The sequence below is a fragment of the Emys orbicularis genome, chromosome 17, assembly GCF_028017835.1.
Source record: "Emys orbicularis isolate rEmyOrb1 chromosome 17, rEmyOrb1.hap1, whole genome shotgun sequence".
NCBI classification, from domain to species: domain Eukaryota; kingdom Metazoa; phylum Chordata; order Testudines; family Emydidae; genus Emys; species Emys orbicularis.
This window is the reverse complement of record NC_088699.1, coordinates 18,982,056-19,558,771: the sequence shown is the minus strand read 5'-3', so window position 1 is coordinate 19,558,771 and position 576,716 is coordinate 18,982,056. Positions and strand designations below refer to the sequence as shown.

Below are 576,716 nucleotides of genomic sequence, written 5' to 3'. Positions count from 1 at the left end.
CATCTTCTTAATTGTATCCCATTGCTCCTAGTTATTACTAGCACTCCTTGTACCACTAGGTAATGCCCGTTCAAGATCACAGCTATTTTATAGCTAGGCTGGGATCTGCAACAGATTGACAGGTTTGGACTTGCTTAGGAGTATGCCGAGCTCTTTGGGGTATGTGTTGCAAACCAGGTTCATGAAAAGTGTCCTAAGTTTCAATCTGCTGGAGAAGGACCAGACCTGGGACCATTTATCAGAACCCCAATGATGACCTTTGGTTGGATAAAATGGGACCCTTGATCCAAAATCCCTCCTCCAGCTCCTGCCCCTGAATTTGGTTTGGGACACAACAGTTCTCATCCCAAGCGCCAACCCTTGCACACAGCATTTATTTTTTAGTAGTTTGATGCCACCAACTGGTGAAGCTGTGTAATGTCGCTTGATATCAGGCACCACACTTTATTGAAGGAAAAAAAAAAAAAAAAAAGCGAAGGCGACAGGAGTTGGATTCACAGTCCTGGAGACTGAAGTCCTATTTATTCAGAGAACAAGCTTCCCTACCCAATCCAACTAATAAACTTCCACCTTGCTTTGGAAGGGCTCTCTCTAGAAGACAGAGGGGAGTGTGATCTCTGTTGAGACTTCCAAGACATTTGCCAGTTACAGCCAACTGTGATGCTAGTTCAAACCAACAACCTAGTTGTGAAAGACTCCACATCACATCACAAGTCCCTGATGCAGCAATTCCATCCTCACCAGTACATTATTTTGACTAGTGTCATATTTAACTAAAATTAAGACTCTGCAATTTACGTTCCCCTTGAGATCAAGCTCCACAACAAACTAACGAACTGATAACAAGGGACCAAATCCACCTGTAGTGTCACTTCAGTGGAATTATGCCAAGGATTGACCCTCTGATTTAATAGGTCACAGGCTGGCAAACGTCAGGTTCAAATAGATGCGTGTTTTACAAGCAGAAATAGTCACACATCTAGCAAAACTGCCAGCATTGCTACAGCCCTCAAAGACTTCCTGTGGAATCATAATTCAAAGCCACAAAGTGCAGTTATTTCTAAGAAAAGTGAGTTAGAGTGCTCTCACTAGAGCAAGTGTTTGATTCTCAAATCAGTGATCTTGATTGTACTAAAATACCTGATTTTCCAGATTTAAACAGAACAGCTATAGAATTGTGGAGGTTTCTTTCTACATGTGGAACACGGATGGTACTGGAATAGATCACTCTTTTACATGCAGTACCCTAAGTCAGTTTCTGGCTGGCCACATTGTATGTAGTTTTTTCCTCAGTGTGGTTCTAATTTTTCTGCCCTGTCCTCAGTGCGCAAGACTATTTTTATGTCATCTGATTCCTTTTTTAAAAATGCCTTTTGTAAAATGCTCTAATTCTGCAAGTTCTCAGTTTGACTGAGCCAAAATATTTGCAACAGCATCACCTTAGGAAAACACCAACATTAGCTGCAGTTCAGGAGCAAACGGACCCAGTTTGTAGGTCAGCGATATTCGGAATGAAGGGTAACATTTTCAGAAGCACCTCAGGATATGTCTACATTGCAGCAGGGAGGTTGCTTCCCAGCCCGGACAGACGCGCTAATTCTGCTCAAGCTAGCACGCTAAAAACAGCAGCGTGGACACTGCAGCATGGGCAGTGGCACGGGCTAGCCACCCGAGTACACACCCGCTCAACCCTTTTGGTCCGTACTCTGGTGGTGAATCTGCGCTGCTATCTCCACACTGCTACTGTGAGTGCAGTAGCTGGAGCAGAGCCAGCGTGTCTGTCTGCCCCTGCTGCTGCAGACATACCCCACGTGATTTACCAGCCTAGCTCCCATCCTAAGTGAATTCCAATGGGGCCTTTGAAAGTTAGACTGAAATTTCAAGTTTAACAGACTGGCTTGTCCTCAATCACACAGGCACAAACTGCAGGCTCAGCAGAGAGAGAGAGAGAGAGAGAGAGAGAGTGTGTGTGTGTGGGGGGGGGGGGGGGGGGGGAAGAAGGAGGAGGAGAATCAGCTATTGCCCTTGTATTGGAAAGCAGAACTGAGCCCTGAAAAAGGGGGAAATTTTATTCCACTGACCTTCTTGCTGCTTCTTTTGCTCAAGTTTACTTTTCTTAGCCAGCAGTTTCTTCTCTTTTAACTTCTGTCTGTAAAACAAGAAAACACACTTGTAACAGTGAAAATTCCAGCATGTCAATTTTTTTGTACATTTTAATGTGTTAGACAATATGTTGCTGTCAGGTTTGAAACTTGGACCTTAAAAGCCAAGTTCAGGTCAAATCTGGCCTCACATTTCCGTTTAGTGAGAGTGAAGTTTGACAAAACAAGACCAACAGAAATGTCCCCAAGTTGTTTTTATTCCAACTGAAAACTTTCTATTTTAGCCATTTCCCTGGGGGACTTGCAACCCAAGTGCTAGTACAGGAGAACCTGAAAATGGAACAGACACGAAACAAAAATGAATGTGACTCATCTATTTTCATTATCCAAGGTAAAAAGCCCCAAAAGCAAACAGAATGGCAAAGTCAGTTTGTTAAAGCTGAACATTAAAAAAAAAAAAAAAAAAAGGAAGGCATTATCAATAACAACAATTTTTATATACAAGTTTTTAACTTGAAATCATCTCTCTAACTATACTGACCTATTACAAACATCTCCCCAGCAGCATGCTTCAGCTCTAACTTAAAGGCAGCACCTCTAGGCGTAGGAGGGAATTTCAGTCTCCACGGCTCATTCTCTCCTTGGCCCTTATGTCAAGAATGCTAACAAGGGACCAGTAACAGTCAAGGGTGACAAGGCTGTTTGTGATGTGGATATTTGTGCACAGATACATTAACTGAGACCAGCAACTAATTTCACAGACCTTTCAACAGCTGGTAGCATCTTTCAGTCACTAGAACCCTGAACACTGGCCTCCAGTGGTGGTGAATGGAAGCTGCAGGGGCTCAACACCTGAAAATTCAGTCCTCTAGGTGTTTTAAAAAGATACTGTACTAAACAAAGATTGCAGACTTTGCATGCCTCCATCATTCCGATACAATTCCTGGAGTACGCTTGTTAACAGGAATTTATCCATGTCAATCCCATATATGCTGATGGATGGCAGTCACTTATGTGGTTTTAAACATTTCACATTAATCAGTGGTTCCATATATTTGGTATATTTTCAGAGCTGAATTCATTACTGGTATCAGAGAGCACACACAGTACTGTTGACTTAAATAGTCAACTTAAGTAGTGAATCTGATCTGCAGTCTTTTTGAGCGTCCACATAAAACAATGAGCTGAATAAATCAATGTTGATTTGTACAGAACACTGATCTACAAAGTCATCAGCTTTTGTTCTGCAGGCTCATATCCCTGCAAATTCCCAAGATGCACCGTCACTTTCTGAACTTAAGTTCTTGGCTCCAAGTGCTACAGACACTCACTTAAGAAACTTTTAATGGCGACACTTTTGAAACTGATCTCTGTAGCCAGACATCTGAGCTGAAAGTTCTGGATAGTGGAAGACAGCATTTAGCCAAAGTGAGTAGCTACAGGCAGGACATAAAGCATTTAGAGTTTCTATGTTCAGTCCCCTGGGGAACAATTTGCTCTCACCGCTTCCTTCTGCGTTTCGCTGTCTGCTCCTCTGCAATTATCTTATTCTTCTCCAGTTTCTTCTGGTATTCCTCGTCCAGTTTTTGCTGTAATTGATCATATGACATTTTGGTTACAATCTAAACAAAATGTGATTATATAAATTATCTCTCGATGTTGGGAGAAGTCTCTTAGCAGACACACTGGGAATATTTGCCAGCAGGTTTGGTGTGGGTGCCTGTTTATATTAAAATGTGTGTATTGATAAGAAAAATGTTCTATGTAAAATTTAACAGCCAAATTCCAAGATCCTTAACTGAGAGGGGAGGGGGAAAGAGTGAGGTCCCAATCAACATCAATTGCAGCAAGAACCTGAGGATTTGGCCCTAGAAAATTATATAGCAAAAGAGGGAATAACATGGAAGACATCAGCAGCAACATACGAATCAAGTGACTTTGAAAGATGTGCTGAGGGACAAAGATCCATGGGAGAGCAGTGCTGATGTATCCCTGGTCCAGGACTTGAGAGCAAGTCCAGTAGAGTGCAATTTTTGATTCCTCACTTTATAGAAGTACTTGTTTTGATGCTGTCTTTGTAAGCTGAGGGCTGTTAATCAAGGAAGCATAACCAATGCTGCTCACTTTTTTGGCTGGGAAGAATCTACTCATGTTTCTATTGATTTTTAAAGCATTTTTAAGTCGTATTTGGGAATGGAGGCATAAGCACTCTGGCTTAGTCCACCTCCAGCAGGGTCACCCACTACAGAGAGGGGATGGCACGGTCTGATGCAAAGAGCCAGATGTGTTAATGCTGGTTTTCCAGGGCACATATCCCATATTAGGAAAAACCGCCAGCTTGAAGTTCGTCTGATTTCAGACACTCTTAGAAAAACAGGGCAATGAACATTGAGTAATCGGACAATTGACTGCAATAAGGGGCCCGCTTACCTTCTCAGCCATGGCATCCATGAAATCCTGCCTCTGGTACTCTCGCCGACGAAGATGTCGGTACACATGGAATTCCCCACTGCCGGCTCCAGCGCTAGAACCTGCCAATAGCACAGGGATCATGAGATAGTACTGTCTGTGACGTTTCACTCCATATTCTTTATGAAAATATGCTTGTATGAATATGACATAACTGATGTACTTTATGCAAGATGGGTCTTGTAAGAGATCATTGGAAAGGTTATAATTTACTGAATGCGATTATCCAATGTGTATGCCTGTATCATTTCTGTACCTGAAGTTAGGAATAGTGACTGTGTATTTGTATTTCAACTATGCTACTTCAGGTGACGCACACTGCTAACACTTCAGGTACAACAAATTTGAAAAGCTAGACAGGGCGGATGATCCATCAGCGAGACAATGGACTGTGAAAAGGCCTGGCCTTCCTGCGGACATACTGCCACTGACTCATGGATGCTGTGATACTACAGAGTCAGGTGGTCTTGTCACCTGATACTAAACATTACCTGGGACTTCTTGTAACTTTCCACTGGAAGGGAAGGGGGAGGGGGGGTGTCAAATTTTGGTAACAAAGGATTCGCGCCTTATGTAAATCCTATTTAAGGGTGGGGAGAAAGGCAAACATGGCTCCTCCTCTCCATGGTGTGTCTGCCCAAGAAGAAAGATTGCTAAAGCCACCTGAAGGGAAGGTGGGGGGGAGTCCAGATTGAGACAGGGGTCCAGTCTGAAAGGGAATATAACTGGAACTCTGGTATCAGAGGGGTAGCCGTGTTAGTCTGAATCTGTAAAAAGCAACAGAGGGTCCTGTGGCACCTTTAAGACTAACAGAAGTATTGGGAGCATAAGCTTTCGTGGGTAAGAACCTCACTTCTTCAGATGCAAGTTTACTTGCATCTGAAGAAGTGAGGTTCTTACCCACGAAAACTGGAACTCTGAATCACAGAAACTTTGCAACCTGCCTAAAATCACATTTAGGGTGAGAATTTACATTTTGTAACCTATTTCTTAAGTTTATTGAGCTTAGCTTGCGTACTTTGGTTTATTTGTTCAGTAATCTGCTTTGTTCGGTCTGTTATCTCTTATATTCACTTAAAATTCACCTTTTGTAGTTAATAAACTTATTTCTTGTTTATAATATAATCCAATTTATGTAATTTCTAATGGGGGGGGGGGCGGGGAGTTGTGCATATCTCCTCCACATTGAGGGAGGGGACGAATTTCATAAAACCTTTGGGTTTGTGCCCCTTAAAGGGAGTGGGCACCAGAGTGTTGGGGCGAGCCCCTAAGGCTGAATCTTTCCAGAGCAGATCTGTCTCTCAGTGCAGCTGGGTGTGTCCCTGCCTGTGCGCTTGACTGGAAGAGGCTTGTGAGCCTAGCCCAGTAAGGCCAGGTAAAGGGGACCCAGGCTGGCAGAATAGGCTGACTCAGTGGCACCCCAGCACATCAGGTGACACCCCAAAGGGCCCAAACCTGTCACACTGTATACATAGCACCTCCTAAGGGAAGGTCAGAGTAAGATTTACCTAAACTCTGCCCCTTTAAGCACTGACGTCTGCTGAGGAGATCAAAGGGAATGGCCCAGGGTGCGGAAGCAGAGTCTGGTGTGCTCTGAAAGGACTCAGCAGCCCTGGGGCGTGTGTCTGGAGACTGAGTTTAACAAAACTCCAGTTTTAAAAATGTCCCTGGTCTAAGACACTCCCAAACGGATGCCTATGGGATTAGGGTGACCAGACAGCAAGCATGAAAAATTGGGACGAGGGTGGGGGTTAATAGGCACCTATATAAGACAAAGCCCCAAATATCAGGACTGTCCCTATAAAATCGGGACATCTGGTCACCCTATATGGGATACAACTGACTGAGGGATTGTAGGAAGTAAAGACCATCACAAGTTGGTAACAGCATATTTTTATCATCGATTTTTATCCAGCCTAGGTCAACAGGGTTTGAAAGCCAGAGTGAGCTATGAGACCCCAGTGGCTCAGTCCAGCTTCTGTTGGTCAGCAGCCCACATCACAAAACCATCACCACCGTCAGTTCATTGACTAGACCTCTTGCCATCAGTCTCAGCTGAGTCTCCAGGAACTGAATGGGCCATGGAGACTCAACTCATCCCCCACCCTGGTTCAAGTAACGGTAGGTTGACTGGGCAATATGGTACATCTTGTCCTGCTATGCACACACAGACCAGTCCCTCCCACCCACCCCCCTTTCCACATGCATCACTAGGTCTTATACAAAGTCAGGAAGGGAGAGCAAATATAGTGGAAATGAAACCTTTGTAGTCTATTCACCACACATCCTTTTAAGGCAATAATGGTATTATAAATATAATTGGCTTCCCCCTGCCCTTTTGTAAAGTGATCCTTGGAGTTCCCTCTTTCTGGTGTCAACCTGCACTCGGATTCTCACTGGGGCTTTCACCTGCAGGATCTGTCCCTTCCCTTTGATAGCTAAACCACCTCTTTAAGGCCCCAATTCAGCAAAGTACTTAACAGAGACACGGTCCCAAACCAGAGGATGGTCTTTAAGGCTCAAGTCTAAGGGTCAAGAGATCCAAGTTGATCCTGGCTCAGATGTTCATTATGTGCCTCAGTTTCCCACCTTCTGAGAGATGGGGATAATACACTCACAGAAGGGGCTGTGAAGTCTGAATTAGCATCTGCAAAGCACTTTGAGATCCTAGAGGAGGACAGAGTTACTACTTACTATCAATACAGCAGCACCTTGCCTCTACCCACATAGTCAGAAGTGCAGACGACCGTTTTGGGGAGGCTTAGGTGCTGTTCACATTACACTCTGAAAATAAACAGCCACAACGTAGACTAATAAAAGGACAACTTGGAAAAATGCTACCAAAAGCCCATTCCTGGCTGCTTTTCTTAACAAAGGTGGACAGGAGAAGAGCTCTCTCCCCCGTCTTTATTGCACATTCATCTAGGATTAGGCCATTTGATCTATAGTTATCTGAAGAATAGCGAGTGCCCTTACCCATAACATCTCTCACAAATTCCGGGGGAGGGCGTGGTGCCCATTCATTTAGTTTTTCAGGAATTGGAACAGTCTTATCCTACAACAAGAAACAAGCCAACCATCAATATCTCCTCTGGGCAGAGAGTGAAGGTTTAATGCATTATCGAAAGTTGATATACGCACAATGGTGGAATCTCTCCATGTCAGCACAGATCTTAGTGGAAGTAGAACTGTGCTAGCTCCTTTCCCCCAGCAGAAAAATTGGGGATCAGTGGCCCCAGGGGACAGGAGTCAGGGTACACCCCCAGAATGGGAACTGGAGGTCAGTGCCAGCCACCCCTCCCCACACATATTGAATTTGGGATTTCCTCCTGGGATACAGAATGGAGGGTTACAGTGTCTACCCAACACAGGGGATGGGGGAAACCAATCCCCCCAAGGGGAAGGAATCAGGATGCCCCAAGCACAGAGATATGGGGGATCAGTCTGCCAGGGAGGAGGGATCAAAGTGCCCCCAGCGAAGGGGTATAGGGGAACAGTCGGGGAGGGGGCGCATGGGGGGTTGGTTCAGGCCCCCAGCATAAGGAGGGAGGTCAGTCCCGCAGGGGACCCAGTCCCAGAGGGGTCAGTTTGGGCCCCCAAAACAGGGAGCAAGTTCAGTTTGGGGAAAAGGGTTGGGGTGCCCCTGGGCAGCAAGGGGGGATCAGTTCCCAGAGGGGGGATCAGGGTGCCCCAGGACGGAGATGGTGGGGACAGTACCAAGTGGAACCAGTCCTGGGAGAGAGGGATGTGGTCCAAGCCCCCAGCAGAGGGAGGAGGATCAGAGGGAAGGGGAGTTTGGTTCAGCTGGTGGGGGTTGTGATGCCTCAGGGCAGGAAGGGGGATCAGTCCCGGGGGGGGGTTGACGTGCCCCTGGGTAGAGCTGGGGAACAGCCGGGCAGGGACCGGTCCCGGGGGCTCGGCGCGGGGGGGTCTGTCCGGGAGTCGGGGCTCGGGGAGCCGGGCGATCAGTCGGGGGCCGGGGGCTCGGCGCGGCGGGTCAGTCCCGGGGGCGGGCGGTCCCGGGGGCCGGGGGGTTTATGGGAGCCGGTCCCGGGGGCCGGCGGTCCCGGGGGTGGATCGGGAGCCGGTCCCGGAGGCTCAGCGCGGCGGGTGAGGCCGGGGGATCAATCCGGGGCCGGGGGCTCGGCGCGGCGGGTCAGTCCGGGGGTCGGGGAGGCCGGGCGATCAGTCGGGGGGCGGGGGCTCGGCGCGGCGGGTCAGTCCCGGGGGCCGGATCGGGAGCCGGCGGTCCCGGGGGCTCGGCGCGGCAGGTCAGTCCCGGGGGCCCGGCGGGTCTGTCCGGGGGGGAGCCCGGGGGATCAGTCGGGGGCTCGGGGCGGCCGGGCGATCAGTCGGGGGCCGGGGGCTCGGCGCGGCAGGTCAGTCCCGGGGGCGGGCGGTCCCGGGGGGTGGATCGGGAGCCGGTCCCGGGGGCTCGGCGCTGCTCACCGGGTTCTTCATGAGCCGCTCCAGCCGCAGCCGCTGCTCCTCGGCCGCGCTCCGGGGGATGACCAGCGGCTGCGGCTCCTTGCGGGGCCGGGGCGGCCGCGGGGCCGAGGGCGCCGCCATCTCCGGCCTCTGCCGGCAGCGCCTGGGCCCGCCCGGCCCCTGCTGATGACGTCCTGGCGGCGACGGGCCGCTGCTCATTAGCATACATGAATATTCACCAGGCCAGGCGGATTACTAATGAGTTTTATGCATATTAATGAGAACGTCAATATTCATAGCCAGGCGCTGATTAAGGGGCGTGTCTGCGCCAGACCTTGTTATTGTAGGGTCGCCTGGAAGCTCTGGCTCCTTATTCAAGCAGCATCCCTTGTTAGCACCCGGGCTGGTTTGTTATTGTAGGGCCACCTGCGCAACAACTTTGTTATTGTCAGGTTGCTGGTTAGGACTGAGCCTGACACCCTGGTTTGTTAGTGCAGGGGCTAGAGGTGCCCACGGCCCCAGAGCAGGGGGATCACAGCGGATCCAGCCCCACCCTTCCTGGCTGCTTCTCCCCCTGGGGGCAGGCTAGACATGCCCCAGTGGCCGGCCCCTGAGGTTAGTCACGCCACGGGGCCATTCCACCTCTGTGCCGTGCTCCCCTGGCACACCAGGACATGGTGAAGGTGAGCCAAGCCCCAGCTGCTGGGTGTTTCAGGGAGGCTGCAGGCCTGCTCCCAAAACGTGGGGTAGTCCTCGCACAATCCGTGTAGGGCCTGGGCTCCACCTAAACACTAGGTTGACCAAGCTAACTTTCAGTGCAGTGGGGTGGATTTACTGCAGCCACAGCAAAACCCCTTCCATGGCTGTAGTGTTTACACTACAGTGCTACAGCACTGTAGCATTGACAGTGTAGAGACAACCCCTACGCAATACCCAGGCAGGAACACACCTAATACCAGCGCTGATCCATTCTCATAGACCCCGCACCAGCCGTGTTAGAGCAGGGCATCCAGGGACATTCATGCCACTCACACACCCCTTTAAGCCATGCCTGTACCCCCAACGGTTCAGCTGGCTCAGAGCCAGTCTAGCCAAGGTGGTAACAACACCACAATTGTTTAACTGCTGGGGCCCTGTGTAGAGTATAGTTCTCACCCTTGCTATCCCTAATACAACCTCCTCTGTATTGGCAAGGGCAGAAAATGGCAGTAGACACAGCTGAAGAAAGTAAAGAAATACACACATCATGTAAAGTACATGAAGATCTACAGCTGCAAAATGCTTAGCATTATTATTAGAGCTCTAGGGTGTTTTTTCTCTTTGCAGAGGTATTACAAAGCATTGGAGTTTTAATAATGATGATCACCAGTCATACAGCACCCTTCACATCCAAAGCACCTTCCAGATATTATCTCGTTAACCCTCTACACGGTAAGTAGAATTACACCGCTCTAAAGCACAGAACGTTTACGTGACTTGCCCAACCCTACAACAGGATATGGGGCAGACCTGGGATTACAAATCAGTTGTTCCCAAGTCCCGGTCCTGTGTTCTAGCCACTAGATCGACCTTCTCCCTCTCTTGCTTTCAAAGCTGGGTTTGTTTGGTTGTTTTATTGTAGCCCAAACATAGCAACCTTCTACTCTCCTCAAGCAGCAATGCTGAGCTGAGGTTTGTCCCCAGAGCCCTGCAAGACGTGCCAGAGAGAGGTGGCCTCAGTTTGCATAGTAGGTCACATTCTGGCTATGTTTTGTGGCTGCTTGCGATTGTGCACACCCGCTTTGCAGAGGCGCCAGGCTGGAATTCAGTGCGTTTTGCACCAGCATGCCTGCCCGTGCCAAATTTCTACCTCGGTGACAATGTAAGCGAGACCGTACTTCCTAGCACCTCCCTGTGTTGCTGCTTGCACCATCTGTTCCTGTCACTTCAGTAATTAACTAGCGCTCCACGCGACACCTCACAGGCTTTTGTGCACAGACAGTGATAGATGACGGTGGCTTGAGGGGAGCTGCTTCCAACAACATAGGCAATCTATATGGGAAAGAAGGCATTGAGGTAGCTCCCAGTCCCTGCCTGTGAGCCTGCACCATGCACATCCCCTTTCACAGCCTTTGAAGGCACAAGGCTTGTACCAAGAGGGAGATTGTAAACCTGAGCGACATTTAGCCATTGCAACAGCTGGAAATCAAGAACCGGGAGTCAATGCAGAGCCCGGCTGGGACACAAGCTTCATATGCAAGCCAAATTTCTTGTCAGCCAGCTGTGTGCTACAGAAATGGCATGACATTCACTCAGGCTGTGTGCATGCCAAAATTAGCTACTAAAGGTCAGGTGCAGTGGAAGAGGGGAATATGCCTTTTTATATTTTACACCAAGATTGGCAGAAGCTGGATCCAGATCTCAGATGGCCTAAAAGTGCAAGGGATGTGCAGGGGGAGAGCTTTGGGTCAGCTCTATACATTTAAGGACCGTTTACAAAATCTGGAACCTGCCCAAAAAAGACAGAGGATGTGGAGCTGGCTTTCTGGTTCAGCCCCCCCGCTATGTTTACATAAGGCTCCGTTTTAGCTCCTCTGATTCTGATCTAGAAATCACACTGGTTTATGCATCGTGTTGGTCTTACAAAACTGATTTTAAAAAGAACGGTGTGAATTTAGTGCTGGCAGAGTTCCCAAATGGCTGACAACACCAGAGCTTGAAGTCTGGACAGCCACAGTCCAGGCAGGAGCAAGATAACTTGCCCCCAGCCGACTGCCCAGCATGCTCCTTAGGCAGTCCTGTCTCCACAGCTCGTTCAGCCCTTGGGCCTTCTGCTAAAACGGCCAGAAAACAGGCCAGTTAGGATGGTGGTTCCCGTGATGTGGACACCTGTTCAGCTTCCAGTGGACACCAACCAGCTCATTTCCCACCAGCCATGGAATAGCCCTTGGTCCATTTCCAGTCACAAGCAGCCTGGAGATGAAAAGTGCTGTATACAGTATCATTACTAATCCACTGACACCCAGCCAGTCCCTCTGCATCACTTAATACCTAGATGCTCACCGGCCCGTCCAATTGCCCTACGATGCCGTGTTTCTTCATCACTGCAGCTGCCCCCTCTACAAAGCTGTAATTCCAAGATAAACATTTCAATATTGGGAACTACTGCCTGGCTGTCAGGTCATGGTTCTGGGGGCGCTATCCCCTAATGAAGGAATGTCAACTGGGAGTGTAGAAATAGCTACAAACATAGACCTGGCTAGCTTGTTTGTGTAGATAGTCCAAACTATGGTTTCCCACCTGTAACAAGGTACGACCACATAAAATCACAGCCACTTTGCTGGTCATCTAAAGGAGCCCATACATGCAGTATGTGGAAAGAGCAGTGAGCACGGTGTGCCCTCAAACCACACGTCCCTAGGAAATTGCCCTGAGCCAACAGTGCAGTTGGTACTTGCTTGTTATTTTGAAGATACTCACTGGAGGCAAGACAATTGTGAGGGTTGTGCAAAAATAGCAACTATTCCTTGGTGAAATTTAAAAAATCCCCATATAATGACTCACAGTTTTGTGGTGGGGCCTTGATCAATTCCAAAATTGTGCTGACTGCAGCCTGGCAGGTTTTACATCAGAACAGGAAAACATTTGCATGTTTTAACAGGAAAAAAAACAACAACCCAACCCTGCTCTTGGTCTAAACAAATGTTTGCATTTCAAAATTCAGCATTTGGAGGCACTTTCTTGAAAACGGGAGCATTCTTGAAAGAAACTGAACCTGTTATCGGTCTGACATGCTCCCGCATTTGGATGGGGAGGTGAGGCAGAAATGTCCATTTTTGACATTTGAGCTTTGCAATATCTAAGTGAATGAAATGTGAAAACCTTTGATCCTGAGGGGTCTCCGGTTCATTGTAAATCAGTCTCTGCCCTAAATCACACATGCTACAGCAGTTCCGATTCCATCCAGCCGAGGGCAGCGGGCTCATACAAATAAGCCAGTACACTACACTACAGCTGGCTTGTCTCTTACATTGTTTCTACTCCCAGATCTCTCTGTTCCTTACAAATGGACAGACGTGTCCTTCTCTCAGCTTCCCAGGAATCCTGTAAGAGGAGGACAGAACATTATTTTCCAGCACAACCCACAATTCATTCGCCCCTGCTGCAGGAGGTTGCAGTTCACCAACACACCAGGGCACGAATAACTTACTAATCCACAAGAGCACACAATGTAATTGGCCCTGGTGCTTGCCTTAGGGATCAAGCAGTATGAGGGTCCTAGAGCCAAGGATTCCATCCTGCTTCTCCTGAATATGTTATTGCTTTACCAGCTGTCGGGGCCTTGACTGAGGAGTTACCCAGAACTGGCCAAGATCCTGTCCGTACGGCAACGGTGGGGTTTGTAATCAACCCAAGCACCTGACCTGGTTACAAGAAATGGAGTCCAGCAGCTTGTGCCGCTGCCCTCATCAGGCCGCCTAACTGTGCTTGTGCCAGGGCATTCTGGGAAAATCCAGACAGTGCCTCAGCAGCGGAGAGAACGTCGACTCCAGAGGACATAGGACCATGCTGAATTTACCAGTGACCCATGTGACACAGACAGCAACGGAGCAGGGGGCTGGCTGTGGTTAGCGGCTCACAAGAAACCTCCAAAAACAGGCTACAACTAGCAGGAAGCACCTCGGATCCATGGCACAGAAGCGTCACCGTTGGCACAGCACTGTGGACCACTTGGAAGTGTTTTGGTGCCCAACAGTGCTCCAGCCACCGCCGTTTGAGGCACTGTCAGTGCTGCATGTGAAAGAGGAAGAAGAGTCTTGTGGTTAAGGCCCTAGCTGGGGAGCCATAAGACCTGGGTTAAATTCCCAGTTCTGTTTACTCCCTTTGTGACCTTGGGCACGTCACGATCGCTCTGTGCATCAGCTTCCCCAGCTGTTAAACAGCCAACAGGTACTTCCTTCCCACCCTGTGTAGGCTGGAAGCTCTTTGGGACAAGGACCATCTCTTGCTCTATGTCTGTACAGCCCCTAGCATAATGCAGCCCATGTCTCAGTTGGGACTTCTTGGTGCTAGCGTTCTACAAATCATAAACAACCTATTCACACACACAGGGCGTGTGGTCCACGACTGGGCCTCCTACGCGCTCAGGGGGGCTGGAGCAATTTGTCGAGAGGGGGGGGGTGCTGAGAGCCATTGAACCAAACTAAATCGTGTATATGATGGAAACCATTTCGAGCCAGGAAGGCCGCCGCACCCCTAGTTACAGCACCTATATACGCACTCTGAAAAGCGAATATGGCAGCCGGCACTCTTCTAGCAAATCCAGGGAAGCCACTATAATCACTTTCAATGCAGTGTCTTGGTTCAAGTGGTTTTATTTCAAAACTGGAACTCAATTTTCCCATTTGTTTTACAAGTTGCTTAAATAAATTTAGTTATTCTACAGAACATTACACTTTTCCCTACTTTCCCCTATTTACAAATCAACATATTTGCTTGTAGATCATTTGCTACCCCCTTTCCCGCTTCCCCCACCCCCAAGGCGGAATGGGGAAAAGCAGCCAGCTGGCGAAGGTCTCCGAGGCAATGCTTTGCCTCTGTCCGGCCAGCTCGCTGAGTCTTTCTGGAGGAGGAGAATGGCAACTGTCCAATATCTGGACGCGCCCCGTCAGTTCCTTGGGGGCGCAAACACAGCAGGTCTATTTCAAACTCGCTACCTGCCTTTCTCTGCAGCACAGGATGCCACCTGTTTGCATATCGCACGGGCTCCTCTGTATGTGACCCCCCTAGGCTGGGCTGCTGTAGCATGCAAATAAAAACCCCAAACTAAATCAAACCCCTCCCGCTGTCCCTTCCAGAGCCTTTGAAAGCAGAAGTGGCTGTAAGCAGAGGGGGATGGGCAGCCGAAGGCTCCACTCCCCCATCCTGCTTCAGGGGCACAAAACTTAAGCAGGTGGTGCAGGCTGGCCCAGAAGACCCATTCTTTGCCTTTGCAAGTGGGGGGCAGGGGAGGGGAAGAGCTGGGAGAGGTGGACACAGGAAAGGGGGGGGGAAAGAGATGAGGACACATTTTGCTGGCTCAGGAAAGAAGGCACCAAAAAAATGCCAAAGGAACCCTTGAGTGGGACTCAAGGGCTAGTCTACACACACAAGTTGTGCTGCTTTAACAACACCTGCAGCGCAAACCCTCCCTAGTGTGGACTCTGTTAGACTGGTAGATAAGTTCTTACACCATATAACTTGTTCCCATATGGAATAATATATAGTGTTAAAAGGCAGCTTTCATAATACCTAGCTCTTATATGGGGCTTTTCATCAGTAGATCTCAAAGCACTTTACAAAGGAGAGGTCAGTCTCATTATGCCAATTTGACAGATGGGGAAACTGAGGCACAGAGACAGGAAGTGACTTGCCCAAGGTCACCCAGCAGGCTAATAGTAGAACTAGGAACAGAACCCAGGTCTGCTAAGTCCCAGTCCAGTGCTCAATCCATTTTGCCATACATGTACACTAGAGGTGTACTGGTGTAACAATTTCAGTTTAAATAAAAATAAGCACACCAGGCCCCAGCCCACCAACTGACATAATTATATCAGCATTAAAATGGTGTGTAGACCTGGCTTTAAGTGCTGGCTCTCTGCCCAGGGGGAGTTTCATCCAGCCATGACTACACATTTTTTGTTTTAAATTAAAACCAAAAGCATACCAACCGAACACTTCAATTATTTTATCTATGAACACAGCAAGAAACAGCCCTCTTTTCTCCAGCTCGCTCTTCTTAGGCAGTTAAGTTTAATGGGCAATAGTTTCAAAAGTAGCCCCTGATTTTCAGTGCCTTAATTTTGGGGAGCCCAAACAAATTTTCACTGACTTCTAAGAGAGTAGAGGGGGCCTGGCCCTCCTGAAAATGAGGTTCCCTGGGCATCTCCAGCTGGGGACCCAAACACTGGAGCACCCCCGCCCAAAATGTGTGACCACTTGAAAATCTGGGCCAATGTCATATTTTAAAAGCTCTGTCTCTAGGGGATGGAACTGATTGAATTTGCCATGTTAGCCAAAAGGTGCATTTGCAATTGTGTTCCTCTTAGCAATGACAATGGAACATACAGGGGTTAGCCATGATTGGGATTCAACCAGGAACTTTCACATTGGTGTATGTGTGTGTCAGAGAGAAAGAGCATGCACGTAAAAGATTGAGAGAGAGAGAGAGAGAATATGCATAAGAGACACATGTGCATATGTTACCAAGAAGCCATTGACAAACTGGGGGAAGTTCAGAGAACAAACACAAATGATCAGGGCCTGAGGAGATGGCTTTAGAAGGAAATACTAACAGAACTCCACAGATACAGGCTGGATAAGAGGTGACTGAGGCAGGGGGATTTTATTCCACCCCTCAAGCAGCTGTAGGATTTAAAAAACCAAGAAGGAAAAGGAATTATTAGGGTGGATAAAGTGAAGAAAAGGAAAATATAGGCTGGCTATCAGGAAAAACTTTCTGACAGTCAGATGCATTAGGCTGTGGAATAATCTCCCCCCGGGTTTGGAACTCAAGTGGACAAACCCCCCTACATTTCCTGCAGTGAACAATCTTGTAATAGCAATGGAGAGGGACCAGATAGTCTGATGGGTCTTTTCCATCCCTGACTGGTGTGTGTGTGGGCACGTTCTCTGTGCTAGCAACGAAACTACCTTGGCGAGATTTGTCATGTACAAGGTCACCTCAAAACGTTACTAGCCTGCAATGTCTTGTTTGCAGAACTCAAGGTAATTATCCCTGAAGAGAAGTAACCGTTTGAGGTGACCTTGACTACGTTCCAACACTGGCAACGTCTAGTCCTTTCCATCAAGGAAACGCCAGGAGATGCTTTCATTGTGCACAGCTAAGGGAAGAACGATATAAATCAAAGCCATGAATTCCTATTCCAGGAGAACCACTGCATGTTACTAGACCCAAGCGGGAAGTGGAAAGTCCCGATCTGACAGCAGACAATGGAGAGACAAGCAGGCGAGTCTTCGTAGGAGTTAAGGGAACTGACCACAAGCTGACAAGGGCAGAGAGCGGGCACTGCTGACCCTAGAACAGGTCCCTTAATGGCACTGGTGTCTTTGGCCTTCTGAGCTCAGAGCACGAGCCAGATCTAGGGAGCTGTGAATGTGTTTGGTTGGGACATCCCCAACGCGGTTGCCAGGCTGGCAAGTCGCTCATCGTTCAAACCATTCTCTGAGCTGCCAGGGGGAGACAGGACAGCCCAGGTCCATTGCTGGTGATGGATGGAGTTGGCACCAGTGAATCGGACACAGAGGTGAGGGGCACGCCAGAGAGTTGACAAGAGAGTGGGGACAGCCCAAAGCTTTGGGCCATGGCGATATGTAAACATCCACTGGGGGAGGGGTGGTCGGAGATCGGAGCCAGGCTCATCGGCAATCCTCATGAACCACAGCTGCATCGGTAGGCAAGGACACCCCACACAGAGGGCTGGCCTCCACTCTGTGACCCCTCAGTAGAAAGAATACTGGTTCTCAACCGCCCTGGTCCTGTTGCGCGAGCCGTCACTCTCGTGGTAGTCGTCCGCGCTAACGCTGGGCGACTCCAGCAGGCGCTCGGTGCTGTTGCTGCGGCTCCGGGCGCTGAGGGTCCCCTCCATTCGGTGGTACAGAGGGTGGCCGGTGGAGGAGGAAGAGGCGACAGCCCCCTCCACGGGCGACGCGGGCTGGAAAGGGCCTGGCACAAAGCTGGAGAAGTAGTGTTGGGACGGGAGGTCGCTCCTGCAGCTGGGCTGTTGGGAGGCAACAGCTGGAGCAAGGCTGGCATCTGCAAGGTGAAACACAGAAGAGTCACGTGCACGGCGAATGCCCGAGGGCGAATGTTTTACAAGCCGTTCAGTGCTGGACTGACAGCTGTGGAGAGAGGAGTTCTCCATCCCCAGGGCACATACCACACAGGGACGCTTGCCCCGCACAACCCTGCCAATATGCTTTGCACTCACACAGCACCTGTCATCAGAGGGTCTCGTGTGCTTTACACAGGTGAGTGTCATTAGCCCCAAGTTACAGGTGGGGAAACTGAGGCACCCATGGGGTAGGTGGAGGGGGTCTTGCCCAAGGCCACCCAGTAAGTCAGTGACCGTCAGGACTTCAGATCTGCTGCAGATCTTCCAACTCCTAGACACTAGGTGGTGTGGTCTCCCATGCCCTCAACCAGTTGAAATATGGAGCCAGGTCCTGGGAGTGGGAGGAAGGGCAGCGTGGTACTGGCATGGGCTGCTCTATCCACGAAGGAGCTAGCTCATCGTCCTTGCCCATCTCGCAGCGCTTTGCAGACTCTGGCTCGGCCAGGCGAGGAAGCAGGCAGGATCACCTGCAACACGGCAGGCAAGTCACCACATAAAGTCAGCGGGAGAGCTGAGAAAGACGTTAGGTCTCCCGAATCCCACTCCAGCTCCTCGCTGCAGATCCCCCAGTGGTTCCGACTCCAGTGCTCGGATGCCAGGAGCTACATCCTGTCCCTCCCAGCCTCTCACACTGACCCACGGCAGGACACCGAACGAATCTGCTCTCAGTTCATCTGGGTCTTGGCCAATCTGGGGCCAGCCGCCCTCTGAGTCTGCTGCGTGAAGCCACGCAACCCTCATTGCCTGCAGCGGGTGAGCGCAGCTATGGGCCCTTCCTTGCAGGCCTCCGAGGGCAAAGGGGTGGCTCCTACCCAGCCAGGGGTGGCTCCTTCTCCTCCGCTCTCGTGGCAATGCTCTGGCCTGCACCATACCCAGCTGGGACAGCACTGGGCTGTGTAGGCCTCACCTCTGAAGCCCTGTGTGTCGCTAACAGAGCAGGGGATTGAGAAGCTGGTGCAGCTAAAATGCCTCCAAGGGGAGCACAAAAATCTACGGGGCCACGAGGCGAGGGCAGAAAGTGCCAGCGCTGTAACTTTGCCCCTTCTACCTCCAACTGCACAAGCGCTCAGCGGGTCTGGATGGGACGCGCGGCCTATCGCCCCCGCTCCTCAGTCGACCCCGGATGGGGACCTGGAACAAGATCAGGCCCATCAGGTTTGCATCATCTTGAGCAGATCCCCCCTCACTGCTGTAGCAGGGTGCGGGGAGGACAGCAGCTGATGCGGGGACTCCTGGCAGCATGTCCCCCCGGAGGGATTGCGGGGCATGAGGGGTGTGGGTGACAGCCCAGAGGCAAGGGGATTCTACACGGATCTGGTGGCGCCCCAGAAAACCAGGCAGGTCTTGGGGAAAACCAAGGTCCTTGGGGGACTGGGCCCCCTGCCACTTCCTATGCAGACGGAAGGAACTGGGAGACAACACTGAGCCCCATATGAAGGCTATGTAGGGGAGCACTGACCTCTGTGTCACATTACGGCCCCCATTGCTCTCTGGGATTGCTCATTTGAGGCGTGGGTTTTAAAGGCATCCACCCTACGCCAGTTTGGAAGGAGCGCAGCCCCAAAGGATCACATCCCCTCAGGACACAAGGTGCTAAGGGCTCTCGCCCGGTTCAGCCCTTCAAGATCTGATCAGACGCCCGACCCAGGTAATAAAATCCTTCCCACAAGGGCCCACCTAACTGCATCTCGAGTGACTTCACTCGCCCTGCCTCATCAAATATGTGCAACAGGCCATTCAGCACATCCCTTATCACCGGAGCAGAAAATACACACACCAGCCCCCAGAACGCTCTGGAGAGACACGGGGATGGATACACACACAGAGCTCTTTTAGATTTGCTACATATGGAGGCAGCACCTCTAGTGGTTAGAGCAGAACACTGGGCATCTGTAAGGCCAGGTACATGGTTGTCAGTAGGGACTGAACCTAGGACCTCTGGATGCTAAAGCCCGCACCATTACTGCCTGCGCTAAAGGAGCTGGCTCTGCTAGCCAGGACTGTAGCAGGCTCAACCTCTATATATGGCCTGGCCATCACTAGAAGGAGCACATCCATATCCAGGATGCTGGGTTTCTATTCTAATCCCTTGCTGTATGACCCTGAGCAAGTCAATCTCACTGACCCTCAGTTTGTCTCTCTGTAAAATGGGATACTAGACACAGACCCACTTTCATACCGTGCTTGGAGATCCCTGGATGAGAGATACCAGAAATTCCACCCCAGCCCATATCAAAGGGTGCCAGCCTGTAAAGCCGGCTTGGTCCTTCTAGCCAGGGAATCTTGGATGCGGTTCCTTCTGGAGCCAGACACCACCATTCCTGAGCTGGCTGCTGGTCAGAAGAACTCAAGGGCTAAGTGAAGTGCTCCTGGCCCCACTCCCCAAGGGTCAGCAGAGGGGCAACACCTTAGAATAAGCAGCACAGCTTTGGGGAAATGGTATTGGAGGGGAAAACATGAGAGAGTCTTTTTCTTTTGGATGTTTGCAGGAAACTTGGTGCAAACACGTTTCTCCTGGAGACGGCCCTGACCCCAAGTCCTAGGATCGCATCCGGAGCTGAGCTCAGGCCCATCTCCAGCTCTCCTCACTCATCTCCTGTGCAGGATCACGAGGGAGGCCGTGCTCGCTGGGTGACCTACCAGAGAAGGGGCCCTGCGCCACGACGTAGCTGCGGAGAGTGATGTCAGCTGAGCCGCCGGACTCCAGGGGGATGGGGTGGGTGTGGAAGTGCCGCAACATGTCGAAGATGGTCTGGAACCAGAGGTGCTGCACGTGGCACTGGCCGTTCTCGTTTAGGGACAGCCGCAGGTGCTGCAAGAGAGGAGCGCAGTGAAGCAGATGGGCCGGCCAAAGGGCAAGTCCACGACAGCCGTGGATACTGACCCAAGTGTTATTTCTGCCACAGATCATGCACGTGGCTCGGTTCCTTCATGTGCTGGGTAGAACGTTTACAGCTCCCCCAGTCCAAAGGCGACTGGTTATCTACAAACAAAATTGTTTTTTCCGCTTCGCTAGCGATTTGGCTCAAAACAGGAAGATCTCACGTTTCAGAGCATGTCGCATGAAACTGATTGGCTGCCAAGCAACAGTTGCTATGACCCATTCAGAAAGCGTCTGGTCAGGGAAGCCGGCCTGTCGGGTTACCAGCAGCATGAAACAGAAGTGTTCTTTGAGCAGAGTGGGAAATAAAAAGCAAAGCACCTTTACAAAAAAAATAATAATAAAAATTTGGAATAGAGGCTGCACAAAGAGAACATACAGCAGAGAGCTTCTGCTCTGTGACCTTTCATTGACACTAGCACGGCTGCAAGCAAGTTAAAGGGCAACTGAATTGTAATTGCAGTGCAAGACATTTGCTGGGAAATCAAGGGCCATTTGCCTTAGTTACCACTTTCTGCAGTGGAGTGGCCTGTTAAAATGTTATCACTTCACCCCTACAGGGCAGTATTCCTTATAAACACTGCACATTTAAATGGCCTTTCTGAGTTGCAAGTCCCTCCAGTGAAGTGTGAGGTTCCTCTGCGTAGCTCCTACCAAACTCAGGGGTGTGTGTTTATGAATAAGCCCAGGAGATTTAAAAAGGACCCTATGTAGTGTGCCCCCTGGTGGAGAGGTGACAAGGCTTGGCTGCAATAAAGAACAGGATTTTCTATTGGGGCTGCTGGATACTTCTCTCTGGCTCGCCTAGCTGCCAGACCACCTAACACAGCCTGTGCTGCCCAATGTCACCGTACAGGTCTCCCCTCAGTCCTGGCCTGGGCAGCCATGGAAGGAACTGCTGACTACCCCCCACACCTCTCCCTTCCAAGTGTCTTGGCTCTGGTGAAAGATGCCAGATTAACAATCATGCGAAACGAAGCCCAACGTTCATCCTCAGCAATAGTGATGTGAGCTTCCTGGCTGGGCTCTCTGCCGATGGGTCTCAACCCAGAGCCTGGGAGGGCAGCTCAGGGGAGACGCGGCCGTTCTGTGGTAGGCCCATTCAGTGCTCTGCGGTTGGTCCACCAGCACGAATTGCAAGGAGCGCTTTTTGTGATGCAGACGCTCGTTCACACAGAACTAGCCTGAGCCTGCAACCCTGACTTCTGAACAGGCACGGCTGCATTGGAACCAGTCACCTAGAAGCCAAGAGCTCCACAGCCTGTTGAGCCATCTCAGTCCCCCAGGCCGGCACCCTTTAGGTAGAACATAACCACACACCAGAGCACACCTTAGAAAGGGGATGTCTGGCTCTTTCTTAGCAGTCTGGAAAGCTGCCTTACATCCCCTTCTATCCGAGCTAGGAGAGAGACATGCACATCCCTGGATCTCACTGGAGCACCCATGAGCTAATGCTTCCTCTGAAGCCAATGACAAACTCTCTCTGGTGTCAGTGGGAGCAGCCTGGAAAAGTCAGACACAAGCTGCAAATCCTCAAATTATCTGGCAGACAAGGGTGCATCCTACTCCCAAAGTTATGTTCTCGGCTGCATCCTTCCTCCTCACCTTCCCAGCATAAGGAGTCCCATTAGCGACAATGGGACAGATGACCGTACTAACCACGGTAACACAAGCAGGATTTGGCACATAGACTAAAACTGTATCCAGCAGCCTCTCTGTTGTACTGTAAGTCAGGAAGCTGGTTCAGCAATCTCATATTAAAAGATCTGTTCCCCGGGCTCAGAAGTCCATTACCGTGATTGTTTATCAGGCTGGCACTGAAGGTTTGAATTTGACGGGGCTCTGGATTCTTCTCCCCTTATGGTAATATCTTTAAAACCAGGCCTGTTTTTCAAGCTTCAGAAGTTGCATCAATGTATTTTGGGAATGGAGTGGTGGGGCAGGCAGGGGATGAATTTGGAATATGCAAAGATAAACAGAGGCCCTTAATCTAGGGTGTGAGCTGAGCAGTCTTGAGGGAGGAGCCCCCAGAGGAGTCAGGCCTGGAGAGAAGGTTGGAGCTCAGCTTTGTTATGCTGCACTTGATTTCTTTGTTAATAAAGCCAAGCCACAGGAAAGGGGCTAGTTAGCAAGTCGACATGCCGGGTGACTGTTGATTTAGATCAGGTTAGGCACGGAACCTGCACCCAAATCCGAATTCAGCAACAGGACACACGGCATGTACAGATTTGGAGCAAACAATTATGTTCTAAAAATAAAACAAAAAATATGTATGCAACAAGAGCTTCCTCTCTTGGGGCCTGAGCGGTGCTGAGCCCCCACAATGTTCCCTGAAACCAGGTGGAGTAGAGAGCGCTCAGCATCACTCAGAATCAGGCCTGACATGACTTGCCAAGGCTAACACCTGCCAGGGGGACATCCCCTTCGGCCCTGCAGAGTTGAGAGCGCTCAGAGCTCCTTCAACCCTAACCCATTTCAGGAATGTCTCTCTTTCCCTGTCACCGCTTAGCAGGGTGGCTGCTGGACCAAGCACACCCTTGCCATGTCTAATAAGAGAGAGGATTTGCACTCAACTCTGCCACTGAAACCTGACAGGTTTCTACTTCACTGAACCCCCTCAGACGTCACCCACAGCACCATTCAGGCAAGGGCATTTCGCTTTCATGCATCAGGCCAGGAAACTGTGCAGCCAGCACCAAAGGACTAATAGATCTCTCCATGGGAGATTAACTAGCGGCATCACCAAGGGGAGAACTGATGCCCCTTCGCTAGAACGTGGACACTTGCAAGAGTTATTGCTACCGAGCCACTCAGGCTGTCCCAGCATTTAGGGCCATCAATACCAAGCAGAAACAGAAGAATAAAAGGGAGGCTTTTAATCCAGTGATCTCAAAGCACCTTAGAAAGGGAGCCAAGTATCAGCCCAGTTTTGCAGAGGAGCTGGGAATGGAGCTTGAGTAACCTGCCCATGGTCACTCAGTGAGTCAGTGGCAGAGTAGGGAATAGGCTGCTGATCTCCAGAGTTGTCCCCTGAGCTAAGTACTAGGTCCAAGTTGTTCTGCTGGGATCTCTTCTCCCACTGGACAATTAAGCAGTGTCAGCCTTTCACTGGCTTGCAGGCTAGCGGCATCATCTCGCTGCTGACCCACAGCTATGCTGCATGGTATCATGGAGTTAGGCCAGCCACGTTACGGAGGGACGGACTGCAATGGGTGCTGACAGAGTCACATAGTCCATGCTTAATCCAGGGCATGTGAGTCATACACCGCATAAACAAGGGTCTGCGTTAGACGCACACACAAAAACAGCCAGCAAGAACAAACGGGCTTTATATTAAAAAACAACAACAACAACAACAACAAAAAGCAGGCCTTGCTCTGATCTTCCTATTGTGCCATTCCTGGCAGGCTGGCACTGGGATAAGGCGCTGCCAGCATTGTTTCTTTTAAAGCCTTCCTGCCTTAGCAGAGCGCTGTCAAATCTGCAAGATGCATTTCAGTGGCTCAGCATTTCTACTCCCCCAGCTTCACGTTCGGAGCAGCCAGACAGAGCCCTAGATAGTGGCTGCATTTCTCTTGCGGGGGGGGGGGGGGGGGGGGTTAATGCTCACTTGGGAGCTGAGCCCGGAGACTAAACTGCAACTGCGTGGGCTATTGGCAAAGTGGGTGGTTTGGGGTCCCCTTGGGCATTTTACTCTCTATTCATTAGAGCTGGTCTGGCAGGGCCCCCTCTGGCAGCATCTTGAGCCAACAGGAAGCTTTTGCTTCCTCCTACACTCTAATCCTCCAGGGCTGCTCTCAGTCCCCTCCCCGCACCGAGCGGCTCATTCACTCTCCTCTAGCACTGCAGCCTTGCTTCCCACTGGCTCCCTGGGCTGCTCCAGGTGGCTAACATCCAGCTTCCTTTAGAGCTAGGGTTACCATACGTCCGGATTTTCCCGGACATGTCCAGCTTTTTGGGCCTCAAATCCCCGTCCGGGGGGAAATCCCAAAAAGCCGGACATGTCCGGGAAAATAGGGAGGTAGGGCCCGGCGGTGCGGGGCCGGGGGCCGGCGCGGTGCTCGGCAGGGACTGGGGCCGGGGGCGCGGGGCCGGGCCGCCCCGGGGGCCGGGGCTGGGGGCGCGGGGTCGGCGCGGTGCTGGGCCGGGGCTGGGGGCGCTCGGCCGGGACCGGGGTCAGCGCGGTGCTCGGCCGGGGCTGGGGGCGCGGGGCCGGCGCGGTGCTGGGCCTGGGGCGCGGGCACTTGGCCGGGGGCCGGGGCCGGCGTGGTGCTGGGCCGGGGGCCGGGCCGGGAGCGCGGGCACTTGGCCGGGGGCCGGCGCGGTGCTCGGCCGGGGCCCCAGCCGGGCGGGAGACGCCGGTGCCAGAGCCTCTTGGCCTGGGCCGGCCGGCCACCAAAGGGAGCCGCTCGGCCAGGGGGGCCGGACTGAGCCGCGCCGCACCCCGCCCCAGCTTACCTGCTGCCTCCCTGTTTCAGGCTTCCCGCGAACATTTGATTCGCGGGAAGCAGGGGAGGGGGTGGAGCAGGGGGCGGAGCGTTCAGGGGAGGGGGCAGAGTTGGGGCGGGGCTGGGGGCGGAGTTAGGGCAGGGAAGGGGCCCCATGGAGTGTCCTCCTTTTTAAAAATTAAAATATGGTAACCCTCTTTAGAGCCCCCGCAGGCTTCCTTTGCAAGGGGTTTGGTAGCCCCAGTGTCCTGGCTATATTCCAATTCTGGTAACCACCTGACAATCCCTTCCTCACTTTCAACTGGATCCAGGTCCCTCACATCGCTCTGGGGATGTCTTCACTGCAGCTAGAGGTAGACATATGCACACTAACTTTGATTAGGGTAGCCGGGGCAGCGCAGGCGGCAGGAGGGGCTAGCCACCCTGAGTACCCTCCCATCCGAGACCTAGGCCCGTACTCAGGCCATTAGCCTATCCTGCTACCATGCAGCTATGTTGCTATTTTTAGCGTGCTAGCTCAAACAAAGGTAGCACACGTATATCGACTCGATGTACCCTCCGTACTGACTCAGTATTTCTGTGCCCTGTTAAAAGGGGTCAGCGTTGCGCCCCAGAGATAGCTGCATTTCAGTGATGGTGAGCTAATCCCTGTTCATTACACAGGTCTCCATCTTGCCTTCACATACAAGGGTGTCACTTCCACTGAAATCAATGGGAGCTTTGCCTAGAGAATCTGGGGGCAAAACTGATCTGTAGTGTTGTAGCCCAGTAGACTGCGCACTGGACTGGACTCATGACACCTGGGTTCTATTTCTAACTCTGCCATTGGCCTGCTGGGGGACCTCAGGCAAGTCATGTCCCTCCCTGTGCCTCAGTTTCCCCATCTGTAAAAAGGGGCTAATGATACTGACGTCCTCTGTAAAGTGCTTTAAGATCTAACAATGAAGAGAGTGAGCTAGTAGTAGTTTGTGGAGCGCTTCCAGTTCTGGTAACCACCTGACCATCTGGACCTCTGGATAAAAGGCCACACATAAACTTTAGCTCTTTTCATTCACCCTTATGCAGCACAGAACTAAAGAGACAGAGAACCACTTGGAGACAGCATTTCTCTTCCCTTCCTGCCCTAATTTGTTATACAGCATGGCCGTGTGTTTAAAGCTGCTATGGTCCTCTGCAGAGGTGGCCACATTTCAGCCACAGATAGAATGGATCCTTGTGCATCATTCTGGGATGAAAGGCACTTTCAAGGGTCAGAGGATTATTCGTGTTTGGGGATCTTGGCAATCCGAAAAAAGCCCAGTCAATAACGACACTTCCGAGCATCTTTTTAGAAGTCAGCAGAGCCATCCTGCTTCCGAGCCCCACTGTAATCAGACAGGTAGGCCAGACAGGCCCCCTGTCCTGCTCCCTGCACGCTACATGTCGGAGTGACGCTGAGAGGTGGAAAGACAAGCTAGGGATAGCATCAGAGAACAGTGGGTGAGTGCGACTAGTGATGCTGATTATTTCATTGGTTTTAGAACTGCACAATGGCACTTGCCTTTGCTTTCCCCTGGAAGTTAAAAGTCAGCACGTATTCGCCTGGTCGAGTTTCACTCTGCCGAATGACAAATAGACCATGACTCCTGGTCCCACCGAAGAGCACCAGCTGGGCGGCTTTGATCCGTGACAGCGTCCCGTGGAACCAGGGGAAATCTGAGAGGTTGATCTCCGCTTCTGTCTCGCTTTCCTCCCCTGTACAGTTGGAAAGGGGTAAAAGAAAGGCCGTTTAGAGAGGGAAATGTTTGTCTTTCGAAAGGGATGGCAGCGACAGTGAATAGACTGCAGGGCTCTGGCAGAGGACGTTCTGGCTATTCCAGCAGGACCAGGACGTCATGCTGGGAAGATAACGTCTGAGTAGGCTGGCTACTGGGTGCTAGGGTGACCAGACAGCAAGTGTGAAAAATCAGGACAGGGGGTGGGGGGGTAATAGGACCCTATATAAGAAAAAGACCCAAAAATCGGGACTGTCCCTATAAGATCGGGACATCTGGTCACCCTACTGGGTGCTCCACTCAATTCCACTGAAAGAGTGGCCGGGCAGGGCAGAAAGAGGATTTCTATATTAAACTAATGGGCTCTTCTGGCTGGGAGCAGCAGGGCAAGGTTAGAACTGAGTGCACTCATCCCTCCCTGCCTGCCTGTACAACCTCCCCATCACCACCTCCCCACCAGCATTATTCCTGGGTCCACACCTTCCCTCTTTTTGCCACCAGGCACACCCACCCTATGTATGGGCACCTCATGTACACACCTGTCCCCATGAACACCCCTTTCTTTAATTCGCCACCTCCACCCTTCCCCCTCACACCCTTCGCTCTAATCAGAATGCAGCGGTTCTGCTCAGGGCTTGCTCAAGAGACCCACGTTGCATTGCAATGGGATTTTTCCCTTTTCTTCTATTAATTGTGTCACATGCAGCAAATCAGCTGGAAGGTGGCTACCTTCCCCTTACCCCCCCAGAGCCTTGCAGGTACCTGCTAAATGACTGCTGGTGGCTGGCGACTCCAGGGTCTGCAGGAAGTTTTCCAGTGGTATGTGGGCCAGATGTTCCCCCGAGGAGTCCCTGGCCCTGCCATGCGGGGCTGAGATGACGGTGGCAGCGGTTGGGGTGGTGGGGTGGGTGGCGAGCACAGAACATCTGTCTGGAGTCCTCTGCACACCTGAAAGGAACGCAGGCTTTAATGGCTTAAAGCTCAGAGTTTCTCTGCAAATCAACCCACAGGCGCCTGTCTCGGACCCACCAGATCGGTGCTACGCCCTCAACTTTGGAGCAGTTTCTTGGAGGACCCCTTCAGTGGGCCAGACCCCCAAGGGGTCTTGCTCCTCCTTCAGGGCAGGCCACGCAGCCTCCCGAGACTGAGCCTCGGGGGCGCCAACACTCCTGCTTCACACCGCGAGCTCTGCTCAGCGAGTCCAACTGAGATCGACACCTGGTAGAGACTTGTCCACCCACCAGAGATTAATGCACCTCACCACGTATTGACAGGGACACTCAGGCAGTGTTGTCAAAACAGGTGGGTTTATTAGTCACCCACAACGGAGGAAGTCCCTAGGGTAGCGTAGAGGAATGAGGATTAAAGCATAGCCTGGTCTGGCTAGCCCAGAGCCCCAGCCAAGCTGAAGTGAAACTCCATTTTCCAGCTCTGTCTCGCTCTGTCTGCCTTCCTTAGCCTGTTCCCAGGTGAGTGAGCTCCCAGCTTCCTCCAGAAGCCAACACTTTATCCCTCCACCTCACACCTTCCAGCCCTTTGTTCTCAGGCCGGGGTCTTTGTTCAGCGTCCCTCTGAGAGGTGGGGGAACTCCATCTCCCTTTGGGTCACTGCTTACTGGGGTCAAGGTCTGGTTGACTGGGTTTTCCGTTGATACAGGTTTGAATTTTCTATTGCTACAGTGTCAGCCTTGGCCAGTCCTTTTTAGAGACACATTCAGGCTCAGGCAGCTAGGCAAAACACACACACACCCCTAGGTCTTTTAGCCTGCCCCCAGAGACAACTTAGTCCTCCCTCCCCCCTCCACTGGGTAGCCATGCAAAATATAAGGGAAACTGAGGCAAACAGAGGATTCATAAAAATATTATAGAAAATCCCCATGTTGTCAGCACCACATTCAGTAATAATGGACTTGGTATATTGTCCTCTATGTGGTCTGCTCCTACTAGAGAGAGAAAGGTAGACAGTTGGCTGGTTTAGTTTTAGGGTTAGTTCGTGCCAGACTGGTCATCCTAGAGACTGCAGTCTTCCATTTACCCAGAGAATGGGTCCAGACAAGCAGAGCCACTTTAACCCTTCCCTACATCACCCTGCCAACATGCTACAACCCTGCCCCGAAAGGACAACCTCTAGAAGTCAGAGAGGGTTGTTCAGTCTCAGACAGGCCATTCACTGTGCAGCTGTGTAGACATCCGGCCTCACCCCTGCAGCGCCTCCTGCTGGTCATCCAGGGAATTAGCTCACCAGCCTCTCGAGCGCCCTCTGCAGGCCGGTGATCCGCCTTGTCCTCTACTGGCGCCCGTGTCCCTCCCAGGACCTGGTACCCCTATTACTGGGATGCTGCCCCATGGCAGTACCCCACAGATCTGGGTCTCCCCTCCCTGGGGAACCCCCACCCACTATCCCCACCTTGCCTCAGCACTAGGCCACTGCCAGTCACCATCTAGCCCCCACTCCCTGGGGCAGACTGCAGTATAGGCCACTCATCACTGGCAAGGGGGGTTTGGACCTGCTGCCTTGGCCTAGCCCTGGGCTGCCCTCTGCAACCCCCAGTACCCCTTGGCCTAATACTAGACCGCAGCCTGGGGCTTTCCAGGCTGGAGCTCCCCAGCCTTTCCCCAGCCCTACTCCTCTCAGGTACTCTTTGTCTAGCTCCCTGCAGCCAGGCCCGTCTCTCTCTGAAGACGGAGAGAGATGCTCCTGGCTCCCAGCCTCTTATATAGGGCCAGCTGAGGCCTGATTGGGGCATGGCCCCAGCTGCAGCCACTTCCCCCAATCAGCCCAGTAGCTGCTTGCTCCCTGGGCTCTCTCAGGCCCTTCCAGGCAGGAGCAGGTGTCCACCCTGCCAGGGCCGTCTTTAGGCCAATTCCACCAATTCCCCCGAATCGGGCCCCGCGCCTAAGAGGGCCCCGCGCCCAGTGGCAGGGCCGCCCAGAGTGGGGGGCAAGTGGCAGAGAATCCCTTCCCTGGCTAGAGGCGCCTTTTTAATTTTTACTCACCCGGCGGCGCTCCGGGTCTTTGGCGGCGGGTCCTTCAGTGCCGCCGAAGACCCAGAGCGAGTGAAGGACCCGCCGCCAAAGACTAGGAGCGTGGCCCGGTGAGTACAAGCCCCACGTGGTTTTTTTACATGTTTTTTTTTTAGTCATCCCTGTCGGGGCCCTGTCAAAACTGTTTGAATCGGGCCCCGCACTTCCTAAAGCCGGCCCTGCACCCTGCTACAGGCTGCTCTGCTGTGACTAGCGACAATGGTGCTATGATGTCTCAGTAGGAGCCAGACAGAGACCCCAACTCGTCTCACACTGAGTAGAGCACAGAGAGCAATGAAGTTTTGGTCGACAGAAACGGGGCAGCTTCGAAACAGAAGCCCGAGTCTCCATGTGCTGGTCTCAGTCCCCTGTGCCATCCATTTCTTTAGGGATACGTTGCTGGGGTCAGGCTAGGATCAGCTGCTGGCTACAGGGCACATGAAAGCAGGGTATTTTAATAGAGTCCGAAGGGCCAGATACTTGGCCTGCATCCCTGGCCTGTCGGATCAGGGTGGCTGCACCATGAACGAGAACAGATCCCGAAGGAGAGCGGCGTCGCTCCCACATTTTATCATCTTTTCTTTTGCTGTCAGCTGCGTTCTCGCCTTGAAACCCAACCCAACACCACAAGATGCCCAACATCTGAACCCAACATTTCTGGGGATTTTCTCCGGGTGTCCTTACCATCGGCCAGAAATTCACAGCTGCAGGAGGGTACCCTGCCTGGCAAGCAGGCTCCCTGCGCACAGGAGGAAAGTTCAATATCGTCTCCGCTGTCCCTGCGAGGAAAAAGCAGAGCAGATGGTCACATGCAGGCTGTCTCTCTCTGCAGGCAAACGCCTCACCGGGGACGGGGTGGGCGGGGAAGAATTTCCATTCTCAGGTAGGAACCATGGTTCATTTGACTGATGTTATAATTCTGGGTAAATTCTAGCTCCATGCACTCAGTTGGGTGCTCTGGATCACATTTCTAGTGTCTGTGCCATGAAACAACGGACCCCAGCTCGGCCAGACGGCTGCTGTGCCTGGCTTGCCAGTCCCTGGGATGCAGGCCAAGCTCCCATGCTGGCCAGTAATGGCGGTGACTCGGAGGCCATTTGGGTTGGAAGCGGAGTTCAAAGAGAGCATCTGGGATCGAACGGATGGGGGCAGGTAGGGAAAGCAGAGCAGGTGGGAAAGATGAAGGCAGGCCAACCCCAGAGGTGGAGGACACTCATCTGGAGATGGAGGAGCCGATGTTTAACATGGGGGGGGGTGGAGTGGGAGCAAGATAGGCCTGGTGGACCTGGAGACAAGGTCTCTTGGGGTGACGGCAACAGCCAGTCCAACAGCGGGAACGTCTGACCAAATGACCTCCTATGGGAACAATGCGTGTGCACATCCCTGACCATTGGCTGACTCCCCCTGTCAGTCACAGCTGTGCCCGCCCCTTTAGCCTGATACCATTGTCATGCAAAAAGCCACGCTCTCTTGAAATCCTATTTTTAGCCCGGACGCTCCCGATTGCCCCAATGTGGTGAGATGCGCACACCAGTCTCCGTTACTCTCAGAGCAACAGCCTCTAGCTGAACCAGGAGGACACGTGCTAGCAGGCAGCTCAGGAAGCGGTTTGTGTTAGCGGTAATTGTTTGGGAGGGAGCTGCTGAATTATTTAGTAACCAGTGAATGAATCAGCAATCGGAGTCACTCAACTGCAACCCTTAAAAAAAAAAAAAACTCTGCAGAAAATGTGTTGACAGGGCATTGACGAGGTTTCCGATTCAAACCCTTGGCAAAAGGATCAAGCACAGCACACACGATGAATGAAAATTCACTCTTGGTGCTCACCGGGCGTGCCCGTGTGTTAAACATCCCAGAGCGCTCTACAAACACGGGCCCTGATGCTGCAAATACTTATGCCCGTGCTTAGCTTCGAGCCCACGAAGGGTCCCTTGCATGGCTGCAGGGCTGCTCACGTGCTGGAAGTTAAGCACATGCATGCCCATTTGCTGGATCGGGGCCCTTACTCCTGTGAGGGAGGCAAAGTATTTGCAAATGGGGAGAGAGCTGTGCAGAGATGTCAGAGTCACAGAGCATGGCAGTGGCAGAGCCAGGAGTCCTGGCTCCCATCCACTGCCTTAGCCCCTGGATAACACTCTTTACAAGCTGCAGGGCAGTGACCAAAGTGCATTAACATGGTCCTCTAGACTCCAGAAAGCCCTGACACCTAAACCCTTGACCGTTCTGTGGGCTGGGCGCTCTCAGCTGAGGGCTCCCAGACGCTCTCGCTAGCGGAGCAGAACATGTATAATGTGCTCCCAAGACAGGGATTCAATAAAAACCAACAGACCCCCCCCCCCCTTTCCCAGTTCCTTCCTTCACATCTGAGCCACCAGGGAATTCCCCCTCCCCCGTGAACAGCTTAGTATTTCAGACATGTTTGGAATCAGGATGGAGCCTTATGCTGCAGAAAGGCAGCTAAAGCCAAAGCAAATAAGTCTATTTGCTACTGTGAGATGTTTGTTAAGCTATTTTAACCTTTTCCATGATGTCTTGAGGAGTCAAACCCCCTCCCCCCGCAAACTCTCAGTGAGACTAAGACCATCTTCAACAGCATCTTGCAACCTAACAGCTACCATACCAAGCTGGTAGTAGGCTGCACACACCGGAATCACTGCCTGTCAGTGAAACCCGCGGCAGCTGTCTAAACCGTAGCACTCCACAACAGCGTGGGAGAGGATATGAAGACAAACGCTGTATCCAATTGCAACGGCAGGCAGAACCAGACTCTAACCCACTGGTTAGTGTGTGCAAGACATCCGGGATTCCAGTCACAAATAAGCCCCCACTTATAGGATGTCCACTATATTAGCTGACAGACTGGGGATTTAAACTAGGAACTCCAGAGCTACAAACATGAGCTGGTTGAGCTAGAGAGACACGCCTCTATAGCTGCTGGCTGTAACAGGCTCAGATCCCCTGTGGCTCAGGCACAGAGCGGGACCCCAACACACACTCAGCAGTGGGTCACGCAAGCACTGGGAGCGTGAGGGGCCTTGTTTCGTCACAGAGATGACTGCTGGTTAGTAGCAGTGTTTCTCTTCCAGTCAGCTGTATCCGAAAGCTGTTCCCAGTCTGCCGGGGCAGTAGATTGGTGGGTCACTCAATGACTAAAGCTAGACAACCTTTTATGAACAAATTTTGTTGTTGAAAAAAATGGGCTTTAAAAAAAAATAAAGCATTTTGGGGTGAAAAAAAATCGTTGACTTTTTTCATTTTTCTTTCTCTCTATCTGAGCACCTCACCATTCTTTGTAATGGATTTATCCTCACAACACGCCTGTGAGGTGAAGCAGTGTTGTTATCCCCACGTTACAAATGGGGAACTGAGGTACCAAGAGACTAAAGGACTTTCCTTGGGGTCACACAGAATATTTGTGGCAGAGCAGGGACTGACTCCAGATCTCTCGGGCCCAGGCAGTGCTCTAACCACTGGATAATCCTTCCTCTTCTGAAATGGAGAGGTGCTTTTTGAAACAGGGAGGGCAGCTTCCTCAAGTGAGCCTTACCCAGGGTCTATGCAGTCCTGGATATCTGCCACCCAGGAGTGTTTCTGGAGGGAGTCAATGGTTTCCAGGATATACTCAGCGCCATTCTCCACCTAGATGGGGAGAAAAGGGTGGGGGGGAAAAAGACGCAGTCAATTTACAATTCCTTTACCTGTTTGAAATAGACTCTTCCTCACTTTGTCACCCACCCCAGAGACGTGAAAGGAGAGGAAAAATAAACTGCACAGCGCGATCAGACTGGACCGTGAAGTTAAGTAAATGCTCGTATCACGCCTTCACCCACCACTGTAATGCAGCCACCTCTCTGGCGCATGGGCAGCTGTTAAATACCTCACAGCACATCAGTTCAAAATGGGAAGTGAAGGAGCATATCCTGTCCAATAGAAATTATGATGTGGGATGGAAGGGGAAATTTTCAGGCGTTTGACTGTAACTACCTAAATTGGAATTAGACAGAACTCTGGGGCTAACATCCCTATTTCTGTGAAATGTGCCATGGGATTTCTAATGGACATGACTTCAGTGTAAAGGCGCTTCTGAAAAAGACAGCATAAGCCCAACACCACAATACCCCCTAACTCCTTGCTGGAACATTAGCTCAACACTGACTCAGAGGAAAGAGCCGACTTACTGATCAACCAGCCTCACTTCCTGTAGTACCCCAGGCTTTCTTTGAAGGTCTCCCTTCCACATACTAACCAGGCCCAACTCTGTTTGGTTCACCACATCGGATACCACAGCCAGAGGCAGTATGGCCAACCCCAAGTGTTCGAAAATCACAAGTCAGCTCTCCATCCTCCCAAGAAAAAAATGCAAGATTATCTTTAAAATAATGAGATTTTTTAAAAAATGTAATATATTTGAATGTCTTGTTATTTGCCTAGTTTTTGTCTGCAACCATGTGGGCTAAAAACATATGTGAAAAAATAGCAAGCTGACAGTCTCGTATAATCACATGACTCCAGGAGCTGGGGCTTTAAGTAAAAATACCAACAACCCAAAGATGTGACATAGCTGCAGAAGCTAGGGCTGGAAGGGGCATCATAAGTCACCAAGTAGAAACTCCTGCATCTCTGGCAGACTTTGCCCCATTCCACCCCACCAAGCGTGTTATATGATCTGCTAACTGGACGAAGGCAGGCCTGGCTCAGTCAGGGCATCGCATAGCTGGCCAGGATGACCTTCTATCAAATGAGCCTAATCACATAGAGCTGAATCATTGCACCCAAAATAAACAAGCTGTAGGAGGAGCTGCCAAAGCTCTGCTCAGGGTCCCCAGTCAGAGCCGGACAGCAGCGGGGGGCATGAATCTGTCCTCCTGCCAAGAACCAGACAAGCAAGCGCTGTGAATTAGCAATGCCACCCCCACCAGATATGCCCAGGGTGAGCAGGTGATTACTCCATTCCTGTGATTTACCTCACAGTAAGTGAAACTGACACCTACACTTTATAAGAAATGACACAAAATATGCCTGGAAGATTTGGGGATTCTTAAATAGTTTGAACAAAAGGAAAGGAAAGGAAACAAAACACAGTGTTTAGATATCTTGCAAGGCACTATTTTTCTTCACAGTGAAAGGAAATGTAAGCATACAAAAGGGAGCACTCAGTTAAAGGGTGTATAAATACATTTTGGCTGAAAGGAGAGACAAAGTGCAGGGCCAATTTACAAGGGAGGTCCTCTGAAGTAGAAAGGAAGGTTTTCCATTCACAAATATGTGCATTTCCTCTTCCCTCCATCATAAACCCACCGCTGCATACAGCTGACACAATTACTCCATACATCAAACACAGGTGGGAAGCTGAGAGCGGAAGCCTGCTGCTTTGACTCAAAAACTACAGACCTCCTCCACCTGAGGAGAGCTCCAATAGCCAGCAGAGGTAATAGGTCCCTTATCCTTGCTGGGCGTCCAGCCCCTACATCAGTCACTTCCACACTTCTTCAGGGGGGCTGGAACAATTTGTGGAGTGGGGGTGCTGAGAGCCATTGAACCAAACTGTAAACCCTGCATATAATGGAAACCCCTTCAAGCCAGGTGGTGTGGCAGCACCCCCGGCACCCATAATTCTGGCATCTATGCACCTCTTCCCAAAAGACATCTTTGCAGTGCATCATCTGGGTCCAGCTGAATTCACCACACGCTTTCCCCACACTCGCTAATTCTTTAGGCAGAAGAGGTTTGTGGGAAGATAGCAGTGTGTAAAGGGGAGAAGGTTCTGGCTCTGGGACTTTCTAGGGAGTTATGTAGTGGTCAGTGCCACACCAATTCCGGAAAAGTCAGCAGACCTTTTAAACACTTCCCTTCCCTGAGGAGACAGAGAGCAGGATCTCAACAAGCAGTTATGGGCTTTGAAACGAACAGACCAAATAAACCCCTAGGGGAAACTGGGACTGAAGCAAAGGGGAGAGCCGTTATTGTTAGGGAATTATTGGGAAAATGTAGGAGAGGAAAGAAGGCGCATTAATCCAGCTGCTATCCCAGGACACGATTCCACCTCACCCTTACCTGCCTTGCTCACTCTGGAAAGAGAAAGTGTGAGGAACACCCCCTCTCTCCTCCCGTAGCAGAACACCAAATACGAAGTTTTGTGCCTCACAAAGTCTCTTTGTCCTCATTGAAAAGGAGTGCGGGTGAAGTTTGCATAAGTTCGACTAGTCGAGGAACTGCCATCCAAGGGAAAGACCCATTTCCATGGCAACCTCTGTGTGCCATGGGGCATCTAATCAATTCAAAGCGCTTTCCTAAAGGCCTGGTAGGCAGCGGGAAGTGAAGTGCCAGGCTTTTAATTAAACTATGGTAAAGACAAAGCGAGACCCTACTACAGGCAGTTTTCCCCTTGACGTTTACGATTGTGAGAGCTTTAAACAGGCTCATCCACACAGGCAAACTGGCCTCTGAACTCTTCCTTTGAAAATATGCTTTAGGCAAACAATGCGGAAGAGGAGTGATTTAACCAGCAATGGGATGGGGACGGGGTGTTCTTGGCTTTCGTAATGGAAGTGATGAGCACATCAGGTGTCTAATAAACTCAGATGCAAGCACAAGGGCTAGTGGAAGTCAGAGGAGGCCGGCACTGGACCATAAGTGAATGTTCCTTTCTCCAGCAAGGCTGTTCAAATATCACGTTAGTCCAGTATGATTTGCTGCAAGGAAGGCAAGATCTAGAGTAAAATTCTGCATGCAAACAGTATTTTCATCAGTATTCTACATTAAGTGTATATAATGGAAATCACTTCAAGCCGGCACCCCTAGTTCGGCACCTCTGCACCTCTTCCCAAAAGACATCTTTGCACATGTGCATCATCTGGGTCCAGCTGAATTCCCCACACGCTTTCCCCACACTCGCTAAGAGGCTTGTGGGAAGACAGCAGAATGTAAAGTGGGGGAAGGTTCTGACTCTTGGACTTTCCAGGGAGTCATTTAGTGGTCAGCGTCATGCCAATATTTTCATCAGTATTCTACATTAAGTGCAAAACTCAACTCAGTCTTCAAACTATGGAGCTGCAACTGGCACTTCCCTAATAAATGAAACGCAACAGCCAAGAGGTCACCAAGCTGGTCCTGATGTCAGACAAGGAGCCAGGATTGGGGCCCGCTTTGCTCATGTGCTTGGACTCTCTCCTAATACCCCAGTTTCTCGTTTCTGTAGCTCTGATGGAAATGAATTTAAGACAGCAGCCAGGAAATACGGGTTAGGGTGGACATTGATTCAGAGATGAGCACCCCCTACTGCGTCACCCTCGGTGCTTGTTGCAGCACAGTGCCTCCTGGCATCCCACTGTGAACTTAGGTTGGGTTCTGGCTCAGTCAGTGCCAACAGTAATAAGACATTGCATTGCTCTAGCTTCTCACGCCCCTGATCCCCAATTGCTTTGCCAGGAGAGGGAGCATCAGTGTCCTCCTTTTAAACGACAAAGGCACAAGGAAAGGAAACAACTTGTCTCAGGTTATACCATACACCCAGGGCAGAGAAGGGAGCAGAACACTGTCTCCAGCCTCAACCCACGACTAGACCAAAGCTGCACCAGCTTGTGGGTTTGAACTGGGACCAAAAACAAAGGGACCAAGATATCCTGAGAGCGCCTGATCTTGTAACCGTCCTCTTCCAATTCTGGGGACATGTGTCGTTTGGAGAGTTCAGACAGGCAGCTGGATCTTTGGATGCTCACAAACACGTAGTGCTTGCCCAGCCCTGGAACGGATGCTGGTGCACTGAAAACATAAGGCGATTTTCACTCACGTCTGCATGCTAACCTCCTGGCTGTAGCCGTAAGCGTTTCTGATCAGGCTCAATGGGGAGCGATAGTCCATTAACACAAACATCCCATAGAGAGCAGCTGATGTGAAGTGGCAGCCGCATTAGTCAGAGCGAAGCACTCTCTTTTGAAAAAAAAATATGTAATTTTAACTCAGCATTCATTGCGTGCTTGCGCGCGGCAGCCCAGGACGAGCGAGTTCATGCACTGAGCCAGATTCTAGGAGCTCTGTGTTTTGGGGGCAGGAGAGGGAGGGGGGAACCTGGATGGCGGGGAATGAAACTCGCAGCAAAAAGGCAGAGCTCAGCTCCAGCTGTGGGAGCCGCCTCCCAGCTCAGCAGGCAACACAGACATTTCCACCCCTTCTGCTTAGACCCAGTGGGATGAAATCCCCATTTGTAGGGAGAGTTTGTTAGCAGCAGCTGCCACCAGCATGCTCTACAGGATAGCAAGCTAATTAATTGTATTTTATGGGAAACTCTTCTCTGGAGTCTCTAGAGCAAGCGAGCGAGCGAGCGACAGACTTTTACTATCTGCTCTCCCGTCTGCTATGTGTGATTCCTCATCCCTAGGGGCTGTACAGCTTCCAATGCCAGGGAGGCTCCCACAGATCAAACAGCATCTGCCAGCCCCTTATTGATAAAACCATCACTACACTCTAGTGGCCTAGAACAGCCGCATTTACATACCAGGGAGCAGCTCCCTAACAGAGGAAGCATGACTGTCTCTGAGTGTGGACGAATCCCCCTTTGCCAGCCAAACAGGGCTGTCTACCTAACAAATCCTTTTTTAAAAAGGGGAGAGCCTCTTCTGTAATCTCTCTATATGGAGAGGTGCCCAGAAGGCAACCAAAGACCAAATGCAGCCCCTAAGAGGGAGAGGACAAAGCAGATAGTCTTTTAGTGTTCTATTTGTCTAGAGGCCCCATTGTTCCAGGCACCATCCAAACACATGGGGAGAGACAGTTCCCCCGAAGAGATTACAGACAAGGCAGACAAAAGGTGGGACGGGAAACAAATCAGAGGAGAATTAACTTGCCCAAGGTCGCAGTGCCAGAGCCAGGAGTAAAATTCAGGGCTCCCAAGTCTCCATCTGCAGAGTTTTACTGCTGATTAAGACAGGGAGCAAGGAATTGCTGTTCGCCTATAGGAAGCTAAAAGAATGGAAAACCCTACATGATCATCCAAGTGCACCTATCAGCTAGCACGGGGAGAGAAGTATAGGAGCCGATACAAGGGGAGCACTTAGTTAATTGTTGGGGAATTGTAAGGTGTAGTCCAACACAGAAAAGTAACTGTGCAAAAATGGCACCAAGACAGATCGGTTGCATATTTAGTCTCCAATCTTCAGGCTTCACTGTAAAATATTAATTCTCTTAGCTCTGCAAAATCCTCACAGCTCAGAGTAAGCAGGATTCTATTCCGATTCATAGAATATCAGGGTTGGAAGGGACCTCAGGAGGTCATCTAGTCCAACCCCCTGCGCAAAGCAGGACCAATCCCCAGACAGATTTTTACCCCAGTTCCCAAAATGGCCCCCTCAAGGATTGAACTCACAACCCTGGGTTTAGCAGACCAATGCTCAAACCACTGAGCTATCCCTCCCCCATGCATCAGCAACAGAATTGTTACCCAGATTCCAGCCACAGAATCTTGGTTGCTAGAAACAGCTATTGTCACAGTGACTGGGAGGCTGGGAACTTTCAGATAAGGCAGAAAGAGCCCAGCTGAACTGGCAGATCCCAGGGTGAGGAGATGTGCATAGGGAAAATGCATCAGTTTCCTTGTAAACTGAGCAGATTTGCTCTAGAAGCCAGAGAGAGTATCATACATACATGCCATAGTTATAGTCATTTTAGGACAGCCCTACGGAGTCTGGCAGCGCACCAGACCTCCCCCGGCCAAACAGATGGAATTTGGCCCTGATTCGGAGCCTGGGCCCTCGGGACAGAGATTCAGCACCATCACCACCTTGTCTCTCTGGAGTACCTTCCATTGAAAAACACCCGTGAACCAAGCCTCATGACCTCACTGCACTCGCTAAGTAATGCCACCAGTTAGCTCCCACGCAGTGCTGGAGAAAGCTACCAAGCCCTGGGTTGGCACAGCGGAGGCAGGGTTTGCCTCAGGGACAGACATCACTAGTGACTACTTGGGGCCACTGTGTTTAAGGGTATGTCTACACTGCACACTAAGCCTGGATTCTGACTCAGGTGTGAGCCCAAGGCCTGCTTCTGTCTACACACAAATCAGTCTGACTCGGGTCAGCAAGCACTCAGCGCCCAGGTCCTCTGATCCTGGTAGTGGGGAGGGGAAGGGAGGGCAGGGAGGGGGTCAGAGCCTGAGTCCTGCTGTGACTCTGGTCCAAGCCCTGCCATTTTACAGTGTGGACGCAGCTCAAGCCACAGACCCAAGTCAGAAGGTCTGCACGGTGTAGCATGGAAGCGTTAGCACGGCTGGATGACCCGGGTCCAGCCAATGTAAACCCAGGTTTACAATGAAGCGTGAACACGCAGGTGTGGACCCAAGCCCCACAGGCAAGGGGTTAGTGTGCTGTGTAGACATATCTTAAGAGTCTCCATAGTCCAGCACTGTTATCAGTTCATCTGCCCCTTCCACACTCCATAAAGATGGCTGTGGAGGAGGAACGGCAAGACAAACGCAACAGGGCAGTTGCATGTTAATATTATACGTGTACGCTACGTTCAGGGGTAGATTAAAGCACCAGAGGATCTTCAGGCAAACAGCTGGCAGTGGCGTGGTGCACAGCTGATTGGTGCCAGCCTTCGGCAGGGAAGAAGATACACGCCATGGATGCCAAGTGCCCTTCCTCCCCCAGTCACCTCACCATGTGACGGGAGGGAAGGGCACAGGCAACAGATCTGTGCAGTCACTGGCTGCTGGGGAGTGGGGAAGAGAAGCCCAGAGCTTTGGTGGGTTCAGTACAGTCTCAAGGCATCCAGGGTGCCTTATTAGCCAAGCAGCCTTACCTTCAGCACAAAGGTGTTGTCTTTGTCCGGCATCTCCAAAGGCATGGTCGTCCGGACCTCAATGATGGCGGAGAGTGGGATACTGACCTTAGGTTTGGAAGCCTGGAAGAAATAAAAGGAATGAACAGGGCCTGTATAATAGAAGTTCTCCCAATGGACGATACAGCCCAGCTCACAGCAAGGCAAGCTCCCGCCCCAGTCTGTGCAGTTATTAAAAAAAAATTGATTTCCCTCATGCGCCTGATAACTCCAAGATCTTTTAATTAAGCCAAGAGACGCCCCGGTGGAAGATAGGAGAGTTAGCGTATTTCACTGCCAACCCGCTTGCTTATTTCAGCGCCTGCTGACATTCCAGTTCTGCTGACTACATTAATGTCTCTCTGGTTTTTTTAATCTCTCTCTCTCTCTTTATTAAGATGTGCTGGGAAGAAATAATGCTATCTGATCAAGGAAATATTTAGCATGCACAAAAGGCAAGGGGAGTCACAGCCAGGAAAGGGCAGCTGGACGGGGGATGTGGCAGTTAATCTAGAAGAGAGAGAGGCATTTCAATAGGTAAGTGAAGACACATCTGCTTTGTCTATTGTAGGGAATTTTGACAAAAAATTTCCCACTGGGGTTGCCACCGGCTCAGAGGCATCAGTAGGAGCTTTAGTGGGGATGCAGCTCTGGTAGCTTCCAGCTTTTCAACACCATGTGCCAGAGCCTCGTCTGCACTAGGGTTGAGATCCTCCACCGCTGTAAACTGACATAGCTCCACTGCAGTCAACTGAGTTACCATGATTCACCCCAACAAGAGGTGCCAGCCCCAGGGTACCCCCTGGAACAGCTGAACTGACAGCAGCACCAGTGGGAATCTGCTGCTAAAATTCTTTAATGTAGACACAGCCACATCTTGCCTCACACCCATCCCGGCAGCAGACTCTAGCGATGGGTTTACAAACCCCAGCAAGGCCAGTTTGTCCAAGTGGGGGAGAGAGTGATTAGCAATTGAAGCTGTACATGAGTGGATACTCCCGATGTGCTGGGTTCTATACAAACACAAAAGGTAGCACACTCCCAGCCCCAAATCTCTAATCGCTCCGTGCCTCTGTGTCCTTACCTGTAGAGTGGGGATAAAAATTTGCGCCGGCTCTACACCAGGAGTGCTTTGCGTGTAGCTGTACTGGAATACTATGCTGGCAAAGCACTCCTGCTGTGGCGGTAACTTACACGGCCAAAGCTGCACTTTTGCTGGTCTTGCTTATTCCAGCCCCCTACACTGCATTTCTCCTCTGTCTCCTGTGGTACAGTACTACGGCCCAGTGTACTGCTGGGCAGCTCATGTGTTCCACCCCAGAAGTAGCTGTGTTTCAGTGGGCAGAGAAGAGTTTCCTATGTCTGTAACGATCTCCGTGATGAAGGCTCTTTACTAAGCATTGGAAGACACTTTCAAAGTGAAACTTCTCCTCCTATCCTCACCCTCCTGTCTTGCCCAATAGGCAAGAACAAGCAATTTCAGAGACATAAATGCTGCTCTCTCTGGGCAATGGGATGGTCTCTATGCACCACTGCAGCCCTGGTAACAGACATACAACCCGATGCATGCTAAACACTTTGCACACTTAAGGGCAAGATAAATAATAAGCTGCTGTGTATCTCAGCTCCAGATTTATGGCGTCTCCTTTTTAATAGGGAGAGGGAGCATGTATAACAGTTAGGAGCAGACAATACGGTCAGGACTCCTGCGTTCTGTTCCCAGCTCTCCCAGTGATGCGCTGTCTGGCCTTGAACAAGGGACTAGACTGTGCCTCCGTTACCTCCATCTCCTAAATATTTACCTTCCCCTCACAGGTGTATAATGGTTGGTTGTTGCCCTCCACCCTAGAGGTGGCTGAATTTCTGTAGTGCTGCATGCTGAAGACAATTCAGTCCTGCTTCCATTGAAGTCGATTTCAAAGCTCCCAGTCCCCCAGTGGTACTGGAGTGGGCCTCATGTCTGACTGTGCAAACACTTGCTACTGAGTGTAGTACTTACTCCCATGAAACCAATGGATGCATGCCACTAGTAAACATTATAACTGGTAGCAAGTGTTTGCAGGATTGGGCCCTAAATGTATACAACGCTTCGGAATGAAAGGTGCTATACAAATGCAACATGATTATTAGTAAAAGCTTGTCAAGTAGCACATCTGACCAACAATCCCCAGATTTCTAGTAAACTGGCCCCCTAGAATTATCACAGTTAGGGATTTGGAAGCGAGAGTTTCTCTTAACTACACAGACAGACTGGCTAATCCTCCCTGAAGCCGTGCACTTGAATTCAAAGCAAGCATCTAGAGAAGGAATAGGAAGGCAACGTAATCATCAGCAAACCTATGAGTTATCCCACGTGCCTCCAGACCCTTCAATAATAGAAACAGGGTCATGAAGCGCATAATGCCACAGACTATTAATAAAGGGTTCCGTTCTCATTTTGTAAATCAGTGTTGCTGTGAAACAGGAACCAAGAGCTGCCTTTCCCTTCCCCTAAGATTTCATTTGCCTGGGCCTGGGAGTTTCTGACCACATTACGTTCACTGCAAGACTCAAAATGAATGAAGGACCCTGATCTTTAAAAGTGCTGAGCGCCCACAGAGCCAAGGACCACTGCAGCAGCTCAGCGGCTCCTCTAATGCTTGGTCTGAAGCAATGAATTTGCAGAAGCTGCTGGGCTGTTTTTTATTATTATTATTTATTTTTAACCAGAGGTGGATCAGAAAAGAGGAAGCAGCTGTTTAAAGGGAAGAAAATATGACACCAGCTCTGAGGGGTGGAAGGAAGACTTGCTCTGACTCTTCTCAGGGACGGCAGCCAAAAGAGCCAACAGAGGGAGTCTTCACCGAGTTCCCAGCCCTGCAAAACACTGGCACATGTGACTAGTCCCACAGAAGTCAATGGGACTCCCCAGGTAAGTAAAGTTACTCCCTGCTTAAGCGCTTGCAGGATCAGGCCCTGCACTTGGGCGGTGGTTTTAGGGCTTGCTCAGAGACTCATCACAGGAATAAATGGGGGCAGGCAAGGGAGGTTTTTGTACTTTGAATCACCATCAAAACTGCTAGTATAACACCAAAGGGTAAGATGGGCTGCAGCCAGGTACTTCAAGCACCACATTTAATTTCCCTTTATGTTTTCAATCACTGTTGCTTTGGGAAAATATATACACACCTAACTTTGTTAGAAAGTACAACATCCACTAGAGAGGGGTTTTTCTTTTTCTTTCTTTTTTAAATAAAAACCCAATTAGCCCCTATTTTTGTAGGACCCACACAAAAACAAAGTAATGTGTTCTTGTGCACGCTCAGGAGCAAAAATTTAAGTTCTCTTCCCACAAATGTACAAGAAAGCGAGGTTAATGCATCAGTGCCTCTCAAAGGGAGAGTTGTGAGTGGAAGTACAGGAACATTTGCCAAATGAAGAAGATAGATATCATTAGGGAAAGAAATTTAAGCGAAAGATTTCAGGAGGTTGTAACGATAACAATAAAAGACAAGACTGTTTTCATAAAAAGCACTTAAAAGAGGTCCTTTTAACACTGATTCTTTTAAAAGGGAGATAAAAACAAACCTGAAAAAATACCTATTACCAGCTATAATATTGCTTAACAACAGTTACTGTTCCAGCTAAACCTATGGCCGTATCAATCTGCGCATAGACTCACAAGCACTGCTCCCAGATGAGCCAGTGCCAGCTGCACATCTTTCATGCCCTAACGGCTAGTGCGGAAAGAGACTCTGGGGCAGGGAGCTGGGAAGCGGGCGGGGAGGAAGGTAATGCAGTTAAAATTAATTAAATAAATAAACAAACCAACCCTCTCACTCGGTCTCCAGTTCTCTAGGGGACATTAGAAAGGTTAGAAGTCAGTGAATGGAAACCAGATATTTCACGTGTCTGAATTCTGGGTGTCATCAAACAATATAAATGGTTTCACCCTAATGGATTTTTCATGTGTTCTGATCTGGTATGTACATGGGTGTTTTTCCTCCAGCTCAATTTCAGGTTAATACACTGTGAGGAACAGTTTATATTTGACTCAAATATCTTCCTAAAGGGTGTATATTTCTATCACACACACACAATTTTTATTGAATGCAAACATTCCTCTGCCAAGTTGTAAGCCCAAGTACAACAAGAGTAAGGACCTGATTTGAAGTCCATTTCAGATCAATGGGAGATTTCCACTGACTTTGATAGGCTTTGGATCAGGGACTTAGTGTAGGAGGCCCAAACTGTGAAATGACTAGTGAACATGATTAGTTCAGTTCCACTGTGGAAGATGAATGAAATACAAAAAACAACAACATAAATGGCACAAAAGTAAATTATCTATGTTTAATAACCTCAGATTTAATTAGTAATAACTACCTCATCTGCAAAAGGTATCTACTTGGAAGCATTAGTTAATGTTTCTACAGTGCTTTGAAGAGAAAAAGTGCAACATGCACGCCAAGTAAAATTAATGTGTCTCCACGGGTAAGAACAGTGTATGATTTTTTTTTAATCTCAGCAGGAAGGATGGTCCAGCAGCCGTGGCACTAGCCTGAGACTTGAGCAACCCAAGGTCAATTCCCTGCTCTTCCATGGTCTCCTTGTGTGACCTTGGGCAGGTCACTTAGCCTCTCCCATGCCTCAGTTTCCCATCTGTACAATGGAGGATAATTGCACTTCCCTGCCTTACAGGGGTGCTGTGAGGGTACACACATTAAAGACAGTGAGGGACCCAGCTACTGTAATGATGGGGACCATATGGGTCCATTCCATAATGGGGATCATTCAGTCTCTCCGTGTCCCCAACTCTAAAGTTGGGATAATAATTCTCTGCCACGTTTGTGAGATGCTCAGATACTTGATGGTAAAGAGGGACATGCAGGTAGGTAGATATTAAATTGCATAATGAATCTACAGCAGTTGGCTCTTGTTTCTGAAGCTTTCTTTAGGACCCTATGGAAGGAAAAGAGTGCAGGGAAGAAATAGATAAATAAATAAATGTTCAGGAAGGTAAGTAACTGAGAAGATTTGGGAAGGTGTGTTACGAAAGAGGAAACAGGAACAATATTTACTATATGGGCTAGAATGCTCCTGGCAGAGGACACTGAAGTCTTTCGTCTCTCTCATTGAAATGTTATTGGAGGAGAGAGAGAGGGTGTGTGTGTGTGTGTGTGTCAGCAAGCCTAAATGCCAGAGAGAGATTCAGGTTGAAAGATGATAATCACCTTACATTCCCACAGGATGCGACAGCACTTTACAGACTTACTCACTGCTCCACAAACTATACACAAGAACCATTTCATCCACCTCTGAATGCGGCCAGTGCTGGGATGAAACACGGCAGCTGTTTAACAGTGCACAGGAACACTTTTGGAAAAGAAGTGAATAACGCTTTTCCAGCTGAAAACTCCCCTGCAGTTTAGGTAAGCAGAATAGAAAGTTGGATTTGCCTAGGACATTGGAGGCAGCATAATTATTGCTGCAAAGTGCCCTGGGACCTTTAGTAATCAAAAGTGTTTAGAACCTTGGCTCTGCTTCTCGCCTGAAAGAGAGCGCCTCCGGCAGCAGTCTCTTAAAGCTGTACCGGGGTATTGATTCAGCACTGATTCAGGGGTGAGGGAGGAAAGAGTGCCACCTACTGACATATCACTACCTGCCTGACCTGCGGGACCCTTACAAGTCTCCAGTGGCCAAGGCAGCTACTGGCCATGTGCTGAAACGCTTTCTTTCTTCAGGATGATGTCACTGACAATTGGCCAAGGAAGCTGGGCTCAATTAGGCAAAACTAGGGAAGGTTTGGACTAGGTTCCATTCAATCTAAGCCACCACATTTCTCAGATAAAGATGTCTGAGTATACTGCAAAGGATCACAGTGGAGAAGCTACAGAAAAGGCTGAAGCAGCTACTCAATTCTACACCCCTCTTTTCACTCCCTCACAATGGTCTCAATGCTATTTCCTATGCACGAGCAGAGGTTCAATTCTGATTAAATTAAAAAAGGGTCAGGAATTGAGGTTCACAATTTAGCCCATCTCTAGGTGGAATGTACCATCCTGAGGGCAGGAAAGGGGGCATGGTTGGAGTTCTTTATCCCCTGTTACAGTTACCTAGCGGTACAGAGAAACTGAACCTGTCAAAACCATGGGTGTGGGGTTCACAAGTTGCCTTCCTATCTGGAGGTGGGCAGGGCTAGTCCCGGCTCTGTACTGCGCACGTCTGAAGCGTGAGTGACAATGCTAATGGGCCGAGAGAACTCAGGACTGGTCAGGCTCATCCCAAGCTATTTTTACATCCCTGACATCCAGTTGGTGAACGGTCGGTGCAGCACCTGACGGAGCCTCGTTAGCCTCGCAGCTAACGGGCAGGGAGATATGGAGACCCAGCCTAGGCCCCAAACGTTTCCCCGGCAGAAATGAAAGGTTAGAGGCGGTTCCTGTACGTTGCAGCTTAACAGCTACTAGAAAGAAGTTCACTGGTGTATTGGGAGAGCTCCTGGCTTCAGTCTCCTGCCAGGTAAACACCGGGATCCAAGTTCACCCAAACGCCCGGCTGACTCATCACAGACTGCCCACATGGCTGATAGAAGAGAAGAAATAGCAAGAGGATAGAAAGCTAGAGAGAGTCACCCACGCTTTGTTCCTAACTTATAAGAGTGCAAGTTACAGGGCCCTCTCGGTGCCTGATCCACAGAGGATCCGAGGCTGTTACACCCCAACTTGTAGCACTGGCTCTTTAGCTCAAGCGATAACAGCTCATGCTTTTAGCTCTGGACATCCCTGGCTCAATCGCTAGTGTCAGCCAAGATGGCAGCAATCACAACAGCACAAGATGATGTGTCCGGGCTCATCACCACCAGAAAAAAAATACTGCATTGTATTACTCGCAGGATAGCACCCTGGCCAACCAGGAATAACTCAGCTTGCTCTTCCCCGTGTAGACAGGAACCAATCCATGTTACGGAGTCATGTTACACCCCTGTAACAAGATTACCAGTTTGATCCCCGTCTACATGAGGCAAAACAAAAGCCAAGCTCTGAGCGTGTCTGATTGGGGTACAAATCGTGTGTATTACATGAATCCCAAGACAGGGTCGCTAGGCGGGTGCAGATGGATGCCTTCAGTGCTTCTTGCTATTTGAAATCAGACCTTGTCCCTAAAATCCAGACAAAGTAGCACTCAAACATGAACCATTTGAGTCCCTGAGGGACTGGATGGCTTGGGGAGGGGAACTGGTAAGGAAGCTGGTGACGGAGCAGGGAATTGGGGCCAGGTCACCCAACTCCCAGGCTAGAACCCTAACTACTAGGCCATCCTTCCTTAGTGATGGATTTGGGAAGCGTCACTATCATAAAAGGCTCGTTGACAGCCTCAGTAGCTGTGCCTGCCTCAATTGGCCCCTTTGCTTTCAGTCTTAACTGAGAGGCCAGTGACTGAATGGATTGACATTAGGAAAAACTTCCTAACTGTCAGAGTGGTGAAGCACTGGAATAAATTGCCTAGGGAGGTTGTGGAGTCTCCATCATTGGAGATTTTTAAGAGCAGGTTAGACAAACACCTGTCAGGGACAGTCTAGATAATACTTAGTCCTGCCTTGAGTGCAGGGGACTGGACTAGATGACCTCTCAAGGTCCCTTCCAGTTCTATGATTGGGGATACTAAATTCCTCTTTCACCCCTAGGAGGTGGATCTTCCAGTTCTGAGGTGAGGCACACTGGTGGTGGTAAAAAAAAAAAAAAAAAAAACCTCCAATCCCTATTCAAATCCAGCTCAAAGACCTATAAAATAGATAACGAACTAGGAGCACTGGGCATCAGGAAGTCTGAGCAGACAGTAACATTGTTTGTCAGAAACTTGGTGGAGAGCTTGGCACAGACTAATAAGCAAAAACACTGAATTATGCTTCATCCCATAGAGTGGATTAAGACCAGGAGGTGGAGGATTAAAATAGACCATCTGAAACAATAGAGGAGCAACACCCACCACCGGGCAGCAGCACACCAGCCCATCAGAGAGCTGTAAAACTGCCACGGCTGTCTGGAGCTCTGATGAAGCGCAGCTCGAAGACGTGTCAGCCGGGATCTATGGCCTCTCGGGGCGAGGAACGTCACATCTATAAACTCTGCAGCCTGCGGCCAAGCAAGTCAATATAGATAGGAAGCTCAACCATGAAGAACCTACAAGACCTACCTTTGGAGGCACATAAAACTCCAGCAGGAACCTCTCTCCCTCCATCTTCACAGCCTTCCTGAGCATCAGCCGACACTTCTGCCACTGAGAGCTACCCACGCAGTTCGTGTCGTCCGCCACCATGTAGCGGAGGGTGCCCTCCCTCTGAATATCCACCAGTTCCACCTTGGAAGACTGGACTTTTGACAGCCGTAGCTTGTGAGTCCATCTCTCCCTCGTGTCGTTGTGTTCCTTGTTTGCAGAGGGACAGTGCTCTCTCTCTGACCTCCTGCCACCCTGCGTGGCCTCCACGCCTGGCTCCGGAGAGGACTTCCTGTGCCACATCTCCTTCATGCCATCCACCACGCACAGGCTCATATTCCTCAAGGAGAAGCCTTTCTTGAATTTTGGCTTGGAAGTAGCATGGACAGAGACGTCCTCTGAACTCCGAGAGTGGCCGTAGGAAGAAACTTTATGGGCCTGAGCCTGCTGGGACTGGCTCAGATATCGGCTGGAGTTCACGGGGTTGTCCATGCTGTCCAGGGATTCTGTGGAGGTCTCCTCTTTCCTCTGGAGGATGTCTCGGCCGTAAGGCATGTGGCAGTTCTGTAGCCCCACAAAGGGCACTATGTTGTACTTGGTTGGGGAGTCGGACACAAACACCCTACTGACCTCCAAGCTGAAGATGTCCAAGAAATTGGCAGCAAAGTGATGGGAGAAGGAGGTTTCAGCCCCCGGGGTATCGTAATGGGGGTTCTCCTTCAGGAACTGGCAGAACTTCTGAGCAAAGTCCACCGCGGCAGCCTGGGCATGGAGCTCACAGAATTCCCTCCAGTCAGGAAGCTGGGAGGAAGACTCTTGGCAAAGGGCATCACCATTCATGACTGTCCCATTCCACCTACCAGCAAACTGCAAAGGCAAATCAAAGAGAAGGTTAATGACAGTTCAGATAAGGAATTCCAAATACAAACACACACACCACTGCAGAACTATCCATGGCCAAGGGAATCCACAAGAAAAACAAGGACAATTGATGGTATGTAACATTTTAAACAGCTGCTGTCACAACATTCCACCAGGTCTAGAAAGCATGCAAAACTATGGTTAGTGCAACCTTATTTCTGCCTCTATGATCACGTCACTTCAGATGCTAGCCCTAACATGTTCCATGTCTTAAGACCACTGAGTAATGGCTATGATTTCCAAGGATCCCACGGGGCTTTGCAGGGTGGTGGGGCAGTGGGAATCAGGTTCTAGAACATCGGTATCTTAGTTAGCACATCCCGTTTCACATCTGGTGCTCACATCAGCATTTTCACAGCTAAAGTACCAATATGAACACCCAAAATGAGGAACTGGATGCCTTAAATTAGAGGCCTACAATTGAAAACCAGGCCTTGTATATATCATCTGCACCACGATGACCTCACTCACTACTGAAATGCATCCACCTCTGGAGCAGAACATATCCACCATTTAACAGCAAACTACAACACTTCCCTTCAGGGCAGAAAGAGAAGAGTACCCTGTCCAATTGAAGCTACAAGAGAGACTTTTTTGGTAAGCAAAATGTAAATACCAAATACAAATTTGGCTAGGACCCAATGATCAACAGTCTAGTCTTTTAAAAGCAGAGTGCTACCATTTCACAATGACAGATGGTTCTCTCAACATCATGACTGGGACAGAGACAAGTACGGACTCAGAAGGAAGAGCATCGTCTACGGAATGACCAACACCACTTCCTGTGGTGCAAAGTTTTTCCTTAGACGTCTCTTATCAGCACACTATCCAAGTGTATCGTTCGGGAGCAGACAGCGTCCCAGACAGATGCAGCAGGGCTAGGCAGACACCACCAACCACATGGGGAGGGGGGGGGGGAAATCACAAAATTACTGCTGGGAGTTCAGAGGAATAAGTCAAAGTTAGGGCATACGTACAGAGCCAGCTATGCACAACCTGCCTCCGGAGCCACACAGTGAACGAGGAAACAGGAAATTCCATCCATTCAGAGTTCTAGTCTAGTCTAAGTTTTTATACTGTCGCACGAGTGCCTTCCAGTAGTGCTTTCAGTAACACGGCCACACACCTGTCACACGTTTGTTCTCTCATCCTCTGCCCAGAGGGAGAAGTGCCTGGAGTGGAGCACCTTGTTTTGGTCGAGTCCTCCTGCAATGCTGTTCCTTTCTTGCCCCAGGAGCAGGGATTATTTCGGGAGACGGCATCTTTTACAGATGGAGTCAGTGCACGACGACAGGAGCAGGGAGGGTCTCATCCAAGCAACAAGGGAAACCCCCCCATCGGTTAATACAGGCACAGCTGCAAAGGCATAAAAAGCCAGCCTTTGCTTTTGCTTCTGTGCTGGAATAAGTTAAAGGACTCTGCTGCCATAACCAGCCTCTGCTATTGCTGATTCTGGAGGTGGAGCGTGTGACGTTGCACTTTATATGCTTTTATGAAAATATGCTAATATAACTGGAATATGCTTCATGCAAAAGGTCTCTTTGTAAGGTATCATTACAAAGCTTATAATCTACTGAGTGTGATCATCCTATTTGTAGAAATGTACCACTCTTGTATCTGAAACTAGAAATATGAAATATAACTCTGAGGGCCTATTGTAGTTATGCAAAGTGTGGGCAATTAATAGTGGTTTGGAATCTTGATGACTCCCATTAACCAGGACAATTGACTGCAGGTGGCTCTGTTTTACCTGTGAGTCTTCCTGTATACGTGTGTGCTGGCAAGTGGGCAATGAAGTCTGATAGTGACATGTGATCATGTCCCCTGAACTGGGATCCATCTTTGACCTGGTGCTTTTCCATTGAGAAGGGGGGGCACCCAGAGGGACAAAGGATTCCCACCTTATGCAAAAAATATATAAGTGGATGGAACAGAGAAAAGGGAGAGCCATCATGAGGAATCCCCTAGCTACCACCTGAGCTGGAACAAGGGCAGTACCAGGGGAAAGGATTGTGCCCAGACTAGGAAGGCATCCAGTCTGTGAAAGACTTATTGAAACATCTTTCAGGGTGAGATTTTATCTGTACTCAGTTGTATTACTGTATTAGGCTTAGATTTGCGTGTTTTGTTTTATTTTGCTTGGTAATTCACTTTGGTCTGTCTGTTACTACTTGGAACCACTTAAATCCTACTTTCTGTATTTAATAAAATCACTTTTTACTTATTAATTAACTCACATGTGTTAATACCGGGGGAGGGGCAAACAACTGTGCATATCTCTCTATCAGTGTTATAGAGGGCGAACAATTTATGAGTTTACCCTGTATAAAGTTTATACAGGGTAAAACAGATTTATTTGGGTTTAGACCCCATTGGGAGATGGGTACCTGAGTGTTAAAGACAAGAACACTTCTGTAAGCTGCTTTCAGTTAAGTCTGCAGCTTTGGGGCAAGTAATTCAGACCCTGGGGTCTGTGTTGGAGCAAATGGGCGTGTCTCGCTCAGCAAGACAGGGTGCTGGGGTCCCGAGCTGGCAGGGAAAGCAGGGGCAGAAGTAGTCTTGGCACATCACTTGGCAGTTCCTAAGGGGGTTTCTGTGATCCAACCCATCACAGAGTGATACCAATCCACACCCATGGCCTGCCTCCTGGGGGAGTCACTCATCTTCTCAGGAGCACATCTGGACCCGATATGCCCCGCTAAGTATTAAATCCTAGCTGGAAATGACCATGCTCATCTGCTCCTGAAGTTACACAGCACACCGAGAGGGGCTGCTGTAGTGGTCTCAGCTCCCTCACACACTCACCCTCTCATCTTGGATTGGATGTCAAGGTGCCAATACCGTGACCAAGGTTAGAGCAATTAACATGAGGAATTGCTCCTGGGGCCAGCAAATTTATCAGCTAACAGGCCATCGTAACTGCCTTTTGCAGCCATCCATCATGTATCTAACTACACAGATCCCTCCTGTTGCGAGATATGACCTGACTTGCATAACCAATCAACACCGCACAAATGTACAACCCCACTGTTTTTATCTGTAGTACAGTAGATTCATAGACTTTAAGGTCAGAAGGGACTGTCGTGATCTAGTCTGATCTCCTGCCCATCGCAGGCCACAGAACTTCACCCACTCCTGAAATAGACCCCTAACCTCTGGCTGAGTTACTGCAGTCCTCAAATCATGGGTTAAAGACTAGAGGCCCTACTTGAGATCACCAGCCCCAGCGTGCTGGACGCTGTACATACCCAATCCCCAAAGAGCTCACACACTAAATAGACAAGACAGATAAATGATGGGAAGGGAAACATAAGTCACACTTCATTGCTGGGTTCATTAAGTCAGGAGCTCTCTAACTTTTGGCGGACCATACCTTAAAAGGAAGAGCGTGTGTCTCCAGATCGGCCTCCCCTCCCATTCAGGATCCTGCTGTCCCGCCTCCTCTCCCATTCACAATTCCTTACAGCTCTGATGTAGCTACTTGCAAAGGCTGCCGTTGAAGAGTAGCATCAGGAAAGGATGTGATATTTTTAGCTGCTGTTCAGTTCAATTCAACAGCTGAAGCAAGGAGGAGCCAGCCAGCCCTATGTGGTCAGCAGGTTCGATGCAAACTGCCAGCAACTGTTTTGTTGAACTCTGCTCTACAGGCCACTGCTGGTCAAGAACCTCAGGGTCAGGTCATTGTCTGTCTGCTGGTGGGACTAGAGGGGACTGGTCCTTACAGCATACGCTCCAGTGCTTGTGCAGCTCATGCAGGTTTCTAGCTCTGCCCTGGGGAAAGCATTCCCAAAGCTAATAAGCTGAATTGCCCGGTGAGGAGAAAAAACAACAACGTAAATACATCTGCTTTGTCCTCAACTCCACCCTGTTACTCACACTTTCTGTTAAGGGCACATTTATAGCATATAAAGGGTTAATAAATGATTAATAGGTGTTCTATAATGTTACGGGCATGAGTAGTTCATCCTATAGGTGGTTCTACGCACAGCAGTAGAAGGCATTATAGATGGCTGTAAGCCGTGGTTATAAGGACACTACTGGACGCTGTAACCGTTTCTTAGCCATTTATTGGAACATCTATGGATGATTCTTAACCTTTTAAACACTCTGGACACAAATCCCCAGAGTAGAAAGTGTGATCACTTTTATTTATTATTGCTTGGACCCTCCTCGGCATCTGTCCCCAGAGAGGCTGGGTGGAAAACAGTGAGCTTGAAAGTAAAACCACTTTCCCCAGGGGAAGCGCAGGGTCCTTTCGAAATCCCCCGTGGGATCAAGTTTGGAGCAGAGACAGAGGCTCACGAGCGTCAGCCCCTGAATGTGCTTCTGCTTGGCCCAGAGACAACCTTCCAAGCCGACACAGGAAGAGGCGAGGCAGAAAGCCCAGCGACATGGTCTAGATGAGGTGAGCAGAGAAAAGCAGTGGGGTTTGGGCTGGGCTTCCAGGTTTATACACTGATGAGTAGAGCTGCTAATGCCAGAGTTGGACTAGCTCTTGCAGAAGATTAACACACAGGCCCAGGAGTCTGGATTGCAGGGCTCTCTTTCCCCGCCCTGACACAGACTCATGATGCGATCTTGGGCAAGTCACTTACCCTTTCTGTGTCTTGGTTTCCTTATCTATCTAAAATGAGAGTGAAACCTCCCTACCTTACAGGCATGGTGTGGCCAGATCTAGCTCGTTAGTGCTTGCAAGGTGAAGAGATCACACCTGTTCCTATGATCATGGATAAAGGAGCCAATTCTGCGCAAGCCCTGGGTTTGACACTCCCAGGGAAGCCAGGGAGAGACCCATGCACAGCATCGAGCCTTATAATCACAGGCTTTACCAAGCTTATAAATCCGGCTTGCTCCCAGTTAGCGTCAATGGAGAGCAAGGTGCAGAGGGGAACCCAGGGATATTAATAATGCTTTGATGGGAAACCAAGCCAACAGGAGCTGAGGGGGGAGGGCAGGGGAGACTGATGCTGATCGTTATTGATGGCAGGGATGGACTGCGTCAAGGGCAGGGAATGTCACACGGATCAAATCGGGAACGCAGAGTCCACCCAGCCCCTGACAGCCAAGCAGCAGGATTAGATAGATTTTTGAGGCATATGCTGCCTGAACTCATTGGTAGGGAAGCCGAAAATAATCCGCCTCACCCCTCTGGATGCAATTTGGGGCAAGTGACTGCCCCTGCTTCCAACAGAGCAACACCTTCGGTGGAAAGAGAGCCATGCTCATTTGTTAAACCAGCCTAGCAACTAATTAATCCCACACCTGGGCTAATAATCTCTCTCCTACTGGGCAGGGGAGTCAGGGCCAGTAAGTGCTGCTCTGGAGCTGCGTGGCTGGTGTTCAAAGAATTCCTTTTCATTACGGGGAAGCCTTGCCTCTCACTCGTCTTCATCAGGGTCAGGATCTACGGCAGGGCAGCTGCAGCTCCTGGGTGAATGGAAGCGGGAGGGGGACCAGATTCTAGTGCAAACGTACATGTGCCCCGAGTAAAGCAACTGACAAGTAGCCCATTCTGCAGGTGCATTCACGGTTCTACAGCTGTGCAAATCTGTCCCGCAGCTGAGGAGGCCTTCATTTGACTGGTAGCTGTCTAAAGGCAGGTTTTGAGCATGGGGGATAAAGTGAGAGACCCCTTTTGGCATAAACCCTCCCTCCCAACAAACTGGGCACGCAATATCTCCCTACCCCTAACTAGCCATCGCCACGCATGGGTACAGGTCTGTGTGGATACATGGGTACCTTCAGCCCGAGAAAGAATGAATGGATTCTCAGCTTTACAAATCTGGAAATCACACACACACACACACACACACACACCCCTACTTTGTACTAACAGCAGGGTCTGAAAACTGTTTTACATAGATTCACAGTCTGTAATGCAACAGAGAATTCCATGATCCCCATTTTAGAGAAACGGAGGCAGAACACAGGGAAGCAGTTTGCCCACGATCGCCCAGCAAGTACGTTGCAGAGCTTGGAAACAGCTAGACCCGCCATTCTCAAAGTGCAGTCCCTCCCCAGTGGTGGGCAGAACTGGATATTCTGAGACCTAAGCAGTGTCAGAGTTTAAGGCCAGAAGGGAGCAACAGAGCATCTAGTCTGACCTCCTGGCCATGAGCCCCACCCAGCAGTTGTGCACTAACCCAACAGCCGAAATGAGACCCATGTATTACGCCCCACAGAAGACTAGATTATGGGTCACTGGCACAGAACAAGAGGAACCAAATTGCACCCAGCAATGGCAGGGAAATGATTCAGTGAGATACACTCAGATAATCCTGGCAAGCGACCCGCACACACATGCTGCAGAGGGAGGCGAAAACCTCCACTGCCAATCTGACCCCGGGGAAAAATTCTTTCCCAACCCCACGCAGCAATCAGTTAGACCCTGAGCACATGAGAGAGAACCAGCCAGCCAAGAACCAGAGAGAGAATGCTCAGTGCCACCCCAGAGCCCTGCCCTGCCTCCCCCATCCAATGTCCCTTCTCCAGCCATGGCCATCCCGAATACTCCAGAGGAAGGAGCATTTAGAAAATCCCTTTCTGACCCCTGCTGGTGTCTGGCTGAAACCGTGTGGTGGGTTTGGGGATGGGAGGTGGGTTTCTCTCTCACATGAAGAGGTCTGCAATACGAAAGGACTGGAGAACCCCTTCATGAGGCCATGTTCATTTAGAATGTAGATGAAAGGGAGACTGAAGCAGCGCTAACAGTGGATAAATATTTAACAGTGACCCCCCACCACCACCTAGCCCCCAAGAGAGGAGCAGCCACCATACAGAGAAGAGAGCAAGGGAAGGAGCCAATAGCAGCTCAGCGGTTATCCCAGGTGGATTATTAGAAATTATTCCATGTATTTAAGATTCTCTAACAAGTCTAGTGAACCAGGCGAGAAGTGAATTATTCATTGGCTTGGCCCAGTTTTCAGCGTTGTTTGGTCTTAGAGGGAGCAGACACTGGAGTAATTTTATAGGCTGAGATGCTTCAGGATGTTGCACCTGTCTAGTGGGCTGCTAGGACGCTGGTTGTCACCCTGGACTCTGCATTCACACTTTGTAGAGCTCTACAAAGGGTGCAGAGCTCACTGCTGAGCAACAGTGTGACGGGGTTCACTCACCACTGCGGTGCCTCCTGCTGGCTGTCCTGGGAATTAGCTCTGTTTGCCAGAGCGCCCTCTTCTGGTGATGTCTTGCCGCCATCACTTCTGCTCCAGGACCGACGTCACTCCAAGGACCACGGCATCCTCTTCAGGACACAGCCCTCCGGCTGCGCCACACTCCATGTTCCCCCCCCGTTCCAGGGGATTGTACCACAGTCCGACGGTCCAGCTACTTCCTCAGAGGCGAGTGGAGGTGAAAGGGGACCCGGACCCGTCCACTACTCTGGGTCTCGGCCCAGGGACCCTGTAGATGGCAGCCATGTTCTGTGTCCACTCCAACCTCACTTCTCTGGGCCCCTTCCCCGCAGCCCCAGCACCTTCTCCACCCTTATCTCAGGGCTTCAGCATGCCAGTCTTAGCAGTCAGCCAGGAACTCGCTCTCACTCCCTTGATCCAACCCAGCACTGCTCTGTCCAAGGTGCTAGCTTTCTTCCTCCTGCAAGTCCTCCCTCCTTGAGCTCCAGGGAGCAACTGGAGCTGCTCTGCCATGCAGCTCTTCTTATATGGGCCTACTGGGCCTTGATTGGCTGCTCCTCTCAGCCCTTCTATGATTGGCTGCCTCCTGCACAGTCTCCCTAGGGCTCTATTTACCCCTTAGAGCCCAGCGTAGGGCAGGCGCCCCCATCACAAACAGCAACAGGCAGAGTTGTTCATCAAGGGGTGGGGCGGGTGTTTCTGTCCCATCAGCACAGCATCCTGAGAAGAAAGACGAGCTCATGGTTAAGCACAGGGCTGGAACTGAGAAGACCTGGGCTCAGCTCCTGGCTCAACAGACTCCCTGTGTGACCTTGAACAACTCATTTCACTGGTCTCAGTATAATGGAGAGAATAATACTCCCCTTCTCAGCTATTCTCTTTGGGGCAGGGGCTGCCCTATGCAAATGGAGCCTCTGGGTGGTACCATAATAATAAAATCACACGGCTTAAGGCTAGAAGGGACCGTTGTGATCATCTAGTCTGACCTCCTGCATCACACAGGCCATAGGGGCTGATGTACCGAGACAAAAACCATTGGCAAGGGAGCTTGATGAGGTCAGATTCCTCCTAGTCGAGAGACCGTCACCTCACATGCAGACACCGACAGTCGTCCCCCTCGTTGGGCGTCTCAGCAGCTAGGTCCAGGGCCAAAGAGTCTCACTTCCAAGGAGGTGATCCCTCCAAGCCAGGGATGAGCGGCCATGGTAAGGTGGTGCTGGGGAACGTTTGCCCTGGGTGGCTCATGCTGCACCTGCAGGCAGGATGTATCTGTGGCAAAGCACAAGTCTGGGAACTTGTCCCACTGACCCAGCTCAGCCCCCAGTTTTGTACGTGTCCCGGTGGAACGAGGAGGCTCAGTTCATTAACTGCTTTGAGATCTTCCAACAGAAGGCACTATACAGGTGTGTCATATTGCTTCATAGAGAAAGGATTTTGGTCCGTAGTCACATGAGACTGGCACGTTTCCCTCGGCACTATTATTCATATGAAGCGAGTCTATCTTTTTTTATTAATCCAAGATGAATGGGAGATTTGATCCCTGCAGTATCTCAGATACGGCAGGAACCTCGCCATCCCCCGGACACACTGCCAGCCCACAGGCAGCGGGAAGAGCACTACAGCTGAGTGTAAAGGCCTGCAGCTAACGCCCCTCTGCTAACACCCCAAGAACAGCCAGTGCAGAGTGCTCCAGCAAGCATGCACATGAGGCTATTCACATTTCACCCTGGCCAGCACTACACTGGGCTCAGAGGGGAGTTTTGCCAATAGAACACAGCACACAGTGGCAGGGTGAGAACGGGGCTGGCTAGAAACTCAGCATTGATTGCAGGGAACTCTATTGACTTTTTAAGTTGCTGACAAGTTTGGAAGAAGTTCCATTCAGTAGAACAACAGCTCCCCACAGACAGTGGGTATAGGCGAAGGAGGTCAGCAGTAATACCTTCTGTTTTCAGGAAGCAATAAATACAACAGCCTTTTATCGCCTCAGTTATACACTCCCACTCTCTGCCCCAGGCAGATCCAAGTGCCAGATGGATGAATTAGAGAGAACGGGGAAAGGTATAAAGGATTCTATTTAACGTTATCTACACAGTACCAAGGAAATGCCTTGAAGGCAGACCCAGCGCCTGTTGATGGAGCCACTGAAGTGGAACTGCCGAGAAGACACCTGTCTAAACACAGACTTCCAAGAAATCCCTGGAACTGGTGCTCTGGACCCACCCACCTCAGGAGTTAGGCAAGGATTGCCAGGGTGGGAGAGATGAAATGGGTTTTGCTGAACTAGAGATGTCTCCGAACCAGAACTAGCTCAAAATCCCCCTCAACTTTGAGGAAGGCTGGGTCCAGACGTAGCAATTCAAGCCCATCTTGAAGCAATGTCCAACACAAGTGCGATTTAGATCTGGATCCCATTTTATCAGCCTCCACCCACCCTCCCTTGAGGCTTGTGGTGGACGTAAGAAAAAAAGGCTCTGGTTTAGGGTATTTTTTTCCTGGAGAACAAATTCCTCAGTTTAGCCATAAAACAGGCAGAGCCCAGGGATCGACCATGTAGGCTTCCCATGCACCACACTGCTGATGAGTCTCGGCCGCCCTGGAGGGACCCCACCTATTTCCACAGTCCTGTCAGTCCTCGCCCTCTCTGCAGCATTTGCTAACATGGCATCAGTTAGTGCAGACTATGATAACGATTTGTGCAATAGGGCCCACTGGGCACTGAGCGCCCGACTGAGACATACTACAACTACCCTCATACTGACGATTGCAGAGCCATCAAGTGGCGACAAGGTGTTGTGTAGAAAGGCCAAGACAAACCGGCCTTCCTTAGCCCTGGTCCAGTCAGGGAGGTCTTAGCTTTCTGTGCAATTACCCTGCCAGGCAACTGCTGCAGATGGAAACGAAAAAAGACCAGTGAGAGAAATCATGGGGAATGCCTCAATATACAAATGAGATGCTTTTCTGCCTGTGTCCTGGTGCCAATTCATTGGCTACTCATCTGACAATTAGCTGCACCCTTCCCCCCACCCCCCCACTTGGAAGGGGAGTGAGAGGTTGGGAAAGCAGGAGGAGAACAATAAAAACTTTCTACTAATTATTCAGAGATTAATTTCCATTAATGTGTCTGTTACCAGGTTAGTTTGTTACACCAGCTGGGAAGAAAACACACCAGGATGTGGACTAATGACAATAGAAAGGTTACTTGTTTGTATGTCAAATTACTTAGGTCATTTTGAACACCAGAAAGAGCATGGCCTTAGGCAGATTTTATTCATGATGGGACATTTAATTTTAGTAACTAAAGAAAATATTTACAGTTCTGGGGTAAGAGAGAGCTATTTGGGCATGTTGGGATCATTTATTTCCTAGTTCTGGATGTTTGGGGGGTTGCCATCATTAGCAAATGGGATAGAAAGTTGGAGGCAATGTAGTTGCTCACTCAAAAGTGACTTTAATCAGGATTCTAAATGGGAATTAGGCACCTAATTCAGAGTGACACCTAATTCCTGTAGGCACCTTTGAAAATTCCCACCCCAGACTCAAGGCCAGTGAGGCATGCAGGAGGCGGAAAAAAATAAAAAAGTGTTTCCTCCTAAGAACCTGGTTTAGTTTATTGCTTTGGGTTATTCCACCTCTGCCTTATATCCTGGGAAACATGGTCTTCTCAGAGGCCATAAATTGCATTTGTTTTAGGATTACGACCATGCAAAAGGATTATTGATTTTTCATAAAGCCACTAAGGAGCCCATCTGAAAGTTCCCACCATGATTCACCTTCAGGATTTACTGATCCTGTATCGCCTCCACAATTCCGATTTGGTAACGTGGCCGTATTCTTTATAGGGCTTATATACACTCAGACTGGAGTGTAGCTTGGTTTCCTAGGAAAAACGGACCCAAAGTAGCACTACTTTTGAAGATATTATTTATCCCCTGTTCCCAAGATGTTCTACAGGTCTTTCATACCAACGCCAGGATTTTAGTGTCAGCCTATTAATTTCTTGGGCTGGATTTCTGTCATGTCTTTTGATCCATTCTTGTATCCATGACTTTTTGAAACTACACAAAAGTTACAACAACAGAAGATGCATGACCCAACCATTTATACAGTCTGCATAAATTTTAATAGCACCAATACATTTGGTTTCACACCTTGTGTGCTATGGAATTTTAATCTGAATTCTCCAATAAACATCACATCTCCTCTCTTTATAGACAGTCCTGAACCGAGACCCTCAGACTCCCTATTTGGTACCATTACTGTGCCCCACGTTTTTATCTTTCTTCCTCCGTCACTGGTGCTGAGCAGGGCTGACAGCTGAACTATTGCTTGTCAGGTTGATTCTCCATCAGCTAGATCCAGGCTGTGGGACCCAGTCACAAATTGCAAGAGCTCTTTTCCTACCTTAACCATGGAAGGAGCTTTGTCCAATTTCTGACCCATTCCTTACTTCGCCATCCCCTGGCTGACAGCTGAAGACAGGTCTACTTGACGGATGATTGTCACTTGGTTGACTGACTCTGGATCCATGAACAGATCACTAAGCAGCCAGGATATCACAGGGGAAAACGATCCATCAATGCTTCAAGCAAGTTGAGGGACAGAGTGCTGCATTCTATCCACGGGAACCGGTACAGATCACCTGCACTCCAGAAAACCTCAAGGCCAGGGGAACAGCAGCACTGATCAGACATCCATTTTGTTGCGCCTTCTATTGACTGATCCTAAAAACTAGGCAGATGGAAGAGACCGAGTCGATTATTCAGACCACCCCTTGGATTCTTTCCTACAATGCATTTCCCAAGGCTCAGAGAGACATCAACCGCTTTCCCAGGGAAAGCCTAGCAGTGCTCAGCTCTAGGAAGTACGTTTCCTAATATTCGGTCTGTATGATTGTCTCGTTACTTCTAGATAAACCCACGTTAAAGAATTAGGTTTCTCTGCATGGTGCTTGCACAAATACTTGTAAGTGGTGTTCATAGCTAAATCCCTTTTCCTCCCCGACGGCTGCCATCTTGACCACTGCAACAAGGACTGAACCAGGCACCTCCAGCGCTAAAAGCAGGAGCTGCTACCGCTGGCGCTACCGAACCAAAGCTCCCAAGGTGCCACTGTAACGGATTCCTATCCTCGGTGGATTGGGCACGGGGGGTTTGCAATACACATTTAGCAGTGGGTTACAACACACCCACTCAGCTTTATATAGATGAAGGGGTGGAGAGCAGCCTATTGCACAGTGAAGATGGTTGGAAGAGAACCTGCTGAAAGCACTACTTAGACAGGACTCTGGTGCTAAGCAGAACTACCTGGGTCTTTATACTATCCCCATCACCACGGTACCAGGACGCCCAATGCCAATTCAGGATGAACATCCTGAATTGGAGAGCAAAGAATGAAGCCACAGCATAGAAATAATTTCAGAGAACTGAGTATCTGAACGGTGATGTGGGAAAAGGACTAGAACACTCAACACACCCTTGCATCCCCAAGGCAGGTGGTGAGAAACATCACAAGAGGACTGTGGTCAATCAAGGAACTTGACTTTGGGATAACAAATGCTGTTTGATGCGGGTAAATCCAGAATAATGAGCCCAGGCCAAGAAGTTTCTGATGTGAGCGGTTATTTAAAGAGCTCCCTTGCAGTGACTGGGAAAGCACCTGGAGCCTGACGAGCAGCTGCACTGAATAATGTAAAGCAGGGTGAGAGGCAGCACAGAGGGAGAGAAATGCAAAAAATGTGAAGGAGTAGATTGGGTCGCTCCCACAGCAAGGCAATGCTTGCAGGGCGGGAGTGCTGGGGAATGAAAAAGATAATAAGCCAGCTAATTGATGCTAACGTGGATTGTTTCAGCAGAGGACTTTCCAATGGCATTTGCAGCCAAGCCACCTCGGTCCTGTGTTCCTGACCTGATCACGCACAGACTGTTCCACTAAGGTCAGGGCTCCTCCGGGAAGGGACATAGCAGGGAATGACAGTGGGCTTCAAAAGTCATGGGTTAGCTCTCTTTGAAGGAAGATCGGTTTGTTAATTCGTTCTACAGGGGTCTCAGGGTTCCCCCTATTTTTTTACTGCCCCTTCTCCCCAAATGAGCTTCCATCCATGCCCTGCTGGGCTCCCCTGAGCCCACTAGGGAGGGGCAACTTGAAAAATGACATGCGGTGTTTCTTCCAGGGGCTAAGGGCATTACCTGTGCAGCACAACAAGCGTCAGGGCCAGCTTTGTATCCCCCATGTGGTAGACAGAGACAGCTTTGCAGGTAGCCAGGTTTGAATATTGAGGTCAGAGTGCAATAAATAACACTACACTTTGCATTTATATGATGGTCCACCACAGAAGTGCAGCCACTTCTGGGGTGGTGCGCAATAGCCATTCTGTGCCAGCAGTATCTGTAAAATTGTCAAGGCTTGCTTTATGATTGGCAGGTGTCCAAAGCTACCTAAGGTGATTTTTGTAGAGGAGGAGAGACAGAAAAGCCAGGAGACCTCCTCCTATCACCATCCCGTCCTTTTGCTGCAAGGAAAGATATGGTTCCGTTCATTAATAGCAAGTTTCCCCCAGGACTACAGAAGCGCAAGGCATCCTAGCTGCTACCTGTATTACCCTGGTAGTTGGAGTGCAGCACTTTCCCCTCCTCCTGAGCACTGCTAGGAAAAAGAAGGCAGGAACAGAAGAATCCACATAAGCTGTCATATGCTCAGTGAGCAAGAGCCAAATGGCTCCTGTTAAAAAGCAGGTTCAATACTCGGGTTCAGAATCCAGTTTCTTAAGCATTCTCAAGGCCCAATTAAATGGTTCCATTGCCCCATCTCTCTGCCAGCTTCCCTGGGCTGGGAAAGCTCTGCACGGACCACCCACCCCATGCTGGACTCCTGAGGACCAGAAGTGGTGAAACTTCTGCAGGCAACTTGGAAAATGGGCCAGTTTCATTAAATTTCACCTGCATTTCATGATATACCCCACTCAGAGAGCGTCTGTGTTTCCAGTGAAAGAAGATTATTAATAAACAGCCAGCAGATTAAGTCACCAATTATTAACTGTTGATCAAAGGAACTACACAGTGCAAGGGACAGCGGGTGAGATTCACACCAGGAGTAAGTACCACGGATTTCAGCGGCCCCTCACCCACTTACTCCAGGTCTGCAAATGGAGTGGTGTGTTTAAAAGCAGCACTATTGTCCTGGAAAACAATGAGTGTGTGCGAGACCCCACAGCACTGGCCATTGTGTACCAACACTCCCAGACCTAAACGCATGTGGCGCTAATCCTATTAACCTGAATTTCCAGCTCAAACAGAAACTGCTGGTTACCAAAAGCACAACATTGCTCAAGAGTCTCAGATGGTTGCTACTGATCCCTACATGATGGTTAAGTGGGGCTGTATTGTATATCTATCAGAGACCCTTAGGTATTCTGTTCAGACTCTTATTATTAAGCCAATGGCACTGCTCTTGCTCTCAGTAGAGGAGCTTGCATTGCACTAATTGGCTAAGGATGGCTAGACTAGACCATATCAACAGAGCCCCAGAGACCGCTGTGAGGAGTTAGGCACTTTGCCTCTGCACTTCTCCCATGCCCGAGGTCCTCCAGAAGCATAAAAGTCAGGCAGGCATTGAACTCACATCTCCGCAGCTGCCCAAGCAGAAAGCTGCAGGGAGAAACGGTCTGGTCTTAGAATCCTGATCACAAAAGAAAGCCGGGTTTCTGATTCCATCCTTCTCAGCAGGCGGTTTGCTCCGCTTGACTGGAGTCGGAACTCTTGAAACAAGTGAGGGTTTTGTGGGTAACCACTAAGTACCGAGCGCTTCAGAACAGGCAGACGAGAGGAAGGGGGCTTAGAATCTGGGTTTGCAGCACACAAACCAAAATTAAATAATTTGATTGGTGTGATACTGCAGACGCAGGAATACTTGCCAAAAAGAAAGCCAAGCCTTGTTAAGGAACTGGGGGGTTATAGCTAAATGCAGACTATTGGCTGATCCTGCTCCCCCGTTGCAGGCCATGGCAAAAGTCCCACTAACCTAGTGGGGGTTTAGCAAACACTAAACATTTGGTATCAGCCTTCCAGGAAGAGAAAAGAGGAAACTAGGCTGTTGGCCGATCCACCGTGCAGAGGAGGCTAGAAAGAGAACAGAAGTCAGAGGCCCCTTTTGCCTGTGCCATGTGGCTACTTTCCAGGTGGGAGTCCTTGAGCCCCAACACTCGCAGAAAAGGAATAATCCGAGCATTCTGGCCGTCACGCCCTTTGGCAATCGACAGGTCTCTACATCCCAGGCTAGGTGCGAACACACTTTTCTGCCTGCCTAGACAGGCACCACAATGCCAGGACCTTGCTCTCCAGGCCCGTCTATACCATAGCAACTACCATGTTGCAGAATCCAACACCGCCACAAGTGTCCCCCGGACAAGGCTCAGCCTCTCTTTATTCCATACGGTAGATAGCAGAAAGCCTAACCTCACCGGGCCTTAGGTCACAAGTGATGCAAGCCTGGTGGTTTCGAGGTGTGGCCTTAAGAGATATGCACAAGTGGCTGCTAGGAAGCGTATTTAGACACAACTCTGACCCACGCCATTTAGGAGAGACCCAGATTGGAAATGCTGGTGGGTGTTGCAATTCACGACTGCTGTGCTACAGCAGAAATAGGTCTCTCTCTTTCAAAAATCTTGGCTTCACTGAAGTTAATGGCAAAACTCCCATTGTCTTCAATGGAGCCAGGATCTCCCCAAGTGTCAGTATGAGCAGGAGGGAAGGCTGCCCAGTTATCTGAACTCCCTACCACCTTTTCTGGCCATTAACATGGCCTGGAAGCCAAATTTAGGCTGCTAGGGAAGAGACTGAAATCCAGGACCTCTATGGTGGCATTTTCAGAAATGCTCCCAGTTCCACGCGCAGGGCCAGGTAGGCAGGCAGAGCTTCAGAGTCTCAATGCGTGGATGAGACGATGGTGTAGAGAGGAGGGGTTCACGTTCATTAGGAACTGGGGAAACTTCTGGGATGGGGGGAGCCTATACAGGAGAGATGGGCTCCACCTAAACCAAAGTGGAACCAGACTGCTGGCACTAAACATTAAAAAGGTTGTAGAGCAGTTTTTAAACTAGGAGATGGGGGAAAGCCGACTGCTGCAGAGGAGCGTGTGGATCGGACACAGACTTCTCTTAGGGGAGAGTCTGATGATAGAGAATCTCCAGGTTATAGTCAGGAGCAGAGGACTGAAAAGTATAATGTAAGGGCCGGATCAGATGATAAACAGCCACATAAAAAAGAATCTGGCACATCAGAAAAAGGCAGGCTAATAAACAGGGACAAGTTTTTAAAGTGCTTGTACACAAATGCCAGAAGTCTAAATAATAAGATGGGTGAACTAGAGTGCCTTGTGATAAAGGAGGATATAGATATAATAGGCATCACAGAAACCTGGTGGACTGAGAGCAATCAATGGGACACAATCATTCCGGGGTACAAAATATATCGGAAGGACAGAACAGGCCGTGCAGGGGGAGGAGTGGCACTATATGTTAAAGAAAGTGTAGATTCAAATGAAGTAAAAATCTTAAGCGAATCCACAGGTTCCATAGAGTCTCTATGGATAGAAATTTCATGCTCTAGTAAAAATATAACATTAGGGATCTATTATCGACCACCTGACCAGGACAGTAATAGTGATGATGAAATGCTAAGGGAAATTAGAGAGGCTATCAAAATTAAGAACCCAATAATAGTGGGGGATTTCAATTATCCCCATATTGACTGGGAACATTTCACTTCAGGACGAAATGCAGAGATAAAATTTCTCGATACTTTAAATGACTGCTTCATGGAGCAGCTGGTACGGGAACCCACAAGGGGAGAGGCGACTCTAGATTTAATCCTGAGTGGAGCGCAGGAGCTGGTCCAAGAGGTAACTATAGCGGGACCGCTTGGAAATAGTGACCATAATACAATAGCATTCAACATCCCTGTGGTGGGAAGAACACCTCAACTGCCCAACACTGTGGCCTTTAATTTCAAAAGGGGGAACTATACAAAAATGAGGGGGTTAGTTAGACAAAAGTTAAAAGGTTCAGTGACTAAAGTGAAATCCCTGCAAGTTGCGTGGGCCCTTTTTAAAGACACCATAATAGAGGCTCAACTTCAATGTATACCCCAAATTAAGAAAAACAGTAAAAGAACTAAAAAAGAGCCACCGTGGCTTAACAACCATGTAAAAGAAGCAGTGAGAGATAAAAAGACTTCCTTTAAAAAGTGGAAGTCAAATCCTAGTGAGGCAAATAGAAAGGAGCACAAACACTGCCAACTTAAGTGCAAGAGTGTAATAAGAAAAGCCAAAGAGGAGTTTGAAGAACGGCTAGCCAAAAACTCCAAAGGTAATAACAAAATGTTTTTTAAGTACATCAGAAGCAGGAAGCCTGCTAAACAACCAGTGGGGCCCCTTGACGATGAAAATACAAAAGGAGCGCTTAAAGATGATAAAGTCATTGCGGAGAAACTAAATGGATTCTTTGCTTCAGTCTTCACGGCTGAGGATGTTAGGGAGATTCCCAAACCTGAGCTGGCTTTTGTAGGTGACAAATCTGAGGAACTGTCACAGATTGAAGTATCACTAGAGGAGGTTTTGGAATTAATTGATAAACTCAACATTAACAAGTCACCGGGACCAGATGGCATTCACCCAAGAGTTCTGAAAGAACTCAAATGTGAAGTTGCAGAACTATTAACTAAGGTTTGTAACCTGTCCTTTAAATCGGCTTCGGTACCCAATGACTGGAAGTTAGCTAATGTAACGCCAATATTTAAAAAGGGCTCTAGGGGTGATCCCGGCAATTACAGACCGGTAAGTCTAACGTCGGTACCGGGCAAATTAGTTGAAACAATAGTAAAGAACAAAATTGTCAGACACATAGAAAAACATAAACTCTTGAGCAATAGTCAACATGGTTTCTGTAAAGGGAAATCGTGTCTTACTAATCTATTAGAGTTCTTTGAAGGGGTCAACAAACATGTGGACAAGGGGGATCCGGTGGACATAGTGTACTTAGATTTCCAGAAAGCCTTTGACAAGGTCCCTCACCAAAGGCTCTTACGTAAATTAAGCTGTCATGGGATAAAAGGGAAGGTCCTTTCATGGATTGAGAACTGGTTAAAGGACAGGGAACAAAGGGTAGGAATTAATGGTAAATTCTCAGAATGGAGAGGGGTAACTAGTGGTGTTCCCCAAGGGTCAGTCCTAGGACCTATCCTATTCAATTTATTCATAAATGATCTGGAGAAAGGGGTAAACAGTGAGGTGGCAAAGTTTGCAGATGATACTAAACTACTCAAGATAGTTAAGACCAAAGCAGATTGTGAAGTACTTCAAAAAGATCTCACAAAACTAAGTGATTGGGCAACAAAATGGCAAATGAAATTTAATGTGGATAAATGTAAAGTAATGCACATTGGAAAAAATAACCCCAACTATACATACAACATGATGGGGGCTAATTTAGCTACAACGAGTCAGGAAAAAGATCTTGGCGTCATCGTGGATAGTTCTCTAAAGATGTCCACGCAGTGTGCAGAGGCGGTCAAAAAAGCAAACAGGATGTTAGGAATCATTAAAAAGGGGATAGAGAATAAGACTGAGAATATATTATTGCCCTTATATAAATCCATGGTTCGCCCACATCTCGAATACTGTGTACAGATGTGATCTCCTCACCTCAAAAAAGATATTCTAGCACTAGAAAAGGTTCAGAAAAGAGCAACTAAAATGATTAAGGGTTTAGAGAGGGTCCCATATGAGGAAAGATTAAAGAGGCTAGGACTCTTCAGTTTGGAAAAGAGAAGACTAAGGGGGGACATGATAGAGGTATATAAAATCATGAGTGATATTGAGAAAGTGGATAAGGAAAAGTTATTTACTTATTCCCATAATACAAGAACTAGGGGTCACCAAAAGAAATTAATAGGCAGCAGGTTTAAAACAAATAAAAGGAAGTTCTTCTTCACGCAGCGCACAGTCAACTTGTGGAACTCCTTACCTGAGGAGGTTGTGAAGGCTAGGACTATAACAATGTTTAAAAGGGGACTGGATAAATTCATGGTGGCTAAGTCCATAAATGGCTATTAGCCAGGATGGGTAAGAATGGTGTCCCTAGCCTCTGTTCGTCAGAGGATGGAGATGGATGGCAGGAGAGAGATCACTTGATCATTGCCTGTTAGGTTCACTCCCTCTGGGGCACCTGGCATTGGCCACTGTCGGTAGACAGATACTGGGCTAGATGGACCTTTGGTCTGACCCAGTACGGCCTTTCTTATGTTCTTATGTTCTTAACATCACACCCCGGTTTTGATTCGGGAGAACCACATTCACCCAAACAGGGCTCCGCTCCAGCCCAGGCAAAAACCCGCAGCTCCACTGCTCCGGGCTCCGCTCCAAAGCCCTGCACCCAAACACTGTGGTGGTGTTTTAAGAGCAGCATCTGCACATTCCCCCCAAGGGACACTGTAAAAGCAGCAGAGAGAGCAGAACTGGTGTGTTACTGGGCCAGCTAAATATTATTCCCGCTTATCCATCCATCGCTGAGTGGAGAGTTTAATGCCTTGGAGCTCAAGAGCAGCTACTTTGCCTCAGTGTTAAGATTCCCAGGAAGAATGATCATCCATTCAGAGCCACACACCGCACAAACAAGGGGGACAGGGGACAGGAGGGCCACAGGAAAGGAAGCTAGGCTTGGTGGCGGGGGGGGGGGGGGAGAAGGGACTAAACCTCACTCCTCCCTCTATCCCCCGAGCCCAGACAAACAGAGAACGTGGGCTATCGCCCCTGTCCCACGCTTTGCCACAGAGCATGCGCAGGTCCCAGAGCTGGCACTAGGGATCTACAACCAGCAGACGCCCAGAGCACGGGAGCAGCAGTGATAAACCACTCGGACAGGAAGAAGAGGGAAGGGGTGGTGGGGCAGACGAGGGAGACTGCAGATATTGGTACCCCACCGGCAATGCTTGCATTTAATTGTTCTGGCTTCTATCAGGCCAGAGTTACTAGTGCCTCACTGGAGGGAAGGAAGGGGCAAAAGGGAGGGAAGGAAGGGGGCCGAGGGAAGACCGGAAGGGAGAACCAAACTAAGAACTCAATTTGCAGAGGCACTGAGCACCCACTGCTACAGTTCAAGTCACCGGGAGCAGCAGAGGCTCCGATCTCTGAAAACAAGGTCCTCAGCATTAACAGCATCAAAAGCCTCTTCTTAACCCCCCCTCCCTCCGCCCTCTGACAGCTTCTCCTGCCAAAGGGAACCCCCTGCCCGTGCAGTAGGGTTGCCAACCCTTCAGGATTGTCCTGGAGCCTCCAGGAATTAAAGATGCATCTCTAATTAAAGATTATGTCATGTGATGACACCTCCAGGAACACATCCAACCAAAATTGGCAACCCTGCCGTGCAGAGAGCGCCGGGCCTCCAGCCACTGCACTTGCAATCGATGGACTCTGCTTTTCGCACACCCCTTTCCACCCACCAATTCATTGCCAGCTACAAAAAGATAAATCTGGGGATGGTTGGGGTTTTTGGTGCAGATCCAGAAGAATTCCTGCCTAGCACCCCAGGAGTTATGCCAATGCCTCCCGACCCGCAGTACAGCAGGGGGGTTGAAGGAGCGAGGGCAGCTCCCGAGGGAAAGGCAGGGAGCCTTTGGGAAGTAATGGAACTGGAGCAGCCCCCGAGCCCGCAGCCCTAAAAGGCAGAGGCTTAGAAGAACAGAGTAATAGGGACAGCGGGGATGTGGAGAGACAGAGACATGGGAAACCAGAACTGAGTTTGCCTGGCTGGTGCTGCCTTATTTTATTGCTCCGATCCTCATGGTATGTTTCCTCCCCAGAGGGCCAGATCCGAGCAACTTCCTTGGGGTGGGGGAAGGTGTATCTTCTCTGGGGGCAGAAGGGAGACAGGAGATTTCACCAGTTTCTACCCCTGCTTACACTCCAGTCAATGGGAAGTTGTAGACACGTTATCAGAGAACGGCCACCTATAGATTAAAAAATAGGGGACCAGGTGTATCATTAAAGTGATGCCACCTCCACTCACTGTGCTCCGCTCACAGTGCAGAAATCGGAGAGTATGTCAGTGTCTGCCCCTTTGCACAATTATTGCGTGAAAACTGGACTCTCATCAAATGCTATTGGCTCCTCAGTCCATATAGGATGTGGGGCAATAGGCAACAAATATGGGATGGCCCTTAAAGCACTGGGGAGATGAGGATCGGACCCTACATTTTTTATTATACTGCTTTACAGTAGAATAGGTCTACGTCTCCCTCAGGAGTTTTTCACGGATGGATCTGCACCAGTGTAAATGCATGGGTACGAAGCAAAGCTTGTGCCATGGTGACTTAAGGCAGGGCTCGTTTACCCTGTGTTATCGGCAAGGCAGCACTGCTTACCACTCTAAAGCAAGGCATCCAAATTGTTTGAGGTTCCAGGGCTGGCACTAACCCCTCGGATGTCACTGATAGCCAGCAGCAGGGGGGCCAGATCATCCCTGTCACCGCCCCCACCCTGAAGCTGTCCCAGCTAGCAGAGAATGGGTGGCCAGGCTGGAATGGCAGCTCCCTCCCTTGGCCTCCACTGCAACTCCCAGAGGTCTGAGAGGCCATCTTTGAGAGAGGCAGGGCAGCCTTCCCTCACACCCAGCCACACAATGACCGGTGGGGAGCGGGCAACCAGGCCAGAGCGTCGCTGGTGTGGCAACTGCTGGCAGTGCGGGGGCCCTTAGAGGGGCAGAGACCCATGAAACTATCCTGGATGGTGGAGATGGGCAACAGGAATTAGGCATCCTAGGTAGCTGGCTCTAAGGCCTACCCTGTGAGGTTCACCCACCACACACACAAGCCCCACGTCAAGGTCAAGCAGCTCGGTGACATAACTAAGGCCAACACGTGTGGAAGAAGCGAGTTCCTCTGCTTCCCCAAGCCACGGCCTTCTACAAAACCCAGCGCATTAGGCCACCGACTTTCTCCTGCTTTCGTCCTCTCACTCACCCCACAGCGACGTTTCCCCTCATCGCTCGGTCCAGGAGAGGGAGAGAGCTGAAGTGACAATTCCTAAAGGCCAAAACCTGCGCGGCACAGAGAAAGGGAAACGACGTCAAGCCAAGTTCCAACAACTCCGAGAGAAACGCCAGGCTTCAAAAACAGCCAGGATGAGAGAGATTTCAAAACTCTCCCCGAAACACAGGCCCGGCAAATTCCTTTCATCAGCCTGGGGCTGACAGGCTTGAAAAGGCCCTTTTATAAAAGTGAAGCCGCTCTGAGAGGTCTGAGGGAATGGAGGAGAGAATTATTAATAACACTTTGCACTTCCATAGTCCCCTTTCATGCAAGGAATCCCAAAGCGCTCCACAAAAACGAAAGCATCGAGGCATAGAAGGGGCCTGCGTTTTTGGAGCCGGAGCATGAGGGAGACCGTCAAGAGGTGACTTGTCCTGTCATTGGGGCTGTAGCCTAGGGGTGCCACCCGGACAGTCCGGTTTTTGGCTTCTGTGTCCGGGTGACATTTAGGGTTGTCAGGTGCCTGGCTCTCAACCAGAAAGTCCGGTCGAAAAGGTGACCTGACAACCCTAAATGGCGCCCAAACCAAAAGTCTGGTTACTACGGGGTGGGGGGTGGCGCCGGGTCATTAACCTGCACCTGCCCCTGCTCAGCCAGGGCCACCTCCTACCTGCAGGCAGGCTCCTTGGGACAATCCAGCGAGCAATGGGGGTTAGGGGGAGAAGAGCAAGCAACGAGGGCGGGACCTCGGGGGAGGAGGGGGAACAGGCAGAGAATGGGACAGGGCCTTGGAGAAGGGGTGGAGCCTCAGGGGAAGAGGCAGAGAAGGGGCGGGGCCTTGGGTGTCCAGTTACCAGCAATTAGGAAGGTCTCTAGCCTAAGACTTGGGAAACCCAGGTACAATCCCCTGCTCCACCACAGACTTCCTCTGTGACCTGGGCAAGTCACTTAACTTCTTTGTGCCCCCGTTCCCCATCCGTAAAGACAGGGATAATAGCACTGCCCTCCTCACAGGGGTGTTGTGAGATAAATACATTACTGTAGTATCTGAGCACCTCACAATCTTTAATGGGGGCCCTATAAAAACCTCATATCCTCTATAATGACATACATAGGGGAAAGATATGACAGTAGAAGGCTCCTTAATCTAGCAGACAAAGGTCTAACAAGATCCAGGGGTTGGGAGTTGAAGTCAGCACAGTTTAAAATGAAAATCAATGTAATTTTTTTGGAACACTCAGGGTGATTAACTATTGGAACAGCTTCCCAAGAGAGGTGGTAAATTCTCCATCGCTTGGCCTCTTTAAATCTAGATGGGACATCTTTATCAATGATACACTCTAGCTCAGACACAAGGGTGTTGGCTCGGCACAGGAATTGTGGGAGGAAGTTCTCTAGAGTGTTGCTATTCAGGAGGGGAAACGATCACAACACTATCTTCTGGCCTTAAAAATCTATGAATTCTGTCTGACCCTGGGATGTAGAGCAACAGCTGTGAAGTATTGGCGGCCCTGGATTTATTGCAAGTCTCTGAACCAACTGGCAGAGATGTAGCAGCAGGATGGAGTCCCCAAACACAGAACATTAGCCAAATAAAGCCATAACCTCAGAAGGGAATTCCTGTTTGAGAAGAAAAGGGATTGCTGGGAACAGGTCATGCTGAAATCCAGCTTTTGCTATTGCAAAGCCAGTGTCTGCTGCCTGTTATAAAAATCTCTCCTGATGAGCTCTGATGTGGCCCTATGTACACCAGGGATGCATGTCAGGAAAGACAAATGACAAGAACAGAAAGTCTATTTAAGCTACCGACCTCAAGAAGAAATGAAATTAATGCCGTCAGCGAAAATGCAGAGAGTGAGAGCATGCGTAACATCAGGGGTCAAGAAGGAGCAAGGAATAGTTACCAATTCAGCAAGATTCACTGAACCAGAGAACTAAATGAGGATAGAACTAAGGTGTAGCTAACATACAGTGATCCATTATTGACACAGATTCTCAGCTTGAGAGACCACAGGGTATAGTCATCATGGCACCTAGTCCACAAATTTTGTATGAAAGAAAAAATAAGAAACAGAAACAAAGCCAAACCATCCCCTAAACAATTAGCTACCAATGCGATTTAGGAAGACCCCGCTCAAAAGTGGTGAGTGACATTTATATAGTGCCTTTCCTTCAGACGGATCCTGAAATTATTTACAAACTGCTTTGTACACACTGGATTCATTTCACCCAGCACAGACATGCAGCCAGCTCTGGACTGGAACATGCAAGCTCTTTAACAGTGCATAAAATTACACAACAGTTTAGAACAGGAAGTGAAGAAGAACATTGGCTCCAAGTGAAACTACAAAGGTGAGAAAATTTACGAAACGGAATTACACAAATCAGAATTTGCCCAGGATGCTACATCTTTCACAGAAAACGCCACGGGATCTTTAATGACCACAAGTGGACAAGACTTCTGGTTCTGGAGGTACCCTTCCTTTGCATAAGGCATATAGCCACATTATTCCTTTACCACCATGCTGTGGGGTTGGTTCAGTACCAGTTCAGAGAAGAACAATCAGTATCACTTCCCACAGTAACTGTTTTCCTTGGAGGTAGTTCAGCTCCGTCTGGCACGCGAGAGCTAACAAATCACACCGGCAACAGTGTGGTGGCTGCAGCACGACGAGGGATACCCAACCATCACAGTTTGGATGCAATTGCAATGTTTTATTCAAAGAATGCAGCTCCCAACCCCCAGCTAGGGCATGGCTGACAAATAAGGATCCACACGGCTGAGAGACCTCAGCCACTGGCAAGAGAAGACTGATACAAATCAGAATTCAAGGGATCCATCCTTGAGATAACAAGTCACCCATCAGCTCCCTGAATGTTACGAGAAGAGTCCTTTGTGGGCACCAGCTAGTCAGTGCAATAGTCACAGTGCAATAGCGTAACACTGTAGAGTCCGTGTACTCTACAGACATTTCACATCTGCTCAGAGAGGAGGAAAGATCCCAGAACACTCACCACTCTGCAGCACATCTCCAGTCTGCTTGTGCCACAACCAGCAGAGATCAAGCCCCGCTTGCTACAAAGGGGACATGCCTGGTTTCTGTGGCAAGGCAAGTGCTGCCCTCTAGGATCCACCAGGTGGAGGCACTTTGCTGGCAGTTTTCGAAAGAGTCGTGTTGTAACCCTCCGTGGCTGCACACAGACAGCTGCTGAAGATGTACATGGGGTTTGGAAGAATACAATTCATTCCCAGAGACACAGTCCTGCCTGGTGAGCTGGGAGCAGTTCCATCAGCTCATGTAGCAGAGGAAACCAACACGCATTCTACCCAGCAGACGGTAAGCGTGCACACCCACCAGGGGTGTCTAACCTCTCACACCCAAGGGCCTAACATTATTTCAAAGAGGTCAAGGGGCCACAATCAATACTTTGGGGTAGGTTCTCTGGCTCACTCTGCTCCATCTCCACCCCTGAGGCCAGTGCGAAGGGTGCAGAGACCATGCACAGATCCCTACTCGGGATTCCTCCAGTGTAGTAGAGTCCCTGGTAGGAGCAGAGCCTGAGCATTTGCCCCTTTGCTTCCCTCCTTACCACCCATGGTGCAGGGGGGACGTTGGGGTGCAGAAGGTGTGTTGAGGTAGCGGCTGGTGCATGTTGTGCTCCGGCTACCCCCAGGTGGCGTTCGGTCTCTTGGGAGCCAGAACCAGCTGGCTTGAGTTACAGCAGCCCCCCGTGTGGGGTCAGAGAATCGGGGAGCCGCAACTGGCTATAGGTTCTCAGCTTCTGCTCCTTCCGTTCCCTGGGTGGCTGCGTGGGGGAGGGGAACAGTCCTTTGTTAGGGTCCCACAGCCCAGCAGGGAAGCAGGCAATGGAGCAGCCGGAGCGACCTGCCTCTATCCGCTGCAATGCAGCAGGTGGCCAGCAGGGGTGCTGTTCAGCAGCTGCAGCAGGGAAGGTGCCCTGCTCAGCATGCTCCCAGAGCTGCAGGAAGCAACGCTCCTACCTTCGCCCCATAGCAATGGGTCTCAAACAGCCCCCCCCCCAAAGCCCACAATTTAGAGCCTCAAGGGCCAAAAGTGGCCGCAGCTTGGATACCCCTGACGTACATGGTCTGCCCCCCGTCTGGCAGGGGACTCCCACAGCCAGCGCAGTCGTGAAAAGGGGCACAAAAGAAAGAGGCAGAACAAGAGGAACAGAAATGGCCCAGTCCCAAGAGCACCTCCCACCTCCGCCCCCTCACGTCTCAGCTACAGTGCAGAAGCAGCGAGGGAGAGCCAAGCTGGCAGCCGGGTCTCCATGGTTCTTAATGCTGTAGAAAGAAACTCACTGCCTTTTTATTATTAAGCAGCAATCTGGTCCCTTCGCAGCACACAGAGCAACTAGTGTTAGCAGCAGAGAGCTGTGACAGAGCCCCCTTTTGTCTCAGCGTTCTAACTAAGAACCACATTGGTCTCTCAGACCAGCCTGCTCTGCCCCTTTTGTGAGTTTTCCCATCCCTGGCGTTCTACAGGCCTGTCAGCTTCCCGACCTGAGAGACTGGCCTGGGGGATTGCCGTGCTGCTGAGGTATCCGAGCGGAACTATCAACCCTGCTCCACCAGAACATACAGCATGCAAATCTCAATGGCAAAGGAAGAGCGGTGCTCAGGTGGGAGGGATGTAATTAGATCAGTGGCACCCCTGTTCTGCAGGAGCTGGGCTGGGAGGCTGGTGGGAGGACTGGAGCACCCCAAGTTTACACGATCAGGGTGGAAGTGCCAGAAGAACAGCCTCTTCTGGTATTTCAGGACTTACTCTTTGGACTGCAGTCACACCGACAAGCCCCAGCCATGGACAGGATCCATGCTGCTAGGCGCTGTACAAACACAGACCAAAAAGAGGATTCCTGCCCCAAAGAGCTCACAATCGAAATATAACGACAAGAGACAATAGAAGGGTATGTGAAAAGGAGCACAAGGAAACAATGAGAGAATATTGGTCAGCATGACAGGCACCAATCTCAGCGCTGTCACCCTTTTTGTAGGCAGGATGGCAGAGGAGAGTTTTAAGGAGGGATTTGAAGGAGAACAGTGAGGCAGGACTTGATACTGATCCCAGACTGATGATGAATAAATGAATTCTTTGTATTGCAGTAGCACCCCGAGGGGGCCCCTACCACGTTCAGCCAATTGTGCTGGGCATTGCTACAAATACCTACTGGCTACGTCCACGCTGGAGCTGGAAGGTACAATTCCCAGCTGATGGAGACAGATTGAGCTAGCCTGCTACAAAATAGAAAGGCAGCACTGCATTGCGAGCAGTAGAAGGGGCTAGGCCCCCCCAAGTATATGCCCTGGTCTCAGATGGGATCATACGCGGGGCGGCCAGCCCCTCCTCCCACTCGTGCCACCGCATCTACACTTTTAGCCCTCTAGCTCAATCAGAGCTAGCACAGGTCTGTCTCCTCAAGTTGGAAATCACATCTCCAGCTCCATGTGCAGACTGACCCCATGAGAGGCATTCCCTACCCTCAGAGAATTCACAATCTAACGAGACTAGACAAAGGCTAAGAGAAAGAGAGGTCTCTTATCGCCACTTTAGGGAAACTGAGGCACAGAGCGACAAAGCAGATTGCTCAAGGACACGCAAGGACTCTGGCAAAGCTTGGAACTGAACCCAACTCTCTCGAGTCCCAGTACAGTCCCTTAGCCATGACTTGAGCTCCTAGGCTCCATGATAATAACCATCCAAATTTTCCTGTGACAAGTTCCACTGCCTCCATTTACCTTCTCCGCCCACTGTGGTGGGAATAGAGGAGCCTGGCCTTTTGTTTAATGAAGATCTATAGGATATAAATAGGCATAGTCAGACTGGATGTCTGTTTCCTCTCCTGTCCAAGTCAATCTTCGTGCCCCTGTTATACAGTCTGTCCCACTGAAATATTCATTGAGGAACATTTTGCCCTCCAATTTAATGGTCAAGCTACCTTCCCCGAACCAATCACCTGCTAAATGCAGGCTTTGACTCACTGCCCAGACTCACTAAAGGGCCCTCCTGTCATTTGGAGCTTAGGAAACATTTGTCCAGAGAGAAAAGGCTTCTCAGTTCTTATCCGCTGCCCTATTAGGAATTCTTCCAGCTGTAGAGTAAGCAAGTTTAGCTTTTAGAACAGATGCCCCCAAAACCACTGAACAGCCTCCCCACTCCAAGCGAGAGGAAGGAGATCAAAACCAGAGCATTCTGCTCGCCTTTTAATGAAGGTCTCCCTCCCCGCAGCCGCGTCTCCAAATGGACTTCGGCACTTGCAGAAGCGAGACTCGCTGTCTGGCCTTCAGCAAAATGCAGACCACAGAGTCAAGCGCAGCAAGGTTTCAGCTTGCTCTTCCATTAGGTGAATGGCAGCTCCATAGAGGAGGGGAGGAAAATTGCAGTCATGTGAATGAATCATTAATAAAAAATATTATAAATCCAGCTTTGGAAAGGCTTTCTTGGTAAGTTCCTTGATTCAGAACAGTGCCTGAGTGCATCCTGTTCTATCAAGGTTATGCAGCCAGAGACCTTGCAGCTAAGATCAGTGGGCCAGATCCTGCTGTCAGTTACACGAGTTTTAATCCAGAGCAACTCCAGTGAACATCTCTAAGAGCAGAACGTGGCCCCATGTGTGACTGTTTGAGATAAGGAGGCCCCCAGTGCTGCTGATTGGGTGGAAGCAGCAAAGGAAGGGGTTTAAGAGGAGGGCTATCAAAAATGCCAGGAAATTTGGGCACCAAATCTCTTATGAGTAATAAATAACAACCCTATTTCTTATCTAGCGCCCAAAGCACTACACAATCTTTAGTGTATTTTTCCTCCCAACACCCCTGTGAGATGGGGCAGCGGTATTATCCCCACGGGGATGGGCAACTAAGGCACAGAGAGACTAAGTGACTTGCTAAATGACTTATGGTGGCCTTGAAACATCTCAGGCTAAAACTTGAGATGCTCATCTGCTCAGCATCCGAAGGCAATGGGACCAAAAACTGCAGCATGGGTCTGGAAAGAGATGTGCTGGTCGAATGCCTCCCTGCTGTATAGCATCTGAGTGCCAATGAGCTGGAGAAATGAGGCCAGCAAACTTGAGCAGGAGAAAGGAAAGTGGGGATGTTGCAAAACCTCATGCTTCCTATGGGTGGTGAATATTTAAATTGCTGCTAACTCGATCTTAGGTACCTCTATGGCCCCCCATCAGGATAATATCTGAGCGCCTCACAAGCTTTAGTGTATTTATCCTCACAACACCCCTGGGAGGCAGGGCAGCGCCAGATAACTTTTCAGATGGGGAACAGAGGCACAGCGAGACTAAGTGACTTGCCCAAGATCAGCACAGGAAGCCACATTCACAACTCTGTAGAACATTTCACTACTCACCACCTCCCCCACCCCAGCACACACACCAGCCCAGCAGAAACTCCCCAGCTCTAGGCCCTGAATTGTTTGAGGCAGACAGTTAGCAATGCTGCACCCAGTGGAAAATGGCGTTCTGGCTCGATTCAAGCCTTGATATGAGAGGACTCTCCGTCTGCCGAGATCAAGGTGGAAGATGGGCAAATAAGAATTTCCATTGATATAATTCATTCCACCTATGGGTCTCAAAGCCCTTTATGAATGCAGGTCAGTGCCACTCTATGCCTTTAGAAATGGGGAAAGTGAGGCACAGAACGGTGAAGGGATTTGCACAATTAGAATCCTGGGCTCCACATTCCAGCCTTGCATAACTAGTGGCACGTGTCTTTTCTATTACAGTCTAGGTGAACGCTTTTGAATTTCACTGATTGTCCGAGATGGGTTCATAGAGCACCGAAAGAACATCTGTTAAGCTCATGATAAGAAAAGCTTTGAAGCACGGCAGAAGTCTACTGTTCCCAGAACCTCATAGAGAGGGAGGATCTTCCAATTCTAGATCATGAGAACAGCTAATCTTGCATCTGTCCCCATAAATAACAGGCGTATTGTCCATCACAACAAGCCTTGTAATCACAACTTTAAAGAGAAGTGTGTGAAGACGAGAGATCAGCCAAAAGCTGTTGGGTGAACTCCAGACACCTCTGCCTTGGTGACCTGCCACTCAACACAGACATTTTAAAATTACGCAACTCACAGAAATGCAGCTCCCTCCCTCGCGTACTAGCATTTCTGGGAGTAATGTTAATGGTGATGAACTACTCCCTTCCCTCCCCCCGCCCACACAGAGCAAAGAGCCAGCGCAAATCACATCCACGCCGTGTGGTGCTTTGTCCTCAGCCACATACAGTGGTTGATGAGCCTTGGCTAACAGAGGTAGTTCTTTTAGCTCCGGCCATAGCGGCTGATGCTTTCAGAGCCAGAGGTCCCATGTTCTATCCCCACCTACACCGTTAAGCGATGGCCAGCTGCACAGGCAGACTGGACACTCAGGTTGGCAGAGCACGTCAGTCCCCGCCTCTCTCCCTAGTGAGGGGTCATTCGAGAAGAGAAGGACAAACATCTAAGCCATCCAAACAGGCAAGCTGATGGCCTCCTACCTTTGAGTGAAGCTGCCGTGTCTGCCGCCTGACGCGACCTCCAGTGCCCAGCAGCAAGGGAGCATTAACTTGACACCTAGGGGGATATCCCACGGACAGGAGAGCTCACGAAAGGCTGCCTTAATGCAAGTCGGCTGCATGAGGAAGATGCGCTAATGTCCAGAACCAGCATGGCGTGTTCATGAAGCCTGCAGGTGTCCCATATTGGGAATCCTTTAGGTGATGTCCCCCACCTGGAACAATCACAAGCTAGCTGTGCTGGGCTGGAATTTGGAGCTTACAAAGCCCATGGTGGTTGGTCAGCACCCACTCAGGTAACGGGTCTCCACAGCATGCATTATAATATAGTGCAGCCGAAGGGCATAGACCTTGTTCTCAAGGCATTTTAAGGAGCATGCCAGAACACTTACATTGTGATGTAAAATGAATGGGCCTCATTAGGACTGGGACATAGACTGGGCATTGCATGCTGCACATATTACTGTTAAGTTGCTGCTATTCATCTTCACCACGAAAGCTTTGAACAGTTCAGCCTTCACCATCATCTCTTCCCTTCACCTGCTCTAAATCTCTTACCTGTCCCCTCTGTAACCTTCTCTCATGCCACCCTACCCTCCTGGGGGCAGCCTCTTCTCCGGCAAACCCTTCCTCCCAACACCACCTCTCCCGCCGAGGCCAAGCCCTGCAAGATTCTCACACTCCCTCCCCGATCACAGCAGCACTCACATACCCTGTGGCTGATGTGTGTTTGAGCAGGACCGTAGAGTCCTCGGGGCAGGGACCATGTAGGGTTATTTGTTTCTAAGGTTCTAATCATACTGCTGGCCCTTGGCAAATAGAGTCAAAGGACAAGCATCGCAGTATGTGATGGACAGAATTTCACTATACGAGGCAGGTGTTTCTGAATGATTAGGTTGTGAAGGAAACCCATTTCCCATTGCAGCCATCACATGCTGGATGGATCGGTGTGCATGAAAGAAGAGGTCCCACATTGCTGCTCAAGATGAAGGAACAGCAATACTGCCTATCGGTGGGATGTGGCATTCAGATCTCCAAGACATCACAGTTTCAGGTCGCCAAAGCCTCTAAAGGCCTTCAGAGACCAAACAGTCAAAGTAAAGTTTGCCTTCATATGAGAGCTTTGAAAATAAAGAGGACTGCAAGCTAGGCGGGATTTTTGGCAAAATATGATCTCATCCTTCCCCTCGCACAGAATGCTTTGCTTATGCACCTGGGTGCAGCAACAACTCTAAACAAGCAGTTATCCAACGTTTCACAATGAGGCCCAATTCGGCATCCACTGAAGTCAACTGTAAAGCACCCACTGATTTCAATGCTACAAAAGCAAGCAATCCTGCAGAAAAGCCGCACAGTTCAGTAGGTAGGAAGATCCGCGTTGTTCCAAGCTCTGCTGCTGACTTGAATTAGAGTTCTGTGTTGCTCAAAAGCGTTTCTCTTGCACCAACAGAAGTTGGCCCAATAAAAGATATTCCCTCACCCATCTTGTCTCACTAATTTGTGGCGTGTACTTGGAAAAGTCACTTCCCTTCTCTGAGCCTCCATTTCCTCTCCCACTTTTTGGCTGGCTGGTCTGTTTAGAGTGTAAGCCCTTGAGGGCCAGGAACATCTCTCACTATGTGAATGTACAGTGCCTGGCACATTGGGGCCCTGATCTCTGTTGGGGCCCCTAGGCAATATTAGAATACTAACAATAATAATAAACCCACCATGCATGAAGCTTTCATTGAATGTAGTCAATAGCACTTTGATCAATTTCCACCGTATGTGCTCTAGGCTTGCTGCCAGGACATGGGACAGTCTCTTAGCAAAACCTGATGTTTTATATGCTCTTGTCACTACTAAGATTAAGTGGAGATTTTCATCTCACAGGGCTTTTTCCTTCCAAAAGTTCATCCCAGTGACATTTCTGTTTTGTGTTTTACTCCCTGTGCTAACAGCTGTTTGAGAAGAAAACCAGTGAATACACAAGATCTGTAGACTTGTCGGATTATGGTGTAACAGATCAGGAAAAGAGAATAAAGAGCAACACATGGAATTCCTTCCGGTATGCACAGAACTGAGTCCACAGTCAGCCAATATGCAATTATCTGGACAACTATACAAGCAACCTAAAGGAGTCCAATGATTTTTAGCTTGCAGCATAGGGTGTCACGGGGTTTGAACCTAGGACCCTCAGCTTGGCACCTTCTATGTGCTTTGTAGTTTTGGATCAGAAGTGAAAACTATTTCATAGATTCAGATTACAAAGCCAGAAGGAACCACTGTGATGATCTTGTCTGACCTTCTCTATAACACAGGCCATAGGACTTCCCCGAATTAATTCTGGTTTGAACTATAGCAGATTTTTTATTGTCTACTTCATTATGGTGGGGGGGGGGAATCCAAAGTTTTTTTTTAAACCCTGCTGTTCCATTGTCACACATAATAAACATGGGATTTAGGATGTTGGGGTACAATTACATGGGTTTGTGTTAATTTTTTAAATTGCAGATGTCACTGCCACTCCCAGCTTGCATCATTAACATTATCTGCAGGCAGATCTGAGACAAACTGCCGTCTAACAACTGGGGAAATTCAATTCTAGGCAGCATGTGAGCAATAAATGTAGAAATCCCAGCTAATTACTTAAGTGGTGTATTAAGCAAAACACCTTGTAGAAATTCCGATGATCTTCAATAACCTCCCCAAATAGATCCCTTGTTAAAGTGATTTCTATAATCCCTGGTTATGGCTTTAACCTCAAATGCTCCCCTCCTACTCTGTCTCACTAGGCAGCACCACGTTATACAATACAGTCAATGTACAACAATGCAAGATATTCAGAGAGGGACTTCCAGCTAAGACAGGCTAGCCCAGCTCCTGCTGGCTCAGCTGGGACAGATTTCCATTTGGCCCACACAGTAACGTTTCTTACTTCCAACAGCAAGGACCCTAGTTAGAGTCTTGGCTGCAGGTTACGTGCAAGACAGGAGACACAGATCGTGGTGGGGTAGACTCGCTGGTCAGCACTGTTCCCAGGATTTTGAGGCAGACATAAGTGAAACGATGGAGGGGCCTCTAGCTTAATCAGGCTCCAACAATCCCCCACATGCCCCTAACCCAAGCTCTTGGGATCTTTTAGATCAAGCAGCTAGAGCAAGAAAATGCTTAGGCTTGGACTTTGCTCACACTGTGGCCTGCCTCTCCTCACTTTCATTTCAGGAGGGACTGGATGGCTGAGCAGGTTTTGTCTCCAGGTCACCAGACCAAGTGCGGCCTGATTGCTACCGTCAAGCAGACGGGACTGGCGGCTGTTCAGCGGGCTGTGTGAAGCGAGTGTACTGGATTCAGTCCAGTCGTAGGTGTCTTTGGCCCACGAGCTATGATTACATTGACACTCTCAGGACAGAGGCCACAAATTGAATGAAGCATGGCGACAGAACCTCCCCTTCATGGCACACGTGCTCTCTACAGGGGAGAGGGGACTATCCTGGAGTTTCTCAGCTGTTTGGCCTGCAGTGCAGAAGAGAAGAATGCAAGAAGGTTTGCTAGGGCCTCAGCCCAGCAGGGGAGGAAGACTCCTCCCGGCCCTAAATTCTAGACACTGGAGAGACTGGGAAACAAAGTTCAAGCCCGTGCTTGTCTATGCCCTTCCTGTGCAACCCTGTTGTCTTCCCTGAGAGCCAGTTGACTGCACAGTTGAGCACAAGTCTCTGCTTGAGTGGAGTAAGTGCAGTTCACCCTCATCATGTCTGTCAACAAATCTGCAGACAGACAATCAACATACAGGAGAGAGAGATGAGCCCAGCAAGGAGACACTGTTCCTACCTCCTCCCATAAAGGACAGAAAGCCATTCACGCGACCCTAGGAAGCATCCCTTTCACTTAGCCCTCCACGGCTGCCATTTCCTCCAGTACAGAAGGGCTGGCTGGATCGTTCCTTTGGAGCTCAAAAGTCACGCTTCTAGACTGAAGGAGTTTTACAGAGGATATTTTACAGAGTTTTACAGATCTACAGGAACAGCACTAGTGAAATGCAGCCACCTCTGGAGTGGACAGCAGCAACCTACTAGCTCACAGCTTGCTGCACAGTAGTTAGGAGGAGGAAAAAGGGGAAGCCAAGAATTCTGGGTAGACTCCTACTCTCCCCATCAGTGCCAAGGTCAAGTATAAAGCAGAGAGGTCCCTACCTATCTTGGATACTTATAATGCACCCAGAGTAATTAGAAGTCCTTGGTTTTAAGTTCTTATCTGACAGACACAAAGTAAATTTCCTGGAACACATTAAAAAAAGATGAAAGGTTTAACTGATCCCGCTGGGATTTGAACCTGTGGTTCTAGGGAGTCTAAGAATTTCATACCGGACGCAGATGCCACTAAACCTTCCCCTCTAAGCTAATCCTACTGACCTTCCACTTTTCATAATTCTGGAAGTGAGAGGCAAAACACCCAGCCAACCAGAGCTGGACCATATCACCAGAGCTATCATTCCTATCATTTCACTTCCATTCCCAGTTTTCAGGCAGACAACGTTTTATTGGAGCAACGGTATCTGAAATACAACCTGCGGCCTGACACATTAAGGAGCAGAGGGCAGCTAGAAAGCACAGCAAACAGCTAGAGATGCAGCTGGTACACCCAGGCTGCAGAGACTGCATACATCAAAGGTTGGGGTTTGAGGGTTTCCCCACCAGAGGCTTGGATCTCACTCTTCTTCAGGAACTGGTACTTGATGGACAGTTACCAGGTGGCAAGAGACAGAACGGTGGCAGCAGAGGGGTGTGTGTGTGTGTGTGTGTGTGTGTGTGTGTGTGTGTGTGTGTGTGTGTGTGCAGGCCTCTTTAAACTTAACTTCTGTCCACCTTTGGGATTCTCCAACATCCTCTTACGGGGTTTCCTCATTTTCTTCACATAAGTGAAAACAAAACTCTGACTTCAGTTTCTCTCTCAGAGCTCAACTCACACAGCTAGACCAGCAGCTAGCTCCTGATGATACAGATCAGTATTGGACCCCAACTCACTAAAGCAGAAACCAGAGCCACAATTTGGACCATCAGAGAAGAAACTATGCATCAAAAGTTTGACACCCCCCCTCCATTACACAAGAACATAGATCCTGTATTTACCCAGCATATGAATGAGGCAAAAATGGGGATATGAATAAGTAGCTCCAAGTTCTAGACATATGTATTAACCAAACAAATGGGAGAGGACTGCTGATAGAATCAGCGTGGGCACATGACCTTTGTCCATCACTACAATGGAGAAGAACCACCAGCGAAGCCAGCACAATCTCTGTGCCATTCCCCAGGCAAAAGCCAGATGGAACGGGGTCATGGAACACAGAGGACTCCAGTTGGTACTAGGGTGACCAGATGTCCTGATTTTATAGGGACAGTCCCAATTTTTTGGGTCTTTTTCTTATATAGGCTCCTATTACCCCCCACCTCCTGTCCCGATTTTTCACTCTTGCTGTCTGGTCACCCTAGTTGGTACCAACTTCCTCAATAACCTGACCCAAAAAGGAAGCATTAGACAGGATGCTATCTGGGAAGTTTGTCGGCATCAAGAAATGGTTGATAGCAACTGTTTGATACAGGAGGGACCCCAGAGAGCAAGGAATGGCAGGAAATTGGGGTGGTCTTGGCAGAGGGGAGCAGATGAGACACACACACACACACACACACACACACAAGACCCCTAGAGATGAGGTGATGAGGCCAAAAAAGGAGGGAGAGCAGAAAGAAGACAAGTTGAGGGAGCTGTAACATAAAAATCACCACAATTCCAAACCTAGAGAGAAATCTTGAACATGAGCAACTAGAGAGAGGGAGGGCAACATGTTTTAAAACAAAAGCCACGGTGTGTTATCTCAAAACACACATTCACAGCATATTCAGCAGCAAAGGGAATGAGCATCAGCTCAAAGGAAGTTATTATAGGACTGACCACACTGTCACTAAAGAAAGAAAGAAAGAAAGAAAGAAAGAAAGAAAGAAAGAAAGAAAGAAAGAAAGAAAGAAAGAAAGAAAGAAAGAAAGAAAGGAGTTAGCTTTAATTAGCTAACTGAGACAGAGAGTGAAGTAACGGGGAAAACCCGAGGAGAAAGGCAGCCCTTGAAATACAGTACAAATTAGCAGACACGCAAATGCATTGGTTTCCAATTAATAGTGAGATATGCCAGACATCCTACAGGAAAGGATTAAGTGACTTAAATAAAAGTAAGTTATTTAACTGACATATTTGGGTGCAAGGCAGTGTTATATAAAAAAACCATGAATGCTACTGAGCAAGACGCAGGAATATTCACTACATAAAGATGTGGACGGCTTTGCAAAGCTCTTAATCAAATCCAGGGGATACTGAAGCACCAGCTCAGCTTCTCTTATGATTAGTGAGAGTGCCATTTGTGCAAAGACAAGAAACTATACATCCCTGAACGTATCAAAGGAGAAGGGCTCGGATTTTCAGGAGAGTGACATAGGATCACATGACCCACTGATTTTCAATGGGACTGGTTCTCCTACGTCATTCAGATGCTTTTGAATACTCTACGTAAGGAACATAAGGAGCTGTGACATGTACTGGAACAAACATTCATTTTTTGTGGATAAGATAAATGTTGCTATATGCAAGGATTTTGAGCAGTAATGAAGAGGCTAGTTTAGAGGATCAGAGGGGTAGCCATGTTAGTCTGAATCTGTAAAAAGCAACAGAGGGTCCTGTGGCACCTTTAAGACTAACAGAAGTATTGGAGCATAATGACACAATGATGAAGTGGGCATTCACCCACGAAAGCTTATGCTCCAATACTTCTGTTAGTCTTAAAGGTGCCACAGGACCCTCTGTTGCTTCTTAGTTTAGAGGAGTTTGGAATGATCGTAATTATCAGCTCCTGAAGTTCATACATCCTACCATAACATGGTCTCAATAAGGATACATTTCAAATCTCTAAAGCATGGATCTATTGTAGTCTAGTCCAATTTTTTACAAAACAGCATCAACAGAAACTAGAGATAAACAGAGCTGTCACAAAGTCCCCATGCTGCCCAAAGACATGGGTCTGATTCTTTCACTTACACAATGCAAATCAGGAGCAATTTCCCTAAAATCAACAGTTATACCAGAGCAAAATCAGGATAAGAAAGAGGAGAATCAGGCCCATTGACTGCAAGGGGAGTTGCAAGTGCTCCATACTTCTCAGGATCAGGCCCACAGATGGGAAAACAACTCGCTAAAAGGGAAATGCAAATCTCTCCGAAGAACAGAGCTCTGTGAGCAACAGGGAAACCCATGAGGCCCTAGAAAGTCGTACTTAAAGGATAAACATGGTTTTTGTATATTAATTCACACACACACACACACACACACACACACACACACACACACACACACACACACACACACACACACACACACCTTGAACCTGCAAGATGCACAGCACCCATTCACTTCCCTGGTACATGGAGATGCCCTGCACCTTGCAAGCTCAGGCCCTAAATGAGGAAAGAGAAATACTGCCAACCTTTTTTATTTACCAATAATAAAAGTCTGCCAAGCAATCACACAAGTTACACCTCTCTCCACCTCCTACTTGCCCAAAAATTCATACCTGTTGTCTGCCGTCCCCCAGCATGGACTTTGAGACCCCAGACAGCTCTGAAGACCACTCGAAGTTCAGACCCCATGCCTTTTACGTGATCAAATATTTAAACAAAACAAATCTACTTACATACAATGCCACAGTTGCATCATTACAGACCTAGTTTAGAGCCACTCAGGGGGAGAAAAAAAAGGGGGTGGGGGGGAAGAGAGAGAGAGACAGTAGCTAGAGATGTTGAATTTCCAACAAGCAAGAAGGACAGCCGTCCATCCACAGCTTTCAAGACAGACAGCAGAATCAACCTAGAAGTCTGCTGCTGTATGGTTTATCCTTGCTCTATAACCCTTTCCTCCGCTTAAAAAAAGCCAGCTAGACACCTGAGCCTAACCTCCAGCAGGATCCGAGGAGGGGAGTCCTTGTCATTTGTCTCAGAAGGGACACGACATCAATCATCAGCTAAACTGTAACCTCGATCAATCATGCAATAGGTTAAAGGGCTGGAGGGGGAGGGAGGTCAGTGGGACACTGCTATATAGGACCAGGATTTCCCCTCCCTCCGCCCTGCTCGGTTCTCAACGCACAGACCCGAAGCAATGCAAGTGTGGCCCCCAATAGAAACCTGTCATTAAGTAACCAACAGGGATCCATGTATAGGAACAATCCTTCCCAGCTGCTTCAGCAAATGTTCACCGCCCCAGAGCCACGAGGGTCTCGGAGTAGCCCCCCCAACGCCCCCGTCCCTTTAGGTCCCTGGAATAACAAGGGCGCTCCATGACCGGGAGAAGGCGAGGTGGGCATTAATTTGCAAGGAGGTGGGGGGATCCCCGCTGCTGATTATTTGCTGGGGGAAAGGAACAACAGCACGGCAAGGGGAGGGGGGCTCCGTTCTCCCCCCTCGAAGCAGCGGATGCCCCCGCAGACTAGCCTCACCCCCCCGGGGTCCAAATCCTAGCAACGGCACCGTGCGAGCCCCATGGAGAGAGGCGGCTGCTGCTGGCGGCTCCATTGCAAGCCCCGGCCGGCGGAGCGGGAGAGGCACTTACTGGGCTCGGAGGCTCATTGCACGGGAGCGGGGCTGGTGCCTTCTCCTGGGCGCTGGCGGCTGGGGGGGACCCCACAGGCGGGCCCGGCTCCTGTCGATCCCGGCGGAGACAGATGCCAAGGAGCCCCTGCGCACCGCAACTGGAGCGCGGCGGCCAACCCAGCCCGGCCCGGCCCCCTGCTCCGCCCACTGCCCGGCAGGGTTTAAAGGGCCCCGCCGCGGAGCGCCCGGCGCTGGGGAGGCTGGGCCGGTCCCGCCCCGCAGCCAGGCGGGTCCCCCGGCGGAGGGGCCCCAGCAGGACCCCGAACAGAGAGGGAGCTGTGGGGCGGTAGCAGCGCGCGAGGCCCCCCCGGGGGGAGCTGCGGGGCGCCCGGGGCGGTAGCAGCGCGCGAGCCCCCCCCCCCCGGGGGAGCTGCGGGGCGCCAGCAGCGCGCGAGCCCCCCCCCCCTCGGGGGAGCTGCGGGGCGCCCGGGGCGGTAGCAGCGCGCGAGGCCCCTGCCCGTCCAATTGGGGCTGGACACACTTCTGAAGCGGGCAGCTAGCGAAGAAGCCCCTTCTTCCCCCTGGTCATGTAGCTGATGCAGGTGCTGTGTTCAAACCGTCTTCAAGAGGAAGCCAACCCCCCCGCCCCCTACTACTTGGCGGGATGAGACCGGGCCAGAGAAGGGAGCACTAGCCACTGGCTGCTGCCCCCTCAGAAGTCTCCGGGCTGACTGCTGGATTTTGGTTGTCACCTACAACTGGCTGCCTGCCCAACAGCCTTGGAGACCCACTACTCAGCCTGTGTACCCAGAGAACACCTCTGCCTTGACAGTATGGTCTCAACACAAAACAGCCAGTGTTTCCAGTACTTATTGACTGGTATTTATGATGATTCCATGAGGCATCAAAGAAACCAGCTCCACCTCTCCTGGTTACCAAGAGGTGGGCAAAACACTGCAGCTACATGAAGGGGGGAGTGTATTTATTTATGCAATGACCAGTGACCTCTCTAGGTCAATGTGTTTTGTGGGGCCCTTGTAATTCACATTAGCTGCTCTATCTCCATTTTTATGTGGCCCCTCTATGAGCCCCTCCCAAATACTTATCCTCACTACACTCCTGTTAGGTCCCCATTTTGCAGATGAGGAGCAGAGAGGTTAAGGCCCAGACCGTCGAATGTACTTAAGCACCTAACTCCCATTGGTAAGCTGGGTCTCAATGACCATATAGGAAGGTTGGGGGGTCAGTTCCTGGCTCTGCCAGGAGTCCCAGTTCAGTGCCCTGACCACTAGTCCATCCTTCCTCTCTGCTCAGCCAAGGAGACTAGCTGTGTAAGTAAGGCTTATTCCCAAGAATAAGAGTTTATGGGGCAAGACCTAAGATTGGTAAAGCACCTCTCAGCTGAGGATGATTGTTACATAAGAGAGACAAGGTGGATCGGGTAATAGCTTTCATTGGACCAACTTGTGTTGGTGAAAGAGATGCTTTCGAGCTACACAGGGATCTTGTTCAGGTCTGGGTTCACCCACCTTGTGTCGCTAATATCCTAGGACCAACAGGGCTACGACAACACTTTTACATAAGATAACAGGAGTACTTGTGGCACCTTAGAGACTAAGGTGCCACAAGTACTCCTGTTATTTTTGCGGATACAGACTAACACGGCTGCTACTCTGAAACCTGTCATTTTACATAAGAGGCATTCAAGGTGATATTTTATGGAGAGTGTGGTGAATAAGTGGAATGGGGCTTTCAGTTAAAGTCAAACGGTATTAAGTAAAGGTTGATGACTACAGGGAATTTAAGTTAAGTGCTTATTTGTCATTTTTGTGCTCGGGAGTAGCTAGACTCTGAAGCGAATTTTCCATTCATTGTTTCCCCACTCTTCCATCACCAACCAACACTGACTGCCACGGTGTTTTTTTGCATGGCGAGGTACTTCTCTCTCCAAAACGTTGTCATCGTTTAGGCCCAGATTCACAAGGTATTTTGGCTCCTAGCTTCCAACGAAGGCAATGGAAGTTAGGAGTCAAAATAACTTGTGTGGATCTAGGCCATAGCTCTTATGCTTTATAGCAAAGTACAAATTAAGTCACTGAGCTTCACAACACTCCTATGAGGTGAAGAAATATCCTCATTCTACAGATGGAGAAACTCAGGCACCAAGAAGCAAAGTAATTCACCCCAGGCCACGCATTCAATTACTGGAATTAGAGTTTAGGAATTCCTTTAATCTATACTTCCTCTGCAAACTACGCTGCTTGCACCAAACAATCCAAGACACAATGGGCCTATATCCTGATTCAGGTCCTACAGGACATTGTAACCCTGAGTCACCTGTAACATGTATAAACTGAAGATCTTTTTAAAATTCTGTTGCAGACTGGAGGTATGGCAGGGCGGTTATGATGTTTGAATCTTGCTATTCACCTGCCCCTATGTTCCATCATTTGTCTTCAGCCTTCATCCCTTTTGCCATAATTATTATTACAGTCATAGCCATAATTAATATATTTGAATGTGCAAATAAAGAATAATGCCCTGATCCTACAATGTGATGTGTGCACAGAGAACATTGCAGCTGCAAGAAACCCCATTGGACTCAGTGGGGTTCTGTACCTTTCATTGCAAACACTGAGGTCTATGTTCATTAATACCAAGTATTCTCACCAAAAGGCCTGTTACCAGGTCAGCGTATGATATGCCAAGCACTTCTGCATAGCAGATAAGTTAGCAGAGCATCGTTATCCCCTTAAGGGTAGCCAGCTGTGTACCCAGGTGTGCAATCAGGAGTGCTGGGAAGAGAGCAGTAGCACCTTCAGGTTTTAGCTTCTCTGAACTGACCATGGCAGAGTTGACTGTGTTTTCTTGGAAATAACAGCTTGTGTTGAGCTTGGAAAGGGATCTTCTGGGATTTGTTGTTGTTCTCTGCATCTCTAAAGTCGGAGCTGTTCCCCAGGAGAGGTTTTGGGGGAGGGCACCATGTGCCCCTTCTGCAGCTCACCACTTGTAAGGTGAAAGGGACATCTTGCCTCATGGAGTCTACTGGTGGATAATATTAATCCTTGAAGAGCCAAAGGAATTTGACTTGACATAGGCACCCTCAGGTATGTAGCATGAGCCACAAGCTGACTGGGAACTGATCTGCTGCCCCTTGTAAAGCCTTCTAGATCCTGTTTCTGGTTGGAAATTGCTTTTTAAATAAGGAGCTGAGGTTAGCACAGGGGCCGTAGAGCTAAAGTTGTCTCCTGTGCTTGCCATGTTGTAAGGCATTTGGTTTCCCTCTTATAACTCTGTATAAGCTTCTCTCTGCAGGAACTAGATAATACTTAGTCCTGCCATGAGTGCAGGGAACTGGACTAGATGACCTCTCAAGGTCCCTTCCAATCCTATGATTCTATAACTCCAAGATCAGCCCTGTGTTTTTGTTTCACAGGCTTTTAACATCTTGCTTTGGGGGGGAGATAAGAAAACTGCTTCAATTTCTGCCCTCCAGGAACTGAAATCCTCTTGGAAGATGAGGGTCAAAACTTTGAAAAGTGTCCACTGCTGCCTTTTGGATGTTCAACTTGAGCCTCCTTGGTGCTGGTTTTCAGAGGTGTGGAAGATGTATAGCTCCACCCAAAGTTAATGGGAACTGGGCATACTCCGCACCTCTGAAAAGGGGCGGGGGGCCAGAACTTCTGAAAGTTTTGGCCCAGACTTTTTATTTTCTCAGCCCCATTTAGGCATCAAAAGTGCCTGGTGGGCAAAACACACAAATGCAAGAAGTACAAACACTACAACCTGTACATGCTCCTTAATGTCTTTGCCCTGCCATTAGGGGATTATGTATTGCTATGCTGCAGTGTGAGAATTACTGGCAAGCCGCTGCCCGTGTGTGGATTGTGACTGCTATGGAGAACCCCGCACAGCTGGGGAACAGGACATAAATTAGGGACATCTAAAGGGCCAGATCTGTGTAAACCAGCTCCATTGACTTCAGTGGCATTATGCTGATCAAAACAACGGAGCTATGCTGACCGACACTGGCTGAAGGGCTGTCCCAACATGTCCTCCCCCCCGCCGCCCTCTCCATGTGACTATAATATGAAGGGAAAGCTCAGCAGTAGCATGTCTTTATTGCTCATGAATAAAGCTAAGTTTTTGTCCTGGATATTTTTAATAAAAGTCATGGACAGGTCATGGGCAATAAACAAAAATTCATGGGAGCCTGTGACCTGTCCCTGACAAAAAGGGTAGGCAGGTTCAGCAACCACTACTGCTGGGGCTCCCGGATCCCCCACCACTGCAGTGCGTGGGAGCTGTGGGGTCCCCCTGCCCATGGGTCTGGGCTGCTGCAAGGTCCCCTCGCCCCCAGGGCAGCTGGGAGCTGCAGGGGCCGCCGGCCATGGCTGGGCAGCTGCAGGGTCCCCCCCCATCAAGGTGGGAGCTGCGAGGGTGAAGCTGGCTTGGAGCTCCAGCCCCGGGGCAGAAAATGTCCCAGAGGTCAATGGAAGTCATGGATTCGCTCCACTTCAGGGCAGTAATATACTTTCCTCACAGGAGTGTTTTGATGCCTAATTAAAGTTTGTCAGGAGAATGGAGATACATGCCTGAAAGTGTTTGTTGCAAAATCAGGCTACTTTGGAGTAAGCACAATGTCTGTGGCATTTCCTTCTGGCCCCTTTGCTTGAGCCATTGACTGTCTCCCCCAAAAAAGCATCTTCTCCCATTCGTGTACATTTTAAAAGAAAATATTAGACAATCAATAGCCTCTTAGTCTGAGATTTCATTACGGGTTTCATTGCACTTGGTATTTATTGCCTTGGGAGTGCTGGGGTCTGCTACATGTGGTGGTAACCCACGGTGCTGATAGCTGTAAGGAGATAATGCTTTAGCTCCATTGTTCACACACGAGATCAACTGGCGCTAAACAAAGGTTTGACAAGTTATCACTGGTGTAGTAGCTAGCCTCATGTTCCATCCTGCAGGGGGAGATTTCAGCACCAAATTAATCCCCGTCCTGATAACCAGAGCAGTGGTATCTCTGAAAGGTCGTGCAGGGTGAACACTGCCTATCCTTCTTCGAAAATGATACACCAGGGGTTCTCAGCCTGGGGTATCACAAACCAGTGCCAAAGGGTCATGACTGTAGCAATCTGCATGGAACTTGGAGGGAAGAGTTTGGAGGAGGCACCAGGAAGCTAGTCTGTGTGCACATGGCTGGAATATTACCTGCAGTGGTAGCACTGCTTAACAAAGAGCTGGTTTAGTTTTAGAAATGTGGACTCCTCAGCCCCTGCTACATGAAACAATGACCACTCTGCTCTTCTCATATTGCTAAGTGGGATTGAGGTGGGGGAATCCCAGCTAGATGTGAAAGGGGCTTCGGGGGTGGATAGTGCAGGATTGAACCCTACCTGTTTGCACGCTGCTGTGGAAAGAATCTCTTTTCAGCTGGATGACTGCACAGAGGTCAGGGACGCGCCTTGTGTTCTAAGCCATCTGCATTTTGGGCTGTCCCAATTTTCACATGTACACTAAGCCCAAGTGTCATCTTTACAGTACCCTAGATATGTCACAATGTGGATTAATTGAAATTCTGGTCATGGTGAATATATTTATGTGCCACCCTAGGCCCACTCATTGAGGGCCTGATCCCAAATCATGGAGGTCACTGGAAGTTCGATTGACCTCAATAGTCATATGAACCCTTTACCAGAACACTCTCCATAAAGGCTTCTGTACAATGCTATTCACTTCAAATGCTGCTTTCCCCCCTCATGGGATCCTATTACCATAAGAACTTTTAAAAATCCCCAGCTTTTATTAAACATCACTCAAGAGCAAACATGGCTTTTTTTTTAAGCTTAAAGTAAATGCCCTGAATAAAGAATATGCAGTGTTATTGTAACCATTGGTAGCGGGATATTAGAGAGACAGGCTGGGTGAGGTAATAGCTTTGGTTGGACCAACTTCTGTATCTAGCTGTGACACTCTGAGTACATTTCCGAGACCTGAAGAAGAGCTCTGTGTGAGCTTGGAAGTTTCTGTCTCACCTACAGAAGTTGGTCCAATAAAAGATATTGCCTCACCCACCTTGTCTCTCTGAATAAGGAGAGCAGTTCTGATCCGGCAGATAGCTCGGTGGCTGCCGTATACTAATGAACTCTGAGCTCTCACTCCAAAGAGTTGTTAAAAGGGGCTTACTTGCTTACTAGAGGGATGGTTCTGCTGGGATAATATGCACGCTTCTCTCGTGCCCTCACTTCACAGACATCGTGACTTGTGCTCACAACATCCCAGTGAGGTCTGCAGTGAGCTGTTCTCATTTCTCAGATGGGCAAATCAAGGCACTGGAAGTTTGGACAGGAGGGAGTGGTAGGGTTGGGTAGAGAACGGTCATTCCAGTTCATGGAGATTTTTGAGATCTGGTTTTGTTTCAATTCCTAACAAAATCCCCAAATTGCAATTTTTTTCCTAAATGGAATCCCCGTTCTCTGCCCAGCCCTGTCTCCAGGGCACGGCACCCGGTGGGCTACTCTGCAGCTGGGGCTGATGAAGAACTGGGAGCCAGGGCTTCTGGGCTTTCGGCTTCCATAGCCTGGCTGCTGGAAACCAGGCAGGTTTCAAAACTTGTCTGGCAGGTAGGGTTTCATCAGACACCTGCCTGGCTTCTGGCAGAACTTTCTCAAAATGGACACAATCCTGCAGTGGGTTTTTTTATTTTGCTAAATCAACAAATTCTGATTGATTTTTTTTTTCCTGATCACAAGAGTGAGTGGTCAGCTGAGAGCCTGTGTAAGGGCTCAGAGAGAAACTGAGGACGAGGAAATTTTCCAAGCCAGTGTTTGGCTGTATCAAGGTCTCTGAGAGCCCAGTGGCTTGTGCGTGCCAAGGGAGCAGAGAAGGGAAGCCCACCCACTATCTCTTTCAGAAGGATCAGGGTTGCCCCAGGTGCTCAAATGCTAGTTGTGTCAGGGGCATGACTAAGTCAGGAGGTGCAGGTTAAAGTGTAGAAACATCAATCCCTACAATCTGTGCTCCCTGAAAACTGACCACGTGCAGGAAAGGGACTCACCTGCCCACAGGCTGAGCTGTCAGCAAGAGAGAACTGGGACATGCTGAAGACTTGCCCAACGGGTGAGGAGAGTTGTGGGGGACGAGGTAGACAGGATTTGGGCTCAGGTTTCAGGGCGGGGCTGAAATGGGTGTGACCTCCCAGGAGAGAAGTTGTCGGACAGCCCCAGTTTTGTTGGGTGCTGTACATCATAAGACAACCAGAGGAAAGCAGGTGTCCGGCTGACGCGGCGAAGACTCAAAAAGGGGCTCCCTAACCCTCTTAACAGGGTCCATGAACCTTGGGGGATGGGGTGGGATGACTCCACTGAGGTGCCAGCTCACCCCATTCCCCCAGCGATGAACTCGAGAGGCTGGTACCTAGGCGTGGAGCCTTCTCTGTGCTAGTCAGGGTCAGCATTGGGCCCTATGTGCTTTCCAAGAACCCTCAGGGACTCCTGGTGGCACCATTCTTAACCTCATGCTCGATCTTTTGTCTCTCTCCAGGATTTGTGAATTGCTTTTCGGCTCCAGAGGCTGCTCTCCGGGAAGGTGTCAGGGTGTAAGTGCGTGATCTGGTAAGTGGCTTTCGATAAGGATAGTTAAACACTACAAAACTAAGACACAGAGCCCTGTTGATAGCTGCAAGGGCCTTTCTCTTCCTGGCCATGAATACTGCTGGTTTTGGGATTAATATGGAGGAGTTTTTGAGGCCTGAGATTACTGATCATCTGGAGATGTGTCCGCTGATAACAGGTGACCATGAGGCTTTGCTGAAGGGCTGGCAGATCAAAATGGCATTGATAATGGGAGTGACATGGCTTTATGGAAGTGCGTATACCTTAAAAGTTGCTCCACTGAAACGTTTGGATTGAGAGGCAGGGTGGCCTAGTGGATAGGCCACTGGACTGGGACTCGGGAGCCCTGGATTGTACTCCTGGCTCTGCCACTGATTTGTTGTGTGATTTTGGGCAAGTCACTTCCCTTTGTTTACCCTCTGACTTTTTGTCTTTCCATTTAGACTGTAAACTCTTCAGGAGAGGGGTGCAAACTTTGTGGACACTATGGTGCCTGCCCAATTGGTGGCCCAATCTTGATTGGGGCCTTTTAAGTTCTAGGCACTACTGCAATACAAACAATAGTGAACTATTGACTCTAGGTTATACTGGCTTCGATTTGTGCACTTATTTAGGTTTCTAGATTGGAGCAGCTGTCATTCTCAGCTGTTCTGGTAAGTTTGTTTAGTTTGGTATTTAGAGGGGTTTATATACATATGTTGCTTCTCATAGTTCCACCAGCTTTCCACAGAATGACGTAGAAAGCACAGTGAAGTCTGTTAGAGAAAAGTTTATTAGGATCCAATTATATATAGTGACCATGCATCAGCTGAGCACAGTGGGCTGATCCCATGAAGCCTTTTTCACCCTCTGTAGGGGAGGTGTCCATTCACATTCTCGGGTAGGTAGGAGAAAGGGGAAATCCACAGAGGGATGCTGTATTTTGGTTTAAATGCTGCGTCTCATGCCGGTAATAATCATGTGCAACTGTAGAGAGGAAGCATGGCCTTGTGGTTAAGGCATGGGACTGGGACAGACTTCCTGCGTGACCTTGGGCATGTCCCTTCATCATTGTGTCTCCGCTCCTCCTCTGTAAAGCAAGGATCAGAATCTTTCCTTTCTCATGCCCTTTTGCTATCTTGCCTATTTCAACTGTAAGCCCTTCGGGGCAGGGACTGTCTTACTCTATGTATAGTGCCTATTGCAACCAAACTTGGTTGCAGTCTCTAGATCAGGGGTCGGCAACGTTCGGCACGCGGCTCGCCAGGGTAAGCACCCTAGCGGGCCGGGCCAGTTTATTTACCTGCTGACGCGGCAGGTTCGGCCAGTCGCGGCCCCCACTCGCCGCGGTTCGCCGTCCCGGGCCAATGGGGGCGGCGGGAAGTGGCGCGGACCAAGGGATGTGCTGGCCGCGGCTTCCTGCCGTCCCCATTGGCCCGGGACGGCGAACCGCGGCCAGTGGGGGCCACGATCGGCCGAACCTGCCGCGTCAGCAGGTAAATAAACTGGCCCGGCCCTCTAGGGTGCTTACCCTGGTGAGCCGTGTGCCGAACGTTGCCAACCCCTGCTCTAGATGCTACTGTAATATAAATGATAACCTTACTCTTTCAGATCCCTCCCTAAAGACTCCACTAGAACTAGTCAAACAATTTCCATTCAAGAGTTGTTGACAGAAAATGGTTATTTTGTTGATGTGGAAACTTCCAGGGGAAATGTCCTGTTTTTGTCAATAAATACATAAAATCAATATTTTGACAAACAATTTTTTCTTATGCTTGGAATTTGCTGTAGGGGTGGGGTCGGGGAGAACTAATTTCCTGCTCAGCTCTACTAGCTATGTTTGGCTGGCCTTCCTAGGCTCACTTCTAGTCTTGTGGTTTTGGGTGGTAGTTGGGCTTTTTTTACTCCTGCTTTCGCTTCCTCAGCTTAGAGCAAGATTTTTTTTATAAAGCAACTGACAACCTACCTCTTGACCTTCTCCCTGTGGTGTTGCTTGCTGTACTAGATCTAACTTTAATAGTAACCCCTGATAGGCAAAATGTCTTTTTTTACTATTTGGTAAAGTGCCATACATCCCTCTGGTACTATATTTAAAAACACCAAACAAACAAACAAACCTAGTAACTACTAAAGCTTACAAAAGTCCTTTCCAAGCACAGCTGTAAAATCACCGATCAGACCTTTGAAAAATCATGTTGCCGAGATCCTAAAAATGGATTTAAGGGCCTAATTTTAGGCATCTGCATTTGGCCTGAGTGTATGCAAAACAGTAATGTGGAGTGGTCAGTTTAACTTTTTCCTGTGGTTTTTTTTTTTTTTCTTCCCCCTCATAATTTCATTAGGAACTATGTTCACAGTAGAAGGATACAGTTCAAAGTCCCTCCTCTCCCAAAGTGTTTGAAAGCATTTGTTTAAAAGTAAAATGCTAAGGGCCACACTTGAATAGCAATACGCTGTTTTGGGGACCCAATCCAAAGCCCATTGGAGTCAATGAAAAGCCTCCCGTTGTCTGCAATGGGCTTTGGTTCTGGTGCTTGGTGCACATCTCTTGTACTGAAAATGTTCTGGGCCTGATCTTCCTTTTGCACTGTTTTTATAACTCCACTGATTGCAATGAGGAGTTACTCCTGATTGACATCGGTATGAGGTCAGGATCAGGCCCTCTTTCATACTTGGGTATCACGGCTCCTCCAAAACACACACCAATAGCTTGCTAAAGCACATCCCAGGGTAGCAATACATTACTATCCCGGATTTATAGCTAAACCTTTTAAAGGAATAAACTTGTAAGTAGGGCAGAGCGTAACATGTTGAAACACAGCCCTCTGTTAAATGGTTAAAATGGTTATTGAATAAATCTAATAGCTTACTTCTGCCAATTCTAATTACAGAGCTATTAGCTATCTTATTTATTTAAAAAAAACACCCCAAAACTCTACAAGGAATACACTTAGTGCAGCAAGCCTATGGAAGAAGCTGTGGCTGGACTTTCACTTTGAGCTTGGTGTGCACATGAAATCCTTTGCCTAAAAGCATCTGTGGGCCCAGACAACCCCAACATTGGCAGAATTTCCAGTGTGTGCTGCATCTTTGGTGATGCTCTGGTCGCCACAAAGTTGTGGCTTTATTTTATTCTTCCCTTCTGCGGGTTGAGATTGGGCAGGTATTTTGTCTCTCTCATTGTTTTCCCCCCTTCTCATTTAATGAAAGAGACACTGAGGCTGGGTCCGAACTCAAGAGAGAACTTCTCTCTTCCCGACTTGCATAACTCCAGAAGAGCTGTTGACTGAAGCTTCGGAAGAGAAGCTGAAGCAGAAGGAAGAATTTGTGTACTTGGGAAGTACACTTAGGGTATATTTACACTGCAATAAAACACCCATGGCTGATCCAGGTCTGAAGACTTGAGCTCGGGCTGTGGGGCTATGAAATTGCAGTATAGACATTCGAGCTTGGGCTGGAGCCCAGGTTCTGAGACCCTCCCCCTCATGGGGTCCCAGAGCCTGACCTCCAGCCTGAATGTCTACACTGCAGTTTTATAGCCCTGCAAACCCGAGTCAGTTGACATGGGCCAGAAGTGGGTGTTTAGTTGCAGAGAAGACATACCCTTAGTGCTACTGGAGAGAGATCTGGAGAATTGAAAAGAACGACCCAAGGTGCATGGGCAGGAGTGAAAAAGGTGGCAGGAGTATTGTGGGACCAACAATTAAGTAAAACTGCAAGGAAAAGTGTATGCTGCATGTGTTTGTCCCTGCCTGCTATATAGTTTGGAAATGATGGGTCTTACGGAGGTAGCAAAAAAACTAACATACTGAGAAGGATGACAGGCAAGTGGAGGGTAGACAGACAGGGCCGGTGGAAGGATGTTTCACGCCCTAGGCGAAACTTCCACCTTGCGCCCCCCCCCCCCCCCCGCGGCAGCTCCCCTCCTCCGCCCTAAGGCACCCCCCCCGGGCCTGCCTGACCGTAGAAACAATAATGCTTACATCTATACTGCTAGAGAACCTGGGGTCTTAAGAGCTTAAAACAGTTTTAAAATTTTAATTAAGCCTCAAACCCGCATGTGAGGCTGGTGAATATTATCCACACCTTACAGATGGGGGAAACTGAGTCACATGAGTGAAGCAATTTGCTCACGGTCACCCAGCATGCAAGTGGCTGAGTAACCCTGGATTCCTGGCTCCGTTATACACACTCCCTTTAAATCAAAAATCTACACTTCTCCTCCTGCTTTTTTTTTTTTTAAGCCAGTAGAAATGGGTTTAACTGTGCAACAGCGGGCTCTCATACCAATGCAATTACAAAGGAGGTTGTTTGTCAGCAAACTTAGCAGTTCAGAAATTCCAATTGTAATCTTATTTTCAGAATCATTTCATGGTTTAGACACGGTAAGATATACTGCATATGTGATCTTTCAGGATGGCAAGCCAGGCAAATAAATGCAGTTTTTCTTCTTAGAGTAATGAAAATGGTGGTTACAATAGCAAATTGTCCAGGAATAGTCCTAAGTGTTCTTTTCTCCTCTCAAAGAAACCAAGCGACTACATCTCAAACAATGTGCTGTGGAAAATTGTCATAGGTGGGTGGGGGATAATAGGAGACGGCAATTTACTCGCTGGATATAAAACTTAGTAGTAATTGACTTTTCCAGAGCATCTCAAACACATGAATCAGTGTTTTCACAGAATTAAAGAGTATAGGTACTGAATGATAGCCAAGCTCTGTCTATAAGGAACCTCCTTTCAAGTGCTGAAGGTTCTGTACATCAAAGAAATGTAAAAGACCACGGGCTAACCTCAGTTGTAAACCAGAAGGGTGGCTGTAATGATATGGAGAAAAGATCAAGCAGAAGGCCTTTTCCTCACAGGTAACCAGACTGATGTTTCTGTTACAATCAGAAAGTAACCAGAAAAAAATCTCTCCTGCATGATGGCTGAAGATCCCTGGGTGCAGAATGTGTCCCTTTCAAAAGCATCCTTCCCTTCTCCCAAGAAAACTGCAAAAAAAGTCTAGCCTAAATTGGGGAGCAAGTGGGGAAATCGGTTGGGGACCTATCATGGCACAAGAGGTGAAGGGGGAGCTGGTCTGGATCCAGCCATCAAACATGTGCACAAAGGATAATCCAGGCTCACGTCGCACACCAGTCCAATGAGATAATTGGGGTTTCCAAACAACTATGGAGAGTAAATTGAAGGCCAATGCAAAGCAGTTGGCAGACAAGCTAATGTCCCAGGACAGGGAGGATCGGGGGGCAAGAACAGAACCAACAGGATTTACAATTAATGCTGAGTGAATAAGTGGATTTTTTGGTTCAGCCACCCCATCCCCCTCAAAACATTTCAAAGCAAAATTGAAATTGTTTTTGTGGGGGTGCGGAGTTGGCAAGACAAAACACCAAAAAAAAATAAAAATCATTTGGGTCAAATGAAATGTTTTGAATGTTGAATAAAAATGGACATTTTTGAGGTTTCAGAGTTTTTTGACCAAAATTATTTGTTGAATTCACCCTGAATTTGCAGATAGTTTCGGTGCCCTGAAAGATGCATTTTTCAGAAAATTGACTATTTGCTCAATAAGCTTGGCATAGATCTAGTTAAAATCAAGCCTTGGTCAACCATGCAGGGGAATCAGAATGAGCAAGGGACTTGGGCAGGACGGAAGACTGAAAGTAAACACCCCAACCGAGAAACTGGTTGTGATGGGAATCAGTCTACTGCCAGCCAGGGCCGGCTCCAGGCACCAGCGCAGCAAGTAGGTGCTTGGGGCGGCCAACGGAAAGGGGCGGCATGTCCGGCTCTTCGGCAGCGGGTCCCTCAGTCCCTCATAATTCGGCGGCGGTAGAAGTGCCGATCGCAGCTTTTTTCCCCCCCGCCGCTTGGGGCGGCAAAAACGCTGGAGCCGGCTCTGCTGCCAGCAATGGTAACGAGAGAGGAGGCTGCTCCAGAGACTGGAATACTTACAGACTCTGTATGAGAGAGGGCTGAACGCCTGCTAGTCATCCATAGGCCTGATGGTAAAGGCCATGCAACGTTGGGCCATACAGCAAGAGCCTGATCTAACACCCACCGATGCCTTGCCATCAATCTGAACAGGTTTTGGATCAGGCCCTAAAATTGTGATTTATGGATCAATATTAGCTCCCTTAGCCTTGAGCACTTACTTCCCAATGCCTAGAGAGAAGAATGTGTAGAGAGAGGAGCCCCCTGTCCGAGGGAGAAGCATTTAAGAAACAAATATGATGAATTGAAGAGGGCAGGTCTTGAGGGCAGGGTGAGCTGGCAGCTGCTCCTGTAATCATTGTGAATAAAAAGCTGTTTAATTCTTAATCAACTCTGCAGACTTCAGTTGCAGCCTGACACAAGCTAGAGTGGTGCTATCTCCACAGTGGCGATTGCCCAAACCTCACCTGCATGTGTGAAAAAGGGCCATTGAAGCTGCGTGAGAAATTGGGTGTGTGGTGGGGTATGTAATCCCCTGATCATCTTGCAGTATAAAAAAATAATTCCACATCCTTTCCCCCCCCCCCCCCAAACGCCTGCAGTTCAGTTCCCCTGCTGTGTCCCAGATCCGCCATGTTTTAACATCTGTTAGGGATTGTATTGTGTGACCTTACGGTGTCGGCTCCAGCTGTGAAGAAAGCAGACGCTGATATTTCTGACTGACTGGGGGGGAAGAGTCTGGCCTCCCTGGCTGCACTGGTTTCGACACCGATCAGTGAGAGGATTTGCTCCCAACCCTTCTTGGCACGCTTGTTCTATATTGGGGCCCAGGTCAATTGGACGCGGGGCCGGGGGAGGGGACTCTCACTTGGGGATCAATAGAGTCTTATGATCAAACAAATGATTCAAGTTTCCCCTCTTACTTTTATTGTAATCTGGTGAGTGAACTAGGTGCTCTCAAGGGAGAATCTCTCCCCCCAACCTCTGTTAGACAAGACGTTATTGCTCTCCCGCCAAGCCCCATTGAAAATATCAGCCTGAGCGTCTTCTTACACCGGGAGCTTTGTCAGGAGAGGGAGGGGGGTGCAGCAGTTAGGGTGCTAACCGGGGACTTCAGACCTGGGTTCAATTCCTTGCTCCCCCACTTGGGGCAAGTCCCAGAGGTTATGTCTACATGGCCTGTAGCAGTGAGCCTCCTGCACTGAATAGAGCTGTGTAGATGTTGTGGACCGGCTTAAAGAAACCACTGCCTGCACAACTCTTTTTAGCATGGCAGTAGGAGTCCAAGTCTGTCGACCCAGACTTGGAGGGTCACTGCCGCTGGCTGTGTAGATGTTCTCTCTCTCTCTCTCTGTGCCTCAGTTCCCTCTCTGTGCCAGGGGATATTAGCACTGCCCTACTTCCAGGGGGTGTGGAAGGATAAACACACTAACGGCTGGTGTGAGAGAAGGGCCATAAGAACTTCACAGAAAGAAATTCTTGAGGGCAGCCAAGATCAAAAAGCACCTAGGTAAGCAAGCAAATGGGCAAAACTGGACCCCTTTGTATTTTACTGGCAAGGGCAGCTTGTTTCATAGCGTTTAAGACCAGATGGGACCAGTAGATCATCCTAGTCTGACCTCCTATATGTGGGGTCGCTAAGTGCCATCTAGGAAACACTGCTGAGACTTGCATTAGACCCAAGCATGTCCGTCCTCGGGAAACTAAACTGTTGTGTGCCACAGGGAGAGACTGAGACCACCAATGCCTGGGCCCCCTGCAATGGCAGGGAATTAATTAGACAGATGACCCCAGAAGGTGATCTGTGCCCCATGCTGCAGAAGAAAGCGAACCATCCCCCCACCCAGTCCCTGCCCATCTGACCTGGGGGGACAACTCCTTCCTGACCCCAAAATCTGGCCATCAGTTTCACCCTGAGCATGTGAGCAAGACCCACCAGCTGGGCTTCTCTGCATCACCCCAAAGCACCGGGCCACCCCATCCGCTGTCCCATCTCCAGCTGTGGCCAGTCTCTGCGGGAGATTTCCCCCAACACTCAGCTGAATGACTCAGTGGTGCAAACATCCCACTGGTGACACCTACGCTTTCTTGGAAACCGGTTCAAATCCCAGCAGGCTGAGGACAGAGCTTTGTCCTTCCGAGGTTGATAGATGGAGCGATATGTTGTCTACTGAAGAGGGGGTCCTTTTAAAAAAAACAGATCTGCGGTGTGTGAGTGAAATAGAGTATCTCTGAGAAGCTGCAGTCCTTACTGGGGACTTCGGGCCTGAGGTGCCTGTATTTCTAACATACAGTCAACACCATCTCTGCTCCCTCAGGTACTGGAGGATAAGGCTTTGCACAGGTGTTCAAAACAAAATCTCTCCCATGCACGCACACATGCTGTCAAAGAGGTTGGTCTCTGCCTTCCACTATAAAGGTGGCTGCAATTCAGGGGTGCTGCACATGCAGACTTTGGGATTCTTCAGGATGGAAGGTGTGACATGAATCTCACACATTATAAGGGATGCATATTTAAGGGTCTAATCCTGAGCTTTTCCTACCTTCTTTAGTCTCAGCAAATGAGATCCAAGGAAATAGCCCCCGGCTAAAGAATCCACTATAGAACTCCATTCTGTCAGTGTTTCCTTACTATAATAAACCTAGGCAGAGAAATTGCCCAACCTACTCCTTGGGCAGCTTCTGCCTTCAAGTGTCTCTGTACCCCAATTAGATGACACGGGGGCCAGTATGGTGTTTCAGTGGCTCTTCTGATCTACAGAAGTTAGCAGCTAGCGTTGTGCTAACCTGCAGCAAGTTCTCTCAGTAAATGATTTCCTTTTTCCTCTTAGAGAAACATTAGTGGGCTGTTAACTGTAGGGTGACCAGATAGCAAGTGTGAAAAATCAGGAGAGGGGGTAATAGGCGCCTATATAAGAAAAAGCCCCAAATATCGGGACCGTTCCTATAAAATCGGGACATCTGTTCACCTTAGTTAACTGTAATCTCGCTTGCTGTCCCAAAAAAACTCGTCTCCTTGGCACTATTCTTCACAGTTAGAGTCATACTTAAGGGAACATTGCTGAGGCTTCATCTCTCTGGACTTCCAGCAGTCAGTGATGGCCTCTTTTACATATCTCACCACAAGACAAATCCATTTAAATCTGCTTCCTGCCTCACAAAGGAAAAAAATGGTGCAAGGCTCAGCTCTGATTCTCAGATCACCTTCCCATCAGTCATCCTAGCTTACAGTAGAGGAGGCGCACTGTTCACACGGTCCTCTACAAATAATAGGTGGGGGTATGGATAGACATAGATCTGATGGATAGACACAGATATAACACACATCTTCTGTGTGGTCATCGCTCTGCCCCGACTCACTGAGTAACCTTGGGCTGGTGCCTTCATCTCTCTGTGGCTGTTTGCCGCATCTGTAAACTGGGAATGATAATTATCAACCTCCCGGGGATAAGGCGGCTCCGTTTGTTAACCCTTTAGGCGATCAGAAATGCTCAAGTGACAAAAGCGCAGAGTATTCTTTATTGAGACAAGGCCCCTGCCCCAAGTGACTGATTAAGGAACATGGACAAACAATTCATAATGATTGGACCAAACAACTAATGCAAAGGGGCGGAGATGTGAGGGGGCAGAGAACCATGTGACAAGGCTGGGTGTAGGAGATGGCTGGGTGTGGGGGAAGTGGGAGGCAGTTCCAAGCATAGAGACGGGCAGGGAAGAAGTCACACAGGTGAGAGGAGACTGAAAGAAAAGGAGCTGGGAGGAGGAGGAGGGGTAGTAAGAACGGAGGTGGAGACAGCCATGCAGTGTCCTGAAGGTTAGTAGATCTAAGCTTTGGGGTTTGAGGGCTTGGCAAGAAATAGCTGAGATGGCAGGAGAGGACTAGCATAAGCTTTCCCTCACACATCAGGTTAATGGACCATCGCTGTTCCATTCAGTTAAGTGTGTTTGCTCACTTCACTGTGGCAGATGCTAGAGAATAGAATGTGATGCCCGTACTCAGCACTTCTGCAGAGCCCTACAGCTGAGGCTGTCTGAGAGCTTGACGTAGTCTAAGCTCCACAATCACCCTGCGTGGGCTATTCTGGGATCACTTGACCCCAACCCACGTAGCACTGCAGGCATCTGTATCTTTGATCACAGCAATACTATACAACAGTTTAGGACAGGAAGTGAAGACTACCATACTCGATTGAAACTGCAAGAGGGAATTTAGGGAAGTGGAATGTGACTGCAGGAGTTGGATTATTTTATGTTCATAGTGCACTCACAAGTTAAATTAAAACATAAAATACTCTTGTTGGAAGGCTGTAATGTAAATACTATTTTATTTTTTAGAATTTAGAACCCTAACACACAAGAACCCAAAACCAGAGAGAGACAAAGCAGGCTGCTCCCTAAAAACAGAGAGGCACCACTCAACTCACTTTGCTCCAGGCTGCTCTCTGCAGACTGACTTGGGTCACACATGCTTCTCTGCAGAGCCCCACAGACTGCAAGAAGCACCAGGAAACACTTTACAAATTAAAGTGATAGCTTGTAATTTTAACACAGTTCTCCTCATACACCACTCATTGGACTTGGCAATTTTTGCAAGAGTAGGGGTGTTAAGAGTTCTCTAATGAACCCAGCTGTCAGGTCCTTGGTTGTGCAGTGCCCCTTAGTACCAGGCAGGGGCATTGGTTTGTTACTGGCACAGAGGAAAGTGCCACATTCTGCAACACCTAGATGATCTCTGGAGGTTTCTCACCCAAAGCAGTGACTCAATCTAAGGCTGTTTAGCTTGTATGATGTGACCAGGTCACAGCACAAGTGGGAAAAGGCAGATGCTGGAAACTGTGCACCCTCAGTATACAACTGGCCAATGCTCTCCCATGTGAACCCTGCTGCAGGAGGGCTTGCAGGCTTGTGCTTTTGGTATCCTGCACCAGACGGGCAGGCAGAGTTTCTGGGGAACAGCCGAATGTTTCCACGCGTGCATCTGTTAAATCCCGCTTGTCTCTCTCCTTGTTTGCCTCTGGACTCTCTGTTACCTTGCTCCAGACACAGCGACGTAAACCGTGCAAAGAAGGGCAGCCCACTCCTGAAGGCCACTTGTAATACACTGGCTTAGTGTGCTTGATTGTCTCCCTCTAGTGGCTGGGCCCAGCAACTTTAGCAGCCTGCTACTTACACACATATCAAGGAGCTCTCCTTTATTCAAGTGGTGGAAACCTCTGCTTTCTGATGCAGAAGGACCTGGGTTTGATCCCTGCTGATTACCATATACGCATCCCACGCTGTGCACACCTTAAGTGGGCCCATTGTCCTGCATGTCCAGCCAGTTACATTAGATCCTGCTCCTTCCTGATCCCCATCACACTTTTGTGGCTGACAACCTTGGCTGTGAACTAGCTGAGCGCCTGTCAGTTGAAATCCAACCAATGGCATTCCCTAGTGACAAGGCTTTATTTTTAAAAGGCTTTTTCTGTAGCATCAGGGTTTTTTTTTTTTAAATCCATTAAATATTAAACAAAACCATGTTTGCCTTGACTCGGAGCCGCTTTTAAAAACGTCGTCTGCTCCAAAAATCCCAGATCTCCCCTAGTTTTGAAAGCTTCTTCCACCTCTTCAACATCCCCAGGCTCTGGGGAGGCAGTAAAACGCAGCTAGAAGCGGAAAGGCTTGTGTGCAAAATGCCTCTAAAATGAATCTGTGCGACTCACAATAGAAACTGTGAAATTTCTGAACTCCATAAACTTCAGTGGCTTCTGAGTGTGGCGGGGAGCTCTGTAATGTCACTTCCACAGAAAGCCCGAGAGCATCTTGATTCTGGCCCAGTGCTCTGATTGTTCCGATAAGAAGCCACATCCCTGCTGCAGTCTCCACTCCAGGGAGTGGGGGCTGGAGACATCTGATCTAGGGTGACCAGACAGCAAGTGTGAAAAATCAGGATGGGGGTGGGGGGTAATAGGAGCCTATATAAGAAAAAGACCCCAAAATCGGGATTGTCCCTATAAAATCGGGACATCTGGTCACCCTACCTGATGCAGCCCCAAAAGTTGGACCTATGTGAGGGCCGTACCAGCTGAGTGTCTCCTCCCCCGTGAGCTCTGCTGTATTAGAGGGACCATGAAGCCCAGCTCTCAAAGTGCTTAATACAGAGCCAGGAGGGGCTGGGACAGCCAGGAGATGCACTCGTTCATTATTGCTTCCCAAGCAGCCTTTGCCAGCAGGGACCCAATTAAGACCTCGCGGAAACTTAAAGGTGTAATCCCTTAGCAGAGCCCCTGGGGGAAACTTGGCAGCAATAATGCCAGCTGCCCTTTCCCCACCGGTGAATTTCCGCCTCACTCCCAGCAGTGGGTAGAGTGGCTTGGGGGCGGGGAGGGGTTTGCCAGAGCTCACAGACAGAGCCAAAAAAGGAAAATTGAGCTGGATTCCTGGTGCACTGTCCTATCAAAGCTGCTGCTCCCAGATGCTGATAGGAACCCCACCCACCCACCCACTTTAAGCACTGCCTCCCCAGGCAAAGATGGTGTGCTGATGGAAGCCCTTTGCAGAACACAGCGAGTTTCAGACGTCCTGCAAAACTTAGAAACAATATTCCTGACCACCACCTCCAGCTGTTGACATGTATACAGAGAGAGCAGGTGCTAGTAACAGTGGGTATCATTTGCAACCCCTTGTGACAACAGGCGTGGATCTGGCCCACTAACACATATGCGTGTGTGTGTGTGTGTGTGTGTGTGTGTGTGTGATATGCACCTTTCTCTACCACTGATTTCTCAACTTTGTGGTGTGGGGGAGGGATCCACCCCTAGTAGGATTCTAGCATAGCTGGAACCAGAAGATGCTGTGAAAACTTCCAAGATGCCTCTTTCAAATATTATATAATTTCTAAAGGCTCCTAGCTGGAAGGAGCAACATCCCTAGGTCTGATTTTTCCTTGTGTTTGTAAAATGGCAAGACTCCTTTTCCCAGCCAGGCTGCTGCATACTGCTGCTCCCTAGAAAGGCAGCCCAAGATAAATATGCCCAACCTGTGGGCTGACACTATTAGGAAGTGGTTTCCATAGCAACAGCCACCTGAAAGGCCTCAGATCTTAGGTGATACATCTATAGCTATAATAGAATAGACATGATTGGTTGCACAAATCTCTGTGTCTAGCCGGTGCAGTTGGACAGAAGCAGAGGAACTCATTGCTTTGTTACCTGCAGCATTCTCAAGCAAGTGCCATACTCCATTGGGTCGTATCGTAGTTGGTGCAGACACGCCCTAGATGACCCTCATTAACTGTAGGGACATGAAATCCTATATACTGGCAGAGCCCAGAGCCGTATCCCTCGTGACTTGCAGAAGACTTTCGGTTCTGCAGGGGAACTCCACTGAACGGGTACCTGTGACATTCTTCTTCCAGGACAGCTGGCATTTTAAGGCTCCAGAGCTGTATGTTGGCTCTTTTCCCGCAGAGCTGCAGTTCTAAATGTTCCTTACCCACAGGGGATGACTTAAAGGCAGGACACTTGGCATCCAGGCTTCAGGGTTGCAATGTAGCAGGGGTTCTCTGAGCATCAGGTAGCATGCTGCCTGGCTGACTAGTGCTGGGCCAGCAGCAGGTGAAGGGACTTGGTAAGGTTAGGGTGGACTCAAGAGTCCCCAATTTCCTTTTACTGCATTGTGACATGAATCAAGGGCCCAGCAGTGGCAGAGATTTGTAGGGCTCAAGTTCGGTCAGCTGGCTGCCTGGAAAGGTGGGGGGAATTAGGGGAGCAATATTTTTATGGCCCTTAATCTACTCCTATAGGCGCACAAAAAAAATCAACACCAGCACACGCTCTGGTTCTTACTGACTGATTCTTGTAGGAGGCATTGTATTTGTCACCTGCACAGAGTGACTGCTTGGGCTGGGTGGTGTTCGTGGGGAGGAGGATAGTTTTGCCACTTACTGCTGCCATAATTTCTTGTGCATCCGTCTTTGCTATGCTGCAGTGGCTTCTAAGACTGGAAAAAGTAAAATAATTACAATAATTGGCCCCCAGTAAAATATTTTGTTACCTGTAATTTTTCATGAAAATGGTGCATTGTCAGCCCAGATCAAACTATTTGTGAAATAGGAAAACTAGCAATTCCGCAGCCGTTCATTTCCCATCTTCTTGATTGACACCTTCATGACACCTTGACACCTTAACAGGTGTGTTGTGAACAAGACACAAAAAGTTGTTCTTCTGCTCTACTCTGCGCTGGTTAGGCCTCAACTGGAGTATTGTGTCCAGTTCTGGGCACCGCATTTCAAGAAAGATGTGGAGAAATTGGAGAGGGTCCAGAGAAGAGCAACAAGAATGATTAAAGGTCTTGAGAACATGACCTATGAAGGAAGGCTGAAAGAATTGGATTTGTTTAGTTTGGAAAAGAGAAGACAGAGGGGACATGATAGCAGTTTCCAGGTATCTAAAAGGGTGTCATAAGGAGGAGGGAGAAAACTTGTTCACCTTAGCCTCTAAGGATAGAACAAGAAGCAATGGGCTTAAACTGCAGCAAGGGAGGTTTAGGTTGGACATTAGGAAAAAGTTCCTAACTGTCAGGATGGTTAAACACTGAAATAAATTGCCTAGGAAGGTTGTGGAATCTCCATCTCTGGAGATATTTAAGAGTAGGTTAGATAAATGTCTGTCAGGGATGGTCTAGACAATATTTGGTCCTGCCACGAGGGCAGGGGACTGGACTCGATGACCTCTCGAGGTCCCTTCCAGTCCTAGAATCTATGAATCTATGATCTCTGCACATTCCCCAGTTCAGTGTCCGCCCTTTCCCTTGCGCTCCTCTTTATCGCTAGGAAGGATCCGATTGAGAATGTGAAAGTGAAGTCTATAGCCCGGACCAAAGCACAACTTAAGTTGTCCCCGAGTGGTACCAGCAATGGCCAGGAGAGCTCGTTCATCAACAGCAGGCCCTTTGTCTGATGGTTCTTGTAACAATGGGTGGAGAGTTGCATTTTCCCCTTTTGATAAAGGCAGATTCCAAAACCTTGCCTCACTGAGCAACCCCTCAAATGGCATTAACACCTCACCCATACAGGTTAGGCTAGAGCGGGGGGCAGGGTGGGGCGAGCACTCTGATCCTTGTCCAAACTCTCACACCCGGGAGTCATTCTATTCTCAGTTGGAGGGGAGACAAAGCAAGGTCTTAGGACCCGAATCTTGAGGGCTTACTGGCCCAAGTCAAACAGATTTGTGTGCGGATGGAAGGGGGTTTGGGCTTGAAACGGAGTCTGAGCCTGGGCTTAGATTGCAATGTAGACGTACCCCCAGAGGAAAGTGCCACAACTATGGGATACAAACAGCAGGAATCAGGAATTTCTGTCAGCACCTCATTCAGGCTCCCTATAAGACATTGAAGATGGTCTAGTGGGTAGAACATTGGACTGGGACTCAGGAGACTTGGGTTCACAGATTTCTGACCTTGGAGAAGTCACTTTACCTAGCCGGTGGCTCAGTTCCCCATCTGTAAAATGGGACAGCATTTTCCTACCTCAAATACATGTTGAGGATAAAAATCCATTAATGATCATGAGATGCTATGGTAATGAGCGACATCTAAGTATGTGGACCGATGGTGTATTGACATAGACTTTATAACAGGCACCTTGTTATGTGAGGGACCTTCAGAATTTCATCCTAACAAACTGGTCAGTGTCTAGGTCAACGGTGGAAATGCTGCTAGAGGTCCCCAGGTCATGGTCATTCAGGGTCAGATCACACAGCTTTTTCCTCCCCTCCCCTTACATTTAAGCACATTTCCACCCACACTCTAGCAGGTCTCCCCAAGCCAGGGCAGACCTCCATTAAATGACTCGGCTCCCTCTCGTTCCCAAGGAAGTCCAGGACATAAGTGGACGTGCACTGGTTTTACGGTTAGGCAGAGGATTAGGAATGGGAAGACCTGAGTTCTCTTCCCCTGTGTGCCACTGACAGGCTGTGTAACTTTGGGAAAGGCCTACTAGCCTAAATAAAATGGGGGTGGGGAGAACCAGGCTCTTAACCTTTATCCCCCTGCATTTCCTCCTCTGTAAAACAGGGATAATATTTACCTCCTGGTGGCCTTGAGGCTAACTGCCATAGTGTGTGTTGGAAGGCACTGCTGACTGCCAAGGTCCCCCCTGCTCCACATAACCGTGGCTTTCAGAGCTCCTTCAGCTGCCGACAAGTTCACCAAACCAGCATGGCCTTTTAAACCAGAGCACTCTCCTCCAAATTCTGGACTCTCCAAGCGCGACAGCCCATCTCTCGGAAAGTGACGCTGCGGAGTTGTCCACTCTGGAGGCTTGGGCATGCTGGCCACTGTCAGAGGCAGGATACTGGACTGCATGGCCTCCAGACCTAATATAGTTTGGCAGTGCCTCTGCAGTGCCCAAGAGCTAATCTGAATTAGGCTTTCACTGCTGGGGGAGAAATAGTCATGAGCCCAAAACTCTAGCTGTGGCAGGCTGAGAGGATAAAGTGGCTTCCACCTCCCTGGTTATTTTTAGCCCATCGGCCAACAGCCTGTGCGTGACTCGTCCCTGTACTACGTTCAGTGACAGTTATTCTGGGTAACAGGCAATGTCAGATGAGTTCACAGTCAACGCTGCTTTATGGGGGCAGGCATGCTGGCTGGCTGTAGGTGAAGCCAGTGAAGCCTTGCGGGAAATGGGAACTCGCCTGTGAGTGGCATGCTGGCACTTCCTGACTCTGCTGCCCCTGCACAGCGAGGGAGCAGCAGTTCTGGAGGGTCTTTGGGCTTTCAATAGATGTCTGCTTCCTCCTTGAAGGAGATCTCCTCCCTGCGGCAGGTCTAGACGCTAGCTCGCTAGTCGTGGGCTAAGGTTCATTTTGATGTTACTTGGCAGCCCCCGGCTAGGGCCATGTTTTAGGATTCTCGAGCTCCAACTTCTCAACAGCCCCCCACGACGGCAACCTTCTACTTCGTTAACTGCGTGCTACCAGGAGAACTTAATGTGCAAAATCAGCCCTGTCTCTGACACTTGTATTAATTTTCAGTGCTAACAGCAATAAGTTCATAATGGCAACACTAATGTGGCGGTGACACAGTTAAATGGGTTGCTACTAAAATCAATAAAGCTCCGATTGTATTAAATCGATTTGCCCTTATAGAGGGTACACTCACCCCTGGCGTGCCCTCTTGCGGCTGTCCATGGCGTAGCAGACTCTCACCTCGCATCCTCTGCCGACAGCTGCTCCCACCCTGTTGTGGTCTGCATCTTCTTGTGACTTGGCCTCCGGTCCAGTCACACATTAGTCCCACCCCTTCCGGAGTACTAGAAAGTCCGACAGAGAGTCCAGCATCCTTACGAAAGGTCTTCAGGCCCAACTCTGGTCCCCGTGGTCCCCACCCCATCCTCTCAGGGCTTTGTCGTCTAGGGGCCTTCCCCAGTGGCTGGCAGGGGAACCCACTGCAATGGGCTCCAGTTGAGGGGCCCTATCACCAGCAGCCAAGGTCTGCTCCGTCCAATTCCCTGCTGCTGCCTCTCTGGACGACTTCCTCCCGTAGCCTGTCAGCAGGTCTCTCCTGCTGCCTAAGTTCACCCTTCTTTCTGGGCCAGGACTCAGGGATCTCCCCTGGAATCCCTCAATAAATCTTAACCCAACTTCTGCGCTCCTCAGGTTTGGCCTTTCATCCCTCTAAGATTCCTCCACTGAATGCCTCCCGTTCTTTGGAAGTCCAGATCCTGCCCTTTTATCAGGACCCCACGCGGACCAGAGCCTGCTCCATGGCTTCCCTGCCAGCCTTCTCTACTTAGGAAAGGAGCTCAGGGCCAATTCTCCCCCAGGCTTCCTCCTTGACCCATACCCGTCTCTGTAGCCCAGTGCTTAATTTGTAATGAAAGAGGTGCCTGGGCTCAAGCAATTTTTGTACATTCATAGCGGATGCAGGAAGCCCAGAGGTGCCAGGGCTCAGTCCTGGCAAAAGTTAAGCGCTGCTGTAGCCCAAGAGATGGGCTGCAGCATTTTCCCCTGTCTCATGGCAGCCTCCTTCTAATCTGCGCTTCCTCTCTTTATAGTCACCGCCCAGCTCCTTCCCCAGCTGGGCTTCATCTTTAATTAACCCTGGACCACCCTCCAGGAGCAGCCAGGGGGGCTAATTGTCAGGCCCACATTAACCCTTTCAGAGCCTGGATGGGGTATATACCATTCAAACCCCTCCCCCGGCCAAGGAAGACACAGGCACAGACAGACAAGGAAGAGACAGGAGAAGAGGTAAAAGGGAAGGAAGATGGTGGTTCTGGCCAGGTTTGGTTGTAGGGGGGTTAAGTTAGGCTGACGGTGGCAGGCGCACCCTTGTCCACGGACACTCCATCAGGGTGGAGGTTGGTTCAGTTTGACCGACAAAGTTTCCTTCTCTCTCTGGGGCAGCATGATATGAGCCGGCAGAGACCACATCTAGGAGGGTTTGTTGTGAAAGCCCAAGCGCACTAGGACCTGAGCCTTGCCTGGCTAAATGCCCGTTAGACCCACTACCTGGAGTGGGGAGATGGGACAGAAACCAACATACAGGGTTTTTCGACTCATCTCTCTCTTCTTCCCCCAGCCCCTCGGGGTTTGTAACTCTCTTTCATTCATACTCTGCCATCGGCCATCTGTGGAAGATTTCAGGAGTCCTTTGACTCAAAACTCTGTCAAAGATCAGGGCCTGGACTTGTCTGGACAATGTCTATATTATGTACAATCCAAGTACACCATACCTGTGAACCCTTTGCACCTATCAGCAGCACCCTAGTTCCCAAAACAAGTCAGTCTCAGCCAGACTGCAGTCAAGGAAATGAGGCTTTCCCATAATTCCAAGGAAATTGTCCATAGTCCTCAAGCCATCCTGGTGTCTCTGCTAAAGGCAGATGGCGCTGGCAGATTGTTGTGACAATGGAAACTGTGTTACCCTCTTTCCCCCCTTCCCTCCTCGCCTTAATTCCTAGTCCTAATGTAATTTTTCTACCCCTTAAGGCATCAGGCTCCTTAAGCAAACAGGACAGCCTTATGGGTACATCTACACTACACGCTAATCCCAGGTCCTGACTCAGGTTTGAGCCCAAGCCCTCCTTCCGTCCATACACAAATCTGCCTGGCTGGGGTCAGCAAGGACACAAGTTCTAGGACCTTACTGGGGGGTGGGTCAAAGCCTGAGTCTTGTTGTGACTTGGGTCCACGCCCTGTCATTTTGCAGTGTGGACGCAGCTCAAGCCACAGCACCGAGTCAGAAGATCTGCGCAGCGCAGTGTGGATGCATTAGCACGGCTGTGAGACTCAGTCCAGCAACTGTAAACCAAAGTTTCCAATCCAGAGTGGATGCTAAAGCATGGGCCTGGCAATGCCAAGTCCATAAGCGTCAGTCCCACAGACCTAGGTTTACAATGCAGTGTAGACGTACCGTAAATGGTCTCTCATCTCTTGGGCTTAGACAGAGTCAACGGCTAACCTGTTATACAAACGGCAGCACGTCACTGCTCAAGTTCTGAGCGGGAGGTTTAATTTAGGGAGAGCTAGCTTGCACGGTGCTTCCTATGCTTTGTCCCCAAGGGTTATTTCCCCACAGCTTGTGTACTGACCCCATCGAAAGGATTAGAATAGTTGAAAAACAGGAAAGCAATTTTTCCAAAAATGTCATCACACACAGGGTTCAAAGTAAAATTTTTTTTGCCATAACTTTTGCCAAAAAGTGGAAATCATTATTGATATTTTTGGTTTACTGGGAAATAGATGCTTTCTCATTGAAATGGTTTGTTACCAAAACCCAGTTCCTGTCATTTCAAAAACTTTCATTGAAAACATCACAGAAAATTTGGCCTAAAATGGAAAATGTTGAGACTGTAACTTTCTGGAAAATTTCATTGTTTGTATAAAGGGGAAAAAGTTCTTGTGTGAAAAAGCGTGACCAGGTTAGTATGCTAAACTAGTGTCAAGCTATCCTTTCAACAGGCCAGACGGGCCTCCTAGCTATATTTTCTGTTGGACCCCACTTACCCTGCTAGGCAAAATTGGTTTCCAAAGCCACCTCTTTTCAGTTGAGCCTCAGAAAGCCAAAATCTGAACACTATCACGTCTGAGCATGTAATGGATACTGTACTGTGGAGTGAGATGCAATATAATTACCTAGATAGGCCACAACCACTTCCAGGCGATGCTCGCTTCAGGAAGAAGCCAGTCGGTTGTGTTTATCCCAAATGGAACTGGTAGTGCTGCAGTTGTGACAAACTGTGTGGTGGTTTGTGAAGCGGAGATCTCCCCTAGCAGATGCTAAACTTAATAGATGTGTGAAACAGGCCCAGTTTGACCACAAGGGAGGTAAAAGGCTAGTTTAGTCTTGTGCGACTAAATCACATACCCTTCCTTCATAAGAACGGCCATACGGGGTCAGACCAAAGGTCCATTTAGCCCAGTATCCTGTCTACCAACAGTGGCCAATGCCAGGTGCCCCAGAGGGAGTGAACCTAACAGGTAATGATCAAGTGATCTCTCTCCTGCCATCCATCTCCACCCTCTGACAAACAGAGGCTAGGGACACCATTCCTTACCCATCCTGGCTAATAGCCATTAATGGACTTAACCTCCATGAATTTATCCAGTTCTCTTTTAAACGCTGTTCACTGAGGCTCTGATTCTGCAATGCACCAAAGTCCCGTTGACATCAACACGTGCTTGCATGCTTTGCTGAATCAGGGCCCTAGTGAATTCCTAAGATGCAGCTGAATTTCAGTTACACACGGTATTCCTTGCTTCCTGTCTTAAACGCTTGTAGAGAGTCACTGGCTCGGTAAAACAGCTGCCTCATTACTCTCCGGGGGCACCAGCATCTCAGCAGCGGAGGGAGTTGCTGTGTATGTATATCCTTCAGGCTGGAAGCTAGTGGTAGTTAATTTGATTTCTGTCAGTCTTCTTTCACGCTCCTCAGGCCGAGCACGTGCTATGCCCTGTGAGAAGCCAGCACTCCCTATTGCTCGGTAGCACTCCCCTCTGAAGGGAGCAGGAGGATGAGGCTTCAGTCTGTTAGAAGATCGGTTTGAAGCGTTGGAAATCTGTAGAGCGGACCAATGTGCTGTTGCATTCTCTGTTCCTACTGTGATTACAGCCGCTCGTTGCTGGAGCGCACCACGCCTCTACGGTGCCAGTAGCACTCTGGGTGCACCGCGATCCAGAGGCAAGTGCTGAAAATGCTTCGGTTGCTGGGCCCGATAGGTGCCAGCCCTGGCGGGTCCCAGTAACAAGTCTAAAGTGGAAGGGCGTTCCACTCGGACCGGCAGGAAATGGAATGGCTCCAAACACCCTAGGTGCAGCGGCTTAAGCTGTTACAGCTCACAGTGGGCAAGAGCAGGTCTTATCTGGGCCCTTGAGGGGGCAGTCCAAGGGTTAGGGTTCTCCAGGCCTAGGGTGTGCTCTCCCGGCCCGTCCTGTATTCAAAGCAGATAGGAACTTGTGGGTTCCAGGGCAGGATCTTTTAGTGGTGTAGCTTTCCTGGGGGCCTCCCAGCCCATTCTCTGCTGCTTCCCCACCTAGACCTGCTGCAACATCCGACACTCACACCCTGTTCCACACATACTTCCCCATCTCCTGCTGCAGCCTGCCCGGTCCCCATCTCCTGGGGCGTTCTCCCAGCATCAGGCTTCCCTGCTGCCCTGCCAAATGCCAGGTCACTTCCTGGATCAGGGTCTTCCCAGAGTTTCTGGCCCTTCAACCCCACCCAAGGAAGAAAGGGGATGAACAGCGGGGAGGGGGTTGATGGGAATAGCTGAGCAAAGCCATCACATTGGTTAAGTTTGATCACCCTCCCCAGCGTGTGCGCGTGCGCACACACACGCGCACACACACACACACACACACACACACATCACTGCCTCTGGGCAGTACCTTCCTCCTCTCCTTAGAGCCAGTGGAGATTTTGTCCTGTCTAAACTGCCAGGCACTTTGCTCCTAGAAAAGGAATTTGCAAAGCAAAATCGCTCTAGGCTGAAACGGAGGGACTATGGGGACATTCGAGCGCTATAGCACCAGGCTTCCATCTCCAATCCCCACCCACCCAGCCACCCTGCCTCTGCACGCCAGCCCTCAGAAGCTTAAGAGCCTTTTGTCTTACAGCAGAATCAACACAGAGGTTGAAGAATCCCACCGAGAGATCCTGAAAAGGGCGAGCATTGATGTTTCTCTAATTAAAAGGTCGCTCGCAAATAACGGTTGCAGCCTCTCCCAGCAGCACTAATGGATGGGGGGCGGTGGTGAGATGCACATGTAAAAAGAGAGAATTCGCAACAACCCCAACAGGGAAACATTAGCCGAGTAACTAGCTGCTGATCGATGCCTGTGTTTTCCTGAATGATTCCCCCAGCTAATTTCCCCCCCCCCCAATTGCACTCCAGCAACAGGGGAGGCTTGTAATAAACCAGGACAACTTCTCCGTTCATGGCTAATGGGGCTGCTGCTGCATGAGCAGGAGAACGGCACGAGGCCTTGGCAGTGATGGCTCCCCGAGGCACGGCTTGTCTGATTTGTTTAAAAACTGCAGGGGGAGAAAAGTCGCTCATTTCTAAGGACATTTCCAAGGGTCTGAGCTGGACTCTTGCGTCACTGCGTTAAAGCAAGAACAAGCCACCAAAAATCCATTTGAAGACTGTTTAAAGCTGAGCGGTTCTCTATTTTCTTGAGGGTTTGTGAAACACTGGTGAGGCAGGAGGCAAATCTAGTTCCGCAGCCCTGCATTGGGAGAGAAGAGAAATAGAGATTTTTTCCCCTGCGGGGTTGAGCGCCCACCACTTCTGAAAACCACAGCGTAGGTGTCTCCAGATGGTCATCCAAAATTGGTGGCTACTTGGGGGAAAGAACATGGCCATAACTTCAGAATTGTTTAACCTCAGTCTGTAAATCCACACATAGGTGGGGGGAGGGATGTTTATGTATGGGGTAGTACTTTGTAAGTCTGAGATCTGCAGATGGAGCTTGCAGTAGAAGGGCAAAGTATTGCTATATAAATTGCATTGCTAGATTTTGCCATCTCTGGGTGATTTAGGCCAGAATTTTCAGCACCCGGGAATGGGCCAGCTTTTTCAAAGAGCTCTGCACATTGGGTGCTGAGGGTCTCCTAATGAGGGTCTCCTAATGAGGGTCTCCTAATGAGGCCAAAGATTCCAGTCTCATCTTGCTAAGGGATTCGGGTCCCGCGCATGGTCCCAGTTAATGTAGCTGGCACACTCTCTCCGTTTAAAAAAAAAAAAAAAAAAAAAAAAAGTCTCTTGTTCTTTGCTGGCCAGTGAGAATTTCCCAGGACCATCTGTTCTGTTTTTTATGTTGCACTAAAACACAGCAAATCGCACACCTGTGTTTTTCCATTGGTCCAATCCCAAGCCATCACTTCACAGCCCTCTCTTTTCTTTAGATGCTTTAATGACATTGGCTCCTCTCGCAACGACGGCTGCTCCATTCACATGCGTTGCTTCAGGCTACGCTGCAGCCCTGCACTCAGCAAGAATGGCGGTTGCCATGATCTATATTTTAGGGAAGCCTTTGCTATATTGTTAATCTTTATGATCGGTTATAAAGTATTGGATTAACCAATGAAATGATGATTTTTAGCCTAACCCCTCATTAATTTTTATTCTATAAGCTCTGGCCAACATGTTTAAACCTGGCTGCCTTGGCTCTTAAATCCATGTTTACGCACTTAAAAATAAAAGCAGCCTCACTCTTTTAAAAGGTGCTGAGGAAACAAAAAATCCCCCTTACTTCAGTGGGAGTCACACATGCTCAGGGCCTTTTCATAATCAGGCCGCTTTCATTTAGGTGCCTAAATATGGATTTTGGAGCCGAGGCCGCCAGGTTTGAACACGTTGGCCAGTGCCTTTAGCTGAACCACTGAGGGCTGTGAATCCATTGGGCCTCCTACAGGAAACATGACCAGGCCTGATAGGAGACCTCAAGCAAATCTAGGGTGGTGCAGAATGTGGTATATTTCGTGTTGTAAGGGGTGTTCTTCCTTAACAATTAGTACTGGACCAATGCCACAGCACGTCTGCGAGGTGGGGAGGTTGTGCTGCTGGAGATGTTGCCAGGCATGGCAAGTTAGAACATGTGGCTTGACTTTATTGAAGGTGATTACAGCTGCCCACCTAAAATGCCCTGAGGACTGTGTTTCCCATTGGATGTGGCACCCTTCTCTCCCAGCCCTCGACTGCTGTGATGTGCAATGTCAAATAGCTGCTGCATTTCGGTGGTGGGTGAGGCGATCCCTATATATTATATTGTGCCATTGGGATGCTTTTGAGGTCAAAGGTCCTATATACCCAAATCCCTATTTAGGGTCCCCCATGTGAGGGAACTCTAGTCCCCAGCACTGTGGCATGTTTCTAGGTGTAAAATTGCACACAGTAAGATTGGGCTTGTGTGGCTGCATCCTAGAGAACAGCCGCAGAGCTCGGCACCTTTGGCAGCTGCTGAGTAAAGGAGACCTAGGAATCGATCAGCGATGGCTACGTGGTTACAGTGAAGGATTGCAGAGTTGGGTGTGGGGAGGGTGCACGGGGCTTGTATATTTTTATGCTTTGCTCTGTGTCCGTGTGGACCAGTGTTTATATAACTGAGGGTTGGCATAGCCACATCACCTCTGCGGGGGCCTTAGCACTTACCCCAGAATTTCCCTTTTCATATTTTAAGTAACTCACAAACCTACCTTTACACGTGAGCTGCTGAGGTGCTCTCTTGGGTCTGCAGCCAGCTTGATGCGATCGCTCAGAGAGTTGTGAACTGCCCCATTCATCTCGGTGTGGTTTTAACTCTGGAACTTAACCTTGTCCAATGACATGGCATCACAACCTATTACCCAGCTGTCGTTAGGAACAGAAACATCCAGCTGCTCTGGGATCCTGGGCAAAGCTGGCGTCGCATCACCTTCCCTCTCGTCCTTCCCAACCTCCTCTGTGCCCTGTTAATAGCTCCTCGCTTTTATGGGCACAGGAGTCTTTGCATCCAGACTACCACTACATCTTGTGGAGTCTTGCTTTGTAACATCTCTAAGATACGGCCTCTCTTATCCCCACTCCACCTCTCATCTCTCACTCAGTATCCATCTGTCAGTGCTTGTCTCCTATCAGTCCACAGTGCCAGCCTCCACTGCCCACTTGTTAGCATGAAGGTGTTTGCAAATTTGTCTCCCATGCTGCCCCGCACGCTTGGGAGGAGCTCCCCGTAATCATCTGCAAAGTTACCTCATCACCTGTCTTTAAATCCCTACACAAAACTTGACAATGGTCAGGCTGCTGGTGTGTAGATACCACTCCCTATCGTGCCGGCCAATATTCTCTCACGGTTTCACTTGTACACCCAGCCCCCCCACCCACCCACCCACCCACCTGTAGTCATCTCTTGTTTTGTGTTCAGACGGCAAACGCTTTGGGACATGGAATGTCTTTTTGTTCTGTGTTTGTACCGCGCCTAGGGCAGGGGGTCCCGGATTTGGGCTCCTAGGTGTTACCATAATACCAACTCATTTTAATGATAATAGGGTTAGTCTTGGAAGAGGGGGACCTGGGAGGCTGTGTAAGCAGACTGGCGGTGTTAGGTGGTATTTATCCCTACCTGTCCTTGGTGTGTGTGTGTGTGTGTGTGTGTGTGTGTGTGTGTGTGTGTGTGTGTGTGTGTGTGTGTGTGTGTGTGTGTGTGTGTGTGTGTGTGTGTGTGTGTGAGTAATGGGGCAATTGGTTGGGGGGTTGCCCAACCATTGTCTCCTAACCACCCAGGAGAATGAAACACAAAACTTAATCTTCACACGGTCTCATACAACTTTGGGAAACCATTTGTCCGCTGCACCCAGCTGTCTTCCCCACTGGGTGCTGAACCCTTTGCAGTGTCAAGTGCTGGCGAAGGTCCTTCAGCATTGAGCGAAACTGGCCCTTGCGTTCACCAGGCCGTGGCACCCTGCCACGGCTCCGGTCCCCCTCAGTGTTTTCGCCAAGCAGCAGGAGTGTGTTTACAGGAACAGAAGAGCCGGAGTTTCCACATTGTGGCTCGTTTACTTGTAACTGCCTTAATGAGAACAGATTTTGGGGGGGAGGGAGGTAAATATTTCTCCGCTTCCTCTCTGAGCTGGAAAAGCCTGTGAGGCCCATCTCCAGGGAAACACCGTAAATAACACTGTGAAAAGTTGTTCCATATGCTGCAGTAGCTTTCAGCTCCTTCTTGCCATCAAATGTCAAACACAATAGCTATTGCCAGCCAGCACCTCCCAAGAGGGCAGTGCTGGGGTCTTTATGTAGGGTTGCTTGGGGGAGATGACTGCGGGCTGTCATAGGGGGGAGTGCCAACTGATTTCCTCTCACTCCCCTCCAAATCGCTGTGTTTTGCGAATAACCTCCCAAAATGACAAATGGCCATGAATCTCTCTTAGGGTGATACCTCCCAGATGTCTAATCCTGCTGACGGGCATAGTGCAAGGCCCGCAGAAAGCATCCAAGCTGAATACAGAGCCTAAAAACTGGACAGTGATGCACACTGAGGAAGCCAAATCTAAGAGCATGCAGTGACTTCAGTCCCCGAAGTTCCCCACTGCAGCTGCCCAGAACTGGTGCTGCAGCCTCTGCTAACCTCGAAAGCTTTTGACCTGCTGCTTAGAATCAGAGCTGTATTTGCTATTGCCTACGCGGGCTGACTGAAGCCCACCTTCATGGCAGGGACTGGCGGTTGGCTAATTGGCAAGAACAGACTTTAAATCTCAGTCCTACATCTGATTTGACTTTCTTTGCTCAATTTATTAGAGACCCAGGGTGCATTCTGTACTGCCAACAGCCCAAATGGGTCTCTTTAAAAGGGGCCCCACTCTGCAAATCTGGATCCTATCATACTGGATAAGCTATGGGGGTCTTCCATGAATCAAGCAAAACAGCTTTCATGATAAGTAGTTTAGAGGTACTAGCAACCAAAACTGTCAAAGACGCTCTCATTCCCCCAGTGCATGGGGAATTCTGTGCTATCCATTAGAGCTAGTTGCATTTTTTGTTGTTGGTCAAAACAGTTTTCTGTTGGAAAATGCCATTTCGATTAAACTGTGTGTTTCCCCCCCCCTTGAAATCATATAGAACTTGCTGAAATTTGGTTTTGAAAACTATGATTATCCCATAATGGGAGGGCAGCATTCTGGATTGACTCTCTGGGGATAACTGTGGGCTGTGCCCAGGAAAGGCCATGAAAAGCCTGCAGAGCGTGGGGCCAGGGAAAGGGGGTGGAATGAATAACGCCCAGCAGCAGAATTGCTTGAAATGCTGGTGCGTGTTTGTGAGGCAACAACTAGGGAGCCAACAGAGCGCAATTCTGGTGAGGGGGCTTTAGGTGCATAGTTTGGGCAGCTGTGTGTCCCCCTGACCCCTCTGCACCTCACCACTGGTTAGCGCTTGGGTCTCTGCCCTCCCAGGGTCAGCCTTCACTCTGGAGGGGTTTATGGTACCTTCCTGCCTGCTCTAGGCTTACCTTCTTCCTGAGGGGCCTTGTGCTGCTTCCTCCAGCTACAGCTTCCGGCAGAGCCTTTTTCCAGACCCTTCACCCAGCTCATTCCAAGCTACCTTTTAACTCCCTACGGGCTCCCTCCTACCTGAGTTCTCCACTCTGTTTATGGAGTCATCTCTGATCCCCACCTGCCGCTGGGGTCAGTCGTTATCATTAAGTCTTCCTATTACGTTCAGCTGGGGGGACAGCTGCCAGATCACAGGCAAGGCTGAGCCTAGCTTGCGTTAACAGGCTGGTCAACCTGTGTCGCTCCCTTATTTCCCCTCCCCAATACTCCCTCCTAAATTGTGCTGAAAATGGTTATCCCAGGGGTGAAGGCATGGTGACCAGAATACAGCTCCCATTAGATCTAGGGGTAGTGTGTCCAGAACATAGATTTGGGGCCTTGATCCTGGTTGGTGCATTTAGATGCTACCGTAATAGAAATCCTACTCTTTCGGCAGGTGGCTGTAGCTTGACCCGTGGGACAGAGACGTACAAGTTCTTTTTCTTAGCATGTGAGCAAATTTTCTGTCTTTGTATTGTTGGTAAGTTTGTTAAGGAGTGGTCCGTTGGGAGAAGCTGTATCAGACAGCAGAGTTTAGTCTCTGCTTTATTCTCAGTAGTTGGAGGCAATTCCAATATTGTCAAACCCAAATATTAAAAAAATCATGTCACCCCCGCCCCCCCCCCCAAAAAAAACCAACCACCTGAGATTAATTTAATAATTAAGGGTGAGGTGGTTTTTTTACATGGCTTGTACATTTGTTTTCTGGTTCTTGAACCTTAAGTACATTTGAGTGACATTTTTCTCTGCAAACATGAGGGCCAGAAGCTTTTTTTAAAAAATAAATAAATAAAGAGCTGAGATTCTTATGTAATCATGCAACTCCAGGAGCTGGGACTTTATGTAAAACACGAGATGGCAACACTGCAATTCTCAGGACAGAGTAGTTTCCTGAAAACCAGGCTATAGCGTGTGGGCTGAGATTTCTGGAGGAGGGGAGTGCTTTCATGCTGTTTAACAGTAGTAGGTCTTTATCCACTGTGTGGGTCCTGCCACTAGAGGGCAACATAATTAGCTCATATGCATAAAGCTAGTACCATACAGTAGACTGCACATTGTTTGGGGGTATCCGACCATGTCTACTTCAGCAGGACTCAGTGCTGGCAGAGGCCAGGGGACAACAGTGTTTAGCACTTGATGTGAAATGCGGCTCCGTTTCCTTGTGTCCTCCTGTGGCAGCTGGGTGCATGAATCATCAACGCACAACCTGTTTCGTATTCAGTAACTAATGATCCTCTTCCTTTCCTGAAGCTTTCCATTCTAACCCTATACTCCTCCGGGTACATCAGGAGGATGCTAAAGTTCTTGTTCTCAAAATACTTAGACCCTATTACTCCTTCAGAACATGCCTGGAATCATTCAGCTTTTAAAAGGCACAGAAGCCAGCAATAAATTAAGACCAAGGCTAAGCTTTCAGGCGTGATCACGGTGTGTTATCAGATTCTGCAGGCACATGACTTCTTTGTGTAGCATCAACAGCCTGCTAGGGGCTTTATGCACAGATAAAGTGACAAGGACCATGCCCCGAGAGAGCTTAGAACGAGCAAGTTAAACACATGAATGGTTATTCCCCCCAGAATTCTTTTTTTTTTTTACTAAGACCAGGCATAAAAAACTTGAGCTCAAAAGAAGAGGGTTTATATTGTTGTTTGAAAGTTATGAGTAAACCAAGGGGTAGGTTATAAACAATCTCTCTGGCAAGTTTTACTACAGCCAGAATAATCAAAAGGGCTCAGCACTGGTCTATATACAGGTGCTGAGCTTTTTTGAGTATCTGCCCCTGATTGTGGGTGCTGGGTCTCTGAAAATCTATCCCTGAATTCTCTTGGAAATTTGTTCCTGTTATAACCATGGGCCAAATTCTGTTAACCTTGGAGTTGAGTAGGCCCATTGATGTTACATGCGATAGTATGTAATGATGTCAGTGAGACTGCTCATGGAATAAGGCATTATTGAGCATGAGTAAGGGATGGCAGGATGGTCTAGTGGTTAGGGCACTAGCCTACAACTTGAGGGGTGTGGGTTCAAGTCCCAGCTCTGCCACAGACTTCCTGTATGACCTTGGGCCAGCCATTTAGCGCCTCCCTGCCTCAATTCCCAGTCCGTACAATGGGGATAATAGACTTGCCCTACCTCACAGAGGAGTTGGGAGATCAAATTATGAGCGACTGTGAGGCACTCAAATACTATGGTGATAGGGGATGGGTATATAAGTGCCTAAGACAGGTACATAAAATATGGCCCAATATAAACAAGTGACCTAATGAAGAGAGATGCTGGGTATGGGGTTGAAGGAATTGTTCAGCTCAGGTCAGTTAGGAGTGCAATGAATATAGCACCAAATCTATTTTACAAGAACAATTCATAGATTATAAATCCAGAAGTGATCGTCTAGTCTGACCTCCTGCATAACACAGGCCAGAGAACTTCCCCAAAATAATACCTGTTTGGACTAGAACAGATCTTTGATTTTTTTTTTTTTAATGTTGATTTAAACATTGCCATTCTTACGCAATCTGCATTCATTTAACCATCTAGCAGGTCTAAAATGTTTGTGTGAAGTATTATCCAGTGCAGGCTCACTCACCCTAATGAGGAGAACAATAGAATAATTGTATAATTCAACAACAACAACAAAACGGCATTAGGACAAATAGTACTTATTTTTATTCCACTTGAATTCAGCCTGGATTAGTTACAATTTTCCCAAGATAGTTATTAAGGAAATTGCAGAGAATTTACAAAAATCTGCTAATGATTTCCCTCCCCATTCATTGCCAAAAGCTTTAATAATGAAAACTGCTGTTTGTGCCCGAAACCCCAGATAAATAATAGTAGAAAATCAGACCCCCCAGCAGCCATTATGTAATATTTTGTGTTGGATAACACCTTTTCTAAAGAGATACCCCCAGACCTGGAAAATTCTGTAACAGGCCTATCCTCTTTGTGTAGATACATAGGTTTTGAGGTCAGAAAGGACAATTGTGTACCATCCTCTAGTCTGACGACCTGCGTCACATAGGGCAGAGACTGTCACCCAGAAATCTCTTCATAATGCACAATAACTTGTGGTTGAACTTTTAAGACATATCTGTTCTTAGTAGCATAAGAATGGCCAACACTAATGTTGCAGAGCAGACACCAGTATGACCATTTAGTACAACTTGAACAAATGACACTATTGAAGAGTTTAACTCTGTTGGGTAGTCATCCACACTCGCTAAACAAGAGAGGGAACAGGATGCTGGAATACGTGTGTAATCACTACAATGTTTTCCTCCACGGGCTGTTCACGGACCTTTCAAAAGTGTTATTTACTCCTCCTCCTCGTAACACAAGAACTAGGGGTCACCAAATGAAATTAATAGGCAGCAGGTTTAAAACAAATAAAAGGAAGCATTTCTTCACATAACACACAGTCAACCTGTGGAAGTCCTTGCCAGAGGATGTTGTGAAGGCCAAGATGATAACAGGGTTCAAAAAAGAACTAGATAAGTTCATGGAGGATAGGTCCATCAATGGCTATTAGCCAGGATGGGCAGGGATGGCGGTCCCTAGTCTCTGTTTGCCAGAAGCTGGGAGTGGACCACTTGATGATTACCTGTTCTGTTCATTCCCTCTGAAGCACCTGGCATTGAGAAGATACTGGGCTAGCTGGACCTTTGGTCTGACCCAGTGTGGCTGTTCTGATGTTCTTAAGTGGATTGGAAAGTCTCAGTCTAGATCCCAGATGTCTGTCATGCACCAACCACAGCTGCAATTAGCCCTTGCTTCCCTGTGCAATCCTGTCTCTATCTGTATATACCTGCTGTCTTATATTTAGATTGCAAACTCTTTGAGCCAGGGACCATTTTATTTTCCTCTGTGTTTGTACAGCACCTAACACAGTGGGGTCCTGGTCTGCAACTGGGGCTTCTAGGTGCTATCACAGTACTTAAGAATACTAGCACTAACTGGCCCTTGTAGTCAATGGGATTACTCACCTAGGTAGAGTGACTCATCATGCGCGCTGATCGCACAGCCGCTTAACTCACATCAGCACCAGGCAACCAAAGTGAACAGCGTTAAATTTGAATATAGTCACACGCAGGGCCAGCTCTAGGCACCAGCAAAGCAAGCACGTGCTTGGGGTGGCACAATCCCAGGGGCGGCATTACAGGTTTTTTTGTTTTGCTTCGGCAGTTGCGCTCTCGGCACTTGAGGCGGAAAAAATCCTAGAGCCGGCCCTGGTCACATGTGCCATAGAACGTACACCTAGCCGTCTCACGGCTGCATGCTCTCGCTCTCTCTGTGGGCAAGTAGCTAAACAGGGAGCTGCTTTAACACCGCTGCATAGCTGACAAGCAAATAAATGAGGCTTGGGTGCAGTGAACAGCTCAGGGATAACCCAGGTACAGCAGAGCCTCAGATATGAAAAGGGACGGAGTGCCTTCATTGAATTCATTCAGAAACCATGTCCATATGTAGTGCTGTTCACACATTGATTGACTGACCCGCTCCACACTGTCTGAAATACGTAGGTAGGTACGCGTAGCCTCATTTCACTGACCTGGGGAGGTGCAGTGACTTCCCTGCATTAGAACTCAGGACTTCCTCCCTCCCAACGCTCCCCTAGGCCCGTGGTTCTCAGCCAGGGAGCTTAGCTTCATGGTGGCCCCTGTGGCATGGACCCCCAGGCAATGGCCCTGCTTGCTACCACCTAACACCGGCCCTGGCTTTTATATGCAGAAAAACAATTGTTGTGGCATTGGTGGGCCATGGAGTTTTTAATAGCATATCGGGAGGTTGGGGGGGGGGGGGCGCTCCGAAAGAAAATGATTTGAGGACCCCTGCTCTAGGCCATGCTGCTTCCTTGATAAGTGGGGAGGGGTATCCTCCCCGTGTCAGGCAGGGCACGCCAGAGGGACGGGGTTTGGATCAGAGCTTCTAGGGGAGAGAGAATTTTCTTACTCTTGTACCCAGGCTATTAAACACGATCGCTCCCGGCTGGGGCTGGGGCTGAAAGAGCCAGTTTAACGCTGCCTCATCAGGGCTTTGGTCCTACTGCCTGCCCTGCACTCCTGCGGACTTCCCCTAGGAGTGGCGGGGGGCGCTCACTCTTCTCAGGACGACGCCTCTGATGCACAAGTCAAACAAGAGTGGGCAGGTGAGGGACCCGTAAAGGAAAGGCCAGGCTAAGCAAAGTGCTTCGGGGACACCAGGAGCGTAGCTAGAGCCGACATTCAGGCCTCCTGTGGCCTAGCTTCTGGGTGTATTGTTTCCATGGTTACAGATTGGCTTGCAGCCAAATGAAGCCGAAGCGCTAGAATAGAAGTGCATCGTTCCAACAGAATACGAGTCCTGTGCTGAGGCTGTCCTCACGCTCGGTGACTGGCACAGCCTTCCTCCTCCATGTCCGGTCCCGCAACTGGACCCGCCTAGCACAGTCACATTTGTTCTCTCCTCCCGGATCGCTTGCCAAGGTTTACATGCAGGGCCTCTAAATTGCGTTTGCTCATGTCTTTGTTTGTCGCCCCCAGGTTTGTTTGGATTTTTTTTTGTCAGCAGCAGCTGTAACTACTTTACTATTGATCTCTCTGGGTAGATTCATTCATGTAGATTAGCAACGGCAAAGGTCTAAACACTGCCCCTGCAGGGCCCCACTTAATACTTCCCCTCTGCTTTGACTGAATCCACCGTGGTTTAATTTTTAATTGTCTCTTTATCTAAGCCAGTGCAGGACTCCTACGCAGTCCATGCAAGTTCTAGCAGAGGCAGCAGACTGGTTGCTCTTATCCAGCTCTAGCAAAGACTTTATGAAAACAGTAAGTTCTGCTCAATGTGCCTTCTATATTGGCAAGCAGCCTCAATGGAAGAACATAAACGTCCGCCTGATTTGTAGAGTGGCAGAGCTCAGCGGTCCCAACCGAGATCAGAGCCCCATTGTGCCAGGCACTGTATGTACGCAGTATTATTTAATATGTGCATCGTGGTAGCTCCCGGCAGCCCCCGTCGCTGAGCAGGATCCCATTGTGCTAAGTGTTATACAGACCCAGAACAAAGAGACAGTCCCTGCCCCAAGGAATTTGCAATCAAAGTATAAGACAATAGATGGCGACAGACAGACAGACAGACGGAGGAGTACAAAGAAACCACGAGACAATATCTGTCAGCAAGATCTGCAGTGGTCTGAGCATACCAGCAGGCTGACCGTTGTCAAGATTTGAGGAGGGTTTGGAAGGAGGGATAATTGGTTAGTTTTGCAGATCCCGCCAAGCGTAAGGGGCAGCGTGGGAGACCGCACGAAGGTGCTGGTTAGAAAACTGAACAAGTGTGCGATGGAGGCCGGCACCGTGGGCCGATCAGAGGCAAGAGTTGACATCTCAATAGCGAAGAAGCGAGGCTGGGTAGGGTGGGATGGACCGTGCAGGGCCTTGAAAGTGAAGACAAGCAGCTTATGCATGATGCCATAGAGAAGCGGGAGCCGGTGGAGGGATGACGTGGTCAAACCTACAGGCCAGGAGAATGATCTTTGTAGCAGCATTCTGAATGGAGCTGAGGGGGCAAGATTGGATTAGTGAAGGCCAGAGAGCAGAGAGTAGGATGTTGCGGTAATCAAGACGCAAGACAATAAGAGCTTGGATGTGGATGGATAGGAAAGGCCGTATCTTAGAGATGTTCTTCAGAAAGAATCTGCCAGATTGACACACAGCCTGGATGTGAGGATCCAGAGAGAGGTCCGAGTTGAAGATGACACCCAGGTTCCAGGCCTGAGCGACAGGCAGGATGGTGGTGGCGCTAAGTGGTTCATAAAGGAGGTAGCAGGGACTGTTTTGGAGGGGATATTAGGAGCTTTGTACATACACACACACACACTCTCTCTCTCTCTCTCTCTCTGGTGGAACCTGGAATTAAATGTAGATCTCCTGAGTCCCAGCCCAGTGCTTTAACCACAAGACCATCCTTTCTGATACAGTGCCATCTAGAAGCATACATACAGTCTATCAAGTAGTCACTAACCAGAAACCCACAGTTCCTCCAATCATTGGGAACCTCCACAGCAGTAGATTATATAAAGTTGCTCATCAGTTCTGACATCTCTCTGTAGCTTTTTTGGGGGGGAGAACCAGGGCAATCATCACTATCTCAAACCCATGAGTTTTAACTAGAAAACTCTTCTAATTCTCGAGAATTAAAGCAACCGTTTTAGAGACTATTTGTTAGAGCAGGGAGCGGCAACCTTTGGCACTCGGCCCGCCAGGGTGGGCCAGTTTGTTTACCTGCCGCGTCCGCAGGTTTGGCCGATCACGGCTCCCACTGGCTGCGGTTCGCCGTCCCAGGCCAATGGGGGCTGCAGGAAGCGGCGCGGGCCGAGGGATGTGCTGGCCGCCGCTTCCAGCAGCTCCCATTGGCCTGGAGCGGCGAACTGTGGCCAGTGGGAGCCGCGATCGGCCGAACCTGTGGACGGGGAAGGTAAACAAACCGTTCCGGCCCGCCAGGGTGCTTCCCCCGACGAGCCACGTGCCAAAGGTTGCCAATCCCTGTGTTAGAGCTTAAGGGAGTTGTGCTTAAATTGCAGCAGCATGGTGTTTGGTCTTGAGGAGGACAGAATAAGGGACGTGGATATAGGAAAGTACGGGGCTGATGACTTGGACTGGAGCAAACTTTTTGGGGGGGGAGGGAGGGGCAGGCGGGCAACTGAAAATATTGTTTGGCAATTTGTGTTCCTTGCATTCAAACTGTCCTGTCACTTTAAAATCAAACCTGCTGTAAAGTGTTGATTCCCAGAGCTAACGGCTCCCTCCATTTAAAAAGAAATGAAAAGGATGATAGTTCATAGATCTGGAGGCCATTATCTCTGACATCCTGTGCAACACAGGCCATAGAATTTCACCTCACAACTCCTGCATCAACCCCATCATTTCTGCTTGAGCTACAGTGTGTCTTTTAGAAAGACATCCAGGCTTGATTTAAAGACTCTGAGTGATGGAGAATCCATCATGGCCTTAGATAAATTGTTACAGTGATTAATTCCCTTGAACATTTAAAAAAAAAAAAGTGTGCCTTATTTTTTACTCTGAATTTGACTTGCTTCCAGCCATTGGGATCTTTTTATCTGCTCGATATGAAATCATCTTCCTGTTTAGGTTACTCCATAGACTGTGTTCAACTCCCGTCTCAATTTTCTCTTGGATAAACTAAATAAACTCGGCTTCTGTACACTCTCATTGTGTGGCAGGTTTTCCAGACATCAACACATGCCTGTCACTCTTCTCTGACCCCTTTCCACTTTAACATCCCACTTTCCAAGATGCTTGAGGAGGAAATAGCTTGCCCCCACACTGGCACTCAGATGCACTGAGATTCCATTGTGATAGTTATGTAGCATGGTAGTGCCGCAGGATGATCAAGCATCTTGCGGACACCTGTCTCCAAAAGGGTATGGTGTAAGAACCTAGGAGGTGCAAAGAATGTGGCACAGGAGCAGGTCTTAAATGTTCAAAAGCGTCTCAAAACAGCTTGAATTAATTAGCATCTCTAAATTGCTTTGAGATCCTTGGCTGGAAAGAGCTAGAGCAGTGTAAAGTGTCCTCCTGCACGCAGAGCAAGCAGGGCACCTGGATGTTCTTGAAGCAACGTTAACTTCATCACTGTGCACATCTGGGCCAAGACTGTCAAAGCGTCCGGTGACACTGGGTGCCTCTATTTCTTGGTGCTTAGCTTGGGACCCCCTTCCAGCAGGTGGTGGGGTGTTCCTTCCCCTCTGTCCCTACTTCTGGAGGTGAAGGTTGGGCCAGAGTGGGTGTTGTCCATCGGTGCTGGCCTACAGAAGATTGCTTGAGCCTATAGCTACTGCATGGTTTTTACATTATAAACATCAGAGTCTTGAAAGAGTTTGTCCATGAAAGATACAAGGGACCATCTTTTTGTTCGGTGTTTGTACAGCGCCTAGCAGAACGGGGTGCCTCGGTGCTACTGCACTACTTTATTATTTGTATCGGAGAAAAACCTAAACAGAGGACAAGGTTGGTGGACAATGTTACACCCTTTATTTCTCGGCAACTAACAGTCGGGAGGACTGCAGAACGCCCCATGGGTTCTGATTGTGGCTACTTAGCTCTTGTCCCGAGAACAGTGTTAGCTTTAAAGTTGTGCCCATTTGTAACTATGAATGAAAGGGAAAAAAAGGACGTAGGCCCTCTCCAAAATGCCAGGTGCTGTTTCCTTGGAAAAAGTCACAAATTCATCATGAATACTGACCCATCTGCTTGCCATCGCTATGAGAGTCCCACCTTTGTAAACCCCAACAAGTTCCAAAAGCATGTCTCTGGTTCCTCTGGGACTTGAGTAACTCCTATTTTCCCTGGGCAGCCGGTTTATCTGGTGTGTTTCATAGTTTACTAAACATACCCTGATCCTAGAATAAACTGGAAGGGTGAGTACATCTCTCCTGGCATTGGCTGTGCCTATATTTATGTTTCTGAAGTGCCTTTCCTGGTATGCTGTCAATACAGGAGTCACTGTGACATCCTGTATTAAATGCAGTGTGCTGGTTTCATTCAGCTGTATTTGAATCCTATTGATCTCTCTCGCCCATTTACAGTGCATGGGAAAACACTTCTATGTCTGCCTGCTAGTGGCTATGGAAACCCATTTAGATTGGGAACCAGTGAGAGGTGCCTCGTAAGTTGGCTTTTAGAGAGAGCTTGGTATTTTGTGTATTTTTTACAGCACTGCCCTCATTGTCCTAGTGTGATATGGTTTGTTTGCATCTCACAGCTACTAAGTGTGAACATTACCATATCTTTCTACACTGTTCCTCTTTGCGCTAACTCTGCAACTCCCTCCCGAGTCTGCATCCACTAGTTCCTCACTGAATCTCTCTCTGGAAAACGCCATCATCCGAGCTCTGCTCTCTGACTTCACGCTGCCATAGCCAATGCTTCATTTACAAACTCATCTCCCTCCCCACGCTGCTGTAACGACTGTGGTTCATGTAGCGCTTTGCATTGCATCTATGACAATGACCGTGGCTCTGTATTTCTTTTAATAGGGTTCTCTCTTTAGTCAGAGAGTAGAGCCAGGTTTGATTGTAAATGGGATTTTAATAATGAAACTTAGGGCTGGTGACATGCGGGCTGGACAGTCCCGGTGGTAGAAGGTCCGCTCGTCCCCAGAAAACATACAGCAAGGAGTGCTCTAATGTCTCTATCCTGCCTGGATCTGGAAGGACCACCTCTAAAGGTGAGAAGAGCACCTAGTCCTGGCCATGAACACCTGCCCATGTAGGAATTGGACTGAAAGCACTGGCTTATTTCATCCAGAGACTGGCCATCTTCTGCCTGAGGCCAAACCTAAACTAGTGACCTAGATCTGAACACCCCTTGTATCCTAGGAGCCATCCAAGCTCCCTTGGTAGAATTTTATGATCCAGAAATGAGAGACACAAATTGACTGGCCTGGATCCTTGTGACAGGAGGAAAGAGACACAGGTTAAGTGGGTATCAGAGTGTGGGTTTTCCTTTGTTTTCCTGAATGTATGGCAATACTGATTACAATTGTTTGCCATAATCAAATTTAAAAGACTGAGCGAGAGCAAATTGCTGCAGAAACTCTTTTCTTTCAAGGCACTTAATGACAAATTGCTCTTCCAAATTAAATTAGCAAAATTAACCCTCGGGACTGTGCCCACGCACACACGCTGCGTCTCAAGCAGCCATTGTTGAGCCTGTGAGCCAAAAATAACTGTTCTTAGGGATAATAGTCCGGGGGTCTGAAAAGAACATTGGGAGCTAGGAAGTTCTGAGTTCCAGTAGTTGGTAGCTTACTCTTGATGATGAGAGGAAGAAATATCACTTCTCTAGTAGGGCAAGTAACTCAAATCCTGAAGATGGGCTTAGGAGCTTCCCCAGTGTTAAAGTCATTGAATGGTCTGGTGAAGGAGTTTAAGGAGATATCTGTGGTTCTTTCAGTGGTTTCTTATTTAATATGTGAACTAAACAGTTCACTGAAAGTCAGTCAAGCTGTATCCTTTCATTTTGTCAAAATCTGCTTGGCACAAATCAGCAAAATTGTGGAGTTTGCTTTCTGGATGTAGCATAGTTGATGGATTAGTGTGCGTGATGATGACACGTGACGTTCCAGAAGATGCTGTAGAGAGCCATCCTCCATGGGAAGAGGATTAGACTAGACAAGCTGGAGAAAAAAACCTGAAACCTCATTTGTGGGTAGCATGGGATAAAAACCCGATACGATTAACCTTCAGTTCTCCACTTCACGGTAATTGGGAAATGAAGTGCTTGCCCAATCTGAAAACAAACAATGGGAAAAGCCCAATTTTTTTGTCATTTGTAGCTTACCGTTCAGTGAGCAGCTGAAATTTAAATTACTGGTTTGGTAACGGGACGTGATTTCAGAGAGAGGAAGAGAGATTGAGAGGGAAGTGGATTGTAAGGATAGGAGTGTCTGTGGCGAGAAGTGATGTAGCCCATAAAAATTACCTACCTACAATAAGAAGAGCCCCAAAGAAATATGCACATATTTTTCATGAGGGTGATTTACTACGTGACCTTGGGGTAGTCATTTATGCCTCTGTGTCTGAGTTGCCATATCTGTAAAATGGGACTAATAGTTCACAAAGGGGATTGTGAGGCTTCGCCAATTACTTGTTAAGTGCTCCAAACTCCTCTGGTAGGCGGGGCTAACAAGTGGAAAATCACAACCTGCAATTGAAGTATGATGTGCCCATATAAGTGCAACCACTTTGTGTGTGTGATTGGGGAAATGGTCTCGCACTAGTTTCTGGTGCAGGACGGACGCTGACCTTCAAGCCAGTCTGCTTCTGGCTCTGTGATTGGTTAAGGGTAATGAACCGTTGGTGGCAAAAGCTAAGCAGAGTGGATGTGAAAGCTGGAGACGCAGAGTGTTCAGTGCCCAGAGAAGTCTGATCCAGTCGCCTGTCTCCAGCAGGGAGGATGGAAAGGGGTGGGTGGGTGCGGCCTGGCAAGGTTGATTGTCCTTGAGGCTGGGAAGCGGATGAGATCGGGGCTCTGGCCACCACTTCTGTGTTATGGCTGACTGAGTTAGACTCAGCCCCGTGCTAAAAGTTCCTAAAAGTCTGTGCTGCCGAGTGATGCATATGTCGCCACGCACGTCAGTAGCGTCATTGCAGAGCCGTGCCTTTCACGTGAGAGGAGGGCACATGCCCAGGGCAATCTGAATAGCACTTGACTCACTTCAGTTTTACCGTAAGTGAGAACTGAAACTCTGGTCACTTGATTGTTCCCAGAAAATCTGACTCAGGGCAAGAACAGTGACGGCAGAGCAGTTAATGGACCGATCTGGCCGGGATAGGAAGGGTATGGAGACTCATGCATCCCACGTCCTCAGCTTGCTCACCAGCTATGCTGTACCAGGGCTAACCAGACCCACTGTGTTTTACCTGGGCAGTGTTGCCCAGTGCATAGAGCACTGAACTGGGACTCAGGAGACCTGGGTTTTATTGCTGGGAGACCTTGGCCTAGTCCCTTTGTGGCTCGGCTTCCCTGTCGGTTAAATGGGGATAATGATCCTGACCGCCTTTGGAAAATGCTTTGAGATCTATGGATGAAAGGGGCTAGGTCAGAGCTAGGGATTACTACCTGGTATCGAGTCCAAACCCTGCAATTTCACTTCCAACCCTCTCCTAGATTGCATACTTTTGTCCTGAGGGCTGGTGCGTGCAGTGTAAGAACCGGAAACAAACAATAGGTATCTTGAGCTGGGGTTTCCTTTTGGCTGTCCTTTGCTGGGGAGAGGGCAGCAGCGTCTGCAGGCAGCCTCCCTAGTCCTTCACGTCTTTACATGCCTGTGTGCAGCGTAGAGGGAAAGACTGACCTGCACCTGGGTCCAGTCTCAGCCAGCAGAACCTTGGCTGAGCTGAACTGACGTTGGGTTAGCAGCTGACAGGTTTGCTTACGAGGATTTGTCTTTGGGGGCAGGGAGTGTGTGTCTGCTCTGTTTGTGTCCTGCGCTGGCCCCATGGGGTCCTGGCCCATGTTGGAGGCTGCTAGGTGCTACAATAATACAAATAATAAATATTAATCATTTATCACAGGTCTAGTTGTTCCCTGCTATCATGGCCCTGCCACTTTGCTGATGCAGTCACAAGCTTGGAGATGCTAAAATGTACGATAGGTCCATTCAGAATTCATAGGCTGGCCGGGGGAATCATTTGAACTTTCCTGAGCCGTCTTATGGAGACCAAACTGAGGCCCAGGGGGATGATAGACACGAAGGGGGCATTTCTGGAGTCACAACCAAGCTTCCCCTGCCTGGCCGCTCTTGCCAAGTGAAATATAATTCAGTGAGACAACTATTTTTTTTGTCTCTTTGCTATTCTGCAATGGCATCTGCCTTGCTAATCAAGTAAATAAACCCTGGCCTGCCTGGTTTGAATAATTCTCTTTTCCATTGGAGTGGGCCTCAAACAGTGACAGCACGTGCAGCATAGAATTCTCTGAACATCATTGTAAGGGACACTCTCCCAACATGTCTCCACAGGGCACCGGCCGGCCATTGAGAAGCTTTAAACCCAGCGGCATCTGACACTCACCGAAATCGTGCCTGGGTCTCTGGCACATACATGCAGGCAGGACCTCAGAGTCCTCCTGAATTCAGGCTGTCCTTGCCCTTGATAATTAATGATTTTTGGCTTGCATGGTTAGAGCTTTAGGAGGCGACAGTTCTTCTCTCTCATACAGAAACAGCAAAGGGGCTGGTGCTGCTTGAAGTAACCGATTTTTTTTTTGTAAGTCAAGTCTGTTGCAAGATTCCTGTGTGGCATGCCTACTTCCAGCACCCACCCTGGAGCGCTTCCCTCCGTTCTATTGAAATGGCCCCGAGCCCTGGAGTGACGTTGTGTGTTTAAGCCACTGGAGTAAGAGTTAACAGGAAATTACCAAGTGGCTGAAGAGCGGTTTTGGTTCTTTGTAAGTCTCCATCTTAGAGCTAGCTGCTGCAATTACCACTTCCCTCCTCTATGCCTGGAATACCGTGACCAAGAGACCAGCGAGCCTGTGGATAGGGAGACTTCTGTAGAAACAGATTTCTAAAGAGGCTACAAACACGTGCCCGCTCTTCCTTCCTTCAGCCCCTGGGGCTTTGGCTTTGCACTACCACTGGAGCAGATGAAAGATGAGCAGATGGGGGAAGGGGAGGTCATTGCAACATAACAAGAAACCCTCACTGGGACATAAGTGGGCTGTTGGTGCACACTTCAGGTGTGCTTTAAGGCTGATGGCAGAGAAGTCACCGATGGCTGACAAATGGATGCCTCTCCCTGTCCCTGGCTTATTAGAATGGCGTGTTGTTTTTCTTACAGAGGGCTGGAGATTTATGTAATGTTTCCTTCAGTGAGGCAAAGTAGTTTCCAATAGAAGGCTAAGAGAAAACAGTAGGGAAAAGAGCATAAACATGTTGGGCTGGATTCTGTTCTGTTAACAACAGTGTGACTATGGAGTTACTGTGTTTACACCAGCGTAACAGAATTACTTCTGCCTGTGGAACTTCAAAAGAAAAATGACACGTCTTTCAGCAGCAACTGTGAGCTGCTGCTGCTGTCTAGAGCTGGTTTACAGCTCCTAGTTCAGTTTCTTAGCTTAAAAGGCCTGGGGGCAGGTAAATGGAGAGTTGGTACGAAGGAAGCAGACATGGGGCCTGCAGGCATTAACTTTCCTTCAAGTTTCTCTAGCCATGCATTTTCCTCCCCTTTCCTTTGAGCCCCTGTGAATGTTGGAAGAATTGTCTTGCAGTTCTGCGGTGCAGACACTAAACCAAGCGCTGAGAAGAAAACTGGGTTGAAAGCTGATGCTCACAAGTCAAACTCTTGTCTCATGAATAAGGCTAAAATTTTGTCACCTGATATTTTTAGTAAAAGTCACGGACAGGTCACGGGCAATAAAGAAAAATTCATGGAAGCCAATAACCTGTCCCTGACTTTTACTAAAAATATCCATGCTAAAAATGCCAGGTGGCTGGGAACTCCAGCCCTCCCCCACCTCCACCTGTGACTGGGGCTGCAGGATCCCCCTGCTCTCCGTGGCGTGGGGAGCTGTGGGGATCCCCCCTGCTCAGGGCCGGCTCCAGGCACCAGGCAACCAAGCTGGTGCTTGGGGCGGCACCTGGAGGGGGGCGGCGCGGCGCTCGGGCCGCCGGGGGGAGAGCCGAACCCCAGCCGGGGCTCGCCGCCCTCTCGCCGCCCTGCCCCCGGCGCTCTGGCCGCCGGGGGGAGAGCCGAACCCCCGCCGGGGCTCGCCGCCCTCCTCCCAGGGCTCCGGCCGCCCTCCCCCCCGGTGCCCTCCCCCCGGCCACCGGGGGGAGAGCGGAGCCCCCGCCGGGGCTCGCCGCCCTCGCCCCGGGGCTCCGGCCGCCCTCCCCCTGGCGGGAGAGCGGAGCCCCCGCCGGGGCTCGCCGCCTCCCCCCGGGCTCCACCCCCTCCCGCGGGGGGGCGGCCAGAGGCTTTTTTGCCTGGGGCGGCAAAAAAGCCAGAGCCGGCCCTGCCCCTGCTGCCCACAGCGGCTGGGAGTTTGGGGACACCACTGCCTTAGGCAGCAGGGGTACCTCACAGCTCTCTGCCACTGCGGGACCCTGCAGCACCCAGCCGCCAGGGCTGAAGTCACGGAGGTCTTTGGAAGTCACGGATTCCATGACTAATTCGTAGCCTTACTCATGATCATCCCATCAAACATTTCCCTTTTCAACGCTGTCTGTGACGACTCATTCAGCACGAAGAGGCCGTGGGAATGTGTTTGTATGGGGAGGTGACCAAAACAGGCTGCAAGACACAATAGGAGCAAACAATTCCATCTGAAACTGGCCATTTTATTAGTGCTTGGAATGCAACAGGTAATACTCATTTGTAAGAAGCCTGCCCACCTCTGGACCTGTGCAGAGAGCCAGTGTCTCTCCCTCCTTGTTCCCTTTTAATCCCAACCAGATAACACTGTCTGCTGCCCCACAACAAGATGTGTGTACCTGCCATCTCCAGAGAGCTGGAGGCTGCCCATGTCCATTTGATACAAATACACGAGGAGACGTGCATGTAAATGGATGAAGTGTAAAATTTGGGCTCAGTCATGGATGAAAGGAAAATTAGAAAGGGGGAAAAATCACCACCAAAATTAAGCAAAGCAAATAGAACTGGGTTGAGGGGTTTTTTAAATTAAAAAATAACCTTTGACCCCTTAAAACTGTCTGAAGATCTTGTTTTAAAATATAAATATAAAATCTTGTGAGGGGCAGAGCCTACTCATCCCTGGGCACTGAGGGGATTCAGCAATGGCCCTACCACCTCTGTAGTGGGGTATTTTCTCCCCCCTGTCTACACCTAGCAAAGAATGTTTCATCTCAACTGCAGGTGGCCCTGGTCCTCACACAGCAGCAACCAAGGCTGCCTCACAGGGCTGGGGGTGCTGCTCCTTCCGATTGCGCAAGACCTCACAGTCACTTTGGCTGTCGGACTGGATTTCTAAAACTAGCTGCAAACTTTGTCCTCCTGTAGCTGGGAATTGAACTGGGAGGCTTCTTGATCGTAAAAAACAGAACCACAAAGGCAAATCAGTCTTGATGCATGTCTAGATTTATTTGATCACGTCTTGCATAGCTCAATAATATCTATTTTAAATCCTTTATGGAAGATTACATGTGCCAATTTCTAAGCATGTTTTGCAATTCTAATACACTCAATATAGCTTCTAAATAAAGTAAGTTTGACTTTCCCTATGAAACCTAAAAGAAACTAGCCTAACATAGCAAATATCCCATTCTTATCAAGATTGCTCTTTTAGCGAGTACAGCAAAACACCTATTTATTCTGTATATAAAGATCATTATCTTTTTGGATGTGAAAAGCACCCCTAACTTGCTCTGGTCCTTGAGAGCTCACGTCTACTTTACGGTCCCAATCTTGCAAGTGCTGAGCGCCATATGCTGCCCCTGAAATCAATGAGAGTTGAAAGGTGCTCTGCACCACACACAATGAGGCCCTGAGAGAGATCGTGCATAATCTCTAGCAAGCTGGAGTCCTTTCCGATAAAGTTGCCTTCCTCTTAGAAATGCTGATAAACATTACTTTGAAGCAGCAGCACAGACCTGAGCTGGATACAAATCTATGGAAAATTGGCTGTGTTTTGATCACAATCTCTGAGAAGAAATACTTATCACCGAGTTATTCAAAGAGAGGAAACAGAGTGACAACAAACAAAATGCTACAGCTCAGATACGCTGCAGCTTCATAAGAAATAACTGCATGTTTACTGTAGAGAGTCCCGTTCATTTTAACAAACACACCAATACTTAGGCCCGGTCTATTTTGATTTTATTTTTGGGCTGCTATAGCTCTCTCGATGTAGTTGCAAAGGGTGCAAATCCCCGGTAGATTCACTGCAATGTAAGACAGGATTTACACTAGTAATTTACTAGTGCACATGCCATTTTCCACCAGAACAATGTGGCTAGATGAGGATCTGTAGCAGTGTAATCACATCCAGTGCAGATTTCTCTCTCCTAGACAAGCCCCCAGTCTTCCTGAACCTCTCTGTATAGACAGGTGCTGATTGGTCCTTGTGTATTATCTTCTTCATTGCAATTAATATTTTACTGTTTTCTACAGGCTGAGCAACTATAAATAGAACTTCATTGCTCATGGCATATGGAAAGTCTTATCACTGACTGCGTATTCTATTTATACAACCACACTTACCTACACATGCGTGTGGTTTGCTATGCAATATTAACAAGAGGCAACAACATTCTTCTGGCCTAGAATGGGGATTTTAACTGAGCAAGAATGGACCATGCTATTAACTATAGAGTAAGGGCCTGATCTGGCATGGTACTGAGTACTTTCAATGATCACTGCAGTCAACAGAAGCGGAGGGTGTTCAGCACCTTGCAGGAATGTGGAATGCTAGTAGAAATGTACAAGCTCTATATAAATCAGCTTACCAAGTATTTTCTTTTCCCCAACTAAATCAATGACTTTTATTAGCAGAGCAGTCACGTTTCCCCCCCCAAATAACCCACGGTCAACAATTAACTCATTCAAGCTGAAGAGCAACCCAGAAGGGTCAGACACTTACCGGTCAGGCGGCAATGCAAGCAAGTTTGCCGTCAGCCATCTTGCATTATGCTAACACATCCTTTACAGCAAAGCAACTAGTGCCCAGCAGAAACATTTCTATTCTCGGAGAGTGCCCACTGCACTTCCAATGAGCTCCATGCTTATTAGCAACACTTCCCTCATGCCAATTAAATCCTAAACATCGAGTCCATTTCAAGTGTGAGTCAGTCTCCAGTTCAATAACGCCAATAAAAAAGCCTGCCTGCTTTTACTCGACAGCACTCTCAAAGGCCTCAAGAAATGCACATTAGATTAAATACAGAGCTGAACAAGATCTTAATTCAATAAGAAATACAGCAGGATGGCAACACTGTTTTCCTGTCCCTGGATGACTGACCTCACAAAGGGTAAGACAGTTTATTGTAGGCTCTTGCAACAAGCCATTTCAAAGTCTAGTAAAATCTGTAATCTTTGATCACTCAAGAATTTGCTGGAGCATGAACAATTTTTTTTAATACCAGGCCGTTTAAATGAATGTAAAGCCCAGTAACTTCAAGCGGTCAGTTTTCCCTATTTCATGGGAGGTTTAGCCAGGCTAGTATGTTGGACTTTGAAGAGGTTACGAGGTGATGGTTACATCAAAGTAAGGTCCCAGCCTGTTCCCCAGCCCTCAAAAGCTACATGAAGATGTTAGCTTTCAACAGAACAGTCCCCTACCTCCTACAGGTTTGTAAAGCAAATCTAATCGAAAAGAGGATGAATTCTCCCCGCGTTGCTTTGGAGATTCCTAAACTTTCAGACACCAGCACCCAAGAGAATACACAGAATTCCTACGATTCCAGATGCAATATGCTTCCTTACACTTAGGTTTTGCAAAATGACACTCCATTATTGTTGCTTCTAACCTACGAGTGTCAGAGTGGGGAAGGGATCACCGCTTCTCCATCTTATAAAGCGCAAAGGTAATCTTAGAAGGTTCAAGTCAAGCAGCTGTCTGTGCACAATGGTCACAGCAGGGACAGGAAACAAGTGTGGCCAAATGCTACTGATGGAATTAACAGCCCCCTGGGGATGTGAAGAGCCTCGATTCCAGCCTTCACTGCCACATGTCGCCATTGTCTCCATTCTCGTGGAACTTGTGCAAGTGATCAGCATACCTGAAAAGAACAAGTTAAATAATGAATCAGCACAAAACCCATGGCAAGACCCAATACACACTGAAATCGGTATGAAGCCAGACTGCCCTTCCAACAACAGCTATCATAATCAGGAGCATAGCCTCTTTTACACCACCAGAAAATCCCTGAGAGTTACTCAGAGCAGCTGAAAACAAATCATGGGACCTGATCCTGACATCTTTACTCACATATGGGGCGATGCAAATAACGGATTTTTTTGTTTTGCTAGCCATTCCAAAACATTGGGGAAAAAATCCATGTTGGGTTGACCCAACATGAATTTTTTTTGGCAAACTGGAAAAAAGCTTATTTCAGTTCAAAATGTTTCATTCGACTCAAAACAAAATGTTTTGTTTAATTTTTATTTAAAATACTTAAAAATGGAAGTACATTTTGAAACGAAGTAGTTTAAAAATAGCACATTTTTATTTTGGGGGGATTTTTAACCAAAACCATTTGGTGAATTAGACACAATTTCTCCATGTTTCAGTTAATCTGAATCTACATTTTTCAGTGGAAAAAAAGTTGTGGCTGAAAATCTTCACCCAGCTTTATCACATCTTTACTTACGTGAGAGGATTACTCGTGCACATGCGTGTCGCAGGATTGGGCCCTCACCTACTGAAAACACTAGTCTCCAAATTAATCGATCTCTTAGATATGTGTCATTCCGCAGCTAATTTCAAAACTAACATGTTGTTCTGCTCTATAAAGCCTGTGTAAATATGGTACAGTGGGCTTCCGTGTTTATTGTCTTAAAGGTTTGCAGTTCTAATGAGTAAAACAGTCCCTCCTGCAAGCTGAGCCTCGATTGTTTTATTCTTGTGCATCTTCACCAGCAAAACGTCCTCCTCATCACATTAAGGCTTAGGTTACATCTCTAAAATCCTATTAGCGATTGCTGACAAAGGTGTCATGATTAGAACTTAATAAACAATTCTATTGATTCACAAGAAGGAACAAAATTCAGCTCGCTCTGTCTGAACTGTTTTTGCCTTTACAGGGCTATCAAGAGTCAAAAGCAGTCAGCCTTTACTTCTGGTACTAAAGACAGTAGATAAGACTCTTAAAAGTAGTCACAGGGAACTGATCTGCTGAAATAAGGTGCTGTTTTTCAGAACAGAACTGCAATTTAATGCGACCATGTGTTTAGAAAGCGACTGCAAGCTCAAATGTTCCTCTGGTTAAATCAGGGGTCGGCAACCTTTCAGAAGTGGTGTGCCGAGTCTTCATTTATTCACTCTAATGTAAGGTTTCGCGTGCCAGTCATACATTTTAACGTTTTTAGAAGGTCTCTTTCTAGAAGTCTACAATATATAACTAAACTATTGTTGTATGTAAAGTAAATAAGGTTTTTAAAATGTTTAAGAAGCTTCATTTAAAATTAAACTAAAATGCAGAGCCCCCTGGACCGGTGGCCAGGACCCGGGCAGCGTGAGTGCCACTGAAAGTCAGCTTGTGTGCCGCCTTTGGCACGCGTGCCATAGGTTGCCTACCCCTGGGTTAAATCAACATTGCTCCTCTTCCCAAGACAGTAACTGTTTTGAAATCTGGATTGTACTGAATTGTCCTGTTTTCATACATACTTCTTAGCACAGTAAGCAGCGCAGTCCCTTCCCACGCTCTCACTCCAAGCAGTTTTGTAGAGTACCTAGGAAATAAGAAATGCTGTTAACTGTTTCCCATTGCAACGGGAGGCCCCCTGTATTTACTTTCTGCTCAGTACATTAGTGCAGCTGTGACCAGCATCTCACTTCTCTCAGCATAAGCCACCAACCTGACTTTGATGACCAACCCTCTGCGATGCTATATTGCTTTACATAACCACAGGGTCTGATTCTTCCATTTCTGTTAGAGAAATGTTTGCTACAGCCTTAAAGAAATAACTGTCTTCCCCAGTCAATCAAACGCACACAGTAATAGGCTGGGTGGAATAGTAAGGGCATGCTTTGGATGCACACGTGTCTCTTGGCTTTTCATAGCCATAAACTATGTATGTTCTAGTGCAGCGGTGGCCATCCTGTGGCTCCGGAGCCGCATGTAGCTCTTCAGAGGTTAATATGCGGCTCCTTGTATAGACTGGGCTGGAGCTACGGATGCTGACTTTCCAGGGTGCCGGGGGAGTGCTCACTGCTCAACCCCCTGCTCAGTCCCAGGCCCTACCCCCACTCCACCCCTTCCCCCAAGGTCCCTGTTCCTTTTCCCGAGCCTGCCATGCCCTCGCTCCTCCCCCCTCTTCCCTCCCCCCCAGAGCCTCCTGCGTACCGCAAAACAACTGATCATGGCGGGTGGGAGGTGCGGGGAGGGAGGGGGAGGCGTTGATCGGCAGGACTGCCGGGGCTGGGGAGCTGATGGGGGGCTGCTGACGTATTAGTGTGTCTCTTTGGCAATGTACATTGATAAATTCTGGCTCCTTCTCAGGCTCAGGTTGGCCACCCCTGATCTAGTGGGTTGATTTCAACATAGTCAAGAATATGGAATTTTTCAGTACATGACTAAAGAGCACATTAAGGAAGAGCTGTGTGGTAGGAACACAGTTTTTAATTACCACTACGAAGAGATTTAAATATACTACATTATTACATATTAGTGTTGTTAATCTTTAGAAAATAGAACTGAACCAGAAGCTTCAATTTCCCCTCCCTTGAGTTTTAGGACTTTTGCCCACCAAATTTGGATTAGCTTTGCATGCTGTAATTTGCAGACGGTCTCTGTAAACAGAGCAACTTAAAGGGGAGGAAATAAGACTACAGGAACGGGAAGGCCTACAATCCATGAATGGAGATAAACTGGAGAGTTAGCAGGAGAAGAGGCTACATTGATGCAGTATGGTCCAGCTGGTGTGGTACTAGACTGGGAGTCAGGAGTCTTGGACGCTAATTCTGGCTCTGCCATGGACTTGCTTTGAGACCATGGGCTAGTAACTTATCCTCACCGAGCCTTGTTTTCCCTCATCTATAAAACCAGAATATTGTACTATATAGTACAATAGTGTGTTCTGAAATCCATGAATGAAAAGTGATTTTCACTATACCACGCACAGAGCCATAGAAGCAGATGCAGTGCCTTTCACTGAGCCAATGGGTAAGCTGCTAAAGAGCAGTTCTCATGCCAAAACAATGATGCCTTCTCATGTCAACAAGAAGGGCTCTATCCCTTTTTGCCCTTCTTTAAACTCTTCAACAGAAGAAATATGCAAAGGGCCTCTCTAGGGACCTGATTTTCAGATGCGCTGAGCACCCACAAATCCAACTGAAGTCAATAGGAGCTCTCAACTGAAGTCAAAATCAGCTCTCTCTCAGTCTAAATGCTATCTTCTGAAATGTTTAGCTTGTTGGCGTGTAGGTCTAGATACAACCTCTCTGCCATTTGCTTCCATTAATGAAGAGCAGGGCTGTAGTATGGTGGCCTCTGTTGTATGTCTCACTGGTCTGTTGACCATCTTTGATATTACACATATAATGTATTTAAATATTAAAATTCTGCAGATTGGGGGTGGAGAAATGATTTAAATAAAACTTTACAACCGACTTCATTGAAAAGCACAATGGGGCTGCAATGCAGGCAAAAGACCTCCACATCTGCTGCCGAAGCTGATGTGCTAATGCCTTTGTGACTTGTCAGAAGGTTATCCTGTCACGGGGGAAATGCTCTAATTCCACAAATACCATTCAGCAGGCCTCCAAATTAGGGTTAATTGAAATTCACAAAAGGGAGAAGAAAGAAAAGATTTGTGGAAAGGAAGCCAGATGGAGGGAGGTGAAGGCCTCTGTTTCTAGATTAAGGGGAAAGACATTTCTCAAACGGTAGAAGTGGATCAGACAGACTCATCCAGCCCACTGTTACGTGTACGCAGTTGGAGCATTGGTGTCAATGGCTTTGCAGCTCTGGCCTTGTACTGTTTAGATAGATAGAATGAGATTATTCCATCCGTGCAATTCTTATGCCTAATATTTTTTCGGTTACATTTTAAACTTTAACGATGCTTAACTTTTTATTTTCTTTGCTCTCTTCCCCACAAGATGACTGCAGGTTGGTTTTTTATTCTGACAAAATCTGGAGAGAAATATTTGTGCTATTCGTTTGTCTTTCATCTTGTCTCATTTAATTATTGATGAGTTTTTCCTGCCATGACAGATAAGCCCCCAGAAATTCTGTAAATAAAACTTCAAAACAGGATAGACAGAAAAGCACAAGGCCACTACAAATACAAGCTGGAGACCTGGGCATCTGCTGCTAATACCTCCTGTGCAACTCATAAAAGCATTATCCTGCCACTGGGGAAATACTGTAATTCCAGAAATACGATTCAGCAGGCCTCCAAATTAGGGGTAACAAATTCACAAAAGGGGAAAAAACCCAGCTGTGAACACAGCCCTGAGCACAAGGGAACTTCCAGATTAAGGCCTTCTTTATCTATCTGGTCTGAGTGGGCAGCCACCCAACTCCACTGGATCATACTGGGACTATACGTCCATATCCTGCAAACTGATCCTCACAGGAGGCTGTCTATGCCTATGCAGAGCCCCGTTAAAGTCAACAGGGCTTCCTGCTTGGATCTGATCACAGGACTGGGGCCGTATTGACTGGGAAAGGCAAATCCACAATTAGCAGCTTCCTCCCTTGGAAATGTAGATCAGCCAGAACACGTTGTGGGGGTGTTGTGGAAAAGTCACTAGGCACAGCTGCATTTAAAAAAGGCAAACAAAGTCCAAAAGACTGTAGCGAGCACATCAGCATCACTTCTTTCCAGTTATGCAGTGAGGGCTAGAATTCCAAACTGCCACATCTAAGATGCTGTGTGTTGGCTGATCACTGCTCGCGAAGCAGCCGATCATTGCCTTTGTCCAAAACACAACAGCATTCAATGATACTGTAGTGTTTGCTACTACTGGGGAATACGGTGTGGGCAGCTTTCATAGGGGCTATTGTAACACAGCTACTAGGCAGGGAATTTTATGGGATATTTCTAGAGACTGGTAACTTTTTAAACCAACCTATGGAAGTCTATAGCCAGGATATAATTCTCTATTAAACCCTATCGGATGATCTAAATTTTAAAATGTCTACAGAAAGGAGATCATTGTCTATTCACCTCTATAGGACTTTTACAATTCTACAGGATTTTAAACCCAGGTTGGTTTTAACACTATTAAGTTCCATAGGACTTTTCCCCACAGTGGAGTTGGAAATTATTCCCTCTGGAAAAGGAGACATTGCAGTGACCTAATTAAGACTTTTAACATTATGAAAGAGAGAGGGTGTGTGTGTGTGTGTGTGTATTTACACTGGGAAATGTTTAGAAACTAAAGGAACAAGAATCTAAAAATATAGAAGGAATCCCTAGCAGAACTGTAACCTGCAGCGTGTAAGGCAAAGATGGTAGTAAGTTGCCAGGAAAGGCAAAGCAGAGACTGACTGAGCTCAAGAACCATCTCCATTTGTTTCTGAAGAGTGAAGAGATGAAGGGACGTGGTGAGAAAGCAGGAAGATGGGATCACAGTGGGCTAAACGTTGACCAGCACGTTGGATCACAGGGACATTTCTTATTTTTGAAATTTCTTACACTCTGAACTTCATGTTGAATGACTAGATTAATAAAAGCCTTCAATGCCCAGTGGAAGGATTGCCCTAATGCTGGTGAGTTGTAGGAATTCCCAAGGACTCCTGCATTTAAATAGGGTGAAATCCTATGCAACTATCTGAAAGCAGAGTGGGAGGAGACGAGCATGTTAACAAAACGCCAGTTTGGAAGAACCTCAGGTTATGTTGCCTACACTGCAATAAAAACCCTGCAGCACTGAACCAATCGTTTGGGGCCTGAACATCTACAGGGCAATTTTTAGCCCGAGCCCGCTGATCCAGGCCAGCCACGGGTCTTTTACTGCAGTGTAGCCACAGACGATGCGGCCTAGCAGCTAGCTCAGGGAAAGATATCAAGAGACAGCTGGGTTCTAGTCCCAGGTCTGCCACTTACACACGGAGACTCTGGGTGAGTCACTTCCCACCTCGGTGCCTCTGTCTCCCCATCTCCATGGATGCATCGTGCTACGTGTCCCCTGGCTCACACAGGCCTTTTGGTGCACTGACGCATGGGCTATCGCACATTTACTTGGAAGAGGCAAGCGTACGTCTACTGGTTTAAAATGAAAAGCTGAGCACTGTATGGGGTATTTTCCTGCAGTTGTAAGCAGTCATTAGTTCCCCTTTTAGACCAAAACACTTACCAGGAAGACCAGGCAATGCAGCAACAGAGTGTAGAAAAATGCAATGGTGCGAGCGGTCTTGTTGGACAGGATCAGCCGCCCCTACAGTAAGATCAGAAGGAGAAACAGATTCAGTCCAGTTAAAGCAAAATTACTCTGGCCACGTTATTTTTATTATTACATGAACTACTGGCGGGGCTCCAGCTGAGCTCAGGCCCCCAGTGTGTTAAGCACAGCACACACACAGCAGGAAAAAGTCCCTGCCTTAGAGCTTCCAGCCCAAATGGACAAGACAGACAAGTGGGGGAGAAAGGAAGGATCTTGATTCCCATTTTACAGATGGGGAAGTGAGGCACCAGGCGAGAGCAAGTCACTTGCCCAGGGTCACACAGGGTCTGTGGCAGAGCTGGCACCTGAAGTAGGTCTGAGCCATCCTCCACAGGAACCCTTCCTCTCTTTCTGAGCCTCTTTAAGCTCCTACCCTGAAGAGGCTTTATCCTTCAAGGCGAGTAAACAGATCTCAGTTGAAAAAGGACACATCAAACAGAGGGTGAGAGTCTGTACTGGAGTTGTGGCACTGTTTGCTCTCAGCTGAGGTCCATAAGAACTGAGGGTACTCAGCATTTCATTAGGAGTCCCTCAGTATCATGCAGGATTGGGCCTTCAGCCGCATACGGATCTGGCTCAGTCTAACATGTGACTGTTACACCTTGGAGTGGAAAAGCTCTGCAGGTCTCCAGTCTTTCCCTGGTCACAAATGTATGTGTCCAAGATTTTTACCATTTTTTCATTCGTGCCCACACACAGACTTTAGGCCTCCATTTTGTTTGTAACGTATTGGACATCGATATGTTTGTATCCTACTATTTTTTCCCATCACTTTTAGTTTATTCTGTATTGCCAATTTATTTCATTTCCCCCTTGACCTAGACACAGGCCCTGCCTCCAATTCACCATCATTTCCGAGAGGAGTCACGTTAATAATTAAGTCTCGCACATTTACAATGTCTGAGCTTGAGGGATTTTGATTTGTGATATTCTCTCACATGCTGGATGACTAGGAACAGAGGAAAGCAGGTGAGCAACTCAGTCCTATGACATGTTGACAGACAGCCCTTGGCATTACACCATGCTCATCAATAGAGTGAGTCTCTACAGCAGTTATGGTCATATTCTCTTCCTCTACCGGCTAGTTATGGGAGTGCTGGACTGCAGACTGGCTCCTCAGTTAATCTCTTCGGGCCTTCGGGGCTGAAGTCCATGGAATAGGTACCACATGGGCAGCAGCAGTGCAAATTTCCCTGCAATGGGCCTCAATCTTAACCTGAATATGACTCTATCCAGAGTGAGGAAAGGATTCAGTTCCTGGCCCTTCTGTAGGTCCTGCCAGCTGGTTCCAATCATGGAGGTCGTTTCTGAGGTATAGATTCTTGCCCCGGGGGGACTGGAAATTCCCAGCAGACCTCCTGCCAGCTGATATATGCTGATGAGTTCCACTCCCTACCAGCCTTGGCTGGATTCCTACAGATGATTTAGATGAGGAATGCTCTGTGTTCCATTCCTGACTCCCTGGGCGAGCCAGAATACCATATATTTGTTTAAAGTTGTTTACTTTTAAAACCTTTCTTGCACGTTTCAGAGGTAACCAGTTCTTCGTACCTGGACAAGGAAGATCATTCTCCTGATTGCCTCATTCTGTTTTCCAGATCTGCGTCTCACTGGCCCACTTACATTCCTTTCTCTCTGTAAATCCAAGCAGCCTTATCAAACCTGTAAACAGTGTGTCAAACCGGTGTGCTCCAAATACAATAAACAAGATTTCATTCTGTGGCTTTATACCCCAGGCAGCATGCGCCGCACACCTGCTCAGACAGACAAAACAGAGCCCGGAAGGTATGATTAAGGGGTCGGTCCTGCAAGGTGATGAGTTCTCTGGCCCCAGCAGGCTCAGGGCTTTGGCAGCAATGGGTAGGTCTGCACATCAATAGAAGATCCACGGCAGATCTCAGAGCCCTGGTCAGCTGATTCAGGCTGCGGGGCTAAAGAGCGTAGTGTAGATATTGGGGCTCAGGCTCTGAAACCCTGCAAGAGGGAAGGGTCTCAGAGCCCTGGCTCCAGCCCAAGTCCCAACATCTACACGGCTACTTTTAGCCTCGTAAGCCCGAGTCATCTAACCTGGGCTCTGAGACTTGCTGCTGAAGGTTCTTTTATTGCTGTGTAGATGTACCCAATGAAACTACTCACAGGGTGAACGTTAAGCAGGTGCGTAAGTGTTTTGCTAGATTGAGATGAGTAGCCAGAGCCTTGCGAGTTTAAGCCCTACACACATCCTCCAGCTGCTGTATAGCTAATGGAGGTGATGATTTCAGGGGGCTTTCACACCCTGACATCTGCAATAGCAAAGCTCAGATCCAAACACTCTGGGGAAGTTTGTATCTGGATCCAGCAGCTCAGACACATCTCAAAGGAGGTTTTTATAGCTCAGCCTAGACACAGTATTTGCATTTACACAAATTTCCCAGCCCCTTTGCGCCTTCCTTCTCCTGGGTTCAGGGAGGTGAATTTATTCTATGTCGTTAATTAGCAGCAGCAATGAGAAGAAAAAAATTACAGGCAAAATAATTGTTCTTGGCTGAAATGTGCCCTTTACATAGCAAGTGCCAGACTAGATCAGACCATCTAGATCAGTGTCCTCCTGACAGATCAGGACGAAGAACTTCAACAGAAGGTGCAAAAAACTCTGCAAGGTTCTTCTGGGACAAGCTGCTTGCAGGGAAGGTTTCCTCCGAGCCCCCTTTATTCCAGCGTGATTCCCCCTGCTGCTGCTGTGGAAGTCCCTTTCTAAGAGCAGACTGAAGTACTGGCCTGGCAAGAACTTTGTACAATATGCACAGCACCGGGTACCTTCTGCAGTGCTGTCAGGCAGTGTCCGCTCGAAAATCCTACATCAAGCCGAGGCAGAGAAGAGATTTGCATCTAAAAAATTCTCTTACTATGATGCAAACCCCCCAAACATGACCTTAAAGGTCTAGCTTAAACCTACAGATGCAAAAAAGACTTCAGTTTTAGGGCCAGTAATACAGGCTGATAACACAGCATGGCCCAACCCCTGCCTTGTGCTCTGCAGGGCCTTGGCCCCAAGGGAAAGGAGAACCAGTGCAGCGGGCGTGAGGCTGTGGAAGGAGCAGACTGCAGGGAAGCGTGCTCAGTCCATGTGCAGCTGTAGCACAGCCAGGGTTTGGAAGCAAGAGCAGGGCTCTGTGAACTAGGACTACACGGATCCTCAGACGAAATACCCAGCACATCTGGAGAGGGCAGTAGGGGAAATGGGGTAGTGGGCATGGAGGCTGGTGCTTTGAAGGCCTCACAGTCCCTATGTTGACTTGGGCTGTGCCCAGTGAGGGAAGCCCTTGGCCCTCACACTGAAGAAAAAACACAAGCCATTAAGAGTTCAGGATGCCCCAAGAGGCCGCTCCTGTCTTTATCAAAGGACTGGGTGGGCTTTTCCCCAGTTAATAGTTAGTTTCCCCTGTTTTCTGGTTTCTCACGGTTAGTCCCTGAGCTGCTGACGGGTGGGCATGTGGGTAGGCATCTCTCACCTGGGGCCCTCTGCTGCCTGGGGCACCCAGAGATGTCCCTCTACTGCACACTGGTGAGCAGCATTCAAGATGCTCTACTATGGAACAGGAGGTGGCATTCTAGGATGCAGGTTTTTCCTGCGTAAGTAACACTCACCTCTTCCCATCACAGGTTGTGAAATATGGTCCTGTGCAACCCCCACCTGAGCCTTTTCAAGGTAAGCGACCGATGACATTCGTACACATTAGATTCTTTACATGAAATCTGTGCTGAGAAGCTATGCCTGGAGGTTGGAGATCTCTGTGTATCTCCAGCACGGGCATAGACACCACCCTGCTAAAATGCCTAAATTTCAACCCAGCAGGGTCACTGGTAGAGACGAGAGGGAGATTCAACCTCCATGGCCATTGAATCCCGGCCAGGATGTCATTGCGAATTGTGACGTGGACACCTGTTCTTGTAAGAACTGTGTTGCCATCAAACTGGTCCTTTTTTAGAGCACCGTCAAACAGCTGTCAGGTGTTAACGATGTTCAGTCACTACTGACCTGGGTCAAATCTAAGCTGGTGACTAATATGGGAAAATCTCCACAGCCCACTCCTTTGGGACATTCAGGATGCCAGGGAAAACCTGAAACCCCTATCATCATCCAGGATGGAATTGTTTTACATACACGGGGCCGGAATTTATCCCCGCTTTAATGGCAGAGACAAATACTGGACAAAAGTAAATTCTCATTTAAGCCCCCAAAATTCTACCAGGGGATTTCACAGGATGGAATTAAAGAAACAAAACCCACAACCAAACCAATCCTTTGCTGATGTCCTTTCAGCTACTCAGGGCAATGGAGATCACTACTGTAACAAACAAGATTCGATTCTTAAATAGCCAGAGGAATAACTCCCTTAAGTCAGTTTTTTGCAAATGAGTGGCATCAATTCACTGGGACGCTAGCATTCCACTTTATCCATATTCATGTTGGCATTTGCTTGGATTCTATGCCAATGGTGCAAAGACGATTTTGCTTTTAATACAGTATATTTTTGTACTGTAGCCAACAATCACAGATGCTTAACCCCTTTTATGCTGGACTATCAACGCATTACAGCACTCAATCCAGAGCCTGAGGCTGCTAACATCACAAACTCAAATTTAAGTCAAATCATGGGAAAAGCAAGATTTAAATGTGAACTTGGACAACACATTTGTTCAGGAAGGGCAGTGGGAGTTTTGCTATTGATTTCTAAAGTAGCAGGATCTGGCTCAGAGTAAGGTTGATAGCGACGGCAAGAGATGTCACCCACGGGCCAGTCACACGGCACTGGGGCACCAGTTCTCTGCCCTCCTTTTCCCCCAAGGAGGCTCTGCCTCGGACCCCTTTGATTTGGAACAGCTCTATGTTCTTCTCGCTAACTCCAGCTGATGTTAAAAAGAGCTACATGCACATACCCATTGAATGCGAGCCCATTCCCTCTCCACGCTCTATGTCCTACAAGCCAAATGAAATAGATCTGCTCTGATTGACATAACTGCCCAGCTTGCAAAATATCCAGGTGCTCAAAGCGTTGATTGCTGAAACCAAATAAATGCAGGCTGTGCTGTCAGGTGTTTCAACCACTAACGTGGAAATATACACCTTACATTTAGTTGTGAAGCACCTTCCAACCCACTCTGCCATCTCCACACCTCCTCCCACTGCATCACAGACGCATTCATTCTGTGGCCTTTGCTCGATACCCAGAGAGGGTTTTTATAGCGCCTCTTTGAGGGAAGAATCAGGATGAGGAGAGAGGATTATCTGCCAGCGGATTTAGTTTTGCAAGGCAGCTTGAATAATGAGCAGGCCACCAGATGGCTAGTGTTACCAGATGAAAAGTCAGTTGGCAACCGTATCGAATCCATCTCTGTGCAAATCAACAACATGCTGTGTGGTGTAAGAATGCAGAGTTAGGGCAGCAAATTGGCAATTTCTGGGCAAAATGCTAAGGATCCCAGGGGCCTGGGCTACTAACATTGGAAATACAAAATAATCATAATCTGTCTGATGTTTCTCAAAGTTCACTCCAGCCACCTAGACATTATCCTCTGGATCCCAACAGCAATCAGTTCCTGTACCCTATCGTACTGTGCCCAGTTACCTCTGCAGCTCTCCTGCGGCGGGCTTTAGCTTAGAGCCTAGCTTCATTAGTATAATCCCAAATCCAGTCGCAGGTGCTTGTCTACACTCGTGCTCCCTAACCAGTGAAAATTCTGTTGTCAAGTTCCCAGTTTAGACAAGGTTTATCCACATTACGGGGGAAGGCCATCACGAGAATTCATTTCCTCTTGACTCCATCGGCTGGCAGGAGGACACAGCACCTGCTGAGAGTGCTAGCATACCTCCACCTTGCAGAGCCACTGCTTTTCTTTCTTTAGGAACAAATGTGCTTAAAACTTGTTATTTAGCAGGAAACCTGTATAACCAAAGCTGCTCTACCCAGCGTGAGTGTTAGCAAAGAGCAGAACTAAGCTATGAGGGATCACACCGGATAGAATTCTGCTTATCTGCATTTTAGAAGCATCATGCTCTGGAATTCATTTTCCTCTCCCCATTGTTCTCCACTGCTCACTCTTCTCATATCTCACCTTCAAAACCCCCCTCTTGGATTTAGCCTCAGGCAAAGGCTAAATCACATTCCCCTCTCCTCCCTGTAATTAGTTTACAAGAATGCTTATCTCCATTATTACCCCTTTGAAATTACAGCTTCCTTTACCCGCTGGTCTCCTCCTGCCACATTGTGCCTTGCACTCTGCATACACAATTATGCCAAGCATTTGCTCATTATTTAATCTCTCATTGTAAAGCATTGTGAGGCGCTTTGTGTGAAGGATGCTAGATAAAAAGTAAATTAAACTGAATTATCGGGCTCTCCAACAGAGTTAGAGAGAGTAGACGCAGAGCAATGTACAGTGCAACTCAGGTCCAGGATCACCCTGAATCATTTGGAAAGGAGAAGCGTCAGTGGCACTTTGAACATGTTCTACAAGACAGCAGTAAAGCCAGAGACCTGGGGATTTACTACACTGTACAGGCTTGGTAGCCTTCCTAACTTCATCCGGGATATAGACTGACCCATGGATGTTCTAGCTGAGTCAGCTAGTGGGAAATCATGAGATTATTTTCAGACAAACTGCCCTTGAAGTCCATGGGAATGTTGCCCAAGGAAGCAGCTCAGGAGACGGTCCCCGGCGATAGAATTCAAACAACATTCAGGTACTATGACTTCCTCTTTAGAAAGGGATTTAGTGCAAAAATTTGCAAGGGACTCACGCAGCCCTGGGAAGATGCAGCAACAACCTTAATCCCTACCAATAGCATGCCATCTAATTCAGAAGTGGGATCAGGTCTGGATTTCTGACACCAACAGCCCAAATGTCCAGGTGTGGGGGATAGTGGAGATTCTGCTCAGAGGTGTCAGACTCTGGGCCCAGGCTAAGAAACTTGAGTTTGGATTCTGAAATCCCATAAAGTTTGGGTGTTGAGATTTGGGATTCCAGTCCTGGCTCCTCTCCAATAGTGACATTGCCCTTCTGTTTGCGTTTTTGCTTTCAACACACAGCATAAGCCAACAATGCATCTATTTTATGGTTCTAATAAAATTCTTAATGTGGCTTTATATGGTGTTGGTTTTCTCTTTTCCAGTCATTGATTTTGCTTCTGACCATGATTAATGTGTTTACTGGTGCCCAATTGCATTTTTTATGCATTTCCTCTAGATAAGGAAGTTACTTGCCTTGTTGTAACTGGAGTTCCTGGAGATGTGTGGTCCCCATTTCTAGTCCACTGTGGGGTCTGCATGCAGTCTGTGCACCTGAGACCAGAGAATTCTTGCAAGCTATGTCCATTGGTCCCTGGCTCTGCTCATGCTCCGTGCTGAGGGTATAAGGGGCAGTGCATACCAGTTCCTCCTCTTCTGTGAATCCAGTCATGATCCAAAGCAGAGGGAACAAGGGCAGGGAGTGGAATACAGATATCAAATCAGCGTCATCCAGTGGTGCAGAGCTGGTGTAGGCAGAGTGCCTCCTCTGCTGCCACTATTCCCCACCCCTGCTATGGTTGGTGACCAAGGAAAAGAGGGTGTGGGCTAAGGTGTCCATATGTGCTGCTGATCCCCAGCTGCCCTAGCATCTCCTTTAGGGCTGTTGGTTGCTGGTGAAATTTAGAGCAGCAGGAGGGATGTTCTAACTTACAGTGGGGGATCAGTCTGGCTCTCTGAGACCCAGGACCAGGGGAGTATAAAAGGAGGCTTTAAAGCAACTGCCCTTGCCAAGGCATGCTGTGTGCTTCTCAGCTGGAGAGGAGTATCTGGGCCAAAGACTTTCAAACAGTGCCTAAAAAGCTCTTCCCCTCTCAATTATTCCAGTTTCACTTCTTTGGTACTTGTGATTTTCCCCTTCTACTAAGTGTCCAGTTGTCCCGAGTCTTGCAGGAAAAGCAGCGTAACAAGAACTGAAGAGCAGAAAACAAGCAGTTTTTTTAAATAAATAACCACTGAGGCCTCCATAGTCCATTATACAGCAGCAGAAAGGAGACATCTTCCCTGTACACGCCCCCGGCAACACACCACCTTCTGCAAGTCACCTCTCACTGATGTCAAGGGAAAAAGTCAAACACTTCTAAAAGAACATTTTCTTAAATGAAAGCCAATGCAACGCTAACCATCTGGCCCCCTCCCACCCTGGTTCAGGGCACCATGTCATGTGAGTCATGTGGCCATGGGCTGGGTCTGAGCTTTGCCCCCTCAGCCATTCTGGAATCCAGTCAGCTGTCTCCCTAATGACGCAAACACCCTGATGAAGGGACAGCAAGAGAGGAAATGTTTGTCCTTATCGCCTCTTCTGAAGTGGAGCCATTTGCAAAGACTCAGTAGGAGAGTTAAGAGTGGAAGAAGCGACTGTCTGTCCTTATTAACTCACAAGGTCCAAGTGGCGTCAACAAAACATTCGTAAAATGATCTACTCTGAGTGCACAGAGCTGGGATCCAGTGCTCAAGGGCTCAGAAAACAGGAGGTGGGTGGAGCATATTTGACATGAGAGAAATGTTTATAACCAGAAGAAAATGTACTTGGTGGCTGCTACTTTTCAGAGGTCCCTTTGCTAAGAGTGAAAGTATTTGTGCTTAAAAAAAAAAGTTTCCTTCACAGCTCAGCTTCCCATGCAAGAACTGGCTGCAGAGAAGTCCTAGTTCTGTATCTGGGACATCAGCCTGATGCCATTGTGTCTGAAACTAGGTTGTCACAAGCACAGCATGATTCATAGCTCTGCCACAGGATCAGAGGGCGGCAATGCTGGCTTGAACGGCAACCAGCAAACCCAGGACGGAAAATTCTGTCAAGGATCTGAAAGCCTGCAACCCTGTACACAGGAGCGTGTGATGTTTGGCAATTTCCGAAGAAGGAAGGTCCTTGTTGAAAGCAAAGAGACCAACAAACTCTTTGGCGTGACGAGAGCAACAAATGGAGACAGAGAATTATGTATTGTAGGTAACCTGCCATCACTTACCATACTGAGTGTGGCTTTATCCCAAGGACTGAGGCTCAGATATTTCCTCTGGCGTTCCTGAAAGTAAATGGCACAAAAGGTTTCATTTGGGGCTAGAAGTGCTCATTTTAGGTTTGGAGAAATATAGGAGAGGCTTGTTGCAAGCCAAGCAGCACTTTCTACCTCTCATGGAAGGGAGAGATGTAAGTGGTAGGCCAAGATGAACTGCCCTCTACTCCCAAATCTACCCCTCACCAATGTTCTTACTCTAGCGGTTTGATGTCCAGATGTCAGCTACTACCTGCCCTTTCACAAAGGGTCCAGAAGGGTCAAAGCGTTTCTTTCCACCTTGTTACTGTGATTATTTATTGCTCAATTTTCCCAATTAGTATTCACTCTGCTGCCACTGGCATTTGTGCCATGCAGCTGTAGAGCAGAGAGGTAGTCTCAATACACATCTGGGAGCCTGGAGCTACTGGGTTATCGCCCGGACTCCTTCAATGGTCTGGCCCAAGGCACAACCTCTCTGCTTCAGCTTCCCCATCTGTAAAATGGGGATAAATACTACTGCCCTGCCTTCCTGCTGGGGTGCTGGAAGGGAGGAATTTTTAAGATTAAAACAGCAGGATGAACAGCGACCCTGCATGAACTGACAGGTGCTGGTTGTACAGAGAGACTGCATGAGCACAAGGCAAATTCTTTCCTACCCCATGGTCGTCAATGCTCTGGGTGTGGAACCCCAGTCCCCAGCCTGCTCCCAAGCATCCCACTGGACAGAATGCTCCATCCAGCTGGAGAACAGGAGAGGTTTTGGCTGGCATTGGACAGCAAGCTAAATGCAAGACTGAATTCTAGAGAACGGGCCAAACTCAGGGGTGGCTAAGTCATGCAATTTACGCTGATCTTCCATTCCGAGTGTTGGCAGGAGAGATGCAGCCTACAGCATTTGGGGATTTTGGCCGGCGCAAAATTCAGCATTGGCGTGAGAAGGCACAACTCCTACTGGAGCCAATGGGGACTGTGCCTTCCTACAGCAGAGTGGAACTGGGCCCCCAGGAGGCTTGGGAACGGTCTGGGTGCCAGGTGAAGTGCATGAGGGCAGCTGGATTTATTTTACACCCTCTTGTTAGTTGCTGTTCTAGCTACTCTGGTTTTGCATCCAACAGCTTGGTCCAAGTTACACATGGCGTCTAACACCCACCCTGCTTCATCAGTGCTGGAACTGGCCTGGGAACCCCCACAACAGATACATGTGCTTACTCCAAGCTGTATTTGGTCCTAGGATTGTGAAATAATTCCCTCCCCCACAAAAAACAAACAAACCCCCAAACCAAAGAACTGCTTCAGCCTAAGAAGTCTGGGGGTGGAAGTGAGGGTTAGGTGCGTGAAAAGTTTTGCTTGAATGGAAAAATGCCATTTTAAATGTCTCCTGGTTCCTAACTGCCTGGTTCATCACTCTGGAAGGCATTTCCCTCACTGATATGCCCAGACCAGCCAACTGGGAACACAGACAGGACTGGGTAAGGAAGCCTGCACCATGGTTGTTGCGGCTAGCCAGGGACCTCTTCCTTTCCTATGCACCAAGAAGCATCTTCCACCGGCACATGCTGTGGAACCTCATGGGCTGGGGGAGAACATTACAGTAGCAACGAAACATACAGCAGTGCCCCTTTGTCATGCTTTGGCTATGGACCAATACAGGATGGGAGACAAAGCTGTGATCCGGCTTCAGGGAGTTTACTAGGGGAGACAAACACACACACACACACTTATTTTTTTCCAAAGCCGTTCTGTGACTAAGGGCTGTCTATGGTTATGAATTAGAATGAGCCTTTCAAAGCCCTGGTGTTGCTCTTCAGATACCATCTTCAAAAGAGCACCACGTGAGAAGACGTGTAGGCCCATGCACTGAGCTGCCCACGAAGTGCTGTGGGACACGCATGTCCTGTGCACGCCAGTCCCATGGAACTGAGGTACCCACTGCTAACTCTTGTGGGGGAGGCATGGAGAGGTGGAGTTTGGAGGGAAAGTGAAGAGTGAGAGAGAGCAAGAGACCCCCTCCCACACACACACTTAACGAAGATACTAAATGTCAAAATATCCTGGTGTGCTAATCATTTAGAACCCAATCCAGTGAGGTGCTCAGTGCGCCCAACCCTCGTGGTCTTCATGGGGACGGAAGGGCAACTCAGCACCTTGCCAGACAGGGCCCTCGGGAGCAGAGAACCCCTCTGGCTTTCCATACCTTCCTGCTGAAAGAGGAGAAGGGGTCCAGGCGCTCTTCGTACTGGGTGGAGTAGCGGAGCTCCGTGTCGTCACTGCTGCCGCCCTACAGGAATCAAACAAGAAGTTAGCTTCCTTCTCCTCTGCTGACAGCTGGGCTGGGCGGCACAAGAGTTACTTTCTACACAGTCCTTTCCTGGGGGCAGATGGCTCCTTGCAGCACCATTCACCCACTGGAGATCTCCATTTTTGGGGTGAGCCATGGACTCCACATTCATTCCCAAGCAACGGGGAAGCAGAAGACTTAGCCAGGCAACTTTCTTTGCTCACCCTAATTAATTTTTGTAATTAAAAGGGGCACCTTAATTAAGGGCATCCCACCAAGTTTCTGCCCTTTGCGCACGTGCACACACATATTTAGGCTGGTGAGCTTAAAAGAGACTTTATAAATCTGAGAAATGTTTTAAGTGGATTCAGCATCCCACCCTATAAATGTACGGTTCATTCCTTTAGGCAGAAGCACAGGAATTGGATACTGGGATGGAACACTGAGCCATTGCAAATTGGTGGTAGATATAGCAATAGTTATACTGGGACACTGACACCTCTAAGGGCTTGGGTGATCTTATCCCCACTTTACAAATGGGGAAACCAAGGCACGGAGACATCAAGTGACTTGCCCAAGGTTATGCAGAGCGGGCCTGATTCTCCCCTGCCTTGCCCCCGGTGATAGTCACTGACCCCAGTGCAGAGTGGGTGTAAAATGCTTCCTAATCAGGAGAGCAACTCCTTGCAGAGGTATGAGTGACTGGGCAAGGGGGAAGCAAGACTAGAATCCAAGTCTCCTGGCTCCAAGCCCCACTCCCATCACCCCAGACAATCCCTGCTCAACTACACATCTGATGGTAGCCTGTGCAATTCTGTGCACAGGGTAAAAACTCAGTCCAACGGCTGAGTTGATCAGTGCTCCAAAGTTGGACTTGCATACTCAAGCAAAGCAGAAAAGGCATTTAAACAAAACCCTTTTGTTTACCAGCAGTTTTGTGTTTCCTTTGCTCCTGTTTTAGGTAAATAACAGCATCTTACACCACCCACCTCCTCAGCTGCATGATCGAACAATGAAGTCAGAATTATCTGTTTGCAACACCACAGAATGTTCTTGCCATGGAAATGTTTAGGATGTCACAAATCCAGCATACTAGCCCTGATGGATCAGGTAAGAGGGAGAGAGGAGCTCAGAGGGAGGAAAGCACTATTTAAACACACATCTATTAGCAGCCAAAAGGGCAAGGGAAATTGTGAAAAACCCCTGAAAGGGGGTGAGAGATGCAGATCTTATTTATGCACATTATGTTCTCAAGCAAGCTCCATCCTGATCTCAAGTTTCTCCCAGTATGGAAGTCCCCATTTCATAACCATATAGCCGTCTCTGGATTAAATTCACAACGAGCACTTCTTAAAAGCCCTATGTGAGGCTACAAGTCTGCAAACTGTGCTCCAACTTATTAAAATATCATCCAGATTCCAAGCCCGCTTACTGATTCCTCCTCAAACCCTGACAACAACATTTGATGTACCCAGGTAAAACAATGACCTCCTCCAAAGCGTTTTAGCTCATACAAACAGTGCATAGTGTGGACACAGAGTCAGTACAATGCATTGGATCTTAGGGCGTGTCTGAATGGATAATAATTTCCATGCATTGATATGCGTAGATTTAGTGATTTGGTGCTAACTTTTCATGCTTTGGTCCCATTTGCTGCTCTTGCTTTTGGATTTTCCCACTTTTTTCTTTGCCACGGGGGGGTTTAAGTAGGCTTAAAACACAGGAACTAAAAATGTAAAATCCCCTACGGTGCTGGAGTTTGATGCTCTGCCAACTTGATCTATTTATGCATTGGTGTCTTATGATTCCATATCTGCCTGCCTCAAGCTTTAATTATAAGGGTGCATCATATTTACAATGCTGCTGTTAGCCAGCTGTCCCCTAGTTTTCCATCTCTGCAATGTCTTTGTCATCATACAATTTTAAAATGATGATGTTGACCTTTAAGATCTCTTTCAAGACTCATTACTACATGTTCCTTGTTGTTCTGCCCAGTCATCCAGCCATGATCTCGGGGTTCCTTCTCAGCAGCGGAAATCCCAAGTTGAATGAACCTTTAGTGAATATGCCCCTATGTTCTGGAATATATGATACACAGGCCACTGCATCTCATAGTCCTTGGCTTAGATTAGATCCCAGTTTAGGGCTCATGCATTCATTATATGCATGCCTTATTTTATGGTCTTTGATTATTATTTTTAACCAGTCACATGTCTCATTAGGTTCTCTATGTTGTCACCCTCCATGGTAGTTTGCTGTACATGATTCAGTGTTCCTTGTACAATGAGGATGATATTCTGGTGTAGTAAATACAGAGATACACTCTTCCATTTTAATAGGAAAAGTAAACATAACAGCATAAGGCCCAACCCAGTTCATCCCTTATGAGACTAATAAGAGATGCTCAGGATCAGTCTTTAATATATATATAGAACCTTCCTCCAGAAGGATCCCAAAGAAATTTAAGATTTTGATCCATAAAATGGATTCAGTTCACCCACTACTGAAATACAGCCACCTCTGGAATGAATCATAGCATTTGTAGTACAGCAGAGACCACAACCATGCAGCAGGTCAGGACAAGAAGCGGATTTTTAGGACAGTTTTCCTATAATGCATCTATTTTCATTTTAGAGCAAAACAAACAAAAGGTTTGGACATGACTGGACATTTCAGCTTGAAGACGCAGCTACCATGAAAAGCTCTTCAAAATGTCAGCTTACACAGTTTTCTTAACAGTTGTGATAGGGTCTCTTTGGCCATTGGCATGGAGGGAGATTTCTGCGTATTAAAATCCCACCTGTGTGCCAAGGGAGAAAGTCCTCATACATCAGACATTCTAGCAAGCAACAAGGAGGGGAGATGATGTCTGAGTATTGTTTGAGCAGTGACGTTTGAGTATTGTGTGGCTGTGTACACCTTTACGTCGTTATTTCATGTTTGTGTATTACGGAGAGGCTTATTCTCTCTCTTGTTATGCGCTTTAGCCTCTCTGCTTTGGAGCATGACAGACCCACACCATTGCTGGTATATGCTGTACTAGGAAAGGTCAGTGGCTAGCACCTTGTAAAGGAGAGCAGCGCTCTCTGCTGGCCAGAAGGGGTTCCATAAGAGGCACGACAGAGTTTCTAGTTCAGGAGAGGGGTGATTCTCTCTCTGTCACCCGTCATCACTCGCAATTGCACATGAAAAACGGAAATCAGTTGCCACAGTAGCATGCAGGGGAAGGTGCAGAAAACTGGTGACTAATGCACGGGGAACAAAGCCTTTTGTCACGAACTGTAATCTCAGAGGTCGCCACTCCACAGTTCCTGAGATCAGTGAGTTGAATGAGCACACTGTTCTGTGAAAGGGAGCACGTGCCACATAAATCTCTTTGTTAAATTCCTCAGTGCAACTCTTACATGCGCTGGGACGCAAGAATGAGTCACTTTTTTGACACAGGCTGAATTATTTCTCAGACTCTGAATAAGTTCAGGAGTTATTTGTTTTAACTCCTTGGTTCCTGGCCAGTCAGGAGCAACTGTGACCCTGCAGGTGGAGAACAAGTGTGTGAACACCAAAGCATATTGCATTGGCACCTTGTGGCAGGAAATGCCAACTCTTGGCCTCAGAGGGTAGCTCCATCAGTGAGATGTTTAAAACCAGCCATTAGCGATTATACTGGAGGGAGATGGGGTGTGTGACCAAAGGTATAGAGGACAATCCTGAAGCAGCAGGGAGATGGCCCAAGTGGCCTGATACTGTAGATCTTTTCCATCTCCAATTTCTATGATTCTGAGTCTTGCATGTAGGATTTATAGGGGAAACTTTCTATCAAGCTACTCCACACAAAAGGGATAAGGTGACCTTCAGACAGGTTGTCCCCAATCGTAGAATGTTTGGACTACCAAAAGCCTAGGAACTGGACAGGCAGGAGAGGTAATTACTGTGCTCTAATGTGGTTTTAGGCATGGGTCAAGCAGGTGTGAGTGAAAAGATTCAGTGTCATCCCTTTGCAAATGAACAAAGACAGTTACATATATTTTCCAGTTCCCCAGTACAGTGGATCTCACAGAATGGGGACGCATTAGCCTCCAAGGGACAACAGCTGAGACAGAGACAGGCTCCGCACTCACCCGGCCAGGGTAGCTCTGGAGGAACTTGATCTTTTCATATAGCTTGATATTATCAGCTCTCATGTTGTCCAGTTCACTTTGGAGAGCCTGCATTGTGTGCTGCATCATGCGGTTCTCCTGCAACACACAGAACAAACGCCGCTAGCTGGAGGACCCAGTGTTTGCAGATTCTTTGGGAAGGGAATTGGTGATTTAACTTGTCCTGTGGCAGAAATAAAATCCCCTCCCAACCACTGTGTAAGTTGCTGGGCTGAGTCCAGCAGAGACAAAGCACAGGTGCAATCAGCAAAGGGTTTGCCTCCAAGGAGGGTCCTTCCAACCACAGATCAAAATGAATTAGTGTAAACAAAAATAGGGAGAGAGAACTATTCCCACTTGGGGTTCAACGCAGTGCTAAGGGACTTCAACCCTAAGAAGTGCAATAACTGCCCAGAAATGCACGGCCGGGAGTGTCTTTTTACCATAATATTAATCCCTAGCTCTTACGTGGCACTTGTCATCAGTAGATCTCCAATTGTTTTACAAAGGAGGTCAGTATCATTATCCCCGTTCGACACATGGGGAAACTGAGGCAGAGAGGGGCTGTGACTTGCCCAAGGTCACCCAGCAGACCAGTGGCAGAGACAGGGATAGAACCCAGGTCCAGCATTCCAAAGTCAGGTCTTTGTAAGCGGCCTAACATACCGCTTCTAATTCTTGGTTCCTTGTACGGAAGCGCTCCCTCTGACTGGAGATGATGGACAGCAGGGAATCCATCTGCCCCTCGGGAAGTGGAGCGCTGGGAGATGGAGGATAACCTAGGGAGCAGAGCTAACCGTGAGAGACCATCCTCAGCCAGCAGACATTCAAGGAAGATAAACAACACATGGCACTTCTATGGCACCGTCCACCGGTGGGTTTAAAGGATTTCACCGATGGCTAATTAATGACGCTGGATGGAAAAACTTAGACAACACATTTTTTTCCTCTCAGAATTTGCCAATTCACTGAAACTGAAATGTTTTGCAGAGATTGTTCAATTTCTACAAAATTTCTCTGGAAACCGTCAGGGTTCTGATAAAAACCTGCCCAGTTTCGTACCAGCTGCTCTGCCCAGGTTCCCAGCAGCCCTGGCTCTCCGGCTCCCCGGTCCTTGTCAGCTCAGGGTGCCCTGCTCCTGGGAAGCACCCCAGGCAGACCTGGAGCCGAGATTCCCAGAAGAGCTGGGTGGAGAATGGTAATTCCATTTCACGGAGAATTTTGAACATTTTTTTTTCATAGCAAATTGGAATGAAACCAAATTTTGAACATTAAAAATCCTCTGGGAAAGGGAATTACTGTCGCTGTCCAGCTCTAGTAATTAATCAAAACTTAACTCTCCCCTGAGGTAGGTGTTATTATCCCTACTGTATGGGGCCAACTAATCTCTACACCCCTTAGGGGGAAATTTTCCCTAAGGCAACCCCATTAGCCCTGTTAGGAGAGAGGGCACACTCACTCGCCAGCAGCGCCTGCTCACAACGGACTGATTCCCAGCAATCCCCGGCTGTCCTGGTCACACTCCCTAGCCAGTGAATCTCCCCCACTTTCTGGGCTGCATTGACTCCCCTCCTGTGGCAGGTTTTGCAGTAGTGGAAACACTGGCAAAGGTCTCTTCAGCCCCTTCCCAAAGCCTGTGAAATGGTACGAGTACGTAACCCCACTGCATGGCCGTCCCCTCCAATGGCCTTGTGAAGGAGGTCAGGCATCTCTAGGGGTTTACACAGGACAGCAGATGATAAATATGTCCTAGAAGGCAGCGACTCAGCTAGTCTGCACAGTGGAGCTATTCATAGCAGCAGGATGGGTGGCTTCAGGTTGTTTTTGCTTGGTGGAACTGTTGCCATGATATTGTTTATCATTCTACTTAAAAACCTTTCTAAACAAAAAGGAAAGGAAATGGGTTCTTTTCCAGTGGAGCCAACAGTCATCATTTATTTGATTCATTTTCTCCTACAGCCCTTGCAGCGAACAGCAAATGTAAAGGAAACATTTCGCTCTCTGGCTCTGGGGGGGATTCACTCTGGAATGATCAAAAGTTGAAGCACGGAGTATTTTAGTTTCTGTCTGAATTCTACATGTATTTGAAAGGAACAGTAGAGCGGCTACAGGGGGAAGCTGATCTGCTGTATTGTCTAGGGCTGTACTTTAGGGAGAAGATATCAGCAGAAGCAACAGTCAGTGACTCTGCGCAGTGAGAACCAATCAACCAACTATTCTTGATAGCCGAGCCATGTGGTTAAACCCCTTCCCAAGACTGTCAGCATTTGCTCTTCAACAAGGCAAATCTGCTACAATAGATTAGTGACAGAGCGGGAATGAACCTCTGCATGCAGGTGTGATTTGGGAAGAGACTGTCGGGGCGCTGACACAAACTGCTGGAAGTACTGCAGCAGAATCTCTTCTGCAGCAAGGGGATGGAGGAACTTGCTGAGGAACAATGGCTAACAAGGGTTGATTTTGAGGGATGATCTCCCTGAAGTTAACAGGAGATGGAGGTGCTCAACACTCCTGAAAACCAGGCCCAAGGAGAGTTTAACAAAAGGTCTGTACCTACTTAGGAATTCATGGCTGTTATGTTGCACACCATGGCAACCTTGAGCGTCAGGATAGAACTCTGATTCTTCAGCTCTGAAAGCACAGGTCCCAACCATTAAGGTAACGGAGCAACCCTACCAGCTGTCCGCAGTAGAGTGCCTCAGCAAACCTCAGCACACCCTTCAACTGGATCTCCCATAACACAGCTGCTTCCCTTGCATGGTTAACTTACTACTTACAAACGTGACCCAGTTAGGTACTCAGCAAGTTCAGTGTCTGGTGTATGGACCCCGTAGATAGTATGTAAAGTTGTGATCTTCCATAGCCCCAGTGTCTGTGCTGAGCTCCCTGGAACACACAGCTCCCAAACAGCAAAGCATGAACTGGACTCAATCCAGGCTCTTACCATAAAAACGGGCTGTAGCTTCCTTAATGGGGTCTGGAATTGTCTCTAGACTGTGAACAGCAGCACCCTGGGTGGAGAAATCAGATGTGAATAGTAACTCTTCGTGTAGGTGAGTAGCACGGTCAAAAGGTGAGGAAACCCCACACCCGATCAGAGCAATAGTTCATCAAATGCATTCTCTTGTCCCAGCTGTGGCCCATACCAGGTTCTTTGGTGGTGGTTTTAAGATTATGCTTTTCCATATTCTGGGAACGAGGGCTACAAATTACGGAATTCCTGGGGAAGTTCATGGGCTGAACTGTGCAAATGACGATGGTCAAAGCTCTGACTTCTGCCCCAGAGACATTTTCATTGTATTGACACCGGTGGCTGTACTCAATGCTTCAGTCCAGCCAGCAGCATTACGTTTCAACCCACCTAAAAGGCCTGAATATAAATATGCAAAGCAGAAGAATGCAGGCAGACTCTGAAACAACAGAAGCATTCCTGAGTGCTCAGGGAGAGTTTGGGGTGACGAGAACATCAGAATGGAAATCAGGAGAGCAAACGTGGCTGTAACGTGTCTAGCCCAATAAGGCATCTCTGTCCAAATCTCAAACCTGAACCTTTTCTTAATGTTGGGATAAATTTTGGTTTAAGTTCCTCCTTTCTGTTTTCCCAGCAGGCTTCCCCATCATTGCTGAAATCCATCTCAGAGTCTCAGAAGGTTTGCCAACCCCTCCAGGGTCCTAGTGGTGGCCCTCAAGTCTTGTGAGGAATGGGAACGCTCTCGAGTTGGGCATAAGGAGGCAGAGATGAATTCTGGGGTCTAGGGAAACTAGATCAGGAAATATTTTTATGGATCAGCTAACTCAGCAGAGAGAATGAAGAACTGAGAGCCTAGCTTGGAGTAGCACAGAGGTTTTTAAGGCTCATGGGAGTGGGGTGATGGAGAAGTTTTTGAGGGATGTATCTGGGATAGTAGAAGGGGAAGGAGAAGGGGTGGAAGGCAGAGAAGTGGGGGAAAGGAAAAGGAACTGAATGCAAATAAAGCTTTTGTAATCAATGGGCTGGTCTACACGGGGGGGGGGGAGAAATCGATCCAAGATACGCAACTTCAGCTACGCTATGCATCTTGGATCGAATTACCTGGGGTCCACACGGCGCGGGATCGATGGCCGCGGCTCCCCCGTCGACTGCGCTACCGCTGCTCACTCTGGTGGAGTTCCGGAGTCGACAGTGAGCGCGTTCGGGGATCGATATATCGCGTCTTAACGAGACACGATATATCGATCCCAGATAAATCGATTGCTACCCGCCGATACGGCGGGTAGTGAAGACGTACCCAATGGGTCAGCAACTGGAAGGAAACCTTTGGAATTACCTCGGCATCAGGGCGATGCACCGAAGACATGGACTGGATAGTGCTGAGGTCATGCTCCAGGTTGGTGATGAGCTCTTTCTGATCAGCAACAGTAGAAACGGCTTCCGTGAACTGGATCTGCAGCTCAGCACAGCGTGCTGAAAAACAAAGCCCGTGAGACTGGCTGGTCAGTGTGGAGGGCCTTGACCTAACTCCCTTTTCATCCCACCCAGCTTCCCCTTTGGTCTGATGCATGCAGCATCTGCTGCTCTAGAAGAAATATGCAAATTCAGCTGCCTAACATGATGTCACGAGCCTCCTCAGGTACCAGTTTTCATCCTGGGGCCATACTTTACCACATCTCACGCAGCTTTCGACTGATTGCTGCAGATAGAATCATCTGTGCCTCTGAGCTGACCATCCCTGTACGCTCATTTCATTGATCTGATTTCAGATTCTCTACTCCCATGTGTTGCCTGATTGATTCTCTGTCATGGTTATTTCTGAATGGTACAGAAAGTGCTGTGGCTTTCTGAATGGCTAGCACACTCCTCCACCTTTCTCATTTCAAAAAACAGAACATGCTGTGGGGAAGAAGGAAGGTTTTACATCATGAGACCCAGAACACTGAATGATGCACTAACAACCCTGTTGCATTCCTGTTGTCTCGTCCTGTTAGATTCTACAGGCGTCTGAGGGAGGAACCCACCATACAGATTCTTGGGGTGCCAGTGCAGTGTGAATGATTGATAACAGTGCTGCTGAACAGCTGTCTTCACCAGTGCCCAATGCTACAAGCCCAACCACAACCACATGCTGGGCACAATGAACTGGGGCAACGTGGCCTTGTTTTAGTCTTGCAAAGTGGCCATCTGAGTTCAGTTATGAATGGCAAGGGCTATAAAAGCCATTTAGCCTAAGAGCTGCACAAGATCCCATTTGCAAGAGCCCGGGCTTGTGCTTTATATCTGGGGCTCTCGAACTCAATATCAGTGAAAAAATAACTTCCTGCATGTGCTCAGTACTGTCAGTATTGCTCAAGTAGCTTATTCCACTGGCAAAACACACAAAGGGCTTAATTTAGGCTGAGTAGAGAGGCTCCTGCGCTATAATGCATGGATCCAGATCAGAACTTCCGCATAGTTCAGGAGAGTTTGGATGTGGTGTTCTGGTTCAGACCCATCCCTATTACGCTTCTAAGATGAAAATGTTTTTGAGATTCCTGAGCAAAAGGAACAAAAGCACCCACACGCAGTTCTGAAAGGGAGGCTGTGAAAATGGCAGAGGGGGGCTTCACGTTTTTGATCGCTCAGTGTTTCCAGATCGAATGCGCTCAGTTCACAAGTAACAATAAAACTTAGCCAGGGATCTGAGAGTCAGGCTAGGTTCTTTCTTACTGACTGTAACCAGTTAAAGGAGCTGCAGGTTAAATGGTTGCCCTGTGTCAGGCCTGGAAAACAACACTGTCTACGGGGGTTTCCACATGTGTCACCAATTGGAACTTGCCAACCAATTCTGCTGATGCACAAGAAGATCCCCCTTTCTGAGCTGGGCTGGCTCTGCAGGGCTGCCAGGAATAAGCAGCAGTAAAAGCTTATTTTTGTCCCTATTGTTGACCAAGCAGATTTGACGGATTTACTTACTGGCCTTGTGTGAGTCAATAGCAGAGTCAATAGGTAAGCACGTGCCAATTTTAAAATAACTTTTCTGAATAAAATCACACCTTAAAACATGACAAGCATTTTTCTATGCAAGAAACACTCTCTAGATGACTAAAACTAGGAACTTAGAATGAAAGTCCCTGTTCATCACTAATGTCACAGCTATACACATCTCTATACACACAGAATACCATTAAACCAATGTGTCTTGAACTTACTAAGAAAGAATTAGGGCCTGCTATGCTACAAATGAATTTCTCTTTCAATATGATCATGTACCTAACAGTTATGGACTCCATCTGTATCTCTTGGTATTAGGAAAATCCAGCTCTCCATCTGTTTAAGCTTAGTAAAAAATAATATACTAGAGGTATAGAATCATAGAAGATTAGGACTGGAAGAGCCCTCAGGAGGTCATCTAGTCCAACCCCCTATTCAAAGCAGGACCAACACCAACTAAATCATCCCAGACAGAGCTTTGTCAAGCCGGGCCTTAAAAACCTCTAAGGATGGAGATTCCACCACCTCCCTAGGTAACCCATTCCAGTGCTTCACCACCCTCCGAGTGAAATAGTGTTTCCTAATATCCAACCTAGACCTCCCCCACTGCAACTTGAGACTATTGCTCCTTGTTCTGTCATCTGCCACCACTGAGAACAGCTGAGCTCCATCCTCTTTGGAACCCCCCTTCAGGTAGTTGAAGACTGCTATCAAATCCCCCCTCACCCTTCTCTTCTGCAGACTAAACAAGCCCAGGTCCCTCAGCCTCTCCTCGTAAGTCATGTGCCCCAGCCCCCTGATAATTTTCGTTGCCCTCTGCTGGACTCTCTCCAATTTGTCCACATCCTTTCTGTAGTGGGGGGCCCAAAACTGGACGCAATACTCCAGGTGTGGCCTCACCAGTGCCGAATAGAGGGGAATAATCACTTCCCACGGTTTGCTGGCAATGCTCCTACTAATGCAGCCCAATATGCTGTTAGCCTTCTTGACAACAAGGGCACACTGCTGACTCATATCCAGCTTCTCATCCACTGTAATCCCCAGGTCCTTTTCTGCAGAACTGCTGCCTAGCCAGTTGGTTCCCAGCCTGTAGCAGTGCATGGGATTCTTCAGTCCTAAGTGCAGGACTCTGCACTTGTCCTTGCTGAACCTCATCAGATTTCTTTTGGCCCAATCCTCCAATTTGTCTAGGTCAATCTGGACCCTAGCCCGACCCTCCAGCATATCTACCTCTCCCTCCAACTTAGTGTCATCTGCGAACTTGCTGAAGGTGCAATGCATCCCATCATCCAGATCATTAATAAAGATGTTGAACAAAACCGGCCCCAGGACCGACCCCTGGGGCACTCCGCTTGATACCGGCTGCCAAGTAGATATCGAGCTGTTGATCACTATCCATTGAGCCTGACGATCTAGCCAGCTTTCTATCCACCTTATAGTCCATTCATCGAATCCATACTTTTTAAAACTTGCTGGCAAGAATGCTGTGGGAGACCATATCAAAAGCTTTGCTAAAGTATATAGATTTGAATCCTGCAGTTTTCATACAGGCAAAACTTTCACTAGCCTCAGTGAAGACTATAGGATCAAGCCCACAGATATGAATTTTCAGGTGGGTGAAAAAACTTAGTTAACAGCTGGTAGAGTCCCCCACTAATGATGCACCTAGTAATTAGTTTTTTTTTTAAAAAGGAAAAAGAAGATGAGAAACTATTAACGAACTAAAACTTAAATGTCACTAATTAGTTCGAACTATTCCTAATTATTTTTCCTAGGTTCTTGTTGACACCGGTACAGAGCTCCGACTCAGGCCGAGGATGGTTGAGAAGGAACTGAGGGCGTCGGGTCTTGCGCGCGTTAGATGAGGCACCAACGGCGTTGTGAGATGCTCACTGTGCGCGTGACCCAGACAGACACTGCTACCGAAAATCTCTGATCAACGGCACCAGGACACACCGACAGCTGGAGTGGAGCCCCCACAGGGACACACATCTCAAAGAATCTCAGTAACTGCACAGGGTGAGTAACTGTTTGTTGTCTGAATTCCAAACAGCTGGGAGGCAAAATGCTCATTTATCAAAAGTTGGATAGTAAGAGATGCTTAGATTCCATGTGAAGCTGTGCTTGGAAAGCCAGGGCAGACTCTTACAGGTCCTTAAACACCTCTTTGAAGTCATCCAAGTGTCGTTTTGAGTCATGCAAAGCGTTTACAGCAAAAGCCCAAATCACATGCAAACCTCTGCTGGTTTGGAGCTTTACTACAAACCTGAAACTAAGCCCTGAAAGTCTGGCTATGGTTTGTGACCTTTTAGCTTGAGTCTGGGCTGATGTAGATTCCTTGTGAAACCATGCAGGGTGTGTGCTTTTGACATAAAACCAGGTGAAATCTGGCAGGTTTGATTGTGTCTTGCAGTGAGATTTTGAGCTTGTTAGAATCTGCAACTTATGAAAGTTCAAAGTTACTAGTGCCACACTATTCCCACAACGCCCTGTGATCCAAAATTGCAGAATTGCCTGCACTCCTACTGTTTACCAATCATCACGGCCTGGGTTGTTGTTTTTTTAAACCTGCAATTCAAAAATAATTGATCAGCCTAGACAAAGAGGGCAAAAGATTAGAGCGCAGCACTGGGAACCAGGAGACCTGGCTCCTAGCCTCAGATCTGAAACTAACTCACTTCTTGGGCTTGGGGTCCCTTTCCTTTTCTGTGTGACTGCATTCCCCATTTGTGAAATGCCAGCAGTGCTTTCCCAACCTTACAGAGGTATTGTGAGGAGGAATGGTTTGTGAATCAGAGAGACCATTTAACACAAGGTGCTATATTAATGCCAACTCTTATTATTGACCGTCTCAAACACTACTTACACAGCAGGTAGCTGCATAAGGTCAGAGCATGTTTACAGGGAAAAAGATATATATATGGCAGGCACAATCCAGTTATTTATTTTTGCTGCATATATGTTCAAAATCCATTACACAACACTTCACAATTTTGGGGCAGGAGGGCTGGGGCTGAGAACTCTTATATATAAAGATACAGTATAAATGATCAGCAAACAGCAGTATCTGTACAGTTGTAATAGAACTACAGTACTCCTAGAGGGTGCTGTTTCTTAAGAAATGTGAGAGGGTTACTCTATGCTCTTCCAAATGTTTGCACTTGGGAGAACCCGTGAATTCACTATAGTCAAAGGAATATTTCCAGATACAAAATATTTGGAAATAACAAAGCCTCTTCCCTAAAAAAAAAATTAGGGCCCAATTCTGCAGTATGCTCAGCATCAGTTAATGTCCACTGGCCCCAATCCTGTGCCCACAGATGTCAGTGGCAAAGCAGCCACTAACCCTGGCAGAAGCAGGATGGCCCCATTGGTATGAGTGCAGGTGGAAAGCGCTCTGCACCTTGCAAGATTGGCATGTAGAGGATGGCAAGTCCAAGGAAAGGGAAATGTTTCCTTTAATCTTAATCCTGTGCACGGGGAAATGTAGCACTCATAAAGCAACCGATTATAGCACTGGCTAGAGAGGGTGGTAGAGGGAGGAGGAGCACAGAGATCTGGAAGTTTGCTAGAGGTTTCACTTGGTACTGTGCGCTTGTAGCCTGTTGGGGAAAAGTGTCAGAAAGGGACTACAAAGTTTTGCTAAGCTTGTCATGGAATGAAGGGAGATGGTCATGGAGGGCTCAGAGACAGGGGTTAAATGGGGATGGGTCAGATAACCAGCTAAATGTCTAGGTGCCAGTTGAACCTTGGATTTGCCAACTGTTAATTCATACTCAAGAACTAAATTAGTTTAATACATTGGAGGAATCTTTACTTGGACACATTCAGCGGCAGTATAAAAGCATCAGAGTGAGAGGGATGAGAAATCAATCAAGATTATTTTGCACTTGTACAGCATCTTTTATCTGGGGATCTCAAAGTGTTTTACCAAGGTGGGTCAGTATCATTATCGCCATTTTACGGATGGGAAAACTGAGGCACAACAGTGCCTAGTGTAACACAGTGAATCAGCAGCAGAACTGGAAACAGAAGCCAGATCTCCTAACTCCCACTTTCCAGCTCTGATCACAAGGAAACATTGCCTGCCCAAGTAGAAGAAATTCAAAACATCCTTTTCATTCATTCATTTTCCAGTGGCTCAGTGGACACCTGTCAGTATATACAAATACATGCCTCAAAGTTTACATGCAAAGGAAACATTAATTTTGGGTCTTATTTTTTGGGGTAGTGGGATTTTTTGATGTACAAAAGAGCCCCGAAAGATATTTTTTCCCTCTGCTTTTTTCCAAACCTTAGAAACCTCAAGAATACTGAATTTTTGACTTCCATGTTCTTAGGCAGACCAGAGGACTGGAATGGAAGCTCTCTCAATCCTTATTGGAACTTTCCTTCTAAATCTTCAGGTGCTTGAGTTAAATTGTTAGTTTGTTTTTTAATAAGAAAAGTACCCATGCCCGCCCTCAACTGGCTGAATTTTAAATGGAGTAAAAAAGGTTCTCTCAATTGCTCAGGTTTCACTCCTTGGTACTGGCCATGTCATAATTCTACTGATTCTCCAGTCATCCACAGAGTGTCTTCCAGGAAAACAGAGTAGACACAGCTTGAGTTTCTAATGTAAAAGACAACGAAAATTAGAACAATCCACCCTTCCTCTTGATATGCCTCTTTTTGGGCTTTGATTATCATCACTAAAAATAAAAAAGGGGCACAACCCCCCTTTTTGCTTCTATGCAGATCATCTTTAACTTCACCCAGTACATAGAATAACCTGCATTGGTGGGTTAGAATGCCTATGTCTTAAGCTTTCGGCTAGAACAAAAGAATATCAGTGGGTTTTTTTCGGTATGTTGCCACATTTAACAGAACTCACTGTAACCCTTCAGACTTTCATATGCATTGAAGCAGTTTAAGGTAAGTGAGCTTTCATTGACTGTTGAACTTCCAGTGAACATACTGCAAGAGATAATGGCACAAATAAGCTAAAGTCCTGGGAAAACTAGAATTCTCAACTGTACTATTCATTCTCAAACTTGATGGCCTCTAGCATACTTGACAGGTACAACTCAGTCTGAATTACTAGGGCTCTCAGTGCTTCCAGCACTTTGTCAAGGGTGGTGATGAACTGAAACAACCGGACAATCTTATGAACTCAACCAGCACCATGAACAAAGTATCAACACCTCTGGAAACCTGTCACTCTGTATGTTAGTGCTGTCTGGAGCGAGAATGGTCCTTTTACCTGTCAACTCAGCCTGACAAGGATAAAATATTGTGCAATTGGAAACAGAATATTACTGAAAAATCTTGTACTTTCCTGGGAGTATCTGAAGAGGCAACAGATAGAGAGATTTGGAGCTGTTATTGTTTATGAGAAGCTAGCTTGAGACGGAAGCATATCATCAGATTCTAGACTGATTGGGTGAGGCTGAAAGTCTGTACCTCTGATTTCCAGATCCACCAGCCTTACACTCCATTTGCACCATTACAATGGCTGTTAGGGGTTGGGGAAAATTCTGGCTCAAAGCCTTCAATTTTCTTCTGACTTGTTGATTGTGCCATACTTACTTTAAAAAAAGATATACAAATTTACACAATGGCTTTGAAAGAAAAACTAACAAGAGACTGACTGAAACAAATTCTGCAGTTTTCAAGGGTCCTGAGAGTTGGTGTGTATGAAATCCTAATAAGAATTTTGCTGGTTATGCCCATCTCTAAAGGTAACATTTGAGCCTCTGTCTAAATCTAGTAATTTCAACAAAACAGTTTTGAATGTATCATTGCAAGATTTTACTAGAAGAGCTAGAAATCACATTAAAGTTCTCAAAGACAGACATCTTGCATAACTGCAACAGAATGATCTTACTATATGCTTCTTTTCTCATTTGATTTAAGCCATTCTGCTGTGTAAATAATATGAAAACTGAGGAGCAACAAGGACCCCTACCTAAACTGTTCACAATACTGGCAGCATTCATGAGATAAGCCAGTGGGTACCATTGCCAAGACAAATCCTGTTGGCTTATCTTTTCTAATTCCAACAGCACTGTGTTGGAATTCTACGCCAGCAGGGAGGTGGGGAGGTAATTTAATTTGTCTGACTTTCTGTCATGGGTGGCACTGGGATTCCTCTAACTAGTACGCCAGCCAGGGGCTGGGGTTTGACATTTGTACAATGCTGGAGTTCTGATCCACCGCAGTAAAGACAAAACCATCTTTAACCTCCTTTGTTGCCTGAGAAGGCTGACAGGAATATGAGCCTGGCAAAGAATATCCTCTCAGGCATATGGGCGCTCAGCATTGTGTATCCTGAAACAGGCGTTTCTATACAAGCTGGCACAAGCACAGCAAGATGCATGCCCATGTGTGAGATTAGAATTGAGCCCGAAACCCTTGCAAGATAACTAGTTTAAGGTGAGCTCAGTTGTAGTTGAGATATATTGCCACTATTGATTCTAACTGGGCTATAAACGCTATCCTCCATGTATGTCTTTCGTTCTATTAAACCTGAATCTTGTCACCTGGATTTTAGCAAAACCACCACTGTCACAGAAATAAGAGCTAAATTGGGACTCCCATCTGGTAAATGAATTTTTCTATTGGGTCATTGCCTATGGGGTGATGTTTACAAGAGTCCCTGGAGGTCATGAAGCAATTTAAATGACACACTTCAGTCAGATGAGAACTGGCATGCGTGTCAAATGTCAATCCTTTTCCCTAGCGTGCTTGAAAAGAGCTAGTTGGGGAATGCTGAGGCTTGGTGAGCATGTTTCAGGTGGTGGAGAAGATGGCCCAATTGGAGAACTGGGTCATAGAAGTTAGTGATGGAAAACCCCTCTTACATAATCAAACAGCTTGCATGAGGATAAAAGGTCAGAAGCCATTACTGTTAGGAGCTTAGTGAAAACACAAAAGGCTGAGGGAAAAGCCTTCATGAAACACACACACACACACACACACACACACACACACAATTGAAAATTGGAATCCAGCATTTGAAAAAGAAAATAACTAACGGACAAGTGGCCATGTGCAAATATGCCTCCCAGAAATTGAGGGCACAAAGAATCTTCCTGATTTAGGAAAAGAAAGGTGTCAAATCATAATGAACGAAAGCCTCTGTCCCCTTGATTTCTTTGGTATGAGATCTTAGAAGCATTTCTGAATTACTCAATTTATGGACTGATCCAACTCCTATTGAGAACAATGGGAGTTGGAGCAAGTCTCTTGTAAGGACTGGATCATTTAGGAAGATGACTCTTATGACAAGGATTATTGAAAAGGATCATGTAATGCCCAGAAGGGCTGACCTGGCAAAGTGGAGTGAATAAAGGCATCTCCTGACCAGAGAGTACTGAAAAGGAAAAGGCTAACGCTGAGTGATCTTTAGTGATTCATCCAAACTACTGTCTGATGGACAGCATCATAGGTGAAGGCATCTGCAGGCCCGTGGGTCTTAAAAGGGTTTTGCTGTCCACTTGAAAAGATTAGGGCTGACCACATTGGCATCCAAAGGAAGAGAACAAAGATGGTACAAAAAGGTTGATTGTAATAGGTTTAGACCAATCATGAATGTTCTGGTTAAGTTTGATAGCAACTTGCACTGAATTATTTGCCCATCCTTTTCATTTGTGAGAGTATCATCAGTTTTAGACTTGAACAGTTTTCCTCCTTACACTGAAGGTTAAAATTCTTGTCTTTAATATCAAGAAAAAAAATACTGACAGCCTGAGCCTTGGATGGCACTTCAACCATGACAGTTAAGAGTCCAGCAGATGTACACACATCAGAAGCATGTTCATAATAAAGAAGCCCTGACAGTTCTCAGAGTGATAAGAACTTCAAAATGGAAATAATCCTAGTGATTGGACTCGCTTGACAAATCATGTGCAGCATGTGTTTTCACAGATGGAGGAAACTGAGATGCAACAGCAATTTAGTTCGAGATTATATGGCCTGACAAATGAGAGGCAAGCTTTATGATTCCACTAGTTGATAGCTTGTTTTCTAAATGTCCTGGACACCCTGGATTTAGGTAACTCTGCAGAAAACAAGAACAGCAATGATTTGGCAAGCTAGAAGAGACTTAAAAAAAAACAACAACAAAAAACTATCTTTATCCTCTTAGAAGTGGACAGACAGAATGGAAGTGCATTGAAACATAGATGGCCTGGAGGTTCTAAGATTACTTTATTGACGGGAAGGGAGATGTTTTTACAGCGATTACGACTTGCAATGCCCCTCTTTGATAGGTCAAAACTATCCCAACTTGAAGGATGGAGAAACTGAGACATGGAGTCTGTGATTTACACAAGGTCAAAGCTAGTCTGTGACAGAGCCAGGGATGGAACCCAGGCACTGAAGCAGCAGTCAGGACACCTTCTGGTACCTCAACTTTCTTAGCTTATTGATCATCTTTTCTTTTTTCTCTCCCCCTAGTTAGGACTGATTTGTTGTGAATAGTTATTTAGAAGCAGTGAAGTTGAAATGTGTATTTTTCTACATAGGGAAGTAAATTCTAATCTCTTTTGCAATATCTGTCCCAAGACCTGCCTTTGCAACCCAACGAGATTAATCTCCTGCTGCCATGGTAGAGCCCGGAGAGAAAATCACATTTACATATTGCTCTTTTTGTGGAGGCAAGATATTGATGTCTGACCTCCTTAACCAACACCTCAGATGCTTTGGTGAAGGGCACTTGGCCCAATAGATGTCCCCCCATCTGAAATTCACTGCTGGGCTCCACAAGGATTAGGAGTCATAGCTCTAAGTTTCAGGCTCTTTGTTGAGTTGGGGTACATCAATGCATTTTGGGGAGGTCTGGAAAGTTCTCTCAGCATTCAGCAAATGGAAGAAAGAAAGGGAGAGATGGCACCCTCATCCCCCAGAGCCCTGCTCCTCTTCTAAAAGATACAGAGATCATGGATGCACCTACATCTGAGAGGTAACTGTTTGGTGCAGGAAGTTCAGTGTCTGGGTCAGCAGTCTTAGAGACACGATTGGGGTGCTGATAATGCTGTAGTCTCCTTTTTCTGCCTTGCATCAGCTCCAGTGAGATCAGTCTTTTGTGCCTATCAAAGCACCTGTTAGTACCTGCCTCATTGAAGTTTTAAATTATTCCATTAGTAAAGGACATTCCTGTTGAAGAGGTTGTCGAGGTCAGAATCCAAAACAACTTGTATCCTCCCATAGAAGAGGATATAGCAGAAGCATCATCATCACTCCTGCCAAAATGGTCTCATCAGGAGTGTAGAGATATTTGACTTTGAAAAAATAATCAATTCTTTGAGGAGGGGCCAAATATCACTCTGCTTTCCATAGAGTTGGTGAGATGAAGGCTGGTATCTTCCATAAAGTACTCAGCCATGCCTCTCGGCCTTCATTAACAAATACAGCAACTCTGCACGAATGACTGTTCAAGGTGTCAGACAAACTGAACCTTGTCTTGAGCAGTGAAAAGTTCGAACATCCAAACTCTTCTTCTTTAATAGTGTCAGAAGGAGGCATGGGCAGTCAGCTCTCAGATCACCACTCTAGGCGACAAAGATGCCCAGAAGATAGAGCTAGCCTGGAAGTCAGAGTAGTCAGTCACTTTACAAATGAGTAGCAATCAAGCTGCGGTTATTTATTACATCTGTACCTGGCACAAGACCATTCCTAGAGTATCTCACCTTCTTCAGGAGTTTAAAAAGGGGGCAAAAAAGATAGCAGCTGAGGATCAGAGAGTTGTGAAAAGTATTCTCTAAAAGCTTCCTGTAATGCTCAGGCACATCTGCCCAATCTGTAGCCACAGCTGTGACCATTAGAAGTCTCCCGGCTGAAGTGCACTGGTGTCTCTGCAGACGTTCAGAATATAGCATAAAACTTTCCAAAGGATTCTGGTTCAGTGCACAGGTGCACCCCAAAAGAGAAAACTGATTAGGGCAATACTCAAAGAACTCTGGAATCAGCTAGCATTTGACACACTTCATGCCTTTCCCACTGGAATCCATAAAAATTGTGTGTGTGTTGGGGAGAGGGGGAAAGGGAGAAAGGAGCCCAGAGACAGCCAATGGTAACATCTGCTGACATATTTATGCACTAAGGAAAGACCTCTCATCTTCAAACCAGGGACGTCTGATTCTTCTGCCGCAGATGATTAAGCAAATTCATTCTAGTCTAAGTGAATAAAAGGACCAATCTGGAAGGAGTAAATTATTGCCTCTATTTCCTTTTATTTCAGAGAGCCGCTAGAAGAGGATGAATTTTCTTAATCACTTGGATCAGAAAAGACAGAGGTCCATGACTATTTTAAGATGGAATGGCTTTCCTATGTACATTACTATGTCTCTAGAACTTTAAAGTGGGAGAATGGGCCAGGTATTTCAAGTCTTAGTCTCAGAATGAGAGAATATCCTATTGAGGACAATTATCAGGTCTATGCACAAAAGCAAAGAAATGCGGAGAGCTCACAGATGCTCTTCCCTTTCTGCCTCTCACACCAATATCAGGTCAGAAAGGTGGAACATGACAATGTTGATGTCCCTGTCACTGTTCACTGGAACAAGAGGCTGCTTTGCGGCATCTGAGACCAGCTGCCCCATTGCCTTTTGCCTGAAAAGTTCAAGGTACATTTAGGACAGCTTCTGCCCTTCCTGTCCAACTTGCATTAAATCATTAGTTATTTTTTCATTTTTACTATACTGGAAATGAAAGTTAAAAGGTCACTTGCACTGTTAATAAAAACAATGCAAACTGGGGGCAAGAGAAAAAAGAATCATGGCTGGTGATCTGATCTGATATTCAGTAGCATCTGCCTGTTTGACTAGCTAGAAAAGATGTTCACACCCATCTAGATTAGCAGGATTATAGGAAGGAAATAACTTTTTATCTTGGCTAAATAACACACATTACAATAAATTAACGTCCTTTATATAGCCTCTCTTACAGCCAGTTTCTTGTCAATGGTTTTGAAATATCTCCAAGGTAGTTGTTGCAAAATTAGAGCCAACTAATCAAGTAAGCTACCAAAATTCATTATGACAATAGCTTACATTATACATACTCTGTGCCACAAGGACTCCTTGTTGTTTTTGCTGATATCAGAGACACTGTGTAGTAAAGAAAAGACAGTTACCTTTTCCATAACTGGTGTTCTTTGAGATATGTTGCTCATGTCTAATAGGTGTGCGTGCTCGCCACGTGCACCGGTGCTGGAAGTTTTTCCCCTAGCAGTACCTGTAGGGGAACACCCCCCCAGTTCCTTCTTGCCAGACAACTCTGACAGAGGGGAAGGAGGGTGGGATGTGGAATAGACATGAGCAACACATCTCGAAGAACACCAGCTACGGTAAAGGTAACTGTCTTTTCTTCTTCGAGTGATTGCTCATGTGTATTCCACAATAGGTGATTCCAAGCTATATCTGTTGGAGGTGGGAAGGAGTTCACAAACTCTCAGGACAGAGAAAGGCCCTGCCAAACCTGGCGTCATCCCTGGTCTGAGAGACAATCGCATAATGCGAGGTGAACGTGTGAACTGAAGACCACGTGGCAGCCCTACAAATGTCCTGAATGAGGACATGGGCCCAAAAGGCAGCCGACGAGGCCTGCACCCTAGTCGAGTGTGCCTTCACAATTGGTGGCAGAGCGATTCTCGCCAGGTCATAACAGGTACGGATGCACGAGGTGATCCGGTTGGAGAGCCGCTGAGTGGAGATCGGCCGACCTTTCATGCGCTCGGCCAAGGCGATGAACAGTTGCAAGGACGTTCTGAACAGCTTAGTCCACTCCAGGTAAAAAGCCAGAGCCCTTCTCACGTCCAGCGTGTGGAGGCGGCATTCCTCACTGGATGCATGGGGTTTGGGGCAGAGGACCGGCAGAAAAATGTCCTGACCCATGTGATAGGCGGAGACCACCTTCGGGAAGAACGAAGGGTGTGGGTGGAGCTGGACCTTATCTTTATGAAACACCGTGTACGGGGCTTGGAGGTCAGGGCCCTGAGTTCTGAGACCTGCCTAGCCAACGTGATTGCAACCAGGAAGGCTACCTTCCACGAGAGGTGTGACCAGGAGCACGTGGCTAGCAGCTCAAATGGGGGCCCCATGAGACGGGCCAACACCAGGTTTAGGTCCCACTGCAGGGCTGGGGGCCTAACATACGGGAAGAGACGATCCAACCCCTTAAGGAATCGGCCAGTCATAGCATGGGAGAATACCGTGTGGCCCTGCACTGGCAGATGGAAGGCCGATATGGCCGCCAGGTGCACCTTGACTGACAAGGGCACCAGGTCCTGGGCTCTAAGGTGAAGGAGGTAGTCCAGAATAAGCTGGATCGGGGTGGCCACCAGGGAAATGCCCCGCTCATCCGCTCATCTGGAAAACCCAGACCACTTTGCCAGGTAGGCTCGGTACATGGAGGGCCGCCTGCTTTCTAGGAGGACAAGCTGAACCCCTTCCGAGCACGTCCTTTCCTCCCTACCTAAGCATTGTGCAGCCATGCCGTGAGGTGGAGTGCTGCTAGGTTGGGGTGGAGGCGGCCCTGGTCGAGCAGGTCCGGGCGGGCGATCAGAAGGCAATCAGAAGGACCCGGGCCTTGTCCGTCTTTATCTTTTCCACGACCTTGCTGATCAGCGGGAACGGGGGAAAGGTATAGAGAAATTGGCTTGACCCGGACAGGAGGAAGGCATCGGAGAGAGCGCTCCCCCGTCCCCGGAGCAGAACCGGGGACAGTGATGGTTCTGTCGAGTCACGAACAGGTCCACCTGGGGAGTTCCTCACACTTGGAAAAGTCTGTGCACCACCTCTGGGTGAAGAGACCACTCGTGCTGAGAGGAGAAGTCCCTGCTCAAGAGATCTGCCCACATGTTCTGGGTGCCTGGCAGATGGAAGGCCTGTAGGCAGATGATGTAGGCTATACAAAAGTCCCACAGCCTGAGGGCTTCGCAGCAGAGGATCGGGTCCTGCCTTGCCTCTTGATGTAGAACATCGAGGCCGTGTTGTCCGCGAGGACCCTGACCACCCGGCCCTCCAGGTGCGAGTGGAAGGCCATGCACGCCAGCCGTACCGCCCTGAGCTCCTTGACGTTTATGTGGAGGGTCAGATCCTGAGCGGACCACATACCTTGGGTCTGAACGTTCCCCACATGGGCCCCCCATCCCAGGTCCGCCGCGTCGGACACCAGTTCCAGCGACGGGGCCCTGCCCCTGAATGGGACCCCTTGGAGCATGTTTCTGGGGGAGGACCACCACCGTAGGGAGGTGATCACTGGCTCAGGCACTGTGAGGACTTTGTCCATCCTGTCCCTGGCCTGGGAGAACTCCGAGGCCAACCAGAGCTGGAGGGGCCTCATCCTGAGTCTGGCGTGACGGACCACACATGTGCTCGCCGACATGTGACCCAAGAGCTGGAGGCATGCTCTGGCTATTGTCACCGGAAACCTTGTGACCGTGTCAATGAGCCTCTTCAGGGTCTCAAACCTGTCTGGTGGGAGGGAGGACGAGGCGTCCAAGACTGCCCCGATAAACGCTGTGCGTTGTACCAGGACTAACGTGGACTTGGTGTTGTTTACCAACAGGCCCAAAGTGGTGCACGTGGACAGAAGGAGCGCCACGTGATCCCGCACCTGTGACCGGGAGCTGCCCTTGACCAATCATCTAGATAGGGGAAGATCTGGACCCCCCGGAACCTGAGGTAGGCCGCCACCACCGACATACATTTCATGAATACCCCGGGGGCAGTGGACAGGCCAAACGGGAGGACCGTAAATTGGTAGTGTTCCTGCCCCACCGTGAAACAGAGGAAGCATCTGTGCCCCTCGAATATATGAATGTGGAAGTACGTGTCCTGCAGATCCAGGGAGGGGATGATGGAGGCCAGGAAGACCATTTGGAACTTGAGCTTCACCACGTACTGGTTCAGGCCTCGCAGGTCCAAGATGGGCCTGAGCCCCCCTTTGGCCTTCGGGATAAGAAAATAGCGGGAGTAGTACCCCTTGCCTTTGAACTCCCCCGGTACTGCTTCCACCGCTCCTAGGCCCAAGAGCTGCCCCCACCTTCTGCTCGAGCAGAGCCTCATGCGAGGAGTCCCCCAGGAGGGACGGGCGAGGGGTGGTTGGGCGGGGAGGAAGTAAACTGGAGGGTGTAGCCCCGGGAGATGGTGTTGAGGACCCATCGGTCCGAGATGAGCCACGACCACTCCTGGAGAAAAGCACACAACCGATTGGAGAAGGTAAGCTTTATTGAGGGTGGATCTCTGATGAGAACTGGCAGGGCGCCCCCGGGTGTCCCATCAAAACCGCCTTTTCCCTGCTTGCTTGCTTGCCCTTGGAGGACCCAGGCTGGGGGGCAGGCCGAGACTGCCTTTGTGGGTGCCTCTTATAGTCCCGCGACTTCTTATAAGTGGTCTCGTATTTTGGGTGGGTGGGTGGCCCGAGGGGGAGTCTGCTGTGGTGGTGCTTCTGAGGTTCCAGCCACCGGGGGCTGCGTTGGGGGCCACGGTGCCCACTGGTACCATTGGGCTGGCCACGGTGCCACTGCACCTGCTGTGGCACCAGCGGAACCACCTGTTTGGCCTGGCCCTTTGATGGACGACTACGAAGGGAGGCCGGGCTGACATACGACCTGCCGCTGTTCCTGGACCGGGAGGAGCGGCAGCGCCGGGAGCAATGCCAACCACAGGACCGCGATCCTGACGTGGAGGACCAGTACTGTCGGTAACAGCTGCTCCGCGATCGCTCTGGCGGGCGGACCCGCGACGGCGAGACGCTGGTGATCAACGCCCGGGGCTGCAGTGCCGTGGCGGGGTCCTGGAGTGGAATGACGAACGGGAACAACATAGACATTCGTGCCGTGACCAGCTGCGATAGCCCCTCCGAGACAAGGACCTTTGGCGTCATCTGCCCCGGTCCCGTCGGTGTTTGCTCCTCGATGCGGAGCGGTGCCGAGAGTCTCGGTCAGACGGAACCCAACTAGACAGCCTGGTGGGCGTTGAGGGCGATCCATGTGGACTTTGCCCTGAATGGTCACTGGGCGGCGAACAGTGTTGGGAACGTTCCCTCGACCGAGACTGGTACTGAGCCGGGGGTGACTGTGGAGATCCCAGCGGCGGCTTGCCTCTGGAGCGCGGGGCTGACATTAGCGATGCTCCTGGTACCAGCGTGGACATAACATCCCGGGCTGCCTGCAGGGCCTCCGGTGTGGAGGGCATCCAGACATCCGGGGAGGCCTGCTCCGAATGGGCCGGGCTACTCCGCTCGACTTGAGTCGGAGGCCTAGAGGCCGGTGGGGATCGAGGACTGCCCGATGTGGGTCTAGCCTCTGTTCCGGTGCCGCGGCGAAGATGGCCTCTTCCTAGCCTTCTTGGCATGCCTCATGGACGGGGAGCGGTGCCAACTAGTCAATGGTGCCGAAGGGTTGCCGCGCACCGACACCGTGGTGCCAACTCAGAGCAGCGCGCCGGAGCCGGGGTCAGTGCCAACTCCATCAGAATAGCCCGGAGCCTAATGTCCCTTTCTCTCTTGGTCTGAGGCTTAAACGAATTGCAAATCTTTCAGCGATCGCTGAGATGGGTTCCCCCAAACAGCATAAACAGTCCGCCTGCGGATCACTCATTGGCGTAGATCCCTACAAGTGTCGCATGACTTAAAACCTAGGGCACAGGGCATGACTCGGCCTGGGCGCTCTAGCTAAACTAAATTAACTAAACAACTAACTAACTACAGGTACCATACACTGAACGAACAAGCAGTTTTGGGGACAAGCTACAGCAAAGCTGGAGCAGAGCAGTTCCAAAGCACCTTCACTGGTGGCAAGAAGGAACTGAGGGTGGGGGGAGCGCGCAGCTCCCCTTATACTGCACCATGGAGGTGCCATTCCAGGGGTCGCTAGGGTGCTCCCCTACGGGTACTGCTAGGGGAAAAACTTCTGGCACCGGTGCACGTGGCGAGCACGCACACCTATTGTGGAATACACATGAGCAATCACTTGAAGAATCCCGACTTTTTTTTTTTAAATGACAACTGCTGTAACTATGGAATTTGGAGCCCTAAAAAGGATGGGTGGTTTAGGGGTTTTCCCCCCAAAACCAGGAACTTAGTGTTTTTCAATAGAATTCACTCTGTAAGGCAAGAAATTCCCCCATGAAGGAGGATATTTAAAGGATCATACATGGGTAACTAATGAGTTCAAGAAAACCATCATAATTTCTATGTAGCATCAATTCTTCCAGCTTGTAGCAATAAAGAAATAACTATTTAATACAGTAAAATAATGTTATAATGTGAACAGTTTGTTCATCACCTTTATTACAACAAAAAGAAATAATAGAGAATAAAGAAAATGTTAGATACTAGAAACAAACTTTCTCCTGATAACAGTAAAGGCTTGTCTGCTTGACTCTATTTGAATTTCCATTGTAAAATCTCAGGGCATCATCAAAGCATCTGACCCTAGAAGAAGCCATTTAAAATGAAAACAATAATGGCATATAGGAATGCGGTAGTAACAATCACTAAGGGCCTGTTGGCATTTATACTACACACCTCTCTTTTTGGAGACAGGTGTCTCGGCTTTCCCATAACACTTCAGATTAAGATCTGGGATGCACATAGGATGCATATTTCTTTCTTGTAACTCCATGAAATTGCAGGTTGCAGACCTCTCAGCTCTCTGAGACTTGCTCCTAACTCATGCCGAACCCCACTGATTTAGGTGTTTTTCTTCATCTGCAAAGAGTTCAGGAGGACTTGGGCCAAGGAGCATAATTTGATTTTTACAGCAGGCAAATGCTTCCATGCTACACTGAAAAGGAAACCCCTATTCCTCAGTGTAGGTTCAGATGCAATTGTCTGTTTTTGAAAATGGTACACTTCTCTTGCATAATTACATGTACATTTCCAGTATATTTGGTGGTAACATAACCTAGTATGCCTGAAAGCATGCACAGTTATAAATATATACAGAAGATTAACTATCAGACTGAGATTGCTTTTAAAGCGTAGGTACTTTAACATTAAAATGATTGAGGTAACATTACACAAGACAACCCTATTATACTCCTAGAAATCAACAGTTTGATCAGTCATTACATATTATTAAAATTTCTATTTTAAAACTATAATTTTTACATCTTACTGAGTGAACTGTCACAGACGTGTCATAGGTAAAGAAATGCAGTTACAGAAGAATGAAAGTTAAATAAAATGTACTGAACATTGTTAATACTGCATTTAGATAAATGATCTCTCCTGAGACACTAAATATAAGCAAAGCTAGAGATGGCAAAGATACAGAATGAACAAGCTTTTCATTTGGAACATAAATAGTTATTTTGCTAATGTAATTTAGTGTACTATAAACCAATAGGATGAATTTCTGGAACAGCTTGAAGGGATGGAAAAAGCTGGTTAATATCTATACAACTTCATGCCACCAAATATTGCTAAACAATGTGGGACAGTACAGTGCAAAATCTACAGTCTTAGCTTTTTAAAATTCCTCCTGTCCTGCAGTGTGAACTCCATCGAATAATCAATAGTTCCTGGAAAAAGAGATATATACTCTCTTACTGCAGGACAGGAAAAATGTTAAAGAGACAGGCCTATACCCGGATACTGAGGAGACGACATTATATGGTTAGGTCCCAGTCCTGCAATAATTTCAGTGACCACAAAGTCACAATTTAAAGAATAGGTCACAACAGGACTGGTAAAAGGGTATGAAACGAACATGCATTACAACTGAATCTAAAGACATTTCAAGCTACAGATTTCTACTGTTTTTTCAAAAAGAATTTCATTGTTGAATCTAAATAACTGTACTTTAATACCAAAATTTCAATTCTAAACTTGTAGGAAGCCCTCAATATATTTACAGGAAAAAACAGCCTGCTAACATTTTAAGGCACCACAAGAGCAAACAATTTTCTTTATGAATATCCGTTAAAAAATGCAGTCAAAATACAAGCCAAATATTGGCCAAAGTTCTGCCACATCTACATTTTTGAATGGTAAGCACTTCTGAGCACAAGTCACTGGTAACCTCAACAATCAATGATGATTTTACAAAAAAAAATAATCTAACATGCTATTTTGGTCCTCATCTCTCGCCTCAAGTTCAGAATGTAACCATTCTTTGCTGCCTAAGTATCCAATCCTACTCCCACTGAAATGGGAATCTTTACACTGAATTTAATGGGAGAGAGACTAGATTCTAAAGTTAGCCACTTAAAGTACTTAAGATCCTGAAAACGGATTCTTCAGCGAAATCAAGATACAAAGCTAGAAAAGTCAATTACCAACAAAAAACAAACAAACCTCTACCGATTAGCAAAATGATCAAAACCACCAATGTAAATGTTTGCTGCTTTGACCGTCAGGTCTGGACTCTCACCTTAATAAAGACAACCCACACATTATTGTGTTTGTATAAAAGATATTTACTTCAATTATCACACCTAGGGTGCTAGTGAATAATAATAATAATACATCATGTGAGTTTCATACAGTGATATTGCTTCTCCATATCATATAGGGACCGTTGTACAGTGCTGAGAACAAACATTATATGGCTAACCAAACAAAGACAGAAGAAACAATGCCATTCCGCTGACGGAGGGAGCACTTCCCCGCTACTGCCAGCCATATAAACCTTTACTTTTATGTTTAAACAAATACCAAGAAATAAAATGTTACAAAAGATGAGTCACAGCAACACAACGTGGGCTTCTCAAAGCTACTTGTACAAAAAAAAAAAATGACACTTTTTTTGGTCAATTGGTTCTTTGTGAGGATCTCTTTTAAAATCTGTGATTGTGAACATAACAAACAAGCTCTAAAATGTCTAAGACTTAGTGCGTTACAGAAAAAATATAAAATACTGCTAAAAATGTAAGACACCACAATACACGGGGGTAAAACTGAGCTTATTATTTAAAAACAAAAAAGTTCTCAGGAAAAAGTACACCACTTTATCTGTCTGAGTTCATCTTGTGCTGTGTTAGTAGTCAGGGCATTCATTTCAAAAGTCTGCCCATTATCATGGCAAGTAGTTATTGCACAAATGCAAAGAGTTAATTTCTTAATAAAAATGAAAAGGGACATGAGGGAAACAATTATAAAAAACAAAAGCACCCCCACTCCCAAACAAGTTAGTCTTAATTTACTTTGGATTTAACGTCCAAATTCACACACTTGACATCCTTGGAGCATTTACAGAGAGTGGGACAGACAGTGCCTGTTTTCTTAAAAGGAACAGCAGAAAACGGCTTTCAACGCAGAAATGCATAGACTATTCTGATAGAAATGAAAACCTTTCGCAGAAATTACCTAATAGTTTAATGTAGAGCCTTTCCCCCTCTCTAACTACACCAGAAGGAGAAAGTCACGGCATTGGGAAAAATGTTATTTCTGAAAAATTAATCTGATGTTCTTAGTGGGATGTCCTCAAAAAAAAGGCAAAGTGCAAGTTTGCTTCCAATCCACAGAGGAGGTGATGCGCCATGCAACAATCGCAGCTCCTTACATCTTTGCCTTCTGTAAGGCTCTTTTTTGCTGAGCCGGTGCTGGTTCAGTGCTTACTGATGGCCCTTGACATTGTCCCCCAAGCAGACACATCCTTCCCTCATACAAACAGGGCTATTTCTAAAGCAACATTTCCATTGTTGTTTAAGCAGCTCTCTCTCAAACTGTTACCTACCCACAGAATGCTTGTCTTAATGTGTTTCTACATTGCAAGGAAACCAAACAACTCCTCCAGCACAGATATAAATTTACAACTAGTATTTTCATATTTCATACCAGGAAAAGTTGTTGCTGCACAAGATTGTTTTGACCAACTTTATATGTAAGAAAAAATAGTTATGAATTCAGAAATTAAAACATATGCCAACAAAGATGAACATCATAGGAAACCAGTCTCTCTTGTTTTAAAGTAATACTCTTGAGCAGATTGCAATGTACCTTGACAAAGGGATATTGCATCTTCATGAAATCTTAACAGAGGCTCTAGGAGGCTTAGGGTATTTTTTGTCTCTCTTTATATCGGAGTCTCTTCCCTCACTACTGAGTTTTTTTAGTCTCAATACTAAATGGTTTTTAATATTTAAATACAAATATTTAGTAGACATTTACACAGAGTCCTTTTTAAGTGGATTGCTCCAGAAAACATAACATACTGATATGGGTATTAATCAGTCAAGTACATGCCAACCCATCCAATTCCCAGAGCAGGCCAATTCTTCTAAACAGAACAGAATAGAATGAGTTTGGTATGCTGGACCATCTATGTCCGTTTAAGCAATAAGAAGTGATATGTATACTTCTGTTGTGTTTATGTAAAAATCTCTGAAAGGCATTTTAAAGTAATCTCACTATAAATAGGAAAGACCAGAATTTTGTTTTGTTCTAATGATAATTTTTTTTTATATAATTAGACATGTGTTGCTGTGTAAAGAGTGAGTTTTAGAAATAAACAAGTGCTAGTATGGACTGAGGAGGTAGGAGTGTGATGTAGAGGAAAAAAAACCCTATTCTTCACAAGTCCCAGTTAGACTGGAATGACCTTACGGTGTATCACCAGTTGAAGATGACATGGCTCAGGAAGTTGAAATGAACACGTAAGTGCTTATTTTAAAGTTATGTAAGAACATGGTGAAAGTTAGCCATAGCTGGAGATCACATGGGTGCTTGACCAATCAAGTTTTTTAAATGCTCACTGAGAGACCCATTAGTATGTTTTTTCAGAGATTGTTGCTATGAGTGTAATAGAGATTGTTGCACAATGGTGGACTATTTATTCCAAAATGTCATCATGCAAATATAACCAGTGTGAATATACTTTTCAGTCACCTGAATCCTCCTAGACTAAAGCTTACATTTGCCTACACTGGGTGTACAGTGTGTTAGCTCCTAAATATAAAACTAGAACTTCTATTGCACAAAGTTTTAAATGCACAGTAGTATTAAGTGCTCTTTATCAAAGGGATTAGTAACCCTGGGCTATTGAAATACACCTTGATTGGTCTTTTTTTCTGAAATAAAAAGTAGGCTCTTGTGTATGCTGAAATCTAGATCACTGTGCTTTAGATTATTCTCAATGAAGAGATGAGAAGATAAGGCACCTTATCTTTCTGATTACAGAAAGTTTGATAAATAGTACATTTTATGAAAGAAGTATAGGCTAAACACTTCTAGGAAATTGTGTAATAATATTGCTTAAACTAAAAACATTTCAAAATAATCAAAAAACCTCCCCTCCCGCCCTCTGCCCGCCCCGCAAAGAACAAACAAACAAACAGGAAATCCGTGAACTTCTTCATTCCTGAGGAGGATGAAAAAGGAATGGAAGCCTCTTATGGAGGGGAAAGTGGGGAGAGACAAAACCCACCCAACAGCACAATATAGGTGTGTTGCTTATTCTTCACCTGCCCTCCTTTAAGCTAGTTTATCTAGAACACTTACTGTATATACTATACTAGCATTCAGAGGTAACTAGGTGCTTTGGAAACACTTTTTTTAAAGCTAATTAATTTACACACAAATAATACATTAAAATAGTAGTAAGGGTCTAATGGAAACTAACAAAAGCCAGAGAAATGCAGAGTGAACCTTGACTGAGTACCAATCTTATAACACACCTAGATATACTTTTTTTAGTTCCACATATGTAGGATTGGATTTATAAAGCCAGTTAAATGCTTAGACCTCCAAAGTAAAGTCCTCTGAGAGGAACTCACAATATGCAATTTCAGTTATATACACCTCAGAAGTAGAATTTTCAGCATGCAGGGGCACCAGAGATGAATTGCTGGTTTTGATTTGTCACTTGGTTTAATTTACTGAAAAATTCTTCCTTTTTTAAGACCTACCAATATACAGAGTTTGCAAAATAAAAATATTTTTTTTAAAGGATGGAATGCTGCTCCCTTTAACTGACCATACTGTATGTAGACTTAGCAGCTCATATCTTACTTGTAAGAGTGCTTAGTGCTTGAGGTTCCTGATAGCCATATCAGAGCAAAACCTATTTATACAGTTACAGGGTGAGTTTAGGATGTGATTTCATCCTTAGTTCTAAATTATCTAGCTTTTGTACATTTCAGCCAGACCCTTGAAATTATTTTTATGTATTCTAAATGTGAATTTTTCTCTTCATGTTAATTAAACCTGCATGTTCAAACAATCTGATCCCTCAGAAGCCTGCAGTCACTTTCTTGCAATGTGGATTTTGCCTAGCAAGTGGGAAAATGGCACTCTATGCATTAATATACATATTAGCATGTAAATAACATTTTTAAACCTGCCATCCACCCATGCCCCAACGCATATAATTTACCTGATAGACTGTAGCAATTCCTTACTGAGCCACTAAGGCCTATATTGTAAATATGCTACATATTTAGGAACTTTTCCAAACAGGAATAGTGTAAGTATACGTGTTTAAAAACTTTAAAAAATGCATATTATTGACCCGCACAGCTAGAAGGTGATAACACAATTAACATATTATTATTGTTACCAATAGAAAGATTGTGCTGTTACAAACATTACCACAAAATTACACAGTAACTATGCAAAGAACTCCTGTCACCACTACTTCAGGAAATTCCTGGGATTCTTCTCCACTTTCCATGGATCTTTGGGTGAGTACTTTACTTGGTCGTATGAATATCTCCAAAAATAAAATGAACAGCCATAGATATGCCTCTAATGGATGGATTGGGGGAAGTGGGGCGGCAGTTAGTATTTATGGTAGTTTCCTAATATGACTGTTTGTCATTTAACTTTTATCTGGTCAGGGCTCATTTGATTGTTTCAGTTTAATAGAGAAACTGAAGTGATACAGCAAAGTCACCAGATTTAGTAATAGAAAGAATCTAGAAAGAGCTCTAGATTGTGCTCTTGGACACGCATGATTTCCACTGAAGTCAACGGGAGTTGCGTGCTTGTGTGATGGCAAAACTTGTCCTTTGGCATACATCTGTCAAAAAATAAAAGATTAAATAATCCCAGTATAATTTTTAAGTGGACATTCTTCCTTCTACATATTTTTGTGCCTGAACAAGCTCATGAATGGTGATGAATTGACAACCCTGGTGACTCAAGTCCATTTTTTATCCACACAACAGGTACAGCAGTGCACGCTTCCCCCTCTCTGTCAGCGTGCCTTGGGCCTGACATAGAAGGGGCGAGAAGGGTGTTTAGTCTCCTCGGCCAATCAATTCCTGGCCTTTACAAAGGATGCTAATAAGGGTACCAATTAGTAAAAAGTTGTGTGGTTAATTTTTGTGACATGAACACTTCTCCACGAGGAACTGACCTGAGACCAAATAATTCATTTCACATATGCCAAAGAACAGCTCTATCAGGGTGAAATTCATCCTTGTCTGAGGGCCATCACAAAACCAAAGCACCACTTAAGATATATTTTCAGGGCTTAACTGGGTTTTTAAGGACTGTAGGGGCCTATAGCTGACTCTCCCCAAAGGAGGGTCTTTTAATCATTGTACATTAATAGGATATGGCATATTGCATTACACACAAAATTTAGCAGCTCAGATACTGGGGTGATAAAGGCCATAATAGTAAGTATCTGGATACACATGGTAACAATGGACTTATTTTTCTTAAAGTCTATTGTTACATATCTACTTTATTAAAGCCATAAAAATGAATAGGGGAGGAAAATAAAATGATTTTTGATTAATAATACATACCAAACTCTCATATAGTGCTTTTCATCCATAGATCTCAAAGCACTTTACAAAAGAGGTCAGTATCACTATCCCCATTTTACTGATGGGGAAACTGAGGCATAGAGAGGAAGTGACTTGGCCAAGGTCACCCCAATGATGGAGCCAAGAATGGAACCCAGCTCTCCCACGCTAATGTTTATTTTCATTATTTAAAGTAATTTGGAGTTATATTTTAAGTTGTTTGGTACTTTTTGAAAATCTGGTATTATACAGAATTTTTACAGGCTCTTTAATTGTATGTACGACATGGAGGAAGACATGTTAGTGCTTGGCTAGAGGGACCACAGAAAGTGCCATGGAGACTGGAAGGCCTAGCATAATAGTAAATTAAACTGAATGCTGTGTTTTACACTTGTTATGTCTGTATAAGTTAAACTGTGGAAGATCAGATATAAGCAGCCTGTCTTGTTAGGGGCTGAACAAATACTCACTGAAGTCAAAGGAAAGACTTTCCATTGATTTCAATGGACATAAGATCAGGCCTTAGACCAAGTGACACATTTTCTTCCTCTCTCCATATCTTTCTTACGATATCCATGAAATCCTCACAATTAGAACCTATGGAACTCAAGTATAGGGAGTGATTTTAAGACCCAGTATACAAGGGCTGTAATATAAGCAAGAGAGATGATTTAAAGAACTCACTTGCTTAAAAGGAAAGCGAAGAAACAAATGGACCCTCCATCTGCATGTCAAAAATCTTTATGAATATATTTATTTATTGTATTTACAATGAATCACTTTGCTACATAACACTGTTGATTTCTTCGCAACCCTGCTAAAGGCATTAGTCCATATTACTAATGACATTTCAGTTTAAATAAGGAAGCTGTTTTGGATTTAAGTGCAAAAATGCATCTGAAACCAATTACTTTTTTTGGTATTTTTATAATTTAAATATGGTCAAAATGTTCTTCCATTTCTAAACTACCAAGTTCCTGCCAAGAGCAATTTTTTTCGTTTTACAGTAGAGTTCTAAAACCCTTGAAATTAGGGATTTTAAGATGGAAACCCTGACAGACCCTGGACTGCAGCATTGCTAGTGGGGACTGCAATCTTTTTTATCAAATTTATCACATTATTCTGTCAGATTTTCCCCTAACTCTAATTTATTTAAATTAATCAGCATTATAATTTCACTTTGAGCTAACACTGAGATGACACACTTTCCCTCTAGATCACGGTTTTCACTTTTAAAAGATTGCAAAATGGTAATATTTTAAAATAATGACTAGAGAAAATTGCATAGAATTCTGTAGTGTTCATTAACCCCTTCTCTGTAGCGTCCCCCCATGAAGGTTATGTTAAAAATGAATGCAAAAACCTCTTACCTAATGAGAAAGGCATGCAATTTTTACTTTTAGAGATATCTTATTCTAGTAAAGCTGTTTATTATTGAACAGCTTGTGGACAGATGATATGGATAGAGCACACCAATGCAAGGCTCCTTAAGGAGTGACTCTACCCACAAAGAGTATTTATAAATTTTGCAGGAGTGCAAGCTAAACTAAAATGATCAAGTTCTATGGCATTCAATAGCTACTTTACCAAAACCCTTTTTCTTTTGTTATCAGTAAGAAAATCTTGTGATTCCACGGCTAAAGAAAATCGTATTTATAAAAATGGAACAATTATAATCAACAGGCATGCTTCATCCGCTCTCCATTAACACAATAATAAAAGAGACCATCACACTTAGTTAAATCTCAATATTGTCCTCTCCTTTTTGCACTACCCATCCAGAGATAAAAATGACAGAATTTTACCTTCAGTATAAAAATATTTGTTAAAACAGCCTGAGGCCTATCCCTCCATTGCTTTAGACAAAGTCTGAACTATAAACAGAAACAAGGGTTTTTTAAAAATGCTTAGAAAGAACATAAAATTGGAAACAGTCTGCAGAAAACCTGTAATGCTAGAGACCTATATGCACTTTTATCTATCTGGAAAAGTACTGAACCGCATGCCTTCAGCAAGTGCTCCATTTTCAGTCTTCTTAACTCTATAATACAACTGTGCATAGAGAACAGCCCCACATGTTGAACATGTGGCACCTTATACAGCCTTTCACCTTTGTTACTCTCAACTAATCAATGACTGGAAAGCATTGAAGAGTCCAACTCTTTGTACATTACTTCTCCAGTAGCTCTTTATCAAGTAATGAAGACTAGGAGTGTAATACTAATTTTTAACAACATTAATTTTAAACAACAGACTTCATTACCATGAAGAAATATAGCTAAAAATCATTCACCACAGATGCAATTTAACCCCTTTTCAACCAGGGAGGTCTTGCCAATTTGGAAAACTAGTAAGGAAAAAATCTCCAAACAGGAGAGTAAGGTAAGGTATCTGTCAAAGAATTGTAACATGATTCCTAACTGGAAGTCTGGAGTTATCCCAATGGCATTCTAATACTTTTACGTACTTTCTACCTATGATATTATGCATGAAATGACAAAAGGAACTAACGCATTAATAAAGTGCCAAAATATAGGGAATACCAAGAGCATTTTATCTGACTAATTTTATAATAAATACTGACGACAACCCTTGGCAGAATGGGGTGATTTATGAATTATGAATGCTGTCTTCATTCAACAAAATTCTATGCATTGTAAGTGGTATAATGGAGTTTACAATTAACTGTTAGTGTTATAAAGGAAACACATCCTCTACAGGAGAGCTACAAATATGCTTTTTGAAAATTGACATAGCATTAACAAAAATAAGCAGACACTTTTGAGTGTTTGGCTCCTCTAATGTAATTAGCAGAAACCTGAAAACTACAAACGAAAGAACAAAATGGATACTTTTGAAGGCACTTAAGTATTGCTTATCAAGAAGAGAGATTAACCCTTACTGCTGCATTTGGGTTCATCCTGTTAATAAAATTTTGCTTTCAGTGACAGCTCTCAGTAAGCATTATTGAATGCAATAAAGAGACACACTTATTCAACAACAGGGCTGGGGACCTTAATTAAGCAAAATAATAAATAGGGGGGGGGGGGAAACAACAACAACCTACAAGCAAGCAAAATTTAACCACTTGACTGCATCAAGCACCCAGATCTCAACTTGATAGAAATAGAGGGTGGCAACGCATGGCAAATATATTGTTCTAAAGTAAACAAAGAAAACTGATTTAGAATGTAAGACAATATCTGGATTTGTCTAATTAAAAGTTCTGTCTCTTGGCTGAACTGAAGATGTTTATATTTTGTTGTTACTCATGTTCAGGTACATATATTTGAATGGGACACACATTCATAAATGGAGATGTGTTTTATAAACCAAATCAAAACATTTGCTTTTAAGGAGACACTGTGGTGAAGAGAAGATTTCTAATGGTAATGTTTTGATTTACCATGTCGTTTGCTGGAAGTTTTCTCAGCCAAACGTTATGTTATAAGTAGAAGTCACAGTGATTCTAGATGGTGCGATCACATGTTCCAAATTTTCTCTTCAGCTCACCACAGAAAGGGCTAGTTGCTGTCTCTGTTTATCAAATTTGAGTCGTGCACCACAAGCTAAGTCTCTGGTTACCCAAGCAGGTAATTTGAAACGACTGTAACAGTAAAAACAGGTAAATAAATCTCTGCCTTTCAGCCTCCTAGAGCCTTCTTTTCGTATTCATGAAAAGGCTAATAGTGTAGTGACGCTTAATTTGTGAAAACCTGAACTAAGTGCTGCTGTTGCACATTGAGACTGTAAATGAAATACATCATTTCTAAAACATCATGCAAGAAATGTGGGTTCACATCGTACAGTCAAAGTCCTACTAGTTAATTAATACAAGCACACTGAGGTGTAATATTGGGAGCATACCTTTAAAATTGGAACTCCTCTCCCCACCCCCCCAAAATCAAAAAAGTAATATTAATTAAACTTAAGAAGTAATGAATGCACCATTAAAGTGTCATCAAAAGATGCTGACCTAAGACAAAGGTTTCAATGATACACAATACGGTCAAAAAGTCTTCAATCAATAATATACAGTATGACAACTACATCTTGTAAATTATACCCAATACTGCCGGCAGTCTATCCCTCTAAAGAATATTTGCCCCCTTTCATCCCTTCCTAACAATCAGATAATAAAATACAGCACCTATAAATAAGCAAAAAAAAATATATATATATATACCGAAATCATCTATTGTTAGTTTTAAAGATATGGCAATAAAGGAGTCTAAATTAGCAAACTTGTAGAAGCCATAACTGATAAAACAGCTTATTGAAAAAAGGTGGCAGTAATGCACTCTATGTGTGCACAAGTATGTAAGAAAATACACAGACGTATAAAATTGCACGCACACACTCACGCACACACATCCTTCCACACACCTCTATGCTCACGCATATACATATAGACAACAGGAGGAGTTGGAGACAAGTCAGAATTTGATTTGTACTTTGATCAGTTTTATGCTGTGCATAAAATAATCTGAAGAGGCTAAATTTCCAAAGGGCAGAATAGTCTGGACTGGGATTCAAGAGCATGAATATTTTGGTTTGGAGTTTGGGCTATTTACATCTTGGTCACAGCCCATCTGATACCTGCAATGTATTCTTTTTCTACACAAAAATAAACTTCCCACAAACTAAAACATTTAAATCAGTGCTTATGGTGGGAAGAGAGTCAGTAATCTCTTCATCTGAGGCAGGCCCCAATTCCTTCTTAGTGGTGTGTGTTATCAGTTACACATGTAAATGAAACTTTAACTGATTTCAGGTTAGCTGAATGCTTCAGGTTGTAAAATATGTCCCCAGAGCTGCAGGCTGAAATGTTACTGGCCAACTTTTTTCATTTCTCTTTCTTAAACAAAAAGGTACTAGATATACTACAATTCAAATGAAATGATCAAGTACATGTTATTCTAAGTTGTCTCCTAAACCTCCTGGATATGAGGTCTGATCAGCGTGCTCTGTGGTTAGAGGTTAAAAAGCAGATTATAAAATACCTAGATTCAGATTTTTTTTGTCCTGATTTGGCCTAAAATGGAGTGTATTAAACAAATTCTGGTCTGCAAAAGACCAGAATCAGTTAAAGCTATGAAACAATGTGCACTACGTGTCAATATTCTATTTCACTTACAAGAAAACACTAAGTCAGCTACCACAAATTAAGATATTTTCCTGATGTGACTTTTTTTTGTTTTGTTAAAAAATATGTGGAGTAAATGTGTTTTTTTTTAATTCAAAGTTTCAAACAACATGATTCTTTTCTTTTCTTTTCTTGAAAATATTTAGGAATCCAAACTAGTGTGTTTAGAGTCGGTTGACTGTGCAATCTCTTAGTGGCAACTGAACAGCTACAAAAAACTTTTTATTTTTCCTTTTTGAAAAATCTCCCCTTTTTTCCTGGTTTAAGAAGATAATAGTGTATTATCGCTCTGTAGCCATTAGATGGCAGATAAAAAGCCCCCTTTAAATATGTGGGTTTGATTTTTTTTTTATGTTTTTGTTTTTTTAAAGCCCACACCAAAGAGGAGGGCACAAGGCAAAGCTGTATGAGTTATTCCAGAAATTGTGGAAATCACATAGGGCATTAATAAAAACACTTCAGGGTACAAAAAAGCTTGACCACACATTTCAGTTTTCTTCCTTGAAAACACAAACATAAATTGGGCTTAACGCTCCTTTTGTTTTCTATATGCACCTTGGCCTATGGCGTTTTTGCCCTGTGGCCTGCAGGGCGGTAAGTGCGCAACACAATAAAACCAGTAGAGGTCCAGTTTAACTTTCCCAGCTCTCTAGAGTTGGGTGAGTTTAATCTCAAAACTCCCATTCGACGGGCTCTTCTCGACTAGCGGCCTTCTCTAAACGGTGTATTATGTTGTTCAAGTTTGCTGCTTTCTTTTTCCTCAAGGTGTTGTCCCGCGTGTTCTTGGAGCTTGCTGCCTCGGAAAAGCTGAATAAACTCTGAATAGAGTTGGCTTTCTGTGAGCCTGCAGCCAATGTGGAACTTGTACTTGGCACACTCAACATTTTCTCTGAACTTTCTTTTGACTTGAAGGAGCTCTCCCCTGTAAGGACTGAGGTGGAGGCAGCTGAGGTAGAGGCATCCTCTTCTGTAGCAGAGTTTGGCATTGTCTCCAGAGTTTCTCCTGAACTTTGAGACCCTGGCGGAGAACTCTGACGTGGTGCTTTGAGCCTACCCTCATCATCAGTATCCTCCAAGCTCTCCATTCCCAAATGGAATGACTCTGTTTTCTCTGATGATCTGGCATCTTGTGGTACCTCTTCCCCAGCTTCAAAAGCTGACTCTGCTTGCCCTCCCTGAGACTTTGTGGTTGCATTGCTGTACTCGTCCGCCTCCAGACCACTTTGCTTTCCTTCAGGTGGGCCTTCTGTGTCCACACCATCACAACTGTCTCCCTCAGAGCTGTGAACTGCCCTGCTGCTTCTGGCTGAAGGAGAGTCACTTGACCCAGCCTGGCTCTGGCTTCCTGCTTGGATTTCTTCAATGAACAGCTCTCGACGGATACGAGATCTAGAAGACATGATAACAGAATGATAAGTTTGGTGCTGGCCATTCATAATAATGTATGCTTTCTCGAGGAACTGACCAAGAAAATGAAAACACATTCACAACAAGCTTTTTCCTTGGCCTGTGGACAGAAGTGCCAAATCTGAATCCTCAGAAGTGTTTACATATTCAAAGGATGAGCTGAAGAAACGTGAAAGAATGTGAAATGCAGTCAAGGCTCTTCTTTAATACTTTACTGTGATATGTCAGATACCTGCTTTTAAACAGCACTTTGTATTAGGCCCAACTTACATAGTCCATATCCCTATAGAAACTCTCTCAAAGTCCAGCAGGAAGAGAAAGGGGATGTCTGGGTCTGGGTTTTGATTTGCACCCCATTTTTACTTTGGGTAATACTCAATATGCCAAAATTTAAGAGATTTAAAGAGAAGTCGGTCCAATAAAAGATATTACCTCACTCACTTTGTCTTGCTAATATCCTGGAACCAACACGGCTACAACACTGCATATATAATTGTTGTAAATCTGATTCCTTCTGACTGTTCAGTTCAATAATTACCTCACACTCTCTGCAAACAGGGTAAATTTAATTTTCGTGCAGATAACAGAATTGTTCTAGAATGACAGAGTGTTAAATCATAAATAGACCTTCTAGTTTAGTTAAAACAATACTTGTTGCTTTAGGAGAACTTCAATCCAAGTTACACACATACTGATATTTACAATTTTTGCAGGATCGTACATGGATTATAAAGGGGATCAAGAGACGAGGTCCTAAGGATCTCCCATTCTCACTGGAATCTCACTTCTGAGAGCATGAAGTTTCAGAGGGTGCCTGAAGAACCTAAAGATTCCTCTCTGCTCTGAGGGCACAGGAATTCGGAAGGGATTTTTTTTTATATAATTAGAGGGGAAACAATTTATAAACACCAATATCATTCTGATTTCTACTCCTAAAAATTAGCCACGACTTGCCTAAAATTAAACAAAAACCAGAAAAAAGTATTACTACAAACAGGAAACCCTGATCAAAAATAAGAATATAATTCTGAATCAACTTTAGGACAGTGCAGCTTTCTGATTGGTTTTCAGTCTATGAGCCCAGTGTGACTTCTGCCTTATTTTTTATTTATAAATTTCATTTCAGAACATTAATAGCCACATGACAGGCAGTGCACTCCTAGGGAATTAATGCACTCCACATATGGGTAAAAGTCACCTAATGTTCAACTTTGTGCTTCCTACAATATGAAGTGTGTAAAAATCACCCAGCAATATACATGTCATTTTATTTGAGCTTCCCATAAGGAGTTTCCCAATGTCCTGGATCTCACAGGGAAATGAAATGATGTGTGGCCTGGGGTTTTACTTAGCCTTGATAACTAAATCAATTATATAATCATAATTCGACTGTGATTAATATAATTGTTTATGACCTCAGTGCATTCTACTGCAAGATATGCCCCGTGTTCCTAGATAACAAGAAGAAAGAACCTCAGCACAGGAATAGTGTAGACACAGTAACAATTTAGAGAAAACTTTGTCAAAAACAAAAATACCACTGGTTTTAATGAAGAAGCGCTGCCTTGTCTTTCAAGCCACAGATGAAAAACCCTCTTCATGTTTGCGGCAAGTTTTCAATAGAACCTTAAACTTCTTGCAGGAACTAATGTACACTGGGAAGAACACAGACTAGCAACAGAACACTGCTGGAATGTCTGCTTTGTGTTTGAAGCTAATGACATTATTGACTTGCTTCAGAGACAGTAGAGTACTTCGGCAGTAATTGCTGACATGGGTTTTTTCAGGGATTACGGGTCTATAAATTCCCCTTGGAGAATAATATTCACCAGACCGGGGACCGTAGGTAGTAATATTAATTTGCTATTAACATTACTTCCATGCATTTTGTGTTTATTACTAGGCTTTATTTACTTCTTATAAATCTCCCTTTACAGGCAGTGATCCAAAGCACACTGCTCCTGGGGTGCTCACTGAGTCAGGAGAAGGAAACGGATAACTTCGTGTCTGCCCACCTAAGAAATATGTCATTTAAAATACCACAGTTCCACTTAAGAAAGTGAATCACAGCAGGCTCATTGAGCATTTGGCCACAGTTCTATTTAGTATGGGCTTGTTTGATGGATGTGCAAATCCCTGGAATTGATCCCCAACACACTAGGTCTGGAAGTCAATCAAGCACTACATTAACTAGGAGACAAAGTCTGTACAATAAACAGGAACTGGTGGCAGCAGCTAGGAAATTCCGGACAGAAAGTGCCTAATCAGTGGAAGATGAAGACCACTACATTAACCACACCCTGAAGACATTCTTCAGTGTTATTCAAAATATGAGGCTATCCTGGGGATTGTGTTGGAGTTCACTGTACATGTTTTTGCACAATTTCCAGTATCATATATAGACATTTAATACAGTGATGTTTCCTGCAACTTTTATAAATTAAGTTGAATGGAGTTTAATAATTTAATAGCACTGGACTGAGATTCAAAAGAACAGGGTTTAATTCTTACCTCTACCACAGGCTCTCTAGGTGACCTTGAACAAGTCACTTAATCTCTGTGCCTCAATTTCCCATGTGTAAAATGGGGTTAATACTACTTCCTTTCTTCCACCCTTTGTCTGTCCCACTATTTAGAATGTAAGTCATTTGAGGCAGGGACCATCTCTTAACATGTATTTGTTACAGCGTCTAACACAATGGGGTCCCAATTTCAAAAGGGGCCTCTGGGAGCTTCTGTCATGCAAATAAATACATAAGAATAATATACATCTGAGTGTATGTGCCGAGTCTTGAGCTCTGGAAACAAACAGAAAGGTGTAGATGTGTTTGTGGATACAATGAAATCTTTTCTGAATATTTATATTTCAAAGTGAAATTCTCTCTCTCTCAGGTATTTCCACAGTGCCTCTTGCTGTGACATACACGTGCCAACACACATTCTTTACACAAAGATGGATGTGAGGGCATATTCTAATGCAACAACAATTGTGGAATGTGTGGCATAAGCCATATACCCGAAGGATAAGCATTGCAGTAACACGATTCCTGAGACCCCGAATCCATGACAGCAAGACATTATGAAAAAGGTATCAAATTCAAGAGGAACAGTACACGACGGTTTGTAATGGGTCAGACAGCAGTTGTATGGGAGATATAAAACCCACAATGCAAGCTAAATTTGAAAATGGGCTCTTGATACCTTTAAAATACGACAAACACCACATTCTTATCTTTCAAGATTCCTTATAGTTAGAAAGGGAACCCTCTTCAGTTCCATGAATTCATTTCTTGTACCACCTTGTATATATTAATAAATAATAAAAATAATAAAGATACCTAACATTCATAGAGCACCTTTCTGCTGAGGCTCTAAAAACACTTCACAGACATTACCTCAAGTTCACAAAACCCTTGTTAATATTCTTGTTTTTCAGATGGTGAAACTGAGGCATAGAGTAGTAGACCATAGCTTGATTTTCAGAGGTGCTGAGCACTCAAAAAATCCCACTGACTTCAATCAGGCCATAAACGACTTGCTCACAGTCACACAACAAATCAGTAGTGCTGACTAGAACCCGAACTCCTGATCCCATGCCCTGTGTTCCAACCATTAGACTATGTTGCTGCCTCGCTTGTACATATTTTACTTTGTCTGTAACTGCAGGACTATTCTGAATTAATGTATAGTGTGGTGTGGCTAAATGTGCTGATCGATCATGACTTGTCGTGCTTTCTCACAATGTGCCTAACAGAAGACCTCATGATAATGAGGAAGATAACACATGTCACCAGTGTACTCTCATTCATCTGTATAAGTGAGAACAGCCTGACATTTTGCTGTCAGGCTGAAGGGAACATATTTACATAGGCATTACTCCAACTTGTGTATAATTGCTATAAGTGAGAAAGGGAATAGATGTCTGTATTTGGAGAACTTTAAACTAAGATGCGGTATTTGCAGTGCACACAAATCAAATTTGACTACATTTAAGTACAAGTCAATGTGACAGAGTAGAAATGTTACCACCTACTGGTGACTATATTTGTTATTTTCCTTTGCCTACTACTGTATGTTCTATTTCTTAGCTCTGTCATTAACAAGGAGTCTTTTTTGTGTCCACAGTGGCCTCGGAAGTGGCAGAGAGGAGCTCAGAGGGAGAAATCTTTTAAAATGTGAATTGTTTGTTAAGGTTTTTTAAACTGTCCTATGATAATCAAGGACTCTTGGTTCAGAAAGCAAGGGACTGAGGCTTGTATGTTTTCTTCTACCTCTCAAATTATAACTGTTATATTGATCAGTGCCAATTTCTGGGACAAAAGTGTGTTAAGATGATGAGGATTCCTGATCAATTCCTTTCAGACAAAAACTGAGCGTGTTTATCCAACTCCTTCTACTTCTCAGTGGTCAAGCTGGTCAAGCACTGAGTCTTCAGTGGTCAGAAACTACTCAATGCACCCAATTTGTGGTTCTTTTTAAAGGGAACAAAGGATTAAACTGATACTCTAATCTCATTTCATTTCAGGATGACTCTTGGCATCAAGGATTTATCATAATAGTGTAATAAATTTGCAGCCAATTCAGACATCATGGTTGTCACTAGGCTGCACACCATGGCCATGTGGAACTTCATGGAGACAGAACACATTCTCCTGGTCCCAAATCACAGGTCTCTATATCTTGAGCTAAAGGAAAATCTCCTTTAATTTTCAGCACTGTAGGCTAACCTATGACAAAAGAATAGTTCTGATTCCATCCAATAGAGGGCAGTAGTGTACACACTATCTGGTAGACTACTATATGAATTATAAATATCCCACAACAGTGAACCCTTTTAGTTTAAAGTCCCACTCTGACATATCAAATCAAAATGCAGGATTTCACACAGACAAGAACTATTTAAGTCAATATGTGGGGGAGGGATAGCTCAGTGGTTTGAGGATTGGCCTGCTAAACCCAAGGTTGTGATTTCAATCCTTGAGGGGGCCATTTAGGGATCTGGGACAAAAATCTGTCTGGGGATTGGTCCTGCTTTGAGTAGAGGGTTGGACTAGATGACCTCCTGAGGTCCTATCCAACCCTGGTATTCTATGATTCTATTTTTATTCCCCAGGAATTATTTTAAAACTGGCATATACTGTTTGCACTATCATTATTACTATAAACTCCTTGCTAATGAGACAGTCCCTTCTGTATCACTGCCCAGCACTAGTTAAGACAGATAGAAATAAACAGCCTTTTAGGGCTAGAGTATATATTGTGCTCACTGGAGATGCGGTGTGGGACATGTACTGTACCTGTAATTGTGGAACCAGTTGATCACTGTGCTGGTTTTCAAGTTGAGTTGTGTAGCGAGTTCCTCAATGGTTTTTGGCGATGGGTATGGCTTTTGCTGATATGCTCGTTTTAGAGCTTCTTTCTCTTCTGGTGCCAACACTACTCGTGGTTTCTTTAGCTGATGCTGTGGCTGTGGGCTGGCTCCCTGGCTATAGTCTATTCCAACTGAAGAGGGCTCACAAGGTTGACTGTCACTAACTGAGCTGTGCCGTCGTTTCATGTAGGCTGAAAGAGAAATACAGAACCATGTAAATATAAAGTCACCAAATACAAAAACTGCAGAGTAAATGCAAAGATCCCAAATTGTGAGCTTGGGGTGGGGGGGTGCATGCTGGGAAGGACAGAGCAGGAAGGAGCAGGAAATGAATTCTGGTGTGGATCCGAAAAGAGTCCGCAAGAGAAGGCAGAGGTGGCAGGGAAGAGAGCACAAACTGACCATAAACCTTTCTAAGTTTTCCACCCCATTGGTGAATATGTAAGACAAATAAAGGACATAAGTTAAGTGTGGTGCATAGTTCTAATGTTACTCAACAAAAGTCTTGAGTATTTTAGGAGTATGACATTTTCACATATACAGTCCGTTAGGACAGTTATGCTGCATTGCAACTGAAATGCTCTGTGTTTCTTGGTATTTAAAGCTTCCTACTGGATTAAATTTAAACTACAGTAGTTGATAAAAGCTGAAATCACAACCATGTTCCAACACAAGATGGCGCTTGGAACCTGTGGAATCCTGAAATTTTGCCTCAGCCCTAAGGAACAGTTCAGAGATTTGCTGCTTATTCCTACAGATCTGGTCTTAGATGCATACACTGGAGACAAGTTATAAAAAAGAAAAACAACCTACATCCCCTTCCTTTAAGCAAGATTATTTTACAATACGATTTGATGGGTACTGCTGCTGTGTGCAGGTAGCTCAGTTAGGTCAGTGATGGGAATCTGAGCAATTCCATTAGGCGCCTTCATCCTCACGGGGAGAGGGGTGGTGGTGAACCATCCTGTTAAGTTCATTGAGGAACGAGATTTGGCTAATGATGTCATTGCCTTGATTGACTTGCAATGGGTGGAGGGAGATGGGATCATAGTCATGCAAGAGCATTGTCAAGGAGGCCTTTCCCTTGCAGTGAGAAAAAAGCACTTCCAGATGAACTTGATCAATACAATGTTGCAGTGGCCTGATAAATACCTTTTAAATATATATATCAATCTTTCGGAGCATAGACTCATGCCATAGAGATTTGGAAGCTTGTGAAGTGGGTCACCTGAGCCAGCAACAAAGTCTTTCATGAAATGAATTTCTTTACCATAGGTTTTATCTTTAGGAATAGGATGCATAGATGATAAAAAAAAAAAAAAAAAGTCAGGCCACCTTGAGCTACAACTCAAGTTTTCTGGGTATAGAGCTCACCCTCCTTATAGTGCCAGGGAGCTGCTTTAATAAAGTACCCTTTTCCCCTGCAGGACTTCCTGGGCCTTTAGTGTCCAGCTCTGCTTTGTCATTTCGCCCTCTACACTGGTGGTGGATCTACTGGGACTGTTACACAGTCACAGGAGTATCAAAGTGAATGTTGAACATACTGTTTAACCTTCCTGGGTACCTGAATGGCCAACATTTTATTTTTCCCGAATAGGACGTCTTGCCTGTTGGATTGCCTACTGTGCAAGATCGCTGGTATGGAACAGAGTGCAAGAAGCTCACGATCCATCACTCTGCTGTGTCATATATAGTCCTGCACCCATTTAAGAAAGTTATATGCAATGTAGTTGTAGCCATGTCAGTCCTAGGATAGTAGAGAGACAAAACGGGTGAGGGAATATCTTTTACTGGACCAACTTCTGTTGGTGAGAGAGACACGTTTTCGAGCCACACAAAGCTCTTCTTCAGGACCTGAGACTGGCTCAGAAGCTTGTCTCGCTCACCAACAGAAGTTGATCCAATAAAAGATATTACCTCACCCACCTTGTTTATATAAGAAAGTTATTTTTAAAGGTTATTCCAATCAACCAAAGCTATATAGGATGTTTCAACCAGTGGGGAAAATGGGAAGCAGTTAGTGGTAAACAACATATGGGGCCCTACCTCTGCAGACCCTAAGGTGCAGCTAAATGCTACAACTTGTAATGCTGGCAATTAATATGAAGAAAATGATATTATCTTACATTTACATAAGAATATAAGAACGGCCGTACCGGGTCTGACCAAAGGTCCATCTAGCCCAGTATCCTGTCTACCGAGAGTGGCCAATGCCAGGTGCCCCAGAGGGAGTGGACCAACAGGCAATGATCAAGTGATCTCTCTCCTGCCATCCATCTCCATCCTATGACAAACAGAGACTAGGGACACCATTTATAAAAGGTCTTTGGAGCCTTTTGAGATTAAAGTGTTTTACAAACTTCTACTGATACACAAACTAGACACAGGGCTCCCTTCATTCATCACTGTAACAGCCAAAAGAAGGGTGAAGAATGGTATCTGCTCATTAGAACACTGCAACACTACACAGAAATTTAGCAGACGACATGAAGGAGAAGAGCACATCTAATTAAAAATGTAAAAGATTTGTGCTATATCCAACTGAAGCTGCCAGAATTTGGTCAGGTCACTGGGCTTAACACCCTCCTCTTATGCAAAAAGATCTTTAATGAGTGGTCAGATTCTCTTATCCCACAACCAAAAGATGACACCTCCAGCAACACAGAGTTTTCAATCTTCATTCTGGGACAACAGCTCAGGCCAAACTCAAGAGGATGAGCACCACTTCCTGGAGAACTAGACTTTCCTGGGAGGTGTTCCATCCAAGTGCAGACCTGCCCTCACTCTCAATGCTGTCACTATGAAGCAACAACTGCTAAGTCTATCTTTCATGAGACAGGAATAAAGAAACAATGATGACTTACAGGGAGCCCCACTGCAAAAAACCCATAACATCCACCAGTTGGTATTTTTTCATCCAGAACAGTTTATCAGACCATCGCTCCACTGGTTCAAGGTCACATATTATGGCATCAGTCAGTGTGCTGAACCAGATTACTAGCTATGAGCGCTGCATGAAGCACTCTAGATGCTTTAAAGATGATTTGCAAATATTATTTTAAACAATCTTAATTCTAAGTGTATGTGGTGAATATACACAAGGTCAGGGGAGATTTCAGCACATTTTCAAATAAGGAGAGACTCAAATCAAAAGGCAAGTTACAAACATCCCTGAGTTTTGGAGGAGTTTGGTTTTGGATATAGTTTTGAATTTTTCCATTAACCAATACTTCATAATGACCAAAATCACTTCCTAAATCCAGTCCTTGGGAAGGTTTGGACCTGGATCCTTGGTGTTGGGCCCAGTTCTATTCCAGGATTTTACCACCTTTTTCATTGCTGTCGTTGTAGCCCCAGCATTGCCATGTTCCCTTGGCGAGTCTCCCCAGCATGCACTCAGCTGGAAACGGCAAGCCCACCACCCAACAGCACTAGAGCCTGCCTACTGGGGTAAAACAGAGCCCTTTTTAAATAGAATTCTTATCCTACCTGGTACTGAACAAGCTTATTCAAAATGAAATGATGGGGAAATATAGAGAATGAGCATTTCTCCTGTCAGGAGGCTTCAGCACTATTCACTGCGGAGTGCAATGTTTCCAGCAGCATGCACAGTGGTGTGCCATATGCTGCAGAAGCTAATTATTCAAAGTAAGGGAAGTGGGGGGAAGGAGTCTGATCTTGGTGGGTCTGAAGACCCCTCCTAAAAGTTGATTTAACATATGTTAGAAGTCTGCTGAACTGTTTATATAGGGCTTTCATAGCATAAGTTTCAAACTGATGGGGGGGGGGGGGATATGCTCATCTCATCTTTACCATAACTATCAATTTATTCCTCTGATAAAATGTGGGAGAGGAATAATTGGTTGTAATGTTTCATTGGCAACAGAAACCATTGCAATGTTCTTTCACTGACACTATCTGAATGGAAAGTTCCATTGTTGATGTGGCTCCAGGGTAATTTAAACGGTTGAACAACAGGACCCGTAGCTGCAAGAGAGAACTCTGGAGTGAATACAGGGCTGAATTCACTCCCAGAGCTCTGCTACCAGGACAGCACTTACACAGTTCAGGAGCTCAGCTGAGGCCCTCAAACAATTTACAGCCTTATCTTTATTCAGGGACCGTTTCCTTTCCTATAGCATATGTATTGCGTCAGACTTTGATCAAAATCCAGTTTAGAAACTCGTTTCCAAAGGAGGCTGTCAATGTTACTTTTTAATTATTTTTTTTTGTTTTATTCAACGTTGTACAGGATAATCTCTTAGGAATGTTACAAATCTAGCTATTTGGCCCATTTATTTTTGCTCTGTTTCTAATGCAGCAGAAACCATCTCAGCTCCCTTTAGTTTACAGTGCTAAGTGGGAAACCTGAGAGGATTCTGCTCCCAGTGGAAGACCTCATGCAATTTCTGATGAGATGTTGCATTGTGCTGTACTACCAGAAGTTACTGTAGCAGGTATGTGTTTCTCTTATTCACTTTCAACAGGAGACTACTAGCTCTCCTGTAAGCCCCTTAACTGCAATTTTCAGTCTAACCACAAAAATTCTTCATGACATGTTAGTGTTACTGTGAAATCAGTCAACAGTAGCACTTTAATGCAGAGGTGCACTATCATCACCCAGGATAACTAGCTGGAATGTACACAATTCTGCACTCAGCTAACTGCTGCTAGAAGTCGGCATCTGGAACTTCTGTGTTGTAGAATCATGTGATGGTACTAAAGTGGCTATTTTTGTAATTGCTATTTCTCAGCAATGGATTCAAAATAAAGAAAAGGATCTGAAATCCACAGGACATGTTCCACAATAAAACTGTATATAACAATTTAGAGACCTAATAGATAAATGTTTTTGATCTAAGCAGATGAGGGGAGCTCACTTGAACAAAACCAGAACCACAAAGGATACTAAATTAAATGATACAAATGCATCTCATAGAATCATTTTAAATCACTACATTTATCTTTCCTCCTAGTGATCACCAGTGTTAGACCAGCAAGAAGTTCCCTCAGGAATCACTGTTTACTCCCTCCATCCCAACATCTGTGACTGGTTGTGGTCCTAGTAATGAATATCCTGAGCCAGTTACCATTCTCACGGTTCTCATTTGGTAAGGCAAGTTATCACTGATGCATTAGGGCAGCAGTAATTAATTCTATAGTGAATCTAGAAATGGCTTCATGACACTGGGCATTCAGGATGTTTTTTTTCTTCTTCTGGAGATATATAAAAAAAGCAAAGCTAGCATCAAGTTCAGCAAACAGAAAGATGCTGTGAAGCCCTTTCCATATCCTTCAATAATGCTGGATCAATATAACCTATATAATACTCATGGATAATTTAAAAAAAAGTCCCATTTGAAATAAAAAAATATGCATCAGCAATCTGCTGCAAATTACCTTTTTTCTCCATTCGCTTCATATCCATCAATTTCTCCACATTGTTGGGATCATTTAGCCACAGCTGCATGCGGACAAAGGGCTCCCGTCCCTTCAAACTCAATTTGTGCCAGGGCTTTGGGCGAGCCAGAAGGTCTGAGACCGAGCCTTGCGTTAGCCCTAGGATTGTCTCCCCAAACAAACGCTGACCTAATAAGAAATCAAAACTGAAATGTATTCATTCAGCTAAGAGGCAAATCTAAACTAAAAAGATAGAAGAAAACAATGCAAAAGAAAGGCTAGAAGGTGGAAGGGGACCAAATTCTTTGAAGGAGTAGCAGAGCTCTGGTGTATATATAATCACTGTCAATTATTCTTACTTCACACTTGCCTGAAAACCCAACAGAAATAAAAGGAAGAATAATAGCTCTTCCCCCATTAAAGTTGGAAATTACTTAGTTTTAGTTTAGTTGTTAGGGTCTGATTCTGGCAAGCAGGGGAGCTCAACACCTTTTGGGATCAGGACCTTATAATGGACATAATGTGCAAAAGTAAAAAGTAATAAGATTTTAAAAAGTAAATCAAGCTTTTAACTAAGCATTCAACTCCAGCAAAATTACTACAGCTACTTAGGTTTTATGAGGGAAAGTACTATAACTGCTTCCTTCCATTAAGATAATACAGACAATTCCATCAGTGAAACAAACGCTAATACTGTACACCTCTCCTGTTCAGCAACATTCACGCTAGTGTCTTCACAGACACATGCAAATACTTTCCATTTTATAGTGTTTTTACTACTATTGTAAATGTGCTTTAGCAATTGCAGGTAGGCACAGTTTACGAAATGTAGTAAAAGTGTATTTTTGTAACTTTTATGTAGTAATTGCTCTCAAGAATTCTGTACTTAAGCCCTGTTTCAAATGCTATGCTCTAGCATGGTAGCAATTTGTATGTATTTTGGAACATACATACTTTGAATGTACACATAGTTATTGTTCCATTTATATGTTTAAGATTTAACTTTGCAGTAACTACAAAAAATGTCGATAGCACTCGAAACCAGGCCATACAGTTTGTTTTCTAACAACCTTCACTTAATGCTTTTCTTGAGCAAAACTGTCTTGATATGCAATAGCTTTTGCTACAAAAGAGAAGCCTGCAGTCATCTGAGTCAAACCCTGATTTCTGATCGTATTTTAACTACTGTATATTGTAAAGGTAATCTGAAAAGCTTTTTACCTGCTAAGACTTGGCCTCAGGGTCCTGTGTCTGCCCCCCAACAGAGTATTTTCCTTCACTTGATCTAGGTGTAAGGGACGTTACCCAGTGGTAGTCTTGGGTCTATATGACCTAAGCACTTGGAAAATTTCGCACTGGCTCCCTTTTTTAGTTTACTGATTTATTGGGGCAGCGGAGGTGTGTGTGTGTGTGTGTGTGTGTGTGTGTGTGTGTGTGTGTGTGTGTGTGTGTGTGTGTGTGTGTGTGTGTGTGTGTGAGAGACTCCTGAGGCATCCAAATGAAGGGGCAGATGGGCAAGGATTCAACAGAAGCTTGAGGGAGTTGTAATAAGAGGCAGTCAGAGGAGGGTGTGGTCATGGGTATATAGAGCTGGGGTAGGGTTGCCAGGCGTCTGGTTTTTGCCCAGTCAAAAATGGACACTGGCGGCTCTGGTCGGCCCTTAAAAGTCCAGTCAGTGGTGCAGCGGGGACCCGGGGCTAAGGCAGGCTCCCTACCTGCCCTATCTCCACGTTGCCCCCAGAAGCAGCCACCTGCGACCCCTAGGCGCTGGGTCGGCCAGGGACTGGGAGGCTCCATGCGCTGCCCTGTCCCCCAGCGCCGGCTCCACAGCTCCCATTGGCCAGGAACCACGACCAATGGAGCTGCAGGGAGCGGCGCCTGTGGGTGCAAAGGCAGCGCGCACTGCGCAGAGCCACCTGGCTGCCCATGTGCCTAGAGGCTTCAGGGACCTGGTGGCCGCTTCCTCAGAGCCACGGTAAGAGCTGCTGGGATCCCACACCCTCTCCCACACCCCAACCCCTTGCCCCAGCCCGGAGTCCCCTCCTGCATCCTCGGCCCCATCCCAGAGCCCACACCCCCAGCCAGAGCCCTCACCCCTCAGCACCCCAACCCCCTGCCCCAGCCCATCCCCCCTCCTGCACCCCAAACCCCTCATCCCCGGCCCCATCCCAGAGCCCACACCCCCTCCTGCACTCTGAACCCCTCGGCCCCAGCCCGGAGCCCTCTCCTGCACCCCAAACCCCTCATCCTTGGGCCTCCCCCAGAGCCTGAACCCCCAGCCCAGAGCCCATACCCCTCTCATACTGCAACCCCATGCCCCAGCCCGGTGAAAGTGAGTGAGGGTGGGGAAGAGTGAGTGATGGAGGGAGGGGGGATGGAGCGAGTGGGGGTGGGGCCGCAGTGAAGGGGCGGGGCCTGCCTGTTCGGTTTTGTGTGATTAGAAAGTTGGCAACTATAAGCTGGGGAGGGAGAACCCAACATCGAGTAAGCTGGATATGGCCTCTGTGTGCATGTTACTTTGTGTGGAGCCCAATATTACCTAAAGTTGTCCCTCTTCTTGGCTCTTACTGTGGAAATACAGAACCCTAAACTCATACTTTGGCAAGTAAGTAAAAGTAGTAGTGATTTTCAACTACATTGTTTTAAAATACATTCATTTTTCATTTTGTACCTGTCCATGTACAGGTAAACCCTGATTACCCGAAATTCTGAAAAATCAGACTAAATGCCAGTTTTGGTTCATCTGCATTCCAGAGTATATCTGTACCCTGGTACAGAGTGGGGATCTTTTGAAATAAACCCTCTATTTATCTTTAAATCTGCCAATTAGTTGAAACTTCCAGAACGAGTATTAGCACTGTAACCTATTTACAGTGGTTCCTCTTTAAATCTTTTCAATTGTCTTTGTAACTGAACAACATTCCCTTAGTATTCCCAGCAATCTCTAAGTATGCCCAATACTACGTATGAAAAGTTAGGGGATACTGCAAATATCACATTAATGTTACGTGGACGGCAAAAGGCAAAACTGAAATGTTTTTATTCCGCTGTGTTTATTCTACTTCCTTAAGTACAACCATAAGGGATCAAATACCTGGTTTGAAAGACTGTCAAGCTAATGGGAACCAGATTATAAATCACTACCGGTAGGGAGCAGGTGTATCATACACCATATACTCAAACAGCAATTGAGGAGTTGTATTTTTTTTAAATACAGATTTCAGAGAATTTGCAAAGCCCATGCCATTTAGTTTGCCCCATCTTTACTGCCATTCAGTAGCCACAAGAGTTAGCTTTTGTATTTAGTGACCTACTTTTGTTGTGATTGTTATGGAAAATTCTTTGCAGTCTTTTGGCACTTTCTGCAACCCCCCCAAATTTAGGACTTTTTGGTAGCTTATTACATTTTCTCCCCTCTGTGACAATGTGATGTGCTGCCTCAGTTGGAAAATCCTTATTGTGCTACAAACATCTCCCTGCTGGCAGTGCTAGTATTGGTTGCTAGAATTGTTACTAGTGTTTGAATCCAAGAAAGCCCATGAGGGAAGACCTTCCAAACACAATCCAGTTTAATGAGTCATGTGACCCAAACCAGTTTCACTCTAATGCCCTCTTTAGTGGCTAATGGTTTTTGAACTACTGAGCCACTAGGAATTGGCTGAGACAGGTTCATGTGGCCCTGTGGCCTAAAACAGAAGGCTCAGCACTGAGTAAATCTGGCACTTCAGCACACTGAGGGCAAAAGGAGACATTTAAACTTGTTCCACACCTAATGCAGAGTTTGGGGCACATTTCCTGGCTCTTCTGCTGCTTTTTAGGCTTGTCAGCCACACTGTAGGAAAACAAAAATCATGGGAAAAAAAAAAAGACTAAGTAAAAATGGCATCAAAATAAATGTAAACAAAAATACTTTTCAAACCCTCTCTGGAACACCAGAGGAGGAACAGTACCCAATAGTATTCTGAACAAAAAACGAAGGGCCTGATCCTACAAACCCTTACAACCATGTGTAGAGTTTACTACTGTGAGTAGCTCCATAGAGTAAGCACTCTGGGTCTGACTATACAAACATAAGCACGTGAGAAGTTCCCTCAAGTTTAATGGGACTTACTTTCATGAATGACTTTTTGTAGAGGAACTGGCTAGAATTTTTTTTTAAATGAACGTGAGTGACACTTAAAAAAAAAAAAAAAAAAAAAGTAAAATGGGTTTTACTTTAGTCTAAGATGGCAGCCGCTGTTATTCTGCAACTGACTGAAAAAGGGTCATATAATCCTGTTTGCTAAAATACAGTAGACTTAGCAGAAGCTGGGTATATTAATGCTTGGAAATGGTTATAATAAATGAGACAGTCTGAACTGTTTAAGCTCCTAGAGAAAGGTTGGCCCTTGGATTGAAAAAGGGATGAGTACAGGGAAGGAATGACCAAAAGTCTCCTCATCAATCTCTTTTTAAACTCACCGGACAATAGTTTTCTCTAAACTTCAACTCCAAGAGAGACCTCAATATCTAGATCCCCAACTACACTTTTTGGTTTGAAATGAGCAGCCTCCATACACTTATACTAAGCATTCTTGCCTCATGGTAGATGCTGGTTGCATTAAGTGACATAATCAGAAGTCTAACATTTGTGTACGAGTGGTGCTACAATACTCTGCCCTTCTGTACTGCCTTCCATCCGAGAACTTCAAAGTGCTTCACAGACATAAATGCATTAAATCTCCCAATACCTTGTGAGGAAAGAAAGTATGAAACAGACACATAGGAGGAGTTACTGACATACAGGGGTCACAGATTAAGCCACTGGCAGAGTTGGGAGTATAACCCAGATCTCTTTGGCTCCCTTTCCTATACCTTAGTCAACGCCTCACATTTCCCTTGACAGTACTGTATATTATCAACCACATCAGCAGTGCATCCATCTGGTAACTCCATCCTGATCCAGAAAACTGCTCCGCAGACAAGGGCAGTATTAGCTTTTGTGGGCCCTATGTGAGGTAACAATTTAACGGCCCCATCCACTTCCACATACTACCCTCTTGTATTTGGATTCTCCTTCTCCACCTCTACCACATCCATGACATCCCTCCTTAACTCCCATCTGCCTGTGATGCTCCTCCTCTTCCAACCCTTTCCCTCACCTATTTGCAAAGCTCTAGAGCCCCTGGTTACCATCTCTACATGGACAGGGAAACCAGAAGCTGGAGGTGAAGTACAACTTCTCAAGTGGAGAACTAAACAGCATAGAAATGTTGATGTTTGAAGAGCCTACAGGACTCAGATGACTGTGGACAGGGAACTGGGGATGGTAGTTTGCTTGGTGGGCCAGGTATACATGTACGTGATGTAGAAGAGTTACGATTTTGTGTTTGGAAGTAGGTATTTAAAATCTGGAGGATATTCTTTATCAGATTAGAACAATTTCAAAACAGATTACATTTTAGACCTAAACAGTTTGATACGGTCCCTTTAACATACTTTCTAGTGACACGTTACTTATAAAAAAGCATTAATACTTTGTTTTATTTCATTAAAGACATTAGAACAAAGCAACTTACCAAGGTTGTTGTCTGTTAACACCTCTTTAACCCTCTTCGTAATGCCATATGTGTCCAATTCAGGAGAGACAGCAACCAGTTCTTGAATGCTAAGTGCTGAATGGCCCGAGAGAGGCAAAGGTGTTGTCGACTGGGATTCAGAAACAGGAGGCTCACTGGATTCTTGTGGTTTGCCATCTTTACTTGTCTCTATCGCAGGACAGGGTTGCTGTACCAATTCAGTCAGGCTCTTTACTGATTCACTGGAACTCATGGGAGACTCAGGAGCAGGACTGCAACTGGCAGAGGTCTTTGGAGTGCTTTCTGTAATTAAAAAAGGAGAAAAACTGACTATGGCATAATTATCTTGCAATCAAAGCATTACAACTATCTTCCTTCTCGTTTATATTCTACATACTTTAACTAATGCCCAGGTATGCAAAAAGTACAGCAAAATGCTGCTTTTAAGGGCTAGGCTATTGAAAGATTTCATTTTAAAACTACGCTATTTTGTAATTTTACTATTTGATTAATCTCTGTTTTTTCAGAGAGGCGGGATATATAAGTGCAACAGAAAAATAAAACTAATAATTAATTAAGGTTCAATATTGTGGAGGGCTGCAAGAAACTCACTTGGCTATAAGATTTCAAGGTATTGTCTTCTGTGTCATTTTCTTACAAAATATTGATGTGTCAATTATTATAGAGGAATATACTTCATAAGTAAACATGGTGTTTGATGCAATCACAATAAAATGGGGGTATTGAAGGCAATAAAAGTCTTAACAATAAAAGCTTTTACCATACTGTATTTAGGGAAGTCTTCCTGACACATTCACAAAAACTGCTCTCTCAACCAAAGTAATTGAATTTTTTTAATAGTTTAATGAAAGATGCAAAAGAGCCAGACATAAAAGGAGAGCAAGTTCTATATAAATCTTTAAGGCAGTAAGAGTCCTACAAATCTAATTTCTTCTCTCTGCTCACCCCCGACTCGTCATACAGTAGAATATAAAACCCAGCAAATGTTATTTTTGTATCAGGAACAGCAAAGGAATTGTACTGTAAATTTGCCCCGATTCACCCATGCGAGGGACCAATCTGGCAGATCATCCATCTTGTTCACTGTACACTGTCAGGGATGGCATGAATTCCCTACATGATAAACAGATTTCTTCTCAGGTCTGTGTCCTTTAACCCACATCAAGGTCAAAATTATGGCTGCCTGGCTAATAAACTGCACAGCAATGGTTCAAGTTCCTTCTAATTTTGTCCCTTGTGCCACTTAAACAAATCTTAGTAAATAACTAGAGCAGCTGCAAATTTCCTATGCAATTTTCCATACATGCACTGCAAACCACACATATACAGTACAGTAAAAACCAAAACACCTCACAGAGGACTAAACAAAAGCATTCACCAGTGTCTGTTTTTTCATCCTGCTACTGCAGACATCAAAGGTAAAACAACATATCTCTCGCCTATCACTGAAATGTAGTATGTTGCTGACAGAGTGGATTAGTTACATTTTTTTTGTTTATTTTTACATATTAACAGCCTCCTGGGATTTTGTTTTCAAGAGCAACCAACCTTTTTATTTACTCAAAAAGGTAAGAATATCTGAATCTGATTTTGGAATGCAACACAAAGGAAAACAACCGGTCTATTCTAGGAGCACTCAGTGTATCGTGATTTCAAACTACGTATGATACACACACACACGTATGCACACATCATAGATTTTTATATCATCTAAAACAGGTATGACTTTTGTATGCACACCCCTTCTAAGATCATCATTACACTATATGCTGAGAAAAATAACGAAAGGTTGAAGGATCAGGTACACGGCTTTTTAGTGCAACATTAGAGATGAGAAATCAAGTACTCTAAAGCTGGAGTCTGCCTGTGCAGGGTTGTGTCAGCTGCAGGGGTGCTGGAAGAATTTGTACAGTGGGGGTGCTGAGAGCCATTGAACCAAACTGCAAACCCTGTACATGACGGAAACCATTACTAGCCAAGGGGGGCGGGAGCCCCCCTAGTTCCAGCACCTATGGTCAGCTGAGCAGTATGTTTCCAAGAAGGCTGCCTGCCTTCTTGTACTGTAGAATATAAGCTTTTACATAACCCCGCACATTCACCCCCCCAAAAATTGTCTATTCTTTATATGGCTGTTTTCAAATGTGAATTGAATATAATCAGTGAAATGATATCGGCTGAACGTGCAGACAACCGGAATCATTTGAGAAGAGTGATCAGACCCCCTTCATCACTGAAGCCTACAGATGACAGTTGAGATGTCGACATTGTTAACTACCTCACAGTTGATCAAAACAGCCAAGAAGAGAGAGAAACGATCACATTACAAAGATCTGCACAGTTAATCTGGGTCGCATCTGATGCAGCTGGAGCGTGGCTTGTGGACCAAGCTTGGGAGGGTCCCACTATTGCATATAAACTGTTCATAAATTAAGAAATTCCAAAAGTTAAGGTTTCTACTGCAACCAAGAGTGTGGGATAAGAACATATAATGCTAAATAAATAAATAAATGTAAAATAAGTCAACATTGCCCATCTGCTTTCTATTTTTGTTTCCTTTCTTAAATGTGAATTAATTATATTATTTTTATAACATAAAAAATTGAAAGCTATCCAATATGGTTGTGTTAATGCTGCAGAAAAATACCTACATTTCGGAATTTCCTGACCAGTGATAGTTTGATTGCTCAACCGTAAGGCTTATATTTATATTTAATTCCTGTGATTTAAGAAAAAAAATAAATACTGCAAAATTGCATTCCACTCTGAATTGAGAGAATATGACTTGACTCTGGTTGAGCACACTGCAAAGCTGTGCTGAGAACAATATATCAACCTCCTCATTATTACATGAACCACAGATTTATGTTCTGTGGTTGTGCATTCCCTATTGCAGTGGATGAAGCCACAACATGCTTAAAAGTGGGTATTTTTCAGTCCAACCTCCTGTATGCATTCCTTCCCCTTTTTCTCATCACCAAAGTTCTATAGAACACCACAGAGTCTGAAGCACTGCTCAGAGCTCTTGCTTTCATTCATCAGTTTTGGTTGTACATTCTACTGGACCTAGTAATGGATTTTTTCTGTTCCTCTCTCCCGACTGCTGGATTTTCTGACCCTCGGCAATGTCAGTCTGCCATTTTTCTGTACAGAACTCTACCACATTCTCCAATCCTAAGGTGATAACAGTTCTGAAAAGCTTATTTAATGCATTTCCTCCAGTGTGAGAGTCACTTTCTTCTGGAATTTGAATGTGATACTTAAAAAGTTGGTGGAACAATCAGTATGTCTAAATCAGTAGTTTTCAACCAGGAGTCCACAGACTATGGCTAAGATTTCCAAAGAGGTTTGCATCTCCATTTGTTAAGGGTCGGCACATGAAAAAAAGGTTGAAAACCACTTGTCTAAATGAATTAGATGATGTATAAATTCCTGCTATGATTGAGTGAGGATTTTGGTGGAGTGCATTCCACCAGATCCAAGACAGCCGCTACTGCATATCTCTGAAATGTCATACCTTTATATAGTATTACTCTATGGATCTGATTCATAGGTCAGATGCTGCATTTGAAAGAACATTTCTGCAATATCTTTTTAGTTGAGAGTCCCTGTTTGGTCAGGGATTGGGTCTGCTTGTTCATCACCTAAAGTGGGGAATGACAGAGGCAATGCTTGGAAATGAAAACTACAGCCCCTTACAAAGAACCACCACAGCTAGTACAGATGATTGCTATGTTGAATCACATTATCCTTCCCCCCAGTTTCAGAGAGTATTACAATGGATTCTGATTTAGTGGAAGGAACTGAGTGTCAGGTGGATCTGCGCTGGGCACACACACAGAGATATAATGTCCAATGGATACTCCCAACAATAACGTCCTGAGCATCAGCACCAAATGTATACATTCTTCATGGAGAGTGTTATATGAGATATCAATGACTATCATGAATGATTAGAAGATACTATTACAGCCAAACGTTGATTACTTGAATCTCAATTAACTAAACTTCCCATTCCTCCAAAGGTCAGATGTACCACTTTAAGATGGAGTGGATGATTGGGGGAGCCAGCCCAGCAAGCTCTGAAGTCTCTCCAGAGTCCTTAAAACCTGCAGGTTCAGAGGGACTTCAGGGTATAAGTCTCACTTCAGGTAAAAGGACAAGTGGATCTGAATCTTACTTTCACTGCTTTTACATGGGTCTAACTCCATTGAATTCAATGGACTTATTCTGGATTTACAGTGATGTAAAATAAGAATTAGACCTATTGTGCATAAGTCTTCAAAGTTTGCTGAACTCACCCCCACACATTATCTGAAAATTGTGGGCATGCTTGAAATTTACATAAACCTGGGATTCTCTTGTACATGCTCAAAGGAAGGATTTCCCTTTTTCTTCGTGTGGACTATGCAGGGGATTATATCCTACAATTGCAGGAGGCTGGATGGGATAATCTAACAGATTTATGATGTATGTTATTTTGATTCTTTCAACTACAAGTAGCTTTTACAGCAGCACGTCCTCAACTGCCCTAGCTGTGCACTAACACTGCCCAGATCTACAGAAGATAGCCAACAGGAGGTTCATCCTGGAGAGGAACGGAACTAGGTTAGAACAACACAGATACTGGTGTTCAGAGACTTGCAGGTAGTGCTTGACTTGACTAGTTACAAACTCTTTAGAATAGCATGGACTTCAGCATGACTGGATGAGGGGAAAGCAGTGGATGGGTTATTCCTTGACTTTAGCAAAGCTTTTGATACAGTCTCCCACAGTATTCTTGCCACCAAGTTAAAGAAGTATGGGCTGGATGAATGGACTGTAAGGTGGATAGAAAGCTGGCTAGATCGTCGGGCTCAACGGGTAGTGATCAATGGCTCCATGTCTAGTTGGCAGCCGATGGCAGGGATCATTTAGTTGGGAATTGGTCCTGCTTTGAGCAGGGGGTTGGACTAGATGACCTCCTGAGGTCCCTTCCAACCCTGATATTCTATGATTCTATGACTGAGATACTAGGCATGGAAGTATCCCCTCCAAAAGAGGTAAATGGATGATGGTGCAGTGTTAAAACACTAGGTGATGGATGCAACCTTGTCAATCGCAGAAGCGTGAAATTCTAGAAGGTGACATATCCTGGTGGGATGTCTACAACATGGCTCCTTAAACACAATTGTTTGTATTTCTTTTGAGAACTATGGATCCCAGGAAGCACCAAACATTTTGATTCAAGCTACGCTCTAATTTCTACAGGCATGGCAACAAGTAGTTTCCTTCCCTTTTGTCCTTTTGCCAAGACAACATAATCCAAAGCCTTTTGGTAGGACAAGAGCGATCTGGACCAAAATCATCTGAGTTCTCAGAGCAAAATAAAAATTGACTGTATCGAGACTTTTTCTGTGGCACATTTGACTTCCAGAAAGAAGTACTCAGTCCTATATTAGCTCAACAATAATGGAGTGAATAAGTGGTTGAATGTGTGTTACTGCCAAAAGACTGATGGTGAATAAAGTACAAAACATGGAGATGTTGGGGGAAAGACCATCTGAAACACAGAAGGTATTCAGGGGCCTCTAAAAGGATTGAGAAAAATATTATATTCTGAAGGCAGCAGGCAGACAACAGCTGCCTTAAGTTTTAGACAGAAGTGGATTGAAAAAGCAGATCCACTATAATTTTCAGAGACAAATCTCTGCAGTTTATCCAATCCACTATTTAAATTTCAGTACACAGCCCTCTATATACAGTAATAACCTAAATTCCATTTAGTGTTCATTTGAGCAGTCAGGATAAAGTCATTTCTTATTATCTCCCCACTGTGTAAAAAACAGCTTGAAGGTAGGAAGTCAGCAAGCATTTTCACCAAAAAGTAATTATTGTAAGTGACATTTTTACTGCTGGCATGCCATAAGGCGAACTGTGCATTTGGAAGGACAAGTTGCTGAAACAAAATGACAGGGTACTCTGTGACATTCCGACAATAACCCAAACATTATTTAACTGGCGGTTGGTTTGATGCACCACTTTTCATAATGTCCATAGCTCAGGCTTCAGGTCCATACCAAACTAGTCATATTCAAGTTACTTATAAATGAATATCAGAACAACAACATAGGGCACGTAGCAGTGGGAGGATACAATACTCTAGTTATTTCTTCTATGGCAAATTATTATAGAAGAGGAAGACAGATAAATATCAACAAAGGATTCTCTCACTACCTCCCAGAAGAGCATTTGATATCCGAGAGCCTGTTTTTACCCACAGGTGAGTTGATGGGCAACAAACAGATTTGGACAGGTTGCCCAAGATCACAGTGGCTCATACTGAGACTGGATTAGCTCCTAGTTTTTCCTGTCTAATTATTGGTTTGTATAATCTCTCCATTTTAAAGATTAAAAACCAGAGTAAGTTGGGCCTACTCTCACTGATGTATCTTTAGGGCCTTGTCCATTTCCAAGTGAAGTCAACTGCAAGATTCCCACTGAGTTATGCATTCAGTTTTCTGGCATCTGAAAATTTCATGCAGAATTTGGTCTCCATTTTTCTACATTGTGATTTTAACTTCTGCATAGGAATTTATGTCTTCACAGGCTCTTCCAAAACAGTAATGAGCTTTTTGTGCACCAGTGGTGAAATGAAACACAAGTTTGATCTACATGAGTAATAAATCAGCTAAGCATTTGTGGCACAATACTACAGTAAAGCCCTCTTATGACTAATTAATAGTACTGATCTATGAACATTGAATATTTTCTCAGAGGTAGTGTTTTAATGGATTTGTTTTCAATGAGTGAACCTTGCCTATTTGCACATTAATATGGCTTATGAAAATAAGCCACCTCTCCAGAGCCTAAATGTGTGAGAGAGACACATACAATAATGTAAAGCAAGTATGTGTATAAATTCATGGTAGTGAATGCCAGCTATTGTTAAGATTATAGATTTCCCTGGATGATTGTTGTGTGGCGGTGGTAGTGTTTACTGCAAATGTTATAACTGAAAAAAACTCTTATGTCTGAAACTTTCCAGGCTTGGTCTTGCCTCAGAGGTGAATTTTTGTGGGTGACAGAAAAAATCTGAAAAAAATCCCTTCAGCCATATTTGTGTGGTTTTAAAAGGAAAAAAAAATCAATTTAATTCCTTTAACCAATAATTCAAAAATTACTTAATGAAAACAAAAAAGCCTAGGCTCCTCATGTGGGTGCTACTTCATCTTCTTTACATTCTGGGAACAAAAATGAAAAACAAAGGCCCCTGCCCTGCAAATACTCATGCTCATGAATGTGTCTAAGGTTACACATGTGCAGAAATGTTTGCAGAATTAGGGCCAAAGGTTGTGACCACTTGAATAAAATTACTTCTGAGCATCGGCAAGGGATTATACGATCTCGCCACAATTTTATGCTGCATTTTCCACGATTTTATGCTCGTTCCACACTTACATTTATATGTTTTCAGCTACGGTCACCTGAAAACCAGAAATATGTAGCAAAACTAGATGGAGTTCAGAAAAGAGCAACCAAAATGGCAGTTGAAGAGCCTGACATAGGGTGGGCTTTTAATGGGAGTTGGGCATCTAACTTGATTACATACTTTTGAAAATTCAACCCATAGTGCCCAATATTAGTACAAATTAAGTCCCTGCAGAACTCCCTTTGACATTATGTTTGCTAGTAGTGGTGCAGTTCCCAGTGAGTTAGCAGTGGTACAGGCCCTACTGTAGATCAGGTGCAGGCAGTTTTAAATATAGTATTTCAAGAGCAGAGAAGAAAGTGTCACTTCCTTGGTCTCTATCATACCATCTCTATCTATATGTAGTCCCAAACTGCCTCCATGTCTAGTTGGCGGCTGGTTTCAAGCGGAGTGCCCCAAGGGTCGGTCCTGGGGCCGGTTTTGTTTAATATCTTTATTAATGATCTGGAGGATGGTGTGGACTGCACTCTCAGCAAGTTTGCAGATGACACTAAACTGGGAGGCGTGGTAGATACACTAGAGGGTAGGGATCGGATACAGAGGGACCTAGACAAATTAGAGGATTGGGCCAAAAAACACCTGATGAGGTTCAACAAGGACAAGTGCAGAGTCCTGCACTTAGGACGGAAGAATCCCATGCAAAGCTACAGACTAGGGACCGAATGGCTGGGTAGCAGTTCTGCAGAAAAGGACCTAGGGGTCACAGTGGACGAGAAGCTGGATATGAGTCAACAGTGTGCGCTTGTTGCCAAGAAGGCTAACGGCATTTTGGGCTGTATAAGTAGGGGCATTGCCAGCAGATCGAGGAACGTGATCGTTCCCCTTTATTCAACATTGGTGAGGCCTCATCTGGAATACTGTGTCCAGTTTTGGGCCCCACACTACAAGAAGGATGTGGAAAAATTGGAAAGAGTCCAGCGGAGGGCAACAAAAATGATTAGGGGTCTGGAGCACATGACTTATGAGGAGAGGCTGAGGGAACTGGGATTGTTTAGTCTCCAGAAGAGAAGAATGAGGGGGGATTGGATAGCTGCTTTCAACTACCTGAGGGGGGGTTGCAAAGAGGATGGAGCTCGGCTGTTCTCAGTGGTGGCAGATGACAGAACAAGGAGCAATGGTCTCAAGTTGCAGTGGGGGAGGTCTAGGTTGGATATTAGGAAAAACTTTTTCACTAGGAGGGTGGTGAAGCACTGGAATGGGTTACCTAGGGAGGTGGTGGAGTCTCCTTCTTTGGAGGTTTTTAAGGCCCGGCTTGACAAAGCCCTGGCTGGGATGATTTAGTTGGGAATTGGTCCTGCTTTGAGCAGGGGGTTGGACTAGATGACCTCCTGAGGTCCCTTCCAACCCTGATATTCTATGATTCTATGAATTTATAATGTGATAGGATAGCAAAGATGTCAGTTAGGCCAGTGCTCAGTCTAAACGAATATTTTTATCATTGTCTAGCACTGGTACTGGCAAACAGTGAGAAAAGTTCAAGTTTATGTCTAGACTGCCCCACAGTTCAGACTACACAGCGTGCAGAAAGGTGCTCCACTGTTACTCCCCGTGTGAATGCTGTGGGTGCAAACTAAAAGGTGCCTAAGTTTGTATTAATGTAGTCCTGTTTAAAGAGGACTAGGTTAATGTGAACTAGGTACCTTTTAGTTCACGCTTGCAGGATCCACAGGAGGGAGTTGGTGTGCACTGCTATTCACTTACAGATAGCTTATCTAACTGGCTAAAGAATGCTTTGTCCACCCTATGACTTTAAATCAAATTTATAACCAGCCAGAAACATACTTGGCTCCAAACATGATTTGTGTCCACACACAGCATGGATAATATTTTGTTAGCAACTACAGCAGTTAACAGTGTTTTATCCTTACCAGAGGCCTAGGCTGACACATGGTTGCCTTCTTGTGTAACTGGTTCTTCAATGTATTTTGCTGTGGTGGCTATTCCTGTGCTACTTTGGCTAGTCTTCTGTTTCTCAAGACCTCTGTGAGTGTGTCTTCTAGGCAATCTATGCACTATGGTGTAGCTGCCCAGGTGTTCCCTGATGTGCTGATACAAAGAGTTATGCAGCACAGTAAGAATTAATATGCAAACATGGCTGTGAGGGAAGAGATACTGCACTATTGACATAAACCAAAACATATAATATGTAACAAGTTAAGAGGACTGGGCCTCTAATTGGGTACAAAGTTACACTTGTAGTTGCAGAGTTGAGGGGTCCTAAAGAGAATACACCTCTACCCCGATGTAACGCGACCCAATAGAACATGAATTCGGATATAACGCGGTAAAGCAGTGTTCGGGGGGGGGGGGGGGGGCCTGCGCACTCCAGTAGATCAAAGCAAGTTCAATATAACACCGTTTCACCTATAACACGGTAAGGTTTTTTGGCTCCCGAGGACAGCGTTATATCGAGGTAGAGGTGTATCTGTAATCACCAATGATGGGCACTGTGAACATCAAGGATGTAGAGAATTACAGTATTTAAGCTTGTACTAATAAGGGTATAACTAGAGGTAATGGGACAAAATTAAGAAAAGAGAAATTTAGGGTACCAGGAAAACCTTCTTGGCAGTGCTATTAGCCTGTGGAATTAGCTGGCACTTTAAAAAAAAAAAAAAAAAAGATTGGACAAAACTCCAAAAGATATGGTTTAAGGAACACTCCTGAACTGGTCCAGGGATGGACTAGATGATCATTACATTAATGCACTTTTTGAAAAACCGGGAAGAAAACTGAGGGTTTGTGTTAGCATATAGACAATCACAGTTTCTAGAACCACAGCTGAGATAATTTTAGAAGATTATTTTTAAGTTAATTATATAAATTAAAATTCCATTTAACACTCGCATCCTGGCAGGTTTTTAAGACACCATTGTACACCACCAAACACTTTTTAAAAACCTGATTTTTCTGTGTTACCATAGCTCACTACTTCTTCAGAAATCCATATTGATTTAAGAATACAGTAACTGTTAGAAATTATCTTCAGTAACCTTATTACTAAAGCAGCTTGTGTGTAGGAACAGTTTTATTAATGAGTTCCTGAAGATTAAACAAATATCTGTCATAAAAACATCCTACCAAGATGCCAAAAACAAAACTTGTGTTTAAATTGCCTTATTGTAAGCAAAGATTAATCATTATATGACAATAATTTTTCACCGATTCAATGCTTCTAAGAGGTCCTAACTTAGTTATTATTGTAACATCTTTGCTGATGCTCCAGCCGATGACCAGGTGGTTAGACTAGAACTCAACATGTTATCACCATCATATCCGTTTGGTCCTCTCTCCACCTCAAGCTTCTTAACAAACTTAGATAGAGTATGCAGGTGCTTCTATGAATGTGTTCAGTATCTTAACCTCGTTTGCCCCTGGATATACAGCTTAAACCAGGTGCAACAGCATCCATATGTCCAGTGTACATCCTGTTCTGTATTGAAGAATATTCCCCCCTCACTAAACAATGTGGACATTCATTTGCTAGGGGCAAGATACTTGAGGGGCTAATATCTGGATTCTTTTTCTCATAAGAAAGGCCAACCCATCACCAGTCATATATGTTGGTATAGCAGATTGCTCTTCATCTTAACAGAAAACGGCTGAATGGACTGTCCCTGCGTGTTACTGTACTAAATGCAAAACCGTTCTGGAGGAGTACTGGCTAAAGTACTGAAAGAAAATGCCATTTACATTATACGCAACAATATTATAAAAGCTATTAAGGTACATTATTTTACACATCCTCATAATCTCTCCATACTGCTTTACTTAATTTGTGATAAAATTGTTGAGAAAGGGTACTTAATGTAGGACAGTCAGTAAAAGTAATTTATCATCTTCCCGCTTCGGTGCTCACGTTATCAGTGAACTCATTTTCTGCATTCATCATGCAATCAGCCTATTATTTGCATATTAATCAGGCAGTGGACCATGAAAGAGCTGCATCCCAGCCAAATGCTGCACTATCTCAGGAGGAACACTCAGTAATTATCATACATCAGTGTTATGATGTGGTAATTGATTATAACATCTTTCTGTTGCCTCTGGGGAGTCCCACTGCTAACCCAGCTTCAGGCATTCTGTGCAGATTTTCTCTCTGAAAATTAGAGAAACCATTGCTGTCCTTTTACTAGATTTTTTTTTACCTTTACAATATGCAGTTTTAGAGCATTTCCAAGTTACCTTTAAAACAAACCAAAAACAAAAAACCTTCACAAGAAAAAATAACTGTCTCAAAACAGGAGATTAAAAACACAATTGTGTTCATTCCTGCTCATCCTCTCTCTCTCTCTCTCAAGGTCTTATGGATTTTTAGGTGCTGATCTTGCTTACGTAATACCAGTAAACAAAATAAAATGTTGCAACTTCAATAGATTGTAATTGTAAAGTTCGTACAAAGACAGTTTAGCTGCTTTATTTAGGTACCAAATAACAGGCTAATTTTGGTCCTCTTGTAAAGGACAAATGAAACATCTGCCAGTACCAACTTACTCTATTTTTAGGATACAAGTTCCAAAAGAGAAAAGGAGAGAAACAAATGTAAAACAAAACTGAAGTTACACTGAGACTAAACTAATTACTTGTTCATCTGTGTGAAGATATGGAGAGTGGGAAGGGGGCAGTTTCCATCACCTTTACACATCCCAATATTTCCTTAGAAAGCAAAGGTGTAAAAGAGGGTGCTGGGGTGGAAGAAGTATCTGAGAGGTGGATCTGATGAAGTTTTTTAGGAGAAGGAAGCAGCTAGGGTATGTTTTATAATGTTAGGATAGGGGAAGGAGAAGTGGAAGGAACAAATTGCAAAGATAAATTTTGTTTAAAAAGGAGTATTTTTATCATTGACCCAGTGTCTGATGGGAGATGTGCAGAGTACTGATGTCCAAAGGAATGTTGCTGGTGGTCTGCATCTCTCAGGCTCATGCCTTTAAAATGCTTCAAATGGTGCTTATGTTATTCTGGATGTAGAATACACTTCTTGAAGAGGGACACAGGGTTTCAAATACTGTTTTTTTAAGAAACAAATTTCCTTAAATGTATTATTAGTACCATCTTTGATCATTAAAACTGTAAGAATTTTAAATATCAAGTTCACTTTATTGATATTCTTTGTTTAATTTTTTGCATTTCACTCAGCTTGGACAATGAAAATAGACCAGTCAGTTTCAGTTTTCTTTATACTTGATTTCTAATCTATTTAACTTTCTGGCTCCCACACAGTAACATTGTATTTCAACATTTGCTCTGTAGGGGAACGATGACCTAGAAGGAAAACTGTTTCCATCAGAATTAAAATAATCATAGGAACAATCTTCTGGATGATTATTTACAAATTTTAGAAAAAATCTCAAATATCTATCAAATTAGATTCGACACATACACCTTTCCTTTTCTTCCTCTCCACTGAAACAAAAGGGACAGCCACAAGGTAACTTGGAGGATACTTAATTTTCCAGTAATTTTCAGTTTTCTCTTCTTGGAAATGATCTTACATATTTATCAACCAACACACAGCTCCTTATAATCTAAACATGATTTAATTACTTGTCAGAGGTATAATCTGTTACTTTCCAGCACAGAATGTTTACTTCATGTTAAGACTAGTTCCTGGGAAACATACCTGCTTTAAAGCTGTATCCTCATTATGGATTGGAAGCAATGACCTGTACATTTGGAGCATACACTTTTTATTCAGTAACTCAGGAAGGAAACAGTCCATTATCTGTTTTATGCAGCCAAAACAAGGTAATTCTCATCCACCTCAACAACATTTTACTAAATTGCCAAGCAACCTAAAGTTGTAGTTTGCCTGTATACATGACCATAGCCAAAGGGGATGAAATAGATTAATACCCTCTTTCCCCTTGATAAGCACTCTTACGTGACCAATCCCAGAAGCCAAACCCTTGTAGCTTCCTATGAAGAGACATGTGCCTCACTTCCCTCCAAGCAACCAAAAACCCAACATGACTCCTCGCCAGCAGACAAACCCTCCCAAATGCCTGACCCCTAGTGATAAGTACCTTTCCTGACCTCTTTTGCAGCTGCCAAGCCCTCCAGACTCCCTCTCAATACAGAGGAAGGTGCCTGACCCTTCTTCTCAGCTGCCAAACCATCCAGAGCCCTATCTCCTCCCCCCCCCCCCCCCCGCCACCCCACAAGCTGTCAGACCTTCCGGCACCACAACACAAATGCTAAGGCATCCTTTATGTCAATGCTGCTTGCTGATTTAGGGTCAGTTACTCTTACATTCTGGTTTTCAAAACATGAGATCATTCTTTCATACCCAGCTCCTCCTGGAGCTAGCAGCTGGCTGTAGAATCCACAGACTGTTTGTAATGAGGGAGGGTCAGAGGATCCAGGCTCTCTTATGACAGGGGGAAGATCCCCTCCAAAAAAAGGGATGAATGGGGGAAAATATTGATGAATGATTAAGTATATAAAGAAATTGAGAGAAATTAGTGTCTGAAGTCTATCATATTTAACAGACCAGATCTTCACTCTGAACTAAGCTTGGAAAGAATATGCACCATGGAGGTCACATGGTTTGGTTGATCTTAAAATACATTTGATCTAATGAATTATAGCAAACTATTCCAGAAGCAAAGATTTCATCAACAATTTTGGACTATTGCAATCCCTTAAATAAGGAACTGTAAGCACTACGCTGATCTAGAAAAATCTCAGTGCACTGACATTGTGCTAATTGGTACTTTTCCATAACTGCTTGACAAAAATAGCAGTGGTTACAGTACAACTAATTAAACTTTTCATCTTCAAGCTTTATACATATTCATTAATTACAAGAAGCATCCTGTAAAGTAGGTATTATCTCAATTTTTACAAATGGAGAAACTGAGGCAGAGAGCCTATATGACTTGCCCAAGTTTACTAAGGGAATCAGTGACAGAGAAAAGTACTAGAATGCCTGAGTTCCTGGCTCGCAGTCTTGTGCTCAGACCATAGGACAGTGGATTTATGGAATCCACACAGCCTGACCAAAAAAAGAAAAAAAACATAGGTTGCACTGGATTGTGTGCAGAACTTCTAAAAATGAATATATAGACCCATATTAACTATTTAAAATAAATTAAGATCAGCTTCAGGGTATTGCATGAGTTCCCTTTCCTCCACGTAAATAGGGAAAGAGTGTTGTCACCTAGTTACTACATTACATCTACAATGAATCTTTCCTTATAATGTTGGTGCTCATAATTACAGATTTTAGAATGCCAAACACACTTTTATACCTGTAAGGTAGGGACCACAATGAGGAGGGAATTGTGTTGCGGAAGTTTTGATCATTGTTTACCTAGTGCATGTGGACCCAAAATAAAAATGAGTGGGAAAGGGCTTTAACAGGAGAAATTCTAGGATAATGTGCATAAAAAAAAAGATTAACATTTGTATGATAAAGGCATCTCCTATGCTAAAGGGTCTATGAAAAAGAATAGCAGTAGAGTTTCAATAAAATCAATTATTTACTAAGCATCAATAATACACACACAGTACTACTGATACACAAAACAGATTGTGATAAAAGAACAGTTCTAGAAAAGAAACGTGAAACTAATGTTCTAGCAATGCTGTCCCTGTTATACTAAGAGTCAACTTTAATACCGACTTTGCACTGCATTTTAAGGTCCCAATAAAGTGCATTGGACAGTGATTCTCCTTGCTGTATTGATACTAGAAAAGTTACCAGGAAGGTTTTCACGGTCCAAATTATCAAGGAAATAGCACAGAATTTAATCATACACATAAGATAGACAGACTATAGCAGCTGCCCTTGTGAGGTGCCAGTTGATATCCTACTGCTTGAAATCAACACAGACCGGGGCCAATTACTTTAGAGCTGCAACCTCAGTATGCACAAGTGATGTGGAAACTTAACCAATTCGCCTATTAAAATTACATTTTAGAGTTAGCACAAGGGGCTTGATTCTGTTGAATTATCCATACAGCTTTAAGTAACTAACTAAAAAATTCTATTCTGATCTGGCTCACACTGATAATAATGGCAGTAATATTTTTATTAGCCTCTTTAACCAAAGTTTAAAATAAGTAATTGAATTTAACCTACTTATGTAAGGAATTCCATTAGTCTCATGATTCTTAGATCAAGAGATCGCCCTTTCTTCTCCATCTTACTGGCCATAAAGTCATATTCATCAGAACCATTTCAAACCATGAGCAACTTTGTTAACTGAGAATGCATTCTCACAGAACCCAGTATCTCTTGCTACAAGGAGTTATTCGCCTGTTTCACAGATGATAAAATCCAAATCTGAGATGGTCTCAGGAGCAGAGGAACCAATGTCCATGTATATTAGCACATGGTTCGAATGATCAAAGTTCTCAATAGATTGGTCTGAGCTAACTACTGGAACACCTCCTATAACAGTTGTGCTCCTCTGGAACTACAAAGCCATGCACAATAAAGGTAAGAATCATGAGAAATGGAGATAGAGCTTTTTTCATGACCAACTTGAGGCTATCAAACTCCTTTCCTCAAGAGATCGGAATCTCACTGCATCCAGAACAAAAGAGTAACACTCATATCTTTGCCTTGGTTTTCCCACAACAGTAATTAAAACAAGACCGAAAACAATATCTAACAACTCTGTTGCTGTGTAATAGGGAGATTGACCCAATCCACAATTAACTACCTGTTAGCTTCTGTTATTGAAAGATAACACTGTGATGAGCATGGTATGAATAGAGATAGACAGATCAGATATCTGGCTTTCCTGTCATTCTGCAATTCATGTACTACTATCACATCTGGAGTAAACTTTATACTTGTCTTCGGATTTTTCCATACTTCTTTCCCAAGGGATGATAAAGATTAATCATCCCTTGTTGTTACACATTTTTTTATTTTGAAAAGAAAGGTTTTATGTAATATTTCAGTAGATCTAAATACAATAAATCTTTGGTTTTTAAATCACTAGGTGATGTGCAATTATCTCAAGCAAGATTTTGATTTAAAAAACAAGCTTTAATTAGAGCTCCCCATTTTATGCAGCTATAATCCTTTCTTCAATTCCCATGAGCATTTCTACTGCTAAGCAGCATGAAGTTAGGAATGATGGATGATACTCAGAAAGGAAGACAAACAAAAGGGAAATTCAAAATCCCCTGAGATCACCCGCAGCTGTACTGACAAACGAAGATTTCCACATTAGGTCAAAAGAAGACCCTAACAGAAACACATATCAAAAAGACATGCAAGTCTTTAATGTAGTATATGGATACTATATGACCTTCACAAAGGATAAATACAGAAGTGAATTAAAAATTCAACGTTCTTGGGAATATCAAGGCAATCAACAGAATTGGTACATAATACCAAGGTATCTTTTTTTGGTAAAGTTTTACAGACACTCAGTAAAGAAGGTAACTCAAAAAATCCAAATAAAACCAATACAGGAGCTATAGTGTTCAAAACACTCAATCATATACACATGTCCTAATATATATTGCAACTCTCTAATTGGGGGGAGGGATAGCTCAGTGGTTTGAGCATTGGCCTGCTAAACCCAGGGTTGTGAGTTCAATCCTTGAGGGGGTCACTTGGGGATCGGGGGCAAAATCAGTACTTGGTCCTGCTAGTGAAGGCAGTGGGCTGGACTCAATGACCTTTCAAGGTCCCTTCCAGTTCTAGGAGATGGGATATCTCCATTATTCTCAATTCTAATCTAGCTTTGACCATCAAAAATGCAACTAAATAAGGGCCAAATTCACTGAAAAAAAGAAAAAGAAACAGGCTGATGCAGTTGGGTGACATTAATTCAGAATTTTTTTCCATATGATTTGGTCCATGTTGTTGACAAATACCTCATTAAAAAGACAGATTTACCCAAAGGCAGAAAGATACATGAAGAAAATGTAAGAAAGAACATACTGATTTTCTTTTCCACCACTGGAAGTATAGATACCATTAGTGTGTAAAACTTATTCAGTAGAACTTGCGCAAGGATCTTCTGATTACTAGCCTGATGCTTAAAACTCACAGACACAGAATACAGAAGAGTATCAGATTATAGTCTGGTATCAGAGGCTATTCTTGCAAATACTTAAATGTATTAAAGGTTTGGACCCTTTTTTGTTTATTTATGATATAAGATCATAAATCTATATGGTTGTGTATCATACAGAGAAGTCCTGAATGTTTAAAAAAAGTTACATTCTCCTTGATTTTTACTTTAGATATGTCTTTCTCTTCACTGGTTTTGCTGGAAAACTCCTTGAAGGACAGTCAAATTGGAGTTGAAGCATTTACAGCCCTCAAGTATAGGGGTGGGATGTTGAATCTTTCACAAACACAGCTTTTCTACCAACTGTTTGCCAGGCATTTGAATAAAAATATAGGTGGCAACAAAAACTATCAGACTATCCTTCCCCTCTCAACTGATCATGCTTCAATCTCCTGTGATTTCATAAGCCTATTAGTTCTACCAAGTATAAAAGGGAAAACAAGAAATGAACTTCTAATTCTAAAAATAAACAATTTTATTCGTGTATTTATTTTTAATCATAAAAAGAAAGAAATGGACACAATCCCATTTCCCCCCTCATTTGCAGGTCACCTTTAAGGCAAAAATAAGGGGTGGTAATCAATAATATGCTCCATTCAGCTAATAAAAACTTAGCACATTGCAAAATATTAGCTCAAGGGCAGTAACTGACAGACTAGGTGGAGATGTGTAGCAGTGGAGCAGAACCTCACACTAACTCATCTAAACTTCCTGAAGGAAATAACTGTTAGCTACTAGCTAGCCTCCTGGGAACCCATACGCTGATCAGATTGCAATACTGTAGGTCAGTATTTCAACCCTTTCTTAATTACTGTTAGGGACCAGAAAAATGATTAATAAAAATATAGCCTTTTCCCCCTTCCCTCCCATTTGAAACCTTACTAGTTTTAAATGATCTGTTAGAAAATATCATAAATAATACATTTATGTTTTCTTAATTATTTATATATATATTTAAATTAGAATAGTGACCGACTGGTGTTGGATGAATGCTACAGAAAAGTAGCTATTGCATACTTTCATGAGCAGCAGTGTAAAAATGCCTCAGGAAATTTACATGTTCTTTAAATGCTTGTAGGTAAGTAACAATAGCTCTGTGATTGCAAAGACTGTTTCTAATTTTATTCATGAAGATTTTATTTTCATGGTTGGTTTTAATGCTGACATTTTGCCTTTATTCATTCCATTTTCATCTAACTCCTGGGGAAAATTTAGAGAATTTCTCAATATGAGAAATAAATAAGTTTAGAACCACCATTGAGGGTGAAAAAAAATATGCCAACAAATAAGGCAGTTGGGGTATGTAGATCATATTACAAATGAAACGCTTCTGTTTTACAGCCTAATACATCTCACTGTAAGAGTCTCATAGTAAGGGAAATGGTGGAAACCCCATTATTTAGGACATTTAACCTGAACTGGACAAATTATTAGAAAAAGGTACTGTGTTACAATTGCAAGGAGATGGGCAAGATGACCTAACAGTGCTTCCTTTCCATTCTGAACTGCTGCAATTCTCGCATTTATAGTACCTGATCATCTTGCAACCACAGAACACAAGTATTTCTCTAGCCTGGAATACAGTATAAATGGCTTACATCAGTTAACTGTATCACTGGTTAAATAGTGTGCGTGGGTAGAGTTTGGTATCTAACAGCAGGAAAACAGCTGCTTTATACTTGGGCTCCCTACTGTAATGGTCATCCTCCGAAACATCTTTAAGCAATTCACTTGCATTTTTCACAAATCTCTGTTGTGTTTTAGTGAAGGGGTGGGAGGGTGAGCTGCATATTTAGCAATCTTCCTCAACTTTAAATTAGAAAAGCTGGTTTAGAACCACAACTGAGGGTGAAAAAAAATATAACAACAAATAAGGCAATTGAGGTATGTAGATCATATTACAAATGACTAGATGACCACAATGGTCCCTTCTGACCTTAAAATCTATGAGTCTATGAGTCTATGAAATGCTTCTGTTTTACAGCCACTGTCACATGTCAAATTGTTAAACAATGGTAAAAAATAATACAGAGCAAATGATCTCAGATCATAGTCTTTCAGTCTAATGTATCCTGTTAAACGCTCACATTTTCAAGATCTGCCATAGCAACACAGAGGGGATGAGGAATTAACTGTTAATAAAAACCCTGAAGGTGCTCCTGCATGCTATAACAACAAAACACAAGAATCCTTTGGGCATCAAGACAGCAGCAATAGAATAAAATGTAGTGAATTACTGTACAGCAAAGCATTTGAAGCCAGTTGATTACCTGAGCTTGCACATCCCTGCTGTAGGGAATCCTGCAGTGATGTCACTGAGTGGAGGACTAAAGAAGAGAGAACAGTAAAATCAGGGAACAATAAAGGAGACTCCCAATCCACCAAACCAGGCAATAACTCCAATTCTAAACAGATTTAACAATTAGTCAAATGTTGATCTCAGTTACAACCAAATGAGAGCAAAATCTGTCTTGGTATTGCTAAAAACAACAACTAGATATTTGGTACTTCTAAACAGCGTAATAAAAACAATGGTAAATTACAACCACTCTTTAAAACTTAATTCTTTTATCTGGTTACAGGAATCAAAATTCTTCAGAGAACTTTAGAAATATCCTCCCCAACAAGTAATTCCTATTAAAATGTGACTGAATTTAACTTTCACATTTTTCTAGCTCTTTATCCAAAGTTGCTTGATTTATATGCTTTTATGCATAAACACCGCTATTTTAATTGTTAACTCATCATCTCCTGCTTAGGAATTAAGCGGAAACTAATCCTTCTGCGTAAAATCCCGGTGAGTCCCTTAACAACAGGTTGTGAAGTCGAGATGGGCAATTCTACTTATACAAATGGCAGAGCTAATTTAAGAAAAAACTCTCCCTTACTGCAATTTAAAAATAATTCCTCTCCTTCAATGCAAACAACATAGTGGAATTTTAATTACCTTGTCCTTGTTGCTGCCCTTGTGCAGGCAGGACACACTGTCCCAGTTCCCCATTCAACCAGAGCTGCATACGAATAAATGGTTCTCGGCCTTTTTGCGTCAATTTACTCCATGGCTTTGGCCTGGAGAGCATGTCACTGACACTCCCTTGGGATAGGCCCAACACCTGAAATGAAGCAACCAAGAATGGCATATTAGCATATTTAATTTAGGGGTGGGTAACTTTTGTGATATACTTACCACTGGCATATTGCTCATGTCATGTGTATATTAATCATTAACCAGAAAGCACAGGGGTAGCTTTAATTACATATGCATATTTTATAAGTAAATGGAAATGTTTTTGTGTGTGTAAATGTTGAGTTCAGGAAGGAGTAGGCATTTTTCCTGCAAGAGCAAACACCTACAAGAGCACAGGGAGCTGCATAATACACTGTATGATGTAATGTCATCAGTTCTAACTGGAGAATCACAGAGACCTGGTCCTAGCAGGTAAATAAAAACAGGAAACCATTTTAATGTATTTTGTTTTAAAATAAACATACTTGAAACTTTCAGATTTACCCATCAATTGTGCTAATCATTTAAATCTTTAACAGCTTCGTTTTGTACACGTTAGCTCATCTTTAACAATGAATTGCAACTGTACACAATAGTTTGAGAGAGGAAGTGAATACTGTCATACTGTAGCCAATTAAAACTACAGGAGGAATGTAGATAGGCAGAATGTAATTAGCTGACCTGGAATTCAGCCAGGACACTTGAGTTTAACATCCATTGTTTTATGAAAGCTCCATAGAATATCTAATGACCCCAAGTGGTCAAGATCTTAGTTTTATGTCTTATTTGAAACATGGTACTTGTAGTAGCATAATGTATGTAGTATCCTGCTGGGACATTGATTCAGTACCGAATCAGAGGGAATAATGCCACCTACTGAATCACCAACACCACTTCCTGTAGCTTTAGATGCTCCTTGGTGTCTTCCATCTAAGTAATGACTCTGCTTAGCTATGAGATCTGAGACCATCAGAACTCGGAGTGTTGTAGCTTCAAAATGCCACATTCTACAATATGTATATGTATCACCAAGGGCTCACTTAAAAAAAAAAAAAAAAAAAAGATATTAATGCTAACTGGGAGGCTGGACACTTAGGGGCTGAGCAATGACTATATAAAGAATTCTTAACTAAAAACGTAAGACTGAAGAGCAGAGAGTGTTCCAAATCCCCTTATATTATTTTTAAATATTAAACAAGAAATTTCAGGTTTCCGGAGTCCCTTACCCTTCATCTACAAAAATCTGTTAGATTTACTGATCTGTGGCAAGGATATTACTCAAATATTCCATGAGTTCACTTTAGCACAGTGGTCCCCAAACTTTTCAGGGTCACCCCCCCTTATCCCGTCCACACACCCCTACTTCTCCCAGGAGCCAGAGCCGCAGCTCTCGCGGGGGGAGAAGGGGGCGAGATTGGGGCTGCAGCTGGGGGTGGGGATCTGGGACCGGGACCGGAGCTGCGGCCAGGGGCCAAGGTTGGGCCGTGGCCATGGGCTGAGGCTGGTGCTGTAGCCATGGGCCAAGGCTGGGGCCGGGAGCCGGGACTGCAGCTGGGAACAGAGCGCAGCTGGGTGGCGCGCCCTCTCCTCCCCTTCCCCTGAACTTTCCTCCGTGCCCCCCTAGGGGGTGTGTGGCCCACAGTTTGGGGACCACTGCTTTAGTGGATATTAAATATCGTGTCTCGATATATGTTCAAACTTAAAATGAATGTAGCTGAGGAGTGACACAGATATTGCAACCACATGCAATATTGTTGGGGTCCATTTGTTTTAAATGAATGGTTTATATATGACTGTGTTCTACTTCATGGGACAGGGCTACCACAGCTCCTCCGGAGTTAAAAACAGAGAGTGATGATTATGCAAATCAGCCAGATTGTCATTTTCCCCTCCCCCACACCCCAAGAGGTAAGTAAAGTCCTCCTGGGGAAGCTTGCACATAATAGCTCAAACTAGATTCCCCAGAGACCAACAGACAAAAAGAAGGACTTTTTGATAAATAGCCTGAATTTAAACTGATTCAGGGCCTTCTTTCTGATCCAGCAAATGGACAGGACCTTCTGTCTAGGTGTGGGGGGGCAATCCTTGTGGAAGGATTAGAAGGAATAGACCTACTAAGCCCTCATAAGACTGATGGGTGACCTCTGGTTAGCGTATGGGAACTTTTACTGTTTTAGTAGGTTTTTTTCTGTATTGTTTGCATCGTAAGAATAAATATGCTTGACTATAAAGAGCTGTGTAGTAACTTGTAACTACAGGCAATTATACTGTTCATAACCTTTACAGAGAAAGGAAAGTGGAGATCCTGGCCTGTTTAGGTAGCCTGGCTTGCTGAGACTATTACAGCGTAGTAAAGGAACTGTGCAGCCTTGGTCTCTGCCCAAGAGGTGATGATTGGGAGCCAGAAACCGTTAAGTGGGTGCTCTTGGTGGACCACAGAGAGGGAATACACATGCAGTTGCCCTGAACTGTGAAAAGAAGAAATTAGCTTCGTGTTCTTACTGTAAGCTATTGAAGAAGCTTTTTGTATAGAAGTTAGAAGCAGAAAATCTGTGAAATTTAATAAGACATGACTCATACCTTTCACTTGTAAAAATATTTTGTAACTACTGAATGAAAAAGAAATGTTGAGCCTTTATGTGGCAGATTCACATCCTTCTACATAAGAATATAGCGCTACATGTTGAAAGTGTTAGTGTAATGAAAAATCAGTTCTTTACCTTTTCCCCAAAGATCCTTTGGCAGATGCCATTCTTTGCTAGCTTTTCTTTGACCTGACGAGTTAGCTCTATTGTATCCACTTCCTGGTACATGTAAATCTCATACTGCTCAGGTGTCAATGGAGGAACTGAGGGTTTGGATGGCTTTGATATAGGTACAATAGGAGAGGAAGGAAGGGGGCTATTTTGTGGTGTCTCACTGCGGCTTGCCCCAGTCATGCTCAATTCAGAGCTCTGGGAATATGGAGATTCAGCATTTGGCCACTCCTTCCAGTATTCTGAAGAGGATGGTCCTTGGAGTTGGCTACGATCTGACCTTGTCTGGTTGCTGACCTTTTCTTTTCCACTGCTGGCTTCCTCGACCTTTGTATCTTCAGAAAGAGTGGTATTTCTTCTGTCATGCTGAACAGTGTTCCACCAATGGTCCTTCCAAACACCACCACGTCCCAATTCATTTTTAACATGCCTCAGCACACCCTGTGCAGAATCAGTTATTCCATGAAGCTCTAAAACTGGTGTTTCCTGGTGCTCCTTTTTTAGCCCAGAGAGGTTCTGCAATGCAGATATATTAGAATCCATGACAGTTGAATGTTTCTTCAGCGACAAGGCCAATGGAGAATAACTGGAAACTGAAGACATTGCAGGTGTAGATATTAGTTTTGGGGACAAGATGGAAATGTCTGCTTGAGACAAAGGTGTTGTTTTTAAGGCAGGTTCAAGGGCAGCCTGCTGTGCTTCCATTTCACGTCGGGCTTGTTGCAGAATGGATCGAATGGCCTCATCAGAATTGCCACTGCTAGATGCAGAAGGTGGCTGAGCCGGCTCAGCTGTGAAAACAAACCAAAGATGAACTGTAACACTTTTTATATAATATACACATTCAGTGCCACTGTAAATTTTTCCTAACAAACCTGTGAGGGAACAGATGGTCTGCAGTACATTTCTACACACACACACACACACACACACACACACACACACACACACACACACACACACACACACACACACACACACACACACACACACACACACACACACACACACTTTATATATATATATATATAATCTGATTTTCTCTAATCAAAGACGACCATTTTCAAAGTTAGGCCCTGGAAAATATTTGCAGCCACACACGCACACCCAGACACCCAAACTCCATATGTATAACTGATTTGCAAATATATAGCTTTGAAAAACTGGCCCTCTCCTCTCCTCCCACCCCCGCAAATGTATACTTCCCCAAAAGTGACATTAACATTTCATGGTCCCAGCTACATTTACTTAAGCATTTGGTTCTCTGTCTCCCCCAAATGAATCATGCACAAACAAAATCCGGTCACCCGGCTGCACTGCTAGTGTCCTGTTACAACAAAAATAATCTGATAGGGTTAATCCTTCTACTGCCCAAAACAGAATTGGAAATTTAAAAACTCAAGGACTTTTACAAAGAACTTAATTCTTTTCTTTCCCTGACTATTCAGCTCTCTCTCTCTCTCTTTTTCCAAACCACTGAATGAAACGTTGCTAAAAAGAACACAATTATTCAACAGTTTTCAAAAATAAGTGTGATGTCCAGCCATAGTGGTCTGCATTGCCAAGCAGAAGCTCTAGGAAGAACTCTTGATCTCTACCCTGTATGGAGCCCATGGGCATCAAAGAAGAGACAAAGAGTCCAACTGAAGGGTTTTAGTGGTGAATTAGTGCTGATATGGCCTTCCTAAGCCAATGTATGAAGCAGCAGAGGTTGCAATTCCAGAGGAGAGTCCAAACGTACACTTCTCCAGGGTCAAGAGATTTGGTAAGGTGGTCCTGCATTTGGATTTACAGCAGTCTCCACTGAAACCTCAGTTGAAGAAGAATTCCAAGGCTTAAAAATCCCATTATGGAGGTTGGGCAATGTGATGCACCTGATGTGACTGAGGGAGCTGTGCACTTCAAGAAGTGGCCACAAATGAAAATAAATAGGATTAATATAATTATGCTGATTATCCTATAATAATATTGTGTGTCATCTGTGCATGTTTTCATTCTGCCACCCTCTGTCCCTTCTCCTTCATGCCCACAAAGTAAATCAGAAATAAGGACAAGGGAAAAAAGTCAGCGGGGATGCCTCTTCTGCTTTATCTAACTATTTTTCTCATAGGCTTAATTAATTAGTGTCTGCAAAGCACTTTGAGATCCTCATATAAAGTGTGTTGTAAAAGAATATAGTAATTAATCTGTTTTAAATTACTGTATCTATTCAACATTTAGACATCTAATATCTTATTTTGTTTACTAAAACCATCTTTCCATTACTCCTGCAGATATTTTTTTGCCATGTGATTTGTTTTAATTTGGAAGCTGAATATCCAAAGTAATAAACCAACATTTATTTCTAAAAATGAAATTTAATGCAAAGCACTTTCTAGTGCCAACCATGGTGGGTCTTTTGATGTTCGGTCAGATTTGAGGAAAAGAAGGACAGGAGCTGTGAGGCCAGTATTGCCCCTCCTACAAGTAAGTTGGTAGAAATGGCTCTGCCATTCCAGCATGCTGGCCAGAAGACGTGGATCAGTGCAACGGAGGAAGTATGCGATGCAATGTAAAGGGTGTCACAATTTACTTCCCCCCGGAGCAAGGCAAGAGCAGGAGAGGAATTGTGACTTTATCTAAAGATTCCATCTAGCACTAAGGATATAAAGTAAAACTCAATATATGTTATATACATGAACCCCTCCTCACTCCAAAGAAACAGCTCTGCAAAAATATGTTCAAGATTTTAAGAACATAATTAACCGACCAGAAAGCTCATGATAATTGTTTTAATTAAATTCTGAAGTAAAAGGAACAAGAGATAAAGTGAGCCTGTACCTGTTTTCTGTACTTGCAGCTCCCTTTTGGCTTGTTCTAGAATGGATTTGATGGCTTCATCAGAGCCAGTCTCTGTGGTTCGGATTCTTGTGGTGATGTTACCTGAAGAGAAGAAGGAAACTAATGACGTTAAGCAATCTTTTTAACAAACACTGAGTGTAACACCTGCAATTCATTCTGAGAACAGTTTGCAGAGGTGTTTGTAAGCACTCATTAGGAGGATTTTAAGATTTATTGACCTTCTCCAGTACTGGAAACTCCATTCTTTTAAAGACATTTTCTCTGCTTGAAAATACACGGTATATTACCATTCAGCAGAAGCTACAGGATAACTTTAATATATAAACAGTAGAAGAATCAGTAGGTCATGTACTCAGTGTCAAGTACTACACAAATTGTACTATCCAGCAGGAATTAAAAAAAATCTTTAGCTGCCCCAAAGAAGGGAATAGACTAAAAATGTGATGGCATGAACCACTTATAAAATATCACATTAGCTGGTTTGACCCTGTATGGTATCTGAGTACACTGTACATTTTATTCCAGACTGGAATCTAAAATAGAGAACATTGGATATAAGAAAGCAATATTTATTCTAGTTTATTTTACCTCTCCAGGATGTCAAAACAATAGGAGAAATACATTTTAAAGTCTTGATAACCCTTAAGATATTCCCCAACAACATGAGGCTTATTTCTTGTTTTTAAAGCAAAGAAAGAAAGATAGAAAATTCCTAATGATTTTGAAGATTACTTCAGTTTAGTGCATTTTTCATCATGTAGTAATGCTCTATAAATGATCTACATATATCACTAATAGGGGCCATATAATTTTCTACCAGAAACGAAACAACTCTTTTAGGGTGGGTTTTCATTTATTTTTTGTTTTACCATCTTGCTAAAAGCAAAATTCTGTCACTGGTCTGAAACAAGGCAAAAAAGTTTATACTTAAATAGCAACTCCTACTTCCTCAATTAGTAGTTTACTGATCTGATCTTCAATGATACCTTTGTCCAGGCTTTTTCATATATTATGCTAAGATAAGTTCTACACCATTTTAACAGCAACTTGTAGTGTATTTGTCAACATGTACTCAAAATCCTAGGAGAAGGATACCCATAGTGTAGATGGAATACTTTTTACCTATTTGTGAAGGAATTACTTAATACTGGGTAACTTTCTTGCTTGGAAGCCACAAGGAAGACAGCCAAACAGTATCTCAAAGGTTTTCATTATTTGTAATGCCATTTCTATCACTTATCTCTTTTTATACACATACATATTTGGATGGTGTATGGAGGAAGTATCCAAAACATGACAAGTTAGTATGGTAGTGGTGGAATTAGAAAAAGTAAAGTGTTCTTCTAACCCATGGTTTGTTTTATACTTACTGTTTTTCTATCAGATTCCAGGCCAGAATCAAACTGCACAGTTTTAAGGAAACACACAGCTAGAGCACACTCCATTTTCTAGATATTAACTGCAAAGAAAAACACCTGCCTGTGACGTACCTTCAGACCCATTTCTTCGTTTCGGTACTTCCTGAAATAGTCTGTTCAGGTTCTGGCCTGGATTCTCTGTTGAAAAACAAGTTTGGTAAGAATAAAACAATCAGGGGATGATTGTGCTGACATCATGGGCTGTGTGACATGAAAAGATAGCTGCCTATCACTAAATACAAGAGTTCAAGCTTCTCTTAAACCCTTTGAGGCTTTGTCTGAGCATTAGAGGAGCAGGCTACTTTGGCAGAAGTGAGGCTGACTGATTTGTTAATAAAAATTACATCTATATACAGAAAAGAGGTTAGATAGATATAAAGAAATGTCTAAAAACGGGTAGATAAACCTCCCAAGTATAATCATCAAAAGGAAGAACAAATTATAAGTGTAATGACGTTCATTTTCATTTAAACAACATTTATGGAAATGCTACCCGTTCTTTCAACTATTTCTAGGTTTTTAACAGCTTTCTTTTCATTTTCTTAAATGCAAGCTTCAGTGTTTATTTAAAATTAATCACACGGAAGTGAAAGTGAATGTTATTTATATAGAAAATCTTAAGAAGTAAGCAAAGCCGCTTTAAAATGTGGGTTAATAATTTTTTTTGTTAAACTAATGATCTTATGCATCACCCATATAATTTTTCCAAGACACACAGGAAAAATTGCCACCAGAGTTATTAGGGGCACAATAAACACCCGTTCTCTGCAAACAATCCCTACTATAATTTTGGAGGTACATGTGGTGGCTGACGTTCTTGAGAGCTACTTTTCACTCAATGTTTCATTCCGATATAGGGCTATTCTCAATTAAGGACAGGCTTTAATACACCAGCTCTTCACTCTTTCCAACAAAAAATCAATCCAGTCCAGAGTATAAGGAAAATCTCTGCTTCTCAATGTCAAACACACTATACTGTATAACTGCTGGAAAACAATGTAGTCAGAAAATTAGATTTAGAAAAGTTATGTTTTGTAGAGCATACGTTCCTGCACCGTAGCTCTGTAAAAGAGTAAGGTGAAAAACAATTCTGTTGCATAAATGGCCTAGCAGGAGAAAAATTTTCACTGGTTTGCATATTCATAGCCCACGAGACCAAAGTTTAAATCAGTTAGTAAACAGAACTTACCTCTTTGTCTACCCTGGATGCTGCGTAGCGCCAGGATGTTCTGCTCATCTGAGAGGAACTGCTTCATCTTGTGAAATGGCTCCTTGCCTCTCACAGTCAGTTTATTCCATGGCTTTGGCCGGGCTAGTATCTCACTCACAGACCCTTGTGACAGTCCCAAGACATAATGTCCAAATATCCGCTGTCCAATATTGTGCTTGATCAATTGCTCTTTCACCTGACGTGCAATTTCTGCTGTGTCTATCTCCTCGCCTTCAGAGATGCTCCCAGCGCTTTCTGACTGGCTGGGAGATGGGGCCATGCCATTAACATCCGGACTTTGTTGTAATGGACTTTGGGAAGATATGGAGTTTGTGCTGTAAGGACCTGTTGAAAAAATCATGCTTGTGCTTCCTGCTTCCTGCATTGCCTTGGAGTAGAAGGACTGCATTAGCTGTCGCTGGAGGAGAGAGTTTAGTGCAAATTTTCCTGTGGAGGCCAGGGGTAAGCTGGGGCTTGCCAAGGATGAGCTGAAAAAGTCTTGACTTAAACCCGTTGGTGAGAACTGGTGTGTACCATTAGTATTGGAAGCCTGCTCCCCTGTGTTGCGGAGCAACTGAGAAGAAGGGGAGGCCGGCAAGGTTGCAGGACGCTGACTCTCAGGCTGGTCTTTCCCTTTTCTCCTGGCTGACCCTACAAGGAAGGTCAAACATAATGCATTATGGGGGATTAAAAAGGGAAAAACCAAGATAAAATGCAAAGTTTGCCCCACAAAAGGGAAAAAGTGCAGTTTTTACAAGGGCCAATGAGTTGGTGGTTTGTTTTTTTTATTAATTTAAATTTTAATATGCCAAACAAGGCCCCCAAAACAAACAACATGCATTTCATGTTTGCACCTTTCTTGTATGTTGCAGCCTGGAGAATCCCCCTTACAAACTCTAAAACTAAAACAATTACATGAAGTGCAGTTATACAATTAAAATAAAGTCAATTACAAACAGCAAGTTTCTTTAGTGTCTCTTATTCAAGACATTACTCAATGGATTTGGCTGAACCTAATGCAGCAAACATTTACATTTTGGAACAAATCAATTTAATTAAAGAAATCACGTTTAAGTGGATGCAACAAGATTGCTCAGTTAAAGTCATATACATTTCAGAACATAGGAAACCCCAGTGCCAATGACAACTTTTAACTCTTTACCAGCAGCAAAAACCATAAGCATTAAAGTATCTGGAAATTCCATGATGCCACCATTTAAAAATTTTGCACAGAAAATGTAAAATACCCACATCAGGAAAGCTAATAAAGACATAGCTATTTCAGTATTTGTTTTTTAAACTGATCTGCTCATGAAAATATCTAAGTATATTAGATAGGAAGATTATTGTATTCTACATGCAAACACTTGGCTTCACATTTGTGTGTGTGTTGGGGGGGAGGGGACAGAGCTTTTTGCGCCACTGCTGAATTGGTTACCGAAACTGAAACCAGCCTTGAATGCTACCATTTGGTACATCCTGCAATGCCTCTCTTTTCTAACCTTCAGAGCAGCTCTCAGATCTCCAAGTCTTATTCTATTATCCAGCCTATACAATAGCAAAATCAAACATTATTCAAGGTCCTTGTTGTCCATTAATCTTTCTGTCACACACTAGCTTGGGCTCTCATCTCACATTCACTCTCCTTTTCCCCCCAGATAGTAAACAAAGTATCACAGCAGAAAATCACATCAACCTACCGCTCAGGTCACTATTAGTGATACGCAGTGTGGCGTTCTCAGACTGCAACGAGCGATTTTTCTCCAGCAGCAACACCTCCAGTGGTTTGGATGCATCCTAAAGACAGTCAAAACATGAGGTTTGCTTCCAGGTTAGCCATGAAGGTATTAAACAATTTAAGGAGGTCATTCAGCTATTGTGAAAGAATTCAGAAGAAGGAAGAAAGCACTTGCCTTTGTGATGACTGAGGCTGTAGAATTCATCATGCATATATTTATGTGAACGTTCAGATTCCTAAACACGCTACTCAACAGCTATGCTGCTTAATTTTCAATGTAAATCACTAATCAACTCGGTGTTACTTTTTTTTTTTTTTTTTTTTTTTAAGTGTTCTGTTAATCATTTTGTTAATCCTACCTACTTTTTTATTTGTTTTTAAATTGTGCTGGGATAGTTTCCAATGAACAACTAAAAAGCTGTTTTAATCTGACTGAAGTATTAGTTAAGATTATATTTCTTCTTCCTGGACCACTCCACTACATAGGCATTATAGACTTCCTTGAAATGCTGTGTGTTTCAGTGCAAACAGACCGTATGATCATAAATTAAATCAGTCACAGAAATTGGCCATTTACCTTCCACTAAATATCTAACCCTTGATCATCAAAAAGCACATTAAAAAGTAATCCTTTTTACGCCTGGTATATTGATATTCAGTTTGGATTTCAGAAGCAGGAATCCAATTCATAACCTTTGATCTTAAGGGAGATTAATGTTCTAGATATTAGAAGTTTCTACTCCTTTCTCAGTGCTCAAAGGGTTGCTTGTTTTCTTTTGTGAATGGTATATTCAAGGCTTTTCAATATTTAAAAACTGCTAAACAAAGGTTTTCAGCCTATTATTAGTTTAATAAATATCCAAGTTTCAGTTTAATTGTGTGTCAATGCAGCATCTTAAAAAGACTCAGTTTTATAATATTCAGGTTATTCACTCAAACACCACCTCTAATGTCATTCTTTGTCCTTGACCACTTGAAGGAAATGTAATTAACAGGCAAAAAATGTTCAATTCAGCTTTTATAGAAGAGGCTTGAGAAGCCAATGATCAACTTGTGTACCACAATATTTTATGGACACTTAAGAGCCTGTAGTTTACAGATCAACAGGAAATTGTTCGTGCTTGCCCTAGATAACACAAAAATAATATTCACTAACTGAACTGGAGAAAGGATTAAGAAAACAAAAGTAGATTCAGTACCTGTGCACCAGAGCCCTCAGAGGGTGCAAATTCCATGGACTTCAGTATACTGTAAAGGGTGAAAAATGAGTTATTTTCTATTTCTTCCTTTCATAACAGTTCCACTAATGAGCATTAACATTATAATTTCCTACTCTCCAGGAACACCATAAGTGATAACTTTAACAACTTTCCTTGCAGTAATATAATCTGATAATGAATACAGAAAAATTATTCCAACTAGTTATTGGATAAGAAAATTTTCTCAAGTGTCATCTAATTCATTCTATATACAATCCCACCAGGCCAGTTTAGAGCATAAATTTAAAGGTTAATAAGGATATAACATTTTAAGCTGTCAGAAACAATATAAATTTATGTGTGAAGCTTGAAGGGAATGAGAAAGTTATAACAAAGCTACAAAACAGAGGATATCACCATAACAGTTATAATACTGTATATAAAATACACCAGCTTGCATATAAAAAATATGCACAAATTATTTTTCTGACCAATGCACTACAGCCTAAAAGGCAGTTCTTCATTTTAATAACCTTCCATTCTACAGCATGGGGAAGACATACTGTTCAAAAGATACATGAAAGAGCCAAACATAACTTATAGAGCACTTTTTATGTATAAAGCATATTAGAATATTTAATCTTCAGAAGAGCTGTGAGGTAGTTCAGAATAAGCACTATCATTTTATAGAAGGGGAATCTAAGTCACAGAAAGGTTAAGGCCAATATTTTAAGATGTGTACACTGATTCTGGGTGCCACGTTAACAGAACCAGAGTCTGGAAATCAAAAATCAGGCTATAGGTGTCTAAAGTTGGGGACCCAGAGTCAGAGGCGCCCAAAATTAGTGGTCACTTTTGAAAATGTTGGTTTTAGTGACTTATGCAACTCCAGAGGGTCCTCCTCTACCGCCTCGAGTTATAGGAGTGTTTGCACCTCCTGCATTAGAAGTTGCTCGTGAGAAGGGTCCCGGAAGAGGGACGGGAAAGGTGAGTGGGAAGGCGGGAGGGAACAGAATATCCCAATTCTACCATGCTCAAGACCCATTGGTCTGAGGTGATGTGTGTCCAGGCACGGTAGAAATGGGATAGACGATTCACAAAGGGAGGGGAAGGATCTGGGATCTGAACCGGTGCGTCGCCCCCGGGCGCACCTTCAAAAGTTTGGCTTGGAGGCTGAGGGCTGCTTCGCTGAGCCTTGGCCCTGGTTAGAGGAGAACTGAGAGGATCTCCATCTATTACTCCTGCCCCACTTCCTGCTATAGTCCGGCCTAGGAGGAGCTGAGTAGAAGGTTGCAGCTTGAATTGCTTCCTTTGGGGGGCTGGCATATGAAGCCTCAAGGACTTCGGAGTTGCCCGGGAGTCTTTCAGGCTGTAGAGCCTAGTGTCTGTTTGCTCCGAGAAGAGCCCTAAACAGTCAAAAGGCAAGTCCTGAATACTCTGTTGGACTTAATGCGGGAGTCCTGACATTTGAAGCCATGAGCTCCTTCTCATGGCTACCGCAGTTGCCATAGTATGGGTTGCTGAGTCCAGCGAATCTAGGGAGGCCTGTAAGGAGGTCCTCGTGAGGACCTTGCCTTCCTCCAGGAGAGCAGCAAACTCCAAACAGGAGTCTGCAGGCAGCAGTTCCTGAAACTTGGACAGTATGTTCCAGGAATTAAAGCTATGGTGGCTAAGGACTGCCTGCTGGTTGGAAAAGCAAAGCTGGAGCCCCCTGATAGAATACACCTTCCTACCGAAGAGATCCAGCTTCTTCGCCTCCTTTGACTTAGGAGTTGTCCCCAGTTGTCCCTGCCTTTCCTTTTGGTTGGCAGCCTCCAGCACCAGAGTGCCCGACTGAGGATGAGTAAACAGGTACTCATACCCTTTGGAGAGCTCAAATTTTGAGCCACCCTCCGGAGCAACTCTTGGTGTGCACTGTTGTCCATGACAGGCAGTGGTGGAAGTATCCGCCACCGCTTCATCCAGGGAGGATGAGGAAGGTGCACCGGGTCTTCCTGGCCCTCTTGTTCACGGATCCTCTTGCAGCAAAACGCCCTGTGCGGTGCTGGGAGTGGTGATGGTTTCCAGGCCTGAGCCCATCTTGGTACCGGCTCCAGTCAGTGCCCGCCTGCATGCCTATCTCCTGCCCTCGCGCAGGTTTCCAGGCTACAGATGTTGATGATGATGGGACCCATGCCTCCGAAGCCACTGACAAGGATCCAGACCCAGGCCCTTGGGGGGGTTGGTGGTAGGCCCATGGGGCCCAGAAGGGCCATTGAGCCGGCACCTGCCATTGCGGAGGCCAGGACATCATGGGTAATGGCTTCCCTTCCTCTTATCTAGAGCAGTGCTGGCTTCGCCTAGAGGCGTACGACTCTGCCTCCGATCCGACAAGGACTCCGACCTTGATGACCAAGGCGATGCAGAGCGAGATGTTGCCAGGGAGCGGTGCCGTGGTGAGGGCGAGCAGTGCTTCTTCATCGTCGGCTTGCCCCTAGAGGGCATGGTGCCTCTTTGCGGCACCGGTGCTGGTGACTGCGCTGTCATAGCTATGAAGTCCCTAGCCGCCGCAAAGATGTCCAGTGTAGAGGGATGGTCTAGGTCCCCCTCCCGACACTCCCATGGACTTGATAGAAGTCCCTGTCAGGCTAGAGTCAATGGTGCCGGAGGAGTTGGAGCAAAAGCAGGGTGTCCTGGCGCAAGACGCACCTCGCTGGTGCCTCCTTGCTCTACCACCTTAGTGGGAGAGCGACCTCTGTCTGTCTTCTTTCTCTAGTGCGGCACCAGTGAATGGGAGCGGTGCCGGAAACTCGCATCAGAGGAGGTCTTCGGCGCCGGGGAATGGTGGTGCTGAGGGTCCCTGGAGCCGGAGTCCTTTCTTGGCGCTGCGGCCTCTCTTACAGAGGCCAGTGAGCTCCGCACCGAAGTGCTGGGCCTGGGGTCAGACACCGCCCGTGCTGGCTTTGGATGAAGGGCCGACTCCATGACGAACAGTTTCAGCCTAAAGTCCCTCTCTTTTTTGGTCCTTGGGCAGAAGCCTCTGCAGATCTTACACTTTTCCGTTTGATGGGCTTCCCCCAAGCATTCAGACAGGAGTCATGTGGATCTCCCTTTGGCATAGGCTTCAGACAGGACCTGCATGGTTTGAGACCGAGGCATGCCCCAGTCCTCGAGATGGGAAACATGGTTGGGAGGGGGAACCCCCAACTGAAACTTATCTAAATCTAATTAAACTACTTGAACTAACAACATTTTTTTAAACTATTTACAGGTAACAAGGAGAAAAAAGTCCACTAGGGGATAGCTTGCTGTTAGCAAGAGAGGAGCTGCTCCTATGACCATCACTGGTGGCAAGAAGGAACTGAAGAGGTAGCGCCATGAAGGCGCGACTCCAGGGGGCTCCACAGCCGACCCGATGGGTACTGCTGGGGGAAAACCTTCCAGTGATGTGCACGCGGCGCACACACACCTACTTGGAATCGACATGAGCAATCTTTTGAAGATGAACAATTGTACTGGGCTCTGGATGCAATTTGAGCCAAAACTCTACTTCTGTGCTTTTTGTGGTTTTGAGTTATTCTTTATTGTTCCAAGAACACGGATTTGTGGCTTTATTTAACAAGCATTTTTAATCTACGGTTTGTGAAGAAATTATGTAAGCATTTAACACTTACTTTAATTCTTTCTTAACCTCTTCATAGTCAGCCTGTGTTTTCAGTTTTTCTTCCAGTTGCTTAAAAAAAAAGAAAAAAGAAATTTAATTATTTGGATGTGGGGGGGGGTAAACTTTCAAAATAGTCTTTAAATTATTTCTTTGATACAGAAAAGAGTGCATGAGTCAGGAGTTACTACTGAACCTAATTTACATACAATAGAAAACAAACTATAAATAATTAAATTAAACCAAATTGTTGTTGATGCTCTTTTCCTTGTTTACAAAGCACCAAGCATTGTACAATTGACAATGTGACAATTTGTTTGTAAATGTATTGCATTATACAAACGTTAACATTTTCACAAAGCTATTAAAGTAAAAAAATAAGAGTTGTATTTTGGAATATGCTGTACTGCTATTGTATAGTCTTGTCTACAATAAGAAAAGGGTTCAAGAAGCTATTGACCAGAATGCCTTAGGCTTGCAACACTTGTTCAATGCCTTGTGTCCAAACAAAACAGCTTGTAGCAAGTGGTTTTACAAGCATTACTTATTGCAATAACTAATATGATTATACACTGAAGAGGAACCAATAAGACTGCACCACTGAGACTTGCTGAGCAGATTTTTTGCTTGGGTCTGGCTAATCTGCTGCAATCTTAATGGTTTGTCTTCAGTGCGGAGAAGAGGCCACAAGCACTGACCCTCCTTACATAACCCATAATGCAATGTCACGCATGTGGACATTACCCAAAAGCCCCTGTGCTCAACATCAGTGCTCAGCACTGTAGGATAAATGCTCCAGGAATCCTAAACTGTAGTGTTAGGATTGTTGCCAACTATGATGTTTGCAGATGCCACATTACTGGTAGACACTGTACAAATAAAGAACTAAAGAGACAGTCCCTGCCCCAAAGAGCTTACAATCTAAATCGTTTCCTTGCTTAGTACAGACACAGCCTAGCTACGCAAGAGAATAACAAGAGAATTTCTTGGGCTTACAACTTCCACAGACAAGTTGGGGTTGGTTCTGCTTTATTTGACTGGCTTAATTTTTGTTCCGCTAACTGATCCAAAATGATAATCGGTATCTGAAGTAAAAATAAATACACTCCTCCCCTTGCAACTTTGACAGTAGCAGTGCATTTTTGAAGCATGACACAAGCAAAGCCAATATATTTACAGCAATAAAGTATAGGTGGCATGAAATAACCAGGTGCCAACTTTTTATGCACTGAAAATTTGTGATGGTAACATCTGCACAGAATCCAAAAGCTCACTAAGGGTATGTCTACACTACAAAATTAGGTTGATTTTATAGAAGTCGATTTTTTAGAATTCGATTTTATACAGTCTATTGCGTATGTTCACACTAAGCGCATTAAGTCGGCGGAGTGCGTCCTCACTACCGCGGCTAGCATCGACTTACAGAGCGGTGCACTGTGGGTAGCTATCCCACAGTTCCCGCAGTCTCCGCTGGCCATTGGAATTCTGGGTTAAGCTCCCAATGCCTGATGGGGCAAAAACTTTGTCGCGGGTGGTTTTGGGTACATGTCGTCAGGCCCCCCTGCCTCCCCCCTTCCGTGAAAGCAACGGCAGACAATCGTTTCACACCTTTTTTCTGGGGTCCCGTCCGCCGGACCCGCTCAGCCCGCTGCCTGCCTGGATGATTGGAACCCCAGGCAGGCAGTGGGCTGAGTGGGGCCGGAGGACGGAGCCCCAGACTGGCAGCAGGCTGAGCGGCTCAGTCCGCTGCCGGTCTAGGGCTCTGTCCGCCAGCTCCTGCCAGCCGGGGTCCTGCTCAGCCCCGCTCAGCTGGTAGACCTCGGTGAAGTCGATCGGGGTGCCTGGACAGACATGGCTATCCTCCTCTTAGAGCACCGAATGGGAGTGACTCCAGGTCATTCTCTTCTTTAAGTTTCGTCTCATAGAGATTCAGTCCTGCCTGGAATATCATGTGAGCTGGAGGCTTCTGCCTCAGGCTGCTCTCCCAGCCGGCAGCACCGCGCGGTTGCACCTACCCCAGCCTGCCCCTTGCTCCCATGGCTCATGAAGCCTGGACAGCAGTAAGGAGCAGTTCAACTTGTGGAATGACAAATCCAGAATGAAGGATTGCACTCTATGGGCCATGTTAAGATTATTTCAGAGTCCTAGATCGCATTTAGTCCCTATAAAAGGCTTCATGAAAATTTTCCCCCACCCCTAACAAAAATGTTAATTTATTAGAGCAGCTGAAAGGGTAAGGAACCCGGGACTATAACTTAGCGAGAGCTTCCATATTATTTAACTCATAATTGATATAATTCAAAGTAAAATTTCACAGCGCGGTCTGTTCTAAGACTAAAAATGCAGGAGGGGAGTCAGAAAAAGGAACAGTGACCTGTTTCTGCCCGGTTTCGAACCAGGGACGTTTCACGTGTTAGGTGAACATGATAACCACTACACTACGGGGCTATATCTATGGCCTTCCTGCTCACAAAGTGGTCATGCCCCCGGCCAAGGCTGACACAGCGCGGAGTGCATGTGACACAGCGACCTGGCTCGGGCAGGATCGATAGCGAGGCATGATACTTTTGCCATTAAGCAAACACAGCAATTCTTTCCTGGACTCTGCCACTGAATGCCTCCATGCATTATTACGCTGTGCCCTATCAGTGCAGGAGGACTGCATGAGCTCGGAAAACATGTCATCGCGAGTGCATTTTTTTCGCCTTCTAATCTGTGATAACCTCAGGGACGGAGATGATAGGTGGAGCGTAGAAACATTCTGGGAGGACTGCATGGTCACCTGTGCTGCTGAGTTCGCCACGCTGGCCAAACAGGAAATGAAATTCAAAAGTTCCCGGGGCTTTTCCTGTGTACCTGGCTAGTGCATCTGAGTTCAAAGTGCTGTCCAGAGCGGTCACAATGGAGCACTCTGGGATAGCTCCTGGAGGCCAATACCGTCAAATTAGTCCACACTACCCCAAATTCGACCCGGCGATGTCGATTTCAGCGCTAATCCCCTCGTCAGGGAGGAGTACAGAAATCAATTTTAAGAGCCCTTTAAGTCGACAAAAATGGCTTTGTCGTGTGGATGGGTGCAGGGTTAAATTGATCTAACGCTGCTAAATTCGACCGAAACTCGTAGTGTAGACCAGGGCTAAATGTCAAACTACTTTCACTGAAGAAAAGAAAAAAAGGTGCCACAAGTACTCCTGTTCTTTCAACAGATTAGACAGCTAATCACCTGAGTACCTGGATAGCCCTGATGACTTCAATGAGACGTCTTCAGAGGGTAAAGATAGCAGAGCTGGGTCTTATTAGACAAAAATCTATCTTGTCACTTTTTAGAATATGGCAAACACATCAGGTAGAAAGACTGACTGAAGGAAAGAACTGCCAACCCAGTAATGAACTCATCATCATCACTGGTTCTCATGCCTACTATTAAAGAAACTAAACAAAAGTCTTCAAGACCTGAAAGGATACAAGGATAATTCAGACAATCTAGTAAAATATTTGCATTTGCGTCCAGTTGCAGAACTTTTTCTTCTGAAACTGCAACATGGCTGGAATTTACCCCTTTTTTCTTTTAATCCACACTTTCCCCATAGCTCCTACCAGGCATTTCTGGTTGTCATTTCAGCCCTTCCTGGCATGTCAATTACTGTAATCTCTGTTTGCAAGGTTTGGAAATTCTCTGAAAAACAGAAACATGTAGGAACAGGAAATGGCCATCTGGTTCATCATGCTGCCCCTTTTTAAACCTATCTTTCTGCTTTTTGATATCAGACTCTTCAATCCTCACATCCTCACTATATTTCTTAGACTATTTGCTTCAAATGTTCTCTCTTATAATGTATTACATACCTATTTCTGTGTACCTGAAATAATTCTGCCCATTTCCTCTTTTTACTTCTAGTTTCCACATTGTAAAATTAGGACAGTTTGATCAACTTTGCTACAATGGATTCAACGGAAGTGTTAATGAAAAAGAAATGATCCCATCCAATTAAAAACACCCAGAGCCAAGTAGCAGGAGATGCTATTATGCCAGCTACTCATCAAGCAACATCTTCTAACAAATCATCATCACAGTGAATTCCAGGAAAGCAGAGCAGATTTTAACTTGTGGAACTCACAGCTCTAAGGATATTAATGAAGTGAGTAGCTTTTTACGAAGTTAGACAGGAAAATGAATAACCTCTATAGTTATTCTAGTTATGTGAAAAATAATAAGGGCTATTGGGATTAACACAAAACTTCTATATTTGGCGTAGTATGGCACATTTTGGAGCTTTCCTCTGAAGCAGCCAACAATGGCCATTAATCAAAGGAAGGATACTTGAACTAGTAGGATTAGAAGGACACTGGATTTTGTTCTTGAATAGCAATAACTATGGGTGAGTTTTTAACCCCTCTAACGTACCCCGTGCTGCTCTCAGGAAAACCTCGAAGGATATCCTGCACATTTTAAACAAGCTCTGTATATAATGCCACCTCTTTACAAAAGTGTTGCACATTTGTGTAATCCTGATGTCCAAGATCATGCCAGTGACACTTCAGTTCCTTGAGCTTTCTGTAAAGCCAGATACAGCAACTCATAGGGGTAACCAACTGTTCAAGTTACAGCTTGACACTGTGGAAAGTGTCCTTAGTGCACCAGAGAATCTGGCTCAACATTTACAAACCAGACCTGGTCACTAGCACTGAAGCAGGGAGAAGTAAAGGAGCCAGCCAGCCCCCGAGGCTAGAGAAGGGATTCAGCTTTCAACCTTTCTAGGGGTACGTCCAGACTACCTGCCGTATCGGCGGGTAGCCATCGATTTATCAGGGATCGATATATCGCGTCTCGTTAAGACGCGATATATCGATCCCCCCACTGTACACCAGGCCTAAGTGTTCTAAAAGAGCCTGCTAGTGTGTCTACTGAGAGGGCTGCTGAATCAGAACATCCCACTTTGGCCACATCTCTTTGCCAGCCATTTCTAACAACTTTGTTGATCCTTCTACAGCCAACACCCACGATCTAATACTTTCATGTGATTTAAAACCTGGGGTGCATTACAATCCATCCTTCTTTTGACACTAGCTCTCAGATCCACAAACTTTGTGTTATTATGTGACATACAGTGACAATCGAAATGTAAACAACTGTCAAGTTACTCTGACTAAGTGTTGCAACAGAAAGCCATGTAATGCAGTGGATTAAAAATAGTAACACTAATACCAATCTGGTTATTGCATTAGTTACTACTGCAGGGATATGCTAAGTAGAAAGGCCTTTTATAGGGATACTTATCAAATACAGGATAACTAACATGACTTCCACTTGTAAGCCAGCCTTAATGTTATGTGCAGTTTCATACAGCTATATTTCAGGAAGTTTTAAGAATAGATATGTGATTGTTATCACTGCCCAAAGCAACAAAACATTATCTACAGCTTTTGTTTTCGATGTGAAGATGTCTCCCTTGGAGCCTCAAACATACAGATCAATCTTATAACAGGATGGCAACACAGGAAGATAGTAACATTAAAACAACTAAAATACTTTGAACACTACAATAAAGCAAATACCAGGAGCGGCCAAACTTACTGGCCCTCCGAGCCGCATATGACAATCTTCAGAAGTTTGAGTTCTTACAGGAACCGGGGATCGGGGTTTCAGCCCCAATCCTGCTGAAGCCCCAAGCCCTGGCATGTGCGCCTCGCAGGGCTGAAACCCTGAGATCCTCCTCCCTGCTGGACAGAAGTTCCTACCCCACTGCAAGGCAGAGGTCCCAAGCTCCCCCCACCCAGTCTGGTAGGTGGAGAGTGGGGGCGGGGGGTAGAGGGGAGGCCACCACTGGCATATACCCATTGTTCCGGAGCGGAAACCCCATAATTAATATAGAGATTGCTGCCAAGGAAATTTTGCACTTTATACTTTTAGTAAACAATACAAATAAACACATCTGACAGTACAATCTGTATGTAATCAGACCATTTAGGTATTTGGCATCTCCCCAGCCAATCATTATTGTAAAACGTATTAGTGTGGTAATTGTCTCAAACAACCCTGTAAAATGCACAGAGCAAAGAATAATAAAAGGTTCAAACTGTGAAACAATCTGAAGGAACTAATCTCTTGCTCTAAATATCAACCTGGTTAATTCAGGCAAAATAAAGTGTGTTCTAACATCCCCCAAAGTCTAAAAATACTCCAATCAGAAGGTGGGTGTGAAAAATATTTCTACAAAGCAGCTTAGGAAGCGTCATCTGATCAAGAAATCAACTTGCATTTATTATACAAAAGAACATACAAATGCCAAGTGTCAGAGTGCCCACTAGATTCTACCTTTTCCGAAAATACTTTTAAAGTAATAATTACATTATTATTAAATAAATAATTAAAACAGCTCTCTTTTGTTAGACTTGCCTAGGGTATGATAGGGGGTTAATAGTTAAATAATAACTAACCATCTTTTAGATTGCATTATCACTTAAAATCAAAGAGCACACACACAAGTAGTCAATTAACCTAGGTCATTTGGTGCCAGGGAGACAGGATCTCTTGGCTAACCAGGGCTACTACATTTTTGCTGGATAGTGGAGAAGTTCGGACTCCAACTGACAAGGGGTTAAGATAGTTACAGTTAGAAAAGTCTTGATACTAGTGGATAGATTCTAATGATTACATCAGATGAAGATAAGGAAGCAATGATTTTGAAAGACATTGAAAGTATTGCTGAATTGTTTCATTAAACCACGCAGTATTAAAGAATTCCCCCAAGATATGGATAAAGAACATTGCTTTCATCTGTAAAACTGATTCATTTTTTGTGAAGGCAACCATTAAAATCTTAGCTATTTTAGAAGCAATTGCTTTATAATCAAAATTTAAGGTCTACAAAACACTATTTTGACACAGTTCTGTGTAGAACAGAGTTCAGATCTCAGCTTTACCAGCACCAAAGAACAGACAGGTAAATTACAGAATAATAATGTCACAAATAGGGACAAAATGGCACACATGATAAATTAGATAGAATCAAGGTATCAAAAATCATCACTGAGAACCAAAATATTAGCTTTAGCTGGACAAACCTATGAGAATATATATGAAGATTTCTGAAATGAAAGTCAGAGTTCTTCTGTCACCAGCTCAGATAAAGGACCAATCTTAGTCCCATTAAAGTTAATGGCAAAACTCTTATTGATGATCCAGTTCTAAGGACGTTAAGTTGAACACAGGGGTTCAAGCTATTTTGTCTAAAAAGCTTTATAAAAATATTCACAATAGCAGTAAAGCCAAAGAAAATGTATCCCTCAAATACAGCCCAGTTCCTTCGTCTCTCCACAGAAGTGATGCAAAAACAATGACAGATTGGCAGAGACTGATAACATCATTACTGCTACCAGCAACAAGGGAGACCTAGAAGATTTTTATTTCCTCTACTGAATTTTCATGACAATTTTGCAAGTATGTCTTAGAACATACAGAAAGTGTATTGAGTTGAAGTATTTCAATTCCATCCCTAAAATACATTTTTCCACATAAACTAAACTACAACACAATAGAGCCTGTACTCTCTGAAGAATGTCAGATTTAGAACAGTGTGTCAAGGTTTGCAACTGAGAGCTGAGGCACTTTGATATAGCACAGGGGTGGGCAAACTTTTTGGCCCAAGGGCCACATCTGGGTGGGGAAATTGTATGCAGGGCCATGAATGTAGGGCTGGAACAGGGGGTTGGGGTGTGGGAGGGGGCTCAGGGCAAGGGGTTGGGGTGCAGGAGGGAGTGTGGGAGGGGTTTGGGGTATGGGCTCTGGCCTGGTGCCGCTTACCTCGAGTGGCTCCGGAGTGGCGGTGGCATGCAGCGGGGCTAAGGCAGGCTCCCTGCCTACCCTGGCCCCGCACCGCTCCTGGAAATGGCCAGCATGTCCAGCAGTGGCTCCTAGGAGTGGTGTGGGGCACACGGCTCCACCGCGTGCTGCCCACGCCGTGGGTACCACCCCCGAAGCTCCCATTGGCCGCGGTTCCTTGTTCCTGGCCAATGGGAGTGCGGGGGGCGGTGCCTGCAGGCGAGGGCAGCGCACAGAGCCTGCTGCCCCCCCACCTCGTCCCAGGGGCCGCAGGAACATGGTGCCAGCTGCTTCCGGGAGTGAAGGGCCAGGGCAGGCAGGGACCCTGTCTTAGCCCCGCTGCACCATGGGGCTGGCACTCTTGTGGGCCGGACTGAAAGCCCTGACGGGCTGGATCCAGACCATGGGCCGTAGTTTGCCCTCCCCTGATATAGCAGAGCTAGAGAAACTTACACAGTAACTGCCTAAACCATGTCTGGCTTAAGTTGGCGCTATCAGCCTCTGACTTTCAGGAATGCTAAAACTAGAAATCTTTAATGAAATAACTAAATTAACTTCATTTACTATTTACAGCTTATAGCTGGTAGAACAATGAAAGAGACAGAAGTTAGAGGAAACTGATTCACAACAGATGTCAGGAAAACATTTCTCATGCTTACTGACAGATCAGAAATGTGTGGAATGGTGCACAAAGACAGACAGTGGAAACAAAAGAGAATGGGGTCATTCAAGAAACAGTTAGATATACCGTCCTTGTGGTTTTCAGGAGAGTGCTACTGACTGATATGCAAAAGTCCCAGGACTGGGATACTAGCTACAAATTAGGTACTATCTTGGGGAAAACAGAGCCAAAAATTAAAAATACGTTCTAATAAGGTTAAGAGCCTTCCTTTCAATCCTTATGCTTTCTTGTGTCCGTGCATCCAAACAAGTCCTTTTTCCAATGGGAGAAAAAACCTGGTTGGGTGCATTTACAGGTTGACTGCTGAATGACAGATGTCCCTGACAAAACGGTGATACTGAATGAAGGCTTGGCATAGAGAGTTTAAAGTCCTGAAAGGATTTGCTTTGTGAGTTTTGTTTTGGTTATTTTTCAGACATATACATGGTAGTTCGGTTTTAAAATTATCCTAATTACAGTAATTTGACTCTTCTATGAAAAAATATTATTCAGAAAGGATCTGAACTAAAAATAATGATATATATAAAATCGGAACTGAAAATATAACTGGAAACAGGTAGAGTGAGTTCAACAACAAAATGTCATTAATTAAAACAAACCCCACAAAATGTCAGCAAAACTGCAATTGAACGACATTCTGAAGAAATGACTAATTCAACACAAGGAAAAAATGGTCATTAACTTTCTGTAACTGTTGTTCTTCCAGATGTGTTGCACAAGTCCATTCCACTCTAGGTGCATGCGTGCCCCGAGCAAAGTCACTGGGAATTTTTCTCTCAGTGGTACCTGCCAGAGTGGCTCAAGCACCCTCTGCTTTCACGTGCTGATCGTGCCAATGTAAAGTGCCAACCCAACCCAGTGCCCCCTCAGTTCCTTCTTTCTGGAAAAACTCCGATGCAGAGGGGCAGGGGGGTGGGTCAGGGAATAGACATGGGCAACACATCTTGAAGAACAATAGTTACCGAAGTGACTGTACTTGTGCATTCCACTCTAGGTGACTCACATGCAGTTGAATAGGTGGAGGGATCGGAGTTCATGGACACAGAATGCAGAACAACTCGGTCAAAATTGGCATAATCTCTAGAATGCTGTGTGATGGCATAATAGGAGGAGAACGTGTGCACCGATGACCAGGTCGCTGCTTTACAAATGTCCTGAATAGGGATCTGTGCTAAGAATGCTTGTGACCCTGTGGAACGAGCAGTCAGGATAGCTGGCAGCGAAACACCTGCCTGATCATAACAAGTGTGAATACGTGAAGTAATCCAGGACAAAACTGTCTGTGAAGAGATTGGGAGACCTTTTCATCCTGTCAGCCACAGCTACGAACAGTTGGGTGGACATTTGGAATGGTTTAGTTCTTTTTATGTAGAATGCTAGGGCTCGTCTAACATCCAATAAGTGAAGACACTGTTCATTCCTATTTGCATGTGGCTTTGGGTAAAGGCAGGTAAGTAGATTGCCTGATTGCTATGAAATTGTGAAACCACTTTTGGGAGGAAACTGGGATGAGGCTTTAAAGAAGAATGTGTACAGAGGCTCTGATGTGAGGGCACGTAGCTCCGACACCCTTCTGACCAAAGTGATGGCCACTAAGATTTTTCCAGGAGAGGTATGATAAGGAACACATTGCCAAAGGTTCAAATGGTAGTCCCATAAGCTTTCTACTACCTAGTAGGACCTGACGAACTTGTTCCGAGCAAGGTTGCTCTTTGGGATTTAGCCATGGAGCTTCCAGGCTATTAGATGAAGGGAGCTCAGGTTCCGGTGGAGCATCCAACTGTGGTCCTGGGAAATCAGGTCCAGGTGCAATGGAAGCGGGATTGGAGTTGCTACTGAGAAATCTAGAAGAGTGGGACAACTACAGTGGGTGAGCCCATGCTGGGGCTATCAGAATAACACGGTCCCAGTCCTGCTTAATCTTTTGCATCACTCTGCATGAGTGGAAAAGGGGAAAACAAAGTAAAGATGTTCCGTCCAAGGTAGCAGAAAGGCATCTGTGATAGAACCCGGACTGTGTCCCCATAGGGAGCAGAATTGGTGAGACTTCCTGTTGTACCTGTTCACAAACAGGTCTATCCGGGAAGTCCCCCATTGCTGGAAAATGTCTCTTGCCACATTTGGGCAAAGGGACCACTTGTGGTGACTGGAGAAAGACCTGCTGAGGCAATCTGCCAACTCCTTTAGTGTTCGCAGATGGTAAGAGGACTTGAGATTGATTGAGTGGGCTATGCAAAACTCCCATAGCTGCACTGCTTCTTGACAAAGGAGGGAAAAGCAAGCTCCTCCTTGGCTGTTCTCATGGACGACACTACAGCTATGTTTTACTTCAACAGCCAAGTTTCTGCCCATAATGTGAGGCACAAAGGCCTGACAGGCCAGTCGAACCCGCTCTGAGTTCCCTGACATTGATGCGAAGAGAAAGTTCCACCAAAGACCAGAAGCCCTGAGTTTTGAGGGGCCCCAGGTGAGCTCCCCAGCCTCCTGCTGGCATGTCTAAGACCAAGGATATTGACGGCTAAGGGTGTATAATGGGAACACCTGCACAAACCGTGAGCGGGTCCAACCACCAATTGAGAGAGATGAGAACCCACTGAGGTACCATGAGTACAGTGTCCAGATGGTGGCCGTTTGGCGAGGCCAGCCACATCTGGAGGGGTCTGAGGCACAGCCTTGCGTGTTGTACCACATATGTGCATGAGGCCATGTGACCTAAAAGTCTCATACAATTTCGGGCTGTTGTGATTAGATGACCTTTAAGGTGCGTTATCAGGGATCCAACTGCATTAAAACACCCCTCTGGGAAGTAGGTCCTGGCCTGAATAGAGCTGAACACCAGCCCAATGAACTCTAACCGCACTGGAGTGAGGGCAGACTTTTCTGCATTTCTCAGAAGGCCTAGGGTGAGTTGGATACTACCTGAGCCCTGGATTGGCCCTTGACTAGCCAGTCATCTAGGTAGGGGTGCAGGACTACCCTTAACCTCCTATGGAAAGCTGCCACTACAGCCATGCCTTTTGTGAACACCCATGAATTTGCAGACAGACCAAATGGGAGGACCGTGACTTGGTAGTGTGAGTGGTTTACTATAAATCTGAGGAAACATCTGTGTCCTTGGTATATCGATATATGAAAATAGCCGTTTCTTAAATCAAGGGCGGCACACCAATCCGCAGGATCCAGAGAGGGAATAATGGATATCAGGGTAACCATGTGGAACTTTATTTTCTAGAGATAGTTGCTGAGCTGCTGCAGATCTAAAATGGGTCTCAAACCTCCCTTGGCTTTTGGGATTAGGAAATAACGGGAGTAGAACCCTTTTCCCCTTAAATTCTGTGGAACCTCTTCCACAGCTCCCACATGAAGGAGAGGTTGAACCTCCTGGACCAGAAGTTCTTTGTGAGAGGGGTCCTGAAGAGGGTCAGGGAGGGAGGGTGGCAAGGAGGGGTAGAAATAAACTGGAACGTGTATCCCATTTCCACAGTGCTCAACACTCAATGGTCCATGGTGATACAGGACCACACATTGAAAAAGTAAGGAAGGTGGCTTTCAAATAAAGGAGAAACAGGGTCTGATATCATGGGAACTAGTACAGAGTCCTTGAGCGTCCCATCAAAATGCCTGCTCAGAACCCCCTGGATGTCTGGGTGGGGCAGGCATTGACATCAAGGTAGAAGACAGTGGTGGCCTACACCTAAAACCCCTTCTTCTCTACGGATCCTGACTGGCAGCTGGGGCAGAGAACCAGATGGGCTATTGAGGTCTGTAGTGCTTCCTTGAAGGAGCTGATGTGTACAATCCCAGAGACTTAAGGATCGTCTTGGAGTCTTTTAGACTATGAAGCTTCACATCAGTCTGCTCTGAAAAGAGTGACATTCCTTCAAAAGGTAGATCCTGAAGGGTTTGCTAGACCTCCTGTGGGAATCCTGAGAACTGTAGCCATGAACTCCTGCGCATGGCCACTGCCGAAGCCACAGATCTGGCTGCTGAGTCAGCTGCATCCAAAGCAACTTGCAATGAGGCCCTCGCCACTGATTTTCTCTCGTCCACCAGTGAAGAGAACCCTTGTCTAGCCTCTTGTGGGAGCAAGTCCTTGAATTTCTGCATGGAGTCCCACATATTAAAATAATACCTGCCCAGCAGTGCCTGCTGGTTTGAAATTCTGAGTTGTAACTCTCCAGTAGAATTACCTTTCTGACTGAACACATCTAACTTCTTTGAGGGGGCAGGGATAGCTCAGTGGTTTGAGCATTGGCCTGCTAAACCCAGGGTTGTAAGTTCAATCCTTAAGGGGGCCACTTAGGGATCTGGGGCAAAATCAGTACTTGGTCCTGCTAGTGAAGGCAGGGTGCTAGACTCGATGACCTTTCAAGGTCCCTTCCAGTTCTAGGAGATAAAATAAATTAATGGAGATATCCTATTTTATTTATATTTGATTTTGGGGCTGCACCCTGATGACCCTGCCTTTCTCTCTCATTGGCAGCAGCTAACACCAGGGATCCCTGGGAGGGAAGGGATGGGTGCACAGGAACTCATAACTCTGGGCAGGAACAAAGTCTGTGTGTTCAGCCCTTTTTGCCGTGGAGGCAAGGAGATCTGCCACAAGGTCTCAACAGGGTCCATAATGGCCTTATTGACAGGCAGGGCTACTTTTGAGGGGCCCGCAGCAGCTAAAATGTCAACCAGGCTATGGGAGGACACTTTCACTACCTTCACCTGTATGCCCAGACTTAAGGCCACCCTCTTCAACAAGACCAGTGCCATGCTGGAGATGCCTGCACTGAGGCCAGCATAGCCAGCTTCCCTTTTGATGGTAGCAAAGGGCATGGTACTGAACAATGACAGGATCCAGTGGGTTCCCTCCTGTCCAGAGGCACCGATAACGCCAACTCTTGTAATGCCGGTGATACCAGTATCGACAGCAAAAGAAGGTCTCTTGACAGCAGCAAATGCCTGTGGTGTGGTCATGCTGTGCTGCAGATGTAGACAGCTCTTCTGGTACCGGATTTGATGGTGCCTGCATAGGTACCAGAGTCAATGGTGTCAACTTCTGTGGTACCGAGGCAGGGGAGTGCTTTGGTTTAGATTGCACTCTAATCTGATTCCCATGCCTGGCTGTCTTTGGTGCCGGGGATCTCCCAGTCTTGACCGTCTGCATCTTGTGCCTTTTCCTTGGCACTGGGGATGGTGATTGGTGCCGGGACTTTGGTATGGTAGAAGGAGTACTCCTTACCGACACTGAGGCATTTGGTGCAGAGTCCGATTGGCCTGGCTGAGATGGAGGTCTCAGTGCTACCTCCACGAGCAAAAATTTTAGCCTGGCATCCCAGTTCTTCTTCTCCAAGGCTTAAAATCCCTACGTATCTGGCAATGGTCCCTCACATGTGCTTCTTCCAAGTACTTCAGGCAGCTTGAGCATAGCCTTGTTGCAGGAGGCACACGGCTTAAAGTCCTGTGACCAAGGCATGCCTTGGAACCGGAGAACAGATAAAACTCCGCTAAAACACTAAGTTACAGAACTTCACTAAAATTAGCTAAAAGTGACTAAAAACTGACAACTAACTATATACAGAAAGAAGAAAAAGACCACAGAGAGCTTCTATAAGCAAGCATTGCAGTTCCAGTGACTGTCACAGGTGGTAAGAAGGAACTGAGGGGGTGCGGGGTTGGGTGGGTGCTTTATACCAGTGCCATCAACGTGTGGCAGCAGAGGGCACTCAAGCTGTCCCGACAGGTACCACTGGCGGAAAAAATCCCAGTGACTGTGCTCGAGCATGGACACACCTAGAGTTGAATGTACACGTGCAATCACTCGAAGAACACACTGTGCCACTCACAACTACAATGAATCTGCACTAGTGAACTACTACATGTTTACCTAAGAGTCCTACTCTGAATAAGGAATGAGCCAACTGTGCTGAATGCACAACTGATCCTTACTTTAAGTGTGCTGTTCTTGGCAGTCAGCTGCTGCTCCAGCTGTGATATCTGGCTGGTGGAGTTCTCACGAAGTTTGGTGAGGTTGCCTTGGAGTCTCTGGACATCTTCTACGAGCTGGGCAATTTCACGTTCTTTTGCAGCCAGTTCCACCTCCAAGCTAGATCGCGTCAGCACCTCTATGGCCTGCTCCTAATGTGAAAGAAATAACATTATACCATATCAATAAAGGCAACATGCTCAAACAGGAGTTTGGTCAGGACCAAGCTTGGAACTGGAAGTCAGAAACTCCTAAATTCTAACCCTGGCTCTGCCACTGACTTACTCTGTAGACATGGGAATTTAAGCTCCCTGTGTCTCAGGTGGCTCATGTGTAAGATGGGGATAATGGAGAAAACAGATTTAGCTACATCACATGGGTGTTGGAAGGACCCAGGAGTTAATGTCTGCACAATAACTGAGACAATGCTTTGAAGATACAAAATGCTCTATTTAACATTATTGAATAATATTAATGATAGTGCTTTGCTGGAAATGAAATCTTGTGCTTTAAAAATAATCAGATAGTATGCCATTTTGGAAGAATGGGGGGGGGGGAATGTTTGGCCTATAAATTACAGAAAAAGCATGTTTTTGGCTACTGGGACTACATCCACCAAATGTTTCAGGTATCATTCCCAGAAATACTGCCACAGAAAGTGCTATTGTTTGCTGATGTTTGTTTACTCCTGGGAACATTGAGGAGAATAATAATGGCCCAGACTCTCTCCTCCCAAGGAAAAGTACACAGGAAGGGATCACTAGGAGGAAGACATTTTCCTGAGTATTTCCTTGTAGAAATCTCCCTCCCCAAATCAGGCTTTGCTAAAATGCTGAGGGGGCTTGCCCTCAAACCTAGAATCAGAACATACCATAAGAATGGCCATACTGCATCAGACCAATGGTCCATCTAGCCCAATAGCCTGTCTTCCCACAGTGGCCAATACCAGGTGCTTCAGAGGGAATGAACAAAACAGGCAACCATTCCCTGTTATCCATTCCCAGTTTCTGGAAATAGCCATTGATGGGCCCATCGCCCATGAACTTATCTAATTCTTTTTAGACTCCCTCTATAGTTTTGGCTTTCACAGCATCCCCCTGGCAATGAGTTCCACAGGCTAACTGTGTGTTGTGTAAAGAAGTACTTTCTTTTGTTTGTTTTAAACCTTCCACCTATTAATTTCATTGAGACCCCCCTGGTTCTAGTGTTATCTGAAGGAGTAAATAAAACGTCCTTATTCACTTTTTCTGTATCGTTCATGATTTTATAGACCTCTATCATAGCCCCCCTTAGTTGTCTCTTTTCCAAACTCAGTAATCCCAATCTTTTAAATCTCTTCTCATATGGAAACTGTTCCATATCCTTAATCATTTTTGTTGCCCTTTTCTGTACCTTTTCCAATTCTAACATATATTTTTTTGAGATGGGGTGATCAGAACTGCCCATAGCATTCAATGTTTGGGTGTACCATGGCACATCCCCATTATTGTGGCTTCCTAGCTGCCAACATCTCCTAGGACAGTGAGGCAGGAACTAGGAGGGAGATAGATAAGGGAAGAGGGAGATGGAGCTATGTTTTATCTTTTTCACCTACTTTTTATGGGACCAGATAGGGCCTGGGTAAAGTAGACTTGCACCCCTGGCCCCACCCCACCTTTTTTCTTCAATTTCAACTTCTTCCCCAGCAAACAGACCATGTAGAGAGGTCAAGTATTGTGCTGTGGAAGCAGCTTCCATGCAGAATTGGGGCTCCCATGCAGAATTAGATCAAATCCTTGTGCAGAAGGGATACTGCATGTTCAGATCTAGGGAGCATGATCTAGCCCAGTACTTGATGCTTATATAGCAATCTTCATTCAAAGACCGCTAAGCACTTTTACAAACTTTAAGGAATAAATCTCACAGTATGCTGAGGTAGGTAAGTATCCATTTTACTAATGGATGAAGTGGGCCACCCAGATGGCGAGCGACATGCCAAAGCTCACACCATGAGTCAGTGGTGAAAACCCAACTCATAAATGTTGACATCTAGAACCTCTTGTTACAACAAATGACACTGCCAGATACTGGATACCCCTGTATTTTCCAGTGTAGAAATAAACTAAATGCCTTTTCCATATCTTCCCAACACTTATCTTGATTTCCAATGTCTACATACTAGTGTCATATCTCACACAGAGAGGTAAAATAATAATAATAATAATTATATATGGCGATATACCTATCTCATAGAGCTGGAAGGGACCCTGAAAGGTCATTGAGTCCAGCCCCCTGCCTTCACTAGCAGGACCAATTTTGCCCCAGATCCCTAAGTGGCCCCCTCAAGGATTGAACTCACAACCCTGGGTTTAGTAGGCCAATGCTCAAACCACTGAGCTATCCCTATCTGAACAGCAGTTAACAATGCCCTCCTATTACAGTGAATTATACTTTTTATCTTAAAAAAACCCTCTAATTTGCTTGCATGAAACATCACAAATTCTGTAACTGTCTATTGCATATCTCTATTGAGACCAGAACACAAGTTTGAAATAAGATAGATAATAATCATTTTAATCCTGCAATAGTTGTCATATTAAATATGAATGAGGTGCAAAAGTAGTATTAAATACAAGAAAAACCTAATGCTAAAATAAGAAGGCTGGAATATAAACTGGGAAGAGACAGGTAATTCAAAGTTAAGGCTAATATTCTGACTTTTTTTTATGCTGTTAGGTCTTGATTCTGCTCTGGTTAACTTCAGTGAGAATATCACTGGGCACTTAAACAGTTTTTTAGGCATTTTGGTACTGTACCAAAAGTACTTTTAAGGCAACTATGTATTTTTCTGTCTGATATGGAGCAGTGAATGTATTTGATTCATAATAAAAAATAGCACATCAGGAATCATTTTTATTAAATTAGTCAGTAGCAATCAGAGCCAATTTTCCATTTTTTAAGGTAAACAACACCTATTAGTCACCTTGATAGGCTAAACTCAAAAGGAATTGTCCTTTCAAATATGGTGGTTATTAATCCAGAAAAAGTCTGAGGAACGTAATGCTCTGTGCCTGGAAGGTGGAACAGGCAAAGGGATAGTGTAAACCATCTCCAAAAACAAAACAAGTACATCTATTGCATTTTAAAATACTTGGAGGAAGACCCAAAAAACCCCTAAAAGTCAATAAAAATAAGAAGGAGAATGCATTATATCAGTTTGCTAACTTTTTCCTATTTGCTTATGAACTAATTTTTCATAGTAGGAGGAGATATTTGGTGAAAGATACTACCACAGTCTAAAATATATTTTTTAAACTTTCTTCTAGAACCATATTCTAAGAACAATATGACAGTGTAGGCAATGCTCGTGGTTGGTTGAAGTCACTTGGCCTACCTACAGCCTCATGCCTCACTATGTACCCAACGCATGTGTTAATAACCTATTAATGCAAGCCCTGTCGTATGGCATTGCTCAATTTATTTTTCAGCTGTCGCAGCTTCTATCAACTCGAAAGAATCTTTGATAGCTGTTGCTATCTGCCTGGACTCCCTGAGCAGTCGCTGAACGAGTGCTGCCCAGCTCATACTAGCATCCAAAGAGCAGATGGGATTTCCACTCCTGTCCCCCGTCTTTGACTGCCTCCAATCCCAATGAATAGTTTGTCCAACAAAAATGTAACCAACTTACAATTCCCAGGAACACCATTTTGTTTCAGTTAAAATATTATTCCAAACAGATTTTTTTTATATAACTCTGAGCATAAATTGAAAGAACTGGACTGCAGGAATGTCAGAAACCTGTAAGAGTAGGTAAATATTTTCTCACCACATCAGGTGCCTTCTGGATCTGTGTAGCAAGTTGGAGAGATTTGTTAGCTGACGAGAGCTGCTCCCTTAAGGTTTCTGCCTCTCTCTGAGCCACCTCTGCCCTCTGAAGGAAATGAAAAGGGGTGAAAAGAGAAAGTACATTTAGTTTAACAACTGACAATTATTACAAGAACATTCATCAATTCATGCCTGACTGACTATAATTGATTTTCCTAAACACTGAACCTAATAAATGTTAGGAAAAATACATAGAATGTGATGGATTTTTATTTTAAACAGTACAAGGAAGAAATAATTGAGCGATTATGACAGTAATTTAACGCTAGGAGCAAGGAATCCCCTGCTGATACTAATACTGTGGCCCACTGAATTTCCCAGACTGAATAAATACAAGTGGAAATGGAGTCTTTTTATTCAATTTCTTTCTATTCTTCTACACACCAAGCAGATTTTATTGCAGGATTCCTCATGGGAATAATTCTCACGGGCAAACACTGAATTAAAAGACATTCTGGCTATTCTCCCTAAAATATACAAATGCTGTGGGTTATCTTTCTTCAGCAATTATTTGCCAAAAAGTGAATGGTGAAGTTTTGTCCTTTTCAGCTCTTCTATTTATGTAACAATGTTTAACCCCTCCAAATCCAACAAATTTGCATACGTCAGATACCAGCTACTGACAATTTCAGCAATATCTGATAAGCTTTTGGGGGTCAGGGACTGTCTTTTTGTTCTGTTTGTACAGTGCCTAGCACAATGGGGTCCTAACCATGATTGGCGCTCCCAAGCACTACTGCAATATAAATAATAATTTTTAAAAGATTAAAAAAACGTAGGTTTCAGGGGAAAGCATGTCCACACAGGAGTTTGGATGGGGATTGGTGGATCACAGATGACTTCAGAGGGCATGTGGGAGAAAAAGTGCTTTCTATTACCTGTTCTCAAGTTCCAATTAAGAAAAACAGCACAAAAATCTAATTATTTTTACAGCACACTCCACTTTTGGCTTACTAGAAGTAAAAGTGATTCTTATCCACCCTGATTATCACCTGCTCCATCTGGTCCCACCAATTAAAATATCACTTCTCTTCCAGTACAAAGCAACTACAATCACCGTTTAGGCCCACTGCTCAGAACACGTTGATCCCTTTTCTGAATCCCTGAGCTGGTTCAGTCCTGCCTCCAGATGAAGCACACCATACTAACAATCAATCACTCTAAAGGCTCTGTGCAATCCTGCCCCTATCTACACTGCAAATTTTGTCTCTGTGATCCAACTTGTCTCCTTTACTATGCCAATGATCAGCTCCCTTTATTCTCTTCTCCCACTCTCTCCTTCATGCTTTCTTCACACATCACTTTACACCTGGAACGATCTTCCAATTTCTGTGAAACATACTCCCTCCCCTCTTCAATAAATCCCTCCTGCAAGGTCCACAAACTTTAACAAAAACAAAGCTTATATCTATTTTCTTGGTGTCACCTGTATTTTTTGTCTGATCGTTGTCTGACTTTCAAATTGTAAGCGACACTGAACAGCAACTGTGTGTTAATTCAGATCTCATTCAGCATACTATCAGCAATTAAATATGTAATTTGTGATACTTTCTTGCAACATTTTGATGATTTTGCATAGGTTTCACAATAGTTGTTGAGAACAAATGTGGAACTGTACAAGTTCTAATAACTAGTACGAGACACTTAATCAGCATACCATATGTGTGATACATGAAAAGATGCCCGAAGCAGTCTTTTTCCGGTAATACTATTCCTCACTAAAGGGAAACTAAACTGGTTTCCATAAATGGATAAAGTTGGGAAGGAAAACTGGACTAGCAAGTCTTATCAGGATAATTTATTTTCTCTCATTTACATTAGATGAATGTGAGAAAATATCAGAGGGGTAGTCATGTTAGTCTGTATCCACAAAAACAACGAGGAGTCCGATGGCACCTTAGCGACTAACAGATTTATTTAGGCATAAGCTTCCCTGGGTAAAAAATAAGAGGTGTCAATACCAACAGAGGGAAAATTGCTTTTGTAGTGAGCCAGCCACTCCCAGTCCCTATTCAAGCCCAAATTAATGGTGTTAAGTTTGCAAATGAATTGTAGCTCTGCAGTTTCTCTTTGAAATCTGTTTTTGAAGTTTTTTGTTGAAGGATGGTTACTTTTAAATCTGCTATTGAAAGTCCAGGGAGATTGATGTGTTCTCCTATTGGCTTTTGTATGTTACCATTCCTGATGTCTGATTTGTGTCCATTTATTCTTTTATTATTTAATTTTTATTTATTTATTTATTCTTCTCTACGTAAAAGGGAATAGGGACTGGGAGTGGCTGGCTCACTACAAAAGCAATTTTCCTTCTGTTGGTATTGACACCTTCTCATCAATTATTGGGAGTGGCCCACATCCACCCTGACTGAATTGGCCTTGCCAACACTGGTTCTCCACTTGTAAGGTAACTCCCTTCTCTTCATCTGCCAGTATCTGCATACCTGTATCTGTAATTTTCACTCCATGCATCTGAAGAAGTGGGTTTTTTACCCACGAAAGCTTATGCCTAAATAAATCTGTTAGTCGTTAAGGTGCCATCGGACTCCTCGTTGTTTTTGTGAGAAAATATTTATCTAATAATTGCTAAATAACTACTGCAAAACAGAACAAGTTACTACACTGTGTTGTTACTACATCTAGTATTGTATAAGTAATGGGTTTTTCACCCTTAAGCAATTCTGCTGATGGCTCCCATTCATAGCAGCATTGTTTTGAGAATCTATTCACTTTGCATGCAAATAAACCACAGAGGATATTTCTAATAGATGTTACATCTGCATATACTGTAAGCTGTCAGCTGCCCTTCCTCCCCAATAGTTTCCCTAGCCAATTTAGCACATCTGTTGTAATCTTGTGAATAATATTAAACAAGATTTCATACTATCCATTGCTATGAAAGAAATCAACAAGTTTCAGACAACTCTGATAGGAAAATATGGAAAACTATGTTTTTTTGTTTTGTTTTGTTTTGTTTTTTAAGACTATATGGTCTTCAGGGTAATGACTGTGTATGCCTCAGCATTTGAAAAGCACTTAGTAAACTTCTGGATGCTCCTGCAATATAAATAATAAAATTACCACACACAAAAAATGTGGAAAAAGAAAGTTAAGGTTGCAAAATCAAGCACTCAAAAGTTGGAAATGCCACAAAAAGGCTTCCTGTGCAATCTTAGTTGACCTCCCCTTGTGCATATGCATTATGATACAATCTTCAGTTGCATGATCACATGCTATTTTTTTCCCCAAAGGACCCAGGCCTGAATCAGTGCGCAGAAGGCATGGTGTTCAACAGCTAAGCAGCTATTCAATATTTTATTTTATCCTTGTTGTTCAATTACTAGCCCTGTGACTTATTTACTGCTCATTATTCAAACTTCAAACACTAATGTATTTGCACACATCCCCTGTAAGAGGAATGGGTATTATCCCAATTTTACACATGGACAGCTGAGGCACACAGAAATTAAAGTAAAAATTATTCACTAATTTTTGGTGCTCAATTTTGGACAACTAGAACCTGATTCTTCAGACTACTTCACATTCTATAGCACATCATAGGTTTAAAGCACAGTTCCCATTGACTTCAGTTGCAGCAATGAGTACTCAACACTTCCGCAAATTAGACTTGAGGGTCTCAAGGCGGACACCAGGAAATGAGGAATACTCAATTAATGGCCATCTATGAGAAGTTTGGCTTAAATGATTTGCCTACCACCACACTTCTCCTCTGGCAGAGGTTTGGATAAAATCCAATTCTCTAGGGCAGCATTTAACTGCCTTAACTACAAGACCATCCTTTCTCTTCCTGCAGTCCCCTGTCTCATTCACTACAAACCTTCCAACTTTTGCCACAAATGAAGCATGGGTCCTGCAGACAATGGCCTCCTTCAGTACACAACCCTGATTTCTCCATAGAACACCATCCATTCTGTACTCTGAATAAGGCACTTGTCCTGAGGAAAAGGGGAATATGTCCCAGTCTTCTACCCACCTCGACCCAGTTTCCTTGTCCATCCAGCCCCAGTCTTTCCCTGCCTCGATTGCTAGCTTCCATTTCCACTCTCCAGTTACAGTTTGCTCCATGCTTCCCCGACGCCAGCAGGGGGAACACTGAAAGCAAAGGAGAGTCTCTTTGCTATCAGTTCTGGTGCCCAGCACCACAGCAGCCTATATCAACCAGAAGCAGAAATTGCAAGGAAAGTCCTGCTCAGCCCCTGCATCCCCAATTTGGAGAGTGCTCAGTATTGACAGAATCATCAGAGAATTTAGTTGCCAAACTATAACAAGTCTCAACTGAGGATGTACAAACAGATTTCTCAGAGGCTTAAATAGAGCAAACTTGGACATTTTTTTGCCACAGGAACAACAGACCGCACATCCTTGATACAAAGGACACCTGCCTTTGCCAAGTTTCAGGTCCCTGCTCCAAAGTGAGCACTAGAGCTTCTTAGCAAAACAGTTACAAGAATTTTAACATGGGAAAAACATTTTCCCATATCTCATTCTCAGAAATGGCTGTGCAGTTTTTGCTGAAAGATAGGGGGGAAAAAATCAGCCAGAGCCAAACACCCAGCATGGGAAACTTCTGCCCAAACTGTTAAGTGTTTGGCAAAGTTTAAGACACGGGGTCTTTTAATGAGAAGTGTCAGTTAACTAAGTATAGATATCACTAACAGCTCTGCCTATAATAATTAAATCTATTGTAATAGATAGCTGTGCCTATTCGTGCTAAAGTGCCTGGCTTCTTTCTAAATATCTTAAATAAAAGACTGCCCACACCATCAGAAATGACCAGTGAAAGTCAGTCACATTGCTAACATTGAGAAAGACCATCCCCATTCTCCATGCATCCAATGAAACTGTATTTTTGGATACTTCAGTCAGATGAATCTTCTCTGTTCCATGTAGCTAATATTCTAGCACAGAATTCTCACTTCCTTTACTAAAATATGTAAATACTATACTGCTTAGTAGTGAAGCCAATTAATAGTCATGACCATTGCCATGTGCATTTCATTTTGTTAAAAAATACATGCAATGTATTTGGTATAACTTATTTTTGTAGAGCTTAATGACAGGATGAAGATCATGAACTGAGTAGAATATTAACTTGATCAAAGACCAGAGCTATGATTGGAAAAATGGGATACTTTATTTAAAGATCTTTCCCTTCAGAGTTCTATCAGTTGAATTGTCTTTTCTTATATACATACAACACATAGCAAACATTACTACAAACACTAAAGTGTAATGCATATTACCAGGAGTAGCTCTGTTGAAACTAATAGATCTAGTTATGGCCCGGTAGGGTCTGCAGTATAGAGCCCTCTGTTTGCAGACCATCCCACAGCAGCCATGCTCTTTTCGAGCATCTAGTTGACTAAGGCATATTAGTGGAATATGCTTCATTTCCACCCCTAACTTTTCAACCATTTTGAAGCCTTAGTCTGCATCAAGTTTCACAGAAAAGGAGGGTATTATCAGAAAATCAGTGACATGAAAAGCTCTCCAGGGCTTTGGCACCAATTTTTGCAGCATTGGAGAACTATATAAACAACATCAAACAGAAGAGCTTGGGTTGTCTTCAGTCTCATTTTCAGGCTATTCAATTTTCCTTTACTCACTGAAACACTGCCAGGTAAATGTGCTTCCAGTTGGAAGCCGAGCTTTTACAGGAGACTCCTGGACATCTATGAAAATAATATTAAACATACTTTGCAATTAGATAGCACTTTCTATGCAACAATCTCAACACATTTTTTCTTCTTCTGTGGCATCTCCATTACTGGAGATTTGCATCCATGGTAGCGCATTCTCTACAATCTTCTGCTAATCCCGTTGTGGATAAATAGTCCTTTTGATCCACTCAGGATATCACACTGTCCATCCAATAGCATCTTTCTCTGCCTTGTCTGTCAGTAATTTTCCTTTCCAGTGCCTGAAAACATGCACTGCCCACTGAGTGCCTTAAAATGTGCCCTGAAAATCCAATCTTTCTTTTCATAAGATCTCTGACTAGTATTTGCTGACCAACCATTTTCTATTGGTTAGATGATATTTTCAGAATTCTTCTATAACATCATAATTTGAAGTACTGTAGCACTGGTTTACACTACAAATTTATGTGGTAGAACTATGTTGCTCAGGATTTTCCACACCCCTTTGCAACGTAGTTATACTGACCTAACGCCTGGTGTAGACTATGTCGATGGGAGGACTTCTCTGTTGCAGCGCTATAAGTACAGATAACCCCATCATTTCTTATTATCGAGTGTCTGAACGTCCATGTTTCACCGCTATAATTTAACACAGATCAAATATACGTTTTTAAGAGTTGGAATTTAGTCTTCAGCTTTATGTCTCTTCTCTTTGCAATTGACACTCTGCACTTTACAAAGGTGACTCTCACTATTTCTCTTTTACAGATGGTGAAATTGAGGCACAGGATCCAATTACTGGTGCAAACACCACCAGACCTCATCAGATGGTGTAAACCAGTGGTACCCAACTTTATTACATAGGAGGGCCAGATAAACCTAAGCACAATCTTGCGTGGGCCAAACAGATTCTACATATTTTAATAAGATTTAAAGTCACCTGTACTGATTTCCCTTTTAAGTTCAGCTTGTTTTGTATGTATTTAGATAGACAATACTATACATAGAAACAACCTATTTGCACACTCATGTAAACTAAAATTATGTAAACAAGATGATAAAACACTAATGAATTGGCCGTTACTATACTGTGTTGAAGGAGGCCGCAGCCCTTATGAAATGCTCTGATGGGCCACGTACAGACCGCGGGCTGTAGGTTGGGCACCCTGGTGTAAACGATTTATTTTAGCTGCGGATCTAGCCATAGTGAGTTGAAGAGTCAGAAACAGAATCCAGATATTCTAATGTTAGCTGCATCAGCCTTGGTGCAGATGCAGGAATCGTGCTGAGATAACAATACTATCTTCATGGTGAATAAAAACAGGAACACATCGTCATTGTTGTTGCTGCCATCAGTTGCGGAACAAAATTATTTTTATCCAATCATAGAATATCAGAAGGTCATCTAGTCCAACCCCCTGCTCAAAGCAGGACCAATTCCCAACTAAATCATCCCAGCCAGGGCTTTGTCAAGCCTGACCTTAAAAACCTCTAAGGAAGGAGATTCCACCACCTCCCTAGGTAACCCATTCCAGTGCTTCACCACCCTCCTAGTGAAAAAGTTTTTCCTAATATCCAACCTAAACCTCCCCCACTGCAACTTGAGACCATTACTCCTTGTTCTATCATCTGGTACCACTGAGAACAGTCTAGATCTATATACATTGGAACCCCCTTTCAGGTAGTTGAAAGCAGCTATCAAATCCCCCCTCGTTCTTCTCTTCTGCAGACTAAAGAATCCCAGTTCCCTCAGCCTCTCCTCATAAAAGTCACGTGCTCCAGCCCCCTAATCATTTTTGTTGCCCTCCGCTGGACTCTTCCCAATTTTTTCACATCCTTCTTGTAGTGTGGGGCCCAAAACTGGACACAGTACTCCAGATGAGGCCTCAACAATGTCGAATAGAGGGGAACGATCACGTCCCTCGATCTGCTGGCAATGCCCCTACTTAAACAGCCCAAAATGCCGTTAGCCTTCTTGGCAACAAAGGCACACTGTTGACCCATCCTTTGCATATATGTTGTTGTCAGTGATGTTAACCGAACAAGGAAAAATATCACTCCATATATTGGTCTGACATATGCATATTTCATAGCAATTGTGCTTAGTTGGAAATATAAATCTAAACAATTTTCCAGCATAATCTGTTGGAGCTAGAAGGAGATTATACTCAATTAAAAAAACTGAATACGATTTCTGCTAAAATAATTTCATTTTCCTTCTGCTTTTAGGACAAAAGAAAATTGTTGGTTTTGTATATACTTGCTAAAGCAGACGCAGTGGTTTTTACATTTTAGTATTCTTTTGTTTCAACAATTTTTTAATCATTAATTCTTCCTCTACTGATCTTAAAATCCAACAACACAATTCATTAAACGCATAGCACTAATCCAGTCTAGATCTTTTAACAAACTGCTATGTAATTCAGCTGGCACTCTGAAAAGAACATTTCCTCTTTTCTTGTTCCATTACAACAGAACTTTCTATAATCTGCAATTATCTCTACCCTACAAAACACACAAATGCGTGAAGGACAAATTCAGGAACTCTATCAGCATCATGAGGAGAAACAGGGAGACCAATGAAAACATGCTGACCTTCCAAAGATACAACATAGCATAACATGCTGTACAAAAAAAGTCTAAATTATATATTTCCGATGCATTCTGCAGGGGGGAAAAGTCTCTTATATTCTCCTGTCTCTTGCTCCATAGGAAACACGACATTTCTCAATCTGAGCTTTTTTTTTTTAAATCATGTTTGATTCTTCAAGGCATTACACTGATATTATAATGTCAATGCCAATCAACTGGCACTTCCTTAATTTAGGTGTTCCTTTCTCATTTCTACATGGGGAACACACTTTCAAACACCCTTACCAAGGAAGAATAAATTGTACCAGTTCACAACACACTTTTATTTTGTTTTTCTTAATTTGGATACCCAATATTTGGCCATATAGATCTGCAAACTTCGGAAATGTGAAACCACAGGCAGATAAACTCAACTGTCATCCACAGCAGCTTGGAGTCATACCAGTACCATCTTTTTCTTAAACATTTCAGAGTCCCAAACTATGCTAAATTCATTTATTTGGCAAGTAAGGGCTGTTTGTTTTAATTATTTATTATCATACTTCACAGCATATCAGCAAATATGCAGTCACTGATTGTGTAAAATGAAACCTCACTAAAATGAGATTCCTCACTACAGCTCTATTAATTAAATCCTTACGGAAATGCCAGGTAAAACATCTAGATTTTTTTGGTGAGGAACACTGAGTTTGTGGATTAGCAAACTGAAACGTAGCAAAGTTCTGCTGTATTCAGATATACTTCCATTCTGCTCCTTTATTGATACCAATTAAAGTGTTCAGTAATAGAGCCTTAAGGATTAACAGAGAAGCAAAAAATGAGATACATGCTCATCTGACAGTTCTTTTGTTATCCTGCAACAGAAATGGCAGCGTTTTACTACTAAGGCAATTGCAGCAGGTCTCAATAGAATTCTTCAGACTCTAAACTAAGTGTTAAAATAAAGTTAAATGCTAATGAACTATTAAGTTGTTCCCCCCAACAGAACCCTCGATACAGCAGCCAACTTTACTTATTGCTCCATCTTGTCTTTTTATACTGGTTTATCCCTCTCAGTACTCTAATGCTTTGCTTCATTCTCCATCATCACTATCTTTCTGCTTCTTCAGCATTGTCCCTCCATTCCAGGTCTGTGGTATAATTCACTGTTTATCAAACTAATCCTATAAAACTTCATACTCTAACTGCAGAACCCTGTCTCTATACAATATCCCTGGCAAGCCCTATTCCAGTCAGCATGCCTCTCAAAAGGCTTGTCTTTACTGCAACAGGCAGCGTTAGTTAATACGCTCGAGTTTGAGTTTGCCTAGCTTGAGTGCAGTGACTGTGGCTGCTCTATAAAACATTCAAACTACATAACATGATTTGATTAGCAGGACAGTGTGAGAGGCTTAGCATCTGATGAGTTGTTGGAAACTGAAGCTGCTGGAAACTCACTCCATTACTAGCTCCAGCATCAGCAGCACTTGAGCTTCAACTCACACCTTGGATGCGCACCCTTAAAGCATTATTTAACTCGAGCTTAGAGATTTCTGTGTGTGCACAGGAGTTGGGCAAAACTCAACTTATACCTGGAGCTAATAATGCCGTGAAGACACGTTCTAATTCTATGGCCACTGCCCTCTTTTTCAAGTATAACATATTCCTCTGACCTCAATGTACGAAGTCTGCTCTTGCCTTACCAGTGGTTTTTCTTTTCCCAAATTTTCCAATCACAAATCACTAACTTCAGTGTAATGCATTTATAAAGGGTCTACAATCCTTCTGGGAGTTGATGAGGGCACTGGGAGCACAACCAACAGCACACTCCCCCTACCCCTGAGAATGCCTACTGCATGAATAGAATTGAAGTTTCATCTGATCAGAGGGCTGAAGAGAAAGTATATCGGGACTGAGAAGTTGGAGGAAGTGAAAGAATCACAGAACAACTGCACAACTTTGGCCCTAAGCAAATGAGAATGTACTCTTTGAATATCCTAAAGGTTAAATGAAGAGCAGATTCCCTTCCAACACCTGAGATCAGGGATCTATGTTTCTTCTACAAAGTGAAATACATCATCAGTTGCAACAGAGAAGGTAACAGCATTTCCCACTTGGCTATAAAAGTTGTAGGTATGTCATCAAATAAAGCAAGGAAAGTACAGGGTTCTGAACTCAGGATTTGACAGCTAAGAGAAGAAGGAAACAACTTTCAAATATAAAATATTAGTGTTTGAAAATGAAAATATATTTACTATTTTAAGCAGAAAAATTCTGTTAATGATGTATTTAATACCAAGGCTTTGCTGTTCTTTGAATATCTCTTCTGAACTGCATTCCAGTTTGGACCATTCAAATATAAATACGTTCTTTGTATACAGCAGTAGTCACTCAAACTGCGAGGCATGCCCCCCTAGAGGGGTGCGGAGAACCATTCGGGGGGGGGGGGAGCAGGGCATGGACCAGCCCCAATGGGGGGCAGGGAGGGAGCATCACCCAAGCAGCTCTGTCCCCAGCCGCAGCTCTGCTCTGCCCCGCCCTGCAGCTCTGCTCCGCTCCCCTGATCGGGCCCTGGCCCCAACTGAGGGAGACACCTTAAAGGAACTGGATTTTCAAAGGGCAAGTGCTTAGCAGTTTCTAATAAACATTCCCATTTTAATGTCTCTTACGTTGAGCACCCAAACATTGAGGCACACCAAATCACTAGTCACTTTTTGAAAATTTAAGCCTGAGAGTTTATCTATTGGTTTTCATCTATTTGATCAGGTTTGGAATGTGGTGATCAGTTGCTGCCCATTATTTTTAACAAGAGCTGATTTGCCTAACATGGTGTATTACAGATTCATTGCTGTGAGTAAACTGCTTCAATTCCCACAAGTAGTCAACAAGAACAGTAGAGAGATAAGGTGGGTGAGGTAATATCTTTTATTGGACCAACTTCTGTTGGTGAGAAAAACAACAGAAGTTGGTCCAATAAAAGATATTACCTTCCCCACCTTGTGTCTCTAATATCCTGGGACCAACACAGCTACAACAACACTGGAAAAACAACAGGGGTACAACTTGGATTAAGCTAGTCACCATCCATGGGCATGTCTCGTGCTGTGACAAACATTTGAGGCATTTAAAAAACAAAATGGGTTTAGAAAACTAAAAATGTTTGCTTGTAAATAAGCATCCATTACTAACTAACTAACTAACTATATATATAACTATCCATTGCTATATAGATCACTATATTGCAGAAATAGAGCCCTTACAGAGTTTCCCTCACTATATTTGCAGCTTGCACAGCCATACAAAGTAATAAGCTTGGACTGCTAAACATGGATAGGGCACGAGAACTGTCATGAGACCACGAGAGAAAGGAACATTCCCCAAGATAAAAATCAAAATCAATGCAAGTTTTTAAAATTTTATGAGTAAAACTTGTTTTAAAATCCTACCTGATTTGCTCTTTCGAGGTCCGTCATGATCATCTCAATTTCATCAGCCCTGGGAAAACAAACAAGCATAAGCACTGTTACTATACGAGAAGAAGAGCCTCTAGGTTGTGTGTTTTCAGTCTATTATGCAATTTTTAACATTCATATAGAAAAATACCAGATTGAAATATTTAAAAAGGACACAGTTAAGTCTGAAAGACCAAACTTTTGACCCATTAGCTCTATTCTGGATTTCACTTGTGCATACAGGTATGTACTTCCCTCTTACCCACTATGCATGTAAGTGAAAAAGAATTATGCATCAGTTTGCTGCTTTAGGGTCACTACCATTATACATTTTATCTAAAAATACTTGTCTTGAAAACGTTAAGAAGTAAAACGAAACAATTTCACAGTACTTGGAATTGATTACTCAAAAGGTTAGATTTTTGGCCTCTGAATCATGAAAAAATTAAAAATACTGAAAAAAGATGAAGGTTGAAAGTGCTTCAGTTCTGCTGGGGTATCTAAATATCGTAACATTCTCCAAACATCTGGCCATTTTACATTCTGTACTGGAAGAAGTGCTGCAATACCTGGGAAAAGTGACGGAAGTAAATAGCAAAGTTTCAAATTTACATCTGAATTTCCTAACTTTATGTTTTTGACCATATTTTAACATTTATAGCCATTTTCCTCCTTTTAAAATTTCATTTAAAATTTTCAAGAAATGATACAGCAGGAAGTTTTAAAAAAATCTAAATACAGATTTAAAGTATCAGACAGTATTGTTAGTTTAGAGTCAGGCCCGTAATACATTTTATAAACATTGATAAGATTGTTACCGGGTTACAGAAATGTAAGTAGTTAAGGAAAAGCAGTCCAATCAAACAATTCATATACATGTATTGGGTGCTGGCTACCTTAGACAACTAGCTCTACACATGCAAACTCTTGCTCCTGCATGGAGCCCCACTGATTTCCATGGGACTCTGCCCACTTGGATGCAGTTGTAGGATCAGAGCCCTACAGTCGGAGGATAAAAGTGGTCTCTATTTTATACAAATATCCTTTTATTTTTTGGGGGGGGGGAGGGCACCTGGTAGCAGGACATCATCAGTGAAGGCTATTAGAGTCTGGGATTCCCTCCTTCTGCCGATGAAAAACAGTCAGCATTTGTTTTCCTGTCGGGCATGCAGTAAGGCCCCTTTATTTGCTTGGGTCTGTGCTAGGAGAGGGGTGCAATAATGCAATTGTTTTAAACTGTATCCCTTGTTTCTAATATTCACAGGAGCTCCAAGAATTGCCTGTTGAGGTCTCCTTTGGATAATATGGAAAACAGACCAACATGTGTTTTGCAGTGCAATCTTTTCTCTTTTGGCATGAGCTGATGAACTGTTATACTGGGAAGAAGACATGCGCAAGATGTTCTGAATTACTAATACGCATTATTTACTGGACTATATATTTTCCCTTGGGACAAACATAGTTCCAAGTGTTTAGGTACCAATGACATGATGAACTTGGAGAGGTTATATGAGCCTGTGATTACTTTTATATGCCAGCTTTGAAATAGAAATCTCTTTTTTTAGCATCAGGCCTGAAAAGTCTGTTCCCACTGCTAAACCACACATTAAAATGAAGCTATTTTTAGAAAGGGATTTTCATATAGAAAACAGTGTCTCGTAACAGGATAAGTACCAGAACATTCAAATGATCAAATAAGGCATCTCCACGTATCAGATGGAAGAGGTCAAGTTAAAGCACTGAAGAAACTTGTTTTATCTCACTTTAGAAAAAAAAATCTTTATGGCTCTTAAAAGAAAACTTCAGTGTAATAAAAGATATTTTGTTATTATTATTATTGTCATTCATTGCAAGCCAACAAGATTTCTGGCTCCAAACATAAGAAGACGACGACAGTCCCTGCTTACAAGATTACAATCTAATATAGACAGACATAACAGTTCTGACACATACAAAGCATGAAATGCCGGTATGAGTCAGAGGTGGCGTAAAAGGCCAGCACCGGTCATTTCTTAAAGACTTTGTTGAAGAAATGTATTTTGAGGAGGAATTTTAAGGAGGAGGGAAAGGTGGTCTGGTACCGGAGAACAGGGAGAATATTCCAAACATAAGGAACATTGTGAGAGGGGGATACAAAACAGGGAGGCAGGAGAGAGGCTTGGGACAAGAAAAGGGAGAGGAAATAGAAAGAAGGGAAAGCAGAGATCTAAGCTGGAGCTGAATGCAGTGCCTGACAGGTGACGACAAGGTGCTTGAACTTTTTTAGGACAATCACTGTATCTAATTACAAAGAAGTATAAATCCCAGTATTTTAAAGCAATAGCATATTTGGGACAGAATTTAAGAGACCTACCATAGCACTGCTGGGGACACCCATGTACAAGAGGCTAAACAAGGCTGCAGGACTCTAAAAATAGTGATTCAAGTTCTACCCTCAGATATACAATCTCACTGATTACAGTGGGAAGTGTCCACTTGTATCTAAGGGCAACTTTTTCCTTATATTCAGCTATATACCACCTGACTGATTTTGGGGTGTACTTCTTTCTCCTTTTCACACAGGTATTTGTCCTACCTTGTTTTTCTACCTCATAATACTTCTGTATACATCTAATAAAAAGATGCAAACTCCCCAAGAACTTCAAAATAAACATCTCTAGTGTAGCAATCTGAACACCCAGTGAGGCTGTGCTGTAACCATAAATATTATCTTTAAGTACAGTAATGAATTAAATTACTGTATGCTCTTTCCAAGAGCAAGTGTCAACAGCATTCAGAAGAATCTTCAAAAGGATTCATTCTTTTCATTTTAAAAGCTCAACTACCACATCAATAGCTGGCACTCCGACAGTCTAAAATCACTTATGTCTTAAAGTCTCCAATAGCTATGTACATTGTTTGCTCAGCAAAAGTATTTATTATAAAAAAAGTGCAAGTTCTCTCACCTTTTTATGTGCTTATAAAAACAAGCTTTCATTTATTTATTACTTACAAGGCACTGTGTAATGCTCAGCCTTCAAGGCAGTGGATGATTCCATTTTGGTCTAGAAAACATAGCTCACTGAATCAGAACCACAAAGGTCATTCCAGTGCACTCTCTGTATGGGCTAGTTTCTGCAACGTTTACTCACTTTGAGTAAACTCTTTCAACAGTTCCATTTATTTAAATGGAACTATTCAACAAGCACAGTACTACTCAACCAACCTAAGGGGGGGGGGGGGAGGGCGCGCGCAGAATCGGGTCCTATGGGTTTTAACTTAAATTCTGATAAGAAACTTAAAAGAATATGATCAAGTTTAAATAAGCATAAAAAACTATGAATTGATTATAATCCTGGATCTGCAGATGGCTTCAAACAACAGCTCTAAGAGAGGTGTGAACTGCCCTATTTATCTCAACGGGCTGTGAACTCTGTAAAAGAAAAACAATTTAACGTCAACATTATTAGTTATTTCACTGCTGACCATTTTAGAAGAAACATCCAACTCATGTGTGATCCTGGGACAAACTGCCTCACTCACCCTTCTACTGTCCCTAAATCTAAAGCGCACTGAAAATGAAAATGTGGGATCAGAATAAAATCAATTTCATTTTAATTGACATTAAAAGGCAGGTGTGTGCGACTGTACACGTGAGCCCAGAATCTCTTTGCAGCACTGTCTATTCGGGCTGTGCAAGCACCAGGTAACTCATAAGAACATAAAATAAGAACAGCCATATTAGGTCAGACCAAAGGTCCATCTAGCCCAGTATCCTGGCTTCTGACAGTGGCCAATTCCAGGTGCCACAGAGGGAATGAACAGAACAGGTCATCATCAAGTGATCCATCCCCTGTTGCCCATTCCCAGCTTCTGGCAAACTAAGGCTAGGGACACCATCCCTGCCCAGCCTGGCTAATAGCCATTGATGGACCTATCCTCCAGGAACTTATCTAGTTCTTTTTTTAACCGTGTTATAGTCTTGGCCTTCACAACATACTCTGGCAAGGAGTTCCACAGGTTGACTGTGCACTGTGTGAAAAAATACTTTCTTTTGTTTGTTTTAAACCTGTTGCCTACTAATTTCATTTGGTAACCCCTAGCTCTTGTGTTATAAGAAGGAGTAAATAACATTTCCTTATTTACTTTCTCCACAACAGTCATGATTTTATAGACCTCTATCATATTCCCCCTTAGTTGCCTCTTTTCCAAACTGAAAAGTCCCAGTCTTACTAATCTCTCTTCATACGGAAGACATTCCATACCCCTTATTTTTATTGCCCTTTTCTGAACCCTTTCCAGTTCCAATATATCTTTTTTGAGATGGGGCGACCACATCTGCATGCAGTATTCAAAGTGTGGGCGTACCATGAATTTATATAGAGGCAATATGATATTTTCTGTCTTATCTATCCCTTTCTTAATGATTCCCAACATTCTGTTAGTTTTTTTGGCTGCTGCTGCACACTGAGTGGATGTTTTAAGAGAATTATCCACAATGACTCCAAGATCTCTTTCTTGAGTGGTAACAGCTAATTTAGACCCCATCATTTTATATGTATAGTTGGGATTATGTTTTCCAGTGTGCATTACTTTGCATTTATCAACATTGAATTTCATCTGCCATTTTGTTGCCCAGTCACCCAGTTTTGTGAGATCCTTTTGTAGCTCTTCACAGTCTGCCTGGGACTGAACTATCTTCAGTAGTTTTGTATCATCTGCAAATTTTGCCACCTCACTGTTTACCCCCTTTCCCAGATCATTTATGAATATGTTGAATAGGACTGGGACTCCAGTACAGACCCCTGCGGGATATCACTATTTACCTCTCTCCATTCTGAAAACTGACCACTGTTTCCTATCTTTTAACCAGTTACCAATCCAAGAGAGGACCTTCCCTCTTATCCCATGACAGCTTATTTTGCTTAAGAGCCTCTGGTGAGGGATCTTGTCAAAGGCTTTCTGAAAAATCTAAGTAAACTAAAAATAAAAAAAAATTCCCATCTCCTAGAACTGGAAGGGACCTTGAAAGGTCATCGAGTCCAGCCCCCTGCCTTCACTAGCAGGACCAAGTACTGATTTTGCCCCAGATCCCCAAGTGGCCCCCTCAAGGATTGAACTCACAACCCTGGGTTTAGCAGGCCAATGCTCAAACCACTGAGCTATCCCTCCCCCCACTATATCCACTAGATCCCCCTTGTCCACATGCTTGTTGACCCCCTTAAAGAATTCTAGTAGATTCCTGAGGCATGATTTCCCTTTACAAAAACCATGTTGACTTTTCTCCAACAAATTATATTCATCTAGGTGTCTCAACTCGTGGGCCCCCTACAGAGGGGGATAAAAGGTAGAGCAGCCCCAATTGTGTCAACTTCTTCACTAACAAATCCAGGTAAGGACTCCATATCACTGGGAAGGAGGACGGGTTGTGAGAGCCATAGGGACAAAAGCATCTTGAGTAACTCCAGTACTGTAAAGTAAGTAACCTCTCTAAGCATTTGCCCACTGAGAGTAGCTAGAAGTTATCCCACAAGGACATGGGTGACTGAAGTCCCTATCTAAATGACTGTAGAACAGCCCTGCTAAGCTGTGCATTTGATCTAGAAGCTGAGCCAAAAGACTGAACTCCTGGTAGGTGCTCTACGGATTTCAAGAATAGGTACTCTCTTAAACAAGTTACTCACACTGAATGTGAACTAACCTGAGAGGGAATGGGTAGTTTATTCAAAGAGCAGGACATTTTAATGCAATCTATAACCCATGTGGACACACTTTTTGAGGAAGCAGACTTAGATTTATAAAAGACCATGAAAAGCTGAGGTGATTGCAGAAAGGCTTTGTCCTGGAAAGGTAAAAGGAAAAAGACGTAGCCCTAAGAATATCTAGTGTGTGGAGCATGGACTCTTCAACAGAGTAATGAGTCTTAGGAAAAAATACCAGTAGGTGAATAAATTGGTTTATAGGAAAATCAAGCAATTTTCGGTAGAAATTTCAGGTGAGATGTGAGAGTTACTTGGTCCTTATGAAATATTGTATAAGGCTGTTTAACCATTAAAGCTTGATTTTTGTCCCCTCTACAAGTCAAGATGATGGGAACTAAAACAACCATTTTATCAGGAAGGTGATACATAGGCTCAGAGGGAGAGTCTTTCAAAGCAGCAAATATCCCATTCAAGTCCCAGATAGGGAATGGCTCCCTCATTGGTAGAAACACCTTAATCAGGTTTTTAGAAAATTTAGAAATAATGGGATGGGGGGAAAAATTGGATGATTGTCAACGGGTGGATAGTATGCTGATATAGTGGCTAAATGGACTCCGACCAAGCTAACCAAAATCCACACATTCTGATGACAATAAGTAGCCCAAAACAGAAGCAACCAAGAGTTGAACAAGATTTTGAATAGACTACAAAGGGAAGAGTTTTCTCTTTCTTTGATATATTTTTTTGGTGGAAACTTTCCTGCTTTGAATCAAAACCTCTTGCAGAGATGCTGACCGGGATCTGTTCACAAAATAAAGTCAGCAAGATTCTATGCTGTTAAATGCATTGACTCTGAGTCTGGGGGCAGCATCTGGCCTTGGCTCTGTAAGATGATGTCTAGTAGGTTCAAAAAGAGGAAGAGGGTGACTGAGCAACTGCCGCATTAGATGGGAATACCAGAACTGACATGCCCAGGCTGCAGCTATCAATATCACCTAAGTTTTGTCCTGGAATACCTTCATTAGAACCCTTGGAATTAAGGAACTAAAGGAGGGTTGTGGAGGAGACAAACCAGGTTATTTTAGCAGCGAAGTAGAAATGTGTCTCAGAAATCCCAGGCTTAGTCCTGCCCAGGAGCAGTCCCACGGGCAGTGAGAAGGAAAGGAGTGGCAGCTGGGACTGTTCTGCCTTTTATACCCTCGCTGTAAGGGATGCAAGAATGTACAGGGTACATGCACAGCCCCACCAGACACTGATGGTTAAAGATTCCAGGTTCTCTCACACACACTGGGATCTGCATGGACAAATGTTCAAAGAACTGAAATGTTAAATGACTGCTCAGCAATGCACCACAATTCCCCTCTCATTTACATAACCATCACATTAAAGCTATATAGCATTAATCATTAAAACGGATCTCAGTCAATAAATCTACTGTTTCCAACTATAAATTGAGAGGGTTTCTTGCAACTCCTTTCTTCTATCTTTCACTGATTTAATAATGCTGCAGAATTTAAATACCGGCAATCTTCCTTCTCCTTCGTTTAAACACAAAGCATATCAAAATTATGGAATTACTCTTGGCTTGGCCTTGAGCAGCCCAATACGGTGTCAATTTTCTATGTGCGATAAAGCAACAGCATGTAAAAAGCAACTAAAATGCAAGTCATATTCAAGCATGTGAGCCACAGAGCAATCAAAGACTGCCTACAACTGTCATTCAAGGCTCAGTCATCTTCATACAGGAAAAATGAAACATCTGTGCCCCAGAAAATTAAGTTATGTATTGCATAATTCATTTGGTGTCTGCCATTGGAGCCATTTCATTGTTCCAGTGATAAACATGTTTGATTATTTTTGTTTTGTTTTCCATTGCCACAGTGGTCTTCCTGTTTATCTAACCATCCCACAACACATAACAATGTAGATAGCAATTATACAAAACAGGGTTATAGTCTGCTGGTAAGATGTGGGAAATCATCCGTCTTGTTAAACACATTAAGATGGCACCAGTATTAAATATTATATCCAATGTAATTTTATTCAGTTTGATTCTTTTGGGTCCATTCTATAGTTATATTTGACGGTGCTGTCATTGCTTCCTAAGCATACAAGCATCAGCAGTTGACCACCTTTTTATTCTCCGGTTGCTTCCCCCTCCTCTGATTTAAGTACTTCAATATCTCCTAGATTAACTCCTTCCCTTGTCAGTATGCTCACCATCTCACCTCTGCTTTGAAACACATTACTTACTCCTTTACAAGAAGTTTCCATTCATTCTTGGTAACCTGAGCTATTCTCTCCCTCACACCCCATTAACAGGATATACATGTTCTGTATGTACATATGCACAATAGAGTACCTTATGATTATCCTAGCTGTACAGTCACTGAAGAGTTTCTTGCAGAACAGAGTGCTATGACCAGCCAGAGTGCCAGCCCAAAAGCATATTTTTCCCATGAGTCAGGGAGCGGAGAAACTGCTCTCTTTGTAGAAAACAATGAAGGTTTATTTTTTTAATTGCAGTACTGGGTTTCTAGATAGCACGATCTTTTAAATGTCATATACAATAGGTACTTAATACTGTAAGCAAATTCCCATCACTGATATGGAGCTTGCTTCAGGATCATAGAGATAGAAAGGGTTTATCAGATTGAGATCATCCATCCTGTAAATATAGGATACAGTCTTCCAATAGGATGACATATCTGGTTACACTGATACCACATTGTATTTACTAAGGTGGTTTACCAAGTAATTGTCCAAGATAACTTTAGCTTTATGATGTTCGTAACACCTTCTTAGATAATGGTGACATAAACCAATTTATTTTGGGACATCACATTTCCTGCCTGCCTGTTTGATTTTGTTTTTTAATAAATATGTATTTGGGTTAAAAAGTACAGTGACATAGAAATGCCAATAAAACTCATTGAAGAAACCTTTGGAGTTAAGGGATTCCTTTAAAAACAAACTATTTAAAATTCATTTCAATAAAGCATACCAAAAAAAGGATTAATCAAATTTAGTAATTAATAAATATTTACAGATAAGGCAGTTTACAAGTGCTGAAGGGAAGGTTTAAAAACTTATCCAGTCTGTAGGACTTTGCTCTGTTAAAAGTTTAACTTTGCACAAGTTAAAAACGACACACTATTTAAAATCTTTTCCAGTTCAAAACATGAGTTAAAACAGTTTCAGGTTCCACACCTATCATTTCCCAATTTCTAAATGTTTTTCATCCCCAGGTTCCAGTAAGAAAAATCTATACAAACAAGATGAGAAACTGACTGGCTACAGAAGAGAGGAGAGTGACTAACTATGCAAAAATGTTGTCAAATGCACAAAATACACAAATTGAAAATTAAGAAAAAATCACTTTCTCCAATATTTCAGTTACAGTAATCTTACCTATTCCTTGTAACAACAGTAGGTAAAAAATATCCAGGTGGAAATGTGTTTTGTGAAGGCTGATCTTTCAAAATACAATTATGTTAGACAGTATTATTTGATTAAAAACATGAATCATATTTAAAAAAATAAAAGTAGCTATGTTCCCAGGAATTAGCAGTCTTATTGCAATGATTACATTTCTATAAATTGATTTTATTTGTCAGTTGCTCTAGATGTCAGTTCATTTACTATAACTTCCTGCTTAGAATTTACATCACTCTTGAAAAATTTACAAAAATTATCTTTTGCTTGGTCAATATAGACTTGACCGAGCAAACATTTTGCTGACTCAGGGTCAAGGGTCAAAGTACCTTGCTGGATTGAGTGCTACGTCTTTAATATACAGTCACAAATTACAAAACTCCCATTGCCTCTAATGGGGCCAGGATTTCCCTTAGGATGCATCCGAAGAAGTGGGCTGTAGCCCACGAAAGCTTATGCTCTAATAAATTTGTTAGTGTCTAAGGTGCCACAAGTACTCCTGTTCTTTTTGCGGATACAGACTAACATGGCTGCTACTCTGAAACCTTAGGATGTTGTGATCTTGTATGGTGTTTTGGCAGAACACAGTGAATCCTATTTAAATAGTAACTTATTTGCGGATACCTCTATATCCAGCCTTTGGAATTTTGCATAGAGGTAATAACTTTATCATCCATAAGTGTAAGAATAAATGTGTTCATTTTGTGCTCTGGATGGACAAATGTGAAATTGATCTTCTATGGAATTCCAGCACATTGCCTGAAGTGAGAGCAAGAACAGCTGAAATGACGTGTTTACTTTTGCTTTAAAAATATACAAAGCATAAAAATATCCATTGATGTGACAACCCTTAATTGATTCTGTAATTTGAGCAAGTTATTTTATCACTTTTTCTTCAAACTTATAAAAATAACAATGGAGGATTTTGGTTTGGGGCAACATAGTGCTTAGAATTATTTTACTTATTTTTATTGAGTCATAATAGATCAGTTATCCAAGACAAGTGACATTAATTGGAAATGTTAAATACAACTCCTTTTACTGTAATACCAAGAACATGTAAAGGACAAGAAGTAATAGTTATAAAATCTTTGATACTTAGTCGATAAGCAACAGTTGTTACAAATTAAGGCTGTGATCTTATTCACATACTTAACTTTGCACACTGTGAATCGTCACATTAAAGTCATTGGGACTCCTTGCAGGACATAAGGCTAAGCACATATATAAATCCACAGAATCAGGGCCTAAGGTACTTTAGGCAGCAGAACGTCAATCTTCTCAAATATTATAATCTCAGTATGAATTCTCTCTCCTCCTCAGGACTGGGCTACACTGAAAAGTTATATTGGCATAGCTACATCTCTCAGGTGTGTGAAAATCCTCCCCCCACCCACCCCCCCAAGCAACATAGGTAAGACGACCTAACCCCTGGTGTAGACGGCACCAGGACGACAGAATTCTTCCATCAACCTAGCTACTGCCTCTTGGGAGGTGGATTACCTACAGTGATGGGAAAACCCTTCTGTTGCTGTAGTAATGTCTACACTGAAGTTCTACAGCAGCACAGTTGCACATAGTCTTAATTAAATGAATGTCGGTGTCTGATATTTCTATACATTTTGTTTTCTTTAATATAAAAATAACTTTAGAAAAAACAGAAACTACGCGTGATTTTTTACTATAGCAACAGAGTGGATTAAAAATCTACCTTTAGAAACTGATTTTCAGTGATACTGGGCACCGGCATCTCCCATTAGCAGCAAAGGAGTTGTGGGAGCTCAGCATTTCTGAAAATCAAGCTCCTTGTAACTTCATTAATTCTCCATATTCTTTATTCTGCATCTTTGTTCTTTAAGAAAAATGACAAAATGTGTTTTTCTTCCACTAAGATCAAACCATAATCAGTGAAACAGATTTTAATCGTTCACCTCTGTGCAAGTTTGAAAATGGGTGCCCAGTGTAACAATACAATAAAGCAATCTTATATAGATGTGTCACTCCAAATATGTGCTCATGCCATGGGAAAATAACTTGTTTACCAATGTAGCGATGATAGACCATCAATGCCTACCTTGTGGTGAATGGTACTTTTCCAGTGGCTTACGCACATATTAGAGTAACCATAAAAATTAAAGAAAAAAAGGCCCCACTTTTACCAAAATTCTCTGAAAAGACTTGTTCTCCAAATTGTTGTCAGGTTTATTCTGGCAGTCACATGGCTTAGCCCACCCAGCCTCACTTTGGGTAATTCGTACTGTAGAATATGGGATATACTGCCTGAATGACTTATTTGCATGAAGCAAGATAAAAATGACCAACAGTTTGCAATTTGGATATTTTTTCTCAACCATGTTGCTTATATACCTTTCCAGACAGACTCACTAACAGGTACTCAGAAATCATGGTGACAAAGAAAGGGAAGGGAAGAGATGAGTTTGGATTTTTTCTCTTTTACTGACCAATGCGTTATACTGACGCTTATACTTTTTTCTCCAGACTATGAGACACACCTGCAAATTTTTTTCCCCATTGTTATATGCTTGTCACTGTTCAGTGATCGTATCCATACAGCAATGCAACTCATCTGTTTTTCTAAAAAAAAAAATATCAAATAAATAAAAGCACGTAATAACAAATGTAAAAAATATAATAGAAAACCATCAAAAAGGCAAATATAAGCTCAGCAGCAATGTAAAACATAGTTGCGTGAGTGAGCTGCATTTGGAGAATACTTCAAACACTCTTGGCTCTGGTGGACTGTTTGTGTTGTAAAGGTAAAATGCTTGTGCTCTGCTGGAAGGATAATGGATGCTCAAGCAACTGCTTCTTGGTGGCTGACTAACAAAGTAGTATTGGCACTGGTCTCAGAGAAAGATGGTTGGGTGCCCTCCCAGCTAACAGATGGGCACAGCAAAATCACAAACAAAGACTGAACGCATGATTTTTCTTTTTTGTTGTACTGTTGAGTGTGTTTTATCTGTCTAATGTATTGGTCACACCTGTGCTGGATACTTAGTTAGGCCTGTTGCTTTATTTGTATAATTTTGTTCACTAAATTGTTAAAACACCCAGAAGATTTGGGGCACATTGAGCTCAGAAATTCAAATCATTATCTACATAACAATATAACTAGGGCTGCCTGTATGTCTATCTCCCCTTCCAAATCTTACTCTCTTCTGAAGGGAAATAGAATTTTATGTCAAATTATAATTGTACTGCATTGCTGTTTTGGGGGGGTTCAGGCTATGGACGATATAAATCATACTGAATGGGAGAGAAGGAGAGAGAGAAGGGGACAATGACCAGGAAAAGGAAAAGAAATTGAGCATAGAAAAGGAGGCAAAAAAGTAGAGAAGGAGATGAAGAGGAAGCACAAAGAAGAAGAAAAGGTAGCTATCACAATCTCAGCAACTCACAAACAACAGCTACTAGCTTATTATTATTATTATTATTAGAGAAGATTCATTTGATGTAGAGAGGAATCTGGTGGCCCTTGAGTGAAAAGATTGAGGACCCATAAAACCACTTGGATTTGCCTCAGACAGAGGCTGAGCACAGGAAAGGAGAGCTCAATATATGGCTGGTCTTAGGAGTTCTTTTCTCCAACCCTTAGACTTGCGTGGGCCAGATCCTCACCTACTATAAATCAGCATAGCTCCATTGAATTCTTTATAGCAGCCAGTTTATACCAGCTGAGGATCTAGCTAACATGAGTTTAGCTTCTGGTTCTTAAAAAAAAAAAAGGAAAAAAAAAGAAAAAAAAAAGAAAAAAAAAAGACTACACTGACAATATAATAGCAGTGAATTCATGTAACCAAGAAGAGTCAACACTTTTCCTCCTAAAGTTTCCAGACATTGGAGGATTATATGAGAGTCACAGGTATGGCATACATAATAGCTGTATATATGAAAACTATTTATTCCAAAATAATCATCCCTTACAGGCAACACTAGGTCCTATTGCAAACTCTCCCTGGGGTGATAGTGCTATTTTTTCCAATTTAACCTTTTCCATTTTTATTTTCAGGAACACATTTCAGATTCTCTAGTTCTCTTTCCACAGTTGTTTAACCTTTAAAATACTCTAACAGCAAAATAGCTGCAGGCTGAACTGTAGACTGCTGTTGTAAACTGCAATATGGAACCTTTTGATTACCTTGTTGTACCAGTTAAGCACTCCACTGAACTGGAGATCCACTTGTAAATTGTATTCTATCCCGTGAGAACGTTGCAAAAGTTTCTACTAAGTCAAAATGATACGGTGATGTCAGAATCTTTTTCAATGAATGCAGATTACATTTTCTAAATGTAAACACTCTTGCAGGGAGAGAAGGGAAATGGGATGATACAGATTTGTTTACAGGATTTTTTTTTTCTCACTTGAAATGTGTGTTCTGACTTTAGTAGCAATTAAGTCTTAATGCCAGTAAACAGGTATTTGGATTATTAACAGGCAAATGAGGATCCACATGGGATCTACATGTGCAGTCCTGTATCCAGGCCAACCACCATTCATTGGATGAGATTCTATCTGTGTATGCAGGAGGGTCTGCCTATGCAGAATCAACTACAGGATCGGGTCCAAGGTTGTTTCTTGAGAGGGAGACTGTCCTTATTTATGTCTTGCACATTGCCTAGGACATAAACATGCTTAAGAGTCATTTTAATATTAACAATATTAGTAACAGTAATTAGGATTTCTTATGTTGCTTGAAGGTGAAGGTATGGTAGCTTCAAGCATCATAAAAGTAGGAAAATGAGGGATTTCCTCACCCTAGAGTGCAATACTATTCTATAATGGCTCAATTAAACACTTATCTATAGGATGTACCAGCATGTGGACATACTGATAGCAAGTTAAGAGGCCATTGGCAAGAATGGATCCAGTGCTCTTCTTGTAAAGGAATTAATGCAATGAAACATGGTTCTAACTACAGTATATCCTGTCTTTCCTCTTTGGATTTTCCCCAAGCTAAGCTCCTTTTATGGGGCTAAGTAGTAAATCAGTAATTCAGCCATCCCTTCTTTGCTTTTGAAGTGTTATACAAACAGAGATGAGGCAGCCAGACTTGCTGGCCCCTTTAACTGTGTACAATTCTTTTCAGGGACCTCGTCGCTTTCACTTTCAGGTGTAAAGCGGTCAGGGGCGTCTCAAGGAAGGTCAAGTATCAGCGGGGTAGCCGTGTTAGTCTGGATCTGTAAAAAGCAACAGAGAGTCCTGTGGCACCTTTAAGACTAACAGATGTATTGGAGCATAAGCTTTCGTGGGTGAATGCCCACTTCGTCGGATGCATGTAATGGATATTTCCATTTTTATTTTCAGGAACACATTTCCATTCCTTTTTTCAAGGAAGGTCATTTACCTAATCCAAAAGCTAAAATGTGTAACCATTTAAAAGTAAGTATTTATGCATAAATCCCACTCAGTGCTATGCGAGATGTGGTATTTCCTACATTAAATACAGTAACTGTAGTAAAGGGGTGGGGAGCAATAATTACCTCCTCCAGGGAGGATGAAGAAATATTTGTTTGAGAATATTTGTTTGGTTGACTGATGGATCTGGTTACCATAGGCAGCAATGAGGAAGTGGAGGACATAGTCAGTACCTTCTTCCTTAGTGCAGAGTCTTTGGAATCCCTAGCATCTTGATTGTGCTTAGATTTTACCGAGGTATGCTCTGGTACCAAACGCTGGATTTTATGAGGTTTAGATGTACCAGCGGTTTAGCTACAGAGGGACTCTTGGTACCAAGACCACTTGAAGCCTCAGTGGTACACTGCAAGGTCTCAAGTACAGCAGGTCTTTTAAGACCAGCTCCTTTCTGAGGAGATTTGGAGCTCCTCTTGACAGAAGATTTGGCGCTCTCACCTGCAGATCTGTCTCACAAAAATCTGGAAGGCAATCAAGCTGCGGAAGTCGACGTGTGCTGTAGTCACTTGAATACTGCACAGAGGGGTAGCTGGGCTTGGGTCTTACACAGGTCAGAAGGAGCTTTCCATTATGAGGAGTTGAAGCTTTACCTCTCTGTCTGTCCTAAAACAACTCTTGCATCTGAGCAGATCTTGCCTCTGGACAGCACATGAGTATCTCCCAGTGCGAATGGCCATCACTAACTGGGAAGGACTCCCAGCAAGTTAGGCAATGCTTAAACCCTGGCGATTTCAGGGAAGGAAATTTCCACCGGGAAAGGAGGGCAGGAGGAGGAAGAAACTAAAAGCCCCTAGAAAAAAAATCCAATAAAAACTACAACAATTAAAATTAATCTATTAGTACTAATTAATTAAACTAAAGATTAAGTACACTATAAAGTACAAACGGGGTAGCTACATACATAAGGGGGCACCAGTAGATGCTCCATCTTCGGCCAAGGCAGTTGAGAAAAAACTGAAGATGGTTCATGCATCATAGCCCAGTATACCCTCAGTACAGAACATGAGGATAGGAAGGATTCATGCGTGGAGTGAATGGGCTCTGCTACCAAAAGTCTCCAATGAGGGAGAAAGAGGTGTATGCACACCTGAAGCGGAGAGCCCATAGGGACATTTCTTCTTCTTCAAGTACTTTTACGAGAAAAACAAGAGAAAAGAGCAAGGTTTCGCAACCACTCAGGATCATCACACAAAGTCCATTAAATACTGAACTCTTAAGTCAGAACTCCTTGTCCATCCAACTTTTCTCACTCCTGATTTGATGAGCTTCAGTCTGCCAGTTACATGTCACAACATCAGTGAAGATGATAGTGACAGAATTAATCAATGACCTCCGTCAGGAAAACAAATAAGTTATCTGTATCACAACTAAAATGTTTTTTGATCAATAACATCAACTACTACTACTTTGCCAGTAAATTAGATTATTTCATCACAGTACAGATAGAGGGAGATCTTATGTAACCAAAAATAGCTCAAACTGCTGTTTAGTGGTTTCTGCCTTTCAATCAAGAAGACTGAAAGTATAGCTATTATCTGCAGTAAGTCCTGATACAGAAGTGGTTTCCTATTGAGTTAACCTGACTCAACATACTACAGCAGTGTATATATTTAAAATTATATAAAACTATGAAGGCATATTCTCAGGAAAGGGACTAGAAGGCTACAACATGGCTTGAGTTAATGTCCTGAAGTGTTTCTTCCCTCTTCGTTCGAAGAATCACAGAAAACTAGGGCATGAAGGGACTTAAGAAGTCATCAAGTCCAGCAATCTGTGCTGAGGCAGGACCAAGTAAACCTAGACCATCCTTGACAGGTGTTAGTCCAATCGACACTCCTGTTAATATACTCCAGAATGATATTAGCCTTTTTTGCAATTGTACCACGTTGTTGATTCATATTCAGTTTGTGATCCACTATAACCCCTAGATCCTTTTCAGCAGTACTACAACCTAGCCAGTTGTTCCCCTTTTGCAGCTGTGCATTTGATTTGTCCTTCCGAAGTGAAGTACTTTGCACTTGTCTTTATTGAATTTAATCTTACTGAATTCAGACCAATTCTTCAATTTGTCAAGGACATTTTGAATTTTAATTCTCTCCTCCAAAGTGCCTGCAACCCCACCCAGCTTCGTATCATCTACAAATGTTATATGCAAACTCTCCACTCAACTATCCAAGTCATTAATGAAAATATTAAATAGTACAAGACCTAGGACTGACCCCTGCGGGATGCCATTAGATATGTTTTCCCAGTTTAACAAGAAGCCACTGATAACTACTCTTTCAGTGGTCTTTCAAGCAGCACCTACCTTACTGTAATTTCATCTTGACCGCATTTCCCTAGTTTCCTTATGAGAATGTCATGTGGGACTGTGAGCCTTACTAAAATCAAGATATATCACATCTACTGTTTCCCCTCTAACTGCTAGGCCAGGTACCCTGTCAAAGGAGGAGATTAGATTGGTTAGGCATAATTTGTTCTTGACAAATCCATGCAGGCTATTCCTTATAACCCTATTATCCTCTAGGCAGAGCCGTCCCTTGGGCACTGTGAATCGGGGTGACCGCCCCAAGCCCCGCACTTCGATAAAATCGTGAGGAGGAGCGCGGGAAGGTGAGGCGGGAGGGTGAGTGGGGTGAGAAGGCGAATGGGGAGCTGAGCGGCAGGCGGGAGGGGGGTGAGGAGGCAGGCGAGCGGGTGGGAAGGGGGGAGGACGCAAGCAGCAGCCACTGGCAGCCCCCCTACCAGAACCTCCCCCTCCCTCCAGTGCCTCCTGCCCGCGAGCAGGCCCCGCCGAACAGCACCTCCCCCTCCCTCTCAGCCCCTATCGCCTGCCACAGATCAGATGTTTCACGGTGTCAGGAGATGCGGGGAAGGCACGGAGCAGGGGTGAGAAGCAGGGCGGGGGTGGGGCCTTGGAGAAAGGGGTGGAGTGGGGGGGATTCTGGGGGGAGCACCCCCTGGTAATTAGAAACTCAGTGCCTATGTCGTGGGCCCAACACATCCCTAGGGATAGCCCTGCCTCTAGGTTATTACAAATTCAACAATTTGTTTCAGTATGAAAAAGGAAAGTGTGTAAGCCCCAACTAAAGCCGATACATTTGAAGACCTAGAAAATTAAGCCAGCTCAGTCTGACTACAGTGTAGCCAGAGCAGAGACATGCAGCACCACGGCTAAGAGGCCTCTACTGGTCCTCAGGATTAACAATATCCCACAGGGAAAAGGACCATGAGTCTACAAAAATATGCATGGCAGTTGACAAGTACTGGCAGCATTATCAGTGCCACTCCTCCCGATGAATGCTGGATGGTGGAGGGAAATAGTGATGAACCTTCTATTGATCACCATCCTCAGCGTCAGGTAACCTTATTGCACAGAAGAATCCAGAAGCAATGGGGCATGAGGAAAGCAATGATTAAACCAAGGACTGATTTATGCCATGAAACACATTTTAGGATGAAAGAATGAGAAGGGGAGTATCTTTTTCTTGTTCTCTGAACAGGCCACTGGACAGTACTGGTGACAGCAAACTCTTCGGTGGTTTTGGATACTTGAAGCAATGATTAAGAATTTGTCAATCAGGGCCTGAATCAGGTGCCTGGGGCTGGTTCACTGAGTTAGGATGCTGCAGTCAAAGCCGCTCGCAGTTTAACAGAGACCCCCAGACACCTGAAAACAAAAAAGTCATGCAGGATGGTGATCAACTTTGCATGGCCACACTGAATGCACATCTTGAATCCTGGAGTGCTCACAGGTGGGACATTCCTGTTCAGTTCCCTTGTGTGTCTAACATTTTAAAACACAGAATAATGTTTATATTATTATACAAAATAAGAAAGATAAGAAAACAGGTAAGATACAGATAAGAAAACAATACAACTTCAAAGTTACACAGTTGCCTCAGAAAGCCCTCAAATGTCTGGAAAATGCAAAACCAACAAGGAGTCTGGTGGCACCTTAAAGACGAACAGATAAAAACCTCACTTCCCACGAAAGCTTATGCCCAAATAAATCTGTTCGTCTTTAAGGTGCCACCAGACTCCTTGTTGTTTTTGTAGATACAGACTAACACAGTTACCCCGATACTGGAAAATGCAAATGACAGTAGATGGCATTTGGCCTAATTTTTAAAAATGGATAATTATAGCCCATTCTAATTGTTAATGATATAGTAGCTACTCTAGGTTAAGTACTGTAAATGACTAATAAACAAGAAAAACATGTTTGTAAGTGTCTACAAAAGAGAGCCAATAAGAGTAGATGGTGAAGGAAGCAACGTCCCTCGCAAGAAAGGGCAGCTGTTGTGTAAAATATGCTGAAAGGAATATGATCTTGCGCAAAGCTGTGTGTGATGTTACTTGTGTGGTTGGCAACAGGAAAACTATGAAAGGATGTGTCAATTTGCCCAAGGTGCTGAAAGACCAATGGTGTGTAAATGGGGAACTCCAAATACATTTATGGCTAGATCATAAACGTTATCATGTCACTACAATTGTTCAGAGAACAAGAAAAAGATATCCTGGGTGATAAATAGGGTTGTTTTTTTCTTTTAATCCTGTATTAAAAGGTTTCCCTATGCTGTACTTCCAATATTTTTATAAAAAACTGAAATATGTTATGACCTAGTTTTGGTTCCAGTTTAACATAGCTGGTCATGTGCAAAGTGACATTATTGGAAAATTACCCAATTACCTACAAGTTGAAATAATTAGCCTAGCAAAAATCATACAAAATTTGCTGTTGCTGTAAGTAACAGTACCTTTACATGCACTGTGTATGCGCACACGCGATTTTGTTGTTAAAGAACACTGTGATGATGTCCACAAATATGATTTACGCTAACATGTTTATTTTTTCGTCATTTTCAACTGTATTTGTGCTCATCACACCTTAGTGAGATTTGTTTGTTTTTTTGTTTTGCGGTGTCTTTTTTAGGGTCAAGGGGAAGTTTCTAGTCCATCATTTGAGGATTAAATCAGTAAATAATTAATAAAAGGACCCATAGCTTTAATTTACATCTGAAAAGAGCAATCCTGCACATATGCACTGTTATGAAGATAGTGTATATAGAGTTTTTTAAAATGTCAGGCCAATATCAAGGGCCACATTTTTTCCTTACCAAAAAGAAATTTTACAGTCTTAAAGCAAGTTCATTTTATAATAGTGGTAACATTGGTATACAGCCACAATTTTCATCCATAGATCTCAAAAGGACTTACGAAGATTGGTGGCTACTTTTTTTGAAGATGGGGAAACTGAGGCACAGAGTAAGTACTGTGTCCAAGGTAACACAGCAGGTCAGATAGCAGAGGTGAGACTAGAATCTGGGTCACCCAATTCCTAACATGGTACTCAATTTTTTCAACTGTGCTGTCATTCCTTATAACGGTATCAGATTTCCAAAATGGGAAATGACTGCCTAGGAAGGAGTACTACAGAAAGGGTTTTGGGTGTCATAGTGGATCACAAGCTAAATATGACTCAACAATGTAACACTGTTGCAAAAAAAGCAAACACCATTCTGAGATGTATTAGGAGGAGTGTTGTAAGCAAGACACAAGAAGTAATTCTTCTGCTCAACTCCGTGCTGATTAGGCCTCAGCTGGAGCATTGTGTCCAGTTCTGGGTGCCACATTTCAGGAAAGATGTGGACAAATTGGAGAAAGTCCAGAGAAGAGCAACAAAAATGACTACAGATCTAGAAAACACGACCTATGAGGAAAGATTGAAAAAATTAGGTTTATTTAGTCTGGAGAAAAAACAACTGAGAAGGGACATGATAACAGTTTTTGAGTACATAAAAGGTTGTTGCAAGGAGGAGGGAGAAAAATTGTTCTCCTTAACCTCTGAGGATAGGACAAGAGGCAATGGGTTTAAATTGCAGCAAGAGCAGTTTAGGTTGGACATTAGGAAAACTTCTTAACTGTCAGGGTGGTTAAGCACTGAAATAAATTGCCTAGGGAGGTTATGGAATCTCCGTCACTGGAGATTTTTGAGAGCAGGTTAGACAAACACCTGTTAGGGATGGTCTAGATCAGGGGTGGCCAACCTGAACCGGAGAAGGAGCCAGAATTTACCAATGTACATTGCCAAAGAGCCACAGTAATACGTAAGCAGCCGCACATCAGCTCTCACCACTCTCCTTCCTGCCCCCACTCCCAGTGTCTCGGGAAGGGGTGGGTGGGGGCAGGGCCTGTGGCAGAGCCAGGGGTTGAGCAGTGAGCACCCCCCGGCACATTGGAAAGTTGGCGCCTGTAGCTCCAGCCCCGGAGTCGGTGCCTATACAAGGAACCGCATATTAACTTCTGAAGAGTCACATGTGGCTCTGGAGCCACAGGTTGGCCATCCCTTTCTAGATAATACTTAGCCCTGCCATGAGTGCAGAGGACTGGACTAGATGACCTCTCGAGATCCTTCCAGTTCCATGATTCTATGACGTACTGTATAGGTCTCAGCTTTAAACTATCTGTATAGTATCTTTTTAACAAACTTTTACATTGTACCCAGTTGCACTGTCTGAATCTGACTCCTCCTGGAGCTGTCCTACTGTGTCAGGTAAGTGTGCAGTAGTTGAGGGGATAACATAAGAGGAGCTGTTGGAAAACCTCTCTTGATTCAGAGAAATACACAATCAGCATTTTTTCCAGAGTAATTGATGAAATCTTCGTATGAAAATAATTCCTTTCCCCCAAAAACAGGTCTTCATCAAATTAGTATTTATTTATGATGTTATTCAAATAAAATGAACTAATTTGCACGTCACTGCACATAAGTTAGCTATATTGTAGCATTTGCAGGTTAAAAACAGACATCTTTGTTCTCAATTTGTGTATGTCATACTTGAGTGCCTATTTGAACACTCAGTTGAGAAAGGGTGCACACTGCAAACATGACAGGCCCATGTTCTCTCTGGGTCTGAAGTGAGTGAGAACACTGATGTATTTCCTTATTCAAACATGCCCAAATGGGGACTATCACTTATCTTCCTGAACAAACAGCACTGCAGGTCACTCCCTCCTGCCTAGGGTCAGGAGTTCCAGAGAGCTAATAGTGTTGCCAGGTGCCCAGTTTTCGACCAGACTTTCTGGTCGAAAAGAGGACCCGACAGCGTCCAGTCAGATCTACTGACCAGACACCCAAAGTCCAGTTACTGCGAGCGCCGGCTCCAGCCCTTACTCAGCTGCCTTTGTCGGGCAGCTGCAGTTCCCACCCCGGCTCCGCAGGCAAGTCCCTCCTGACCAAGGTGGGGGGTAGGGGTGGAGAAGAAAAGAAGCAGCGAGCGATGGAGGGTGGGGAAGGAGTGGACAGGAGCAGGGCCTATGGGGAAGAGATGGGCCAAGGGCTCGGGGGAAGAGGTGGGGCTACTGAACAGTGTATTAATGCTTCGTGGGAGCGCTCTAGATGGCCTATTACTAAGGAGGGTACTGACAGGGAACAAGTCACTAATAGGAGTAGAATTCTGGTCTCCAGTTTTCTTGGTAAATGCTACGCTATTGAGCTAAAAGAAGCATCTCTGCTAGCTCAGGCCTACAATATTATTTATACTTCCTATTATAGAGAAGAGGCAAAAATTCTCTTGAATAATGCCTTTTAAGTCCTATATTTACATTGAGTTTGCATATGGTGTTTTGCTGATGAAAGCAATTGTTTTTTTGTGTGTGAGACTAAAACATAAATCAGACCATGGTGAGATATGTCATTCTCGTTGCAAGGTTTCACTAAAAGATGTGAAATGTCAGTCCTAAAGACTACAGTTTTAACTAAATTGCATGCATTCTCTGAACAAGATTTTGTAGCTCCATCATCCCAAACATGACTTTGGTCACCTCTTGTTTTTTCAAAGTCTGTGTAGAATAGAATTACACAGTATCTCTGGTGCATCTCATCTTCTAGGAATTTCACAATACTCTGAAAACAAAGAGGCAGATACTGCAAAGTGCCTTGACTTCACTGGAACTTGAGGACTCTCAGCATCTCTGAGATTAAGCCAAATAAATACAGTGGTTGAAATTTTCAGACAATGGGAGTCACTGAGGCTCAGCATCTTTCAGAATCAGGCCACGCTTTAATTAGTTGCCTAAACATTGATGTAGATGCCTAATTTGAAGTGGCCAGGTTTGAGAACGTTTGCCTGCTAGTGCAGTAGTTCAGTGTTAGGACATTCTAACTGAGAGCAGAGGGTACATCAGCCAGTTATCCTCCCACAACAATAAGTGCATCTTCCTGCCTCTTAAAGGTGCCAAGAGAAGGTTAAGGGGTGACAGGATTACAGACTAAGTACATACGTGGGGAACAAATATTTAACAGTGGGCTCTTCAATCTAGCAGAGAAAGGCATAATATGATCCGATGGCTGGAAGCTGAAACTAGACAAACTCGGAGTGGAAATAAGGTGTAAATTTTGAAGAGGGAGAGTAATTAAGCATTGGAACAACTTAACAGAAGAACAGCAGACCAAGGGTCCATCTAGCCCGGTATCCTGTCTTCTGACAGTGGCCAGTGCCAGGTGCTTCAGAGGGAATGAACAGAACAGGTAATCATCAAGTAATCATCCCCTGTCACCCTTTCCCAGCTTCTGGCAAACAGAGGCTAGGGACATCATCCCTGCCCACCCTGGCTAATAGCTAAGACTCCGTGTTTGTCACAGAGGTCATGGATTCCGTGATTTTCCGTGACCTCTGCAGTGGCCCGTGCGGCTGGCCCAGGAGCCGCCTGAGCAGCTCAGGCAGCCCCTTGGCCAGTCGCACCGACTGCTGTTGGGGAACTCTTGGGCTCCCCCATCCCCCAGTAGCAGGAGTTTGAAGGGGGATGAGGGCTAGGAATTGGCGTGCGGGGTGGCACTTGCCCTTCCAGGGAGCCCCCTCCAGGTGACAGTAACTCCCCTCCCTCAGCTCCCAGCTCCACGTGCTGCCTCCACCAATGGGAGCTGCAGAACCAGGGCCTGGGGAGGAGCGGAGACAGCACGTGGAGCTAGGAGTTGGAAGTCACTGCTTCCCAGGAGCCGGGTAGGGAACCTGCCCCAGCCCCGCCAACCCCCCCGAGCACCCCTGGCGCACACATACCCCGGCCGCACCCCCGGCGCCCCCTTCCCCAAGTTTTAGTCAGGGGTATATAGTAAGTCATGGACAGGTCACAGGCTGTGAATGTTGGTTTACTGTCCGTGACCTGTCCATGACTTTTACTAAAAATACTCATAACTAAAACGTAGCCTTACTAATAGCCATTGATGGACCTATCCTTTCATGAATTTATCAAATTCTTTTTTGAACCCTGTTATAGCCTTGGCCTTAACAACATCCTCAGGCAAAGAGTTCCACAGGTTGACTGTGAGTTGTGTGAAGAAATACTTTCTTTTGTTTGTTTTAAACCTGCTGCCCATTAATTTGATTTTGTGACCCCTAGTTCTTGTGTTATGACAAGGAATAAATAACACTTCCTTATTTGCTTTCTCCACACCAGCCATGATTTTATAGACCTCAATTATATCAGACCTTAGTCATCTCTTTCCAAGCTGAAAAGTTACAGTCTTATTAGTCTCTCCTGATATGGAAGCTGTTCCATACCCTAATCATTTTTGTTGCCATTTTCTGAACCTTTTCCAATTCCAATACATCTTTTTTGAGATGAGGCGACCACATCTGCACTCAGTATTCAAGATGTGGGTGTACCATGGATTTATATAAGGCAATATATAGAGGCAAACTTACCCATGATCGTCGTGCATTCTCAATCACTGACAATTTTAAAATCAAGATTGGGTGTTTTTCTAAAAGATCTGTTCTAGGAATTATTTTAGGGAAGTTCTATGGCCTGTGTTATACAGGAGGTCAGACTAGGTGATCACAGTGTGCCTTGTGTTGTTAGAATCTATAAAAGACTACAATCTCTATGTCAGCAGAATAATAATATTCTACCACTATAGCACTATCCCATAACGTAAGGAAGGATTATACTCATTTTACACAAGGGGAAACCAAGTCACAAAGTGTTTAAGTCACAAAGCAACATTCTGAAAGTGGTAGGAATACAACACAGATCTCTGAATTGCCAGGCTAGTGCTTTAAACACACAACTTTCATTCCTCTAACAACAAGATCTTAAACTTCATACCAAAATGTGCTATTATTTTTGTAGAAGTAAACACGACTAGAACCACTGAATGAAATGAGGGGATCTCTCTACTTGTAAAGCCAAATCAGAGGTCCTTGCTCTTGCAAGACTTCCATTGAAATATCATAGGAGTTTTTCATAAGTAAAGAGGACAATCTTGGGCCCACAGTCAGTAAGAAACACTGCTTAAAGGCCAACATCTGGAATAAGCGAAGATCCTGATGTATGATTTAAAAGTGTAAATGTACTTCTGTGGTATCAGTTAAAAACAACTTGCATGTCTTGTTCACAAGGCTGAAGGCAATTGGTTTAACATCACTAGAGTATAAACCCTTTTCTAATGGCATGTCTACACTACAAACTTAAGTCAAATTATGTTAAGCTGACTTACAGCCACCTCAGTAATTACTGTGGTGATTCATGTCCACACTGCCCTCCCTTCTGCTGCTGGTGAGCACTCTCACTAGGAATGCTTTCACCAATTTACGAGGGGGGCTTAGAGCCCAGTTCCGCACAGCTCCCCACCAGGAGCCAGGCTGACCCCCAGGCTCTCAGCTCTCCGCCGGGAGCAGGGCAGCCACCTGGGCTCCCAACGGGGAGACTCAGTTCAATCAGGTTCCCAGCTGGTAGTGGGGAGCCAGGACCCCCGGCAGCAGAGAATCAAAGAAGAATCATAGAATATCAAGGTTGGAAGAGACCTCAGGGGGTCATCTAGTTCAACCCCCTGCTCAAAGCAGGGCCAACCCCAACTAAAGCATCCCAGCCAGGGCTTTGTCAAACCAGGCCTTAAAAACCTCTAAGGATGGAGATTCCACCACCTCCCTAGGGAACCCATTCCAGTGCTTCACCACCCTCCTATAACAAAGAGTAACAAACATTAAAAGACCCCCATAATCAGAAACAGAAAAAAAAGAGGCCAAGGTATGAATTATAGATCAGCATTTTAGGAATCAAATTCAAAGTTATTCTGATACCTTTTCCAGCACATTATTTGAAACCTTTCTCCAACACTCTGTGTTAATCTACAGGGAAATTAACTGATCTACATTTGGTAATTGAGGGGTTAATTCTGACTGATGTAGAATGCCCCAAGTCTGTGCTCTGTTCATCAGAGCATTAAATCTGAACGCTCAAGAGAGTAGTGCAGCCGTGCTGCAAGGGCTATGTTATAAAGTTCTGCATTAAAAATTCATATCGCAGGCATGCCACAATACTCTGCTCTGGCTGAAAGGAGAGCTGCCGGGGAAATATTAGACACCCCACTGTCTTTCTGGCAATTGGAGACATTCCTCAACAAACAGCACCTCAGGAAGGGAATGAAAGGGCAAACAAACCGTGAAACAAATCAATGAGTTCAATTATCTCTCTCTCGGAAAGGAAACTTTTCATTTTTAAGGCTTTGTGAAATCTTTTAACGATGGCCCTGAACAAAGATCCTGGGTACTCTGGCTGCATAGCCAGCTGTTTGGCGTAGCATTTCATTTGTTTTACATAAGACAGAGATTCCCACACGCACACAGTGAAAGGCAAAGCAGGGTATAGTTGTCTCTCTGCAGCGTGACTCCAGTTGCCTTTACATTATCACAGCCATGTGGGATAACACTGTATAAACTGTTTCCATTTTCACAGAAGTGTCTCCAATAAAGCCTGAATTTAGATCTAATAAGACAGTTAGTTACGCTATAGTTACACGGTTGCATGAGTAAGAGGGTAGCACTGTGTAACAAATACATATAACAGTTGAAAAAAACTGTAGCAAATAAATTCTTAGCCATCGCTTGGTATTTAACATATTAAGCTCCAAGGGCAGCTACAATGCCTAAAACAAAAATTAAACAAAAGTAATTTCAAAACAAGTATAGGGCTTGTTGACGTGCAAAGAGGACTGAAGAGAAGCTGGAATAGTCAGCATTTTGTAACACCAGCCTTCACTGCTCAAAAATCACAAAATTAGAAAATTCTGGCTGATCACATGTTGCAAGCTACTGAGCAAAGGATTATTTTAAAGGGCTACTGTCAACACAAACCATATTTTGTTAATTTGTTTATTCAAAATTGTTGTTAACACTACCTTTAAACTTACAAGTGAAATTGAATTAGTTAGCATTCACACTGAACTTTGAGAAGTGCTATGTAAGTGAAAGTGGCAGAGAGCTGGAGAGACAGAGGTATGGACTTTACCTACTGATCTGACTTCTAATCCCAGCTCTAACTCCCTTCTGTGGACCTAGTCAACAGCTATGTGCCTCAGTTTCCCATTCTATAAAATAGCGATAACTGTCCCAGCAGCTAGGCAATGAATTAATATTTGTAAAGATCTTTCTTTGGATAGTCATGCTAGATAAATATAAAAGATTATTATTAGATTTGCAGGCTTGTAAATACACTCTTCCCTCCCAAACACTAAGACATAACTGAAACTGGTTGCTGGTTCCATGTTCCTAATTTGTGGTTACCATTCCTTATTCAAAAGGCTGATTTTTAAAAAAATATACATTGATAAATATTTAAATTTTTTAGAAATTTCACCAACTTGTGGTTGAATTTCATAACAATATTTTCTGTGGAACAAATAAAACTCCTACCCCACATGCTGTAATTGTCTCTTCATTTGAATAAATAACAGATAAGCAGATGTGCAAACAAAATACTTCTTGCCTCACCCCAAGTGACATGTCCCTGTGACCATTAGAAGTTTCTGAAGCAGATAAAACAGGCTACTCCCTGACCTGAAACTTTATTTCTGTGCCAAGTACTGCCACGTGTTTTACCCTCGCTCTTCTCAATTCTGCAACTGCTACTTGAATAAGGAACTGGGGTGTGTGGGTTAAACTACTGCAAATGACAGTAATTTTTGGGTCATTCCAGGTGACACATCCCTGTGACTGTTAGACCACACTGAAGTAGCTGGGACATACCACTTCCTAACCTGCTGAATGTCTGGAGGCAACACAATCCCCTTTATCACTAACTAGAACATTGCCCATCCCTCCTTCACCCAGACAGGTGCAGACAGATTGTCTCTGGGAATGCATGAACACTCACGCCCTAGAGACATGTTTCCACAAGAGCAATTCCCTGGCTGCTGCAATTGGGTTGCAAACACCTGAAGGATGGGTTAAAAGTAAAGTAGCACTGGCATTTTGTAAAGCAGTAAAATTTGGGGGGGCTACAGAAGTTATAGCGCCCCTTAAAAGCTGGCTATATATGGGTGAGATGGGGAAATTAATGATGTCAAAAATTTTAAACTCCTAAATCAGGCTGAAGCTTTCATCTGTAAATCATCAAGAAAGCAGTAGAATTTACTTTCTCTGGCCCTGATCAAGTCCCTGAAGTCAACAGGAGCAGCGAGTATACTCAGCCATTCTCAATATCAGACCCTATATAGGTAGGGCTATAGTGTAATACTTTGAAAGTTACAGTATAAAACCAGCATTTTGTGCAAGAACTCTTTTTACTAACTACATATGAGATGCATGCTAGTTTTTATGGTCAGAGGATGTATGATATCTTGGACCCTGTATCAAAAACGTAAAGAAAGTGAAGGGACTGGGTACCATTTATGGTCACAACTGAGACAAAAAAAAAAAAAAAAAAAAAGACCAATGAGGAAGCAGCATATTGATATCTAATGAAACTTAAAAAGCTTTGTGCCAGATACATAGCTATTGACAGATCACAAGGAGCGCTCTATAAATAAAAAATAAAACCAAAATGGAAACGTGGGGTGAATTTGCAAAGTGGTATTATGAAGCACTCCAGTGTCTGCATATAACCAGGATGGTCCTCCAACACTCATGCAAAATGCGTGACTTTCTGAAAAGTGAAGGAAAATAAAGGGAACAGTGACACCATGTGTTTTCAGGGCTCTGGATTTTGTAATTCACAACCCTGAAAGGTCACAGAACAGGGAAGTTTTTTTACTTGCTTCCCATTTTTGAGCAGTCACCTTTTTCAGTTAAAGGAGGAAGCATGCCACACACAAGATGTACTCATTTGTTTGCCCACACGATCATCATGTAGGAGTGGGATAAGCAGCTGGAATCTGTCTTCAGAAGTGTTAGAAAAGTACCAAATAAATGCTAATAAAAAAGATTATGTATTAAATGCATGGCTAGGTAGAGAAAAGTATATTGCAGCATTTGCCATTTTAATATAGTACCTGACAAAGGGCTTTGCTTTATGATTAGAAATATGCAAACCTGCGTATCACACAAGACAGGTTCCTACAGAAAATAGATTAACTGTTTGTTTATGATGATCCATGGATTATCTTTTCCTGTTATTCAAGTCGAGCAGTAGCTATGCCCCAAGGACCATGGCAGGTACTGTGTGCTTTCTTTATTTTCAAGGGCAAAATTTCCTTACAAAAGCATAATATATACTATATTTTAGCTACGTTAGACTCAAACACACTAGAACTCTTATCCTCCAATGTGTGGCTAAAATGACAGCATGAAAAAAATCAAGCTCAGCTGACTACGCTGTTAAGATTCCATTATCCCCTCTGGATTCCATGCACAGGTGGTCTGTCTCGGACTCCAGAGCTGAGAGATGGTACCGAGGGCTGTAGGTCTGCCCTATTAGGGTCTTTAGATGGTTGTTTTGTGCAAGAGATACTCGGATGGGCCGTGGAGCTATGTCCCCTGTTAGAGAATGTTGAGGCGAATGACCTCACAGGGGATGGTGTTCTGGCAGGCTGTGCCTCACAGTGTGAGGAGGAAGCCCATTTCTTCTCATCAGAACAAGAAAGGGACGACTTTCTCTTAGAGGGATGTGGAGAATGAGCATTGGCAGATGACCTGGCAGAGCATGAGGGCCTCATAGGGGGAGAGTCCGGGTCCGATGCTGGATGCAGTGATTTCTCCATGAGGAGAAATATTAACCAAATGTCCCAGTCTTTTCTGGCCCTGGCCATCAAGTCGTGGCAGTGGGAACATTTTTGTGGTATGTGTCCCTCTCCCAGACAGCAAATACAGGTGCAGGTGGCCATCCATTACCAGGAAGGTGGCTCTGCAAGAGATGCACCTCTTAAACCTGGGAGATCTGGGCATAAGAGTGAGGGACAATGCTTCCCGGTCAGGAAGGGCGGGAAGCGGGGAAATGAAAACCTAGGCTATGGAATAACTGTAAAGGTAAAGCTAAAACAAAAAAGAGCAAGGACTTCTGGTTTCTTTTTCTCAATAGAGGAAAGGAGCAGCAGCAGAAGAAAAGTACTAACTACACTACAACTAACAGGTATGGCATTACTGAGGGAACAGGAGATGTGGGCTCTGCTGCAGATTCCATCCTAGACCAAAGGCAGTAGAGAAGGAATTGCGGGGAGGGGCAGTCGGACCACACAGCGCTATATATACACGTCCTGCTCACAACACGAGGGGGGAGGTATGCATGTGCAGTCCAACGGGCACTGCTGATGAAGATCTCAGATCCCAGGCGCAGGGGGCACTGCCGCACCTACAGTGGTGCACCCATAGCGACATCACTCGAAGAAGAAGAAGAGGGGAGTTCTGTCTCTGAAACATGCTCCCTTCTTCTTCCCTCTGTAGGGACTCTGTGGGACTTCGTCTTTAGGAAATCAAGTGAACCAGGTGGGGGAGTTGGCTGGGCAACTCTGGGGTATACTTTTCCCCAGACCCACAGGGGAAACTTGTACCAGTTAATAGACAGACTGTATTAAATTGTTCTGCTTCTCTTCTATTCGGGGGCAGTTGCAGTTGGGATAGCCTGCAGAAGCATGGCCTCTGTGCAGCTGGAACAGATAGCACAGGACAAGGTTATGCAGATGACACTTGCCTCCTGTGACTTCCCTGTAAAACTAAACATATTCAGCTCTTATTATGATAGGGCATGTTTTCTAATCCTTTAATCATTATCATGATTCTTCTCTGACCCCTCTCCAATTTATCAATATCCTTCTTGAACTGTGGACATCAGAACCGGACACAGTATTCCCAGCAGCAGTTGCACCAGAGCCAAACACAGAGGTAAAATAACCTCTCTACTCCAACTCGAGGCTTCCTTATTTATGCATCCAAGGATTACAACGATCCCTTTTAGACACAGCATCGCACTGAGAGCTCATGTTCAGCTGATTATCCACCTTCCCCTTCTCCAAAATATTTTTCAGAGTCGCTGCTTCCCAAGATAGTCTCCCATTGCATAAGCATTCTCTGTTCCTAGACATATGCATTTACATTTACTCGTATTAAAATGCACACAGTCCAGCTTACCAAGCAATCCTGATCACTTTATCAGTGACCTGTCATCATCATTATTTACCAAGTACCCAACTGTTGTGTTATCAGCAAACTTTATCAGTGGCAGCCTTGCTCAGGAAGAGCGATAGTTTCATGATCTTACCGCTCATGCTATGTTTAATACTTTGTACTTGTATAGGACCTTCCATCTGAAGACCTCTATACAATGTCAGGATAAAGAAAATGAACTAGGATAACAACCAGGGGTGTGCTTGAATGTCTGATTTTTTTTCTAAACTGCTAAAAAACACACTGCCTTTTACATTATACCAGAAAATAGAACTGATTATTTTCAACGGAAATATTTAAGAATCTCTTGCAAGAGTTAGCTCAGGTCTACACTATCAAAACAGTACATACATTAAACTGGACTCTTAAATTCTTGTAGCTAAACAGCTTGACTTCAAATAGTAACTTTCAAATATTACTTTCTCTTTATTTAGATTTATCAAAAATGCGCACACTGTAGATTTTTAAAAGTTCTGAAAACTTTTGTCCCATTATGTTATCTCCCTCCTTCCCATTCTCCCCATTTCAAGACTCCAGCCAGGAGCAGACTTTTTGGCATTATGCATGTCACTTCATCTCTGTGGGCCTCAATTTCCCCATTCAAAAGCAGAGGCGAATGACATTTATAGTAGGCTCTCAGAGTGCTTTATAAAGGTGGGTTCGTATTCAGTAGTAATACTGTAATCCAGAGAAGAACTCCATTAAAGGCAGCAAATAGCCTTGTAATGTTTTTACTGGCCTAACTGGAAGTGGTAAGTTTAGAACAAACATCTTGAAAAAAGGCCAGTTTGTACTTTCAGCCCAATTTCACAGAACCAGGAGGTTTGAATCAACTGCAGAATGTCTGACCAGAACCTCCAAAATATTTTCACCCAGCACTAGTGTTTGTTGCATTAAGCAAATTATCATCAACTAGGTCTTGTAAACCTTGTAAGTTTTGCATGAAGCATTGTTTAAAACTTTCATAAATCTCTCTCTCTCAAATTCCAAAAACCATTTAGAGTTCAGTGAGATTTAGTGCAGTTGCCTTCTTTTTTCTTTAAATTCTTCCCTTCGAGACTGTATGGTCTTACCTACACTAGCCTTTTCCTCTCTTTTATTTCCTCCCATTACAATCACTGTTGAGGTTGCACCAGTGGTGACAACTGTAGGAAATTTTATGGCAAAAAGGCTAGAGCATACACAGCTTATGAAACTCCTTGTCTCCCCTTTTTAGGGAAATCATTTTAACTAGGGTAATAGTTCCAGAGACATGCATTAGAAGTTAATGACTCAGCTGGAGGACAGGATGTAGGAAACTTTAAGACCTTAAAAGCACAGCAAAGAGAAACTATTTCATGTCACATACAACACAGGCATACTAATCACAGTGTTTCATGTTCAATGAGGAGAAGCAACATTTAAGAACATCTATCAAAATAATTATGTAATGCTGGAGCAAGACTTCCGTTTTTTAATTCAGTCTGGCCTCTAGCACCAACAAACTGGAAAATGACAAACATTTGAGAACTGAAATATCAATACAAACCTGGTACTTAAAGGAGAAAAATTCTTTTTTTTTAAAGTGTGTAAAACTAACTACTTAGGCCCAATTCTGTTTTCATTGTAAATTAGGAACCCCTCTGCCTAAGTCAACAAAGCTAATCTGGATTCAAGCCAGCGTAAATGAGAGAATTTTGCCCCTATTATATAATATTTGAACCCCAGTCCATTAACACCACATTGGGGAAGGATAATTCCCACGGACGGAAAGTGGAAAAATATTGCTGCTTTCTGTCTAAGAGCTCAGTCTTGCAACCTTTACTTGTATGTAAAGCCACTACTGCTTTATCCTCCTTCAGATTTATTCTTAAGACTCCCATCTGCCATGATTCCTGCATAACACTGCCAGTTAGTGATGGCTAGGCAACGGGTGAGCTACAGTACACAGCTAGTGAACATGGAAAATGTACTTGTACTAATAATACTTTGTCCTCCCTTTCCTACCCCTATATACTTATTTACTGGCTTCATCCACTTCTTGTATGTTGTCATTAACTTACATTTTAAGGCAGACACATTTGCACAGTGCCTACCAAAATGGGCCTCCTAAGTGTTATTGAAAAATAATTATTATTGAAATAAATGTTTTTTATTGTGAGTCAGATTTACTCATGTGAGTAAAGTTTTCAGACTCAGGCCTTTAAACACTGGAAAGCGATCATTCAGAAATCTTAAATCAGAGTCTACTGCATCAGAGTGTCCTTTTATCAACTGTGCTCTGTACATTAAAAAGTAATTCAAGATTACAATAAGTAATCTGAATCTACACTGTAGGGTAATTTGTAACATGGTGCTGATATAGTCTTACTGCTGATACACCTATTCACCTACCTGCGGCATCCTCAGGTGTCATTATAATAAAATATTTCAAACCTATAAAATGAAGATTTTTCTACTTTCTTAGGAGATGAGAAGGGAGGATTATTTTTACATATCATAGAATCATTAGGATTGGAAGAGACCTCAGGAGGTCATCTAGTCCAATCCCCTGCTCAAAGTAGGACCAACACCAACTAAATTATCCCAGCCAAGGCTTTGTCAAGCCAGGCCTTAAAAACCTCTAAGGATGGAGATTCCCATTCCAGTGCTTCACCACCCTCCTAGTGAAATAGTGTTTCCTAATATCCAACCTAGACCTCCCCCACTGCAACTTGAGACTATTGCTCCTTGTTCTGTCATCTGCCACCACTGAACAGCCGAGCTCCATCCTCTTTGGAACCCCCCTTCAGGTAGTTCAAGGCTGCTATCAAATCCCCCCCTCACTCTTCTCTTCTGCAGACTAAACAAGCCCAGTTCCCTCAGCCTCTCCTCGTAAGTCATATGCCCCAGCCCCCTGATAATTTTCGTTGCCCTCCGCTGGACTCTCTCCAATGTGTCCACGTCCTTTCTGTAGTGGAGGGCCCAAAACTGGATGCAATACTCCACATGTGGCTTCACCAGTGCCGAATAGAGGGGAATAATCACTTCCCTCGTCTGCTGGTAACGTTCCTATTAATGCAGCCCAATATGCCGTTAGCCTTCTTGGCAACAAGGGCACACTGCTAACTCATATCCAGCTTCTCATCCACTGTAATCCCCAGGTCCTTTTCTGCAGAACTGCTGCTTAGCCAGTCGGTCCCCAGACTGTAGCGGTGCATGGGATTTTTCCATCCTAAGTGCAGGACTCTGCACTTGGCCTTGTTGAACCTCATCAGATTTCTTTTGGCCCAATCCTCCAATTTGTCTAGATCACTCTGGAACCTATCCCTACCCTCCAGCATATCTCTCTCTCCCCCCAGCTTAGTGTCATCCACGAACTTGCTGAGAGTGCAATCTATCCCATCATCCAGATAATTAATAAAGATGTTGAACAAAACCAGCCCCTGGACCAACCCCTGGGGACTCCGCTTGATACCGGCTGCAAACTAGACATCGAGCTGTTGATCATTACCTGTTGAGCCCGACAATCTAGCCAGCTTTCTATCCACCTTATAGTCCATTCATCCAGTCCATACTTTTTTAACTTGCTGGCAAGAATACTGTGGGAGACCGTATCGAAAGCTTTGCTAAAGTCAAGATATATCAAGTCCACTGCTTTCCGCATATCCACAGAGCCAGTTATCTCATCATAGAAGGCAATCAGGTTGGTCAAGCATGCCTTGCCCTTGGTGAATCCATGTTGCCTGTTCCTGATCGCCTTCCTCTCCTCCAAGAGCTTCAAAATGGATTCCTTGAGGACTTGATCTATGATTTTTCCAGGGACTGAGGTGAGGCTGACCAGTCTGTAGTTCCCCAGGTTCTCCTTCTTCCCTTTTTTGGGCACGATATTTGCTTTTTTCCAATCGTCCAGAACCTCCCCCGATTGCCACGAATTTTCAGAGATAATGGCCAATGGCTCTGCAATCACATCAGCCAATTCCCTCAGCACTCTCAGATGCATTAGATCTGGACCCATGGACTTGTGCATATCCAGCTTTTCTAAATAGTCCTTAACCTGTTCTTTCACCACCGAGGGCTGCTCACCTCCTCCCCATACTGTGTTGCCCACTATCACTAGGTATTTATTTTAAATTTATCCCGGATATAAATGTCAAAACCTTCTTCTGCATTGAATTTGCAGTAAACACTCCCTTACAGATTATTACAAAATCTAAAGGTCCTAAGAAAAGTCACACGGACAAGGAGCATGACTGTACAGTTGACGTGAGTTTCTCTCGCTAATTTGTTATTTTATTTTTAATGGAAGCTTCCTATTGTAGGAACAGGTACGGTATCTAAAATCCTCATAAGACTATTTAGAATTTACCAGGAGTGTGGTATTTCAGTGATACTTTCTTTCATCAAAGGCACCTCAACCCACATGTTAACAGTAATGTAGCACACACAGTAGGCTTGTTACAATTGAAGGTTCTTTCCCAGTTAGAATTCACGTATGTTGTGGGGGAAGGGGTGTAAGAGCAAAGAGGAGGCTCTGGAGTTCACTTAAGACTGAATTCCAGCACTTTGGCTGACAGAGCATTAACAAGTCAGTTAGGAATCTGAAACACTTGTTGGAGTGTGCAGCACCAAAACAGAAGCGAAAGAGGATATGAGTAGAATGTGTGTTCTGGAGAAAACACAAGGAAATACATGTAGAGCATTTCTTTTCCTACACAGACAAACAGTCTGTTTTCACTAGAAAAAAAGCTTTTCTTTAATTTGACAGGAACTCAAGCTCCAAGTTTGCTTTTTCTGTTCCAGCTTTGATAGAATCTCCAGATCAAACTCATTAGTGTTGGTTAAATCCAGGTTTGCTGATAGAAACGTGTGAGACCGCAAACAAAATCAGTATTAGGCTTCAAGAGAGGATGTGCCTCTTTAATTGAAAAAGGCAGAGCAATCATTCATTTATTTAACCCAGACATGATTATAATCTGAAAACCTTGAAATCCTCTTACACAACTGTTTTGGCAAGCCTCTCTGTGTTCCAACAAATATTAAACTGTGCTTGCCATTTGTCTAAGGAATCTTGCATTAATAAACATGAAGAAGAACACTTTTACCTCCCACACTCAATGACAGAAGAAAACAAAGACCAGCTGTATTCATCAATGGATCCTTGTTCTGTGCATAAAGGCTAATTACATTTTACTTCAAGCCTACACATGGAAAACTTTACTGCTGCCATCTTGTCAAATTCAGCTTCTGATATTCCAGCTGACACACTGCAATGACTGCACATCATAAACTTCTTTTTGTCATTAACACCTTCAGTGCCCTAGACATGAGATATTTGTCCAATAAAAGGGGCCAGGAGAAGGGTGCTCAGATGACAAGTCTCCCAGAAGAAGAATATTAAATGGTCTATCTGCTCATTAGTGAGAAGGGGAAATCTTTATGCAACACGTGACAAAAGGATTTAATACTATTAAAGGTTTTAATTTCAGAAACTGATCTCATTCTAAGCTGCACTGCTAGCAAATGGTCAAGAACATGGTTTCGGTTGTGCTTAGCTTTGCACATACCACATTGTACTAGAAAATTTAGAAAACCACCAAAAGATAAACAAGAAATTTTTACACATTAAGTTTCAGATTCATAATGATTCTAAACAGTTGCTGTGAAAAAATCCAAGCCTGCTGAGATACCCAACGCCTTAACTTATCCTGCTGTGCTTTTCTTTTTTTATAATATTCCGATACTTTTGACATTTCAAACAATTACCAACGATCTCTGCATTCCACAATCGAAAGTCATACAACCAGTATTAACTTAAAAAAAAAAATTAAAAAAAATTTGACTTCCTTGTCTGTACCATTCCAATTCATCTGCATCAAATCACAGAAGGCCAGAACCACGTTTTTTTTTTTTTTTAAGACATGTTGAAGATAATCACATATATATTTAAATTAAAAATTTACAATCTGTCAAGGCTATTAGCAGCTCAGATTATTTAGACCAAAAGAATTTAAAAAAATTAATTCCCCTTTCACCCTTTTTGCTGTTTGTTTACTTTTCACGTTTCCCTCAACTTGGACAATGAAAATACACTATTAGTTTAACTTTCATTTATAGTCAGTTCCCCTTTCATGTTTTCATGGATTTGCAAGTTGCAAAATGTGGGGGTTGCAAACATTGAAGGAGATTGTTTTACAAAACTATTCACACAGGAAAAAAAAAAAACAATCATAAGAACATTTCTGTTGATGTCAGATTTAACTAAGGTTTCAGAAAAGCAAACTTATATAGGGGACAAAATACATGCCAGACTATATTCTTGACTCAGGCCGCAAAATCATTGCGTTACAGAACACAATGAAAATGTTATCTGATGAGCTACTTGTTGGTTCTACTTAATTGTAGATTGCCAGCAAGGATCATAGGCGAGACCAACTCCAAATATTCTGTATATAAATATCTCAGAAGGAAAAAAATACACCAGATAGTCTATCAAATAGTTTAGAGTAAAATTTTTCCCAACTTAAAATAATTACAGTGGAAGGAAATCCCACTTTTTGAAAAGAGGAAATCCACCATTCTGCCAGTGAAATATTTATATAAAAAACAAGAATTTACATGTTTATGTTTGTACAGCACCCAGTACGTGTGTCCTCATCCATGACTGAGGATTGTGAATCCACTGTAATAGAAATTTTTAATAAAAGAGCTAGTATCATCAATGATACCAACCCATGGAAAAGGATAAGCAAAATCTATGTTAATTTCTAGCTCCATTAGAAACACAGTTATCAGTGTGTATCAGTTGGAAAAGAATGTAATCCGTAAGAAAACAAAAATACATCCAAGTACTGAGTAAGGTGTTTCAAACAAAAGAGAATTTAAAAAATGCATTTAAAATTTAATTAAGAGTGTCCATGTAAGAAGGGGATAAAAATTGTTTCTATAGTAAACACTGAACCTTAACTATTAAGGGCCCAGTCACAAGTTTCAAGCACTGTAGCTTGAACCTCAGAACTTGCAAGATTAGTCCCTAAAGAACTAAACTTTGATGCAGATTTGGACACAACTGAAGAATGGTTGCCAGCAGGCCTCTACTACAGACAGATCTCTACCCACCAACATCTTATAGGCCAAAACATGACCACCACATTCCTCTTATTACTAAGGACTAGAGATTATGGCAATATGCTATGGCCCAGTATAAGGGGTAATGTTTTGTTGCCCTGGAGAAGCACAGGAGGGAGATTGTGACTTGGAGAGTCAATCTTCTTCCTGGTCTCCCTACTGCTCGACGGAGGGAATAAATTGTCCAAAGTCCTTATGCAACACAGTATATGTTCCTCTAGCACGCTGGTTTGTTAGCTGGGACAGCACCAAGGCTCCACCCACTCGGTGTCCTGTTGCACCACCTCCTGCCTTGCCCACCCAAGACAGGAGAGGAACTAGGGACTCTGTGGAAGACACACTAGTGTAATCAGTCTCAGTACAGGATATTCAATTATGCCAATGTTTTCCTACTTATTTCTCCTTCAAAACCACCTTCATCTCATCCTTCTTTCCAGTTATAACATGCAAAATTAGGAAGGTGGGATACTAAAGGAAGATATGTAAGAAGAAAATAGTGAAATCTTACTTGGCAGTAGTTTCTTCATCATATTTTGTTTTCAGGTCAAATAATTCTGTACGAGTTTTTTCCAAGGCTAGAAGGCATAAAACATTGAAACATTACTGGTACTGTAACAGACCAGTACTTTGTGCAATGTAAAAAGGGCTACGCAATTTTTTATCCCACTATAAACTGTTTCCTGTCCAAAAATCATCTTGCATTAAGGATTCTACCTGACCAAACAAATGACTTAGATGATGAAAAGGTTTTAAGAGTTAGTTTTTCTGTATTTTTTAATCTGTTTCTTTTGAATTGTAAAAGTTTCCAGTTACCATTCTGCTTAATGTAGCTAGACATTATTCATTTCACATTGCTCCTTCAACTAAAATATTTATTTCAATCAGTCCATGGAGTCAAATTTAAATGTCTTGTGTTCACAGGGAAAAGGGAACTCAATGGGCCCTACCTTAGATGGATTGGCAAACATAACTGTGCAAGGATGAATAGCAAAGTAAATAGCAGGTTGCTTGATGTGAAGCAGAAATAAGGTTCACGTTGAATTCTGACCATTATATATAGCACAGATTAGGGGTGTGTGAGACCAGAGCGCAATACAATGTGGAAAGGCAAACATGGATGTAGTCAGCAGCTCTGTGGCCTGTTTTAGTTGCAGGAACATTCCAATGACGTATCTACTATACTATACAGGTTTTACCCACTACAGCCACCAACAGTTGGCTAGAGCACAAGTGTGCATTTATTTTATAGATACACAGAGTTTAAGGCCCGAAGGGACCATTAGATCATCTAGACTGATCTGGCCCAGGCCATTAAATTTCACCCAGTTACCGCTATACTGAGCCCAATAATTTGGATTAGACAACAGCATTTCAGTCTTCAGGGGACTAAACTGCTGTGTGCCAGAGGCAGAGAACAGGGGAGAGATCAAGATGCCATCAATGCCTGAGGCCCCTGGGCTAAGAAGCCCAACAGAAGCTTTGATTTGCAGGGCAATTTTTAAGCATTGCTGGATCTTCCCGTGAATCCTAACGTAGACTTGCAAGATCTGGTTCAAGCTCAGTCCAGATTTCCTTTCATTGTATTTATCCTACCACCAGCCTGGCCATTGGTATAGATCACAACAGCAATGCCAAACCTGTTTGTAAAGCTTGAACTTTGTGTTCGGCCTCCTCCAGCTTCGAGGCTGTCGACATCTGTGTTTCTTGCAACTTTCTGAAAAAGAAAAAAGGAGAGATGAAAATGGACCTGGTGATCTTGTTTACCAACTTAATTGTATTTTGCAATTTTGAGAAAGACAGAGATTAACCAGCTCAACTTAATCAGGCAAATGACAACATCACGTATACTACAAGATACCACAATGGGAACCATAAGCCAATTTCTCACTGGAATGCTGTGCATATTTTGGAGTCCCGGTTATTAAAACTTTAACAGTGTAGCTACTTCAAAATGTAAGCTGTGAATAGAATACAAGAGTTGACTGCTATCTAAATGATATCTTTAGTGGAAGGTTTTCTGTAGCATAATTTGTTTTGGAAATGTCACAGACATTAAGAAAATTGTCACCACGCACCCGCTGTTGTACAAAGTTAGCATAAGAAGAATGATACATTTCCATTTTTTGGTCATAATGAAGGAATTTGTTGCTATAAATGATATCCTCAATAGATCTGACAGCTGTTTCATCATAATTGCAATGGATTCTAGATGCAATAACAGTATTAACCACCCTCTAAAAAAACTATGCACATTTCAAAACAAATATTACATTGTTATTTCCTATATAAAAGGATCAGACCTTTCAATATGCTCGCCTTTCTTATGTCCATAAGCAATGTTCCCTTGTTTGTGTCAGTTACAGCACACGCTTTCATGTCACTTGGCCATACAATCACCAGACTCTTTGCTAAAGGCCAGACTTATAAAGCCTATACTAGGCATAGAGTTGCTGTGACATCCTTCTGGAGACTTTTAGCTATTCTGCAGATTTTAAATAGTAATGATAGTGCATAAAGTGCCCAGCATCCTAAATGTCTCCCTGGGGAACATGTTTAAAAAAAAATCCTATTCAGACAAAATCAACCAAAACTTTCTAACTGTCACAGATCTTGAGTATTACTTTGTATGTTTACGTATTCTCTGATACAGTAATTTTGAACCAGACAATAAATTTTCTTTTCTATCAAACTTGTTAACAAGTATCTATGGCAAGAAACTATATAATTTTAGGTTGTGTTTTGTAGTCAAAAAGCACCTCTTTAACACATACCCTTTTCTGTAATTAACCTTCCACTGAACTGTGGTGTGTGTGTGTGTGTGTGTGTGTGTGTGTGTGTGTGTGTGTGTGTGTGTGTGTGTGTGTATGTGTGTATGTGTGTGAGTGAGTGAGTGAGTGAGTGTGAATTGGATTTGATAGAAACAAGAAACTTTGGTCCTATTATACAACAAAAAGTAACTATAAAATATTGATTTTTAAAAAGTATCTCCCAGTTCACATGTAGCTTCATCCCACTCATACCTTAATTTAAATGATCAATCCAACCACCCACACAAGCAGCCTAGGAAAATGGTCTGCCTTGAAGTATGTACTGAAGATTCGCAGATCCAGCCACAGTTGGACTAAGTGAGGGGTACCTAAGTTGAGGGTTCATCACTGAAAAACAACCTGTGAGCACCCCCTTCTATAATATACAGTCTAACTTCCCTGACAGGTGATCTCAATTATAGAAAAGGTTTTTAGTTAGATATTGCTAGCTTTTTAATAATTGGAAATGCTTCCAAGTTTGCTTTAAAAAAAATATCTATAATTAAGTGAGAAATTAATTACATATTATTTTGAGATATAGGAGCATGCAAACTCTCTTCAAAATTAAGTTCTGAGTGAGATACACAGAGCTCTGCCTCACTGCCAGATTCCTGTTACCATGCAAGTAGGTATCCATATTGCTGGGTACAATATTTCCTCTGAAAATGCTGTGTGTTGAACTGATGTACAATGGTACTGTGACACACAAGACTGACTGAATTACATTGTCAGCTAATGGAGAAAGATTAGCGTCACAAAGGACAATCCAACTAATGAAGAATAAAAGTAGGTTTGCACTCTTCTGAAAGTAACATCCCAAATACATCAGTGCAGTGAAGTAACAATCTGTCCTTGTTTCACTTATTCACTTGCACCATTGTCTTTCTGTGTAAAGTTGAGTATCAAATGATTCTGTGTCAAACAAATCACTAGAATGATTCAATGTATGAGCTGTCTCAATGAACTGAAGGAAGGACCCTAGTTGGGAAGATTAAGCAGAAAAATATGATTTCCTTCCCTCCATACAACACCTACACGCACAAACACTCACCTCTCCTTCTCTGCAAAGTCATTTTGTAATTTTTGTTCTTTTTCAAGAGCTATATTCTCTGCTTGGTTCTTCAGGGTCTGTTCATATTCTCTGATTTTCTCTTTAAGCGCTTTTATTGTAACCTCTACAGAAAAACAATAGGCAAAGAATGAGTTTACACAGCTCCATGTGGCTACAAGAATACAAGGCTTTCTTTACCCTGTAGGCTCAGTGTGTTTTAAACTTTAGCTCTTCAACTCTGACACAAAATCAATGGATACGAGTCCCTTCAGAGACCTTTTACTCCCTAAATGCTAAATTGAACTTTAAACGTTTAGGTTGAGAAGGATCAATGGATTTTGCTGGGAAGCAGAGCTACGGTTTCTATAACATGACTGAAAAAAATCAATTGTAAAATATAATATCACCTTATTAACTAGTCTCAAATTAGCTCTCTACTGAGTGGAGATAAATAAAGTTCCACTGTGGGTTTAAGTATGAATTTACACAAATAGTTCATTCATATTATTGTGCTCATGTAAAAAGAAGCAGTTTTAATATGGCTCTTGTACAGATTCAATCTTTCAGAAATTGAACACACACCAGCTTCAAAACTGATGAAAAATTTGGCAATTAGGATTTAACTGCTGTGTTAACACATAGATCAGATTTAATAGACAAACTGGAAACCTTCAGATTTTTGTTACAGTAACTGACATTGGCACGGAGACTCTCACTCCACCCATATCTAAGGGCAGAATTCTTTATGCCTTAAGGCTTACAATAGGAAAGCAAGACACGGACCAAGACAAGTGTGCTTTGCAACAAAAAGGGGGTCTGGAAAGAAATCATATTTAGAGAAGACTCGTAAGCTGGAGTTACTTTGATGCTGCCAGAGAGAGATGTAGCACTCCAAGAAGTTACATTATTTGGAATATTGGTGGAAGGAGAAAAATATTACCAGGTACAAAAAAACTGTCCATAAACAAGTTGGAAAGACAAATGCCACTATAAAAATTAAAGCCTACAGGTTGAAATTGATCTAACTTATACCATGTAAAATTAGGTCAATGGAATTTTGTTATTATAAAACCAGAATAAGTGAGATCAGAATCTTGGTGTAGGGAGCACAGAGGGAAAAGTCAGAGCCATTTTGACCAACTAATAGGGAAGAATTGAGCCGTAACATAGTGGTGTGCAACCAACCATTCCTCAGTTCCTTCTCTACCTCAGAGAATCGATTTTAAACTCCAAAGTAGAGGGGGTAAAGGAGGAGGGTAGTGGAGCACCCACAGGGACAACCATCTTGAAGAACCTCAGTTGCTGCACAAGGTGAGTAACCTTCTCTTCTTCGAGGAATGTCCCTGTGGGTGCTCCACTTTAGGTGACTGTTAAGCAGTGCCCCTCAGTGAAAGGGAGGGGCTTCGGAGTTGCTGTAGCAATGATGGATAGCACCATGAGTCCAAAGCGAGCATCCAGTGCTTATTGTTGTTCAATGGCATAGTGTTTTGTGAATGTAGGGGCTGATGCCCAAGTTGCTGCTTTACAAATGTGAATGATAGGTACATTATTGAGGAAGGCTACTGATTTTGAAAGTACTCTAGTCAAATGTGTACGGATGCCCGTTGGGACTGGTAGATGAAAGTTTTCATAACACAGACAGATTCTTCCTGATATCCATCTTGATAGTTTCTCACTTTGATTGTTACATTATTGAGACAAATAGTCTTGTAGATTTTCTGAATGGTTTTGTTGCATTAATGTAGAAAGCAAGAACTCTGCAAAAGTCTAGTGTGTGGAATGATTCTTCCCTTTCATCTGCATGCGGTTTTGGAAAAAATACAAGTAGATAAGTTGATTAAGGTGAAATGGGGGGGTGACTTCGGGTAAGAATGTGGGATGTGGTCTTAAGGCGACCTTGTCCTTAAAAAAAGTTGTGTATGGGGGCTGTGCCATTAACGCCCCTGGTTCTCCCACACGTTTGGCAGACGTAATGGTGATAAGGAAAGCCATCTTCATTGATAAATGTAGCAACGAATATGTCACCAGGGATTCAAATGGTTAACCCATGAGTGTGCGCGTAAGATGAGGTTGAGGTCACGCATTGGCGGGGGAGTTGTAACTGTGGGGTACGTGTTCTCAATACCCTTAAGAAAGCGTTTAGTCATCAAGTGGGCAAATATAGAGCTCCTCTCCACTTTGTCGTGTAAAGAGGTGATAACTGCTAAGTGTTCCTTGATGGAGCTTGTGGAAAGCCCCGATTTTTTAAGTTCGAGTATGTAGTCCAAGACCCTCGGTAGAGGGGAAGATGTTGGTAGGATGTTTTTATCCTGGCACCATTTCCACTTGTGGACATAAGTCCTTCTTGTAGTGGGATTGCAACTGTTGAGCAATACTCCTCTCAGCCATGAAGTAACCAAGCCTTGAGGTGGAGAACTGCGAGGTTGGGATGGCGGATGTGACCCGTGTCCTGAGTTAGAAGGTGAGGTACTAAGGGAGGGCTGAAGGTGGGCGTGTCGCCATTCGTAGAAGGTACGGGAACCATTTTTGTGAGGGCCATGTAGGCACTATTAGGATTGCCTTGGATTTGTCTCTCTTGATCTTGTGTACGACCCAATTTAAAAGTGGGGTCGGTGGGAATGCATACATCAGTGGTGCATCCCATTTGATAAGGAGAGTGTCCCCCAGAGAGCGGGGGTCCCAGTCCCGCATTGCAGCAATATTGCGGGCATTTGGGGTTCAGCGCTGTTGCAAATAGTCTATGGTAGGGAATCACCATAGGTTGAATATCGTATGTAGAATTCCGGGATCCATTTCCCATTTGGGAGTCTGTGCAAAGTCTCTGCTTAAGATGTCCACTGTTGTGTTTTGGCACCCTGGAAGGTAAGATGCTGATTTGTGGATGTTATTGTTGATGCACCAATTCCAGCCCTGTATTTCCCCTGTGCATAGGGATTGTGATCATGCACCCCCTTGTCTGTTTATGTAGAACATCATGCTACATTGTCCGTAAGGATCCTGAAGTTTTTGTTTTTGATAAGAGATAGAAAGTGGTTGCATGCATTGCGAACTGCCCTGAATTCTAACAGGTTTATATGTAGTATGGACTCTGATGGGACCATCGGCCCTGGACGGTATTGTTTAGTAAATGTGCTCCTCATCCTATCAGAGAGGCGTCCGTAGTGACTGTCATCGTTGGAGTTCTTGTTAGGAATGGGACTCTTGGGCAGACATTTGTTGGTTGTGTCCACCAGTCAAGCGTGTCCTTTACCTTGCCTGGCATCGTGAGATGTCTGTTTAGGCTGTGCCTGCATGGGATGTACACTGTTCAATGCCAGGATTGTAGACATCTCATGTGAAGCCTGGCGTGCTCAACAACAAATGCCGTTGCTGCCATGTGTCCCAGTTGATGGAGACATGTTCTGGCAGATATTTGTGGACTGTCCTTTACCGCTGAAATTAAATTGATGAGTGTGGTAAAGTGTTGTTGAGGTAGTGTTGCTGTTATGCAGTCGAGATGAGCTCCGAAAAATTCCAGTTTCTGGAGGGGAGTCAATGTGGACTCTTGTCTGTTTATCTGCAGACCTAAGTTTGTAAAGAGGGTTATCGTGCTCTGAGAGACACCTAATGCTTCGAGCTGGGGTAGTGCTCTTATGAGACAGTCATCCTCGTATGGAAATATCATGACTCTGTGACTGCAGAGTGTGCTGCCACTACTGCTAGTACTTTTGAGAACACCTTTGGAGTGGCTGAGAGACTGAAGGGTAATACCTTGTATTGGAAGTGTTGTTTCCCTAGGGTGAACCTCAGGAATTTCCTGTATGCGTGATGGATAGTAATGTGAAAATACGCATCCTGGGAGTCGAGGCTGAGAGCCAGTCCCCTTTCTCTAATACTGGAATTATAGTTGTTAATGTCACCATTTTGAAATGTCGAGTTCTTACAAATGTGTTTAGTTTTCTTAAGTCCAAAATGGGTTGCCACCCTCTGGTTTCTGTGTTAGAAAATAATGTGAAAAGAACCCTTTTACCTTGTGTTGTGCTGGTACTGGTTCTACTGGTCCTAGCTGCATGAGGTGGTTTATTTCTTATTACAACAGGTGCTCATGAGAGGGGTCCCTGAAGAGGGATGGGGAAGGGGAGCAGGTGGGTGGGAAGGAGATAACGGGGATGGAGTAACCATTTTGAATTATTTTCAGAACCCATTTGTCTATGGCAGTGGTTCCCAAACTTTAACTACCTGTGAACCCCTTTCACTAAAATGTCAAGTCTCGTGAACCCCCTCCTAAAAATGAATATTTCCAGGGATTTTCTCCTTTACTTGAGTATAAATTATAAATAAAAGCAGTGATTTTGGAAATATAAAATTTGTTTTATGACATGATTATTACACATTATTTATTATTATTTATCATTACAGTATTTTTATTACATTATGAAAACGGCAACACTTCCAAGATCTCACTTTCGTAGCTTGTATCACTTTGAATAAGCCTGTTATAAGACAAGGCTCCTATGTTTCATCAAGGAGTATGAGATGTGAAACAGCATGAAGGTATTTAAAAAGCCAACTCAAAGAGTTCCTCCTACACAAGCATTCAGGTCTTGAGGAGTCCAGGCAAACAACGCACGTTACAACAAAGCCTAAACTTATTCTTCATAATAATTTTAAAAACAATACTAGCTGCCTATTTAATTTTAAAAACAGCAAAAAATATCCACCTCCCTTTCCATTTCTTATAAGGAGTCTTGAAGTTTTAATCTCCTCAGTGTGATAGATATGCTTGCTTTGATCTGCTTAGCTCTTGGAAGTCCAGGGGCTCCGGGCTGCTGGCCCTGTGCTGCCTGGGGTCCTTAGGGACAGCTATGTCCGCCATTAGGGAATTTTTTCCTGAGCACCCCCTGTAACATTTCGCGAACCCCAGTTTGGGAACCACTGGTCTATGGTGATGGTCTTCTAGACCTGGTAGAATGGTAGCAGTTGATCTCCAAATGGGGAGATAAGTTCTGTTTCCAGCACTGGAGAGAGTGTTGGTCTCAAGTCCTCAACCACACCTTCAAAATAGCTGTCTCAAGCTGGATATTTGGGACGTCGAGGGTTGATTTTGCATCTGCCAATGCCTGGAATGTTTTTGTTTGCGGAATTGGTCATATTGTTCGTACGGTTGTGTTTAGGAGGATGAACGGAATCTCTATAATACCTGCCTTCCTTCTTTTTATTTGCAGGTGCAAAAAATACCCAGTGATTTTAGGGTGGCCCTGGAGTCCTTGAGGGAGTCTTGTCCGCAAATAGTTTCAAGCTTTCAAAGGGCAGGTCTTCCACTGTTGACCCCGGAGATGCACGGACTTCCCTGGGGAGCCATGATGCACGGTGCATGACCACTGATGTTGCAATGGATCTTCTGGCTGGGTCTGTTGAGTCAAGTGAAGCTGTAGCGCCGTGCTGGCAATGAGGTGGCCTTCAGCAATGTTGGCTTTACACTGTTCTTTTTTGTCATCTGGCAATTTTCTGGTAATATGGTAATGTTATGGTAATTTTCACTCCATGCATTTGAAGAAGTGGGTTTTTTACCCACGAAAGCTTATGCCTAAATAAATCTGTTAGTCTTTAAGGTGCCACTGGACTCCTCCTTGTTTTTGTGGATACAGACTAACATGGCTACCCCTCGGATATTAATGAACTCTAATCTATCTAACAAGAAAGAGAGGGTGCCGCTGATCGCTCCAACTCAGTCTAAAGGTGGTAGAGAAGGAACTGAAGGATGGTTGGCTGCGCACCGCTATGTAACCCCTCGGAATGGTGCAAGAAAGCAACTGTGTGTGCACGGCCCAATTGTTCACTGCTACCACAAATCTCCGATTACAAGCGCTGGGCATTAAGACACCTAAAGTGGAGCACCCACAGGGACACTCCTCAAAGAAAGAACTATAGATAGCTGGGTTGGTGATGACCAGGAGAACCTCATACTAAATTGCCTGTCGGCTGCGAAGGCTGTGGAGCTCACGAGACATCTAGACAGATGTATGTGCAGTGCTAGGTAGCAGCTAGTGGTCGTGGTCCATGTAGGTACCAGTGACACAAGGAAAGGCAGGCAAGAGATCCCAGAGGCCAAATTTAGGCTGCTAGGTAAGGGATTAAAGTCCAGGACCTCTGAAATGCTTTCAGTTCCATGTGCAGGGCCAGAAAGAGAGGCAGAACTGCAAGGTCTCAATGCATGGATGAGATGACTGTGTAGGGAGGAGGGTTGTAGGATTATTACAAGCTGGGGAACCTTTTGGGAAAGGAGGAACCTATATAGGAAGGACAGGCTCTACCTAAACCAAAATGGAACCATACTGCTGGAAGTTCCTTCCCCGGAGATTTTCAAAAGGAGACTGGATAGCCATCTGTCTTGGATAGTTTAGACACAACAAATCCTGCATCTTGGCAGGGGGTTAGACTGGATGACCCTTGCAATCCCTTCTAACCCTAAGGTTCTATGATTCTATGTAAAATTAAAAAGTTGTAGAGAATTTTTTTTAACTAAGGGCTGGGGGAAAGCTGACAGATGCAGAGACTCCCTTAGGGATGAATTTATTAATGGGGGAACTCTATATCCTAGTAAACAGGATACAAAAGAAGTTGGTAAAGTACACGTAGGAGCTAGTGAGGAAGAGTCGAACACAAAAAAAAGAGTCCCATTTAAATACAACACCTAAAGGCAAGCAACTGAATATTGACAAAATGTACAAGTGCTCTTATAAAAATGCTAGATGTCTAAATTTTAAGATGGGTGAACCAGAGTGCCTGGTATTAATTGAGGATAATGATATAATAGTCATAGCGGAAACTTGATGGCATGAGGATAATCAATGGGACACAGTACCGTAATACAATGGTACAAAATATATAGAAATAACAGAGTAGGTCATGCTGGTGGGAGAGTGGCACTATATGTGAAAGAAAGCATAAAGTCAAATAAAAGTAAAACCCTTAAATGAATCAAACTGTACCATAAAATCTTTATTGATAGAAATTCCATGCTTGAACAATAAGAGTATAGCAGCACCAACCACCTGACCAGAATGGTGACAGCAACTGTGAAATGCTCAGGGAGATTAGAGAGATTGAAAAAGCAGATGCAGCAATAATAATGGAGGATTTCAAGTATCCTCAAACTGACTGGGGTATGTGTCACCTCAGGAAGGGATGCAGAGAGAAAATTCTAGACACCACAGATGCTGGTGGAACCCACAAAGGGAGAGGTATTTCCTGATTTAGTCCTAAATGGATCACAGGATCCAGTCCAAGAGATGACCCGCTCCGTAACAGCAACCACAATATAATTAAATGTAACATCCTTGTAAGGGGCAAAATGCCAAAAGAAACCCATCACAGCAGCATTTCACTTCAAAAAGAGGAAGTACATAAAAATCAGGAAGCTAGTTAAACAGAAATTAAGGAATAGTCACAAGGTGAAATGCCTGCCAACTGCATGGAGACTGAAAACAGCAAAATAGAGGCTCAAACTAAATGCACATCTCAAACCAAACCAAACCAAACAAAAAAAAAAGCCCAAAAATATGCCACAATGACTAACCAGAATAAAAGAGGCAGTTAGAGGCAAAAAGACATCCTTTAAAAATTGGAAGTCTAATCCTAGTGGGAAATATAGAAAGAAGCAATCAAGTGTAAAAGTACAGGAAGGCAGGCCAAGAAAGAATCTGAAGACCAACTAAGCTAAGGACACAAAAACTAACAGCAAAAAATGTTTAAGTACATCAGAAACAGGAAGCCTAAACAGTCAGTGGTGCTACTGGATAACTGAGGTGCTAAAGGAGCAATCAAGGAAGACAAAGCCATTGTGGAGAAGCTAAATGAATTCTTTGCACCGGTCTTCACTGCAGAGGATGTGGGGGAGATCCCCACACCCGAGTCATTCTTTTTAGGTGACAAAGCTGAGGAACTGTCCCAGACAGAGGTGACAATAAAGGTGGTTTTGGAACAAACTGATAAATTAAACAGGATTAAGGCACCAGGACTAGACAGTATTCACCCAAGAATCCCGAATAAGCCTCTATACCAGATGACTGGAGGATAGCTAATGTAATGCCTATTTTTAAAAAAGGATCCAGAGGAGATCCTGCAGATTACAGGCTGTTAAGTACCAGGTAAATTGGTTGAAACTATAATAAAGAATAAATTTATCAGATACATAGATAAATATATGATATGTTGGGAAGAGTCAGCAAGCATGTGAACAAGGGTGATCCATTCGATATGGTGTTGTTGGACTTTCAGAAAGCCTTTGACAAGGTCCCACACCAAGGCTCTCAAGCAAAGTAGGCAGTCATGGGATAAGAGAAAAGATCCTCTAATGGATCAGTAACTGATTAAAAGATAGGAAAGAAAGGGGGGTAGGAATAAATTGTCAGTTTTCACAATAGAGAGAGTTCCCCAAGTATCTGTATTGGGACCTGTGCTGATCAACATATTCATAAATGAACTTTAAAAGGGGGTGAACAGTGACGTGACAAAATTGGCAGACAATACAAAATTACTCAAATTAGTTAAGTACTAAGCTGATTGCGAAGAGTTACAAATGGATCTCACTAAACTAAGGGACTGGATGACAAAATGGCAGATGAAATTCAAAGTTGATAAATGCAAGTAATGCATATTGGAAAACATAATCCCAACTATACATACAAAATAATGGGGTCTAAATTAGCTGTTACCATTTAAGAAAGATCTTGGAGTCATTGTGGATAGTTCTCTGAAAACATCCACTCAATGTGCAGCAGCAGTCAAAAAAGTTAACAGAATATTAGAAACCATTAAGAAAGGGATAAATAAGACGACAGAATGCCACTATATAAGTCCAACAATACTGTGTGCAGTTCTGGTCACCCCATCTCAAAAACAGATCATAGAAGATTATGGTTAGAAGAGACCTCAGGAGGTCATCTAGTCCAACCCCCTGCTCAAAGCAGGACCAACCCCAACTAAAATCATCCCAGCCAGGACTTTGTCAAGCTGGGAAAGACCTCTAAGGATGGAGATTCCACCACCTCCCTAGGTAACCCATATTAGAGTTGGACTAAAGGGGGACATGAGAGAGGTCTATAAAATCATGAATGGTATGGAGAAAGTGAATAGGGAAGTGTTATTTACTCCTTCACATAACACAAGAACTAGAGGTCACTAGATGAAATTAATAGGCAGCAGGTTTAAAACAAAGAAAAGGCAATATTATTTCATACAATGCACAATTAACCTGTGGAACTCATTGCCATGGGATACTGTGAAGGCCAAAAGTATAAATGGCTTCAAAAAAGATCCATCAATGGCTATTATAGCCAAGAAGGTCAGGGATGCAATCCCATGCTCCAGGTATCCCTAAACCTCCAACGGACAGAAACCTTCAGGCACAGATCATGGTCAGAGACAGGATACTGGGCTAGATGGACCATTGGTCTGACCCAGTATGGCCATTCTTATGTTTTTAACTTCATTTAAGACCATGTACAACCCATCTATGGAAAGAAATCAAACCACCCTCAACTACTAACAGGACTCTGCAGGTCATTCCTATCACCTTCAGACCATTTCTATTTAAAGTATGGCACAGAACTGCAATTCCAGAGTGAAACACTGATCAAAGAAGATTTGGTACACGAATGAAATAAATACATATAGCATAAAAAAGCCATTCATAATAAATGCAAATTTTGTAGTTGCATTAAAGGGCCCAGTCCTGCAAGGTGCCCACTTCCCTCAGTTCCCATTGGTTTCAAGATCACAAGCTCTTCATGACATGTCCTTCTACATGTTTGCATGACATTTAGCATAATGGGCCTTGATCCTGACTGAAGTATTTAAGTGTTGCTCCTGTCAAAACAAATAATTAAATAAATAAAAAGCAAACAACTGGAGTTGAAGGTCCTTTACTCTTTCCAAGATCAGGCCACAAGCTCCTACACGAAGGTGGTCGAAGTGCATGACCAACAGAGTGCCACCAAGTGAACTGTGGTCATGTCTCTACTTTTATCAAATTAGCGCAACTGCCAAGTGTAGAGCTCCCAGTATGCAATGTTACATCTGTTGCAGTCCAGTCTGAAGACCTGCATGATGAGGGACCTGCAATCTCAATGGGCCACTCCCTTCATATTAAAGAGAGAGGTGGCTATAACATGTGCCTTTTGCTGCAATTTAGATGCAGCAAACTATGCCCCAGTAAACTGTCAATGAGACCTCTAGCTGGGCAATATCTATTCTCCTATGTGGTAGAACAATTTGCTGCTAGTGTAACTCAGAATTGGATATTTACAAGGAAACCACAAGTTGTGTGTAAAAGGAAATAGGTTTAGAGTGAGCATATTTTGTTTCCTGGTGCAGGAAGCATGTTTTTCTGAAAGGCAAGAAAGCTTGGGTATTTTCAGAGACAGCAGGTTTTTGCACCTTAGATAATGGTCTTTTCATGTACCATGGTCACCTTAAAAAACTTGCCAACTGCCTTAAAAACTGAAACATTACCTCAGTATTTGCACTATTACCTGGGCATTCCCTACAGTAATTATACAGAATGCTGCAAGTACTGAGATAACTTTACTAATTTATCTGAGGAAAAATTGAGCAGAGAAGATATACTTTTTTAAAAAACAAAATAAAGTTATTAACAAATAGTGGATTAAAAAAATACTTGTTTGGCCTTAGACCAGTCTTACTATAATCTCAGTATTTAATGACTGCTATATAACTCCAGTATGCTAGCTGGATCACTAATAGGTAGTGCTGAAGGCAACAACAGAATGCTTAAAAGAAGAATGCCCAGCTATTACATGATACTGTAGGAAAAGTTCTAAAGGAAATCCTATTGGTCCCGTCAAAGTAAAATAGTCATATGCAGACATGTAAATTTCAAAGTGGCTATAAGCATGCAATAGTCTTTCTTTATTAAATACCAATATATCTGCACACTAATTTTATGAAATACAATTAGGGCTAATCCTAACATTCTTCAAACTGCTTCAAACTATTAGAATTACAATCTGAGAGAAAGAGTGCAATTTTTCCCACCTACCTTGATTTTTCACTTCAGCAAATTCCTTGTTGTATTCCTCTAAAGTTTCCCTAAGTTTCTGGTTCTCTGTTTCAATATCATGCATTCGCTGGACTTTCAGCTGAAGCTGCTGTCCTAGATCCAGAGCTGGAACTGGATCTAAATAATAAAAAGACAACAGCAACACCGCTGCAGCTTTAGTAGCTCAGAATCTTGAAATTCTTTGTGGAAGAATTCTCCTTCTTCCTTAGTTAAAATGACATTCAAATGGTCATATGCAGTGGTGTTGTAGTAAGGTCTAGGTCTGATTTACTTTCCTCTACTTCCCCGTGTGTTTTTTGAAAATTATATACAATTCTTTATATTTAGGATCTCCATTATTTTCTAAATGATGAACAGTATCTTTTTAAAGTGACAAAGTATTTTGACAGCATCTTTAAAATGACACAGACTAACGAGGCATGAAATTCTCGAGATCACGAAAGAGACATTAATGTACAAGATGTTTTGTTGTTCTTTTGTTGAGTAAAAGCAACAAAAAATATATTAAATACTGATTAATGGAGTCCTTTAAATACCCCCCCCTTTCAAAGAACCATACTTTTGAATAAGCTTGTACCTTACCATAAGGCCCTCAGCCATAAAGCACAAACAAGTACAGCTGTAGGGATCCGTGAAAGATCTGTTATTTGATATCAGAAACTCTTGTGTGAATATGATTACAAACCTTTGGCTCATTTCCTATCAGTGACATTTACTAGTAAACAACTGATGCGAATGCTAATAAAAATTAATTCTGCTAATCGGAAATTTTATGGTATTTACTCTCTATTTTTCTTACACAAATTAAATACAAATTTGAAACACTTTATGTTCTCCTACTGTCAATTTTATCATTTTCTATTCTGCTAAAAATACTGTTACAATACACCTGCCATGTATGGATAGAGAATTTATTCTGGGATCTCAGCTTCCCAGTCAGTGTAGGAAAATGTTGGAGTCCAATGGGCTTATAAAAAATTATTGAATGCATTTCTATTATGGGCGCCAGCATCACTTGTGAAATGGCTGCAAAGATTTAGTCTCCTGTTGAGGAATGCTAAACACTAAACTCAGTGGATCAACAACAGTATATATTAGGGAGTTCACTTAATTTTCAAACACCGTAGTCATTAATTTTTCAGACCACCCTCAGTCTCTGGAAACATAATAAGTCTATTGTACCTCTGTTAACACATTAAGCATGAGCTTGTGCGTTTTTCAATATGCCAGCGTTGTTTCACAGTTTATAAAAGAACAGTGCTGGGTTATGTTGAACTCAGAGACATCATAAGTAGCAGTATACTGCATTTTGTTATTTAGTTCAACAGCTTATGACATTACCTTCTTCATAATATAAAATCTAGGCTGCTTGTCATCTGTTCTCTGTACATACATACATAGTTTATGACTACATAGATTTTTCATTTATGTTTTTAGGCCAAATACTTTTCATTATTATTATCTCTATTAAAATATTTATAATAAATCAAATTTAAAATGTTATTGTGGCAGGTGCAGGGGGCCTGGGTAAGGAATTATACATAAAGTTGAAGTTATAGCAGCACTGAGAAGTCCCTACAATATTTATACACATTCCAATTAGGGTGCGGGCTGTCATAACATGAGCCTTCTCCCATGCAGCCAAAACAACCATTACCTAGAATGACCATTTTGTCACATTTCTTCAGTCCAGTGTTTCTCCAGCAGAGCCTGTCCAGCATTTTGGACTACTGATCATAAAGAAAGACTGGATGGTGTCCGTCTATTTGATTTAGGGCTATAATACAAACTTTAAAAAAATATATCAAATGAGGACCTAAAACTTTATCCATGATATTTCTATAAAATATTAACAACGTTTGTGCTAGCAGGCTTAAAATACCATAGCCAATACAAACTGTATTTATAAGAACCAGTGTTTGTACACTGCCTTCTATCCCCGTGATTTTTAAAAACTTTTTTTTTAGTACATTCATTTTAAAAAGCCAGGATACCCAAAAGACTAACAGATTTATTTGGGCATAACCTTTCGTTTTCACTCCATGCATCTGAAGAAGTGGGTTTTTTTACCCACGAAAGCTTATGCCCAAATAAATCTGTTAGTCTTTAAGGTGCCATCGGACTCCTCGTTGTTTTTGTGGACAGACTAACACGGCTACCCCTCTAATACTTGGCACCATACAAGACACTGTGTCTGCTCCAAATAAACAATGCTTTTCTAGACTGAAATTAGGAAGGAATTCAAAGACATATAAAAATAACATGTGCATTATAAAGTGAATAATGACTAAACCTTTAGTCAAATTTTCAATCCCTGTAAAGCATTATACTGTAAATAAAAATTCATGCAACCTCATAATTATTCATCAGGACATGTATATTTAATTTAGCTCTATTAAAGGTTAATGCTAAAGTAGCAAACAGTCACAGAATGACCAAAATGTAAAAACAGTCTCCCATGCATTACATTTCAAACTTTACTATACTTTAGTTGACCAGCTAAAAGCTTGCAGCCTTTGAATATTGTTTTGGGATTTGTAAACGGCATTGCCGAAGTACCTCTCAGGCTTAATTTATAAACAAAACTAATTACTGCATGACAACATAATGACTATGACTTGCTTTGGCTAGAGAGTGAAACAATTAATTTATGTATGTCAAACCCCAAAGTGCATTTTAAACTTTAGAAATCACAGCTTTTTGGTCTTCTTAATTATCTCCAGCACCGTTTAAACTTCACACAAGTATGACTGTGTTCACTGTAAGCACCGCAATCTGAGGTCTTTGATGTGCTATTTTCCTTCCTGATTGGTGTGGGGTTTTTGGGGGAAAAAATACACAACCAGAACTTGCACATATAAAAGCCTGTCTTTTTATGTTACGCAGATTTCATATAGTTTAATGGGAGGTCATTGACATTTGAAGGAACTGAAATGAAATGGTGATAGTGTACAGAAAGCAGCAAAGACAAGCTTCCAAATAATGGAGTGCTTTTTCTCTAAACCCCAGTACAGCAAAACCTTGCTAATTAACACTAGTAACTGGAAGACTCACTATAAATGACGGTTTTGCAAGCTAGAGAATAAGACCCAAATCAAGAGTCTGGTGTCCTGACTGGACACAGGGCTGACAAGAAGGCAGGGGAAAGAGAGGAAACGCTTAAATCGCTAGTATACAAAAATGCCTACAAATCATTACCACCTGGCATTAGTTAGGTGAGAGGTGAGTTGAGATACCTGCTTTTATGCTAAACCTTTCATTTTATTATGACCTCATCTTCCAACTCCCCATGTCCGTTTTTTCCTGTCTAATCCACCTGTTGCATCCTAACACAGAAAATCATCTTTATTTCTATTTGCATAGTGCCTAGCACAATGGGGCCCTGATCCTTGACTGAGCGTCAGACATAGTACCATAATAGAAATATTAAATAATAGTCAAAACTATTCTTCTATGCCACTCAAGCCCTGAGGATGGATTAGTGTCCACGGAGCTCACCCTTCCCCTAACCTTTCCATGTGCTGCCCTCGCAGTGCTGCTTCACAAGGAGCTCACTCTGAGCAGGTCTCCCCAGCCACCCACGTGGCAGACCTGTGTGAATGCACAGGTGTGCAGCATCATATCAAATCCACTACAAATGAGGCTCTGGTCAAGAAGGGGGGGGCTGGATATGCCTCTGAATGAAGAAAGACATGCAAAAAGCAACTGTGTTAACTTTGGACAAATGCAGTGTCGTTTTCCTGGCAGATAATACTTCACAATGTACTAGTTAATGCACACTAGTGTATTTTGTTTAAAAAAAAAAAAAAAAGTCAAATTAATATAAGGCCTCACAACCGGAACTGGTGTTAAACCACTTCTGAGAGGGGAAAGAACACCAATTGTTTGGTGGAGTTTATAAATGTGTGGACGAGCCAGGTTCTACTGTGCATATTTTAAGAGCAGGGTTTTAAAGTAAAAGAAAGGTGGATCTCAATAAAACAATGCACTGCGTTACCAGCCTGAAGTTACATTTCAGCAACTGCTATAACTTTTTAAAGCTTAGACCAAATGTAAACTCTGCCATAGTATCACAAAGTAAAACTGGACTATCACTGAACAAATGAATTTTCAAACAGTTTTCTTCAAAAACAATTCTCCATGCATTGTACAAGCTGGAAAAAGACACAGATCTTAATAATTCAATATAACTGTTTACACAAAGAGCACTGTGGGTAATGTTGCCCTCCCCTGTCATTAGGCAGAAGATGAATGCACCCCCTTGTGAGTGCTGTTCATGCAATGACATCACGCTCCTGCATGCGTTACTTTTCGCCAGGGCACTCTAGGCTAATGTAATCATACGATTACATAATTAACCCAGCTGTCTCATTAAGAAAATCAACTGGAATTCAGGGCATAATTAGTCATACAGCAATTAGCATGCTGATGAGCAACTGATGAAAAGCTGTCTAGATATTGAATATGCTGGGACCACCTTATTTATTTAAAAAGGAAAAGAAAAAAGCACCTCAGCAGAAAAAAAGTAAGATCAATTTTAAAGAAGTTAATCTTTAAAAATATTTCTCTGCTAGTACTTGTTTGAAAAGATAGAGAAGTGAAAAAATAGTGAATAGTGAAATTTTTTCTAAATCCTGCAAACAGACTTCAGAAGCAAAAATCAGTTGTGCCCTATTTTATGTAGCTCTTCCCTATTTAAAAATAATTCTTCAATCTGCAAACTAATACAAGACACAGAGACTAATACAAAGCCAGACAGGAAAGGGAAATCCTATCAACTAAGATGGAAAAACTGTCACTGTTTAAATTTACAATTCACACAGTATTGGCCAACCCTTAACTATCCCTGACACTATTAAAAAAAAAAATTGAAGACATTTGCATGGCTTGAGGTTTCTTTATAGAAACTGCTTTACGGAGCCTTGAGATTGTACCTGAAATGTGAGAAGTGATGGTTACTTGACTGCTCAGCAAACATAACATTGTCCTAGCCATTTCTGGTATACAGCCGCATTGTTTCTTATATTTAAAACATTCTGTAGGTGGCTAATTGGTATTATGGAAAATGGGAACTCCTAACCACAGAAGGCATGAGTTACAAAGTGCTCCCTAGACTCAACCATAGGGACTGATTCCTGTTTTGCCAACGAGAGAGAATTGGAATGTATGGAATGGAGTATGTTCGACAGGATCAGGACAATGTTCTCTGTGAATTTTAAGTCTCCACACAAAGCTTTTACATCAGCATGACTGGGGACTTAAAATTTCTGCAAGAGTAACATGTGCTAAAACACAGGTCACTATAAATTTCAGATGTGTCTATATATGTTGTAGGATTTAATTTCGTGCCACAGTGGTAGTATTAAAATATTCACACTTGCACCGTTTCTAATAGTAACTAGTAATGTAATACCGGTCTTGAAATGTACAGGAGAAATGAGTGGATTACCTATATGTTGCTAGGACAGGAAAGATGCAAATCATAAACCTTTAAAAATAATCATAAGCCTCTGATTTCAGAGTTTACTGGTGCACTTGTTCAGTGACATACAGGAAAAAGTGTACACAACTCCATACTTAAGAACAGAAAATCAGGTTTCCCATTTTATTTGGTTTAGTAATGAAAATCTGAATAACCTTATAAAAACTTGTTCACCTGATATTTTAGATATGGAGCTTTTGAGCTTTTGAGTCTGGTCTCTCAGCCCCCTGCTTCCTCCTCATTACAGGCCTATAACATTGACAACAGTAAGACAGCAAGTTATGAAACTCTGCCAGAACTAGTGGCAATTAATATTTTATATAATTGGCAATGTGTTTCCTAAGGTTTGGATCTAAAAATAATTCATCCAATGCACTGTAATTCTTTCAAAGAGACTATTTGTGTTGCCTAAACTATGTCTTAAGTGATGCTTTTTTAGCAATTGTTCTCAAGAAACTCCCACACAAAATGACAAAGCAGTGAAAGAAAACTCCTTAATGTGAGTTTTTTAAAATGTACAATTACAATTAAACGAACAAAAAACCACCACAAAGCCAGTGCACAAGTTCTGCTGTGCCACACTGTCATTACCACAAAGCAAAATGAGTTTTTAAATATATCATCCCCCCCCCCCGCCTCATCTTTGCAATAAACATTTGTGGTGGAGGTATTCCTTAGGAATATTGTCTCTGGGTTAGTAAAATGGCAAGGCAATGAGTTGTACAAAGTCTTGATGGAGTAAATGCAAATGATTTCTTGGGAGATCACACGTGAAAATAATCTGAAAACATGTTTTAGAAAAATAATAATTACATTGTAGCTTTTGAATATTCAAATACCTCACAGCATACTTAATTAATTCATTAATTATTCCCCCCAAAATTCAGGGGTAAATTGAAATAGCCTAGAGAGACTGAGGCAAAGATTTCATGCAATAAACTGCAGCTCTCCTCCTCTTCCCCTATGACTCCACTAGCCTAAGGGACAGAAGAGTTATAGCCCTAATTCCATTTTGAAACAAAGCCCATCATCTCCGCACCCCTGCCTCCCCCCCGTTTTATATAGAACATAAAAAGGTTGTGCTTTAAAACCAGGAATTACACATATCATCTGTTTTTTCCACTGGGCTGAATTATCCCTTATTTTTCCACTTTTACAAAGCGGAGCATTCCCTCCTGACCCCCAAACACACACCACCCATTTAGATTTAAAACAATAGGACACTGCATTAAAAAAAAAAAAATACAGCAGGGAATTTAAGGTGGCCACAAAGAGTGAAGGGAATGTTAGTCTTCATTATCAAAAAATAGTACAAGCCTAAATTCTGCAGGCCTCAGAAAGCTTTAAAGCAGTGATACTCAGACCTCAATGGTTCAAGCGCCAAATTAGCAATCAACATTACCTGAAAGAGCCACAGTAGAGTGAATTCATAGTTTCATTTACTGTTATATATATAATTCTCACAGCAAAATGACTGACCAAGTATTCTACAATTGGTTAACAACATAGTAAAATATCCTGGTTAATAATTAAATCACATGGTGTTTTAATTTCATGTGCTGCAAAGGGCCCTCCGAGCCACTTGCTGCTCCTGAGCCTCAATCGGAGTATCACGGCTTTAAAGGCAATAGACCCAACATGATACTGCTGCTTGGAGACAGGGTCACAGATATAGGATGTGGCACACTGGGAGACCGTTTCTCATGGAGCATCATAGTGCACTGCTCTGTAGCAGCACTCTCCACAGCTTGCAGGAGGAGTGAAGTGTTGTGTGATGGGATGTGGCCAGTTGAACCATAATTGTGTGTATCCTTTAGCCATAAGTTGGTTCCTAGATACCATGGCTATTGTTTAAAATCTACCTTATCTACCAAACCTAGAATGGCAAGAGCTTCTACTGCAGCACTGGCTGCAAAGATGCTCCAGGCCTGCCCTGAGTAGAGAAGAAACATTTCTTTTTTTGCACTAATGTCTATACAGGTCCAACACAGAGGTTCAGTTAGCTGGATGCATGATTTACCCCTTAAGTTACATTCGTGTCCTTTTCTTTCAAAGAAGCTACAAAAATAAACCTTCCCACAATTTTTAAACATAAAAGTCAGATCTCCACAATTATAAATGAAATAATATTTCACAAACTTTATGAAAATACAATACGGCTACTGAAAAAGAACTTAATTCACAGGAGGAACAACCACAGTTCAGAATGCTCCAGTTCAATTTCTAATATTCCAGTAGGTTTGCCAACTTTCTACTCGCACAAGACCGAACACCCTTGCCCCGCCCCCTGCCCATCCCTCCTCCTAGGCCCCGCTCCTGCCCCTTCTCTGAGGACCTACCCTCCACTCACTCCATCCCCCTCCCCCCCATTGCTCCCTCTCCCAACCCTCACCCACTTGCTCATTTTCACCAGGCTGGGGCAGGGGGTTGGGGTGCGGGCTCGGGGATGGGGCCAGGGATGAGGGGGTTTGGGGTGCAGGAGGCTCCAGGCTGGGAGGGGTGGAGTCAAGGGGTTTGGAGTATGGGAGGGGGCTCCGGGATGAGGCGGGGGTGTTGGGGGTGCAGGTTCCAGGGTGGGCCCTGAAATGAAGGGTTCAGGGTGTGAGAGGGGGCTCCAGGCTGGAGTGCGGGGGGGGATAAGTGCTCCGGCTGGGGGTGCAGACTCTGGGGGGGCTGGGGATGAGAAGTTTGGGGTGCAGGAGGGGGATCAGGGCTGTGGCAGGCAGTTGTGGTATGGGAGGGGGGGATGAGGGAGGCAGGCTCCAGGTGGCGCTTATCTCAGGTGTCTCCCGGAAGCAGCGGCATGTCCCCCCTCCGGCTCCTACACGGAGGCGTGGCCAGGCAGCTCTGCGCACTGCCCTCTCCGCAGGCGCCGCCCCTGCAGCTCCCATTGGCCACGGTTCCCGGCCAATGGGAGCTGCAGAGCTGGCGCTTGGGGCGGGTGCAGCGTGCGGAGCCCCTAGCTGCCCCTATACGTAGGAGCTGAAGGGGGGACATGCCGCTGTTTCTGTGAGCTGCGCGGAGCCACAGCAGGCAGGGAGCCTGCCTTAGTCCTGCTGTGACGACAAGTGGACTTTTAACGGCCTAGTCAGCATTGCTGACCGGAGCCGTCAGGGTCCATTTTTGACTGGGCGTTCCGGTCGAAAAGCAGACACCTGGCAACCCTATATTCCAGTAACATCTGAGGAAGTCTGAATTTACTACTTACAGCCTAAGATCAATGCAATGCAAAGTTACAGAAAAGCACTCAAACTCTAAAACTTTAATTTCTCCTATTCTGCAACTGTAAAAAAAAAATTTGCAGTTCATTTACCCTCAACCTTTCTTCTCCTGAAAAGCATTCAGAATGTATTTTGTTAAAGAGCGGGCCTTATTTTACTTCAGTCTCACACTGGAGGGAAGAGGGTGCACTATCCTCATCTGCCCTTTCACGAGTAGAATCAAGAATCCTACATCTTGCACTCTGAACACAGAGGAAAACAAAGGAGTCATAGCATTGCCTGCAGCAACGGACATCCTGATAGGGGTAGCAGCAGGGGCGGGGGCAAGCGGGGGAGAGGAAACTGCTGTGGCAACAGTCCCCGGAGCAGCATCTTTCAAAGGGTGCTGCAGTTTTTACTCCCACATGAACCTTCGCACTGCCCCCAGGAATATTCTCTCTTCCCCTAAGGCACAATCTTCAAGCCATTGCCAACATCTACATGCACCTTCCCTCTAAACCTCCACCATACCTAGTGTGTCAGTTCCTGATAAGTATGCAATAGAGTTCTTAAAGTGCATGCTTTAGGGATATTTTCCCTATATTATTTCAGTTTTTAGAAAGGTACTTATCCAATTATTAATTCAATAGGAAAAAAGAGAAAATATGTGAACTGATCTTAAAGTCAGCAAAAAGATGGCCCAAGTCCAAGCCATATATTCAGGTAACAGAAAGAGCTGTAACTAGTGTGAGCTCAGTTTCTAAACATGTGGACACCGAAGTGGGTCTTTTAATGACCATGACTGGTCAGGACTTTGTCTCTCACTTAAAAGACAGTACTTCCAGCAGTGACAGTGTCTCCTAACACCATGCATTGGTGCAGTACAGATACTGGGTGAGATTTTATGCTGCACTTGTAAGAGGCACATCACCAAACTTGTAGCCCAGAGGGAGAGGGCTAAGGCAGCCTTAAACCACCTTTGCACCCTCCCAATCCTGCAACGATCCAATGGGTAGAGCAGCTTCTAGAATACTTTAGACAGCGCTGAAAGGTGTTACGACAGCCTCTCCGGGCTCCCTTATGGGCCACAATGCTACTCCTATGTACGGTGGCCCTGCATCCCTAATGCAACCCTCCCAATCCCAGCTCTGCCCTCTCCCCATCCCCTAGATCAGTGCTTGCAAGCAGGTCTATGGAAGGCAGCCTTATGGCTATCTTCCATAATACTTGTGCTGGGGTTTTCAGAGTCCCTTTATTCTGCTCCAGCCCTTTTATCTGGCATAAAGAAGCTAGAACAGGAGCAAGGATCTCACCCTCAAAGGGGAAGAACCATCTACTGAATCACTAGAACTACTTCCTGAGACCGTGTTCATTTACTACCAGTCACTCATCCAAGTATTAGCCAGGCCTAATCCTGCCTAATTTATTAGATGTTGAACATTTTAAAAAGTCATTCGCCTTCTCTGTTTAGATAAAGCGTTAGCATATTAAAAAATATGTTTTCAGTTCATCAGTCAGGACCTTGTTGTTGAGTAAGAATCAAATATTTAATTTCAAAACTATTCTTCTCTTTTTCTCTCGCTTTACAATGAAGTCTGGAAGGGAATAAAATGAGATTGTGACCTGAAGTCTGGGGGCATTAATTCCACATTTTGCCGTCTCTTCCCAGAAGCATAAAGAATGAACAAGTAAAAGGGTGGTTGGACCACGAACAACTGTGGTTTTGCCTCCTTTTTTCCTGGTATTGTTGATGGTGCCATGCCAGCCTCTGATTGTTTCCTTCATAGGACTGAGAAGAAGGGACTTGTAATGAATATGCATATTTATCGCCACTGTCAAATTATCACTAGTGACAGCAAAAACCTAAGCCATTTCATTTTATTACTCTAATATGATTTCATGTGCTTTGTTTTATAAAAGGATTATTATTTTGATGCATGTGATTTCTAACAGAAGTTAGGCACCGATTAGAGTTGGCACACTGTAGACAAATATTGTACAAGTTTCTCACAGGTTTGCCAATGCTGATCACTCCTGATCTTCTATATACTACGCTTTGAAGCCTTAGCATAACTCTGTACTGCACCTGCTCTTTATACAGAATTTTGCCAAATGATTGAAGATCAACCCAATTAGAAGTATTTAGAATGTATTAACTTTTTCAAACATATTTTAGTGTCCCATTTCAGAATCTTTGTAACTTGCTCACTTGGGACCCGATTCACCCTCACTCCCACCTCTTCACTCTTTTTTTAAAGGTACATACGACTGACATTACTTTATAAGCACAAAGGGCAGTATGCTTATGTTCTAATTAAGCAAGTTCCGTGGCTCTCTGACCATTTTGGTAAGTAAATTGGTATATACACTCTCCTGTTTATCTGAGAGATCATGAACCTTGCATCTCTTGTTTAATATTATACACCTCTACCCCGATATAACACGAATTTGGATATAACGCGGTAAAGCAGCGCTCCGGGGGGGCGGGGCTGCGCGCTCCGGCAGATCAAAGCAAGTTCGATATAACACGATTTCACCTATAACGCAGTAAGATTTTTTGGCTCCCGAGGACAGCGTTATATCGGGGTATAGGTGTACATTGTACTTGGGAAGAAAAAAAACCCCAAACAAAACAAATTCCTACTTCCCAACATTTATCACCTCTGGTGTAAGTGAAGGATTACTTTTCTGTGTCCTTTTCTGAAAAGCACTAAATGAAGGTAATAGCCTGAAACCTCCACTTCATCTGACAAACTGTCTTCTAACACCTTTAGTAGCTGATGAAGTCTTTATCAGATTAAAAAAAACAGCATGGGTCTCTTTTTCCCCTTCCCTCCTTCTTTGTCCTGTTCCCTTGTTCCCATAAATTCATCCCATCCTTCCTTTTCTCTTACCTCACCTCTGACCTCATAAGATTTAAACAAAAACATTTTTTAAATGAACCTTTAAGTTGTATCCTTTTCTCCCTCCCCACAAGCCCCGTGTGCCTAACTTTCTAGATTGTAAACTTTTGGGGGCAGAACTTCCTACATGTTTGTACAGAGCATAGCACATTCTGCAGGCTACCATGATATAAACAAATAAAGCATCTGAAATGGTGACCTACATGAAAGAAGTTCTCTCTAGCCAATTATAAATTCTCCAGACTCCAACATAGCTGAAATTCTTAGCATACTATATTACAGTGCTGGAACTCTGTCAAAGTAAGTTAGCTTACTTTTATCTTTAATACCCTTGACAGAGTTGTTAATATATAAAAACAAATAATAAGCAAATGAGAATCATGGTATTAAGAGCTCTTTTAGAAAAAAGTAGATTTTCTTTTCTGGGCATGGAAATAATTCTCTTTTGTTTATTATTGATTACTTATTACTGGTTACTTGATTAATTTTATACCATCTATTGCCAGTACTTGCATAGTGTAACTTACAGAAGAAAGCATTATGCCAGATAGCATTCGCAGGATTGAATCATAATCATGTATGAACAAAATACTTATGTAATTCTTTGTGTGGAAGGCCCTCCCTCAACTGATCCGTAAGTCCATCTTCTCCTTCAAATTTCTCCTCAAGGCCTACTCCCACTGTGGCACATATAAAAGAAGTCAGCTAATTTATGATGGCTAGATGTAAGGGTTGATAGCTGGCCCCTTAGCAATCTGCAACTGTAATATTTCACGCAAATATATGTAAGAAATTTGCATGTATTTTATTATCCTCTCCCTCCATCCTTTTTATTCCTCTTGTCTTTTTTAGACTGTAAACTCTTCAGGGCAGGGACCATGTCATCAGCACACTGGAATCCTAATCACAGAGCAGGTTTGTGAGTGCATTAGTAGTTCAAATATTAAATGCTACTCAAATGTATTTTAGTCTCTAGTTTTGTGAGCTCAAATGTTGGCATAATGCATTGACATTAGCAGGAAGAAAACCTCCCTAATATCTTCTGTTTTCTGAGGGCGAGAAAAAAAAAAGAATGAATGAAAAAACCTCATTTTTCAAAATAAGTTCCACCATTGGCACAATTCTGACAATTCACACGATAGGGATCTAACAGAGGTCTTTCCATTCACCACCCAATCTCATTTAAAGGTGAACACCAAGCAGGCTCTTCCTTCCATGAGCAGGGGTGCTGGAACTAGGGGTGTGGCAGTACCCCCTGGCTTGAAGTGGCTTCCATCATATACAGGCTTAACAGTTTTATTCAATGGCTTTCAGCACCCCCGCTATAAAACTTGTTCCAACGCCACTGTCCATGAGGCAGGATTTCTGGAGATTTAACGGAGGGGGGAAACCATGTAGTTATTACCAGCCCCATTGTGTTCTAACCTAGCCAGCTTAAATTTTCCTGTGATGGTGAGAATCGGGGGGGGAAGAGAATCTGACTGGCATACAAAATACAATGTGTATATGTAACAAGTGGGCAATGAAGGACCGTGGAGTGTGAAAGAGTGCATGCATAACGTTGCTTGGGCTAATGAAGGAAAGGAAGACGAGAAGAAGTCTTTCACTCACAACTAGTTACTATAGAAACCTCTCTCAAAAGTGAGGATCCCCAAACAGGAGAGTCATACATTTTTATGTTCCACATGAAATTTTCTATTTGACTCTATGCCTTTTGGATCTTGCACCTATGATAATGTATGTTTTATCAAAAATATCTTCTACTGTGCAGGAGGGGGAAGAAGCATGCTCTCTTCTTTCTATGTAACCAATCAGTGCTGAAAATGGACCATGAGAAATCAGGTTCACTTGTTTGACAAATTATGGCTTAGAGGACAACATAGCAGGCCACCATATGCCACGTGCACAGGACACTCAAGTATAGGCCTTCTTGGAGAAATCTATTACCTTTCTGAGCCGCAGGGCAAGCGCAGTAAACTGTGACTTATCTACAAAAGGGTGAGGACACAGAGTAGGAAACAAGTAAACGAATGAAACCTCACAGGCCATATTTGAACAACCTAACTGGATAAGCTACTGCCTAGGGGGAATGGTGGGCCCCCTTAGTTGGGCAGAATGAATATGGATGAGTCCATGATATATGTTATCTATATATATTGTACTGCACCCAGCACAAAGGGGCCCTTGGCTCTATGCACTTCTGTAATACAAATGATAATAATTTTAATTATAATGCTCTGTCTGGGGAATTAAGTGATGAATACTTAATCATTAAATAAAAAAATTCTCAATATTTTATTTACAGCTTAACTGTTAAAAATTTGCAATGAATATATGACTGTCTAACTTGTCACTTGTCCATGACCATGCAGACAATGATGGAGCCGGAAAGAAAACCCAGGACTCTGACTCCCAGCCATCTTATCTGAACATGACAGCAAAAAGAAAAAAAAAAAGTCTTCTCCAACCAATCTAATGTACCTATTGAGCGTGTACAAATATACGCTCTCTCAAATTGTAAGTAGAAAAAAAACCTTGAAATTTAGGCTGCCCCAGGAATAAAGAAAACTTCCAATCTGATACTTATACATGACCAGCCTTTACTTAATAATTATGTACAGACTTAATTTTAATAAAATTGAAGCTTGACAGAGTTTAGTTTGTCAATATCCAAAATGCTTTTCCTATTCACAAACTATCTGGCAGCAGTGGTAGAGCCTGAGCTCTGGAAACAAACTGAAAGGTTTGTGTGTGCTTGGAGATGCGCAGAGTTGCTCTTTTCTCGGCACTTTAAACGGGGCTATGACATTGATTTATTCTGTTTGCATCATTATGATAAAGTTTCAGATAGTCTTTCTCAAAAGTATGAATTTATTTAATAAACCATTAACATTCAGAACAGCTTTCAGAATCATATGGTACTGTAACAATTAAATATAAAATGATTCTCACAATACTTAATACGTGAATTTAATCAACTGTTTTAAGAGGAGCCATCAATGTGCCTAAGTTACAGTTCTTTCAGTTAGAAACAATGCCATAGTACATCAATTTGAGAATAAAACCACTACTCAAATATAACTCAGCAAAGGCAAAAGAAGAAGAAGAAGAAATTCCCAATAGCATCTGGAACTAAAGAGACCATTTGCTTTTCAGAGTAGGATAATAATTTGCTTACCTGGAACATCAATTAATCTCTTATAGACATTCAAGAAGGCTGCCTCTGCTTCTTTGCTTCTTTTACCTAATGCATCAATCTAAAAAGGGTGAGGGAAAAGAAAGCCTTAGACTTGTTCAAACAAAACAAAGACACACACACACAGATCAATGGCACCATATACATAAATGAATAAATGTATCAACAATTTCAATTTAATTCAAATGTAAAATGGGAACATGAGTTCTCTATATACACATTGGGAAGTACTAGTGGGAATCAGCTATAGAAGATGATTTTTCTATATGTTTGTACTATATATACTAAAACACCTATTCTAGCAGAACAGTGAACATCCATATTTTATGCCCAATACCATCTATTTTAATTCTTAGGCACGCAGTATATAGATTAAAACATATTTGGGACACAGGTTTTCCATGAATAATTTATTTTGTTTGCCACTAACTGAAGCCTAACTATACTATAGCATCATACACAGGCGAGGCTGGTCTCATTCCACCTTTTTCGGCAACATGTGCATAGCTTTGTATTTCTATCAGGTCTCCTGGCAGGTCATGAGACATTTTTCTTGGAACACTGCTATACCAAAGACTAAGCAGTCATGGATCTCCCACATACAAAGGAGTTCTCCTGTAAAGGTTAGACACAAATTTCCATTTAAATTCTAAATATCCTTACTTTTGTGAGCTTAAATTACACCAGTAGGGGCAGATGCTGCCCATAGATACGTATGTGGAACTCCTCCTGAAGATAAGAGGAGCTGTGCATCCGGGTGTGAGGACAAAATTTACCCAATACTGTTTACTGTAGTTTTTCTCAGTGATTTCATTCCCAAAATAAATGGAAGATTAACAACTCCGAGAATGGACTAAACATTCCTTGGGTGAAGAATATGATTTATTTTTTTTAAGTTCCTAGTGCATTGGATTAGATAACAAAACATTTATAATTATTAAAGGTTGACAAAGCACCTTTTTTATACACCCCAGTGCAGAAGGAGACAATGAGGGAAACAGGAAAGTCTTTGGCAAAGTTTTCTAACAGTACACTGAGGTCTCAGTTAGCACTCAAAGGATGGATATTATAGTACCCATATTTTTACTAAAACACAAGGAAGGATCTGGATATGTAAGCCTCATTTCAACTAGAGAGAAACAATTGATAAGGGATAACATTATGAAACATTTGAAAGATGTGTACGTCAACATGAACTACAAAAAGGAAGGTCCTGTCTAAAAAACGTCCTTGAATTCTTTAACCACGTTACTGATTTGGTAGATAAGGCTGAAACAATGGACAGAGTTTACTGTATCCATGTTTCAGGAAAGTATCTGATACTCTACTACATGAGAGTTTGACTTGCAGAATTAGAAAGTATCCTACGAGCAACCTATTGAAATGGATTCTAAACTGGCTTTGGCACAGGAAACACAGGGTGCCAGTGAAAGGAAACAGCTCAGGGAGGAGAGAGATAAGGAGGGGGGTGCTACAGGGTCAGACTTGGTGCCACATCTGTTTACTTTATATGAAATGACTTTGTAAAGGGAAGGATTTTGAAAAAGCCTAGAACTATAGATGATTAACATAATGGAGGGAGTCAGACATTGTGCACAGAAACAGAGCATACAAATTCCAAATGACTTGTATAGATTAGTCTTATGGACTAATAACTGACTTGTAGAGATCATTATAAAGAAGTTAAGGCGACAAAACTAGGAGAGATGGACAATTGTAAAAACTACTGAACTGCACAATACGGTATATAAACCAAGACAACACTTGGGGGGAGGGGTCCAGGAGGAAAACAAGGACACTATAAGCATCTGCACAATGCTTGGCAGCAGTAACACAATCTTGGGATATTCAGAGAAAGGTTGTAGAGACAGAAGTTATTTTGACACAATACAAGGCTGCAAGTAGAACAATGAGCCAAATTCTGATCTCACTTGCACCCAGGAAAATATGGAGTAACTCAACAGACTTCAGTGGAGTTACATCTAATTAACACAGATGTAACATCGGAATCTAGACTACTTTGTGCAATTCCTGTTAACTTAGAAAATCAAGGGTATTGGTGAAATTGAAAGCAAGCAGCAGAGTGCAAAATGATTGCGGATTTGGGGAGCAGATATAAATTCTGAAGAAAGATTGGCTATGCTTGGCTTTTACAGTTTACCAAAAAAGGTTATGGAAAAAACAGTGGAATCTCACAGGGCATGAGACACACTGGAAAGCAAGGAATAGATGGTTGTGAATAAGTTGTTTATTAATTCAAACACAAGAAACCACAAATGGGATGATCATGAGGGAATGAGCACATAAGTATTTCAGAATATTTGGAAACTGGAATTTGGAACAAATTGCCAAAGCCTGAAAAGCATAAGATGGTATAAATCAATGCTTGAGAGAACTAAACAATGGTTTTGAAGTAGAGAGAATAGATAGGGGACCACTAACTAGCTTTTTGAGGTTCAGATGAAGAGGTATATCCTGGATATATAAATGAAAGCTCTGAAAGGACATATGTACCATATGTTGTACTTCTGGATCTCAATGTCCCTATACACAATTTTATCTCCATTTGCAACTTTTCTACATAGTACAGATCTAAATAATAACTATTAAACCCTATTAACATTAGAGAACTGATACTATACTTATGGGGGCGGGGGGAATCATTCACCCTTTCTATCAAAGCAACAGCATTCCAGTTGATTGAGACATCCTTTCTATGAAAACTTGAATGGATTTATTTTCATATCAAAAGTTTTTCTTTTCTAAAAAATGACACAAACCTATTTTCTGTTTAAACAATATAAAGTGTATAATTGAGGCACTAACACCTGGTTATAAACTGATTAATATTAAGTATAAAATAGAGTTCAAATGACATACACCTGGTGGATCAAAGATGGCAAACAGTTTTGTAATTGACAGTAATGCTCCTGACTCTTTGGAGTCCTAAATCCAGAACTGAGATTGCAAATAGTTAGACTAAGGCACCAGAATTTCCATTCACATTATTTCATTTTAGGACTGTTTGGGCAGTCTGACAAATTATCAATCTGTCTGATTTATAGATTGCGTTTACTGTGAGCACCTTAGCACATTTTATACCCAACACACAAACACAAAACTAGAATAAAGCATAACATTTGTTTTAACATGGATTAAAAAGTAAGTAGGGACACTGCTTCTGAATGTACAGAGGTAGGGAGTGTAAACTAGATAATACTTAGTCCTGCCATAAGTGCAGGGGATTGGACTAGATGACTTCTCGAGGTCCCATCCAATCCTATGATTCTACGTAATAGGGAAAGACAAAGCACCAAAACATATGGTAGTTTGAATTACACAAAGAAGCAGAGTACAAAAAAACAACAACAACCAGAGACACAGGAAAAACAAAACCCTGAAATAACATGGAAATAAATATACTTGTACAGTTCACAAAACACTTTTAAAATCAACGTGGTGTTGCCTCAGGAGTCAATGACGACCAGTTGGGACTGGAGTAAGTTAGAACAGTGTTAACTATGTCATAAAAACTCTGGCTGTGGAATTTTGTAAGCTCTAAAAAGTTTAGGGAGCCAAGTGTCAACTGAAAATTACACTAGCCAACTTCTGAGATCAGATCAGCTGTGAACCTTAACTTATCTAAACCAAGCACATTAAGTCTTTTCTGACTAGAAAGAAACAGCAGTGACCCCTGTACTCCCCACCCCCATAAGCATATGTTCACTTTTAAGTTTTGGCATACTATTTGTCTTGATAATACCACTGGAGCTATATTGAGATAACAGAAATAAGACACTACTAGTGTGTTAGCAATCCTCCCTCCTTAGCATACTGTTCATCTTTAAAATACCAATGGAGCTATATGGAGATAACAGAAATAAGAAACTAGAGTGTGAGCAATCCTCCTCCTGTCCACCTTATTTTCCAAGGTCAAGCTCTTTCATGAGTTGTTGAACAGAGCTCAAAGTTCAGCCCACAGACAGAAGAAATCATTTCCATAATTATCTGTCTACTAGACCAGAGAGACTCCTTAATCTATTCCCAATCCTCAGTCGCCAGTGTGACAGCTGAATTATTGGCATACCACCATACTAGCTTGGACAGCCTAATTTATATACGCTGGGTCAGATTCTGATCTCTGTTACACCTGGGTAATGCCAATGAAATCACTCGACTGACCTCTGGATTTACCCACATGTAACAAAGATCAGAAACTGGCCATGAGTTTAGTGAGCACTGTCCAAGTCTAGGAAGATTAAATACAAATTTACATTAGAACTATCTGAGTTACAGCAGACCCGTGTCTAGTTAAGTTCAAACAGAGATAGGTAAAACCCATCACTTTAATTTGTAATCTCTAACTCTTTATGCTTTGAGGAAGTTCAATACTAATTGAAAGTCTGAGACTGTACTGCTCCACAAATCCCCTAGATTCAGTGTTCTGATCTGAAAGGAGTGGACTGCACTGGAGAACAGGCTGTACTGAACTAAATACTCTCTCTTACAGTACAGTCACAGACCGAACATTGCACTGCTGTATTTTAGAATTTAAAGGTACAGCACAGAGATAAAGCTTTTAGTGGGGAAGTTGGGATTTCCAGCTGCCAGTGCATCTTTCACCGACACTTAACAAGAGCTGTAGTTGTGATGACATGATCAATGGGTAAAAACCTCTGGATGCAGAATGAGAAAGAGGCACATGGCAATGACAGCCATGGAGGAGCTAAAGGATCTGAGACTTTCAACATGGATCACAGTTAGATCACTACATATATATTTTTTTGCAATTCAATATTCCAAATATAGCTCATCAGGGAAGGGATCATATTGTCGTCTGTGCCTTGTATTTCAATGACCATGTCAGTGCTTTAATAATTATAGTAATGTTAGCAGCACATAAAATATGTCAGACATGCATAACCTGTGTGGAGATTTAATAGGGATTTTCTAGTCCTGATCCTTTTACATTTCACCACTGGATGTACATTTGTGATATTCATCCTCACAAACCCTCCAATACTCTCTAAGGAATAAATATCCTTTTATTATACTGTACCCAACCTGCAACTAATTTACCACCTTAAAATAAATGGCTCATATATCCAATTAACTTTTCAAAGACTAATTATAGAAATAAGTCAACTATTTGAGCTTTAAATTTAATAGATTCCTGACAAATATAGATTTTTCACGTGATTAAGGTTGCTTACAACTAAACAAAAGAAAATCCCTTTATTGGTCCCATTTTTCCTGTTGCAGAGGTCTCTATATACAGGATAACCTGGGATACAACCGACTGAGTTAAGGGGGTGCACGCATGGATGCATGCACACACACACACACACACACACACACACACACCCCTAGGAATTTCTTTACTCTTGTCATTTTGCATTACAAAATTAGCTCTTTTTAATGTAGTTTGAATTTAATTTCTTTGGTGTTTGGAAGTGCCATTAAGAATAGTAAAGGATTGTCACCTTGCTTTTCACTTTGTTAAACCATGCCATAATTCTTGGAGGAACCTCCTGGAAATCAAACAGTGGTGCTAGTAAGTATTATTAACACTAAGCAATGATACAATTCATTCTTTGGAGAAATTACAAAAGAGCCAGGCCTGTTTTTCATCTAAACCATTAGCATGTCGGTTTCAAAGGTGATACATCCTAATAGCTATGCAATACACAATGCATGCTAGAGACCACTTATTGTACAGGTACAGTATCTTTTCTAAGATTAAAAACTTGCCTTTTTTTAATGCTAACAGTGATATCTGAATCATGAAACAACGGGCTGAGAATTTTTTTTTTTTTAATTAGAAACTCACCAGGTGACAGAACACAAAGCAAAAAACTGTTTTGTTTGATTATTTGCATAAATTAAACACATTTAAAAGGATTTTAATGACGCGTTTAAGAAAAAGCTTGTGAATCTGCTTACAGCACATGGTATATTTTTTGCTGAGCAAAAGATCGATAGATAGAAAAAAAAACAAAAATGGGGCCTTATCGTGGAAACAATGGAAGCCTGTGAACACAGTTGCTCTAATGTAGTGCATAGGTATGCCACCTTCTAAGTAATACAGTCCTAGGGACATGTACACCAGTTACATTTACCAGCACATTACAGTTTGATCAAAAGCTATCTGGCATAAAGACAACAGGAGCAGTTTAAAGAGAAGATTAGATAAAACAGATTAGCCATTATCTTTGAAAACTCCTGGAAGATGGGAGAGATTCCAGAGGACTGGAAGAGGGCAAATATAATGCCAATCTATAAGAAGAGGCATAAGGACAACCCAGGGAATTACAGACCGGTCATCTTAACTTCAGTACCCAGAAAGATAATGGAGCAAATAATCAAGCAAGCAATCTGCAACCACATAGAAGATAATAAGATGATAAGTAACAGTCAGCATGGATTTGTCAAGAACAAATAGTGTCAAACCAATATAGTAGCTTTCTTTGACAGGGTAACAAGCCTTGTGGATAGGTGGGGGAGTAATAGATGTGGTATATCTTGACTTTAGGAAGGCTTTTGATACTGTCTTGCATGATCTTCTTATAAACAAACTAGCCTAGATGGAGCTACTATAAAGTGGGTGCAAAACTGGTTGGAAAACTGTTCCCAGAGAGTAGTATCTGTGGTTCACAGTCAAGCTGGAAGACCGTATCGAGTGGGGTCCCACAGGGATTGGTCCTGGGTCTGATTCTGTTCAATATCTTCATCTATTATTTAGATAACAGTATAGAGAGTACACTTATAAAGTTTGTGGACGATACCAAGTTGGGAGGGATTGCTAGTGCTTTGGAGGACAGGATTAAAATTCAAAATGATCTGGATAAACTGGAGAAAGTCCAAAGGACAGCAACAAAAATGATTAAAGGGCTAGAAAACATGACCTTTGAGGAAAGATTGTTTAGTCTGGAGAAGAGAAGACTGAGGGGGGACAGAGTAGCAGTTTTCAAGTACATAAAAGGTTTATACAAGGAGGAGGACAAAAAACATTCTTGTTAACCTCTAAGAACAAGACAAGCAGCAATGGGCTTAAACTGAAGCAAGGGAGGTTTAGGCTGGACATCAGGAAAAGCTTTCTAACTGTCAGGGTAGTTATGCATTGGACCAAATTGCCTAGGGACATTGAGTCATTTCCCTTATTGGAGGTTTTTAAGCTTACACAAACACCTGTCAGGAATGGTCTAAGTTATTGCGTAGTCCTGCCTTGAGTGCAGGGGACAGGACTAGATGACCTACTGACCCTTCCAGTCCTACACTTGTATTATAAATGGGACTCAGATCCTCCAAAGTTCCAGATCTTCTGTCCCTAAGGCAGACTAAGGCTATGTCTACACTACAGCTGGGATCGACGCTCTGAGATTGATCCACCAGTGGTCGATTTAGCGGGTCTAGTGAAAACCCACCAAATCGACAGCAGATTGCTCTCCTGTCGATCCCTGTACTCTACCCCCGACAAGAAGAGTAAAGTAAGTCAACGGGAGAGTTTCTCCCATTGAACCTCTGCGGTGTAGACCCCGCGGTAACTCGACTCCAGCTAAGTTATTCATGTAGCTGGAGTTGCATAGCGTAGGTGGACTTACCATGGTAGTGTAGATATAGCCTAAGTCTTCTAAGCATCTCCAGATACACTCTGTTCTTCCCGGCCAACAACCATGCCCTTCCTGGAGATGGGCTTACTCTCCCAGGGCCACAGGATTGACCCTTGTCTTCCTCTGTCTTCTGAAGTCCTTGATCCTCCTGCCCATCCCATCCCAGTAGGTATTTACAAATGAATGACAATGCTGTGCTTTTCACTGTTCATGCCACCTACTGCTCTGCCTTCAAGTTATTGTTGTGCTCAGGTCCCCTCTAACTGTGGCTGAACTTGGATCCCACGTACCCTGTGTTAATCTGCTTCCTGCCCCCTGCCTAGGGAATATGTGGAACACAAGCAAACTAAGTGGCAAGAATTAACAGCCTGTAGGATTTGATCCTCCACACCCGTAAGTAGCACAGAGCAAGAGTGGAGATTTGCACCTGTACATCCAGCTCAGCAGGGGCGGAGGCAGCAATCAGCAGAGCAATACACAGTGCAATCAGCCCAGTGACCCAGCGCCTGCGTCAATATGCCTTTTTGCATGGGTGTGGAAGACCCAAATGGCACGTGTTGGAAAGTGGAGTCTAGACATGGCTAGGGCAATGATGCCAAACCCTCATCCATGCAATGGAAGTTAGGGAGCAGAGTAGCCATTTTCTTGAATTTCTGTGCTGTGCAGCTCCATCCAACTTCCCAGTATGAAAAGTAGCACCATGCTAAGCTGAGTGGTTCTCTAACCTGTCCTTCAACCTCCCACGCCAGCCTCTAATCAGCAGTAACCCTTTAACTACACCTGTTTGAAATATGTATAGTTAAAGCAGTACAACCCTTAGTGTGGATGCAGTAGTCATAGTTACATAAAGATGCTTTTTCCCATAAATTTAGGGGGAAATACACCCCCACACACTGAAACAGTTAAACTTAAGAAGAGAAAGAAGCTTTACTATAGTGAAGGTTGAGAGTTGCTTACTGTTTAACAGACTATTCTTAAGTGCTCTAAAATCCACATGCTGACTCAGATTGTTTTTAAATTTGCTATGCCCAACAGGTGCAGAGTAGGGATAGAGGTCCAAATCTAGGGTCATATGAATAAGGGGTTCCTGAGATACAGCACTCTTTTTTAAAAAGTGTGTTAATAAAATCAACTTTTTCCCCCCCTAGCTTTTTTTGAGCACATCTGGGGCTTAAACTATGGCTCTAATCCTCCCAAACTGATCACAGTTGTTTGGGATTTATCTCAGCTAGTGCATGGCACCCACTGCACCTGTGGGCTGGTTATGTTGAAGAAATTATTCAGGGTTAGGTTAGGCACTCCAGAGGGGGGTTTCTGTAGCTTCAGCCAAAGGATACGTCTACACTGCAACTGGGACTGCATGTGTAGGCCTAATCTGAGCTAACTCACTAAAACTAGCAGTGTAGCCACAGTGACACAGGTGGCAGCGTGGGCTAGCTGTAGGAGTACGTACACAGGGTTCCAGGTGGGACTGTACTACTGCTCTTTAGTGCTAGTTTGAGCAAGCTAACTCAATCAAAAGGTAACTCAGGTATGCCTGCACATGCCACAATTACTCCTTCTGAGTGCTGCGGAAACATACCCAGAGACAACGAAATGCACATGTACAGCAAGACTAAAGGCTTTTAAAGTGCCAAACTGTTTCCAAGCAGTCTGCTGTCACAGGGCTTGTCTACACTTGAAATGCTGCAGAGCTACAGTTGCATCGCTGTAGTGCTTCAACGTAGACACTCAATACAGCAACAGGAGGTGTTCTTCCGTCGGCTTAGTTAATCCACCTCCCCAAGAGGTGGCAGCTCAGTTGATGGAAGAATTCTTCCATCAACCTAGCGCTGTCTACACCAGGGGTTAGGTCAGCTTAACTGTATCACTCAGGACTATGGATTTTTCACACCCCCCGAGGGACATAGCTGGGTCGCCGTAACTTTTGAGTGCAGACCTGGCCATAGTAACTGAGTGGCCCAATGACACATGCTGTGGTCACTGCACCAAAGTCAGTGCTTAATTTGTGCCAACACTTCCCAGGGCTGAGCCCCGGCACCTCTAGGCTTGGCACCTCCTGCCTCAAGCTGGTACATACTCACAGCCCCACCACCTTCCCAACCTCCCCATGATCCTCCAAGGTTAACAGGGGCACTGCGTGGCAAAAAGGAGAGTGGAGCTGATGTGCATGTGAGGGGGCCTGGAGCAGCAAAAGGTATGGGGATGAACAATGGGTGATGGAAGGAATGTTGGAGCAGTGCTAGAGCAATGAAGGGAAGATGGGGATGAAAAGGAGAGGGTCAAATGTGCATTGGGGAATGTCAGGGAGCTTCAGCTCTGTCCCCCCCAAAACGCTCCACGTCATTCACTCCATGTTTGTCTCGCACTTCAAAAAACACCCTCAATGACTCCACATCACTCCCTGCATTGTACCTGCATTCCCTCCCCAGCTCCTCAACCTGCGGGTCCCATTCCACCAACCACCTGTTCATGGGGCGGAGGGAGATGACAAGATGCTATAGAGGAAGTGAAGGTACTAACATGCAGCTAGTGCATTCTGTGGTTGAAGTAATCACTGCCAAAGAGCTCGAGGCAAAAGAGGCAGAGAGTTGGGCTTTGGTACATGCGGATACGGAGATATTTAAAAAAAAAAGAAAAAAAAGGAAATTAAACACCCCAAAACTTAGTCAACACAGAGCTACAGTTGCCTAGTGGGTACCTCAAGCCCTTCAGAACATTTTGTTCAGCTACACTCAAACCTCTGAAAATAGGAAATCCAAGTTAAGGAATACGCCACCCCTGAAACACCACCTTAACTCTGCCCCCTTTGAGCAAAACCTGACATGCCAATAACACACATACTAATATTCTACCCTTACAGATGCTACAGAACACTTGGGGAACAGGGTATATGAGCACTGCACAACAAAGCCTAACATCTTATCTTTGTTATACCAAGACTCAAGTGTAGGTCAGGCATAGCAAACAGGAGCTACCTACACCTGACCTACACTCCAACTCTGAGCCTACTCCATGCAAATCAGCTTAGACTTGCTAAACGTTACAACCCCTTCACCCTTCCGAGAGGAGTCCTTCTGACACACTGCCTTCATACCCCTCATTAACCCCAGAGACCACTGTCATATATGTCACCACACTACTGATGATCCACATGACAAGAACACCTCTGTACATTTCATATCACAGTAACAGTTATGCCAACCTGCTCCAACTAAATCCTCTACTATCCAATACTACTACACACCTAGCACAATGAACCTAGCTGGAGTGCATGCAGATCTAATGCTGTGATTCACGTCGCTGGAACACAATAAACAATGGCACACACTCCTAGAATTTCCTTATGTTTACTTGTTATGGCACCCTCTCCCTTCCTGAACCATTGCCAGTGGCTATTACCAGCTCCAGGGGGACAGAGGTAAAGTTGTGCAGCAGGGATGGAGTGTACCGTAATTTTGTATTTCCTGATTTCCAGAGGTCTGCGTGTAGCGGAATTCAGTGTTCTGAAGGGCACCAAGCACCACTAGGCAATCTTAACTCTCTTAATGAAGCTTTGGGACATTTAACCTGAACAAAATTGTATGTACCTGCAAACTAAGGACTAGTCTACAAACAGAAATAATGCCTCTGAAAGGTGCAAATTGCCCAATTCTTCTCAATGAGGTGTTTCTAAAGTCTGGTGACAAAGTAATGTCAGTGTTAGCTATTTCATCACTAACCATTTCAATAGAAACTTTCAGCTACTCTGGGATAGCGGTGGGGTATAGGAGGGAGGTTATAGAAGAGAGTCTGGTGTTATGGACAGAGTTTGAGAAGAGTGCCAATATTTTTATTCCCCGTCTGAGCCCAGGGCAGGAAGATGGATGAGATGCCTTCTCCAGCTCTAATTTCTAACACAGATATAATTAAAAACGGAAACACACATGGGAAGGGAATATTTATTAAATGTATAAAATGAAAATATGCCTTATGGTACTGTCCCAGATTGGAGGCAGCATGGAGTCTGACCACCACCAGTAGGCGCTCTAAGAGGCACTGCGTTGGGCCAGATTCTCCCACTGCAGGATATGAGTAACTCCCATTGATTTCAGTGGGACCTGCTCGTATCTTGCAAGGGGGGGGAAAGAATAAGGCCCATTGTAATGTGGGATGGAATAGAATGCCAGTGGCATGTGTAGGGGGTATAACAGATGCGGGGAAGCTAGTCACACCCTTCTCTTGTGTGCTGGGGTTGAACATAATCTCACCTATAGCAGAGTTCATAGTTTGTAAAGTTAATAGTTTTGAATATAATATTTCTTCTCTCAAAGGCATATTCTCTACCCGCTCCATGTGTATAACTCTTATTGATATTAATGGGTGTCCTGCATTCTCATCAAGAAGAGAGCATACCCCTTTCCAGATGTCTAAATATATTTAAATCCCATTCCTGAGGGAAGACTGCCTAAATTGCAACAAACTTAGCCGAAATCGATCATTTACACATTTGTACAAACCAAAGAAACAAAACCTAACAGCACCATTGTTGTTTCAAGCTGCTCAGTGTTTTCTTTTGCAGTTTAGGATCATAACACAAGATTAAAATAAAGTGTGTGAAACCTTTTTCTGTGTTCATGTTAAAGAAAGAAAAGCTCCACTGGCAGCTGCTGAGAGAATGTTAAAGATAATAATTATCTAGTGGAAATATTAGATTTGCTCCACATTGTCTGTTACATACAATTGTTTAATAGGGCTTTTATTGAAAAGCTGCAAAGCTTTGGGCCTAAATCAATGAGATGAAAGCTCTGAATTTTGATGTATGCTGTTGACTTCCACAACACAGAGCAATTTGTAATAGCTTTGCCTTGCTGTTGTTTTCAAAGCTCCTGCTACATCACAAGCATTTATTTCTGACCACAAAATTACATTTATTCAACAGAAAGCAGCTCAGGGTCTTTAAGAGGTTAACTTCTGGAGTGCTTGGCTGCTCTCCAGCCTCTGTACTAGCATCAGTGCTAATGCAACAGCACACAACAGCACCCAGGCTAGCCATGATTAATAGACTGCTGAATACGCTGCTTTCCACATACACACACTTTTCATTCCCCTGCTTCCATAGATCATGGACTTATCCTCAAAATATCTGACTGAAATTGAATTTGGCTTCTCTCTCAACCGTTCATTTCCTATGTTATGCAAGGTTATATCCTTTTCTGCATGAGCAGAACCAAACCAGCTGCAGCTTTTGAGAAGAAAATGTGTTTTCAATTATGAAGTTGGCCTGAATATTGAACCATAGTTCTACTGCAATTCTAATTGAGCCATCATGGAGCGAACTTACAGGAAAGAAATCATATGAATCAGGTTTGTAAATTTAACAAAAGGAAATTTACAAAGAAAAGATTGATACTAGCCAAGGAATATTCCTATAAAATGCAGGGAACAAGAAGAGATGACTGAACTTTTTTAGGCCATTCGGTTTACGAACTCATTAAAGCACCCTTTCACTGGTATGATTAGTAGTTCCAGTACACCAGTCTGGTCATATTTTCAACTCCTTTGTCTGCATATAGACAATTACTAAATTACTCTACTGACCAAATCAATAGCTTAAAGAGCAATTCAGCTAAGTACTGAGCCAGAGTGCTCTCATCAGAATGGCAATACACCTACAACTACTTGTCTTGAAAGAAGAAAACTAGATATGGCAGTCACAGAAGATCACAGTCTACTCTTTCAGAGTATTTGCCTTAAAGGATGCTCCAAATTAGGGATTACTGTGTTCCTGTTGGACAATCCTGCTATGCCACATGAAACAAATGCTAATAACCCCAGGAAATCCTTTCCCAGCCTTAATATCTACTTGATGACATCACAAATATGGATTCAGACATTAAATTTCCACAAAGCAAATTTATTTCTATAGCAGAAAGCATAGCCTAAGAACATAAAGCTTTATATTTAGGATTTCATGTGCAAGTGTTCATCTGCTTATATGTGATAACCCATTGCAACCTACTATGTATTATGTTTATTCAGATGATAACTAGAGGGCATTTCCTTTCTAAGTTGGAAAACAAATTATAATTGGATAATAAAATACTCTGGCCATTATTTATTCATTCTGGTGTTTAGGATACTGTGATTGAAGAGTTAACTGAAAGCACCCTCAACTTATTGATTGTAAACAAAGAAAAAAAATGATTTAAAAAAAAAAGAGTTAAGGTTGAAAGTGGAGTTCAGTTGAGTCCAGCTAACACACCTACAAAATTACGTTCTTTATGAAATTCTATACTTTCTAAAAACACCAATGGGCCCCGTTGTTCTGTAATTCTTCATCCCTCCCTCTCACACCACCTCATTTACATCATCTCACAAGCTTAAGTGTCCCCCCTAAAGTTTCCACAAACATACACAAGTCAAATAACTAATTTACCAGTTTTGAAGCACAAAGCTTTTTGTCGATTTTAAAAGGAGGGCTTATAAGAGAAATCCAAATGCAATCTTAATTATGGAATGAATATCATACTAAAAACAATAATATACTTCAAGTAGACTGTCCATTCTCAAATAAGTCAGGAAGTGTAAAACTGTTTTGTAATATTTTTGCATTTTAGTTTGATATCCTGTTTTTTCATCCATGTTACTGTAATTGTAACATTACTGTTGGGACTCAATGTATTCTATGCTAGGCTCACAGAACAAACGTGTGATAAAATCACCACTATACTATGCATTTCAGAACCTTAATAATTTCATTTTTTCCTTAGCTAGCGATCCCCCACATTCACCCTGCTTTAATAGGTTTTCTTATTGTATTTGTTTTAAGTACATTTTTGAACTTGCAGTATCCTAAATTCTATTTCAGAAGGCTTTTACATTCAATGTTACCATGAAAAATCTGCAGTTCCAAGATCTATAGATGAAAACAGCTCTTTCCAGCAACTAATGGAAACTGGATATTTGGCAATTGAAACAGTTTCCATCTGCAATTTCCCCTGATTTAGATAAACATCCATAGAATGCAAAACACTCTGGCTATGTTTTTTTATATTTATAAATATCCATCCATATTATGCAGTGAAATATAAAGAAAATTTGAGAGATCAAACTAAAAGCAAAACATCTACTACTGAAGGAAACCAATGAATATGTTTAAAGAAATTAGCTAACAGCAAGTATATGTGCTGAATGCTCCACACATTATGCACAGGGAGAACGGTAAGAACATAAGTGATTTTAAGTTTACCGTCTCCTCCAAGCCATGTCTGGTCCACTGATGTCACATGCTCCCCACTCCAGGATACCTCACAGCATGAACTATTCTCATGAAGTCACAGCCAACATGGAGCCCAACTGGAGCAGAGAGCCATCCTACAGCAGACCTGTAAAGGCTTGTTTCTCCTTATATGGCAGAAGTTTGCTAAACATTTACTACTACTCTTTTACATGCCAAAGGACAGTCAATGGGTACTTCCAACAGCATAAGAATATTTTAAAACCCTGCAAAACCATTCTGTATCTAAAGGGGAAAATGACACTTGCATGACCCCTAAAAGGTAGTTCCAGAAGGATTGCATATCGATTGTAAAATTACAAGTATGATACATGCTGCAATATCTCTGGGAGTGGGGTGAGACGCACAACTTCAGAGGACTTGAAATGGAGGAAAGCTTATGCCTCGAATGCCTCTTACTTGTGCTCTGTGGAGCATTCAGCACATAAGCTTGTAATAAGTTATTAAATGAGACTAACACTTGCGAACCAGCTGTAGCTAGTGCATTATTACTTGCCAGAAACTGGGCTAATATTTTTTTATTTACTGAAATAATTTCATATTAAGGCTGATACACTGTTTTCTAAGAAACACCATGGTTGAGAGTCATCCATTCTATGTTTATATATAATTGACATGATGAGGGTAAAAACAACGAGGAGTCCTTGTGGCACCTTAGAGACTAACAAATTTATTTGGGCACAAGCATAAATTTGTTAGTCTCTAAGGTGCCACAAGGACTCCTCGTTGTTTTTGCTGATACAGACTAACACAGCTACCACTCTGAAACCTGTTATGATGAGGGTAGTTATGCTGGAGATAAAAGCAGTTTCTAAGGCCTGTCTTAGGCCTGGTCTACACTGGAGGCTGTGAGGGGAGGTGCGGGGGGAGGAGGAAATCAATCTAAGTTACGCAACTTCAGCTATGTAAATAACGTAGCTGAAGTCAACGTACTTAGATCTACTCACTGCGGTGTCTTCACTGCGGTGAGTCGACTGCTGCTGCTCCCCCGTCGACTCTGCCTGCGCCTCTCGCGGTGGAGGAGTACCGGAGTCGACGGGAGAGCGCTCGGGGGTCGATTTATCGCATCTAGACTAGACTAAATTGACCCCTGCTGGATCGATCGCTGCCCGCTGATCCGGTGGGTAGTATAGACCTACCCTTAGAGAGATTCACACCAATGTGACAACATAGATGCAGTTACAACAGTGCCAGCCCTAATGCAGACATGCTGCACTGATGTAAAATGAGGTTTATACTAGCATGTCTTACTCTGGTAATTTACCAGAGCAAGTTAAACCAGTACAAACCGTGATTTACATCAGTTCAGTAAGTCTACAGCAGAGGTTTGCTTCGCTGCAACATTGATATATTTATACAAGTGCAAATTTCTCTAAAATAGATAGGATATGTTTGGAGAAGCTTCTTTAAATGTAGCAGGATCAGGGTTTATGACACATACTTGGGCATGCAGCATTCCATTCATTAGAGAAAAGTAGTACACATACGTAGACTTCTGTCAATATATTACAAGACGGAAACCAAAGTGAAAGTCTTATAGAGCGTTACAATTCATATAAAGCAATGTTAATATGCAAGTTCCCATTGTCAAACTGACTTACACAGGTCATTCTTTTTCCTCGCATGTTGCTATTATATAAGGAACTTCGTCTGATAAGTTTTTATAATTGTGCTTGGGAAATTAAGTAGTTAAAAAAACATACTGCTTCCAAGCAAAGAAATTATTGCTTGTTTGAGGTACATATTCAGCAGAATGTGCAAAGAATCAGAAATATAACCCTCATCAAAAATAATATGTGCGCACTTAATTCTCTATGCAGATTGCTGAAAATATACTTCTAAATTTCTCCATGCTCTGATGGGAACTGCAACAGTAAAATAATCATTTTACAGCTTATTTACACATTTAGCAAGTGTCACCCATGCCTGTTGGGTGTGGTGCCCTATCCCCATCTAGTGCCACCTAGACGTTAATGAGTCTGCTACAGCCATGTGGCTTTTAGCTCATGCAGTAGGTGCTCATACACTAAGCTTCAGAGGTCCCAGGTTCGATCCCGCTCGCCAACAACCCAGGTCTGTCAGCATTACAAGTGGGGGCTCATCCCAGCTCATCAACTTGGAAGTGTCTGAAGCTCAGGATGGGCTTCCTCAACTAGGGGAAGGATGTAACCTATACCTGCTAGATTAATGAGTCTGCTACAGCCTTAACTAAAAGCCCCATGGCTTTTAGCTCACCACCTTTTAGACCACCTAGATGTTAATGAGTCTGCTACAGCCACATGGCTTTTAGCTCATACAGTAGATGCTCAGAGGGTGGTGATGGACAGCAGGAGAGAGATCACTTGATCATTACCTGTTAGGGTCACTCCCTCTGAGGCACTTGGCATTGGTCACTGTCAGTAGACAGGATACTGGGCTGGATGGACCTTTGGTCTGACCCAGTACGGCCATTCTTATGTTCATACACTACGCTTCAGAGGTCCCAGGTTTGATCCCGCCCACCAATGACCAGGGGGTATCAGCATTACACAATTGCAGCTGTGGTACATTCTTTGAGGTAAGAGACCTACAACACATAATAAGGTATGAGGTTACAGCCACTATTTACAGCTTCTGATGCACAATTATTATTTTTTTGAAGAGGTATGAGTTTAAATTTAAAATCTGAAATTTTTCTAAATAAAAATTTAACCTCTCTTATGGTGTAAGGTCACATATAAATAGTTCCTGTTTTTCTTGTAACAGAATTAATTGATTTATTATTTTGTTTTATTTCCAGGATTTTCCACAGTAGACAGACCCACGCGTCTTCTGCACTAGCACTTTTCTTCACATTTCTCAGTGTAACTTCCACAGGTGCTTGCACTAGTACACGCTGGCCACTGACATTTTAAAGCTCTGCTCAGAGCAGGTCTAGTTGACACAGGTTAAAAACACTGGTGGGTTGCTCTACACAATCCATCTTTTCCTCTGGTGTGGTAGCAATGCCATGCAACCAAGGGAAACCAGAAGAAAAATACCAGTGAAGAAACAGGAATTGTCAACATGGCTCTGCAGTTCAGACTACGGGGATATGAATTTCAGCATGGACTAGCTTGCTGTGCTGTAACTCCCCCACCTGGACACAACAGGCACAAACTAAAAGCTATCTAGTTCACATTAACTTTTTAGTCCTGTTTAAAGAGCACTCCGGCCAGATCTACATTATAAACTTAGGTCGGTATAACTATGTTGCTCAGAGGTATGAAAAACCCCAAGCAACGCTGATATACTGACCTAACATCCAGTGTAGACAACACTGTCTCGACAGGAGGGCTTCTCACACCGACATAGCTACCGCCTCTCACTGAGGTGGATGCACCACTGCAGCGTTTTAAGTGTAGACCAGCCCTAACTTAAGGTGAACTAGGCACCTTTTAGTTCACGCCCACAACATCCACACAGGGGAGTTACAGCACAGCACACCAGTGAGCACTGCAATTCACACCACTGTAGTCCACATTGCAGGGCTGTGCAGACATAGCCTTAGAGCATATTACTTTTTAAAGTGTTACAGCCTGACCCAAAAGCCATTAAAATCAATACAAAAATTCCACTCAGGCCTAACTACTGTTTGGGAAAACAACACCTGCAACGAGTGCTTCACTGCCAGCCACAGTCAAAACCTACAACTCTGCGGCAGGTTGCAACCTCCTTTCCCATAGGAAAGGACCTCACACATCAAAATCCTTACAGGTTGACTTTTTGAAATTGTGACTATTCTAAAGAGAAAAATGTCTCTGGGAACAGAAGTAGTAGCAACGGTGTTAGAACTTTCTGTAATTATTTTTTCTTCCAAGTATCACCTATAAACAACATTAGGGTCCAACAAGCTGTTTAGAGTCTAATGTTTCAACTTTGAGGGAAAATTTACACATTACATATTCTATATATCGTTTCCCCTCCTCAGTGTAAACCTATATATATTTTATACATGCACATTACATAATATACATTAACATTTACATTATATTTAGGATCTAAATGGCTTAGGACCTACCCCAGATACTGAGTCTCTCTCCACTATGTCACAGCTGAGATCAGCAGGAGCTCCTGACCTGGAGCCCCACTGTTATAAACGAAAGGGGGCTGCTGGCAGTGTTGTCTGTGAGGGCCACTCCCTCCTCTAGGCTTTGAAACTGGCTCCGGACCTTAATCCATAATAGCATGAACTTCAAGGCACATTGTAAAGCTCATCTTTTTTTCCCAGGCATTTGAAAATGGGGTGGAAGGATTGTGATGGGGGTGGAAGATTTCAGTTTTTAAGTTGCCTGATAGCCTACCACCAGTGTATCTTCCATTGTACTGCAGCACTTAGGGTATTTGTAATGTTTTTAGGTTATATCAAGGACTCCTAAAACATATGAACAGGTGCCTTTTTTAAGCATTTGTACAAACCAAAATATATTCCTTTTTCATATACATAAACACACATGCACCCTGCTCCTGCAAACTGCCCATGCTTATGGAGCCCTTGGTCCACACAGCCCCATTGAATGGCTACATCACAGTAGACTGACGTAAACGTAGGCAATCAGAAGCGACAAGATAAACAAAAGCATGGTCTCTTACCTCCCCCTGGAAACTCTTCAATAATGGAGCTACCTGTTTGCGCAGGTCCTGCAAGACAAAAGCAAAGGGATTCCATCAGGAAACAGCCATTTAAAAAAAAAAGTAAGTATATAAAGAATAATTTTGATCAGAATAAAAGTGATTATTAAATATTTAGAATGGAGCAGCATGTTGTCAATCTTTTTTTTCCAATTTTTTGAATATTGATTTGAATAATGATTTTGAAGCTTGATTGTGTTTTATGGCAACTTTTGTTTAATCAGAAGTTAGCTAGATCATGTTTCCAATGTAATAGTTTCCAGTTTGGTACACACTTATGATTGTTACAAATGATAACTGGTTAAAGGCTGTGGTAACGAGCAGGAAATGAACTCTTTCAGTCTTATAAGTCTATTGGAACAGTGAGGTGAATAATGTGATCTGAAGTAAATTTGTGTGTCCACCTGAAAAGCATTCCAACTACAGCCCTGAATTTAAGTCAAAGTCTCCTTTTGACATGTGTGAATTTGCATTAATGGGAGTTTCCTCCTTTTGAGTGTAAACCCATCAGGGGCCATAGAGTTGCCAACCCTCAGGATGGGCTTGGTGTCTCCCGGAATTGGCATTGTGCTCCCGGTGACTATCGAAAGCAATCCAGGAGATTTTAATAGGATATTTTCAGAAAATGACATTGCATCATGTTGGGGGGGAAATCTCTTGGAAAAAGCTTCAGTCAGAGTTGGCAACCCTAAGGGGCCACCACCTTAACTAAGGACAGCTTGGCTTCGCCCCTATTGAAAATGAGAGATGGTAGCAATTTTGAAAGAGGGAACTTTTGTAAAGGGCTGCTGTGATTCCAGTGCCTTGAGAACAATGAGAAATAGTAGCCATTTTGAAAGTGGGAATTCTTTGTGGTTCTTCTACAGAGAATTCATTAGCCCGTGCTAAAGAAGAGTCTTTCAGTTATGAAGTATGAAAACAACAAATGGCCATTAATCCTTAAAAAAAATTTAAAAGGCTTCAGATGTAACCTACACATACTACATGGGAAGTCTGAAAAGTCTATTACTTCACCATCAAGATCATTTGGGACGAAAACATAGTACAGTGGTCTGATAGTACTAAATTTCTTAAAGGACCTTCTTTTAAACTAATTTTAATTCTAATTAACAGATGTACTTATAAATTCTCAGAAAATTCATTCCATGGCCAAAAAGTAAGTGCTGTAACTATGGGGAGAATATTCTGTAGATTCTTCAAATAGTGATTTAACCATTTAATTATGCATGAAGTGCAAAAGTCAACTATGGAACCATATGCAGCACTTGTATAGTTTATATACTTGTAAATATATCTATAATATAGAGACTACACACAACAACAGTGAGGTGCTGCATTAAGGTTTTATTGGCATAATTTATGGATTGGCAAGTGGCAAAGCCATCCCAAACAAGTATCAGTGAAACTTTATACCACTTCATACAATCATGCCATACATGTTTTAATACAAAAAATGTTTTTCAACCTTTCTAAAAATTGACTATGGTAATTTTTGTATCCTTCCATCTTTAAAATCAGAGTCCCCTAGTTATAATGAATATCAAAGTCAGAAAAACTTCTAAAAATTATCTTTTTAAAAATAAATGTAAACATCACAATTTCAATGTTCAATATCTTAGAGACTTCTAGAAAGCTGGGTCCTCTTAGAAAGCCAGGAATTTTGCCTTTCCAATGGTAAAAAGCCTTTTCTTTTAACCCTTGCTCTGCAAGATATCAGATCTGAAATCTGTCACTGGGCCAGAACTGAATTTTGCCCATCCTGGGTCTTACGTGAGTGTAATTTCTTGGGAGGAAATGGAACAATTCTCTGGCAGATTAATTTTTTTTAAATGGCAGTTGTTTGAAGCCATTTAATATTCCAATTCTCTGAATCTGTTTCAGAGGGTTGGTATATCAGAAGTCCCAACTGGGATGGATTAGTGCCCAGAATGCAGGTGAAGGTGTCAAAGACAAATGATTAGTTGAAGAACTACATTGCAAGTATAATTTATCACACAGTCTTTCAATTTCATTGCATGGCTTTGCACTGTATCATATGGCTATCACCTTACAGTACACATCCATCTCATGATAAGAATACTGTGGTAGCCATATAAAACTCTCTTTAGCACCTAACTAAAACAACACTGATTAGAACACTGATAGTTCAGTCCAAAGATGACTGTGAAGAGTTACAAATGTAACTCAGGAAACTGAGTGAACAGGCAACACAATGGCAGATGAAATTCTATGTTGAAAAATGCAAAGTAAAGCACACTGGAAAACATAATCCCAACTATATGTACAAAATGATGGGATCTAAATTAGCTGTTACCACCCAATAAAGAGATCTTGGAGTCATTGTGGATAGTTCTCTGAAAATATCTGCTCAATGTGCAGCAGCAGTCAAAAAAGCTAACAATGTTAGGAACCATTAGGAAAGGGATAGGTAATAAGACAGAAAATATCACAATGCCACTATAAAAATCCATAGTATACCCACACCTTGAATACTGCATGCAGTTCTGGTCATCCCATTTCAACAAAGATATATTAGAATTGGAAAAGATACAGAGATGGGCTACAAAAATGATTACAGACATGGAACAACTTCCATACAAGGAGAGATTAAAAAGACTGGGACTCTTTAGTTTAGAAAAGAGATGAATCGGGGGGCGGGGGGGGGAGAGAGAGGGTTGGGATATGATAAGAAGTCTATAAAATCATGAATGGTGTGGAGAAAGTAAATAAGGAAGTGTTGTTTACTCCTTCACATAAACACAAGAACCAGAGGTCACCCAATCAAATTAAAAGGCAGAAGGTTTAAAACAAACACAAGGAAGTACTTCTTCACACAATACACAGTCAACCTGTGAAACTTGCTGGCAGGGGGATGTTGTGAAGGCCAAAAGTTCATGGAGGACAGGTCCATCAATGGCTATTAGCCAATACAGTCAGGGACACAACACCACCATGCTCTGGGTGTCCCTAAATCTCTGACTGCCAGAAGCTGGGATTGGACGATAAATTTCTCTGTTCTGTTCATTCTCTCTGAAGCATCCGGCACTGGCCATTGCTGGAAGACAAGATATTGGGCTAGACAGACCATCAGTCTGACTCATTATGGCCATTCTTATGTTTTAGAACAAAGAAACTTCAGTGGGATTTTTCTCCTTGGGGCACTTAGAAGTGTTATTGGTATCTACATGCTTGCTGATATTTTTCCTCTGATCTATTTTGTTGTCTATTCTGTAGTGGTGTGACAGTACATTTCTCTACACCAACTTGTGTAAGTTTTATGATTTCTCTCTCCATGATCTTTGCCTAGTCAATATTGGGGTTTTAGCTCAGTTGCATTTCCCAATTTTTAGCTGCCATGTGACACCAGAATGCAGTACTCTGCTATGTAACTTCTATTACATGTTTTATTTGTATCCAGTTGATGAAATAAAATAAAAATAAAAGTTTGGGTCCTGGGCCAAAATCTTGCATACCAAGTTTTAGTCTACAATGAAGTTCTAAACTTTTGAGAAACAAGATTTATCATGGAAACACTGGCACCCTTTTTACTTTATTGACTTGTATAATTATATTACTCAAGCAAAGAGGTAGCATTTTGTAAAATAAATATCCCAACCCCCCAAAAAGGTAAATTCTTTGTCCCTAGTAATTCCTCTGAATTTAGAGATTCATTTGTGATGTCATCGCACAGCCAAACTGGTGACAGCGCTGCAAACTGAAGTACAGGAGATTTGGGTTCAGCACCTGCCTCAAATCACTGATTTGCAGAATGCTGAAGGTCAAGCACAGTGCAAAGTTTTTTGCTTAAAGCTTCAGGTATAAAGGTTAAAATCAGTCCATACAGAAGGTAGATGTGAAAATAATGGAGTATCATGATATTAAAGTGAGATAAATCATGGCCAGGTCCATAGACAGGGAAAACAAAAGTTGCTGTTTGCCAGACGTGTCTTAGCCAATCTGCTACTAAGCAAGTCCTTCTAAAACTACCACCTTAACATCAATCTTTCCTGAAACGCTGAATACATGAGTTTAGGACCATTCACCTGGTGGGCTTCAGAAGAGAACCGTCTACTGAATTGTACACTCTGGCACATACTAGACTGTGCAAAGATGGGATTTGGAGTGCCCCTGAATTGGCTGTGCAAGCTATGACAGGACCTCACAGAGATGCTGCTGGCTCTATATTAATCTTTAATAGGAAGGAGATTATTTTCATGGGAGGGAAAGAAAATGGGGGAGGAGGTGGTGGCTGGCATCCAGAGGAAGAGAAAGGCCGGTGATCAGGCTATAAGGGAAAAAAAGGCCAACACAAATTTGATCCCCAACCTCCCCCATTCCTGGGCACCATGTGGACAACATTAAATATCCTGGGTTTGTATTTCAAAAACCTGGTACTACTGCTTGCAATGTGTTATATGGTTCTCTAACTAATAGCATCAGGAAAATTGTGCTTGCTACACCAATTCTGAATTTGGCCCTTGAGTCATTTTAAAAAATGAACTGTGAAGTTTGAGTAATTGTTTAAAATTCCAGTTAAACAACAGATTGCAATTTCTAACCCTACAGTCCAATATATTTACAACTTGAAACGTGGCTCTTCATTCACCAACCTCCCAAGTGCTAATATTAGACTTCCAAATGCATCCTCCAAGTAATCAAAATACTAACAAGCAGGATTACATGACATGGTGGCAAAAATACTTGTGCCACATTTATTCTACAGCTTCCACCATTAGTAAAACTATGCTTACAAAATTTCCTAGTGTAGATGCACCCTATGAGTGTATACAACATTCCCTTTATGGGCTCTGACATTCAAAGTGATTCAGCCAATCCTCTATTGGAGGGTGCTATTGAATTGGGGACCAATTATAGGCAGTCTGTGGGCTTGCTGGATGGTAGTCACTTAACACAGGCAATGAAACATGTAAGAGGCTTTGATACCTTGGAATGGTAGCTAAGGGCAATAAAGGTGTGGCACTTAACACTTCATCTTATCTCCTTTCATGTAACAAACTTTGAGAAGAATGACCAAAAAAAAAAAAAAAAAAATCTTATATTCTGCTCCAGTATTTTAAAAACACCCAAAATAAGTGCATCTTTGAGAGGAATGGTAAGGAAACTGAACAACAGAGTGTCACACATCAGAAGAAATGACTATGCATCTTCACCCGCTAGTTATTTTTGCAAATTGTTTTAGGTTGGTCTAGTAGTTTTATAAGCGCTTACTAGGCTAACTGGCATTAAAACTTCAGACATCTCACAAAAGAAAGGAAGTAAAAATAAAACCACAATAGTAGTCAGAACTACGTATGCCCCGAGTCACCAGCTAAATCACTCCTGCTAGATTTATATTTGGCAGTTTGAGAAATTACTTACCAGATTATGGCTCCAAATATTATACTAATGTCAGATATAATTCTACCTTCTTTGTCCTAAACTGAACAGACAAAAATAAGGACGCTCTATTCTGACCCATGGGAATCTGTAATGTTGGTTAGCAAGGACACCATATGATTTATTATCCTTTTAAAATGTAGTGGCCTTTACTGTCTGGGTTGTGATCAAAATAGGAGATGCAACCAAATCCAGCCCTCACACACAGCTCTGTAGCAAATCACTGTGATCCAACACTACTGCTAGAAAGGGTACATTCAACTGAACATTAGAACAAATGATAATCTGTCAACACAAATGCGTCAAAGACTGTACTCAAGTGCTCCTATACGGTCAAATTAGAAGCATATTTTTCCTTGCCATCTAAATGTGCTCTCTCTCTGGATGATTTATCAGGACACTGCCTTTTTCAGAAAGCTATTCTATCACAGACAAACTTAGCACCTCAAAAGAGTATGAATTAGTATGTTCTAGCGCGATCAAGATCAAATCTGTAAAACACTGAAGGCCAACATGGTATCTCTTCTCTTTAAAGTAATAAGAAACAACCAGTTTTACATTTTGATAAAAGAGCTTCACAATGAAATCTGAATCCCAATAATTTTTTTAACTCCTTTTTCATTGGCATTAAAAATAACCCTTCAGACAATGAAGCAACAGTAAATCTATGATACAAAATTGGGCACCAAATTTTTTTTTTCGATACCCAGATTGTATTATTTATCTATTACCATCTTCATATATTGCACTGGTGTATACAGATATACCAACTCAGGGTTAGGCGAGCAACACTGCACTTTTAATTTACTTTACCTCTGAACCTACACAAAATCATACTGTGAATGGCTATCCAACTACAGAAGCAGTTTCTCCTCCCTTAGTGTTCACACCTCAACTGCTAGCAGAGCACCTCACCCTCCCTGATTGAACTAACCTCGTTATCTCCATACTGATTTATACCTGCCTCTGGAAATTTCCATTACTTGCGTCTGATGAAGTGGGCATTCACCCACGAAAGCTTATGCTCCAATACTTCTGTTGGTCTTAAAGGTGCCACAGGACCCTCTGTTGCTTTTTACAGAATCATAGAATATCAGGGTTGGAAGAGACCTCAGGAGGTCATCTAGTCCACAGCAGGACCAATCCCCAACTAAATCCTCTCAAAGATTGAACTCACAACCCTGGGTTTAGCAGGCCAATGCTCAAACCACTGAGCTATCCCTCCCAGGACCTTTTGCTTTGTCTTAGGCTTTGTCTACACTACACAGCTTTTAGTGACACGGCCATGTCGCTAAAAGTCGGGCAGTGTAAATGCTGTTTGTCGGCACTTTTGCTGACAAAATACTTCCACCCACTGCGAGCAGGGTTTGTGTTGTCCACAGGAGAGCGCTCCTGCTGACAACAAGCCGTTTACACTGCCACTTGCCGTGGCAAAACTTTTGTGTTGCGGGGGGGGGGGGGGAGAGGGAGGGGTTTAAGCACCTGTGAACGACAAGGCAGTGTAGACATGCCCTTAAACTACTTGATCTCATTTACCTCCAAAAAGCTCATCTCTAAAATGCCACAACAAAAGCCCTGTGACCCTGGTTTGATAAAGTGGTTTTACAACATTGTCTTGACCTGTACAGCTTTATCATCCACAAAAATACTGTATCCATTGGGGAAGGGGGGGGGGGGGGGTGCACACAACCACTAGGGCAGGCCAAGTGTTCCTCCAGTTACCTATGGTGCCACATTTTCTATGATCTGTTCTCTAGATTATCTATTCTAGGTGCACATTGGCTGGTGAATGTCAGAGTATCTGGCGGAGAAATCATAATGAGAAGCAGCCCAGTTGTATCAGCATCAGTGACATCATTAGTTCAGCTGTCACATTCCATTCCGGAGCTGGCTCATCACAAGAAAATGCTAAGGCTTTTCTGCCATCTTACCCTTTTGTATTTCCTTCCTTGTTAGGCTACATGTAATAAGGAACTAACAACTGGCCCTACACTGAAAATTGGTAAGGCTGAAAATTATGACTCCAGATGCTTTCTGATGAGACTTAAAAACAAAAAGTAGAATACTTCTTTTGGGTAAAGTATTTGTTAGCTCAATCCACATTACCACTTAAAAAAGGGGACAGCCAGTAGCAAACCTCTCTTCTAGCCAAAAATTATTTGTATACATCATACTGTTTATTTCTTTAGAATGGGAAAATATTTCCCAGGGGAGAATTACATACACTTGGTCCACACATCTATTATCTCAATATATGATTGAAACTACATACAGCTAAAGAAATAACCCAGCACCAAGCTCAAAGTATTTGATGAGGAAAGTCATGCTCAACTTTGGAGGTGTGTTGTTTACATGCTTTAAGGCCCCAAACTGTATCTCAAAGTTTACAGGCAACATGGCAATTGACAAGTTAAATCTGAATGCTGTCGCTTCTAGTTAGAGTTCCGCTGGCCACCTTACAAATATCTGGCATGCGTATATGCTTCACCGAGTTAGAGGCAAAATTAACTACTAAATGGTGGTCATCTGAAGTTTGACTCATAACCATAAATAACATATAGGCAGCGATTAAAGTATTTTTTATTTGTTTCCAGTTGTGCCCATAGATAAGTCTTCTGTGAATGAATACAGAGCCAGTATACCTTCCCCCTCACAGGTAAACAATTTTGAAAAAAATATTAATGGAAACATCTATAAGTCTGTTTTTTATGTGTAATAAATTTCACTGGAATCAGTTTAGCCCTCCAAATTAAAACGCTAGTTGCATACACAAGCAGATACTGCAGAGGAGCTGAGACAAGGTATTTATTTCCTAAAATAAGGCATGTTAAAAATTATATGATCAAACAATTCTGTTGCTCAATTTATGGTATGATTTAATGAGATGTAAAGCTTCTTGTTGCTTAAGGCTGCTAAAACCTTTACTTGGTATCTAATCATTAGAGAATGATTCATGTTGCTATCAATTTAATATGATACTTTTGGTCATTTTAACAGATGAGAACACATTAACACTCCAGCTTCTCCTTTGTACAAAAAAAATCATTTAAAATTACATTTTATAGGTAAGTTTCTACCTATCATACTGATAAATAAATAATCTTGATTTACAGTAGTAGAATGTACACCACACTTCTTTCAAAAAGATTTCAGTTCACATATCTCGTGAAAATTCCATTAGCTTTAATTATTTATTAGCAGAAGAATTAGATTACTGTTCTTGACCTATTTTTTCAGTGTATGGGTCCACCCAGCAGTGAAATGAAAGAATATTCCATTTGTGAAAAGGCTGATTTACTGGGGATTCCAGTTTAAAAGTATGAACTATCCCCAAAACAAAGAAATTAGAATGTTGTACCCCACCATAGAAACTTCTCTGCAGTAGGCAGAATTCTCACTCTGAGTTCTATTATTAGACATAAAAGATGAATGGTCACTCATCTTGGTCTAGGGTGACCAGATGTCCTGATTTTATAGGGACAGTCCCGATTTTTGGGTCTTTTTCTTATATAGGCTTCTATTACCCCCAACCCCCTGTTCCGATTTTTCACATTTGCTGTCTGGTCACCCTATCTTGGTCCTAATCCTGCAAAGCTTTACTTATGTGAGTAACTCTAGAAAAAGGTGGAGGAAAAGATCAAGTCTCTAGAAGGGAGGTTCAGCTTTCTTAGTGGCACCATGCCCATTTCCGTCAGACCCTGCAAAGGAGTGCTCAAGCAGTTTTTGGGGCCTCTGTGTGGATTGCCCGTGAGCCAGGAGAGTTTCTGGGCAGACCCCATGGTCTAATCAGTAGAGATGGGGGAGAGAAGCAGACCTTTGCACCCCTCCCAGCAGAAAAACATGAGGGGAATTGCTGCAAGGAGATCTTTGCAGAGATTTCCTGCTCAAACTACCTCCAGTGTTTCTTTCTTTCTTTTGTTTTATTTACCATGGGCATGTGTGATCTGGCCCATTGACTTCAATGGAACTTCTCATGAGAGTTAGACTTTGAAGGATCTTATAATTTCTTCCAGTTTAAAACTTGTTAGCTTTCTATTTCTTTTTCTTCTGTACCTATGCAGCAATGTGCAAACACATATTGATTACCTTCAAAATTGTTTACAGCATGAACTGTGCAACAGAATCACCGTGGAATCCACTTATGTCAAACCAATTTTTTTATATCACTTTACAGATCAATTTAGCCAGCTACACATTTTAGAAACATGTTAAAAACCTTATGGTCACTTACAAAACAAAAAGTTAACATTGGACAAAAATGAGATGAGCAGAAACAATTATGAAACTTTGAACTGTTGTTGCCAACAAAACAAATTCATTCAAACAGAGAAATAACTACTGAAAATATCAAATGACAATCTTTACAAGGGGCTAAAATCTAAGGCAATTATAGCCTGATAATACTTTTATTTTCTTCAATGTTAAAAATGAGAATTATTTTCTTATCAAATTAATTTTAAAAATTACAATAAAGTTGCTTTTCCATCCCCTCACTTGTTGTTAACCTTATCTGTTACATTTTTATTTTCCCAAAGCTCAGTGAGAAAGAACTGATCACCACCGAATGGGAAAGTTGGGTGTTATTTTCAAACAACTGAATCGATTTTAAAACCTCTGGATTAACTCTTGTGCTAATAGGGTTTTTCCCTTGCAAATACTTTGTCTTGCTTTCTTGCTAATTATCGTGGCACTAAACTAACTGTAGAAGATGACAAATGACAATAAATATATGGCTACACAGGTAGAAACCTTGTAATGGGAATAATGTTATGTACATATCCAAGGTCAGAGTTACACATCATGTCTAACAATCAACATTCTTTCAGAAACCCTAACAGGTCTAATAGAAGGTATAATCTGTGATCGTAAACACAAAGCTGCATTTTTCGCAGTTTGAGGCAAAGTGTAAGATTGGTCAATAGTACAGGGTCTTGAGATGCCTTGAAGGGAGCAGTTCTTATGCTAATAGTAGGACAACCATGTTTCCCAGAAAACCAGGAACATCCTAATTTTCAGATCTTGTCCCATTATCCCTGTTGGATTTTTTAAAATGGGCATTTTCTCCCAGTTTTCATTAACACCTGAAGATTCTGGCTATCTGAAGGTACATAACTGAGCTAATGAAACTAAAGATAGACGAGGTGCAAATATGTGCAACCAAAGGACTACTCCCAACTAAGTCTGTCAAATATTGCTACCCTTGCTTTCTTTATCCCCATGAGATCTCCCCACTCAGTTGCCAAAGCCCTTCTATGAGTATGTCCCTGACACCTTACCAAAACCATGGCCTCCTGTATTTCCTTCTTCACCTGCTACAGTTCTCAAATTTTCCATTTTGAAACTTTGTCCACCCTACTTACAGAAGAAGAAAGTTCAAAATACTTCACTCATTATTCAGAATTAGATCTTGTATAACAGAAAAACTCTGTTCAGTGCAGCATTTGGAACTTTTACAATATAATTATCACAATGCTTTAAAAAAAACAGAAGAAGAATATACAATTGGCCTAATCAGATTCTGATGCATTCATCTTGCAGAAAATGCATCTAGGTCTAACAGCCCACCATAAGAGACTACAAACCAGTGTCCATCCTGGTTTAAAGGCAGACTTACTTTAAAAAAAGAAAAGTGCAAGTCTACTACACAGAGACAGTTCAGAAAAATAATGTTGCCTGCAATTTTCTGTATTCTGCCTGCTAGTAGTGGTGTTTTGTGTTTGACTCCCTAATTCATCACTCAGTCTACCCTTCCCTCCTTTCCCACAGTAAAATAAGAATCCTGTGATATGTGGAGCAAAGGAAATGTAGACAAAGGATTTGGACTTCCTTGTAAGCTCAAATAGAAGGTAGACGTGCTGAGAAGGCCTGTTCAAAAGCCCGCTGAAGTCAGTGGAAGACTTTCCATTTATTTCAACAGGCTGCAGCTCTGGCCATAAGAGAAGTTATTGTTTCTCTTATGAAAGAGAAATAGCTGGCCAAGAAAACTATGAAGAAAAATCACCTTAAAAAAGACCAATAAGTTTGTATGTCAATTTGATGTAGTTGAATATTTTCTGTAAAGTTAATGTCCTAATTTAGTAGCATTTTAATTTGTCAGAAGGGCAACTTTACGGTTTTAATATTAAAAGAAAGGGCCAGCTTTTAGTCTCCGAGATCCATACACACAACTTGCATATTTCAGAGAACTTTTGTGCGCAAGGATGACAGAGGAAGTTGCAGATTCTACTGTTTGGTTTTCCCATACTTGGATCTGACTATGGATAGGTTTTTCAAAGTCATGTTCAGTGGTTGTGAACAAATACATGTGAGTCAACTCCCGCCCCCGCAAACCATGTATCTAAATATAGGTCCATTTACTAATTTGTGTGGTTGTAATGGGCCATATTCTGGCTCTACAATAACTAACAGGTTGTCTAATTATCTCTTTACTGGCTAAAATGTTCATGAGTCCTCACAGTATTTCTTCCTTCCTCACATAATATTAGTCACAATCTTGATCTGAAATGGTCAGGGTCAGACACAGCATAACTAACCAAAAAGTGCAAACCATTTTTCCTTAGAACACATCTCAAACATTGAGAAAAAGTCTGAACATTATTGCTATTTTAGACAGCTTCATGTGGACTGACTGAGGTGTTCATATCACAAAACCACTGTCACACCTAGCATCCTGAATAGCATTACTAAAAGAAAATGTATTAAAAGCCAAAACCTTACATAGCTTCATATCTGTATCAAGTTATGATCTGTGGAAATTTGACACTTATCTGTATACAAGTTTTAGAAGTGCAAGTTATTGCATTAGGATGTTTTACACATATGTATTGTTAACAGAGAATATGTGCATTTATCGAATGAATGGTCCAAACAAACTATATTAAATCCATTTGTTAAGGAATCTCTGCATAAAATGTTCATGACAGAATGTGGTACTGCAGGAACGCCTTCGCTATGAATGAGGCACTGGGCATACGAACACTTTATGTGTCCCGATAATATATTCCTATTAATTCTTTAAATATTTTAAGAGCTATTACAAATTTCACAATAAAAAATCTTAAATTGTGTGACTCTGTGATTCTAAGGACAGAAGGGGGCCACCACTTGATCTAGTCTGACCTCCTGTATAGCAGAGGCCACCAACAGCACCCGCACAATAAACCCAACAACCAGATTAGACCAAAGTATTGCAGTGCATAGGAGACTAGACTATTATGTGCCATATGCAGAGAATGGGGGGGGGGGGGGGGGATTGAGGTGCACTGGTGCCCGAAGCCCCTGCAATGGCAAGGAAATGATTAAGTGAGATATGCCCAGATAAACATGGCAAGTGACCACCCCCCCCCCCCCCCCACACACACACACACACTACAGCGGAAGGTGAAAAAACTGCCAATTTGATCTAAGGGGAAATTCCTTACAACCCTATATATGATGATCAGTTAGACTCTCAGCATATGAGCAAGAACCAGCTAGCCAACCACCAGAGAGAGAGAGAGAATATGCTTGGTGCCAACTCAAAGCCCAGGCCTTCCCCATCCTATGTCTCATCTCCAACCAGGGCCATCCCTGATGCTTCAGAGGAAGGAAAAAATAAATACTTTTTTAAAAGTATCATCATCTTCTTGATACTTCCAAACCATTCTCCCCCATCCCCCAATCCCTCCCAACCTTGGTTATAGACATTGTTTGATTACGGAGAGTGGTTCCTCTAAGGGAAAAATCCTACTTTTTTTTTTTTTTTTTTTTTTTTTAAATTAAAGGAAATGGGTGGTATAGCTAATACAAATTGTCATATTAAATTATATTTGATAGAACAGATTAAATTATTGTTAAATAAGTAAGTACTGCATATGTGCAGTAACTGAAAATTTTTCAGGGGATCAGAGTTTCAACTTCACTAATTTCAATGGAGACAGCAGTATAGTGGACTCTGGCAAAGTCTAAGGTTAGTAAAGGGAACTTCAACATTAAAAATAATGTTTTAACATTAAAAGAGGCACCCAGATTTCACTACAAAGTGTCTCATTGTAATATGTTTAGTGAAGCAAGTCTCTTCATTGCAACACATTACAGTTTCCCATATGCTTAAGAGCAATTACCATTTAAATGCAGCCAGGCTAGTACCACAAGATTTCCAAGAAGGTGACAAACCAACAAAAAGACTCGTACATCAAAACTCAATACACAGATTAATCTAATTTTACCTTAGTCCAGGGGTTCTCGGGACAAAATCTGAAGGCCTCAGAATGCGGCCACCAACTCTTGCTGGTGACCGCTCTCATACTTTTCCCTAAAATACTTAATTAGCTTTAGGAAAACCAAATAAATATGCACATATACATGTCCAAATCATTGTAATTTATTTGTTGCTAGCTAGTAAGTCTGTTGTGAAAAGTGATATTTACATTCATACAAGTATCACTTTTTGCAGCAGACTTACTCAGCCCTGGCAAGCCTGGGGACAAATTAAGCCCCGGAGAAAAGGTCGGGGGGAAGGCAGTGAGGGTCAGGGGAGATGGGGGTGGGGGGCTGGGCAGGCAACAGGGAGCTGAAGCCCAAAGCCCTGCTGCCAGAGCCTGAAGCCTCAGAGCTGGAGGATGAGACCCAGGGTCAGAGGCCGAAGCCATGTGGCTGGAGCCTGGGGCCTGCTGCCATGCAGACAGAGCCTGGGACTGAAGCCCGAAGCCTGGTGTCCAGACCCTGCCGCCCCGCCACCCCAGGGCTGAAGCCCAAAGCCTGAGCCCCACCGCCCTAGAGAAAGTGGGGAACTCGCGGCTGCCTCCTCCTATAGAGTTGTGCCCCAGGTGACTCGGGGGGGGGGGGGGGGGGGAGAGAGGAACAGAGCCCAATCCCTGCTGGTGGTTCCAGCAACCAACACCAAGGCACTGCACCAGGAGCAACAGCTTCTTTTCCCTCCTCCCCATCACAGCCCAGGAGACTATGGCCGCAAGAAAATCCCCTGGTGGCCGCATTTGAGAAACGCTGCCTTCGTCAGTGCACCCACTAATACGAGTCCAAAGTTTGATGAGCTGAATTTTTATCTCTCTGTTGACCTAAATCACAAATACAGTACTTATTTTGTTTGTTTGGTGGGGGAAAGGGTATTTCATTAATTCAACTCTAAGAAGTTTCTAACAGCAGCATCTTCTCACAACTGTAATATGTAGTCTCCACTGGGACTAATTCTCAAATTTATAAGACTGAACTGTGAACTGTTCCAATATATTGTAGGAAAAAGAGACAGACCAGGAAAAGAAACCAACTGGATTGAAGTAAAGAAAAAAACCCAAACATTTTACTGTCTCTATGCTCACTTTGTTCCCTATCATTGAAAGCATTCAAGCATAGCAGTGAATCACAATGCACTAAATAAGATTAACAAGAGACATACTTGTGTATGAATATATCAACAGCATGAGTACTGGCTGCTCTTTTACTAACATAGAAGGGAGACGTGACAAATTGCACTTAAAGAAAAAATAGTTTTCTGTTACAAAAATTCTGTTTTCTATAGGAGACTGAGCACTTAGAAAGTCACTGTTTTGATGATGGCAAAATAAATTACTTGTGTTTTCTGGGGAATTCTACTGGCATCCAAATACTCTGAAACTGCTACCAACTGCAAGGCCTTCATAATGCTCAGTATTTCCCCCTCTCCCCTTTTCTTGTGAGCACACGCAATAAGCAGTTGCTCCTGTGAGCTGCAGCTATTCAGGAACTTAATGCAGTTTAACAAATTCCGTATCTCTTGGCTGAAGCTGTTGGCTCTGACAGATGAATCAGAGAAGTCCATAAATGTCTTGAGGATTTGTGCAGACTTTTCTTGTATGACCATATATAGCAAGTACCGATCGAGTTATCTACAATCATTTTAACCTAAGCTTCAGACTTCTTACCTTATTCCTATCTTCATGGCAAACATCCTTGATCCACAAAACAGCTAAAATGGATATAAAGCTGCCAGCCACTCATCTGAAATGTATTTTCCTATTCTTTATGATCCATTATTGTAAAAATTATATGTAGAGTTACTTGACTTAAATAAAGGAATACTTAACTGGAAATGAAGCTATTTAAATGCTTTCTGCTCCTCAGAGAAAAATCAGCAAAATATTGTGTTTTAACCAAAAAAACTGCTGTTGTGGAAAACATGTATTGTAAAATGTATACCCCATTTCCAATGTGCTGCAACTCAAATAGAGGAATAGGACCCCTACTGCTTACTTAAAAAAATCAGACACCACAAAATGTCATTCAACTTATCATACAAACCAATAAAGGAACTGGAATCAGCAGTAGATTCAAATAGACTAACACAGTGCCCTTAACTCTGACCACTTAGGGACCAGCATTCTGCACATGGACCTATCAGGGAATTCCTACAATGTCCAGGGCCTCAGTTAATCCATACAAATTCTGTATTGTAATTCTTTGCAACAAAAAGACAATATCTATCTATTGCTTCTCATACCGGTTTTATTTTTACCTATTGTTACACCCCGATACATTCACATTTCTAATATACAGCGCAGAGAAGACTACACCTCTACCCCGATATAACGCGACCCGATATAACATGAATTCGGATATAACGCGGTGAGCAGCGCTCCAGGTGGGTGGGGCTGCGCACTCCGGCGGATCAAAGCAAGTTCGATATAACACGGTTTCACCTATAACGCAGTAAGATTTTTTGGCTCCTGAGGACAGCGTTATATCAGGGTAGAGGTGTATCTAGCTAGTATGAGTCACTGTGGGCACCCAAGAGCAAATACAAAGTGGAGAAAAAACTGACTTCCTTGAGTGAAGTGCTTCAAACAAACACCATGAGAGATCTCAAGTACCAGGAAGCTCAAGATAGCATGGCTCCATAAGGGAGTTCCTCAAATCCACGTACAACATATGGATAAGTTATCTTGAAACACTAATCAGTTTGAAAGTATATCTAAAGCGTCTGCAAAAGTGTATAATGTCAAGAGGAGAAAGGAGGAGAAAGAGTATCGTTTAGAAAAAGCTGAATGTGAAGCTTCTAACAAAGACTTTTAAAAAAAAAAAAAAAAAAAGGTAAACACACACACACACACACAGTAATTCATGCAAACACTAACGTCCTGATAACAAGCAAACCTGTAGACGAGAAATTATAGAAGGTGCCCAAGGATCTCTCTCAATGAGAATGAAGAGTTTTAGTTCTAATGCAAACAATGATTCACCCCAAAGACAGGGATGTGTGTGGTTGCATTGGAGCTAGTTATTCCAACTCCTCGTTGCCGGAGAAGTAGTGAAAAGGGACTGTCATAGATGAGAATTTGGCCCTTAGTCAGGGAAAGTCTTATTTGGATTTCTTCACGTAATCAATAACAATGTACTTTACTATTTATTTAAGTTGTAGTAGTGCCTAAAACCTGCTAGGTGCTTTCCAAACAAAGAGAAAGACCCAGTCCCTGCCCAAAGAAAGTATAATCAATAAAACAATTCCTCTTCAGAGGTTCAAGACATTGTAGTTTATTATTTTACAGTGCCAATCATGTGCTATGTCTGAGAGTCCCTAAAGCTCTCATTTCAGATTCAAATGTATGCAACACAAAATATTTATTATTTTCATTTTGTGAAGTCCAAAATGTTGTAAGAGCACTTTTGGCCCAGTCCAACTCCCAGTGAAATAACTGGAAAGAATCCCAGGCTTTTCCAATGGAATTCTGAGGATCAGCTATGTTCAGAGCAGGCCTTTGTCCTATTGATTTGCTTTAACACTCACATTTTGGGATTCATCACAAAGAACCCAAAGTATGCCCTGTGAGTTCAGTAACTTGGAGTGTGTGGACTTTGTCAAAATGTTCATCAATGGCCTTGTCTACACTGGTAAGTTTCTGCGCAGTAAAACAGCTTTCCGCGGTGTAACTCCCGAGATTACACACTGCCAAGCCACTTAGGTGTGCAGAAACTGCACAGTTGCAACGCTGTAAAAAAACAACAACACACAAACAAAAAACCACCCCGACGAGAGGCATACAGCTCTCTGCGACAGGGATACAGTGCTGTGGTGCCAGTGTAGACTACAGTGCTGCGATGCCTGTTCTCGCCTCTCTGGTCATCAGTTTGAACTCTACTGCCCTGCCCTCAGGTGACCAACCGTAAGCCCCACTCCTTAAATTCCTTGGGAATTTTGAAAGTCCCCTTCCTGTTTGCTCATTCACACGTGCAGTGGTCTCAGCGCATCTTTCCAGGTGACCACACACCAGGCGATATCCCGCTTGGAGCAATGCCGAGCTGCTGGACCTCATCAGTATTTGGAGAGAGGAGGCTGTGCAGTCCCACCTGTGCTCCAACCGTAGGAATTATGATACCTACAGACAGATTTCACAATGCATGACAGAAAGGGGCCATTACCAGGACACACTGCAGCGCGGGGTCAAAGTGAAAGAGCTGCAGAACGCCTACCACAAGGCGCGGGAGGCAAACTGCCGTTCCGGTGCTGCGCCCACAAACTGCCGGTTCTACAAAGAGCTGGATGTGATACTTGGTGGCGACCACACCTCCACTGTGAAGGCCACTGTGGATACTTCGGTGGCTCACGTGCCAGTCGAGAATGGACCGAGCCAGGAGGAGGAAATCTTGGACAAGGATGTGGAGTGGGAGGGATACCCAGAGGCAGAGGACAACTTGGAGGTCACAGATGCATGCAGCTAGGAGCTCTTCTCTCGCCCAGAGGAGGCTAGCCAGTCATAGCGGTCGGAGCTTGGCGAAGTGCTAACAGGACAGGAGGCCCCTGGTAAGTGGCTTTGATTTTGGGAATCGCTGAAGCGAGTTGTTGGGGGCAGGAGGGTTGCAGAAAGAAGGCTTGTGTCTGTATGTTGCACATACCACCACATGCCTAGTCTGAGCGGCGGAACAGGGTGTTGATTGACTCCCTCACTTTACGGGAATCTGCCTCAGAGATCTCCACGAAACTCTCATGGAGATACTGGGCAATCCGCTGCTGCACTGCCATCACCAGGGGAAGAGAGGAAGACCATTGCTGCACACAGGCAAGCTGCATAAGGGCCAGGGCGGAAGCTGGAGTCTTGGAGAAGACCCTCCTTTGATTCCCTGCTCACCCTCAGCAGCGAGATATCTTCCATAATGAACACAGCCCATGGAAAATGTGAGGAGAGTAATGATTATAAGGGCCCCCCTACAGTGCTGTCTCTCCCAAAGAGCCTCGTGCCCAGTGTACAGTACGGTCCTGGAACACAGATTTTCCCTGCCCCTGTGGTTACTCACCATTTTGAGGGTCTTGTGGCTCATGTGTGCTTGCCTGGGGTCAGCCAGTTAGTGACAGGTATGTGAATAGTGGCTGTGTTTTGAATCAGTGGTCTGTGTTGCAAACAATACTGCTTCTGTAAAATGTTGCATTTTGTCTTCACAGATATGACCTTGGGAGCCCAGCCTTCCTCTTTGTTATCGCCGGCTGAACAGCTGCACAGAATTAGAAAGTGGCCACGAAGAACTAAAGAGGACTTTCTGCGTGATGTCGTGATGCACTCCGCGGCCAAAAAACAAAAATTGAAGGAGTGGCGGGACAGCAAGAAGAGGGACTGAAAGGAGAATGCGGAGCTCCAGAATGAAGCGGCTCTTAAAAGTTATGGCATGCCAAGCGGACACGCTTCAGGCACTACTAGCACTACAAACCGAGCAGCTCCACGCCTGCCCTCCCCTGCAGACACTGTTGCAAAACTCTTTCCCATGTGCCCCCCAGACACTGCCAGCACACTCTTATCAACCTCCTGGCTCCAGTCTATACCTGCTGCATTCCACTCCTACTCCATCACAGTCCAGCCCTGCAGACTTTCAGTACCCACTGCACTCAACACCCGTCCCTCTGCAGTTTAGCCCTGCTGAAGTACAGTACCCGCTGCACTGTACTCCAAAGGACAAGGTTGTATATGATACCTGGACATACACAAATCTTTAACCGTCCCAGGACCCCACCTCCTCCTGGGACCCTCCCTTCACCCATCCCCCAGAGTGCTGATGTGTTTTTTTGTTTGTCTCTCTCCTCCGGTGGTTGTTTTTTAATAAAATAATTGTTTTGATTTGAAACCAATCTTTATTCCATTAATTGAAAGCAAACAGAGTCCTGCAAAGCAATAGGCAATTTTCTTGAATTTTCATAGTGCATTATCTGCACCAATCATAATCAACTCCTAGCATTACAAGCACTGCACTCCCGAGCACAGCAACAAATATTAGTGGATTTCAGCTTCAAATTGCTGCCTCAGGGCCTCCCTGATTCTTATTGCCCCATGCTGTGCCCCTCTAATAGCCCTGGAACCTGTCTGTTCAAATTCAGCCTCCAGGCTCTGAGCCTCAGGGGTCCAGCCCTGAGTGAAGATTCCATCCTTCCCTTCACAAATATTATGGAGCATACAGCACGCGGCTAGAAGCATAGGAATATTGTCATCAGCCAGGTCCAGCCTCCTACAGAGGCAGCGCCAGCAGGCCTTTAAACAGCCAAAAGCACACAGAACAGTCATTCTGCACTTGCTCAGCCTGTTGTTGAACCACTCCTTGCTTCTGTCAAGGTGTCCCCGTTTATGGCTTCATAAGCCACGTCATTAAGGTGTTGGCAGGGTCTCCCAGGATCACAATGGGCATTTCGACTTCCCCTATGGTGATCTTCTGGTCCGGGAAGAAAGTCCCTGCTTGCAGCTTCCTGAACAGGCCAGTGTTCCGAAAGATGCGTGTGTCATGCACCTTTCCAGACCAGCCTGCGTTAATGTCCATGAAACATCCACGGTGATCCACACGCACCTGGAGAACCATTGAGAAATACCCCTTCCAATTAATGTACTCGGTGGCTAGGTGGTCTGGTGCCAGAATTGGAATATGCGTGCCATCGATTGCCCTTCCACAGTTAGGGAAGACCATTTGTGCAAAACTATCCACAACGTCACGCACATTGCCCAGAGTCACGGTCTTTCAGAGCAGGATGCAATTAATGACCCTGCATACTTCCGTCAACATGAGTCCAACAGTCTACTTTCCCCACTCCAAACTGGTTAGTGACCGATCGGTACCAGTCTGGAGTAGCTAGCTTCCACAGTGCAATCGTCACACGCTTCTCCAATGACAGGGCAGTTCTCATTCTCGTGTCCTTGTGCCGCATGAATGTGGCTGTCCTCATCCGAAAGTTCTGCAGCCACTGCTCGTCATCCCAGATGTGCATGACGATGTGATCCCACCACTCCGTGCTTGTTTCCCAAGCCCAAAAGTGGCGTTCCACTGTGGTCAGCACCTCCGTGAATGCCACAAGCAATCTCATGTCATAGCTACTATGCGTGGCAAGATCAATGTCGCACTCCTCTTGACTTTGTAGTTTAAGGAATAACTCCACTGCCACTCGTGATGTGTTAGTGAGAGCGGGCAGCATATTGGTCAACAGTACAGGATCCATTTCTGCAGACCGAAGAGGCAGAGCGCACAGTACACAAACCGTTGAAAGATGGCGCCAAATGCGGACGGAAGCACAGGGATTGCTGAGATGCGAAGCAATGCATCACGGGGTATTGGGACAGGATCCAGGATGCCCTGCAACCACTTCCCTGTTCCCACAACTCTTAGTGGCAGAAGAGGAAGAGATGCTCTGTGGGATAGCTGCCCAGAGTGCACTGCTCCGAATACCGCTGCAAGTGCCGCAAGCGTGAACACGCTATTGCGCCGGCAGCTGACAGTGTGAACACGCAACAGCGGTTTCCCTTCAGCGCTCTCTGGCAATGTAACTCTGACAGTGTAGACATACTGTTAGACTGGCTATGACACGATCTCTCTTCTTGCTTTGTACAAGCTTTGGGGTGGTTTGTTGTTTTATAATAAAACAATTTTGAAATAATTTTTAGTTAGAAGAGAAATAGTTCTGACGCTATATGTTAGCTGCTTTAAATTTATTACTTGCTTTAACAATGTGTTCTTTGTCCTTCACTGTATCACTGTGAGTCTTCCTATTCTCTCAGTCTACTTTAATTATTCTATACCTCTTACATAATTAAAGATGTTATGTTCTCATTCAGAAGATCTGCAAGACAGAAAATCCACTACAAGTAAAACATCCATAAACTGGTGTTGTGCTAAGATATCTCATAGCTTCTAGGTAACAGATTTGTCTGATGAACTATTTGTTCATTGTCTTCAGTCATTTCTGACAGATTCTTCATATTATCCAGAATGGTACTCGAACTGTACTCTGGCAATTTTGTTTGATGTGAAATTCCATAATGACTGGTTAATACAGCCACTAATCCAGTGCTTGATAACTGTTCCACTCTGTTTCTGAAAAACTGCTTAGTATAATTAATGCAGGCTCCTTTAGACTGGAAGCAAGAAACCACATTCTATTCTTCAGCCCAGTGATTCACTTGGCCTATTTCAAACTGGACATTGTGATATTCCTTCAGTGGTCAATATGACTGCTTCAAAAACAAGTTAACCAGATCCACTCTAAAGGTATTTGCCTCAAGTTCTTGTGACTGGATACTTGGCTTTGATTGCCAGTGTAAAGGAATTTAAAGATTCTTCTGTCTTAATGGGCTGAATGGATAGTTGCTTTAAGTTTCGGTTATCGTCTGTATATTTCTACCTCTCCTGGCAGTCTTTCTTTCATAATAATAGGTCTGTCAGGGGCACCCCAATGCTATCTTAACAAACTGAACTTTAACTTTGCCTTTGGACTTCAAAATGCACATAGCTATTATTGAAAGAAGTTATGAAATTCCAATCACAGGGACACCCAATGATAATAAATTATAGGAGATGTGGACAACTGGGAGAGAAGGATCCTGATCTTGTCAGGTTAACTGGAAAGAGACAGGATTATTACACATAGCAAAAGAAAACTACAGTTTTTATGAGACTAGCTATATTTTTTCTAGAATTAAGTCCCATTGCCCCCCAAAAAAGAAAAGAGAAAGGAATTCCTATGTGAGAATTGTGTCGCTTCAGTACTGTTTCTCAGTAATACTGCTGATTACAAACAGGCATCTGGATAGATTATATAAAAGTATAAGGATGCACACATGGATACGTAATTACTGTTTATCTTTTGGGAAAAAATAAATAATAGCACTTTGGTATTCAGTATAGGGCCTTTCATCTGAGGATCTCAAATAAAGTTTATAATCTATTAAACTTCACAACTTTCACCGAGGAATGTATTATTATATAGCTTTATTATTTACAAAATGTATTTATTTATGAAAGGAGAAACAGAATCTGGAAGCATCAGAGTTAACAACTGAAGAGAATGAGCCAGGGCCAAAAAACATCATTTTGGAGGGCTGATTAACTATCTCATTAATTTTGTCCCCAATTTCCAGTCCAACAAAGTGATAAAATACCAAAATATAAAAGTCTAAAATGTATAGTATTAGAGGTGTAAAATTTGAGTTGTACACTAAATTTCTCTCTAAAGTGAAGAGATGGCAAAAGTTAAAAGAGAAGACTCGAGTTGAGCACAGATATTACTTACACTGGCTGCTGCTAACCAATTTATCAGTCATGCTCTATCAAAACATTTCTTCTTCTCCCCTTTCCCCCCAAAAATGGTTATCTATCAGAATCCCTATATTTGTGAGAGTATTTCTTAGACCCAAAGTTACATATAAAATTTTCCTAAAAGCTTGTATCTTGATGGACTATATCTCCCTAACATTTCTGAACTAACTAATGTTGGATAAATCCTGACGACTGCCATTGGACAACAAAGAACAAAAATTATGCTAAAGATGCTAAGCACTCTCCCATGTGGGCAATCACAAGGCTGAACACTAGCATTCCATTGTATATTTCATCGTAACAATTAAGAGCAGATAAACTTATTTTATGATTTATACTCCCATTGACTGTTTACTGTGCTCTCTTTACTGGTATTTTTTTATAGTGAAATCATAAGAGAAGAAAGGTAAACTAGTTTGTTCAACAACAACAAAAAACTGAGTTTGGACTTACATTCTTTCTTTATCTGATCAGGGAAGATGAGAGTTAATTACCTTTTTTAATATTTAAAAATTCCTCTAATAGGCTAACAACGTTGTAATTAAGTAGTTTGCCAATTGGTCTGGAAAGGATTATCTTCTACTAGAAAACTAAGATGGATATTGGATACACCAGGCTCTAGGGGCTATGATCACTTTTGTAAAGCACTTGTACATGAAAAGATGGGAAAATTAAATTGTATCCACATTAGATTTACATGAGTGGAGGGATATTTTGAAGAATACTCATGGGAATGCTACTTCATATAACTTGACAACGATACACAATTCAGGATCCATTGGGGTTCTAGGTGACACCAGATAAACTTCACAAATTTCAGATTTCTTGGTCAGTGGAATGCTGGCAAGCGTATGACCAAAAAGTAATTTTACTTCTATATTTGGCCATCACCAACTGATGTTTTATAATACTTTCTGGAACAACATTGCCAGCCATCTTTCAAGGAATCAAATAATCTAATACCCCATGATTCCAAACAATGCTCAGACTTACCTGCATTCCACTATGAAAAAAATTAGTCTGGCGTTTAGCTAGCTTCTTCACCCCCTTTTTTCCCCTCCAAATTAATCTTTGCATTTCACCTCAAAAGTTGGTTTACAGAAAAGCAAGAAGGTGTCAAGTTTTAAGCAACTGTAAAAATAGGGCCGGATTCTCCCCTGCCTAACACTTAACTTGCATGGGTGTAAATTCCTACATATGGCACACGGTGGTGTAAAACACTACCACTAGTATGATTCAGTGGAGAATTCTGACTTGATAGCACTTTACATCAACTTTGCCCAGATGTAAATAACTACAGGAGACAAAGCAATGAGTTGGGATCTTAAAATTTCTATATAAACAAAAAGGAATTCTTAATTCTATCCAGGGTATTTATATCTTATATTTTTAGGCAACATACAGTGGTAATACATATTTCCTTTTAAGATACCATGTAATATATGTAACTTGGCAGTTAACTCATGTGACCTATGCACTTTGTTAAATATTAAAAGGTCTGAGTATATTCTACCTTGATACAATAAAACCTTTTAAATATTTTTTGCCATTACATACAGATACGTTTGCAAAACACCTATGAGATCAGCACACAGGTAGCTTGTTAGAAGCCTTGTCACCTAAGGCCTGGCCTACAATGGAAAGTTGTACCACTCTAACGATACTGATATAGCTAAAGTGGTACAACCTCCCTAGCATGGACAGAGTTATATTGGAAGAAAGGTGCATTATGCCAGCACAGCTATTCCCATATTCCCATAAGGCGCCTTTATATCAGTATAACTGCATCCAAACTAGGGCTTGTATTAGTATAATGATATCAGTAAAAAATGCACATCACTAACTGACACCGTTATACTTGTACACCATTCAAGTGTAGACCATGCTTTAGTCCTTTGTGATGTTTGTGAAACTTAGGCTATTTGACTCCATCCCCACAGAATTTCACCTCTCCCTGAAACCATGTCAGCATGGGTTATCTACAGAAGTTTTCTCCTTGACACCATCATGATAAAAGAATCACCTGAACAGACTCCAGCAAACATCTACAACAGCTATTCTAGAATTTGAACAGTCCTTCACATACAACAGTGATTGAAATAATTCAGTTGTGCAGCTATTCATCAAACAGACAATGCTGTTTAAGATGCAGATCTCAACATTTTAGAATATCTGAAATAACATTTTCGGTGCTGTTCTTGAAGACATTACATCTATAAGAAGTGTGGAAATATGTTTCAATGACATTATCAAACAAGAGAAGCATAAACATGTGGCAGCTACTATCTGAAAAGAGAAGATATAATTCAATTACAGCCAGCATGCTTTTTGAATAGTCCAGAATGTGGGGGGAAATAATGCCTAAAGAAAACACATTGTCACATTAGCAAACTGAGAGTCCCTTTTAGTCCCTCTAGAGCAGTGGTGGGCAACCTGTGGCCCACAGGCCACACGCAGCCAGTCGAGGTAATCCGCTGGCGGGCCGCCAGACAGTTTGTTTACATTTGCACCACTGCCCGCAGCGCCCAGTGGCCGCGGTTCACCGTTCCTGGCCAATGGGAGCTGCGGGAAGCGGCAGCCAGCACATCCCTGCAGCCCGCGCCGCTTCCTGCAGCTCCCATTGGCCGGGAATGACTAACCGCATGTAGTCCGTCAGGGTAATCCGCTGGCGGGCCGCCAGACAGTTTGTTTACATTTGCACCGCTTCCTGCAGCTCCCATTGGCCGGGAATGACGAACCGCATGTAGTCCGTCAGGGTAATCCGCTGGCGGGCCGCCAGACAGTTTGTTTACATTTGCACCGCTTCCTGCAGCTCCCATTGGCCGGGAATGACGAACCGCATGTAGTCCGTCAGGGTAATCCGCTGGCGGGCCGCCAGACAGTTTGTTTACATTTGCACCGCTGCCTGCAGCTCCCAGTGCTTGTGGTTTGTCATTCCCAGTCAATGGGAGATGCGGGAAGCAGTGCGGGCTGCAGGGACGTGCTGGCTGCTGCTTCCCGCAGCTCCCATTGGCCGGGAACGGTGAACCACAGCCACTGGGAGCTGCGGGCAGCCATGCAAATGCACACCTTAATCTTTCCTTGACAGTTTTCGTAAATTTCCCTCAGCCCAGCTAACACCCAGTGCTGGCTGGAAGAAGAGTTGTGCTCGCCCTGTCTCTGAGCAGCTTCTTGCCAGCCTGTCAGCTCTTGCTGATACTCCCCGGGCAATCTCTGGCCGCTCACTCAATCCCCTCTCTTTTCTAGGCCCCAGGGTCCTCTAATGTTTAGTGTCCTCCTTTAGACCTTAAGTTTAGCTTTGAGAAAAGTAAATTGTTCTTAGCCTGGTTGAAACCAGGTAGCAGGTAATTCCCCAATAAAGAGCTTCCTCACTGTTTCCTCAAGGACTTTTATCTGTGTAATTGTTCATGAGGAGTTACTTGCTATGGAGTTAGATCAAAAAGGAGTTGTTAAAAGAACCAAGCATGGAAGGCAAAACAAACACAAAGAGGTGTTACCCATATTCATAAAAAAAACATTCCCCAGTTTGTCCCACACACACCTTTAAGTACCTTTTTATGTCTGGTTAAAATACGGATACTTTATGTTGTGATAGTGATAAGTACTCGTCAGGAATTAATTTCCTCAAAGTTACTGCTCATATTTTTATGTAAACTAGTATTGCATTAAATCACTTTATTTACATGAACTAAGTAGGTCTAGCTCTTTTCATGTGGGTAGGAGACAATCACGTTAAGAAACTAGGATTAATAGGTACTTTCTGAAGACTATTTCAAATCAAGAATAATGAACAGCTTTTTCCCTTCTCTTAGCTATTTTAAATACAATACTTAGGTACCTTAGAAATACCTACTTGCCGGACAACAACAACAAGATAGCATAGGAGATGTCCAAAAGGGCAATGGTATCTTGGCCTCTAACTTCCTGGTGTACGTGTGAGAGGGATTTCTGTGTTTACCTAGTTATTTTTCTTTCATCTCTATTGATTTTCATCCCTTCTTGGTTTTACATAAATTAAACTAATGAGAAAGGTGACAAACAAATCATAGAATCATAGAACTGGAAGGGACCTTGAGAGGTCATCTAATCCAGTCCCCTGCACTCAAGGCAGGACTAAGTATTATCTAGACCATCCCTGACAGGTGTTTGTCCAACCTGCTCTTAAAAATCCCCAATGATGGAGATTCCACAACTTCCCTAGGCAATTTATGATGAAATCTTGGACTCCATTGACTTCAACAGGGCCAGGATATCCAACTGAGAAGCATAAAAGAGTAAAGAGTCACAGTTTGGTTTTTGGGTGGACTTCAGGAGTTACTAACATCATCATGATGTTCCCATTATGCCTCTGGCGTTTAGGGCGATGACGAAGCTCCTCCACTCCTGTCTGTTTCTGGGAAGTCTTTCAATGGTTCCCCAGCTGTGCCCCAGGTTTTTCAGCTCTGCTTCCACAGCTCTTCACCATGTTGTTTTCGGGCAGCCTCATTTTCGCTTGCCTTCAGGTGTCCAGCTTATTGCTACTCTGGTGATGGAATCAGTTTCCATTCAAAGCACATGGCCAATCCATCTCCAATGCCTCCTGGCAATGATGGTTGGCACTGCACTGTCAATAGATCTTGGTTTGAGATTGTTCTGGGCCAAAAGATACGGAGGATTTTTCTGGGGCAGGTTGTATGGAATGAAGACAGTTTGGACATGTCATACTTTCTCACTCCCCAGCATTCTGCACTATAAAGTAACGTTGAAAGTATGCAGCTCTGATAAATCTTGGGTTTGGTTTTGGTGTTGTATTTTGATGATTTCCAGACTGTATTTAAGATCCTGAAGATGTTCCTGGTTTTATTGGTTTTGTTCTGGATGTCCTGGCTTGTTCCACCATCCTGGCTGATGGTGTTGCCCAAGTATGTGAATGTTTCAACATTGGTGAGAACATCATCCACTATCTGTACTGGTGATGGTGAGGCAATATTAAAGGTCATGATATCTGTCTTATTGAGGTTGATTTTCTGTCCAATTTGCTGGCTGAATGCGTTGAGTTGAGTTGTTTTTTCTTGTATATGGTGTTGGGTATGTGATAGGAGAGCGAGATCATCTGCGAAGTCCAGGTCTTCAAGGGGTGGGAAGGGAAGGGTGTCCATTTCATGCATCTTAGCATGTCTTCTGTTGTACACTGCATTACCTAGTTGATGGCAATGTTGAAGAGGATTGCAGACACGGCACACCCCAGATGCACTCCTGTTTTGACTTTAAAACTGAGCTCACTTTGAAGGCTATCAAAAGCCTTCTCAAAGTCTATGAAATGTATGTAGAGTTGCAATTGCCATTCTAAGCATTGTTCTATTATGTTTTGTAGAGGGAAGATCTGGTCTGTGCATCCACGCCCTTTCCGAAAACCGGCTCGTTCTTTTCAGCGTTACCAACATCCACCCTTAAATCTAATAATTTTAAAACTTTTTCCTTTTCTAGCAGTAAACCTATAACCATTTTTTTCAGATGTGAAAACGTTTATGTGAATGCTTAATATTTTCCACCCATGTCCCAAAATATTTCATTTTTCCAGGCACCTCTCCATTTTCAGGTTCCAACAATGAATTCAAGAACAAAAATAGCACAAAGGCTCATACCAAAATACTTCAAGCCTGATCAGATGCAAAAAGAGAACATGTTTGAGAGATTTCCAGTACAACTCTGACAATCCAGCAGATTCATGTGAGCATTTAAAGTTGAATAGGCCCACCATTTCAAGCCACATGGCCCTTCCCTGCTCCTAAAGTATTTAATATCCTTATGAGAGAGATGCATGTTTTTCCTTAATGTGCCTAATGCACTTAGAACATTGAAAGCATTTCATTTTTAAAATGACTTCAATATAAATTTTAATTTTTAAAGGGATCTATAAATTATCAATGGCTTCTCTTCCATGTCATTTGGCTCCTAAGAACGTCAATTCTTGTCCCTAGGTTGGCAAAACTTGTCAGCTTCAAGAAACACAGTGTACTTATGCCAAGCAGACTCATGACATACAAATATATATTAAAGCAGGATTTATAGATATTTTTACAAAATAATCTTTAGAGAAATTCCATTCTAATACAACCACAATGTTAAATAAAAAGAGAGTACTTCTGGTGATATAATCCCATGGTTTTAACAAGGTAGGAAACAATGTGGAGATGGATAGTCCCTGGATGCCTCTTACATGCATACACCACACTGTTCCCAGTCCCAGGATGAATGTGTTCAAGTGAGCAGGTATTTTGCAGGAGGTGGAGCTGGACAGAAGAGAAAACTGGTAGTCTAGAACAAGGGGGTACATTAAGAAACTTCAATTTGCATGCACAGCAGGCCAAAATTACTGGTTCACCTTGGGAAGGTGGAAAACCTTGCCATGGCTCCCTCTTTGGACAGGGTAGAATGAACTCACATTCACAGGCCTGAAGCTACTCAGACACTCCGAGATCAAAACAATTTTAAAACAGAAAAATATTTTTTAAAAACCACTGCTAATTTAAAGATGCATGTAGCCATTTTAGAACACAATTACATACACGCAAAACTGACTCTCAAAAAGTTGGTCATCTGCACAAATGGTTTGCCGAGCACATTTTGAATCGTTACTTTACAATGGATAGCAAGCGTTACATTTGGAGTAATAGTTATCAAGTGCCTGATTTTCACAGTGCCGAGCATATGCAGCTTCCACTTACTTCAAATGGGATTATGAGTGCTCAGCACTTTTGAAGAATCAGGCCGCCAGAGACTATAGGCAAATTAAAAAACTGAAAAGTGAGTTTCCTAAGAGCTTAGCTGGCATGCATATGGAAAAGGGGAAAAGTTGTAAGTTTCCAACAGGTGTCATGTACCAAAATAACTAAATCAGAACTCTTAAGGCTTATAAATCAGGACTGTAGAAAGAGGAACCCTGAAAATTAGCATGCTTATACAAACCCTTATGACCTGCAAAATCAAGCTGAAAATTTTATAAGAGCAAGCTCTCTCGCAAGATTTTTATCATAATCTGTTTCATGTCCAAAACAAGAAAAAAAATATTTCCCCATAACACATCAAAACCACAGAACAGATTCTGTTCTAAAACTGTGTAAAGGTGGGGTATTTTTTGTTGGATTTGGGGGGGGGGGGAGAGGGGGGAAGCGGAGAGAGATGGCAAGGAGAGGAAGAAATGGAGGATTGCCTTATTTTATACAAACTAGTTTGTCAAGTCCTGAGTGAAATGCTCTTATACCTTTGTAACCACACTACCTTTGTCTGAGATCCTCAGCAGATCTAACAAACTAAGTAGCTTTAGTCCACATCAGTACTTGGATGGGAGACTGCCAAGAAAAGCCCAGATAAATACAGGAAATGGTACTTGCAATTCATTAGAGTCACTCTTCCTCTCATGTCAATACTCAACCAACTGCTCAGAATGGCAATAGTAAGTACTGTGCTATTGGAGAGGGTGTCTCTCATATAAAACACAAGCTCAAGGACCTCTTACAGTCATCAATTGAGAACTGGGATTTATATGTAATTTCTAAAACAAGCAGTCAAAGTTCAAAAGTGCTCAATTCGGATAATTAATGATATTACTTACCTACCCAAGCCACACAAAAGAAGATGACTACTTACTACTTACACCACCAGTTACTAGAATACAACAAAAATGTGATGTAACCTTCCCCATGCCTTTCATTCATTCAGCCAAATTCCAACTCTGGCAATTACACTCTGCCTACCTAAATTCCCCTTGCAATTGCAAATGGATATGGTATTCTGTACTTCCTACCCTCAAATGTTGTGTGGTGGTGTTGTATACAGTTAAAATTTGTTTCAGTTGGTGAGTGAGTGTCTCTCTCTCTCTCTCTCTCTCACACACACACACACACACACTTAACCCTTCTTGGGGGCAGGAAAGTAAGTAACTAATGTTTTAATACTCTTCCAGATGCATAGATAACTTCTGTTGCACCTTTCACCATCCCGAGCACCTTTTAACCCCACCTACGCAGCATAAAAGAAACAATTCTAATTTTTTTGTTTTAAAGCCCGGTATACTGCCACCTACATGAAAAGGGGATTAAATTTTTGAATTGGAACAAAATCAGACATGTTATTCAGGTGGTTCTTTTTGTGGCCCTCCAGATATTGCAGCTGTCTTGACTTGCAACCTAGATGATCACCACACAACATAGTTGGAGTTTACTCACTGAATTCAAAGCTACATTTCAAGAAAGTTTAATCTTGAAGCAATCACTGCAACAAGTGCTCCTGCTCCAGATGAACACATCATAAACGGTCACGGAATCTTCTTGCGCAATTTATCACACCACAGAGAAACAGAAGCTGCCTCTCTCAGATGCTGTAATTGTGAAGCATTAGATGCTGAAATGCTGTTTTCTGAGTATAGTAAACATAAATCAAAGAAAAATCTGCTGTATTAAGTCTACTAGCTCCCAGAGAATTGGGATTTATATGTAATTTCTAAAACAAGCAGTCAATAAAGTTCAAAAGTGCTCAATTCGGATACTTAGACTGCCACAGGTGATACTGCAATTGTATTAGAAAGAAATCCATAAAGACAAAGGAGGAATGCTATGCTTAGTTCCAATGCAGAGATAGGTTATAGACTAGCACACTATGAACAGAGTAGGAACCTCTTTCTTTTTAATAACAATTAATAGATTACCTTGCATAATGAGGGCAGTGTGACAACAGATGGGGCTGCTCCCATGATTCAGTTTGAAATGGGAATGTGTTACCCTGGTAAGCAGAAGGATACATCATTCCTACTAAACACCAAGAAGCACTTTGAACTTAAAAGAAGGAAACCTGGTGGAGTTAGGAAGCTAGTAGCAAGCTTTCTACACATAAGTCTCTTTGAACTATGGGCTTACAAGCTGCCTTTGTCACATGTTATGTGCTAAGCAGCAAATCATCTTAATTTTGTGCAATATAAAAGGCCTGAAAAGCTGCAAAACTGCTGTGGTTCTCCTTTGGTGCTGGAGAAACGACCACAAAGGGAACGCATGGTTGAACAGTGTTTTGTGATGTATTGTTCAGCAGTGCCAAAGAGGAAGGATTGAGAGATGGGAGCACTGCAAGTGGATCCATGAACTAGGAATGTTCACTGATAAAGATAACATATAGTGAGTCACAAACTCTACTATAGCCAGAAGGCTTCTGTTCTTCCCAAACCTCTTGCAGGTACCCAATACAAAGTCTGTTTACTCAAGTTTTGTGGAGGATACGAATTTGGTCCTAACGAGGAAGTCTTCAATCACATGGCTAATGAAATGCACTTCAAAGCTATATTGCAATGATAAATCTGGGAGTTTTAAAATTACATTCTTATATGTTAATTACTTAACCTAAAAGAAACACAGAGGGACTCTGAATGTGCTAGTTTAACATAGGATTCAACTTCCTTGCAACAAACAACTACATATTCTTCTGTGAAATCAATCCCCTTCGGCTACTCAGTGATCAGCTCCATCATTATGCACAGAATACTTCCAAAATCAAATTTCTTCCACAGCATCCAGCCTTATAATAGGGTTGCCAGGTGTCCGGTTTTCCACCGGAACGCCCAGTCAAAAAGGGACCCTGGCAGCTCCAGTCAGCACCTCTGACCGGGCCATTAGAAGTCCGGTCGGCGACGCAGCAGGGCTAAGGCAGGCTCTCTGCCTGCTATGGCTCTGCACATCTTCCAGAAGACACGGCAAGTCCCCCCTCTGGCTCCCACGCGTACGGACAGGCAGGGGGCTCCACATGCTGCCCCCACCCCAAGCACTGGCTCTGCAGCTCCCATTACCCTCACCCGGAGCCCTCACCCACCCCCCACGTCCCAACCTCCTGCCCCAGACCTGATCACCCTCCTTCCCTTCGAACCCCTCGGTCCCAGCCCAGAGCACCCTCCTACACCCCAAACCCCTCATCCCCAGCTCACCCCAGAGTCTGCACCCCCAGCCAGAGCCCTCACACACATCCCCGCATCCCAATCCCCTTCCCCAGCTTGGAGCCCTCGCCCCGAGCGGCCAATGGGACGCTGTGGTGCCTGGGGGCAGAAGCACGCAGGGCCCCCCCCGGCCGGCCCGCCTTGGAGCCCCAGGTAAGCGCCACACCTCTGACCCCCTCCCAGAGCCTAGACCCCCACTCCTTCCCCCTCCCCCCTCCCCACATGCCCCCAAACTCCCTCCCAGAACCCACACCCCCTCCCCACACACCGCCAGTCCCCAAACTCCCTCCCCCAGCCCGCACCCCCTCCCCACACTCCGCCAGCCCCAAACTCCCTCCCAGAGCCTGTACTCCTTCCCACACATACCCTCCCACCCCCAAACTTCCTCCCAGAGCCTGCACCCCCTCCCCCCACACACCCCAACCCCCACACTCCATCCCAGAGCCTGCACCACAGACCTCCTCCCCTACCCAAACTCTGTCCCAGAGCCTTAGGCAGGTGGAGTTTTTTGGGGGGCAGGTTCTGAGCAGCATGAGTGACATTGGCCTGCTGGGAGGATTTGAGGACTGGCACTGGCCCTAAGGTAAATTGAGTTTGAGACCTCTTATTAACAGACTGATCCTAAAACTTGGATGGCCAGTGTTTTTAAACACACAACAACACAACACACAACCAAACTATTAGTTCCAACACAAAGGCTTTCAAAAGTATTTAGGAATTCTCCAAGTAAAAATGATATTTATGAGACTAACTGAACTGGACAGAAGCTAAACTAGAGCTGACTGACTTGCACCATTGTGCTGTTGTAGTTATCTTTCTGAAGAATGAGCCTTTGGCACTCTGGAAGTTCGGAGTGGAGAGTCAATTTCCTGTTCTCATCAAGACTGCTAAGTAAATCTTCTGCATGTTTGATTCAACTTGTATTTAAGTGCCTTTTTAGCCATGAACACAGAAACAGACAGATAATGATTTGGATCACTTCGTGCTGCATTAACTGATTGCTTATAGACTGATTGCAAAGCGAAGGATACTGTAGGCAGTCTGGCAAAGCTGTATTTTAAACATTAAATAATAAAAGTTCTTTTCATGGGATCATCATTCAGGCATTACAATTTGCAATATTCAGAGATCCTGCATTTTCCATAATTAATCATTTTGTTTTAATTTTTCTTGACATGAAATACATTTTGAAGATATATCAGCTGTTCAAAATGAAAATAAATAGGGAGAAAAAATAACTCCATATGATGTTAGCGGTTTTTCACATTCTCACATTATAACAGAAGATGGACAATAAACCTTATTCACCTTTCTTTCCTCCATTACTGCATCTTTTCATCCACCCACATTGTGGTTAACCTTTCTTGCAACTTTAATGTTTAGCAATTCAGCCTTTTCTTTTAAGCTCTTTTCACACATTTATTTTTGTGCTTACATCATCGGCATGCTATTTAGCTGTGTAAAGCATTCTCTTTATTGCTCCTATTTGTTTGTTTTATGGTAGCACATAAGAATCTCAAACACGATCAGGGCCCCTATCGTACTAACCTTTGCCCCAGAAAGCTTACAGTGAAGCTATTAGACAAGATGTGACAAGTGGACAAAGCAGACAAATGAAGCAGGGGGAAGTCTGAGGATGATGTAACAAAATGAACCAAGTTTAGCAGAAAAAGAAGTGAGATGGTCTGTCTCAAGGTTCTTGTGATATTTTTATATAGTAGCCTTTATTCGTTATTCCATATACCGTATGGAATCAGTTTACTCTCCCTTTATTCTAATGTGTATCTAATTTCACCTCCAGAAAGAGGAATGGCATAACCAACATTTAAAATATTTTTGGATATTCTATTGTTTCATTATCACTTTACACATAATTTAGTTTCAATTATAAATATCTTATTTATATATTCACACTGCCTTAACCTATTTTTCAACAGACTTGGGACATCACAAATTAATTTTAATGGCAATATAACAATTTTCTCATTTGTTTTTGAAATCCCAACAAGATTTTGCATAAACAACTCTAACATAATATCAGTTCACAAGGTCATTTTTAACTTGTTTTTATACTTCACAACCAAAAATACTTCCAGTGTAAACTGTTAACTGAAGCCCTGACAAGTTTTATTATAAATATTCCTAGCTTTAAAGAGAAATTTGAATACATTCACTTAGTGTATGTTCAAGACCCAGTTTAGGTCTGACAGCTTCAGATTATGCCTCATTTATATGGAACAGTGATCAAACTCATTAATATGTGAAAAAAAAGAAGCAAAGGATTGTGAATCAAATAACGTGAGCAGAAGTTGTCTAGTAACATGAATAGCTTATGAGGATTTACGTAGGGTGATAGTTTTCATGGTCTCATGTGCCAAGGTTTCTAAAATAGATGAATAAACAGTGAGTAGCTTTGAGCAGCAGTTCTTATAAGAGGCTGACATAGTGTCATTAGCAGTCACTGCAAAGTCAGTGAGGCATATAGCACTGAGTGTCACTAGGTCTGAAATTCACTCTATACAAAGATCTCCACTGCATTAAGCACCAAAGAGGAACCATTTAATTTGTCCATAATTTATCCCATATGTAAAAAGTGTTCGTAGTCCTTCTGCTTAGTCCAAAGTGAATGATTTGACAAGACAGGTGAGGTGGTTCAAAACATTTTCCTCATCTCTTGTATTGTCAAATGTTGCTGGGATGCAAGAGCATCTGTGACAGTATTTTAGATAGCCCAAAAATTTAGCAAGCATTTTCACAGAGTAAAATCAAATCCCACTATGAAGTAAAGTCTTTATTTAAGATTCACTTTAATCTTTGCTAACACAAGCTGTGCACATACAATCATCCAAGATGATAATCTGCTATATATCGCTGTAAGGCTATTATTCCATTTATTTTAAAATGTTATAATGATACTATAGGTAAGCGCATAACAAAGTAGTGACAGACAAATGGTTTTGGAAACATGACTATTTCTTCCTTTGATTGGTGTGGCTGCCTAGTACCTATGGATCTGTCTATATGGCACCAGACTCAGCCCTCTGGGGCTGTGAATTGCAGAACATTCTACAGTATGTACCTTTCAGTTCGCACTAGCAGGGTCTACATGGGGCAGTCAGAAAACCTGTTAGACTGCTCTACAATTCACAGCCCTGTAGTCTTGACAGCCCTACAACTCATTATGTACAATGCAGAGCAGCATATTTGTTTTAGTTTATTTTGTTCTTGTGTGAGATTCTTGACTGACAGACATGGAGCGTTCATTTCCTTCATCCAGAACAGGTATAGCACAGGCAGTGGCAATTTAAATTCTCCCAACAGTGTGCCTCAAGCCCCACATAGAAGGATAAGCTCTGAGTGTGAGGGAGTTTTCACTCTCAGTACCAGTACTGATTTTTACTTATGAAAAGTGGTTAACAAATTTGACCATTAGTAGCAATGGAGATGGCAGTTGATTTGATGTGGAGATTTTTCTGGAACTAGACTGCAACCACTAAGGCCAGCATCCAGCTGTCTAAATGGTTGCACTATTAAATGTGTAAAAGATCTGGGTTAGATTTGAATCACTGACCTAGAGGTAAGAGACTCCATATCTCATCCCGTCCATCCAGACAACCCACAAAAAATCTGTTTGTTGCTGTTCAAGTAACAGTGAAAAAGCATTAGCTAAAGCCAACTGATTCAGACATAAAAACAAACATGAATATTTTGGTTCTAAAGGAAACAAGTATTACTGAAAATAGGTTTCTAGTAAGAGTAGTTTTGCGTGTATGAATTTCAGGGCAGCTAGGTTACCATTAAAGATGATACACAAATTTGTATTTTTTTTGTATTTTAGTCTTCAAATCTGCATAGCCCAGACCAGCTGTGGATCACTGGCTCCCCCTTAGTGCATCATCCCACCAAAGCATTCTGCTGACAATACCCTCCCCCCATATACCCCACTGAACCTAAGCCTAAGGGCTTTTCATGGGTTAATAAAGTTTGCAGTATTTGTATGTTATATTTCACTGAACATTAAATTTAGATCAAACTAAATTATGAAATATTGTTTTCAAACCTCCCCAAAAATGGAAAGAGAAGTCCAGCTACAGGCTGACCCCATCTCTACAAATATTAAACATTTTACCTAAATAACAGAATAGTTCTGATTGTTAACTCAATATTATGTAGTAATTATACCCAATTCGCAGTCTCTTGTAAGTCTAGTGATATCCCAAATTGTCTCATATTTTTAATCAAATGGGAACTGCCAACTATTTGCAGAAGTGCCAATTTTAACAAAATATTTTTTCTCAAAGTTATGCATGCTTCTCACCACATAATTATCAGAAAGCTGGGCCTAATAAATTGCATGCAGCAATTCTGCTACCATGCTGCAGGTTAAATGTAAATTTAGTTTCATTTTTCTTTTCTAAACTCAGTTGATACAATCAGCTAGGAATTGGCCCTAGGCAGCCTTTATTAAACAACATGGTTGATGCATGTTAAAATGGCTTTACACAATGCTCTTACCCTTTTTTGACCTTTGATTTCCTTGTCAATGGCTAAACTTAGTTCCAGTGTCTAAGTTCCAGCATTCTCAGTTCTTTATCTGCATTAGTAGTAATAGAGAGCCAGACAAATTGGAGTAATGTGCCATTTCCTGACATGAAGCCAAAAGGGAAAAACAGTGAGGGCCAGGATTCCTGATGCATTTCTTCTCACTACTTTGAACATGAGCCATTAAGCAGAGCAACCAGAAGGATTATGGTAAGTAACATTTAGTTAACCAAGTTGATTTTTTTTAAAACGTCTCAATCTCTGCTGTAGTTTAAGTTTTTCCCTATGAAACTGTGCTTTAATGCTGAACATCTTCTTAAAATAATTTTTATTTTTCCTATTACATTCTTGCGTAAATAGATGCTTTACAGCTACAAAAGAATCTCACTAATCCAGACTCTGCTAAACTGCACACAAATGCTGGTGTTTTCCTATCTTTCAGAAAAGATTTGACGGCAGATGTTATGAGGCATCACATTAAGAATACTTTATTACTTTTATTAAACATATTATAAGTATACAGTTAAGTTCCAAACAATGGACAAAATAACTGAAATCCAGTTTTATTTATATCAAAAGTTTACAGAAAATACAAAATCTGTCAGTGATGAGTGACTCAGTGGGGAATGCCCTCTCAGGCCAGCATGCACAAAGCATGTCAGAAGGTTGTGTTAGTTCAGGGTTGATATAGCTAGAGTCTTTATGTACATTATCTACTTCAAGTTATTTACATGAAATAAAGCATCCATTTATTTTGAACACTTAATTTATCTTCCTGCATTTTTTCTGTTTCCAGGATGAAACAAGATCTTAAAGAAGTGCTGGTAAAATAAGATGATGTGGAAATTTACTCAAAAAGGGAAATGTACCATTTGATTATTAATAAATAATAAGTAGTAGAAGCAGCAGCATTACAGTAGTGCCGAGGAGCCCCAGTCTTGGACCAGGACACCATCAGGCTAAGCACTGTATAAATACAGAACAAAAAAAGCCTGCGGTAAGAGGAGCACAGAAATAATAACTACCCCAAATAGCATATTAGAGCATGCTCTAATAAATTTGTTAGTCTCTAAGGTGCCACAAGTACTCCTGTTCTTTTTGCGGATACAGACTAACACGGCTGCTACACTGGTACCCCAAATAGGTGGCATTTAAAGCTGCTCTTCCAGACAACATGTGCTATTTTTGGTACAGGATCTTTGTCATTACGGCAATTACTTCAGTTTGCTAGAGAAATCATCATATCAAAGTATAATTTTTTTATATATATATATATAAAAATTTTATTTATTTATTTATTTATTTTATAGGGCTGTCAAGCGATTAAAAAGATTAACAGCGCGATTAATCATGATTAAACAATAATAGAATACCATTTATTTAAATATTTGGGATGTTTTCTACATTTTCAAATATACTCACTTCAATTATAACACAGAATACAAAGTGTACAGTGGCTCACTTTATATTTATTTTTGATTACAAATATTTGCACTGTAAAAAACAAAAGAAATAGTATTTCAATTCACCTAATACAAGTACTGTAGTGCAATCTCTATCATGAAAGTTGAACTTACAAATGTAGAATTTTTACAAAAAATACCTGCATTCAAAAATAAAACAATGTAAAACTTTAGAGCCTACATGTCCACTCAGTCTTACTTCAGCCAATCACACAAACAAGTTTGTTTACATTTACGGGAGATACTGTTGCCCGCTTCTTGTTTAAAATGTCACCTGAAAGTGAGAACAGGCGTTCGCATGGCACTGTTGGAGCCAGTGTCGCAAGATATTTTCGTGCCAGATGCACTAAAGATTCATATGTCTCTTCATGCTTCAACCACCATTTCAGAGGATATGCATCCATGCTGATGATGGGTTCTGCTCAATAACGATCCAAAGCAGAGCAGAGCAACGCATGTTCATTTTCATCATCTGAGTCAGATACCACCAGCAGAAAGTTGATTTTCTTTTTTGATGGTTCGGGTTCTGTAGTTTCCGCATCGGAGTGTTGCTCTTTTAAGACTTCTGAAAGCATGCTTCATAACTCGTCCCTCTCAGATTTTGGACAGCACTTCAGATTCTTAAATCTTGGTTCGAGTGATGTAGCTATTTTTAGAAATATCACATTGGTACCTTTTTTACGTTTTGTCAAATCTGCTGTGGAAGTGTTCTTAAAATGAACAACATGTGCTGGGTCATCATCCAAGACGGCTATAACGTGAAATATATGGCAGAATGCAGGTAAAACAGAACAGGAGACATACAATTCTCCCCCAAGGAGTTCAGTCACAAATTTAATTAACACATTTTTTTTTTTAAACGAGCATCATCAGCATGGAAGCATGTCCTCTGGAATGGTGGCTGAAGCATGAAGGGGCCTACAAACGTTTAGCATATCTGGCACGTAAATACCTTGCAACGCCAGCTACAAAAGTGCAAATGCCTGTTCTCACTTTCAGGTGACATTGTAAATAAGAAGCAGGCAGTGGGGGGAGGGATAGCTCAGTGGTTTGAGCATTGGCCTGCTAAACCCAGGGTTGTGAGTTCAATCCTTGAGGGGGCCACTTTGGGATCTGGGGAAAAATCAGTGCTTGGTCCTGCTGGTGAAGGCAGGGGGCTGGACTCAATGACCTTTCGGGGTCCCTTCCAGTTCTAGGAGATAGGATATCTCCAAATTTGAACATTTGAGCAATCTCTCCCAAAAATATAAACAAACTTGTTTGTCTTAGCCATTGGCTGAACAAGAAGTAGGACTGAGTGGACTTGTAGGCTCTAAAGTTTTACAATGTATTGTTTTTGAGTGCAGTTATGTAACAAACAAAAAAAATCTACATTTGTAAGTTACACTTTCACAATAAAGAGATTGCACTACAGTACTTGTATGAGGTGAATTGAAAAATACTATTTCTTTTATCTTTTTTACAGTGCAAATATTTGTAATCAAAAATAATAAAGTGAGCACTATACACTCTGCATTCTGTGTTGTAATAGAAATCAATATATTTGAAAATGTAGAAAAACATCCAAAAATATTTAATAAATTTCAATTGGTATTCTACTATTGTTTAACAGTGCACTTAATCTTGATTAATTTTTTTAGTTAATCGCATGAGTTAACTGACAGCCCTAATAGATTACCAAACTCTCCACTAATCATCCCATGTTACTTCCTGCAATCATGATACACAACATTCTAAAAAGCCATAAATAAAAAACTACATTTACCCGTTCATTTACTTTGGATCCAAACTTCGATAAATCCCAAGAGACCACGAACTAATAGTGTAGCATTACATATTCAGTTAGAAATACAAGATCATGTTACCACAATGAAACTGCTGTGATTGTTTCAGAGCTGTTCTCTTTAACCTAACTTCATACATACTTCATTTATTTTCCCAACCACCACAAATTTTTGCCCATAAGTTTTCATTTTGCACAGCATCGTGGAAGAAAGATACTGAGAATGTTTTGCACACATTTTAGACTCGCTGAATAGCTAAAAGGCTTCTGTGGTTATACTTCTTAGTTGTCCATACTAAGTTTCAATAGAACCCATTTTAGTTGCAGCTTTCATATCTTTATCACACCTGAAAAAATAGGTCATGTTTCCTATAGCGTTTACTTTGTATTCTAAAGAGTCAGGAAGCCCTTTTGCAAAAAGCGTTCTTGTGTGCTGGCTGCATCTCTCTTTGGTCTGACTCAATGACTGCTCGGCACTGAAGGTGAAAGGATCTGAAAGCCAGTTCTATATACTGTATACACACAGCAATTTGTTACTGTGAAAAACCATCTGTTTCTCGGTATTACAATCCTCAGAGGGCAAATTATAGCTAGCGTTCAACATAAAACATCAATTTAAACCATCAACTATTCATAATTCCAATTCTTTATTGGAAACCAAGGACATAAATGTCAGGGAATAGAGCAATATTTCTTTTATTAACTGTTCCATTCATCTGGCTATTAAATAAAACCAGGACCCTAATAAATAGCATTAGCTTTTGTACTGACAGCCACCCCAAATAGCACTATAATTCTCAGATGTTTTTAAAATAACTAAAAATGCATTATTTTAAAAATTAAAGCTATAGTAGAAAAATACAATAAAATTAGGACTAAAAGCATTTTTAACACATTTTAAAATGTGTTTGCAGTTGCTTGAGAGTAGTTTAACATTTTAAAGACACACTATTGAGCAAATAAGAAAACCTCACTTTATATCAAGGTTTCCTGTCAGCCAACTACCTCCAGTTATTTTTCTGCTAATATTTATATTACTAAAGAACAGAAAAGCATCCACTATTGATGCTTGCTTAACTGTTGCCAAATGGGGTTGTTCTTTTAATCCCCTGCTTCAGCTCAGATGCCTCTTAAAAGGAAAAGTAGAATTAAAAAAAGAGAGAGCGAGACAAGGATAGTCACTGGGACTGTTCCTTTACTAAATACAAAAATGCCTATTTATGTTGACAGCTATGGAATATTTATGCAGTTTGGGGTTTAAAGAGTTCCACACAGAAATACTGAAATCTAACTGCGAGTGGGACAGAGTACCTATTAGAGATCCAACTGCAAATCTTTTCTTGGCCCAAATTGACAAATCAAAAAAAAAAAAAAAAAAAAAGTCAGACCTTTTTTGTTTGCAGCTTTCATGCTTTATAGGGGCACAATCCCGAACTCCTAACTCACACAAAGCTCCTGTTGAAGTCAATATGAAATTTGCCCAAATCAGAAGTTCATACTTCAGCTCCATGTGATTAAATAAAAAACTATCTGGAGAGATACCCACATGTGAAATGGAAAGAAGCATTTTTTATAAACCAGATAAGCAGCCCTAAAGAGTCCATAAATTCACCATTAAAGATCACATAATTATCTATTACTTCTCCTTAAGAATAACTTCCCTGCCTTTAAAAGTAGCAGCATGGGGTCTTTAGCAACACTGTTATGGGTAGAAGGAAGCACAACTGTAATCAAAACAACGATTACTGTCATATTCATTTAGATGCAGAAAGAAAGGAATACAAAAATATTCACTCAGAAGGAAAAAGGTAAGAGATTAACTTTTTCCCTATGGGCATCAGAAACTTAACCTCAAAAACCAAGAATTACTTTGGAATGCATTTGTTTCTCTTTCTGCATTTAAATGAATTTGATAGTAATCACTGTTTTGATTACAGTTGTGCTCTTCCTTCCACCCATAATGGCGTTCTTAAGAACCCCATGCTGGTAATTTTAAAGGCAGGGGAGGCTGGGGAGCTATTCTGAAGGAGTAATGGACAATTACGTGAGTGTAAGTAGTGAGTCCATGGACTCTTTAGGGCCACTAATCTGTTTTATACATTTTTTTAAATTTCATATGTGGTACTCGCCGCAAATAGTCTTCTATATCTCAACCTCTTTCTTGGACAAAACTCACACTGGTTTCAACAGAAGTCAGAAGTTCAGGATCACATCTACATTAGGACAAAAAGTGTATTTTTCAATACGTTAGCTAACAAGGTTTTACTAACCCTGGGTTAAAATCCTAACATAGACAAGGCAATTTGTAGCTTTAACATGTTCATTGTTGAAGAAAGCCTTATGCTCATAATATTCACCTTAATTCATGCCATTACGAACCTTCCTGCACTCCACTCTCCCGACCCTTGTTAGTTGTCTTCTTCAGGCACACATTTACTCAACGCTTCCTTCAGCCACTGACTGTTCCCCCCACCTTTCTTAATCTCCTCTTTATTGGCTGCTACCCCCTCTTCATACATACCCTTTCTAGCTACTCGCTCTCATCCCTCTTCCTAGTTTCCCACCTTACAGGCTGCTCCACATGTGTCCCCATCTCAAAGACAGCCCCACTCACTGGCCTTGGGGCATAGCAAGTGGCAACTGAGCCTTTCCCACCTGATGCATAAGGTGGTTCTAAATACTTGCTGCCTGCTTTCTTCCACTTCTAGATTGACAGTAGTAGGCATGCTTCTCGGGTAGAGAAAGAAATTTGGAAGTTCTGCTGTTCTACTTTTCCACACCCCTGAGCATTTCCATCCCATTCTGCTCCTTTTTCTTCTCTCTTCCTCCCAAAGCCAATCCCAGGTAGCAGCAGGAGGGCAGCCCTTGAAGCCTCACTCTGATTCTTTTTTCTGTTGTACCCCAAAGCTCGCAGGAGCTGTGAGAGGTGATAGTTACACTCCCAAAGATTTGCCAATCACTACCGAACCAGTGCCCCAACCACACTGTTAAACCAAGATACCAGTTATAGATTTAAGGATATTTCTCTTTTGAACCATCAGGGCAAGAAAATGAAATCTGCATGCTACTGGAAAGCTAGGATACCTCTGCTCATAACTGCTTCTAGCTCTGAAATACGTTAATATTGCTTATCTAATTCCTTATCAAGCTGCACAATGACTGTATCCCTTGCTGCAGATATCAAGTAGCTGAATAATATTTCATGAACAGTCAGGATTTCTGTTTAATTAAAATAAGTGCAAGGTTATTTAAAAACAAAGTTTTAACCAATGCATATGCAGTACTAGGATTGGTAAAATGGTCAATTGACCGGTCAAATAATATCAACTGATCACCTATTTGATCATAGATAAATACTGCCAAATATTCCAGCAAAAATACCCCGATGTAGTCAGTGTCCTACTTTTTTGACTGCATAATGGTGCTTTTCTTTCATTTTGTGAATTTCATTTCAGCGTGTTTCACATTTTTCTAAGTTAGTTAAAATAATGCAGTTAAGTAATTTGTTTTTCATAATTAGGCTTAAGTATCTACCTAAGACTAAGCCATAAAGTCTTACTGTTTATTACTGTTCTAATAAATTAGTGCTTTAAATATCTGACCATTTTTGACATTTGACAATATTTCACCAGTCAATTGACCAATTATTTGTGGATTGGTCAAATACCCAACTCTATACAATACCTCCTACACAATTACAATTTGTTATAATTACAGTGGAAGAGGCATTTCCAATCTAAGGTCCCTTTTTCCACAGGAATTTTAGCAGTTTGAGCAGAGGACTGGAAGTCTGGAGCCATGAGTTTTATTCCTGAGTACCACTTACTCACTTTATGATGATGAGCAAGTCACTTAACTTCTGTGCCTCAGTTTCTCCACATGTAAGATGAAGATTATGCCCCACCTGTAAAATGATGATAATTCCTGCCAAATGTTCCTTTGCAAAGTGCTTAAAGATGCTTGGAAAAAAAGTCATTATTTCCCAAAAAATTATCTTTGAGCTGAAATTTTTAATGCTTGTTCTCACCCTAAGATTAATTTTTTTTTGCAAGTTCGAAGAAAATCCATTCACTTGTTTTAAAGTTATCTGTCGGCTCTCTCACTTTTGGGTTTTTTTTTCCCATTTTGGGTTTATTTGTTTGTAAATTGGGGAAAGTGATCTGAAACTATTTGCTTTCAACTATTTCAAACATGATTTGAACTTAAAACTTCAAGCTTTTCAAATAAAGTTTTCAAGGAGGAATGTGCACTTTGCACAGTATGAAGAAATGGTTAAGGAATACAGAAGTTTGCCTTCCCTACTGATTAAAGCATGTACAGATTTCAATTACATGCAAGCATGAGCAGGTGTGTAACTGGATACCCTAAGAGATCTTCATCTTAAACTCCACAGGATCTAGCCAGTCAGTCAATCTCTGACATAACTCTCCCCCTCTCCAAATTCCATCACCATCCTTCAAGAGGTTGAGCATTCTAGCAGCCTATTTGCTGGGACCCAAGGGCCCTCAATTTCAAATTGTGTGTGGTTTGCAGAATTCAGTGTACAATGCAGCATGGAAATCCTCAGCGTGGAAAATTTGAAATCACTGTTTAAACAGAATAGATAGCAGTCCATTCAAGTGTAATTGAATTTAACTGTGCTGTCAAATAAATGTATTTGGCACATCTTTTTCTTAATAAAGAAACAATGCAAACAAATTTAATTATTAACTAGAGCAAGAAAGAGAGAGTGTACACACACACACAAAGTTAGGTACAAAAATGGCAGGGCTGAGGTTACTACATACAAACATCTTTGAATTCCCTGAATTGCCTCTATCTAAAATCTCTACCATAACATGACATTAACACCATTTTTGCATTTAATAAAACTGTCATTAGTAGATTGGAAGCAGCAGTTTCTTTACCCACCAAGAAAAATAACTGACATCACATAAAGGTATGTGGTACTTTCAGTATGTTCCATTAAGCATATGAAACATTAAATTATGGAAGAGCAACTGCTCTGCATAGTTAAGACCAGCTTTCTGTTTAAAGCTCAACTCTACGTGCTTTAAAATCTATGTGGTTACTCAGATTGCCTCATGGGGTCGTGGCATTCTGTCTGTAATCCAAATTTGGGGTCATTTGACCAAAGGGCTCCTGAGATAAGCGCACAGGAAAAAACAGCTTTTCTTAAAGTTGAGAGATACTGTCAACCTATTCTTGAGATCAAACCAGGGCTCAGAGATCACACCAAAGTCTCAAATGCTCAAGGGTTACTCCAACAGAGTGCATGGCACCCACCAGCCCTTTGGGTTAAACCAAATTAAAACATTATTTCAAAAAGTTTACTTCTCCAGTTAGGCGCTTCAGAAGGCTCATAGGGAACTGAATAATTCTAGAGACAACCCCCCGTGCAGCTCTTACATACAAAACCATTTACAATTTTGGATACTTTTCACTTGTGCAAGAAAATCATATCCAAATGCATTTCAGCATTGGATGAAGAGGGCTGGCTCGTTGTATTCCTGTACAATAAGCAGTACAATCTCTAAGTTAAATTTTCTCACTTCCTAAATGATGCCTTCAAACACAGTCTCCAGAAAGTAAGACCTCTTCAGCTATTTCTGATAAAAGAATCATGCTCAGAATTTTATAGTTTAGAGCAACCTATTCAAAAGCCCTAAACTTTTTATTGTGAAATCATTTCTCACAACTTGGTTCTTGTGAGCCACTAGGCACCTTTTCACAATAGTATGAAACACACATGCTCTGATACACTCCCAGATTGTTATAAGGAAGTTCATTGTTTCTACCGCTTCAGAAAATACCAGGTGGCTTCTCACCTCACATAAGAGCTAATCAAAGATAGTGGTTGTGATATTTATAACAAGCATAAATAAGTTGCCTATCAAAGCAGAATCCCTTCTCAAAGAGAGGAATGACCACATTGTTAGTTCCTAGATAAATATACTAGGCTTTTCTCATTGGTACTATTCCCACAACTGACTGCAACAATACGTGAAAGCATTGTCAGAAACAAAAATGTCCAGAAAATCTTCAGTTTTAATTATAATCTACAGGGACTTTTGCTTTCCCCCCCTTTATTAATCAACCTTTCTGTGACTGGGTTTCAAGGCCTGTATACGGAACAGTTGGTACTGCTTCTGGCCATAAAACTAAGGTGCAAACAATGATTTAACTGCTTTTTTCTTGTTAACTACATGAGACATTCAAGGTGGTCTTGTGTGCTGCAATACAAAATAAAGGTAGTTTTCTGGTCTTATAATGAGAATTAAAAATACACACACCTCTTTATCCTTAAAGGCAAAGAATATGTACATTTAGAAGACGACCAAACAATTTAAAAAGTACAAGACAAAAACATTAATAAAACCTTACAGTAACATAGCTGCTTTGATATCGAAGAGTCCCAAATTATTTTACAGACTATACACAGAACACACTGCATTTATCACTGAAATGCAGCGCTCTCTTAGCGGGAACAGGGGAGATGTTTGACAGCACACAGCAACTCAAACACAATAATTTATACACAGGATACAGAACAGAGGGTCAAAAAAAAAAACCATTAATGACAATGAGATTAGTTAAACCATGAAGTAATGGAAGCCGCATTGCTTGGGAGATTTAAAAACACACTAGACAAAATATTAGAAAATGTACAATAACCATCACTCTGCCAATGCACAAATGTTATAAGACCTAAGATGATCTAGCCCAGGGGTAGGCAACCTATGGCACGTGTGCCAAAGGCGGCACGCGAGCTGACTTTCAGTGGCACTCACGCTGCCCGGGTCCTGGCCACCGGTCCAGGGGGCTCTGCATTTTAATTTAATTTTAAATGAAGCTTCTTAAACATTTTAAAAACCTTATTTACTTTACATATAACAATAGTTTAGTTATATATTATAGACTTATAGAAAGAGACCTTCTAAAAACGTTAAAATGTATGACTGGCACGCGAAACCTTAAATTAGCGTGAATAAATGAAGACTCGGCACACCACTTCTGAAAGGGTTGCCGACCCCTGATCTAGCCTCTCTCTAAATTCTATGAACTGAAATTGAACATATGAAGTGCCAAATATCATGAATGACCACAGGTGGTCAGGACCACTTATACAACAAGGAATCCGGTGGCACCTTAAAGGCTAACAGATTTATTTGGGCATAAGCTTTCGTGGGTAAAAAACCCACTTCTTCAGATGCATGGAGTGAAAATTACAGATGCAGGCATTATTATACTGACACATGAAGAGAAGGGAGTTACCTAACAAGTGGAGAACCAGCGTTGACAGGGCCAATTCGATCAGGGCAGATGTATTCCACTCTCAATAACTGATGAGGAGGTGTCAATGCCAGGAGAGGGAAAGTTGTTTTTGTAGTGAGCCAGATACTCACGAGCAACTACACACCACACCCCAGAAACACTAACCCAGGAACCAATCCCTGTAACAAACTTCGTTGCCTACTCTGTCCCCATATCTACTCTAGTGACACCATCAGAGGACCCAACCACATCAGTCACATCATCAGGCACTCATTCACCTGCACATCTACTAATGTGATATATGCCATCATGTGCCAGCAGTGCCCCTCTGCCATGTACATTGGCCAAACTGGACAATCTCTACGCAAAAGAATAAATGGACACAAATCAGACATCAGGAATAGTACCATACAAAAGCCAGTAGGAGAACATTCAATCTCCCTGGACATTCTATAACAGATTTAAAGTAGCCATACTTGAACAAAAAAAACAGGCTTCAAAGAGAAACTGCAGAACTAAAATTCATTTGCAAATTTAACACCATTAATTTTGGCTTGAATAGGGACTGGGAGTGGCTGGCTCACTGCAAAAGCAATAGGGCGGAGAAAGTGAATCATAGAAGATTAGGGTTGGAAGAGACCTCAGGAGGTCATCTAGTCCAACCCCCTGCTCAAAGCAGGACCAATCCCCAACTAAATCATCCCAGCCAGGGCTTTGTCAAGCCTGACCTTGAAAACCTCTAAGGAAGGAGATTCTACCACCTCCCTAGGTAACCCATTCCAGTGCTTCACCACCCTCCTAGTGAAAAAGTTTTTCCTAATATCCAACCTAAACCTCCCCCACTGCAACTTGAGACCATTACTCCTTGTTCTGTCATCTGGTACCACTGAGAACAGTCTAGATCCATCCTCTTTGGAACCCCCTTTCAGGTAGTGGAAAGCAGCTATCAATTCCCCCCTCATTCTTCTCTTCTGCAGACTAAACAATCCCAGTTCCCTCAGCCTCTCCTCATAAGTCATGTGTTCCAGCCCCCTAATCATTTTTGTTGCCCTCCGCTGGACTCTTTCCAATTTTTCCACATCCTTCTTGTAGTGTGGGGAAGTGTTATTTACCCCTTCACATAACACAAGAACCAGAAGTCACCCAATGAAATAAATAGGCAGCAGATTTAAAACAAACAGAAGGACGAATTTATTCACACAACACAGTCAGCCTGTGGAACTCATTGCCGGGGATATTGTGAAAGCCAAAAGTATAACCAGATTCAAAAAAGAATTAGATAAGTTCATGAAGGATAGGCCCATCAATGGCTATTAGCCAAGATGGTCAGGGATGCAACCCCATGCTCCAGGTGTCCCTAAACCTCTGACTGCCAGAAGCTGGGACTGGACAACAGGGGATGGATCACCTGGTAATTGCCAGGGAGACCATATTTCTTAAAGTAAAAACAGGACAGCTTGTGGCTCATCTAAGCCGCCCCCTCCCATCCCCACATGCCGCCTGGGATTGGGGCTGACCTGCCGAGCCCTGCGCCACCCCAGGGGGTGGAGGGGTTCAGCTCTGAAGTCAGTGTTGCCTGCCTGTAGCAAATTTCTCTGCTGCTGCTGGCAGGCAGCGCTGTCTTCAGCTGATCCCCAAGCAGCAGCCGCTGCTCTCAGCTTTGCCTTGCAGCTGGGACAAATGCCCAGTTTTGGTGAAAAAATATGGACTGCTGGGACAGAGCTGAAAAAGGGGACTGTCCCGGCCAAAACAGGACAGAACTATGGTCACCCTAGTAATTGCTCTGGTCATTCCTTCTGAAGCATCTGGCATTGGCCACTGCTGGAAGACAAGACACTAGGCTAGATGGACAGTACTATCATTTTTATATTCACTCTTATGATTTTGGTCAAGCAACCTAACTTCTGTGTTTCCAATTTCCCATTTGTAAAACTGAGAGTAGCACTTAACTAGACAATTGTGAGGTGTAGCTTATTTCTAAATCATTCCAATTCTAAAATGAGGGGGTATTACAAAATCTCTAAAGTATTATTCTTATTATATGCATATAATGAAGGTTTTAAAGATGAAAAATGCTCTATAAATGTAAGATGGGATCATTAAACAAAATCTCACTACATAACAATTTTAATACAGAATGAGCCAAGTTCTATTTTGACTTACCTTGTGTGCAAGGCCGGTCTTCCCCTATTCTCCTCCTCCAAATATTTTTAGTACATTTTAAAAAAATCAAGGCTGATTTGTCATTAAAAAAACCAAACATATCCCTAAAACCATAGCAAACCAGAAATCTGTTTAGTGACCTTTTGTTTTTGATTATAATAGCCTTTTTGCAATCATATTTACATTTACACTGCAGTACTCAAAATGTTATTTCCAGACAAGATGAACTGCAGCTAAGAAAGATTAAAATGGAGAAATCAATACATTTGTCTAATCAGGTCTTCAGACTTAGATAATTGTTTTTGGCTAATCTTTCCATATATAGTGATTTTTAACTATCCCTAGAAAATCTACTTGTTTTAAGATATGTAATGACACAAGTTTCTTACATACTACATTTCATAATTAAATAGTAGGAAGGTATTTCAGAAAGAGAATTAGGAACAAATACCAATAAAAATTATTCATCTCATGAAATTATCTTGGAAACGACAGCCTTCCGCAAATTAAGACCGAAAAAGGTGGCACTTAAATACAAACTTATCCACTAATAACGCAACAGTCCATCTGCCTTTAATTAGCTAAATCAAATATGGATTTTAGTTATTTCCAAGTACTATTATTTTAAGGGGTTTTTTTTAACCTGATAATATTTGGCTAGCCAAAAGGACAGCTGCTAGCAAAACAGTCAGCTCTTAAATGAGCCACACTGCCATATTGATAGAGGGAAAAAATCACTGCATTGACTCAAAGACTAGCACTGTATATAACTAGAAAAATCAAAGTTCTGAAAATGTTAATAGACAAAGCAATCTAAGGCTAATAAATTGTCCTGTGATCAAGATGGAACAGGAATAGTATTAGTATAGGTAACTATTTAGATGCTACAATTTGCTTTTTAAATGATTGTTTTAAGAACTCTATAATAAAAATGTAAGCGATAATAGAAGGGGTATTGTAGCTATTAAAAGCGTATTAAAACTCTGCTTTTGTTAGTTCTCAGCTAAAGAACAATGGCAGGATTAACAGGAAACTATTGCAAAATTAATCTCATTAATGCTATAAAAATAATAAAGTGTATAGTTATACTTAAAAGAACCACAAGTTACACCATGCTGGAACATGGAACTTGTATGTGATGAAATACTAATGAGGAGAACATTTTTCCTATTAATTAAACAGTGAAAACAGGAACCTCCCAAAAATCTAGCAAGAACAAACAGGGAAGGGGGAAAAATGCACTACTTGTAAAAATACAAAAACTAACTACAACACCCTCCACATAAATCAGCACTCTCTGTTCGGATGGCTTGGTGCACATGACCACAGTTTTCTGAAAACAGTACTTCTCCAAGATCTTTTTAGTTGAGTTTTCTTTTTATTTGATAACAAATCTCACTCTAGGGCAAGAGTGATTTTTTACAACAATCATTTCACATACAATATTTTATTTTATCGTACCTGCTGGCTCCTCACACACTGAGTTATGCCTATAATCACTAATTCTAGCCATCAATAAGATTTTAAATTAGAAGGGTGCAAATAAAGGGTTGGCTTTTTTCCCCTTTCCCCTTCTTATGAGTGTGCCATGCCAGTGGGAGCTTCTAATAACTTTCTAAAATTGGCACTAATATTTGGAAAATTCGGGCGGTAAGTTTTTGGGGAGGTTTTTTTTTTTGGTTGTTTGGTTAAACACACACTTCAGAGCAACTCCAAAGAAAAATATTTATATTGTGCAGAGGAAGTAATTTGTTTTTAAATATAAAATGTGCTTCCTCATCATAGTACAGAAGAGATGTACTACCTTAAGTTAAAAAGATCATTTGCAATGTAAATTGTTTACATAATACTCTCCAAAGTAACACTGATTTTAATGGGACCTCGGGTAGCAATGACTTCACTCTAACTATCACTCTCTGTATTATGTATCAGTGAGAGTGCCCAGGACCACCTTGCCTTATGAACACAAGCCAAAGCAACAGTTGTGTTAATTGCATTATTAATACATCAACTTCAGCCTTTAGCTTTTCTTTCTTTTTCACCCACCATTCAGAGACTATTAACAACTATCATTCCTGCAACTGCAGCTCAAACACAAAGCCAAGGTCCACACAGAGTTAGCTGTCAGGCTTTTCAACACCAACATACGAAGACTAAATCAAGCTCTCCTATGAATACAGGTACTGTACATCTCCAGAGCTGTATATCTATGCACTGGAGTCAATACTAATCTCATATTTCTAAATCCTGCTTGTTCACAGCGTAGCAATGTTTTGTAAACACCTCAGGCTGTGCCTCTTTCTGAGTAACAGAGAGCTTCTCTCCCAGGTTATTCCTGGAGCTACCCAACTGTAACAATCTATCTGCTAAACCTAAATGACTGCTTTCCCTCCCCATTGAGCTATCAAAGCTATGCTTAAAAAAAAAAAAAAAAAAAAATAAAAAAAAAAAAGGAGCGAGAGACAAATTTCACCACATAGAAAACTTCAGTAGTAGTAAGAACTAAGAACTACCCACCTCACTGCCAGTCTAAACAAAACTTTCTGAATGTCTAATTCTAAAATACAATGGTTTAAAAGTCAACCGCAGTTGAACAACAAAAGGGAGAAAATGAAGAATCTTTGGATTTCCCAGACTTGTACTTTAATCACAAGACCTAGATTTTAGTCCCCGCTCTGCCACTGACTTCCTATGTGACCCTGGACAAATCACTTTACATCTGAAATAATGGAGTTACAGAGAAGTTAAGTGTATATAATGAAAATACCTACTTCAAAGTGGTTCTCTGGAACTAAATTAGTGTTTGTAAAGTGCTTTAGAGCCTTGGATGGAAGGTACTGCAGAAGAGCAAAGTACTAAAATAGAATTATTTTCATTAAAATAATACACAAGTTATTCAACTTTACTAATAAGTATTTCTACAGATAGTTGTCACTCATTAACCAAAATAACTTTGAAAATAGTATCAACTTATGTATCACCTTTTATATATAAGAAAACCACACACTTATATTGTGTAATACACAATCACAACCTAATGGAGCATAGATTCCAAGCAACATTGAAACCAAGTGAAAGTGAAAACAGGTTGAGAGAAGTAATGTTTTAAAAATTACTGACATTCCAAATCATCACCATCTCGCCACCACGTCTGTATGAAGTACTGCTATTCCACTAAGGGCGCGACATTCCTTGCTGTTCTTAGAACACCATATAGCATGGGAGAAGGGATATTCCACTACATCTGTTCAATCACAGATGTTCTAGCCTTTAAAATAAAATAAAAACACAAATGGCTCCTTCACAACTAACTGCAGTGAAGACCAGTTTGGAAAAATGGCTGTTGACACTGTTGATCTCAAGGTACCACAAGCAGCCTTGATATAATTCTCAGCAGGTGTAAAGCCAAAAAACCCTCAGTGCTGAAAAAATAGCTATTTACTGTACAAAGTAGATCAGATTACAGAAATATACATGAGTTACATCATAAACATACATACATAAGATAGATGACTGCATTCCAAGAGGCCAATAAATGAATGAAGTTGTTGTAGGACAAACTGGCCTGGTACTCTCTTAGCCACCTTTATGAAGGCATTCTTGAGAACAGAGGCATTTGATAGCATGAAAAATGTCAGATAATGAAACCTATACCATGACTGGTTCTGACTAATAGGAGATCACTGGGGAAACTACAAGTACAGCCTTGAATGAAGGAGAGGCAGCCCTCTTAAACGAAGTGAAAACAACTTCCAGTACCTTATCCTGGAAATCAGGTCATCAACCCGTGCTGCTATATAGTGAAAGATCACTCAGAGGTAGGATCAAAATAGAACCTCATTTTTGCAGTGGGAGTTAAACCAAAATATTATTCTGTAGAATATTGTTATATAATTATTCAAAAAGGCTACTACTATCAGAAACATCAAGGAATGTGTTCAAGTCAGTATGGACAGAGGAAAAGTCTCCTGGCCAAAAGGCACATAAATTAAGCTGTTTCAACAGCTCAGAAATATAATTCAGAGCACCCGTCATCTTTTGCATCAATTGTTTATATTAAAGAAGGTCAGAAGAGTTTTTATAATGGAATGTATTAAGCAATCTAATTATAGAGGCCACATCAGCTCCCCTTATAAACTGAGTTGCTAATGCCCAATATCTACCAAGGGACGCAAAGTGCTAAACTGAAATACTTCTTACCCAATGATCTAACCTTTTAAGCTAATTATTAAGAGAGATACAATGGAATACAGTACTTACACAAATCAGATTATTAGTATGTGACAATCAGGAATTCAATATGGAAGTGAAGAAAATCTAAATTAATATTAGCAAACTTCCGGAATAGTATAGTGCAAAAGCTAACCCAGATGAGCCTGGCAGGATCTTCAGGACCTTGATAGAAATATTTACCCCCATCACACTCTTTACCTACAGAAAGGATCTTTCAGAAAAGATGAACAATTTTTGGCATTTACCCTGGTTTGAGAAGAATATGAAAGCCTATAATGCGGGATGCTCTAGAAAACCTGAAATCAGAGGAAAAACAGCAGAAAGACAACTAGATCATTGTCCTATCCCTCATTAACATCAGACTCTGATGTATGGAGTCTCTGAGATGAACATGTTCAGGAGAAATCAGAGAAATGGGAGAATCCACTTGAATCTAAGGCTTAGTATCAACATTAGGATGGACACTAGAATCACAAATGGTTTAATGACAGTAGAAGTTTTTTAAAGATCGAACAGATTCGTGACATTGTCCAACTATTTTAGTCAAGTGACTCACATTACACCTAGGTTCTTGGAAGACATTCATTGAGTTTTGACCCAATCCTAATTATTGTCCTAATAGATTCCTTTTTAGTCTATGCTAAATTATAGAGAAAATAGTATAACCTTAGGTCTACTGTATTTCCATTGAATCATTGCTATTACAAATCATTTTAGAAAATTCTCAACTAATTTTCTTTACCATAGTAATTTTATATAGTCAAAATAATAGAATAAATATCACAAAATAAAAGAATAGCATAAAAATGGCAATTTTACTATGGGAAATTGGGCTTGCCATTTCAAATTAACAAAAACTGAAGTGGGCATTACTGACAATGTGAATATAGTAATTGGGGTTGATTTCTTGGCACTTTGCTGAATCTGGCTGACTAGCATCTTGCAAGTTAATTATAGCTCTCTTAATAGAGTGGGGACATTTAGCAATGTTGCAGGGATAAGATTGATGATACAAGTCTCCAGCAAAGCAATACTGTAATGTTCCGGCTAGAGACTGGGCAAAGCAAAACATCACTATTGCGCAACTTGCTACGAAATGGCCATAAGGAACATGCAGGACAAGATAGTTACTAGCTGATTATTACATGGAAAACATTCAAGAGGAGGAACATGCCCTTTAGTATTATAACTAGTTACATGACATAGCCGATCTTAAATCAGAATTGTGAGCTAAAGCCATTATAGAAAAACGTTAATTTAAATAATGCATGACAGGTGAAATGCTCTGGAATTTCTTCATCTTTGTTCCTGTTTTGTTAATTCTGTGTATGCACACTATTGATTCAGTGCGTCCCATAATACGGTTATGGATTGCAATCAGTAGTTTTGTGGAGGTCACATTGTTGACTTTTGTGGGGGAGGACAACCAGGTATCAGTCCTAAATGTTCCCCAAAGATAGCTGCAAAGTGTTAGTGCATCCTTGGAAGATGCTTGCCTTCCAGCCTCAAAGTCAATGGCATGTTTAAATGTGTTAAAATGGAATTGACCCCAAATAAGAGATCACCTTCTTCAAAGAACAAGGTGCCCACAAACATAAGACCCTGGAGGAATAATTGTACTGTGTCCACTCATGATGACGACTTCAAATAGGGAACTTGAAGCAGGAGCAGATGAACTAACAAGAAACAAGAGTGCAAATTTAATGCAAAATGTCTTTCATAGTAAATATAACGGAAAGAGAGGAAAAATCTAGAAAAATTATTACATGAAACCTTCCACCATTATTCTCAACAACTACATGTTTTCTTGCACTGTTATCGGATATATATTTGTCTGAGTAATAGTCATTGACCAGAGATGGATCAAAACTGGGACCATATAACTGGTTCCTCTTTCCCCACCATTCTGAAAGGGTTCTGGAAACATGGGAAGCCACTCTAGTTTTGCAGATTTTTATTTGCTTAGTAATATTTTGATTTGGAGGAAAAACAACCCGTGATTCAATATGTAGCACTTACAATACAGTCTTATAACAGTGATGAGGTACAGTAGAAGAGTGGCAAAATATTCCTACTGATGCATATCATAGTAGTTCAAGCAGAAGAAAGGAATGAAAATGTCACATATTTCTAACATACTTCATCAGATCCAGCTCCAAATGGAATATATAAGATACTGCACACAGTAGAACTTGTTTAACATGCCAGGATGATGTTTCTAGGCTTCAAAATAATCTTTAAGACAAGGGTTCACACTGGAATTTCTACATTTAAGATCTCTGGTAAATGATGGGAATTTAAGTCTCTTGTCCCTCCCCAGTTTCCCACAAAATGGAAATAAGTATAAACATTTATTTTATTTTAAAAACACATTTCAGATCTCCCACAAGCTTTATGAAAGCACAAAAAACTCATTGCAGGCAGCAAAAGACATTGTTCGAATCAGACTAACTTATCAACTTTTTAAAATTATTGCCTATCTTTGCAAGTTTATGTAGGCCAAAATACCCATTTCGTAGAATCATAGAAGATTAGGGTTGGAAGAAACCTCAGGAGGTCATCTAGCCCAACCCCCTGCTCAAAGCAGGACCAACCCCAACTAAATCATCCCAGCCAGGGCTTTGTGAAGCTAGGCCTTAAAAATCTCTAAGGATGGAGATTCCACCACCTCCGTAGGTAACCCATTCCAGTGCTTCACCACCCTCCTAGTGAAATAGTTTTTCCTAATATCCAACCTAGACCTCCCCCACTGCAACTTGAGAGCAATGGTCTCAATACCTTTTCTAGTGTAGCCTGCAGCATCTGCACCTTCATAATCAACAGTGAAAAGAATAAGGAAACAAGCTGGGTGAGGTAATCTTTTATTGGACCAAACTCTGTTGGTGAGAAAGCTTCTCTCTCTCACCAACAGAATAAAAGATATTACCTCACCCAGCTTGTTTCTCTAATATCTTGGGACCAACACAGCTACAACTACGCAGCATACAAAAATGAAAAGAATACACTTATATTAAATATAAAATATGACAACGCATGAAAATTTACTGATATGTACAGGTGCATATTTTAGTTAAATTGTCCCTAGAGTACTTAATTTATGTTAATTAAGTTTATTTCTTCTTAGACGATAGAATTCTTACATATGTTGGGTATTCAAGTTGTCTGACAATAAAAGTTTTAACTAATACTTGTAAAACACTCTGTAGATAGAGAATAAAGTATTGTTACAAAAGGCAATTGTGAAGGTAGAAAGTTACACTGCTTTTACCATTGATTTAAGTTATTTAAAGGGCCCAGTGTCAAGTTTTAGACCTCAGTACCCTTCACAGTTAACTCTTCTGTTAATAAACTCAGTACAATATAGTCATACTTACATTTATGTTTGATTTCCCCCACTCCCTTCTCTGCCCTTAACAAATAATATAAACAAGACTATTTAAACACACCCATTTAATCTACAGCTTTAATGGCACTGGACTAGGTAAAACAAATAGCCACATATAATCCCTATTAAAACAGCCTCTGAGCCTTCTGGGCTGAGATTCAATATTATAGGTATGTTTTTAGAGTATTAAAAGTACGTATGATCTATGGAGCCAAGAATTCAAGTTAAGGAGTGGCCATTTTCCTTTCTGGGAATTTTCCGGTATCAGTCAAGGTACTCCATCCTGTTAGCTTTGGGAGTTGTCATTTCTTTCTTAGTCATCCCACTTTGGAAAGTCTCCAACAAGAGATCCAACCCTACAAGTCCCTGTTTCTAAAAAGGTAAGTGTCATGATATTATGATCCGAGCATCTTTTCTTTTTCCCCCTCTACCCACTGGCAGAAAGGAAATATTAACCTTTCCATCTAATAAAAGTCTCAACAATTCCCAGAAATAAGACTCCTTAATAGAATTAAATGCCTCTCTTATTATGACTGAAAAATGTTAAGCTTAGTTGATGAATTTATCTAAAGGTCTTTTTACTCATTCTTTTCTCAGGCAAGTATCACATTCAACTCAGTGAGAGTTCTCGTTGCATAAATGCTGAGTAAAAAGCGAGTAAGGCCTTAAATGAAGAAAAACAGAAATAAAATGGAGTCCAAAATATATTTTATTACATATTTAGAAATTGTCATGTTTCATTGAACTTTTGAAGTTAACCTTTCATGTTTGGGATCTGCCAATATAAGAGAAAATGCATAGCTTAATAACGGATGCCTCAAATCAACTCTATCCAAAATTTTAAGCGAATGAATTAAAAGCCAGATCATTTCAAAGGCTATTTTTTTTGACTAGTTAAGATAATAACGCTATGTCTATTATCCCAACTAGTCAACAAATCTAGCCTTTGAAATGTTCTGGGTTTTCATTCATTCAGTTATTACGTTCTGATCTCTGGCATGAAATTAAAAAGACTAGGTTGAAAAAATATCAAAGCATGAAACATTAGGGTTTATAAATATTACATGTGGACAACAGATAAATTAGACAAGACTGGATTATCAAAACAACAAATTACCAAGTTGCATTCTCTGTAAGCAAGACAGTCACCTCGACAAAATTAGCCTAAATTATTACGTTCCATAAAAATATTTTTATTTCTCAAAAGCAGATACTTGGCAACAAGATTTTTATAGCATCATTTTATATTATTTAGATTTTCATTCCTATTTTTAAGATCCTGCAAGACAGTAAAGCAAACAACACTTATGCAAGAGTCGTTCAATTGATGCCAAAGTTTCAATTGTGCAGGTAGCTAGGACAAAAGCCCAGGTCGGGACTTGTTAGCCATTTTCTTCCTTAGATCATCATGCCTATGAAAGGGAAAATAGTAAAGATAATATCTCTACCGTGTATAAAAACTATTAGGCTTTAGAAATCTGGTGGCTACTAAAATCTGCAGATGCTGTCACAGTCGGCACTCAGCCTCCAGCCATGACTGAAACTGACAACAAAGAGCTTTAGCTGCCACTTTCACAGAACTGAAAGAATAAAAAATAGAAGCAGCCAGTTAAATCTCTTTCCATAAAATCCTGAAGTTTTACTTTAGAATTTTTTCCGCTGATTTTTATATTCTCATTAAAAAAAAAAAAAAAAAAAATCAATACTACAGTATTTAGCACTTACATAACGGTTTAGGCTGTATCTCCAATTAGTTAATGGTTTTTCAGCACTTTGAAGGGTATGGGCATCAACTGCCAGTGCACTTTAAAAAGTAATGTTTCAGAGTAGCAGCCGTGTTAGTCTGTATCCGCAAAAAGAACACGAGTACTTGTGGCACCTTAGAGACTAACAAATTTATTTATTAGTCTCTAAGGTGCCACAAGTACTCCTGTTCTTTTTAAAAAGTAATGCAACTTTTTAAGCTTATATTTTTAAAAATAAGCTCCCAAATTTATAAACGCAGTAACACACAGTTAAACAATGACACATGCATGAATGTGTGTCTCGATGCACCCAGAAGCACACAGATAGCAAATATAACAGTACATCTTGCCATGCGTTATAAAGTAAACTGGATGCATTAGAAAATCACAATCAGCTACCAATTAAAGAAATGGTAACTCATTGTGACATGACCATAAACAAATTTTTGTAACTGTAAGTATTATCAGATAAACTGAAGGAAACTTGAAAACAGCTACACAAACATTACCACCACTTATGTGGTGATTTCAAAATCCACATGAAACTGTATTACCATATGCCTTTAATGCTCTCATGCACACTCTGCCCACTAATTTATCTCCACCAGGACTACTTCCAACATTTCAAAAGCTTTCTATAGAATGAAAAGAAAGGAAGGAAAGAAGGTGTTCTTTCCCTTCTACCAAAACCAACACAATTAATTCTCTTTTCTTCCCCCGGCTCCAAAATTACACTGGTCTGAGGTACAGCACAGGACCAGTTCTGGACCAGTGAGTGGCTTAAGTGTTCAATGCTGTGCAGCACAACATACAATCTAGACACGCTTGCTTTGTCCAATTACAGAGTAACTGATAAAGGAATTATTTACTAATAACTCTTGATCTTCAAGAGCTGCCGCTGTGCGTTCACACTTGTGGGTATTCAGCACCTCTAGCTCTGAGCTGAAGAACTGTAAAGAAAAATCCTGTCTGATGAAGGGTGCAGCATGCCTTTGCACTTATGATGTCATCAGGCCTATCTATTTAAGAGAGAGCGCCCACCCAGCCACCTTCATCTCCCTAAGATACCAAGAACTCCAAGGCAGAGAGGAAGGCAGGTAAATGCTGAAAGAACTCTCGAAGAACAGTTACTACTAAGTAACAACTCTTTTTTCTTCAAGGGCCTCTATACGTTCCCACTTTTGGGAAACTACCAAGCAGTGCCCTCTGTAAGAGGACGGCGAGTTAACTGACTATATGTATTGTAAGTATGTATGATAAGAAATCTAGAGGTGGTAGGGTGATAGAAGAAAGATTCATCTATAACAAAATTGTGGTGGGGAGCTAAATTAACCTTCAGGGAAACTACCACTAGAACCATGTGACTTTAAGTGCAAAAAAAAAAAAAAAAAAAATACCCTAAAACTACAGGGACAGCCACTCGTGATGGGGTTAACTCTTTACTTTTCACGCAACACAAACAGTGTCCATTTTAGTCTGTAGAACTTCAAGGCAAAGTTCCTTCTGGACTGTAACAGTACTGCTTGAACTCCTGTGTAGTTAGTAGACTATCCTGTATAGAGACAGAAAAAGTGTCTCTGGATTTAGATGATGAATTCTCCCTCATTGTTGAGAGGTCTAGCCACAGAGGAAGACAAACGGGTACTTATCTGGTTAGCTGACGAAGATCTGTGTACCAGTACTGCTGAGGGAATATTGGTATTATCAGTATGAGATTAGCTCTGTCCTCTGATCTTTCTTATGATACTGGCTATTAAGCAAATGGGAGGGAAGGTATAGAGAAGTGACTACTCCAATCCAGCAGGAACACATGTGATAAATATTTCTTATCCTTGTAAGCCCTGGTGCAGCACCAATGATATTTGGCATTCTGACTAGGTGTAAACAGGTCTATCTGTGATTGACCCCACCTAAGCCAGTGAGGATATCACTGAGCAATTTAGTCATAAAACTTCCTGCTGAATGCATCTGCCCGCATGTTCTCCTCCTCATGCTAGGTGTATTGCTAGCAGGTGAATGTGATGGTGAATACACCAAAGCCACAATTTCTTTGATTCCATGGATATATTATTAATTATTATTATTAAACCCGTGATCTGGTAAGACGAGACAGCTTTTCAAATCTTTACAACAGCTTGAGCTGAAGAGATCAGGGAGCCCAATTTGAAAAAATAATGATTTGAGAATTAGAAGTGGCAGTTCTTTTGTGGATTCTCCATGGCAGGTAAATTTAGCAGGCTACTTTAATTTTGCATCGTTTTATCTCCTGGCAATGTCCTGTGCATTGGATCTGACAGAGAGGAAAGTGATTGAAGCTGTTACGGCTACATCTCAGACTCCCAATTTTACAATCTGAGTGTTTGAATCTGCTGCCACAACTCTGGGAACAGAGATCAGAAGCATATCAAAGCAGCATCACTATCAAAGCACCATTTCCCTCATTCCTTCAATACCTAAAATCCCTGAAAAAAGTAAATGCGTAAACCACAAAACAGGTGTGAAGGAAACCTCTGCATCTTCCATAAGTCTGTTACTTTTATTAATAAAGTTAAAAGTGATCCATTTAGTTTTAATACATGTAAAATATATTTTTTTTAGCAGACAGACAATCTTTTAAACAAGTGAGCTTAATGTATTTTATTTTTTGCTGCAATGAAAGCATATTCTTTTAACTATTTTATTATTTTATCAGGAGTTAATTTAAAAAGCCACTTCGATTAGTTACCTGATTTGTTGTTCCAAAGTGACTTCTCTTTCCTAGCTAGGTGCCCTTTCATTTCCTCTATTGCAGTCTTTATTTTACCTGCATGGATGAATCCAGTATGTTTTAGGCAGTTACATGCATTGTTTACAATAGGGTGGTGTGTTTTAAGGGTTTATTACGTTCAGAAAGGGATTTGCTGAAGGGCTGTACTGTGCTACTGTACACCTAAGATTGTCAAGTTTGTTTAAATAGGTGGAGTTTCAATTTTCACATAACCGATATAGTTACTGAGTTCACTGTCATGTATACGGTCTTTCCCCTCTCCCATTTCATGATTAGGTCATCTGTCTGGGTTTATTTGGTAATGGAGCTTGCTGATGCAGTATGAAATATCCCCACAGTGGAGACTGATATGATGAAAGAAGAATGGTAGGAGGGAGACATCTCGTCAAATCAAAAACAGTAGTTTAACTACTATTGTTCTTAATCCCTCCTTTTTAACCGGAAACCTGTTGATAGCTGAGTTTAAGAATACATTAATTGCAGTACTTACCCTCTGTGCCTACTTGTTCTGTTCAGTCTTAGCATGAAACAAAGATGAGTGGGCCTCAATTGTCCCTCCTATAATTTTTACAGGAAGTATAAAATTGCTTAGGGACACCAGCTTCTTCAATTGCCTCCTAGCCATCAGAAACTCTCCCTACTCACCACCACCCTCCGCAGAAGACTCCCACCCCCTTTCATCTTTTCTCTATTTGAAGACAAACATTTTCTTGCCATCTCTCACCCCTAGTGCTTTGACCACTATGGATGTGTCACATCAAGGGGAACCACGGATAACTGTCTCTAAGGGTATGCCTTCACTGCAAGAAAAAAAAAAGAAAAAAAAGTGTGTTCTTAACCCAGGCTGGCAGTGAAGACACATCAACTCTACTTTTAATGTGGGTTAGTTCAACCGAAAACTCCCCTATAGGCTTTAACTCAAGCTGCTAACCAGAGTCAAAAAACCAAACTGCCATATCTTCACTGCTATTTTAACTCAAATTAGCTAAGACTGAACCTTTTTAAAAAAAAAAAAAAAAAAAAAAAAAGCAGTAAAGACATATTTTAAGTCCTTTCAAGCCTAAGCACAGGCTAACCAAAAAAAGTTCTGCAAAGCTCACACATGAACACAAGTCAGTGGGTAAACACTTACATGGCTTAGGCTCCTAAGCCCCATTTTCAAAAGTGACTTCGGGATTTACTGAAAGTCAGTGAGACTTGGAGCATGTCTACACTACAAGTGAAGGTGTGAGTGTAGTATAGGTAGGCATACACAGGTATCAACAGTAGTGACGACATGGAGACAGGGGTCCCAGTGCTGGCTAGCAACCCACGTAAGAGCCCAGGGTTCCTGGCGGCTAACCTGAATACAAGCCCGTACCACCACATCTATATTATTATTGTCACCTGTGCTAGCTAGATTAAAGTTAGCACAGGTATACCGATCCAAACGGCAATCAAAAATTCGTTTGCAGTATAGACATACCTATAGACTCCTAAGTACTCAAATCACTTTTGAAAATGGGACTCAGGAGCCTAAATGATTTAGGAGCTTTTGAAAATTTTCATTACCATCTTTTGCCAAACACAAGTGTAATAGTTTAAAGTGTGCTTTTTAGGAGTTTTCTGTTTTTTAAAAAAGCTTCCCTCTTAAAAAGATGGAGATCATTTGCAACATTCATTCTGCATACAATCAAAAACAATTTTCTCTTTTTTTTCCTTTATCATTTTGTTCATTACGATTTTTTCATCCAGACAGTGCACATAACCAGGATGCAATTAACTTAAGGCTCATTTTTCTGTTAGGCCACATTCAACAATATGCCCAACAGTGAGGATCACTGTGTCAAACAAGACAAAACTCATTGCAGGATCAGAGCCTTAGATACTGTAACTCTTAGATAATGTTAAAATTAATTATGTAACTCTCAAGGGTTTTAAGAGTCTTGTCTGTAAAACACGGAGATCTACAGATGAATCTTGTCATATAAGTCAGCCACAAGAAAGTGTTTTGTCCAAATAGTTCTGAATTAACAGATTCCACAGAGCTTTTGAAAACACTGAATATTAGAATACACACTTAAATCTGCTACAAAATCAAAAATGCAAGTAAATTCAAGTGATTGTTTTCAGTTGATCCTTAGTCAACACCATTGTTCTTGCACTGTGTACTGTGCCTATGTTTCCTATGTACACTGTTGTGGGTTAAAGACAGACATCCATGTTAATATTTAACTCCCTTGTTTTTGATAAACTCAAAGAATGAGGATGATGGGTTCTTTTGGGAAAAGTATACATTTCATTCTATTGCACATTACTGCAGCAACTCTGGGCTTCCAGATAATTATTTTAAAATACATACACAGCATTTATCTGACAGTCGGCGTGACAAACTTTGGTCATTCTAGATCACTGGCTACAAAGCATTTAAAAATAAAACAAGATAATTCACCTGACAGACAGCAGCTTCAATAGAAGCCATTTCAGTTTATTGGGTAAATATGTAGTTAGGCTAGAACAAGCTCCTGTGGAGGGTTATAAAACAACTACCTTAATATATATTTACTCAAGAGACCGCATCCTTCCAGTCTTTTGAGAAAGTGGTATGTCTTTTAACCTATTTAAATAAGAGAGAACAGAGCCATTTTTCCCACTAATTGATTTAAAATTAACCAAATAAAGCTTTATAACTTTTTAAAGGCACAATTATTTACCCAGTAGGAAACCTATTTAGACTATTTAGAAAACACACAATAAAAATCTGTATGAAATGTAATTACAGTGCGTCTTCACTAGCCAATTTAATATCTTGGATAGTTTTTTTTTTCATTTACAAAATAATTAAAGCAATTAGGCACTATTGTGAACTAGCTTGCACAATTTTTGTTTACTATCTAGTAAAGTCAGAGTACCAAGGGAAAACAACATCCAACATCAGTTTAATTTTCTACCGGGTGTATAATAAACATAGCTCTTACCCATCCCAAATCTCCAGTTTGGTATTATAAGCAATACACTAAAATCAATCAATACATATTAGGCCAGATTTTTCAAGTTAGGCCTGCACACCAGAGGGCACACATTGGCAAGTGTGTAACTTCTGCATACAAATACCCAATGTGAGCACTTAGGCGCAGCAGATCCAGCAAAGCATTTAAGCGCGTTTTACTTTAAGCATATGAGTAGTCCCATTGAAGTCAGGTGATTGGGACCACAAGTCAGATATTTATATGAGCCCATGACTGTCCATACACACGGGAATATATGATTTGCACCTACCCATTGGATATTTATTTGCTTAAACAGTTAGACACTTGCAATTACACACACCTAGAATCTGACCCCATATTTATTCCAAAAGATTAGTAAGGTGTTACAACATACTAAAATAACTTCTCTGAAAAGTCAATAAATTTGTATGTGCACGTTGAGCATACACATAACTGTGTTTGCAGTAGTAAAAGTGGGAATATGGCTGTGTCAGTGCCTCAAAACTTCTGAAACCACAATTTTATGATTTTAAGTAAGGACAAGACTTGCAATCATGAGAGGTAGATATGTGCCTCAGATGAGACCCTTCAGTTTAGAAGGAAGATAGAAGTTACAGTAGCAGTAATTTGACTACGTTAACTAATGTATACATTTAATTATTCTATTTACAAGTCAATTTTTTTGGACTTTATAAAAAAAATCTTGTAGTGTTTTGTTTTGCTTGCATGTTTTATTCTTTGGGTGAGTTTGTTCAGAAATAGGCCATGCACATATTAGTAGGGTCCAGATACTGATTATTATATTAAACTCTTGCTTGCATCCTGCCTTGATAAAGGCTTGAATATTAAAAAAAAAAGCTGAATATGTAACAAACCAATACAAACTTTAACTGCAGTAGCAGGACTGTGCCATGACCAAGAAGAGTAGGTCGTGTCCTTTCAAGAACTGTCATATAACAACATAATATGCGTACCACCTAAGTTCCCTCTAAGCTGCCGTGCAGCCAGCTATCAAGGGCCACACAGATGGGGAGAGGCGCCTCTCCCCCAGCCCCAGCCTCGGAGCTGTCCCCCCGGGAGGCTGTGGTGAGAGAGGTCGGTGGGGAGTCCTCTCTCCCCGCTGCAGTCCCAGGGTAGCCTGCACCCCAAATCCCTCATCCCCAGCCCCACCCCGAGCCCTCACCCCCAGCCAGAGCCCTCTCCCCCCACATTCTAACCCTCTGCCCCAGCCCTGAGCTCCCTCTTGAACCCCAAACCCCTCATCCCCAGCCCCACCCCAGAGCCCACACCCCCAGCCAGAGTCCTCACCGCCCTGCACCCCAACCATCTGCCCCAGTCCTGAACCCCCTCCCACATACTGAATCCCTCAACCCCACCCCCACCACACATCACCTCCATATTAGTGCACATAAAATTAATTCTGCACATGGATGTAAAAAATTAGAGGGAACATTGCCTACCGCTTTCTTAAATCTAAGATGGTGATTATTTAAAGAGTACTTAATGCTAAGTTTCTGCTGAGAAAGAGAGATCCAGAATTGAAGTGAGCTAATTTTCACGATTAAGAAAATATATATATTTCCACACTTAATTACAGACAGTAACAAAAGTTCAGTAATAAAAAAAAGTTCCACGGAATCCCTGGAATTGTGCCTGCCAACTAAAACACCTACTACTACGAATTTAGTAATGGGTCATGCAAACATAAATTACAAGGCCAGACATTTTAAAAGGAAAAAATGTTGATTTATTGTCACATTGGAGACACAGCAGAATGGAAGCACAATTTCGTTTTTCCATATATTCATCAACATTGCAGATGTGTTAATGCAAAAAGAATTCTAAAATAAAAATTACTCTCAACTCCTCTACTTCTCATGTGTCATTTAATTTACTTAAAAATGGTTACCAATGTTTCTTACAAGTGAGACATATACAGAAGATGATCTGTGGAAACAGATACTTTATGCACAGCTCAGCTACAAGTAAATTTCCTTCCAAACATTCAGCCTCTCCCCATTTCATCCAAAAATGATAATTATGAAAAAATTCCTAAAGTGACTTAACTTGTTTTAAACAAATAAAAATTGCAAAATTGTGATGCTTAGCCTATCATTCATGATGTTTGTTCATATTTTTACTTGAATATATTAATCGTAGCTGCTCCTAGTTTTGCAGATGTGACTTTTTCACATATCTGTTGTCAGAAGAAGCAACAAGAATTTCTTCTCGCCAGAACCATTAAGAGTTGTTCATGACAGACAATGTGATAAGTTTAAAGAGAACAACATGTTCTTTTAATTAAATTTTAAACTATTGCACCTGTATGACCTTGAGGTGGTCCACTGGGTGAAATGAAGTAGATTTATAGCATGTTTATTCTCAAACTAAGAAGAAAAGTACATACAATCAGAAGTTTAATGATCTATTCTATTATCACACACACATTGGAGGGGAGACTAGACCTCTTTCTGTGTCTGTGTGCGCGCGCGCGCATGCGCAACAAAGAGAGAGAGAGAGAGAGAAGTTGGGTTTTGAAAGTCAGGCCAATATTTTAGGAGCCTCAATATGAATTTTGGAACTTAATTTTCCCCTTAAATACGGCATTGGTTAGAGGTATTGTCAAATGTCTCAATCACATCATTCCTTTTTCTCATGCAAGCCACACCTTTACTCAATCTTGGAAGTATCAGAGGTCTCCTGGAAGGTGCTGACTGCCTGGCAGAATCAGGTTATTTGCTTTCAAGATCTGACTGTGAAAATGTATTCCTCTTTTAAATCTTCCCTTTTCCCACCCCAACTGTTCATCCTGGCCAGGATACAAATGTTCATCAATAGAAAGGCCAAGAAAAAGTATAACTCTCTTAAGCCATCACAAGAGAAGAGGTTTTTTTAAAAAAATTCATTTCATTGTTCAGTGATAAGAATAATCTATGAACACCTTCAATACTCACCTTCTCCCTTAAATGTTTATTTATTAGTACATTCCTCTGTAAGCCACAGTAAGTCACTAAAACAATCCCACCATTCTACTTGACCTCAGTGGAAAATGCAAACCCTTCTACTGATATTAATGAAGATGTCACTGATATCACAAAAAGAAAAAGTGCATTCCTTAACTGTCAAAAGTTTGCCAGAAACTTAACCAGAAAAAAGTTTTAAAAGAATAAATACAAATTATGAAGTGTGAATGATTCCAGAGTGATTAATTGCCTGAAGTTCCTTAAAATGTCCATGATATCAGAGCTGCCCCTTTCTTTAGAGGTTTATAACTTTTGGACAATCACTCAGCTGCATTTTCAGTCTTAGAGGAAGGTTTTTTGGGGTAAGCATTTTGAAGAAAACTGATTAAAGGATTTTTTTTAAAGAAGAAGAAAGTAGAAGGGAAAGGTCTACATATTTAAGATATTTTGAGTTAGTCGCAGAAAAATGTGTTTCAAATGAAACTTTTCCGCCTAGTAACCTATAACCCAGACTAATCTCTTCTGCAATTAAAATTAAAAGGAGTTATTTTGCTAGAATACAAAGCTATATGCATATGCCAGTGTACACGTACATAGTGAATTTAGGCATTCTATGCCCCATTGCAATCCATACAACTACTGATATCTGAAATAAATATTCAGTATGAAAATGTCCTCTCAAATCCTATTAAATCCAAAGGTATTTCTTGAATCAGGTCTGCATCCCAATATCCTTCTCCTGACTACCTCTGCTACCATCTCATCTTTGCTGGGAAAAATGTGATCACTTACTTCTGGAAGAGAAACCACTGCTGGAGGTGGACTGGGTTTAGTGAATCGGGTATATTATGCTAATGAGCAAACTGACAATGTATATGCAAAAAATACCAGGACTATCTTGCAAAAATCCCTTCTAAAATTAAAAGTGATTCCCTGAAACCTGAAAAACTGAGGAGATTCAAAGAAATAAGACGACGACGACGACTTATGTATGTTAGAAAATATGTTATTGGCTATTGTAAAGACTATGCCATTCTTCCAATATACTGTAGAGTACAACATGGCACAGGAGTCAATGCTGGAATTAAGTAACATATGCAGTAAATAAGAGGAGCAACGTTGGTTACCATAGAATCTGGCTTAGCTTCCTCTAGGTACCAAGGTAATATTTTGTATTTTTTTACTTCTTTTAATAGCTTCTATGAATTATATAGTGTAGGGAAGGTTAATATGTGTGGGAAAAACTAAGGTTGTCTTAATGGAAGTGTGATTGTGAGTGTAACGTATGCTGTACTGTTTTTGACTCCTTCAATTGCAATAAAGTGAAAAAAGTAAAAAAATCTTTGTCTAAGCAAACATCTCACAACTATTTGTAATTTTGTCTTATTAATAAGTATCCTAAAAATCCGTGAACTTTATATCTAAACAATAGCATTTTATATTATTTAAGAACCCTTGAATAAAGGACCTCCACTATAAGGTATTTTTTCTTCTAGTGCCACCAAACCTAACGGTTAATTAATATTTTAAGACATGGATCTATATGCTAACTTTCTGAAAATAGTTTCAGAGAGCTAACATACTCAATCACACAGCTTCTGTAAAAAAGTCCATAAGACAAATTCAATAACAAAAATGTACAGTAATATGACATTTAAAAGCATGACTAAATGATCTAGTGTACACCTACAGTAGTAAGACACAGTTATACAGTAGTAGAGGTATCCATTATACCTTAAGACAGGGGTAGTCAATTATTTTTTGTCAAGGTCCAAACTTCTTGGTCAAGGTATAGTCAAGGTCCAGACTCAGAAGAAAATAATAAGTAAATAAAAAGATTTTGGGGTCTGTACAAAAGCATCTGGTGGTCCAGATTCAGCCCTCAGTCTGTCTACTGACTACCCCTGCCTTAAGGCCTTGCAAATACGTATCTTACTCTTTCATTCCTATCTTTTGATTCCTTAACAGGAAACAGTCAAGTTTTAAAGTGATGAGAGACACATACAAGATTCAAAAATGCTTTATGACTAATATTCAAACCCTCTACTAAACTTACATATCTATAAAAGTTTTTAACTCTGGTGGAAAAGGGAAGAGAGATTTAAAGCAAGAGTCTCTCTCCCTCTTCTCCCTTTCCCCACGTATTTAAAAAAAAATTAAAAGACTTTTCTTTTAGTTCAGTTTAACCATCTTTGGCTGTGGAGACTGAATAACTCAACCAAGTAATCTGGAAATGCTGGACAGTAACAATTGAGTAATTTTTATTTTTTATTTTAAAATTTTGAATCCTGGACAAGTAGTTGTGCAAAGATTTTTTTTAAAACAAACTCCATATGATGCTTTTTTAGACAGATCAGCTTGGTCCACAATCATATAACTAATACAAGTTTTTCCTTCATAACAAGAGATCATAGTACTGATTCTTCCTTCACTTACACTCACACCATCAGCAGGACTGCACAGGTCCAAAGTAGAATTTAGGCTGCATCTGTGGCTCAATTAACAAATGCAACACTGAAATTTCAGATTTTACTCAGGTGGATAACATCAACCAACCAGGATGGTGCAGAGCTGATCAAATTAAGCAGCTTCCATTAAAACAAAAAAGATTAAGAGACATTAAAAAGAGCTTTTCTAAGACTTTAGAAAGCAAAAAACAACCACCACCAGATATATCTTATGTATTCCTAAGATCCTAACTGAATGAATATACTTTCCAAGGGCAACTACATTGCCACCCAACAGAATTTCCATCTATTTAGACGAGAATTTGAGGTCAGCAGGTGGCCGTGACAATCAGCGTTAAGGTGTTCTGTTCGTGTGCTCATTTATTTAGTCTCCTGGCAACTTCTAATATCCTATTTCCCAAACCATTTTGAAGCTGTTTACTCTGAGAATGCACCTATGCTAGCTGTGCTCAAAGGCTCCCCTGTATAGTTCCATATCCCTGTTGAGCTGATCTTTAATCAGCTTTATAAAAATACAGATGTCAATTTTGGCATTAAAAGGTAATCCTGACCTTCTAAATCTTACTGATGGAGTACATATGCAAGCTGGAAACAGGGAAAGGCCACAATGAGGAATCAGTGCTTCAACTGATCCTTAGAAGAGACCAGTGATCAAAGTAACAAGCAAGCAGAAAGCACTAAAGAATGAGAGGGTAAGCTCCTTCATACAGTAAGTTCCTTTATGCCAAATCTCTCACTGATTCTGCATGACTCACAAAGTCACACCACAAACTGGTATCTGACACTATTTTCAGCTGGTCTGCTCCTCATCTTTCTTCCCCTCTCATTTTACTACTTTTTTTTCTGTCAGATAAATATAGGAACCTCAGAATGGCTAATAAAAAAAAAAAAAACAAGGTCTCAAGCATAATATCTTAATTACAACAGAAACCCATATTAATAAAATAATTTTAATCTTAAATACAAACCTGGACAAAAACATCTCTAGTCTTCTCTTTATAAATTAAATTTCTGTCAAAGACCAAATCATGCAACCTTCTGATATGTAGCTATTCAAACCACTACCACCAAAGCTAATTTTCATTGTCAAGCAGAATAAAGAGCCCAATAAACTAAAAAAAGGTTTTTACACATGTCCAATGGTAATTTGAACTGACAGAGATCATTTTTTCTGATTTTAAATTATCCAAATTTACCCCATTCAGGAAGTAAATAATGAATGCCAGACTATCTATCAAAGTCCCCATGGTCTTGCCTCACAATGCTCTAAATAAAGCAACATGCACCTCCCAAATAAAAGGAATTAAGTCTCTTTTTTCAAATTGGAAAAATCATAGCCAGCTCAGGCCCTAAAATAGCTACTCCACCTTACATTTACATCTGTACCGATTCCCAACCCTGCTGCAGAGAATCAGATATCAACTACTAAGAAACAAAAACAAACAAAAAAACGTGGCCTTTCATCCCAAAGGCTTCTAAAATGCTTTACAGGACTATAGTTAGAAGATTAGCCAGCCCCAATACTGAAGTCCAGACACATCTGTGATGGAAGACAAAAGCTATTAATGGTACATAGTAATACTGTAAAATGGCTTAAGATTGAAACAGTATTCTTCACGTACTAACAGAAACTGCAATGAAAACATGAAATTCCCTACTCTGAAATGCCACCCTGCTTTGGTCCAACAAAGTCTGAATTTGCTAATCTTCTGGGCATAAGGCAAGGCATATTCTCTTTTCCAGGGATTTAATAAGGGTAGATGGGGAGGTGAATAGATGAAGATTGATGGGCTGAATGGGGTTAATTTTATTGGCCCTTTTTTCTTGGGCGTCTAACATTTACTACTTATAGGCAAAGTCTTGGCTCAACTATTTATTTATATCTAATTGTATTTGGGAATTTCCTCTATTCTTCTATATTTTTTAAACTTACTGTGAAGCACCTAGAGCACTGGATAGGTTTTCATAAGTTAAATAAATGTAAGTAGGCAGAATGTAATTACCTAACTAGGAATTTGGACAGGAACTAGGGCAGCTTAATGATCAGCATCAGGAAATCCCCTGGCTTCATGCCAAGAATTACTAATCAGTACGATTGGCACTATTTAGAAAAGATATGATTAAGAGGATATAGGATACAGCTAGACAAAATACTGAATATTAGAATAAATAGCATCTGAATTACCTTCTCTATTAATGCTTAAATTGTAAACTCTAGGGCAGGAACTGTCTTTTGGTGTGTATTTGTACAGCACCTAGCAAAATGAGGTCCAGGTCCATGACTGGGACTCCTATGCACTAGAACAGGGGTGGCCAACCTGAGCCTAAGGAGCCAGAATTTACCAATGTACACTGCCAAAGAGCCACAGTAATACGTCAGCAGCCCCCCATACGCTCCTCGGCCCCCAGTGCCTCCCGCCTGCCGGCAGCCCCCACCAATCAGCGCCTATTCACCCCTCCCCCTGCCCACCACAATCAGCTGTTTCACGTATGCAGGAGGCTATTGGGGGAAGGGGAGAGGAGCGAGGGCATGGCAGGCTCAGGGGAAGGGGCCTTGGGGGAAGGGGTGGAGTGGGGGCAGGGACTGGGGCAGAGCAGGGGGTTGAGCAGTGAGCACCCCCCAGCACATTGGAAAGTTAGCATCTATAACTCCAGCCCCGGAATCAGTGCCTAGGTAAGGAGCTGCATATTAACCTCTGAAGAGCCGCATGCGGCTCTGGAGCCACAGGTTGGCCACCCCTGCATTAGAACAACATAAATAATAAAACACTGAACAAGGGACATTCCATGATTGCGGCACTCAATGCCGCAAGGCAACTTTGAGGCCAAGAGCTTTGTAGAGTTAAAAAACTGATTAGACATTTATACAGATGAGAACATCCTTAGTTACATTACACTGGAAAAATATTTTTTCCGTAAGAGAAAAAACCTCTATGCTTCAGGGTATAAGCCAACCACTCACGGATGTGGGTTATGAAGAAATTTTTGCTATGGGAAGGTTTTGCTTTAACTGGTAACTACAGGGTTTCATGCACCATTCCTAGTTACTGAATCTTTTCCTAAATCAATGGGTACTGACTACTGTCTGATACATGGATTAGAATCAGACCAGGGATCTGATCTGGCATGACAATTCATATGATCTTGCATATAATAAATTTAAATATTTCAGATCTATGATTAGATAATCCAACTTCTGAACCTTAGACCTCTTTAGCTGTTGCTCACAATGAAATACAAATAGAGGTTGACAACTCCCTATTTGCATCTATGGAATGCAGACATAATATAGTGAAAATATCTTGTCCTTTTACAAGTTCTGAGAGCGTAAAACTCACTTTTTACAAAATGTACTGTATTTCAAAGCTTTATTTGAAGCCTCTAGTTGTAACTCCTGACACACACTTGTCTGTGCCCAAACATTCCCAGAATACACATTGCTTCTCTGAAGGTACGCCCTTGACTATACCAGTCAGAAACATTTGCTGGTAGTTTTGACTACTGCACTCCACATTTATTCCCGAAGCCATGAAAACAAGGAAAAGTTCCCATAAAAAGGGAAATGCCCAATATATTAACTTTCTATCAGAATTGATAATTTACAAGGGTACATAAAGGAAGATACCCTATTGTATCTGCTACATCTTTTAAAGCTTCACCTAGATTCTCCTACCCATCTACTCTCCTGAAATAGAACCGTTACTATTCTAAGTTTCACTGACCATTTAGCAGAATAGGCCCTCTGCCATAGGGCTCTTCTAAACACTAGATTACTTACAACAGACTTTGGGAGAGTTTAAGGGCATCTTGGACAGCATCGGGCAGGGAGCTGGGAGGCAAGTGACACTTACCTACTAATCTGTGGTGAGGGAAAGGGATCATGTAATGCACTATGCCACTGCAGCATTGACTGTGCTGCATACTTAATTGGAAGGGAGACACAAAGCTGAACTCAAACAATCTCAGTTGGGAAGAGACTATTTGCAGATCAGGCAAACCTTGTTTATCTTGGAAGATGTTCTGTACATAAGCTGCTTTTAAAAATAAAATTAACAATATATTTGGAGTTTAGGCTACCAAAGATAGATTAAAGAGGGAATTCCAAGCAACCAGTCCTTTTGTACTTCCCTGGTGTATGTCTCAGGGATGGTTTCACTGCCTTGAATAGGTTTTGTGACAAGGACTCAAAGTTGCAGTTTTGGCTAGAAGCCTGCCCAAGTAATTATCTTCACCTTCTAGTTGTCTCCCAGCCTCCAAAGGCTTTGGTTCCTCAAGTTTTATCCAAGGACTATTCTTCCTACTCAGAATGCTATGCTCTGGAGAGACTAAATTGTCCTTTTCCTGTGTTTTTTCTGTCAGATATCTATTTTCTAATGCTGACTACAGTTTCTCTCAAAGAACCAAGGTTATTGCACAGAGTGAGTAACCTCTTCTTCAAGTAGCATCCCTATGGGTGCTCCACTCTTAGTGAATCCCGAGCAGTGTCCATCACACAAGAGAAAAGAAGTAGTTACACACCTTGTGCAGTAACGATGGTTCTTCGAGATCTGTCCCCCTATGGGTGCTCCACTGTAGGTGTGTCTGCATCTCTGCACTGCTGATCAAAGAACTTTGGTAGCAGTGTCAGTTCCTGCACATGCACTATCTCACCTCATGCTGCGCCACAAGGCTAGCCAGAGCATGCGGGCTAACTGTCCTCAGTTCCTTCTCTACCACAGAGTCATAACAAAAACTCTGAAGTAGAGTGGAGGACGGTGGGTTGTGGAGCACCCGTAGGGACACACATCTCGAAGAACCACTGTTACTGCACAAGGTGAGTAACAACTTCTTCAAGTAGTGTCCCTATGGGTGCTCCACTGTAGGTGACTCAGAGCAGTATCCCTTTTGGAGGTTTGGGACTTCAGAGCCGGGTCAGTTACAGATGACAGTACTGTGGAGCCAAAGATGTCCCATTCCCGTCCTTGAGCAATAGCATGGACACTTCTTGTTCTGGTAAGTGGTGAACAGGTCTAAGGACAGTGTTCCCCATCATGTGAAGAGGTCGTGGAGTACTGACATCTGCATCTCCCACTCGTGATCATGCAGGAATTTGCGACTGAGGTTGTCCACTATCGAGCTCTGCGTGCCCAGGAGGTAGGCCGCAGACAAAGTGACGTTGTGAGAGATGCACCAGTTCCATAGTCTCATTGCCTCCACGCATAGGGAGGGTGACCTGCCCCTCTCCCTGATGGTTGATGTAGTACATGCAGGCTATGTTGTCTGTTCGGATCTTTGTATGTGATCCTGCTATCAACAGGAGGAAATGGGCACAGACATTTCTGACCGCTCTCAGTTTGAGGAGATTGATGTGTAGAGATATCCCTATAGGTGACCATTTGCCTTGCATCGTGAGGACGTTTAAATGCATGCCAGACTGTTAGAGATGCGTCGGCGGTAAGGAGCAATGATGGTGACATCTGCAAGAAGGGGATCCCTTTGCATGCATTGGCTGGGTCCTTCTACCAGTCTAAGGAGTTTTCATCCCGGTAGGTAGTGACAGGGGTTTGTCCAGCCTGTCCCTGTGCAGTTTGTAAACTTAACTCAACCATAGTTGGAGGCATCACATGTGGAGTCTGCCGTGCGGTATCACTGCCGTGCGTGCCACCATATGCCCCAACAGTTGAGGGCAGAGTCTGACTGGTATTTGGGGACTGTGTTGAGCTATGTCTATGAGTGAGACCAGGAATAGGAAACTGTATTGAGGTAGGAAGGCTTTGGCCTGTAGAGCATCCAGGTCAGCCCCTATGAATTCCAGGTGTTACACTGGTGTGAGGGTTGACTTCTGGATGTTGATCTGTAAGCCCAGTTCTGTAAACAAGTGTATCATAGAATCATAGAATATTTGGGTTGGAAGGGACCTCAGGAGATCATCTAGTCCAACCTCCTGCTCAAAGCAGGACCAATCCCCAGACAAGCCTCCTGGAGTGATCAGGCTCTGAGGAAACAATCATCCAGCTATGGATAGATCATTATCCCTTGCAAGCATAAATGAGTAGCTACCACTGAGAGAACTTTGGAAAATACTTTCGAGGCTGATGAGAGTTCGAAGGGAAGGACTCTGTATTGGTAATGGTAATGTCCCAGAGTGAATCTGAGAAATCATCTGTGAGCTGGTAGGATCGAAATGTGAAAGTAGGTGTCCTATAGGTTGAGGGCCAAAAACCAGTCCTCCCTGTTCCAGTGATGGAATGATCATCTAGAAGGTGACCATCTTGAACTTCTGAGCTTTGACAAACTTGTTGAGAGCTCTGAGATCCAGTATGGGTCTCCAACCTTTCTTTCTTTTGGTTATTAGGAAGCAACAAGAATAGAACCCTTTGCCTCGAGGGAGGCATCTATCTTCTCAGCCAAGAGCTTTGAACCCTTGAACAGGAGGTCTTCTGCTGTGATCTGCTCCTACTTTGGGAATCCCAACAAGTGGAGCCATGACTCCCACCTCATCACCACAGCTGCTGTGTCGGCAATGTCAGGGGCTGACGGTAGCAATATTTTTGCCACTAGTTGTCCCTCCTGAATGATGGCAGTTTATCATAGTCATTCAGCTTATTGTAGTTTGTGTAATTTTATTTTGCCGTCAACCTGATAGTTGACAATACGGAATTGTAAGGTTGTCGAGGAATATGCCTTCCTGCCAAAGAGATCAAGGCGCTTCCAATCCCCATCACAGGGCCTTGCCCTGGAATGGTGCTGTCAGTCACAGGATTTCATGGCATCCACCACGATGGAATTGGGTGACGGGTGGGAGAAAAGGAACTCTTGATTCCTTTGCAGGGACATAATATTTCTTCTCCTCACACTTGCACATTGGGGCAATAGATGCCAAGGTTTGCCACACTGTTTTAGCCAGGTCTAAGATGGCTTCATTAACTGGAAGGGTGGTCTTCAAGAAGGACGAAGAATAGAGGATATCAAGGAGCTGCTGGTGTATGTCCTTGACCTCCTCCAGTGGTATGTGGAGGGTATTGGCTACTTTTTTTGCCAGCTCCTGGAACAATCGGAAGTTATCTGCCATGGACGGTGGTGAAGGCATGCCTGCTTCATCTGGGGCAAAGCCGCCGGGCAAAGCTTGAAGCGTGCAAAGCAGGCTGTTGTGTTACCCCAGGGTCCCAGTATGGCCATTGTGGTGGCATAGGGCCTGATGGAGATGCTCATGGGTGGCACTCCCGCACCCTGTTGATAGTGCGTCTCCTATGGAGCTTGGGAGGAGTACTGTGAGACCTCCTCTGGCTCACTATCTGACCCCTCACTTGACAGTGGAGGGGCATGGCATGATTCCAGGGATATTCCCTGTGCCTGGCAAAGGCTCAGTGCTGTGATGTCGGTACCGAGAGGTTGAGACTCGGGTGCTTCCGTCATGCAGAGGTCCCTGGTCCGGTGGAATTCTGCCAGTACTGATTATCCCTGTGGCAGTGCTGGGGGAGATGGAGACCTCATCTGTGCCGGGCGGGCTACTGTCACTGGCGGTACCAAGGTGGGTGGGAGAAGAGGAATTCAGAGTCCTTGGTAGGGATATTCTCTTACAAGTGGGTGTCACTGTAGCCAGGGTTTACCAGATGGTCCTAGTGGATTCCAATAGAGCCTCATTAATAGGGAGGGCAATTCTAGATGGTATGTCCAAGAGCTTGTGTTGGGGTTCTCTGATCTCCTCTAGGGGTATCTGCAGAGAGACTGCCACCTGCTTAACAAGGTCCTGGAACTGCCAAAAATCATCAGCCACCAATGGAGAGGGAGAAATCTGGTGAAGAGGACAAGATGGTGGTTTGAAGCGTTGCTTCTTTGTCCACCCTGGTATCCTGCTCCTCAAATGTTTCCTCCTGTTGCTTGGCCGGAGGGGGGGAGGGGGTGGGCAGGGGGAAAGGGAGGAAGCTTGTGTCTCCCTATCATCCCGATAGGATAGGGTCTGGGCCCTAGAGAATTACCAACGATAGACTGCCCAGAGATCCCAATATGGCCATTTAGAATCATAGAAGACTAGGGTTGGAAGAGACCTCAGGAGGTCATCTAGTCCAACCCCCTGCTCAAAGCAGGACCAACACCAACTAAATCCTCCCACCCAGGCCCATACGTATGATGGGATGGATTCCAGGGTTACTCCCACCAGGACTGATAAGATCCTGGAGCATCTTCCCTGTCCCTTCGGGAGAGGGTTAGTGTAAGGGTATAATCGGAGAACCCTGCACTGAAATGGAAGCAGCACAGAGGAGGTCATCATCAACATCATCTTCTTCTTCAAATGGAGGAGCTCCCAGAGGAAGTGGTGGGGGGGGAGGGTCACGGTACCGAGGATGCAAAAGGATCCAGCTACAAGAGGTTCTCGATACCTGTCAGCAACAGAGACTCTGGGTCAGAAGCCATCACCAAGTCTCTCTGGTATCAAGTCCTGCAGTACCAACAGATGTTGTAGTACCGAGTTTTGTCCTTGTCAGATTATATCAGAGGCATAAGGCACTTCGAGGCTGCGACAATGAGGTTGGAGGCTTACATGGTACCACGACACTTGGTAAGGGCACTGAGAGAGGACTCAGAGTCGATGGTGCTGATCTTCTATGTTTGGTGCCATCCCCTGTGCCGGAGGAGCGTTTCCCCTCTATGGTACCAAGCCTCAAGGAAGACCTCTGAGGAGCCTAGAGACCAAGGTCTTTTTGAAGGAGAAGCCCCAAGAAGGGAACTAGATCTGGTTTTCTGAGAGGATTTGAAGGAGGGCTCTGAGGATGTCTACTTACTAAGAGAATGTTGCACCGAGGTGGAAGTGGGGGTAGAAATTCCTGAAGACTGATGGCCGGGGGGGGGTGTCCCGACCTGGTTCTGAAGTAGATCAGGGGGAACGCTCCATCATGAGGAGTCAAAGTTTGAGATCTTGGTTCTTCCGGACCCTGATTTCAGGTCTAGACAGAAGTTTCACTTCTTGCCTACCTCAGCAGTTATGTAGCTTCTCTTTAGATTAGCTAGCTGGTTTGTTAGTTGTAGTTTGTTTAAAATTCCCTCACTAAACTAACAAAAACAAAAAAACTTTTTTGGTTATAGAGACTTGTTCTATTCCCTGCAGGAAAATTCTCCCTGTGAGGGGCATGCCCAGTTCACTGGAGTTTAAATGCTGCCTCTCATGTAAAGAGGCCATCCCAGTCAGCAATGGACACTGCAAGTGCATTAGCTACCTGGGTGAGTCCAGAATGCTACAGAGGTGGACATGCGATCTCTGTCTTGGGCCCAGGCAGTTGAGAAGGAACTGAGGGCTGGTTTGCTCGCAAAGCCTGATATAGCCTTGGTTTGGGGCACGACGATACCAACAGCACACGGGCAAACCGAATGGACACGGCTAACAAAAATCTGTGATCAAGGGTGCATGGTGCACACATGCATCAAGTGGGATACCCATAGAGACAACTACCTGAAGAAAAATTATTTCTATACCAACAATCAACTGAGGAAGCACAGGTTGGCCCTGTCACATCTGAGATACACCTCTACCTCAATATAACGCTGTCCTCGGGAGCCAAAAAATCTTACCGCGTTATATCGAACTTGCTTTGATCCGCCAGAGTGCGCAGCCCCGCCCCCCCGGAGCACTGCTTTACCGCGTTATATCAGAATTCGTGTTATATCGGGTAGCGTTATATCGGGGTAGAGGCGTACTTCCTGCGTCTCTGAAAGCAGTAATTGCATAAGTTACCTTTTTCTCTTTTTTTAACCAGCTTTATTTTTTAATTCTGACAAAGAAAGTAGAGTATGATGAAGTAGACTATGAAATTCCTGTTCAGAAGCAGAGAAGACTGAAAAGGAGACATCATAGCAACAGAGGAAAGAGAGAAAAGGAACACCAAGAAATCTATACAAGCTTACAGGAGAATGTGATCTGGCAGTGATAAAGAGAGATGAGCCCAGGCTGTAAAAGTCGGAACAGATCCAAGCTTCCCCAAATATTGAGGATGATCCAAATCATTGTTTTGGATCTAATCCATCTCTACTTCTGAAGACAAGGAAAACATTCTGTACCAAATTAGTGAACAAAAGGCTGCAGTATTGGGTTTTTATTAAAAAAAAAAATCTTAATTTCTACCACCATATGATTAACATATTAAAAACCATTCACTTACCTGTATGTCTTGCTTATTTACTGCAGAAGCAAGCCACAGACTTGAAAAACTGAGTGGGAAAACAATGCCTCTATAAGAATGCCAGGCTTTCCTCGGAGTAGGAGCAGCCAGACAATCTACTAAAAGTTTACTGAGAGACCTCGCACAGTGCATTTAAAAGCCCTTTTTTCAGTAAATTTCTGCTTGATAAAAATACAGTTGTCAGTGTGTGAAGAAATTTGCCAGGGACAGTTCTCCAAATAAGCCAACAAACTGGTAAATGCAGAAACTCATTTTTGCATTCTGGGGAATCTGAGGTTTTATTCTTCATAGAAAGGTGAGAAAAAACATAAAATTTGCAGAATGCACGTATAAATCCTCTATCAACTTCCAGACATTTTGCTTATTTGAGAAATCAGCCTTTGAAAAGATGTTTATCCCCTCTGCCTCACACCTCCTTCTGTACCCTCCATGACTCAGACCTCTCCCCCTCCACAGCTTTGCCCACTTCTGCTCACTAATGTTTTATTATTTTCTTCTGCCCCAATGCTGAGCATTGGCTTAGATCTGTTCCCATTGAAGTCAATGGTAAAACTTCATTTGATTTCAGTGTAAAAAGATAGGCCAATGCAGAGCAGAGCTGAAATTTCACCCTTGATTTATATTTAAGGAGTTAAAAGGCCAGGGTCTACATGCATGTAGAGTGATAAAGTTTGGATTACCACAGAAAAAAAGATTTTTGCAGTGTCTCTGAGTTTTGGATGATTATGAAATGTAAACAAGCCATTTATGTTAAGTACGGTGTTCAAATTTAGATCCCAAAAAAGTCAATTAAAATATATTATATCAAGAAAGTCAAATGACTGTTAAGTAGCTTTTCACATTACCTCTGGAGTGTTTTTCTTGAACTCACGACTTTGCTCAATAAGCTTTTTTCTAGACTGCTCACTTTCATCTTGTCGGTTAGCCAATACCGTTGCTGTGGCATCAAGCTCTCTCTGTCCAGAAAAAAGAAAAGAAACAGCAAGATTGTAATTGCTCTTAGTTGAAGAGAAGGTCATTTACCCCAGATAAATAAAAATATAAGCCTTCAGACTGACTCCTCTCAAGAATGCACAGAACAAAGATACCAATCTCCAGAAATTACTTCCCCAGAATGTAGTTAAACACTAAGTGCTACAGAATTTAAATTCTGTCCTGAAACTAAAAATGACTGTTGTTTGCATGTGGGAAAATCAAATAGATATTTTTTCAAAAACATTTAGGGTTATATAATAGTAAGGTAATATAGTAAGATACCAGAAACAAAACTAATGCAACATATACCTCATAATAATCCCCAAATCAAACTAAAGTAGTATGTCTACTTCAAGTTCAAGTCAGTTCCATTTTTAAATGGCTTACATCACCTATTTCCTTTGCTGACTTTGGAAGCACTCTGTTTTAGTTATTCTGAGTGAAAAAGCTATGTCTGAAGAACTGAAGTACAAGTTCCTCCTGCATGTCAACCAATGATGGCTTTACTTCAAAGTTATTTTTAAAATCACAAACTACTCACTGGGATCACTATGTTCTTCTCCATACAAATTTTTTAAAATTTGGGGACATCCCTCAATAAGAGACTTCCTTCTGTTCTAAAGACCAAATGATCTTTTCCTCAGTCTCTACTTCATATTGGAACTTGTCCCCCTTACATTATCAATAACTGTAGTTATCCCTTCGCTGATTGTTTTGTCACCAGAAACACACACAATATTCTTCGTCTGTAGTCATACTTTATGAATGCCAGAATAACTTCCACCAATTTATAGTAAACAGAACTACCAATACAGCCATAACATTACTGCCAAGCTTTGCCCAAATGATTTCAACATACGATCCACCATCACATCTTTCTTCTGTACTCAACACCGTACTTTAAATTAAACCATGCTGCATTGCATGGGTCATTTATCAGCACATAAGCCAACACTATTCAAACCATTCTGCATCACTTGCTTTTGCAATATTTGAATGTTATATTTAAAATATTAATTTTGCCACTCAGATATGTGCAACATTTTCACTTACGTCAACAGGGGCTATATCCGTGTATTTATGGAGAGAATCTGGCACTATATTTTCTTTACTTTTAATTGATTTTCTTTCATTTTGACTTAATCTAATGTTCATGAAAAGTGAGCAAAACTACTTGCTAAAGTGAGGCATAATGTATACAGATTCTGGGCCATCTTCTCCGCATAACTCTGCCAATAAACCTTGCTCCTGGCCTAAAAAACCTTTGCTATTCTCCTGGGCAGAAATTGCCAATCCTATGAAACCGAATGAAAGATTTAGCTATAAACAAATATCAGTTAAAAAAAAAAAAATCAGATTGACACAACCAGATGAAAAATATAAGGCCAGAACTTTAGCCCTTGAGCCTCTTTCTAGGCATTTTGTCAAAGAAATCTGGATTAAAATTATTGGTTCTCTCATGTATAAATCCTGCCACTGTTCTGTTATTTCTAGGTTTAAACTAATTTAACAAGTCTGAAGCATAGACTGGGTTGATGTGCACATATTTTACATGATTCCGTAAGTCTGACGGGGGCGGGGAGGAGAAGAGGACGGGTCTGAGGCTTTTTTTTTTTTTTTTTTTTTTGCAGTACCCAACTCAGAAGGATGTAAGTGTTTTTTTCTTAATTTTCACTTCCTCACAAAGAGGAATCTTAAGTTTCTGTTACATATAGACCAGGGGTATCAAACACGCGGCCCGGGGGCCGCATGCGGCCTGCGGGGTTGTTTTCTGCGGCCCGCGAGCTCCTCGTGGCCCCCCCCAGCGTTTACCTAGAGCGGCTCCAGCCCGACGTGCACCAGGGGCAGGGCAGGCCGCTCCAGGAAGCGGCCAGAACGTGGGGAAGGGGGGGCACAGGGCTCTGTGTGTTGCTCTTGCTTCAGGCAGCGCCCCCAGCAGCTCCCATTGGCCGCAGTTCCCCGTTCCCAGCCAATGGGAGCTGCTGGGGGTGGTGCCTGGAGCAACAGCAAAACACAGACCCCGTGCCCCTTCTCCCCCAGGTTCCGGCCACTTCCCGGAGCGGTGCGGGGACAGGCAGGCAGGTGGCCGGTGCATGCCGGGCCAGAGCCCGCCCCCCGCACCCCTCCTGCAGCCCAACCCCCTGCTGTACCCCACACCCCTCCTGCACCCCACACCCCAACTCCCTGCCCTGAGTCCCCACCACACTCCACACCCCTCCTGCCCTCCCTGGGGGCAGGAAGGGGGCAGAGTTGGGGTGGGGATTTCAGGTAAGGGGTTGGAATGGGGGCAGGGCCTCATGGAAGGGGTGGAGTGGGGGCGAGGCCAAGGGTGGCGGGGGGAGGTGTCAGTAATGCGGCCCTCGGCCAATGTACTAGTCCTCATGTGGCCCTCGTGGTCATTTGAGTTTGAGACCCCTGATATAGACCATAATTAATTTAATCCTAAAAAATAGGATATATCTGAAACTAGGAACCATGCTGGAGATAGTGATCCAAATATCCACATAGCACTTTACAAATAAAAAAAAATAAACAATATTTCTGACTAGGGTAAATTTTAAGGCAATATGTCCAACAGATTTTGGTTTGGAATTCTATAATATACAGCATATGAAATCTATTGCAGAAATGTGGGAAATACTTAACAGTTGGATAAGCCACATTTGAAATTCATCCCAGTTAATTTTATGCAAGACAAAAGAACAACAGAAACTAATGTGGTTAGACTTTAATATAAAAAGCAATAACGGCTAAACAGAAGGCTTTTCAAAAATATAAATAAAATCTGGTGAGGACGATGATTTGGAAATCTATATTTTAGAAATAAGCAGAAGTTAAAAGCAAGAAGAAAAACTGATGACATTGGAGAGAATTGCAGTAGATAAAAATATCAAGCAAATGCTGTCTACTAAGAAGTATTAGTAATGAATTAGAAAGAAAGAACAGAGAAGTAGAAGATTTGTCAATACAGTTTTTTGCTTCCAATTTTAGAGAAGAGGAAGAAAGTGAAGAACTGCTTCAGACAAAGATCTTATTTTGCACTATGGCCTTGGCTACACTGGCGCTGTACAGCGCTGCAACTTGCTGCGCTCAGGGGTGTGAAAACGCCCCCCCCCCCCCGAGCGCAGCGCTGTAAAGCGCCAGTGTAATCAGCGCCTGCAGCGCTGCACGCTCGCTTGCAGCGCTGCAAGCTACTCCCCTCGGAGAGGTGGAGTACTTACAGCGCTGCGAGAGAGCTCTCGCAGCGCTGGCGGCGCGACTACACTCACGCTTCACAGCGCTGCCGCGGCAACGCTGTGAGTTGCCAAGTGTAGCCAAGGCCTGTGAGAGTAGAGGAGTTAGACAGTAGGTCAGACACTCCCCCATGGCCTGTTTGCTTTGTGCCATTCTACTGGTATAAAGCAGATTTTAAGGCAGCTGATCCAGCCTCTTGAGAATTTCCTCTGCACAGTGGAATCCGTTGGTGGTGAGAAACCACTATACCAGTACCTATGCTATGCCACCCTTCAGCATACAGGACATGCCCAGGAAAAAAGGAGAATGGCAGAGGTGAGACTATGTATCAATACTCCTGAGCTGCTGAATTGACAGCTTGACACAGTGGATAGAAAGTGTAATGTAGCACAGCCCAGAGACACGACTCAGAACCTGGTCCAGTGTCTATGAGTAACTCAAACAAGCAAAGTATCCAGTCCTCTCGCTAAAAGAGTTATAGAAGAATAGAAATTAATGAAATCTTAAAGAGACATTGTCAAGGTTGGCAAGCCGAAAATTGGAACCATCTTAATTTGTTCTTCATTTCTTGATCGTAACTATTTAGACACCAGGGCTGCCAAGTCCATTTATTGGAAAAACTAGTTGTGCATTGGGTGCAACAATACAATAATTACAGAAGATTCTCTCACATTTGTGGCATACACAGGAATGTCTCAGGAGAGACTGGGATTATTGCAAAATTCAATACTGTACACTGAATTATTCTTGTAAGAGATTGATACCACATGGATAAACTTGTGATCCCAAAACCTTCTGCATAAGACAAATTTGTGGCCCACCAGCCACAATAGGTTCTATGTAGCCAATAAGAGGAGATTTAAGATTAAGAGAAAAGTATTGGAAGCTCCATTAAAATTACAGGATGCCAATCTCTCAGACCAAATATTCTTTTGTTGTCTAACAATTCCCCACAACTTTGAAGCCTAAAATTGTCAAGATTAAAAGCAACAGAAACCAAACCATAAAGGTGTTATACGGGGACCAAACTGTGCAGGGGATTCAGAGCTCATCACCTCCAGGGTCACTAATTCAAATCTGGCTACTAAATTTTTAGTCAAAGATATCCAAACTTTACCATGAACTGACGAGGGGGTGGGGATGGGGGGACAACTGTACCAGGACCCTGAGCACAAGTCCCCACAAAATATCTGTAACTGGGGTGAAATGGGACTTGTGAATGCGATGTATCAGGGGCCCAAATTTCTCTCAACAGGTCTGCACACCCTGAACTCCCACAGAGTTCAATAGGTGTTATGCATTCACAGTAGCTACAGCAGCATCATGCTCCTAAATCCACAGCTATGGTCAGTCACAGTTCTACTTCAGAACTTTAGATGGGGCACCAAGACTCCAGAAGGAAGGCTCAGGGACTTGATCTCCTGAGAAACTGTTCTAGTTTAACATTAGAAAAAGTAGCATTCCATTTCATTTTGGAACTAATCTAGGAATGTCACATCAAGACATTTAGTTATAAAAATCAATGAAAATAATATATATGCACTATACTGTAATTATCCCACACTTGTTCTCCCTGGTTTAGGAGAACAAAGCTTAATCTCCTCAGTGCTCCCAGATGTGAGTGCATGAGCTTGAGCTCCATGCAGTTTGCCACGGGGCAAGACAGTGCAGTGCCATGAAGCTGACTTCTTCTGTAATGTACTATCAATAATTCCCTGTTCATTAGCTACCAAGTCAACAAAAATGCTTCAGTACTGAAAAGGGTATTATGTAATAGTTCACTTCAGGCTTCTCTTGGGACTACATTTATCTATTGATCAAAAATTAATTCAATGTAGCTTTGAAAATTTTTCCTTTCTTTAAATACCTGATTAAGGGAAACTGAAAAAGAAACAACCCTAACAACTCTAACTCAGGAACCAATCCATGCAACAAAGCTCGATGCCACCTCTGCCCACATATCTACACCAACACCACCATCACAGGACCTAACCAGATCAGCTACAACATCACCAGTTCATTCACCTGCATGTCCACCAATGTTATATATGCCATCATGTGCCAGCAATGCCCCTCTGCTATGTACATTGGCCAAACTGGACAGGCACTACGTAAAAGGATAAATGGACACAAGTCAGATATCAGGAATGGCAATATTCAAAAACCTGTAGGAGAACACTTCAACCTCCCTGGCCACACAATAGCAGATGTAAAGGTAGCCATCTTACAGCAAAAAAACTTCAGGACCAGACTCCAAAGAGAAACTGCTGAGCTTCAGTTCATTTGCAAATTTGACACCATCAGATCAGGATTAAACAAAGACTGTGAATGGCTAGCCAACTACAGAAGCAGTTTCTCCTCCCTTGGTGTTCACACTTCAACTGCTAGCAGAGGACCTCACCCTCCCTGATGGAAATAACCTCGTTATCTCCAGACTGATTCTTGCCAGCATATTTATACCTGCCCCTGGAAATTTCCATTACATGCATCCGACGAAGTGGGCATTCACCCACGAAAGCTTATGCTCCAATACATCTGTTAGTCTTAAAAGGTGCCACAGGACTCTCTGTTGCTTTTTACAGATCCAGACTAACACGGCTACCCCTCTGATACTTGAAAAAGAAAATGTTTCTTACAGTAGCTAAGATATCTGCATTATATGTTTGACATGTTTCTGCAGCCTACTAACCATGCCAGCAGAAGTATACTGACGGCTTGCTGATAAGATGGGGGGAAGAGAGAGAATAAGTTTTAAACTACAACAGTTCTCAGCAGTCCTGCAACAGGAGACAAGTGTGGGGGAGTCTATTATAGTCTGAAGAATAAAATATTTTAGAGCAGCTAAAAAAAAAAACTGCTTTGTATGTTTGACATGTTTCTCCAGGCATGCAGCAAAACAGTCAAGGGAAACACACACAATTTGCAGTTTCATCCAAAACAGACATCTTGATAGGAAAAAACGGTTACTCACCTTCTCGTAACTGTTGTTCTTTGTGATGTGTTGTTCATGTCCATTCCAATCAAGTGTGTGAGCACACCATGTGCACGACAGCCGGAAGATTTTTGCCCTAGCAGCATCCGTAGGGTCGGCCTGTGCGCCCCCGGGAGTTGCTCCTTCATGGCACCCAATATAGGGCCCTGCTGACCCGTCACCCCCTCAGTTCCTTTTTGTCGGCTACTCTGACAGAGGGGTAAGGAGGATGGGTACTGGAATGGACATGAACACCACATCTCGAAGAACAATAGTTATGAGAAGGTGAGTAACTGTTTTTTCTTCTTTGAGTGCTTGTTCAAGTCAATTCCAATCAGGTGACTCACAAGCCCAAATTCAGGAGGTGGGGTCAGAGTTGTCCACTGATTGGAGCACTGCTCTTCCAAAGGCCGCATCGTCTCTGGCCTGCTGGGTGATTGCAGTGTGTGGTGAAAGTGTGTATGGAGGCCCACGTCACTGCTCTGCAGATTTCCTGGGTGGGAACCTGCGCCAGCGCCTGCGCCGTTGAAGAGGCCTGAGCCTTGGTGAAGTGCACAGTAATCAAAGGAGCGGGCACCCCTGCCAGATTGTAGCACTCACGGATGCAGGACGTGATCCACGACGAAATCCATTGAGAGGAGACAAGAAGACCTTTCATTCCATCCACCACTGCCACGAATAACTGGACAGACTTTCAGAATGGCTTCACTCTCTCAATGTACAAGGCTAGCGCTCTGCGGACATCCCATGAGTGAAGCCTCTGCTCCCTGCTGCTTGAGTGCGGCTTAGGGTAGAATACAGGGAGGAAGATGTCCTGGTTGATGTGAAACTGGGAGACAAACTTCGGGAGAAAAGCCGTGTGAGGCCTGAGCTGAACCTTGTCCTTATGGAATACAGTGTAAGGGGGCTCTGATGTTAGGGTGTCTGAGCTCAGACACCCTCCTAGCTGAGATTATCAGTAGCAGAAATGCCACCTTGTATGAGAGAGAGAGAGAGCAGGGAGCATGTCGCCAAAGGCTCAAATGGCAGCCCCACGAGTCTGGATAGGACCAAACTGAGGTCCCAAGCCAGGACAGACTGTCGGACCTGTGGGTATAGCCATTTCCTTAAAGGACTCCACAGGCTGACCAATGGGTTGGCAAAGACGGCGCATCCCTCTGCGCCTGGGTGGAAAGCAGAGATGGCAGCCGGGTGAACCTTTATTGACGACATAGACAGTCCCTGCTGCTTGAGGTGGAGAAGTGGCACTGAGGTGAGTGTCGGGGATGAATGGTGCTGCGCTGACCAAATTGAAAATCTCTTCCACTTGGCAAGGCAGGTAGCTCTTGTGGAGGGTTTCCTGCTGCCGAGGAGAACCTGCCTGACTGGTAAGCCCAGAGAGTTCAAAAGGGCCACTGAGTTGGTGGTTGCCATTGAGGTGGCCACGGCGCCGGTGGAGGCTGGTGATGTCACCTAGATCTAGACCTCCTGCTGCTAGACCTATCTGAACGATAGGACTCTACCTCAGACTCCGAGATCTCTGAAAAAGAAGACCACAGAGGAGCGGTACTGGGTGGTGCTAAAGAGCAGTGCCGACCTCTGGGGACTGATGCGGTCCCCCCTGTCCCTGTCTCCCTCCCACCCCCCACGGGTGGCTGGTGTCAACTAAAATGATTAAGGGTTTAGAGAGGGTCCCATATGAGGAAAGATTAAAGAGGCTAGGACTCTTCAGTTTGGAAAAGAGAAGACTAAGGGGGGACATGATAGAGGTATATAAAATCATGAGTGATGTTGAGAAAGTGGATAAGGAAAAGTTATTTACTTATTCCCATAATACAAGAACTAGGGGTCACCAAAAGAAATTAATAGGCAGCAGGTTTAAAAGAAATAAAAGGAAGTTCTTCTTCACGCAGCGCACAGTCAACTTGTGGAACTCCTTACCTGAGGAGGTTGTGAAGGCTAGGACTATAACAATGTTTAAAAGGGGACTGGATAAATTCATGGTGGCTAAGTCCATAAATGGCTATTAGCCAGGATGGGTAAGAATGGTGTCCCTAGCCTCTGTTCGTCAGAGGATGGAGATGGATGGCAGGAGAGAGATCACTTGATCATTGCCTGTTAGGTTCACTCCCTCTGGGGCACCTGGCATTGGCCACTGTCGGTAGACAGATACTGGGCTAGATGGACCTTTGGTCTGACCCAGTACGGCCTTTCTTATGTTCTTATGTCGGGAAGTGGCATGCCAGAGATGGGGAGCGGCGCGACATCATCACCGGCTTGCCCCTAGATGGAATAGACGGCCTGGCTAACACCGATGCTTCGTCCCTCCTTGGAGAAGGCAGAGCCATCAGGCGAATAAGGTCCTGCGCTGCCTCAAAAGTCTCTGGAGTGGAGGGGAGTTGAATGTCCCAGCCATGATGGTCCGGAGAATGGTAGTGGGCTGGACTCGACTGGACCCCTTGTGGGGCAGGAGTCTCCCTGCCACTGTCTCCTTAGGCTTAGGAGGGGGAGAGCGCCCTCTCTCCTGCCTCTTTTTCTTCTGGGACACCAGGGATACAGATCGGCGCCTACCAAAAGTCTTATGTTCAGCACTGTGTCGGTGCCGGGAGTCTTTGTCTCCTTTCTAGGAGCTGTCTCGCATGCCGTTGGCACTGGTGCGCTGCACACAGAGGTGGCGGCAGTCCGCATGGGCTTCGCCGACCTGGGTCAGATTGCAGGCGGAGGGCTGCCTCCATGAGGATAAGCCCGAGTGTCTGCTCCCGATCCTTAAGGGTCCTCAGTCGAAACCCTTTACAAATGCGGCACTTGTCCTTTCGGTGACTCTCACCAAAGCACTTCAAACAAGAAGTGTGCAGGTCACTTTTTGGCATCAACTTTCCCCAGACTTCACACCGTTTGAACCCCAGCGACCGAGGCATGCCCCGGTGGCGGGGGAGAAACAGGGGGGTGGAACCCCCACAACGAAAACTTAGCCTACTTCTACTATTAACTTAAGACAAAAACTACTACTACTACTAACTATATACCAAATACAACGGGACACTGCTAAAGGTGCTTGCAGAAGCAAGAGAGCGGGAAGTTCCAGCTAGCCGTCACTGGCAGTAAGAAGGAACTGAGGGGGTGGCAGGTTGGCAGGGCCCTATATTGGGCGCCATGAAGGCACGACTCCAGGGGGCGCCCAGGCCAACCCTACGGATGCTGCTAGGTGAAAAATCTTCCAGCTGTCGTGCATGCGGCGCGCACACACACCTGACTGGAATTGCCATGGACAAGCACTCGAAGAACTATAAGTTAGCACCACCAAATTTCTATTGTTAAGATGTTTGGAAAGTCAGCCTTTTGTTAAAAGTGAAATTAGGTTTATTTTCACAAAGGAAAATGAATACAGGTAAAACAGACTTTCAACAACAACAAAAACTACTCAACATAATTTAAACTAATGTAAAAAAGTATGACACCAGTAAGCTAAGATCTGATGCAGGGTGTGTGTGTGTGTGTGTGTGTGTGTGTGTGTGTGTGTGTGTGTGTGTGTGTGTGTGTGTGTGTGTGTGTGTGTGTGTGTGTGTGTGTGTGTGTGTGTGTGTGTCCGTCCCTCCCCCCCTCAATCCAGGGCTATTTATTAGCACAAATCACAATCAAACACCATTGAGCTGGACATTGAACATCACCATAAGCATCACTGTTTACCCCTCCTTTAGAAAACAAATGTGGATGGCGAGCAACCAACAGGCAACGCACAGAATGCCTGAATTTCAGACTCCAGCAGGAGAATTCAAAGCCAAAAGCTTTAAATGCAAGGAGGCTGTATAGCTGATATGTTGTCACTTTGAAGAACCACTGTGGTTACCTTTCACCTTTGGAACTGGTTAGGAAGTTCCAGTGTGGAAGAAACATTTTATTATTTGCTAACACCAAACAGGAATTTAAACATACTTTACCTGCAACAAGTACTGTACAGCATACAGTACTTTTGGATGGTAAGAAAAGAATGTATGCAGTACCCAAAGCATACGGCAAAGGGAGAATACACACAGAAGAGCAACAATGTAGCTCAATGGACATCAATGAGAGGTAATACTCACTCTTTTAAAACAAAAACAAACAAAAAAACACACCATTGTGGCATCCAACTCGTTGACACCAGGTCAAAGAAGCCAGTGCCACAAACAAAGAGCAACTCATCAACAGATCTAGAAACAGCAGCATAAAGCCAGCAGCTCTTCCATGGGAGCCAGTGACAGCAGCAGCAGAATACTGCTGGAGATGCAGAGGAGACAGCAATGGGTCCATTAGTACTGGGGGAAAGAACACTGCCATAGTCCCTACTGCTCCTGCTTTTGGAACGGCACTTTGGGTCCCAAACTCTCAGAGGCTGTTCTTGGGTCGGTAAGGATAAGGGAGCCAGAGGATTCAACAGGTTTGACTTATGAGCTTCTTTTCTTGTTTAGCAAAAATAGGACAGTTCACATGAACAGTTCTTCTGACACAGTAGTAAAATGCTAGTGAGGGTTTACACTAGCACTGCCACCATTGCTAGAAATAGTGGAGCTGCACTGGTGGTAAAATTTTAAAAAAAGTATTCAAGGCAGGATTCATTTCCAGAGTTATTAACAAGAACTCAATTTTGTCCATTCCCCCTCCCCCTTTACCGCAATCTGTTGCAAAAACCGGGGAAACTAACTTGTAAGTAACTACTTCCACATACTGTTATTTTGCTTTGCATAGTCCTCTGATCCAATTGTTCAGATGTGAATTAAGATTCAGCAGAGAAGCTGAGTCCAAGGGTTTGTGTGTTAGGAATACACAATCAGACACAGCAACAATACAGTCTCCACTGCTTCCCCATAGCCATTCATCTACTATCTCCATGAAGTCACCAACAGCAGTGCTCACAATCCTTTGCCATGCATGTCTAGGACAGCCTCTAGCATTCCCTCATTTTATCCTGCATTTCCTCAAATCCTTGAAACCACTGAGTGTTCATCATGCCTAGATTATACCTCTCAGAACTCCTTCTCCACTCACATCTAATTGTCACCCCAACTCCACTCATAACAAATCTAATGCCACACTACTACAGAGGCCGCAAGCCTCCAGGGTCTTGTTCACCTCATTGTTGTCCCAACATACATGAATTAGTTTCCTTTAACTATTTGGCAATTTAGGAATCACTTGGAACATTTTGCTAAAACACTGGTTGAATTAAGTGCTCATTGCATCTATGCCTCTGCTTTTCTGCCAGCATTTCTTCAAAGAATTTTATTTTTTAATTTATTTTTAAAGAAGTGTGTGTACTGGAGCCCATTCATGTAATGAAGCCAACACACACTATTCTCTCTCAGCCACACCTGGCCCCCACCCGCCTTTTCTTGTTTTGTTTATATGCACAGCAACTAAGGTGTTTGTCATTGCATTTTATTTCACTTCATTTCAACAGAAACATATGTCCATAAAGAAGAAATGGTAGTTTGGTTCTCATTTTCTGTAACAAGTCACATCAATTCTTCTTTTATTCTTCAAGTCCAACCTAGACCATGACAATTCCTGTGACTGTCAGGACTTATGGCTCAACTGACTTCCCACACATTAAGTAACTGCCTCTCTCTCCTAGAAAGTGAATGTTGAAAGCAGCCTCCACAGCAGCAGCAGTATGTAGCCAACTTAACACCAGGTTTAAATCAAGGGGGGAAAAGGTCCCAACAGGAATTTGATAGGTCCTGAAAACAATGAGATTTCACTCCCACTTTATTTAGCACTTACAAAATAAAAATATTTAGTAGTTATACAGTGCTAAGACCTTTGTTTCTCTACCCCTGTTTTATATATACAGAAACTGCAACCCAGACAGTTTAAGTGATTTGCTCAAGGCTGCACAGCAAGTAGTAGCTAGAAACTTGGATTAGAACTAAGGAAATTCCTGATTCCCAGCCCCACACTCAATCCACCACATTGACACCAGGCCCTCCAGTCAGATGCTGCTTATGGTCATACCCAGAACCATGCCAAATAAAAATAAATAAAATAAGAGAATCAACAGACCCCTGAGGTCCCTTCTAACCCCATGATTCTAAAACCAACTGCTAGGTGGCAACTAAGGATTTGTTCAGCCAAGTTGCATAAAATAAGCTGTACAGTATCTGCCTGACATACTGACCACACTAAGTTGATCAACAACTGACGAGTTTGAAAAGCAAGCTATTATAATTAGGGCTCCGTGTCTGTCACGGAAGTAACGGATTCCATGACTTTCTGTGACCTTCATGACTTCTGCAGCGGCTGGTGTAGTTGACCCCAGGGCTGCCCAAGCGGTTGGTCCTGGGGACCGCCTGAGCAGCAGCTGGTGCGGCTGGCCCCTGGACCGCCTGAGCAGTGGTCCTGGGGGTGGCTGGAGCAGACGCAGCTCAGTAGCCCCCAGCAGTGGTCCCGGGGGCGGCCAGAGCAGCACAGTCAGCTGCACTGGCACTGCTGGAGCAGCCCCGGGGCCAGCTGCACCAACCACTGCTCAGGTGGCCCTAGGGCAGCTGGCCCCGGGGACCGCCCAAGCACGGGCCTGTGCGGCTGGCCCCAGGGACCGTCTGAGCAGTGGCCCCAGGAGCAGCAGCAGGAGTTGGTGCTGCTGGCCTCGATGGCTCCCGGTAGCTGGTGCCACTGGCCCCCAGCTCCCCGCCCCAAAGTAGTGGCCCCCCAAGAGCAGCACCCCTCCACACACCCTAGCTAAGATTTAGTCACAGGTATATAGTACAAGTCATGGACAGGTCACAGGCCATGAATTTGTTTATTACCCGTGACCTGTCCATGACTTTTGCTAAAAATACCCGTGACTGAATCGTATCCTTAATTATAATCACAACAGCACCTACCCTAATAATTAAATTGTTCCTCTTCTGTTATATTCTCTGACACAGTGACTCCTTAGAACAAGGACTATAATTGTCGCATATTTGATTCCAGATGAGACACTTTCTTTTGTCCTTCTTCCTGAGAGTACAAGATGGCATCTTTCAGGAAGCTGCACTGTCAGTGCATCGCTAATGACTGCTAGCACCGGACCACAAGCACTGCTGGCATCGTGCAGTGATCACAGAAATAGGCATTGGGGGGAGGGGGGGGGGAAGAGAAAAAAAACACGCCTCTTTGACAACTACAGATTATGAGTTTTTGATCAGTGCATATAGCACATCCAAAGAAAATTTCAATGAATAAGAATTTAATAAGGTTTTAGGTCTTTATATTTTGGAACAGTCAATCAATTTAACTGAGTTAATATACTATGCTGTCATTAGTCAGAACTTGCTCTCAGCCAGGTGGCATAGCAGCATTGCTCTCAGGTGAGAAAGTTTTACTGACATTTTATAATATTCCTTCACTAAATTCTGATAGTGTTTTATTTGCTGTTAATATCTGGAAATGTGGATTCTGGGCACCAGTGGGTTACATTAAATAATTCATAGGGCCTCAACTGAAAGTAAAACATAACCTTAAAGGCATGGGTTAAATAATAAAAAAAACAAAAATAAAAAGGTTCAAGCCTTTAAATGATGTAACAGAGCTTAGCTAAAGTATTTAGTTACTCCTCTTCTCCAACCTAAAACTTAACTAATAAATGAGGTATGACCATGCTGTGAGCAAAACTCATACTACAACACAGACCAGGATTTATAACTCACTATGTATGTTGCTACAAGTCAACACACACACACACACACACACACACAGAATCTTGTTTCAATCAGAATTCTGAGTGCTCAGAACTTCTGAAAAATAGCCATATGTATTTCTTTAAATTAAAAGCTCATTTGCAGACATTAATGTATGTAATTTAGAAAACATTACTGCAAATCCATAGCACATTAAACTCCCAACTGGAACACCCAAATTTCACAATTAACTTGCATTGGATAAAGGAGAGAACTTCCCCTCATCTTTGGAAAACAGTTATCATGGGACTATGCATGAAGGAGAACTGCTATCTGGCCTTATAGGGGTCATCACAATCATTACCATTGTCCTTTGCTATCCAAAGTAGATTACCACTAATAAAACTGCACCTATTAAAAACTTCTTTCCTGAAAATATCCTATGCCCAACTATTAACAGAAAATACAAACAAGTATCTGAAAACGAAACCTAAAGGAAATGTTTTGCTAATTATATTCCAATAAAGTAACCCTTCCGGGAGAAGAGAAAAAAAAAAAAAAAAACACACTAGGGAATTCTGAATTTCAGCTGACATCACATTATCTTTCATTTCCCCCTACTATGCCTAGATATTGTAGAAACATCATAGCAGATCACAGTGCATGGTCTTATCATATGTATCACAGCACATATGGTTTGGAAGGATGTATCTGGAGTTTTAACTTGGAAATTCCTTGTTTTTATTAGTTTAAAAACATTAAAGACAGACTTGCACATTAGGGAAAATTTGCAAGTTTATCTTACTTGAAAATTCGATCAAGTTACCCTCTCTAATAATTTTAATAATTGCCCTTGCCACTTCTATGCATTACTAAAAGACATGTTTAAATACTGGTTAGCGATATCTTAGCTCATCTCTTCTTCCTGAAGTCAAGTCATATGGCTGGATTCCTGATATACCTGACATAATGACAGGCTGATGTCAAATGCAGGACTCTGCAGAGGAAACTGGATAGTGAGCTTGTATTCACAAACACAAATATCTACAATAACAGTGAGAACAGAAGAAAATTACTGGCAAATTATAATCACTCTTCATATAAATAGTTTAAGCTGGAGGGGTTTTCTGGCAGGGTGTTGTCAGAGAGGATCCTTGACTCTGAAATTTGCTTCCTCCTTTGGACTGATAGAGCCAGAGTTTGTTGACTTTTGGGGCATGCTGCAAGGCTTAGACATTTTCCCAGGCTTAGAAAAGGGGGATGATTGTTGATATCAATCCAGTTTGTATTTATTTTTGTAATATTGTTTGTATGATAAATTATTTAGAAATTAAAATAACTATAGAAATAACTTTGATATAAACAAGCAAGCATTTTCCTTATTAAGAACATAAGAACATAAGAAAGGCCGTACTGGGTCAGACCAAAGGTCCATCTAGCCCAGTATCTGTCTACCAACAGTGGCCAATGCCAGGTGCCCCAGAGGGAGTGAACCTAACAGGCAATGATCAAGTGATCTCTCTCCTGCCATCCATCTCCATCCTCTGACGAACAGAGGCTAGGGACACCATTCTTACCCATCCTGGCTAATAGCCATTTATGGACTTAGCCACCATGAATTTATCCAGTCCCCTTTTAAACATTGTTATAGTCCTAGCCTTCACAACCTCCTCAGGTAAGGAGTTCCACAAGTTGACTGTGCGCTGTGTGAAGAAGAACTTCCTTTTATTTCTTTTAAACCTGCTGCCTATTAATTTCATTTGGTGACCCCTAGTTCTTGTATTATGGGAATAAGTAAATAACTTTTCCTTATCCACTTTCTCAACATCACTCATGATTTTATATACCTCTATCATGTCCCCCCTTAGTCTTCTCTTTTCCAAACTGAAGAGTCCTAGCCTCTTTAATCTTTCCTCATATGGGACCCTCTCTAAACCCTTAATCATTTTAGTTGCTCTTTTCTGAACCTTTTCTAGTGCTAGAATATCTTTTTTGAGGTGAGGAGACCACATCTGTACACAGTATTCGAGATGTGGGCGTACCATGGATTTATATAAGGGCAATAATATATTCTCAGTCTTATTCTCTATCCCCCTTTTTAATGATTCCTAACATCCTGTTTGCTTTTTTGACCGCCTCTGCACACTGCGTGGACATCTTTAGAGAACTATCCACGATGACACCAAGATCTTTTTCCTGACTCGTTGTAGTTAAATTAGCCCCCATCATGTTGTATGTATAGTTGGGGTTATTTTTTCCAATGTGCATTACTTTACATTTATCCACATTAAATTTCATTTGCCATTTTGCTGCCCAATCACTTAGTTTTGTGAGATCTTTTTGAAGTTCTTCACAATCTGCTTTGGTCTTAACTATCTTGAGTAGTTTAGTATCATCTGCAAACTTTGCCACCTCACTGTTTACCCCTTTCTCCAGATCATTTATGAATAAATTGAATAGGATTGGTCCTAGGACTGACCCTTGGGGAACAGCACTAGTTACCCCTCTCCATTCTGAGAATTTACCATTAATTCCTACCCTTTGTTCCCTGTCCTTTAACCAGTTCTCAATCCATGAAAGGACCTTCCCTTTTATCCCATGACAGCTTAATTTACGTAAGAGCCTTTGGTGAGGGACCTTGTCAAAGGCTTTCTGGAAATCTAAGTACACTATGTCCACCGGATCCCCCTTGTCCACATGTTTGTTGACCCCTTCAAAGAACTCTAATAGATTAGTAAGACACGATTTCCCTTTACAGAAACCATGTTGACTATTGCTCAAGAGTTTATGTTTTTCTATGTGTCTGACAATTTTGTTCTTTACTATTGTTTCAACTAATTTGCCCGGTACCGACGTTAGACTTACCGGTCTGTAATTGCCGGGATCACCCCTAGAGCCCTTTTTAAATATTGGCGTTACATTAGCTAACTTCCAGTCATTGGGTACCGAAGCCGATTTAAAGGACAGGTTACAAACCTTAGTTAATAGTTCCGCAACTTCACATTTGAGTTCTTTCAGAACTCTTGGGTGAATGCCATCTGGTCCCGGTGACTTGTTAATGTTGAGTTTATCAATTAATTCCAAAACCTCCTCTAGTGATACTTCAATCTGTGACAGTTCCTCAGATTTATCACCTACAAAAGCCAGCTCAGGTTTGGGAATCTCCCTAACATCCTCAGCCGTGAAGACCGAAGCAAAGAATCCATTTAGTTTCTCCGCAATGACTTTATCATCTTTAAGCGCTCCTTTTGTATTTTCATCGTCAAGGGGCCCCACTGGTTGTTTAGCAGGCTTCCTGCTTCTGATGTACTTAAAAAACATTTTGTTATTACCTTTGGAGTTTTTGGCTAGCCGTTCTTCAAACTCCTCTTTGGCTTTTCTTATTACACTCTTGCACTTAAGTTGGCAGTGTTTGTGCTCCTTTCTATTTGCCTCACTAGGATTTGACTTCCACTTTTTAAAGGAAGTCTTTTTATCTCTCACTGCTTCTTTTACATGGTTGTTAAGCCACGGTAGCTCTTTTTTAGTTCTTTTACTGTTTTTCTTAATTTGGGGTATACATTGAAGTTGAGCCTCTATTATGGTGTCTTTAAAAAGGGCCCACACAACTTGCAGGGATTTCACTTTAGTCACTGTACCTTTTAACTTTTGTCTAACTAACCCCCTCATTTTTGTATAGTTCCCCCTTTTGAAATTAAATGCCACAGTGTTGGGCAGTTGAGGTGTTCTTCCCACCACAGGGATGTTGAATGCTATTGTATTATGGTCACTATTTCCAAGCGGTCCCGCTATAGTTACCTCTTGGACCAGCTCCTGCGCTCCACTCAGGATTAAATCTAGAGTCGCCTCTCCCCTTGTGGGTTCCCGTACCAGCTGCTCCATGAAGCAGTCATTTAAAGTATCAAGAAATTTTATCTCTGCATTTCGTCCTGAAGTGAAATGTTCCCAGTCAATATGGGGATAATTGAAATCCCCCACTATTATTGGGTTCTTAATTTTGATAGCCTCTCTAATTTCCCTTAGCATTTCATCATCACTATTACTGTCCTGGTCAGGTGGTCGATAATAGATCCCTAATGTTATATTCAGGTTTTATCCTACTTAAAGTCTCTCTTAAAACAAAAAACTTCCCTTAGACCTATTAGTGTTCATATCCAAACCCGTAAGAATGAACAAGTTATATGATAAATATATTCCTTTGGAACAGTAACAGTGTATGCCTATCATTAGACTACCAATACTGAGTGTTATGAATTTTAGACAAGTTGTCAGATTTTGAAACCTTTTGGGAGATTTTTGCAGTCCTCTAAGCACCAGTTTATATTGACCTAAAACTGAAATACATCTGTTGGGATATAGAGTGCAGTTTCTAATTAAGTGTTCCCAGAAACATAATGTGGATAATTTTGTTTAACTCATTCTTTGTGACATGAAAAAGAAAAGTTTAGTACATGTGTATTCAAACACAGGCACGCCCTATGGTGACAGTGTGCATATCATTAGAGTATATTAAGAATAATATTCAGAAAATATTATGGAGCTTTAAAAGCCAATACAGAGCCAGAGTTTGCATATTCTGTATAGTGTTCTTAATATGGATTGACAATTTAGCATGCAATTCACTGAACACTTGTTAATGTACATTAGCAATAATATGAATTACACAATAAGGAATTCTTATGAAGACAATGCCCAAAGTTCTCTTAAAATTCAGGACAACTTGGCATATTACTATGTTAATTATTGTGCAGCATTTTTAACATTAAAATAAAAACATACTTTAGAATTTCTCTCATTCTACACCCTGTCCGCACTGGGAGTGGCACTGAATCAGATGTAACAGCTGTAGATAGCACAGTTCTGCTCCATGTGCCACAGGGACATAGTAAAATTATGGCTAAACAACTTTCAACTCTTCAAACATCTTAATTCAAGAATTTGTCAAGTTTCACTGCAATGAATGGCAGTGGAACTATATAAACCACACTAAAAGGAGATTTGTAATCGAAACAACAGATTTAACTACAGTGACACTGTCAACCCTGCTATAATACACAGTCACTGAAAAGTCCCAAATTTTGGCTATCAAAGACATCATTTCAGTATCTTGCACTTACAGCAGTAAAAACAATTCTGCAAAGACAGTATGTTTACAATCTTTCAGTAAAGAATGCAGCTGTCTCAATCAATGCAGATTGTCTGCTAATTAGTTCAGTTTCACAAGCTGATGGAACAAATTACTTCATCCCCTTCCCCCTCACACACAGCAAAAGATATTCTATTAGATGCAGTCCCTTACAGTACAGTGCTTTTTGCTTTGGTGGTGATAGTAGAGGGGGCAAGTTGCCCCGCTATTAAGGATCCTTTTTGTTTTTCATCCCTTGAAAAGCACTGTGCCAAACAGTGATTTCCAAACAAGGAAGTTGGATTGAAATCTCTTTGGAGACAAACAGCACTACTTTTATGGGTTTTCTGCTGGGTGACCTAGGTCAGTGGTTCTCAACCAGGGGCACATGTACCCCTGGGGGTATATCAACTCATCTAGATATTTGCTTAGTTTTACAACAGGCTAGCGAACGAAGTCAGTACAAACTAAAATTTCATACAGACAATGACTTGTTTATACTGCTCTATATACACTATACACTGAAATGTAATTACAATATTTATATTCCTAGTTGATTTATTTTATAATTATATGGTAAAAATGAGAAAGTAAACAATTTTTCAGTAATAGTGTGCTGTGACACTTGTATTTTCATGTCTGATTTTGTAAGCAAGTAGTTTTTAAGTGAGGTGAAACTTGGGGGTATACAAGATAAATCAGACTCCTGAAAGGGGTACAGTAGTCTGGAAAGGTTTAGAGCCACCAACCTAGGTGAAGGAAAGATGTAATTTTCCTGGATTGTATGTAATGAGTACCAAATTCACACAATACCATCCAGCCCATTTTGAATACAGATACGTTTCTTTTGTGGAAATTTCATTTCCACGACTTATAGCAGGGGTGGGCAAACTACGGGCCGCATCCAGCCCCTCGGGGCTTTGGATCCGGCCCGTGGGATTGCCCCCCGTGGTGCTGCATGCCCCGTGCCGCTTTCAGCAGCAGTCGGCCCAACGTCCCTGCGGCCCCCAGGCCCTTGCCTCCAGGCACCGCCCCCCGCAGCTCCCATTGTCTGGGAACGGGGAACCGCAGCCAATGGGAGCTTCGGGGAAGGTACCTGGAGGCGCGGCAAGGGCAGCGCACACGGAGCCCTCCGCCCCCCTCTCCCCCAGGGGCCACAGCGCTTCCTGGAGCGGTGCAGGGCCAGGGACAGGGCAGGCGTGCAGGGAGCCTGCCCAGGCGTGCAGGGAGCCTGCCCTGGCCCCCGTGCGCGCCGCTGCCACCCCGGAGCCTGAACCCCTCCTGCACCCCGCCCCCCCAACTCCCTGCCTGCACCGCGCACCCCTCCTACACCCCAACTCCCTGCCCTGAGCCCCCTCATACACCCTGCACCTCTCCTGCACCCCAACCCCCTGCCCTGAGCCCCCGCTGCACCCTGCACCCCAACCCCCTGCCCTGAGCCCCCTGCTGCACCCTGCACCCCTATGCACCCCCAACCCCCTGCCCTGAGCCCCCTCCCACAGTCCACACCCCTCCTGCATCCCTGCCCTGAGCCCCCTCCTGCACTCTGCACCCCTCCTGTACCCAACCCCCTTCCTTGAGCCCCCTCAAACCCCGCACCGCTCCTCTGCCCCAATCCCTTGCCCTAAGCCCCTTCCTGCACACCGCACCCTCTCCCACACCCCGCACCCCAACCCCCTGCCACGGCCCTGCATACAATTTCCCCACCCAGATGTGGCCCTTGGCCCAAAAAGTTTGCCCACCCCTGACTTAGAGCCAGCATTTCAGGATTGATAGTTTAAGAGTACATGATGAAACCAATCACAAAAGAAAAAGAAAAGAAGGAAACAAATATTTTCCCCTATTTTTTTTGGATCCTCTTTTTTCCTAATGGAGATCTTCCCTAAATGTTAAAAAGGAAAATAAAAAAGCAAAAGCTAACCGCAAGAGCATTCAACACTTCAGCCTCTTCTTGCAATAAAGAGGATGATTGAACCTTGAGAGGAGGCACGTCAGAAAAAACACAAGGTAAGAGGAACTTGCCCAAAACTCTTCAGCCAAAAGCAGCATCCAAAGGTTTGACCTATGGTAGCATGTGAACAGTGCAATTTTCAGTTGATCATTCTGAAACCAATACCATCTTCTCTCCCCCACATGCACTTTGGGAGGCCTCACATTGATTATTAATGACTAGATTACTCCTTACCAGCTGTCCTATGAGACTCACTGTCCTTGAGCACACACCCTCCTCCCCGATCCCATGTCTGGAGACTACCCCCACACCCTTTAAAAAAAAAAAAAAAAAAAAACACCAACACAAGGCGTGAATAGATTAGAGTCCATTTTAAAATTTCCATTATTCAGTTGGAAGTTGTGGACAGGCAGGAGGCCTTTGGATGCTAGGAGCAAGTGTGCCCTTGTGGAGAGGAATCCGAACGGAGCTCTGTAAAGTCTGAAGCCTAGTGGTATAAAAGTTGTACCAGAAAGCCCGTAAGTTTAAAATGAAATAAGCTGTAAATTAAATCAAAGAGAAAACTCTTAGTCTGCACATAAACATGCATGCAGAGTTACTAAATATCTTGATTTAAGAGTTTTTTCTTCCACCCACCTTACTTTAGTATCCTCCTTGAATATAAAGGAGGAGTGCCCTATCTGAAGAACACCTAGGGATTTTTAAGGATGAGATGCTGCTCGCATGACTTGGATATCCAACTCTTGAGTTCTATGGCATCCTGCACACCACAGCTTCCTGCAGTGAGTGGAACTCTGATATGATTTCTGACAATATATACAAATTGCTATGATCATAAAGAAACATGACTCCTCCTATATGAAAGTATCTAAGCAAAACGAAAGATGCCAATGTTACTTTTAAAATATTTTAGGCTCTTTGTAATCTTTGCTGCTGTTCAGAGAATCCGACATTCAATTTCAAAAATATATATCAGTTTAGTTCTTCTGAGTGTGAAGACAGTCTTTCAAATGTGCAGCTACACTGTAAAGACAGCTGTGCAGAAAGCTCTGTGGCCACACAGTATGTCCACAGAAAAGGTGTGAAATATAGCAACCACATCACATAAAAGGGATGTTCATCTTATCAAAGAAGCCTGAGTAATATTTTTAAAAACTAGTCCTAATTCTGTTAAGTGATATTCATGCCACTCTGCAATGGATTTGCATGAGAGTGAAAACCGAATCTGTCCTACTATGTTCAGGCCTCTTTCCTGCTATCCAAGTATGGCTTTCATTCCACACTATTTAGACCAGAATAAGAACAGTGCTCTCCATCCTTGTTATTTTTGATAAATACTAGGTCACGCCTTACCCTCCAGCCTGAAGGACGAGCATTGGGCTCCATTGTTTAAATGATACACAAATTACCAAGCACAACGTACCACAGCAAGTGCTGCACTTTACTACAAGACATTTAAATGTATTTGCTGCAATATCCAGCCAGTTCCTAGGCCTTAGAAATCTGGGCCCAGCCTTTTACACCCCAGGCAAGCTTCACCAAAGTTCATACTTGAACTTGTGCTGTTCACTTGGCTCCCTGATGATGTAATGTTTGAATTACGTCTTTTCCCACGTCAGGACTGAGGCCCAGCAGTAGGCCAATGTGAGAAAGCTTGTACTGCTGCTGACTTCAGTGCAATCAAGCGAATACGTCTCAGGAGAATTAAATTCACTCTAGAACAAAATTTGAAAATATGAATTATTGCATTAAAAAAGTTATTTGAGGTACAGTAGCAAACTTAGCATTATTTATAAACCCTCAGAACTGCAGTATTTTCCAACCAGATCTCAAATTACTAAAGACTTGGTTAAATATGAATGAATCTTAAGTTTAAAATACAAGATTTAAAGAGTGTTCAGAATTCTGCAGACTTTGGATGAAAATGTAAAAAGAACTTGCCAAACTTTTCTCCCAATTTCTATCAGCTTGCTGTCTACTGCGTAGTGCGTGTCACTGCATAAAGGTTCTATTGCAGCACATACTTTAAATACAGAAAATATTGTGGAAAAGACAATGGTATACATTATGGGATTTGTTTACTTTGTAATGGCACCACTAAATAACTTACAAAACTCGTATATAAATGTTTACATGTTTGATTTGGTTTCTCGCTCTCTCCTCTCATACTTTGTAGGTTGTCACGGTTTTTAGGCCTGATTGTGTTTATACAGTTTGCTCTGTGTAAGAGCGGTACTACCCTCGGAGCTTTCCGGTGTTAGGAGTTATGCTTCAGAGAAGCACAGTTCCCTCCCTGCTTCCCCATTGCCCAGGAAGAGGAGTGGGAGGGTTCAGTCAATAGCAGATTACTATTGGAATTACTAGCCTTGCATCCCCCAGTGCACAAGAGGTAGAGCCACAGCTCAACCCTCTTCTCACAATCTACACTTCAAGGGGAGTGTAATAGGCACGTAATACCTGCTTACCCTATCCATAAGCAACTGGCCACAAAGTAGGAAGGCTATATAAGCACATGATGGGAAAGGCTTCCCTCCTCCTTACATCTCTATGTTGAAGTGTAGATTGGAGTAAAATCTGACCCTTAGCTGAAAATTCCTTTGGGCAGGGACCAAATCTGCCTCTATATTTGTACTGTGCCTACACATAATGGGCCCAATTCTGTTTAAGAAACCATTATGAGGTATCATTACCATGGTCAGCCAAAATGAAGTGACAAAATTCCGCACAGATTCACCAATATATACTCCCCCTCACCATGCCTCGGAGATAAGCACAGCGGTATCTAGTGTTGAGTCCATTATGTAGAATAAGTCTGGACCATCTAGGTTAGTGAATCTGAGGTAATACTCCACCACTTATTTACTGCATCTCCAAAGCATTTCAGATTCTAAGCTGAATATATTTCACACAGTAACAAAACTTTTAAATATCCACAGGAAGATTTCATTTTTATAGGCAATAAACGTTAAATCTAAAGGATTGGAACATAAAAAGTGTTTTAATACCACATAAATCACCTTTCCCTAGACAGAATAAATCTTTGAAGGTTTTAAGGGCTGCAATATAAATTTTATGGCAAATTATCTACATAGAAATTATCTGCATGAGATGCACTTTCACTTCCCTTGCTCATTTACATAGTGCTGACACTCTTTTCAATCACAACATCCAATCCAATTTGGAAAGTCCAAAACAATGCACAGGAATACTAGCTAACTGCTGAACACCTCCTGCCTTACATGATGTGGATTCTTCTAAATGCCATTCTCTTTATCAATACTCAACTTTACTTTGCAGAGGTAACATAGCTAACATATGAAACTGAGGCTTAAGCAGATAGCTATGTTCTCAAAAAAGACACCCAACCACCTCCTGGTTTTACCTCTCAGATAGGCTATACTGCTAGCTCTAGTTACAATACAAAGCTTGTTTTAGTCAATTAATAATCAGCCTCATAAAACAATCAAAAGATAGAATCAAATGCACGGAAAGCCCCTTCTTCCGAAAGAATAGCCCATACTCTTCCACTTTTCTAAACTCGATGATACTCCTTGAGTAGGCAGAGGCACATCAGAGTCAGGACTCCTGAGTTAGATTCTCAAATCTGGAACAGGCTGAGAGCAAGTCACTTACAGCCACATTTTCTGAAATGGCCTCTAGTTTTCAGTAGCTCAGATTTTAGCCTCTAATTCTGATTGGCCACACAGACACTTTAGGCCGGGGTAGGCAACCTGTGGCACTTGAGCTGATTTTCAGTGGCACTCACACTGCCCGGGTCCTGGCCACCGGTCCAGGGGGCTCTGCATTTTAATTTTAAATGAAGCTTATTAAACATTTTAAAAACCTTATTTATTTTACATGCAACAATAGTTTAGTTATATATTATAGACTTCTAGAAAGAGACCTAAAAATGTTTAAATGTATTAAATGAAGACTCGGCACACCACTTGCCGACCCCTGCTCTAGGCCAGGTATTCAGAGGTGCTAAGCACTCACAGCTCTTGTTGACTTCAGTTGGGAGGGTGGGGGACGGGGGGAAAAGAATAAGAGTGTCAGCACTTCTGAAAATTAGTTTCAAGGTATCTCAAATTGGGTACTAGTGCAATCAGTGGTCATTTCTGAAAGTTCTCATCATAACTGCTCTGTGGCTGTTTCCTCATCTGTAAAATGGAAATACTGACATGAAGCTTTATTGATTCATCTCTGTAAAGCACTTCAAGATCCTCAGCGAGTAGGTGCAATATGACTGCAGTGCACTGTTATACTGTGTATTTTTCTGCTGCTTTGGGGACAATTTTGCAAGGTGCTGAGTGACCTCAATTTCTGGCCTTGTAGGAGGTGCTCAGTACCTCAGAGATTCCCTCCCTTTATGGAGGGTATAGCAAAAATTAGAGAGCATCAAGCACTAAAATACTAAAAAAAAAAAAAAAAAAAGTAAGTGCCAGGAATACAAAAAGGCTTTTAAAATATTTCCACTGTATATTTTCATGATCATCAAACTTTCACACTATTAACTAAACTAAGGCAGATGTAAGACAAAAACAAATTTCCAAGTAATGAAATTAGTTATCAACCTTCTTCTTAAGCTTCCATTACTTGTTTTAAAAGTTTATTTGTAGATAATCAAGTTTTATCAAGCTATTCTTCAGGACCTCCTCTCTTCCCCTGCCCCCCTTCAACCAATTATTGCAATAGTGTGATTTAAAAAGTGACCATCTGTGCACACAGCTTATGGTAGAATGTGCACAAAGCTTCATGACAGAGGTGCCTGAGAAGTTGTGGAGTTTTTAAAAACTCCCTTACTGTAAAACCAATCTGTTGAGGAAAGAAAAACTTGGATGAATCCTCATGGCCAACAAAAAAGTTCGAGGGTAATTTGCAAAACACTTGTTTTTGGATAGGGTAAGTCAGGGGTTCTCAAACTGAGGGTTGGGACCTCTCAGGGGGTCAACAAGGTTATTAAATGGGGGGTCGTGAGCTGTCAGCCTCCATCCCAAACCCCGCTTTGCCTCCAGCATTAATAATGGTGTTAAAGACTTTAAAACGTTTTTTTAATTGATATGGGGGGGATCGCCCTCAGAGGCTTGCTATGTTAAAGGGGTCATCAGTAGAAAAGTTTGAGAAACACTGGGATAAGTGATTTATTTCCATTTAATGAAGTAGTAAAATGCAGGCTTGAGAGAGAGAGAGAGAGAGAGAGTGCGAGTGCGAGTGTGTTTCCCTGCCTCAGTCTTGTACAGTCCCCAGAAACGACTATGGGTATTAATTCCCTATACCAGTGGTTCTCAACCTGCTGCCCAATCAGCACAGAGCTGCGGCCCATGTGACATCCTCAGGGCCATTGCCCTAAACACTGAGGCCAAAAATTATCACTGTGCAAGAAATGCTTTAACAAAACTGAGAAAGAAAAGGAAAACATGCTTTTTGGATTGTGCATTATATACTTTTCTATGTAGATTTTAATCACTGAAAATGTGAACAGTGACTAAGAAGTATTATTGCTCTCAAATATCCTCCACCTCCCATCTGCTGCTACCCATTGTCTGCTAAGGACTGTGACAATATGAAGTGTCCACCAATTGTACCAAGGAAAATCTACACAAGTTTGCAGACCCCAAAAACTGTAGCCCTCCCTCCCTCCCCCATAGTCTTGTGTCATAAGCCTGAACATATCTTTAACAGGCTGGACCCTTGAAATTTTAGAACTAAGTGATTAAACATAGTTGCTTGAGGCTAGGTTTAGTTCAAAAGAGACTGTAGGCTACTGTGCAAGCAGTAAGCAAGAAAATGACATATAACATAAGGATGAATATGAAGGAAAGAAATGAAAGGTGGAAATTTTTCTGAATAGGAAAGTCAGAGTCACACTGTATTTTTCTCTAACAGATCTCTGAAAAATATTAAGCCCTTAACTCTGAGCAGCCCAACTATGCACTTTATAGGACGCTGATCCATGAATCAGCAGATTATAAACTCCCAGCCTAGACATCCATCCCAGCCTTTAGTCATTCCATCATTCACTGCAGATGTTCCCATTGAAAAGTCTAATCAAGAAAATAAAGAGTAACGGGGGGTGAGAGGGGGAGGAAAGGTAGCCACCATGCAATCAGCAGAGGGATTCAAATGGGAAGGAGAGGGAAAAAGCCAATTATGATGTGTTTCTTGCCAACGCCGCCTGCTTCTTTTGAGGCTGGGATGGCATCTCCAAGAAAACTATCCATGAAGTAGATTAAGTTTTTGGTACTGTCTACCACCCAATGAATCCAGTTAAAAGCACCTAAATGAAAAAGTTTACATTCCTCTTAAAAACAAAACAAAGGAGAGAGAGGGGCTGGGTAAATGAGCCCAAAGTAGATGGGATCCTGTCAACAGCTACCCACTGAAGGTCTGGCCCTAAAATCCAGCAAAGTTTAAAAGGTTGCTTGTAAATGGAACCTGCTCATGGCAACCGTTTAGTTTAATTTAATTCCATCACCTCCATGTTAGATCTATACCCACATTAACTCTGAAAAAGCAGCAAGTTAGTCTAGAACACATGTTGAGAGGAAGACATAAGTTTACTTCTAACATACTGAAGGTCCTTTGTGGAAAGATATGTAATCCAAAATCTAAATCAGAAGGCCTTTCTGGGTGATACTAAAGTCCCTGGCATTTACTGTCAGACAGAAGTGAGTCCGGAAAACTATAATCAGAAGCCCCAGATTTATCTGTAAAACAAACTCCTTTGTTTCTGGATACAGGTCAGCTCTAGAGTTAGGGGCTAAATCTGAAAGTCAATCAAGGGCTACGAAAACAGAACGCATGGCAACACCTATATGGCATGAAAAAAAAAAAGTCATGCATTTTCATAGAAGACCATCTCAAGAGACACTGGCTGCCACTGGAACCTTCATTTGAGGAAGATCTAGCCAGGGTTCCCAATTATTCCTGGGCAACATTTAAGTCTTGTTTAGCTTGGCTAGAAATGCAAGTCTATCAATCCTTCCACCACGATATATAGGGAGCAGACTATTTTATTGTCCCTTTCAAACAACTGCAATAAATCTTCCCCAAATATACTGGTGGAACAGAAAAAAAAATGAATATTTTAGGTTTTCAACGTAATTCAAGTTCCCCACCTCCATCATCAAGAAGATAACCTCCTCTACCTCCAAAGAAAAGCCAAAACATTATATCTTTTAGGAATTAATCACTAATTAGGACCACAAGAAAGAGCAAGAGATCTACCAAAAAGACTCCAACTCAAGTGCCCCATATATTTCCACAATCAGAGCCATTAAGATTAAATATTTTACAGTAGCAGCCACCCAGTGGCCCCAAATTAGAATCAGGGCCTCATCATGCTGAGTGCTGTATAAACACATACAAAGATATGGTCCTAGCCTGATGATAGTTACTGCAAGGGGTGAGCATCCTGACACTAGCTTTTAACCATATGGATGTAATGGAATGTTTAGATAGTGTTTTGCCTATTGAAACACTAGGACAGAATTTCAACCCTAGGTGGCACTATTTCTCATTACTTATCTGCATATTGTGCCAAAGCAAAATACACCACTGAAAGCACAGACCTAACCTCTTTATTATTCATGCAGTAAAGACACAGGCATGGTGTCTTGTATGCAACAGCAAACTAATAAACTGTAAAAAAATAAAATAAATAGCACAACTATCCTCTGCCCTGTTTTAAAACTAGTTGGTCTGCCTTGCTCTCTTACACCTTTCCTGCACAAATTTTCCTCCCAGCAGTTCCCCCGTTCATGGTTGCCATCTTATCTAGAAGTCTCCAGTTTCAGATGGTTCTCACACCATGCCACCACCTTATAATTGTTTGTGAAGAGAGCTATAATCTACCTTGTCTATATAACCAAGTGGATAGATTCCACTTTGAAGTGTTAGGCCTGATCTACACTACGGGGTTAGGTCGAATTTAAAAATGAATGCATCCACACAACCAACCCCATTCCAGCGACCTAAAGGGCTCTTCAAATCGACTTCTGTACTCCTCCCCGGCGAGGGGAGTAGCGCTAAAATCGACTTTGCTGGGTCAAATTTGGGGTAGTGCGGACGCAAATCAACGGTATTGGCCTCCAGGAGCTAACCCAGAGTGCTCCATTATGACTGCTCTGGACAGCACCTTGAACGCCGATGCACTAGCCAGTACACTTTTGAAGCCCCGGGAACTTTTGAATTTCATTTCCTGTTTGGTCAGCGTGACGAACTCAGCAGCACAGGTGACCATGCAGTCCTCCCAGAATCGTAGAAGGTTTCTACGCTTCCCCTATCATCTCCGTCCCTGAGGTTATCGCAGATTAGAAGGCAGAAAAGAAATGCACTCGCGGTGACATGTTTTCCGAGCTCATGCAGTCCTTCCGCACTGATAGGGCACAGCTTAATGCCAGGAAAGAATTAGGTGAGCGCGAAGAGCGGAGGCAGGACGCGATGCTGAGGCTAAAGAGGGAGCAAACGGACATGATGAAGCGTCTGTTGGAGATGCAGGAAAGCCAACAAGAGCACAGCCCCCCGCTGCACCCACTGTATAACCGCCTACCCTCCTCCCCATGTTCCATAGCCTCCTCACCCAGACGCCCAAGAACGGGGGGGGGGGGGGGCGGGAAGGGGAGAGGCTCCGGGCACCCAGCCACTCCACTGCAGAGGATGGCCCAAGCAACAGAAGGCTGTCATTCAAACAGTTTGATTTTTACTGTGGCTACAATAAGCAATGTGGCCTTGTCCTTCCCTCCTCCTCCACCCCACCCGGGCTACCTTGTCCGTTATCTCTCTTTTTTTTTTTTTTTTTAATTAATAAAGAAAAATGCATGGTTTTAAAACAATAGTTACTTTATTTCAAAGTGGGGAGGGTGGTTGGCTTTCAGGGAATTAAAATCAACCAAGGGGGCGGGTTTGCATCAAGGAGAAACACACACAACTGTCACACTGAAGCCTGGCCAGTCATGAAACTGGTTTTCAAAGACTCTCTGATGCGCAGCGTGCCTTGCTGTGCTCTTCTAATCGCCCTGGTGTCTGGCGCGAAACGATCGTCTGCCATTGCTTTTACGGAGGGAGGGGCGACTGACGACATGTACCCAAAACCACCCGCGACAATGTTTTTGCCCCATCAGGCATTGGGAGCTTAACCCAGAATTCCAATGGGCAGCAGAGACTGCAGGAACTGTGGGATAGCTACTCACAGTGCACCGCTCCGTAAGTCTATGCTAGCCACAGTAGTCAGGACGCACTCCGCTGACTTAATGCGCTTAGTGTAAACATACGCAATCGACTATAAAATCGATTTCTAAAAATCGACTTCTATAAAATCAACCTAATTTTGTAGTGTAGACATACCCTTAGTTTTACACCTACTGTAGGTCTAGACTGGTTGAAACCCCTTAGGCTTCCTTAGTACTACAAAGCCCAATGGAGTAAACTCCCACATAATATTCCTTTCATGGGAACTATCTTTAAGTGATCTATTCTCATTAAGATACTACTATTACAGAATACTCTAGAATCCTTGATAAAGGAAACAAATATTGGTTTTGTTCTGGTTACACTGAAAAATTTTATTGCATTATCTCAGCTAAATTATTTATAGAAGGCACTGGTTGTTGGGCTTTTTTATATCATTTTTACTGAAACAAAAATAAGCTTAAAATAAAAATGGAAGATTACATATAAAAATTATATGAATTTCTACAGCATCTGGAAGATTGATACACAAAAGCAGATATAGAAAATAGACAGCTATCAAAAACACAAAGAAATTAAAGATTTGCTATTTTGTATTTTTTCAATACACTTAGTGGAGAATTGCTATGGAAATAACATATTCCAAGATTTAAAGGGCAGGCCCCAGGGTTCTCATTATTTCATGCAGAGAATTTTGAAGCAGTTACAAATGAAAATCCTCTTCTGTCTCTGTTGCCTTCAAAGGAACTTTAACTCTGGCTGACAAATGGGTCTTCTTCTCCCTTCTTATTTTTGATAAGTCCCACTGTCTTTCTGGATGCAGAACAGGAGTGCAGCAAACAATGGCTCAGGCTACCATTCCTGAATAGATGGAATTTGTCATTTTTGGTTGTGTGTATAAATTGAGAACTGGAGCTCATCACTTCACATTAAACATACATAAGTTGGTTTGCTTACTGTCACTGATTACTGTGATCTTTGCACACATCCGATATTGTTCTGGCATAAAAATATGGCAATATTTGTCGTCAGAGACCAAAGATCAAACCATTAGCAACAATTGTACAATCTGTGTTTTAACACAGCACAGGCTAAATCACTTGAACGGATAGAGTCTGCTGTACATGAAGGAAATGAAAGTCTTGGACATCCAGCATCAAATCACTTGCTCAAATTGCCACTTCCTACCATTTTAAATAAAAGCAGTTTATAAATGTACGTCTGGCATCTTTCCTAGAGAAAAAGTTACAGTAGTTATCTTTCCATGCTCCCTATTCACCCTTCCCTTGTCCAGGGCCAGCTCCAGGCACCAGCTTACCAAGCAGGTGCTTGGGGCGGCCACTCCGGAGAGGGGCGGCACGTGCGGCAATTTGGCTGACAGTCCCTCACTCCCGCTCAGAGCGAAGGACCTCCCGCCGAATTGCCGACGCAGATCACGATCACGGCTTTTTTTTGTTTTGTTTTTTGGTTTTTTGTTTGGCTGCTTGGGGCGGCCAAAACCCTGGAGCCGGCCCTGCCCTTGCCCCACCCCCAACCTTCCTTTCCTATTAGAGAAAGAGAAACTGGCTGGTGACCAATGTTTGTATGTTCTAGCTCCATTTCTGTAATTGCTCAATTTCAAAAATTGCTACTGTTATTGGGTACCTCCACATTTGGATGCCCAATTTGAGACATATGGGAAAGGTTCAAGTTTCAGAAGATAAGTGAGCAGCACTTTTTGAAAGTCAGACCTTTTTCCAATATGCTTCAGGTTTGACATACAACAAACAAGATACCCAAAATCACTAGTCACATTTGAAAATTTAGATCAATGATTTTGTAGGTTTTGATCAACAGTTATTGATTTAAAATCGATCTCACCTTTGAACAGTTCAGGTTCTGTTTTCTTTCCAATACAGTAACTCCTCACTTAACGTTGTAGTTATGTTCCTGAAAAATGCGACTTTAAGCGAAACGATGTTAAGCAAATCCAATTTCCCCATAAGAATTAATGTAAATGAGGGGGTTAGGTTCCAGGGAATTTTCTTTCACCAGACAAAAAAGACTATTTTTTATATATATATATATATATATATATATATATATATATATATATATATATATATATATATATATATATATATATATATACACACACACACACACAGTATGTGTGTACACACACACACACAGTATGTGTGTACACACACAGTATGTGTGTACACACACACACACACACACACACACACACACACACACTACACAGTGATGATGATTGTGAAGCTTGGTTGAGGTGGAGGAGTCAGAGGGTGGGATATTTCTCAGGGAATGCCTTACTGCTAAATGACGAACTAGCAATTGGCTGAGCCCTCAAGGGTTAACTCTCACTCTACAAGGCAGCAGGAACGGAGGGAGGGGAGACAGCATTGCAGACAGAGACACACACCCGTGCGTGTGAGAGAGATGCACATTTCCCCTTTAAAAAGAACAGGAGTACTTGAGGCACCTTAGAGACTAACAAATTTATTTGAGCATAAGCTTTCGTGGGCTACGAAAGCATATGCTCAAATAAATTTGTTAGTCTCTAAGGTGCCTCAAGTACTCCTGTTCTTTTTACGGATACAGACTAACACGGCTGCTACTCTGAAACCTTTCCCCTTTAAGTACACTGCCTTGTTAATTAGATCAGCTTGCTGAGACCTCAGCTGCTGCCAGCAAGCTCCCTCCGTCCTGAGCCATGGGGTAAGCGGGGTGCAGGAGCAGGGGGACACCCTGACATTAGTTCCCCCTCTTGCTCCCCCCCCCCTTGCCCAGCAAGCAGGAGTCTCGGGGGGCAGCTCCAAGGCAGAGGGCAGGAGCAGCACATGGCAATGGGGGGAGGGACAGCTTCAATTGCTAGTCTGCTGGGCAGCTACTGCACAGGGAACTTAGGGGAGCGAGGAGCTGAGCGGTGGGCTGCCGGTTCACCCTGGTTCCAAGCCCCCACCAGCTAACTGCAACGGGCTGCTCTTCCTGCAAGCAGTGGACAAAGCAGGCGGCTGCCAAACGACGACGTTAGAAGGGAGCATTGCACAACTTTAAACGATCATGTTCCCTAATTGATCAGCAACGTAACAACCTTAACCAGGACAACTTTAAGTGAGGAGTTACTGTACTGGATACATTAACACTTTTTCAATAGTATAAAATTGCTTAATAACCAAATCCTCATCAAAAATAATTAGTAATTGATTTAGTGTTACTGAACTTCAGGGAAGACTATGCAACTTGAAACACCAGATCAAAAGAGAAAGTTTGCTTACATGATGTGTCTAGTGTTTTTAATTACAGAACCATCTCAGCTTGTATGAAAAAAAAAAATAGTATTGTCTCTCCTTTCTTAAGTAATATTGAAGTTAATAGAAAAAAGCTTAAACTTACCTAAATGCAATGCAGCTGCCATTTTATAAGGCTCAGAGGAAAGTAGGCTGGGTCTTATTTGCTCCCATCCTTTTGCACTATTCCAGCCATACCTCTCCTCCCACACTTCTTAGAAGCACACATTCCACAACTGCTGCCCTGACTGGGAGCATGGGGAGAAGAGAAAACATATATCCTGCTGTTTGTATACAAACCTAGTGAGGTCAGATGAGATTTAAGCTCAAGCAGCAGGAAAGAGGTTTTCAACGTGGATAAGGAGAGAGACAGCAGCTGTCAGAGGTGCAGAACATAGCCTGCTGAGAAGGCGAGCTGCATGGCAGAAGATAAGACACCCTCAACTTTGCACTAAATCCTGCAAGATAGTAACTGCTACATAAGATCAGAGATTTTCACAGCAAAGATGAAATTTACATACATAAAGCCTTAAAGAATATATCATTACAATTCAAAAAGCAAATATTAGCTGATACATATTTATCTATCCATACTGCCTGTCAGAAAAGGTTGCAGTTTTCATCAATTACCACTTCTCTTGATCTTCCATGGAAAAAACATTAATCTACGTAGTGTCCCTATCGAATACATTCAAGAAACTAAATGCAAATGTAGTCGCTATACCTTAAAAAAAAAAAAAAAAAGTTCTTTAATGCCTCATGCTTCATACACTAGTGTAAAAGTGTGTTAAGTTTAAACTATAGAGGATTTATTTTAAAAGGGCAAAAGGAAAGTTGGGAAACCTGATTACATTTTGTCTTTGAAACACAATCTTTTGTGTTAGCAAGCCAGCAATAGTAATGAAAGTGACTCTTCACAAACAGCTCAGGCCTGCCAGCAATGAAAATTAATGGGAAGGCGAGGATTTTCTTTTGATGCTGGAAAGACTCCAGTAAAAACTGGTTTGTACATGGGAACACGGTGTCAAACTAAAAGAAATTCAGCTTGTCTGACTTGTGGTTTTCTTAACAACATTCATCTTCTTTTGGCCTGATACAGAGCAATTAGTGCTTGTCAGTTGAATCATGTGTTATTAGGATCATTCAGGCACTTTTTAATTATGGTTTGATAAACAGGCAGCAAATGCAATCTCAAGAAACTCTAACTTTCCACTTCCTTTTCAGAGGACTCTAGACTGCCTCTTCTTCTATTACCTTTTTAAAAGTAAGATTGGTTATTTCCACGTGCAGATACAGGTATCTAGAACATTCTTCCACCAAACCCAGAATTAAATGCTGTAGCTTAAAATCTTATTTCAATCTTTTTATCAGACATCTTCTGAGTAACTACAATTATTTTAAAAACCTTCTATAGAAACATGGTAAATCATTTCATATGCAAAGAAGTATTTAAAAAAAAAAAAATGTTCAAAAAGCTGCCTCATAAGTTTGTAATGCCACAGTATTCTCAAGACTAACAAATCTACCTGTTTTACCATCCCCTCCACCACTACACTTTTAAATTTTTCATAAATGTCATTTATGAGACTGTTCCTCTGTTTTATTTAAAATTCCTCCCCATCTAAACCAGTTCCTTATCACTATTTTTTCCACTGAAATGAAAGCTAAAAGCAAGAATGAAGAGAGACTGTAGTTGACGTTTCTTCTATGGGTATGGCTACCCTACAAGCACTTCAGCAGCATAGCTGCGGCCCTGCAGCAACACCGCTGTAACGCAGATACTTCCTACAGCAATAGAAGGGGTTCTGCATTGCTGTAGTGAATCCACCCTCTCAACAGGCAGTAGCTAGGTGATGAAAGAATTCTTCCAATCCACCTGGTGGTATCTATACTGACGCTTAGGTCAGCTTAGCTACGGCTCTCTGGGTGTGAATTTTTCACACCCTTTTGAGCAACATGGCTAGGTCGACCTAAGTTCTAGGCGTAGATCAGGCCTAATACTCTAGATTAGAATAGTTTTATTTTTTTTAAAAAGTCTTAAGCAGAGGTGACCAAGATACCTTTTTAGTCTTAAATTTGGGTTCAGAATGCTTTGTTTAGAATTATTCTATTACTTCGTCCATTTTTGGGGTCTCTCCATTCCTTTACCAGGGGATTTTTCAGATTTTCATATTGACGTTTCCTCCTAGGGTTGCCAAGCCTCTAGGATTGTCCTGGAGCCTCCAGGAATTAAAGATTAATCTTTAATTAAAGATTATGTCATGTGATTAAATCTCCAGGAATACATCCAACCAAAACTGGCCACCCTATTCTCCCCACCACCACCCCACCCCCCACCACCCCAAAAAAAAAAAAAAAAAAAAAAAAAAAAAAACCCACACCACATTGGACAGCATAACTTGCAAACTATTCTTGACGTACCATCTGCTCCTTTACAAGGCCAGCCAGAAGCCTGTGAAGCATTAGGGATGGGGAAATGCAGGTCCCATTAAAAAACACCCCACTGAACCACCTCATTTTTAGTTAAAATTGTGCATCTCCACAGCAAATGCAAACGAAGCAGCTTCAAAAGGAATACATATTTCAAAATGTTTCATAACAGATGGAGTAAATATTTAACATGCACATCAATTTTAGTATACATCAAAAAGTCACTCCTAAAATGAATGATGTTCAAGGATCTATTTATCAAATCCCAGGAGTGTATCTAGTGGAGGATCCTTGAAAATATCTCTTTTTAGGAAGACTCTTGAAGTTTTGCAGCAGCAACAAGAGAATGGAACAAATAGTCACATGAAAACCATGTCTATCAGCGGCACCTTACTTAATGGGAAAAGTCTACACGAGTAAAAGCAGGAAACGTTTTAGGAACGGGGCAAGACAAAGTCAGTTCCCTATAACTGAAGTTAATGACATTCTTTTAATAAACTTTTTGCTGTGAATTAGAAAGTCAATTAAGTGCATGAAGGTCAAGGATTTTGTATACTTAAATTTACAGTAAAACAAAAAAGGAAAAGTTTTCTGGAGAGATTTTAAATTAATAATTTGGTGTGTTTTCATTTTGCTGGTTTCAGTATATTGTGCTTGCATTCCATTAGGGAGAATCTTTCCAGACTAATTCCACAAGAATTAAGGGAACTCATCACCTCTGACAGAATCCAAATGAACAAGACATAGTCCCAGATCATTGTCATTTGCAGTTTCATTAAATATTATAGCAATATAATGGTTGAAAAATGCAACACTGACCAAAAAGTTGATTTCATTTAAGTAATGTTATGGCAACTTAGGAACTAACAGAATATTATAAAGAGATATCCAGCCACACCAGCACCATTTTCTTACAAAACATCTTACTTGCTGCTCACGTCTATTAAACTGAGAGAATGGAATTATAATTTTCAACTCTGAAGATTCCTTTCCCCCATGCCCAAAGTCCTAATGTAGATAATATTCCTGATATAGAATCATATTTCCAATATATTTATAAAGTTTTGGACAGACTACAGGAAATAGGAGCCATTTTGTTCTGTATTCAGTATCCCAAAGTAACAAATTCCTTCTGTAATCTGATGTTCCAATCCAGCTGCTCTGTCTGTGTCTATCTTTAACATGTTCCTTTTTTATGGGTGATAGGACGCACCTTGTATAAATACCATTTGAATGGTTTGGGGATGTGTATCTGAATTTTGTACTGGATTGTGAGCGATGAGCACTTCCTGAAAGGTGCTGCTCACTCTCAACTCTCCATGAAATCACTGGGAGCTAAAGGCCTTTGTAGGAAACATTCAGCATTTCACAGGATTAGACCTTTTGTTTGCACTGAATAATACCTATACCACAAACAGAGATAGCTTAAGTAGTTTAGGACCATGGTAAACATAAGTAGAAAGAAACTGCACAAAGAAAAGCTGTTTTCTAAAATTAAAATAAAACTACAATAATAAAATTTGTATCTGAATACTCAAAGCATAAAATCTGGAAGTCACACCTACTGCCCACACAGCCACAAACATGCACTCAAACAACTTGGTGCTTGAAATAAGAGCCTACGGTCTGGTCTGCACTACAAACCTTTATCAGTATACGAAAAATCCACATCCCTGAGCAATGTAGTTATACCGACTTAACCCCCACCCTCTGGAGTAGACAGCGCTACGTCGGTAGGAGAGCTTCTCCCATCGACATAGCTACTGCCTCTTGGGGAAGTAGATTGACTAAGATGGCAGGAGAGCTCTCTGCTGTTGGCTTAGAGTGCCTTCATTAGAGTACTACAGCACCGAAGCTGCATCAAGATGCAGCATTTTAAGTGTAGACCTGCCTTAAGCGATTAAAGGAACCTACAACTTGCAAACAGAAATCCAAGAGTTCAGTTATTATAGGTAATTTTTGGATCAGAAAGGCTTCTAATTTTTGATCAAATTCTTCTGTTTGTTACTCCAGGGCTAAATGACATATATATATATGCGCACTATCATCAGTTAAAAACCATGCTCAGGAGCCAAGCATTCTTTAGTACAAAAGATGAGGTTCTCTTATAATAAAAACAACCATATAGTCTAAAGACATGGTATTATTGCAACAGTGACTTCAGAGAATGTTAGCACCTGCATCCTTTCAGTTTCAATAAGCAAGTACTTTCAGGAAGCCAAATTTGTAAAGCTGTTAAACTGTCCAACCCCTATGCTAGCAACTTACTGCCCAACTGGTCCATAGCTCAAGGAGTAAAAACCTCAAGTTCACTGAAATGCTGTTCCATATCACCACCCTGTTACACAGGATTATATATATTAAAAATCCAATGGTGAATTTTGATTATATACACACCACTGCCATTAATTTTAAATTTATAAGCACACTTTGTAGTCATGGTTGCTTTGCTACCTGTGAAATATACACAAGTATAACAATTCTTACTTAAAAGGAAACAAGTTTCCCACAAACTCTCCATCTGCTAGATTTCCTGCTCAAGGCCCAAGCCCCTTCTTTTAGTGTTTTTACTAACAACTTTTAAATTTACATAAAGTGAATTAGCTAACGTGCAATATTTTAAACTCCCTTCTCAAAACCACCCTCCTCATACACCGAAGCAGCGTAGCACTTGTTGCCATTCTTACACTGGCTATTTCTATTCCCTTACGTCAACAACCCAAAAACCATCACTCATTTCAAGTACAAAATTATTCTAAGCCTACCACATCTGCAGTTCTGCCATCCAGCTACTGAATAGCCACAATCTTCTTTACCATTCTGGTATATTTTTTCTTTCCTGTATCCATTTTCTAAAATATTTAGGAATATTCATGCCTCACTCTATTCCCTTCATCTTTTTACAGATAATTCACTGGTGTTGATTTAATCCAAAAGAACCATCAGTCAAATCAGTTTACATTGTCTTCTTAAATGTTTGTGCAAAGAACTAGAGCACGCCACTTAGATTAGATAATGTTGCTCAGGCAATGACTTAAGGGCAGCCACCCTGCTGCACATTTAGGAGAGAAAAATACATACCCTGTTAGCAGATTTCTCACTACTGTACTACACAATTACTGAGTGAATTTGAAAAGCAATCATTAAAGAACTGGTACTTTCTTTACACTCCATATGGTCAATACAGTTACATTCACTTTTATTTTTTATACTATACATTATTTAATTCTAACACAAAAGACAAAGGTTTATCTTTCAAAATTTTCCAAAAGTTTATATAATCACATCCAAGTCAGGATACTTCCAATACATTTTTTTTTTTTATAAACACAAAAGTCTGACTTGATATCATGTCTTGATTTTATTCTGGACCCATTTCTGGCTGTACTTTGGCTCAACTGCATCCATTTTTATTCACAAGAGAAACAAATCACTATAAAAAGAACAGGAGTACTTGTGGCACCTTAGAGACTAACAAATTTATTAGAGCATAAGCTTTAGTGGGCTACAACTCACTTCTTCATATGTATCCGAAGAAGTGGGTTGTAGCCCACGAAAGCTTATGCTCTAATAAATTTGTTAGTCTCTAAGGTGCCACAAGTACTCCTGTTCTTTTTGCGGATACAGACTAACACGGCTGCTACTCTGAAAAAAATCACTATAAAGCTCCAGGCATTACTTCTATTGTTTTCATCATATTCATTGTTCAGCAGTATGTTTTAAGGAATTAAAAGTGAAAAAACAAAAAAAGAAAACCAAAAGAAAATAAGGTAAACAAACAGAGTAGAGAAAAAAAAAATCTCTTAAGCTTATCACTTTGACTATAGACAAAATACTACAATGAACAGTTTCCCTTATTAGAGAATCTTATAAACCACAGTATTGGGGAGAAACGCATTTAAGGATAAGAAAATGTAACTGTAAAACCACAACGAATATCATGGTGAATAGGGGGCAGGTTCAAAACCTTAAGTTTTGTGAACAAGTTATATGGCACACAGAGACTTTTAAAGTCAAACTAGATACTTGAATAACTGAATAGAAAGCTGATCTCTAATGAAGCAGTATTACATGGGAACCTTTACAGGATCCACAAAATATGGTCCCAAAGGTCAGATGCATAAACATGCAAAAGTATCAAACGGATCTGTGTTTTGACAAAGGTAAGAGTAAACCACCAAAACGTGAACAACCGTCAGCTGTGAATGTCTACACAGACACAAATAGTGCTTTGTAAAGTTCTGATAGCCATTATTCTAGTCTGAAGGATTAGTACTTATTTAACAGTAAATAAAAATAAAAAAACCCCTCTATTCCTAGTCCTCAGGAAATATTTATACTACAGGGGGGGAAAGGGCATCTTTCAACATGCAATTTTTTATAGTTTCCTCAGGACAAACAAACAAGTTTGATAGAGCCAACTTCTGATGGGCAATCATTCACATATTTTCGTGGGCAGCCCACGAAAGCTTATGCTCTAATAAATTTGTTAGTCTCGAAGGTGCCACAAGTACTCCTGTTCTTTTTGCGGATACAGACTAACACGGCTGCTACTCTGAAACAGACCATTCTGTCATTTTTAAATATACAATTACCATCAGTATATGCCAGTACATTGTTAATACTTGTCAATTATGTAACTAGCTAGCCTAAAATATTTCCTATGCATTTTGGTATAGTGAAAGAGTAACTTTTTCCAGGACCATGAATAATACACTGATACTTCATACAGTATGACTGAGAACAGTGAATAATTACTAAAAAGGAATGGTTGTGTGTTTCAGTGAGGCTGCCAAAACAAACATATTATGGCTGCAAAGGAAAGTAGTGTCTGTAATTTTAAACCCTGTCCACTTTAGCAGTTCAACAACTTTTTATCCTTCACCCAAACACCAAAGTAGTAATGCACAGCAAGTGTTGCAGAACAATTGCAGGATCTTGTGCAAATATAAAAATAAGAAGTTTTATAATATATTACTCAACAAGATAAAATGGTATTGGGGAAACTTCAGTTTTTTAAAGCCCAACCTTGCTCTACTGTGCAAGTCGTATTGTATTAATTCTCAGCATATATTTTAAAATATTCAAATGGGAATATTTGCAGTAACCTCATTTTCACAAGTAGTCATTGATACAAGCAGTTATCCATTGGGGAAGAGGAGAGAAAGCAAGCATCAAGCATGCCTTCAGCAGCACTACAAACTGTCACAGCAAGTTTCTTGAGAGGAAAGAATAAGGAAAATTTATTGCGTTGACAGACACCCTGGACACTATAGGAACCTAAAACAGGATATAGGGCCAAGTTTTTGAGGCCTAATTTTCAGAAAGCACCAAGCACCCATTCCCTGGAAATCAGACTCCTTCGGGTTGGGCACCTATATACTGAAGCACCCTACATAAACAGTCACTTTTAAAAATGTTAGGCTCCCAACCAAGTGGGCTGATTTTCATCAGCTGATCATCCAGCAATATCAGCTGAAGTCACTGGGTCCTGGATGCTCACAACTTTTGAAAAACTAGCCCCTTTCATCTTTATGTGAAAATATATTTTTTTAAATATATTTTAGTGGAGTTTCACATCCACTCAACCACTTGGCTCTAGCCAAATTTATCTAAATTTATCTGAATTTAGGCTAATTCTGTCTTTCATCATTATTGAGACAATGTGGGTCAGGTAATACGTCTTATTGGACGACTGTTGGTAAGAGAGAAGCTTTTGATCTTACACAGAGCTCTTCTTCAGGTCTTTAGCTCACCCACCTTGTCTGGGACCAACATGCTACAACCCTGCATAATTCATCATTACAGTTCCCGGTCATTGCTAAATTGGTTCTCTGGCAAACACCCAACTGAACACAACCTTATTGAGTATTAACAAGTTTAAAATTTTAAGGATGCAGTAGCCAAGCTTTATTTCAGAAAAGAACTGAAAATTTTGTAATTGTTAACAGACATGAGAGTCAATATTTCTGAAGACAAACTATCTTTTTCTATTCTTAAGAATTGTTCGTTTTAAAATTCTCATGAACTGAAACTAATTTCGTATTAATCCTATACAAACCTTTTTTGGACAATTTCTTAAAAAACACATGCCTGCTTTTAGTGTCACGTTACCTCCTACTTTATCTCAGGCTTCAACTACCTCTGACCGGCCCAAATTGAATGTTGGCACATGTGGACTCCACAGACTTTATAGGCGTTGCCTCCATTTATGCAAAAGCTGAATCTGGGTCTATTTTCTAGGTGCAGTTGATTCTTTGACTGGCAGGGGGGCGGCCTGCCAGTCTCCGTGAGGGCGGCAGTCAGGCTGCCTTCGGCGGCGTACCTGCGGGAGGTCCGCCGGTCCCGCGGCTTCAGTGGCAATTCGGCAGCGGGTACGCCGAAGGCACGGGACCGGCAGACCTCCCGCAGGGATGCCGCCGAAGGCTGCCTGACTGCCGTGCTTGGGGCGGCAAAATACATAGAGCCGCCCCTGCCAGGAGGGGCAGGATCAGAGTCACTTGTGGGAGCCTTGATTGCTCTCAGTCCTTTTGTGACAACTTGTGTGAATAGGCCAAATTCTTGGAAGCAGAACATTACATTCCTGGCTCTCTTCTAGGCTTGTTTTTCTTGCTTGGATATAAGACTATCCCAGATACTAGTAATCCTCTCTGTGAAGTAAGAGGTCAATTCCTCACAAGCTGCTGCAAGCTACAAGTTGAGTTGAGGCAGCCTAGATTTACGACTCAATTACTGGCCCAGAAAAATTAGCCACCTTTTCAGCTGACAGTATCATGGATTCCCTCTAGCCAGATTTCAGGCCATGGCAGGGTACTGAAGCAGCACTTGTTGCTTTGGTGAACAATCTGCTCTTGTCCATAGAGAGAAACTACTTCCATACTCTCACTGCTGAAACTCTCTGCAATATATGAAACCCCTTTATCAGCAAACATTTCTGTCCCACCTCCAAGAAACTAAAGGGGTGAGCTGAAATACACCCAATGGCTCAGATTCTTCTTCTCATACTGAACCCAAAGGGTCATTATGGGCAATAGTTACTTAATCTCTAAAACCCTCATCTGCAAAGCCCCACAAGACTCAATCCTCTCCCCCATATTACTCAATAAATACATGAAACTGCTGGACGGGCCAATAAGACAACATAAGCTTAAGTACCAACAGCACAGATGACATTCAGTTCTACCCCTCCTTTAAATGTAAACAGCACGGAGACTAAACAAACCAACAAGGAAGGGTGCAGGGAAAGGGGTACATGGGAGGCTGAGGGGAGCAAAGGTTGCATAAGAGCTGGAGTACCCCCCATAACCCACTGATACTCCATCTTATTCTCTCTGTTGAACTCCCAGTCTACCGCAGTCCTCAAGCCCCATCCTATGCTATATTAGGAATACAAAGAATTAAGCTGATCCATGCAAAAATGGATAAATTGGTTTGTAGACAGACTACATGATAGTTAGAGAGAGAGGATCTAGTTCATATGGTGATATTGGCAAGCATGAATGTCTCAAAATAGATTAAGGGAACAGGAATTTAACTAGTAATCATGATAGAAATAATTTACAATCCCTTACACTACCGCAGTAAGTCGACCTATGCTACTGCGCTAAGTGGACGTACCTTAGGTTGAGTTACCGCGGGGGCTGCACTGTGGGGTCTCCCGTCAACTTACCTTACTCTTCTCGTCGGGGGTAGAGTACAGGGGTCGACTGGAGAGCGATCTGCCATCAATCTGGCGGGTCTTTACTAGACCCGCTAAAATCGACTGCTGGCAGATCGATCTCAGAGCGTTGATCCAAGCTGTAGCGTAGACCTGCCCTCAGTTCCCATTCCTTGCCTCCTTGCAACTTCTAGCACAGGGCTTAGTGAAATTATTAAAATACCTATCCTCGTTATTGCTCTTATAGCAAAAGAGCCAAGCAACAGTAATGCGTATGGCACATGAAGGACTTCAAAAACCTTCGTTTTCAGTTGTTTTATGAAAACTGCAGGCACACTTTCCCGCACTGATTCCTTCTGACTGATGTCACTATAACACCTTGCATATAATATTATGCAAACAGCATACCCACAGCTATTCTGAAGAACAGTGTCTCCCAGCTGTGAATCCTATTTTAAGGACATTCTTGTGAAATGTTCCTAGCATTTGGGAAAATGTTTAGTAAAAATTTAGCAACTGTTTAGATCCCAAAATAAGGGACATTTACTAAAGCATTAGTGAAATGTTTAAAAAGGCATTTACTAAGAATCAACTGCTTCCACAAAAAAGCCAAGACTGTTTGAGCAAAATGCTAAGATCTGCTGAGAAATATAAATTAAGCAATTTAAATTGATGTGGCTATTTCATGTCTTATCTGAAAAAGGCATTACCAGCAGTACAGTATTACCTAACATTAGGATAGGACAGTGATTCAGAACTGAATACAAAAGATAAGGCTACTTACTGAAGTCACTAACCCCACTTCCTGTTTATTAAAGATCTGACAACTATAGTAGAACCTCAGAGTAACAAACACCTCAGGAACAGAGGTTGTTCGTAACTCTCAAATATTTGTAACTCTAGACAAAATATTATGGTTGTTCTTTCAAAAGTTCACAACTGAACATTGACTTAATACAGCTTTGAAACTATACTATGCAGAAGAAAAATGCTGCTTTCCCTTTTTTTATTTATTTAATTATAATAAATAATAAATAATTAATGGAGATATCCCATCTCCTAGAACTGGAAGGGACCTTGAAAGGTCATCGAGTCCAGCCCCCTGCCTTCACTAGCAGGACCAAGTACTGATTTTTGCCCCAGATCCCTAAGTGGCCCCCTCAAGGATTGAACTCACAACCCTGGGTTTAGCAGGCCAATGCTCAAACCACTGAGCTATTTCCCCCCCCCCCGCTGCTGCTGGATTGTGTACTTCCAGTTCCAAATGAGGTGTGTGGCTGACTGGTCAGTTCGTAACACTGAGGTTCTACTGTAAATACTGACTACACTGGTCATGCTTAACTTGCCAGATCTCCAATGTTCCCAGGACAAGGTGATATATCTACAAACAGTAATTGTGGTGGTCTATAATAGCTACAGCCTCAAGACACAATAGTAGGTCATATTTTATTTATGCTCTATGGTTATGGAACTTATTTCCTGTCACTACTCAACTGTTCAATCTATCTCAGCATTTAAAATTAAGTTGAAAAGATTCACTAGTGTTCACACATTTAAATATTCCTAAATTAACATTAATTGTATTGTGAAGCACTAAGATTCTTATGAAGAATACTATAGAATATATTTTGCTATAGTAACTCACTGCTCAAAAGTGACCTATTTAGGAACCATCTCAACACTTCTTTGCACAGAACAAAAACGTTGGTGGCATGAGGCTTGGAAAGAAGTAAAGATATCATGAATGAAGAGTTGAGAGATGACCCGCTATGTGTGATGGGATTAGGAGTGAGCCAGTTACCCATTTCAGAGCAGGGACTGTTTATTGTTGCCCATGCAACGAACTATGTCACAATCAGCTACTGTAACTCCTGTATCTTGTACTCCGTCCTACAGCAATGCTGTACAGAGTACTGATGTTATCCTAGCATGGTTCTATTTACTCCCTGAACTGCTAACAGGCAACTGATGTCATATGCCTGTATGCAACAACAGAAACAATCCTCAACCTAGAAATTTCTGCTGGCAACAGATCAACAGACTGATGTATGCTGAACACAAACTACCCAAGCCTTCAGTCAGATCCCATTAATTCAACTATTAGATCCTTTACTCTGGGATAGGGCATTATTTCAACTGTAGATATATCATTGACAGCTGCAATACTCGAGTTTCAGTGACCGTGTTCATTTGGTTTTAGACCAATGTTAAAATGTAGACACCATAAAATAAGTTGTTTCCTATATAGTGAAAGTGAGTAATCTTCAAACACCTGGGTGGAAATTATCTTTGCATCTTAAGTCTAATAAATGCTGCTATTGTACCAACATGCAGAACATTCAACCTTATGTTAAACAGCAGCCCTCAGTTGACTGAAACTCTGCAGACGGTGGGTGACACATAAAAAGGTAAGCCAATTTAAGTCATTCTAAATGTTGCCTTGTACACTAAATACTGCATAATTTTTTTTTTAAAAAGATGATTTTGGATGGTACCAAGAAGTATAATGAGAAGCAATGGGATGAAATTAAGGAACCGGAATTTTCCACAAGCATTACTGAAAAGCAGTATTTGCCACACCACTGCATTTGACTTTACATTTGTATTATGATAGTCCCTTTACTTAAAACCTCTCGATATCCCTGTTACACAGCTAAGGGGTTATATCAGAATCACTTGTTTGAACATGTGAACATGGTTATGAATGATCAAATTAAATAACTGCATCCTTCACATGATGTCATCCAACTCAATGCATCAAGTCATCTAACTTGGAATTTCACAACTGGGTTCAAACACATACAGATTCTGTAGTGCAGACCAGTTGGCAGAGGATATTGTGCCATTTGCTGAATCATAAATGCCACTTTCTGAAGCATATGTATTCTTTCAAGGTCTGCCATACAGGTTTTGAACTGGTGCTAATCTTGCTTCTCCTTCAAGATTAGTATTGTGAGCCAACTAAACAGTATTGTAAAGCAGACCAAACTACTAGGTCTTAATCATCTCTAATTTCTATTGTTAAGGTTAAAATTTTAACCCAGAGATTTTTATTAAAATTCACAGGCAGGACGCAAGCAATAAACAATCAATCCCAGAAGCCCCAGCCCTGCTGCAGGGAAGCTGACTGTCCAAGCCAGAGCCCCGCTACTGCGGGAGGCTGAAGCTCAACCCAGAAATTACAGAGGTCTCTTAAAGTCATGGAATCCGTGACAAAATCGTCTCCTTATCTATTGTTCAACAATACTGTCTCGCTCTAGGAAAATGGGATTTTCTCTTTGAAGAGTAGCATAAATTTCAAAGACGTACAACAACAGAAATAGAGTGCTTGGGGATAAAGGTGCTCAGATGGAGACAACTAATCAAGGTGTTCTGACATTGCAGGTCCCACAGCTCCACTACTTTTGTTTACACATTAAAAAAGGGAGCAAAAGTACAAAATTTCTCACCTTTTTCTTGGTTTATGGTTATGAGAGAACAACATATCCCCACCCCCAAATCAGTCATGCTCCAGCTGTACTGATCACTTTGGGTACCAGTGCAAGTGTCTCAATTGTTTCCTCAAGTTTGCATTATTTATAAATACAGTATATAACAGCATATTTATTTTTTCTTATGCATTTTTTAAATTAAAGTTCCCAACTCTCCACTAAAATCTGCTGTCTTTTGCTTAGTGACGAGCAACCTGATGCAGCTTCCTTGAAGAATTCAAGCTTCAGATAGCACATCAGGTTCAGCAGCCTTGGTGGCCTGCACTATAGCTACAGCAGCTTCACTGACCTGAGCATGAAACAGCTGTTTGGTAGCTCTCCCACATGCAGACTGATGAAACCTAACAACATACTACCAAGACTACATCTATGAAGAACCTAATCTTACAGTCCCTGTACAAACTGGGCTCCCTTTCAAGACAACGGGAGCTCAGCATAAATAAAGGAGTACAGGACTGGTCCCAAAGTTTCGGAACAAATCTGTGATGCCGAAAACTGTTAAAACAATATTCAGGTGCTGCTGATTTATTAATTCAGCTATCTGTTCCTAAACGTGAACATAAAATTTAACAGAAACATAATCTTCCACTCCTTCGCAAACATTATACGTAAACTGTGCTGGTTAATAAAAGAAAACATCGTCTAAAGGGTCAAGAACCAGTCTTTGTGTCAGGGCTCCTGTGTTCTATTCCCAACTCTGCTACACACCTGCTGTGTAACATTGAGTTACAATCTCCCTGGTACCTCATATTTCCTTCATCTATAAAATGAGGATAGTGAAAGTTTCTTACTTCAGGTGCGTTGTTTATAAGGCTTAGTGTTTTTTAGACTCTGATAAAGGAGCTAACAAAGAGCATTTTTACCCCACTAATAAAATTTATTTTCATACTGTAATACTAATGCATGTACTGAATAACTCTCTTCAGAATCCTGTTTTCAGAACCTGACATTTTATGGGTTTACCAAGAAGGCTGGTTATCATAAACATGATTACAATTAAGCAATAAAGCCTGACAGGAAGTACATTTCTAAGCCATTACAGCAAGTGTTTTAAAAGCCTGAGGCTGAAGATGAAGCCAGAGTGACTTTAGAACACCTCAAAGTGCAGTAATCAGCCTCAAATGCCATGCTTGGAGTACTTTACTGTTCATATGAAATTTACATAAAAAATAAGCAGAACCACATGAGCATTAAGAGTCTGACATCACTGACAGCCAATTAAAAAATTCAAATTACCACTAGAATTCCAAATCCATTTAGGATCACAGAAACAAAAGACCTATCAGATCATATACTGGATCAACACTACACTGGATTTTAGCAAAAAAGTCAGTTCATAAAAATTCAATATCACTAAGCACCAAAGTGCAAGAACCTTTATATAGTGAACTACAGAGAACCATTAAAGGAGGGGGAGGAGTCTATATATACGTGCAAGACTTAAAATTTTAAAAAGATTTTAGCCCCTTGAGGATTTCTAGGTTTTTAATTATTATTTTTTTTGTTCTCAATTTAAATAATATTTTCCCTGCAGGGATTATTCTAAACTTTCTCCATCACTATCTGAGCACAACTAAAGGAAGAGTGACAGAGGTTTAGAAAGTTTAGGTAGCAATAAGGAAATATTTTGATTTAATAAGCTACATTCATCCCTGAATCCTAGAAGATTTATCTACATTATGGAATCAGAAGTGGAAATTTAGGGGAAGTTTGCTTGCCATTGCCAGGGCAGCACGTAATTTTGCAAAACATTTGCCTGTTATCAGCATTATATGCCAACAGACAAGACTAAGTACAAAAAAGAAGGCCAGCTCCTCCACACACATGACACAAAAGCATTCTGCCAAGTCCTCCTTCAGGTTCTCTCTCACACAGACAAAGACCTTAGAGCTATGGGACATCTGCCAGGGAAACAACTTAAACCAGAAGAACATGAACATGTACTAACCTAAACTTACATGTTCTTTCTTCCTGATTCCTTCCGCCTCCCCCACATCTCTCAATTTACTGTATTTTCTCTCTCTCTCTCTCACTCTTCCCCGCCCCCCCTCGTTTCAATTCTTGGACCTTGTTTTGTTTAAAATGTTCTCTCTCTCCCTCTCTCTCTCTGAAAAATGAATGATCTTCCCTTCTATTATTTGGCAAGTCTGGGCCACACTTTGTTTCCCCCCAGGCCCCACCTCCTCCTCCTCCTCCCCCCCCAACCTGGTTGTCTGTTTCCTATTGCATGTGATCAATTATGTGATTTCCAGGTTTTTTGTATGACAGTAGGTGTTACCCCAAGAAAAGGATTGTGCATGCATGCACACACCCCTGTGCCACACACAAGGCTTTATAAACATTTTTAGTTTAAAAGCACTCCAGGGGATTTTCTCAAACTGTTTTTTGTTTGCTTGTTTCATTTTTATTATAATAGGATAATTGACATAAAAGGGATGTTAAAAATATTCTGTGAACTGAACATTTTTCAACTACTAATTGTTTAAACATATGAAGGAAAAAATACTATTCTGAACTTGAAAAATCCATGTCATTTATAAGCATAAAACTGTAGGAAAAGTAGCTCCTACACACACACACCCACACACACAGGTCTCTGCAGTTCCTCTCATCATTGAACTGTTCTTCAGAGTCAGTGTCAGACACCAACTCTGATGTTTGACAAAAAAGGGATACGGCAGATTGCCCAGCAGCCGCATCATGTGCTGCCAAGTGAGAAATACAAGCTTGGAAACAGTCGCAAGATCCCAGCCAGGACAGCAAGGCTAGAAGCATAATAGAAGTGACATAACTAACTATGCAGTGGCGAGACGGGACGCCATAGCATGGAACACTTCTGCAGTGCACGCAACGGAGTTGCCTTCAGTACTAAGGAGGGGGAAATTAGTTATAAGGGGGGGGGGAAGGAAGAGTTAATCATTAGAATTACCAAATCTGCTTACATTTCATTACCTCTGAGAGTCAATTTGATTAACTGCATAATGACCTTCAGTATCTAAATTTGAACGAACTTCCCAACTGTCAAACTTTTATAGATTTTTTTTCTACAAAACATCCCCCCTCCCTCCAAAAGTGAATTACTTTCAGTGTTCTAAGTGGCAGAGTACCAAAATTCTTTAACCAACCTGAAAAAAGTGTGTGCAGTGCATTCAATATGAAGGATGTTAAATACTGACTCTAGTCTAGCAATTTAGGATCCCCTCAGCACCCAGAAAATGTCAAGTGTGAACTCTTCAGGATAGAAACTGCCTTATGTGTTTGTACTGTATCAAGCACAACAGGGCCCAAAATACTACTAATAATATGGGTCTGTCAACATGCAATTTGTCTTGAGACTATGAAATAAAACCAATTAAAAAAAATAAAAAGACAGTTTATCAGCATCTCTATCAACATTTTCTTCCAGAGAACAAGCTTCAGACAGCAAAAAAAAACGAAAAACAAAAATTTGCTGCAAATGTAACCACAAGGGGAAAAGGAAACAAGGGAAATTGTGGGAATGCAGTTTAGAATGAAGTAACGCTCAAATGCCAGGGATCACCCATGACAAATAAAATATGATCTATGTTCAAGCTCTGCTTTCATATTCGTCCATGTCACCTTTGCCACTCTTCGGTACCCGCAGCATATGTTGATGTTAAAGGAACATACAAAGGAGATGCTTTTCCTTTTACTCCTGCTATCAAAGTGTGATCAGAATTATATGGATGAGACATATAACAGGCAAGAAATGCAATTTTGGAATCCAAAAGGCACCATAGCAGTTGAGTGTTGCTGGGAGTTGGATAATTGGGGAAAGAAGGGCCCTATTGTGCTAGGTGGTGTACAAACACATAGGTTATGTCTACATTAGCACTTCTGTCCATAAAACTTATGTCGCTCAGGGGTGTGAAGAAGAAAAAAAACAAAAACAAAACCCACACACCTGTGACCAACATAAATTACATCAACAGAAGTGCCAGAGTGGACAGTGCTATGTTGGCGCCAACATAGCTACTGCCGGTCGTTGGGGGTGGTTTAATTATGCCAACAGGAGAGCTCTCTCCTGTCAGCATAGAGCAGCTACACAGGAGACCTTACTGTGGCACAGCTGTACCAGTGCAGCTGTGCCACTGTCAGGTTTCTAGTGTAGACACAGCCTTAGTGAAAAAGATTCCTGCCCCGAAGAGTTTACAACTAAACAGACAAGATAGACAGAGAGCGGGGAAAAGAAAGTGAGACAGAGAAAGGTGAACTGTCTTGCTCAAGATCACACAGCAGATCAGTTTGAGAGCGGAGGTTCAAGTCCCAGTCCAGCACCCTATTCACTGGACAACACTGCCCCTACTGTATTTAACACACTACCTCAGATTATTTGAGAAGTGAAAGAATTATTAATCTAGACTTTACCCACACAATTTAGCACATAAATGGAAAGAAAAAAAATGTTTTGTTGATTTTTATGCCCTTCACTTAGCTTTACAATTAAACTAGATTGCTCCGTTGTGTCAGTTTCACATCCAGAATTAGCACAGGAGAGGTAATGTTTGGATTACAAACACTGTATGGGATTGATTACATGTTTAAAAAAGCTTTGGGTTTTAAATCACGAAATTTTTTTTTTTAAAGTAAATTCTATAAATTTTGTCGTGAATGAAAGCCTAAATGTGGAGTATAAACAGCTTTTTATTCAGAGGAGAGATTAGAGGGGAGGTTATATCATCTTGTATCAACACTAAAGTATAACATTTGATATTTTTGTTATGATCAACCTATAAAACCTGTCAACTTCACTCAGGTTACACAGGACTCTAATTATGTTTAACTAGAATCTGAATGATCTAATTACTTAACATCTTATAGCACAAACTACTGAGGACATCTGGTTCAGCAATTGGCAAAGCAGTTTGAGAAACAAGATGTGTGCACTGTAATAAAAGCAGAACCCCTGGAAACAGTTTCCCCACTGCACACCTTCTCACTTTTTTTCCTCCACCCAAAAATTCCACCTGTGTTTTTATACAGCACTGCTTTCCACTTCAAGCCATCTACAGGTTCAAAATGATGCAGCTAATAGAGGGAAAGTTGTTTTATAGTACCACAGGGACGATCATATTGCTTTTAAGACCTTTTTCCCTGAGGAGGTAACCCAAATTGCACAGAGGAACTCCTAATTCAATCATTTTGAGTTTTTTTGAGTCCCCTTTCCCCAAATCACCTACAGCCATGTCTAGGAAACTTTTGGGGGGAAACTCTCCCCCAGTCCTAAATTGGGTGCAGCTGCAGCAATAGTAGCACTGGTAAGAGCCCAGTACAGACAAGCTCTTCCCACTTCACAGGTTTTTAACTGCCATGCCATTTAGAAAGAGCAGATTTAACTAACACCGTGGTGAAAACTCCAGCCTCAGGTGATCTGAAGTCATCCCGCTGAAAGCAGTACGGTTAGGTTGACAAGAACTAGCAATCCTGCCCAGTCCAGAAGCTGAAGAGTTGTGTGTGCACAAGTGAGAGAAAGGGGAAAAGAGTACCCTGTAAAAATGTTTTCCACGACAGCCTTGGTCACAAAATCTTTCCCACAGGCTTGGCTGCCTGCCAAGGTGATATTGTGCGATATACCTAGGGGCTGTGCAAAGAGGAGGGTGCCTGAAACACAAGAACCTGCTATGGTGACCTGTATTGTGCAGACATGTTCCCACTTTGATCTCTTCTCCTTGAAAGCACAATAGATCTTCCCTGACAGATTAATCTGATGTGTCTGCCATGAACAGGCACAAACCAAGAATACAAAGACCTGGTTAAAAATCCAGCTACGATTACTATTTGTTGTCTATTTTCACTTAGCTAACAGATGGAAATTAGAAATAGCTATTTGTGTGGATCAGTGATAACTGAGGTGCAAAATAATTTCAAAAAATACATCAAGGTCAATTAAGACGTATTTCCTGAATTGTCTATAGTCAAGAATGTCCCTTGAAGCCTTTAGGTAAGGCATAAAACAAAAACTAATTTTGAAAGCTCCTATGGCACCTTTTGCAAGTATACAGGTAACTCCTGTGTTCTGGGGAAATTCCAGTTTGTGAAATTAAGTTCTGTCTCCTGAAAATTCCACCTACAATTTCAACTGAATATGATCCTCACTTCCTCTGCTGCCCTGTTGGGTAGTGACATACTCTTCTGTAAAACAGCTTCCACATTTCATAGTAGAACTGACATATATTGGAATGACTGTTTAGGTGAAGCAATTTCTGCATGCATAATATGAAAAGTGCTTCAGGATCCTTCAGGATGGAAGTCCCTATATAAAAATGCAAGATATATTAAGAATCAGAGGGGTAGCCATGTTAGTCTATATCCAAAAAACAACAAGGAGTCCGGTGGCACCTTAAAGACTAACACATTTATTTGGGCCATAAGCTTTCGTAGGTAAAAAAAAAAAAAAAAAAAAACCACTTATAGATACAGGCATAGAAATAAGGTAACTCCCTTCTCTTCATGTGCCAGTATCTGTAATTTTCACTCCATGCATCTGAAGTGGGTTTTTACCCACGAAAGCTTATGCCCAAATAAAGATATATTAATTTATCCCTTGCATCTTAAAAAGCCAACTAAAACATTATGGTGTATTAAATACCATCACACTGGGGATAAGATTTTAAGAGTGTACTAGTACTGGTTTCAGGAAAGAGAAAAAGGAATTGTTACAGCTCTTTCACAACAGATCTTCAGGGTGGTAAAGGATGACCTAATTCAACACAAAGATCAGAAGGACTTTATTGGGTCTCCAAATTAGCGTGACTGACAGTTGAATAAACAGGAAGTGTCAAAACTTAAGTCATCATTCAAACAAATTCACAAATGAATAAAAGTTAGTTCCCAGTCCAAAAAAAACCCTTACAAAAGGATTACTATCAAGCATCAAAATTCTAAAAACTAGCTATAGATTCAAAATGTGTTGCCATTTGAAATTAACCTCAATTTGCTGGGAAAAGAATTACAATAAACAAATTGGGTGTACAGGCACTAAGATATCAGGTTACATTTTGCTAGGACTAATACAGGACCAAATAAAATACTTAGAGCAAAAAACACTCTAAAACAATTAAAGCAATTTTCTTCCAAGACACACGTGCTATCTTACCAGCTCAGTGTAATGTATCCATACAATAATCACAGTTCACATGTACAATCAAAAATGAGATTAATGTATAACTATTTCTGGATTTCAATACCTCTGCAGTCACCATTACATCTGGAAGAGAGACTATAATATTTTAAACATATGTACCCCCACCTTTTACTGTGAAGGATCCCAAAGAGCTTCACAGATTACACTGTCATCCCCCACCCACACCCCTGAAATGCAGCCACTTTTGGGGGTGGGAAGGCCACAACAAAATGAGACAGAGCACACTGTTCAACAGTGGGGAAAGGTGACATCGAAAGACAAAGTGTAATTTGCTCAAGGCTTTAAAAACACTGCATTGACTAATTTTTAAGCATCTATCTCAATATTAAATTTAACTTAAAGATACTTGAATAGCTCTAGAGCTTTGTAACTACTCTTCAGTATTTACACGTCTTGACTTTCCAAGATTTCTAGAACAATTTTAACCACCAGGTGTTGTTTTTTTAAATCCCATTTGATGTAGGTTTTCAGTTTCAATTTTAGACTTCAAACCCTATTTACAGGGCAGAAAATCCCAGATAGTGACATTAATAAAGTTTTACTTAGCATGCTGTAAGACATGACACATTAAAGGAGAGCCAACTGTTCTGAGGATATGCCAGAACATCTCTTAACTAGTATTTGATTTTATTTCACTATTTGGAACACACACATTGACCACAACATAGTCTTGTGAGAAGTTTTAATCCTTCATGTTGCATTTAATATACTACTTTTATTTATTTTTTTTAAATTAAAGTTCTAAGATGTTTTACAGCATCAGGGAAAGGGAGGGATTTAGAAAGGTTGCTAGAAACAAATGAATATCAAAGGATAGGAGACAGAGCGTGGTAGTCTTACAACAGAATTTGTCAGTCGAGGACCAAGTGACGAGGCTTTCTACACATGCCAAACCTTAATAGCGAGGCTTTTTCCTTGGAATGCACAGAGAGAAATGAACAGTGTTTTATACATGGGATTCAACAGCGTATGTCTGTGGAGCAACTTTACATGGTTCACATGCCAATCTAAAATAAATGAGGAAACAATGCCCAATCCTATTTGGTGCGGACAGCCTGAGGGAGAGCACTCAATACCTTGCAGTATTAAGCTCACTTGTTCTCATAAAAGTGTAGCTCCAGTATGAGTGTACATAGGGTCTAAAGGACATTTCTTCTACATTGATTTATTCTCTGAATGTTCTTCCGTATCAGCCCAGATACATGGCATTTACATCCTCTTACAATGGTGAAGACAAGAAAATGCCATCCTCCTACAGTATCACTCACCCTATACACAGGGGAGTATTAAATCACTGATTTCAGTCAGGAGATTTTCCAGGTAACAAACAATTGTTTTGAGATTATTCAAGCAGAAAATATGTTCACCTCAACAAATGAGTGGGCAATCATGGATGATAAAGGATAGATTAACTGAAGATGCCACATTAGCCAGTCACCCCTCTCCAGTATTCTGAGAATTGCAAGAGCAGAACCCAATGTCCCAAAAAAAAAAAAAAAAAAAAAAAAAAAAAAGTGGGTGAGCCTACTTTAAAAAAACCTGAAATTTATAGCAATCACTTCCTGAAAGTGACACAGCACAACTGACAATGCTGAAGGTGAATATATTCAGAACATTGATTTGTTTTTAAGGCATACTGTACAATTCTTGTGCTCACACAAAACCAGAGATTATGGTTCTAGGCCTGCAAGCGACTCCATATACAGGGAACTGCCCATATTAAAAACAAGACTGGGACCCAACTCTAAGCAGTCTAGGAAAAATCTAACATTACTGGCGCCTTGCTTTTGTTATCCCAATGCTGCAGATTAATAGCAGAAGAGCTATTTTCATAGCAAACATGCCAAACCCAACATTTATTTCAATGCTATCAACATGAAAAAAAAAAAATCAAGCAACATAAAAATAGGTAAGTATTTTGCTGACAAAATTAACAGCTAAAGAAAGAGCATCTTTCAGATGACAGACAAATGGTACTTTATTTATATCTGAAAATAAAACATCTATTCATTTAAATACAGTAGAATCCTTTTTATGCAAGCCTCCATTATCCAGCTCTCCGTATTAATCAAACTAGGCAGCATGGCCCTGCTGCCCAGAGCTGACAGACAGAGAGAGAGAAAGAGGATAGAAAACTCTTTGCCCATTCTTCTGGTTATCTGAATTTTTGATTATCCAACTTGGCCCCAATTAGATCAGATAAACAGGATTCCACTCTAACTTGATTCCAAAGTTACTTTGACATGCACGCATGTCAACTTAAACAATGAAAAATAAATTAAGTGTAGACACACAGACAAACCGTAAGTTTTAAATTTATTGAGCTGTTCTGGTGATGTTTATAGTCCCATACTAAATAACCAAAAGATAAGTTTAAATTTAGCAGGAACATGAGATAAAGTAACATGCTTAGAAGGGACCGGATAACTCAGTGGGACAGCTACTGAATGAATAGAGAGTTCAGAAAACTGGGTTCTATTCCCAACTCTACCTTGAACTCTTGACAAAGGGCAACTCTTTCTATCACAAATCCAATAAAGTGCTCAGAATACTCAAGTGCTTAAAGTTAGGCACATGCTTGAGTACTTTGTTGGATCAGGGCCTTTGCTCTGTAAAATGAGGACACTCACCCAATCACCCTTGTAAAATCCACTGAAAGCTACAGGTGATAAGTCCTATATATTATAAATGCAAAGTATTACTGTTTGGGGAACTGATAATAGGATATAGCACCTTTTCACCAGTCTAATGTTTAAACATTATCACCTGATATTTCATCTAGTCCATTGACTGAATAGTTGAGTTGACAGTCAACCCAAATTTCTGACAGCACAGGTAGGTTATCTAAATCACATTCTGCACCCTTGTTACCAGTCCTGCCAGAGAGAGCATGGATATTCGGATTACAATAAGCAAACAGTAAGAAAGGGATGAAGAGTGCTGTGAAAAAGCTTCAGCCTACCATATTGAACTTGTTCTGTAAACAAAGGACTTCAGTCTCCAGCCATTAATCTAACACATTTCATATACGACCTTATGAGTGTACCACTGCCTTCTGCCAGATGGAGTATCAGACCTGCTTGAGTATTGCCGTCTACAATCATTACAACCAGTAATAGCTGGCTTGGATAGAAACCCTACAAACTACAGATAGCTAAACTGGTAGAAGTTTGTCTGTTTTTAGAATGCAGAGCTGTTTGAGTCACATTACCTATGCATGTAGTTAGCTGCCTGCAGTTTCAAGTGGTGCAACCACAAACTGTTGCATACTAAATTCATCTTTTACATCACTGCAGACTTGTGTTGTATGTTTTGGGTGTGCTATCTACAATTCATGGAAAAAATCTAAAGAAAAACTTGATACACCAGACATCCTGCTCTCATATTACAAGCAACACTGAGTCGCATACTTTATGACTATATGTTTTTCAATAAGAGAGAATGTATATGACATTGTGTCATCTTCAGTGTTGATATCAAAATTTTATAACTGACTTCTAGCAAAAAAATGTTCTTATGGTGATTTGATACCAACATCAAGATTTTTACTAGGATATACATAATAACTCAAGACTTTGCCACCTCCTAGTCACTTCAATAAACTTACTCCTATTTTTTTTTCTCATGATCCCATATGATGCTAGCAATAAGCTGAAAAACATGAAATGACATGGTATTTTAAGAATACCATGTCATTTGCTGGGCTGTTTTTTCTGTTTAAAAATATAAGTTAATCCTGGAGAAAGGTGGCTGACAGCCCTGAAAACTAAAGCCCTGTTTATCCATACAAATACAGAAGTAAACAGTGACAATAAAGAATACTGAGCTATAACACAGAACCTTTCATCCATAGATGTCAAAGTGCTTCACAAAGGAGGGTCAATATCATTATCCCTATTTCACGGATGGGAAATAAATGCAGAGAGGTGAAGCAAAGTGCCTATGGTCACACAGGAGGTCAGTAGCAGAGCTATCAACAACCAAGAACAGGACTGAAACCCTCAACTCAATTCACAAAGTTATTACCATGTTGATGGCAGAAAAACTAAGGCTATGCTTACACTACAGCTTGTGTCGGCAAAACATTTGTCGCTCAGGGGTCTGAATATTCCACCCCCCCGAGCGACAAGATTCCGGCTGTAGAATCTTGCCTGTATGCTCGGGGTACTGCTGATCGCCATATTTGGGGTCGGGAAGGAATTTTCCTCCAGGGTAGATTGGCAGAGGCCCTGGAGGTTTTTCGCCTTCCTCCGCAGCATAGGGCAGGGGTCGCAGGCTGGAAGATTCTGTTGTGGGTGGGTCAGCTTTTGTGGCCTGCATCATGCGGGAGGTCAGACTAGATGACCATATTGGTCCCTTCTGACCTTAAAGTCTATGAGTCTATGAGTCTATGAGACGTAAATTACACCAGCATAAGCGCTCATGTGCGCAGTGTTATGTCAGTGGGAGAGCTTCTCCCACAGACAGCTTATGCTGCTCGCGGAGGTGATTTTTTTATGCCAACAGGAGAGTTCTCTCCCATCAGCATAGAGCGTCTTCACCAGACGCACTGCAGCAACACAGCTCTACTGGTACAGCTGCAGCACTGTATGTATAGACATGGCCTCAGTCATTATCTATTTAGGCTGAATTTGAACCAATGAGATAGAGCTGAAAGACACCATGTGGTACTGTCTGTTCCCAAATCAATAATTCCAAAATATGATTTGTTCACACTTGGTCAATATCAGTGACCTGCTACTTTAAAGAAAATTATAGATTTATCTGACCAATTTGTAGTCCATATCTAAGTATCCCTATACCAGTGTACATATCTGTACCTTTTTGATAAACAAACATTCTCAAATACCTAATACTACAAGTGGGGAAAGAGGTGCGAGAAATACAAATTTCTCTAGATATCAAAAAGGGAACAGCTTCTAATTGCACTTCACTCTAGCCACACCTCTAAGCTTTTGCTTTAAATGTTAGGTATATTAAGAAGCCAAGATAACTTTCACTTATTAAGGTGAGGCCTATTTATAATATATCAACTTATTTTTTTTAGACACTAAATCAGAGGCAAACACTTTTTGTTTAATAAAATGGGAGTGGGGAGAATGTTTTATCTACTACCAAAAAATTAAACACTGAACGACATTTTGTATAAGTGTATCAAAACTTGTTAGCATAAACACTAACCTTAATACTAGAGATTAGCCAATCTACCATGGGTACTTCTAAATCATGCTATCATGCTGGTATCTGAGATGGGACCTTTCCAGCAAGGTCCAACAGCAGTAGCTTGGTGGTAATTCCTGCGCACCACTCCATACCACACATCCAATGCAGCTGGTAAATACAGTGTAGTACTGTACCTGGACATCCACCGGGAGACACTCTCATACTTCCCAGTTGCACTGGTTAATATGTATCAGCAAATTTGGTGCTGGGAGCAAGGGCATCATCTCAACCTTCTACATCACTCACCGTTTCCTCCCACCCCATCAAAATCTGAGTCTCGCTTTTCCCTTGTTTGCTTCACCTGTCCTTGCTTCCTACATGATTATGCCCTTTGTCTTCTGTTGGGCAATAACCATGAACTGAAACGGACCACTTCTCAGACTTCATAACTTGACACCAGGAGCAGGAAGAGTAACGTTGGCTCTATCTATACTAACAAAATTAATGTTGAGGGATCTAGTTGTACCATGGTGGTTCACCAACATGGTGCTATCTTTCTATGTAGTGCAAACTGTGTTTTAAAATGTGTGAAGACCAGGGCATGATTATAAACAGTTTGGTGCCATCTATATACACACACAAGAGCAATCCATGTTTTAACAATATTTTAATTAGTTCCCTAGCACAGTTGTTTTCATAATACTCCAACTACATAAAAAGAATCAGGTCAGTTGCACAATGCTGCTGCTGCAGCACTCTTACCAGTGAAATTGTCCCATTTGGAGCAGGAGAGTACCTTTTCTCATGGTTTATTTACAAAATGCCTACACCTGTTACACATATTCAGTGCTTCCAGAATGTGATAATTTGCATATTTAGTTTATATATTTTTTTAAACCTTGCAGATTTGACCAGTGTATTTTAAATTAATCAAATGTAATCCAACAAATGGATTTTAAAGTTACCTTTTAAAAGCAACAACAAATTGAGAGGCTCCACTACAATAAAGAGGGCAAAAAGATAAAGATGGGAAATACAGGGCCAATAGTGATCAAACTAAAGCACCTACAAGGGAAAAGTTAAGGTTGGGTTTTTTCCTCCTCCTCCTCAAGTGGGTAGAGATTGATAAAAGAGAGGGAGACAACTCCATACCCCAGGGTCCACCACAGCAAAACAATCACCAGTCAAACAATGATGTGATGAGTCTCACATATGGTTAAGGCCTACACGCTCTACAAATTAAGCTCTTCAAAGGACTACCTCTATTCATACTGCACCTAGCAAACTGGGTCTCCAATCCCAATCAGGGCTTCTGGGCATCAACATTAAAAAAAATAAAAAAAAAATAAAAAAAAAAAAAAAAAAAAGTGTCTATTTAAAATTACCCAACACATAAAAAAGCAAAGGGCTAGCTAGAATTAGACATAGTGCAGGGCATGTACATTCCAACTTCCCCTATGCAACTGAAAACATACCTCAATTATAACAAAACCTTATTAACGCAGCCCTACACCAAGAGTGTTTAATTTTCCCAAGTGATTGAGGCACCAGAGTTGCAACTCAGGCAGATAATTAAGGATCTTTAGTTTAAAAGTAGCCAGACTTCAAAACTAGACCTTCTATAGTGCACTAGCTTTTCACAGATTTATCATGTCAACTGCCTTCTTTTACTTTAAAATATTTATACTGGGAAAAAAAAAAAAAAGTATATTCTGCTATACCACAATACAGAACTGACCAAGTAGTAATGGCATATAAAACATACTGCTCAAGATATCCAAGACCCTAGGCATCAGCAACACCAATGAATACTTGTTGATCTAACAAATTCTGCAAGCTGCACTTGTTTTCTACCAAATCCAAATATTATTTAAAGAATGGGAAGTTAAAGGGTTACTTTCAGATAGTTTATAGTGGTAAATACAGAATAACCTAAACACCGGGCCTAAACTAACAATATTTATAAAAATGTAATGTTAATACAAATATTTAGTTCATTCGTTTCAAATTCAAAATAGTTATTTGTATTTAGATGTTCTTCCATAGGGTGCGCAATCCAAAATATCTGAATACAAAATACTTAGATGAGTAATATCCAGCAAGTAAAACAAACTAAAAACAAAAGCAAAAAGGACTAGTCCATTTTCATTGTCCAGCCAGAGGGGAGAAACAATAAGTAAATAAACAGTACATATGCTTCAAACTAAATGAGATTTTTCTTTTAATTATTAAATTTTCATTATGGGTTTTAATAATTTAAGATATTGTTCGATACATTAATAAAGAAGTTCAGTCTTCTCATCTTTTTTGTCAAGTTCAGGTCTCTCACCAACATCTAAGATCCTGCACAAGTCTTTCCCTGCATTAGGGCTTTGGAGCGGAGTCCGGAGCAGCTCCGGAGCAGTGGAGCTGCAGGTTTTTGCCTGGAGCTGAAGCGGAGCCAGAGCACAGCTCCAAAGCCCTGCCTGTGTATGTGTCTGTTCTTGTTTCCTAGTCCTCCTGTCCTCTGCTAAACTTCCATTCAGCTTTTGTCCCCTCAACCTCGTGATTTCTTCCAGGCTGCCACTGCACTTGGAACTCTCTCCATCTTCCTTCTGCACCAAAAATAAACCCTCCTTTCCTTCAATCACTCCTTAACAGCACTTTTTCATGAAGCGTGTGTAGAACAATCCTCCACAAAATAAATAACTTAAAATCTTAAAGTGGTACATTCAGGTTAACACTTATCTAGTCATCAGGTGTTTGTGTCCAAATTGTATTATCTGTTTTTGGAAGAAAGCTCTTTAGAAAATGGACCACAACTACAATTTCAAACTTCAGCACCAGAATAAAAAGAGGCGGATGTCAGTGAGAGCTGCAAGTGCTCATCAGCTTAAAAAAAAAAAAATTACTTTTATTTAGATGTTTAAGTATACATTTAAATGCCCAAACATGAAGATTCTGGCCCATGTCTTCCTCTAGATCCTGTAAAGAAGCTGTCTTTACAGTCATCCTGAGTTTGTTCAGACTGAGCCCTTAACTTCACACATTCATTCCACAACAATTTTCCTCTTACATTAACAAAAACAAACTGGCACATTCATCCTTTGTATTATTTCCCAGATAGTTAACTGGATGTTTTATTAAGAATGCTGATTTAAGAGTCATCTCATACAAACGTGATGAAGAGATCTTTTTCCTTCCACTGGCTACTACACTGGTAACTAATTTTGTTCATCTTTGCAGTAATTAACTACATGTCAACTAAATGGAAACCCAGGCTGAGGGCTGAAAGTTGTAGAATCTGCTTTGATGTTGCATCATTTGCATCATTACGTTAAAATTTAATTGAGGTACAGCTAACAATGTAATAATGTTTAAAAGTGTATCTCCAAAAACAAATCAGTCTAGTGACAGAAAGTTCCCTGAGCAGGCAGCGATCAGAGTTTGGGGTGCAAGCTTTGAACCGCACGCAGTTCAGAACATATGGTACTCAGACTGGAGAAACAAGAAAGGAGCATATCATGGCACACTCTAGTGTCCCTCTCCAACTGGCAGTAGGAAGAGTATCAAGTTCCAGAGGGAACTGCAGGTAACAGCCTTCCTTACCACAGTAAAAGGTAAACTCCCAGAGGTTCCCTTTCTTTACCGAATGGAATACATTAGCAACTGGAACCTGGAATGCTGTAGGACAAACATATGGATCAAATTTATCAGCAGATTTTGCAAATTTACACTAAATTTAGAACAACATTGTATGTTAGAAGCAAACATCCTGGAACACTTTATTGGGAGTGTTACACAAAGTATGCAGTACCGCCACACTTATTGTTCACAGAGATGGGAGGATAGTTCATGCATGTTTTCCACTTATCTACAAATACATTTTCAACTATGGTTTATCATTGTTGGTTTCATTTATTATTTCTCTTTCACTCATGCCCAAAGGCTCAGATCAGAATCAGGCCCCTGGACAAACACAAAGGAAAACCTGGTACTTGCCCTGAAGAGGACCAAATTAGAAATCATTTCACTCTAAGGAAAACAAAAACAAAACAAAAACAGAGTAGATACAGTACATTTAAGAAAGTAGATTTCATATTTAGATTTGATTGAAAATACCCATAATAGTAACAACAGAAGCTTGTCTTCCTAGTAAATCTTGCTAGATAGGGTGTGGCTTCCACTATTGATGCTGAGGAAGTTATCTGCAGCTATACAAGAAGGTATGTTGAGGTAACTAGAAATCTAGCCAAGTCCTTAAGCTGTATGGGTGGGGAAAAACAGCAAGTCAAAAGGAAAAAGTTTCCAACTCTTCCCAGCATCCCATTTCCACTTGCCATAAGGCAACTTCAAATCATTTTCTTCTTAATAAAAGATCCCTATGGCTGCTGCAACACTAAGTTGGTTTTTAAACAATCTTTCCCTTTCAACAGCATTCCTTTCCCTAAAAGAAGTTATTTAGTGCTTAACCTGTCTACTTTTAAGTTACGTAGTGGCTAGTAAATACTTACATTTGTCTACCACAGTTTAAGTCTGTAATTCACCCCTTTTGTAATAACTATTGTTACTTATTTGATATATTAATATATAAGGGCCAGTAATGTAGCCCTTGCTAAGGAAATTCCCAATACAATCAAAGGGTGAAAGGAATGTGGATCTGATTCTGCATAATACATGCATTTGTTATCCAGTTCTGAACTCTGGTAAATACTTGTGTGTGTGTGAGACAGTTTTTTAACTCCTTGTCCAACTGACCTCAAATATGTCAGGAAAAATGTTTACCTCAATCATAAATCAATTCTACTTATTTTGTGGTGGACATTCTTTTGTTTCTGGATTTGGGGAATGAGGAGAAGAGAGGATAGCCCCCCCAAAAAAAGGCTTACAATGGAAGTTCAGTTATAACTATGGATCATCTACTACTGCTCCATAAATTATTCCACTAGGGCCAAATCCTCAGTTCATTAGACAGGCTGAATGGCTGGTCTGCATGTTGTGCCTTTTTTCCTGTTATAGGGAGGGGAAGTATTTGCCACAGCCCCCCAAAAAGTAGAGAGAATAAGCTTTCACTCCTTGGCAAACAGCAGCAAGCATTGACACATCCCATCTCTTTTGCCTCCCCCCTCCATGGTGAACTCCAGCAGGCAGATTCAACAAAGCAGAATTTTGTGAGACAGAAAGAGAGAAGATCCCCTACATCACATCCCCAAACTCTGCTTCTCACCCTGAAATAGAACCCCAATGCTTTTATTGAGTCAAGTACCTCCATGTTCATGCAGAAGTGGATGGAATCTAGTTATAAACCTTGGCACATCTTCTCTTGACACATGCATAATTCCCATCACTGATAATATAGCAAGGAGCTGTTCCCTCACCCCACCTTCAGGACAGAAACTATAAATTCAACTGTGACTTGGGAAAAGAAAATTATCTCTAGATCCACTTTTGATTTAACAGAGATAAAGTGGACAGCTATAAGCAAAGAGTCTTGTGTTTTGGTACAATCAGGTTCAGCTACAGGATGCCAAGAATTCCCCTTGCTTCCAATTAGATGCTAGAAGTGCTTCAATATTTAAACCATTCATTACTATTTAGAAACCAGTTTTTCTTTTGTGAATGGGCCTACCTTGAAACAATCAATGGCAACAAACAGATAATGCTCCCTCTTAACCCTAACCATATGCTGTAAATACCTTGACACAAGACAAAAGTATACAGACAAGATTTGGCTTTAAGTTTAAATGCCCTGGTTTGTTAATACAAGCCAAGCAGTTTTATTTAAAAAGATTTGTGTGCGCGTGAGCATGGGGGTTTGGGGGGGGGGGGTTAATAAAATACACCTCTGCTTTGAAAAGTGACACCTGATTGTATTGAGTTTCTATGTTTATCTTAATGTTTCCACATCAAATTTGTTCAGTTTACAAATAACAATCTCTAGTTTTTCTGTTTGTCAGATCTCAGGTTGAGTTTGCAGGACTATCAAGCTGGGTTCATTCTCACCCTCATATTTCATTACTGAAGTAATAAAGATACTGCTGGACAAGTTATACCCTCAGTTACATTTATTCAAGCCTATTAGCCATGCATCTTAAGGAGGATTTTATGCTATAGCCACAGGAGCGTAACACATTGTTTGATGGGCAAGTTGCTTAATAATCCATCAAGATTATAAATAAACCAAGAACACAAGACTTCAAGTAGAGTCAGACTCTTCCATTGTAACCTTTATCCTGCTGTACATGAAGATGACTAAGATCACATGACTATTTTCATACCAGGAGTTGTAGCTGCAACTCTTCAGAGCAACAGTACAGCACTCCACCAAGCATCCATCTAGGTATTTAATCCATGCTCATCACAATGATAGCCAAGTGCTTCCAAAAATCTGTCTGCACAACACACTGACTTATTTGGCTGCAGCTGTCAAATATGGTTCCTCCCTCAATCATGGTTAAATCCAGTTTGGCAAATGGTGTACAGGTCATGCCAAACCATTTGGCAGCAGCTGTCAAATATGGTTCCTCCCTCACTCGTAGAATCATAGAAGATCAGGGTTGGAAGAGACCTCAGGAGGTCTAGTCCATGGTTAAACCCAGTTTGGCAAGTGGTCCAGAGGTGCTGCCAAACCATTTTCAACACCTGATTCAGGAACCATGATTGGCCTCTATTAGGAAAAAGGGTTGAACTTGGTGCCTGGCTGAACCATTTTAAACAATCTCAACAGCAAGTGGAGGGAGGGCTCATGTTTGACACCTGTCAAACCTTACAGTTTCTGTTTCCAACATATTCAAGAGGTAAGTAAGACCTTTATTGTTTAATCCAAGCTTTCTTGGATGGTTTAGGCCGGCCTCCGAGTGCTGAAGTCTCTCCGCTGAGAAGCAAAAGAAATTTAGTGAAAGGAGAAATGAATAATACAAAAAAGTCAGAGCTAATAGTTTTCTTGGCTGTGTATTTTAATTAACACAGATACAATCTTGACTGTACTATTTAAACACCCACTGCTTTACGTTATAGTGCAGGTAGAGGGTTAGTAACAGTAAACATGGCTCCCCTAACAATTGAGATGGGGCAGTTACCACTAGATAGTACGTGTGCCTGGTTTTGTCCCTTATTTCCATCAACAGAGTCTCACTTGAGCACCTTACAAGTTTCCCAGCAAAAAGGTGGGTGGAGCAATAGTTTGGAACTGATGCAGCCTTGTAGCTGGTTTCAAACTACAGCCAGAGCTGGAGAAGTTCTTCACAGAGCACAGGTGGGACTGTGTTACTTGTAAGATGCATGGAATCTCACACTTGAGTCAGGCAATGAAAGTGCAGACAGGACAACATTTGATTTATGCAGTTCCACAGTTGGTTGAACACCCCACTACAAATGCCAGAAAAACTCCTTGTACAGAAAATACTGTAAGAGGTATTGCTTTATCCACAGGATGGATAACTTATTCCTTCCCCATCATGCAGATTGGGGAGGAGGTAGAGAAATAAAGATATCTGAAATCAAAAATAACAGTTCTGTGCATGAGTAAATGGCTTGTCTGAATGTACTCTCCACCTCTTTGGTCACGCCAAAACTCTCTGTGGCCAGAAATTGCACAACGTTTATTACATACAGATTCCTCAGTGATTTAACTGATGGGCACACAACCTAGATCCATACAGTTCACAAGTAGTATGTATAAAGTTATCAAGTAAGTAAGGCTTTGGTGCTCAAATATAAACTCCAACTCATTATTGCCAGGATGCTTCAAAGTCTAGCACTGCTAAAGTCAGATTGTCACATTTAGTCTACCATGCACAAGATTAAAGTTTACACATTCATACTCCACAACGGGTTTTACAGTATGCACAGGAATTAAATTATAGTAAAAGTGAGTTATTTTTACTAAAAACAGAATAGACCAATCTCTTACAATGCAATTTGGCTGTGTTCATTACATTCTAGAATTTGATTTACATGATAGCTACTTTTAGAGTAATATGCTTTAATCAATAAACATTTGTTGCAGCTTTATTTTCTTTACAAAAATGTATTTTAGATACCTTTCTACGGTGTTAAGTGTAACACTTTAAGAAAAACCACATTAGGAGTACTGAGTTTTCAATTCTAAGGAAGTACAATTGCACATATACATATGCAAAAGCAAGCATTTACAATTAAGGTTGTCAGACCTTGTTTAAATACATATTAATCTAAACCATTGTATTTGATACAATCCTACATCTGGCTCTCATTTTCTGTATTCCTGTAGGTATTCTGGGTCAGTATTAAGAATTATACTGGTATAGCTTATTCCTGTTCTGTAATCCTTTCAAGTTAGGAAAGTTCAGCCAAATCTACCTTAATCCAAAATCTTTAAAAGACAGAATTAAAACAAGAAGTTACTTTCTTGCCACCCCTAATCCATTTGAAAGTCAGAGGGCACCAGCCACTCACTATAGATACTACTTTGAAAAATGGAAAGTGCTATGTAAGTGTCCAGTGCTGTTCATCCATTAACTAATTAACCCTCTCAACAGCCCCGAAAGGCAGATCATTATCCCCGCACAGACCCCTAAGGCAGCTTGTTTTAGTCCCATATTCTTATACTTTTAATTTCTTTCCAAAACATAAACCCATCCTGACAGCATCCTCTCACCTTTAACTTGACTGCAGCTATGCCAAACATCAATGTAACATATTTCCGGCTCCTTTCAGGCTGCCTGCTCTCTAAGCTCCCACATGGGCACTTGCTGAATAGACTCCTCAGTGGGGGCGAGGGGTGGGTAGCAAAAGCTTTCTAGCCAATTTACTTAAACTCCACGCGTTTCAGGATTTAAAGAGGTAGGACACAATATTCCTGCACCAATCAACTACAGTACGATAAAGTTACATGTTGCAGTGCTGTTAATCGGCAGGGAAATCTCCGACTAATCGCTTCCCCCCCCCCCCCCCCCGTATACATGAGCTATTCTATTAAGTACTGGATCTTGAATCTCATCAAGGCATACACCCAAAAGGTAAAGGAAAGCTGCAGAGCAAGTACTTTTTCTTGAAAGGACAGGATTCCTAAGCGCTATGAGCAGCCACGTTAAAACAGCAACACAACGCATGTGTCAGGTCCTAGACAGAAGGGAGACGGTGTTCACGCCGTGTGGTTACAGCAGGAGGAAATGCCCGTCAGCCCCAGAGACACGCACACGGAGATAAGCTCAGAATATACCATACCCCCCTCTACACACACACAGGACGTCTCCCCGACACACGTCCCACTCCCCAGAAGTTCAACCCTCCGAAGCCGGCAGGAGCTAACTTCCATCAGACTCTTCGCTCCCACCTCCACCTCCAGCATGGAAACTAACGCACTACATACGCCACAATATGTACAACGCTGTCTGCTTACACCCCAGCAGATGCCCCGCTCAGCCGCCAGTGCCAGCCCAAGCCCCCGCAGGACCCAGAGCCCCCCGAGCCCCAGCAAGAATCGGACCTTACAATCCCCAGGGCCAGCCTGCAGGAGCCGGACCGCGCAGCGCCCTCCCCCCAGTACAGACACCCCCTGTGCCAGCTTGAGCCCAACCAGGACCCGGCCCTCAGGGCTGTCTCCTTTCCGACCTCCGGGCCAGCCGGACCCAAGCCCCAGCAGGACTCGGACCTGAGCGCCGCTCCCCACTGCTACTCCGAGCGCCAGCAGGCCCCGGAGCTCAGATCCCCCCCATGCCAGCCCGAACCGGACCCCACCAGGACCGCACGCCAGATCACCCCCGTGCCAACCCCGGCAGGCCAGCACAGCCCTCTCCGCACGCCCTACGCCCGCGGCCCGAACCCGCCAGCAAATTCAAACCCACCCGGGGAGGGAGGGGGGGGAGGAAGGTCCAGCCATGGATGCCGAGATGTAAACAAACCCGGGGCAGGCAGGGGGGCTCGGGGGGCTGGCGGACCCTAGGGACGGCTGGCCGGACTCTCCCTGCCGGGGGGAGCCCTGGGAAAGGAGCGCGAGAGCGAGCGGGAGGGGATCTGGCAGGCCGCCCCCCGCACTGGGGTCCCCTGCCCCGGCTGTGGGGGGAGCCAGCCGGGGGAAGCGGCTGCTTGAGCGGCGGCAGCAGCGGGGAAGGCGAGTGGCTCGGGCTGCTTTAAAAGCGCCGAGCGCTGGCACCACAGCGCCCCCAGCCCCAGCCGCTCAGAGGCTGCAGCCTGCGCCCGGCCGGCTGCCTGCGCCCCACACAAAGTCCCAGCACTCAATAAACTTTCCCCGGCTCCCAGAAATAAAGGGGAGCGGGGGCTGCCCCCCGCCCGGCCGCCCTCGGCCCCGCACGGCCCCGCCGGGGGGCTGGCCCGGGACAGGGCGAGCGGCGGCTCCGGCGGCGGCGGCTCCGGCGCCATCTTGGGCTGATCGATGAATTGAACAAAGAGGATCAATTTCTGATAAAGCCAGTTATCAATGGGGAGAGCGGGGCCGGGCCGCGCGGGGGGCTCCCCCTGGGCGGCGCGGGCCGGGGGGCCGGGCCCGGGGAGCGGCGGGGGGGCCCGGCGGCGCGGCCCGGCCGGCGGGGCGAGCGGAGAAGCCTGACCTGCAGCTGCTGTAAATCAAAGCGCTTCCAATATTGAAACATCGATCCCACATTGGCCGCCATCTTGAGACATATTGAGACAGAGTGAGCGGCTGATAGAGAGAGAGGGGCTGGAGTTCAGGAGCCGGGAGGGAGGGGGAGGGAGGGAGCCAGCCGGGCGGGGGGGGGAGGCAGAGGGGGAGGGAGGCGGGCAGGGAGCGCCCAAATCCCGGCCTGGAGCCCGAGCCCGGCCCGGAACACGGACTCGCAGCCATTGCACAGACAGACAGCGAGCTGCTTCCCTCTCACCGGGGCACAAGCGCAGCCGCCAACACGCTCGCCTCCATCCAGCCACCGCACAGGGAAGAGATCTAACACACAGGGCAGGGCGAGCAGGCACGGAAGACCCGCGACCATCCGGAGCAAATGCAAGGAGCCTCCCGAGTGCAACAGACATTTATATTAGGCACGGAGACAGCCTACTTGAAACACCCAAAACATCCCGGACAACCCCAGGCTCCAGAGCACCGCAGACAATGAACCTAGACCGGGGACAAGCTGGGAAAGCACCCCAAAGAAATCCAAGAGTCCAGAGTACAGAAATATATTTGCAGCAGTGGAGGAGGGGGGAAAAATACCCCCAAACATCCAGGACAAATAGAAGTAGACGATAAAAAGCATATGAAACAAAGCTACGATGTGGGGAGCCAGTTAAAAACAACCGGCTAGAGTACAAAAAGTATTTATATCACACAAGGCTGCAACCTATATAAATACCCACAATATCCAGAACATACAAGGCTTTACAGTACAAGGGAGATGTGTATTAAACAAGGATGCAATCTATAAGAACTCCTCAAACATTCAAAAAAATCCAGAACATATACAAAATAAATGTTTTTACTCTAAGAATACACCAACTGAAATACAGAAAACATTAACACTTTTATACATATAATTTCCAACTTGGTTTTGCCTGATTGCTTGCTTTTTTTCTTGTTTTCTAAGTGTTGTTGATGTATCCTGTTTGATGTTTGCAGCTACAAGCAAACCAATGTGTGAACAGCAATAATAATAAATTTAATATATGCATTATGTCAAATTTGACCTAAAATTGAGTTTGTAAAAAAAAAAATTTTTTACAAAACCTTAGTTCTATGCATTTCCCTGTTACAATTTTCAGTTGCAATAGAATCAGCTTGTATGTTTTCATTCCCCTTCAATCCAAATGTTGTACAATGTGTATAGTGCATGGAAGCTTGAAAATAAAACTGACTAGAAATAAAGGTGAAACTGACTAGTGTATTTTTATTGTCCAAGCTGAGAGAAATGCAAAAGCTAAATAAACAGCATGACTGAGAAATAATTCAATTTTTACAATTATTTTGATTTTAATAATCCAGGTGATATTTGAAACACAGTTTCAGGAATTTGGGACCCATCCTGAAAAGATTTACCTATATCAGTAGCTTAACTCATGTAAGTAGTCCCATTGAAGTAAATTGAAAGATTCCCATGGACATCAATAGGCTTTGGATCAGGCCCTGTGAGTCATTTTTATTTTTTAAATAATACATATATTAATAAATAATTGATTACATGTGATTATTTATTTATGGTAGTCCTCACTTTGTGGCAGATGCTTCCGAAATAGACAGTGAAGATGCTCCCTGTTTCAAGGAGCATACAATCTAAAGTCAGACAAGTAGACAGAGGTTGGGGGAAGAGGAAGAACAGTATATAACCTACAAAAGCTAATTTGATTCACTGTAACCAGCTTAGTAAAAGTGGGTCTTTAAGAGGAATTTGCCTAGATGTGGACAGGCATTTATTCACATTCTCAAGAGTCTTTGCAGGATCAGGGCCTTACATAGAGGGCCTTTACTCACATGAGTTGTGTTACTGACCACTGACTTCAGTGGGACTACTCATATGAAAGTCTGCAAGATCCGACCTATAGCTTGCACCCTTAACTGTACGGTCATGTGAACAGAATGTTCATGGAGGCAGAGACTAAGAAGACATAAGAACTTTTTTGCACTAAACAGTAACTTTTTTCTATGAAAGGAAACATTTTTTCCTTGTTATTGTTTTAAACCGCAGCCATTTTACCAAGTTTGTCTGTTTAACAAAACAAATTATTTTAAAGAGACATTCCTCCTTTATACAAATAAGAATTATCTCTTTATTTCTTTAGTGTTAAATCTACAAAAAAACACAGGGCCTGAATCTGTTCCATCTGAAGTTAATAGCAAAACTGTTGACTTCAACCAGGACCATAATTTAACAACAACAAAAAATAAAATTATACTACTTTTGAAATACATATAATTGATGTTTATGTCATGATTTATTTGTCTTGAGCATTTCAATGTGGGGGAGGGGAGCAAATTCAATGCTAAATGCACATGTATACAGTGCACCAACTTGTAGTCTTTTTGGTGCCAAAGCTTCCATTGTCTGCAGTGGGAATTTTGAGCATTCTGGGAATGGAGGATCAGGCCCATAATTAGTTAAAACTAAACTTAGAACTGTGAAAAATCTATCTTTGTAATACTGATATATGTGGGTCTATAAAGGGAATAGATATATACATACATATATGTGTGTATAATTTTTTATAATTGAACAGCCTATTGAAAAATATATTTGATCTCTTTTATGTGAATTTAGTACTCCCTAAAGGTACTAGATTGGCAGTACTGGAAACTGTTTATATGGCACAGTCAACAGCAGAGCAAATTTCTACAAATTATCCACCAATGTGCTTTAGTCCTGTTCTGGAGAGACACCATTATTTCACACTCCATCTCCATTCACACGTTGGCCTTTCTGTGAAAATTGCTGCTTACAAGGATATTAATTGTGAGGGTAGTTTTTATGCTATGCATATGTAATGACCAACAGCTACATACATACAGACACGAAAATTGTTAGTTGTCTCTACTAGGAATAGGACTAATAACATTTGGTTGTGAAAAATGTCAGGCCTCCACCTGGTAGCTCCACTAGTGTAGGCTCAACATTCCCTGTATTGCAGAATTCACAGCAGCTCTTAGGCAGCCAGACTATGCAGTTGCAAACAGTTAAGCTTGTTTTGAGAAGGATGCCTCTTTTGCTTGCTAAAGTAGCTATGTTTTTGGCTGCCCAATCCCTTTGCTGGGACAGTGTTTGTGATTTTGCCCAACTTGACTATTATACATAACAGTTAGTCATGTTAGGAGAGGGATTGAGCATGCAAAGTCCCCCTTGATATATCAGATGGATGCTGGGTTCCTCCTTGGCTGACAACAGCCAAGGAGAGAGAGACTGGTCAGGCTGTGCAGTCCCAGGAACACTATATCTGGCTGACAGATCCGAAATGGGAGTTGAATATTGGCGAGGGGAAGAAGAAAGAACTCTTCCCCTCCAAACTCTTACTTCCCCATCAAGCCCCACAAGTTACCCTGTTTATTGTCAACTGAAAGAGGCTAGGATGCTCATCCTCATCCTTTCACCACTGTCTCTGCCAGTCAGTTCCCAGTCCAGGCAGCTGTAAAGAGAAATATGAAAAGAATCCTGCAATGCTGGGTAGGTATTCTCAATTTTTATTTTGGACTGACTAGGTAAAATGTACAGGGATGTAAAAAATCAAGGATGACAAATTAGGTTAGTGTTTTAGATTTGGGTCATACAGTCTCAGTATAATAAATTATGTAGTAATACCCCAGTAGGGAAAAATATGTATCTGACCTGAGTCATTTTCTGGAAACACATCTGGTTAAAATTCAAGGTTTTAAATTTAGTAATATTTTAGAAATACATTTGGTAAGTATTAAATTATGTGTTATATCTGGAAATATTTATTATACTAATGTGTTAAGCAGAGCGTTACATCTATCAAGAAATATGAATGATTGTCATATGTGGATTACAAATGAATCCTGATATAAATAACATTTTATTCTATTTTTTAACTTTATTGTAATCTTTTTGCAAGAGTCACATCTTGTCCCATTACTGTCAGTTAGAAATAAAAGTTTTATGACTAGGTGTCAGTGCATCTAGTAATACCATATGAGTAGGAATAAGCTGTGGAGCTTGACCCTGTGAAGTGCTGAGAAACTTCAGCTCTAGTAGAAGACAATGGGCCTGACCTGTAACTCCTATTGACTTCAGTGGGACCTGAGGGCACTCTATCGCACAGGATCAAGCCTATAACAACTAAAACTAACCTTTGGCCTGTTAGTCAATATGATTTTTTTATTATTCTTTTTGTATACTAAACGCTCATAATTCCCTGGCCAAAAATCGCAGAATTCTTGCTGTATTGGCCAAAGGGTGTCTAAAATAGTGCTTTGTTTTATACTGAGCTATATTGTTGGTAATCAGTCTGTATTTAATTATCCACTCTGCTTCTTACCCTGACCTTCCTGACCTAGTCCAGATGCCCAGGAAGGACTACTAATAACTAACAAAGGATGCTTGTTTTCATAAATGCTTACTGTAATTGATAAGATACTAGTAATTGATAAAGTGGACAGGATACATTTGTTATAACAGATGTATTCTATAATTAATGTAACAGCAAATCATTGAGCAATATATTGATTAATGTATAAGTCACTGAATGCTAAGTATGGCCACAGATGGTCTCAGTAGTGATAAACTAGTTACAGATGTCATTGGCTTATTAATTAGATAGGTTGAGACTTTTCAAAATAAGATCAAAGCATGGGAAATAAAGATTTAGTGAGTCCAACCCTGAGAAAGAAAGATTTAAAGGGATTTTCTTTGTTCTATACCAGTGTATAAGGAAGGAGTTTGGGGGAGTTAGTTAGAAGTGAAGTAAGCTGCCCACACTTTGCCAGTCTCAGATTGGTAATGTATGGTTTTCCTTTCTGTATAGTGCTGTATTAAGTATTGATTCATTGTCTTACATAAATAAAACTTCACCTGAGTTGGTTATTTAACATCATCTCTTATTAAATCTAAACTTGTAACAGTCCTGATCTTGCATTCCTTCCCCCCCCCCCAAAAAAAAACATCCTTACATTACCACCCACATAATGTTGCCCATTTCAATGGGGTTACTCTTGTGAATAAAGGTTGCAGGATCAAACCCCTTATTTGTCATTCTGTGTAACAGTAAGACCCAGGAAATCTTGCTGGCCAGCTCTGTCCTCTTAGGGTATGTCTATACTGCAGTTACACACCCATGGTTGGCCTGTGCCAGCTGATTCGGGCTCAGGGGCTCAGGCTAAGGGGCTGTTTAATTGCAGGCTTAACATTCAGGCTTGAGCTGCAGCCCCAGGTCTTGGACCCTCACAGGGTCCTAGAGCCCAGGCTCCAGCCCAAGCCTGAACATCTACACTTTAATTTAACAGACCCCCCTATCCCTGCAAGCCTGTGTGAGCTGGCATGGGCCAGCCATGGGTTTTTAATTGCAGTGTAGACATACCTTTAATGCTCTATTCTTTTAGGCACTGAACCTAGGTACTGAGCTCCTCTTGTGGGGTACTGAGCACCCTTAGCTCTCATTAAGGCCCCTGGGAGTTGAGGGTGGTCAGCACTTTGCTGAAATATACCAGTATCGCTTGTTTAAAAAGAAACTTTGAAAACTCCTTTATATACTGAAAAAAATGGCACATACTTGATTCCCCAAAGGATGGCTCCAGACAGTATCAGACCTTGTAATAATACATCCCGAAGCATCATAGCTTAAAGGGTCCAATGAATGGGACCTTAAAAAAAAATATTTTAAAAGATTTTAGCAGTGTAAGTGCTGACTGCCTTTAGCATTCAGTATATATAATAGTGACCAAGTACAACATTCCCATGTATATTTGAAGTTCATTTTTAGTAATGAGAATGATCACTAATAATACTTAATTAATGTTAAGTGTATGCAGTATTTTTACCAATTTATTATACTGATTTCTTTTTAATTTTTCTACATAGAAATGTACAGGACCAGTTTGGGCAACTGAAAAGTCTCTCATTAAGACTTGTTTATCTTGTCCATGTCAATAGCATATCACTAATACAATTTTTTTAGTTAATACCTTTGCTATATAATTGCCACTGGACTATCAATGGCATTGGGTCTGATTACTTCCCCACCTGGTTGCTCAGAATGCTGGGGATCAAAGCATCTCCACTCTAAAGGCCCCAAATCTTTCAAAGAATGAGGAGCCAATGTGGAAGCTCTTCCTGATGAACAAAGACTCCATCTTGAGTTAAGTTACTTCTCCTCTTAGATCGATTTGTCACTCTCTTTTTCAGCCCCTGTGTCTTTCCTCCTGGTTCTGTGGGGGTGTTTGTTTGTTTGCTTGTTTGTTTGCCTTCCATTCCCTACCTTTTTTTTTCTTTATCTTGCTCATCGTAGGTCTTCTAACACACTTTCCCTGGATCTCTGTTTCCCTATGTCTTCCACTCTCTTCCCAGTTTAGTCGCTGCTGTCACTGCACTTTTTTCAGACCCCTTGTTCTTCTCCCCAGCTTCCCAACAGCAACTTGCACTCCCAAGTGCTATGGAATTTCTGGTTCCAAAATGCCATGTCATCCTGTTTGCTGTTAAATAGGAGTAGAGGGGAAAATAAGTTTGCTCCATCAGCCTTTGTTACAGTATGCCCATGGGTGCTCAGATACCATGGTGACAGATAGATAGATTCACTTTATATCATTGGTGGATTTTGCCTGAGTAAGGATTCAAGGATCAAGCCCCATATTTGTCTTTCAGAGTCCACAGAGCATTTTCCCCCCAATTGTGCCTTACCTGAAGTCAAAGGACCAAATTCTGCACTGATTTATACGCTGTGTAATCCCTCTGAAGTCAGTAGTATTGCACAGAGTATGTCATCATAGAATTGGGCCAATGAGGCTAAATTTGTAACATCATAGGATAGATTATATACAAGACAGTACATATGATCTAAACATGAGCTTGTGACTTCATTACAAATGCCCATACTGGTTTGCAGAAAAGAAGACAGAAAACAATTCTATAGAAGCAGTGGAAATTGAGCCATTTAAAAGCAAAGCATATTTGGGTGGGTGCGTGGGTGGATAGGTTGGTTGTTTTTGTTTGCGCAAGTTTACTCCAGTCCTTATATAACAAGTTTTAGCATTAGTAACTCACACATAACCCACAGCATTTTTTATATGGTAGCTTATTTTACAGGGAGAAAAATATATGATTACTTTTAGTTGTATTCGCTGTCATTTACAATATAGTCTATTAAAAGACCCAACTAGAGTACATTAATGTGCATTATAATATTGATTCAATCTTTCAAAGGAAGTATGAGTTTCTAACATTTCTGTCAAATAACTGCTTTACTGAACAGTACATTTTATACAGCTGCATGGACATGTTTTGGATGATACAAAATTATTACCATAATCATAGAGAATCAGAGAAAACAGAGATGAGAGAGACCTGTAAAGTTATCTGCTCCATCTCTTTGGCATTGTTTCTAATGAATGCACATCAGAGTCACATTCTGTCTAATTTTACTTTATAAATAATCCCCCCACTTTATCTCCTCCTGTTAAACTTTGGAGAGGTAATACAGCTCCCATTCTTTTGGCCAGGAATACAGTATACTTCCATTTGCCCAAAACTCTATTATCGGAATCTCTGCATTATCCAAATCTCTTCTTTGTCCCCCATGTATCACATACTGGGAGACAAGGAAGGGGTTCAGATAATACAGAGGCTCAGATAATAGAACAGAGACACCCCCCTACTCCCTCAGCCCGAACAGCTAGGAGCAGGAGCCCCTGGCCATGTGGGATGCCACCCAGTGGCTGAATGGTGCCTGCCCTCTCGAAATCCTTGTCCCCCATCCTATTTGGATAATTGGGAGTGTACTGTATTTGAATGGAGCCTATATCTGAATGGTAAGTGCCTTTCCTCAGCTGGTTGAGAGTCAATCCCTCTCCCATTTAACATGGAAGATTTTGCACTGAGTAAAAATAACTCAGCATTGGAGCTTCCCCCCCCCCCCCCCATACTTTTTCCTTGGGGTTGGTGTGGCACAATCTTTCCATTCTACATGTCTGTCAAGGTGTGTGTGGGGGGGTTAACTTGAATATTTATCTTCTCCCTCCTCAGGGGGCTGGAGGCTGATCTCCCTTCTCCTCCTAGCTGGGTTTCTAACTCTGTTTCTCTTCCTTGGCCCCTCACTCTCAATTTCCCACTGGTTCTGTTGGTTTTGATTTTTTTTTCTCCCTTCCCCCTTCTTTAACTCACCCTCACATATTCATAGTCTTTCTCATGCATTTTCCTTGGCTCCTTATTTACCCTCCCCCAGCCCCTGGCCTGTTCCCTGTCTCTTCCATTTCCTCCCCCCTCATAGACTCCTTACTGCTGTCCCTGCCCTTCCTTCAGACCTCTCCTCCTCCCAGGTCCCTCCAACTGTCACTCCTAACTGCCACGGAACCTTCCGGTCCCAACGTTCCACGGAGCCCTTGGGACGGTGACGCTCAAACTGGCACTTCTAATTCAAAGTGCTTGTGATGTTTACAGTCTCACTTCTTGGGCAGGCTCTACCAAGCATAAGGAGGGTGGTCTAGTGGAGGGCACTGGACTGTTTTTTGGTTTTTTTTTCTTCAGGAGACCTGGGTTCAGTTCCTGCCTCGGCCACAGAACATCTGTGTGATGCTGGGCAAGTGGTTTAATCTCCCGTGTGCCTTAGTTCCCCATCTACAAAATGCTTCCTAACCTCATGTGGGTGTTGTGAAGATAAAATCCATTAGTGATTGTGAGGCACTATAATAATGAGGCCCAAGTAAGAAACAAACTAGAAGAACTCAAGGGGAGGAGGGAAATCAGACGTGTATATATAATTAGTTCAAAATACACTTCCCCCACTCATAACTTTTAACTATATTCACTTTTGGCAAGGGCCTGAAAAGTGAGTGATTATAAAAATCCCCATTATCTTGGGAGGGAAAACAGAAGTGTTTATTAGATTTAAACAATAGACATCAATTCAACCCTTCATGCCCCCTCAGAGCAGGGAGAGAGAATAACCAGGAGTCCCTTTTCCTTCCAGCTGGGTTTCTCACTCCACTTCTTTCTTGGCCCCTTGCTTTCTCTTTCCCCTTGTTCAATTGCTTTCTCCTTTCACTCTCTTCCTTTTTCTTTCTTTGCCTCCTGTCACTGTTCTTCTCACACACTTTCCCTGTCTCCCTATTAATGTCCCCTCTCTGCTTTTTTCCTACCTCTTTCCTCCCATCTCTCTCGGGGGTGTCCCTGCTGCTGTCACTGCCCCCAGAACCCTCCTTCTCTCCCCAGCTCCAGCTCTGGGTCACGTGCCATCCCTTGCCTGTTAAAGGGCACTTGTATCATTCTGCTCACTGTTAAACAGCAGGAGTCAAAGGGGAAAAATTTTCACTCCTGTGTCTTTGTTACAATGCACCTTAGGTGCTTAGGGCTGGTCTACGCTGGGGGGGGATCGAGCCAAGATACGCAACTTCAGCTACATGAATAGCATAGCTGAAATCGAAGTATCTTGGATTGAATTACCTGGGGTCCACACGGCGCGGGATCGACGGCCGCGGCTCCCCCGTCGACTGTGCTACCGCCGCTCGCTCTGGTGGAGTTCCGGAGTCGATGGTGAGCGCGTTCGGGGATCGATATATCGCGGATAAATCGATTGCTACCCGCCGATACCACAAGACAGATGCCCTGATTCTCCTCTCATATTGGTATACAATAAAAGTGACTGCACTGAAGTTGATGAGTTATCCTGGGGCTAACCTGGTATATACAAGAGGGAGTAAAGCAATACATAGATTAGATACCCTGATTCTCCTCTGATATAGATGTCAAACAATGGTAACTTGACTGACATTAATGGAGTTAAACTGATGTAAAACTGATGCGAGAGGTGACTCTGGCAGATAGAGACAGAGTGAGTAAAGTAATAGCCAGCTGGAGAGAGTAAGGCATGTCATATACTGCCTTTGCATGGATGTCATAATGTTGCCATCAAACTTTGACTGTGATATACAATCTAGATGCGACAAAATGCTATAACCTTTACTTTTGCCACCTAATAACTTTAGCATGACCTGATGATGATCAGCACAAGAATTGCATGATAGCTGGCCCTGTTATAATACATGACATTTAGGATATCTGCAATGATCCCTCCTGAAATAATCCGTCAGATTTATCTTTGGGACCTGGCCTTGCTTCAGAAACACAACTGTGGTTCAGATTACATTATCAGTAGTTGTTGAGTTTTGATGCAGATGAAACAGCAATTCCAGATGAATATATAAAGGAAGGAACTAGGCACATTGAGGAGAATTCGTGGGTAGCACTGCATCCACTTTATGCTGGCAGAGCTGGTGTAGTGGTCCACAGGAAATACCCCAGTGTAGAAAGCCTCCCCTTTGGAAGTCCGTGCTGCAAGGGGCATTCTGGGGGGCGGGGGGTAGGAGAGGGTATGAGGAAGCATGCTGGAGCATTCCTATTTTCCTCTATTCTCAGGTGCCCATAGAAGTTTGTAACCAGGGTCCCTTAAGTCCTAAGGGACTTAAGCACATGGCGAAAGTTACACATACCTAAAATCAAGCCTGTGTACTTGAGCCATGCTTCAGCAGTCCAGCCATAAGTCCCATTTTAAAGTGAAGGTTATAGAAAAACTAGAATAATAAAACAGCAAGAAAAAGAAATGTTCAAGGGCACAAAAGCTGGAGGAAACAAATATCATTTGATTGTGAAGTGTTTATATATGCAATTTGTGAACTCGTATGAAGCCAATAACTCTGAATTTTTCAGACTGTAGCTGTCACGCAGGCATGAAACAATTCCTTTGTTTATCCTTTTCAAGGTCTTTTTTGGCGAGGAGAACACATTGCAGTTTAGATACTTATTTTAGCCTTTTATTTATTTTTAATAGCTTATTGTTTTGTTGCTTATCCTTGATTGGCATTTTTTGTGTGCACTCTAAAATGGAAACTTTGCTTACAGGTGATTGATAGAATAACATTTTCCTGGCTTGTGATTTCAGCAAGATTTCATTTTAAACTTTGTTCTTATCATTTGAACATATGTGATTTATTTAAAGGATCTGATCCTGCTTTTCCTCACTCTTACATCAACATAAATTAGGAAGACTCACATCAAAATCAATGTAAACCCAGTATAATAGAGTGAATGTCACACTCCATGTATATATTAGATTGTATATGATCCAACTGGATTCTTCATGTTATTGGGATAATATTTTTTAGATCTAATGCCAAGCTGTTAACTAAATGAAAACCAATAAGGAACCAATCCTGAAGTTCTTAGGCAAAAAATCCTATTGAAGTTAATAGAAGTTTTGTCTGAATGAGGACTGCAAAATTGGACCTGGAGTCATAGTCCCAATCCAGACAAAGCAACATATTTTAGATCTGCCTGAGTTGGATTCCTGTAGCTCCATGAGATATTTGAGAGATTGAGTGAGAAGAAGGTAACAGTGAAATATGTCAATTCTGATAAGATCACGAGAGCCAGGCTTGGTGATGCCAACAGAAGCTAGAAATGTTTAAATAAACTTTGTTCATAGTTGTCCTGCATTGTGTTTTATATACTGTAGTTCATGGATCACACAAGAGTTTAACAAGAAAAGGCTTCATATTAATTTCATACATAAAATGTTTTTTATTAAATATGTGAAATGCTTTTCCTTTTTATATGAACCCAATAAAACATTGATCATAAAACTCTGCCCTTCTGCTTCTTTATTTTCAATTTCTACTGAAGCTTTTGTATTTAAATTTCGACTTTAAGACCGTTATGGGATACGATTATGAGACAGATTTAATTTATGAAGACTGTCATCCCAATTCTTCTTTTGTTCACACTAGTATAAATCAAGACTAACTCTGTTGAAATCAGTGGGGTTACACACTGGTGTAAAATCAAACCATTAGGTCAGATCCTTAATAGGTGTAAATGGTTGCAGTTCCATTGATGTCTGTGGAATTATGCCCTTTTACACCAGCTGAGGATCTGGCTCATTGACTTCAGTGGAGCTACACCAGGGACTAATTTTGCCCATTGTGTTAAACTATTTCCCGATGTTTTGCATTACGAGTTCTTCTCCATGTTGCCAAATTCTTCTCTCCAATTCACAGTATGGCTCTCTGTTACATATTGTGCACAAACTCAGTGCAGAGACCTTCCATTGAGTTCAGCTGGAGTTCCACACGTGGAGTGAGTGCTGAGTATACAGCAAAGATCTTAAGCATGGATCAGAGAGGAACACTTTGCCAACAGCCCCAAGGAGTTATTTCAGCAGCTACAGATTGCCAAGACACAAGGGCATTCTTTCCATGGCCCTTCCCTCTTACCATATGCCTTGGGCAGGCTCTCGGGAGGGGTATGGCATAGAAGTCACTATGGTGGCCCTACACTATTCAAGGCTCCCTCTATGCTGGTGATTCTTTGATAGCTGGCTATGCTGGCTGTAGGGCAGCAAGTGGAGATTAGCTAAATTCTTAGGGCATGTTTCTATGCTCATTTACACAGAGTTTACCCTGTGTAATGCCACTGAATTCAATTGTATTACTCCTGATTCACACTGGAACAAGAGGAGAAGCAAGCCTCAAGCCCAAATTTGCATATGAAATGAAGAAAGTTGTAGATGCAAGCAAGATTTTTTTGTCTAATAATGCAACAAATCTTGTAGCTGAAATTTACATACTTCTTGATTCATGAAATTATGAGCAGCTGCTATTTTGCTACATTCTTATATTGAAAAGGCAGCATAGAAAAGAACAGACACATTAGGCAAACTCCATCTGCCCCTCACGTCTATCACTTTCCTTCACTCTCTCCTTCGCCAAACAGGATAAAACGGCATAATCAGATGTCTTGGTTTGCCAGGGACAGTCCCTGAATTTATGTAGCTGTCATCCAAGATGGGATTTTTGTTTTTAAATCAACTTCTTAACATGGTCTCCTGTTCTCCATTGAAATGTTCAAGGATTTTCAAAGAATATCCCAGAACACAACAGATCTTCAAGCAGAGAATAATCTTACACAAAGCTAATAGATCTTTGAAGATGCCTGAAACTCTTCAGACATTTCCTTTTAGGGGTTTTAAGAATCCTGAGAAAGAATGATTTTGGTTCATTATGACCTCTTATGATTTTTTTTATTTTATTGTTTACTATTATTATTCTAAATATTAGAGAGGAAGGTAGATGTTTTTTTTCCTGGTTAAAATACAGGATGAGGAGTCAGGAGAACTGACTTCTATTCCCTGCTCTGACAAAGACTCGTTGTGCATCTTCAGCCTATAGCCAAGCCTGCCATGCTGGATAAAAAAGGGTGCTTTAAGCCCTTTGGGCCAGGGACCATCCCTTTGTTATATTTTTGTACAGTGCCTCTAATACAATAGGGTCAGAGTCTGTATACTATCGCACAGAATGTAGCCTATACTCGCACTATGCAATAATATAAATAATAATGCATTTCATAATGATTTTAAAATATTCAACATCTTCTCAATTAAAAGATGGAAATTCAGAATTTCAAAACTATTTAATACCTGGTTACACAGCACTTAACTCATCTAAATGCATCTCTGTTAAGTAGAATTTGTTTCTTATTTTTGTCCCGTTTAAGAAACAGTCACTGTCATTCACTATCATTAGTGTAACTAGGTTCCCTAGGAAATGTCCCATTAAAGTGGCCATCCTTATTAAGCACGTCCCAATTAAGCAGTGTTTATTTTATGGTAGGTTCCAGACCTCAAGACAGAATAATTTTCAGTTCCTAAAGGGAGAAAAATCAGTCAAGGAAATTACATACTTTAGACAGGCTTAAATTGATACAAAATGATAAGAGCCCAAAACTGAAAAATTAAGGTTGACTCTGCATTCTTCGTTCATGCTAAAATGAGGATTTGATGCAATGGTGGTTTTCTGAGTTAAGAAAGTAGCCTACACCCTAGCAATGGCTTTGATTTCATTGTGTCATAATTTAATGGTTTATGACTTACAACCACACGTCATAGGAGCCACGCAAGTTAGCTATCATGGAAAAGACATAGGGGATAATCATGTCTGTACTCAGAAAGAATAATGATCTTGTGGTTAAGACAGTGGACTGGGACTCAGGAGATCTAGGGTCAATTTCCAGCTCTAGTGCAGACATTCCTGTGTGACTTTGGGTAAGTCACACACAGCCAGTGTTTTAAAAGTATTGAAATCAATGGGAGTTAGGAACCCTAAATACCTTGAATCTCTCTGGCCCTAATTCAGCAAAGTGTTTAAGCACATAGAATCATAGAAATGGAGGGCTGGAAGGGACCTGAATAGGTTACCCCGTCCATCCCCCCTATGTTGAGGTAGGATTAAATATACCTAGACCATCCCTGATGGGTGTTGTTATAACCTGTTAAAAACTTGCAAAGGACTGGTGACTGTACAAAGCAGTAACGGGCCACCAAAATGAATCCTACAAATGATCCCTATATCTCTACTCAGAAAGAAGCTTCTCCACACCTAAGGATGAAATACAATCTGGGAGAGGTGCACTTTGAGCTGTGCTGTACTGCAAATCAATTATGCTTCTTTTCCTTGGCCAAGCTAAGTACTAACTCGCAATCTCTGACATTCAGAAACTCCATTAGAACAGAATGAGGGTATTTCCTTATCTCCTTATTTCTGGGTTTTGACCAGAGCTATTATGAGCTCTTTCTGCAATAACAAAAGGAGAGAAACAAATGGGTGAGGTAATACCTTTTGTTGGATCAACTTCTGTTGGTAAAAGAGACAAGCTTTCAAGCCTACACAGAGCTCTTCTAAAGGGAAGATCTACACTACAAGTTTACATTGGCACAGCTGCACCGCTGTAGTGCATCTGGTGAAGATGCTCTCAGCCAGTGGTTCTCAAACTTTTGTACCGGTGACCCCTTTCACATAGCAAGCCTCTGAGTGCGACCCCCCCCCTTATAAATTAAAAACACTTTTAAATATATTTAATACCATTATAAATGCTGGAGGCAAAGCAGGGTTTGGGGTGGAGGCTGACAGCTCGTGACCCCCCATGTAATAACCTTGCAACCCCCTGAGGGGTCCTGACCCCCAGTTTGAGAACCCCTGCTCTAAGCTGACAGGAGAGAGCTCTCCCATTGGTTTAATAACTCCACATCCATAAGTGGTGGTAACTATGTCAGTGAAAGCTCTCTCGCCAACATAGTGCTATCTACCCAGGGAGTTACGGTCAGTATAACTACGTCACTCAGGGGTATAGGTTTTTCTACCTAAGTAAGGCCTGGTCTACACTGGGGTTGGGGGGGCAATCGATCTAAGTTACGCAACTTCAGCTACATGAATAACATAGCTGAAGTCGACGTACTTAGATCTACTTACAGCGGTGTCTTCTCTGTGGTAAGTCAATGGCTGATGCTCTCCCATTGACTCCGCCTGCACCCCTTGCCCTGGTGGAGTACCGGAGTCGACGGGAGAGCGCACGGAGGTCGATTTATCGCATCTAGACTAGACGTGATAAATCGACCCCCGCTGGATTGATCTCTGCCTGTAGACAAGCCCTAAGTATGTAATGGAAACCAAGCCTTAGATCTTGGAGAAGCATTCAGTGTCACAGCTATTACAAGGTGGAACACATTGTTTAACATAAGGAGTTAACATGTTGGAAGAGAGACCATTCAAGGTGAAGTCGGCAGTTAACATCTTTGCAGTTGTAGGACAAAAGAAGGTTAGTGTCTACACTAGCACTTTTGTCGGTAAAACTTTTGTTGGTCAGGGTCTGAAAAAAACACCTCCCCGATTGACAAAATTCCTCTGCCGGTGTGAACAGAGCTAGGTCGGCGGGAGACACTCTCCTGACAACATAGCTATTGCTGCTGATTGCAGGTGGTTAATTATGCCAACAGGAGAGCTCTCTCTCAATGACATAGAGTGGCTACACAGGAGATATTACAGCGGCGCAGCTGCTGCAGTAAGCTGGACCACTTTAAGATCTGTAGTGTAGACAAAGCCTTACGGTGACATAAGGCAGCTTACGTCAACCTAATTATGTCAGTGTCCATGTTACAGTCTTGCTCCTGCCGATGTAAGTGCCATACTACACTGACATAATAACTCCACCTCCACGAGAGGCGTAGGGTTTATGTCAGTGTAGTTAGGGAAACTCAGTGTCTGTGCAGACACTGCGGGTTACCAGGGCCGGCTCCAGGTTTTTTGCCGCCCCAAGCAAATATATATATATAAATAAATAAATAAAAAGGCCGGAGTGCCGCCGCCACCGAAGCAAAAAAAAAAAAGGGCCGAAGTGCCGCCCCTTGAAAAGTGCACATGCTTGGGACACTGGTGCCTAGAGCTGGCCCTGCGGGTTACTTATATCGGCTGTTGGCTGTCATTCTTGTCAACTTCACGGCTCCTGCTGGAGACATGAAATTGACAGGAAAGCCCAGCTCACAGCTTGGGCTGCCACCCCAGGGCAAGTGAGAGGCTCCAGCTGGAGCGTGGCTGCCCCTGAGCTCCCAGTTCCCGCTCCCAGCTGGGCTGCTGCCTGTGCTCCTCACTCCCTACTCTGACCTGGGCTGCAGGCCAGGATTCTGGCTCCCAGCTCCCCGCTTGGAGAAAGTTTTGGGTTAGCACTTATTTATATTCATGAATGAAAATCCCAGCTCCAAACACCCCCAAACTTCAGGGAAGTTCAGAGACAGATTCCGATCCACACTTTCGGGAAGTGGATCCACACCTGAACTTTGTGTCTCAGGGCTGTCTCTGATAACCTGAATTAAGGTAATTCTTAATTAAGTAGCTGCACTTGCTTAACACTGAATAAATGTTGTGTCAGCATTTCCAATGCGCAACCTTCTTTTATCGGGGATTTAGAACTTGGCCATGACTTCCAGAAGCTGGTGCATCCAAAGTTGTACATGAATGTTTGATTGGGTCCCAATGCAGAGAACAAAGCACAATACTGTACCTGCATAGAAACTTATATGCGTTCTTCTGGCTCTGACACAGACAACTATCAGGCACTTTGATACATCCCAACCCTTCAACGTGTATTTTTCTAGCTCTGCTCTTTATCTGAGCTCTCATTCAGATGCTCTCAGCACAGATGCCTTCCTCATCAGCTCTGCATTAAAACATACAGTAAGTGAAATTCTGCCATATGTTAATACATATGTTTCAGTTTCAATAAACATTCGGTGCATTTTTTTCTAGAAATATGAATCAGAGTTTATACCATTATTTTTGCTTTCTATTCAAATATACCAGTGGTTTTAAGTAAGCTGTAATTAAATCAAGGTTAGCTGAGTCCAGTGTAACCTGTCACACAGATGGAAACACATATTGATAGTTAATGGTTCAGCATTTACCTGGTTTTGGGGTTGGTGGATTCAAATTGTCGGAGTCTCCCTGTGATGTTGTATAATGATGGAGAGGCAAATAGCCCAGAGAACAGGTGTAACTAGGGTTTTCACTTTGTCCCCACCTCTGATTTTCCCATCTGGCATATTACCATGGGATGATGTCAGCACACTGAGAAAGAGGACACAGATAGGGTGGCTTTCTCCTTTACTGAACTCAAATTGTGATTAGCGAGTGCCCATGGTATATTTCTGGAGAAGACTCAGTCCATTTTTCATGAGTGTGCTGATTTATTCCATCTGAGAATAAATGGAATAAGAAAAATACTCTGGGATGGAAGGAGGAGGCAGTGCAGTCCACCTATGGTTCCAGCATTTGAACCCCATCAATAAAACAGACTAATATTCTTTTCCTAGACCTTTAAAAAGGGATTGTATATGTGACTACAATGCTGACTTTTTCTCTCAATTTTAGCTTGGGATTCTTGTGCTGAGACTGGCATCTCCTCCTTCCTTCAGAAGTCAGCATGGTTTTGGCAAACTCCTCATTGTCTGCCAATGCCATGATACCAATAACATACCAGCATTGGGAAACTTCTTTTGCTTTTACTGTGGAAAAGTGAATTGGCTCTTACATGCCTGGATTTGTTCAGTTACATATGTTATGAACATTTAAAAAAAAGAACAAGGCTTTTTTTTTTGATTGTTGGTTCATTTTTCATAAAATGTCTCAGGCATTTGAGAAATAAATAATCTTCCACTTACAATGGGTATAAATTCCCAAGAGACCTAAGGGTGCTAGCATGTATGTGCCGAGCCTTGATCTCCTCCAGGGGAATTAATATGTATATATTGCCTGTAATTATAGGTTGATAATTATATAATTCACAGTCATCATTTGTGAATGACTGGGCAAGCTGGCAATGTGGAAGGGCGGGACCATATCATAAGCTAATAAAAAAAGTAATTATTTCTTTCAGATCTAGCTTTTGCCTTCCCAGTCAGATTGGGACATTGTGCAATAATTAGAGATGCATGAACCTCAAAACACTTGGAGGTTCCGATTAGGTGAGATAAGTATCACAATGTTTGGATGTCTAGTCAGTGCTCAGCTGAACTGCTTTAAGTCTGGAAATTGAGGGCTGCTGTGAGAACAAGGTGTGACACCCAGGGCAGTGAATCACCTTGTTGCCCCCTGCTTTCAGCATGAGGTAGTCTTGCTTGTTCTTGGCTGGATGTCAGCTTCCTAGCATCACCAGCTTTTCAGCTGCTCAAGCACTCTCCTCGGGGCTATGCCAAACCTGTCTTTGCCTTGCGGATTAACAAGAGGTCCAACCCCTGACATTGGCTACTCACAGAAATTCCAGATCCTCTGCTCTCAAAGGGGTTGTGTACCCCAGTTTTACCTTAAACCACTACTTCTGTAAGCCACACAGCACTTGTGAGCACTTATAATAAAAAAGGAGGTTTATTTAGGTGAGAATAAAGATTTAACAAGAAATGAGAGAAAGTGATGGAAACAACTGGTTACAACACAAAACAAAAGAATAAAATGTGAACCTGGGTTTACCCTTATCAATATTTATCTTTCCTATACAATAAAGTAGGTTTTCCCCAAAAAGTTCAGTCTGTTAGAGAGGTGTCTGGTTTTTCCACAAGAACTAGGATCCAAATATTCATGAAAGCCTGCCCTGCTGTTCAAGGAATTTCCTCAGTGAATGGATAAGAGTGTTTTCCCCTACACTCTGTTATACTGAAACAGCCTTTTGTCTTTATTCATAGCCAGGGTGATCTCCTACCTGCTATAATGGTCCTTTTCACCTCCAAGTGGTTTTGATCCTTTGCAATTGTCCTTGATGGTTTTCCATTGACTGTTCTGGGATGTGGCCAGAGTACACAACAGAACCTTGCATTGCCATGCTAGCTGACTAGGAAGGGGTAACAACTCCGGCTTGCTTGAATGAGCCATCTCTGAGATGTATTACCCCCTGTGACTAATCTCCAAGTCCATAAAGCATACTTTCAATATAAATACATTATTCCTTAAATATTACCTGTACATACATCTTGCAGTGATTATCAATCTTGACAAGTTACAAGCTTTCTGTAGATATCTTACAGGATATTTATCCATAAAGACTAATATATGACATGTGTTTGATGTAGTAAGTTTGTCAGGTCTGAGGTGAGTGTTGTTTGCAACGAACAGGGGACCCTTTGCCAAGGATCCTGTGTATCACACAAAGTCCCACCTAAGACTTCCAGAACTGGTCTGAGCTGGGTCAGAAATGTTACAAGAATAGCCTTTTTCATGGTATTTCTTTTATTTCCCAAGTGTCAAGCTGTGTAGAGTGGCTCACGACCATGAGTGCCAACCTCAGGGCGGACTGTTAAGAAACAGGGCGCAAACCCCCAAATTGGTTGCATGTTCTGGAATTAGATTTCACCAACCTAGTATCAAATGTGAACTCCTCAAGCACTACCATAGCTTTAACAGGGAGTCACAGACAGTCCCCTTGGGTACTCTAGTCTATCTTGCCACCTAGGCAAGCCTGCCTTTGTGATAGATGGTCCCTTACACCAAAAATCACAACAATATAGAGGTTACTCCCAGTCCCAAAGGACCAATCACTTACCCCAGGTAAATAGTACCTTAGATCTCTCACCAAAGATGACGTTTGTAGCCAATCCTATAATAAACTAACTGAAGATTTTTTAACTAAGAAAAAGAAATGGGAGTTATTTACAAGGTTAATGCAGGTAATATATACACATAAATGAGTTACAGTCTTAAGTGTCAAAAAGTTATAGAAGCTGCTGTCATGTGCAAGCTCTAGATGTTCTTTATGGCTAACCAAAGCTAAGCAGCTTGAGGATTTCTTGCTTATGCTTAGAAATATTGCCCCCTCCAAATTCCAAGCAGTACAGAGATACTGATCTTTCAGGACAGGGATTTTTATTCTCTTCCCCCAGAGTTCAAACTGTGATGGGATGGGGGTTTGTACACATCCCCTCTTCACCGTTGTGGGGGGAGCAATCAACAAAGTCTATTGTCCACTGATGTTCCACAATGGTTCGTCTGGTGTCTATAGGCCTTCTTTTGTGGGGCAGGAGATAATACCTCTTGTGATAAACTAGAATTTCACATGTGGTAATGCTTCTCTCCTGACTATGGGGTTTTCCAGTTTCATAGCAAACAGTTTTATAGTTACAAAGCAAACACTTAAATATTACCTTATAACATGGGATACTGATCTTATAAGTGAGATTAACACATGCAGCAACTCACAAGCATTTCATAAAGTCCAAATACTAAACACAATCTTATAAACTTAACATCTATTTTAACAAAGCTAACACAGAGGTGAGCCAGACTGGTTTCCAGCTATGCGTTTGTCAGTGCTCATAAGGCCTAGGGGCCTTGGCATGAGCTGACACTGGTCTGCCAGCGTCATACCAGGTTACTGGGAGCTTGAATCTAAGCACTAAGGCTCAATTTGAGCCTTATAGAGCACATTTTTGCTGTGAGTGCAAGTCACCTCCATGCAGAGGCCCAGAACACGGCTTATGCACTACTTGAAGTCCCACTTAAGTCTCATTGTTTCCTTGTGCTCCTCCTTCTATCTGTATTAATCTGTCATACCTTGTCTTATATTTAGACTGCAAGCTCTTTGCGGGAGGGGCTGTCTTTGTTCTATGATTGTACAGCGCCTAGCACAATGGGGGAGTGGTCCATGACTAGGGCTCCTAGGCACTACTGCAATACAAATAGTAAATAAATAATAGGTCATAGAATCTCAGGGTTGGACAGGACCGCAGGAGGTCATCTAGTCCAACCCCCTGCTCGGAGCAGGACCAATCCCCAGACAGATTTTCCCCCAGATCCCTAAATGGCCTACCTCAAGGATTAAACTCACAACCCTGGGTTTAGCAGCCCAAAGCTCAAACCACTGAGCTATCCCTCCCCCCTAAGACTAATAATTAATAATAATATCTCACATAAGCCCTAAAGATAAGATGAAACATAAAAACCCTCTGTTTTTTTTATTATAAAGCTCACAAAAAGTTCCGTTTTCTTTTCAAGATGCTGAGCTCTCTGATCCAGCAAAGTATTTAAGCACTTGGTTAACTTTGAAGTCAATGGGAACGCTCACATGCTTAAGTGTTTTACTAGATTGAGGACAATGCTCAGCAGCTTGTAGGATTGAGCCCAAAGCATGTAATCCAGAAATGAACAAATCCAGGCATGTGGGAGCCAATTTAATTGAGCACAGTAAAAGCACAGAAGTTTCTCAATACTGGTAAATTATTGGTAGCCAGGCATTGGCAGTCAATAAAAAGCTTGCAGAAACCATGCTAATCTCTTAAGGGAGGAAAATATGTCAATCTTGGCACAAGAATCCCAAGCCATGATTGAGAGAAAAAGCCTGCTTTGTAGTGACACATACAATCCCTTTTTAAAGGTCTACGTGAAACATATTTGTCTTCTGATGGAGTTCAATTGCTGGTACTATAGATGGGGCACCTTGCCTCCTCCGTTGAGTCCAACATTATGTTTATAAAGCAGAGATTCCAGAAGGCAAAACTGCAGAGCTGGTTTTCGTTGTTAAATGAATAAGGTTTAAGTAGAACTTAAGTGTAGATAGGCCTTCTGCATTGGGATGAATAGCACCCTATATCTCATTCGCACAGTATCAATCGCCTAAAGTTCTTTCCAGCACAAACCAAACCACTGTAAAATCTAGGGTGGGTTGTTTGGGCCTAGCATTCCTCGTGCTTTTACGAAGTTCTGGTGATCTACAGAAAGATCTTCCTAGTACTTTACAACCAATACTTTTGATCCTGCACAAACCCCGCAAATTATGCAATTAAATAAGGGCTCAGTCCCGCAAGGTGCTAAGCATTCTGACCCCCATTTAGCAAAGCACTTAAGCATATCCTTGATTTAGGCATGTCAGTAGTTCCATCAGTTTCAACGGGACTGCTCACATGTGTAAAGATAAACATGTGCCGAGTGCTTTGTTGGATCTGGAGTGCACAGCACCTTGCAGGCTCAAGCTGCTAGGCCCCACTTAAGGAATATAATTCATCGCATGCTTAACTTCAAAGGGATTTAAGCATCTGCTTAAAATTAGGCATGGGCTTAAGTCACGTCCTGGAAAGGGATGCTTTCCTGAATCAGGGTTGTAATGTGCAGACATTATGGCCCCTCATAAAAAGTTATGATTCATGTCACATGGAAGTTTGAGTGAAGGCTGGGATTTTGTTTGAGTTTTGAGTGAAGGTTCAGGTAGAGTCTTGTTCAATCTATGACCTGATCACTTAAGATCAAGCTCTTGGCCCAAGATTTTCTGATTAAAGCCTTTTTCAAGAATTTCAAAAGATCATCTGCTCCATGACCAATTTGCCTTGCTGCTTCTGAAATAGGACCACATCTATATTTTTGCTAGATCAGGAGTTCTTAGCCTGGCAATCCCAAACTTGCCAGAGGATTATGCCACTCTGCTCTTCCCATACAGCTAGATCGGACTAGGTGGTTGTCCCAGTATGGAAAAAGGGGTCCTGGTAAGGAAAAGGTTGAGAAGCACTATTCTAGACTACAGTAGGCACACGGTAGCACCCAGTACAGTTAAAACTACAAAGCAGTTTCCATTATATTTTCAGTCCCCCACTTCTGGAAAAAATTACTTTTTGCAGTGAAATTGTCCATGTTTGGGTCTAGATCGGGATGGCCAAACTTACAGATCCTCTGAGAATCTTCAGAAGTTCAAGAGCTGGGACGTGCCTGCCGGGACTTGGTGCTTCAGCCCTGCAGGGAGGGGGGGGGGGGTTTCGGGGCTTCAGCCCCGCAGTAGGCACCTGTCTGGGGTTGGGGCTTCAGCTCTGTGGGGAGGGCTAGCCCCACCACCCCACCGCAGGGCAGAGGCCCTGAGCTCCCCACCCCTGTAGTCTGGTAGGCAGAGTATGTGGGGGGTCTGGGTTCTGCAAGCCACACTTTAAATGTAAAAGAGCTGCATGCAGCTAACAAGCCACAGTTTGGCCACCCATGGTCTAGATCAAAAAAATCTGTTTGTGTTTGTGAGTGCATGTAAAAATGGAATAAAATTCCCCCAGCAATTTCTAAGTATTGCAAGAGTTAAATAAATACACCTTTTCTGTTTTTGTTTAAATATTACCACATTTTCCCCCACCATACAGATAACTCAATTCAAATATTGCAGAATTTTGACACCTGATACTTGGCAAATAAACAGTCCTCACTGAGGGGTTTGTCCATAGCCCCACTAGGGAAAAAAATCCTGGCTGGATAACATTAAAGCTTTGGATGACTGAAAATTGACAACTGCACACATCAGAAGATTTCAGTGATTCAGAGACGTCTGAGTATTCACATTCACAGACAGGTGTGCTGTGTATGTATGGAATTTCTGTTGCTGCACCTTCTAAATGGACAATTTTCTGTGCATGCCAATAAGCACAAGTTGGCCTGAAGGACTTAAAGCAGCTTAAGATCTTTCATTAGTGTACACTTATCACACTATGTTACTAGCTGTTAAAGATCCTGATTCAGCAAAGCATTAAGCATATGCGTAGTAGTCCCCCTGAAGTCAATAGGACTATTCATATACTTAATGCTAATTACTTGCTTAAGACCTTTGCTGAATCAGGGTCCACGTATTTATGCGTCTGTAAAATGGCTTTTGCTTTCCTTTATTTTTAAGGTGGTACAAAAGCTAATGTCAGCTAAAGGTATTTATGAATAATATTTTGCACTTCTATAATGAATTTATAATGAATTTTGCCTCAAAACAGCCCTGTTAGACAGGTGAGGAATTACCTGCATTTAACAGATGGGTAAACTGAGGCATGAACTGATGAAGGCAAAATTTTCAGAAGGGCCCCCTAACTTTGAGTGCCTCTGTTTTTGGGTCCTCAAGCTGACACAGGTGTAGCCTGATCTTTCAAAGGTGCTGACCATCCTCAGCTCCAAGGAAGGGCAGTAATTAATGGAAATTTACACTAGTGTAATTCTCAGCAAAACTCCCATAGTCAGCAAAAGTCAGGAAATGCTAACATTAAGGTGAAAGTCTACTCTGAACAAGGTGCTCTGTAGAAGTTCCAACACAGTGGGTTTGCTTCTTGGACGTATTCAGTATCAAATGTGCTGAGTTTAGAAACAAAAATAAGTTTTGGACTGCTTTCACAGAGCCAGTGCAGTTCTGAGAGAGTGATCTGGATTCTATTCCATCTTGTACCTCATCAGCAGGGTTAGTGGTATGTTCCAATCAGTTTATACGTGTGCCACCCCACCGAGAGCAATGAGGCTACACAGATGTCAGCGAGGCCCTATTTGAAACCGAAAAACTTTTGTTTCTGGGAATGAGGCAAAGAGGAAAAGAACCCAGGCTGACTTTCAGATCTCTAGCTGGTTGGTGATCAGAAAAATAAACAGTTTTTTACTTATCCAGTGAGCACATTGGATATGGAATCATTGAAAGACAATAATGTATAACCACACAATGCTATCTTTGCAGTCAATTTCCAGAGAGGAACTGAACTTCAGAGTTCCAAGAGCAGCATTAACTCAGCTGCACTGAAAATATATAGCATTTTGTATTGATTTTCCAGTTAAATATGTAGCTTAAGATATTAATATTTATTTTTATTATATATATCATAAACCAGTGGTTTTCAAACTGCGGGTCATGACCCAGTACTGGGTTGCTGAATGTAAGGCACTGGGTCGCGGCGGCTCTGGTCAGCACCGCCGACCAGGCCGTTAAAAGTCCTGTCAGCGGTGCTGCCCAGCGAAGGCAGGTTAGTCCCTACCTGTTCCGATACTGCGCTGTGCCCCGGAAGCGGCCAGCAGCAGGTCCGGCTCCTAGGCGGGGGGGCATGGGGCTCTGCACGCTGCCCCTGCCCTGAGCACCAGCTCCACACTCCCATTGGCCAGGAACTTGCGGGGCGCAGCACAGCCCATGGTGCCAGGACAGGCAGGAAGCCTGCCTTAGCACTCCCGCTGCGGCACTGACTGGGAGCTGCCCAAGGTAAGCCCACGCCCCAATCCCCTGCCCCAGCCCTGAGCCCCCCCCAACCCCAGAGCCCCTTCCTGCACCCCAAACCCCTCATCCCTGGCCCCACCCCAGAGTTTGCACCACCAGCCCACAGCCCTGACCCCCTCCTGCACCCCAGTCCTCTGCCCCAGCCCTGAGCCCACACCCCAAACCCCTCATCCTCAGCTCCGTTGGGTTGCGGGCATCAACAATTTTCTTCAACTAGGTCACCAGAAAACAAGTTTGAAAACCACTGCCATAAAACATACAGGAAGTGAAAGGCAGCTGAGTTAATGCTGCTATTGGAACTTTAAGTTCTGCATTTCCTGATTTTTGCTGACTTTAACTGTAGAACATTAGATTAGGAATAATATATTAGCACAATTTTTAGTGGAAAATATAGTTTTAAATGTCACACCAGCTTCAGCCACTCTTGCTAATGATAGGTGTTGGTGTGACTCTTTAGCTAAAAGACAGATCCTCTAGCCTACCTAAGATCACAGCCTCTGTAATTTGAATAATTTTCATAATCATCATGAGCAGTACACTTTACCACTTAAATACACAAGCTGTTTCTAATGCAGACTTGTCTATATTACCGTAAACATTAAGGATCTGATTCATTTTCCACTGAAGTCAATGGAAAGACTCTCACAGACTTCCGTGGGAATTTGATCAGGCCCTAAGGATCAAATTCATCCCTGATGTAACATAGCTGACTTCAATAGAGTTATACTAGGGTTTCATTTGGTTTAAAGGCTGTATATACAAACCCCTGTCAAACCTCTCTGGAGATGGTGAGCCATTCTGTTAATAATTTAGGCCCAATTCAGCAAAGTACTTAAGTACCTGCCTAACTATAAACACGAGTAGTCCCATTGATTTCAATGGGAGTTGACGGCACTCAGCACCTGACAGGACCTGTGTGAGCTATGAGGCCTTAGCTGTTTTGACTGCTGCTTCCTAGTTAGGATAAATGGGGTATAACAAGTTGACCAAATACCCAGGAAAGTTTATTTCTGGCACCGAGATTGCCCTTATAGTGGCGCAGGTTCATCCTGAGTTTCGGAGTAACTCTGCTCAGAAAAAGCATTCATGGTCAGTCCACAAGTCTTCCAGACACCTCGCTGAAACCTTTCTGCTCTAGTTTAGTGGCTTACATTCTGTTCATTGCATAATACTCACCAGTAAAATAGCTTACATTTATCATGATCAATTTTTCTCCGGCAAGTTCAGGCCCTGGTAAAAATAGATCTAAATTCACCTGAATTTCATGTAGCATTTGCTGCGAGCTCAACTCCCGCTTTTCAATTTGCTGCTAGCAAACACCCCTAGTTTAGCAGCTAACCCTCCTGACTCGGCCATTATTGTCGTGCTCAGTAGCCATTTCAACCAATTAACTTCAATCCAGTCTGGCAAAAATTCTACTCATCCATTTATCCCTGGCATGTAAATTGTTTTATGATGAATTAGCAAAATAATTGAGATTTCCCATTAATTTTTAATAATCATGGGAAAGGGAGAGGATGAATAGATTTTGAGTAAAGTACCTAAGTGACCTGGGAGCCTACATCTCATTTTCAAAAGTGACTTAGGCACTTTAGGAGCCCAAGACTATGTTTACACTGAACTGCAATGTGGGCTGTGGGGGGGGGTGAATTACAGAGTACACCAAAGTATTGCGATCTCATTGCCCCACGTGGACACTGTTGCCATGATCTAAAAGGTACTTCATTTGTACGTGAACAAGAATGAGGTATCTTTAAATTCATGTCAGCAGCATCCACAAAGGACAATTAGATCGCAACACATTGGTGCGCTTTGCAACTCACACCCCGTAGTCCACACTGAGGTGCAGTGTAGACACATCTGAAGTCTTTCTATGAGACTTATGCTGCCAAGTGTCTAAGTAATTTTTAAAAAATGGGACTTCGGTGCTTTTGAAAATGTTACCCTTTGTGCCTCAGCTGGTAAACTGTGATGACAATTTTGCGAGACTGCTTTCATTTTAACAGCTACAGTTAGGGTTACGCGAGCATTTCTTCCATTGATGTAAGAGTTTAACATTGGCTGCTGATTAAAAGGAGTGCCCAGGATCACAATGATATACTGCTTCTGGCCGCTACCGGAGCACCACTGACGAGCTCTCAAGAGTAAGCTGAGCTGGTGAGTGTCATAACCCAAATTATTGGGAGTGCCTCATATCAAAGCATTGAGAGGTCACAATGGTGAGGTTCATAACTGTGAGTCTTATTGATCATATCTATGCTACATATGTATCCACAGAGCACTCCCTAACCTCCCAAAATTCCGGCTCAATGTGCCCTGGGCTCAGGGTACAATCTAGGAGGAATTCTTTGGGGGCAGTCTCTGCTTTGGCTGATGCAAATTACTGGGCAGAATCTCCAAAAGGGACACAAAATCTTAATACTGAATGAAAGGAGATTAAAGGAATAACATAAGAACATAAGAATGGCCCTACTGTGTCAGACCAAAGGTCCATCTAGCCCAGTATCCTGTCTTCTGCCAGTGGCCAGTGCCAGGTGCCCCAGAGGGAATGAACAGAACAGGTAATCATCAAGTGATCCATCCCCTGTGACTCATTCCCAGCTTCTGGCAAACAGAAACTAGGGACACCATTCCTGCCCATCCTGGCTAATAGCCATTGATGGACCTATCCTCCATGAATGTATCTAGTTTTTCTGAACCCTGTTATGGTCTTGGCCTTCACAACATCCTCTGGCAAGGAGTTCCACAGGTTGACTGTGCGTTGTGTGAAGAAATATTTCCTTTTATTTGTTTTAAACCTGCTGCCTATTAATTTCATTTGGTGACCCCTAGTTCTTGTGTTATGAGAAGTAGTAAACAACACTTCCTTATCTACTTTCTCTACACCAGTCATGATTTTATAGACCTCAATCATATCTCCCCTTAGCCATCTCTTTTCCAAGCTGAAAAGTCCCAAAATAGATGGGGGAGGGGGGTAACTTATTGACAGCCCACACATGGTTGTTTAAAACTGAATTTTGACATACAAAAATGTGAACGCCTTTAAAATAGGATCATCCTATTTTATATCTTCTCTCACTCTCTCCCATATAATTCTAAACAGCTTTGATTTCAAAGAGAAAACCAGGCAATTATTTTATAATGAGAGGTGTGGTCTAGTGATTTGAGCAGCAGAATGGCAGCCAAGAACCCCCGGAGTTCTAATCCTGGCTCTGATACTGACACCCGCTGTGGCCTTGGGCAAATCACAATGGGGTCCACTGTCATCTGCTCCTGTATGAGTGGGGAAGGTGACCCTTGGACTGAGGACTCCTTCCTCACCTGCCTCTTCTCAATACAATTGCTCCTGTCTCTTTGAGTTGTCTGATTTCTTATCCTTGATTAATACTAACACCGACAAAATTCTCATCCCTGGGGATTTTAATTGGAAGGTTGATTCCCTTTTCTTCTTAGACTTCCCATCATTTTGAACTTCCTTGGGGTCCCAGCCAGGCCCTCAATCCCTCTCTTCACATGGTCTTGATCTGAGTTTGCTTGGGGTTGGCTCTTTCTAAATTGAATATTAGGCGTCTTGCCATTTCAGATGACAGGTCACCTCTTTGATGTCTCTAATGATGATAGAGAGTGGGCAGTGAAACTAGGACCTCATGGAGCCATGATAAATTCATCCTCCATAAAGATATTAAGGCTCCAGTAAGACCTCTCTTGTATTCTGCAGCATACTGGATCAGGTCTAAATTCTGCACCAGCCAGATTGGTTCCATGGGGGGCTCCGTTGCAGGGGAAGATTGCACATTTTAGTGTGCATGTGACTGTGGAAGAAGTAGGAAGGCAGAGACAAAGATACCATGTGGGAGTTTTGATTCTTGGAAATAGTTACCTTGCAAATGGAAAGAGCTTGGAAGGCTTCACTGAAAAAGTTTCCCAGTGGAGAGGACACCATTTCCTCACCTAATACAGCTCTCTCTTGGCTGTGACTTGCTGCCACGAAGATGCATAATAATAATGGCTAGCACTACTTCAGTGCTTTACAAACATTATCTAATTGAACCTCACAACTCCATTCTGAGATAGGTAAGCTTTAAGATTGATTTTACAGATGGGAAACTGACACACAGAGAGAGATTAAAGGTATTATTTTCCAAAGCACATACATGACTTATGAGCGCATTGACTTTCAACAGGACTTGTATTCCTAAGTAAATTAGGCACATTTGAAAATCAGTGATTTGCCTGAGGTTTCAAAGTAAATCAGTGGCAAAGCCAGGAACAGGATTATGGAGTTCCTGGCTCTTAGGCCTAAACTCAATCCATGGCTGCCTTTTGACTGCCACTTGTGTTTCTGGTAAAAGCCTCTGGGGGAAAGGTGGTGTTGCAAAATATCTTGTTAACCAAGATAATTGAAAGGGGCAAGTGGACAAGTGCACTAATTTGTGCTGAGTCCACATACAAAGCATCATTTGCAAGCAGTGGCCTGGTACTGTCCCTGTATTGCACCTGGCACAGCAAACCCAAGGAACCATTGTGCAATTCTTCTTATTTGTATTGTAGTAGCAGCCAGAGCCCCCAACCAGGATCAAGGCCGTTATGCTGGGTGCTATACAAACGCATATCCCTGCCTGGAGGATCTTGAAGTCTTGTAAGCAAATCTCAAAGATATTTTCTTAATGTGAATTTAGTGCTGACTTGACAGCCTTGGAGACTGAAATTCTCTATTTATCTGCCAAACAGGCACGGCACGAGTTTCAACAGTGCAGGCTTCCCACACAACACCCTGTTAATAAGCTTGACACACAGTGATCTTCTCCTGAGCAGAAAGGTTAGCTTAGCCCCCTGCCCATTCAGTCCTTGATCTTTCTGCTAAAGCTGCCAGCCAGTACCAGTGATGGTTACGGTGACATGAACACTGATCAACCGGACCAAAACCTATTGCCTCATTTCACACAGTCCTCTTAATAGCCATTTAAAAGGAACAAGTTTTATTCATTACAAACCAGGGTTAGATTTGAACTGTTGACCTCCAGCAGAAAGTCTATGTGTGCCACTACAGATGAGAGAACTTGAAGAAGAATAGGAGGAAAACATGAAGTGAATTACTTTCTAACACCCAGCATGCCATGGGAGTATCAGCTGAACAGGCAGGTAACATCTGCAAGATATTTGATATTCATTTTTGCTGTAAACTCTGGTTGATGGAATAAAACTGGAGATTGTAAGCCACTACCCACTCTCAGTTACATCCACACTAATTAATAGGAAGCAGTGTGGTCTAGTGGATAGAAACTCACCTAGGAGTCTGACAAAGGCTCACTCTTCCCGTCTCTGTGCCTCTGTTTTCCCATCTGTAAAATGGGGATACAGTACTGATATTTACCTTCCTTTGTAAAGTGACTTGAGATCTATGGCTAAAAGAACTAGATAAATTCATGGGGGATAGGTCCATCAATGGCTATTAGCCAGGATGGGTAGGAATTATGTCCCTAGCCTCCGTTTGCCAGAAGCTGTGAATGAGCAACAAGGGATGGATCACTTGATGATTACCTGTTCTGTTCATTCCCTCTGGGGCACCTGGCATTGGCCACTGTTGGAAGACAGGATACTGAGCTAGATGGACCTTTGGTCTGACCTAGTAGCGCCATTCTTATGATCTTATGTTAAAATGGACCATATAAATATTATTACTCAAGGCATCTGGAAACAGAGCTTGTCCCAGTGATTGTTTATTCACAGAATGTTTTCCATGGGCAATTTATTACCCGCCCTTTCACCCTCTCAACAGTTAAGGCACATTCAGAAATCAGCTTTAAATTAGAAGAGGAACTAACTTGATGTCCTGTCGTAAAAAGAAATGGGCTTGAGGAAGTGGCTTGGCAGCTGAATACAGTAGTGATCAGGGGTGGCTCTAGCTTTTTTGCCGCCCCAAGCATGGCAGGCAGGCTGCCTTCGGCGGCATGCCTGTGGGAGGTCCGCCGGTCCCGCGGCTTCGGCGTACCCACCGCCGAATCCGCGGGACCCGCGGACCTCCCGCAGGCACACCGCCGAAGACTGCCTGACTGCCGCCCTCGCAGGGACCAGCAGGGCGCCACCCGCGGCTTGCCACCCCAGGCACGCGCTTGGAGCACTGGTGCCTGGAGCCGCCGCTAGTAGTGATGGGAGGGGTGGAATAGTTGCCTAAGACTATTCCTTTTCCATTTTATGTCCCCTCTCCCATCATCTTTTCAGGTTCTGCCCAATAGCCTTACACCTTTTTTTGTCCGTCTCCAGTTCACCCTTAGTGGACAGCTTTTCTACTTTCCCCTTTTTTTGGTTGGAACCACGTGCTCCTACCACTCTTAGATTGGCCTACAGCCCTCCTATTCCCCAACTGGGTTAACCCAACAGGCCACCTGGGTTTAGCACCTGTAAGCCCTAGGGTGGCAAGGAGATCCCTCGGTTGGGCTCAGTGGGTGATTGGTTTCACATTGTTGTCACATGATGCAATTCCACTCATTTGCATGATCTCTTTTGCTTGACTCGTGTTTGTCATCAGTTTGGATGGATTGTGGTCTACGAAGGAGTCTGGGATAGTAAGTTGAGTGAGGCCATAGAGAAAATCAATGCTGCAGACAACCCTATCTTGCTAACAGCTGGCTTCTGAGTGTGCTGTTGTTTGGATTCACTTAATACTGCTGAGGTCATATGTATTTTGGTGATTCACACCAAAATTTACAGATCGTCATAGCTTTTCAGTACAAAATCTGTTTTCAAGAGGTCTTCACACTGTGGGAATTACATACAACCATGCTGTTATGAAAGGGACTGCTCCATCAATCCTGGACATTCTGAAAAATCCATAGCCACATACAGCTTCATGGCTGTCCTTCTGCTGCACACCAGGGCCACTGGGAAATGCATGAATAGTCCAAGAATAGAACTCAGATCTTTTTACTCTGAATGCATCATCCCTTATCATCTGAGGTGAAGGAGACTCTTTGTAGCTGTTGGCAGCATAGAACCTATGACACACAGTTGAGCAGTTCTGATTCCATCCACAGAGGGCTGTGTGTGTAAACAGTTCATTACACTATAATACAAAATCAATGTGAGTTATCCAGGTCAAAACTGCTTCCATTGACAATCTTCAACTCATGTTACTGAAGGCAGTGTAAAACCAGCATGAACTCAATGACAGGGACTGATACAATTTCGTGGGACTACAATAAACTGCCAAACCCTAAATAACTGGGCAGTGGATCCTGACAAAAGCTTGCAGTAAAAGCCTCACATGGGGGAAAGCTAGTTGTGTGTAAGCCAGGAGACACAAAGACAGAAGCTGATTTGCTTTATTCTGTCAAGCTAAGGGTCTACTTCACAGGTCTTACATTTTCTACTTTCTTCCTCTTTTCCAATGAAGACACAATGTTTATTTACCCAAGGATACACCAGAGTCACTGATAGAATCTGATACAGACAGAGAGATGTTTTTCTTTCTTGATGTTCTTTTGCTGCTGGAAGATTTATTCTTGCCACTAAGATTTTTATATGAAATGATATTTTGTTATAAGTGCTATCATCTTGTATTGTAATTATTATTTTGTTTTTCCCCACCCACACAGAAAATTGTTTGCATTATATTCCATCAAGGATACATTTTAAGTTAGCTCTGCTATTCATGAATAATGTAAATTGACAAGAACTATTCTGGAGGGGAATTGACAAAGAAGCAGAAAGTTAAGTGATTCCCATTCCCTCAATGGCAGACTGACATCTACCTGTAAGTACATTTGATTTTAACACAATCGGATGAGTCTCTTCCATGCTGGATTGGGACTGAGGCAGCTGGAGGAGTTCAGACAAAGAGTGGGCACTAAGAAATGCCCTCACCAGACCTTTCTAGGGAGGGTTCTCTCTGCATGACAGCATATCAGAATGTTTTCTTTTTAGTCCTTGCATCAGTCTGCCAAACTCTTTCCTTGTTTCTATATCTATAATCCAAATAGATTGAACAATGCTCCCTATAGCTGTCCAGCAAGATAATACATAGCACTTTTCATCGGCAGACCTCGCAGCCCTTTAGAAAAGAGGGATCAGTGTGCCTGTCCCAATCTTACAGACCTTCAACTGGTGTAAATCAGGGCAGCTCCATTGAAGTCAATAGGACCAGGGCCGGCGCTTCCATTTAGGTGACCTAGGCGGTCACCTAGGACGGCAGGATTTGGGGGGGCAGCATTTTGCCGCCCTTGGCGGCAATTCGGCGGCGGGGGGTCCTTCCGCGCTCCAGGTCTTCAGCGGCAATTCTGCAGTGGGTCCTTCACTCGCTCCGGGACCTGCCACCGAAGTGCCCCGAAGACCGGGAGCGCGGAAGGACCCCCCCGCTGCAGAATTGCCAACGACGACCGGGAGCGCGGAAGGACCCCTGCCTAGGGCGCCAAAAACCCTGGCGCCGCTCCTGAATAGGACTTCACGCATTTGCAGGATTGGATGTTCACTCATCAACGTCATCATCATCAGCAGCCTTCTTTTTCCCCTTCCTGCAACCCCTGATGTTCTCCAGATTATTCCATGGGGGAGGGTCAGGATTTGCAGTCACCCTTGGACTCAGCCAATAATAAACACACTCCTGCCTCTGTGAATGAAGAGGTTCCCTTCTCCATGGATATCCTGGATCTGAAGGGTTGGGACACTTCCTCTCCTACTGTCTCTATAGCCCCCACAATCTTCTCACCCTTGCAGGAATGCTTTGGGGCAAGTTGTCAGGACAGCCTCACCGTTTTCTCCTTTCTCTGGCCCTAAGTTTCTCCACAGGATGGGGACAGGATCTGGCTCTATCAGAAAATGAGCCATTCCACTGTGTTATTGTTACATATTGTGGGAGATTAGCTTTTGCATTCCCTGCTGCCTCTGATCCTGCTGTGACTGAGGACTCCAGGGTGCACATACACCATTACTGTGTTGCCAGGCTCCCAATGCCTTTATATACATCATGCATGGGTTTTTAAAGTTTGCTGTGGAGCACTGATGCCTGCTGAGAACACCTACTTGCTTCTGGTTATTTTTGCTACAGTTTTATAACAGGCACAAGGACAATCAAGAACGGAACAACTGAGCTTCTATTGGTAGCCAGGTGCCGGGGAATTCCCCGGGGCGGTCTCAGAATGCTAAGACAGGCTGCTGAGTTGTTTTACTGTTGCGAAAATAAACAGATCCTCACCTTGTGATCATTGCTGTACCTCTGCTCATGAGAGCAAGGCTGGTCCAGTGGCTGGTGCCCCAGCCTAGGTCCTGAGAGACCTGGGGACACAAACTTCCTATGTGACCTTGGACAAATCACAAATCACGCCTCTCTATGCCTTAGTTCTCCCCTACCTCATAGGGGTGTTGTGAAGATAAAGACAATAAACATTATGAGGTGCTCAGATCCCAGAGTAATAGGGGGTCATATAAGAGATGGTAACTGCTCATCAAGGGGAGTAAGGGCCTCAGAAATTGGCCAGATGTCCTTCAAGTGCCATGGCCTTCTCATGAGATGCTTGAACAGAGGAATAGGGACCATGAGCCTAAGCCTGAGACGTGCTCACATCTTCTTCTGAAATCAATGAGGATGTCTACACAGCAGCTGGGAGCAAGCCTCCCCGCCTGGATAGGTGGATTTGCACTAGTGTGCTAAAAACAGCAGTGTGGACATTGCAGTTCAGCCTCTTCTGCCACAACACCCACACGACTATTTTTCGCACGCTAGCTCAAGCCCTGCTAGCGTGAGTCTACCTAGCCGGGCTGCGAGGTGTGCACCCCACTGCAGTGCAGACATTCCCAAGGTGCTCAGCTCTATCCAGGATCAGTCCTTACAGCTGGCGAACACGTGAGAAAGTGTCATGGAGCTCAGAGACAACGGTAAAGGGCACCCTAGAAATATCTAAGACTAGCTAACCATAATAAAATACTACTATTAATACACAGTTCTTGTACCAACATAAGATCAGCATCAGCATCCTCATTGCACAAATGGGGAACTTAAGGCACAGAAAGATGAAGTTACTTGCCCAGTGTCACCCGGCAGACCAAGAGCAGAGCTGGGAATAGAAGCCAGGTCTCCTGAGTCCTAATTCATAGAAAGAAAGAAAGAAATTTGGTTCACCAAATTTAGAACTCATTCCAAAATCACGGGAATTAGATTTGGAGGATGACTCCACCCTTCACAGGTTTCGTTCCACTGGGGCAGTTCTGTCCTGCTGCATGATCGCGGTTTTGTTTTTCTCCTGGATGCAGAGCAAGAATCAATCTTAAACAGGAATCTTTGGCCCTAACTCTGTTCTCTGCTACTGAGAACAAACCCCATTGAACTTAATGAGGCTACTGAGCAAGGAGTAGCTCCCTCCCATGTGCCAGACGTCAGGTATTTGTTTCTTCCTTTGTGGTAGTAACCCATCTCCAATGGAGGTCCGTGCTAGTGGCCCTGCCGTGGTTTCACCTTGTGTGCTGGGGGAACTCCAGTTGTCTTTTGTCTTTGATGTTGCTGGGCCCTTTTCCTTGCGCTAGGGCAGTTCAGGAGGTCATGACCACATCTGCTCAGGGTGGTTCCATTGTAAATTAATTTACCCTGCCACATCAAAGGAGGGACTGAGAAAGCTGTCACATTTCCTCCCCACAGATTTTTATCTTCGCTCCCTCATTCACCTGACGACACAGGCACCTCCTACCCCAACAACCAGCAGAGAGAGAGAGAGAGAGAGAGATTGAAATGATCATTAGTAGCCACCCTTGAGGGCTGCTGACACCCGGATCTCTGGATGCTGAGCCTTATACCCACTTCTGGAAGACCTGGCCACAACCAATTTCTTTCTTATTCCCCCAGCAAGTTATTTGTTTTTTCTCTTTAGACAAATCACAGGTCGCAGAATGACAAATAGCAGCTACAGCGCTGCACTTAACTGTGTATAATTTCAATTCATCAGTGCAACCTGTCTCCCTTCCCAGGCCCTAGCTCCATTAAGCCAATGCCATAGACCTTGAAGGACAGAACCCAGAGTGATTAAGTCAAGTGCATGTATGTTTTAGGAGCCAGAGTTCATGACCTCTTTTCCCTTTGTGGTTAGTTCTACAGATGAGCCTGAGTTGTGAAGTTTGGGCCCAGAATTAGATCTAAATCAGAATTTCCTTGGTGTCTGGGCTGCTGGAATTGGGTGCCCATCTTTAGCCCATTCTGGGATAGGCCTAAGTTTGGCCTCTAAATCTGCATCCAAACATCCCCAAAGTTTCTCTGGGACGGGGATGGGTGTCTTGGGTCTGATCCAGTGTTCTGGTTCAGACTTATCTCTAGCTAATTCCCAGTTCATTTATTTGTAATTTTGGAAAAGATGAGAAATTCTTTAAATGTGGCAGGACTCTTTATTCACTGAATTATACATAAACTAACCAGGGTCAATTAAAGATAAATTTCCCTTGTTTTGCACCTTCTTTGCTTTCCACAAAGAGCTCCCTCCCATCCTGCTGCTGGTGTGCCCATTAGAGAAAAGTATCAGGAGAAGGAGCATTTTCAAACTCCATCTCTTCCTCCCAGTCCTCCTTGCTTCATGTCCTGATTCTCTCTCCCTGGGCTCATTTAACCTCTTCCTTTTCCTCTTCGAGTCCCTTCACTGGGCCCCTGTCTCATTCTGCATAAAGTTCATGCTCCTCGTCCTGTATTCTAACATTATGCACAGCTCTGCTCTTCTCCCATCTCCTCTGTTGCTCCCCATTTGGCCCACTGTGCCCCCTTTATCACCTTGGGGCGCCGTTGGTCTCCTCATCTCATTTTCACCTCTGGGGCCTTTCTCATGCTTCTGTATGTGGGCCACATTTTCAAGGGCTCAGCTCCCATTAAGCACCTAAATAAGTGGACAGATTTTCAAAAGAGCTCAGCACAGTGGGTGCTTATCTCTTTTGAAAATCTGTCTGACAGATATTGCAATTTCCTGCGACATCTTTGTGAGATCTGACTGTATTTAATTGATGTACCATCGTAAGCCAGGGATGTTTTGTAATTCCATGAGGAAGGGTGACCACAGCCCTCCCGGAACTAAGAACAGCCAGAGAGTGATTAAACAAATCCATTCACGCTGTAACACCTCTAGGGAGGTACCACAACCTGGAGATGCTTGCACATACTGGTTCTCACTGGATTCTCCAGAAACCAAGAGACAAAGAAAGGTCTTTTGCGTAAATAGCCTGAGTTCAAACTGACTGAGGGCCTCCTTCTGGTTGAGCAAATGGACAGGACCTTCTGTCCAAGGGGACCCCCAATCCTCAGCGAAGGGTTGGAAAGCCTGACACCAGCCAGAGACTCTGTTGGAGTTGGGGGGGCTTGATCTCTCGTAATTAGCATGCTTGTAGATTCCTTTATTGTTTTTAATATGTTTTCTCTGTAATGCTTTCACCTTAAGAATAAACGTGCTTGCTTAGAGAGAGCTATGTGGTATCTTATAACTGTGGGCAATTACGCTATTTATAGCCTCTGAAGAGAAAGCAGAGGCGGCCTGCTTACACAGTCTGGCTTGCTGGGGAACTCAGTTTAGGCAGGGAACTGGGCAGCCTAGGAAATCCCCACTCAGGAGGGAGAGAGACACGGGTCTCCGCCCAAGAGAGAGAATGGCTGGAAAGCCAGAAACTTGCTGGACCATGGAGGGGGAACACAGGTGCAGTTACCCTGAACTATGATATTGGGCCCTATATGCTTGTTACAAACTCTATCTTCCCATGACCCAGTGGCCTCACTCACCTCTTTCAAAACCCTCTCTGCTCACCTTCATTTTCATCACTGGCTTCCATTCCTGTGCTCTTTGCTCCTCTCCTCCTGCCCAGCCTGAGGCTCAGTAAAAAATACCAAAACTTATGAGGTTTTTTTGCTACATAATAATATTTATTACTTGCTTTAACTCTCGTCCTTCCTTTCCTCATCCCCTGTCTGCTAGCTACATGTGCTCAGTATATCTAATTAAAGCAATGATATCCATTCGCACAGATTCTTATGGTTGTGTGGGGTCCTACTGACTTAAATGGGAATCCTTATTGGTGGAGGGGGTCTGTAGAAGTGTGTCACCTTTTTAGGATTAGATTGTTAACTTTCTGGGACGGGGTGAAATCCAGGCTTCACTGAAGTCAATGGGAATTTTGCTATTGACTTCAGTGGGGTCAGGATTTCACCCCATGTCTTTTTTTGATCTCTGAAAAGTGCTATTTAAAGTTGTAACACTATATAAAAGTCTACCGCAAAGTTGGCTATGGACTAAACTTGATTTAATTTCATGAGATATACTGTTCTGATGCATCCAATGAAGTGAGCTATAGCCCACGAAAGCTTATGCTACAATAAATTTGTTAGTCTCTAAGGTGCCACAAGTACTCCTGTTCTTTTTGCGGATACAGACTAACACGGCTACTACTCTGAAACTGTTCTGATGGTAACTTCTAGCTTCATGACACAGACATGTGGGACATGGGCAAAGAGATGTTAACATGGTAAGAAAAGGGCGGAAGCAGAAAGCTGGGAGAAATTCATAGATTCATAGATTCATAGATTCTAGGACTGGAAGGGACCTCGAGAGGTCATCGAGTCCAGTCCCCTGCCCGCATGGCAGGACCAAATACTGTCTAGACCATCCCTGATAGACATTTATCTAACCTACTCTTAAATATCTCCAGAGATGGAGATTCCACAACCTCCCTAGGCAATTTATTCCAGTGTTTAACCCCCCTGACAGTTAGGAACTTTTTCCTAATGTCCAACCTAGACCTCCCTTGCTGCAGTTTAAGCCCATTGCTTCTTGTTCTATCCTCAGAGGCTAAGGTGAACAAGTTTTCTCCCTCCTCCTTATGACACCCTTTTAGATACCTGAAAACTGCTATCATGTCCCCTCTCAGTCTTCTCTTTTCCAAACTAAACAAACCCAATTCTTTCAGCCTTCCTTCATAGGTCATGTTCTCAAGACCTGCTTTCATTTCATAGAAACCTCAAGAAAGAAGGTCTCCAGTTTCACGGATGTGACCCCTCTCCTTTAAATTCAGCACTGGGAAAACTTTAGAGGAAATTTAGGGCAGAGGCCATTTTTTTGGTCATCTGTACAGTGCCTAGCACAATGGGGACCTAGTCCGTGACTGGGGTTGCTAGTGCTACTGCAGGACAATAAATAAATAAACAGCTCATTAAGTAGAGTTTTCATACATTTCTGACATGAAGCTGCATCACATGGCATGCTAGTTACTGAACCAGGACTATGACCCAGGATTCCTGGTTCCCAGTGCGCTGAGCTGGCCACATTTCTTCCTCATTAGCTCTGCATCAAATATTTCTGAGACGACTGTCTCCTCCCCACCTTCTTATCTTACTTTATCTAAATACCGAGGGCCAATTTGCTGGAAAATGGGCCAGCTCTTCAGTGTATCACAAAATGGGGTGGGGAAGAATGCTTTTGGAGTAGTTTTACATTCATTATGAAGGGACCCAATGCTGCGAGAGTCTGATGACTGTGTGGTCCCATGAACCCTCCTCTCTCTTTGACTTCAGCAGGAGCTGAAGAAGCTGAGAACCTCACCAGATTGGGCCCTAATTCACACATCCTTAGAAAGCAGCATTCAGAGTCTGTCCTTTTAAGTCCGATTTAAGTAAAACACAGAGTGCAACTGATTCCTGGTGCCTTCCCTTGGAATTACACTGAAGATTAACTTGGACCAATGTTTTCAGGTGAGCTGAGGACATCTGAAAAGCAGGGGGGAAATGTCATTGTTCATAAAGGACAGACAGCATCATACGAGAGAGAGAGAGAATTTTTTCCCCTTTCACTTCAATAAGGGCAGTTGTGAGGACACCAGGGGTCAGCCAGTGCTGGAACTGACGCTGACCTTCTGGCACAACAGCTTCCCTGAACTAAAAACCAAGAATGCCTCTATCTATGACAACCTGCTGGGATACGGTCCACAGCCAGCTTTCTCCGCAAGACCTAGGATGCAGTGTCTGTTCATGACAGCAACTGAAGCAAAAGCCTTTATCCTCTAAAACAGACAGGCTCCCGTGCAGCACAGTAGACTTCAGCTTGAAACCATATAAAATCTATCACAAGCCCAGGGTTTGTTGCACATGGTGTAGTCATAAGCCACAGTATTATTTGCCAGGTAGCACAGGAAGATGGAGGATGTATGTATCGACCTAACATGTCTCACTATTATAGGGCCAGATCCTCAGCTGAGGTCAGTTAGTGTTTCTCCACTGAGCAATGCCGATCTAGACTAGCTGAGGATCTGGCCTCATGAATCCACCTATGTATCTGTTCATCTATCTAATACATCATATTTCTGTACCTCCTTTCAGCCAAGGATCCCAATGTGATTTATAAACATGATTGAAATCTCATACCGCCCTGCCTCTGAATTAAACAGAGTTCCACGTGACTCGGTCACACAGCGAGTCAGAGGCAAAACCAAGAATAAAACCGGCCAGGAGTCCCAGTTCGCAGTTCCCTCCCCATAGCACTCTACTGCACTCTACAGCTATAACTGCCTCCTCGTTAGCCTGCTTTACCTGAGTACTAAGGGCTTCGGAAGCAACAGCAAGTACAGAGACAGAGAGCAGACTGCCCCAAAATGGTGTCTTCAGTCATCCATCTTTTATCATAAGGAGACAGTAGGTTCCCTCCCTTCCTCCTTGAAAAGCTTTTAAAATAAACATAGGTGCATTAGAACAATAGCCCCTAGAAGGAGTCCTTTCCTCCCCCAAACCTTTATGTTCTCCTGTCATTGCAGGAAGCAGAGCCATTGATACATGGGAAGTTTGGACAGCTTGACTTGAGTTTTTTTTACTTTAAGCCTCTTCCCCCCTCCTCCAGGTTCATTTTTTCAAGCTTCTCAAAGTTTCTTCGGCTTAATCCAGAGATCAAGTGATTTAACACAAACCAGTGGCGCTTACACCATTCTGATCAAAAAGCCAACCCTTCCCCAAAGCCCCCAGACTGCAGAGTCTGAGCAGCTTTCAGCCTGCACTGCCCCTTTACTCACGGATTCTGCTGACAAGGGCAACAAATACCCAAGGAGTAGAGAGGGACGTCTAGATTTTAAAAACCCATTTACATTCTTTAAACATGGAGGGATGCCTGGCTGGTAAACTCCATGGTAATCATGTTCTGGTTTTAGGGTCAGCGGCTCAAATTCAGATTGGAGTTACAACAGAGCCAAAAAGGTCCAATTCAGGAAAACGTTTAAGCAAGTGATTAACTTTCAACACTGACTTAAATGGGACTTCAGCACATGCTGAAGTGCTGTCTTGAATATGGATGCTTTCCTAAAGCAGGGCCTAACGCTGGAATTTTTCCATTCAGGTCAATGGAGTTATTTCAGATTTCCACCAGTGTATCAGAGATCAGAATCCGGCTCAGACTCGGGTTCAGATTCTAAAATCCAATCAAAAGTAACAATGAATTAGCAGGCTTTATCCTACTCCCATTTATCCATAGCAGAAAACCACCAGGCAGTGCAGCACAAGTGGCCAGACTTAAAGCCTCCGCTGAGCGGAGGCCCAGGAGTGTTGTTGGTCCAGAGTTAGGGTACATCAGCAGAGCTGTGTGTGTGAAGGGAGGATGCTCATAGCCACCCTGAACTAAACAGGTTTTCAGGCACTGTTGGCCAGAAGGAAGGCACTATATTCAGGGTGGATATTAAGAAAGAAAATTAAAACAGACAACAGACAAAAATTCTTTAACCCTGCTGGGTTCCCTTTGATTGCTTAGATAGCTATACATGGTGGCCTTCCTACTGAGATTCACCCTGATTCAGAGTGATCTGGATCACTTGGTAAACTGGGTGTAACCAAACAGTGTGCATTTTAATACTGCTAAATGTAAATGTAAACCTCGGGGAACCAAGAACTTAGGCCACACTTACAGGATGGGGAACTCCATCCTGGGAAGCAGTGACCCTGAAAAATGATTTGGGGGTTGTGTGGATAATCAGCTGAACATGAGGTCCCAATGTGATGATGTGGCCAAAAGGGCTAATGCGATCCTGGGATGCATAAACAGAGGAAACTCGAGTAGAAGCAGAAAGGTTATTTTACCTCTATATGTGGCGCTGGTGCAACTGGTGCTGGAATGCTGTGTCTAGATCTGGTGTCCACAATTCAAGAAGCAAGTTGATAAGTGGGAGAGGGTTCAGAGAAGAGCCATGAGAATGATTAAAGAATTAGAAAACCTGCCTTCTAGTGAGACTCAAGGAGCTCAGTCTATTGGGCTTAACAAAGAGAAGGTTAAGGAGTTAGTTGATTACGGTCTATAAGTAGCGACATAGGGAACAAATATTTAATAACTGGCTCTTGAGTCTAGCAAAGAAAGGTATAACACAATCCAATGACTGGAAGCTGAAGCTAAACAGATGCAGACTGGAAATAGAGTGTAAATTTTGAATGCTGAGAGTAATTATCCATTAAAACAACTTACCAAGGGTTGTGGTGGATTCTCTGTCACCGAAAAGTTTTAAATCAAGATTGGATTTTGGATGTTTTCCTAAAAGATCTGCTCTAGGAGTATTTTGGGGGAAGTTCTGTGGCCTGTATTATACAGGAGATCAGACTATATGGTTACAATGGTCCCTTCTGGCCTTGGAATCCATGGAAAGCCTATCGAAGTCCAGGGACTGACTTTGTGAAGAAAAGAAGCTTTTGTTACAACGTCGGGAATCTGTGCTCCAGGAATCTGGAGGGGAAAGGTGGGTGATTCTGCATTTTGGGCTGTTCTGGGGCTCTAAGTTTCAGTGGCCTGTCCCTGACTGCCAGCAGGTTGAAGTACAACGCAGAATCCTGGTAATCTCATGCTCCACAGTCCTCCTGTCCCCTTTCTTTGCCATTCCCAGTGCACCCTCTATGCCAGGGTTTGCAACAGAGCTGACTGACTGCCCCAAGGAATTTTCCCTTGGCCAGCTGCAGCTCCTGTAGGGCCCCTGTATCCTGCTGGAGTCTGCATAGAGGCCACAGCAGGGGACAGAATGTCTGTCTCTAGGGTTACAGCCTCCTAAGATCTGGGTTCACTCCTATCACAATCACACACACTGGTACAGGTGTTTAGATGCAGCACATCATACTGTATGGGTTCAGGTTGCAAATTAAGGAACAGAAGCTAGATCTGGATCTGGGGTTTGAATTTAGGACTTGTCATCATTTATTTCAGTGCAAAGTAAGCAGTGTAAAATGCTCCCACTCTGAGTATTTTACGGCACAGTGCACAGGTGCTAGCGACTGCACAAATTGCGGCGCAAAGAGATTCAGGCCTCTTTGAATACACAGGCAGGCCCCTCTCTAGTTATGCCCCTCCTTAGTAAACTGTCCCTGCTGAAATTATTGTGTAGCTAATGACAGTTCACAACTACTGTACCTTTTCACCACAGGTGAAAAGACTCAGCAAGAAATCAAGTGGACACAAGATGAACTATTCCTGCTGGAGTTTCACTCTGCCATAGACAGACCTTCAATAAGCCACTGGAAGGACATTAACAGGCACATAATTCTATAGCTCCGTCCTTAACAAAGCCTCAAGGACACCCCACAAACTGTCACTTGGTTTAAAAGAGGCTAGAAAGAAGGAAGCATTGTTTTCTCGTTGAAGTTAATTCCATTCCCCGCTCTCTCTCCATGTATAGCCTGACCTCCTGTGGCTGCCCCAGTCTCACGTCCTAAGTGAGTGAGCGCATTGGTGTGCATGCTGCTGCTGTATTCTCCCAGCATATGATACACAAGTGTCAGAGTTCTCAACCTCAAACAATAACAAATCTGCAGATGCCCAGTCGGCCATCTCAATACCTATTAAAAGTTATGAATGGCTCTGGCTTTTATACAGTGTGCAGGATTTCCAAAACTGGGGTCTAGGAAATGTGTGTAAGAAAAGCTGCAAGAACTGAGACATATGCTACTTTATAGATTAAATCCTGATGGCCTTGTCTGTCTTTGTCAGAGCTGGCCAGGACTTGGGAATGTTTTTCCGTGACTGTTGGTTCAAATCGTTAAACTGGTTCACTTTGCCTGTGTTTGCAGTGCTTGGGTGGTCTATTTCCACAAATAGTATAGTGAAAGAGTTGCCTAACAGGAATGTTGTTATTATTAATTATATTATTATTATTATTAGTTGCATTATGGTAGTGTCTAGTGGACCTAACTGAAATAGAGCCCCATTGTGCTAGGTGCTGTACAAAGATTAGTTTGTTTCTGCCACTGACTTTGTGTGTGATCTTCCCCTTTTTCTGCCTTTGTTTCCCCTCTCCCCCTTTGTCTGTCTTGTCTATTTAGATTGTAAACTCTCTGACTGGGTCTTCACTACAGAACTGATTTGAGTTATCTACACTTGAGCTACTCCTTTCGAGTTAGCTTAGCAAGAGCCAGTACGCCATGCTGGATTGGACCAGCTTCCCCACACTGGTGATTTAAAGGGCCTGGGGCTCCCTGCAGCTGTCGGAGCCCTAGGCCCTTTAAATCGCCTTCCCAGCCCCGCTGCTGGAGCCCTGGGGTAGCGATGGCAGGGCTCTGGCGGTGATTTAAAGGGCCTGGAGCTCCGCTGTGGAAGAGGCAGCCAGAGCCCCAGGCCCTTTAAATCGCCCCTGAGCCCCGGGGCTCCCAGCCGCCTCTGCAGCTGGTAGCTCTGGGGGTGATTTAAAGGCCCCGGGGCTCCCAGCCACAGCCAGAGCCCCGGGGCATTTAAATCTTGATTTAAAGAGCCCGGGTATTTAAAGGCCATGCCTCTTCCGGTTGAGGACACGCCCCTTGCTCAGGACTCCGGTGTGCCGGTAAGTCCTTTAAGTTACTTTCACCCCTGGCTAAACCCCACTTCATCAGATGCATGGAGTGGAACATACAGTAGGGAGGTATAAATACACAGCATATGAAAGGATGGGAGTTGCCTTACCAAGTGGGGGGTCAGTGCTAACGAGCCAATTCAATTAAGATGGAAGTGGGCTATTCTCAACAGTTGACAAGAAGGGGGGGAAATCACTTGTGTAGTGCTAATGAGGCCAATGTAAACAAGGTGGCCCATTCCAAACAGTTGACAAGAAGGTGTGAGTATCGGCAGGGGGAAATTAGTTTTTGTAGTAACCCATCCACTCCCAGTCTTTATTCAGGCCTAATTTGCAATTAATTCCAGTTCTGCAATTTCTCACTGGCACTACACTCACTCGTGTGTGGCTGTAAGACTTCTGGGGGCTGATCTCATTGTTCTTAGTAAGATGAGTCACTCTATGAATTATTTCCCAGTAAATTGTTGGAAAAATTGTCTGTCTCATCTGGGCACAAGGAGGAAAATTGGAGGACAAGCAGCACTTGAGTGTCACTAGCTTGCATCCACACTACTGACTGGTCATGTTAGCAGCTGATGAGTTATGCTAATTCAAGCTTTAGCCTGTACCCAGACATGGGCCAGCCATCTTGAGTTAAAGCACTGCCACACTCGAGTTAAGGGTTTTTGTGTGGGGATGGGACTTGAGTTAGGGTAACACTTGAGTTATAGTGGGTATGTCTACACAGCAAAGAAAAACCCACCGCTGACCTGTGCCAGCTGACTTGGGCCCGCCTGTCTCAGGTTGGGGGGCTATTTCATTGCTGTGTAGACTTCCAGGCTTGGGCTGGAGCCAGGAGTCTGGGACCCTCCCACTTCACTGGGGAAGTGAATATAACAGCCCGGTTGCCCAAGCCCCGTGAGCCCAAGTCAGCTGGCACAGGCCAGCTACGGGGGTCCCGTTGCTGTGCAGACAGACTCAGTGAGAGTTAACTTTGCAATGCAAACAAGCCCTTTGGGGCCGGGGCTATCTTACACTGCATGTATTTCCAGTACCTAGCACAATGGAACCTGACCTCATTTGGGGCCTCTAGCTGTTACCTTCATGCAAATAACTACTCCCACTGATTGCCTTGTTGTTACATTGTTTTGTGTAACTGACTCTCCTTTTCATCCACAGGCCAAAGTATGATTATTGGAGATTGCCAGTTCAAGTCCAGAATTGTTTCGCTCAGCACTTTAACTATAATCAACCCATCTCTTTAGAAAGGCCTTTAGCGTCCACTGTAGATATTCCTTTCATCTCAGCTTTTTTTAAATTGGTGCTCCTTAAATCATGGAAATAACTTGGCAAAGAGGCCAAATTACAAAAAACAACAGTTGAGAACACAGGTAAATGCACATAAGAGGGCTTCAGAGGAGAGGAATGAATGTAATCAAGTGAAAGCTCAGAACACCAAAAAGTAAACATGGGGTCATCAGCATGCTTCTTTCACTTATCCCTCAGTTGCACTTCATAGATCCAGGCTTCCTTTTGCTGTGCTGTTATCACACTTTCCTTTCGCTGTGATTTATTAACTGTGGAACTGTCAAATTATGAAAGTGAGGTTCTAGAAATACTTATTAATGTTTGAGAAATTCATTTCACACTTGAATACTTTTTCTAACACTCACTAATGTCCCTCATTTTGGTCATATGGTCTACAGGGCAAGAAAACAAGGTCTCTTATTATATATTTAGCATGTGGAGATGAAGGATGAAAAGCTATTAGAAAACACTCTGCAGCAACCTCATGCATTTGGCCCCTGTGTTGCTGCACATGGCGTGTGGGTGTGAACATATGCAGGGCAGTGTCTGTATATGCAATGACACACCATTTCAGTTTTCTTTCAGTCATTATTAAGAGAGTGCTTTTAATCCCCTCTGAGAAGCTTGCACATAACATTCCTTTCCTTACCAGTTTTGTCCTTCTCCGTTTGGCAAACACTGATCTTTCCCCTGTATTGCTAATAGAACTTGTAATTCAAAAGGCATTTCTGTTTATTACCCTGTTAGTGTACATGAATCAGCAGGGATGTCAGTACAGCTATGGGGAATAGGGGTCATTCTTGGGCTCCTGCTGCTTGCTTTGTGCCAGCAGAATGGAAATACCTTAGGCCCTACATAAATAACAGTGGCTATTTTGTTTCAAATATTTCATTTCTTCAGAGCAACGTATTGAAACAAACAAACAAACAAAAAAAATACCCTCCCCTTCTTAAATTTGGAGAATATTCCCTAGTAGAGTATGATAATTAATGCTGGTTAAAATCTTTCCAATGGAATGTTTTTCCACTGGAAAATGCAATTTTGTCAAAAATCAAACTTTCCATGGGAACATGTCACTTTTGATGAAATTCTGTTTAAGAAAAGAAAAATTGAAACCAAATTTCCATGTCAACCTTATTAGAAGGGACCCTTTCAATTTTTCATTTCAAAAAGACTTTGTTTCAAGATAAATTATTATGTTATACATTGTAAGGTAGTATATAAAATTTAAAAAGTCTGAATCAGAACTTTGCCCCAAATTGATTTTTTTTTTCAAAAATTTCATTTAGTGGGACATTGTCAATGATTTTGTTTCAAAATTTCAAAATGTTGCAATTTTCCTCAGAATAGAAATTCTGAGTTTCCACCAGCGCCAATGATAAATGTATAAATTAAGTGTAATATTAGACCTAAGCAACTCCGGAGTGTCCTATTACCCCACCCTGCCTACTGAGACACAATCTAATAGGAAATGGCTGCAATAGCTCTAGCTTTCCTACCAACAATTTCAACCGTTGCTTAAGAAATCCACACTGGGGACTGCAGCTCTGAAGAGAGGCTTCTGCTTTAATGTGTGAATACTCAACTTTGGCGACTCCTTAGACATTCAGCAGTGGTGCTGCTGGCATTGTACTGAAGTTTTCCTACAGCAATAGGTACCCCCTAGCTCCCCGTCCTTAGGCTAACCTGATCTGTACAGTATCAAAGGGGTAGTCGTGTTAGTCTGTATCCACAAAAACAAAGAGGAGTCTGGTGGCACCTGAAAGACTAACAGATTTATTTAGGCATAAGCTTTCGTGGGTAAAAAACCCACTTCTTCAGATGCATGGAGTGAAAATTACAGATGCAGGTATAAATATACTGACACATGAAGAGAAGGGAGTTACCTTACAAGTGGAGAACCAGTGTTGACAAGGCCAAATCAGTCAGAGTGGATGTGGGCCACTCCCAATAATGGATGAGGAGGTGTCAATAGCAAGAGGGGTAGAATTGCTTTTGTAGTGAGCCAGCCACTCCCAGTCCCTATTCAAGCCCAAATTAATGGTGTTAATGCAAATGCAGAGCTACAATTCAGTTGCAAACTTAACACCATTAATTTGGGAGTGGCCGGCTCACTACAAAAGCACGTTTCCCTCTCTTGGTATTGACACCTCCTCATCAATTATTGGGAGTGGACCACATCCACCCTCACTGAATTGGCCTTGTCATCACTGATTCTCCACTTGTAAGGTAACTCCCTTCTCTTCATGTGTCAGTATATTTAAACCTGCATCTGTAATTTTCACTCCATGCATCTGAAGAAGTGGGTTTTTTACCCACGAAAGCTTATGGCCCAAATAAATCTGTTAGTCTTTAAGTTGCCACCGGACTCCCCGTTGTTTCTGATCTGTACAGTAGTAGTCTCCTCCTGCTGCTTTACCACTGCTGCTTATAACAGTAATTTTTTTTTTTTGCGGGCAAATATTTCAGCCTAGTACTGAGCGAGCAGTAATTTTTGCAAAAGGAGAATTTGTACTGTGAAGCTATATTGTTCCACTGTAAGCAATTTACTGCTCTATGTAGTCAGGAATCTACTGCCGCCATGAGTTGAGGGGAGCAAATGACTCCTCATATAGTGCACAGGTGGCTAATCTAAGTTTTGGACTCCTATAAATAGGGAGTAAGTGGAAAAAGTGCTGCTCTTTGTAGCTCTCCAGTTTTCCAAAGATGTCAGTTATAGGGTGTGCACAGGGAGAAAAGCAGGGGGAGTGGCCCTGCAAGAGATCAAGGGAAAGGTGAAGGGGTGACTTGATTACAGCCTATAAGTATCTAGATAAGAACAAATATTTAACAATGTCTCTTTGATCTAGCAGAGAAATGTATAACATGATCTAATGGTTGGGAGTTGAAGCTAGACAAATTCAGACTGGAAATAAGGTGTACATTTGTAATGGTGAGAGTAATTAACCGTTGGAACAATTTACCAAAGGTTATGGTAGAGTCTCCATCACTGACAATTTTAAAATCAAGATAGGGTATTTTTCTAAAAGTCTGCTCTAAGAATTATTTTGGGGAAGTTCTATGATCTGTGTTATACAGGAGGTCAGACTAGATGACCACAATGGTTCCTTCTGGCCTTGGAATTTATGAATCTTTTCCTTACATACCAGGGAAAGTGTCTCAATTCCAGCCTCAGATCATCCATCAAGGAAGGCCATGATGGGGATAGACTGGGTTGTTTACCTTGTTTTGTCATTCACCCAGACTGAGGGAGCAGAGCAACAGTTAATACAGCAATCCAAATCTTTGCTGGCCTGCACTTTGGCTACAGCTATGTCCCAAACAGCTCCATAACATTTGAAGGAAACATTTCAAGAGTCCATGTGCTAAATTGCATGTGTACTTTGCACATGCCTGAATTGTGCACACAAGTGCCAATGCATGCAAACCCTGCTGGTGTTCGGTACACAGTTTGTATGTGTGCAATTTTGCATGGGCACTGTTGAAAGTTTGGCCCTAAGGGTACGTCTATACTACCCGACGGATCAGCGGGTAGCGATTGATCTATCGGGGATCGATTTATCGCGTGTAGTGTAGACGCGATAAATCGATCCCCGATCGCTCTCCCATCAACTGCTGAACTCCAGCTCAGCGAGAGGCGGAAGCAACGTCGACGGGGGAGCCGCGGCCGTTGATCCTGCGCCGCGAGGACACGAAGTAAGTAATTCTAAGTCGATCTAAGATATGTCGACTTCAGCTACGCTATTCTCGTAGCTGAAGTTGCGTATCTTAGATCGATCCTCCCCCCCCAGTGTAGACCAGTGACCATTCTCCTGCTTCTCCTTGCGACTGTTGTTGTCTGTAAGGTTTCCTGCCTGCAGTCGAGAACACCTATGGGGTCTGAAGATGCTATTGCAGCATTTAGCTAAGCACTACGTCTTCCTTATGTGGAACATTCACCCTTACTAAAACCACACACACTGGTTATTACACACATTGCAAATTGGCCTGAATTTGTTAGGTGCCATTTACATTTTCCTATTTTGGAGCAATTTATTTGTATATTTTTATTTAAACTCCACAAGGGAGGACTGGGCCATGCAAATCAACTATTTGTTCCTTACAAATTTATACATATAGTGCCCAGTAGCCAAGGATCTGAAAGCACTTCACAACTATTAATGAATTATGCCTGGTGAAATGGCTTGTTATTTTCCCCGTTTTACAGGTGCAGAAACTGAACCGCAGAGGGCCCTGGGAGTAGGGTCAGAGTTTTCCAAAGGGCTCAGTATCCACAACTGAATCCAGATTTTCAAAAGAGCTTGGCACATTGGGTGCTCAGCTCTTTAGAAAATCTGGCCACCCCTGTTACAGTGGGAACTGCCGGGTGTTGGGCAATTTTGACAATCTGCCCCTTAGTTAGGTGCATAAATGTGAGCTGAGCTCTTTTAAAAATTTGAGCCTAATTGTGGATATTGAACATTTGAAAATTGGTCCCTTAGGTCTTTTCGCCCCCACATTGTTTCCATGTACAAAAAGCAACATAATTACTTTCACTCTAGAAAGACTTTATTTTAAAATAAGGAAAGTCAACAGGAAGAGCAAAAGTAAAGTTTCCATGGGCAAGAGCACTGGATGTGTGTGACTCCTCTGTAACCGACAGCAAAAACTCTGAGAACAAAGTGCATTTGTTCTCTTGCTGAATGTCATGCCACCTGAACTGTGGAAGGAGATTGAGTGTTTCAAGGGCCTGATGGATTTCAGATTTATTAGACTCAGGGGGTACGTCTACACTGCAGTATAAACCCAGCATTGATAGAACTCGAGTTAGCAGACCCTGGGTTTGTTAACCTAGGGCTTACTCATTTGTAATCCAAGGTTCGGAATTTGTTGAATCCTGGGTCCCAACCTGGGGTTCCAGTGCCTACACTGTATTACGTGGGCCCGAGTCCAGCCACCATATCCCAAACTTCCTGGCGCCCTCCCAAACTGTGACTGCTGTAGCCCTTTGTTCATGGTGCTGTTTGGGAAAATTTGACTGTCCAGAAGACAAAGAAAGTCAGCCCATGAGATTGTGGGATACTTTTGGCGAACTTCCAGAGCAAGAGTCCAATTGGGCTGGGTCTATGCTGCAAAGCAATAGGGCTTGAACCCAGGGTCCTGTCTTGACTCAGGCTGGGCCCCTCCATTTCCATGGGGTCCTGGGACCCTGGGCCTGTAGACAGAAAGGGGTTTAGGCTTGAGCTTGAGTTCAAACCCTGGGCTTTTACACTGTAGTGTAGACACACACTAGGATTTCCCCCCCGCCTTTCTTGTCTATAAGAACACAGTGTGGAAGATGATAAAGGGCAGGAACGAGGGGAGCAGACTTTGTAGCCCTTAAAATTAAAAAGACCTTTTATGAATTGTGAAAATGTCTTTGCATGAAAAACTAGCTTCATTGTAAATGTTACGTTACTCTGTAAACTTCTCCCTTGGAAGAGGCATTTCACAACTGCTGACACAGCTATGGATGTGTGACAAATGTGACTTATTTCTTAGATGAAGAAAAACATAATCACAAAGCACAGATGGAATATTTATGCTGTAAGATAATACACATGTAACTGTAAATAATGGGGGCGAGATGTGATATTTCATCTTTAGTTTCATTACTCATGATCTATGCAGCTTTCAAGATAGATTTGTTATACCACCACATTCCGGTATATATTTTCCCTCCCTTAACCTTCTCTGTCTTCTCTAGCACATACATTCTATACAGTCTTGGCAATTTTCTCAGTGGTAACACATACACACTGTATAAGCTACACAGAACTGGCATCTTTTTCAAAGGACATATTCATGATCCATTTCATGACGTTAACTAGGCTGAAAAAAAGCTTGGGGTGTGGGGATATAATTTCAAATACTTTTTTGGAATGTTTCCTATTCAGAGAAGAGCTCCAAGGTGCAACTCTAATGAAAGGCTGCTTTATTCTAGTGTTACAGGATTGTTCTCTTGAACTGCTTGCACACGAATCACAACAACAACGGTCTGCGCCCATGATAGGGAGCTTTGTTTCAGTGTCTACATGTTCGGTTGTGACATGGAATAACTGAAGTCTGAAATTAATAGCTCTAATATTTTAGAATCAGCATGAAAATATAAACAACAAGATTACTGCTCAATGAAACTGAACTAATGGTTAATACACAAGCAGACAAATAAACGAGTGCCAGACTTCTATTTTTGATTTTGTACTCATTCAAAATATCCAAAAGGGATATACGTGGGTGGGAGAGAAAAATCATGCATGGACACACAACAAAACAAACGAGACAGTGTGAGCTAGTGGTTAGAGCAGTGGTTCTCAACCCATGGCCCAATCAGCACACAGCTGCAATCCATGTGCCATCCTCCGGACCATACAGGTAGTATATATATTGTGTGGATGGGGCCCACATAACACAGAGAGAGCTGCATATGCGGCCCACAATGGTAAATGGGTTGAGAACCACTGGGTTAGAGGATTGGACTGGCAATCCGGATCCTGAATTCTCTATCAGGCTCTGCTGTACACAGGGGCGGCTCCAGGCACCAGCTAAGGAAGCTTGTGCTTGGGGCGGCCAATTCAAAGGGGCGGCACTCCGTCCGGGATCGGGGCGGCACGTCCGAGTCTTCAGCGGGAATTCGGCAGCGGGTCCCTCATTCCCTCTCTTCCTCTTTGAGCTGCCGCCGAAGTGCTGCTGAAGAGGAGGAGAGGGAGTGAAGGACCCGCCGCCGAATTGCCGCCGAAGAAGCGGCGCGTTTGAGCTGCCACCGAAGTGCCGCCACTCGTATTTTTTTTTTTTTTTTTTGCCGCTTGGGGAGCCAGCCCTGGCTGTATATGGAGATTTTGGCAAACCAGTAAAGTGCCTGGATCACTATTGCTTATTGCTAACAGTAGCCAAGTCAGCAGGCCGTACTGAACCACTATTGATAACTGATAAAAGTAGCCAAGTCAACAGGCTGTAAATTGGCCATGCAGCGGCCTTAGCTTAACCAAGGCAAGAGGGGACGGGGTTTTAGGTGCCACAGAAAGGGTGGCTTGACTCTGTGTCCTTCCTGCTAAGAATGTTGAAATTGCTGATATATGTATTTTAGAAAAACAGGAAGTTTGTCTATATGTGCCCTCGGGAATGTGTCTGTTAGGGCCTCAGGGCATGCACACTCTGAAAAAACGCATCTGGTTAATTGATGATCAGAAAGAAACCTCTTGCTTGACCTTTTAAAACTTCTTGTTTAGCAAGTTGTCTTTAAGTGACATGTCATTGTATTACTAATGTATAAATAAGGGGGAAAAGTTTGAGGTAGTTGGACTCTCCGGGAGGGACTCTTCAGGGACTCTCCCTCTGGACACATCTTGTGGTCCCCACCGGCTGACGGAAGCTTGGTCGCCGGAAGACTGTCTCTGTGCCACTCGAGAGCCACACTCAGCTTCAGTAATTATCGAGGGTTGGGGGTGTTTTACTAACCTGTTGTGGACGTGTGTAAGTGCTTTAAACTAAGTAAAATGTACCTTTAAGTGAAAGCACTCTTGTGTTGTCCTGTTTGTGCCAGCCATCTATCGGTCGGACGGCCGTGTCTCCCTTGATTTATTTCCTGACACCACCTCGCACAGAGTAAAAGTTACCAAGAGCTTTGGATTGAGAGAACCCCAGATAGCACTGCCACTGGCCCATCTTGCCTCAATTTGCCAGTGTATAAAAGGGGGAGGATTCTTCCTTTCCTTACCTTGTCAGAGAGTGTTGTGATGTCTGTAAAACTTCTTAGGCCCTCGGATAGCACCTAAGTGAAAAACGCTAGTATTAGTCGATATAAGAAAGTCTCTTTACAGGCTATATTTATCCAAACACCTTCCCTCTGATGCACACGCCAGATAGCTGTGTCTGTTTTACCTGAAGGATGAGATGAAGATCCTTTTACTGTGGAAGCAAAATATCTTCCTGTTAGTATAACTTCTCTCCTGGAGTTATATGAACTCTCAAACTTCTTCAAGTCATTTCCAGGAGACTTTGCAGGGCCCAAAGCCCGCTTGCCTTAGTCAAGGGAACAGTCCCATTAAAGTCAGGAGGACAGTTTGAGCCACTGAAGGGCACAGGAGGATCAGGCCGCACTTGAACAGAACTGAGGTAAAACAGACACACTACTGTAATTTGCATTGGACCGTTCTCAGTTAGAATGTCAAGATTTTTAGTGTGTATTACCTGGTCTCCATTCCTCTCTGCCCAGTTTA

General features: G+C 43.3%; 3 protein-coding genes across 3 annotated transcripts in view; all 3 read right to left on the bottom strand.

Moving 5' to 3' along the window:
* Nucleotides 1-9,140, bottom strand: part of PRKRIP1 (PRKR interacting protein 1) — a 10,148-nt gene extending 1,008 nt beyond the window's left edge. Inside the window, exons 1-5 of the mRNA XM_065418319.1 lie at nucleotides 9,021-9,140; nucleotides 7,548-7,626; nucleotides 4,533-4,633; nucleotides 3,606-3,691; nucleotides 2,082-2,149 (exon numbers count right to left, since the gene is read on the bottom strand). Coding sequence (XP_065274391.1) covers nucleotides 2,082-2,149; nucleotides 3,606-3,691; nucleotides 4,533-4,633; nucleotides 7,548-7,626; nucleotides 9,021-9,140 — 454 coding nt within the window. The remainder of the gene's footprint in view (nucleotides 1-2,081; nucleotides 2,150-3,605; nucleotides 3,692-4,532; nucleotides 4,634-7,547; nucleotides 7,627-9,020) is intronic.
* Nucleotides 9,141-17,479: 8,339 nt separating this feature from the next.
* SH2B2 (SH2B adaptor protein 2) lies at nucleotides 17,480-53,325 on the bottom strand. Its single transcript, XM_065418430.1, has 9 exons — nucleotides 53,281-53,325; nucleotides 48,966-49,853; nucleotides 40,773-40,874; nucleotides 33,526-33,617; nucleotides 30,663-30,757; nucleotides 27,718-27,903; nucleotides 26,742-26,935; nucleotides 20,513-20,684; nucleotides 17,480-17,793 (listed from the first exon to the last, which is right to left on the bottom strand). Exons 1-9 carry the CDS (start codon nucleotides 53,323-53,325, stop codon nucleotides 17,480-17,482), a joined length of 2,088 nt encoding a protein of 695 aa, XP_065274502.1.
* Nucleotides 53,326-200,274: 146,949 nt separating this feature from the next.
* CUX1 (cut like homeobox 1) lies at nucleotides 200,275-522,176 on the bottom strand. Its single transcript, XM_065418515.1, has 24 exons — nucleotides 522,031-522,176; nucleotides 452,087-452,197; nucleotides 370,412-370,459; nucleotides 350,894-350,972; nucleotides 336,110-336,247; nucleotides 325,069-325,192; nucleotides 322,848-322,924; nucleotides 321,719-321,785; nucleotides 283,190-283,238; nucleotides 271,460-271,564; nucleotides 267,618-267,806; nucleotides 253,187-253,245; nucleotides 249,534-249,582; nucleotides 248,297-248,393; nucleotides 246,576-247,247; nucleotides 245,459-245,524; nucleotides 243,948-244,049; nucleotides 241,092-241,918; nucleotides 238,312-238,477; nucleotides 237,635-237,691; nucleotides 217,836-218,138; nucleotides 212,278-212,466; nucleotides 206,804-207,068; nucleotides 200,275-201,488 (listed from the first exon to the last, which is right to left on the bottom strand). The coding sequence occupies exons 1-24, from the start codon at nucleotides 522,091-522,093 to the stop codon at nucleotides 200,771-200,773; spliced, it is 4,620 nt and encodes a 1,539-aa protein (XP_065274587.1). The 5' UTR covers nucleotides 522,094-522,176; the 3' UTR covers nucleotides 200,275-200,770.
* Between the last annotated feature and the right edge of the window lie 54,540 nt (nucleotides 522,177-576,716).

Excerpts from the sequence above, each read along its gene's own strand:
- SH2B2 (XM_065418430.1), bottom strand. The coding sequence starts at position 53,325 with ATGGGAGGGGAGGCCGATCTGGAGACACACGCTCTTCCTTTTAAG. Across the intron at positions 33,618-40,772 it reads ACAACACCTTTGTGCTGAAG|GTGGAGAATGGCGCTGAGTA; the intron begins GTAAGGCTGCTT and ends CTCCCCATCTAG. Across the intron at positions 30,758-33,525 it reads CAGGACTGCATAGACCCTGG|GGACAGCGGAGACGATATTG; the intron begins GTAAGGCTCACT and ends TTTTCCTCGCAG.
- CUX1 (XM_065418515.1), bottom strand. The coding sequence starts at position 522,093 with ATGGCGGCCAATGTGGGATCGATGTTTCAATATTGGAAGCGCTTTGAT. Across the intron at positions 325,193-336,109 it reads TGCTGAAGTGAAAAATCAAG|AGGTTACAATAAAAGCGCTT; the intron begins GTAGGTGGGAAA and ends GTTTTTCTGTAG. Across the intron at positions 207,069-212,277 it reads GAAGCGAATGGAGAAAAAAG|CCTACATGAAACGACGGCAC; the intron begins GTAATTTGCAGC and ends TTTCTCTTTCAG.